At 41.8% G+C, this 576,716-nt stretch overlaps 5 protein-coding genes, 2 long non-coding RNA genes and 1 pseudogene across 7 annotated transcripts; 5 read left to right on the top strand and 3 right to left on the bottom strand.

The window, feature by feature from the left end:
- The first annotated feature begins 36,114 nt into the window (after positions 1-36,114).
- Ednra (endothelin receptor type A) lies at positions 36,115-74,907 on the top strand. Its single transcript, XM_090356871.1, has 8 exons — positions 36,115-36,490; positions 40,104-40,592; positions 54,674-54,801; positions 61,559-61,757; positions 67,042-67,194; positions 70,327-70,460; positions 70,876-70,984; positions 72,524-74,907. The coding sequence occupies exons 2-8, from the start codon at positions 40,173-40,175 to the stop codon at positions 72,662-72,664; spliced, it is 1,284 nt and encodes a 427-aa protein (XP_090212997.1). The 5' UTR covers positions 36,115-36,490; positions 40,104-40,172; the 3' UTR covers positions 72,665-74,907.
- Positions 45,956-49,273, bottom strand: LOC150047452 (uncharacterized). Its single transcript, XR_016539399.1, has 2 exons — positions 49,067-49,273; positions 45,956-46,342 (listed from the first exon to the last, which is right to left on the bottom strand). It is a non-coding gene; the product is annotated as an uncharacterized LOC150047452 (long non-coding RNA).
- Positions 74,908-95,272: 20,365 nt separating the features above from the next.
- LOC150047450 (adiponectin receptor protein 1 pseudogene) lies at positions 95,273-96,364 on the top strand (annotated as a pseudogene).
- Positions 96,365-105,729: 9,365 nt separating this feature from the next.
- Tmem184c (transmembrane protein 184C) lies at positions 105,730-118,569 on the top strand. The gene is made up of 10 exons (XM_090356870.1): positions 105,730-105,945; positions 109,244-109,374; positions 109,463-109,499; positions 110,352-110,557; positions 112,290-112,364; positions 113,876-113,969; positions 115,701-115,813; positions 116,937-117,036; positions 117,473-117,644; positions 117,827-118,569. Exons 1-10 carry the CDS (start codon positions 105,823-105,825, stop codon positions 118,090-118,092), a joined length of 1,317 nt encoding a protein of 438 aa, XP_090212996.1. The 5' UTR covers positions 105,730-105,822; the 3' UTR covers positions 118,093-118,569.
- Positions 118,570-122,913: 4,344 nt separating this feature from the next.
- Positions 122,914-141,795, bottom strand: Prmt9 (protein arginine methyltransferase 9). Its single transcript, XM_090356868.1, has 12 exons — positions 141,450-141,795; positions 140,096-140,244; positions 137,997-138,233; positions 137,309-137,476; positions 134,191-134,293; positions 132,530-132,636; positions 129,590-129,782; positions 128,279-128,462; positions 127,055-127,772; positions 125,329-125,482; positions 123,537-123,659; positions 122,914-123,135 (listed from the first exon to the last, which is right to left on the bottom strand). Exons 1-12 carry the CDS (start codon positions 141,636-141,638, stop codon positions 122,920-122,922), a joined length of 2,541 nt encoding a protein of 846 aa, XP_090212994.1. The 5' UTR covers positions 141,639-141,795; the 3' UTR covers positions 122,914-122,919.
- Positions 141,796-147,839: 6,044 nt separating this feature from the next.
- Positions 147,840-156,528, top strand: LOC150047447 (uncharacterized). The gene is made up of 3 exons (XR_016539398.1): positions 147,840-148,007; positions 148,919-148,979; positions 156,244-156,528. It is a non-coding gene; the product is annotated as an uncharacterized LOC150047447 (long non-coding RNA).
- A 431-nt stretch (positions 156,529-156,959) lies between these two features.
- Arhgap10 (Rho GTPase activating protein 10) lies at positions 156,960-333,373 on the top strand. Its single transcript, XM_090356869.1, has 23 exons — positions 156,960-157,187; positions 206,574-206,669; positions 206,742-206,803; positions 217,869-217,940; positions 228,167-228,268; positions 231,346-231,456; positions 233,544-233,648; positions 236,585-236,714; positions 239,159-239,265; positions 241,403-241,497; positions 249,705-249,786; positions 252,098-252,143; positions 254,701-254,766; positions 263,445-263,519; positions 270,652-270,739; positions 278,555-278,613; positions 284,045-284,150; positions 285,833-285,992; positions 301,638-301,788; positions 318,133-318,295; positions 327,557-327,709; positions 328,813-328,904; positions 333,233-333,373. The coding sequence occupies exons 1-23, from the start codon at positions 157,034-157,036 to the stop codon at positions 333,319-333,321; spliced, it is 2,364 nt and encodes a 787-aa protein (XP_090212995.1). The 5' UTR covers positions 156,960-157,033; the 3' UTR covers positions 333,322-333,373.
- Positions 333,374-336,204: 2,831 nt separating this feature from the next.
- On the bottom strand, positions 336,205-557,565 carry Nr3c2 (nuclear receptor subfamily 3 group C member 2). The gene is made up of 9 exons (XM_090356867.1): positions 557,274-557,565; positions 550,001-551,684; positions 430,871-431,010; positions 389,061-389,177; positions 371,193-371,528; positions 369,191-369,335; positions 358,635-358,765; positions 352,579-352,736; positions 336,205-339,117 (listed from the first exon to the last, which is right to left on the bottom strand). The coding sequence occupies exons 2-9, from the start codon at positions 551,680-551,682 to the stop codon at positions 338,962-338,964; spliced, it is 2,865 nt and encodes a 954-aa protein (XP_090212993.1). The 5' UTR covers positions 551,683-551,684; positions 557,274-557,565; the 3' UTR covers positions 336,205-338,961.
- Between the last annotated feature and the right edge of the window lie 19,151 nt (positions 557,566-576,716).

Below are 576,716 nucleotides of genomic sequence, written 5' to 3'. Positions count from 1 at the left end.
GTATCTCAAAGTTTATTTCCCCCCCCCGAAAAATAACTTGAGTACAATTCTAAAATTTTTCTATTTTTATCTAAAAGTTGATACACTTGGCTTTGAACAGTTTATGACTGTATCTGAAGACCATCTTCCAGTTTATGTTTCTTTTATTGCCTGTGGAACTGACAGGTACTGTCAGAAGCAAATAACAAGTTGCCAGCATAATATTTGTCCTTAAGACCTAAGGACAAATCTGGCAATGTGTGTGAAGCTTTTTGAATCAACCTGTGTGCTTTCAAGGATATGGTGGTTTAAAAAATAATAATAATAAAAAGAAAAGAAATCCGGAAGTCACAGGATATAACTTGTATTTGAAGCTCATTGTGAGTGAGTCCATTCACTAGTGTCAATTTTGTCTTCCATTTGCTTCACTGCTCTGTGGTAGAATAGGCGTACAATACTGTGTTTGTTTTAAAGTGAAATTCTGGGCGTTAGGCCATCACCACACAACTTAGAAAGAATAACAACAGGAAGTATTATTTTACCATAAAGATTAAGCTACAAAGCAGCCAGTTCCATACTGGTCTGAAGTCTCCATGCTGGAGTTCCCGTCCTTCCAGACCACTGTGGTCAGTGCATCTCTACCTGGTCAGCAAGAACTGGCCTCCTCTGGGCCATACGGGGCCTGCAAGGAAAGGCTGTGACTTCCTGATGTCCAAGTCTTTAAGGTATCAGTACATTATGCCTATAATCCTAGCTGTTCAGAGGCTGAGATCTGAGGATCACAGTTCACAACCAGTCCAGAAAGGAAAGTCTGCAAGACTCCATCTCTCAAGTAACCAGCAAAAAGAGCTGGCCTGGAGGCCTGGCTCAAGTGGTACAATACACCAGAGGCGAGTAAAAAATAAAGGGGAAAGAGCCCTGAGTTCACACCCCAATACAGGCACAGACAAAAGAAAGTGATAGCATAAGATTCCTTTCTAATTATAATAATTCCAATAAATACAAAATCAGTCTTTATAAAATTCATAGATCCTAACCATTGAACATAAAAATGATACAAGATTCACAAAAACAATCATAGATGGAAATATAACAAGGAAGCAATATATACTACTTAAAATGGAAGCTCTTGGAAAAAATATAACATGGTAACTAAGAAAACTATCAGATAAGTTATTGTAAAATAACAATTGGCATGCCATCTTGGCAAATGAATTTAGTACATCAATTTTGATATGTACAGATACAAATAGTACATGCTATTATATAGTATGAGTTAGATATTATGACATTAATAGCATGTTATAATAATTTCTAGATTAACATAGTCATACATTTAGGTAGCTTTAAGCAATTCATCATTATTATTTTCAGGATATAATTGGATCATGTGAGCATGAAAATTATTTGAATTAAAAAGTACTTATATATGTATTACATACATATATAATGATGGAATAATTAAATCAAAATAATTAATGTAGTCAGTGCCTATAGCTCATGCCTGTAATCCTAGCTACTCAGGAGGCTGAGATCTGAGGATCATGGTTCAAAGCCAGCCTGGGCACAAAAGTCCATGAGATTCTTATCTCCAATTAACCACCAGAAAACTGGAAGTGATGCTGTGGCTCAAGTGGTAGAGCATTAGCCTTGAGCTGAAGAGCTCAGGATCAGGGCCTAGGCCCAGAGTTCAAGCCTCATGACTGACCAAATAATAACAATAATAATAATAATAATAATAATTGCATTTGTTCACATTATGATTTTTGATATTGAAAATATCTAAAAGCTGCTTTACAGATTTTCAAGAATATAATGCACTCCCACTAACTGTTCACCCTGTTACATAACTGACCTCTTAAATCATCAAGTTCAAATAACCTTTAATCAAAGAGTAAAGATTTGTTAGGGCAATCTGCTAAATTCCTTTAAATGCCTGTCATATCCCTGGCTCCTGAAATTGTTATTAGTTTTTATTATTTTTAGGTACTTAGTCTCCTAGAAATACACAGAATTCTTCTCTATTTTGTTAAATTGCATGGTGAAAGTCCACCACAAGTATTCACATACAAAAATATGTGCGTTTATAATCCACAATATAACAAAAATCACTCCACTGGTCGGACATCAGGGATTATATCCAAAATGACAGCACTGTAATTTACATTTTTTTGTAAGTTGTTTTTTTTTTTTGCCAGTCCTGGGCTTGAGCTCAGGGCCTGAACACTGTCCTTGGACTTTCTCAAGGCTAGAGCTCTACCACTTGAGCCTCAGCACCACTTCTGGCTTTTATCTATGTATGTGGTACCGAGGAATTGAACCCGGGTCTTCATGCATGCTAGGCAAGCACTTTAACCACTAGGCCAAACTCCTGGCCCTGTAATTTACATTTTTTATCCAAAGGATTGTGTTATAATTTTACAACTTTGGTTTTATATCCTTCTCCTAAGTATATTATAATGTTGCCACTGCCTATATTCTGCCCAAAATTCTGCTGTAATGTTTTAATACCCTGCTAGAGTTTCTGAAAATACTCACAAATCTCCACAATCCTCTACAGGGTACACATAGCCTTCTCCGTAAGTCATATAAGATTTCAGTGTGATGCATATGCCACATTTTCATGATTACTGAGAAAGAGGTAATAACTGCTCACAGATACTTGGTTAGATTTCCTTCTGTCCATGAACTGCTTGTAATGCAGATAAAGCTCCAAGAAGCTCAATTCAAACCCCAGTACCAACAAAAAGATGGAAACATTTTTAAAGAATGTTGTCTAATGGGTCTCCAGAAATGAAGCAGTTAAATTCTTTAATAACTCACAGTAACAACAGCAACAACAAAGCCAGTGCTCTAATGAAATTAACAAATTGTTACATGGTAATCTCCAATTTCTATCTATGTAAAACATACTTTCTGGATTATTAATGGAAATTGAATCATTACATAGCAATTTGTGTCACAATGTAAGAACTTGTAGATTAATTGGTAATTTAGTAGTATAATTCTGCTCTGGGAAACAAATCACAGATGCTATAAACTGTGACAGCAGACACTCAAATGAGGGAGTATGCTAAAGCCAGGAGATTTTTTTTTTAAAAGATTTACCAAGATAAATACACAGTTCCATATTTAGTGATGAGGATCATGACATCAGCACGCTTGTATTACCATTATTATTGATTTCATTCCTCCCTTGTAAGGAAAGGCAGAGTAACTAACAATTATCTTTTGTCAAAGTGTAACAGATCCTTCCATCTGCTGGGAATTTGTCACACTATGCAGACTCTTTACTGACATAAGCCTGAAAATTGTCCTAACAATGAATCAAGTCATCCCCTTTTTTGAAGTCAACAATTAGGATAAATTTTAAAATTCAGCAGATCAAGGGGATGTGTATATTTGGAGTTTGATTCCCTCTAGACCTTTTCTTCTTTGACCAATTTAAAATTTATACCAAGTACAGAATAAAGTTAGAATCTGAGTCCTTCTTTCACCAACAATAAAATTTAGCCTTTGCAAGTGTTTTTATTTTTTTTATTGTAATTAGTAAAAGGGTTACATGATATTTGCCAGATAGAAGGTGCATTAATTCACATACATTGATACCCTTTCACATGTCTTGGTACCCATTTCCCACTCCCCCACACCCCCCACTCGTCTTGGTTTTCCCCCCTTCCCTATCAAATTTCAAATATCCAAATACAAATAAATTCAATATATCAGATAACAAAGTGAGATACTATACCAATATGAGATAACCAAGGGACAGCAAAGGAGATGAGAGACAACATAGTACATTAAGGACAACAATCATTCATTATATGGCTTTTGTTTCAATATCCTGGAGGTCCTTTCAATTAGCTTCATACTGTATGGCCTTATGTATCAAGATTTTGCTCTATTGCAGATCTCTGCTAGTAGAGCCCAAGGTTTCTACTGATTATGACAAATGAGGGAAACCATTGAGCCTAAGTTCCTTTGAGTCTGGCTTACTTCACTTAATATGATCTTTTCTAAGTCTTTCCATTTCCTAACAAATGGAGCAATGTCATTCTTTCTGACAGCAGCATAGAATTCCATTGTGTACAAATACCACAACTTGTTGATCCACTCATCAACTGAGGGACATCTAGGTTGGTTCCATATCTTTGCTATGGTGAATAGTGCTGCAATGAACATTGTTGTACCAGTGGATTTAGTATGTCCTTGTTTCTGGATGATTGGGTAAATGCCAAGTAGTGGAATTGCTGGGTCATAGGGAAGCTCTATGTTTAGCCTTTTGAGGCACTGCCACACTGCTTTCCATAGTGGTTGAACGAGTTTTTGCAAGTGTTTTTAAACGCTGGCTTTTTAAATTTTTCATTGACACCTGGTAATTGTTCATATTTATGAAGAACCGTGTGATAATCTGATACATGGATAGTGTATAGGCATCCAATTGGGGTAAACCAGCATTTTCATTTCCTGAAACTATTTCTCTTGTGTTGGGAACTCTTGAAATCCCTTTCTTCTAGCATTACAAAACATAGTCAGTTGTAAATCCTGGTGATCTCTGTCTGCCAACACTACAACATAATCCTGCCACCTCACTGTGACTGCGAACTCATCTGTTTATCTCTCTATCCTTCCTCCTGCCTTCCCTACCTTCCATCTAATGATGACCACTATTCTAGTCTCGAATTTTACTCTCTATTTCACGGCCCACTCCGTGTTGGGATGACAGGTACACACCACCCCACCAGCTTTTTCATTGGATCTTCTTGTTAACTGTTTGCCCCAGATGGTCTTGACCCATGATTCTTTCAATCAACCACCTCATCTGCCTTCCATCTATGTAATTTAACTCACAGCAAGACTAAAAGTTGACAGTGTTTTGAGTTCCATGCAGCCTTTTAGACCTCTTGACCAAATGACGACCTAAAACTTTTGAAGATTCTTTTACAATATGCAAAATTGAATAGATTACTATGCTATCTTTGGGACATCCATAAAACATGAGTATAATTATGACATATCTAAGCAACTCTGAAACTGTGACAAGTGTAAACCAGCAGAAGAAAGCTTAAGACACTGCTAATAATAAGAGTAACAATTCAACATCCATATGAGAGTCATCCGTCCATGTCTAACTCTGGACATCGGAGCTTCTAGGTTCCAGGCATTTGGACTATGAGACTTGCACAAGTTCCCATGTCCAGTCCTGGGCACTTAGACATGTCCTAGGGGGTGGGTGGATGCCAGAATCAGACTGAACACAGCCTGGCTTCCTCATAGGGCTTCCTCCTAGGAGCTTCCATAATCATGTAAGCTCACATCCTTAATAAAGCTCAGTGTGTGTGTTCCTGTGTGTGTGTCCTCATCCATGTGATAATGGAGGCTCTGTGGCACGTGAGAACGACAAAGCTGAGTCAGAGAGGCAGCAAGGCCCGTGCATTTGCCACCACTCCGTCCACGGGAGCTTCCTGAAGGAATCCTGGTGGCATTGCACGTGGAATCTGTCATCCCAGCGGGCTGTGTAGGACCCTGTTTCAGAGAGCTCTGGGCCACGCACCATGCAGCCAGGCTTCACAGAAGGTATTGTGAGAGAGAAAGTGGTTTGGTTTGGTTTTCTATCTGGTACCTTCTACCAGAGTTATCCAAGGAAAGTTAAAATTTACACAGAATAAAGAAAATTAGCCTTGGGAAAAATATTTTCCCCTTTAAAATAAATATTTGTGTGTGGGAGAGGGAATCAGGATGAGAAAAAGAAATGTGTTCGTTGCCTGACTTATGTAACTGTAACCCCTCTGTATACCACATTAGCAGTAAAATTTAAATTAAAAAAATAAATATTTGGGCCAGGAGTTTGGCCTAATGGTAGAGTTCTTGCCTAGCGTGCATAAGGAACCAGATTAAATTCCTCAGTACCACATACATAGGAAAAAAAGCTGAAAGTGGCGCTGTGGCTCAAATAGTAGAGTGCTAGCCTTGACAAAACCCCAAGGACAATGATCAGACCCTGAGTTTAAGGCCCAGAACTGACAAAAAAATAAAAATAAAGATAAAATAAATAAATACTTCATGAAGGAGTGATTAAAGAATTAAAGAAGTAATTGGGGAATTAAAGAAGGAATTCATACTTTTGCCAAAGTATGAAATGTGACATTTTACAAAACCTGAAGACTATTTGTATTTCTCATGAGCAATCAAGAAACAAAAGACTGTGCAGTTGTAACCCCTCTGTGTATCACCTTTATAATAACAATAAAATGTTTTAAGAAGGTTGGACTAGAGCTACTGTAAGGAAAATGAAGAACCTTCACATCATACTGAAGTCAAAGCCTGCCGTCACTGACCCCCAGTGAGCCGCTCACGCCTGCAGTCCCAGTTACTCAAGAAGCTGAGAACTGAGAAGCATGGTTTGAAGCCAATCCCAGGCAGACAAAAAAATTCTGAGAGACACATCTTCAATTGACTAGCAAAACACTGGAAATACAAGTGCAGCGCAAGCAATAGAGCTGAGTGAAAAAGCTGAGCAAGAGACAAGACCCTGTGTATCAACACACACACACACACACACACACACACACACACACACACAGATTACTTTCTAAACTTTAGAGTCAAAAAGCCTATATAAAATAGATTACCTTTGCTCTATACCTGGACCCACCCCCCAGGAACCTATTAGCTGAATTTGGAACGTGTAGCAGAGGAACCTCAGCTCCTCCTCTGCGAGGAAGATCCTGCTCTCCCACAACATGCCCACACTGGAGCAGGCTGGGCTGTGGCCCATGTTTTTCTAACCTCAAAGACTTAAGGACAACTCCATCGGGGCAACAGGAACCACACACAATGAAGTCACAGGTTCTCCAGCATTCTTGAACAAGCTGCACTAAGCCTTCTGGGATATGGAGACTTCCATTACTATCTGTGGAGCTGAGAATGGCCACATGGAAAACTCATTTCCCTACAATCACACCTTAAGTCTTACACTTCTGTTTTTTGTGTTTTTGGTTTTTTTTTTCATTAACCTATGTGTTGCCTACCTGGAACATACATAACTTTTGAGTAGTTCAATAAGAAAAGAGTATGAATTGATTACAGTCAAATAGGAAAGAATATTATTGATGTTTTTCACTTCACAACTAAGTATGTTTACATAATATTAACGAACATGAAAAAATGTATGTCTTAAACACTCGAAGCCCTAGACTGACTCAGCCACCTTGTCTCCTAATGTCTGCATGTGTGGCTAACTCCAGCTATACCAGCCTTCTCTCTGTCATTCAAATGAACCAAGTAGCTCCCAAGACTCACTCTGCTTAGGGGAGTCTGTTCCTACATAGTCTCTGGAGTGCGTCAACTTGTCTCTCTGATTCTCCAGGTCAGCAAGCAAATTTTCTAGTTTTCTCAGCATATTCTAAAAGCTAGTCCTGTAAATCACTTGCTATGAAATGTGAACATATTCAAAATCCTTTGTTTCAACTTAATCTTGATTCATTTCTATAAGTCAATCTCTGTTTCCCTCTGTCTCTATCTCTCTGTTTCTGTCTGTGTCTGTTTTTCTCTCATCTGTCTCTGAGACGGTCAGTTCAACCTCCAATATCACCCAAAGAAATTCTAAATATTAGGGATCTCTGATGGATGGGTGCTAATCACATCTTTCATCAGATCTTCCTTTTGTTCAAAGGCTATTCCCATGAGCCCCACCACCACCACACCTGAAAAAATAATCTTAAATCCAAATCCAGACAACTAACTCTGGGACTTGTGTTTCTTTCTTTGGTTTCTAGTTTCCACCTCAAAGAGGCTGAAGCTCAGGCCTAACAGATAGAAAGCTGGCTGAGGAAATTTCCTAAATCAGAAGTTCAAAGTAGGCACCAATATTGTATTTAAAATATGAACGTGTGATTGTGACTTTCACTCTTTGATTTAAACGAAGAGTGTTTTTGTCAAATCAGAGATGATTCTGATTGCGTCTCTGCTCTCCAGTAAGGGTCCCACAGCCTCATCTCAGCTGGGCTGCTTGGAATGGAACTGACCATCAAACCCCAAGAAGACTAAAATGGCTTTCTGCTTCCTGTAATTGCTGTACCACCAGAGACCTATAGAGGGAGCCATCCTGCCCATCCCCCACCACCACCAGTAAGAAAGCGTGGTCTGACACACTCTGTGGACACCTCCACCTAACCTTTTCTGAACAGAGGCAAATCCTGCCCAGGATGGAAAGGAATCATCATCGTTGCTCTTTGGACACCTTCCATTTCTCCCCAGGCCTCGTAGCACTGGAAGGAACTGTAAAGTGCTCCCGCTGCATGAATACCAGCTCACTTAGAGAAAAAGAGCCAGTCTTATCTTGGGAACTTAAAACTCAGTGGCCATGAGGTAGATGGTTTCAAGTCTCAGAGATCCTCACCTCCATTAGCCTGAGTGTTCTTCAGTGCTTCAGATAGCAGCATTCTTTCCCATACATCCCTGCACCCAAACAGTGGCAGCCAGCCTTCAACTGATAGAGAAAAAACAGACATTGAGTGTGTGTGTGTGTGTGTGCATGTGTGTGTACACATGACACACATATACATGCTATTTTTTAAAGAACATCACTTACTAGCAAAACGTAAGGATATGAACAAGAAATAGCACAGAATGATAAAAGAATGAGTCAGAAGGTTATGTAACGGCCTCAAATTCTCCAGAGGGCCTATAGAGTCCTATAACCTCTGCTCTCTTCATGCTTGTCATTCTAGCCCGGGCTGTCCAGTGCTCAGTGTGTACTGTTGGTGTGTGATCATCTTATCTAACTTACGGAACTGTAACCCTCTGTACAGCACCTTCACAATAGCCATTTAAAAACAAAAATAAAAAGCCAGAAGTGGAGCTGTGGCTCAAGTAGTAAAGCTCTGGTTTTAAACACAAAAGCCCAGGCCCTGAGTCTAAGCCCCGGGGGTGGCACACAGAAAAAGAAAGGAAAGAAAACAGCTTTAGATAAAGACCCAGAGTATGGTACATACTAGTCTGTGCTTTGCACATAGCCTAGAAGAGAGCAATTGACCTCTTAAGCTGCCAAATGGCATGCCTGGCCTTGCTGCTGCCACTATCTCATACTCTCTTCTTAGGCAGATCTATTTTTTCCCAGCTTGGTCCCAAGAGATCCTCTACAAGTGTCCTGAACCTCAGGAAGTCGACGCCAGGATCCGATGCATCGCTTTAATTTATCTACACAAGTCCCTGTAGTTCTTTCAGAGTAGACTTGTGAAAGCGAGAGTCAATCCCAAATGCAAACTGGGCCACCTCACTGAAACAAAAAGGCCATTCCGAAGCGTGCTGCGGGTCAGGGGTGGACAGTACTGAAGGGTAACTCCACAGACTCGCCCTGGAATTGCAGGTACTCTCCTGCCACGAATGGGATGAAAATGCACCTCCACACATCTCAGCAATGACAGGCCCTTTGGCCTATTTTAAGAACAACATTAGAATTAGCCTTTTATGGTCATTCAAAAGCAGACAGATATTATCTGCAATTATTTGCTTCTTTGCATTTATGGAATTGTTGCTCCCCTAAAGCAGGTGGCCTGAAGCAAACAGTGCCAGCTGTTTCCAAAATCATCCGTGCTTGGACATTTACTCTACACATACACACACACACACACACACACACACACACACACACACACACACACACTCCAGGAACTAAAGAGTAACAGGCACATGCAAAAAATTATAAAGAGGTAAGAAGAAATGTGTTGATGCATCCCGATCAGCCGGCAGTAATTGGGATTTTTGTCCTCCCTTTTTGCTCAACTGTTGGATAATGTATGACATTTGTCTTATTTGACTTTCTCAACTATTTACATGGCTCTCACAGGTTGATGGACACGTCTTCAGCCCACTCAAATGAGACACTGCTCCCCAAGGCCTCTTGTCACGTCGCTGGCTTCTTCACCTGTGTATTTCAGGGCATCATCTTCACTGCCCTTTTCACCTGGACTGTGGGGTTTTTCTGAAATACCATCTTCCTGACAGCCTTCTCTCAGCACATGGCTAATGCAAAGAAAGAAACTTCTCAAGGGACAGCCTCTGAAACTGGAGATGGCTCAGGAATCAGGCTGATCCAAGAACTCTCCACAGACACTAACTTGAAATTCCGATAGCAAGATGCATCTTGGGTAGGGAACTGCAGAGACTATGTGGAAGAGTGCACGGGGCAAGGACAGGACTAATTCAATTGGACAGAACTTAAATCCTGCTGGAGACCAGGCTAGGGGACAAACATCTCAGTGTCAATGTCTCATTCAACATAACTGTTCACAAGGAAGAGAAGGGCACCTGGCTGATTCCAAAACTTACCAGGATTTCTCACATTGCTTCTGGAATCAGAGGAGCCTAGCTTGCCTCCACCCACCCTAACCAACCAGCAGGTCATTTTAGGTAAGTTCTGCATCCTGAACCTCTGAGGTTCTAAATTGTAAAATAAAAGTAAGTCTTCTTATCATTCAGATAATGATGGATCCAGACTCTGTGTTTGTAAATTTTCCTACTTGCTACAAAGTATTTTGTCCTCAAATCAATATTGTTTGTATTTTAGAGATCATTTCCAAATAAGCACAGGGGCAGGGAAAAAATTTTGTGGCCCTCATCTCCAGAAGAGATTAAACCAAGCAAGTTCTAATTTCTGTTCTCACGCTGCAAACAGATGTCATTTTCATGATCTACAGAGTGTCACATTTTGAACATTTTTGTACTGTGTGTTGGTGTTTTGCTGTGTAGAACAGTTCTAAATAGTGCAAAACTATTGCCTCAAGTTCCAGAGTATGCGGAGGCAGTGTTGTGTTTTAGGGGTGGAGCAGTGACCTTGAAGTGACCTTGAGTGGGATCTGATTGCCCACTGTGGGCTTTTCTGACTTTGGAATAACTCATGTGACCAAGATCTATATTTATCTAGGACACACGAGGGCCTCCTGCTACATACCAAAGTTAGTCTGTCAGATGCAAGAGACCAAGTACTAGCCTCACAACCATTCCTGATTCATACGCTCTGATCCTAGCAAAACTCCAAGTCCAAAAATTGGTGTTCTACATAGAATCCTTGTGCTAATCCTAGGATAAGCAAAGGTATATAGAACTTAGGAATGGTGACATACAGGAGTAATAGTAGTAATAAGAAACATTAATGTTTATTGAGGTTTTTCTGTGCTGTAGACACTATTTCACTTTAGAAGAAAATTTCTTTTGAAGAAATACAGAAGGTGAGGGATTCAGGGACTCAGTACCCATAGGGTTTGAGGAGATGCTGGCCTAAGGATGCGTAGTTAAACTTACACAGGAGGAATAATAGATCTAGTAGGCAATTTTGAGTATAGTTAATAGCAATATATTACATTCTGGAAAAATATCAAGTAAATATGAAATGTTCTCACACACAAAAAAGCTGAAATTCCTCAGCTAAGTAGCATTCTGTACTACATACATAGCTCAAACCTTTATTTTACATAATAACTACAATCGTGTAATGCTTTGAGATAGGGTCTCACTGTGTGGTTCAGGCTAGCCTTGAACTCTGGATCTTCTTGACTGTCTATAGAATCAAGAAGACTACTGGCATAAGATATCAAACCCAAATTTAAAGCATTCTACATCAGTGTCCATTTGTGGCTCTACTCTTAGATGTTTTGTGGCCCTGAAATCCTCGAGAGATTCAGAACATCTCAGTACTTCCGGGGAGCCAGACACAAGATGCTTGTCTCTTTCAGAAATCAATGTCACCAAAGGAACAAAAGGCACATGGTCTCCTTGATAGGTGGATATTAGATCCAAACAGTACAAGAGGATGACTCAATATATGGGTACTCAAGGTTATGGACATGGTCTTGGAAATATAACCATAACTACATAGACATAAAAATCTATGATGGAGTATATACTCTATAGACATAATGTTATATAGATTGATATGTATCTATGACATACAAACCCTCAGCTTCATTTTAATTATGTTCTAAAGTATATGTGCCAGTGATTGCATATGGAGATTCCCTTCTTGAGTACTTGTTTGTTAAACATGACAATTAAAATATGATGTAAAAATCGGTGTTAATAAAGTCTTTCAAAAATAAATTAATGTCATATTTCAAAGTGTATATCGTGCATATATGTAATATATGTACGTATTGTATGTATACAATATAGTGTGTAGCATATGTGTAATACATAATAATATGTATATAATATAGATACCAACAGAAGGTATTGATTGCAAGGAACTGACTCAGAACTCTAGGGCCGCCACATATGGATCTGCAAGACCACTGCAAGCTAGACACCCATAGAAGAGCTGAAATCATGGCCTTGAGGCTGAAAGCATTCTGGAGGCAAAACTCCTTCTCTCTGTAGTTCTCATTGGACCAAGCCACTCTCTACTCAGAGTGGCTTACATGCATTGATTTAAAGGCCTCATCTACAGATACCTTCTAAGTATTACTTGGACTGATGCTTGGCCAAACACCACGTCTAGCTGAGAGGGTATCTCTCCCCTTTGACTTAATCCTATCCATTCCCTGCAGAGACCATCAAGACTCCCATCTGTTTGGATTTCCCACTCAAAGCCCACATAGCCTCCAGCACCTTTCTTGAGCTGATCAAGTTCAAGCCATTTTCTCCTCTCTCTTTTCAGAAAGCATTATCTTTACCAGAATTAATCTTGATCGCATTTCAGGGTGCGGTTACTTGTACATCTTTCATTATTATTTGTGAACCCAGACGCAACAACTTACAGTGCCACTTTTCTTTCTCCCAGCATCTAAAATAACATATACCAAAATAAAAGTTTAAAGGGGATGGGTAGAAAGGGGATGGCAACAGCTACAAAAGGAGACAGTTTTATGGGCTCAAGTTAAGACACATAACAACTTTCTGGAGGAATGGTGATTCTCTCTAGAACATACCACAGTATCACAAGTCTCTGGGACCCCAAAGAGGAGAGGAAAATGTACATAAGACAAATTACATAAAGGAGACAAAAACATGATGTCCAGCCAGTCTTGAGAAATATCAGACCAAGAATCAGGAAACACAAGTCCTACTCATACAAGAATCCACTAACACTGCCCCTGTACCTAACCACTGCAGACTATACAGAACAAATCCTGCCTGATGTTCTTTTGCATACATTACCAGGTTCCATTCTTCAAGGCACTGTTAGCTGGGAAGAGCTAGTTTTGTCTTATTCACCTTATAGGCAAGGAGAGTCTCTGAGTTTAAATAATTTTCCTAATATTACATAGGTTTGTAGCTTCTACAAGTGTTAGAACTGTAATCCAGGTCTTTTAGACATCCTCCTCCTTCCAGTTCATGGGGGGATTGCCAGTTACCTTCTGACTTTTGTGGGATGGGACTTTTAAATCTTGACCATTGTCCATTACTTTATTTACCATTTAGTATTTCATTTTGGGTGAAGGCGGTAAAGCACAGTATAGGAGTTGCTGGGAGATGGATTTACTGAGACACAGAATTGTCAGTAAAAAACATTTCAATGGTCATCAATAATTGTAACCAGCCAAGACAAGCAAAGGCAGACACACACACACACACACACACACACACACACACACACACACACACACACACACACACACACACACACTTTCTCTCTCCTGGAACCTGTTCAGAGGTCACTGAATGCAGAGAGGATGGTGAGAGCTGTCCATTTCTCAGGAAGAAAGCGTCAGGCTCCTGTGATCTCATTAAACATTCATCTCAAGACATTTGAGAGAAATCTCTATCTCTGCACTCAGCTCCGGGATGGGGAGTCAGACAGTAACACCTGTCACAAGCAAGGCTTGCTGCCTTAGCTCAGCGCTGTGATTCTTTATGGAAATTACCCAGATTTTATGGTCACATGGTGGTGATAGAAGGGATGATAGAAGAGACATTTCAAAATGCAGAGTTGTTCACAAAATCATTCTGACACGGAGAATGCTGTTCTTTTTCAGAATGACTGGGATCTTCGAGGGTCTCCTGGGATCCCTCTATACATTTTAGGATTATTTCTTTTCTATTTTGGTGAGGAATACCATGGGGATGTTTGTAGGAACTGCACTGAATTTATATATTGCTTCTAATCCATGAACATGGGATGTCTTTCCAGTTATTTGTGTTCTCTTCAATTTCCTTGATCTATGTTACACATAGATCACACACATGGTTTTTTTTTATTCTCTTGATTAAATTTATTCATAAATATTTTGTGCTGTCATGAATAGGATTCCTTCCTACTTTTTCTCAAATAGTTTTTCTATTAAAATACCATGCATTTTTTGTTGACGTATATCCTACAACTTTATTTAAAGTATATTGCTAGAATTAGGGTTTTTTATGAATGAGATCATGTCATCTACAAATAAAGATAACTTTGTTGGGGTCTGAGAGTTTGGCCTAGCAGTAGAGTGTTTGCCTAGCATGCATGATTCCTTGACTAGCATGATTTCTTGCCTAGCATGTTTGATTCCTTGACTACCACATACCCAGAAAAGGCCAGAAGTGGTGCTGTGGCTCAAGTGATGGAGTGCTAGCCTTGAGAAAGCTTGAGGACAGTGACCAGGCTCTGAGTTCAAGCCCCATGATTGGCAAAAAAAGATAATTTTAGTTTGTTTTCCTTTATAATTTGGATTCCTTTTGTTTCCTTGATGATGTTTTGTTGAACAGAATCGGTGAGAATAGGTATCATTATAGACTTGGTGATTGTGGGCACCAGATCTTAAAGGAAAAGATTTCTGCTTCTGATGCCAGCTATGAGGGGTTTTTTCCACAAATGACCTTTACATATAATATCCAATTGCTTTTTATATAAAATATACTCCTGTGCTTGCCATGAAGAACATTCACAAGACCTAAAAATCTTAAACAGGCTGAGGGTTCACGAGGCTAAATAGTAGAATGTTACATGCTACCAACAGTAGAAGAATATACCTAAAGAGATAGAATCTGGACAAGTGACTTCTCCTCACTCGTCCAAAAAGAAGAGATGTAAGGAGTAAAAGGGACACCTTGCCCTCATCCACCTCCACCCAGCCCTACCCACACATTATCAATTAAGGAACAAAACAAGGAAGAACACTGCCCTCGGCCTTCAGAAAGGCATGGACATGACAAAAACCAAGCGCAACCCACTGCACCCTTTCTGTTACAGAGTAGGACATAAAGGACTGAGCTGGTCTATAGACCATGTCTGTACATGAGTATGGTCATTCAAAGTTAAACAAAGTTTTTCAATGACTGACAGACAAGTAGAACTCCAAAGTAAATTTTTGACTTTAAGAGATTAAAAAAACACAAAAATGAATTATATTTTATCCAGAGAAGTAAATACATCATGACTATTGCCTTTTTAATTACGATTTAAAAGTAAGAGAAAAAATTTGATGTTCCTTTCTGCTGTTGAAAGCAGATATAAAATAATACTGTTGAAGCAGAAATTAAAACCAGAGGGGGAAAAACAAAATCTTAGCTGCAAAGAAACCATAGTTGCTGTGTGTGCTCCATGCATGTCCCGGGGCTTCTTGGCAGTTAAGAACAAAAGGGGAAAAAAAAGTCAGGGAGTTATATAATGCTGAGGGAAAAGAGCATCCAAATTTTCTAGGGAGAAAAACTTTTTGTCCCTGCTAATAAAAAGGCATCATCACCAGATTAAAGAATACTTGGTAGCCGGGCGCGGTGGCTCAAGAAGCTGAGATATGAGGATGGCAGTTCAAAGGCAGCCTGAGCAAATAAGTCTGTGAGACTCTCTTATCTCCACTTAACCATTAGAAGTGGCACTGTGGCTCCAGGGGTAGGGCGGCAGCCTTCAGCTGAAAAGCTCAAGGACAGCACCCAGGCTCAGAGTTCAAGCCCCACAACCGAAAGAAGGAGGAGGAGGAGGAGGAGGAGGAGGAGGAAGATGAGGAGGAGGAGGAGGAGGAGGAGGAGGAGGAGGAAGAGGAGGAGGAGGAGGAGGAGGAGGAGGAGGAGGAGAAGAAGAAGAAGAAGAGGAGGAGGAGGAGGAGGAGGAGGAGGAGGAGGAGGAGGAGGAGGAGGAGGAGGAGGAATAATTGGTGATTGCAGCTAAGGTCTTGTAGAAACAATTTCTTCTATTTGTACTTCTTAAAGATTGATACATTTTTATTGTGACTTAAATTTGAATATTCAGCTCCTATATATCAGTTGTTAATAGACGTGCTAGAGATGCTACAATTGTCGGAAATCTATCAGTGTGTGAATTGTCTTAAATTTTAAGGTATTCATCACCAAATGTGCCCATGTTCACCAAAGCTCATGCCAGTCCATGGTGGCACGTGATAGAGTGAATTGGTGTTCATCATCTGGTCTGCTAAGGGACATAAGAAAACTGCCACTGCCTTCAGAAGCGAGAGAGACCCTGAAAAGAACAGTAATTCCAAAGAGACTTGAAGAGAGCTCTGCCATTTTGTCACAGTGTAAAGTTTTCAGGAGAGGGCATTGTAATGTCAAAGATGGGGGCGGGGGGATGTTTTGCTCTCCTGTGAGATGATAGAGAAAAAATGTCTGCAAAAGTGCAACACTGGCACATAGGAAAAGGTATCAGGAAAGAGTAAGAAGTGGGCGATAAAGTTTATCCCAGGAGACAAAACAAGAGAGTGCAGACAGCAATCGAAGGAGCAAATAGACACTTGTGAAGGACACGAAGAAAAACACACACTTTCAAAGGAAGGGTGAACTTCACAGAGAAAGGACCAAAAATAGCTCATAATGCTGCCACCCAAGCAGAAATCAAGAGGAGGTGAAGCAGCCTTCAGAGACTACAAGAACTCTGGAGACCCAAGGGGTTGCTTAGGACGCAAGGACATAATTCTACAATATGTGTCATGCTTATCTTATGAGAGGACAGGAGAAATTACAACCACCCAAAGACTTAAAGCCCTGTGCCTATAGCTTCCACAGCCACATACAGTGGAAAGGATACGAGGACCCAGTATAGAAATAAGGAAGGACAAGAGTGGAATGGATGCCCATACGTGGATAGAAAGATCACAGAGTTGGAGCTTCCATTACTTGACAGGAGGACATTTTCACTTGGCCACGGGTAGAGATTGAGTTACAAGGCTTGCAGCCTTAGCTTCCTGGCTTAGAAAACAAGGGTAACAGCAGAACATGAAAGGAGTCAAGTGGAATAACACAAAATTAAATTTCTAACACAGTGCCTTTCCCAAAATATGCTCGATGAATCTAGAGAGCAGAAAAGAAAGGGGAAGACTATTAGAGGAGGGAAGGTATATAGGAGACAAGGAGAAAAAGAAGGTGCAAAGGAGAGAGAGCAAGGAGAGAGGGAAGGGAGGGGAAGAGAAGTGGAAGGAAAGGACAGAGGAAAGGAAGGAAGGAAGAAAAGAAGGAAGGAAGGAAGGAGGGAGGGAGGGAGGGAGGGGGGAGGGAGGGAGGAAGGAAGGAAGGGAGGGAGGGAGGGATGGAGGGAGGGGGGAGGGAGGGAGGAAGGAAGGAAGGAAGGAAGGAAGGAAGGAAGGGAGGGAGGGAGGGAGGGAGGGAGGGAGGGAGGGAGGAAGGAAGGGAGGGAGGAAGGGGCTGTGCACAGGGATAACAGTTAGTGATAATGGTCAGGCTGCCTAGAATGCAGAAAGAGATTAGAAATCCTTGGGTGGGACATCTTTTTTCCAACTTACCACCACCACAACAATAACACTGAAATTTGTAATAAGAAACGGATCTATCACAGTGACATTTTCATACAGTGAATCAAATCTGGCAATAAGATGGACTCAGATGGCTAAAATACCTAGTTAGCCAACTGTTGTGATTAGCCGATGGGCAGATGTAAAGACTTTGGAAAGTGGTACTAGGAAAGGAGAGACAAATTAGAGATCGTATAAAAGGAAGTGTCAGTTCTCCAAAAGAATCAACTATGGCACACCTAGACAGCAAGGAAGATGATATTTCTCTTGACATATATGGAGACAGGAGGGCTGGGTGCCAGTGGTTCATGCCTATAACCCTAGTTACTCCAAAGGCTCAGGAGGATTGAAGTTCAAAGCCAGCCTGGCAGGAAAAGTCCATAAAATTTAATCTCCAGTTAACCAGAAAAATGCCAGTCTGGAGGGATGGCTCAAATGGTAGAGACCAGCCATGAGCAAACAAGGTGACTGATCCTGAAGTCCTCGGTTTAAACCACATATTAGATCAAAGAAATTATGGTGTTGATTTTGCGGAGAAGGTGAATTAAATCAACCTATCTCCTGGAATCGCTGATTCTCCTACACCAAGTTTCAGTATTGCCTGGTAAAAGCTATGCGGCATTCTCAGACCACATGTGACCCAATATAGCCAGAACTCTGCTGGTAAGTCTGGCATGAAGGAAGGCTGATTAAAGTTGAGTTGAAGAAGCAGGCATTTAGAAACCCTGTGAATGGATAGAAGAGGAAAAGAAGGCATTTGAACCCCTTAAACTCTTCCCAGAATCACACACAGAGAAACCTGACCAGCTATCCGCATTCTAGATTGCCTAGAGCGTCAGTCACCACAAGGCATGGACTGACTTCACACACACAGGAGACTCTGACGGCAACCTAGTTAGACATCCATAGGGAGAAGTCAGTACAAATAGAATTAGAAATGACAAACCACATTTTTAAACAATTCATTGAGGAGCTAAAAATCATTTGAAAAATGATGGAATAATTTCCAAGCCAAATGTCAACATAAATCCTACATATTCAACCTGTACAATGTAAATAAAATGACCCTGGGGGAAGTGGTGGGTTACAACACTCAATACATATCCCAGAGGGAGAGAATCTGAACTAAAGACCAGTGAATTCAGATTTCAAGCTGATAGGAAATAGACCATTTCCCGAATTTGCCAAAATTCACTCAGGAGGAAATCCTGAATCTGAGCTGACTTAGAACTGTAAGACCCGGGGTTCTGAAAGAGAGCATCACTTGGAAATACAAATTTTCAGAAACCCCATTCAGACCTACTAAATCAGAAACTTCGGGTAGAGTTCAGAAACCTTGAGTTTTAACAGGTACTTCAAGCAATTCTGACGCCGCTAATACAAGCAAGTCCACCATAAAAAGAAAATAAAATCATGTGAGTTATTTTTTCACCTCTGATTCATGAACAGCATAGACCTCATGCAGGATCATGGCACGTGTTTACACGGGTAGGTGACGTGCATGAACAGCGATGCTGGTGTATGTTTGTGTCCACATCTAGTGTGTTATCTGTTCTGCACATTTTGTGGGACCCCCTTCCCTCACAGCCCCTCCTACAGGCCTTGAGTCCAGCTAGACATTGGTCTTCTGCATGGCATCTCTAGAATAGTCTCAACTTGTCCCTAATGACAGTCTGAAAGAGCAGATGCCCAGAAAACCTAAAAGGTGAAGGTTTAAGATTTGGAACTTCTCAGTTGGTGTTAGAATGTGCTGAGATTGTTTTGGTGATGAACTGGTGTCAGGTTTTAACCAAACTCCATTTGCCTCTCGTGATGGCTGTCATTGTCTACCAAATAAACTAAACCCATGACAGAATCAGTCTGCAATTAGTTCACATTGCATGGACTGAAGAGAGACAGGGTAAAGAGCAACTAGACACAGTGAGTGAAGAAAATTCTCTGAAGAAATGTCATAAAAGAGGTCAAGACAAGGCTATAGCTGGAGGAGAGAGTAAAGTTAAGAAAGATTATTGCATTCTTTCCAAGTACTCAATGAAGGAATCCTGTCATCTCCGCTCTTTCTTTTTAAAATATTTTCCCTAATATGTGGAAAGTATTGCAAGAATGAGATTGTGATAGTTAAAAACAGCTTGTTTAAAGTTAATTAGTATTTTCAATTAAATTTGTATCAAAGATTCAGTTTTTAAACCTGTAGAGTTTCAACCACTGGAAACAGGACCATTTTGGGGCAGTCTATTAGCATCTGCTCCTCCATTCCACTTTTCAGAATTCCATTTCCCGCCAACCACCACAAACAAACTTTCAACAGCTTTTGTTCATTGGAGCACACTGTTTCCATAACTTCAGGTCACAGGAAGGTTGCAGAGAAGAGAATGATTTCGTATAGTGTTGCCATTCTTAATGAATCCTTGTCTTTGTCCAAAGGATTATTCCTGATCTATTAGAACATTTCATTTTCTTCTGTAATAAATAGACCCCAAGGTTATTTTCCCTGGAGAATTAGCTGAGCAGAATGAATCCTTAGTTTTCACGGCCTGACCTCAATTTTTTTTTCTTTTACCATGCCCTGCCTGGCAGATGCCTCTAAATGAATATTGACTCACACAGGTCCTAATTAGGGATTCTAATGAGCCAAGGAGCCTCCTCGGATGACACTAGCTGTTGTAAGGAACCAACCAAGGGAGGGGAGTCCTACATATCTACCCTAGAAAAAAAGGCTTGCCAGGCCAAAATAAATGAGACGGACTTAGACGAGACACATTCTAAACACGTCTAACCCACTATCCAGATGTTTCTAGAACATCTCCAAAACCAAGTCCTTTCGGGAAGCATATTTCTGAAACAGGCGTGAAAACAGACCTAAACTTTTCATCAGATTTAGTGAATTTATTAAGCAAAGAACTTATTCTGCATTTGTCTTTTCCTCCTCTATGAAAGTTTCATTTTTAATAACACAAGAAATATTTGAATGCAAGCACCTATCCTTAAAGAAGTCAAGAATTATGTTGAATGTTATTATGGCTTTATGTATTAATTTGTTTCTTAATAATTCAGCCATTTTACAAAGGGATTTTAATTCAAACATTGACGTTTTAAAATCTAATTTTTGGAGATAGCTCTTGCCAAGATAGCTCTTGGAGAATACTTACTTAACTTTAGTTTCTTAAAAGATTTTCATAGGGCTGGGAGTTTGGCCTAGTGGTTGAGTGCTTGCCTAGCATGCACAGCGACCCAGGTTCGATTCCTCAGTACCACATACATAGAAAAAAGCCAGAAGTGGTACTGAGGCTCAAGTGGTAGGGCTGTAGCCTTGAGAAAGTCCAAGGATATGGCTCAGGCCCTGAGTGCAAGTCCAGGACTAGCAAAAAAAAAATTCATATGCATTCTTTTTCTTTTCTTCTCTTTTTTGTTGTTGTTGTTGGTCATGGGGCTTGGACTCTGGGCCTCAGTGAGGTCCCTGAGTTCTTCAGCTCAAGGTTAATGCCCTGCCCCTTCAGCCACAGCGCCACTTCCAGTTTTCTGGTGGCTAACTGGAGATAAGAGTCTCACGGACTGTTGTGCCCGGGCTGGCTTTGAACCTCAATCCTCAGATATCAGGCTCCTGAGTAGCTAGGAATACAGGCCACGTCACCCAGCTCACATTCATTCCTATATTTGAGTACTACAAGAATCCTGTGAGGCAGAGAAAGGGAGGGGTAGCCATTATCATTTTCCTCTGGGTGTGACTTAGAGGGTGCCTGCCTAGCAAGTGTGAGTTCAAACCCAAGTACAATTTTTTTTAAATCCATGTTATTTCACGGATGCCAAAACAGAAGCTCAGAAATTACAAGAAACTTGTAGGAAAACCCAGTTATGGAACTCCCGGGGTTCTGTCATGGCAGCACAAAATGTCCCATTTGAGAATCTAAGCAGAAGCAGGAGATGCTCAGTACTGTCCCTGGATGTTTCTAAACATTTACCAATCACTACATGATTAAATTTCAGTTTGGTCTTCCTGGATGGACTACTAAACAAATACTCATAACTTTTGCATGTTCAAGCTTATTCATCACTCAAATATAAGGAATCCAAAGATTTAGAAATAATTAATAGAGATATGTCCACCCAATGGTGTCTCTGTTTGTAAAGAAAACAAAAACAAACAAAAAAAACCACTATGAATTTATCAACAGTGGAAGCGAAAAATCTCAGGCTTAGTAGAAAAGAGATGTAGGAAGACACTGACAAAGGTGCTTTTACTTTGCAAAGCTTAGAAAGCTTTCAGGAAACATATTCCTTCTCATTTCTTCCAAATCCCATTTGAAAATGTGGGGGGAATCATTAATAAAGAATACATCCCCAATATCATAGATAATATTTGGGATCCCAGCATGTCAAGAGATGGAATTCAGGAAGATCCTGGTTTGAAGCTAGCCTGGGAAGATTCTCTACTATGTTCTGTCTACAGAAAGAAAATGCTACCCTCATCTCCAATGCCTAATGCCAGTAAGATTCCTCCCTACTTCACAGCTGTTAACAACCACACAGGCATAGAGATTTGCCAGATGTTCTGTTGGTGGTAAAATTGCCTCTGGTTGGGAATCGTTGCTGTGAACACTTGAAAGACAGTTAACTGTCACGATGCATATGGTCTCTTCAGTGCTGTCAACCCCTCTTCATTTGTTTTGCCTTGTTCCCAGTCTAAGGGCTTGAACTCAGGGCTTGAGGACTGTCTTTGGGCTTTCTTAAGGCTAGAGCTCTACCACTTGAGCCACAGCACCATTTCTGGCTTTTTTCTTTCTTTTTTTTTTTTAATGGTAGACATTTACAACTGGCATGTCTTCTTTATTTATTTTTTTTTTATTTTTTATTTTTTGCCAGTCCTGGTCTTCAGCTCAGGGCCTGAGCACTGTCCTTGGACTTTTTTTTCTCAAGGCTAGAGCTCTACCACTTGAGCCTCAGCACCATTTCTGGTTTTTTTCTATGTATATGGCACTGAGGAATCGAACCCGGGTCTTCATGCATGCTAGGCAAGCACTCTACCACTAGGCCAAACTCTCAGCCCCATTTTTGGCTTTTTTCTAAGTATGTGGTACCAAGGAATTGAACCCAGGTCTTTGTGAATGCTAGGTAAGCACTAGGCCAAACTCCTGGTAGTGTCCACCCCCCCTTGAATGGGCTTTTTCTGTCGCCTGCTTTCTCACATGGTACCCTCGTCATCTACTCTGAAGTCCAGGACTACCAAAAATTTTTCTCACCCCCCCTCTTTTCTCCAACTTTAATCAATTCATCCTCAATACTCTCCTTTATCTCATGGCTTTACTTCTTACCTCATTATGAAAATAGAAGCAGCCTGAAAAAACCTTTCTATCACAAAATCTGAGACCATGGACCATCTCACTATCCGAAGGCAGGGTCAGATCTTCCATCTGTGCTGTGAAGCCTTTTTCAAGCCTGCCCAAAGGTTAGCTCCTCCAGTGACAGCCCCTTCGTGAAAGTTTGATTTCCCTCTCTACTCTGAAGCCATCCACAAGGTGCGAGTGTGCGGTGACACCCTCTTACTTCTACTTCTTGTGTGGCTAGTTCCTCCGAAGATCCATCTCTCTTACTGTCTGCCCTTGCTCAACTCCCGTTTGCATCCAACTGCCTTTTCGCCAGCATTCTCTTGAACCATTCTTGCCAAGGTCATCGAGACCTTCACCCTGCCTAAAACCCAAAGGTCGAGTGAATGTTCTCAGCACCACTTGACACCAAGCTTTCAGTTCTTTCTTGACACACGTTTTCCCACCTCACCCACCCCTATGTTTTCTGGAATAGTACAGCCTCTGGTTCACACCTAACAAAAGCTTTTTCATTTAACCACATCCTCGTCTCTGATCCTTGGAGAATGAAGAATAACATGCACAACCAAGGGCCAGGGTTTTGGCCTAGTGGTAGAGTGCTTGCCTAGCATGCACAAAGACCCAGGTTCGATTCCTCGGTACCACATGCTTAGAAAAAAAAAAAAAGCTGGAAGTGGTGCTGAGGCTCAAGTGGTAGAGCTCTAGCCTTGAGAAAGTCCAAGCACAGTGCTCAGGCCCTGAGCTCAAGTCCAGGACTGGCAAAAAAAAAAAAAAAGAGTAACGTGCACAACCAAAAGGTTCAAGATGGCCTGCTCCCTGACTGTTTTGTCCAGCCTGTCCTTGGTCCTGGTGCTCAAGGAAGGACACCACCCCATCCGTACTGGCCTAGTTTTGTCCCTTTAACAGTATACAGTATTGCCAGTGGGCTGGCTCCTCTCCTGAAATATTCCACCTAGACCCCTAAATGGTTATCATCCTGCCGCTGCTGAAATGATTCACATACGAAGAGTCAAGCATAGGTCATTCTTTTCAAGTAGTCTCTATCCCTGTTGGATACCAGTGGCTATGTCAATAAACCTAGCTACTCAAGAGACTGAGATCTGAGAAGCACAGTTTGGAGTCAGTCCAGGCAGACAAATCCACAAAACTCTTAGCTCCAGTTAACCAGCAAAGAACTGGAACTGGGGCCCAGGTTTAAGTGATACCATTCCACTCATGAGCAGAAGCTTAAAATCCTGAGTTTAAACCCCAAGAATGGACAGGGACAGGGATACACACACACACACACCCCTATCCCATCAGAGTCCTTACTGCTCTGACTTACATTTCCTGTAGCACTTACATCCACCCAGAATGTTCTGCATATATTTCAGTTAGTTCTCCATTGTCTGTCTCCCCACTGGATATTAATTGAGAGCGAACAGACTGTTAGTGTTTGTTACCTAACCGTCTAGCACATAGTAGAGATTTAATAAAATATGATTCATATAATCATAAAACTCTTGGGGGTTGGTCCTTCATTTTTGTGAATGTTGCCAAGGCAGAAAAAAAAAATCTGGAAGCATTTTGTCAGGAATTTTGTTGCATTCCTATTGAACCATTCTTCAAATATCTCTAAGATAACTGGAAGATCTTTAAGAAGCCAAGTAACTCTCAAATTTAACATTGTCTAAAAAGAGATAATAAAATTTTTACAGTGATTCACCTTATGATGCAATTTCCAGAGAAACAAAGAAAGAAACTTAGGTAAGAAAATGAGATTCGTTTATACCTGCCCTGCTTTTTCTTGTAAGAATAGTATAAACCTTTTTAAATGTTGAACATAAACATGTTCTTAAAAAAACATCCAGATTAAAGAATAATTGGTAGCCGGTGCAGTAGCTCACGCCTGTAATCCTAGCTAACCAGGAGCCTGAGATCTGAGGACTGTGGTTCAAAGCCAGCCTGGGCACTAAAGTCCATGAGACTCTTATGTCCAATTAACTACTACAAAACCAGAAGTGGCACTGTGGCTCCAGGGGTAGGGTGGTAGCCTTGAACTATAGAGCTCAGGGACAGTGCCCAGGCCTAGCGTTCAAGCCCCACGACTGACAAAAACAACATAGCTCATATCTGTAATCTTAGCTACTAGGAGACTAAGATCTGAGGATTGTGGTTTGAAGCCAGCCCAGGCAGGAAAATCTGTGGGACTCTTACCTCCAATTAACCACAGAAAGCCAGAGGTGGAACTCAGGGGGCAGAATGCTCTCCCTGAGCACAACATCTCAGGGACAGTACCCAGGCCCAGAGTTCATGCCCTAGGTCTGGCCAAAAATAAAAAAGGAGAAGGAAGAAGGAAGAGGGGAGGAAGAAGAGGTGAAGGAAGAGGAGGGGGGGGAGAAAGAGGAGGAAGAGGAGGAGGAGGAGGAGGGGGGGGGGAAGGGGGAGGAGGGGGAGGAGGAGGAGGAGGGGGAGGAGGAGGAGGAAACAACTTTATGTGGGAAATAAACTGAATACAAATTCTCCAGAAAATAACCCAGTGAAACTCTGGAAATACCTCACCCTAAGATAAGCAGAATAACTGCTCGCCCTTCAGCTTCTACCCCTAGCTTATTCTTTTCCATCCACAAACCCGAATAACTAGCAAAGAAGAATACAGTGAGGAAAGAGAATAGAGAGGAGACTGGCTAGACTCTGCTCGCAAGGTGAGTCAGTTTCTGATGAAATGATGAGAATGTCTTCGGAGAAGGAAGTGGGCAGGACTTAAGAGCAGAGCTAGACTATGGGAAGTGACTCCCGGGCCTGGAGAGGATGGGACAAGCTAGCACTGCAGTCAACTTGTCAATTTTATTTGTTTGGCTATGCTCAGGCAGCCGCAAAGCTGCTCACCTACAATCAACAAGTAGGATACACTACAGGACTTGAATTTGCAATGGTGATGGAGAGATAAGATGATCAGAAGCTAAGAAAGGAAAGGAAAAGAAAAAAAATTGTCCTTACAGGATTCTGGGATGAAAGTATATAAGCAAGTCATTATGGTGTCAATGTTTATGGCCCACCTCAAAATTCACAGGTTGAACTGGTTAACCTCCAAGATGGTAGTATTAGGGAATGGGGCCTTTGAAGAGGTAATTAAATCAAGAGGACAGACATCTCTTTAACAGGATTAGTGCCCTTACAAAGAGGCCCCAGGGAGCTTGCCTTGCCCCTGCCACTATTGGAGAACTCCCAGAGAAGGCAGGCCTCCCTCAAACACCCAGCCACAGGGCAGCAGATTTCTGTTGTTCACACGCCACTATGTTTACAGTCTGGTGTCACAGCAGCCTGGATGGATTACAACACAAGCTGCCCTCCTCCACCGGGGATCTGGGATTGGAGAGATCTGGCTCTGGATAAAGACAGAAAGGAGACAGTACATCATTTCTCTGATGAACTCCTAAGTTAGTGCCCTCAATTTATTAAGGATAGAAAAAAAAAATTCTCGAGAAAACATACAAACACCACTAGAACATCTCCAAGGAACAAAGTAGACAAGAGGTTTTCAGTTGTTTTTAAAACTAAACCATAGCCTACCCTTTCCCTAGATAGACCTCAAGGCATCATTTAGTTTTAAATCACAGGTGGAAAACAAGCACAAAGTATAGACTGAACAAGCTTCCCCTGCAATGACTAACCCGCCTATGTATCACTAAAATGACAAGTAATAACACATAGCCACTTCCTCCAGACTCGCTCTGTCGATTTCCTAATATTTAACCTCAGAATGCCTTTCGGAATTCCAAGACATTGGTGAAATACCAATCTACAAACTATGATACACACACGAATAGACAGAGACCAAAAAAAAAATGGGCTCATCCGAAACAATTAATATAGAATACATCTATGTATTTGGGAAGAAGTAAACATTGAATACTATCATAAATAAACTTGGGTAATGTTCTTATAGAACTACAAAATGAAATACTCGGGGGATGTATGTCACGATGCCATTAAACTTACTTTAAAATGTTTCCACAGATATATGTGTTTATGAAGAAGAAAGACATCTACACACTTATAAAGAAAACTGTGAACAATTTTTACAAATCATTTGGGCCCAAAGTGCAGTACCTTAGGCAGCAGATTGGAGCAGAAGCTTTGGAAAACGGAGTGTTACAGCCCGGAGACAATAGATACACCTGGAAAAACAGCATTTAAACTACAAATAGGAAGGGAACATGCTGTTGGGCTGAATAGTGTTGCTCAACTTCCTACGCTGACATCTGGAATAGTAGTACTACCTCTGAATTGGTCTGTACTTTCTCTGAAGAGTTGAGCAATTTTAAAACTGGAGAAAAGAATTGTCACGTAGTATATACTTTTGTGGGGTGGGGGTGTATGATGTTGGCGAGTGTGTGTGTGCGTGTGTGTGTGCGTGTGTGTGTGTGTGTGTGTGTGTATTACCATCCCATTTCCAGTATTCTGCTCAATAAAAGCTATTTCTGGTTATTTTCTTTTAGAGTATTTGTACAGTATAGTCTTGTAATTGCATTGCATCACTATTATACAAAATGTATACATTTAAGCTGGGCATTTGTATTCCTAGATACTCAGGCAGGTGAGATCTGAGGATCATACTTTGAAGCCAGCCTGGGCAGGATAGGTCATGAGATTCTTAGTTCATGGAGAATGGAACTGTAGCTCAAGTGATAGAATGCTAGCCTTGGGCAAAATGCTCAGTGAGGGGCCTGGAGTTTGGCCTAGTGGTAGAGTGCTTGCCTAGCATGCATGAAGACCCGGGTTCAATTCCTCGGTACACATACAAAGAAAAAAGCCAGAAGTGGTCCTGAGGCTCAAGTGGTAGAGCTCTAGCCTTGAGAAAGTCCAAGGACAGTGCTCAGGCCCTGAGCTCAAGCCCAGGACTGGCAAAAAAAAAAATGCTCAGTGATAGCATCCCATCTCTGAAGTCAAGCCCCAGGACCAGCAAGAAGAAGAGGAAGAGGAAGAGGAGGAAGAGGAGGAGGAGGAAGAGGAGGAGAGGAGGAGGAGGAGTTTATCAAAGTAAAAGTATGTGTGCATATGTGTGTGTGTATGTGTGTGTGTGTGTGTGTCCAATATGACTGATGTCCTTATAAGAAGAAATTAGAATACAGACTGCACAGGACAGAAACATATGTGCTCTTGAAGGAACAATCTTGTAGGACACCATGAGATATGAATCTACAAGCCCCCAAGAAAGATCTCAGAATAAACCAAATTGTAGACCTTAGAAATTCCAACTTACAGAAATACAAACTTGACTATGAATTAATTAAGCATTCACCGGCTATGTTGTTTTGTTATAATAGCCCCAGCAAACTCAGACAGCGGTCTCTCTGGATAGATTTCATAAGAGGATGCTGAGAGCAGCGACCAAGGTAAGATCAAGTTCGAGTTTTCTGGCTAGTAGAGAATGATAGAACAAACATCTGGGCATAATACCTGATCATACTCAATAAATCTGTGCTTTTTAGAAATAGCATGGCAAGAAGAAAATTCTGAAATCCTGGTTCTAAATTCATTATATCCTGAGAGCTGTGGTTGACAACAATGTAAAGAGCCAGGAAGGCTTGACTACAAAACACACTGTACCATGCACATTATTTAACCAATGCATTATTTAACCAATAATACGCACTCAGAATTACAAGTCTCAATTGTTCTTTAATTTAGATAAAGTCACAAAAGGAGAATCTCGATGACAAGACACTGGAGAGATATTGGTTACTGGACGTGGGAAAAGAAAAGGCGGAATTTAATCAGTCCATGTACAAAACCCCCACATTGAACTCCATTAATACCCCCGGGTAATAACCATCAATAAAAAGACAATTCCACATACACCAGTTGAAATCATTTTCAAAATGTAGAATTAGGGACTAGAAAAGGGCTTTGCTTTTACTCTGCCTCCTTCTTCACCTCCCTGTAAAAATATAAATTACAATTATCTCTCAATAAATTCCCTTAACAAAAGTTACCAAGAAGTTCTCAAAAAGCCCAACGCACATACTAATTGTAGATGGTGTTGAGTTTCCTTCTACAAACGACAAATATAAACTTAGCAAAAAGATTTATCATGGCTACTAAGCTATGTGGCGGCATGTCTTTTTGGACTGTTTCTAATTACTAAGTTCTCCTGCAAGTGGGTAAAGCAGACAAGTCTGCCTGCAGGCTAGGACTGACATCCCAGCACAAGCTCCCACACAAGCTCCACGACTGCTGGAGCTTCCTTCCTCCCTTGACCTCTCGTGACCACCGTGACCACCATTCATTCTTCAAACTCTTTTCTCCATGTTTCCCCTCCCCCTCTCCCACACAGCCCTGACCTGGCTCCTCTCTGATGTTTCTCTGACTGACAAGCTTCTAGCTGCTGCCACTCTGACTGAAAGCTTGGCACAGCTTGCTGATTTCTTTGCCCTTTACTTTTCCACATTCTGTCTCCAAGCAGAATGCAACCAACTCAGTTGGTTCAGTTCCCTATGTCCTCAGATAGCCACCATCTCCCCTGGAATGTTTTCACATCAATTCCTTACCCATAAACAGGGCTCTCCTTTCAACTACCCTTCAAGACTCCACATCTATGTTCCTCCTCCAGATACCTTATGAACAGACATTCTAAGAGGACGAAGCGAATGAGCCACAAAGATATATATAGATACACATATATGTAATATATGTGTTATGTATATGTATGTGTGTATATTTTTATATATACTAGTTAGCCCTTAACAGAAAATTTTCCCTAGCTTCCTGTTCAGTAGATGGTTCTAACACTTAGCTTTTTGCTCTCATGCATAATGCATACAACCTCTCTCTCTCTCTCTCTCTCTCTCTCTCTCTCTCTCTCTCTCTCTCTCTCTCTCTCTCACACACACACACACACACACACACACTCAACTCTGGGATTTTCAGAATAGGATCATGTCATACTCATTTTGGGTTGGTTGATTTTGCTGGAGAGGGATTTAAACTCAAGACTTCATTCTTGCTAGGCAGACACTGTATCACTTAAGCCGCTGCATCAACCCCTTTCACGCTGATGATTTCTGAGATAATGTCATACTTTATGCCTGGACTGCAATCCTCCTGTTTGTACTTTCCCAGGAGTGTACCACTGTGCCAACCCTTAGGCTTTCTCTGTAACTAGAAGGCATATGCATGCCACCATACCTGACCACGGACTGAGATGGAGTCTTGTGAACCTTATTTATAGCCAGGCTGAGATTGAGCTATGATTTCTTCATCTCTGCCTCCCAAATAGATAAGATTAATTAAGTACCTGTACCCAGCTATATTACTCATTGTGTTAAAACTTTATATCCAACACAGCACTTGATATAGAGTATTTACTTAATACAGTTGATTTATCCTCAGCACCCTCTAGGGAATTTGAGTACTATCTTTTGCCTACTCACTTTATTCTGTTCCACAACCACTGATACATTCTTACATCACCTACAAAAATAGTTGCAAAATGTTGCCAGGGGCAGTGGCTTATGCCTGTAATCCTAGCTACTCAGGAGACTGAGATCTGAGGATGGCAGTTCAAAGCCAGCCCGGGCACTAAAGTCTGTGAGAATTTCATCTCCAATTGACCACCAGAAAACCAAAAGTAACATTATGGCTCAAGGGGTACGGTGGTAACCTTAAATTAAAGAGCTCAGGGACAATGCCCAGGCCCAGAATTCAAGACCCACAATGACTAAATAAATAAATAAATAAATAAAAGCTAATCCCTCGGCTATGACTCTGGATTGAATCATTTGACTTGCTTTGGCCAATGGGATATGAGCAAAAATAAACAGGAGCAAACTCCTGCATGCTTGAGCGCTGGAACTTGTTCCTTCTTGCTGCACTTGAAACCCTAATGCCATCAGGTGACTGTGCCCAGAATGTCACCCACAGGATGATGAAAGACACACAGCCCACTTGGCCCTTTACCCCAAAAGCCAAGGGAAGCATTGGATGTCAGAAAATTGCAGATCCATGCGGGACCCCACGGGAACCGTCTCACTGCCCACAGAGCCATGAGTTATAGCTCCCATTCTAAGATGTGTGGCCCAGGGAAGGAGAAAGGCAAGCCGACCACTGCTTCGGTCTTCTTCGTTAAGACCTCTGGGATTCGCGCCTTCAACTTCGCCCCAAGCCACGGAAGCAGGGACCACTGCCACATTGTTCCCACTTGCTTGGTCCCTATTAAGACCCACACCCAGTCGGCTTCTTGTCTCTAGTCTCTAGAAGTGTATTCTGCCAATCTAGTCTTCCTTAAACTTCTCTTTCACGTATCCTGATCGATCATAAATAGCGATACTTTATTTCTCAATGGAAAAAAAAATGCCTGTGCATCCTAAATACCTATTCTATAGTCAGAAAAACACATTCTGACCTTAAACCCCCTAAGTCTCATGAGCAATGAATCAAAGAATAGATAATACAATCTTCCTGCTCTCGCATGTGAGGAAACAGGCTCATGAGGGCCAAATAGCTTGCCTAAGACCACATCCTTACTTAATAGCAACCATGAGCCAGAATGCAGACACCCTACTATCCAGGGTAGTTGTGTTTCAACTGCCAATAGCTATAAACACTTCGGCTCATGCACTGGAAAACCAGGTCCTCCGTTCCTCTTAAAAATCACCAGCACTGTGTTCACTGGAATGAGGTCCTGCCACCATGTCTGCTTCACCCCCCAATGCCCACTGAGTTTCATCCTCAGTCTCTCCTCCAGATCCTCTCGACTGCTACCTCACCTTTGAGCTTACCATTTCTAAGGAAAATCCATCATTTCTTCTTCAAACAGAGCAGCTTTCCCCTTGTAGATTTCAACTTTAGAGGAATAACCCAGCAGCCTGTATACGGTGGAGGCAAATAATCAGGGCTAAGGCTCTTCCTCCAGAAAGGGCCAACCCATCCAGTGTTCACAGCAAGTGCTGTGAAGCTCCATCCTTTTACTGTACTTCAAGTCTGTGAATTAGGGAGTTAGCAGCAGTGAAATGGATTTGCAAATCTGAATCGAGGGACTTAAATTCATAAGAATATTTACCCCAAGGAAACAAGAAAAAGTTTTGGTTTTGAGTGCTGTCTTGAGTAGTTTTTACTCTTCAACCATTAGTGTTCATGGAATCAGTATTTTTTGTATGTGGTTTTAAAAGCATCTTTACTGTAGTAGAGACTTACTCTGTTGAAGTGTGAAGTTCACTCACATCCAATCCTGGGATCACCATCAACCTGCAGAACTTTTCTGTGAGCCCCCTCTGAATCTTCAATATTGTATGACACCTAGAGAAGGCATTGTAAACTGCATTGCCAAAATGGGCCACTTGGTGAGGAGTGTAAACCACAAGTCAAGGGTGGGCAGGACAGTTTCCTCTGGAGCCAGAAAAATCTACAAACCTGAATCCAATTTACCTTCCAGGGGAAGAAATGACCTCTAGAGGTAAAGCTGAAAGCAGTCAGCCAGGAGGTAGTAGCTTACACCTGTAACCCTAGCTACTCAAGAAGCTGAGATATGAAGATTGAGTCTCAAACTTACCCAGGCAGGAAAGTCTACGAGGCTCTTAATCTCCAACTGACTACCAAAAACCCAAAAGGAGAGCTATGTAAGAGTGTCAGTCTTGAGAAAAAAAGAAAAAACTGCCAGCTCAAGCCCTAATACATGAAAAAGGAGGAACAGAGGAAGAGAAGGAGGAAAGGAGGAAAGGAGGAAGGGAGGACGGGAAGAGGAAGGGAAGGAAAGGGGAAGAAATGAAGCAAGGAATGGAGGAAGATAGACTTTGTCAAACAGACTCATTACACTTTTTGGAAGTACAAAGCAGGGAATGGCAGTGGGGTGAGCGTACTAAGTCTTAGCTATGGGGAAAGAGTTCTCTCGAGGCTGAAATTCAAAAACTGGCTTGAGTTCTACTGAGTCATTTCCCCAAAGGAGATCAGTAAAGTAGATAAATCTCCACCACTGGGGACTTGATATTGTTCTCACTTAGGATGAGGCCATCTCAGTCTCTTACAAAGATGGGTTCTAGGCCGATGATTCATAGATAATACATTTTTATTTGAAGATTTCTCTTAGAAGTAAAATCATTTGGGGGATCAGGAGTTTGGCCTGGTGGTAGAGAGCTTGTCTAGCATGCACGAAGACCGGGGTTTGATTCTTCAGTACTACATATATTGAAAAAGCTGGAAGTGGTGCTGTGGCTCAAGTGGTAGAGCTCTAGCCTTGAGAAAGCCCAAGGACAGCGCTCAGGCCCTGAGTTCAAACCCAAGGACTGGCCACAAAAAAAAAAAGTAAAATCATTTTTTAACAAAATTAGAGGATGGATCAGCATAGGGAGGTGGATTTCATCTTGATGTCAAGAATTTATTATAGCAAAATATACATAATATGAAGTTATCGTTTAACCCATTTTAAGTGCACCATTTGTGAGCATTAAATACATCCAGCTGTTGTTCCAACCACACTCCATCCAGCTCAGAACCTTTTCATCATTCCACTTTAGAACTCTTAAATAGAGTAAACAAAGTATCCTCATTTCCCAGGGTCCTGATAACCAGTACCCAAACTTTGCCTCTATGAAGTTGACTATTCTAGTTCTCTGCAGTAAGTGGAATAATACAAATCATAGATTTGGACTAAGCTGAAACTCAGAATGGAGTTACTCATGCTCAAGTTCATGTCACCAAGTTGAAATTAAGCTATTTAGCTGACATTCTAAAACATTAGGATTAGAGGGAGGAAAAAAAACAATCAGATTTCCCAAATAGGATGGTTTAATTGGTATGATAATGAAATTCTTTCTAAAATTCATACAGAGAGGAGGGGGAGGAGAAGAGAGAGGGGGAAGGGAGAGGGAGGGAAAAGGAGATAAAAGGTAACATGAAGGCCCTAAATTAGCCAATCAGGTTTTTTTTTTCTGTTTTTCTGCTCCCTGTCCCAGCCTTATAAGGAACGTAATTTTGAAATGATCAATCCACTCTTTTTAATTTCTGCTTCCTTTAGCCTTTCTTTTGTCTGTAAAAACAACCTCTTCTGCTCAGCCTATGGGAATATTTATTCTACTTTATTGAACAAAATGTTGCATTATTTTAGAATCACAAACAAAGCCAATTAAGATCTGCAAGCTAAATGGTTGTCCTTTGAACACATAACATGTGCTTTTACATCTGGATCGTTTTATTCTTCAAAGTTTGCCCACGTTATAGGGTATCTCAGAATTTCATTTTCCCCCCTGGAGACCCAACCGAGGACGTGGTGCATGCTGGGCAAGTACTCTACCATGCAGCTACCTCCCAGTGTAGTTAGGATTGCCAGTCCTAAAACAGCAGCTTCTCCCAGATGTCTCAGTATCTTCTATTCCTGCCAGAAATACAGAACAACCCTGTCAACACCAGCCATATTTTTCTGTCCCTGCTTTGATGTAATGGCTATCAAGGAAGCACTTACCATTTACATTGCACCACAGTCCCAAGAGGTAGGCACTTGTGGGTGCATTCTAACAAAGACTGGACACGCTGACACATTGTGTGGACAGACAGACAAACGGACATGTTCCATTGGACAGGGTGTGGACTGTACAGATGTGTCTCCTCACAGGGTAAGAAGGCACTGAAACCCAGCACCACTCACATACCAATTTGTGAGCCGCCTCTTCTGGGAGAAAGTAGAACGTTTTCCCCCCTAGAAAACCTTTCCATCTTGCTAAGCCATGTACCCAAAAGGTCATTTTTTTTCCAAAGGCAAACTAAGATAGTTCTAGAAGGTATTCACGACTCTAACAGATTAACTTTCCCTCATGAAGAAAGGGAAGGCCACCTGGCTCTGGAGATCTTCCCCCTACACCCATATCCCAGCTATGCTAGGCAAGACCTGGATAGTTTTGCAAAGTGACTTTGCACAGGGCTCCCTCCGTTCATCCACCATCCACCAGAGAGGCCTGTGCTCCCCTTGAGCCTGGGGTCTGTGACAAACAGAATGGAGGGTTAGGGCACCGGTCCTGGGCCCAGGCCAGAGGAGGCGTGACAGCTTCTCCATGCACTCTCTCGGGAAGCTCCTTGTTGGAACCTGGCCACCATCCAGCAAGAGTGCCCAGAGCAGCGGCTGGTGAACACCTCACCCTGGCACCACGCAGGGGAGGCATCTCAGAGCCATGTGCTGGGGACCAAGCTCTGGTCATGGTGTCCCAGCAGGCCCGGCCTGCAGAAACCCTACCTGACAGCCTCATCCTTTGCTCTTCCTCCTGCTTTGAACACATCCTCTACCATGACCAGGAGCCATGACCCAGGAGGGGTCTCCTCCTCTGAGGGAATCTGCATCCCAAGTCTAATTTCTGGAAGCATCCACTGCTCATTCTTCGAAGCCAAACCATAGAACCTTCCATAGGCACTCCAGATCTCTCTTTCTTGACTCTGAGTTAGAAATCGATGTTCGTTTTCCTTTTCTGCTTGCTTGTACCAGTCCTGAGACTTGAACTCAGGGCCTGGGCGCTGACCCTGAGCTCTTTTGCTCAAGGGTAGCACTTTGCCACTTGAGCCACAGCTTCGTGTTTTGGTTGGTTTTTATTGTTGTTTTGTTTGGGAGGTTTTTTTGGGTTTTTTTCCCCATGCCTAATTGGAAATAAGAATCTCACAGACTTGCTTGTCCATGATGGCTTTGAATCACAATCCTCAGATCTCACAGTCTCCAGAGTAGCTACCACCAATGGTGCCCAACTTAAAAAAAAAAAAACATTATATATATATATATATATATATATATATATATATATATATATATATATATATCCATCCTGGGGGGGGGGGGGCCTAGGTTCAAGAGAGCAGAGACCTGCAATCTCAGCTTGGTCCAGTATCCTGCCACCCAGCTGGTCACTACAAGTTCCCGCAATGGACACAGCATCCGAGGGCAGAGGAGAGGCCATCCCCGGTTCCCGCCAGCCTCCTGTTGCTCCCCTGACACTAGCTGGCCAGGGCATGGGCTCCCAAGGCCTTTCGCAAGCCTGCCTCTCTCCCGACCCACCCCCACCACAGCTCCACCCCAGGAAGGAAACAGTTAAAGACTGGGGAGGGGGAAGGGGAGGGGGCGGCGGCTGTGCGCTCTTTAGTAGCCAGGTCCCTGGAGGACTGAAAGCATCCGAGGTCCTAGATCAGATCCGAGGCTGTGCAGCCCCAGGCCGAGCCCGCGAGAGGAGAAGGGGAGGCCGGGCTGGAGGCGGCTCCTCCCGTGCTGGCTTTTCCTGGCAAGCCCTCGCGCGCCGGGGACACTCATCCTTGCGCCGGGGCACGGAGGAGAGGAGGTGGTGAGCCTCCATCGGCCCCGCCGGTGGTCGCCGGAGGCTGGGGACTCGGCGAGGACACCCCCCCCCCCGTCCCCAGCCGCTCCCAGCCCGGGAAGTTTTCCCCGCCGCGCGGACAGCGAGGACGGCGGCCACGCGCCCCGCCACCCACCCTCGCCAGCTCCAGCCGCGCCTCGCCCAGGCGCCGCGCGGACCCGGCGGCTGTGTACGCTCGCCCCGTCCACCGGTGGGTGCAAGTCTTTCCTTTTGGGGTCCTGGGAGGGGACGGGACTTGGAGGAGCCCCCTTGCAGCCGCCCCCCCCCCGGCAGTCACCTGCCCCGGGGGCCCCTGGCGCAGAGCCGTGCGCTCGCTGGGCACCGGGGGAATTCACCCCCGCCCCGGGGGCAGGCGGGCTGGGGTCAGGAGGGATGTCGGTGGGTCTCCCTGGGTATCCCCCCTTTCCCCTGGCGCTTGCTCCGAAAGTCTACCGAGAAAGTTTGCGCCAGAACTTTTTCCTCGCCTGCTTATGAGTGTGCCAAGGGCACATGGAGTGTGGGAACGGATGTCTTGGGGTGCAGAAACACAGTTCTAAAGCCCCTCTGTAGTTCGCCTGGGGGCCCTGCCTGTGGGAGGGCCCAGCGTTCTGTTCTGTTCATTCTTGTAAAGGGCGCTTGGTGACTTTCACAGAAGAAAAACCAAAACAAACATCAAAGGGCTGATTTTTGGATAATCTGTTTACACCCTGAGAAGGGCGGGCGTTCTCCTGGTAGAGGTGGGAAAGAAGGCAGGCGCAGTCCAGGCGCTGACACCCCCAGAGAGAATGAATGGCTCATTTCTTACCTGGACAGCAAAACTATAGAAGACTTGTCAAAAAAGTTCTGGCTATTTCTCCACTTGCAGCCAGTCCCCTGCTCTCAGGATCTCAAGAGAAGGAAGGCTGGTGAGGTTGCATGGAGGCCTGAACTCTACTTCTGTAGGAAAACAGTCCCTCTCCCCCATCCCATCCCATCCTAGTTGTTTTTCCCGTACTAACTGAGAAACACCTTTGGCTATGTAAATCACCACTCTTGTCTACCTGCTGTGTGGTAAGTTTGAATTTTCCTAACTGTTGGTTGCAGATGAACTTTAACGGGTCCTAAAGGATTCCATCCTGTCCTTTAAACATAGCTTTTGCTCCTCTGTAACCTTCTTAGACCCCTAAAAGGAAGAATCCTGAGCCTATAGACATGTCTTTCATGTTCAAGCCTGAGATGGCTCCCAGCGCTGTGAGTGATGGCCGCAGGTCCAGACTTCAGGCCCAGGGCCTGACACACCAGCCCTTGAAAAAGCAGGCACTGAGTGGGCTCTTCCACTTGCTTTTAGATTTGTCACATGGTATCCACATGCCTTTGACAAATGTCCCTTAGATTGGCAGTTTACTGTGTGTGGAAATGATTCCAGTGTTGGTGTCATTGTTGGAAGGGAGGAATGTGGTTTTAATCAAAGTTGGCTCACACCATGATAAGAGCCCACAGCCTTCACCGGCTTAGTTTCTGCTGGAATCAGCTGACCACACAAACCAGCATGCCCCGTTCAAAGTGCCCTGGGACTTTTGAGGAGTGGTGGAATCCCCTGATAAACCCCTAGGGAAGTTCACAAAATGCCTTCCTCACTGGCTTCAAGGAGACCCGACTGGAGCACTGTCTGAGAAAGGCCTCCCCATCTGTCATTTTGTAGAAAACGGTTACTGAATATTCCGTTCAATTGGGAAACTAGATGTCTTTAGCCACCGAACAGCACAGATATTTTAGAAGTTCCCATCACACACACACACACACACACACACACACACACATACACACACATTCCATCCCAAAGGAGGATGAGCTTGAGCCTTCTTCTTGAAGTCCTGGCCACTACTCTGGAAAACAAGTGGCGACATTTTGTGTGTTTATTGTTCTTTGGTCAGATACTCCAGAGCATAAGAGGCAGGGGAAAAAGGTGAAAAACCTAATTAGGGCTTGGCATAGATGACAGACACATGGCACGTCTTTAACTTTGCAATTTTGATATTTTGTTATGACTTAGCACACATCAAGTTTTTTAATGCAACAGTAAGGCATTAGAGTGACCCTGTCACTTCTTGGCTATAAAATCTTGCCATTGCCGTTTAATTTTTCCATGATTGAGTTTCTACCTACAGTTGTAAAACTCAAGTCAGACAATGCACACACACACACACACACACACACACACACGTATGTTACATGTATATATATATACATGTATATATATGCCTAGCAAATATGAGGCCCCGAATTCAACCCCAATTAAAAGTAATAATTGCAACTCTGCAATCCACTTTGACCTTGAGATAGTGCTTAGCCTGTTTCTAGAAATATGCATCAACTTCCTGGGCTCATTGCATAAACCAGAAGACAATACATACATCAATACTTAGCACAGTGTCACAGAATCACATGGCTATGACAGCTGTTTACAAGATAGCATGGGGATGGGGGAATAAACAAAAGCAGCATGACTAGGTTGGGAAAATCTTTTATCACCCTTTGTACTGATTGGCAAATGTCATGATGATAATTACTGCCAGCAAGCCCTCTCAACAGCTGTAGAGTTTGCCCAATAAGCATCAGGTTGGAAAAATGAGTATTTTCTTTCTTCATTGATTGTTTCCTTATTTCCAGTATTTAGGGCTTGAACTCAATCCATGGATCTTGCTACCATGTGAGCAACGTCTCCAGTCAGGCTGTACCATTTTGTTTTGAACAATCCTAGAATCCAGATGGAATGCCAGGCCATGTGCATACAGGACAAAGGCTGTACCATTGTTCTATTATTTTTTATTTATGATACAAGGATCAGTAAACCTACTGATAGTGTTCATGGGGTGCTGGTTTTAGATAAACATTTGTAGCATTTCAAACAACTGCCTTGCTGTACTCTACTCTTGATTTATTATTTACGTGTAGAACTGCACATGTTAAATATCGGATTTTTTTTTCACTTTTTTGCGGTTGTAGGGACTCTAGGCCTGGGCACTGTCCCTGAACAATTCAGCTCAAAGTTACACCCTACCCCTTGAGCCAAGCACCACTTTTGGTTTTCTAGTCGTTAATTGGAGATAAGAGTCTCACAGACTTTAGTGCCTAGGTTGGCTTTGAACCGAGATCCTCAGATCGCAGCCTCCTGAGTAGCTAGGATTACAGGCATGAGCCACAGACCCGGCTTGAATATAGGATTTTTAACTAGTGAATTGGATCCTGTCATGCCTCAGTAATCTGCAGGTCATACTTAATATATGGCTTTTCTTTCAGTAAAACATAAATTTTTGGTCCTCAAATCTAGAAGATCTTTGTATTTCAGGTTCTGATCACTGGTTGAAAAGGGTGGAAGAATTTTTAAGAGAAAATTGACATGTCCTCTTCCATACGATGATTTAAGTATAAGTACAGATATGGATAGAGATGAGAGAGAGGAACGGAGGTAAGGGAAGGGAGAGGGAGAAGCAAAGGGAGAGAGAGGAGACAGAGAGAGGTTTTGCTCTAATACATATTTGATCTGTTTCTTTTGGTTTTTCTTTGGGTTTGGGTTTGGAATTGAGTGTTTGAGACAGAATCTTGCTATGTAGCCCAGGATGGTGTGAAAGTAGAAATCCTCCTGCTGCAAGTGCTGGCATTACAGACTTGGCATTACCATGCACAGCTGGTCTGGTCTTCTCTAGTGTTGTTCTGCCCTCAGGTGACCTGATACTGCTGCATCTTATCATTCTGTCTGCATTCTGATGAAAGCACTAAGTGATTGGTAGCCGTGGTCAAATTTTGTAATAAAAACCATTTTTTTCCTCCTTTCTTATTTACAGGTGAATTAAAAAAGAACCAAGAACATCTAAAAGCAACACCGTCAACTATTCATTCAGCTCCACATCAAGATGAAGACCTTTTGCCTCAGAGCTTCTTTTTGGCTGGCTCTGGTTGGATGTGTAATGGGAGATAATCCTGAGAGATACAGCACTAATCTAAGCAATTATGAGGAGGGTGTCACCAGTTTTCATGGAACAGAGTCCACCCCCCTTGTCACCACTCCTCGGCCCACAAATTTGGCCCCACGCAGCAATGGCTCAATGCACAGCTACTGCCCACAGCAGACTAAAATTACTCTAGCTTTCAAGTACATTAATACGGTGATATCTTGTACTATTTTCATCGTGGGAATGGTGGGAAATGCAACTCTACTCAGGATCATTTATCAGAACAAGTGTATGAGGAATGGACCCAACGCGCTCATAGCCAGCCTGGCCCTCGGGGACCTTATCTATGTGGTCATTGATCTCCCTATCAATGTATTTAAGGTAGGAAATAACTATCGATGTGTTTGCAGGTTTGAACAGGGGTTGCAATTCCACAGTAAGAAATTTTGCTGGGTTTTTGCTGGGTCGCCACCTTAAATGTCAGCGCCTCATCAAGATTTTGGTTTTTTTGGTAATGTGTCTCACTTAGTGCGTACCACTTAATTGCTAACAAAGCAGTCTTGAAGGGATGATGCTTGAAAACTATGATGCTTCATGAATTGATTTCTTGTGCCAGCACTATGCATGCTGGGTAGATAGACCTCTAGAAGACCTCTAGAGTTTTCCTGAGATTGTGTTTTCAGGTTGAGACCCCCAAATTCTTCACATAAATATACCTTCCGTTTTAGTTACCTTTTCCATGCGGTGGTGTTCAGAGTTCATATATCCACAGGGCAGCTTGAAGTTGGTACAACCTGTTTTATGTTGGCCAGGCAGATAACTGAAGTCAAAGGGTGTGCTGGTTTTTCTCAGTTATCTGGGTGACTAGGAGATAATGAGGTGTGCTTGATAGCAGGCCAGGAGTGACCTTACGCAGTATTACTAGAACCATGCAGACCGGGCCAGGCATCACTCTTGTCCAAGTTCTCTGCTTTCAGTTTCCGTATACTATGTACTCTCTGAATGTCTCCCCTGAATGAGGCAGGAGGATCCACAGACAATAAAGGCACGTCATTGCTTCTGTGGAAAAGGATGCTGACTGTTCATCCATTACTGGTTTATGCATCCCTCATCTTGCTTTAGGGACTATTTAGTACTCAAAGCCAAAAACGAGCTACTCTGCACTTGATAAATTCATTGGACAGTCAGAATTCAATTGTAGGACATTTCAAATGATACTAGCATGATGCATGCCTCACTTGATGAAAACTTTTTAATCCTCAGCCTAGGGAAACCATTTTCTTACTCTTTGTCTATTGTTATTAGTAGTAACAATATTAGTATTTCTTCTTCTTCCTCCTCCTCCTCCTCCTCCTCCTCTTTCTCTTCCTTTTCTTCTTCCTCTTCTTCCACTTCCTCCTTCTTTGAAACATCCACAGAAACAAATTTGTTCTAGATGTTGAAATTCTGAAATATTATTTTAAAAGATAAGTTTTGTCAATTGTATAGTAGAAGAGCCAGTTTCCAATAGAGGCACTTAAAGTGATGAAATTATATTAGCCCACCAGAAAAATCAATGGTCTAAAGATGAATATAAGAATTATACATAAAAGCCATTCAAATCCATAGCAAATACTGTTCACAAAATTAGAGAAATTACATAATGAATATTTTTTAAACCTACCATTTCTTTCAACAGAACAGCATGAATTCATGTGTTTTCTATTTGAACTTAAAGCAGGCTTTTGTAACCAAACTGGGATGCAATGTTGAGAACATATAATTAATTTAAAATGTTTAGCATATGCTACAGAACTTATTTTTTTCTTCCACAATGTTCTTAATTTTCCATTTGTGAGTTGCCATGGATACTTGACCCTCAACATCTCCCTTTAATGACAGATTTGGAAATGTTGGCATGACTCTTAGAGTGTGGCATATTAAGCATTGATTGTTCATACTTAGGCAGTAGTTTTAACTAAGTTTAAAGTATTGTTGTAAACAATAATTCACCATCCCTGAGTTAACGACTCCCTTCTGCAATTCACACTGAAACACGTGACAGAGATTTGACTGCACAGAAAGCAGTGTTTTGGAAAATGTATACATGTAACCACTGAGAAAGAAACCTGCCCATCACTGAGGTATAACTGCCAGTCACCAGACTAGATCTCATTTCTATTCCACAATCAGATTGTCTGAAATATATCCAAATTGGTAAAAACCAAACTAAAACTTTTGTTCACATTCATAGTAGAACAGATAGAAAACTGCACATTTTTATTTAACTAACATGGTTCTCCTCTTTTGGGATCCTATACTTCTATGCACTTTATTATGGTGGTAAATACTGTGGATAGTTAGACTATAGTATTTTTACATCATAGGAGTAAAGTTGTGTAATACCATTTTATCAAAATGTAATATGAGTCACTTAATTAACACTAATTTTAGAAAGTAAGTCTTTAAGATTAAAGTAATATATTCCTTAGTCATCTTCTAGAGTAAAAGAGAAAAACCCTGTAATGAGCTAAGAAAGCCCAAGTATTTAGGGATGGTCTCTATATGTCTCTGCCATCCTCCAGTATTTACGGATAGTCTCTGTCTCTCTGCCATCCTCTACCCTGATCAGGGAATCATACGTCACTGCTGTTCCTTTTACTTCTGTCCAGGACCGTCGAAAGGAATTCTTCCAGGCAATGTGAGACCAGCCTGTTATTTCTAGCCTGCACCCCTTCCTCCTGAAGCTTCTGAGACTTGGAAGTCTTTGGTGTATCTAACCTATAGATTCTTCTGACCACATCCAGTTCGCTGCCTCCATATCAAAGGGCAAAGTAACAGTTGTCTAGTTCACTTTACCACTGTATTTAAGGATCTGTGACAATAATATCTATATCTGGAGAATATTTTACTAAAAGAATAGATGCACCTTTAGCCTACCCACTATTAAGAGACTTGTATTGAAGGAAAAATGAGTGAACCTATCTCTCATACTTGTCAAAGAAAGTTGAGTTTTCAAATCCAAGTTATTCACCAGTCTTGTCCTCCTTTCCAAGGAGTGTCTGTCCAGTCAGTGAAAGTAGAAATGACATGTGAAGACTGTGTCATAGGGCAAGCCAGATGCTGAGTCAGCTGTAGGAATGTCCCAAGAAGGAGACAGGCATCGTGGTGTTGTCTTGACACCATGAGCTCTTCCACTCTTCTACTTAGAAGGGGTGGTGATGGGAAACACCACTGAAAAGCATCATTGGCCACTGCCGACAATGGGTGGTGCCAGGAGGCCTGTGGGCATGGAAGAGGGAGTGTTCAGAGCTTCCTTTAACCAGTTTCTTCCCCCAACCTATCATGAATGATGTTACACTCAACAATGCCACAGCTTTCTCAGAAGTGGGGAGCTGTCCCTCCTATCCTCACTGCTCTACCACCTACCCGGTATCCTCATTGCTCCACCACCTACCCGGTCAGCCGTCTGGCCACCCTTCACCTCCTTCCTTCCACTTCCTGACATGCATGCTCTGCTCAGGTAGGAATGTCATCGCTACCCCTAAGGATCTTTCTGGGCTCTAGGTAACTTTCTCAGAGAGACTAAATGCAGTTCCTTAACAGCTGCTGCCACAGGCTTTGCACATCTTAGATCATGAATGGGTTCGAGCTGGAGCCATCTTTGCGGCATTAAGAAAGAGGAACTCCTCTGGGCCTTGCTGACATACACCATCCCAGATGAGTGACAAAAGAATATCACACCATCTGAGAAAATACAATGCCGAGCAGAAGAAACACAAGAAAGCAAACGAATGCCAGCTGCCTTCTTGGTTTTCAAACATACAAAGGCCTTTCAAATGGTAACATTGGGAAAAAGCTATTACTAAATTGATCAAAGGATAACACTAATTTTTAGTTGTTAAAAAGAACAGATAACATCACTGATGGCAAGAGAAGACCAACAACAACAGGAAGGAGGGAAGAAAAGAGCTAGCAGGCCTCCCAGCCACCCAAGCTTATAGCGAGAGATGGATTGAATTTGTTAGAAAATTGTATTGCCTGTTTTTTTTTTATTAGTCTTGAGAAATACAAAAATTTAGCCAAGTAAATAAATATGTTCCTGAAACGTTTCCATTTAGCAGAATGGCAAAAAAATTATTAAAAAAGATTATTTCTGTTGGGGGATCGAGACTAACACCCAATTAACAAATGGCAACTTTGACTTAGAAATACAAAATTCAGTTATTCTATTCTCTCATGACTCATAGGATTATATTTATGTCAATGGAAAGCCTAAAGTAAGGTTTGCATTGAAGGGAGAAGGGGCTTGGTTCTGGATACTTGTGGATGTGGAAAGGAGTCATCCATACCTGAGTTTCCAGAAGTTTCTTAACATCTCACTTGCATATATCTGGATATTCTCATAAACTACGCCTGGGCCTTCATGCAGAAACATGAATAGAAGAGCAGGATAAAAGGTATACAAATAGTGCCTCTAGAAGAAGCTCTACGCTTGGCACATAGGACCTTCTGGTGGCAGGGGCTGGGAGGCAGGGCTGCTGTGAATAGTGGGGTAGTCGAATCATGTGTCCTGTTGGCGTGTGGCATCCCGTGGATAAATAAGAACCACAGTCACAGATCTAGTTACCGGTAATTCCTGACTCGGCCTTACGTCCACATAGAGGACCTTACACCTCACGTGGAGGACAGCGCTTCTTTTCTGTAACAATCCACAGCTTCTGTGTGACATTGCCAGGAATATTTTGCAATAATAAGTCAACACTTCCAATGTGTTGTCCTGGCATAGGATCTGAGCACTGGAGAAACCAGAGGCTCTCACCCAGGGCAAACTATGTCTCTGTTCACACAGCCCTCAGCATCTTGAGCCATGAGAAACTATCTACAAGGGGTACCCTTACAAAAGTCCTGTCCTGACACAGCCACATACCAGGCAAGTTGTGTCTCAGAATTAGATTGCTAAGGCTTATACCTTAAATGCTTTAAACATAGTTGGTGCTCAGTAATGCTTGGGGTCACGATTTAATTTGATTGGGGCCTTCTAATCAGATTCTTGAGACCCTGAGTTTAAAAAGTGTCAACTAAGGTTCAAAGCCAGCCTGGGCAGTAAAATCCATGAGACACTTAGCTCCATTTGACCAGCAAAACCCTGGAAGCAAGAAGGTCAGTCCAGGCACACTTTGCATACACACACACACACACACACACACACACACACACACACACACTGAACATTCAACAAATGAGTGAAAAAAGAAAATGTTCTATAGCTAATTCTCTTAGATCGTTTCCTCCCAAGCAATTCCAGACGTGAAAACAGACTTGTTTGTTGAACATTTTTCCCTGCAAACCAGAATGCCTCAGGGTTTGCAATGTGGGAGAACTTATGAGAAACACAGCAGCTCCAAGCAGCAGAACGGTTCCTCTTCCCTTTGTCTCTGAAAGTCTTGAGTTTGTTTCTTAAAGTGGAGTCATTGTGCCATTTAAGCAATTTCCCTTGTCTTGAGGGATAGTCAGTGATGATCTTCTCAAGATTCCTGTGCAGTGTCCATTCACTCAGCATGGGCTGTAATTGTGATTTTGATGGAAACAGTAAACGTACAAGTGATTTAGTATGTCACAATGAGCACTGGCTTCACAAAGGATTTTATTTGCTCTTCCGAGACCAGCAAACAGGCTGATTTTCTGGCATCGCTAAGAGATGCGTGCCTTGCAAAAATTCATTATGCTAACTAGCTGATTTAAGAATAAATGTACATATGAAATGACAGAGTGATAAATTTATTAGCCCGTTTTCTGTGTGTTATAAGGAAGTTGCTGTCTGGGAAGCCTTCAGAACCCTGTCCAGCTCTTCCTCCCCTCTGACTTGCCGTTTCCTGTGTCTGGGAGCCTCCTTGCTTTTCTCTCATGGTCATGTTCAGTAATTATTCTCATGTGGGGTTACTCTGCTAACCCTCAGCATTTGGCTCCCAGGACGGCGAGTCCTGTGGCAGAACTGGGGGATGGAAAGCATCAGGACTGCGAGATTGTTCCCAGGGCTGAGGGGAGAGAGAAGTGGTTCCAGCCCCACTCTTGTTAGCCAGGTGGTGAGCGGTGAGCAGATTCATGGGTGATGAGGAGACTCCTCCCTTAGAGAAGAGTTCGCCAGATTCCTAGTGGCAGCATAAAAGAAAGATGCAGACACGGTTCAGGCTTGAGAAAAGAATCTTCACATGCTATATTTTGTGTAAATGGGTGTGTGTGTGTGTGGTGTGGTTGTGTGAATGTGTAGGTGTGGGTAACTACTGCCTCATTTCCGCTCTTCTGTTCATTAAAAGCAGATGTTTCTATTTTGTTTTAGACTATTATTTGTATATGGTGATCTTATCATTGCATTGCATAATTTTTGTACAAAATATATATAGCTAGAATAGAGTGTGAAAACTAAGATGACCAGGAAAACAGAGTACATAGTCTCTGAAGCTGATATAAAAGATTCGAGTGGTTACATAAGGAATGTTTTAAGAAATCTCATTGAAACAAATCTGACATAGTGCCAGAAATTCTACAACTGCCTTCTGGATTTACAACTTTCTCTTGGAATTCTTTTCTATAGCTACAACTATATTTTTAACTAAGTCTCTTTTTTGCTAGGAAAACTATCTCAAGCTAAAAAGTTAAGGACAATAGTAAAGCTAAAATGTGCCATTTAGTGATCATTTTCGATATATGCTCTGACTTACATATTTTTGATATGTGCTCTGACTTACATATTTAAGTTTGGAAGGATCAAAGCCCCCAGTGTTCTTAGATTTGAATGCAAAATCAAAAGTGCTCTGAGAAAGCCTTAATGTTATACGCACAAATATTTGTGGAAATTTGAAGGTCACTTTAATATTTTTTAACTAAAAAAAATTTATACCCCTGTCACTTCTCAGAATGTAAACAACTCTTAAGAGTTTCAGTGATGCTCAAACTTACAAAACAACGTACTTGGACCTAAGGCCAATAATGTGAGTGAGTCAAGTCGCATTCTTCAGAATCCTTGCCACATGCACAGGACTCCAATTATCTTAGCCCCAGTTACTACTCCAGGCCATAGAGAAACCAACTCTTTAGTCACTTCTTTACTCGGGTTCATTTGTGCTTCTCTAAATTTCCTTCATTAGTTCAAACAATAAAGACACTAGAGACACAGACGCCAACCACACACTAGTACCCTTACCCTTATGGAGTTGGCATTCTACCAGAAGTGCCAGATGAAATGCAAGGTACATTAGTAAATGTGTAGTGTGTGTTGTAAGTGCTGAAAACAGAGAATGAAAAAGGAATTACAAAGGAGTGAGATTGAGTTTTTTGGAGTGAGTGGAACAGTGGAAATTTTCAAAAGATGAAGGAGCAAGCCATGCCTACCATCTAAGGTAATGAAAGAAAGAGTAATGGAAAGGCCCTGAGGCAGGAAGTGCCTAAAGTTACAGGAATGGCAGGAGGTCGTGGAAGGTCAGTAGAGGGGAGAAGGGAACAGCAGAGGGAGTGACAGGAGTATGAAACAGGGAAAGCCTGGGGGTAGTCAGATCATGTACAGCCTGATGGTAGAGTGCCTGTAAAACTTATTATCTAATCCAGGATGCTTTTGAGAGTTAAAGGAAACACTACCAATTGCATCTGGACAATGAAGCCATAAAGCTGGACTGTTGTGGGTAAAGTAGGAAAAACAGACATCCTACCTAAATATTTTTGTAAAGTGCTGTTCTCTGAAGGAGCTAGGACTTTGGGGAGAGGCTGTGTGCAGATGTTGGGGGCAGACTGGATCTAGTTGAGACTACATCACTCCAGCAATTGTATTGAGTTTAATTAATGCAAGAAAAATATACAGCCACAAAAGATGTTATATATTCCAGTATTTAACATGAAAAGAACATTGCCTACAATTCTAATTACGGGTGTCTCTCACCAGTTCACTTGTGTGTTTCTCCCAACGTAACTACACTGTGCTACTCTTGAAATTTTAAATGAAGAAACAAGGGTCCAGAAAGTTAAGTCATTTCCTCAAGGTCTCACAGCCACCAAGTGCCAGAGCCAGGACTTAGTTCCTGTCTGAGAAGCTACTCTATTCACCAAGTGTCCAACCTTCTCTTCCATATAACTCAGGAGACAAACTTCATCCCTGCCAAAGATAATCATGAACACTTTTATGCTCATGCTTTTTTTAAAAATCATTCCACCTTCTCCCACAGAAGAGATACCTGCAGTGCAGGGGGGGGACACCCGGGGTGTCATACATGGTAGACAAGCACTCCACCCCGAGCCCCATCCCACGCAGCGTCTTTAGCTCCTGATTGAGGACAAGAATAACCCCCTCCGGGAAGCGCCCCTGGGATGTGGAGGTTGCTCTTCTCCACTGCATCTGTGTGGACTTAGAACATCTGGTACACAGGGCTTTTGTATCCTGTTAGTGAGATCAAATGACAGAGCAAGAACCGGAAAATAAGATATAAATAAATAAACTGAGAAGAAAGGTTGAGTTCCTTGATGGAGTGGTTGCCCACAAACATCTGCTAGGAGGAATACTTTTTTTGCCAAACTAATGTCTCATTCGTTTATCATTTGAGAGGCTGGGCAATTTGTCCATGGACATAATGCAGAAAATGAATAGCTATGATTTGCATAGTTCCAGTTGGAGTAGAAACATCAGGCTTACTGAGAAAGCTAAGCATTGCCTTTCTAGACCTTCCTCCATATGATTTTTCCAGATGCACAGGACTGAAAAGTAGAATGAAGAAACAATAACAGATGATGTGTGGTGGGAGAGGGCACCTACGCTGACCATGAAAGAAGCCAGAAGTCCTCACTATACATGCATTATTTTAAATCACCACATACTTGTACATGCTTACCGCGTAGGAGGTGACATTTCAAGCCATGGGTGTGATGTGTAATAATCAAATCCAATTATCTATCTCCATCATCATGTCTGTGCGTGGGGAAGAGCCCGGATCCTTTCCACTGGCTTTGTATTATTAAGCATGATTTCTGGGCTGTACCAAAGAACATGACAGTGGTATCCTGTTCCTCTTCATCCCCGTCTCCCCCAGCCTCTGGTCTGCTCTCTGGCATATGGGATCATATTAAGATATTATCTAATGTTAAACTAATTTTCAAAATCTTAACAAAGCTTTATGATTTTATAATACACTCAATTAATAGACATTTTCCTGTATTTTATACATAGTTCTGTTGTATTTACACTGTGATGCTTACAGATCATGAGGCAAATTTACTATATAGTTTAGATTTTTTCTTTGAGATTAACAAACATTTTCATACATAAAAAGCAAATAAATCAGTCCCATAACTTTCCTGCTTATAGCTGATCTACGACCTCTGGAGCCATACTTGCAGCCAGTCCTTAAACATTTGGGGTACAAAAAAGGAAAAAGGGACTAAAGGACTCGATGAAATGAATCAAAGAGCTACTGAGAAAGCACAAGTAATCACGTAGAATCAGAGAAAGGCGTGGAGGTGATGGAAATTTGATCTGAAAATGACTATACAATTCAAGAACCAGTAAAAAGATAATCTAGTTTATTATTTAAACTAGAGATAATCTAGTTCTAGTCTAGTATTGCTACTCTTTTCTTTTCTTTTCTTTGTTGTGGGTCATGGGTTTGAACTTGGCCTGGGTGCTGACTCTGAGCTCTTCAGCTCAAGGCTATTGCCCTACCTGGGCCTGAGTGTTGTCCTTGAGCTCTTCAGCTCAAGGCTAGCACCCTACCTTTGAGTCAAGCCCCACTTCCCTTTTCCTAGAGGTTAATTGGAGATAAGAGTCTCATGGACTTTAGTGCCTGGGCTGGCTCTGAACCTTGATCCTCAAATCTCAGCCTCCTGAGTAGCTAGGATTATAGGCGTGAGCCATGCACTGACTCTAGCCTAGTATTTCTTTTTTTTTTTTTTTTTTTTGCCAGTCCTGGGCTTGAGCTCATGGCCTGAGCGCTGTCCTTGGACTTTCTCAAGGCTAGAGCTCTACCACTTGAGCCTCAGCACCACTTCTGGCTTTTTTCTATGTATGTGGTACCAAGGAATCGAACCCGGGTCTTCATGCATGCTAGGCAAGCACTTTAACCACTAGGCCAAACTCCCGGCGCTAGCCTAGTATTTCTTAACTGACAGAAAAGGGAACTCCAATCTTGAACATGTTTTTTAATGTGTACCAAGAATTACCTAGGCATTTATTTTTTTAATTTTCTATTGGTATACATTCATTGTGCATGCATGTAAACAAGGCAACCCTATCAGTCTCTTTCTCTCTGCCACTTCCATTCCCTTCTCTTAAAAAAGTTCCAGGGCCAGGAGTTTGGCCTAGTGGTAGAGTGCTTGCCTAGCATGCATGAATCCCTGGGTTCAATTCCTCTGTACCACAGACACACAAAAAGCAGGAAGTGGTGCTGTGGCTCAAATGGTAGAGCGCTAGCCTTGAGAAAGCCCAAGGACAGTGCTCTGGACCTGAGTTCAAGTCCCAGGATAGCCAAAAGAAAAAGTTCCAATATGTTTCATATTCTATTTTTATACATATAAAAAAATGTTAGCTGGGCACGATGGCTCACGCCTGTAATCTTAGCTACTCAGAAGGCTGAGATCTGAGGATCATGGAAAGTCCATGAGACTCTTATCTCCAATTAACCACGAGAAAACCAGAAGTGGCACTATGTCTCAAGGGGTATGGCAATAGCCTTGAGCTGAAGAGCTTAGACACGAGTTCAAGTCCCACGACTGACAAAAAACAAAAACAAAACAACATGAGGGGAGGGATGGGGAGGGAAATGGGCACAAAAACATGAGAAGGGGTAGCAATGTTTATGAAGTAATGCACCTTCTATTTGACAAACATAATGTAACCCTTCTATTAATTACAATAAAAGTATATTAAAACAACAACAACAACAAAACATGTTGATCCTCATTCCCCCCTCTTCATCAGCCTTCCCTTTTTCCATCAGTGCCCAGGCCTGCAATTGACAGGCTTAAGGAATTTTGACAGGAAAGAGCTGTTCAGTGCATGCCTCTGCTGTTAGATCTTTTGTTTGAAGTGAAGTTCTGTTATTGAGTATTAAAAGTATCAGCACAATCTCTCATGCTCTTTTTCCTCCAACAACACACAACATATCATTTTCCTAATGCTGCATACCATATCGTTATGGGTTTATTGTTTCCATCACACACAGAGTCATTGTAAACACATAACACACTTGACAACAAAGAGCTCAATTGTTAAGAATTCATACTTTTAAGTCAGTGCATAAGCTGTACATTTTCACATATGCCCTTCAATTTCCCCTTTTCCCTATCTGCCACTGTCATGATCTTGGATGCGTTTTAGGTGATTACTTCTCAAGTCTACATGTGGGGATAGGTACCCATTTGTTTTGTTTCAGTCTGCATTGGCTTTGCCTGCTTGTTTGTTTTAAAGAAGTGCTAGGACATCCCATCACAGACACTGATGATTAAGTAAACTATATTTTTTTTCCATTATGTGTTAGAGCACTCATTTTCTATAATTATTTCTCCTTCCCCTTTGTTCCAGAAAATGTGGTGTTTCTTTCAACATGCATGTGAAATCTTTTCTTTCAGGACAAAGCCAAGCTTCTTTCTTTCCAACATAAATATGCTTTTAGTTATGAACTGAGCCTAAAGGTACTGGCACATACATGGGACAGTAAATTGTGTACTTTTGATATTGAGGATATCTATTTCTCCTGCTTTAAAATTGGATTTCTTCTATTCAGTGATCCTTTGACTTTGTGCTTGCAACATAGGTAGAAGGTTCTAGTCTTTTACTTTTAGGCTGCTTGCTAGCCTGAAGTCCTGTGATACTCTTTTCCTCTAAGGAAGAACATTTTATGGTTCTGGAGCTCTGGCCTTAAAATATTTTCTCTCTCTTTTTCCTATCCTCCACCTGATTGTTATTAACATTTATGAATTTCAAATTCCAGAAAATTAAGACCTCAGCAAAAAATAAAAACAACAAAAAAAAAAACACTGACTATTCAGTAGTGAAAGATGTGGGGAGCAAGTCACAGCCCCAGTCCCAGGAGTATAGGAAGAGGAAGCGCTCCACCTCTGCTCCTCCGGAATGGTGCTCGTGGGCTAGGCCGGCTTCCCTGCCCCGTGTCTATCACTATTCCCACTCACCACTGCGCATGCATCCATTCTTTAACTGCTGCTTTCACTGAGGAACTGTTCACTTGGCTCAGTCACATTAGGGGACCAAGCACCCGCGGCTCCTTGATGAGCACCCATAGAACACAGCTCTGAGCTTCTAGTCGGATCCACTGCAGTCCATGAAGTCCTTGAGAACGGAGTCCTTTGTATTTATGACACCTGTTCCCACTGGCCTGGATGATCCTTCTGTATCATATGCCATTATCTGGAGCTTACAAGTCCCAGAAGCCTGTACATTAGAGGCGTGGTCCCCACCCTGTGCCGCTCTCACAAAGTCACCTTCCATGAAGAGGAGCAGCCCAGGGGGAGTAAGGTAGATCACTGGAGACATGGAAGCTAGGTAACCCCAGCATGTCCTCTTCCTCTCTCTCCCAACCCACCATGAGGTGAGCAGCAAACCACAAACAGAAGCCTCTGAGGCCAAGTGCGCCTTTCATCCTTTAATTTTATCTCATCAACTATTTTGTCACAGTAACAGAAGAGTGACACTCTATTAGAGACATGGGACCCCCCAAAAAAGAGTAGAAGCTCATCTGTGTGCCCCTCAGTGGTTATGGCTCACCTCTCCCGATCCTTCCTTCTGCCAAGCCAAGCCTCTTGCATGGGTTGTCTCCTCTGTGGTTCATGATAAGCCTTTGAAGCAGCCACCAAAGTTGTAGCTGTTTTATTGGGGGGGGGGGAGACACTGAGAAGCAGAGAGGTTAACCAGAATGCTGAGGTCATAAGGTCAGGAAGATGGTGGGCCCAGATGCAGTTCAATCGAAGGAGTCAAACTTCAGGGCCACACCATGCCAGGTCACTGGTTTTAATTAAAAGCAGGGCTTTTCTACCCCCCTCCAACAAGATCGCTGAGGGCATGCAGGGCTAGTCCAGAGTACTTTGGGGACCATTGCTGTGCTCTGTGTATCACGGATTTCGAATTCTTGGGCTGCTCGGGAGGCAGGAAGAGCCTTGACAAAGGAAAAGCATATTGATGGTATAGAAGTTAGGGGTTTTTTTAATTACATTTGCATGAAAGCTCTGACTCAATCCTGAAGCAATTAAAGACTAATGGAATAGCAAGGAATATTCTCAGTCATACAGAGTGATTTCTTTTATAATATCTGGTTTGATTTGCAAAAGCCAGAGAGCATGTGCTCATTAAAAGGCCTGCCCTGAACATCACAGGCTTTATAATCATCTCAGTATGTTTCCAATGGAAGATGTTTTCCTTCACCATTGATCTGTGTACCAACTTCTATCTACCAGCCAGAAAGAAAGAAAACATCAGAAACTCCCTTTTTGAGGACTGGTACCTGGTCGGTCATGTCCAATCCGAGTGACCCTGCAATGACTCCTATTGATGTAAAGGAAGATTGTAGGAACTTTGAGGTTTTCATCTATTACACAGATGATACTCATAATCGTCCCCATTCCTGTCTAGGATGAGTGAAATTAAGAGAATTTCACAGCCTGACTAGAGGAGGTGGAAGGAAAAATAGCTCAAAGGAAAAAGTGCCACTAGTTTTATCTTTGCCATTTTAAATATCATGATAACAAAAACTAATGCCCAAATCATAGGATTATGTAGAACAGGATATTAATATTTGAGGTAGATAAAGAAGTAGGGGGGATATTGCCTTCTATTATCTTTGTGCATATATGGTACATTTTATTTAGCTCATGACTACAAGGTAGCATTTGTATAGACTGTGTTCAGTTTGCTGTGAATTCTTGCATTTTCACTGACCTGCTTACATCTCCCAAATGAACCTCTAAAGTCACGTGGCACACCTTGGTGGCAGGTCACTTAACAGTGATATAGAGACTTAAAGTAGGTAGTAAGCAGCTCACCCACAGTAACAGGTAAGACTTGTACTTATGCAGTACATGTACTGCGTAAGATATATAGTACACATTTGATACACAGTATGTTTATGTGTGGTGTATCTTTGTATGAAATATATTTTATATTATAATATAAACCTGATATTATAGAATATATAAAGTATGTTTTATGAGAATATATATAGTACAGAGCATTTCACCTATATTTACACTTACTAATATTATGCATAAATTGTTATCATTTGTACCATATTCTCCATATCTTTCCAGATCAAAAATTGCTGAATCTTTAAAGCAGGAAAGAAAAATAAATCATGCCAATAGTACTCTAGTGGTACCATGCTGTCTGGAAAGCATGGAGGAAAATGAAATGTAGAAGTTGTACTGTGTAAGTAGAAATGTGTAATCTTGTGCTCTACATCAGCTCTGCCATTTCCTCCTCCGTCTCCCTCCTTCAGCTGCTGGCTGGGCGCTGGCCTTTTGACCACAATGACTTTGGCGTATTCCTCTGCAAGCTCTTCCCCTTCCTGCAGAAGTCATCGGTGGGGATCACAGTCCTCAATCTCTGCGCACTTAGTGTTGACAGGTAAGCGTTTTGCCTTTTGTTCATTTGTGCATTCAGAAAAGCATCTTTCACAAAAGGGCAAGCCCAAGAGAGTTCATGCCTACAATACAGTGAACCGGTTTCTAGTGAATTAAAACACTTTCCATCTTGCCTCCACTGTGTAACATTCTTCCACACATTTGCCCATCATCAGTTGCCTTGGGTATAGGCAATATAACATAGGGCATTTGGACAATAATGGGTAATTAGTTTCTTTAAGACAAAAGAAAAAAAATCTAATGAGCCTATGGATCATGCCTGTGATTCAAAGCCAGGAAAGTCCATGGGATTTTTTTTGGGGGGGGGGAGGAGTCATGGGGCTTGAACTTGGCCTGGGTGATGTCCCTGAGCTCTTCGGCTCAAAGCTACCACCTCTGGGCCTGGGCGTTGTCCCTAAGCTCTTCAGCTCAAGGCTACTGACCTACCATCCAGCCAAGCCCTAGTTGGAGATAAGTCTCAGGTCCTTTTGTGCCTGGGTTGGCTTTGAACCTAGATCCTCAGATCTCAGACTCCTGAGTAGCTAGGATTACTGGCATGAGCCTCTACGCCCAGCAAGTCCATGGGATTTTTATCTTCAGTTTAAAACCACTAAAAAGCTGGAAGTGAGTTGTGACTCAAGTGATAGGGTACCAAATCTTGAGCCAAAAGACTAAGGAATACATATATACATACACATACAATTTTACACACACACACACACACACACACAATCTTCTGAAAAAAAATCCAAGGACATGCAAGACCTATATTTTAAACTGATCATTTATCAGTTATATTTGTCATGCTTGAACTAAGTGATAGTTATACAATGTCATATTCTTTTCCATATTTTTCCAATGCATATAATTTATATAGAAGGCAACAACAGGAATAACTTTTATCCAGTTCTGAGAAATCCAGCAACTATGGCTAAAGCTCTCCAGTATCCTCACAGCTGTCTGTTGAGACCTCTCTAAAGAGCCCTTTTGAGTTCTGTGAACCTCCAGACAGCATCCTTCACCTGCTAATTTTCACAGCAATAATTATTATAAAGGATGAAAGTAGCAACTTTATGACCCATTTATAGTGTTCATTTATGTTTAATACAATGTTACACAATTGGTATATAATTTCCTACTTAATGATCATACATACAGTTTAGAAAAGCTTTTATTTTTTTCCTAATTCATACCACAGATGATTACTTTATCAGAGAACCTGAGTCTCATGACTATGCAACTAAAAGGTCTAACCAGGGGGTCGGAGGCTCACACCTGATATCCTAGCTACTCAGGAGGCTGAGACATGTTATAAATATTTTCCAGAAATTATTTGTGATATGTGCTATATTAGTCCCCACTTTCTAGTCGGGGATGTTGGGTTAGAAAAGGCTAATCAAGCACTGGAAGCACTCATCAAATGTAGGTAGTCTCTGTTCTTAACTACTGCACTTATGCATGGGAAAAAACTAAAGTCACAAAGCAGGAGGAGGAAATAAACTAGTATCTATTTGTTCTCTTAAGTAGAAAAACCTTCTGCAGTAAAAAAGAATAGTAGGCATTTGGAGCACAGTTATATTTCAAAGGATAAATTTTCTGAAATTCATGCTGGACATTCCTAAAATTTTAGAAACAAGTTGATAAAATAATGAGTTAAAGAAAAAAAATCTGTCATGCCCATCAGAGGCCCAGGCATGCTGCCCCTCATTCTCCTTTGGAGAATCTCCGAGGACCTTTCTGCTGAGACTTGGTCAGACTTAGGCTGTAGACTCTGATCTCCGATACAGGGTCTGCTCCCAGATCTCATGTGTGAAGAAAAATGAACTAACTGCATGTTCTACCACTTCAATTAGCTGTATACAAATTCAATGTGAGCCATTCTTCATTCAGAAAATGGAAAAAATTCCAAGAATTATCACTAAGACGTAGTCTGACTTTTAGACCAAGGAGATGATCACGTTAAAAAAAACAACAAGAAAACCTACACTTCTAAAAAAAAATAGTCCTAATCTATGAGATGTTTCCTTCATAATCAACTTATCAGTTTTTGTTCTTTATTCTTGTTAAATTTTATTTGAGGTACGGGCTCTGAGCATCAAGACCTGTGTCACTATTTCTATTCGAAAAGCTATCATGAACTAAAGAATGAACTACTCACACATCTTTCTGGATGATATGATATCATCTGCTTTGAGTTTTCATTTGATTGTCTTATATTCTACTAAAATATCATTTTTTGAATAAAAGAAGCAGTAAAAGAATGAAGAAGGAAGTTGGAGGTTGTCACAAAACAATTTGCAGAATATGGAACTCAACTTTAGTGAGCTGAATCAAATTATGAACTCAGAAGAGTTGCCATGATTTTTAATATTTTAAGTAGGATAATTATCTCTCATTTGGGAAATGAGAGACCATATTTTTCTAGGGCAAATGAGAAAAAATATTCATCTAAGCTTTGCTGAATTTCTTTATTACTTCATCAATCACTCAGTGATTACAGAACACTGACAGATCAAAGAAAAGTTCCAGCTTTCTCACTAGCAGTCTTTGATCAGCCTGAGATAAACAAAACAGTAAGTGAAGGCATAGGATTTTTACCAGAAAGATTGACCTTTCATTGCTCAACTGTGACTTGTCTGAGTTTAACCTTTTTACTTATTTCTCCTTGAATTTAACTTTTATTTATCTTTAATCTTCCATTCTTAGTCTCTTCTGAACAAGAGAAGGTATTTTAGAAAGACACACAAATTTTGACCCCCGCCCAGGGGATCAAAGTAAGTTTAATGCTAAGGCATTAAAATGAATGAACTTTTCCCGAGAAGATATGAACGATCAGCTATTAAGATAGGGGGTCTTTTGCATGCCATATGCGTTATTTTGAGTTTGAGGTTTGGAAGAGGAAGAGCATGAGGCAGGCTGGCTGCTCGTTGTAAAGTTTACGAAGTGGTATGGTCAGGTCATGAACAACTCTGGGTGCAGATCCCACTTACGGTTAAAAGGTGACTAGTGAGAGAGGCTATAAAAAGATAAAACTCCTCAAACAACTCCTCCAGAGTGATGTTTAATGAGGTACCTGGAGAAGTTGCAAAGACCCATTCGTAAGGCAGCTTTGTGTGATGCTCATACTCAAAAGCTGGTGTCGGTTCTCCCAATCCATCATCTCAGATCATGGCTTAGGGGTCTCGGCGATGTTCTCAAACATTATCGTCGCTCAAGTAGCATGATTTTCTGAAAAACCTGGTTTTTCTTAGATTTGGTTTTTTCTTATTCTCCTGGTGATGTGGTTGTTAACTGCTGTATACCGGCATACAGACACAAGAAGAGCTGAACCCCAGGATTGGAGAGAGGCGACCACTAGGGCAGCTCATTTGGAATTTGTTCCCTGTCACACTTAGTTACTCATCTCTTATCTTATTTGCCTGTCAAGACTGGGCCACTGGTTAATTTTACTACCCCATTTCTGTTCAGTTACAAACTACCCCAAACAGCCATTTAAAAATTATTTTTTCATCATGTCTCATCATGCTGTGAGTCAGGAAGTCAAGCAGTTGTTCTTCTGGTCATTCCACCTAGGGGTGGGTGGTGGATTTCAGTTGGCGCTGAGCTTGTCTCCTGGGTCCACAGAGCACTTGTCTGGCACCTTGGCAGGGGCAGAAGAGTTCATCTTCCTCTTGGGGAGCTGCCAGGCCCTGGATATTCTGCTCCAGATGTCTGGAGCTGCAGCATGGGAGCTGCCATTGCTGGCAACAGGTAGCAAGGCATCCATCTGGCTCCATTAACAGATGAGCCATGGCAAGCTTTAAAAAGAAGAAGATGTATAGATGCATTTGTAGGTGTTTACCTGGTTTCTCTGCAATTCTCTTTTTTTTTTTTTTTTGCCAGTCCTGGGTTTGAGCTCAGGGCCTGAGCACTGTCCTTGGACTTTCTCAAGGCTAGAGCTCTACCACTTGAGCCTCAGCACCACTTCCGGCTTTTTTCTATATATGTGGTACCAAGGAATCGAACCCGGGTCTTCGTGCATGCTAGGCAAGCACTTTAACCACTAGGCCAAACTCCTAGCTCCTCTGCAATTCTCTTTGTGCTCATAGTTTGTGATCCTCATGTGGCAATCAGTTTGTCTGTAATATAAGAGATACAAATCATAACATGGAAGATGGTCACTCTCAAGAAGGGAAGCAGTGTCCCATTACCTTATAGAAGGGCACAACTAGGGAAAAGGAACAAATTCCATGGACCAAAGGACACTTGTTGGAAACATTTTTGAAGGTCCTCAAGCAAGGTGTGATGGCTCATTCCTGTAATTCCAGAAACTGTGAGGCTAAGGAAAGAGGATCTCAAGTTTGAGGTTGGTCCTGGTTGACACAGTGAGTTCCAGGCCAGCCTGGGCAATATAAGTAGACCTCAAAAGATTAAACAAAAAAAGCTACTTGAGCCACTTTTTCATTCCCCTAATCCAATGATCCCCGTTCCACTTATGATTCATCCAGAAAACCACTCATAAAGAGGAAACAAATCTGTATATTCAAGCATTTTGTCATTCGTGAACATGAAAAACTAGAAGTGGTGCCAACATAAAGGAAAGATTTCAGCAAATGGTGTCAATAGTGAACAACCCTGTGTCATTAAATTGATAAATGCCATGTCTATGTAGGCACATGGTTAATCATTTTCTCATATAAACAGTGCAAAACAAAGTTTGAACTGATATAATTATAGTATGTTTTCAAACTCTGCCTCTGGGAACAGCAATAGCAAAGAATGAGAAAAATAAAAATAGACTTAGTTGATGTGATGTCTTTTTGATGCAAGTTCTATTTTACAATGTTTTTAAGTGTGTCTAATTAAAATGTTTTGAATATATGACTGTCTCAGTCCATACTTCACATAAATTAAGACACCATTTGCCCTTTTGCTCTGGCATGTCATAGGACAAGGAAGAGTAGGGAGGAAGTAAGAGTTACAACTTAGCTGACAGATACAGATGACCCAAGTCCATTCCCGTGAGCTTTCCCCGGACAGCAAGTCTACCCGTTCAATAAGGCAACAAATCAAAGCAAGTAGAGAAGGAAGGCAAAATAAACAAGAATCTTTATCTTACTGGAACTAACCATTAATTCTTCACTGCAATCTAGACTATCACAAAAAAAGCATTTTCTGGCTCTCTTTGCGTGGTCTGAATATGTGATTTTTGTTTTGTTCCATTCTAAACAAACCTGGACTTTCTCTACAGACGTTTATTGTACACAAATCTTGTTTATCCCAAAAAGCTTTTGCAAAACATTTCTCCAGAAAATTGGGCTATATATACCATATAGCATCATCATAAGTACCCAAGACTATTAATCTATGAAGTAATTCTGGTAAAAAAAATTAGATATCACAATTCCAAAGAGTTGTGTTTTCCCAGCTATACTATGAAGACATCTTTTGACAGTTAAATATAAATGATAGGGGCTCATCTTGATGGCCTAGGAAGCTTGTACATTTCCTTGGTTTTCTTGAGTAATCTTCTACAGTAAGTTGTAATTCTTGAAAATGTAAGAGCACCTGTCTCTAATGCTTTGGTCTGTTTTATAGTCTCCTGGAACTATCTACTAAAAGCTATAAAAAGAAAAGGTTTCCTTTCCATTACAACAGCAAGAAAAATTTCAAGAATGAAGCCACAAAACCATGCCATGTCCCAAACCTTTTCTTAATAGTAAATCTGAAAGCATTTAGCATCAGACCATCACATCAGGTCAAAGAGCACCAAGTTTCTAAGCCAGATGTCTTTTCAATGTGACATTTAATGGTGATTACCATAAATATACTGAACTGAAAAAATATAACAATTTTAGAGTTAATTTTTAGTTTAGTTGTCATTGCCTTCAGAGTCTTATTATAACATAATAATCATTGAAAAGAATACTAGTTTAAAGATGGGGAAAATCCTTGCCTTATTGTCTTGTATGTGGGTACTGTGTGTACGTTTATTCTTTCTATTTAAATGGAAGCTGTAGAATACTTACGACATTAAAGCTAATGTTATAACTGATAAAAAGTAAGGCATAATTTTTAATGCCAAAGTTTTTTAATTGGAATTTAAATCCTATACCCTATATGAACCTTTTTTGTTAGATTATAAACCCTAAAGATAAGTAACCAAGGTATTTTTAAGCCAGTTTTACACACTCTAGAACAGAACTATAATGAATGAGTCAGCCATCCTTTGACGTTTACCAGAAATAATATTTACTACAATGTCATCCACTACAAATACATGGTGATGATATTTTGATGGTGGAAGATGGTGACAGAATGATGGGATAATCTAAGGTAACTGTTCACTGAAGGATAGCTCAGGCACTTCATAGATAATGTTTATGTTTTCTTTTTTATATGTAAAGAGGGATAGATATAGCTATTTTGTTAGTATAAAATTATGAACAATTCTTACTACTCTTTTCACCATCCAATTAAAACGCCCAGGCATCTCTCTCTGCTGTTGCCACAGTCTGAACTCCTACAAGGTTTCACTAAATCTCAAATACCAATCTTGGACTCAGACCTGCCTGGAAATTGGATTCTGAATTAATGGAAACCCATTATGACCATCACACTTTGGCTTCAGGTCTCACCAAAAGTTGCCTAAAAGCCCATGGTTAGTCAGTGGCCCTGGGGAGGAACATTCTGGATCTATAATTCATGCTTATTAAAAATAAGCTTAAAATATCCTAACAACTTGATTTTATCACCTCATCTCTTCTTTCTTCTCTTTATAGGTACAGAGCAGTTGCCTCCTGGAGTCGAGTTCAAGGGATTGGAATTCCCTTGATTACAGCCATCGAAATTGTCTCTATCTGGATCCTTTCCTTTATCCTGGCCATACCTGAAGCTATCGGCTTTGTCATGGTCCCCTTTGAGTACAGGGGAGAACAGCACAAAACCTGTATGCTCAATGCCACATCCAAGTTCATGGAGGTACTGAGAATCTTGTAATTCACTAAGTTTACGGGACTTATTAAATTGAAGATACTTAAATGTAAAACTTTGCCAAAGCTTAAAAGGAATTAACTGGGGATTGGAGAGGAGAAGAGGAAGGAGGTGTTGGTTCTATCATCTTAAACTTACTGACATCTCCCCAGAGGAGGGAGGGTGCAGTACTTTGTCGTTCAGACATTCTACATTTGCACGAAAAAGAAATGTTAAGCCAGTATTTAGTTCTTGAATAGAACGATTTTTCCCCTTAATCTTGTCTCGTAACACAATTTAGAATTCTAAAGTTGAACAGGGCTCTAAGCCTATAATCCTAGCTACTCAGAGGAGGCTGAGATCTGAAGATTGTTGTTCAAAGCTACCTCAGGCATGAGGCTCTTATCTCCAACTGATCACCAGAAAACCAGAAGTGGTGTTGTGGCTCAAAGGTAGAGCACTAGCTTTGAGCAGAAAAGCTCAGGGACAGCACCCAGGCCCTGAGTTCAAGTCCACAACTGACAAGGAAAAAAATAATTATAAAGTTCATTTACCAAAGAAAGGCACCAAGTGTATATATACAGAATCCTATTTGTTTCAATAATAAGGAACACAGCATAAGAAACTCCATCTACTGAGCCAGGCATGGTGGCTCATACCTGAAATCCTAGCTACTCAGGAGGCTGAAATCTGAGGATCGAGGATTAAAGCCAGCCCAGGCACTAAAGACCCTGAGACTCTTATCTCCAATTAACCATTAGAAAACTGGAAGTGGTGCTATGGCTCAAAAGGTATGGGGGTAACCTTGATCTCTTCGCTCAGGGACAGCGCCCAGGCCCAGAGTTCAAGCCCTATGACCAAGAAACCAACAAAAAACTCCATCTACAAATATGCAAATGTTTATTCCATATTTCTTAGGGAAATGTACATGCCTGTGTGTTTGTGTGAGTGTATGTATATACTAGGGCTTGAACTAGGTTATGATCTCTGAGGCTTTTGTGCTCAAGGATAGTCCTACCATTTAAGACAGCTCCAGTGTTTTTGGTGGTTAGCTGGAGATAAGTATTTCACAGACTTTCTGTCCTGGATGACTGCCAATCTGGATCCTCAGATCACAGCCTCCTGAGTAGCTAGGGTTGCAGGCATGTGCCACCAGCTCCTGATTCCCTGTTATTTTTTAAAGATGGATTTATTGATTCAACATGTAGAGTGTAGGTATGATATGCAAATAATATAAAATGCAAAACATTTCAAATGGCGTTTTTGTTTAACATATTCATATTCACCTGACCATACACCATATCAATGTTTCTCTTCATGTAAGCCCATGTCTAATGTTTGGGAAACATGTTTAGATTGCATGTTTCCTCTACTTACATGGGGACTCAGAGAAAACCACTAGGGTAACTGTGGCTCTTAAAGCAGCTTGCTTTAGTGCTTTGATACTGTAAGCATCATGCAGCTCAGATTCCACTTCTAATCATTTACAGACATCTCTGGATAACCTTTCCTAAAGTAGAGAAGTCACAAAATGAGTGGTCTTGGCATTAATTGGTTATCTAGCTCAGAAATTCTTGTTTTAAATTAAAAGTGCTCATGATAACTGCCCAGCTGGTAGCCTTGATGTCGAACTCTTCTATTTATCCATTTCTTCATAATGAAACACAAGATAGCAGCAGTTTCTGGGAATCTAGGCAGTGTGAACAGTAGTCAAGGTATTCCAGAGAAAAGCATGCTAATCAATACAAGATTAGTGCATACTAATCACGGGAGCTGGACAAAATAAAGTGGGTTATTTCATTCAGCCTGGATCTTCCATATAAATTTTCAAGCAAAGAACAGCAACCATGCAAGCACAGGCTTACAGCAAAGGGTCCAAGTTGAACCAGTGGTGGGTGCCTCCGAGTTCATTCTAAGTCTAAAGCTCTGTTCTCTCTTCTCATTTCCCCTCTTTCACCAATTCTTCCCTTCTCAACTCTATCCTAGACTCTGTCCTGTGCCCTAAACTGACCTGAGGCCCTTCTACTCTCATGTTGATGGTATCAGTTCAAAAGGAACTTGTGACCCTTTTCTCAACAGGCCTCTGTCATGGGGGAAAGGACTCCATCCAGCCCTCAGGGGTCAGCTTCCAGACCTTTGCAGCTGCTTCTGGGTCATTTGTACTCAACCAGAATGCAAAGGGAAGAGGGATAGCAAATCAGGAATTGTGGGTGGGGGGAAGGGGGTGTGTGAGGGGGGTTACTTAAAGGAAAGAAGGGGTTTGCCTTGCAATCCAAAACAAAGGAGGAGTTCTTTGATGCTTTTCTAAGCTAAAGACAGAAATCCTTCTGCAGGATGGTGAGAGTAGAAAAATATCTGAATAAGCAGATTTCAATAATGTAAGTCCTCTGGGAGTTTGCATATAACCTGAGGGATTAGGGAACAGGAGAGAAACTATGCAGATTTTCCCTAGCTTCTAAGTGAAATCTATCATTTCCTTATGTTATGAATGTAGGCAACAAATCACAATAGTATTTAGGAGTAGTATCATGACTTTCCTAGTAGATATAGACTATGTAGTTATAAAACCTGCATGTTCGGGCCAGGAGTTTGGCCTAGTGGTTAAAGTGCTTGCCTAGCATGCATGAAGACCTGGGTTCGATTCCTCGGTACCACATACATAGAAAAAAGCCAGAAGTGGTGCTGAGGCTCAAGTGTAGAGCTCTAGCCTTGAGAAAGTCCAAGGACAGTGCTCAGGCCCTGAGCCCAAGCCCAGGACTGGCCAAAAAAAAAAAAAAAAAAAAAACCTGCATGTTCATCACTACTTCAATGTGTTGGTGGTTTAGTTTATTGGTAAACATATATACTACTGTATATATCAGAATTTTAATTTTTATAGCCACATTTCAATGTACTTGGCTTCCATTATAATTATATAATATTTGGTTTTATCCTATAACAGTAGTTTTCTTAGAATGGACTATGGTATCAGATTTCCAAAGGGTTCACACACACACACACACACACACACACACACACTCACGATCCTCTCACTGAACTTCTGCTCTTCAGAAGCCATTGTTTTTCTGTGTATGCTGGTATTAAGGCTTCTACTCAAGGCCTCGCCATCTTGGTGTTTTTGCTCAGAGTTGGCTCTCTACCACTTGAGCTACAAATCTATTTCCAGCTTTTTTGATGGTTAATTGGAGATACGAATGTCATAAATTTCTCTGCAAGGGCTGGCTTTGAGCTGTGATCCTCAGATCTCTGGCTCCTCAGTGCTATGATTACAGGCATGGGCTACCAGCCCCCTGGCTTAGGAACCATTACCTTAATAGACATAAGTGTACCCCACTGAGCTCCTTTCTACATTCAGAAACCATCCAGTTTTTCACAGAGCAGCAGGCTTTTTGGTGGGGGGTGGGGACTCAGATTTCATAGGAGGCCTATATTATTTTTTAGCAAATAATATGAGAAGTGTTGGTAATTAATTTAGTGGAAATAAGAATGAAGGTATCATTTTCCAGCTTTTATTTATCTAAGGTATTAAGTTTTCTCCTTTAAAAAAAGACATAAATCTGAACAATCTTGGTATTTACAAAGTCCTCACCCAAGAGAGATGATGCTAAGTCTGTCTTCAGATAAAGCAGAGCTGCCTCAGTTTCCTCGTGGGGACTAAACGAAGGAGTGAGGAGAGTTGCTGATGACTTCCCCTGGCTTGCTTTAGGTCACTCTGCAGGCCTACAGAGGGCCTACACTCTGCAGAGGGTTAACTCTTGTTAAAGCCACAGCTACCCAAATTAGCCCCTCAGAGCCTTCAAGACTACCACATAATTCACATCAGCCACAATCATCAAAAGTCAACAACGCTCTAGCAAAATGTTGACATCCATCAACAGATAAACTATTAAGTTTTATGAGCCTTAGAAATGAATGTTTCTTATTGATTAGGATTATTCCATTATGTAACTAAAGTCAACTTCAGCTTCAAAAAGTATCTTTGTCAGGGTGTTTTTCATATGGAGTTTCTATTACTATTATCAAGCCAGAATAATTTCTAAAAAATCTGTTTAAATAATTAGTTTAATAATTATTATAATAAAATACAAATAATACAAACTATAAAAATAATAATTAATACTTAATAATCAATTTAATAATGAATACACATTTAGGATTCTCCTAGCAGAGGATCACAGTAGCCAAAAGCTATGTATATATGGTCATACAGGATGGGACTAAACAAAATGAACTCTAAGTTATGGAAACAAGAGGTTTATCTTTGTGATTGTTGTTCTTAATGTACTATGTGAAGTTATTTCTCTTTTTTTCCACTTATGGTTAACCTCATGTGGTTACTGTATCTGACTTTGTTACCTCGTATACTGTATATACTTATTTATTTCAAATAGGAAAGGGAAGGTGAAAACAAGATGATTGCTGGGGAGGAGAAAAAGGGGGACAAAAACATGAGAAGGGGTATCAAGGTTCGAGAAGTAATGTACCCATTACCTGACGAATGTAACTGTAACCCCTCTATACATTATCCTGACAATAAACTACAATTTTAAAAAAAAATCAGCAGAGCACAGTGGCTCATGCCTGTAATCCTAGCTATTCAGGAGACTGAGATCTGAGTATCCCAGTCAATACTCTTTGGGCTCAGGGCCTGAGCACTGTCCCTGAATTTTTCTCAAGGTTAGGGCTCTACCACTTGACCACTTGAGCCACAGCACCACTTCTGGCTTTTTGCTATGTATGTAGTACCGAGGAATTGAACCCGGGTCTTCATGCATGCTAGGCAAGCACTCTACCACTAGGCCAAACTCCCGGCCCCCCAGTCAAGACTCTTATCTCCAATTAACCACCAGAAACGAGAAGTGGCACTGTGGCTCAGGATGTAGGGTAGTAGCCTTGAGCTGAAGAGCTCTGGGACAATGGCCAGGCCCCACAACAGACAAAAACAAAAACAAACAAACAAACAAAAACCAGTCCAAACAGGAAAGTCTGTAAGATGCTTATCTCCAATTAAATAACAAAAAGCCAGAAGTAGAGTCGTGTCTTACCTGGTAGAGCACTAGCCTTGAACAAGAAACAAACAAAAAACTGCATGGACAGCACTCTGGCCCTGAGTTCAAGCTCTAGAACTAGAAAAAAAAAATCACATTTTGAGCACAACCCACGGTCTTTACCACAACCACAGAACATGAATACACACACACACAAAAAAAAAAAAACTTCTACAAACACAAAGCTTTTGCCCAGCGTGTTCCACAATTAATTTTTATTCTTTTGTCCCTCTTTTTCTGGACAGTTCTACCAAGATGTGAAGGACTGGTGGCTTTTTGGGTTTTACTTCTGCATGCCTTTGGTGTGCACAGCGATCTTCTACACGCTCATGACATGTGAGATGCTGCACAGAAGGGATGGCAGCTTGAGGATCGCCCTCAGCGAACATCTCAAACAGGTGTGTGGATTGCAATCAGGAAACCTGGCCAGGGCTGACATTGGCATTCGTGTGTTTCCTAGCATCTTTCGTCCACCTGCACATATAATTGTTCCATCAAATAATAATAGAACTGTAAATGTTTCATTGCCTAGGATCTATTTTGCTGAACTTTTCCTATGCTTAGATTTATTTACATGGTGCAAATACCACTGTGTTACAATTGCCTGAAGTATTAGGTACAGAAACATCCGTACAGGTTTGAAGCTTGGAACCACCAGGCTCTAGCATATATAGAACACTTCCTACTATATATAGTATAATACATATATAGAATGCTAGATACTATATGTAGTCTGTAGTAAGCTATAACAACTAGGCTTGTATAACTATACTGTTGAGGTTGGCACAATGATAAAACTGCCTAACAATGCAGTTCTAAAAATACATTCCTGTCCTTAAGTGATACGTACCATACTGTGTATAGCACATTTAACCTAGTTTCCTTTAAAAAATATTATCTTTTAACTGTTTTCTTTATAGTTATATTATAGTATTAGGGATTTCTTTTGTGAAATAATCAAGAGGGATGGGCACAAAGAGAGAGCAGCTATTTGGTGATTTTGCCAAATGCATACTAAGCATGCATGGATAGGTATCTCTGTTTCTGGGTTGGAACTAGGCAGGGCAGAGTGAGGCTTATGACTTTCTTCCTTTCAGGCATTGCCACTTATGTGTAGAAATACAAGCACAAAACAATTAGAGCAGTATTAAAGTACAGTCCAAGTAACCGGTACTATAGAAAGCCAGTGAGTACCTGAGATAAAGTCATGGACAAATTGTCCATGAATAAGGGAAATTGAATCATGCCTTAGAGGGTAAATTGTACTTGATGAAGAAGAGGACAAGGGACATGTGTCTGGGAAATCAAGACTCTTCCAATAAGGGGCAAGGAAGAGGCACCATGTCTTTGGCAAATGGGAAATGCAAAATGAATTTAAAAAAGCAAAGAGTCATGCTAGAAAATAAGATTAAGCATGCAGAGAGATTCACTTTTAGAGGACCCAATGATCTAGAAGGTATTTGAACACACAGAAGGAAGCTAGTGTTGCTACATCCTATTCTATCTGTTAATAGTTCTAGGTTCTAGGTCACAGTATTAGGTCATAGCAGAGAAGTATATACAAACATCTAACCACACTAGAAGTTTAATGTGCTCTCTATGACTATAATTACCCTACCCAAGCATCATTCCTCACCAACTCTTTTCAATTAGTATACCAGTTTTTCTGAACTTCAACTCCTCATCTGTAGATTGGGCTTAATAACATATGAATCAATTATGAGAATCAAAGGAATTGATGTGCAGATGTGTACTTTGTAGAATTCAGTGTGCCATACAAATGGTAGCTATTATCTTTTATTAACATTTAGCAAGACAATTCACTAAGAAACTTTAGTGTGACTTCGTTCAGGCATGCACGTTTCAAATACTTCAGATGGGAAGATGTTAAATTGTTAACTCATCACTGCAACAAATGAAATTCATTAGAATGAATTTGCTAAATGTTGATTTTTGCATTAGTGTTAAGTCTGTTTGAACTCTGATTTATATCTGTTCTGAAAATAATTAGGGATTAAGAACAATAGTAATAAGCTACTTCACATTTACATGCTTCTTTAGTTTGTTTTTTTTTAATCAGTTGTGGAGCTTGAACTCAGGGTCTTATCCCTACCTTTTGTGCTCAAAGCTAGAGCTCTACCGCTTTGAGACACAGCTCTACTTCTAGTTCTCTGGTGGTTAAGTGGAGATAAGAGTCTCATGGTCTTTACTGACCTTTGAGAAGGAAACATTGCTACTCTATGATTCTACAAGGCTCTTGTTCTTGCTTCTGGTTTAGTGATTTCTAATTTATCCTCATAATAGTAACAATAATTTTATCTATTAGACATTGTGTTTAGAGGCTGGTAAAAGAAAACCCAAAGGTAAGAGTGAGCTGACCAACTAGGGGTTTATCTTTCTCCACTGCAAAAAGGAAAGATGCTAGCCAGGTGCCGGTGGTTCATACCTGTAATCCTAGCTACTCAGGAGGCTGAGTACTGGGGATTGTGATTCAAAGCCAACCCCGGGCATGAAAGACCATGAGATTCTTTTCTCCAATTAGCCACCAGAAAACCAGAAGTGATACTGTGGCTCAACGTAGTAGAGCACTAGCCTTGAGCTGAAGAACTCAGGGACAGCACCCAAGCCCAGAGTTCAAGCCCCACAACTGACATAAAAAAAAAAAAGAAGAAAAGAAAAAAGCCATATATGGTGGCATACACTGTAATCCCAGGACTTGGGAAGTTGAGGCAAGAGCATCACTAGGTTCCAGGAGTTGGAGTCCAGCTTAGGCAACAAAGAAAAATGCCATTTCAAAATAAATACTAATAAGAGGACATTTTCATATGTTGTATTTTTCAAGATCAAGAGAAAATAATCATTGCTTTGTCTCATTTCCATAAACCTGCTTTGTTTTCCCAATATCTTTGTAGATTTTTCCATTCAATTGTGTGCATTCACTGCACGCTAATTACCTGCTAAAGACTTTTGTTGTTGTTGGCTGTGGGACTTGAACTCTGGGCCTGGGTGTTGTCCCTGAGCTCTTCAGCTCAAGGCTACTATCCTACCCGTGGAGCCACAGCCCCGCTTCCTGTTTTCTAGCGGTTACTTGGAGATAAGAGTCTCATGGAGTAAAGTCCATGTGCCCAGGCTGGCTTTGAACCTTAATCCTCAGATCTCAGGCTCCTGAGCAGGTAGGATTGTAGGGATGAGCCACTGGGCCTGGCTTAATGAACCCTTTTCCCTGATGGCTCTACTGCCACCCATACCCACACATACATGTCAGTTCAGTCACTGTGTTGACCCTGTCCAGCCGATTCCCACCTCTGTACTGGCCTCAAACAGCATCCCTCCTGGCCTCTGTCTTCAAGCACGCTTCACAACCCCTTCATGAGAAACTGGCACTCCAAACTTTGAGGAGGAGAGGTTTTGAGAGGGGGCCATTCTGTTCATCTCAGTTAGTCCTCCCCTCAGACAGCCATCACTCTAGTGAACAGTTGTTTCCACTAGGGTATAAACTCCCTGTGCTATGTTTCCTTTCTTTGCTTCAGCGTCGAGAAGTGGCAAAAACGGTGTTCTGCTTGGTTGTAATTTTTGCCCTCTGCTGGTTCCCTCTGCACTTGAGCCGTATTCTGAAGAAAACTGTGTATGATGAGAAGGATACAAACCGCTGTGAATTGCTAAGGTACGATTCCATATTCCCACTAGGAATTGAGGCTTCTCTACTTTTCCCATATACAAAGTCTTCCCATCTAGTTTACATTTTGATTAGCCATGAAAATTAAATTTGCAAAGGCAACTTTTTAGCTGACATAACCCATAACGGAGTCCCCAAGCTTGTGCAAGCCGTGTTTGTAATCCTGTCATTCCCCTCCCGAGGCTGTGCACGAGGGCTTCAGCTAAGCGAGGCACTGACTAATCTCTGAACCCATCCCACAGCAAACTGCCACTTGAACATATGCTTTTTTACAAAATTCCAACTGCCACCTTATAAGACATGACTTCTGGGCAAGAAAAATGCTTATCCCAGAGATCAGCGCTGCTGAGCATATTTTAAAACAATATGATCTGATTCTCCTACACCATTTCATTTGTTCTAGTTTCCTGCTGCTCATGGATTACATCGGTATTAATTTGGCAACCATGAATTCCTGTATAAATCCAATCGCTCTGTATTTTGTGAGCAAGAAGTTTAAAAATTGTTTCCAGGTAAGACTACTTTGCAAGCTATGTTTTTTAAGGACAGCCAAATGAGTACATTACTTAATCAATAGGCACAACCAATTCCAATCTTAATACTACTTTGATCAGCCATATTCTTTTTCATCCAAGAGGTGAAAAATCACAGCCTGTTACTTTAAAAGTATCAGGTTGTCAGCAGAGCAGAAAAGCAATATCTATTCTGACAACAGCATATTTGGAGGTTAAAACTAAAAGGACTATCTTAATTGTATGAAGTTCAGTACTTTATTTTAAAAAATAATTTCTCCAAAGTGAGCTCCAGGAAGATTAAGTGCATAAAACTGATTTTTGTCTTCTGTCTTAGACTTAGCAAAACTCACTAAATGGGGTCAAATCACACATTTAGTAAGTAGCAACCTCTTCACAGAGAGTAACTGCTTATGGCATCACTACCATAAGTTCCTTTGCAATCAGTTTTCAAAGCTTCATCCAGCCACACCCTGCAAAGGACCCCAGAATGTCTTTGCTATGTTACTTTTCCAGTCCTTGCAATGACTTTAGCGTGGAGAGAATGCGTGAGGTTCAGGATACTTAATGGATGGAGTAGCATAGAGGTCAAGGTCAAAGGCACAGACTCTGGAAGCAAGCAACATTGACTGGTGTCTCACTTCTTCTCTGGCTAATTGTGTGAATCAGGACTGCTTGAATGTAAGATCAGATATAAGCATTTCAGAGGAGTGGTGTTCAATGGGTTAAATAGGATGCTTTTGAGACAGTAAATGCTGAGGATGAGTTGATCACTATTAGGGATAGAGTAGCGAAGGTAAGCCTGGAAACTTCCCTCCAGAATTTATCATTTAAAGGGAGACAGACTTACCAACCAAATAATCATACAAATGGAGAGAACAGTATGGAAGTTTCAGCTTCCATAATTTTTTTTAAATCACCTTGAAAATGCTATGTCACAACATGCTGTTTCTTAAATGGATTGACTAACACTAAAACACACTAATATATTTTATATAAAGAGGGTGACATTGTGTGCTCACTATTGACCTATTAGAGGGAAAGGGGAAAATGAGATATGAATTCTTAGAATTAAACACATCTTTGACAGGCCTTCCTAAAAAATGGGAAAGAACCCAATCTAGAGTGCCTTTGGTTCAAGTTCAAGTTGTTCCTCTTATTATCTTCTCACTGGCTCATCACCCTCCTTCATAAAGGGAGATAACTAGCACCTTTAATTCGGGGCTAGAGTGAGGATCAGGTAAGCTCCCTGGTGCAAAAAGCACCATGAAGGCCCAGAGGCCCTTACCTACCCACATCCACCTAAGCTGAGGAAAACCTTCCTTCTGGAAATGATGCCTTCCCTCCCTCCTACACGTGGCAAGTAGAACTAGAACTGAGGAGCAAGAAACCTCTTACTCTGTCCTGGTGAATCTACTGTCTAGTAATCCTCTAGATTACTACTCACTACTATGCATGTGGATATCCGCCCTCTGTGTTTGGCTGGGAACAGGTTGGAAGGCTGGCTTAAGCTATTTACAGTCTGTTTCTTTCTCCCAGTCATGTCTCTGTTGCTGCTGCCACCAATCTAAAAGCCTGATGACCTCGGTTCCCATGAATGGAACAAGTGTCCAGTGGAAGAACCACGACCAAAACAATCACAACACAGAGAGGAGCAGCCACAAGGACAGCATTAACTAACCACTGAAGATAGGTGGCTCTATCTTTCTCCAAGTCCTGGCAACTATGTCTCCAGAAATCTCTTCTGAGCTTCTCTTCCTTAACTCAGTCCCACTCCTCCACCCCCCAATATTCTACAAATACTTCACCAAACAGCACAGAGTGGTCTGGCTTATAGCCACAAAGTCCATGAATCTTTACCTATCTTATAAATTCTTCATGTTCAAACACTCAAAAATGGCAGCAAATGGGACAGAATGGAGCCTATTAAGTGAAACCGGAAGGATTTTTGCTACCGTTGCGTGAAATTAGTTTTGAGTACGTGACCAGCGTTCTCTGCGATTGTCTACAAGAACTGGTCATCACAAGAATTGAGAAATGAAGACTAAATTTTCTAAGTATTTTTCTTCTTTTATGGCTAAACATAGCATGAGTTTTGTACACTTTTCTTTGAAATGTTATTCAGTGCCAGTATTTTTTAAACTGTATAATAGCCTAGCAATGTTTGAGCTAATTTACATTTATTTTGTAAAAAAAAAAAAAAAAAGCCCAAAAAATATTATTGAGGTTGAGATAAGCAATGAGGTAAAATGTTCCTGATACCACTGTTTAGTTTTGAAAACATGAACTCTAAAATTGCAACAGAAAAACAGGCCCATAAAACACAAATCAATCCTCACAAATAGCCGTTCAACTGCTGCTATTTTTTAAAAAAAAGTTTTTAAAACCCTATTTTCTTTTTCGAAGTCTTTTTTTTTCAGAAAATCTTGGACATATTTTTATGTTAAATTTAAAAATAATATTTCCAGGCTAGACATGGTAATGCACTCCTATAATCGCAGCTCTTGAGAGGTGGGGGAAGAAGAATCACAGGCTTAAAATGAGCCTGGACTACACAGCAAGACCTTGTCTTAAAATACTAATATCTGGATAAAATACTTCTATTTTTCACAATTATGTAAAGATCATGTTCCAGATTTGTACACGTCATTTAATTATGAAGTCTTTCAGTGCAATGTATAGAAGTCTAAAGTATACCTAGGAGAAAAAGAATATTTTTAAGAAAATGTGGAAACTTTTGTTGGCTTTTATAATATATATTATCCCATTTTATTTTCTTAATTTCTCCTGAAATGTTAACTAGCTGTAAAGCTTTTACGGTAGTTGCTTTTTTAAAGTAGGAAAGATAATTGTAATGTAGTCAGCAGAGTTTATCCTACCAGTGAGTACACTTACTCCCACTGTGAACCTTTGATTTGTCACTTCTCTGGAATGACAACATGAACTAAGTCCTACCCCACCCCATCCCACTCCCAGTGGTCACCATTTCAGAAGGCCCACAGGGACTCTGTTGGGCATTTTCCCAGATGTTTACAGACTGTAAGGAGAAAAAAAATCCTTCATTATTTGTGAGTGTGTGTGTAGAAACAATTGTACATTTTTGTGTGATATACCTGAGAAGAATGGACTGTGTGAATTCAGTAATCTGTCCTGTGGTTATACCAAGGCACATGGTCTAAGTAGATTCTGGGTGACTGTTCATCACAACAACCCACCTCAGTCAGTCTTCACACACAAGAATCTCCTGTGCTTTTCAATCTTGTGGACTGTGCTCCCATTGCAAATGGAGTATGGGTGGGTAGAGCTCCATGTAAACAGAGGAACCGTGGGTTCGCAATGCAGAGTTTTGCCAGGTTGGTTGTTTAACAAAGCAGTATTTGGGGTCCTTGTGTCTTCTGTGTGAAAGCCAAAGGCATTACACTTTGTGAGGTACTATTGTTCTAATCCTGGTACTTTGCCTGATTTTTCTATCAAACTTCACCAGCTACGTTACTGGTGATAAATTAGGTAAACTAATTTGTTGGGTTGTGTTTAAGTATAGTCACAGTAGAATGTGTCCGGTTCCCAGTGGTTTAAATTTCTCTTTGTGTTAGTCAGATATCAGGTCATGATGCACAATGAGACATTCCTGTCACATAAGCCGTGGATCCCATTATTTTGTATAGACAATTATATTTTAAGTAATTTTGTTTCTTACATATACTTCATTTTATAAATTCAGAGTCATAGATTTCTGAATAACTACACAAGCTTCAACATTCATTTTGGTTATGGACTGGTAAGTAACTGTGGTTTACTGGTAGGGATATTTTCCATTTCTATTTTTACGACATCTTTCTACCAAGTAATTCTGTAGAAATGAGCCAGAAGCTAAGGCCCTGAGACAGCAGTGGCCCATAAGAATAAAACAAAAGTTTACAGAAGTTTTGCAAAAGTCTCTTCATTTTCACAAAGTTCTTTATAGAAAACGTTCATTACGTGATTCAGATTGCAAATCTCAGAGATGTTATTTGCCTGCTTACCCAGATACTTCCTAACTGTACTCTATCCTTCACCTATTTTTGTTACACTGAATAATTAGCTCTCCCGTTCGCTCCTTCATGAACCCTTCCAGTACATTTTATTGGGCATCTGTATGTACCAAACATTCCTCTAGAGAGAAAGCAGTTAGTCAAGCAGGCAAGGTCTCATAGAGGTCTCAGATGGCAGAGTTGGGAAGTAATTATAATCAGTGTGTTAGGTGAATGCCAGGAGGGTGGCATGTATATCTTACTGCTTCTTTGACATCTCCCATTTGATGGCCAATACGCCATTAGCATCATATCCAAAACGAAGCTCTTGAAAACTCACACATATCAATGTAATCAATCTTCCATGTGGCTAAATGCAGTTCCATCTTTGAGTTTCTTACAACAAAAGCTTTGAAGTCATTCTCATTTTCTTTATGTACAACATCTCAATAAACTCTGCGATCCTGTTTTAGGAATATTCCCAGGACTATACTGCTCTGTCTCTATGTCTGCCTCCTTCATCTGCACACTAGCTTAGGATCTTGTACAGCCTGCTCTTATCATCCATACTAGTTAGGTTAAGCTCAGCCCACAGTTCCCCCTGGGGACTTTTCCAGTAAAGCAACAAAGAACCTTTCTCCACCATGGCAGAGACGGAAGCCACTAGCCACCTAGGTTTGAACATTATAAAGAAAGCTATTCTTGGCCTGGGAGTTTGGCCTAGTGGTAGAGTGCTTGCCTAGCATGCACAAAGACCTGGGTTCCATTCCTCCATACCATATACATAGAAAAAAAGACCAAAGTGGTGCTGTGGATTAAGTGATAGAGCTCTAGCCTTGAGAAAGTCCAAGGGCAATGCTCAGGACCTGAATTCAAGCACCAGGACTGGCAAAAAAAGAAAAAGAACGCTATTCTTCCTGGGATGGAAATTAAAAAGCACACTGAGGCCCCCGGTTTCCAGGTTTTCTGACGCCTCTGTAGTTTGCATAAACAAACCAAAACATTTACCTGTGATAGCTAAATTCAGTTTTCTGTTGTTTATGAAGAACACATTCAAAGGCTACCTCACCCAACTTATATTTATATTTTATGTTTATATTAATTTGTATTTATATTTTAATATGAATCTTTGATTAATCTGCTACCTCTCTGATTTTTAATAATAATGCTAATCCCTGATATAGCGCTGAGGACAATGCACGGAGCCAGGGGCTACACTGGCAGTCTTCCCTGCCCCTTGGACTGTGGCGCTGTCTTCACTGTTTTCTTTGTGACATAATCCAGTATAGTGCTGTCTTTACTGATTTTACACTGCACTTCAAGCCTGCGAAGTTATATCACAATACACAAGTCTGCCATATGCACTCCAGTGTTTGTGCTGTTCATGTGGGGTCTTCACACTGAAACTCCCAGTGGTTTCTAAAAGAATCCTACATGTGGAAAAGCTGCTGTCATACTTTCCTCTAAGCAGTAACAAAGACAGCCCAGTGTCTATATTTGGTCAGGGCTGTTGCTCTTTGACTTTTTGTTTCTAAAACTGAAAGGGAATGGGGCCTCAGTTCCTAGAATCAGGAGACCGAAAATAACATTTGCCACTGTGAAACTGGGCCTTCCCAGGGAAGAATGCTAGGGTGCTCGTGTTTAAGTTTATGGAGCCAGAACTCGAACCATCTCCAAGTTTGCTAAGCTTTTAACATCAAGAGGATCCACTAGCGTCTGTAACTGTGCTTCTTTCTGGGAGGTAATAAACTAGGGACAGCAACGCTAACTCTAAACATAACCAGAAGAGTCATAGACTCTTCCTAGGGGAGTATGAGAATTCCACACATTTTTCCTTTCTAGGCCTACCCACATTTTGCCTAGTAGATCTACATGGGATTAATCATTGTTTATTAAAATCTGATCTTGTCAAGGTAGATATATCCGTGTATCTGGTGTCATGTGATGGATTTGTCCCAAATGGGAATCATGACTTCGCCTAGTCTACAGAGGATTGTACTGTCAGGCAATTCATAGTACTGGCCAGATCCTGGGCACAGCTCTGATTCACTCCATTAGACATATTTTCCCCACAGCACAGGCATCTCTCCGTGAACTATAGCTCTTTGTTTCTGAATATGACTATTAAGATTAGCTTCAGAGACAGGGAGAGTGGCCTAGTGGTTGAATACTCGCCTAGCATGTACAAAGCCCTGCGTTTGATTCCTCTGTACCACATATACAGAAAAGGCCAGAAATGGTGCTGTGGCTCAAGTGGTAGAGCGCTGGACTTGAGAAAGCCCAAGGTCAGTGCCCAGGTCCTGTCAAGCCACAGGACTGGCAAAAAAAAAAAAATAGCCTCAATTAAAACCTCGCCCTGTTTAACATAGCCTAAAATAAGATCTGTTATATGTGAGCAAGTGAAGAACATGTGTGTGTGTTGTTTTAGTCTTTAAGGACTCTTTACAACAAAAACCAAGTCTCTTGTCTACATTTTTCTTCTGGTCTGTGAAACCTAAGGGACCCTGCCCCTCTCTCTCAATAAAGGCCCTGTGGGAAGGACAGAATTGGCTGACCAGCTCAGACACAGCACAGCCAGCCTCTGGAGCTGCAGGGAGGCAGGAAGGGGGGCTTCCTTCCACATGCTAGGCAAGTGTTTTAACACTGAACTGAATTCCCAGCTCAATCCTCCACAAATTAACAGCCAATTATACAAAATACCCAAGGCAAAGGCTAAAATGCTCAATGGTTCAAGTGGTAGAGCTCTTGCTTAGCAAGCACAAAACCCTAAGTTTCAACATAATGCCACCACCATGAAAAATAAAAATACGAACTACATAGAAATCATTTCATCTGATGTGCATAATTTATACAGAACCAGTTCGGGGAAATAAATTTTCAATAAGCTGAAGATGCATAATGTCTGCATAGCTAGGTTTTAAAGATATTATTTCACATTTGTCTCCCGGTCTTACAAAAGTCCACAGGAAACATTCCTTCCCTGTCCTGAATCCATCAGCAAGGGCAGCTGTAGGAAAGGAAACTCTGGGGTCACCTCATAGGCTCTTCTTCCCTCCCTGCATATGTCCTTAAGAATCTGTAAATTAGCAGGTTGTTTACTAACTACCCTCTCCTCCCTTCAAAGACTACATTGCTGAATGCTTGTTAGGCAAAATTTCAAATATGACATTTGTCACTCTTGTCACCCTACACACAGACTTTTGTATGAAAAATTCAGGCATCCAATAATTTACAGTACAAAAGTACAGAATTCCTTGGTCTTAGCCAGATGGCATGGCCATCTCACTTTTGTAATCCGCATGGCCTCCTGGAATCTTTTTTCAATCAAACTATAAGGGACATGGAAACTTTAATAGCTCTATGGAAACTCAGTAGAATTGGTTGAGGCCAAATGATGGTGCAGCTTCCCAGCAAGCCTGGGACACCCCCAACCCCATTCTTCCAGGTCTCAATACTGCATGGATCACTTGGGAGTTCTGCTTATGTCCACTCACCCACAAATTATGCAACATGACATATGGAGTTTACAAGCTCTTGCCTCTGCAGATTACGCAGTATGCAAAAGAAAGAATGTCCTGATTTCGGTGTAAATGTCACTTCCTTGGAGGGACCTTGTCTGACCATACAATCTACATCAGTCACCAAGTTACTACTGTGATTCCTTCAATTCCCTTGCATATTACATAGTGCTAAACGATGTTTTTCTTAATCACTTAATAGTTGGTTTGTCTGTTGTTTACCTACTCCCACCAAGTCAAAGACCTTGTCTGCTTTCTGGTGATGCACTAGTGTCTAGAACAGTTCTACACGGCACACAGCAAGCTGCCCATGAGTAACATGATACAATTTAGAAAATGGCTAAGAGACCACATTGAAGTTTCAGGGGCTTTAATTCAGCTTGAGCGCCCTTTAACTGGAAGGTCTAGAACCAAAAATATTTTAGTTTTAGAGATTTCTTTTCTTTTAGATTCTTTCTCTTTCTTCATACTCTAATTGTCATGACAATAATAATTAATTAGATTTTAAATTACTTGAATATTTGTGTTGTATCTCAACACATAAATGCTTACAAACTAAAGGTGAAATCAATTAATTTACCTCTTAACAATAAACCTTAAAAAATAATTTCTTAGCTGGGCTCGGTGGCTCATGCCTATAATCCTAGTTACTCAGGAGGCTGAGATCTGAGGATCAAGGTTCAAAGTCAGCCCACGCACTAAAGTCCATTAACTCCAATTAACTGCCAGAAAACCAGAGGTGGTGCTGTGGCACAAGTGGTAGAGCACTAGTCTTGAGCTGAAGAGCTCAGCCCACACGACCACCACCACCAACAACAACAAAAAGTAGGGGCTGGGAGTTTGGCCTAGTGGTAGAGTGTTTGCCTACCATGCATGAAGACCAGGGTTCAATTCCTTGGTACCACATACATAGGAAAAGCCCCAAATGGTGCTGCGGATCAAGTGGTAGAGCTGTAGCCTTGAAAAAGTCCAAGGACAGTCCTCAGGCCCAGAGTTCAAGCCCAGGACTGGCAAAAAAAAAAAAAAAAGTAAATATTTACATATGCCTAATAAGAGAATAAAATAATGGCTGTAAACAGTGGCTGTAATTTTTTTCCTGCCATGTATTTTAATTCATTTTATTGTATGTATAATGTATAATAAATAATGTGTGTTTATTTTTTTTTCTATGTATGTGGTACCGAGGAATCGAACCCGGGTCTTAGTGCATGCTAGGCAAGCACTCTACCACGAGGCCAAACTCCCGGCAATATGTGTTTATTTTTAATAGCCCTTTCCCAAAGTTTAAGATGTTGAAAATTCCTTTCATTTAATGCAAGTAAAGCTTCAACCCCAAGACCCCCCAAAAGGGAAAGATAGGTTCATCCCAAAGCATAAGCAACTGAGCATCCATTCAAGAAATGAGAGTCCTGATAAATGTGGCCTGGAAGGGGGAGGGGTGCCACCAGTGGGAGGAAGGGGACTCAGTTTTAGGCTCCAAAGGCAATAACTAAGCACAAAGCTTTGTCCTTTTGTCTACATACAGATATGGCTTCAGGGGTCAACAGACTTACCACACAGTTATCATGGCTTACATAACTAAATAACTGAATGTTCAAAGTCTCCCCCTGACATCTGCCAGGGTGAAAATACAGTGCTCAACCTAGCCAGGAACATTCTCAACTTCAGTGCTTTCCAAGTCCTTTCCTCATAGAATCTTTGTTCCATGGCATTCAGACAGACAGTACATAAAAGATGGTCTGTAGAAATGGGGCAGCCAGGACCAAGACCAATTCCTACATCTGATTACTACAGGAGAAGCTTCTCAGAAATCTCTGTACCTAACTTTCTGTTTAGTTTAGGAAGCAACTGCTAGGTACAACAAACATGTAGAGCAAAATAAATACATAGGAAATGCATAGGAAAGTGGTAGAGTGAACAATATGAATTTAGGAATAACTACAAAGAAGATTATTATGGTATTAAGTATTTGAGAAGTATTTAAGAAAGAGAGAAGATTTCTCAGGATACTAATCTAGGGCCAGAGGAGAAAGTTTAAGGATGAAGAAAAAAGGAAGAAAATATATCTCCTGATACAAGGATTGTGAGTGGTTGCTAGTGGCTTTGTCCCTATTATAGATTCAAAAACGAAGCTCTGGAGTTTCCTGGGGCAAGTTTGGGGCAAAGGCAATCACTATATAGGGCAGGAACGTTTACACTGAATAGTTCAGAGATCTTCTGTTTCCCAAATAAGTAGATAAACAGAAGACTGTAGTCTCTAGACTCATTAATCTGATACCTTCTGTGAGCACTTAGTATGTACAGCAAAGCCAAATAAAAGCATTCAATATAATTTGTATCTCTTAATTTCTCAATAGTGAAGTGTTGATATGTGAGGGAAAGTAAATAACCTGTAATGACACGAAAAGAAAAAAAATCATACAACACACTGAGAGAGACAGAGACAGAGACAGAGACAGAGAGAGAGTGAGTGTGTGTGCCAGGCCTGAGAGTCAATGGATGCTAACTTTTCTAGCCATGCTCCCAAGAAAGCAATTTAATTTGTTGAGAAAATAATTTAGCCATTTAGCCTAGTACTTCTTATATTTTAGAACTAAGTGAGCCTGGTATGGAACAAAGTACAAGTTTGAGACTCTTCAGATACCAGTATTGCTAAGCAATATTCCAGCACTGTAAGGAAATTCTTGCATAAAGAACATTCACCCAGAGGCCAAGAGCATGGCCTAGTGGTAGAGTGCTTGCCTAGTATGCAGGATGCCCTGGGTTCGATTCCTCAGTACCATATGGACAGTGCCCAGGCCCTGAGTACAGGCCCAGGACTGCCCCCCCCACCAAAAAAAAATTCACCCAGTGAGTGCCATACCACCAATTCTATCACTGAAACTAATTCTCATGAAAAGGTTTCCAGGTATAAGGACTCTTAATCTTTTCAGAGTAATGAACCCCCTTTGGACTAATCTAGACTACTAGAATAGTAAGACTGGACTAGATTGCTGACTAAAATTAGTTTAGAATTATATGAACATTAGCTATGTGAAAATAGTTATACCAGTTTGTAAAACAAACTTGCAATAAATATATCTTCTTTACTAACACATAAAATAAACGTTACTAGATGGCGTAGGGTGGTAGCCTTGAGCTGAAGAGCTCAGGGACAGTGTCCAGGTTCAGAGTTAAAGCCCCATGACCCACAAAAAAAAAAAATGTTCCCCTACCCTGTGGCCTCCATCTTTCTCTACCTCCAGGTGGTGCTGTGTCCCCTCCTCCAGGGACCTGGTACAGGTTCCACCCTCATCTTAGCTGGAAAACCTTCCATTGTCTCACTTTGAGAAGTCAACTTCTTAGTCAGGTCTACATAATTAAATTAAACAAAATGTGACTCCAGAGGAATGTAGATCTCCAAACAGTCTTCTCAATTCATTAGTACTGCTGACATTTCATTGAACTTCAAAAATAACAAGACTGATTTCCCAAAGCCTGGCTAAGTTAATACCACAGAACACTAATACTGCCAGATAAACGAAGTTGAATCAAAGTGCAGTGGGTAGAAATGGGAAGCCATGTTGGATCACATATGAACACAACTAACCTGGACAAGTTGTGGCATAAGGAAGCTCACAAAGAGGACGCATTTTACTCAGAATAAACTCTGCTTACTGTCAGCCAGTTGGGAAGAAGGCCAGATCCAATTATTCTCATTTAGTTACAAAGACAAAAAGTTCTGCCATACATAACTCCAAAAATGTACATAGTGTCTTCGTCCCTGTGTGTCCCTTTGTCAGTCAGCATAGAAACTTCTGGAGTATATATGACCAAATCAAAAGATTCTAGGGTAGAAAGTAAGTTATCATTTAATCTGACTTCCATATTTTCAGAAGATACCAAATGCAAAATATTTTGGGGCTCTAGTAACTAGAATCTGGGCATTTAAACCCTTACTGTAGTTTGGGGTTTTTTAAATTATTACTGGGCTTCTGTATACAAATTTCAATAATAAGATCTTTCACCTACATGCTAAACTAGATCTACGTATTTAAAAAGCTGCAGGAGACCAATGCCCAGTTCAAAGCCAAGCAGAAACCATTCTTTCTAATGCAATCTCTTTTGGCCTACTGATGTCTTCAACACCCTCATGAGGACAGTCTGTTCATATCACCTCCTGACTCATGTTCGTCTCATCTAGGACTGCCCACAGACATGCTCAACACATTTCATCACATATCAGAGCACCCCAAGGTCCAGTCAAGCTCATACAGAAAGTTCACCTTCACATCCTGTCCTCACACATTCTACGACAGCTTTGTCTGTTCACCACAATTTTCTGGTTTGTCCAACACTCAGAGCCTTGCTAAGAGATCCCCTTAACTGCTCTAAAACTTATACTAAAATACCTATGAGTGCCTTGACCATTACTGTAGTTGCCTTTTACCTGTGATTTACCGAAGGAACAAAAGAGATTAAATGTTGTAAAATATGCATTAGAATAAATCTTGACATTCATTTTTAATGTACATTTTGGGCTAAGAATGATGACTCACATCTGTAAACCCAGCTGCTACAGAAGAAGCAGAGATGGAAAGGATCCCAGTCCATATCCAGATGTAGGTCTGGATCCAAACTGAAAAGTAATTAAAAAATAACAATGAAAAAAAGGACTTGGAGTATAGCTCAAGTAGAAGAGCACCTGCCTATCATGAATGAGGCTATTCTAATCCTAGTCCTGCCAAAATAAAAATAAATACACTGTAAGGTGGGTGAGGTGGCTCATCCCTGTAATCCTAGCTACTCGGGAGGCTGAGATCTGAGGACTGGGGTTCAAAGCCAGACAAGGCACTAAAGTCCAAGAGACGCAACTCCAATTAACCACTAGAAAACCAGAAGTGGCGCTGTGGCTCCAGGGGTAGGGCAGTAGCCTTGAGCTGAAGAGCTCTGGGACAATGCCCAGGCCCAGATTTCAAGCCCCACAACTAACAAAATAATAAAAATAACAATAATAATAATAATAAAATAAATGCACCGTTTGCTGGGATTGAGAATCTTCACAATGTATGCAGAAGTCATCGCTAATGAAGTAGTAACCACTCCTCACTTCCCACGCCCCCATCCCCTAGACCACCATCCTGCTCTCCCTTCAGATGAGCATATTCTGGATTCTTTTGAGACATGGTAGCACACAGTAACTGGATGTGTCATGGCTCCTTTCTTCACTTTACTGATGAAGAATCCTAGTCTCCTTGGCTAGGGAAGATTAAAAAAAGATTTTTTTTTAAGTAGAATCTTTTTTTGTAGTATCAACATTTGGGGATTCTCTTAGAAACCTCGTGGACTTTCTGTTTTACCAAGACCTGGGGTGGCACCTGTCTCACGTGTTGTTTAGCTTCCCATGCAGGTCTGGGGCAGTCTAGTCACCAGCTAGCACCAGGCCAGCATAGAGAATGCCAGAACAGTCAGGGCGCCCCTTCTCCCTCAGGCAGGCCTTCCTTCCCAGAAGGTGACCTGGCAGGACTATGGTGGTCACAGGGTCAGGAAGCCCTGAGGGCACTAGCATGCTTATTCTCAGACACTCAATAAAAATAAAAGCAAGTATATCTCTGGCAGCAATATAAATTATTCCTGTGCTTTATTTTAAAAGACTGCTTTATCTTTCAAAAAAAAAGTATTTCCCCAAGTCATATTCAAAGCAAAATTTCTGATCAAAACTGTAAGTCAAACATACCTTTCTTCATGGTTTGCCCACACAGCTTCTGAGTTTTTACAGGGCCCTAGCTTTACTGAGATGCCAGAAGCTGTATTATACTGGGATGAAATATCTAGAAAGCTAGCCAAGACCACAGGTTTACTAGAGTTTTATGGAGGAAAAAAAAAAAAAGCAGCTCAGCAACCCCCAAAGCTCAAGATCCCTACAACCAGCCCCAAGCCCTAGAGCCCAGAGTTTCAGTGTGTCCCAGGGTTTTTGTTTTGATAAAGAATCCCACAGTTTTACTCAGTCTAATAAAGGTACCCAAGCAAGCTCTTGTTTATTTTTTCTTTTTCAACTTTTCTTACCAGTCGTTTTTTTTTAATTGTTGTTAATAACCAATTGCTAATACCTAAGAAATATTTTCCACCTTTATCTCTAGCCTGGTCCTATTTTCCAAGATCAAAGTCTGGCTTCATCCTCAAACCAGCCTCAAACAAGCTCATGCTGTTTTCCTGCTTCTATTTCAAAATATAGACCACGTAGTCTTTAAACTTTATTCCATGATGACTCGCTTAGATTTAATCATATGCACAGCACTGCAATAACTTGCTAAATAAATCCATGTGGGGATGAAAGGAACATTGTAGGCCTGATCTGGGCACCCAAAGCTTTGTATTGTTCTTTTTGCTTTTCAGACGTTTTTGGACCATGTAACTGAATACAGCAGATTCTGGTTAAAAATTCACAATGGTTCCTTTTTATGTCTTTTTATGAGGTCTTCCAGTTTAAAAAGATTGTTATTTTACCCCATAAATATTTACATTCAAATGACTTGACTACAGAGCAGTGTTTGTGGGTGTGGCCTTTGCCTCATCAGCTGATTATAAATGTATTTCTCCCACTTGTCACTAGGATACCAGTGTTCTGGTCTTTAAATCTTCCAAACTTGTTTTCCCTAGTTGCAAATAGGAATAAAAATATTTAGCTCAAACCCTTCTATTAATTACAATAAAAATATATGGAAAAATATTTAGCTCTGAGATGTTGAGAGTATTAAATTAACAACAGTTGAGCCCTTGGCATACAATAAATGTCTTAAAGTGCAGAAATCTTCTGCCTTTCCTGATTGACAGGAACCCCCAAACCAAAACACAGGTTTATCTCAATTAAATGACTCAATGAAGGTATGATACAAAACTTGGGTAAACTTATTTGTATAGCTCTTAACATTTCCAGTATATGCCATCTCCCCCATCTTTGCCATTGTTTTGGTGATGCTGGAGCCTCAGTGTTTTCTACTCCTGAGCTACATCCTCAGCCAATCTCACTGCGCTGACTGACAAGCCAGTCATAGACTTGCTTAAGGAAAGTATCATAGAACATAAGCTATAATTCTAGTGGATAGTTTGTATTCTAATATTTTATTAATATTTGCATGTATATTTGTGTTTAATGTATGTTTCTCATAATTTATGGGTTTCCTACTCAGGTGGTTTTGGAAGAAGTCGCTAAAGCAGAGTTCTAGAAAGGTACACAGGTTTTAGACTTTTGTTCACTCCAAAAATAGATTTTTTTAGGTAAAATTCATTCTTATACCAAGCCAAATGATAACCAGCTTCCTTTATCCAGTCAACAGTAGCTTGGAGTGTAAAAGTCAAATAAGAATAGCCCAGTTTTAAGACAGGTGCAGTGGCTCACGCCTGTAATCCTAGCTAGCCAGGAGGCTGAGATCTGAGGATTGAGGTTCAAAGTCAGCCCTGGCACAGAAGTCCTTAAGACTCTTCTCTCCAATTAACCACCAGAAAACTGGAAGTGGCACTGTGGTTCTTCCCCCACACACACAAAACTAAACTAAAACAAAACCGCAACAACAAAAACAGGCCAAGCCAAATCCGAACAAAGCAAAAAGTTTATCATTTTAAATTGTAGGCATTACATTGCACTTTTGTATTATTAAATTTGTTTTATTATAAAGGTGATGTACAGAGAGATTGCTGTTTCATAAGTCAGGTAATGAGTACATTTCTTTTTTGGGGGTTTGGTCATGAGGCTTGAACTCTGGACCTGGGCATTGTCCCTGAGATCTTCAGCTCAAGGCTATCATCCTACTCCTTGAACCTCAGTCCCACTTCCAGTTTTCCAGTGGTTATTTGGAGATAAGAGTCTCATGTTCTTTAGTGCCCAGGCTGGCTTTTTGAACTGCGATGCTTAGCTCTCAGCCTCCTCAGTAGCTAGGATTACAGGTGTGAGCCACCTCGCCTGGCCATGAGTACATTTCTTTTTGGACAGTGTCACCCCTTTGTTGGCTCTCTCCCAGTTTTTTCCTCCTATCTTCACCCACAAGTTCATTTTCAACATAGTGTTTACTGAGTATTACTGTATGTTGCAGTTTTATCTAGTTATTGTATACCTTATTATGTGGCTTATTTCCCAAAATAAAACATATCCTGATGAAGAAAAGTTTAAAAAAAATGAAACAAACCATTAGAGTGAAGTAAGGGTTTCCTCACTAGAGTCTAGACAAGTTTAACTGTTTTTGGCCTGTAACCACCTATGCTCTGGGATCTGGCTCATTTTGTATGAGTAAATTTGGGTACCCACATGTTTAGAAAATGGAAAAGTTCTTCCCACAGAGAATTGTCCAGTTCAAAAAAAGTGGGGGGCTTATTGCCAATCTCTCCCTTAATTGCCTTTTTCATTAATTTCAATAATTCTTTTGCCATATTCTCCCAAAAATAAAATAGAATTGCTTTCAAATCTGCAAAAAAAAAACCAATCAAGTGTTTGGTTGACACAGTTAAAAAACAAAGCAGGTTCAACAAAGAACTGTTGAAGTGAATAGAACGAAGAAAAAGTCCTGAAACTTAGTTAAAAGACACTTAAGAGTCTTAACCATCAAGGACAGGATAAGTTAAAAGCTAAAATCAAGGAAAGAATAAAGGGAAGGGGACCAGGAGCATGGCCTAATGGTAGAGTGCTTGTCTAGCATGCACAAAGCCCTGGGTTCAATTCCTCAGTACCACATGCACATAAAAAGTCAGAAGTGGCCCTGTGGCTCGGTGACAGAGTGCTAGCCTTGAGCAAAGGACTCAAGGACAGTGTCCAGGCCCTGAGCTCAAGCCCTAGGACTGGCAAAAAAAAAGGAAGGAGGGTTCTTTAGGTAAAACCCAAGGAGAATTGAGAATCCATGTCAGAGACTCGCATGTGATCTTGGAGATGTGTTTTACTGTTGACTTTGTTTCTAAAAGTTTTTCTGACTTTTCTCCCCCAATATGTTAATGGCTCCTAGTAAAGCTGCAATCATTTTCAGCTTTATTTTCCTATTTAGACCCCAATAATGGGGGGAAAGCCCACTTAGATAAAATTTATCATCTTATGATGGGTGAAAAAAATCATTTTTGAAATAGATTCAAGCTCTATAAAATTACTAATTTCATGCTACCTTATGTTTCATTCTCCTGATCTATCTTTACCAGAGACAGAAAACAAAAAAAAAAAAACAATGACAAAAAACACCCTAACTACGACCCAAATCCTCAAAAGTTTTCCTTGACCAAAACCTGCTCTTTTCCAGGAATTTAGGACTACAAATGCTATCAGAAGGATTGTTCCCAGATCCCCAAATTGCTTTTACTCATTTATTGCTGTTTTCCCTTGCTGACTCCTGTTTTTATACAATACACAGAAATGTGTCTACCTGGCAATGACTATAATATTTAATAAAATTATTCACGAGTCAAAGAATGTCTCAGATCCCTATATTTTCATGGCAATTGCCTTTTTATAACTTTTACAATGCCTTCAGAGCTGAGTACAGACTTTTCTTTTACTTAGACTGTCCAGCAGGCTGTAAATAAAGAACTGCTGGGGTCCCTCAAGCCACACACTTCTGCCTGACACAGACTCAAGCCCCCAGGGACAGGGGCATTGCTGGCCCTCATAGCTCTAGGAAAGTTCCCACAACCCATAGTTCATAAATATTGACATTTAGGAAAAATAAGAGCAAAAAGACAAAGGAAGAAAGGAAGGAAGGAAGGAAGGAAGGAAGGAAGGAAGGAAGGGAGGGAGGGAGGGAGGGAGGGAGGGAGGGAGGGGAATAACTCTTTGCCAAAAACTTTTTTGAAATTGCTTTTTAATTGAAATGGTTATTTATTAGATAAAGCCCAAATCCTAATTTATAGCTAGACTACTAAGATTTCTAAATAAAAGTTTTCTAAATAAAACATACTCTCTTGAGATTTTAAAAACAGTATCAGCCACTAAGAACTAGAGAACATAGGAAACAAACTACCAACAGAGTTTTCTAATCCCTGTTTTTGCACTAGTAAAAATACTTTTGCCAGCCACTGGTGGTTCATGCCTATAATCCTAGGGACTCATGAGGCAAAGATCTAAGGATTTCAGTTCAAAGCCAGCCAGAGCAGGAAAGTCCTTGTGACTCTTCTATCTCCAATTAACCACCAAAAAGATGGAAGGAGAGATATAGGCTCAAGCAGTGCTGTACAAGCCTTGAGCAAAAAAACTCAGAGACAATGCTCAGGTCCTGAGTTTCATCCCCAGAACCAACAAAAAGAAAAAGAAAAAATCCACACACAAAAAAAATCTCCAACCATCAGGATTGATTTTTCAGTGGACTTTTCCTAAAAACAAACAAAACCACAGAAACATTCTACTTGTTTTGGAAATATTAGGATATAGTGAATTTGGGATTATTTATGTACAACAAAATATTTTCTTTTCCTTTTAAATATTTGTCTCCACTGCTCTTTCCTTCAAAACAGAAATAATAGGGTCACTAAGACCTTTGATTTCCTTTCCTCTCACACCCCAGTTGTTTCCATTGTGGAACTACAGTGCGACCTGGTGGTTCTTTCTGTTATTACCACAGCATATGAATGTGAGTGGCCAGTTACAGAGATTCAGAGAAAATTTTCAAAAACCAAGTAATAGCAAAGAGAAGCCATGGTATGGCTTTCCTCACATCAAAATTACAAACAGAAATTTGATTTTTTGTCAGTCATGGGGTTTGAACTCTGGGCCTGGGCACTGTCCCTGAGCAATTCAGCTCACAGCTACCTCCCTACCCGCCCTACTCTTGAGCCACAGCACCACTTCAGTTTTATAGTGGTTAATTGGTAAGTGTTTCATGGACTTTAGTGCCCAGGCTGGCTCTGAACCTTGATCCTCAGATCTCAACCTCCTGAGTAGCTAGGATGACAGATATGAGCCACCATGCCCGGTAAGAAATTTAAAATTTTTTTAATGCAATGTATCTTCAAATAATCCTTTCAAAAAAGTATTCATGAGTCATTGTATCAACTAATAGAATTTTTAACCTTCCTGTATTTTTAAAATTTTTCTATCTTTTATAATGTTTACAAATTATCTATATTATGCTTTTAAAACAATTAAGGAAAAATCTTGCCAGTGATACAGGAATGTAAACTTACCTAGTATGAGAGTAGTAGTGAGTAGTAGTGAGATCAGTATTCTTTTCATTGATAGTGATAGAAGCAAGATTCTGCTTTTGTGCTCCAGGGGCAGGAAATGCAGCCAGAGAAATATATTTGTCCTAACCATCAAGTTCCCCTTGTATATCTTTTTAAGGGTAAGTTTTAAAAGAACTCCATTATTACATTTATTTCCATTCTTAGGAAGTATTTTGGAAGTGGTGCAGTGGCTGAAGTGGTAGAGCTTTAGCCTTGAGAAAACTCAAAGACAGTGTGCAGACCCTGAGTTCAAAAAGTATTTTGTTGTTGTTCACATTCTTATCAGCACCAATTAGGTGTACAAGGAACTTCATTTTGCTCTTTCTCTATATGCTTGCAATACTTTGATCAGACTTTCCTTTTACCCCTCCATTCTTCACAAAACAATCTCACCAAGTTTCACTGTTCTATGTTCACACATCTCTGTAAAGTGTTCTTAACCCAACTCACTTTTCTTCATCCTACCCAACTGCACACCCACCTCTCACTACTATCCACATCCCAGACAGGAACTGCTTCATGTTGCTATAATTCATTTCTTAAGTATATGGCTAATTGTTCAAAAGGGTTTTACCATGGCCTGACCTGTTCACTTAACATAAATGGCAGTTAGATCCTAATTATAAATAGACTGACAAAGTATGGTATACACACAGGAAGATCTCATTGTACCCACAAACAACATTGAATTGAAACCCAGAGGGTTAAGTATAGCTACTTAAGGATAATAATAATCATAATCATAATAATAATAAATGGGCCGGCAGTTTGGCCTAGCGGTAAAGTGCTTGCCTAGCATGCACGAAGACCCAGGTTCGATTCCTCGGTACCACATACATAGAAAAAAGCCAGAAGTGGTGCTGAGGCTCAAGTGGTAGAGCTCTAGCCTTGAGAAAGTCCAAGGACAGTGCTCAGACCCTGAGCTCAAGCCCAGGACTGGCAAAAAATAATAATAATAAATAAAACAACAGTGGCTTTTGGTAGTATAGTCATTATCCTGGTATTAATTCTGCTAATCAAAGAGCAAACATCCTTCTTCTAGTGTTTCTAACTGAAGTGAGAAGCACTCTGTAGCCTTATCTATAAAGACTCAAAAAGCAGTCTTTGTAACAAGTTTCTTGTGGAGCAACAATGAGGATTTTGTATCACACATTATAGGTCTGGTGCCATGGTACAGGGGAGACACAATGCATGCACAGAATACTCCAAATTCTCACCGCCCAACTCTTAGAAAGAACACATCAAGACACCCTGCCACTGGGTATTTATGGAAGAGAGAGATAGGATCACTCCTTGGATTTGAGAAATCTAGAGGACCACTGCTGTAAACAAAGCATTCTTCTCTCCAGTGTTAATGTGCACATCAGCACTCCTTTTAGATAGTGGGCCTTGAAACAAACTTCTCTCCCTGATAGGCTATCCTTGGAGGGCCAGTGTGCTTATGCTCCAGGAAAGAAATATTGAAGCCTTTTCAGAAACATAGGCATTCTGATTAAGGACAGATGGGAGGACAGAGTCACAAACAGGGTTTGAATTACAGTGTGAATTACAGTATGAAACAAAAATAACTAGATCTAATGGTAAATATATTAAAACATTTAAAATCCAAAAATATACATATATTTAACTTCTTATATTATTTTGTGTGTAGATGGGGGCATGTGCATATGTATAGAAACTGCCAAGTTCTGGTAAGTTCTTTAATAAAAATGATTAAGAATCTAGACTTTACGTGGCTATTAGATCCAAACAGTACAAGAGCGAGGACTCAATATTTGCGTACCCAATGCTATGGACATGGTATTGGAAATATAAACACAACTACATAGACATAAAAATCTATGACTCTATAGACATGTTTTATTACATAGATCAATATGTATCTATGACATACAAACCCTCAGCCTAATTTTTTAATTATGTTCTAAAATCTAAGTGCCAGTGATGGTATATAAAGATTCTCTTCTTGAATACTTGTCAAGTACATCATTTGAAATATGATGTAAAAATCAATGTTAATAAATTCTTTAATAAAAAAAAGAATATAAACCTTGTGATCATCTCCCAAGAACAACCTCCTTTGGTCTATGTGAATGTTTATAGAGTCCTGTTTAGTTCATGTCCAAGTGTAATTTTTTTGTCTTTTACCATCCAGTGTATTTACTTGTAGGTTTATAAGCACATTCCAGTTACCACAAAGGAGAGAAAGCATGCAATATATGTTTATTGAAATGACCTCCAGGAAATGAAAAGGTCTTTTTTTCATTTTGCATTAATATTTTTTATTGTAAAGACAATGTAGAGAGGGGTTACAGTTACGTAAGCCAGGTAATATTTCTTCTTAAACAGTGTGACCCCTGCCCTCTTTTTCTCCCAGTTTTTTCCATCTTGCTTTCTAGTTCTTTTTGATGTTTTCTCCTTTGTAGATGTTCTTAGTTTCTGTACCTTTTGTCTTGTTTGTAAGTTGATCTGTTTTGGAGAGGCTAAGGGGGAGCACAGAATGGTGGGACAGAGGGTGAAGAAATGCAGCAGTGACACTCACTGGAGACTATGCTGAAAATGAACTACACAACTTGTGAGGGAGGGTAGTCAGAGGGAAAAACTGAGGGAAAAGAAGGGAAGAGGTGACACTGTCCAAAAAGAAATGCACTCTTTAGCTGATTCATGTAACTGTAACCCTTTCAATAACCTTTCAATAACCTTTACAATAACAGTAAAAAATATTTTTAAAAAAGAATCTGGCCCGGCACGGTGGCTCACGCCAGTAATCCTAGCTACTCAGGGGGCTGAGATCTGAGGATCAAGGGTCAAAAGTCAGTCCAGGCACTAAAGTCTATGAGACTCTTACCTCCAATTAACAACCAGAAAACCAGAAGTGGTTCTATGACTCAAGGAGTGGGGTGGTAGCTTTGAGCTGAACAGCTCAGGTACAATGCCCAGGCCCAGAGTTCAAGTCCCATGACCAATTAAAAAAAAATAGAATCTGGTGTGGTAGGTCCATACCTGTAAACCTCAACACATGGGAGACAAGCTAGCTTCAACTACATAGTGTGTTCAAGATGAGCCTTAGCTCATCGATCTCATTCACAGAGAGGGAGAAGGTGAGGGAGAAGGGAGAAGGAGAGGGAGAGACAGACACAAAAAGAGAAAGAAAGGCAAAGAAAAGGAAGGAAAGGAGAGATGTGGTAAGAAGAAAAGAAGAGAGGGAAGGAGAAACAAAAGGAAGGAGCGGAAAAGGGAAATGGAAGGAGGGGGAGGACGAGGAAGGGGAAAGAGAAAGAAGAGTAAGAGTTGATTGAAAATACCCTTTCAGTATTGTCAACAAATACTTAGACCTCTGAGAGGGGAAGACAGATTTGCCCTTCTCCATCTTAGAAATTTTACAGTGGGAAAGCTTGAAAAGCATGAGTGGTGGTTTGCTGCTGAGAAAAAGTAAATGAAAAAGTTGGCTAAAATAGCACCTAAAACTTAAAATATAAAATTCCTAGAGTTTCTTGAAGAAAAAACGGCCAGTTTAAACTTAAGTATAATCTTCCCTTTGGGCAGGCATGGTTGCACATCCCTATAATCTCAGCTATTGAGAAGGCAGAGGTAGGAGGAAGGCATGTGTATGTAGGAATGCATGCTTCTATGTCATTACAAATTCTTGAGTCTGGAAGGACTCAGGGTCAGTCTAGGCAAAAATAAGAGAGATACTAACCCACACATACTGGATGAGATAACATACATTTTGTAATTTCAGCTACTTGTAAAGCAAAAATAGGAGAATCATAGTCCCAGGTCAGCCTAAGGAAAAGCTCAGGGTCCTATCTGAAAAACAAACTAGAAATGCAAAGGACTATATGACTCAAGTGAAAGAGGGCCTGCCTGGCAGCTGTGAGGTCCTGATTTCAATCCTCAGAATGACAAAAAACAACAACTATTTAATTCAATAATAAAGTGGATTATATGGCCTTGAGGTCCTTCCAATAAATATCATTTATATAGAGATTAATATTATCTATTAAATTTATAATATAAAATAAAATGAGTTAATAAACAGGCTCCTATAACAAGAAAGCACCATAAACAATTTCTGAGGAGCCAGGCACCAGTGGCTCACAACTATGATCCTAGTTATTCAGAATGCTGAGATTTGAGGATTGAGGTTCAATGTCAGAGTGGGCAAAATAGTCCCCATGAAACTCAAAACCAGAAGTACTGCTATGGCTCAAAGCAGTAGAGAGCTCGCCTTGAACAAGAGTCTAGGCCCTGAGTTCAAGTCCCATGACCAACCAAAAAAATATATTTTAAAGGGCAAACAAAAACACCTACTAGGTTGGAATTCTTTAATACTAGTAAAAACAATTACATGATGGATAATGCAATACACAGACATAAATAATAGCAGCTTACTACTAGAAAGGTTAAGGATTTACTATTGCCAGAGAGAACTGGGTCTCTAAACATTATTGTGCTGTGATGTATGCTTGTGCCAAAGTTTAGTCTGCAAACTTTGTTCACTCTTCCTTGCTTTGCCTTTTCCACAAAAAATACCTATGGCGCACTTCTGGGTTCCTTGCTCCTAAATGGTTTGGTCAGCTCAGTGTAGCTGTAAACTTCATATCTAGATTTTCTCACACGTTTGCTCTTTGCAGAGACATAAGGCACTTATTTCAGGACACCTGTCACAATGTATTGCAATTTTTGAAAATGCTGGTGACAGAATAGCTAAAAATTCAAATAGAACAAATTTGAATGGATCAGCATCTTCTGTTTCATTGTTTGTTTTTTATAAGACTGATTCTTGAGAAGAATACTTTTGTGCAGGGTGACCAGGCAATGCACAACTATCATCAGGGTACATTACTGCAATTCCCTTTGTAATCAGTGTCTATGGCCACATGGTTCCCTCAACCTATGGTGATGAGAATCAATCATGAAGATGGCTGAAATAATTGGGTCAAATCTGCAGTAGGCCAGTTCAGTGGTTACACATAAATGAGGGCTTATTCAAAAAGCATAATGGATCGTATTCTGCATGGGTAAAATAGGAGTGATGATAGTATGGTATCAGCCGATGTCACAGGTAAAATGTGAAATTATTAATATTTGCACAGGCATAGAATAAAAATAAATAATACTGTATTCGATAGATTTATGTTTCAATTATCTGGTTTCCAGCCCATTCCATTTATAATCATCTTTTAAAGAAGCTATCCTCAGTAAGGGAAGCACCAAGGAGTAGAAATAGTCTACCCTGTAATACTTTGTGATTCGTTACTTTGGGTTGGATTTCTTTCATTTGTCACGTTGAATCCGTCCCCCAAGGTCAGTGCTTGAGCTACAGTAACAGGCTCCCTTGTCCCCTGACTTCTACTGGACATAGCCACTAGTGAGGGATAAATGGAGGGTCAGAGGAAGGGTTCATCCCTATGTTCTCCTAACTCAATGCAGATGGTCAGCCCACTGACCTTCATGTTTTCATGGCCAGCGCCTCCTCTTTGCCCTCGTCCTGCACTCTCCCAAATTACTTCCATATTTCTCGGGGCGAGGGACCCCCAACTTTCTCCCAAGCGGAAGCTGCAGGGTTTTGTTGAAATGCCGGCCTGATGTCTCCCCACAAAGGGGCACAGGGCAACGGGGCTCCTGCCAGGAACAGGGAGACTGACACGCTGGAGCTGGCTGGAAGAGAAGGGCACGCCGTCACCCCAACCAAAGCTGAAGAAGAACAAACATGCCCGGTGCCCCAGGAAGAGGAGGAGGAGGGGAGGGCGCTGGCGCGTCCCCTTCAGGCGCACCATGCCATGGAGAGGGTGGAGGAATGGTGTATAGGTCTGGGAGGGACGCTGGCGGGCCATCCCACATGACGTGCTTCCCGACTGGCTGAAGGATAATGACCACCTGCTCCACGGCCAGAGCGCGCCCCTGCCCTCCTTTCGGGCATCTTCAAGAGCATCTTCCGCATCCACACAGAAACGGGCAACATCTGGACTCATCCACTTGGTTTTGTGCTGTTTCTTTCTGGGAATCTTGACCGTGCTCAGACCAAATATGTACTTGATGGCCCCTCTGAGGAGAAGGTGGTGTTTGGGATGCTCTTTTCGGGTGCAGTGCTGGGCCTCGGCTCCTCCTGGCTCCTCCACACCGTCTATTGTCATGCAGAGGAAGTCTCCCGGACCTTTTCCAAGTTGGACTATTCAGGGATTGCTCTACTGATTATGGGGAGCTTTGTCCCCTGGCTCTATTACTCCTTCTACTGCTGCCCACAGCCTCGGCTCATCTACCTCTCCATCGTCTGTGTCCTGGGCATTTCTGCCGTCATTGTGGCACAGTGGGACCGATTTGCCACTCCTAAGCACCGGCAGACAAGAGCAGGAGTGTTCCTGGGACTTGGCTTGAGCGTCGTGCCCACCATGCACTTTACCATTGCAGAGGGCTTTGTCAAGGCCACCACAGTGGGCCTGATGGGCTGGTTCTTCCTCATGGCTGTGATGTACATCACAGGAGCTGGCCTTTATGCTGCTCCAATTCCTGAGTGTTTCTTTCCTGGAAAATTTGACATATGGTTTCAATCCATCAGATTCCCCACGTCCTGGTGGAGGCAGCAGCTTTTGTCCACTTCTACGGGGTCTCCAGTCTTCAAGAATTCCGTTATGGCCTAGAAGGTGGCTGTACTGACGACTCCCTTCTCTGAGCCTTCCCACTTGAGCAGTGAAGGAGAGACTTCCCAGTGCTTTTAAAAATAACTTCTTTACTGCAGTGACAGGAAGTCTGAGTTACCTGTTTTTAGAAGAAACCTCATATTGAATGGAGTCCCAGTCAAGCTTCAGCTCACTTCCACAGCCACTGGGCAATCCACTTTGCATTTCATTCCTCACTGAGGAGGCTGGGAGGTCACCCTCCTCCAGGCAACCACTGGTCCCTCACAGAGACAGGACTTCGATGCTCATGCTGAGATCTTACCCCTTTCTCTATGACCATTTTGGGAAAAATAATTATGGACTAGGACTCTTCAGAAATTCTGGGTATTTTTCTGGAAGAAAATGTCCCTCTCTTACCCCCATCCTTACTTTGTAACCTTGGCTTATACCAGGCCATCCATTTTTGTAGCACACTTTTCAAAACAATTCTAACTTGGTCCCACCTTTCTAGGACTTAGAGCTGCCTACAGCAGGAAAAATGAAGCCACCAACTTTTACGTAGCCAGGCTAATCATGAGAGTGTGTCCAGGCTTCAGATAACTTGAGTCTTAGTTTTGTTTTGTTTTTCTTGGCAGAGTAATGTAAACTTAAAATGGGGAAAGATATTTAATATGTAATACTAAAGCTTTAAAAGGAACCTGCTACCATTACTATGTATCTTGATGCAAAGACTATGGTGATAATAAAAGAAAGTACAGAGACACTTGCATTCAAACAAAAAAAATTTCGGCTAAACCATATAGTCAATTCAGTTCATCACTCCTTTGGAATTATTTGGTAATTAATGATACGAATGGTTTGAGCAAAATATAGCTAATTTCCATTACCTTGTGCATTGTTTTTATAAGCCTAAGGGGAATGTACCTTCAATATTATTACCTTTGAGTTTTTCAAGGGCATCTGGCATTGAGGGTCAATGTGCTGCATCAGAAAGATGGCAGAGGGAGCAAATATCAGCCTAGTCAACCTTCTAAGTCTGGTTATTTCTTTTTTTTAAGGGACAGGTCACTCATGGAACTTGAACTCCAGGCCTAGCATTGTCCTTGAGCCTTTTTGCTCAATGCTACAGGACCATTTCCAATTTTCTGGTGGTTAATTGGAGATAAGAATCTTATTGACATTCTTGCCTGAGCTGGCTTCAAACCATGATCTTCAGATCTCAGCCTCCAAAATGTAAAGCCAGTTGCCAAAGTTACCGGTACTGGGCTGGGATTTCCAGGGTGCAGGGGGAGACAGCCAAGGGAAGAAGTCATTTCTTCTAGGCAGACCTAACACTAAGTAGGCAAAGATTACTGGTGTGAGCTACTGTACTGGTGCCCAGCTTAATTTCTTATTGAGAGCAACTTTTCTATCAGCTTTTCTTCTGGACTACCCATCCAGCAAACTCCCATTCAGGCAAACAGCACATTGTTTTCCCTAAGATCATAAAGATAATGTCTCCCTCCACAACAAGAGTTAGGCAAAGGTTGCAGATCATTATTAAAGACTGGAAATTCTATGCCTGGAGTTCCTCAGCTGAAATGCAAACCACACATAGCATGGTCTCTCCACTTAACCCCTGGACTTGGAAGGCCAGGAGAGCGAATGCAAGCACACCCTTGCTCATAGTGCCTGCTGTAAGGAAAAGTGTCCTGTCTCTGATACAGATGTTTCATGTCTTCTGCCAGCACCTTTGAACCACGGTAAGCTAGCACATTGCTAGCTTATGTATTCATCAGTTTTCTGTCACTTTAACAAAATACTCAAGACAATTAACTTATTAAGGGAGATTTATTTTTGACTCATAGTTTACATTTCTCCAGTCCATGATTAGGTTGGCCTACTGTTTTTAGGCCTCTATGCCAAACAGCACCAGAGAAGTGTAGGGCAGAGCAAACAGATGAACATATGGCTAGGAAGCAAAAGAGAAGAACAGAGTCCCACAGAGCTTTCAATGGCATACCTCCAACATCATAAAGAAAATTCTCTAGGCCCCACCTCCAAAAGATTCCATCATCTTCCTACAGCACCACTTTGGGGCCCAACCAAGCCTTTCAACATCTGGACCTTTAAGAGACATTCAACTGCTGAATTATAGCATCTTGCCAACAGGAAAAAGTGTGAGCCACAGTAAACAACACCCACCAATTAATACACCCCACCTCCTGAAGTCATTTGTTAAGAGGCCTGCTGCCTTTTAATAACTGCAATCACTTTTCTCTGGCTATGAAGCAGTGCAATTTGGCTTCTAGCATGTCTAGAACCTCCCACCTTCATTGATTAGCATGGCTATAACTGCTGTTCCACAGTAACAGCAACAATTACAGAAAATAGCACTTCGAGGATGGTGGCTCCTTTTTTTTTTCACTAGTGTTTTTCTATTTCTCCTTCTTGGGGGCGTTAATCCAGGTTAGATACCTGGACAGGCTAAATATGAAAAGCCCATCCTGTCTCCAATATCTTTAAATTCTTCTCTATATGGTCAAGGAAACCTAGCTTCCTTTAGGGTGGACCCAGTGAGTCCAGGTTTCAAATTACAATCAATCCGCCTACGCCAGTCAGCCTAGATTGGTGAAGTAAGAGAACAGAATGCTCAGTTTTATACCAGCAATCAAACATTTCAACTTGGAAATGACATCTATGACTCCCTCAGATCCCACAACCAGAACCAAATGGCCTCTTCTGCAAGGGAGAAATCAAAATGGGCAAGCAGCCAACCTAGAAAACGTACAACACAGTGATTAAAGGTTACAATTATCATTTTTGTTTCTCAATTATCATTTTTGTTTCTCTTGAACAACTATCAGAACACTTTCAAATACCTTATACACTGGCTATTCTTTGTCTTCTTCAGTTGTCTTTTCTCTCTCCCAACTTCCCACACCATATGTGTAAAGCATCAGTAATGAGTAATGCTTCCAGAATATGTTCTCAGCCAATATGAACTCACAGAATATGAGTCTCAGACATTGGCTTGTACAGTTTATGGAGCCTCTGGATTTATTAGGGCCGAGTCTTATAATTGATGCTTCTGTTTTACAGTGGAATGCAACTGGGTGTGCTCCATTTTATGGTGCAGTGATCTGTAATAAACCACTCTGATGAGTGGTTTAGGGTGTCTAGTCATGTGGCATTCTAAAAAGCAAGTGTTTTGTTTATACCAGGACTCAGGAGAGGGCTAAGAACAACTTTCCTAAGGAGGAATTGTTTTACAGTCTGGTCTCTTCCAAGAACAAAAATTTGCTCTGGTAGCCAGGAAGTCTCCAACAAGCACCTCTGCTGTCATCTACAACCCCAGTGCTACTGAGTGTCCAGGTCATAAGACCCAATGGCATGGCAGCCTGGATCTGGACTCAGTGAAAACAGGAGGGTTATGTGTGATCTCACAAACAGATTAGTGCCACATGCCCACATGTGATTTATGTTCTCATCAAAATCCAAACTACTCAACAAACAGCTCTCTTTCTATGTGCTACCATATCAGGCAAGATACTTTAAATCTTTGTCACTAGAGACACTGATTACAAAGCAAGGAGTCCTCAGCAAAAAACAAAGACAAAAAACAACAACAACAACAACAACAAAAAACTTAGTTCCAAAACAGTTGTCACGTTCTTTATTTTCTTACCCAGAATGATTCTAGAGATTCAAGTAAGAAGAAAAAAAGAGAAGCCAGGGCTCTCCTGCTTTCCTCTTTTCCCAGATGAGAAAGTTGGGAAGCATACATGATAAAACGTGTACTATGCACATGTGTTGGTTAGCTTTTTGTCACTGTGACAAAATATCACATATAAACAATAAATTTATTTTGGTTCATTGTCTCGGCTTCCTTGGACTTCTGCAATGAGAACTTCTTGAACTTGGGGCTTGGGCACTGTCGTTGGACATTTTTTTTTTTTTTGGTAGGCCATGCTCCTAGGCCCTGGAAAGAAAACTTCTATCTGTGCAGTATAGAGCTCTGCCACTTGAGCCACAGCACCACTTCCAGCTTTTTCTGTGTATATGGTATTGGGGAATCAAACCCAGGGCTTTGTGCATGCTAAATGAGTACTCTACCACTAAGGCACACTCTCAGCCCTCTGTGCAGTATCTTTACTCTGTAGATGGGGAGAGACTTGATGCTTTTGCTTCCTGTTATAAATTTTTCCTTTTTTGGTGATACTAGAAATTAAACTTAAACACTTGTCAGTGAGGTGCTCTACTGCTTTGGTCATGCCTAGAACCTCGGTAAAAGCTTTATGTAACAATAAGTAGTAACTTATAGAAAAGGTAAGTATTGTACTATATAAGTTGTTTACAGCACAGTTTTTTCTTTTGGTTGTTGTTTTTTGTTTTTTTTTCTAGTCAGGACTTGGGACTTGAACTCAAGAGTCTGTAAGCTCTTCAGCTCAAGGCTAACACTCTACCACTTTGAGCCACAGCGCCACCTCTGGTTTTCTGATGGTTAACTGGAGATAAGAGTCTCATGGACTTTGAGGCTGGGGCAGGCTTTGAACCTTAGCCTTCAGATCTCAGCCTCCTGAGTAGCTAAGATCACAGGTGTAAGCTACCATGCTCAGTTTCAGCACAGTTTAGTGATACTTCACATTACTAAAAAATCTAGAGGGAGGCACTGGATACTTTCTCATCACTTTATCACCTTTCTCTGGTGGAAACAAGAGAGCCTGGTAGTCATGAACCCAGTAATTCTAGTAACACACTTTTGAGAATAAGGGGAAAAGTTCCATTCATTTAAATATTTATCTTTAAACAAAGAACCTTGTTTATTTACTTTAAATCTTTACTTATTTTAAACAAAGACTCTAGATAAAGAAAACCCAACATAAATATAAATATACTGGGGGGAGAGAAACTGAACCAACAGCAAAGAAATAATGAATTGTTAAGTCCTGGAACTGTGAAGAACATATCTGCAATAAAGCTAGCAAGGCTAAGGCCAAACCCAAGTCCACATCAAATACAAAGTGTGTACTATATAGAGCCACAAGCCACTAGAGCTCACAAAAGTAGCTAGAAATGTTTTCTTTTTCTTTCTTTTCTTCCTTTCTTTTTGGGGGGGGGGGAGTCCTGGGACTTGAAATCAGGGCTGGGCTCTATCCTTGAACCTCTCTGTGCACAAGGCTAGAATTTTACCACTTGAGTCACAGTGCCACTTCTGGCCTTTTCTGTTTATGTGGTACTGAGGAATCCAACTCAGGGCTTGAAGCATGCAAGGTAAGCACTCTCTACCACTAAGCCACATTCCCAGCCTTAATTTAAGTACCAGTCATGCGACATTTGATTAGGTTATTTGGACATAAGTAGTTAATAAATGAAGCTATTGGATATTTCTTTGGCTCTAGGACATTATGAGAAAAGGGGGGAGAAGGAAAAAAAAAAACACACATACACACAGAAGCCAGACATCATGGCCTACATTTGTAGTCCCAGCTGCTCAGAAGGCAGGAAACCAGCCTGGACTACATAACAAGACCCCAGCCTTGAAAACAAAAATTGGGGGGCCAGGAGTTTGACTTAATGTTTGCCTAGCATGCATGAAGACCTGGGTTCGATTCCTTGGTACCACATACATAGAAAAAGCCAGAAGTGGTACAGTGGCTCAAGTGGTAGAACAGTACTAGCCTTGAAAAAAGCCCAAGGACAGTGCTCAGGCCCTGAGTTCAAGCCCCAGGACAGGCAAAAAATAAAAAATTAGCCAGGTCCACTAAGCACAGGACTCTCAGGTCAAACCCTAGTACAACACCTCAAAACAAGCAAATAAAAAGCAGCATTACTGAGGTAGAAACAGGAGGATTATGATTCAAGGCCAGCCTGAGCAACAACAACAAAAAAACTAAGATCTTCTCTCAAAAAACAACCCAAACAGGGTGATCCAGCCTATATTCTCAGGTATTTAGAGGGTGAAGATAAAAGATTCTCCCTTAAAATGAGCTCTCAGCAAAAAAACAAACAAAAAACATGCCATTCCTATATAGAGAAGATCCTTTCAAATTAGATATTGGCTTTCCTCTGGAGAACTTGACTATGACCTTGACTGTAAAACTCAAAATGGCTGGGGAGTGACTGGAAAGCCTGGGGGTGGGAATCAGCTTGCTTATTACATGACCAGTACTGGGCTCTGATCAGCTATGTCCACCAGAGGACCTTCAAGAGGCCTCTCTGTGCCCTGGGCCTTCTCACAGTACTCTAGCCTCTGACAGTGGGACTCAGTTCCAAAGCTGTGTTCCAGTAAACAAGGGGTGGCAGCATGGCCTTTCATCACTCATGTTAGACATCATATATGGTTAACTATGGCTTCTTTTTTTTTTTTCCCAGTCCTGGGCTTGAGCTCAGGGCCTGAGCACTGTCCTTGGACTTTTTCAAAGCTAGAGCTCTACCACTTGAGCCTCAGCACCACTTCCGGCTTTTTTCTACATGTGGTACCGAGGAATCGAACCCGGGTCTTCATGCATGCTAGGCAAGCACTTTAACCACTAGGCCAAACTCCCGGCCCAAACTATGGCTTCTTTAACCATATTCAACTGAACACATGAATCACACAAGCCCACACAGACTTAAGGAAATTCAGACTTTCTTTGGGCAAAGTACCTAAGAACTTGCAGGTGGGGTTTTAAACCACCATGAGTTCACATCGAGATGGGGTGGCAAAAGGTTACTATCACTACAGTCTCTCCAAATACATTTCATTAGCCTGTAAATTTAAGCCAGACGAATCGAAATATATCCCCCAGAGTGGCATTTTAATGAGATGCAGTTACTGATAAGCAGGATTTTCTTTATCTGTATAATTTCATCATTTGTACTCAAACTCTGGGTCTGAGCACTGTTCTGGGCTCCCATTTGCTCAAGGCTAGTGTTATACCACGTGAGCCACATTGCTACTTCAGGTTCTTCTTCTTTTTTTTTTTTTTTTTTTTTTCTGTGATTAATTAGATCAAGTCTCTCCAGCTTTTCTGCTTAGGCTGGCTACGAACTGTGACCCTCAGATCTCAGCCTCCTGAGTAACTAGATTATAGGCATGAGTCACTGGCACTCAGCTAAAAACTAGCTTACAACCAGAGTATGTTACTAATAACTACTATTTTCTAAACACCATCTAGTTAAGATCTATTCTCAGGCTTCAGCAAAGTCTTACCAAGAAAGAATATCAACAGAAAGTAAATCAAACTGGTAGGATCACACCAGCATTACAAGTACTGACACCAGTGACTACTTCTTAACTAGTGAGATTTCAAAATTCCATGGGCCAAGAAAAATTTCAGAATGCTAATTTTTTCTTCTCCAAAGGGAAAAAAATGGAAAAAACATTATTATTATTGTCATTTTTTTAAATCATGGAGGACAACTTCCAGGTAAAGCACAATACTTAAGAGTGAACAAATTCATAGGAAAAACTCACTTCTCTGTTGTTTTGCAGAAATCCCAGCTGACAAACTGGTGTGAAAAGTCACGTATGCATCTCACTTTATGGTTTCCTCCTTCCCTACCTCTTTTCTAATGGTTCTAGAACTTTAGCTTCCTCTAAGGAATTCTCATTCTAACCCATATGTAAACAATGAGTTATGACACAATGAGAATGTTATGAGAAGGGAGTCAAGGTTCACAAGCAGGTGGAAACAGTATGCTCATGTGGAATTAAAAAGTGGGTATATCTTTAGAGGTAGTATGAATTCAGTTCATAGAAGGAAGTCTATATTGTGTACTAAGAAGTAAATGGTTATACATGTAGAGTGGGGACTACTTTTCTTTTTTTTCTTTTTTTTTTTTGTGGGTTATGAGGCTTGAACTGGGCCTGGGTGCTGTCCCTGAGTTCTTTCAGTTCAAGGCTTCCACCCTACCCTTGAGCCAATAAGTAAAGGCTCAAGGGTAAATAAGGCTGTAGAAAAACCCAGACTTTGGCCACAGCACATACACAAAGACAGGCATTTAACAGCAGTGCCCCCTGAGGCTCCCTTCCTAAGTGTACACAAATGGTGAAGGACTTCCAAGTAATATGTACATTAAGCAGAAATTCACAGGATGGAAAGTGCTGATAGATCAAATACATAAGTGCCAGAGAGTCAAAGAAGAGACCAGCTCTACAGCTTACTGGCTCCACGACCTTGAGCAAATGACTCAACCACTTAAACATTTTCAATTCTTTAAAAAGCTACTTCTCCCTTAAAAAAAAATTTTTTTTTTTACGCAGACCAACTGATATTACAGCCAATGAATGGTACCAGTGCCTGTTCCCCCCAAAAACGACAATAATTATATAGGGCACCTCCACATGGCCAGCAGCAATAGGACTCTGTGCTATTGATTCATGGGGGTTTTAAGATTCTAATTGCCACTTGTACAGAAGCCTATAACGCTAAAAGCTCTGAGTGTCTAAAACATAATGCCAGCCTTCTGAATCTTACATGAAGGAGACTTTTTTTTAGCACAAGTTCCCAATGTAGACATCCCGTATTTGTGGTTGCTTCAAAAATTGAGCTACTTTTTTAGACTGAACCTTCTGCAAAGCCCAGAAGTGACGACACAGCTCCCTCCTCGGGCCTCCGGAGGACTGACGTGGGCAGCGCCTTCCCTCCCTCCAGTCTTCGCTCCAGAACCTCCGCTCGGAGGACACTGGCCTTCCTCTCTTCAGCTCTGCGGTAAGGGCCCCTCACCAAGACTCTCTCTGAGCTGGAATAAGGTGAGAAAGACGTCGGGGTGGGTGTTCTTCAAACATCCTCAGTTCCTACAGCTTCACAACACGCGACTACGCGGCCCCACTCGGCTCTCCTCGGCTTCTGTTCCCGCTCACCCGGGTACGCAACTCTACGGCCACGCCCCCCCGGACGCGACCAATCAGAGACAGAAGCAAGCCGGATGGGGCGGCCTCAGTTTGACGTTGACAACCAATCACCAGCCTCGGGCAGCAGGGGCGGAAGCGGAAGCGGTTTCCGCAGCCCGGGTTTGGCCTGGAGTTCCGCCGTGGGGGCATGTCCCGTGCGATTGACTGAGGGAACCCTGGGGCCCCGTCTTACCGGCAGAGCCGGGCGGCCGGACGCCTGCCAGCCAAGGAGGGAAGGTGTTCAGGCCCCCGAGGGAGAAGAGAACAGGCCGGTAGCCGCGGGGCAGAGCCGCCGGGGGCAGGGTCTCTAGAAGGCCGATCCCCCGAAGGCGCCGCCGTCCTGGAGGCCATGGCGCCGGCCGAGCTGAGTGCGATCCCCAGGTGAGGGCCGCGGCCCCGCCCGGCGCCTCCAGCAAGGTCAAGCCGGGCAGCGGCGGGTCGGAGGAGAGAGGATGCGGCCCGCCCTGCTCCCTGGCAGTAAGACCCCGGGCGTCCGCAGTTGCGGCGACGACACAGGGCCCCGCGCCGGCCCAGGAGGCGGCTCCGGCGGTTGGTGAAGTCACCGGCCCCGCCGCTCTCTCTCCGAAGTACGCGAGTGGACGACCCCGCTGGAGAACAAGCCCCTTTGTCCGCGCTGCTTGGAGCTGATCTATGCGAAAACATGCCTTGCACGTGCACCTGGAGGAACTGGAGACAGTGGATTCGACCCCTAGCTGTGGTCATCTACCTGGTGTCCATAGTCGTGGCGGTTCCCCTGTGTGTGTGGGAATTACAGAAGCTGGAGGTAAGAGGGATCCTGCCCGGTGTTTGCCCGGCCTTCCATGTCAGGCTACGGGTGAAGGAAATACTGAGCATTACTCGTATAGCTAGCTGCCTGGTGTCTCAGAAGCCAGGATCTGAGGATCACAGTTGCATGCCACCCCGGGCATGAGACTCATCTCCAAATTGATCACCAAAAAGCTGGATGGAAGTCGAGCTGTCGCTTGAGCTAGCCTTGAGCACAAAAGCTCAGGGACAGCAGCCAGGCTGAGTTCAAGTCCCAGGGCTGGCATGTGCACGCACGGGCGCGCGCGTGCGCGCACACACACACACAGCCAGGCTGAGTTCAAGTCTCAGGGCTGGCATGTGTGCTCACCCACGCACGCGTACACACACACACACACACACACACACACACACACACAAACAAAACTGTGAAATATACCCATCTGTCAATTCCCTGAAGGGATCAAGTAACTGTATTCCTGACATCTGATGTTCAGATACTGGACAACTAGATCAAATAAACTACCTTGAAAACCTTGTATTGAATTTCATTAGGTTTTAACCACTTTCCAGCGCAAAAGGATACTAATTGACTTTATGTCTGCTTTTGAACTTAATGTCTTACTTTTACTCAAATCCAAGTATTGCAGAAAGTACCCTGTGTTTTTTATATGCCCAAATCCAGGTTTTGCAGAAAGTACCCACTGTATTTTCTATGTGTCATATTCTTATTGTGACATCAATAAAGTACTTCAAGCTGGAAACCCCCAGGTAAATAGCTAAGATATGCTTACTCTGGAAAAATGTAGAGTGAACTTTAAATTATAATCAGAAAGTTAATAATCAAAACTTTTATGGGGACACGCTTATTTTGGAAGAGCTACTACAATACCTCACTTTGTCTCATGATGGAAATGAACTTGTTACACAGTTAATGTATCTGGACATTTAGGTTTTGTATGTACACTAAATCATTTTTTTGACATTCCTTGCTGACATAGTCCATAGTCCTCCTAAATGTTGCATGTTAACCCTTTATATTAAAAATATCTTGTTTGTTTACTATTTATGTATTTGTATTTGTCTGCAAAAACTTAGTGTAATATCTTTTTAAAAATTAACTGACAATCATACACAGATGTATTTTAACACAACTGGGTTTTCTTACTTTTAAACTATCCCTTCAAAGTATGTTATAAAAACTTAGTTATTTTTTTTCTTCCCCAGAAACAGTTTTGTTCTGTAGCCTAAATGATTAGATTATTTATTCACTCATTTTTTTTTTGTGGTACTGGGGGTTGAACTCCCATCAATTCAAGCTTTTTTGTTTTATATATATGAAAACTGAAGGAGAAGAATAAATGGCTAAAGTGGCACTGTACTTTCTAGGCAAAATCATTCCATCATTATCTACTAAATAAGTTTGCTCAAAATTATAATATATCCAGCAAGGTTTAAGGGAGCCTTAACTACTTATTACTATTTGTTTTTTAAATACCAGTGGCATATTTTTTTTCTTTTATAGTAACAGCTGAGAATTGGACTCTTCAACACCTTGTATGTATATGCTTGAACGTAAGGTGTACTTAATGTTCATGGATATTTTGGATGAAAAATATTTGTCCTTTCAACCATAGCTCACACTGAGAAGTAGGGGGCTGAGGTAGTAGAAGACAGAAGGATCCTATAGCTCATATCCCATTGTCCATAGTGGGACAAATTCTCATACATTGGAGTGGCAGTGGCCACTTCATCTTTACTACTGAAACAGTTTCCCTCGTGCTTTTTCTTGGAGTGCTTGTCCTTGAAATCACAAATGCTAGATGCTCTCATCATGACACTGCTCTGTAGAAAGCTCACCATGCCTCGTTCTTACTACCCACAGAGTTTTTAGGTTAATTGTCTTTCTTTTGGGAAAGTTAGGCCCAGAAGCGCTCTTCATTTGTCTTTATTCTGTTTCAAAGAGTTTGGCCCAGGGTGAGTTAAATGGCTTTTTTCTTTCTTCTCTTTCCTCAAGTTACCTTAGGAAAATAAAGTCTACTTATCTCTTCATTTTGTGTGCCAAATAAACAAAAAAACTAACTTTGTAACTACCGGTCTAAGATAATGCTGATGATAGCTCTTTATCATACAAGGGAAAATTACTGTGGAACAGGATTTTTAAAATTTGGCATGACTATACTGTAATAACTCATTTCCCCAGTCACTTGTTTTATGATTGTTTGCAGCAGAACTTTCACAGTATGGATGCCTGGCTGTTGTTAGTCAAAACCACATTGTTTAAGTCTACTAGCAGGTTCTACTTTTTAGACTGATAGTCATAAAATAAATGTAAACATTAAAACTGAGTGGCAGTACTGTTCTTTTTTTTTTTTTTCCTTGAACTCTGGTCCTGAGTACTGTCCCTGGGCTCTTCAGCTCAACATTAGCGCTCTACCACTTTAGCCACAAAGCTACTTCTAGTTTTCTGCTGGTTCATTGGAGGTAAGAGTCTCACTGACTTTCATGCCTGGGTGGCTTTGAAGCTGATACTCAGATCTCAGCTTCCTAGGTAGATAAGATTACAGGCTTGAGCTACCAGCCCCACTGCCACTGGCTTGTTCTTATATTCTTAATGCTTAAAAAGCTGATATAGTGCTGGACTCTAGTAGAGCTCATGCTTGAAGTATGAGCTACTCAGGGTTGAGATCCAAGGATCTCAATTCAAAGCCAGCCTGGGCAGGAATGTTCATTAGACTCTTATCTTCAATTAACTACTAGAAAGCTGGAGGTGGAGCTGTGGCTCAAGAAGTTAAGTTAAGCTAGCTTTAGGGGGCAGGGGGCAGGGGGGAGAGGTCAAGGACAATGCCCAGGTCCTGAGTTCAAGTCCCAGGACCAGCACAAAACAAAAAGCTAATATAAGCGAGGCACCAGTGAGTGGTTCATGCCTGTAATCCTGACTACTCAACAATTGGAGACCTAGATCCCAGTTTAAAACCAGCTTGGGCAGAAAAGTCAAGACTATTTCCAAAATAATCAGGGGAAAAAAGGCCAGGTGGTAAGAGTCCCAGCCCTGAGAAAGTTTGAGGGGCCAACTGGCCCCAGTACTGTGGGAAGGAGGAATTACAGAAAGTTCAGTGAGGTAAAAATGCTTAATCTCATGAGTAAAGATGGTCCCCCTCCCTCCAAAAAACACAAAGAAGCTGTTTTGTTTTGAAGATTAAATATTGAATAATACTAAGCCTTACTAGTAAACCAAAATTTAAGAAATGAAAATGTTTTGAGCAGTTTAGTTTCGATATTAGAGTGTTTACTAATGTGTTCTTCTGTTTCTTCAGGTTGGAATACACACCAAGGCATGGTTTATTGCTGGCATCTTTCTGCTGTTGACTATACCCATATCCCTTTGGGTGATTCTGCAACATTTAGTGCATTACACACAACCTGAGCTACAAAAACCAATAATAAGGTCAATCTTAAGGTCTTCATTCTACTAATGCTGTCTTGACCTATTTCGTAAATATGACAGAAATGTTTTTGTTTTGTTTTCCAAATAGGATTCTTTGGATGGTACCTATATACAGTTTAGATAGTGTAAGTATGTTTCCTTTTCATTTCACTTAAAAACTTGTTCGACAGTAAGGACTGTACTGCATGTACAGGTGCAGGTGGCTTATGCCTGAAATCCTAGCTACACTGGAGGCTGAGATCTGAGGATCAAGGTTTAAAGCTAGCCCACGCACAAAAGGACCTGAGACTCTTTTTTTTTTTTTTTTTTTTTGCCAGTCCTGGAGCTTGAGTTCAGGGCCTGAGCTCTGTCCTTGCACTTTCTCAAGGCTAGAGCTCTACCACTTGAGCCTCAGCACCACTTCCGGCTTTTTTCTATGTATGTAGTACTGAGGAATCAAACCCCGGTCTTCATGCATGCTAGGCAAGCACTTTAACCACTAGGCCAAACTCCTGGCCCCCCTGAGACTCTTATCTCCAATTAACTTCTAGAAAAGGGGAAGTGGGGCTTAGCTCAAGGGTAGGGCAGTAGCCTTGAGCTGAATAGCTCAGGAACACCACCCAGGCCCAGGGATAGGGTAGTAGCCTTGAGTGAAAAAGCTCAGGGACAGTGCCCAGTCCAACTTCAAGCCCCAAGCCCCCCCCCCAAAAAAAAAAGTAATTCAGCTTTCTCTTCCTGTTCATTATTTATTCCAAACTCTCCCCCCTCCCATTTTTTTTATCTAAGATGTTTATTGCTTTTTAAAGTTCCTTTCACACTACATTCAATTCCTAGGAAATCAGACATGCACTTCTATCTCTCTTCCCGCCCCCCTCCAAATTATCCAGTAGCTACCATAATGTATGTGTCAAGATCTTGGTTTAAATATTAGCTTAAGGTAATGAATTGTGTGGTATCTAAGCTGTAACTCTTTTAACACGCATTTTTTCCCCCCACAGTGGATAGCTTTGAAATACCCCAGCATTGCAATATATGTGGATACCTGCAGAGAATGCTATGAAGCCTATGTCATTTATAACTTCATGGGATTCCTTACCAACTATTTAACTAACCGATATCCTAATCTGGTATTAATCCTTGAAGCCAAAGATCAGCAGAAACATTTCCCTCCTTTATGTTGCTGTCCACCATGGCCTATGGGAGAGTAAGTATGTTTGATTTATATTCCTTCAGTTTTTGCAGTCGGCTCTCTGGAACATAAACAAGAGGCCCTAACCAGTTTAGTGTGTCATCAAATTTGGAAGCTAACACTTTTAATGTATATATCAAGGTTTTTTTTGTTTTGGATTGGATTTTTTGTATTCATCTAAACAAAAAAGTTCAATAGTATGTTATAAGAGATAACCTTAGAAATATTTAAATCAACATCCTTTTCCAATTAGGGACCAAAGTCTCCATGCAAGATCAAATAGCAAGTTTTAAAAGACTTAAGGAAGCCAAAGTGGCTGGTGGCTCATGCCTATAATACTAACTATTCAGGAGGTGAGATCTAAGGATTTCAGTTCAAAGCCAGCCCAGGCACAAAAGCCTGTGAAGTGGCACTGTGGCTCAAGTGATAGAACACTAGCATTGATCTGAAAAGCTCAGGTACAGCGCTCAGGCCCAGAGTTCAAGCCCCACAACTGACAAAAAAATAAATAAGGGGGCGGGGGATAAGGAAGAAGAAAAAAAAAAGAAAGAAAAAAACTTTTAAAAGTCAGGTACTGGACTGGTGGCTTATTCCTGTAATCCTAGCTACTCAAAAAGTGGAAATCTGAGAATTGTGGTTCAATGCTAGCCTGGGCAGAAAATCTGTGAGACTTTTATCTCCAGTTGAAAACCAGAAGTAGAGCTGTGGCTCAAGTGGTAAAGTGCTAGCCTTGAGCAGAAGCAGCTCAGAGACAGTGCCTAGGCCCTGAGTTCAAGCATCTGACTAAAAATTTACAAAATGAGGGTTTAAAGGAACTTGTCTAAATGTAGTCAGTAAGTTTGTCAAATGACAGGCAGTTTTATAATGTGCAAAAAACTGGCAGCTTTTAGGAAGTAGACTTTTTTTTTGGTTGGTCATGGGACTTGAACCCAGGGCCTGGGTAGGCAGTGTTGCTGAGCCCTTCCACTTCAGGCTAGCACTCTACCACTTTTAGCCACAGTGCCACTTGTAGTTTTCTGATGCTTAATTAGAGATAAGAATCTCACAGACTTGACTACTGAGGCTAGCTTGGAACCACAATCCTCAGATCTAAGCCTCCTGAGTAGCTAGAATTACAGGCATATGCTATCAGAGCCCTACTACTAGACAACATTTTATGTACATGGGTTTCTGTTTACTCTCAGGGACTGTGTTAGCAGCATTCTGTCAGGGACAGAATTCCTGAGATAAGTAGCTTGTTAAAAGATTCAGTTAGCTAGATTCGGAGACTTTAGTTTGTGATTGCTTGGCCACTGCTTTTAGCCTTCAGTGGCTCAATTACCATGGTTAGGAGGAGACCTTTTTGCCTCCTGGTACCCTAGAAACACAGAACCTCAATTTGTCCCTTCAAAGGCCCACTCTGTGATCAAACTGCACCTTCCACCAGGTGTCACTTCCCAAATGTTACGCCAGGTCTGAGGCTTTTAGAAGACATTGCAAGTCTAAACTCAGGCAGGAACTCACCTTTGTTTCTTTTATTCTGTGTTGCACTATTCTGGAATTTGAGGGTGATCTTTCAGAAGATAGAGTTGTCAAATAGTTTCAGAAATGGTACTGTACGATCATTTCTTTGCCGTCTCTTCTGCCATCTAATGGATGACTAAAATTAAGGAATTGACTATAACTTCGTGTCATTCGTCTACATAATGTTAACTTGGTAGCCTTGAAGGTGAGTAACTGGAATGCTAAGTCGTTTTTTCCTTTCCAGAGTATTGCTGTTCAGGTGCAAACTGGGTGTGCTGCAGTACACGGTTGTCAGACCTTTCACCACCATTGTTGCTTTGTGAGTGTACATCTTAACGTGACTATTTAAAGAGATACTTAAATAGGGAATAGCTGAGTAAAAAAAGTGTTAGTTTACTTAATAGTACAAGTCTAGTCTGCCATTAAAAGCCACAGTATATACAAAGACTTTTCTGCTAAGAAAGAACATATGATAAAGCACTATGGAGGGGGAAAAAATTTTAGAATGTTAGTTTATCCAGCTTTACAAAAACTATTGCATGAAAATAAAGTTTAAGGTGGGCACCCTTGGCCCACATCCATATCCTTGCTACTCAGGAGGCTAAGATAAGAAATTCAGGTAAAAATGGATGTCTGCTACCTGGCAGAACTATCTCTAAAAATTCAAGAATTGTTTCACCTGATGGTAGTACATTTTATCCAAATGGATTCGGATGTTCATGTTTTCTCCAAAACCATTTTTGGGGAAGTGCATCCTGTGTTTGATAGTGAAATTTCAAATTAAGCAACATAGGTTTTAAAATAATTTTTTTCTTAGTTCAATATTTGGTGTTGCCTTCAAATTAGTGAAATGTAAGAACATTTCAAAAAACTTTTTCTCTTAATTTTTTTTTCTTTTTTTTTTTTTTCCAGTCCTGGGCTTGAGCTCAGGGCCTGAGCACTGTCCTTGGACTTTCTCAAGGCTAGAGCTCTACCACTTGAGCCTCAGCACCACTTCCGGCTTTTTTTTTAATCTATGTATGTGGCACTGAGGAATCAAACCCGGGTCTTCGTGCATGCTAGGCAAACACTCCACTCCTAGGCCAAACTCCCGGCCCCTTTCTCTTAATTTTTGAACTAACTCTAACCAAATTCATGTGAACTATAGGATCAATCAAATAAACTGAGTTCTAAATTTTAATGAGGATTTCATTGTGTTATTTACATAATTTGTTCAGTATGTTTTGACCATCCTTGCTCCATTACTCTGTTGTCCCCACTCCCACCTTAGCCCTCCTTGTAATCTTTCTAGTGACTGCTTAAAAGTGAGTTTCTCAGGACCTTTACATATGTTCATCCACTGTACTTTGATCATGTTCTCCCCAGCCCCTTCCCCCTTCCTACCAACTCTCCTACCCACAGTCCTTCTTGAGCTCTCTCTAGAGTCTTCATATGGGAGCATGTAATATTTTGACATCTTTCTCCTATCTGTTTGTACCTACCTGCCTGTTTGCCTGCCTTCCTACCTACCTACTTACCTCCTTCCTTCCTTGCTTATCTACTTTGGCTATGTTGGTTCTAGGGCTTGAACTCAACAGGCAGATACTCTGCCACATGATCCATACCCCTCAGCCTTTTTTGCTATAGGCTTTCAGATAGATTCTAATGCTTTTTGCCCTGGGATGGCCTTGACCAGAATCATCTTAACTCCACCCTCTAAGTAGACATATCTATCCAGGTAAATCCCACCATATCTAGTCCAACTTACGAATTTAAGTAGTATTGTCATTTTATTTTAAAATCTGTTTAGCTAATAATAATAAAATTGCCTTATTTTTGCCATTTTTTTAGAATATGTGAACTGGTCGGTATATATGATGAAGGGAACTTTAGCTTTTCAAATGCTTGGACTTACTTGGTTATAATAAATAATATGTCACAACTGGTAAGTAAAGCTTCATTTTCTTTTCCCATTCTTGAAATATTGAGTCTAGCATATGGCACACTCTGTAGCCCACCCAAGCTGACCTAAAATTGCAATCATCTGTATCTTCTTTCAAGTGCTAGAATCCTAGCACCTTCATTTGTCTTCATTGTGCTTAGTTTTCTAAAATAAGTTATACAAAGCAATTGATAAACTAGCAGCCTTATAAACTATAAAGATATATAGTGCCTTTTGTTGATTACTTGGTGACTTACACGCTGACCTACTGGTCATTTGTGGTCATTCATTTGTGGAATAGCAGTGTGGTGTCTTGAATGTAAGCACAATACCCAATACCCTAGTAAGGAAAATATACGCACACTAGGAATAGTTAGTAAAAGAAATAAGGGCTAATTGGAGTTTGCAGTTTAAGAATGAGAAATTTTTTTTGGGGGGGGGAGGGCAGGCAGTTCTGGGGCTTGAACTCAGGGCCTGGGCACTGTCGTTGTGCTTTCTCAAGGCTAGCACTCTTCCACTTGAGCCACTGTGCCACTTTTGGCTTTTTCTGTGTATGTGGTACTGGGGAATTGAATCCAGGGCTTCATGCAGGCTACACAAGCACTCTACCACTAGGCCACGCTCCTGGCTTCTCTTTTCTAATTCTAAAGGAAAATTAAAATTTGGGTTTTAAATGCTAATGTTCTGAAAACTGAAATGATCTAGATTCACAATTTGGTTGGGAGAGCCTAAAATATGTTATTTAAAATCTTTGGTTAATGCTTTCAGTAGAATGATTCAAATGCAGTGGCCCACATGTGCAATATTAAAGCTTTATAATATTAAATGGCTATATATCCAAATGTTCATCTTCTTGGTGAGCAGTGTGATTCTTGTTATTTGAATGTCTTCTAAGGAATTGTCAGAAGAATTTTTGTCATGAATATGAAGCCTATTAGAAAAGGGGCTGAGAACAATCCAAGGCTGATTGTGACTGGTTGACTGTAAGTCTTTTGACTGATATACTAGGGAGTCATTAAAATACTTGAGTAAAGCACCAGTGGCTCATGCCTATAATCCTAGCTACTGAGGGAGAAGACGCCTCAAAGATCAAGGTTCAAGGCCAGCCTATGTAGACAAGTATATAAAACTCCATCTCCCATTAACCAGCAGAATGTAGGACTAGATACATGGCTCAAGTGGTAGGACACTAGCTGTGAGCAAGAAATCTAAGCAAGAGGGATACTGTGTTGCCCCGTGAGGACATAAATAATATTAGTAATCCTATGTAATGTATAGAAAAGATAGGTAACTGAACTTGAAAGTGGCTGAGAAATGTTTAATTTGGTTCATAGCAAGTGTTTAAGAGCTAGTATATAGCTGGCAGTACAGATTAGGGGCTGAGTGCCTGCCTAGTATGCATCAGGCCCTGGAGCTCAGTGACTGACAAAAGTAGAAATGAAGACATTGGATCAGCCAGAATGAAAAAATATATGACTTTCAGACATAACCACTGACTCTGTAGTGGTTTAGCATATGACCTAGTCTCCCATATAGGGAAATATCAGAAAAACTTGTCCTTCAGGGTTATATGCTAGTCCAGATTAATTTAGTCTTTAAAATAAACATTTGTGCTTTATTTTACAACTCAGTTATAATAATTTCATGTAGTATTTGACATATTACTCTGATTTATAACCTTTACTCTTATTGCTATATTCTATGAATAAGCTTAAATATTAATTTTGTCTCTAGTTTGCCATGTACTGTCTCCTGTTGTTTTATAAAGTACTAAAAGAAGAGCTCAGTCCTATCCAACCTGTTGGCAAATTTCTTTGTGTAAAGCTGGTGGTTTTTGTTTCTTTTTGGTAAGTATTGCTTTCTGTTCAAGTCTCATTATTCTAAATGGCAATATTTAATGATGTGAGGAAGTGTTCATCAGAAAAATTTTAAAATACAAGACTGGGGCAATGCCAGGCGTGGTGGCTCATGCCTATAATCCTAGCTGCTCAGGTGGCTGAGATCTGAGGATCAAGGTTCAAAGCCAGCCCAGGCACAAAAGGACCTGAGGCTATTTATCTCCAGTTAACCTATAGAAAACAGGAAGTGGGGCTTGGCTCTAGGATAGGGTGGTAGCCTTGAGCTGAAGAGCTCAGGGACACTAGGCCAACAATAACCACAAAAAAGAGTGGGGCAGGAGATGTAGTTCAGAGGTAGGGCACTTAATATTATGAAAGACACTGGGTTTAACTCAGTAAGGGGAGAGGAGAGAAGGCAGGAAAAGAGAGAAGGAAAAGTTTAGTAAAGGATCAAATAGTAGCACATCCTAGAAACAAGTACAGAAATCAAGCAAGATATAAATATAAAAAGAAAAGAAAATCCATAATACTCTACCAGAAAAAATTGAATCTTTTTGTACAATAAGTCATAATTCTTTGTCAATAAAACCAGATGACAATTTAGTTTTTGACTTTTATTTAGTATTAATTTGTTCATCAGTCTTCTTAAATTTTTTCACCATTACAACACTAAAGTGAATTTTCTTAAGAACTTTCAAAACGTTCATCTACTTCATTATTTGCTGTTGCAATTAACATGGGAGATGTTCTTAGTTATATTTGAAGTGTTCTGTTATGATTCCATTCTAAGTCAGACCCTTGTCTCTAGCTACACTTCATACAGGACTTACAAGACTGATTTCAAAATAATTCAATTGCTTGTGTATACTTAAAACAAACATATAGACTTTATATTCATCCCTAAGTACTGAACTTGTGAGAATGCATAATCATAATGCATAATTCATCTGTAAGATTGCAATAGAATAAACTTGTAAAGCAATAAAGATTTTCTGTATAGATGCAGTTTATTCAGGAAGATGCTATGAAGTCAGGGTGGTAGTGATTAAGTTTTTTTAATGACATATTTTTAAAACAATTGCTCATTTTATGCTTGATATAGATTTGGCGTTTACCTTTTCCTAATATATAGGCAAGCAGTAGTTATTGCTTTGTTGGTAAAAGTTGGCGTTATTTCTGAAAAGCATACATGGGAATGGCAAACTGTAGAAGCTGTGGCCACAGGACTCCAGGTAAGTACTGCTGTCTCCAAATTCTGCAGAATTCTATTGTCTCATCATAAGGATCTTCATGTGTTGACCCCACTAATATTAGAGGTCATTTTCTCTCTACAAAATAAGGATGACAGTAGAGCCCTAGAGAAACTGGCCATAATTACAGAATTGTAACAGAATCAGGAATAGAATCTGGGTTCTTATTTTTCTTAGTCCATGTTTCGTTCTGCATTTTTCCTTTCAGTCCTTAGATTATAGATTGGAACACAATGTGCCTTGCTAAGAAATTCTTGGTTTCAGTATGTAGATTTTGAAGTAAAACTGTATGTTGAAAATAGGAAAATGAATACAATCTGAGAGAAAGGCTATTAATACTTTAAGTGCCTATGGAAAGTACGTGAGGAAGAATGGCAGTTTGTGAAAGTGGATTTAAGGTCTGTTGCTGTTGTTGTAGGACTTCATTATCTGTATTGAGATGTTCCTCGCTGCTATCGCTCATCACTACACATTCTCCTATAAACCATATGTCCAGGAAGCAGAAGAGGGCTCATGCTTTGATTCCTTTCTTGCCATGTGGGATGTCTCAGACATCAGAGATGATATTTCTGAACAAGTAAGGCATGTTGGTAAGTACCACTTAATTCTTCCAAAATGCACAGGTTATTATAGGTCTCCTACTAGAGCAGTTCACTCATTAAGATACTTAGGACTCAAGTTTGGGAAGAATGGGGGAGAAGGTTGAGCATGGTAAATTTATAATGGTGAAATGACTTCTGGTTAATTTAGACATTTTTATATTATTTTAAAGGACGGACAGTTAGGGGACATCCTAGGAAAAAATTCTTTCCTGAAGACCAAGATCAAAATGAACATACAAGCTTGTTATCATCATCATCACAAGATGCAATTTCTGTCGCCTCTTCTGTGCCACCTTCACCCATGGGTCACTACCAAGGGTTTGGACACACTGTGACTCCCCAGACGACACCTACTACAGCTAACATAGCTGATGAAATACTTAGTGACACTACAGAAGGGAATATAGAGCCTTCAAATAAATCCATGGACTCTTGAACAATGAAGACGCAAACTGCTACTACCCTGTGATTTCACTGCCTGGTATCCCACAGCTCAAGATTTTGTGCTTGAGACAGGTCATAAATGATGGGGAAATGTCAACACAAAGATAGTGAAAGCCAGGTATACCTATTGGATTTCTGTATGTATGTGTTTTGTATATGACGAATAATCAGTCTAAATTTAGACTTAGACTTGATTTCTTAACCTTAGAGTATCACATACTCAAACCATAGAAAATGACTACAGCTGAATGTTCCTGGCATTACATTACTTATCAAGAAGATGGACAAAAAAAATGCAATTCTTCCTACTACTGCTGCATGAATATAATGCTCTGGACAGAAAGCAAATTCAGAAATACGAAATTAGTGGAACTTAACAATAATCATGTGCCATTTAAGCTTACCTAACAATTATTTCTCTACTTCTCAATTGAATGCCTTTCAATAAATAATTTATCATTTTCTGCAACTTCTATGTCTCGTTCTATAAACGTAAGCTTGATATTTTACTTTTTTTTTCATCAGTGGTGGGGCATGAACTCAGGGCCTGGGCACTGTCCTTGAGCTTTCTTGCTCAAGGATGGTTCTATACTACTTTGAGCCAGCACCACTTCTGGTTTTCTGGTAGTTAAATGCGGATAAGAGTTTCATCACCCAACTTTCCTACCAAGCTGGCTTTGAACCACAACCTTCAGATCTCAGCCTCCTGAGTAGTTAGGATTACAGACATGAGTCACCAGTGGCCCTGCTTACAAAAATTTGATTAGGGACAAAACAAAACATATCAAAACAACACATTTTCCCATAGTGCTATTAAAAGTGGCAGCAAAACTGGGTATGGTACCCCACACCTGTATGCCCAATTATTCAGGAGGCAGTTTGAAGATCATGATTCAAGGCCAGCCTGGGTTTTGAAGTTAGTAAGACCCCATCTCAACTAACATAAATTGGTCATAGTAACACGTGATTTCCAGCTACTAAGGAAGGTGTAGGTAGAATAGGCTTTGAAGCTAGTCCAAGGCAAAAATGAGACCTATCTGAATGATACCTAAAGCCAAAAGGACTAGGGGTGTACCTTAAGTTGGTGGAACACTGCCTAGAAACTGAGGTCTCCATTTCATATTCCCTAGTACATCAAAAAATGTAAATTGTAGGGCCGGGAAGTAGGCCTAGTGCTTGCACAAAGACCTGGGTTCGATTCCTTGGAACCACATACATAGAAAAAGCCGGAAGTGGTATTGTGGCTCAAGTGGTAGAGCTCTAGCCTTGAGAAAACCCAAGAATAGTGCTCAGGCCCTGAGCTCAAGCCCAGAACTGCCAATAAAAATAAAAAATACAAATTGTAGCTAAATGGCACATTCATTGTAATAAAGACATAAGTATTATTTGGGAGAAATCTGTTAATTATAGAGTATTTATGAAGCTATATTTAATAATTTATTCTAAAAGGGAAGTGCTACATACATACAGTATGTAGCAAATAGTAAGGATCAGTTGTTTATGAAAAACTGAATGGGTCCCAAGTGGCTCATGCCTGTAATTATAACTGCACAGTAGACAGAATGGGAAGATCTCAGTTCAAGGTCAGCTTCGGAAGAAAAGTTCACAAGACCCCTTTCAACCCATACCAGACAAAGCAAAACATACCTATCATTGCAAGTTATGTTTGAAGCAGAGAATGAAGTTCCAGGCCAGCACAGGCACACAAATCAAAGCTAGATGAAAGGAGTTATGATGAACCTATCACCCCCGCAACAATGGGAACCTGAAAATTATTGGATCATGGTCGAGACAAATACTCAAGCAGGAATTAAGATCATATCTCATAAATAATCTGAGCTGATGCCTGTAATTCTAGATAGTCAGGAGGCTGAGATCTGAGGGTTGCATTTCAAAGCTGGGCACGAAAGGCTTGTGTAACTTATTTTAGAAAACTAAGTACAATGAAGGCAAATGAAGGTGTAATCTTAGCATGTAATCCTAGCACTTGGAAGAAGATACCAATGACTGCAATTTTAAGTCAGCTTGGGTGGGCTACAGAGTGTGCCATATGTTAGACTCAATATTTCAAGAATGGGAAAAGAAAATGGAGCTTTACTTACTTACATATTTATTATAATCAAGTAAGTCCAAGCATTTGAAAAGCTAAAGTCCCTAAAGACGAATTGGAGCTTTAGCTTGGTGGTAGAGCAATAACCTTGAGTGAAAAAGTTCAGGGATAGCTGGGCTTGGTGGCTCAGGCTGTAATCCTGGCTACTCAGGAGGCTGAGGATCACAGTTCAAAGCCAGTCCAGGTACTAAAGACTGTGAGACTCTTCAATTAATCACTAGAAAAGGGAAAGTGAGGCTGCATGCTCAAGGGGTAGGGCTGTAGCCTTGAGCTGAAAAGCTCAGGGACAGTACCCAAGCCTAGAGTTCAAGTTCCATAACCCACAAAAAAAAAAAAAAAAAAAAAAAAAAGTTCAGGGTCTGGGAGTTTGGCCTAGTGGTAGAGTGCTTGCCTAGCATGCACAAATGCCTGGGTTCAATTCCTTGGTAATACATACCTAGAAAAAGCCAGAAGTGCTGAGACTCAAGTGGTAGAGCTCTAACCTTGAGAAAGTCCAAGGACAGGGCGCAGGCCCTGAACTCAAGCCCAGGACTGGCCAAAAAAAAAAAAAGTTCAGGGATAAGCCCCGAGTTCAAACCCCATGACTGACAAAATAAAAGTAAGAACCAGGGATAGATGTGTGGCTCACTGGTTATTAAGCTCAAAGTCTTCAGTTCAAATCCCAGTACTACTGCTAATTTGCTTTTAAAGGTGCTGGAGGTTCACACCAATAATCCTACCTACTCAAGAGGCTGAGATCTGAGAAAAATTTGAAGCCAGCCCAGGCAGACATAATCCTCAAAATTCTTATCTTCAATTAGCCAGCAAAAAGCCAGAGCCGGAAGCATGGTTCATATGGTAGAATACTAGGGAGCCATAAGTCAAAAAAGGAGCAAAAGCACACACAAGGCCTTGATCAAGAACAGTAGTAGTGTGCACACACATAACACCCGAAACACAACAAATGTTGGATGTTGGCAAGGGTGTAGAGAAATGGAACTTGAACTGCAGATGAGAATGTAGACTGGATGGCCATCATGGAAAATACTAGGTTGGACAGGTTCAAGGTAAAAAGGACAAGAGGGTTTCTAAGGAAATTAAAAGTGAAATAAAATGACTCAGCTTATACTTTTATGGCATCTGCCCTCCCATGCTCATTAATTGAAATATTTACCATATCCAACAATTTACCTATACTTGTCTACTGACAAATGAGTAAAGAAACTGGTTTATCTAGACAAGTATTTTCAGCCTTTAGAATGATCTTGCCACCTGGCAACTCAACATGTGAAGTTCAAGAACAAGATAGCTGAAAGAACATTGATCAGTGAGAAAGTGGGGAGATGTACTCAAAAGACACAACGCCAACTTGAGGCCTTACAGGAATCAAATGTTCTGTATGAGGAAAATGTTCAGTCATATTGAGATTGGAGCTGCTCTTGCCACAAAATGTTACCCTGTAGTTCAGTATAACAACCCTTTTACTACACCATAATGTTACATAGATCTTTACTGCAACAAAAAAAAAATTTATTGCTGGTTTGTGTAATAAGTAATGAAACTAGGTAATTCAGGGCTTATCTTTTTAGAATACTTCAAATGACTCAAGGAGGTTTGGGAATGTGGCTTAGTGGTAGAGTGCTTGCCTGGCATGCATGAAACCCTGGGTTCCATTCCTCAGTACCACATAGAAAAAGCCAGCCGGGCGTGGTGGCTCACACCTGTAATCCTAGCTACTCAGGAGGCTGAGATATTAAGATCGATGTTCAAAGCCAGCCTGGGCACTAAAGTCCATGAGACTCTTATCACCAATTAACCACCAGAAAACCAGAAATGGCGCTGTGGCTGAAGAGGTAGGTAGCCTTGAGCTGAAGAGCTCAGGGACAGTGCCCAGGCCCATAGTTCAAGCCCCACAACTGACCGCCCCCCCCAAGAAAAAGAAGTGGCTCTGTGACTCAAGTGGCTGAGTGCTAGCCTTGAGCCAGACAAGCTCAAGGACAGTGCCCAGGCCCTGAGTTCAAGCCCTAGGACTGGCAAACAAAACAAAACATGAGGGCTGCTGGACACTGGTGATCATGCATGCCCCAGTACCAATACAAATAAAACCACACAAGGCAGCAGCAGCATCTCCCTACTAATCTCTACACTCTACAAGTCTGTAAAACACAGATACTTTATTTCTTACTATGCACCCAAATTAAAACTTTGGAAAAAACTGGCTTAGAATTAACCCATTTTATTTATATCAGCTTTTAATTGTTCTTTTCCTAGTACAGTCGGGAAACAATGCCTCCTGAAGGCTGACTTCCCTCACCCCTTTACTCTGATACAGTAAGTGTCTAGAAGAAATGAGCTCAGGATTTAAAACCTTGACCTTGGGTCTTCAATGGAGGACGGTTCTCAATAATGTCAAGAGGCATAAATACTTCAAAGTTTCCCTATTATACATTACAGTATGGTTCTGACCAGGTGCGTGTGCATGTTTGCACACATGCACGCCTGTATGTGTGGTCCTGGACCTTGAACTCAGAGCCTGAGTTGCTCAAGGCTAATACCACTTGAGACACTGTTCCAACACAGTTGCATTGGTGCTTGATGTTTGGTGCTCAAATCTGGATGCTCAGATCTCAGAGTGGCTAGAATCATAGTGGTGAACCACCAGTACTCATTTTATGAGTACATTCCCCCTAATTCAAATAAGAATTTTGTACTAGGTACTCTAAATAGCTTTCATTTCTTTACTGTGATGCTGACATTGCTTTTGTGGTGCTGAACGCTGAGAAGGAGTTCCTCTCCCATCTCCACCTGGACGGGATCCTCTAGAACAACCGCAGCTTGTTTCCAGTGTGAGGCATCACTTGAAGTGTCCAGTTTAACCTCTTCATCAAGGTACATATGAAACCAAAACGGAATAGCAGTCACTCGTCCTGATCTACAGATGTGTACCTACAGAAAGCAAGAAATCACGAAAATCTCACCAGTGAAAACTGATTAAGTCTTCTTTCTCTATTTAGTTAATTTTAAATAATGAAGTTTAATAACATATTGAATCACTCAATTTTAAAATATTAGCCTATTTTTCACCAATATTTGCTCAAATGAATTTTTAATCCTCAAAAGCAGCAACTTGGAAGTGGGCCCTGTGGTCAAGTGGTAGAATGGGTAGCCTTGAGCTAAAGAGCTCAGTGACAGCACCCAAGCCCAGAGTTCAAGCCCCACAACTACCCCCCCCCAAAAAAAATATATATATAAATATAAAAGCAACAAGTAGAACATAGAACATATAAATATTTAATTAGGTATCACCCTGAATCAGAGAAGAGTGATAATTGTACACACTGACTTACCTTCACTTCTCTGCTGGAGGTGTTCAAATACGGAGTCATCAAATCGAGTCTTAAGAGTTCCATTGGCTTGCTTAAAGGTACATAGGGCAATGATGATAGGTCCAAAAACACACGTATAGGTACCTACGGGAAGCGAATTTTTTTAATTTTTATTCATCCTTTCTGTGGCTAATGTTCATTAAGTGATATGTACTTGACTCTATGACCAAATGCTTATGCTTTTTATAAATACTACTCATTTATATTACCATATCAGCTTAAGGCATAAAAACTTCCATTATTCCAGTTTTGTGTTTGTTTTTTTTTTTTGTCAGTTGTGTGGCTTGAACTCTGGGCATAGGCACTATCCCTGAGCTCTTCAGCTCAAAGCTACTGCCCTACCACTTGAACCAAAGTGCCACTTCCCGTTTTCTGGTGGTTAATTGGAGGTAAGAGTCTCATGGACTTTAGTGGCCTGGCTGGCTTTGAACCATGATCCTCAGATCTCAGCCTTCTGAGTAGCAAGGTTTATAGGCATGAGCCACCATGCCTGGCTATTATTCCAGTTTTACAAGAGAAATAATTCAAAGTTTAGTTAGGTTAAATAATTTGCTTGGTTTTACTTCTATGAAAGCAAATTAAAATTTTGCTTAACAAACAGCTCTAAAAGCTTAGGAGTTATGAGTTAATAACTAGCATAAGATTAGGTGTTAAGTTTCTTGAAAAAAATAAAATTCAACCAAATGGATTTTTTTTATTGTAATTAGTAAAAGGGTTACATGATATTTGCCAGATAGAATGTGCATTAATTCACAAACATTGATACCCTTTCACATGTCTTGGTACCCATTTCCCTCCCCCCGCCAAATGGATTTTAATTTGGAAAATAATTTCTAAAAGGCAATGGTTCTCAATCCTGGTTGCAAATTAAAATCACTCAGGAGCTTCAAAAATCCTCTTCTCTTCAGCCATCATCTATATCAATCTGGAGTCTTGCTCTAGGTATCTGTAGTTCTCAAAGTCCTCAGATCTCTCCAGAATACAAGAGGAAACCCCACTGCCATTACGTGTTCTTGAGATTTTAGTTTTAAAGGAATCTTGCTATTAATACTTTCCACTTTCTTCCTTTAAAATGTAAAGGAAAATGTTGCTTAAAAACTGCTTTCTAGCTGGGCACGGTGCTCTGGCATGTAATCCTAGCTGCTCAGGAGGCTGAGATCTGAAGATCTCCATTCAAAGCCAGCCTGAGCACTAAAAAGTCCTTGAGACTCTTACTTCCAATTAATCACCAGAAAACTGAAAGTGGTGCTGTGGCTCCAGGGGTAGAGTGGTAGCCTTGAGCTAAAGAGCTCAGGGACAACGCCCAGGTCCAGAGTTCAAGTCCCACAACCGACAGAAAAACCCAAAAACCCTGGTTTCTGCTAGCACTGGTGATTCACACCTATAATCCTAGCTGCTAAAGAGGCTAGGAGCTGAGGATCATGATTTGAAACTGGCATGGGCGGAGAGTCCATGAAACTCTTATCCTCAATTAAAATCCAAAAATACTCCCCCAAAATTAAAAAACAAATCCCCCAAAAAGCAGAGATGTAGCTCAAATAGTAGAGCACTAGCTCAAGCAAAAAGCACAAGGACAGCGCCCATACCCAGAGTTTAAGCCTGGAACAAAACGAAAACAAAACAACAACAAACAGAAAACCAACAATAAAAGCTGCTTTCCACATACCAATTTCCTCCTACACATTCCTACAGCACCCAACATTCCTTTCCATCACTCACAGCAATCTACACCACTTCTTTTCTAGACAGTCACCTGAAATTGGTTGATAAAAGGTGCTATATTTAATCCAAGTGTACAATCTGTTCCTTGAACAGCGCTCTCTTCTAGCAATGTTTGTGACTCCACGAGCATCCCAAACATCAGCACAAACTGAGGAAAGATTTTGCCTCCAGACTGCAGTAAACACCTAAGGAAGGGAAAATGTGTTAAAATGGCTTCTGATCCTCTATATTTTGCATATTTCAAAAACTAAGAGTCATGAAGAGCTACAGTACAGTCAGTGGTATTACTGGCTGTAAGTTCAGAATGGTAAACTACTGAAAATAATTTCCCCAATAAATCAAACTTAAAGAGATAAGAGACCTAGAGAGAGAAAAATAATTATATAACAGAGAGAGAGAGAGACAGAGGGAGAAAGAGAGAGAGACAGAGAGAGAACTAACCAGACTGCTGGAGGTATAAACCCTAACTGGCAGGAAAGAATCATCAATGATGTGAAAACTACAGATTAAGCATCTCTACTCAGAAATCTAAAATTTCTACTATGACACAGGTCCTGCAATTATTAAATCTGAATGACAATATTAAAAGGCCTCCACTAAACTTTTGGCTGTTCATTAAAAAAAAACAAAAAAAAAACAAAACAAAAAAAAAAAAAAACAAAAGCACTTTCCACTTTCCCTTGCATTGCTGTGGTTTTTTGTTTGTTTTTTTGGTCAGTTCTTAGACTCTGAACTCTGGGATTTGTCCCGGAGCTCTTCAGTTCAAGGCTACTGCCCTAACCCTTGAGCCATAGCACCACTTCCAGTTTTCTGGTGGTTAATTGGTGATAAAAGCCTCATGGACTTTAGTGAGCGGGCTGGCTTTGAAATGCGATCCTCAGATCTCAGCTTTCTGAGAATCAGTGAATAGTTTTCTTTATGCTATTATAATCTTAATTCATGACACCACTTCTCTTTAGAAGACAAAACTGTTCCTATAGTTGAAAGCTGAAAATATGTACATATCTATTTTTCCTAAATTTGAACTGCAAATGTTAACTACTGCCTTTTTTGCAGATCTGAGTGGTACAGTTAAAGGAACTTTGAATCTTAGCTAAATTTTCCCTCAGAATTAAACGCTCAACACTGAAGAAGAAATGCCTTTAAGAAGAGAAATAATATAAAATATATTACAAAATGTGTTATAATATAGATTTGAGGGCTGGGAGCATGACCTAGTGGTAGGGTACTTACCTAGCATGCACAAAGCCCTGTGTTTGATTCCCCCGTATCACATACACAGAAAAAGCTGAAAGAGGCACGCACTATGGCTCAAATGTCCAAGGGCAGAGACCAGGCCCTGAGTTCAAGTCCCAGGACCGGCCAAAAAAAATGTTTTTTAAGACTCAAGAGGACTGGGACATATTCCCAAAATGCAATCAAATGAGTGTTATGTATTTATAATATATGTGATTTCTCTGTATTTACCCTGAATGTCTTACTATTTTCAAGATCTTACTAAGTTCCTTCTACGAAACATAGGCTGCCTAAACCCAAAATAGGTCTTTTTCTTCACACCTACAGTGCAAAGATTCTGTTGGAAGAAAAGGCACTAATAATGGGTACACAAAGAGAAAGGCATGAAGTCACAAGTCCCAAAAAGCAGTATTTGAGGAACAACAATCCTGACCCATTTTCCCAGTCATGCCATTTGAGAAAAGAATTGACCTAAGAACGAGCTGAAAAAAGCCTTCAAACATATTTATTTCCTGTTTCACCTGGATATTGCAGCTTTTTCCATTATTTCCTGTTGAATCAGCCCAGATGGCTCAATGACATCCAGAATGATGATGCTCCACAACTTGTCTGATTCTGGCCTCTGCAACACAGCAGATTCATCCTCCACATGTGTGAGCCAAAACTCCAGTGTTTCCTTAGGAAAGTGATTGGCTTCAGATATGAGGTCCAGAGCAATACGATGCTGGTCTTTTTCCACAGAACTGTAAGGCTTAACCTGCCCAAGTGTGCCGGCAATTATAGGCAAGATAGAGAAGCCTTCAGACACATCTAACACATAGAAAGGTTCAGGAATGTTCTGTGCAGTGTAACTCGGTCTGGTTCCACAGCACATCTCATTATCTTGGCACTGAGTATCCATAGCATGACACAGCTTCTCCGGGGCCAGTGAAGATAACACTTTCTTCATTGCCATCTTAAAGCCTTCATGATATGAAGTGTTGTTGAGCAAAGCAATTTCAGTGGATTCCAATATACACATCTGCTCTACAGTATCTGGTTTACTAGTCTGAAGGTTAGCCAGGGCACTACAGAGTTCAGCCTCATTTCCTAAAGATAGCAAGTCTTTATTCCTGGCAAAACTTTTTACAACTTCCATCTCATGGTCCAAATCCAAGATATTGATATTCTGGATTCTCAAGTAACAGTCCTGACAAGATGCCTCCATTGTAATGTGGTCACCAGGCTTTACCCAATAATCTTCATTAGTAAAAAAGAAAAGTTTTTAAAAAGCAATTAATATAGAGAACTTTAAGGCAGAGGCAGAGGATCACACACACACACGCGCGCACACACAAAAACCTCTATCTTCCATCTATCCCCTATTCTTTTTTTTTTTTTGTCAGTTGTAGGGCTTGAACTCTGGGCCTAGGTGTTGTCCCCAAGCTCTTCAGCTCAACCACTTGAACCACAACTCACCATCTCTGGTTTTCTGGTACTTTATTGGAGATAAGAGTCCCACGGACTTTTTAGTGCCCAGGCTGGCTTTGAACCGCGATCCTCAGATCACAGCCTCCTGAGTAGCTAGGATTATAGGCATGAGCCATCGCACCCTGTGTTAAATTTACTTTTTAAAAAGAAAAGTAAAATCTGAAAGATTACCTAATCTCTCTTGATGGAGAACTTCATATCCAAAGTCATTCTTTTCCCCTTTTAATGCATGAAAGCAACAACTAAAAATAAAAATAAAAATGAGACAAGCCTACCTGCCAGGTCCTGCACAGGGTACACAGCCTGCTCCCAACAAGTGTCCTCACCAGGACCTGTGGACAGACTGTGCACCTCATCAAGCTGGAGCACAAACCAAACCACGATGGCATCTAGTGTGCCTTCTTTAACAGCAGGAATGCTAATCTTGCCAGGTGTTTTAGTTGCAAGACTTTTCAATTCCTGGAAAAAGCAATGGGAATATTTTAGTACACTGGAATGTGTACTGTCTTAGCATCACACTGCTCCATCCCTCAGCTTCTCAGGCCTGCCTTCAGGAAAGGAACATCTTTGTGCTTAAAACTATCTATAGCACATATGAGAAGGTGTGATCTACTACATTGGAGTTCTATTCAGTTACTAAAAGGAATAAAGCGAATACACATGAGAAAATACCATGATGTACTGTTAGATGAAAAAGCAAACCAATATGGATTACTGTGTGTGTGTAGGTACTCATAAAACAAGTATAGAAAAGCAGTTCAAAACTAGTGTGGGTAATGAAGCATAGAAACTCACAAGGGGAAAAAAAATACTGTGTTTTTCTTTTCATTTCTACTTTTTTGTATTCCTGGAAAGTGCTTATAGAGGGAGCCATTAGTTGCCAAGTTAAAATCTTCATGTGTGTAAAAAAAAAAATTTAATGTATTCCAAATATCAAAAAATAGCTGGTACTGGTAGCTCACACCTATAATCCCAGTTAATCAGGAGGCTGGATCTGAGAATTTTAGTTTGGAGATAGCCCTTGAAGGTTACTAACCTATAAGTGGAATGCAAACTAATAAAAAGTCTGTCGTATGCATTTTTTTTTCTTTTTTTGGAGGGTCTGCCATGGAGCTTGAATGCAGGGCCAGGGCACTGTCCCTGAGCTTTTATGTTCAAGGCTAGCACTTTGAGCCACAGTGCCACTTCCAATTTTCTGGTGTTTAATTGGAGATAAGAGTCTCATGGACTTTCTTACCTAGACTGATTTCAAACCACGATCCTCAGATCTCTGCTCCTGAGTAGCTAGGATTACATGCATGAACTACCAGTGCCTAGCTTATATCCTATATGTCATTTTAAACATGCATAAAATGTAATGCTTTAATAAGGTTTTTTATTTTCCATTCCGGGTGTTTGAACTCAGGACCTGACCACTGTCCTTGGGCTTTCTTCAAGGCTAGTGCTCTAGCACTTAAGCCACATCACCACTTCCAGCTTTGTCTATGTATGAGATACTGAGGAATCAAACCCAGGGCTTCATATATGCATGCTAAGCATGCTACCACTAGGCCAAACTCCTGGCTCTCAAAAAAAATTTTTTTTACCTGAAGATTATTAAAATCAACTTTCATAATTTCAAAGCATTCTGTCAAAGCCAAATATCCTCCAGAAATTCGACTCATCTTCTCAGTTGTATAAGGCTCAACTGTGTCTTCAGTATCAAGAGAAGAATAAGCTGGACTCTGAAATTTCACATTTGGTGGCAAATGGATAGCAGCAACATCCTTAACAAGCACTCTGGGGGAGATGCAGTTTATAAAAAAAAAAAAGAAGAAGAAGAGGGACATGAATTAAGAAACACCACCTAATATCTAATCCTGAAAAAGATACAACACTAAAATAAGGCAGGACCTTATGCATAAAAGTTTCTTAAATAATATGTGTGGGGTGCGTGTGTGTGTGTGTGTGTGTGTGTGTGTGTATCATAATATATATCACAAAATCAAGTAAGATCACAATATATGGTGTCTGACCTCAAGAGAGTAGGTACTTTGGGAGAGGAAGGGTCCTGATAACATAAAATGGTTTCTTTTTGGGTACTTTCTAGTATGGTTGTTTCAATCCTCAGCCAGAATAATGGCTACCCAAGTATATCAACTTAATGAAAATTAATCAAATGCTATATTACTCACATGCATTTATGGTAAAAATGGTTTTACTCAAAATTAACACTGAAAACAAAAACTTCATGACCCTATGTAAAAACAAACAATTCAACTTCATCTCACCTCAACTCAAAAGCATTTACTTTCAAGTTTTTGAAATTCAAATTGTCTTTTAGAAATTATTTTATTATACTCAAAAAAAAAAGGAGTGATCAGCTGGCTACTGATGGTTCATGTCTGTTATCCTAGCTATTCCAGAAGCTGGGATCTGAGAACTAACCCAGCCAGGGCAGTCCATGAGACTCCTAATTAACCATGTAAAATCTCAAGTGGAGTTGTGGCTCAATTGGTAGAGTACTTTTTGCTTTAAGCAAAAATGTTTAGGAACAGTACCCAGGCCCTGAGTTCAAGTATGTGTGTGTATATATATATATATATATATACACACACACACACACACACACACACACACACACACACACACACACATATTTATTGAAAAGAAATATGTGGCAAGTAAGTTCCTTTTAGTTTATTATAAAACATAGAAATACCAAAATATTGTCAAAACACTGTAACAAGTAAAAAGTGAACATTATCTTCACAGTATTCCTGATTTCTTCACTACTAAACACTAGATATATATCTTTGCACACCATTTTCTAAAATTTGTATATAATATGAAGAAATGAGCTGGGAGGAGTGGCTCACGCCTGTAATTCTAGCTATTTAGGAAGCTGAGATCTGAAGATAGAGGTTCAAAGCCAACCTGGACACTAAAGTCCAAAAGAAACATCTCCAATTAACCACTAGAAAACGGGAAGTGGGGCTTGGCTCAAGGGTAGGACAGTAGCCTTGAGCTGCTGAGCTAAGAGACAATGACCAGACCCAGGGGTAGGGTGGTAGCCTTGAGCTGAAGAGCTCAGGGACAGTGCCCAGGCCCAAGTCCAAGCCCCAGGACCTATACAAAAAACGGAAGAAGGAAGAAGAAAGGAGAAGGAGGAGGAGGAGGAAGAGGAGGAGGAGAAATGTGTATCATTGACAAGAATATATTTTCCTCTGCTCTTAAATTTCAAAATCATCTAAGCTTATAGAAGTTTCCTGAACAATATAAAAAATTCCCACAAGCTTTATATTGTTTTGCTAGATTTATCATGTTCTCTACACATGTACTTTTTTTCTGTACAATCTGACAACAGGCTGAGCCTAGCTGTATTTCAATAAATACTTAAATGTATATTTACTAAAAATAATGAAAATTTCCTAATCCTAGTACTGTTATCTAAGTATTATCCAATCAACAATTGGTATTCTATGTTTTTCCCAACTGTCTCTTTAACCTCCTTTAATCTGGAACAACTGTCATGTTTCCTTTACTTTCCCAACATTTTTGAAGGTAGGCGCGTTATCTCAAAGAACGGTTCAACTTGGGATTGTATGTACTTTCCTCACAATGAGGCACTGCTTATATATTCTGTATGCAATAGCATCTAAATGATGAGCTGTTACGACAAATCTCACTGGTGATATAACTTCAGTCTCTTCGTGAAGATGTGGTTTCTTCTCTGCACACTTACAATTTTCTTTTTGTAATAAGTACTTTGAGTACTTTTCTGTACAAGTACATGAATACCCTATCCTCACCAAATTTGGAGATAAAAGTGTCAGGAACTTTCCTGCCTGGAATAGCTTTGAACTATAATCCTCAGATCCCAGCCTCCTAAGTAGCAAGGATTTTAGGTATGAGCCACTGGCACACAGCCACCTGGTTAGAATTCAGGTTCTTATGTTAGGGGTTCAATCTTTATTTATGTTGGCTCTTACATTATCCTTTATTTGGCTAGTAGAGGTATGCTATGTTAAGATCTAGGCTTGGTGGCATACCCATATAATTTCACCACTGAGAGGCTGAAACAGGAAGATTCCAAGTTTAACGCCACTAAATACATTTTGTGTACCAAAAATTCTTTGAAGTATGGTATTTTTTTCTCGTCAGGTATACCAGGCTGGCCTCAAATTCACTATGTAGTCCAGTGCTCCCTTTAACAAAGATCTTCCTCTCAGTGAATGCTGAGATTAAATAGGTTTTATTACTACGTCACACCAGTAGGTAAACAGTACTAATATTATTTTTAAACATTTACTATTTAGGGCCGGGAGTTTGGCCTAGTGGTTAAAGTGCTTGCCTAGCATGCATGAAGACCCGGGTTCGATTCCTCGGTACCACATACATAGAAAAAAGCCGGAAGTGGTGCTGAGGCTCAAGTGGTAGAGCTCTAGCCTTGAGAAAGTCCAAGGACAGGGCTCAGGCCCTGAGCTCAAGCCCAGGACTGGCAAAAAAAAAAAAAAAAAAAAAAATTTTACTATTTAGTCACTTACCTATGGTGCCTTCTTATCTCTGCACATTCTACTGCTATCCCATATATAACAGCATTTGCTGGTATAACTTTCCCATACGTTTCACAATTGCCGTTTTCACCTTTGGTCTGGAAATACAGCAATAAAAATCTATTACAGGGGCCAGGAGTGTGGCCTAGTGGTACAGTGGTTACCTAGCATGCACAAAGACCCAGGTTCAATTCCTCAGTATCACATACATAGAAAAGCCAGAAGTGGTACTGTGGCTTAAGTGCTAGAGCTCTAGCCTTGAAAAAGACCAAGGACAGTGCTTAGGCTATAAGGTCAAGCTCCAGGACTAGCAAAAATATAAAAAATCTGTTACATAAGCAAATACATGCATATGACAAGCTACAAAAATTCCATGAGAAAAGACATTAGAAAGTAAGGACAAGTAGGCTAAAGATGTTTTCTCTTTAAAAGTATTTTCATTGTGGGGCCGGGAGTTTGGCCTAGTGGTTAAAGTGCTTGCCTAGCATGCATGAAGACCCGGGTTTGATTCCTCGGTACCACATACATAGAAAAAAGCCGGTAGTGGTGCTGAGGCTCAAGTGGTAGAGCTCTAGCCTTGAGAAAGTCCAAGGACAGTGTTCAGGCCCTGAGCTCAAGCACAGGACTGGCAAAAAAAAAAAAAGTATTTTCATTGTGATGTACGTATGTATATATAAGCTTCTTTACAGCATATCTATAAAAGAGGGAGAGACAGAAGTTTACATAAGAAATTAGAGTATGACTCTGAAAATCCAGAATCATCATTACTTTTTGGAAAAAGAAATTGCTGAAAGTGACACTATAGTAGAGTGGTAAGAGTTCTAGCCTTGAGCTAGAACAGCTCAGGAACAGCACCCAGGCCTGAGTTCAAGTCCTAGGACCAGCAAAAAGGAGAAGAAAGAAAGAAAGAAAGAAAGAAAGAAAGAAAGAAAGAAAGAAAGAAAGAAAGAAAGAAAGAGAAATTACTATTCTTTTAAAATCATCTCATTTTTAAAATGAATTTTATTACATACTAAAATTATTTTATATTATCTATCTATGATTTGTGGTTTACAGCAGAAAATTTCAATGTAAAATATGATAGCCCTATTTAATCAGTTACTTGGGTTCAAAAAGTACCTCATAATACCAACCCAGTGTTACTCTCTCTACTTCATTTTATTTATTTCATTTTTTGCCAGTCCTAGGCCTTGAACTCAGGGCCTGAACACTGTCCTTGGGCTTTATCAAAGCTAGAGCTCTACCACTTGAGCCTCAACTTTTTCTATGTATATGGTATTGAGGAATCGAACCCAGTCTCTGTGCATGCTAGACAAGCATTCTACCACTAGGTCAAACCCTCAGCCCTATACTTCCTTTTAATGATTTTACAAAATTCCAAGCAATGAGGGATATGAAACTGAAAGCACCCCCATCTACAACCATACTTAAGAACTTCCATGGTCAGCACCTCCACAAAGCCACCTCAATTCCTCATCTGAGCACAAAGAGGTATATGTTTCTTTATGGCTCTCCTTTCAACTACACAGTATGGACCTGACAGTGGGAAATATATTTCATATGCTTTGTAAATACTTTAGGGGCCCAATAACTCTAATGAATCTATAAATAATGAGTTATTCATCAAATTTAAATGTTTTCATGCTGCTTACCTTTGATGGCAAAAGTAAATGCTCCCATGCATGAATTAAACTCTCCACAATTCCTTCTCCAAATAAACCTGCATCGACAGTTTCTGTTACAACTAGGGACACTCTATAGAATGATTTTTTAAAGATATATGTAAGTAAAATGACATGCTGTTTATATAAAGATGTCAAAGCTGACAGTAGAGTTTATTATAAAAAGTCCACATGTAAAATTTTCTCACACATTTCATTTCAGTATTCCCCTGAATCTTGAGGAACTGGACTCTAAGGTTCTTCTGGCTCCTGTTCTCCATTGTAACCTGATTCCTTTCCCCGCATGGGGAGGGGGAGAATAACATCCTCACTCTTTCTCCACTGTCTAAAGTCCTCAAGAAGAGCTTGCCTTTCACAGTCCCCTTCCTTAATGACACTTAGTTCCAATTATAACACTCCATAAAATATGCTCCAGCTCCACCAACTCCTTATCAAAATAAGCTATCTTTTTCGGCTATAACTTTTTTTGATCTACAACAATAATGATGATGATGTCCATGAGCCCTACCTTTCAAAACCTCCAATCTTTACCATCTAGGACACTGTATTACCCAAGTTTGCCTCCTCCATGTTCACTGTACCTCTTCTGTCCCTTTTCCTGAGCCTCCACTAAGCTTATTCTGTCTGCTCATGTATCCATTCTTTCTGGAAAATTCTACTTAAAGACAGTTAAATTCTGCTTAAACTCCTTTAGCTTTATTGCCAGTATCATTCCTTTTTTACCTGGAAGGTAAAGACAAATTTCATGAATATTCCTATCTAGATCTTCCTATCTAGATCTTAAGTGTCTTGAGGGCAAGAAAATGCCTAAACCAAATATTATACATATTAACAGAATAATATTTATTATTGTATACATTTAGGATACGCACAGTGTCTCAGATCATCTAGTTCAATATCTGAAAGTCTAGAGATCGGTTTAAGATCCAAATGAATAACTAGGTGACTAAAATTCACATACACTGATTAAAATCTAATAATCATCTTTCTATAACTTTGTGTGAAAAATACAAACTGAATTAAAGTAACCATGAACTGAACTGTGTGTATCCATTCCTCAACCCTTAGGTTAAAACTCTAACCTCTAATATGACAGTCTTTAGAAAGAGTTTAGAGGATCACAAATATTAAAAGAAGTCTCCAGGGTAGGACCCTAATGCAATAGTATTAGTGTCCTCATAAAAGGAAAGACTTCAGAGACCGTTCATGAATAGGAGAAAAGCCATGTAAAGGCATAGATTGAGGCCGGGAGTGTGCTAGTGGTACAGTGCTTGCCTAGCATACATGAAGCCCTGGGTTCAATTCCTCAGTACCACACACACAGAAAAAGCCAGAAGTGGCCCTGCTGCTCAAATGATGGAATGCTAGCCTTGAGAAAGCTCAAAGACAGTGCTCAGGCCCTAAGTTCAAACCCAGGACTGGCACCAGTAACAACAACAACAACAACAAAAAGACCAATTGAAGGTGATCATCTTCAAGGTAAAAAGCCTTAGTTGGGCTCATGCCACACTTCACTTCAGAAAATACACATCTCTTGTTTAAGCTAGATAGTCTGCATATTCTATTAAGGCAACCTGAACACAATATTCAGAACAACAACACAATTCAGGACAGTGGGGATTTTTGGTTTGGGTTTTTTTGTTGTTGTTAAGTTGTGGGACTTGAACTCGGCCTGGGTGTTGTCCCTGAGCTCTTCAGATCAAGGTTACCGCCCTACCCCTTGAGCCACAGCCACTTTTCTGGTGGTTAATTGGAGAGAAGAGTCTCACAGAGTTTAGTACCCAGACTGGCTTTGAACATGATCCTCAGATCTCAGCCTCCTGAGTAGCTAGGATTACAGGTATGAGCCACGGCACCCGGCAGGGCAGTGATTTTTAAAAATACTTTTTGTTTTTGTTTTCCCATAAAAATAGTATGTACCTGTCTTAGCAATCTAATTAAAGTTCTCTAATGGGAACAAATGCAGAGACCATTGAAAAGTGCAAGTATATGCAGCATTATTATGTAAGAAAAAAGTCCAAAATAACTTCCTTCAATTTAAATATCAGAGGGAAATAACCCAAAAGGGGTCATAAAAAACCAAGTTCCTAAGTGATGGACCAGTTGATCTTGAAATCCCTTCTAGTTATAAAATTCCATCACTTTTTTGTGATTATGTATCACAGTGAATCAACACATTAAAAAGCCAAGAAACGGCAGGATTATATTCAAAGCATTTAATGGACAGAGGCCAAAAATCAATGACAAGTAACACTTTCAAAACTTTTATTTTTATTTATTTATTTTTTTGCCAGTCCTGGGCTTAGGCTCAGGGCCTGAGCACTGTCCCTGGATTTTCTCAAGACTAGGGCTCTACCTCTTGAGCCACAGCACTACTTCTGGCTTTTTGCTACGTATGTGGTACCGAGGAATCGAGCCCGGGTCTTCGTGCATGCTAGGCAAGCACTGTACCACTAGGCCAAACTCCCGGCCCAAAACTTTCATTTTAAACAAGAGCATCAACACCCAGTGTGTTAAGTCCACTAGTTCAGCTCTGTTCATATTTGGGGGGAAGGAGTTACTGAGTTTTGTTTTGGGGTTTTGAACTCAAGGCCTTGGTTCTTGGGAGGCAGCATTCGATCCCTTGAGTTACACTCCTCGTCCTTTTTGTTTTATTTATTGGATAAAGTCTTTTTTCCCCTGGAGTTAGCATCAGAGTCCAATCCTCCTACTTATTTATGTTTCCATATAGATGGGATCACAACTGCGAACCACCACACAAGGCTTTTTAGTTGAGATGGAGTCTTGACAACCTTCTCTCTTGAGACCAGCTTTGAACTGTAATCCTCTCTACTGCTCAAGTGACTGGGTTTACAGGTATGCATCACCTTGCTGAACTTTAAAGTTATAAAATTCCTTGCCCCAGTTTTTTCCCGTGATCTTAATTTCTTTCTGTTACCACTTATATGATATTACTAGGCAAATCTTTTATTAAACTATCTTTACATGCTAAGGGTGCTAGCATTTTTTGTCAAGACTAGTCCCTAGAAATATATTTTATTTCTTATTAAATAAAACAGTGACTTAAAAACAAGAAAACTTATAGTACCTTTCAGGAATATGTTTTGGAATTTCTATGTCAAGTGACTTCATGTGTAGGAGTTTTATCCCTGTGTCCATCTTGTTTGCAGCCACCACATCACGGGCAAGTTCGTACATGGTCTTGGATAACTCACATGCATACACTAACTGTGCCCCAGCATTTTTAGCAAACATACTAGGAAGGAAAAAAGGACTCCATCAAAATGCTAATAGAGTTAGCAATATGAAGTTCTATTCTTTAATTATTGTCTAGAAAAAAAAATCATTCAGTATGCACATAGCACGCTATTAAGAGGAAGAATGAGAAAATTGGCAAGGTGCTTGCTAGCATCTGCCACCACAATGATAGTACAAAAAAATTATTTTAAGAGTTAATTACTCAAATTAATTTTTTCTTTGAAGGAATATATCTTGGAAGTGCTTTAAACTATGTCATCAAACAATGTCATCAAGCAAACAAAAAAAGTTAATTACTCAAATTTCAGTAATAATACGAAATTTTTCTTAGCAGTCTTCTCCAACTCTTAAGAAAATTATAGTGAAAAACAGAATAATAATCATTGTATGAATAAGCTTAACAAATTATAAAAAAATAAATGCTACTTTAAAATTCCTATGTTCAATTTTTGATATCTGGAATTAGCTTCAATTTATATTATGGATGAAAATATAGCTAAAAAGCAATGACAACAAACCTCAATATTCCAGTTCCTGCTCCAATGTCCAAAACACTTTTGGACCCCGAACAGACAGCCTTTTGGATTGCTGCATTGTAGGCAAGATTCCTTCTGGTGTCATTAAGCATAATAAAGTGCCAACGCTCCACCAACCAATTTGCAACACGATAAAAATTCTCCTTTGCATCATTGAATTCAGGATTTAACTTTACTGCTTTATGAAAATATCCAGCTGCTTCATCTCTAAAGCCCATTCTAGAACACAACAAAAGAAAGGTTAAAGACAAAAATGCACTCAACTCTATGGGATTACTCACGCCTCGTCTGAGAATCCCTTACTAGTACTCAAATCCAAAAGAATGCAGGCCTTTAGGTCCTGTGGAAAGCTTTCTGTGAGAATTACAAAGTATCAGGTTGAGCTGATGCCAGGGGCTCATGCCTACAATCCTAACTACACAGGAGGCTGAAATATGAAGATCACGGTTCCAAACAAGCCCAAGCAGGAAAGTCCATAAGACTCTTACCTCCAATAAACTACTCTGAAAACGCTGGAAGTGGTAATGTGGCTCAGGTGGTAGAGTACTAGGCTTGAGCCAAAGAAGCTCAGAGGTAGCACTCAGGCCCTGAATTTAAGCCCTAGAATGGTGCCTTTCAAATTCTGTCCTTGAAATAGGTAATTTCTGGCTATAGCACATGTGGTAGTTATCACATATAACAATAGATTTCACCAGCATCCAAAGGGGTCCATACTCTACACATGAAAGCTCTCTGCCCACATGTACTTACAACAATATCAAGTTGTTACACGTTTCTAAACACATTGTTATATTCCAAGGCTCAACATGTATGTCAGTAATATTAATGTTTTAAAAAAAAAAAAAACTAACCTTTTCGGGGCCAGGAGTATAGCCTAGTGCTAGAGTACTCATCTAGTATGCACCAAACCATGGGTTCAATTCCTCAGTACCACATACTCAGAAAAAGCCGGAAGCGGTGCTGTGGCTCAAGTGGCAGGGTGCTTGCCTTGAGCAAAAAGTGTCCAAGGACAGTGCCCAGGCCCTGAGTTAAAGCCCTATGACTAGCAAAAAAAAACAAAAAACAAAACACCTTTTCATCTTTCTAATTAGTCATTTAAATATATTTTGTGTAAATCTGATACTGCTGAACCAATAAAAGGTTATAAAGTTGAAACATGCCAGATACTTTACAAATAAATGTCCAGAAAACTATACTTTCTCTCCTAGAACAGTAGTTCTTTTAGCATATCTTTTTTTTTTTTTTTTGCTTGCCAATCCTTGGCTTCAGCTCAGGGTCTGAGCACTGTCCTTGGACTTTCTCAAGGCTAGCGCTCTACCACTTGAGTCTCAGAACCATTTCTGGATTTTTTTCTATGCATATGGTACTGAGGAATTGAACTCGAGTCTTCGTGCATGCTGGGCAATCACTCTACCACTAGGTCAAACTCCCAGCCTAGCAGATCATTTATTAAAGAAAGTGTAAAACAAACAAAAAACCAAAATGCCACTGGCATAGATAAGAAAGGTAAGGGCAACTGATTCTTATGTAGTAAATTATATAATATAGCTGCTATTATATTACAGATTATATCTGCTATTCCTGTTTTTTCTCATTATTTGTTACTAATTTATCCTCCATTACATCAACTACCTATTATTTCCTCACATTAAAGATTCCCTTTAGGCTGGGAGTTTGGCCTAGTGGTTAAAGTGCTTGCCTAGCATGCATGAAGACCCGGGTTCGATTCCTCGGTACCACATACATAGAAAAAAGCCGAAAGTGGTGCTGAGGCTCAAATGGTAGAGCTCTAGCCTTGAGAAAATCCAAGGACAGTGCTCAGGCCCTGAGCTCAAGTCCAAGACTGGCAAAAAAAAAAAAAATTAAAGATTCCCTTTATCAAATTACTTAAATTGCCAGACATGGTGGTACATATGTACTCACGAGGCTGATGACGGCAGATTGCTTGAGTCTATAAGTTCCAGCCTGCAACCAAGAATATTAGTGAGGCTCCATCTCAAAGCAAATTACTGCATAATCGATCCCTCATTCCTACTGATGCAAAATAATACTTAGAAAGTAATATAGAAATTAGCGCAAACCTGAAGAGATGTTCCCCCATACTGTTACAAATCACTTCATCATCAGGAAATAGTTCCAAGGCCTGTTCATAACAACTGAGTAAGTCTTGTATTCGATTGAGTGCATCAAGTTCTTCTGCCCATTTGAACAATGTATACTGAAAGGTTTCCTTTACAAACAAGAAAAAAAGTTAGTCAAAAAGGTCAAAAAACATACAAGTCTAATTGAATACTCAAGAAGATTTAAAGTGAAGGATCACTTTAAATTCTATCGAACTTTAGTAGGCACTTTTTTTAAAAAAATTAATTTTATCACCTATATTGCAATAATATGCAGAATCAGACAGGTTGATAACTTTTTCCATGCTTAGCTGCCATATCACAAAATCTCTAGATGTTTTTCTATTTCTTTTTTCTGGACTTGTGTTTCTGGAGTTTGTCCTTTACCCTCTTTTTCCTTATTCATTCCTAATGCATTAACCGTATCCCCTAATCGTTAATGATGCCACACCGACAATTTACAATTCAGATCTTGATCTTCTGACTCATAAATACAGCTTCCTACCAGTTATTTCAACCAGACAGGCATGAGATCCTTCATCTCCTCAAATAGGCCTCTTTTCAAATATTTTCTAAGCATTCAATGAACACTGAGATTAACCTGGAGAAAAGAACACTGAGATTAACCTATTACTCTACTGATGCCTACATAGAGAAGGAAAGAGATCTTGACACCACATCCCCCTCCTCCTGGAGCAGGGTAGCTGGTCCTAAAAGTTAAGTGAATTACAAAAGTCTAGATGCTACTGACACCTAGTGGGTAAGACTGAGATGCTGATGGCTCTCATTCTACTGTACACAGGATAGGTCTCGCTCCCCACTGTAGGGAATTATTCTACCTAGAATGTCAATAGTATTGAAGGTGAGAAACCCTGGACAAAATGAAGCAGCTAAAACGGAACAGGAAGTTAAATCAATTTTTGATATTTAAACTCTAAAACCTACTTGGGGGCCGGGGGGGGGGGGGGAGAGGGGATGGTGTTTCAGCAGAGTAACTTGCAATTCATCAGTCACTGAAGCCAAAGATTGCTTTAGGTTCAGGGCAGCGTCTTCCACGAGAGCAGCAACTACAAACGCAAAAACCTCCCAGGACCGGGGTCCGGCCATCACCCGTGTGTGTGTACGCGAGAAGAAGGCCCGAGGTGAGCAGCCTCGTTCTTCCGTTCGGGGGTCTCTGGGATTTCACGGTGGAACTTCAGCAACAGAGGCGCGACCTTAGATTCTCCCCAACTAACAGCAAGCGCCGGGTTGAGACCGGCTGCGGGAGGGAATCCCCCGGGAGCGGCAGCGCCCGCAGGCCGGGGCGGGGCCTCACCTTCACGCCGTCTTTCAGCTCCGGGGCCAGGCTGAGCACCAGCAGGTAGTGCGCGTAGGCCGTGCCGAAGTCCCGGGCGCCGAGGCAGTGCTCGGCGCTCTGCAGGGACCGCGACACCAGTTGGTCCCGGCCCGTAGCAGCAATGGCGGCACCGCGGCGGGCCCGGGGCCTGGGCCGTGAGTTCGGCATGATCGGGACACGGCTAGGAGGAGCTGAGAGGGGAAACGAAGAGAAAAACCGTCTCGACGTTACATCCCTCAGCAGCCCGGAGGAAAGTTCTGGAAGGGTGACAGGTGCGCGCGCCCACCGGCCGCCTCACCACAGGCTCCGCCCTCTCCTCCACCGGAAGCCGGCGCTCTCCGCCCAACTGCAGGCTGGGGGTGGGACGGCGCGCTGCGATGACGTCAGCACGCTCGACGTGTGCCCCTAGCCTCCGCGCTGCGGTCATTGCGCATGCGTACATGCTGGTACCTACTGGCCTGCTTTGGGCGGGATTTGGTTTCCCCTCCCTCAAGCTTTTGTCGCTTTCGTCTTGTCCCCAGGATTGTGTGGTGGCAGTAGGACACCCCCGTCGTGCAGACATGTAGCATGGTGCTGCATACTCAGGAATGCCCGGCGTTTGGCGGAGAAGAACTCAGACCCGAATATGTGGCGCTTAGATCCAAACAGTGCAAGAGCGAGGACTCAATATTCGTGTACCCAATGCTATGGACATGGTACTGGAAATATAAACACAACTACATAGACATAAAAACCTATGACTCTGCAGACATAATGTTTTATTACGTAGATTAATATGTATCTATGACGTACAAACCCTCAGCCTAATTTTAATTATGTTCTAAAATCTAAGTGCCAGTGATTGTATATAGAGATTCCCTTCTTGAATACTTGTTTATTAAATATGTCATTTGAAATGTGATGTAAAAATCAATGTTAATAAATTCTTTTTAAAAAAGTACCCGAGATTTGTTCTAGAATGCACTTTCGCCCGCACTGTGTCATTGTCATGGACTCCTGTGAGGCAGACCTTGGGGTTACACTTGTTTTTAGGGGACCTTGCCCAGGCTCACTGGCCTCTGTGTGGCTTGGGCTGCCTGACCGAGCCCCGTTAACATGAATTCTGGCAAGTGCAAGCCCTCAGCCCTGAGCCAGTCTTAAGAGAAAACACTGGGCCGCAGTTAACTCACTCCAAGGCTGTAACAGGGCTTTTAGGCCCCAGACCTGAAGTCCTGGAGTTCCCGCTAAGGAAGCTGGTTTTAAAACAGGCCAAGGGAGCCATGCACAGGTGAGTTGCACCTGTAATCCTAGCTACGCAAAGAGGATCTGAGGACCACAGTCCAAAGCCAGCTAGGGCAGGAAGTCCATTCCACCCTTACTCTCCAATTAACCACCAAAAAGTCAGGAATGGAGCTGTACAGCTCAGGTGGCGCTGTGCCAGCCTAGAAAAAAATTCCCATAGAGCTCTTGAGTTCAAAGCCCATTTTACCCCCCCCCCACACACACACACAGAGCCAGAGGTACCTTTAGTGGCAGAGCATTTTCCAAGCATGTGCAAAGCCCTAGATTTCAATGAGAGAGATGAAGAGATTTTCCTTTCAAAGATAGGAAAGTTATTTGAAAATGAATTGATAGGATAAGAAAACTGCTAGAGCCAGGTGAAAATGTAACATGAGACAATTAGAAAAATTGAGTGGAAAAAGAAAAGGTGGGAAAAGATGAGATAATGGGATAATAAAAATAAGCATGATATCAGGAGGCTTGGTTGCAAGTCCACCTACATTTATTAGCTCAGACCATTTTATCTGATTACTGAGAAAAAGAATGCTTTAACTACAGGTCTGCAGCTCAAGGCTACCGCCCTAAAGGTCTACCATTATTAACAACTTCCCTTCAGACAGAATTTTGACGCATAGTTTTGTTATCTGAAAAGTGTATGTAATAAATTACACATTCCATCTTGTGAAGTTAACAGTACTATATATACAGCATCTAGTGCATAGTAAGTGATTATTTATTGTTAGTGATTTTGTTTCCCTTAATTTAGTTGTACACTTCACTAATTAAGGTCAGATGATTCTAGAGTGGCTCTTAGTGAACAATGCAGAGACCACTTTGTGTCTGAAGAATACAGAATTGTAGATTGATGGTTGGATGCCTGAGTTATGCAGATTTTCTAAATAGTGGCCCATTGGATATATTATAAAAATCACTTTTGTTAATATTGCCACCAAACTCTTTCCTTTTCCTTCCTTCCTTCCTTCCTTCCTTCCTTCCTTCCTTCCTTCCTTCTTTTTGCCAGTTCAGGGGCTTGGACTCAGGACCTGGATGCCATCCTTGCACTTTTTTTTACTCAAGGCTAGTACTCTTTTTCTTTTTAAGTTCAAAATGTTTTAAGAGCTTGGAAGAGTCAGGGACAGAGGTATTTTACCCAAGGCAGGCCATTGGAAAGTGTGCAGTTGTCTACCAAAAGGAAATAAAATTAGACATGCAGGAAGGAGGAAGAGACTCTAAGGACCCAAGACTAGAATTTAGGTGCCCAGGAAAAAACAGTGTCCTTGTCCCGCAGCCAGGATAGGCAATTCCCTAGGGGCAGGAAAGACTAGTCTGCAGCCTTCAACTGGTTCCCATCAGGCTCCACTACTAAGGCTTCCATCATCCCATGGCTAGAGCAGGTAAAGAAGAGAATCTCCTACCCCTTAGGGTACTGAGCAACCCACCCTTTCTGATCCTGGCAAAGTAGCACAAAAGCAGCTGGAGGTAGGAAAGCCAGATAAAAATGGTTGTGGAGAGGGATTAAGCAGACTTGATGTAGATATGGATAGCTGGAAAAGGGGCTAATGATCAAAAACTAAGAGAAATTGTCCACCTCAGCTGATTCCAGTCCACAAAAGGAATTGATTTTCCCCCTGCTGATCATAGGGGTGAACTCAGGGTCTGGGTATTGTCATTGAGCTTTTTTGCACCATCGCTCCATTTTCTGCTTTTGGTGGTTAATTGTGAGATAAGAGTCTCAATTACTTTCATACTGTGAATATTTTAAATTCACTAACCCTATACTCTGCACATGCCTTTAGAGAGGACCCTAATGACTAGAGATGACCTGGGATTATGGATTATCTCTTTGTTTGATAATTGTGAGGAGCTCTTTTTTGTTATTAATTAATACTGTTCTTCCTCCTCAGAAAACAATAGAATTTTACTTTGTTCTCAAAGAATATCACTTAGTCTAGAAAAATGCCAACCACCAACCCACACAAGAAAAGATTAAGCTTTCATAAGCACACAATATGCAACTGTTTTCAGTAAATGCCATTTTATGTTATAAAAAGGCATGCTGGCTATCTTCTAACACACTCTTAATTTTGCAAGTACAGTGCTGTGAATTTTGAAATTCTCATTATTAAATGTGGATAGTTTAACCTCTTTGCCTCACATCAAAACTGGAGGATAAAAGAAAGTAATGTGCTGAAGTCAGACTATTTTACTGTGTACCTGAAACCTTTTTGTGGTCAAGTGACTTTGAAAAATAAATTGATTCATGGAAAAAAAAACTACAAGTTTGGGTTTCAGGTCATTTCTGGTGCTTTTGTGTTAATTCCATTCAAGAGCTTTCTGTTCTGCTTGTTATTGATTTAAATTTTCTGAGAAAATAAATTGAACTCCCAGAAGGTGTCTATGCTTTAGTTATATAATGAATAAAAAGAGAAGACTTCTAGATGTCTTAGTGTGTGTGTGTGTGTGTGTGTGTGTGTGTGTGTGTGTGTGTGTGTGTGTGTGTTTGGTTGGTGACATGGGTTTTAACTATTTCCCAAGCAGGCCTTAAACTACAAGGCTCATGTAAGCCTCTTGCTTCAGCCTCCTGAATAGCTGGGACTTTATTTTCCATTATGTCTGGCTCCTTCTTAGAAGTCTTTTGGTTGTTGTTGCTGGTCGTAGGGTTTGAACTTAGGGCCTGGGTGTGCTGTTCCTGAGTGCAAGAGTGGCATTCTATCACTCTGAACCACAGTGCCACTTTGAGTTTTCTGGTGGCTTTTCTCAGGACTTTTCTGCTTGGGCTGGCTTTGAATTATGATCTTCAGGACTTAGCCTCCGGAATAACTAGTATTAACAAATGTGAGCCACCAGTTCTTAATTATAGAAGTGTGTTCTCTTTCATAAAAGCTGTGAACTTAATTTTGTGTGATCAGGTCCTAGTGCCTAAACTCAGGGCCTAAGTGTTGTCCCTGAACATCTTTCATTTAAGCCTTTTTTGGTAGTTTAGTAGATATAAGAATCTCAGACTTGCCGGGCATGGTGGTTCATGCCAGTAATCCTAGCTATTCAGGAGGCTGAGGTCTGAGGATCAAGGTTCAAAGTCAGCCCAAGCAAAAAAAGGAGGAGACTCTTATCTCCAATCAACCTCTAGAAAATGGGAAGTGGGGCTTGGCTCAAGGGTAGGGCAGTAGCCTTGAGCTGAAGTGCTCAGGGACAATGCCCAGGCCCAAGGGTAGGGTGGTAGCCTTGATCTGAAGAGCTCGGGGACAGCACCCAGGCCAAGTTCAAGCCCCATAACCCACCCCCCAAAAAAACAGAGTCTCAGACTTTCTTATCCCAGCTGGCTTCAAATCTTGATTCTTAGATCTCAGTCTCCTAACTAGCTAGGTTTACAGGTCTGAGTCATCAGCACCAGATGCCTTAAAAAAAGATTTCCCTTATTTGATAACTATCAAGAAATATAAAATATAATAAACTATAAAATTCTTTACAATATGAGATCAAAGCTGGATATTAAGTAATGAGCAGGATAAGCAATTTCTGTTGTACTTGTAGGTACTTTCAAACAAATTAAAACCAATAAATTCTTAGGAAAGTCTTACTGGTCGTTGAAAAAACAATGGTTCAACCCATTCTAATCTGGCAAAGACTTTAAAGGGCTCAAATTCCTAAAAGCATTAGGAGATTTTGCTTCCTCCTGTTTGCTGTGTAAAAATGATTTTCTTTATACAAATCCAGGGTTAAAATACCTTTTTGTTGATGTGAAATACTTTTAAGTCCATTTGCAGCCTATAAGAGACGGTTCCTGCAGTGCTGCAGGAAGTGTTGACTACAACTTGCACCTTTGCTCACAGTTAGTGGATTCTAATCAAGTTTGCTAATGGGAAGGAAGGCTCTTCTATGACTCTAGGACTGCTCTGGTCTAAATCATGGCTGCCATGTGTGATTGCTAGGTGACAACTACTTTTAATATTTTAGTGCATATCTAGTCCTTTTGTCTCTTCATGGACATTTTTTTTAACTTGAAAAGCTGATCTCTTAGTGCATTTTCTGTTTCGTAACCTTAGTGTATTTCTGTTTATCTTAACAGTGTGTGATAAACCTTTTTGAAAACCACAGTTAGCCTTATAAGGTTATCTGACATCTAGTGATAACCTAAGTTCCCAGTCCTCTAGTCTCACATTTAAACTTTCTCCAATTCATATTTGAATCTGGCAAAGTATCCCAGGCTAGCTTCAAACTCAAGATCTTTTTCCTATATCTTTTTTTTTTTTTGGTGGTAATGGGGATCAACAAGGCCTGTGCATTCTACTACTGAACTATCAGCTCTCCAATTTTTGTTTGGGATTAAAATTTATGAACATAAATCATTTTATAGGTTAGTAGCTAGAAGTACTAATATTAGCGGGTAATATTAGTATCCTCAGAGAAGTACAACAATTTGGTGCATGGTTTATGATGGTTTTTGTCTGGGAAATTAATGTGACTATATATACATGAATGTATGTAGAACTTTAAAAAAAAATAACGTATGGGCCAGGAGTTTGGCCTACTGGTTAAAGTGCTTGCCTAGCATGCACGAAGACCCGGGTTCGATTTCTTGGTACCACATACTTAGAAAAAGCCAGAAGTGGTGCTGAGGCTCAAGTGGTAGAGTTCTATCCTTGAGAGAAAAAAATCCAAGGACAGTCCTCAGGCCCTGAGCTTATGCCCAGGACTGGCAAAATAAAAATAACGTAGGCATGAGTTTTAAGTAGAGGAATTACATGATCTGAGTTTTGTTTTAGAAGAATCTCCAGCTGCTCTGCTACATTTAGACTGCTGAGAGCAAAGAGCATATTTTGTAACAGGTAACGGAGGCTTGCAGCAGGGGGCAGCAGTGGAGGGAGGGAATTGTGGTCAGATTCTGGCTATTTTTATAGGAAGATAATACAGAGTATGTGAAAAAGAGATTGACTGATTCCTAATTTTTAGATCTTGGCAGTTGGCAAGATGATGTTGGTACCAAAATCTGTAAGCTCTAAAGCCTTCATTTCCATGTACAACTTACACACACTTGCAGCTCTCTATGTGGTCTTGTAAACTCTATTGACTGATGGCCTGACCACTTTGTTCATCTTCTAGCCAGCTGTATATACCACGCTGAACCTGCCAGGTACTCCAATTACCCAGAAGAGCAGCAGTTTTAACCTCTCCTCCTTCGACCACTTATTATTATTGGAAGGAGTCACTGTTCCTATCCAGTCTTATCCTGGAGAAATTCATTTTGCCAGCAAGTACCCTGCATGCTACTCTGGAAAAGTATGTATTGGTCATATTGCTTCTGGGAAGTACAGAAAAATACAGAGACGCTATCCTTGGTTGCCTTTCCAATATCTACATGTTAAGGAACTGCTCACTGCACACATTCCTCACGCACTAGAGGATGAGGCTATGGTAAGAGTTGGAAATCAGAGTGAATATCTGGAAGATCCATCCAAGCTTATTTTTAGAAATCATTCCCATGCAATTATTTATAGTAAGATCCCACTTCCAAAAAAATCTGTGGGAAAATGGTATAAGAGAAGAAATGTCAGAATATCAAGTATAAAAGTGGTGACTTCCAGAAAGAGTAGAACTTAAGATCACACTACTTGGAAGTTATCAAAGATAATTTAGTGACATATTTCTTCAGTGTATGCCACTAGCAACAGGATCCCCTTTCCAGAATATGAAAAGGACGGCTGCTGTTTTGTGTCATATGACAGCTAGATAATCAATTCCAGACACCTCTCAATTTCCCTGAAGGTCCTAGGTATTTATTCAATTTCTTTGTTTTGTGCCAGTACTAAGGCTTAAACTCGGGGCTTGCAAGCTGTCTCTCAACTTTCTTCATTCAAGGCTGGCGCTCTGTCACCTAAATGACAGCTCCAATTCCTCTATTAAATTTCTTTGACCGCAGGTGAAAAACACAGATTCTTCCAGCAGAAGCAGAAAAGCATCTTATTTACCACTTGGCTGGAGCAGCTGGCTTGCCTGCAGCTCTGTATAACTACAGATCTCTATGACTGCCACAGCAGCTCTGTGTTTCCACAGAGCAGTCAGATAACATTCTTGCTCCATACCCACTGTAGGGCCCCTTTGGTTTCAGGGCCTGGCATTAGCTAGGAAAATACTACTTGACCCACACTTCCAGTCCCTTTCTGCTTTAGTGTTTTGTTTTTTTTTTTCAGATTGGTTGCTGCCTGGTGCCAGCCTTGGCCCATGGTCTTCTTACCTTTGCCTCCTGCATAGGTAGGTTTCATAGGCATGCACTTACACAAGGCTTTGTGTAATACTCTGGCTAGAACAGATGAACTTTGTTTCTTCTGTCAGTTCATAACTAGACGCAGAAATCAAAGTCCTGGGAAGGAAAGCCTGCTCGACTGAAGTTAGGTCACCTGCCTAGCCCTTGGCAGTAGCAGGCCCCGAAGAAAGAGTTACAGCTGAAGTCTTCAGAGAACTATTTATATTTTTATTGGAGGCAGGCACAAGAATTTTACTAGTTCTACATAATACCTGAGGAAATGGTTACCTAGGTAGAAATAGCCTGTTCTTGGAAAGTAGAAATGGTTGCTGACCACTTAAAAAATGCCAGGGCCCACCATTTAGAAATGGCATTCTGGCTCAGGAACTGTGAATCTGTTGAGTTTCTACATGCTGACTTATTGCTATCTGATTGTTAGGCATTGGCTCTTACTTTTTGCTTCTCCTCCTCCTGCTACTTCTCTTTTTCATACTGAGGATAAACACTGAAAAAAAAATTCTTCTCTTTTGTTTCTTGTGCCAATACTGAAGCTTGAACTCAGGGTCTTGCACTCTCATTTGGCTTTTTCCACTCAAGGTTGATGCTTTACCACTTGAGCAATACTTATATTTCAGGCTTTTTGTTGGTTAATTGGAGATAAGAGTCTCATGAAGGGCCAGAAGTATAGCCTAGTGGTAGAGTGGTCACCTAACATGCATGAAGCCCTGGGTTTGATTCCACATACATTAAAACAAAAACAAAAACAACCAGAAGTAGCACTGTGGCTCAAGTGGCAGAGCACTAACCTTGAGAAAACCCAAGAACAGTGCCCAGGCCCTCAGTTCAAGCCCCAGAACTGGCAAAAAAATTTAAAAAAAAGAAGAGTCTCATGAAGCCACCAGGCTGGCTTCAAACTTCCTTTCTCAGATCTCTGTTTCCTGAGTAGTTAGAATTATAGGCGTGAGCCACCAATTCTTAGTTTGCTCTTAGGACAACTCAATCCGAAACTACTGAGTTAAAGGATAAGAACACTCATTTTTCTTTTTTATTTCACTTTGTATTTTATTAAAGTGCCAATATAGTCTGAGAATTTGCCTATAGTTGTGACAGGGTCATTTTCAATGGCTGGATGTTTGACGGTTGAAGAAACCTTTCTCTTGGATATACTGTTCCTCTTGTGCCTGACACAGCCAAGGGCTTGGCATGGTACCTAAAAGTGTAGTCTTCAGAGCTTTTTCTGAGTAATATACATTTACTGCCATCTGAATTAAACAGATTGCAAGGTCACTTTTCAGACCAGTTAATCTGTCAGGAAAAAGAGGGCAGCATTTGCCTAATGGGTCTGTGGGAAGTAAAGAATGCATGCTGGTATTCATATATATATTTCTGTCTGTATATATGCATATATACACACATATATATGCGTGTACATGATTCCCGGGTATTGCAAACTTCATGAGTCTGACTCTGAGACTAGGCCTGAACATGCCATGCACAGGTATATGAGCATTACCACATTCCCTTTATTTATTTATTTATTTATTTATTTATTTATTTGCCAGTCTTAGGCTTGAGCTCAAGGCCTGAGCACTGTCCTTGGACTTTCTCAAGGCTAGCGCTCTACCACTTGAGCCTCAGCACCACTTCTGGCTTTTTTGTATGTATGTGGAATCAAACCCAGGTCTTCCTGCATGCTAGGCAAGCACTCTACCAGTAGGCCAAACTCCTGGTCCCCACATCCCTTTCTTATCCCCACATTTCCTTTCTATACATGACATAGCCATCCACCTAGTTTACCATGCCCAAAGCCTAGGGCCACCTTTGATACTTGATTCTATTTTTTTTTCTTTTTTTTTTTCCAGTCCTGGAGCTTGAACTCAGGACCTGAGCACTGTCCCTGGGCTTTTTCCTCAAGGCTAGCACTCTGCCACTTGAGCCACAGAGCCACTTCCAGCTTTTCAATGTATATGATACCAAGGAATTGAGTGCATGCTAGGCAAGCACTCTACCACTAGGCCAAATTCCTGACCCCTTTTTTTTTTTTCTAATTTTTATCCAGAGGATTGTTAAATCCTAGAAACCAGTTTAAAAATAATATTTAAAATACTTATTTATGTATATTATACATATCATAAACATTTATATATTTTATGTATATAATGCATACGATACATTTTATATATAAATGTATATTTATATGAATATATGTGACATATACAATGTATTATACTATGTAGTAATAAATATTTTACATTACATAAATATATACTAGTTATTGTATTATATTATATCTATTTATCAATATTTACGCCTATTTCTCTGTGTCTTTAGTGTCACCTCAAAAGGTTAGGCTATAGCATTTCTTGCTTTGACAACTCAAATATCATTTAGACTGGATTTCTAGTCTCTACAACGCTGCTAAAGAGAAATCACTAACCAGATCACATTACTTCTGTGCTTAAAACTCTTCAACAGCTTCCAGTAGCATTAGGATACAATCCAAAGTCCTAAATATGGCCTATGAGACTTGGCACAATCCACCCTCAGCCTAACCCCCACCAGCAGTGATGTCAGTGACCAGTTTTACTGACTGTGCTTCAGCCACCTGACCTCTTACCAACCCTACAATGTGCCTTTCTCCAGTCTTGCTCAAGGTGATTCTTCATCTCGATTAATCTCTTCCCACCATTTAATGGCTAACTTCTACTGAGTCTCCTGGCCATTGATTAAAGGATAGTTCTTCAAAAAAGATTCTTCCTGTGGTTATAACTTCTCACAAGGCTTTTCACATTCATTAGATGATACTTCAATTTTTATTCCTTATGTAGGTTTTTATTTTTATTTGCTTATCTTTTTATAGTCTGGGGATCAAACCCAAGACTTCACTCATGATAGCCAAGTGCTCTGTCCAGGTAATCCTGGCATTTGATTTTCAGTTGTATACAATCATGTGATTTACTTCTAAGGCCCAAAGCAGTGAGGACACTGTTGAGTGTGCTGCTATATCCCTAGCACCTGACAAAGTGTCACACATACAGAAGGTTAACATTTATCTGTGGGAGGAACAAGTTAATGAATCATCTGAACCAAGAAACTAAGGAACTCAGTAACATCTGCCTTTGTTACTTCTTTCCTTGCATTCTATTTCATGTGATGATTTAAGTCTTCTTCAGATCCTTCCCATGTTGCCTGATGTAACCTCCTCCCCTCCTTCATCCCTCTCTTCGTCTTTCCCATCTTTCCCACACCTTTCTCCTCCTCTGTCTTCACACCTTTAGCAGGCCCTTTGTAAACCCAAGGTCTCAATCCATAATATATATGTACTGTTACCATCTCTATTTCACCAGTGGTAAGTCTGAGGTTTAAAGAAAATCTACCTTTTCCATGGTCACTTAACCATTGAGTGAAGCTTGATCTGGAACTCCCAAATATCTTTCTTCTGGCCCTGTTTAGCCGTTTTGTTATTGATCAGCTGGCTGAGAGCTTTTTGAACCATCCAGATAAGAATCTTGTAGTCAAGAAGCTCTTCCTATGCTGGAGTCCTGAGCCCAAGAACCAACAAAACTCAGGGCCTGAGCACTGCCCTTGGGCTTTTTCCTCAAGGCTAGCACTCTACCACTTGAGCCACAGAACCACTCGCAGTTTTTGAGTGGTTAATTGGAGATAAGAGTCTCACTGGGTATTTTCTGCCTGGGTTGGCATTGAACCACAATCCTCACATCTCAGCCTCCTGAGTAGCTAGGATTACAAGCGTGAGCCACTGGCCCACATCTGTGTCCTGAGGCCTAGGGGGTTGACAGAGATTTGCTGTACATACTGAGAGTCAGGGGCCTATTTCTCCACACTTTAGTAGCCAGAGACTATGGCTCTCAGCAATCACCTTGCAGACTTTGCTCTGGCATTAGCCACCATTTACTCTAGCACTCTAGCACTTGGTAGCTTTTGTAATCCTTGGATTCCAGCAGCAGTGAGTGACAGGAGTATGCAATGACAGTTAGTTCCTTTTAGTGTTAACAGCTCTCACACAGTGTTTGGGAGGTACTGGGACCCTCAGCCAGCTCCCAACATATATTAGACCTTTGAAGATTAAGGTGTCTGAGAATTGTAGGGCTTGAAAGGTCTCTAGAATATCATCAGGGACCGGACTGACAATTTCTCTTCTCTGGCTCTTCCTATCTTTTTTCATTTTCCTCTCAGTTTCTTTAGACTCTGACTGTCCCTGTTTTCTCTGCCACCGTCACCCCCTACCATTCTTGTCCAGCTTTGTTGTCTGGATCTCTTCAGCTGGCTCCTGTAGCTGTAGCAGATGCCATTCCTCCCACTGGCAGAGCAGTAGCTGTCACCTTCCACCTTCACATTGTTGTTCCTTCTGTCATCTTCACCAAGGCTATGGCTCAGTTGCTGCCTCCATCATATTCTTTTCGCTCTCTCTCTCCCCTTTGTTTGGTTGCCAATGGGGCTTGAACTCAGGGCCTGGGCCTTGTCCTTGAGCTTTCTCAGCTCTAATGCTTTACCATTTGAGCCACAGCACTACTGTTTTTTTTTTTCTATTTATGTGGAACTGAGGAATCGAACCCAGGGCTTCGTGCATGCTAGGCAAGCAGTCGACCACTAGGCCACACTCCCAGCTACCCACCATGTTCTTTCTTTGTCAAGTCATTGATTGGTCTAATGTTGCAATACTGGTGGGCACCCAGGTATCTCCTACCCATCTTACAAAGTGAGGTGAGCAGCCTGTTTATACAGCTAGAATCATGGCACTAGTTTATGCAAATGAAGGACAGTGTTTGCACTAATTTTGGCATGGTCCATGTGTAAATAAGGGATTGCAGTTCCACCAATCAGAGCACTCCTTCATGCATATGAAGAGCTACATTTACAACAGTCACAACACCTTGGGTTGGGTCACAATGAGAAGTACTCTCCCTCTGGCCTGGGTAGGTAGAGTGCTAAGGTTTTCCAAACATCACCGAGGCTCACATATTTGAAACCATTTGGGCTGGGACAATGCCTTCAGGAGTGAGAGCTATGCTTTGTCATTAAGCATCTGTGGTTGCTGCATAGCTTCAACCAAGGTGCCTGTGAAGTTTTAAAAGTGGCCCTCGCTACCATGAGGGCAGTCCAGCTTGTTGCTTGGATGATGGTTCTTCACTCAAGGAGGCTGGCACCAGGGATGGGTCTAATGGCTGTCGTTTACAGAGTCAAACTGAACTCCTGCCTCAGTGCCACAGGGAGAGGTGGTCCTGCTTATCTCTCTCAAGTTCTCTTTACTTAGTCATAGTCATGGAAAGCTGTCTGGGATTAGTGTCTAGAGGGAATAAAAGAGACAAATGCAAGGGAAGAAAATTATTCAAGAACAGCAGAGATGTCAACCATCAGCGAAGGTCTTGCAGAAGAGTGACAGTGGTCAGCATTCAGTCTGATGGACAGAAACCCAAGCCCTCCCTCCTCAAGGGTGAGACATGGGTATGGAGTTGAATTGGTCCTCATCTCTACCAGATACACCATAAAAGGTAGTGTCGAATACCAGAAATCCAAGCCTTTTTGCTCATGGCACTGATAGTAGACCTATTAAGATTCATATCCATGTGCTCTGGAACATTATGTGCATGTGAAATAACAAGTAATGATATTTTGTGATGTTATCAACTCGTTTCAAACAAGTCTTGCTTCAAATATCTAAAGAACTTAGAGGTTTTGTTGTTGGCAAAGGGGGCCATTGCTTTGAGTAGCTTGTCCCTTTTGGTTTTTTTTTTTTTGAATGTTAGGGATAGATTTTAGGGTTCCAGTAATACTCTACTACTGGACCACATCCTTAGCCCTCATCTTAAAATAAAAAAAAAAAACCTTTTTGTTTTGGGATATATTTGTCTATCAGAAATATACTTATTAAAGTATATAATTCAATTTTTTTTAGTCTACTCACAATTGTGCAATCATTATCAACATCAAAGTTTTAAAATATTTTCAGAGCTCCCAAAAGAACTCATTTCCTACATGCCTCACTCTACCCTCACCACCCTACCCCCGCCAGCCTCTGGGACCACTAACGTATTACTTATCTCTACAGATTTCCTTGTTGAGACACTTTGTGCGAATAGTAGTATATAGCACATAGGATTTATGGTGGGCTTTTTTCACTTGGTGCACTGTGTACAGAGTTTAATGCATTTTAGAGCATGTCAGTATTGCATTTCTTTCCACTGTAGATTAACATTCATGTTATGGATCTATATACATTGTCTATAAGTCATTACACATTTGGTGGACTTTGTGGCTTCTGTGGATAGTGCAGCTATGAACATTGACATACAGCTTTTGTGTGTGTGTGTGTGTGTGTGTGTGTGTGTGAGGGGGGGAGGGAGCTAATGGTCTACTTAGTAGCCCAGGCTCTTTTTCAACCCAAGATTCTCCTGCCTCAGCCTCTCGGCCTCCATGTGCTGGGATTATAGGCATGGGCCACCAGGCCCAGTGTAGAAATAGCATAATGGTGAACACAGCTCATTCCTCTCGGGTATATCCCTCTTATGCTGGTCATAAGAGTTCTTCCATGTTTAAGCTTTTGTGGAGGGAGGGTTTGGTTTTTTTTTGTGGAGAGGTCTAAGTGCTAGCTAGTGTTTCTCTTTGCAAGACCTTTTCCGTGTGTTGATCACATTTTTTATTCCTGAGTATTTTTCCTCCCTTTTATTCCCTTGGTAGACTCCATCCACTCTTCTGCTGCTTTCAGTGGGGTCCACTGCCTGGAAGTTATTTGTAAAACATGTTGAGTTCTCTGGAGGAAGGGCATGAAAATACCTGTGGGTTAGGCACTCACCGTGCTGTTTTGTAACAAAAGTTTATTGAGTGGGAGGCTTATTTAACTTCTTCCGGAGAGTTACACTCCTACAGCTGGAGTCCAAGCAGCTTCTTAATTACCCAGCCCAGAGTCTGAACGTCTGAAGGAATGGCTTTGAAGTTTCCACAGGAGTAAACTAACATAGGTAAACACGCAGCCCCGTTTCTAGTGTGTGCCTGATAAATGATAATTGTCCAGAGAAATGCTTGGTAGCAGTTCTGAAGTGACTTTCCTGAAGGATCAGTGTATTCTTTTAGGTCTAAATTTCAGTGACTTACTGTGCCTGTTTTGGGGGGCCCGGTTTGGTGACCCCAGAACGTAAGGAACAGGACTTTTTCTGGGGGGCACACTGATAGGAATTCTCAGCGGATGGTTTTTTACCTCCTCCTCCTCTCCTGTTTTGTTTTTACAATAATAATCTCTTTTTTTTTTTTCAGAGCCAGCCTCTGTCTACCCAAATAAATTGAATCCACAAAGGCACAAATGCCTCAGTGCCTCTACAATAATATGTATCGACATGCAGCCAAGAAATCGGATCCTCCGTATGACACAGACCTCTTCCCCGTGGTTTAGCCCCGCGTGCCAATCCCCCCACCCCGGTCTTTTGCACGTGGGCAGTGGGGGGTGTGGGCCCCGTGGGGTGGAGGTGCCAGCCGCCTGTGGGTGGAGATGGGAACCGAGGGGGACCGGTGGGCGCGTCTCCCCTGGATAGCTGAAATAAATGAGCCAATCACTTCCTCTTGTCCCCCAGTCGTGTCCTGTGGCTGGGCGCCGGGGCCCAGGGCGCTGCCTCCCCTCCCTCTCCCCCGGGTCCGGCTGGGTTCCCCCGCTTTGGGGAGCCGGGAGTGAGTCACCCAGATCCCCGGGGGCCGAGAGCAAGGGAGGGGCGAGCCCGGGGGTGGAGGAGCCGCGGCCGAAATTCTAGACGAGGAGGCCTGGAAGGAAGAGGAGGGGCGAGAGCGTGGGGCCGAGGGAGGGAGGAAGGCGGCAGGCGGGGAAAGAGGGGGCGCGGGCTGCTGCGATCCGGGCCACGCGTTTCCATCGCCCGCTCGCTCGCCCCGTGGGCTGCCGGCGGCTCCTCCGCTCCCCGGGACATGCCTGCCCCGCGCGCCCGGCGCGCCTAGCTGCTCCCGGGCCTCCCTGCCCGCGCCACCCCGCACCTGGCCGCCGCCTCGGAGCCCGGCTGGGGCCGCGCGCCTGCCGCGCGCCCGCCCGCCCGCGGCAGACATGGGGCTGCAGCCCCTGGAGTTCAGCGATTGCTACCTCGACAGCCCCTGGTTCCGGGAGAGGATCCGCGCCCACGAAGCGGAGCTCGAGAGGACCAACAAGTTCATCAAAGAGCTCATCAAGGACGGCAAGAACCTCATCGCTGCCACCAAGAGTAAGCGGGGGACCCGGCGCGCCCGGCGGGGCGGCGGCGGCGCGGCCCAGGCCCCGCTCCCGGAGCCCCGAGCCCGGAGGTTCCCGCCCGGCTGGTCCGCCCAGCCCCGCGCTCCCGGGCGCCGTGCCCCGGGTCGGGGCGGCGGGCCACGGGGTGGGATGACGCTCTCCAGCCGCCCCCGGCTGCCTGCTCCACAGGCAGATCGCTTTGACCTGTTTTATCTCGTGACCTTTCCCAATCAGCTTTTATTTTATGGACTCCTTGGGTTGCTGCTGGAAGTCCCTGGAGCGGCGCGCGTGCATTCCATTCTGTGGGGTCTCTCTCCCCTTCCCAGCCAGTCTTGCCCCCGGTCCCTTGGCCATGCCAAACCAGAAAGTCCACCTGGCTTTATGCTGTCTCCTGCACATTCCTTCCCACCTCCTGGGCAGGGGTCAGCTGACCACCTGCCCTCCTGGCTGGATGGGAATTCTAAGATCCTTGCTCCAGCTTCTTGCTTTCCCTTCCCTCTCAGCTCCCTATGGCTCTCGAAAAATTCCAAAGAAAACTGGAAAAGTAGGAGAGCTACGGCGTAGCAGAGGGCAGCTGGCTGGTGAGGAGTGTAGTGTAAAGGGCCTGGGGGGAGTTAGCTCCTGGAAGAATCTGGGACCCAGCCACTCCTGGGTCCTGCTGCTCTGGTGAGGACATGGTGAGGGAAACTGCCCCAGGCCAGTTCCCTCTTTAAAAAGACTGGGACTCAGGAGGCTGAGATCTCTAGAGCAGGCAGGGTTTAAAGCCAGCCCAGGCAGGAAAGCCTACGAGATCCTTATTTCCAATTAAGCACCAAAAGAAGCGGGAAGTGGAGCTGTGGTTCAAGTGGTGGATCTTTAGCCTTGGGCAAAAAAGCTCAGGGACAACTTCAAGACCTTAAGAAACACACACACACACAAACACACACACACACACACACAGAGCAAGACCTTAGGATGGGACACACACACACACACATACAGCAAGACCTTAGGAGGGACACACACACACACACACACACACACACACAGAGCAAGACCTTAGGATGGGGACACACACACACACACACACAGAGCCTGGGCCATATCCAGCTTTCCTGTCATTTGGTAATTTCTTGACTTGATAATTTGTCTCTTGTGGACACTTTGGGAAAACACTCCCACGCCACCCCCATTCTCACACTTTGCATTCAGAGGATGAAAACATAGTGAGCATATTGCCTCATCTATCCATCACAGAGCTTGGCCCAGTTAAGTATTCATTTAACATATGAGCTGTAATGTATTTTAATAGGAAGATTTGAGTGAGCCATCCCTGTAATTTTGGAAGCAAGGCACTCAGTTTCTCTGGATAGTCTCCAAGGTTCCATTTTGGTCTCGTGACCTCGTTGGTGTTGCAAAATCAGGAGGGGGACCCACTTTTGTGTGACATGACACGAGTGGACTTATTTGGTCACTCTGGGCCCTTGGCACTGGGCATTTGTGCTGGCTCGCATGCAGGGAGGGGCTGTACGTATGGAGGAAGTGTGGGGAAGTGCACAGAAGGGATTGGAGTGAACCTGAGGGTCTAACTCTTGTAGCTCAATGTTCACCATTGTCCCTGAGGAAGGGTAGTGTCCTGAGGGAGCTGTGGCAGCTCCCCCTACTATAGGAGGGATGTGGAGAGAGGCAGATGGCAAAGCCAGTTTGGCCACTAGCAAGAAAGCTATTTGTGGGACAGTGTATTCCCTGGTCTGCTAGCAGGAAGCATGCTTGTGTTCCAGCATCTGGGTGCATCTGGGGGGCAGGGGAGCAGCTGTGATCCTTCCTCCTCAGAATGCATACTTCCTGGAATCTGTGAATTGGTGTCTCGTTCCTTTTGATTCTTGTCCTAATTATAAGAACCATAAGTGGTAATCATGTTTCAGGGAGCCATCAGAAACTATCCTGTTCTTCCTCTTCAGTTTCTTTACATTCTGGACTTGACTTTCTCCCACTTGTTCTGTAGTCATTTTTTTTTTTTTTTTACTAGTCCTGGGGTGTGATCTCAGGGCCTGAATGCTATCCTTGGGGATGCTCAAGGCTAGAGTTCTACCACTTGAGCCACAGCACTGTGTCGGGTTTTTTCTGTATATGTGGTGCCAAGGAATTGAATGCAGGTCTTAGTGCATGCTAGGCAAGCACTCTATCACTAGGTCAAACTCCCAGCCCTTAGTTCTGTAGTCTTTATGTTTAGTTCCTGCAAAGAGTGTGGATAGTGCTAGACTGGCAGGGTACTGATGGGTCATGCCTGTTATCCCAGCTATTTGGGAAGCCAAGATCTGGACATTGGTTTGAAACTAGCCAGTACAGCGCTCACAAGGGCCAGGTAGCGGGTATCTAACCCGGGCATCAAACATGGGCTTATGGAGATCAGAGTTTTTATTCCCTGCTGGGCCTTGCTGCTGGGAAGTTGGTTGCCCTGCCCCTCCCCCCTTCTCTCTCTCCCTCTTTCCCTCCTTTCCTTTTTTTTTTCTTTTCTTTTTTTTCTTTCTGTGATATTGGGGTTTTAAAACCAAGGCCTCACATTTGCTAGTCCGGTGCTCTGTTGCTGAGCCACACCTCTAGCCCGGCGTTTCTCCCCCGGTGCACACCTGTGCTGCTGGTTGACTGTGTTAGGCCTCCAGATCTTGTTGGAATGATAGATGCACGCCACTGGGTCCACTTCCCTTTCTTGAGTCGGAAGTTCATGGATCTGGTTTGGGACCCTCCTAATCATATGCAGCTTCTTAGATTAACAGGCACGACACCCTGTGTCCAGTTTCCTGTCATTCTTTGGTGTTTGGTTTCTCTTGATTGGAAGCATTAGTAAAGCTCTCAGCAATTGAAAATGGCTCGATGAGGTCACTGAAAATTTTAGGTCAGTGGTTCACCTAATTGTCGATCCTTCCTAAAACACTGGAAATCAGAGAGTCAAGGAAGAAGCAAGATCTGCAATCAACTCAGTCAGAGGGTCCATATTTCCAGATATTTTATACTTTATTTTGCAAAAGTAGCCTTTTGGGTATTTTCAGGATTGTATATTTAAATGAGTTCTGTTTTGGATTGTCTTCTAAGTTGCCTCTCCAGTGTACTCAGTACTTGTTAGGCTTGTGTAATGTGGATGTCCTGAAGTGTCTTTGCAATTGTCCATAATTATTTAAAGAAGTTGCAGTTGCAGGCCTATGAGACTTAAAGGCTTGCTGCTTAGTTCTATTACAGAGCAATCAACAAATAATACTTCCTATTTGATTAATGTGACTGATAACCAAAGAAGTAATAAGGTAGAGGTCCTTTCCTTGAGTTTAGTTTTGTGGTTGATTTCACTTTTGTGTGTGTGTGTGTCTGTGTTCCTGGAACTTGAACCCTGGGCCTGGACTCTGTCCCTGAGCTTTTTTATTTTATTTTATTTTTGCCAGTGCTGGGCTTGAACTCAGAGACTGAGCACTATCCTTGGACTTTCTCAAGGCTAGAGCTCTACCACTTGAGCCTCAGCACCATTCTGGCTTTTTTCTAAGTATGTGGTGCCAAGGAATCGAACCCGGGTCTTCGTGCATGCTAGGCAAGCACTCTACCACTAGGCCAAACTCCTGGCCCCTGTCCCTGAGCTTTTTTCTCAGGGTTAGCACACAGCTACAGCACCACTTCTGGCTCTTTCCGATTATTTTATTGGAGAAAAGAGTCTTTTGGACTGTCCTGCCTGAGCTGGCTATGCTCAGATCTCAGCCTCCTGGATTGCTGGGATTATAGGGTGTGAACCACCCAAGGCTGACAGAATTCACTTTTTAAGATCACTTTTGAACTTCCCTCTGCATTGTGCTAACTTCTTTTTTTTTTTTTTTTTTGCCAGTCCTGGGCTTAAGCTCAGGGCCTGTGCACTATCCTTGAGCTTCTTTTGCTCAAGGCTAGAACTCTACCAATTGAGCCTCAGCACCACTTCTGGCTTTTTCTAAGTATGTGGTACCAAGGAATCGAACCTGGTCTTCATGCATGCTAGGTAAGCACTCTACCACTAGGCCAGACTCCCAGCCCTGTGCTAACTTCTTGAAGAAATGAAGGATATGCAGATATGTTGGAAGATTAAGTCATAGGTAAGTATTCTCTTCTTGCGAGGAATAAAGCTAGAATGGGAAAAGTTTGCTCGTAGTTTTGGAACTTGGGTGTTTTAAGTAAGAAACTTCTGTCAGATTGGCAACAAGAAAAAGCCTGCAATGTTGGGGAAGGAAGGGAGACCAGTTTGGCTGGAGTGGAGATTGCATATCTGGGAGTAGATAGGGCCAAATGCAAAGGTCAGTTGCTGATGATAGAGGGCCCGAAGGCAAGGTGGGGAATGTGGACTTGGTGCCTTGGAGAATCTGATGGGCTCGATCGATCGAGCCTGACAAAGTGAAGGTAGTATGGACTGTTTGTGTAGGTCTTGGGAGATATTGGGGAGTGGGGGAGGAGCTCCAGAGAGAAGAGTATTGACTTCTGTCCTGGCCCTGAGTTCAATGGACTCTTTGTTCAAGTGGCTTTTTAGTTCTTCCTTTTGTTGCACCTTTCCTTTCCTAGAATAACCAGTGTCCACTTCTTGTGCCATTTAAATGTCTGTAAGCCTTTTAGACTGATGTCTGCGTGGCTGTAGGTTCTTATGACTCATGCAAATGTATGACATAATTGGCAGGAACAGTAAGACATAAACGCTTTTCTCATCAATTCTACATTAGGCATGCTAGAGAAAATATGGAAAATATTTTCTGCAAACATTTAAACAAACAGTCCTGGACATTTAACCACTTACATTGTCTTATCCAATGCTCATTAGTAAGCTTGATGGCCACTTGGAATTGAGCCTGCCTGCATCCCAGGCATGGAAAATTATCAGTGCCGACTTGGACAAAGTTTTCCAGAATTGGTTTTAGTATTTTTGATCTTGGTATTTCCTTTTCCTCAGAAAGCAGTGTGGACCTTCTGTGGTTGGGTCTTCCCTTATGATATCTTCCGTGCTCACCTGGGGTTTCCCTTCGGAGCTTGGTTTTCAGCATGGATGTAGGCTGGTGGCAGAGATAATTTTATGATCAAGCTTGAACAAGAAGGGCCAGGCAGTCTTTGCCATGTGTAGCCGTCGTTGTCAATTTAGCTTGTCCACAACATCATTTAGTGTGGTCCCATTGTCAGCCTACCACCCACAGAGCCCAGAGCTGTTACTGTTATGGGGTCAAGAGGAGGGGATTCCACATCCCTCCAGGTGGGGATTCCACGTCCCATCAGAGTCCACCACACAGAGACAGTCTCATATAAAAAGGTGAATTTATTGAGGAAGTAGATGGTGAACTGACCAGCCAGGGACACAGTGCAGACTCTGGAGCTGACACTGTGACTCCGAGCAGCTCTCACGTAGGGTTTTTAAGGGCAAAACCTGTGCCATCGAACCTGGCCACACAGGTGGCCAATGGGATACTTACATACACAGAGGGACCATTACCAGCTCTGGCCACACGCAGGTAGCCATAGGGTCACAGTCCAGTGTTTGAATTTACCTATCACCTTAGTTGGAATTGGCACGCAAATTGGAAAGGTCTCCACACAAAGCCGGGCTCCTCCCCACCCAAGCGGATATCCCTCCTCATGGGGGTGGGGAGGTCAAAGGTGTCTGGGCTGTACCACATATCCCTTCCTCCTCATGGCGGGGTTGGGGTGGTCAAGGTGGCTGGGCTGTACCATTGTCGACCTTCCACAATGGGGCGGGGGAACTCTTAGGCATTCTGGATGGTGCCAGTCCCTGCTCCCCTTAACACTCCCTGCTCCCCTCAACATTATCAGTTAAGGCTGACATTCTACTCCTTGAGCCATACCTCCACTTCCAGCTTTTGGGTGGTTACTTGACGCCAAGAGTCGCACAGACTTTTCTGCTTGGGCTATCTTTGAATTGCAGTCCTCAGATATCAGCTACCAGATAGCGAGGATCTTAGACGTGCCCATCAGTGCCCATCAGTGCCCAGATTCTTGCTGAGTTCTTTGGGAGACTGGAGGAGAAGAAATACGATGGAAGAGGTGATTTTTGTGCTTTAAAATAACTAAAGAAGGAATGTGGTACAGAAGATTAAAGAGCCTGGCCTGTTTGGTCCCCATCCTAAATCAGCCATCTACGAAACCTGGGTTAAGCCACCTAGGTGTTCTGTATCTGTAAGTTGGAAGCCACAGTACGACTACCACACTGGCTTATAATTGGGTAAGTGAGTAGATCCATGCATAAGATTTCAAATATCTAAATGGCAGTTTTAGGTTGTAATATCAGGATCATCTTGCTCTTAGACCAGTTATCTAATTTTTTAGGACTTACCACTTGGAATCTATGCTTGCTCTATTTGCCCGAATCCTCATTACCAGGAAGGTGTATCTGACATACTCAGCCATATTTTGAGTGTAGTTCCCAAATGCCAGAAAATACTGAACATAAGCTGGGAAATCAAAACTCAGTGATATTTCAGAGGAACCTTTTCCGGAATTCATTTCTGATTCCTAGCCAAGTAGAGGATGCCATGAAGGCTGTTAGAAAACTTGCGTGCTTTCTCCAGCTGAGGTCCTTCCTGGCACTGAGCAGCTGCAGTCCTGGAATCTAGGAAATTGCCAAGGAAGAATTCATGACCAGACAGCTCAGCTCAGTGTTCTAGGATGGCAACACACTGGTGACTTAGAAATCACAGGGAGTCCTTTTCTTTTTTTAACCTCGATTATGGGTGGGGCTTGAACTCGGGGCCTGGGCATCTTCCCTGCAATGTTGCTCAAGGATAGCACTCTACCAGTTGGAACTACAGCTCTACTTCCTGTTCTTTTGAGTGGTTGGTTAGATAGGCACAATTCTCAGATTCTGCCTTGGCTGGCTTTGAAGCGCAATCCTCAGATCTCAGCCTCCTGAGTAGCTAGGATTACAGGGGTAAGCCACCAGTCCCCGGTTTGTGCTAAACTCTGCTTAGGCATCATAGTTATAACTCAGTGGGATGTGGTATTATTTACAATATTTTATACAAATATGAAACTGAATTTAGAGAGGTTAGTAACTTGTCATACAGCATCTGGATTCATAATAAATGGAGCGTGCAGACATTTGTCGATAATAATTCTGAGTTAGGATGTCTTGAATGTTTTACTTTAAAATTAAACCTTAGAGATAAAATACCCAATTATAGACTACATCCCAAAACTTTATTTAAGATGTGTATAATTAAATGATTTTAATAATAGTTTCATTAAATATTTACAATTTGCTTTGGTTCGTGGTTAAATGCAGTGTAGGCATTTTGTGACCTTAATTATTCAATGGATGTGATACTATTTGACACATTTCATAGGTCAGGAAACTTGAATTTAGAGAGACCAATAGCTTGTCTAAACCATATAGATTTGTGAAGCTGGAATGTGAACTGGGGTTTGTCTGACTCCCAAGCACTTAACCACATTGATAAGCTGTCTCTTTAAAAGGGCGTAGGCTGTGATCTTGCTGACGAAGTATCGTGACAAGGCTTCTTGATCTGGAATGTGTGTGCTTTTGATGATTTGGTTAGGATATTCTTCCTAGCTCAGTCTAGTAATCATAATTTAAACTTAGGTATCCTCAAGATCATTATTGTAACGAAAACTGTATTGTTAAGTGTACACATTTATAGATTGTCTTGATTTAGGATCTATTATAAGACACAGACCTTGATTCAGTAAAAATACTATTTCTTGTCATATTTTCTCTCTTATTGTCCCGCCTTTTCCTTCTCATTCTAAGAATTTTTTTTTTTTTTGCCAGTCTTGGGCTTGAGCTCAGGGCCTGAGCACTGTCCTTGGACTTTCTCAAGGCTAGAGCTCTACCACTTGAGCCTCAGCACCACTTCCGGCCTTTTTCTATGAATGTGGTACCAAGAAATCGAACCCGGGTCTTCATGCATGCTAGGCAAGCATTTTAACCACTAGGCCAAACTCTCGGCCCCTCATTCTAAGAATTTTTTTTGTCGATTGTGGGGCTTGAAATCTGGGCCTGGACGCTGTCCTTGAGCTTTTCAGCTTGAAGTGCCCTACCCCTTGAGCCACTTCAGTTTTCTAGTGGTTAGTTGGAGATAAGCCTCACAGACTTCAGTGCCTCCTGAGTAGCTAGGATTGCAGGCTTCAGCTTCGAGTGCCTGACCTTCTGGCCTTTCTTCCCACAAATTTCTCTCCCCTCCTCCCTATTTTTCATCCTACACCCAAGTAAATGTAACTTCCTGTTTTAGTATTAGTCCTTTTAAATTAAAAAAGCATGAAATACTTTTATTTTAGAAATATAAAAAATAATAAATGTAAAAAGGTATGAAAAGCCTGACAAAGTGATGCGTCCCTGCAATCCCTGCACGGGGAACGTTGCGGCAGGAGGTTCTCTATGACTTTTGCTTCTCAATTTCAGACAATTGATTCTGTTGCTTTTCAATTTGAGAAAAGTTAAAAAGCAGAAAGAAAAGAATCTCATGAACAGTTTCCATGTGTTTCCACCTTACATGCTTCTTCATGCTTTTCCCCCCAGAGCTGGGAGCTATCACAAGTCTAATGTGTATGACTTTTAGACATTTTACAGCAGGACAAGCCCCTAGTAGAGCATAGTATATTTTGCATGATTTTAGACTTTAAATTATGGTTTCGTGCGATATGTCTTTCCCCTTCTGTGTTTTATCTGTGAATCCACCTATGTGAATTTGCAATGAGTAGAAATTGTAAATTGTCACTGATATTCTACGTTGCTTTTTATGTCTTCGCACTCATAATTTTATTTTCATTTTAGAGAATCTACATGTGATGTCCTTACTCTAATAGGTTTATTATAATTGAAATACTGGAGTTTGAACTCAGCACTTGTATGTTGACTAGGCAGCTAGTTACTCTACCACTAACATGATGCCCCTAAGACATTTTTGCTTTAGTTATTTTTCCAGGTAGAACCTTATGGTTTGAACTGGGACTGGCCTTGAACTAGGATGCTTCTTCCTTTGCCTACTGAGTTACCTGGAATTAGAGATGTGTGCTACTACTTATAAACTTAAGACACTTCGGAAATGGTCTTAATGAATGAGTCCATGAATCTTTGAAGACTTTTGTTTGTAGTGGTAAGGACATACTCAGGACCTTATGTATGTGAATCAAGCAGACGACTACCGAACTACCTTTTTGGATCAAACTATTCTTTTTGATATTCTGTGTTATTGTCGCAGCCTCCTCTTTGGCGTGAGTCAGTGTACATTTCAGGACTATAAGAAATACATGGCGAGAGTCAACAACAACATCATCTTTACAGGATTTTTTGCTTCATTAGGCTCTAGTGTTAACTCATAAGGAGAAAAGTGATGTTTGTGTTCATAATGCCCCCAACTTCAGAGCAGGTGGGATCAGGTGAGTTGGTGTTTCGGCAAGCTGGTTGGTGTCTTGTGGTCCACCTGGTAAGAACAGGAACCCAGGGCTTTTGTACAACAGTGTCACCACACAGGATTTTACCTAGGCTTGCAAAGGAGCTTTTTTTTGTTTGTTTGCTTGTTTGTTTGTTTTTTTTTTGTATTGAGAAAGCCTGAAAAAGCAACCTTCCTTTTTATTTTATTTAAAAAATTTTTAATTTTAATTTTTTTGTGGCGGGTCATGGGGCTTGAACTTTGAACCTTCCCTTAAAAACAAATACACATCCCACATAGAGAGAACCCTGGCCTGTACCCTATAAGTGCTGGCAGCTCTTCAAACCCTGAGATGTCTGATATTCATGCTGTGTTATGTCAATGAGCATGGCTAGGCGAGGCTTCCTGGTTCAACTAGAATTCCCACTTCCTGTTGCCCTAGGAAGATGTCAGTCCAGTGCCACTTAATATTTCATCAGGGCGTGTGATTTCACCTCACCTGTGGACTCGCTCTCCACAGGCATCTCTGCCTTCCGATGCTAAGGCTGTACCCTCTTGGTGTGGCTATGTCTGGAGGAACAGGATTTGGCCACTGCAGTGTCACCTTGGGTCTGAATACAGGATGTGTAATGGTTTCTCAACAATTGAGTGCTTTTATCTCTCACTGTGCCGTTGACTTCATGGCTTATTAGCTGTGTGCCTTGGGCAAGTTCCTCATGCCCTCAGTGCCCGAGTTTTCTTTATTAGCCTGCCCATTACTAAAATGGAAATGGTGAAAACTCTTCTTCATGGTTGGCCATCTCTCCTTCCCTGCCTTCCTCCTGTGTTAGTCAGAACTCCTGGGCTCAACTCCTGCTCCAGTCTTTTATTTACTGAGTAGCTGGTACTATAGGTGTGTACTTCTGAACCTTGTACTGGGTGGTTCTATTCGTTGTTCACATTAAGTATTGGAAGGTCTTACAACTGCTTGGCTGTAATAGATACTTGCCATCGTGTGTGTGTGTGTGTGTGTGTGTGTGTGTGTGTGTGTGTGTGTTGGTATTGAGACTTGAACTCAGGGTCTCTCCACCTTGTCCCCCTTCTCCCACAACTAGCATTCTACCACTTCAGCTGTACCTTTTGTTGTACGTTTGTTATATGTTTTGTATTTCTGCCCACATTGACTTAAATCTGAGATCCTCTGGGTGTCAGCCTTCTGAATAACTGAGGATTGAGATTAGAGCCATAGGTGCCTGCCTTTATTTCTGAAGTAATTAGAAAAGTGCCTGAACCGTAGTGACTGCCATGTGTGTTTGTTAGATGCAGACAAATCTCACCATTCTTCTGAGTCATACTGCCAATAACCTTACTTATGGCTGTTAAAAGGAGGACCAAAAATGCTGACTGGGAGAAAAATAAGACCCTATTCATAAAATAATGAAGCTGAAGGTCACAACTCAAATAGTAGAATATCTAACTAGCAGGTGAAAAACCCTGAGTTCAAAAACCAGTGCCATCTAAAAAAACCAAAAAAACCAAAAAACCAAAAAAACAACAGCAACAGAAAAGGAGCCGGGCACTGGTGGCTCACACCTGTAATCCTGGCTACTCAGGAGACTGAAATCTGAGGATCCAGGTTTAAAGCCAGCCTAGGCACTGAAGACCTGTGAGACTGTTATCTCCAGTTAACCACCAGAAAGCCCGAAGTGATGCTCTGCCTCAAGTGGTAGAGCACTAGCCTTGAGCTGAAGAGCTCAGGGGCACTACCCAGGCTCATAGTTCACGTCTCATGATTGACAAAAAAAACCAAAACCACAAAAACAGAAAACAGAAAAGGAAGTGACAGGTGACAGTCTCTCAGGGCTTGCAGGAAGCATGTGGAAAAGGCTAGGATTTAGAGCAAATCTTCTGGTCACAGGATTTCAATAGTTGCTTCATTTGACCTTTGACTCTTAGACTCAGGGCATCTGCCTGCCCCTGGTTCCACAGTAGCTGGGGCTACAGGAGACTGTAGTTCAGCTGGCAGTCCAGGTTTTTGACATAAAACCTGTGTCTATTTCTTCCCTCCAGTAGCAAGCAAGAGAAACGTAAATAAAAATCAATCTAAATATAGAGGGGAAAGCTAGGTGCTGGTGACTCACACCTGTAATCCCGGCTACTCAAAAGACCGATGTGAGGATGGGTGTTTGAAGGGATCAGGTCAGGACAGGCCCTGCAGTGGAGAAAGCGAAAGAAAAGGCTGTGAGTTCAAACCCTTGGAGCCAGCCATGGGGTGGGAAGGAGAGGTGCTCCAGATGGCCCAAGCATGGAGGGCTGGCGGGCTCAACACAGAAAGTACCTTTTGTGAGTAACTCTGCTCCATGTGGTGCTGTCCCAGTGCATCTTGCAAATTTCTGATAAAGTATTTTATATGGACCTAATTTCCAACATGTAACGCCTTCAGGTGAAAGGGGCAAGTCTGGTGTGAGGTGGTGTTGACTTGAGTTGAGACAACAAACACCCAGAACATGAAGACGGGTTTGGGAGGTGTTGGCCCCCAGATTTTGGGGCAGCCATTACATGCTGGTCCTTGTCACTGACTGGGATTCTTTCTTTTGATTGACTTTCTGTTGCCATTCCTAATGACCATTTATGTTTAATATGCTGAAAGATAATCAGACCACCACCACACAGTGAAGAGTGGGTAAGTTTCACTGTAACACTGGAGTAAAGGTAGGGTGTTAATAGTTTCTTTCCCTTAAAGAGTGTAATCATAAGAAAAAGAAGTTACAATTTTGCTAGGCTGTTGAGTTGAACATTCTGTTGTTAGATTTATACCAGAATAATGCCCCTGGAGAAATATTAAAAGATCTTTTCCAGAATAACAGCTTTAGAAAAATTCCTGAACAATCATATAACAAAACCCGACTTCTTATTTAAGCAAAAACCCAAAGCTGTAACATTAGAAGAACTTGTTATTTTAGGAACAAAATGACATTGTGTTCTTATGACTTGTCATTTTGTTCTTATTAAAATTTTTACTTACTAGAACTGTCTCTTACATAAGTAACTCTGTGATAAAGTCGGTCTGGGTGTTCTGTACTCACGCCATCTCTTTCCATTTAATTTCTTCCAGAAAATCAGCAGGCGTTCCACACTCACCTCTTGGTTTATAAACAGGAAGGGACCACAGCTCTAAGAACACTACTACCATGTTATCAGAAGAAAGGGTGGCTTTCCAAAACGCTGACGTAATATTACTGGCCTCATCTTTGGCAAGATGCTGAGTACATGTTGGGATTACCTTTACTTTTTTTTTTTTTTGTCTAAATAAGCCTGGTTCTCTTGTTCCTCTTTGGATGATACTGAATCGTCTCTTTTAGGACTTAGATTATCACTAAGGAAAGTAGAAGCATTCATGTATATGTGCTGTGCTGTGAACCAGCTTCCAGGATGGTGTGCAAGATGGTTTGTTCTAAATTTGGTGTGCGTTATTTATATGACCAGGGTGTTTAGGAGCAGGCAGGGCCTCCATAACCACTGGTCTAATGTGGCAGTAGGTTGATTCACAGTGCTTCACCCAGTTGATTTTTTTTTTTTTTTTTTTTTTTTGTGGGTCATGGGTCTTGAACTCAGCCTGGGCATTGTCCCTGAGCTCATGAATTTAAGACTGCCACCCTGCCCCTGAGCCTGGGCATTGTCCTTGAGCTCTTCAGCTCAAGGCTACTTCCCTACCCTTGAGCTAAGCCCCATTTACTATTTTCTAGAGGTTAATTGGAGCTGGGAGTCTCAGGTCCTTTTGTGCCCAGGCTGGCTTTGAACCTTGATCCTCAGATCTCAGCCTTCCTTAGTAGCTAGGATTATAGGCGTGAGCCACCACACCCGGCTTGGCTTTTTTCTATGTATGTGACACCAAGGAATCCAACCCTGTTTTTGTGCATACTAAGCAAGCACTCTACCACTAGGCTAAACTCCCAGCTCCTACATGTATGTCTTCAATTCACATGGCTTCCTTGAATGTAGGAAAGAATGGTTTATTGTCCAGCTTTTGTTGTTGAGGAAGGCAAAGGAAAGATGATTGGGATGTCTGTTAAATGAGACAACTTGACAAGTGTAGAGGTGGGAATTGTAGTAGTGTTTGTCCCTTTAATATGAATTAATCAGTAGGTCTTCATAGAGCAGTGTTGATGAGCACTGTGCTATTATTACTTGCTTTAGGATGTTGGGAAATGTAGGATGTATTTGTTGTCGTATTATAATTTACAGTCTTAAATAAGGAAGATGAAGCAATAGGTTTCTGTGTAGTTCAGTGCTGTGTCTCATTAGATTATAAGAAAAGGAGCATTTGTGTAACCTTTCAGTTACTGCTAGAAAATACATGAGAGTACATTTCAAAAAGAGGAAAGTTTTATTTCTTTCACAGTTCTAGAGGATTCAGTCCATAGCAATTGACTATTGCTTTTGAGCTTGAGGCAGAGGAAGGTATTTGCATGGTGGGCCTGGGGTTCTATTGTCACCTCCAAAAATGACCTTGAGGCTTTCTGCCAGGTTCTATCACTTTCCACTAGTGACAAACAGGGGGTCCAAGCATTCAACACATGGGCCTGTGGGGAACATTTAAGTGGATACCTGGGGTAATGCAGAAGGCTTGTGTAGGGAGATAATAATACAGTTACAGAGGAGAGGGGAGAAGGAGGGGAGGAAGAGGGAGAAAGGGAGGGAGTGATGTCAGAGCAAATGTTAGCCGGGCAGAGTGGTTTCTTTTGATTTACTCAATAATCTTAATCTAAATCTACGGCGATAATGTTTTGAACCTGGCAGATGAGAAAACTGGAGACTAGGACAGAAAGTTTTGAAATCAGTTCTTTGCTGCTCTGTGTCTGCCATTTTGATTTCCCTTGACATGCTTTGTATCCACTGACACCTCCTAAGCTTCTCTCTATGCTGAGCTTCTGCTTCCTCAAACTTTGGCCTTCTCATGGGTCTCTATTCTCACCCTCCCAGGCTGTGGTTGTGTGTCTGTGTCCCGAATTTTCTACTGGACAGCCTAATCCTTTGGGTTTGGCAAGAGATGGTCAGGGTCAGGCCTGGCCAATGCTGGTCATTGGCTTTCCCCAGGGTATTTGTGTTTCGGTGTGACTTCTGCTACTTAATGTGTGTGTGTGTGTGTGTGTGTGTGTGTGTGTGTGGCCACAGCATTCTGTGATACTCTTCCCTGGATCTTCTCTGATTCCAAAGATGACCTTTGCATTTACTGCTTTTCCTCTCTTCCGAGGATCAGCTGTCTTTCATGAATGAAAGGAATGCTTTTATTAGGGAGAGAGCCGTGGGGCAGGCAGCTCTTACACATATTCTCCTCAAACTTAACTGCCTGGAACCTAGAGCAGCAGGGAACCATGGGCTGGTATCTTGAGTACTCCTTCACCTTTTGTCCTACCCTATCCTCTTCTGATGTGTGCCCATTGGTGATAGTAAACAGGTTTGAAGGTGATTTTAAGAAGTTGAAGGAGCTGAATTATATGAGACCAATACTGTCACTATTTCCCTAGCAGTAGAGTCTGGAGTGGCATCTTTTCTTGCTCATTCTCTTTTTTTTTTTAGGGATTTGAAGTCAGGTTCACACTTAGTAGACAGAGGTTCTTTCACTTGAACCATATTCCCATGCGTTTTTTACTTTGGTTTTTCTCTAGAGTCTCAAAGGTGAAGGCCTATCTGGGAAAGAATCTTCGTAGCTACAATCTTCTTCAGAGCTGGGATTGTAGGCGTGAACCTTCATTCCCACTTGGTTTGTTGATCTGGAATTGCTCTGATGTTTTGTCCAGGCTGGTCTTCATTGTGATCCTCCTGATCTCTACTCCGCAAGTAGCTGGAATTTTCTAGGCAGGCTCTGACTGACGGTACTACCTCATCCACATTCATAAGTGTCTGCTGTGGTTATTTTGTCCAGTCCAGTCATTGGAGACTCCTGTTGTCAACTTCCCCTGTAGCTGAGATGACAACCACAGACCACCTTTAACAGTATTCAGGTTTTTCTTTGGAAATGAGGCCTAATGGACTCCTTGTCTAGGCCAGCCTGGAACTGCTCTCCTCCCACTCTCATCCTCCATAAATTCTAGCTATAAACACTAGCCTGGGGATTGTAGGTGGGGATTAGGGTGCCAATCTTGAGTTGTGTCTTTTGAAATAAAACAGTTGTAGAGCCTGTCCCAGCAATTCTCTGTGTTTTCAGAGCATGCAGCTCTGTGAGAAGTTTTTGGAGTGAGGCTCCTTCAGTAACTCATGGCATGTTCTGCCCCATTTTCAACATTACACTCTGCAGAGATTATATTAAAGCCAGTCCTGCAGAGAAATGTGTTCTGCTTTGTTTAAACCCACTAGTTGTAAAGTTTATTTAACTAGGACCTCTCCTTCTCAAAACATTCTTTCACTTCCCAGAGGACAAAGATTGGTAAATATTAATATAACTTCCTATAATCCAAATTGCCTCAGTAAAGTATAAGTGAAGCCTTAAATATATGGGGCTACAGACTTTACCTTTTTCTTCAGCCCTCATGCAAAGAATTACGTAGGTATTCTGGGCAGAACTCAGAGTCTTCCTGGCAAATCTAGTGTCAGAATTTTGAAAAACAAGTTGAGAAGTGATGTCTGCACAATTCCTTTAAGGAAGAGTTGCATCTTCTATAAAAGAAGAATCAGGAGCTGGAGAGTGGTTATAAAAAGCCATGTTGAAATAAATCATGCAGTTTTCTCGTAACCTATGTTTTTTGTTCAATTGGAATTCTTTCCTCCATTAAAATTCATGTTTACAAGCAAGCAAGATGACAGGAAAGGGTCTTAAATCACAGCACAGATAAAGCTGAAAAATGCCGTAGTACGGCTTCCTCGGTGCATTTTTTTTTTTTTTTTTTTTTTGGGAGGTAGAATCTCAGGGATTCCTCCTTCAGGTCCTGCTTCTCCCATGCTGCTATTGCTCCATCTCAGTTGCAGCCTGAATGAAGTCATCAAGTTTCATGAGCCTGACAGCGCTTCTGTTGCGTTATTATGTTATAAAAAATCTCCTGAGAAAGTCACTAGAGCCTGCGAGGTGTCTTTAACCAATGGTCAAATCCTAAAGAATCACGGTTAACATCAACTTTGTCAGTAACTTGTCAAGTTTCTTGCTACTAGCACAGCGCTCTTCCTAATTGTTTTTGTTGTTGTTGGACGCGCGTGTGCGTGCGTGCGTGTGTGTGTGTGTGTGTGTGTGTGTGTGTCAATTGTTCCTTGGAGCTAGAAGACACCTAGAGACAGAACTTGCCTACCTCAGTGGTGAGGCAAAGGAAAATGTCTCCATAAATGTTCTTCAGGAAAAAGGAGAGGAAATCGAGGGACTACTACCATTTCCATGTTTTGAGTGATTTTAGTCATATTACAGCTAGGAGCACCTTATTTCAAATATGTGCCATGTTTGAAGCATATTTTTCATCTGCTTCTCTTTACTTGGATCCTCTCTCTGGAATCTTCATGTCAGCAGATTCTTTCTGTTGCCATGATGAATACTTACGATAGTTACCCCTTCATAATCATCTTGAATCACCAATGATGACATTTTTGTCCTGTATGTTCATGCCATATATTTATTGTCTTTTCATTATTCAAAAATTGGGCTTTTCTGTCATTATTTGTTGGTTGGTTCAACTGTCCCATTTCTTGATTGTTTCAGATAAGAAACTGGAGGAAGCTACCACAGAACCCTTTGTCTTATGTTCACGTTTATGAGCTGAGCTGTGGCTGGAGTTCTGAAATGTGTAGAGAAGAGAACAGGAGAGCCCCAAGCCTGCTGCCTTTTTCTGGCCATGGACTAAGGAGCATTTCTTTGGGCTAAGAATAGTTACAACGTGGGCTACTGAAAAACCATTCTATCTTTTTATTCATGTGTTCTGAATAACAACTGAAGGCCTTGAGATAGGCAAAGAAAAATGAGCTTGGGAGCTTGTTTTTTGAGGCAGATGTTCTGAAATGCTTATGTGGTTCAAGCTTGTCTCAAACTTTTGGATTCCAACAATTCTCCTGCCTTAGCCTTCCAGGCAGCTGAGACTACAGGTATGAGTTACAGGTATCAACTACCATGGAGTTGTCTCTGGTGATAACATAGAGATACAGTCTGTGTGCAGACACCAGCCACACCTCTGCATACTGAGGCCACTGCCTTTGGTGGCATGTCACCTGGGCTGTAGTGGGAATGATGTAATGGGAATCCGTCTCTGCTTTGCGCTTATTTGCAGCCTGTAGAATTGCTGATACAGTAGTATTTGTTTTAACATAGCACTAAGGGATTAGAACCCTTGCTACATTATTTTATGACTATATAATAAATATTCAACATTTAACATGTAGTCTATGTAGAGAACCATAATTGTACGCACAGGTACAAGAAGGGATGTGTGTGTGGAAAAGCATGGTGCAAAGAAACACAGGCTCCCTGTGTTACTGAGCTTGAATCCAAGTGAGCTGTGAATCCTCCAGGAGTGGGTCTCTCCAGTGTTTGACAAGACATTAACAACTATTTGTCACTCGGAGAGTTCCAAATAAAAATGAATTTCAATTCCTGGGATATAGATGGTCACAAAACCATTGAACTCACTCACTTCTAGTGGAAAATATGTGTTTTATAAATATTATCACAAAGCTTTTGCAGGAATTTTCGATACTAACAATGAGACGTTTCCCAGAGCATTCTCTTGAGCTGAGCCAGGTTTCTAAGTGTAGTTTTCCAACTGGAGTTTGGCTTCCTGAAAGCTATTCTTGGTGTGCTAGCAGAGGGCAGCTGTTCATATCTCTTAATATTCCAGTTTGAGTCACTGGGTGGGTGGAACTGATTAGGATTCCAAAAGCTGTCCTTGTAGGCAGCTAGATGAACTCACGGGGGATTTACTAGCAAAGATTTGACAGAGCCATGGTACGGAGTTAAGTGGTACAAAAGAAAACTTGTTGCACAAAATCTGGGCAAATGTCTTTGCCTTTTTTCTGTCTTTCTCTTTTTAAATGCTAGTCCTGGGGCATGAGCTCAGAGTCTGGACACTGTCCCTGAGTTTTTGTTGTCAAGGTTAGTGCTCTACCACTTGAGCCATAGTTGTACTTCTGGTTTTTAGTAGTTAATTGGAGATGAGACTTTCCTGCCTGAGCTGGGCTCCTCAAATCTCAGCCTCCTGAGTAGTTAGGATTACAGATGTAAGCCACTGGTACCTGACTTGCCTTTTGCATTTTGCAAAAAAAGGAACACTTTATATTATGAAACTGTTAAAATATATGGTACATCTAAGGTTTTGGATATGTAGTGGGTATGTAGTTCAGTGGAAGAGTGTGTGAACATTCTGCATAGGAGGCCCTGGATTTGATCCTCAGCAACACACATAAATATACAGTTGATTAAAACCATACTTACTATGAATTGGTATGTTCTTCCTTTCCTAAAGTTAGGTACAAGCTATTATCATGTGTTCTGCTAAACACGCCCCAGAGTTTCCTAGTAATTCCACATAGTTCCCAAGTTTGTATTTGCTCCATCTAAACACCACTTGGGAACAGAAGTTGTATTTATTTTGTGGAAACAGCTTTTGGGCTAACCTAATGTAAACATCCCTTGCACTGTTCCTATCCATGGTCAAGTCCATAGCCAAGGGAAGGAGCAGGCTTTACATTGTAGGATTCCAGTTCCCCTGGGCCAGCTTGGGAATTAAGGTTCTATTTTCACATTTGTATTGGGAATCAACTCGAAAACGTCTATTGGTTTAAGTGTGGCACTCGAGTTAATGATGTAACCAGTGGACACAATAATGTTTTCTAGTATGTGATTTCCAAGGTTGCCATGCTTACAAAGATTTAAAAACAATGATCTGTTTTTCCTGGGAGAAGTTTAAAACAATCTGTTTAAAAAAAAAAAAGAAGGAAAAAAAGCATGTGTTTTGAGTAATAAGAGGGAGTGGTGTGGATCCCTGGGGGACTGAAGGGGGGGAACATTCTTGGCTCCCATCTCGCAGGCTTTCTTGACATAGGCACAGATAGCGTTCCTCAAAGTCCCTTTGGACGATGATGTCCCTTCTGAGTTGCGTAGTCCTTAGTCCTAGAGAAAAGCCTGAAAGCGAGGGCTATGGTCACTTGAAGAGCAGGCACCATGTGCGTTTGGAACCCAGGCTGGAGCTGTTACACACTGCCTGTGCGATGATTCATCTCTGGGCCTGCCACTCTTGCTTTGTGGTCTTGGGCAAGGGCCTGCCTCTCTTGGCCCAGTTTCCATGGTTGGAAAATGGGAGTGACAGATTTAAAGGTTTGTTGTCAAAGTGACTTCTTGTACATAAGGCATTCAGAGGAGAGCCTCTCCACACTTAAGTTCTGTTCCAGTGTTGCCTTTTCTTTTTCTTCTTGTTTTTTTTTTTGCCAGTCTTGGGCTTTAGCTCAGGGCCTGAGCACTGTCCTTAGACTTTCTCAAGGCTAGAGCTCTACCACTTGAGCCTCAGCACCACTTCCAGCTTTTTTACCCATGCATGTGGTACCAAGGAATCGAACCCGGCTCTTCGTACATGCTAGGCAAGCACTCTACCACTAGGCCAAACTCCCGGCCCCAGTGCTGCCTTTTCTTAATCAGCACCATAGTGTGTCCTAAACTCCTGTATGTATTTCACCTTGATCAGTCCCAGTTGATTGCCCATTGAATTTGTCCCCCAATTGCTGACCTCATTTGTCCTGATTTCTGCAGCACAATTCTGAGGTTGCCAGGTGGGGTTAAGCACAAACTCTTGAATCTGCATTGTAGATAGTGATGCTGTAGGGCCAGTTCGGTTTCTGTGTTAAGAGTTTATGGGATGGGGGTGGATTTCAGGACCTGGTTTAAAAACATTTCTTTAAGGTGGAGATTATTGTAGGGACATTTCGAGGTCAAAGCTTTATCTCTTCCTTTGAGCTTTTTCTGTACTATGGCATGCATATTTATCTATTTATTTTTAATGTTCATAGCCCGGCCCCTTTATCTCCTGTGACTTTGTTTATTTTATAGAAGTTGGGCAACCACCTAGGTGGTGCATAGCTTGCTGTGGAAGATTGTGCAAGTTCAAATAATAATAATTTTTTTCCCAGCCACTTAAGGGGTGTGTGTGTGTGTGTGTGTGTGTGTCTGTGTCTGTGTGTCTGTGTGTGTTGTGCTTTTTCTGTGGGCTAGAGGAAGAGCAGAGAAGAGACAAGTATTTTCCATTTCCAGTTGAAGGTCTGGTCCCCACTACAACCCTGTTCAGGGTTATTGAATCACGAAGGATCAGCCTCATCAATGAACTAATCAGCCCACTGACGGGTTCATAGTTGACCAGACATTAGGAGGTGAAGAAATGGAAAGAAAGGGGCCTTGCTGAAGTGTGCCAAGGCCTTATTTTGACCTTGTCTCGTCCCCTTCCCTCTTTCTCTCTGCCAGGAGGTACATAGCTTCACTATGCCCTGCTGTGATGATATTTTCCCCTGGATATGGCCCAGAAACAATGGAGTTAGCCAACCATGGACTTCTGAAATTGAGCCAGCATCTTCCCTCCTGTGCTGAAGAGAGGCGGGATTGCCTGTCCTGTGATGTGTTACCCTTTCATTATAGACGGGCTTCTTTGTCCTTCACCTCGTGTGAAGGTACAGCGTGGCTGGAATGCTGGGAAACAATGACTTTTGCACCGTATTTACCAGCATGTTTCCTACTATTTCTTCGTTCTGGTGGATGGCATATTGAACCGTGCCATGACGTGGCCACTGTCTTGACACGTCTGCCACACACATGACATCAGAGTGCTGATCCAAAGTTAGGCCCTTTGGTCTCTTTGGTGTCCGAGTCTTTGGCAGGCTCCTTTCTCTGTGTTAAACCTCTAGACCACTTGCTCTCCCTCCTCCTCCCTAGAAAGAACTCATAGAATCATTGCTAATTGAGATTTTCCCTACCTGGGTAAGAATCTTTTTTGACACATGGTGGCTAAATGTCACTACTTTGCACCCAGATGTGGCACACTTATGACCTTGTAATCCCTGCACTAGATGTTTGCAGTGTTTTCATCCTCTTACTCCATTTTAGCAAGTGTTGAATGAGTGCAACAGGAAATTGGTTTGGTCAGAGTTCAGCAGCTGACTGAAGCCCAAGAGGGTTTGGTGAAAGTTTGTGGTAGAGGGAGGATCGATGTGGGCTTTCAAGGACAGTGTCCTGTGAGCTCAGGACAGGAGAGGATGCAAGCCATGTCTGTTCTGGGACAGTTTGGGGACAGTTTGGAAATGGTATGGGACTGGTGTTAGTGTGACAGTCATATCCCCCCCTCCCCCCCAGCCTTGGTATTTCTCTCAGTTGCTCTGAGTGAGGCCCTGGCATGTCCATTCCTAGCAAATTAGAAGGTGATGAGATGCTGCCAGCTCCAGGGCTGCACTAGAGGACCTCTGCTGTGGGCAGCGTGAAAACTGAGGCCAGAGACTCCTGTGGAAGTAGACTGGCGAGGAAGACAGCTGGTCAGCCCAGCTCAGTCTGCTCCATTCATGAGCCTTTGCTGTGCTGTCCTTGTGCACAGCAGCACCCCCGGGTCTCAATGCAGCCTCTGTGGCTGGCACTGTTAAGCAGGGGAAGCTATGTTGCTCTCAAGAGCAGCAGAGGAAGGGGTGCAGTCACTTGTCAATCTCAGAACTGTGTCCTGGAGCAAGATCTACACGGCTACTTTGTCCAGCCAGGAAGGGAAGAAAGGGGATGGCCTGTAGAGGTGACCCAGCATTTCTGTGAACTTGGGATCCAGGAGAAGGGGGGGACACACAGAAATGGGAACAGAAGCGAATCAGTCATTTTCAAACTGATGGACTGATTTCTTCCAAAATTGGTTGTTTTGTTTTTCCAAGGAAAGTGACTGTATTTTTTTTTTTTTTTTGGCGCGGTGGGGGGCGGGGTAGTGTCCGTTGTGGGACTTGAATTCTGGGACTGAATTCTTGAGCTCAAGGCTATCATTCTACCACTTGAGCCATAGCACCACTTCTAACTCTTGTTTCCATGCCTTCTGTTTTAGGTTTTGATGTCTAAACTTTTCATGATTCTAAATATCATACTCTCCTTTCCCCAATTAACTTCCTCTTATCCTGTGGGTTAAATGGAAAAACCACTTGCAGCCAGACTTGGTGGCTCATGCCTATGATCCTAACTACTCGGGAGGCTGAGATCAGAAGACTGAGATTTGAAGCCAGCCCAGGCAGGAAAGTTTGTGAGACTTTTTTTTTTTTTTTTGGTGGGTCGTGTGGCTTGAACTTGGCCCGGGTGCTGTCCCTGAGCTCTTCACCTCAAGGCTACCACCCTACCCTTGAGCCAAGTCCCACTTGTTTTCTAGAGGTTAATTGGATATAAGAGTCTCAGGTCCTTTTGTGCCTGGGCTGGCTTTGAACCTTAATCCTCAGATCTCAACCTCCTGAGAAGCTAGGATGACAGGTGTGAGCCACCTCGCCCGCCCGGCTTTGTGAGGCTTTTATCTCCAGTTAAACCACAGAAAAAGCTGGAAATGTTCTGTGGCTCCAGTGGTAGAGTTCTAGCCTTGAGCAAAAGGAGCCAAGGGAGAACACTCAGGCCCAGAGTTCAAGCTTTAGGACAAATAAAAACAACCAATCAACCACCACCAACACCATCAACAAAACTCCACTGACCCATTTCATGGTAATTCTCTCTAGTTTCTCGAGTCTTTGGAAGTTTTTCTAAGTAAGTGAGATGACATTACTATAAATTCCTTGTGCTTTTAGAGATGCTCCCTACTTAGGGGCCACAATGCATTTCCTTGGTAGTTTTTTGTTGTTGTTACCCATCATAGGTGATTGTATTATGAACACCCACAGATAATACTTACTTTTCTATCTTGTTTTCAAAGTAGTCTTGTAGAAAAATTAGAGCATAATTATAAAGTGAAATCAGGCACTGTCCCTTTTATTCAGAGCTAGCACTCTTATCACTTGAGCGAGGGCACTACTTCTGGCTTTTTCTGTGTATGTGGTACTGAGGAATCGATCCCAGGTCTTCATGCATGCTAGGCAAGCACTCTACCACTAGGTCATATTCCTACTCCAGCTGTTTCTTTTGTTTCTCCCTAAACATAATGATGACACGTCAGAAGTTTTCTTCTGTCTCTAGATTAAGTCAGCTTCTTTAGATGTGAGGTCTTGTGTCTGGGAAATCTTGTGGCTCTCTTTTGTTTTTCCATTAGAAAGGAAGGGATTTCTGATGCTGCACTCAAATCTGTGTGTGCATGCTATTTTATTTCACCACTACTTACTTCTAGTGGTTCTGAGGGAGGGGCCAGATGTTAGGTCAGACAAGTTGTAGCTGGGTTTCTTCTTCCTCCTGGCTTTTGTTTACCTCCCGGCACTTCACTGAGTTTTTCTTCTCTGCATGCCAAATCAAATAACTAAAAGAAATTTCCTCTCTCTCTCTCTCTCTCTCTCTCTCTCTCTCTCTCTCTCTCTCTCTCTCTTTTCTCTCTCTCTCTCCCTCCCTCCCTCCCTCTCTCTCCTTCCCTCCCTCTTTCTCTCTCTCTCTCTCTCTCTCTCTCTCTCTCTCTCTCTCTCTCTCTCTCTCTCTCTCTCTCTGGCCAGTCCTGGGGCTTGAACTCAGGGCTTGGCCATTGTCTCTGAGCTTCTTTTTGCTCCAGGCTAGCACTGTACCACTTGAGTCACAGTGCTACTTATGGCCTTTGCTGTTTAGGTAGTACTGAGAAATCGAACCTAGGGCTTCATGCATGCTAGGTATGCCATGTTCTCAGTCCAGCAATTTCTTTTGAGTCCATAAGAGTTATCTTTTTTTCTTGGGCTAGGGAGTAGTTTTCATCTTTCCTACCTTTTCTTCCTCTTCCATCTTGAGATCCATTACCAGGTCAATTAGACTAATCTCCAAGCTATCCTTGGCTGTTTTCTCAGTTCCAAATTTTGTGTTTATGCTGGAAAGACCCTGAAAGGTAGAGAGAGTCCTGGTCCTTCCGCCACACAGAGACCTTTTCTGTCTCTTCCTCTTCTTCCCCCTCCATCGCTGAAGCCTCTTCTTCTCCCTCCTTGTTTTCTGAGGTCTTTTCTTCCTCCATCTCTGAAGCATCTCTCCTTTATCCTCCTTATCATCTATCTCTGAGGCTCTCTTCTCCCCTTTCTTCTTCCTCTTCCTCTGAGATCTCTTTTCCTCCCTTTCTACTTCAGAGGTTTCCTCTTTTTCCTCTTGCTCCATCCTGGAGGTTCCTTTGATCTTTCATCTGCAGACTCTTGTGTGCCTTCACTCTTCACTTTTCACCTAGCAACTTTATCTCTTTTACAAATAAGAAGCTCAAACCTGAAAAGTTTTTTTTTTCTTTGAATCACTGAAGATACTTTGATGCTCTCCTATTGAGTATATTACTTACTATTTTTCTCTTGTCGCCATGAACTTCAGAGGGGTAATGGGAAACAACTTGAATGAAGAGAATGCTTTTATTTCCAGTGTGCACTCTTCTATATTGCCTTACCGTGACCATAATAATCCCATAGTGGATGGATAAGGCTGGATTTTTTTTGAATGGACAGGGTGTGGACATAGACCTACTCAACTCAGAAAACCTTAATCTTGATGGCTTGCATATGATGATTGAAACTGTTGGGCATATTTAACTGTGTAGTTTGCATAAGAAATGTGATTTAAAAAATTATCTTCAGTGGCAGCTATTTAGTGTCATCTACAGAGTGCTCGTGGCCTTGCTCACTCAGCACATACATTTTATCTTTTGTTGGTACCATGGTACTAGTGAAACCAGTACATTTTCAAGAGTGGTATGTTTAGCAAGCGTCCAGCCAGCTATTGACTAGAGAGTACTATTTTGTGGCAGTGGATGTCAGCAGAATGAGTCTTCCTTACCTCAGCAAGAACTGAAGCAGAAAAATGTGCTTTGCAAGAACTGTGTAGATCAGTGGGTCAGATGACTGACGGGTAGGTGGCTTGCACAGCCTTGTGTGCTCATTGGCTCAGCCATTGCTAATATCTAATTGCAGCCTGCCAGTTCCCTGTCTGAGGTGTCCAGTACTGAATATGTTACAACTTGCTCAGAGGGATCAGACCAGTTTGCAAACAGGAAAGAAGAGACTGCTTGGAAACTCTTACGTAGGGACTTCCTGGTTGCTTTGAGAGCATTCCTGAGTTACTCATGACTCAGTAGTCTTTATAGATTCCAGCGCCCCAGAGGGGACTTTGTTCTGCTTTATATAAGGCAGACTGCTATTGATTCTAAAATGATGAAGTGAATAGGTGATTACATTCTAGCAGCCTGGAAAATAAAATGTTCCTGACTATAATCCCTAAGCTAAAGGGAAAGAACAACGATGATGAAATTGACTTGGTTATTAGTTTCTAGATCTCTTTAGGATTACAATTTAAGATGGAAGCATTTGGAATTTTCATGCATCACTACATCTAAAAATCCCATGGGTTTAGATTAACTTGTTTTAAAATGACAGCTTGTGGTATTTTATTTCTTATACTGTTTGCTTCTTTTATTTCTTTGTTCCTTTAATTCTAGATACTGATATTGACAGTTTTCTATCTGAGTTTTGTTTGTATTTGTCTTTTGGCTCCTGGGCTCAACCCCAAGGTCTTGAGATCCAAACATGTACTCTGCTTTTGAGCCCTGGCGCCCCAGTTGTGTTGGAAAGGTGTCTAGAATACCAAGCTTACATGGAAGCCCCATTATATTGTTCAGATTCATGGTGTATAAACTTTAGAACATAAGTAAAGGTAGAGCTTATGACTCAGGCATATCCTTGTACTCCTTGGTCATCTCAGAAATGGGCATGTCCATGTGACATTCAGAGACAAAAATGGTGGTTCATGCTTTTCAACAGGTCATCTGGGCAACTTTTTCCTCCAGTGTTTTTTTTTTTTCTTTTCATATATTTTTTATTGTGATTAATAGAAGGGTTACATTATATTCACCAGATAGAAGATGCATTACTTCACAAACATTGATACCCTTTCTCATGTCTTGGTCCCCATTTCCCTCCCCCTCTTTTGTTTTTAATTGTGGGTCTTGAACTCAGGGTCTGGGGGCAGTCCCTGCACTCTTCTGCTCAAGGTTAATGCTATACCATTTTGAGCTATAGCACCACTTCCAGTTTTCTGGTGGTTAATTGAACATAAGAGTCTCATCAACTTTCCTGCATGGGCTGGCTTTGATCCTCAGTCTTTGGATCTCAGCTTCCTGAGTAACTAGGAATATAAGCATGAGCTACCATTGTCTTTTCAATGAAAAACTGTATTAAAGAAATTGTAATTCTATGGAAAAAAATCTACTAATAAGAGGATATAAATCTGATATTTCCTCAATTGATGTTAGCTGTAATTTGGGACAATCAGTGGATTTTTAGCTATCATTTCATATAAGGAGGAACTGTGACTTTTTTTTTTAATATTGTAGTTACTTTAGAAATCACTATGAAGAGCTGAGCCCTTGTAGCTCGTCCTTACAATCCTATCTACTTAGGAGGCTGAGACCAGAGGATTGTCTTTCTGAGCTAGCCACAAAAGTTCAAAGTAGCCATGCCTGTAATCCTAGTTTCTGAGGAGGCTGAGATCTGAGGATCATGGTTCAAAGACAGCTCAGGAAGAAAGTCCTTGAGACTTTTTATCTCCAGTTAACTACTAGAAAATGGTGCTGTGGCTCAAAGTGGTAGAGCGCTATCCTTGAGCTGAAGAGCTCAGGGATAGCATCCGGGCCCAGAGCTCAAACCTTATCCTTACCCATACACAAAAAGTTCAAAGCTAGAAAAATCCTGTAGACTAGATCTCCAAAATATCTAGCAAAAATCTAGGCTGGAGGCATGTTTCAAATAGTAGAATGCCAGGCAAGATCAAGCAAGCTTCAGTGAGGCCTGAGCTCAAGCCCTGGCAGTGACCAAAATCTCCCAAAAGAAAAAAACAAAAAACAAACCCACATTATCAAGTTATAGCTCACAGATGACTATTAAATGACACTCATTATCTTAATCCTAGGCATGCAAACCACTCCCTCTCTACATAATTAAATCATTGAATAAAAAAAAAATCAGCTTGGAAGTAAAAACTATATGAACTCCTTCTACAGGACAGACTTGTTTCTGATGTTTGGAAAGTTGAGGTTGGCGTGTTAATGTTTATTGACAAGAATTTTTCTGAGATGCATCATTTCAGAACTGTCTGTTTCCTGTTTTCTGTGTGTAATATTAAAATAGGATAGGGAGACAATCTGGGCTAGAAGCTGTGAATTTAGAAATGGGCTTGGGAAGTAGGCTCTTAAGTGAGAAAATCTTGTTAGCAGGTAGCAGGGTCTTATCACGTAACTGTTTCGCGTCAGTTTGAGAACAGATGCAGATCCATATGTGTGTTTGCTTTGACTCTGGAAAAAGCATTCTGCCCACTGGTGACATCAGGAACTGTCCAGTGAGAGCTTAGAACTCAGAACCACAGATGGAGTGATGAGAAGAAGTTTACTTTGATCAGTGTTGAGAGATGGTAATTGTGTCTCATAATTGGTGGGAAAAAACTTCTTCCTCTTTCCAGTCATTATCTCTTCCCTGAATGATCCCAGATACTTTCCCATCTTGGGGGAAATTCCACGAAGTAGGTTTTTTTTGTTGTTGTTGTTGTTGGCCATGGGTCTTGAACTCTATGTCTGGGCTTTTCAGATCAAGACTACTGCTCTACCCTTTGAGCCACAGCACCACTTCCAGTTTTCTAGTGATTAATTGGAGATAAAAGTCTCATGGTCTTTAGTTGCTCGGGCTGGCTTTGAACCGCAAAACTCAGGTCTCAGCCTTCTGAGTAGCTAGGATTACAAGCATGAGCCCATGCTCCTGGATTCATGAAGCAGTTTGATTGACAGTGTAATAGGAAATAATTCACCATAGTTAAAAGTGCATATGTTGGTGGACTGCTGTAGTTCCAGCTACTGAAGAGGTTAAGGCAAGAGGATTGTTTGAGTTCAAGGGTTCAAGATTTCAGGGCCAGTCTGAGTCACATAGACAGACCCAGAAAAGGTTTATTTTGGCGGGGGGTGTAGCTCATTGCTATAGTATGTGTCTAGTCTGTGCAAGGCCCTGGGTTTCAATACCAGCATTACAAAAACATTAATAATATTTCATAGGATAACTAAGGTTACATTGGTAACTCTAAGAAAGTATAGAAATCACCAGGCACCTGTAATCCTAGCTGCTCAGAAGGCTGAGATCCGAGGATCGTGGTTTGAAGCCAGCTTGGGCAGGAAAGTCCTTGAGACTTATAACTCCAATGAGCCACTCAGAAAACCTAAGTGGTAGAGTTGCTTTAGCTTTGAGCAAAAGCAGCTCAGGGACAGTGCTCAGGCCCAGAGTTCAAGCCCCAGGACTAGAAAGGGAAAAAAAAAAATAGAAATGATGCAGATTATATTAGGTGGTACAGTTTTTGTGTGAATAATTCATTCAACAAAAAATGGGTATCTGAGCTGGTTGCCCATGCCAGTCATGCAGTAATTCTAGCAGCGTAGGAGGCTGAGATCTGAGGATCAAAGCTACCCTGGGCCGGGAAGTCTAGGAGACTCCTTATCTATAGTTAATCAGTAAAAAGTCAGATGTGGGGCTGGGGTTCAGTATTGAGTGGAAAAAAAAAAAAACCCTAAGCAAAAGCGTGAGTCTCTGAGTTCAGGCCCCAGGGGCAGCATGAACAAACAAAAAAGGACTGTCTTGAACATGAAAGATCTGTTATAGTCGCTGGGGATAGTGGTGGAGGAAAGGCAGTTTAGTCAAAACAAAAACAAAAAAGCAACAACAAAAACGTGACTGTATTGTTTCCATCTCTGTATTCCTCCTTGCTCTTCTCCTAGCCCTTGCCAGTCTGCTGGCTGCCCTCCCCTTCCCCCAAGGTCACAGCCTGCCCTCCTTGTCCTCTGAGCCCAGCACCTTCCACTTCTTATCTTGGCTTCCTTTGTTTTTGAAAGGCACTCTCCTGAAAGAGCTTGCAGAGCTGAGTCTTTTTTGCCCAGGAAGGAGTCTCTTGTTTGCTAGTCTTATCTGCCTCACTAATAATGGAGGTGGAAGCAAGGTGGGGTTGTAACACATGAAGAGCTGGGTCTGCGGAAAAGAGCGTTCTAAGCGCAGGGGTACAGGGCGGGTGGTGCTTGTGATAAGTGGGTAGAAGTGGAGTTGAACTTTCATTCTCTTGTCCAGTGGCACCTAGGCTCTACTTGGCATAGTATTTGAGTGAGGAAAAGCAGGGTGTAAACCGACAGATGGGATTAGGAGGTTTTTTTTTTCAATATGGGAGAGGTTGAGGGTGGAACCTGGAACATGTGAAGGTAAAGGAGGACCAGGGGCCTGACTGCCACGGAGAGAGGATGATGACCCGACTGGTGCGGTGCTGGAAAGAAGGAATTGAGGGCAGAGGACGAGGGCCGCAGGGACCCTGTGCAGAGGCTCTGGGAAGGCTGCTGGAGGTGCAAGAGTGATTGGCACACTTCGCTGGCTGGAATGTGAACCCCAAAGACTTCCTTTCATTTCGCTCTCATACCTCGACTTGTCTCCTCAGTGATGTTTGGGATCCATGAGGTCAGGTGACCCTAGCACCTGCATGTTCCCTGGGATCAACCCTCCCAACAACCAGATTCCATCTTTTCTATGTCACCCACGCCGTGAGCAGAGACCATGGAATTCCCGGTGTCAATGGATGATGGATGAAGGCGTTTTCTGAGCTTCTCACTTTCCTTACAGAATCACACATCCCTAAGATCCACTCGTGAAAAACATTGCAAGGGGTCTGGCAGCAACCAGAATCATATGTAGAAGCTTCCCGCCCCACCCCCCCCGCCACCCTGTTCCCCTTTTTGAGTTAGAAACTCTCAGACTTTTCTACCAGGGTCCTGGGTAGCTAGGATTATACATATGAACCACTGGTATTTGGCTATTAACTGATACAGTTCTTTAGTATGTTAAACCCTTATATCTATTTTTTAATGAGTTAAAACATTACAAACAACATCTGCCCCCGAGTCTCTCCATCCCATCTCTCTGCCTCCTCCTCTTTCATACGCTATTTTGAACTTCAGTCAGTCCTTACTCTGCGTGCATTATCTTGGATTTGAAGTGACTTATCTCACTTATCTTACTTATTCATTTATTAAACAACAAAGAAGGAATACTTCCTATTGTATCAGCATCTAAGCCCACTTACAGAGTAGTCTTTTCCAGCTTTTAAAATTGTTTTCCTCCACATAACACAATTTCTATGTGACACTGGATTTTATATGATTTATAATAAACAGACCTGTTCATCCAGGTGATAAACCAGTTTACAACATCTGTTCTCTTTTCTAAACTGAGTCACTCCTGAAATCAACATGATAAACAAGAATCCAGAATGACTGAAAATGCTCAAGAGTAAATCCAGGATTCAGCGTACTGGTGGAGTGCTTGCCTAGCATGCACAAAGATCTGGGTTCGATTCCTCAGTACCACATACATAGAAAAAGCCAGAAGTGGTGCTGTGACGCAAGTGGTAGAGCTGTAGCCTTTAGAAAGCCCAAGGACAGTGCTCAGGCCCTGAGTTCAAGCCCCAGGACTGGCAAAAAAAAAAAAAAAAGTTGGGGCCGGGAGTTTGGCCTAGTGGTTAAAGTGCTTGCCTAACATGCATGAAGACCCGGGTTCGATTCCTTGGTACCACATACATAGGAAAAAGCCAGAAGTGGTGCTGAGGCTCAAGTGGTAGAGCTCTAGCCTTGAGAAAGTCCAAGGACAGTGCTCAGGCCCTGAGCTCAAGCCCAGGACTGGCAAAAAAAAAAAAAAAAAAAAAAAAAAAAGTCTTAGAGACTTTCCCTCCCAAGCTCATTTTGAACCCTGAACTCTCAGATCCTAGCCTTCTGAGTAGCTAGGATTATAGGCTTAACCCACCAGTGCGTAGCTCTTTGTGCTGTCTTTTAAGATGTAGAGATGATGTGGTGGATGGGTTGCTGATAGCCAAAGAAGGATCTGGGGTCTAAACCAGACCAGGCCGCTGTCCCTGAGGCCTTGCTCAACAGCCTGGCTCTGAGGCTCTGCAGGTATTGACTGGGGCCTTCAGTGATGCCTGACTTCATTCTGTTCCCTGCTCCTCCCACTGTTTTTGTGACTGGGGCCCAGTGGGAGGTGCAGGTAGTCTTAAGGATACTTGATGTTCCCTGTGGCTGTCTGGACCAAAGACTTTTATCTTCGGCCATGCACAATTGATTTCCATCTGTTATTGTTTTTGTAAGATAAGAAAGGGGTCAGTGGAGAAGCAGCCGGGGCCATGAGACACTGTTGCACTTTAGCACAGTGAGGGTGTCCCGTGCTCACTGTGGGGATAGTGGTAGCAAGGCATGGACCCAGTTCAGCTGGTTCTTCGAGAACGTTCTGTAGGGATCTCCAGTAAGAAGTTGTTTTTGTGAGTTCCAGGTTGCAACTTGCTCAGTTTCTTCTTTGCCTTTTTTTTTTTTAAATTTTTAATTTTATTTTTTGTAGTATTCAGATTTTGAACTGCAAACCTCACACTTGCTAGACAGGTTCTCTTATCACTGGAACCTCATCCCAAGCATTCTTCCTTAGTAAACTATTATTATTATTATTATTTTTTTTTTTTTGCAGAGTCTCCTCTTGTTCTGTTGTGCGTGTGGGAAAAACCTATGTATTTATGCTCCTGAATAACTGGAATTACAGAGCGACTTACCATACCTGGCTTGTTGGTTGAGATGACGTTTCCTGAACTTATTGCCTACATTGCCCACAAAATGTGATCCTTCTGATAATTGTACCTGGCAGGCACCACCATACCCAGTTATTAGGTTTTGCAGATTTTAGCTTAATTACTTTCTTATTTAAAACCTTCGATAGCCTTCATGAATCTGATGTATAGCTAAGCATGGTGAAGGGTCTCCTTTGGCAAGCTGCCAGGTGATATGATTCCCAGGAATACTTTTTTTTGGCACACTTCTGTTTTTTTTGTTATTGTTGTTTAGTTTGTTTTGTTTTTGCTGGTTTTAGTGCTTAAATCAGGGCCTAGGCACTGTCCCTGAGTTTCTTTTGCTAAAGTCTATTGCTCTGTCACTTTAGCTGCAGCACCACTTATTTATCGGAGATAAGAGACTCATGGACTTTGCTTCCTGGGCTGACTTCGAACCTCCACCCTCAGACCTCAGCCTCCTGAGGATTACAGGTGTGAGTCACTGGTGCCTGGCTTTCTTGGTGCACTTTTGTTGTTAGCTGAGAGTTTCTGTTTTCAAATGTGGATGTTTTTACGCAGTCAGTCTGCCCTCCAGCTCTTTGGAAACTGCTTCTATGATGGGTATTGGACAGATGTCATTCAAATGTGCAGATGTATTGCTTTGGGACTTGTTTAGCTGTCTTCCCACAAGCAATCTGACATGTCCTGAGTCTGAGGTGGGTGGCTTTTACTCTGGGACATTGTTACTGCTATTCACTTAAGTCATGACAATTGCTTTGGGTCATTCATTTTCACTGCGCTCTAACCTGTGTGTTCCTCTTTCTGTCATTTCACCTTCAGTAGGCATTTGAATTGTTTGTAAGCTTGTGTTCCAATGAACAGTTCATTTGGAACAGTCAGGTGTGATCGTGATGGGCTGTCAAATATCCCACAGTCTTGGGACTCCTGGATTGGGATTCTGAGGTGCTACTTCATCAGCTAACGGCAGTTTTGATTGTCTCAGTGACAACAGCCTCTATTTCCAAAAGGAGTAGATAAGAGAGGGGAGCAGGCTGCTTCACCTATAGTTTCTTGGTATGTGTAGTCCTCATTGGTAACATCTGTGCCAGGCATGAGAGGTGGCAGGCACTGGAGTCCATCTCCACCAATGATGATGAAAAGATCTGACGTTTGCTGGATGGCGAACAGGGTGACAGTTTCTTTTGATCAGATCCTCTCTTACTTTTGTGTCTGTCATCTTTTTACATTTGTACTTTCACACTCTGGTTAAGTTTCCCAGTGGGCTTTCTCCCTCTTCTTTGCAAGTTTTCTTTATAAGGGGATTTGTTTCCCGTGTTTTTGTTTAAAGTTTTATGTTATAAGATTATTGAATCCTGGGGTTGGGAGTCTTGAGTGGAAGGTGTATTAAAAATGTTATTTAGTGATACTGGGCAAAATAGGACAGACATCCTTTTGAATGCACCAAAAAAAGAAAGAAAGAAAAGAAAAGAAAAAAAATAAGGGGAGCCCCTAGCATCCAATGTAATTTCAGAGCAGCATCCTAGGACTGAAAGAAGGGGGCTCAAGTATCTCTGTGTGTTAGCTAGTCAGCTAGAAATACCAAACACTTTGTCTATCTTAATCTGGGTTGTAGACAGAGAACAAAACCACTCTGATCCCTTCCTAAAATTAGACTATAGCAGGCTTCACTTCTTATTTTATATTCTTTTTAAGGTAGTAGGAATTGAACCCCTGCCCTTCCACTTCCTAGACAGTCTTTACTACTTGAGTCATGCCCACAACCTTTTGTTTCCTAGTCTTTTGCTGCTGCTTTTATTTTATTTTATTTCTTATCTGTCCTTGAACTAATCCTCTTGCCTATGCTGAGTACCTATGATTTTAGTCATGTACCACTTTTCCTCAATTCTCAGGTTTCTTATTTTGTCCTCAGGGCTTAGGCACTGTCTTTGGGCTTTCCCAAGGCTAGTGCTCTACCCTTGAGTCACAGCATCACTTTTTTTTTTTTGCCTGTATGTGGTACTGAGGAATCAAACCCAGGGCTTTGTGCATGCTAGGCAAGCAATCTACTACTCAGCCAAGCTCCTGGCCCCCTTAGATTTCTTTTGTATGAAACTCAAGTTCAGAAATCACTAAGTGAAGGAGTTAGCATAAAACAAAGAAGAACCAATGAGAGTTCTCTATTAAGTAAAGTAATTAGCATACATACAGTGGGAAAGAATCCTCTGCCAAGACGGAGGAATTTGCAGAAACAAATCCCCTTAGCTGTAGTTTTTTTTTAGAATGTGGGAAACTGTTTTTTTTTTTTTGTGTGTGTGTGTGTGTGTGTGTGTGTGTGTGTGTTTTCCCCCAAGTCCTGGGTCTTGAACTCAGGGCCTGCCTGGGCACTGTTCCTGAGCTGCTTTTGCTCAAGGCTGGTACTCTACCACTTGAGACACAGCTCCATTTCTGGGTTTTTCTTTTTATGTTGTAAGGAATTACCCCAGGGCTTCATGCATGCTAGGTAAGCACTCTACCACTAAGCTACATTTCTAGCCCTGAACCTGGGCTTTTGAACCTTTGCAGGCTCACATATGGAAGAAGGGGTATAAATGAATAGAAATGGACACATTTTCAGCTGGGTGCCCGTGGCTTATGCCTGTAATTCTAGCTACTCAGGAGGCTGAGATCTAATTATCGTGGTTCAAAGCCAACCTGAGTATGAAAGGCCAGTTAACTACAAGAAAACAAAAAGTAGCATTTTGACTCAGTTGGTAGAGCAATAGCCTTGAGAGATAGTGCTTAGGCTTAGAAATGGATACAGCAAAGAAATGGATACAGTTTTAACACAGGACAAAGTTCATCCAGAAAAGTAGCGTCTTAACCAATAAAGCCAATAAGAGATATTATGTTGCCTAATGAAACTGTTCTGCAATTTTCAAACAGTTTTTCTGTTGTTAGAATAGTCTACAAATCATGGAACAGCAGACATTTATTGAGCATCTACTGTTCAGTTGGGAAAGATACAGACAGTCCTATGTTCTGCCCTTAGGCAGTACAGCCGAGAAGGCACAGTATAAAATAAGTGGTGTCGTAAACTTACACAGTGGCTTTGGGGTTACAGAAGTTGTGAGTGATTCATTTCATCAGAGAAGTTTGTTCATTCAGTGATCATTTAATAACTCTTCTTATGTGGTCAGTGTTGGGCGGATATAAGAGGGCCTTGTGTTAATTGGGCACACTTGCCATTGCATTTGGCAGAGAAAAGTCTAGGTCTGATTAATCTCTATAATGTAATTGAAATTCTCACAGCATCCCAAATGCAGAACTCTCTATAATTATCTCAATTTAAGAGCCTTTTTATTGAAATAGAGAGCTCACTTGTAAATGTATATCTGAGTAGACTGTCATGCACTCTACATACCTGGATAAGTCATGTGTGGAACAGGAAAAGAAGGAACGCTATCTATGCCACACAGGTGTCCTTGTCCCTGTGCAAGCGTTCCTTTCAGCCCCCAAGACCTTAATCAGGGCTTCTAATTACTGTGTGTGATATACACACACACATATATAATATATTTACACATGTACATGTATATTTATCGGTTTTTATATTTTCTAGAAATGGAAACATGTAATAGATACTATTTTTTGTTGCGTCCTATGACATCGCATCGGTTGAAGTTTAACTATGGTTCTCCATTATCCCATCGTACAGATGAAGAAATGGAGCTGGGAGGTCAAGAATAGACAGAGTCACGTTGCTTGTATTGCAGTGTTCCAGTTCCGCTATGTGTGTCTGGAAACCTGATTGTTAATATTCTTAGGATTTTTTATCAGGTAAATACAGCGCACACATTGTCCTGAGTCCTTTCAAAGGGACCTCTAGATTATGAGTAGCATGCCATTGTTTAGACTGTACCATAAGGGAAAAAAATAGTCTTGATATTTAAAGTGCATATTGAGCTTTCTAGCTACTTGTGCTGCTGACTCTATAATCAGTTCTGTATCATATAAGGACCTCATACTCACTCAGCTTGTTTATTCACAGCTGGCACTTGACCATTTGAACCACACCTCCCATTCAGTATTTTGCTGATATGAGTCTCCAGAACTTTTTTCCCTAGCTGGCTTCAGAACTCCAGATCTCAGCCTCCTGAATAGCAAAAGCTACCAGTACCTGTCTTAGAAGGTTTCTTTTATTTTCTAGCCATTAAGCATTTGTGGAAAGTCTTTTGACCAGGACATAGTAGAGACGCAAAGATGGGTATCATAGTTCCTGTCCCTGATCAGCGTGTAGTCTGTGGGAGAGATGAGCACATGTGCGTTAGGGTACCTGTGGTAAACTCTGAAGAGCCATGAGCAGCTTTTCCCTTCCACAGCAGCAGAGGCACCTCAGGCAGGTGGGCATGAAGCTGCCTAGAGAGATGGCAGCAGAGCCGAATTGTGACGGGAGTGCAGAATTCCCACCTAGTCTTGTTTACCCATCATGGGGCATCTGATTCCCTATTTCTAGAGTGAAGATGCTGCTTGTGTGTTATTAACATCCTGTCACTGCAACAAAATTCTAGAGGGAAATACTTTACGAGAAAGAAAAGGTTTATTTTGGGTCATTGTTTTGGTGGTTCCTGACCATGATTTTTCGACCCAGTGGTTTTTGGCCTGCATGGAAGCACACTGGCCTTCAGAGCTACATTCCCCGTGGCCCAGTTCATCTGCCCTCCTCCTAATGCTGCCACCTCCAGTAGCCTGACAGTTGTGTCCCAGATAGAATGCTAGCTTATTAGAACGTTCCTTGTCTTATCTAAATCTTGGACTTCAGCCGATGGCTGCCCCTTCAGTTTTAGCCTGCAAGTTTCTGTCTGTGAACTGAGGCTCCAGTGACTTCAGAGCCGTAGGGGATGTGTGGATTGATGGGGTTGATCAGACATTCCTGGGACTCTGAGTTCACTGCTTTGTGCTGATGCCGGTTGTGAGGACAGAGGCTTCTCCCTGGGCTGGACTGGGGAGTGTCCCCATTGCTTCAGAATTCTTAGAATTTGGATGGGGAGGGCAGGTTGCCTGTTATGGCAGGGTCCCTTACTTGAGGAGGGTTGTGGGGATCTCTCCAGCGGTGCCTCACAGCTGTGTCTCTGGGGAAGGGATAGCAGTCTCAGGTTTGTGGAAACCACAGGGACATCCCGAAGCAGACCACTTAGTGCCTGTTCGGGGATGGGTGCTCTGTCCATTGTACATGCCTGCATCCCTGCTCATTGCCAATGGGGCATCAAATGACTCCTTCTTTTGGATGATGTTAGACTTGCCTGATGTCCGAGGAACTTGTTTGATGTGGAGAGGAAGCCTACCTGGGTCACCTTCTGTTGCATGCAGGCTGGGAAATGACAGGAGTAGGTAGCCTGTTTTGGGGGGCGGGGAAGGAGGAGAGTTTACGACACTCACACAAAACTATACTTCTGTGACCAGAAATCACTTTGCTTTCAACTTAGCAATTTTCAGAATTCTGTTGTCATCTATGAGGTTATTTCCAGAGTAAGTAATACTTTGTGGGCAGGAAGAAAAAGTAAATATCTATGTCTACGGTATCTTGGCTGTTTAAATGTTTGGATTTTTAAAAGCAATATAAAATAACACAACATTCTAGCCTTTACATTTCTCAGCAAATCCCATCACTCAGCTGTCTTATTTTGTAGCTATGGAAACCAGTCAAGTCAGGTGAATGGACTGGGAATTGTATTGCTAGTGAACTGCAGAATCCAAACCTGAGCTCAGTTTGTGGTAAGGAAATCCAATATCTGTTGTGGCTGAAGAGCGCCAAAGCTGTGCTTCAATGCCCTGGGATTTATAACGTTGTCATGATAGAGAATTTATCAAAGTAAGACACCTGTCCATATCGGGAAAGAATCTAGTCTTAAAGATACTGAGATGGAATGCATGCTCTATTTCTTCTTGCAAAAGAAATTTCTATCACCAATGATTATCATGTTCATATTCTACTTCAAAGAAAGTCAGGAGTACAATTAAGTCCGGGTGACACCACCCAAACAAATTAATCTCATAACTTGGCATCACTGTGGGGTTTTCATCAAGTAATCTCTTAAACACAACACAGACATCATCTGCTTACAAACACTTCTCCATAACACCTTTTTTTTTTGTCACAGAATTGGAGAAGCCAGCTAGTCAATTGTAATAGTTTTTCTTTAAAATTAAATGATATTCAGTGATATCCAAATGAGGTTTCTAGAGCTGAAGCAATTCCAGAGTTCTTGGGAGATGTGAGATAGAAGACATTTCCTTCTTTCTCAGAACCTGGCATGGACAGGAAATAGGAATAAACACAGCTCTGCTTTGGATCTTGGGTGACAGAGACAGAGAGGGTCTGAGTAGTAGGACCAGTGGTTAGAGATCATTCTAACTCTCATTTACTCTTTAACTTGCTTGTTCCTGTTTACTACTTTTTAAAAAATCTCCTGTATCCTACTTAAATGTTTTGCTGAAAAAAAAAATAAAACCAGGCCGGGAGTTTGGCCTAGTGGTTAAAGTGCTTGCCTAGCATGCATGAAGACCCGGGTTCGATTCCTCGGTACCACATACATAGAAAAAAGCCAGAAGTGGTGCTGAGGCTCAAGTGGTAGAGCTCTAGCCTTGAGAAAGTCCAAGGACAGTGCTCAGGCCCTGAGCTCAAGCCCAGGACTGGCAAAAAAAATAAATAAATAAAACCAATACAAGAGAAGGGAATTGAACCCAGGAGTTCAGACAACTCCTATCACTCAGGATAAAACTGATGCACTGACCGTGTGCTTTGTGGGTCCTTCAAATTCGGGGCAAATTTTATTAAAAACCAGGGTCAAGTATGTTCGATGTACAGACCTGTCTTCTGTAATCCTTTCTGTGACGTGAAAGGCAAGAGAGCAATGCCGATGTTAGTTTGCTAGTGATTGACTGGCATGGAGTCATCAGAGAATGTTAGTGTTGGACAGGCTTCTTTGGGCCACTGGGCAGGTGTCTCTGAAGTGTGGTACTCTATGTATCTCATAATGGACTGGAGGCAGACCCCTTATACAATGGCAGTTTCTACCTCATACCACATCAAGTGTGCCTCCTGTTACCTTCTGTATAGGACTTGCGATGGGTCGCTGGACCATGCAGGATGGATCTAAAAATCATTCTCATTAATGTTCTTTGACAAATTCTGCAAATGCTAGGGGAGAGCCACCATTATATGAGAGGTTGAGGCTTAGACAGAGAATGTGTTGGATGTGACTATGACTATGTTTGCTCAAAACCTAAATCCAAGTCTGTTCTTTGTCATCATTCCTAAGAGCCCCTGCTGTGTTCTGGCATGGGCATGTTGATAGGAGATGCAACATAAGGTTCTTCGTGACTCTTGCTCTTTTTTCTTTTTAATATTAATTTTTTTTTTACATTTTAAAAATCTTCAAGCTGGTCGTGGTGGCTCACACCTGTAATCCTGGCTACTCAGGAGGCTGAGATCTGAGGATTGTGGTTCAAAGCCAGCCCAGGCACAAAAGTCTGTGAGCATCTCATCTCCATCAGAAAACTGGGAGAGGGGCTGTGGCTCAAGGGATAGGGCGGTAGCCTTGAGCTGCAGAGTTCAGGGACAATGCCCAGGCCCACAGTTCAAGTCCCACAACCACCACCAACAACCATCAAACTCTTCAAGTTGCATAGAGTGGCCATTTAACGAGGCCATTTGTGAATACGTCTTCATCAATGCTGACTCTTGCAGTATTGGGTTCTGTGTAGATCAGTGTCTGGAATGGACAGGCTCTGTCACTTTACTGACAAATATTCATGGCCAGAGTTTTGGTCTAGAGCTTGTCACTACAGCAGAGATCAAAATGAACGGAAGAAACAGTCCCAGCCTTTAGATTTTATATTTGGGGGTTAGTTGGGCCAGCAGGAGTCTCTCCGTTCCTCCACAGGTCTAATTCCTTGCTTTTCTTTCTAGGTCCTTGTCTCCATCAGCTCAGTTCTCTCTTCTTTAATACTGTTCTGCTGAGCTCAACAGCCTCATGGTCTTCTTTCACATTTCGTTTCACCATTTCCTAACCACTGCCCTGAGTCCTACCTTAAGCCAGGCTGTTAGGAGCTGGGCTGCAATGTCCCCCCCCCCCCCCCCCCCCGCGGCTTTTCTTTCTTTATACCTTCCTGTTGAAACAGCAGGCCTGAACTCGTGTGCAACAGCTACCTGCTCACTAGCATGCTTGGCCTGCCCGAGGCCAGTAATTGGTCCCCTTTCTCCCGTCAAAGCTCTGGAGGGGAGATCCTACCACCTGTCCTGATCACCAGGTAGTACTCTTTTGTGTTCTCTCTCTCCTGACCTTGCCCTTGGCAACCACACTTGATTTTCTGATAGGTATTACTCCCGGTCTATGCCATCGCCTTCCTTTTTCCTGCTGGCCTGGTATTCTTAGTGTAACTCCTGCACCCTTCCATTCTGGGAAGAGGTTCTTTTTTTCACAAATTGCTCACAAAACCTCTCTCTCTCTCTCTCTCTCTCTCTCTCTCTCTCTCTCTCTCTCTCTCTCTTTCTCTATCTCTGTGTGTGTGTGTGTGTGTGTGTGTGTGTGTGTGTCTGTCTGTCTGTCTGTCTGTCTCTCTCATTTCTTCATGTTGAGCAGTTTCTTACATTGGCCCATCTCATGTACTTGAGGCTGCAGTGTTTTAGATGGGCTGGATTTTACTCGTAGGACCTTTTATTGTTCAACTTTGTGTGTACATATTGAAGTCTTTGGAAGTATATTTCTTAGTGTGGAAGGGGTGGTTTTCAGTTGCCTGGTCTTGTACCTGGGTCCTTGCTGGTGGCCTTTGCTCCCCACTTTATGGCTCCTTTTCAGGAGGAGCTCAGGGGCATGTGTGACCCCCCCCCCCCTTCCCACGACTGGCCTGTGTGAGTAAGATACCAGATGGCCTTGTTGTAGCCTTTTATGGGAAAGAAGTGAGTTAGGCCAACTTCATTCTCTTGGGAAATTAAATTGGAGAAGTAAGAAGGGAAAGGCAGTGGGGGCTGAAGTTGAAGGAATTTATGAAGAGCCACCTTCAGTGACAGCAATGGATCAGATGTAGAAGACGGATGCGACAACTGGCATATGGCAGAGGAAAGTAAGGACTGAGAAGCAAGTTATTGGCAGAGGCCCAGAGAGAATTCAGGACAGTAAGTTCTTTCTCATGGAAAGTTGTGTACTTTTTAAAGAGTTATCTACAATTGTTTTGTTTATGTCTCCCCCCACCCCCCATTTTGCTGTCGTGGGACCTAGGCTCTGTCCCTGAGCTCTTTTACTCAAGGCTAGTGCTCTACTGTTTTCAGTCACAGCTCCATTTCTGGTTTTCTGGTGTTTAATTGAAGATCAGAGTCTTTTGGAATTTCCCTAGGCTGGCTTTGAACCAAGATCCTCAAAACTCAGCCTCCTAAGTAGTTAGGATTATAGGTGTGAGCCACGCACTCAATGGTATTTATTAGTGGGTACCAATTGTACAGAGGTTTTTTTTTTTTTTGCCAGCCCCTGGGCTTGGACTCAGGGCCTGGGCACCGTCCCTGAGCTTCTTTTGCTCAAGGCTGGTACTCTACCACTTGAGCCACAGCACCACTTCTGGCTTTCTCTGTGTATGTGGTACTGAGGAATGGAACCCAGGGCTTCATGCACGCTAGACAAATACTCTATCATCAAGTCACATTCCCAGCCCCAGGCAATTGTTTTCATTGTGATATTTCCATAGTACCTATAATACACTGTGGTCAAATTCACTGCTTTTCTTTTTTTTTGCTTCCTTTAATGAATTTCATTGTGTTGTTTTCATGTGTGTGTATATATATATGTATCTCTATATATGTACATATACATATATGTAATGTACTTTACCATCTCCCTCCCCTTTTAGTCTTTTTTCCATATTTGTATTGTTATTTATTATTTTATGTCTTGTTTCCACATAGGGGGGAAATCATGATATTTGTCTTTCTGAGCAAGGTTTATCTTACTTTAGGAGATATCTAGTTCTAACTACTTTTCTGAAATGAGATATTTCCTTATTCTTTATTGCTGAATAATATGCCATTGAGTACATATACCATATTAAAAAAATAAGTTAATTAGTTGGTGAACATTTAGATTGGTCCCATAGCTTGGCTATTGTGATAATGCTGCTGTCAGCATGTGCATACAGGTATTTTGATTGTATGCCAACTTGCATTCCTTTGGTTATATGGCCCTAATAGGGCTCTGACAGTATCTCAAAGTAGTTATCTTTTTGTGGTTGAAATATTTTTTGTGATTATAAAGGTAACCAATGTACAGATGGGTTACAGTTACATAAGTACATTTCTTTTGGGGGTAGTGTTGCCCCTTCCCTCACTCGCTCCCAGTTTTCCCCTCCTATCCCTACCCACAAGCTGTGTAGTTTGTTTTCAACCTCATGTCTCGTGAGTACCACTGCTGCATTTGCTCACCATTTGTTCTTTCATTTTTATGCCCCCGTTATCCTCCTAAAGACAGATAAACTAACAGACAAGACAACAAGAAAAGAAAAGAGAAACAAACCAGTAATCTTCTTACATTGTAAAAATTTGCTGTAATGATGACTGGAGAGTTTGGTAGAATGTGGGAGTTGTGTGGTTGGTTCTGACTGGTGGCAGGGACTCTGGTACCATTTGCGATCCTTCAGTGCAGAAGGGTGGAAAAGCTCACATTCATGAAGCCAGTGAACACCTGAAATCTGAATCCTGCTAATATTTACTTTGGGGCCGAGGAATACACTGTGGTTAACAAAGTAACTTGTCTTGACATTACTCCTGTTTGCGGGTTTGTTTTTGTTTTTGTCTTAGAGCATTTTGGAAACCACTTTGTTTGCCAAGTTGCTGTATTCAGTACCAGAATGTTTGAACAATATTATGTTTTGTCATGGAGCTTAACATCATTGAAAACAATTTTTGCAAATAGCATTCTCATATTGTATTGTTTTATATCTGTAGCGAAAGCCCCCCTTTTCAGCTAAACAATAGGGATGTATCATCTCACCATAGAGACTAGACATCCCAAATCATGATTCTAGTAAGACTGGTTCTTTCTGCAGGATCGGTTCCAGGTATTTCTCCTTGGTTTATATGTGGTTGTCTTATCTTTGTATCTCATTCCCTTCTCTTTTTTCTCTGTGTTTCTTTTATCCAAATCTCACCTTCCTCCTTTGTATTTGGTGGCCATCCTGGGGCTTGGACTCAGGGCCTATGCTGTCCCTGAGGTGTGGTTTGATTTTTTGCCCAAGGCTAGTGCTTTACACTTGAGCCACAGCTCTACTTCCAACTTTGTGCTTAATTGAGCACCAAGAGAGACTCGTGGACTCCCCTGCCTGGCTAGCTTCAAATCAGTTTGCTTTTGGAGAAGGGGGACATCCCATGTGAGTTCATGGCATTTCAGTTTGTAAGTAAGTAGTAAAGCTACTGATCCTTTCCGTTTATCTTTATGCTTACCCAAAGCCACAGACCTGATAGAAAGACAGCATTTCAGCCTATTGAAAATACCCTTTTTCTCTGTGTGCGAGCATGTGTGCATGCCAGTTCTGAGTCTTGAATTCAGAGAGTAGACATTATTCTTGAGGCTTTGCTCAAGGCTGGTACTCGGCCACTTGAGTCACAGCTCCACTTCTGGCTTTTTTTTTTTTTTTTTTTTTTTGTGGTAGTTAATTGGAGATGAGTCACATGGATTCCCTTCCCTGGGTGTCTTTGAACTATGATCCTCAGATCTCAATCTCCTGAGTAGCTAGGATTAGAAGTGTGAGCCCAGACAGCTAGCAGCCTTTTCCTTTAAATTGGTTATGCTGCCTTGGCTTTTCTGTCTTGTTCCTTTCTTGTAAAATAGGGTCATTAGAGTAAATTGTAGCTAAGATCAAATTTGCAGCCAAATTACTTTATTAGGTCAGAAGCTAGATATGTGAATCCAGTGATTAGAAGGTAAAAGAGGGTAGTATCTCCATTGGTTACCAGAGAATTAGGTTTCACTAAAACTTGAGTGAAGGCATAGCTGAATCTATAGGGCCACCAGTTCCAATACCAGCATTTGAGTAGTTTCCTAGAAACTACCAAACTGTGAGCATGCCAGCATTCCTTGTTTGCTACAATGTATTTATTCTAGGAGAAGGTGGACTTTGGGAGCAGATCACCAGGGATATTACTTTTTTCTTCATATATTTTTTATTATAATTAATAGAAGGGTTACATTATATTCACCAGATAGAAGGTGCATTACTTCACAAACATTGATACCCTTTCTCATGTCTTGGTCCCCATTTCCCTCCCCCCACCCCACATCTTGTGTTCCCCCCTTCCCTATCCTATTTCAAATAACCAAATGAGCATATATACAATATATCAGATAACAAGGTGAAATACTGTAACAATGTGAGATAACCAAGGACAGCAAAAGAGATGAGAGGTAACATAGTACATTAAGGACTCACCAGGGATATTCTTTTTCATACTTAGTAATAATTTCTCCCTTTCCTCTAAAACGTACATGTGTATACACAAACACATATGAACACTACGGACATGCACGAGACTGCATCCCCTTGCGCCCTTCTTCTGGGATGGACTGTTTAGCTGCTGGACTGCATAGTCAGGAGCTCTTGTCAGCACATTCTAGGTCTCACTAGCTTGTGTCCAAACCAGGAACAGTGGCCTGACATGCGTCAGGAAGAACAGACCAGGGTTCTTGTTTGAACTCCCTTAGAACTAGCTGTGTAAAACTGAGCTGGTCACCCAGCGTTGGGCCTCACTCATGAGGCTGTGCGGATTCTGCCAGTGGTTTGCAGGTTGTGTTCTGCAGCTGGTGACCTCTTCTGGGATCTCTCTGGGAGCTGGTGACTAGCAGAGCAGGTTTCCTGTCGCACGTTCTTCACCTGGGCTTAGCGTTATCTCTGTTGTCCACCGCTTGCTGGTTGTATGTATGGATCTGAGGCAAGCTGCTTATCCTGTGCCTAGCTCAGAGGACTGTGATAGCTGTGATGACTAATGTGTGACGTCTCACTTCTCCAGCAAGTTGCTGGAGCACTCACCTCCTGTCAGTACTGGGAAGGGAGTACAGTGGGCAGGCAGGTTAGTGGTCCTCTAGAGATGTCTCATGTGAATCTTTTGAAACCGGTGTTATTTTTACAGGTGTGATTAAATTAAGGGCTACTAGATTGTCCTCAGGGCAAACATAATTGCAGCAGCCCTGAAGAAGATGTTTGTGAGGACCAAAGCAGAAGCTCATTGGTGGCTGGGGGCAAAAGCCAAACTATTTGAGCAAAGTAGAAGTCAGATTCCTAGAAGGAATGCATTCGGAAGGAATGTGTTTGCTTTTAGCCCCAGGATATCCATCTTAGACTTCTAGCTTCCATGACCTATACGTTAATACATTTACATTATTCCAAGTCATTATATTGGTAATAATTTGTGGTAGCAGTAACAGAGGAAATTGATGCAATAAATTAGCTGTCTTAACCTGTTTATTTTTTTTCTGTGTTTGTTTGCTTACTGTAAGATTTTTTTTTTTTTTTGCTGTTTCTGAGGCTTGAACTCAAGGCCTAGACTTTTTTGCTCAAGGCTAATATTTTACCACTTGAACTATAGCTCTGTTTCCAGCTTTTTCGTGGTTAATTGGAGATGAGAGCCTCATGGACTCTTCTACTAACCGGCTTCAAACTGTAATCTTTAGATCTCAGCTTCCTAAGTAGCTACAATGACGGGTATGAGCCACCAATTCCTGGCGGATTATATCTATGTCTGTGTCTGTATTTGTATCTTTCCATATCTGTATCTATGTCTATGTCTATATATCTCTAGAAATATATGAGAATCTAGATATACAGATACCTATATGTATATATGCTAGTATCCATATTTTCATACATCTATCTCTCTCTATATCTGTGTGATAAGAACACCTGGGGCTGGTGGGCTAGGTGGTTGACAGCCTTCCTTTCTCACAGAGTGTCCTATTATATAGCAGGGGCATTCTCTGCCTGCCTAGCTCAGAACCTAGCTGCAGTTGGCTCTGAGTCTAGGCAGTATCCGCAGTGTGATTGGATTGTCGTGCGTGGTTCAGGGAAGGCTGATGATGTTATCCACTGTGGATAATGGGACTGTTTCAAGGTTCTTTCATAATTGCTTGGATGTTCTAGAGAACACTTGGCGTTGCTTATGCGTCATATTAGCTTTTAAGGCTTGCACACTATGTTCACAGTGCGTTTGTAATTTGTCTTCAGCTCCATCAGTTTATCACTTTGGATCATCCTAGCTATTTGAATGTTGTTTATTCTATGTCTGAGAAGAACTCAGTAATAGAAACTCCAGGAAGGCTGTTCCTGGAGGAGTTAAGGCTAGCAATGCTTTAACTTTGACATCAGAGACAGTTGGCCTATGAGCTGCTACCAAAACAACCTGTGATTTGGCTTTCAAGCCTAGACTAGCCAAGTAATGCATTCTGTACTCACAAGATGTTTGTACCATTTTTTTTTTAAACCACAAAATGAGTTCTTTCTTTTTTTTTTTTTTACTTGCAGAGAAAAGCCACCGTATTCTTTTTACATATAGTGCCCTATAGGATTTTTTTTTTTTTTTGTCTAACAGGAAAACATAAGGGAAACGTGAAGCTAGCCCATGGTCCTGGAAGAATTTTGACTCCCAAGTTATGTGGATTAGCATTTGCATTATTTCTTTGGCAAGAAACTGGCATGAAATGATACATTTTTGGTGTGCATGCTTTGATGCCCAGAGCAGAGATGAGACTTTACTTGGCAGACTTTGCCATAGTTGATAATCTAGTTATTTCAGTCTCTACATGCAGAGGAATGTGAACATCTCAGTGCAGTTTCTTTATTTCAGAAAAAGGCTTTGGAGTTCAATGTGAAGATTCCTGAAGTTCAGTGAGTGAGAAAAGGGATTTATTCATGGTTTGTTTAAATTTCAAGCCCAGGATTATAGGCATTATGGATCCATCTCTTCATGGATTCTCCTTGGAGTTTCACTCTGTGGGAGCAGAAGTTGTAAGAAGCGGTAGTGAATGAATTAATGACCAGGACATGCTTGTAACTTCTGGTCTTAACATGCATCGATTTGACACACCCACACTGTTGCCCATAGCTACAGTAAATTAGGTAAACATGCAACTCAAGCATCCCATCCACTTGGGCCAGATAGCCACATAAAGTAAATGACTGTGCTTTAAGAAATCATTCTCCCCATTGGTGGAATTATCAAGCAGTGGCAATTTGGGCCAGGTTCTGGAGGGTCTCCAAGGTTGAATCCAAGTCCTGATTGGTACAAAGGGTCATTAATGATTATTATAAACAAATATACACCAAAGCTCCTAACAAAAGAAATGGACAGTTACATCATGCCAGGATTAAGCTATAAAGAAATAGAAAACTTAGGTAGATCAAGTAGACAGATTCCTGGACACATATACTTTAACAAGATCGAGTTATTAAGAAACAGAAAACCTTAACAGACCAGTAACAACTCTACTACATTCAGGGTGGACTGTTGGTACATATCGTAGTTTGGAAGGATTTCAGGAGCATTATGGCAAATAAAAGTGCCCAGTTTTACAAGGTGAAATAAAATGATGACAAAATAAGATATGCACATGCAGAAGAATGAAACTAGACTTATTTTTGCCAGCCTCAAAGATCAGCTTAATATGATGAAACACTTAAATATTAGACCTGAGGAATTCTCCAGCCTATGAATCCAGAAACACAGTCCTGGAAACCTGTGGAGGGGCAAGTTCATTTGGAGAGTAAGCCCCATTCTTTCTTTAAGTTAGGCACGCTTTTTGTGCACACTGAGGCTTGACATTAGCCCCTCTATGTATACCACCTTGGAAGGGATGTTCAGAGCTTATTTACTCGTGGTCTTCAGGTATGAGGAGATGGGTTTTGGAGAAAATACCTATGAATTTTCATTTAGTAGAATTCTACATTAGAGTCAGAGAACAGGACAGCTTCCTGTCAGGTGAGATCTAGACAAAGGACCTGGGAATCAAGAACTGTCCTGAGAGGCAGACTGGTGTTATGAAAGGAAAGGACATTCACTGATGTATGAAACCCCAGAGAGTTGGTCTCTACTGTTGGCTGTCTGAAGGGTTCTGTGACCTTGGTCAACTTCCTAATTTATCTTGAAAGTGACATACCTCACTTAGAGGTGTGTGTTTGTGTGTGTGTGTGTGTGTGTGTGTGTGTGTGTGTGTGTGTGTGTGTGTGTGTGTGTATTTTGACATCTCTACAAGGCACATACATTTATTAGACATCAGTGGCCAAAGTCAGAACCCTAGTTTAAAAAACAAATTGGAAACAATTGAAATGACATTTCACAGAAGGAAGTAAAGGAAATTCAAATAGCCTACAGCCACATAAAAGTACTCAAAGCCATCAGTGATCATAATGCCAAAAATTAACATTTCCAGACAGCATTCATCCAATGGGCAAAATTAATGATTCTGGCAGCTCCAAGAGTGGGTATGACTGTGTATAAAAAAACAACTTCTTATAGTTACAGAGAGGGAAAAATCTGGCATATTTATGTTTTTATCAGTGGGCCACTTCCTGTTAAATCTGATGATGTACTACAATTCAAAGATGCTGATAAATTTCCCAGAGAAAACTTTTGCATGTGAGCACTCTGGCTGCAGTGATTATTTGGCAGTCAGGGGACCTGTCTGTCCAAGTTGTGGAGACCCTCTGCTTGAAGCTGTGGCTGGCAGTCAGATCTCATGAAACCCTGAGAGAGGCAATGTCAGGTTCATGCACTCCTAATTTTAGCTTGAACTTTTGAGGCAGGCAAACTCTGACCCGAGTGAGCAGGGACAGGGTGAAAGGGCTTTAGGGAAATGAGATGAAATAGTCAGGTCTGGGAAAGAAGGAGTGGGAGAGAGAATAAATGATTTCCAGCACCTCTTCTGAACCAGGGCATGGTATGGAAAACAGAGGTGGCCCAAAGGATGTGCCAGGTGGAAGGTGGTAAAAATGTGGTTGTTGCTTCTCACAGATGCAGTGGACGGGAACACTCCATCTCTACCCTTTTAGCAGTATAACATTCTTCTTATAGACTTGAGCTTAAAAACACCTCTGGCCCTAGCGCCATATAAAGCCCACAGAATCATTTTACCCATGATGAAACAGATAGGTATACGTCTTGTATACTGTTTCTTGTTGGCTGCCTGAGGGCCATCTGCTTATATTGATAATTTGGAGTGACCTGTAAATGGGCTTATAAATACCCTCAATGACTTCATGGCAGGGGAAAAAACAAAAAAAAAAGGTTCTCTATGGCCAGCTTAAAATGAGGACCCTAGTAATCCATGTGCTTTCTTTCCAGATCTTTCTGCAGCGCAGCGGAAGTTCGCACACTCACTCCGAGACTTCAAATTCGAGTTCATCGGCGACGCGGAGACAGATGATGAGCGCTGCATAGGTATATGAGCATGGAGTCGGGGTTCGCGTCCTCCAGAGTGGCCACCACACACTCACTGCTTTCTCATTACAGATGCTTCCTTACGCGAGTTTTCAAATTTCTTGAAGAACCTAGAAGAACAGAGAGAAATTATGGTGAGTGGATAGTAGGGGAGGCCGATTTCAAGGAGGGAAGCTGTGGGCCTGGACGCTGGTTCTGGAGGAGGCGTTGGGGGAGGCATGCATCCAGTGGCTGGAGCTGTGGATGGGGTTTGCAGACCTTCTCTCTCCGGCTCCAGGATGACACCGACTGGACAAGTTTTCAGTTTTATGCTGTCTTTCTCAGGGCAGGGTTTTCAAGTGGGTCGTTTGTACCAATAGTGTGGCCAGCCTTGAAGCGGATACCTGGCCCTGGGGTGTGGCGCGGGCTTGCGGAGTGCATGTCTGCGTGTGCGCAGGGGGACGGAGCTGTGTGGAGCTCACTGCCAGCATTCCGGAGATGTTCCGTCTGGCATGGCAGGACGTGTTGTACTTACTGGAGGTGGGCAGCTGTCCAGGAATCTTACGGCTTTTAAAAATAGTGCTGCGGGTCTGTGATGTCCTTTAAAAAGCCCCTCCACAGACATTACCTCTGTGCAGGCGTCTTCTTGTCACATGGACATGTCTTCTTTGCTTGCCTCCTTAAGATGCTTGGGAAGTCAGAGCACAGGTGTGGGTGAGGCCTGGAAGGCCAGGGAAGCTGCAGGGAGCAGGGCGAGTGCCAGAGCTGTCTGAGGTCCTGTTGTTCCTTGTCTCCTTGGCATCCCCACTGAGGCAGGACAATTCTCTGCTGCACCTCCTTTCCCATTTGGGCACCATGGCTTTGTGCAGACACTTTAGACTTTTGAGACCTGCATTTCACATTGTCTTTCTCTGTCTCAGACACTGCCTTTACAAACCACAGGGCCAGGGAAGACATCACGGCTTGTATTCCGAGCATGCTCCTCTGTAGAGCGGGGTGGAGCGACTTGAGTGTTGATAAGTAAGCACCAGTTTCTTTTCCTACCTTGGTCTGCTTGGCTTCTCTCCTTCATCCTTCCATGATCTCCAGTCCCTTGCATAACTTAAGCTCACATTGGTGATGGGGGGAGAGGTTGTGTTCCAGTCTGTTCACATTCTGTTCCAATCAATCTTACCTCTTTCTTTATTACTCCCCTTTTCCTCCTCTTCCTCCTCCTCCTCCTCCCCAGCACAGTTTCAGCAGGTTTCATTGTTCTCTTTGCATACTTGTGAACACTTTGAGTTGTCCCCATTCATTCTCCTTGTTAGTTCCCCCCCTCACTACTGTCTCCCCAGCCTGTTTCTCCTGCGGTGCCCTGCCTGCCTACCACCTACCTACCCCCTGCTGGTCAAAAACTTTCAGTGAGATCATTCACTTTGCAGAACTGATTTTTGTTTTCTTTTCAAATGTGTTTTATATCACTAAAATCATGTATATTGTACTATGTATATGAGAGAGAGAGAGAGAGAGAGAGAGAGAGACAGAGACAGAGACAGAGACAGAGAGACAGGGAGAGCATGCACTTGTTTACCTAAGGGGAAAAATATTGGTATTCTTTCCCTAGTGTCCTCTGCTGCAGCCGTTCTCCCTCCTCCCTGGTGATTTTGTGGCAAGCTACAGTCACAGCACTGGCTTTGGTTGCCAGTGGCTTCTCAGTTAACAATCCTTGACTCAGAGCTAGGTCTTTCTCAAAGTTAGATACTCTTATTATACCTTGTGTTTTGATGACTTCATGCCAATTAGGAAGTTAAAATAGGCTTACAAACACTTTCATCTGTCATTTCCAAGTGTTAGAGATGATATCTAGTTTATGTGTTTCAATGGAACAAGTTTCTATTAGGTATTTTAAATTGGTGTCAAAATATTATTTGTAAATTTTGAGTTCATGAAAATGATAAATAAGCTAAGGCATACAATAAATACCACTGGAGAGATGAGTTTAGTTTAATTTTACATAAATTATTATATTTATAATTATAATAACAAACTGGTATGCCAAATGTGTGTGTATGTGAGTGTGGTTTTTTGTTTTTTTTTTTTTGTGCCAGTCCAGGGGCTTGAACTCAGGGCCTGGGCACTGTCCCTGAACTTTTGTATTCTACCACTTGGAGCCACAGTGTCATATCCAGAGTCTCCAACTTTCCTGCCTATGCTGGCTTTGAACTGTGCTCTTTAGATCTCAGCTTCCTGAGTAGCTAGGATGACAGGTATGAGACATGGATGCCCAGCAGAATGTGTTTGAGTCAATTTGACAGGCAAGAGAAACATCTGCCCGTGGATTTCTGCAGGCACATTCAGAATGGGGGAAGTATATCTTCAACCTACTGAAGGACTCCATTCCTCGTTTGGCTTGAAAGTTACCTATGACACCAACTTGATAAAGACTTTTCCTTGGAACTGACCACATAGCTTTTTTCATATATTTTATTTTTTTTCCCCTCTGTAAACTCATTGTGAGTGACTCAGATATGCATGCTATTTTAAAACTTCTTGTCAGGAGTGATCCTTTTGAAAGTTCGGTTTTTGTCTACATAGAATCCTGTAGATACTACAGTTAAGACTAACTAGAACCAAAATATTTGAATGAATCAGAATTATCTTAGGCCAGAGGCTGGAATCCTCTCCTCAGCTCTTCTTAGAAGGGTGAGGCCTTGTCAGATGACTCAGAGTCCCCCTCCCTGACTCATTCTCATCTGTGGCCTCCTAGCCCTGTTGTCATCGGATTCTACTTCCCAATTGTAGGTAGCATTTCCTGTATTTCATATCCTAGGGGCCTGTTCTCTGCTTCTAAGGAATCTGTTCACCCTATAGTACACATACACACACACACACACACACACACACACACACACACACACACACACGCACACACACACAATCTATGGACTGAGTATGGTAGTAGTTTTGAGTCTGGGGTTGGAAGATCACAGTGAAAGGCTAGCCCCGAACAAAAAGTGTGGGACCTTATCTAAACAAAAATCACTGAAATTGAAAGCAGAGATGTGGTTCAAATGGTAGGGCATTTGCTTAAAGGCCCTGAGTTCAACCCCCCTGGTACCACTATAGAAAGAAAAATAAAGGAACCACCACAATATTTTCCAGAATGGCTGAACAAGTTTATACTCCTACCAACAGTGTAGTACCGTTCCCTCCTGGCCACATCCCTGCCAGCATCTGTTGTTATTAGATATCTTGATAATGGCCCTTGTGAATAGTCTTCATTTTCTTGATTCAACTACTTGTTGCTTTATAATCCATGAAACCCCATTTTCAGCTATCACAATACCATTTGCTTAAGAAACTAGAATATTCTTGTTTTTTAAACGAAAAATCCTGCAATTTGAATTGTGCCCTACTTTTTTTTGCTTTCAGACAGGCTTATCTTTTTTATTTTCTATGGAGTTTTTAATTCCTTTTTATAATGTTCTGCCCAAGAATTTATTTTGTTAGAAAAACAAACAAACTAGGTTCTTATAATTCCTCATGCAAAGAGAGAGAAAGAGGATCCAGATTAAGTATCTACCCATCCTTATTAGGCTAACTCATTCCTGATAAGCTCAGAAACTGCTTGTGACTCTCGTTTTTCCTTAAACATTATTGGTACCCCAACCCCAAATTTTTATTAGCAGAGGAGGCTATTTGATTAAATAGCCAGGTAAAATAGTCACTTTCTCCTTTCAGTTAATCAGTTATTTCATGTTAGTTATAATCTTAGTACTAACTTTCACATTCATTCATTCAGTGCCAGTCCTCTTATGTCCTTTTTTTCCCTTTGGTCATAGCTGAGGACTGAACTCAGGGCCTTGCACTTGTCAAGCAAGTGCGCTTCCATTGAGCTAAATCCCCCACCCCTCAGTCTTCTTGTTAGGTTTCAAGGTAATTGGGATTCCGGATTGAAGGTTGATAATCAGTTGTACTGGAGACTTTTTGTTCTTAGATTATCAGAAGGGTAGCAACTGAACTAGCAAGTTTGAAACCTACAGTGTACAAATACAAGTTCTAAAATGCTCAACAAGACTGTTGGGGACTGAGAGAGACTCCCAAGGAACCTTTTGTTACTAACTGGCTCCTCATTTCCAAGTTTAAACTGTACTGCGTTCTGTACCTGATTCTTGGTTATTGGTTTGTATATGAATTCATTAAAATTCTCATCCTTTCTTAGCTGGTGAGTTTCAGCTATTATTCTAAACTTTTTTTTTGTTGTTTGTCGGGCTTGAACTCTGGGCCTGGGCGCTGTCCCTGAGTTCTTCAGCTCAAGGCTACTGCCTTATCCTTGATCCACAGCATCACTTCCAGTTTTCTAGTGGTTAATTAGAGACAAGAGTCTAACAGACTTTAATGCCCGGGCTGGCTTTGAACCTCGATCCTCAGATCTCAGGCTTCTGAGTGGGTAGGATTACAGGTGTGAGCCACTGCACCCTGTACACTTTTTGTTTTTATAGTAGTTTTTCCTAGCAGGTAGACTAAATTACCTAGAACTATACTTAAAAAATGAAATGTAGGGAAGTGGCACTGTGCTCAAGAGGTAGGGTGGTACCCTTGAGCTGAATCGCTCAGGGACAGAACCCAGGGCCAGAATTCTAGTCCCATGACAGAAAGGAAGGAAGGAAGAAAAGAAAGAAAGAAAGAAAGAAAGAAAGAAAGAAAGAAAGAACTTTAGCAATTTGTTTGGCAGTTAAATTTATTTCACATTTCCATTTCTTATCCTTGTTATACAAATTGGGAACAAGAATCATTCCTTCTTTATAGCTAAGAATAATTCAGGCAACACAAGGAAATTGTTTTTGCTGTGGCCTAAAGATAGATCTAGTTAGAGTAGAGCTAAAATGAGACACGAGCCTCCCAGTCTCACTGTGGCAGAGATCTTTTTGTTTGTTTGTTTGTTTTTTTAAACAATATTCACTGTCAAGTGTTAGTCTTCTGATTTTGTTCTTTTTAAAAAAATTTTTTTTAATTTATTTTTATTTTTTGCCTGTCCTGGGCTTGAGCTTAGGGCCGGAGCACTGTCCTTGGGCTTTCTCAAGGCTAGAGCTCTACCACTTGATCCTCAGCACCACTTCCAGCTTTTTTTCTATGTATGTGGTACCAAGGAATGGAACCCGGGTCTTTGTGCATGCTAGGCAAGCACTCTACCACTAGGCCAAACCCCCGGCCCCTGATTTTGTTCTTTTATAGTCTGTTTTTTTTTTTAGACTTGAGTGGCCATTTTTATCTTATTAAAACTCACGTTTAAAATGATGGGAGAAGATATAGTAAGGGGAAATCTCTGGCTAGGCAGAGAAAAGAAGTATCAAAAGATGAGCATGATTGGACAGTATCGAAATGAGTTAATAATAAATTGACCAAATGGGAAAATTGTATATGAATATTGACCAGGCCAGCATTTTGACAAGATCAATTATAAGGTTCTGAAAGTTAGACACTATTAATTCTTGACTAGTCTGAATTCTTGATCACAAACTCTAGTTTTTCTGAATAAGGCAAAGCAGTGTACTGAAGACTGCTTTGTGGCTTGGACTGTGCAGACCACATTGTCCTTGCTTCGGTCTCTAGAGTGCTGGCAGGAAAGCTGTGTGCCACCTTGCCCGACTAACTTGTAGTAGTATTAGAGGCAGAAATGGTGCCAGAGTTATGCCATACACCACTCTTGAAGTTACCACCCATTGGTGTTAGGTAGGACTCTGCACCAGTAACACCAGTGTTTTTTTTTTATATTTTTTATTGTAATTAGTAAAAGGGTTACATGATATTTGCCAGATGGAAGGTACATTAATTCACATACATTGATACCCTTTCACATGTCTTGGTACCCATTACCCTCCCCTACACCAGTCTTATTAGTTGCTGGTACAATTGCTTGTCATTGGTCACTATTCTTTCTTATTTTATTTTATGTTTTATCCTGGAGCATTTGCTTTGCAAGTAATGCCTTGGATGGGTGCATATGAGTAATATAATCTGGCTGTGATAGTACCTCTTACACTTCATTGAAGAAATGTCATCTCAGCTGGGTTCCACTGTCACTCTAGCAATTTGGGAGGCTAAGATTTAGAGGATTGTGGTTCAAAGGCAATTTCAGAATTAACTAAACCTTACTTTTTGTTTGATGTTTGGTTTTTCGCTTGTTCCTCTTTTGTAGCGCAGAGCTATTTGTGATCTCTAAGTACCTGGAATTGGATGTGGTAATAAGCATTGTTAGGGGCTATGATTTCTCAAACAATTATTTGATCAGAAAATAAGGGTTCATTTGCTGGAAAGTATTCATTATGCAGGTGATAGAGATAAGAGTCTCTCAGCTTTGTATTGCCTGGGCTGGCTTTGAACCTTGATCCTCAGATCTCAGACTCCTGAGTAGCTAGGATTACAGGCATGAGCCACCATGCCCGGCTGGCTTCCTTTCTTAAAGGTGACATACATGGAAAAATAAGGGCTGTGTCTTCACTGTGTTGTTCCTTTGCTGCTGGTCTGTCTGTCCTATTTGGAAGATGGAGTTTTCCCTGGGTGTAACCAAGTTGGGGGAGGGATCTGGAAGGTCATGGGAGAAAACAGCTGGAATTCTGTTTTGCTCTCAGCTGATACATTCCTTTAGGGGAATAATGAAGGCCATGAAGAATGGACAGATTCCTGTCTCTCTCCTTACACTCAGTCTTTCCTTGGTATCCAGTGATTTGAAAGAACCAACTCAGTCCTTATACCAGCCTGCTGTCTGCGTAACCCAGGCTGACACCTTATAGACCACAGGACATAGCTAGACCTTTGCTGTATTTTTTCTTTGCTATATTTTTATTGAATGTGGTTTCTGGCCCAAAGCCTTGTTTTATAGTTTCTGTCATCACAACTTTGTCTCTGATCTCCAATGTGGAGGAAATTCTTATTTTCATTTGTTTGTGTGGGTTGATCCCAGTGCTCAGACTAGGGGCTGTTCCAGAACTTTTTTAGCTTAAGGCTGGCACTCTACAAGTTGAGCCACAGTTTCACTTTAGTGGTGTATTGAAGAGAAGAGACTTAAGGACTTTCCTGCCCAGGCTAGCTTTGAACTGCAGTCCTCAGATCTCAGCCCTTAGGATTATAGATATGAGTTACTGGAACCCAGCATATTTATTAAAGTTCTTACTGAGTGCTTTTAAATAGTGGTTCTAAATCAGTTTTGTAGCCTCTATTGGTTAGATCTGTTTTTGCCCGCTTTGAACAAATCAAAATGATTTTTTTTCTTCATTCACATTATACTTAAGTATTTAATGACAACTTTCTCTAAATGTTCTTTCTTTTCTTTTTTTTTTTTCATTCCCATTAAATACTTGGTTTTGTTTCCGCTATCTTCCAAATCTTTTAGCATTCTGGTCACATTCCTCTGAATGTCTTTCTGACATGTGGTCACCCTACTATTAGGTAGGTTCTGATCTGATGAGATGCTAATTGAATGTTCTCTTTCTTGTGTGCATTAGAGCAATCTGGATAATCTAGTTATGTGTTCAATTTTCTGAGAGCTACTGGAGCTGTGTGATTCTCTGCTCCAACCTTCCACTTTCTCCACCCTCTCTGGTCTGCTGCAAATATGGGAAAGACATACTTTGCAAAAGTATAGGATAAAAGTAAAGTAGAACATTTATGCCATGATAACTCAAGGCGGTTCTCTCAGGCAGGGTTTGGTACATTGTGACCCAGGGCCAGAATCTACCTTGCTTCTGTTTTTTTTTTTTTTTATTAAAGAATTTATTACGTTGATTTTTACATCATATTTTAAATGACAAGTTTAACAAATGAGTGTTCAAGGAGGGAATCTCTATTTACAGTCACTGGGACTTAGAATTTAGAACTTAATCAAAATTAGGCTAAGGGTTTGTGTGTCATAGAAACATATTAATTTATGAAGTAAAACATTATGTCTATAGAGTCATAGGTTTTTATGTCTATAACTTCTGTTTTTGAATAGTTTTGTTGTAACATTGCTGTGCCCATTTCTCCTCAGACTAAATGTGGCTGCTTCTGTGTGACAGTGGGGGACTTGAGGCCTCAAGTAACAAATTGTCACCTGGCCTTTTATAGAAAAAAATCACTGTCTTCTGCACTAGGGAGAGAGCACATTGTTGGGCAGGTTTTATGTTTGTGTAGCTAGCTCCCTGTTGATTGAGAGCAAGAGTAGCCAGAACCCTTTCTGAGGCTTATTAGCAAAGGAATTTTGGGATTTTTCTTTTGCAAGTATTTTATGGGAAGAATATGGTTATATAATTTTTTAATGTGTGGTTATAAAGTTACATTCTGAATTTTCTCTTTTAAAATCTGATTTTAAAAGACTTACTGCAGGAACACTATTAAACAAACAGTATGTAGTATTTCTGTGAAAGTATGAAAGGAACTGAAGATTCCACGGAGTCCCTTAATTCTATTTTGAGGAAAAGAAGAAAACAATTCTTGTTGCTCAGCCAACATTGCCTTATAATAAACACTTAAAATGGCTGCTTCAGTATTTTGTTCTTAAATAGAATCTTTTAGGCTCTGTTCCACAGTCACAAAAACAGACTTTTCTAAGAAAGGAAAGTTATAATGATTTTGGAACTTTAAAAAATATTTTTAATTAAAATGTTTCAGTTGGAGGAGTGGATTATCCTGTCCCTTCTCACTTTGTTCCTTGTTTGGAAGCTAGAGAGAGTGAGACCCTTTGAGTCTTTTCCTAGGCTTGTGTTTACCCTCTGAGATAAGGCAAATGAATATGTCTCTCCAGTAAAATCTCCAAGTAAAGGACACATTTAGTGACCTTGAATTGCTCTTGTGTGATCTTGTGGGCCTGTTTGTGTGAAGGAATGTGTTTCCTCCAGAGTATAGAATTTAAGCTCTCATTAGAAAGTTTTCATGTATCTGTATTATTCATGGATGATGCAGCGTGTAGCACATTGTTTCTGAGGTCCCATGGTGTCAGCTAGAAGAAACTGTCTGACCTGTCCAGTCTCCCGTTGTCCTTCAATTTATGTCTCACTTCTCTAACATTGAACTGCTTGCAGTTCTAGGCCCTGAAATTATTTTTCCCTTCTCTGCACAGAAGGCCTTTGACTTGACTCTTAATCATGCTCTCTTCTCTTTGCCAGAATTTCCTCCTTTTGTACCTAAGGATTTGTGCAGTTCACCAGCTTTCCTCATGTGGGTCACATCTGTATCTACGTGTGTGGGCAGTGCTCTCACCTGGGGTAGCCCCCTCACCTTTATCTTCTCCCTTCACTGATGCAGAATATCCCATGCAAAGCAGATGGCAATTCCTGCTCATCTCTCTAATGAGTCTTTTAGCCCAGCCTAGACACATTCTCTGTTTTTGTAATGATTCTCCATTTCCCTTCCTCTTTAAACCTTTCCCCATGCTTAGACTCTCTGCAAGTGGCCTCAGTACTTCCATTGCTGTTCTACATGGTGCTTAACATGGTGTCAGACTTGTGTGCATGGGTTTTTAAGTGCATGTCCCTATTTTCTATGACCTGGAGCAGCTATCAGCTGTCTTTTGTGCCTGCAGGCCATGCTGCTCTGAATTCTTTTCCTGAGCTTCCAACCTCTCTGGAAGATGTTCCATGTATAGGTTTGTTTGCTAACAGGAGGAGGCCAGAGCCACCTCTGGAAGGTTTGGGAGTGATCCCTAGGCTCACACGGCGTGTCTTCATGGAGGAGACCTCGTGTCATGGGAGTGCAGGATGCCTGTGGCCCTACTGCCCTGCCCTGCTCTGTAGTGTGTGAGATCTGGTCAGCCACTGTAGCTCACATGGTCTCAGAGGGACTAGAGAGGATAAATGAGCATAACTGTGGTCCTGATCCCTTTCCCCTGGCCCCTTCTTAATCAGTTCCTCCTTTCCGAGCTCTGTGGCCTCAACTACGTAACACGCTTTCCGAGTGCCCTGGCTGTGGGTTGTGGGGCACTGTGGGTTTGGACTTGAAGCATCTTGCATGTGAGCACAGTCACTTATTTTCAGTGTTTCCTGCTTTACAGTGTGAAGGATAACTGCTAGAAATCCTTGTAGAGTGAAACGTGGTAAGGGATCCATGGGTTCATTTAAGAATCCTTTCCTAAGGATTAGGATGCAGCTTGCTGCTAGAGCTCTTGCCTAGAAGGATGGGGAGCACTGGAGCTGGTCCTCAGCATATTTCTTTCTAAATCACTTGCCCTTTTTTTTTTTCTTCTACATTTAACCTTTGGGGGAATGGGAGCGATGATAAAGGGTTTGTTTTTTTAAAAATGGAATATACATTCTTACATTTTGAGCCCCAATCACCCTAATCATACCAGCTTATTTCTGGTGTCTTGAAAATCGAAGTTGAGAAAGTGCCTATATGGTAGGTAGCCTAGTATTTTTTTTTTTTTAAACAAAACTTTTGTGAGTATCTGGGGCCTGAACTTAGGACATAGACATAGTTCCTGAGCTTCATGTCTAGGTGTTTGATGGTTAATAAGTGAAAGAGTCTCATGTGTGTTCTGTCCAGGCTAGCTATGAATCATGACCCTCAGATCTCAGCCTCCTGAGTAGCTTGGATTACACGCATGAGCTATTGGCATGAGGCAGAAAATTTCCTTTTAGTTGCACTCTCAGTGTTCCATTGCATGCAGTGAGCACAGTTCTGGATTGGAATTCACACGAGGCCCTATCCTGTCTTACCTCCCTGATGTGCTCTTTGCCAGCACACCCTAGTACTCATGGACTTCGGAGCTTCCAGTGACTGACCTTTCCTTGCTTTTATACCTTATATCCTTAGGAGGAATTTCTAGCAGGGCGGGACAGAGTCCTTAATTTACCAGAGTAGCCACAGCCCTCTCCTTTTTCTTAATGTAGTCTGATTACCAATAAAGGAATGTAATTGACTTTTAAATGTCTTAGGAGGAGGTGGAACCCAAAGGCAGAACAGAAGTGTTCTGTTGGTGAATGTGATAGACCCTTTGTTGTTTAAAGACAACCCCATTGCTCTTTCGCCAGGCACTGGCTGTAGTGCTCTAGCCAGCTGCCCCGCCTCCTCTTCCTCCAAAATATTTACAAAGTTCTAGTGCGTTAGTAAGTGGTGAAGTGATTTAATTGCTGCCTTGGCAGAGTGAGATAAATCTGTTGTTCATTTTGTTTCTGGGTGGGGTGGGAGAGGGAAAGGATGACTCTTTTTTTTTTTCCTTTCTGGAATCCTAATGCTACATTTTCTGTCATCCCTCTCTTTCTCTAGGCATTGAGTGTAACGGAAACCCTGATTAAACCCTTGGAAAAATTCAGAAAAGAGCAACTTGGAGCAGTCAAGGTTTGTGTTTCATTTGTGCACACTTGTCAGTGGAACACACTGCCATGTCTGGGTACGCTTTATTCACTCCTGGCAGCGTCCATAGAGATGCTAGGGAAGCCATCTGTTGTTGTGTGTTTGCAATGTGCCGAGGCCCCTTTGGGGAGATGGAATTGAAAACAGAAAAACAGAAACACCTGGACTGGATAGTAAAACCACTAGTAATCTTTTTGGCTATACCTTTCCATATAGGGTTTAAATACATGACATTAAATGTACATTGCCATTACCAGGATTTGAAGGGTTTGATCACTGCGGGGGGAGGGGGATTGGTTCACTTTGCTGGACAGTTCTGCGAATACCACAGTGTCACAGTGTGGTGATATTGTAGGTTTAACATTAGAGACATCAGGACATTGTTGAACTTAGGAAGGGAAGGCTATGGGATTGGGATGAGATTTCATTCCATTTAACAAAGATTAACTGAGTGTCTGTGTGCCGTTGTCGTTCTGTATTGTGTATTGTGCTAGAAGATTCAGAGAAAAGAAACCTGCAGCCTTTCACTTAAGGGTCCAGGATTTCCAGGAATGATCATTTAGCAACTTTTGAAGTTTGTGATCTGAGCTTTGGAATGATCCCAGTTTGGAGTACTCTTTTCCTGAACCTTTTCTATGTACGCGGGAGAGAACAAGTTATGTTAGTGTGTACATATTAGTTACAGTCTTTGGCTTGGCCCAAGGAGAATAGCACCAGTTTAGGGAAGAGAGTTTTTAAGATTAGAGTTTTAATCCTCCCCCATGCCTGGGATGTGAGGTTCTTTTTCTTTTTCCTAAAAGAAACTGTTAAAATTCCTTGTTACCAATAAACTTTGTGCTTCCAAGAGCCATAACTACACAGATGGGCCCAAAGCATTCCAGCTTTTTAGTTGCGATTTACAGAACCCATTCTCTGTGAAGCCATTTGCTGGAGCACTAGGCAAGCACTTCCTGCTTGGCAAGATGTCTTAGTGTTACAATGAAGAATGAAGGGCATGGAGGTGGAGATGGAACATGTGGTGGTGGGTGTTACGTGGCTGCCCTACTCCCTTCCCTCCACATCTGCCCAACTGTGGTAGCTGCATTGGCTCTGGTTTTTCAGCAGGGTATGCCACCCCTGGCCTCGGGGAAATATCTGGCTTTATGTATAAATCAGAGAGGACCTTGCCACTCTGTTTTGTAGTTTTATGATTATAGCTCCTTAAGCTATTTCAGAGCTTGAACATAAAATAGTGTTTAGACATTTTCTTTTTCTTTTCTTTTTTTGGTCGGTTGTGGGGTTTGAACTCTGGGCCTGGCACTATCCCTGAGCTCTTCAGCGCAAGGCTAGTGCTCTACCATTTGAGCCGCAGCACCACTTCTGGTGGTTAATTGGAGATAAGAATCTCACAGACTTTTGTGCCTGGGCCAACATTGATCTGAGATCCCCAGATCTCAGCCTCCTGAGTAGCTAGGATTACAGACATGAGCCACACCGTGCCCAATATTAACTTCTTTCTTCAATTAGATTGTGGTAGGGAAGGACAGAGATTATATTATGTGATTGAAAAGTGAGTGGAGCTTAATGAATTTTTTTTTATTTCACACTACACTGCTGGGATTTATATATTCCTGACTTGTGTTAGCCTTTAGTAGAGCTTTCTAGTAACTCCTTCCTTTCCCCACGCTTATCCAGAATCTCCTGTTACATTTGGCTAACAAAGCAGCTTACAAAATAAATTGTCCTTTTCAAAGGAGAAATGATTTGAGTATGTTAGTGTAGGCTTTGAGCCATGCTATGACCAGATTCTGTGCTAGTGTCTGATTTCGTGGTACCTCCATTGTGTTTGTGACTTTTAAGTTTAGGAATGCTTTATCCTACACAGTAGGTCTGATGACTGTCATACTAAGTGTTGCCTTCACTTTGTCGATCCAGAGTGAAGCCTTTCTTCCTTCCAAGGCTTGGACTCCAGCCTTGAGCTTGATTGGCTTGCCTTGGCTGGCTGGTGCTCTATCACTTAAGCCATGCCTCCAGCCTGGCATTTTGCTGGTTAACTGGTGATAGAATATTCCAGACTTGTTTGCCTAGACTGACTTCAAACTATGATCCTCTGATCTCAACTTCCTAAGAAGTTGTTATTGCAGATATGAAATACTGGAGCTTTGAATTTTTTTTTTTTTAAAGAAGTAGGGTTTGAATTTTAGGAACTCAAGTTTGCTAGGCTAGTACAATACTGTTGAATTGTGCCTCTAGCCCTGGTTTTCACTTTTATTATTTAGAATTAGGTCTTCCTTCCAACTTGGGCACATGCATGACCCTGAGTCACTTACTTCAGACTTTCCATTGTGAGTGATACTCAGATGCATGTCTAATAAGTTAAAACCCCAGAGCCTTTCTGCAAAAATGTCTGATGTAGTGCTTCAAGTGGCTGAGTGTCTGCCTAACAAGTGTGAGATCTGGAGTTCAAACCCAAGTACAGCAACAATACATACACACACATAACAGTCTCTGCTTCATTTGTTTTATTTTCTGCCATCCTCTACCTTGCCTTCATATACAACATGTCTAGTAAATAACTTGTTTGATATTTCTGTAAGAAATAGGAATCAGTTCAGATATTTATTTTCTCTGTGCTTCTTAACATCCAGTCTTATTTACAAGCACACACTTTAATATGCTGTACTTCAAAAGGACTTTACTCTCTGAAAAAGCTTTTTGAAAAATAGCATAAAACAATTTTCATGTGGAGATTTTTTAAAAAAAATACTGTAAAAAGAAAAAGCTGACAGCATGAGAATTTTCAGATACTGCTGGCAAGATTTTTATCTTCTCCCTTTTCTCTAGCTCCTTTACTTTCTACAGAAGCTTGGTTAGTTCTATGTTCTTTCCTTTGTCCATTTCCAGAAGCCCAGCCATATTGCAATGTAAGTTAGTTGCAATGTAAGTGGCCAGGTGGTTTACAATAAATTGGATTAAAAAACCCCATAGCACTCTTTCCGACCATTTTGCTTCTGTTGGAAGATGCCCTTGAGTCACGTCTGCTTGGCATATCCCGTGCTTTTGGTTTGTAGATGTGCACTGTAAAAACTCCTGTTTGTCATCATTGGACACATGGCATTCTGTACGGTGTCGTCTTGGCTACGTGGGGATTTTTCCAAGGCCTGCTTTGTTTCTGATCGCCCCTCCCTGTTCTTTTTGTCATCCTGGAGTAGTTGGCATTATTTCGCAGTGTCTCACAACACGCATACAGCCATTATTCCTTAGAGGCTGAGTTAGCTACAGAAAACAAGTGTGCTGAACAACCTCAGAGCCAACCCCATACAATAGGAGGATGTCCTCAGAATGCCAAACCATAAACTGGGTGCTGTGGCTCTCATCTCTAATCCCAGCTACTGTGTAGGGCTGAGATAGGAAGGACCAGCCTAGGCAAGAGGTTAGCAAGACCACTTTCTCAGTCACTGAGTATGGTGGCATACGCCTGCGATCCCAGCAGCGTGGGAGGCGTGGCTAGGAGAATCACAGAGGCTAGCCCTAAGTGGGGGGTCGTGGGGGGGGGAATTCAGTCTAAGAAAGAACTAGAGCATATACCTAACAAGCTCAAGGCACTAAGTTCAGTACCAACAAATAAGGCATATAAAAAAGTACCATGTATGACTTGAGACATAGTAGAACACTTAAAATTACTTTTTAGACATCTCTCTGTTCTGGTTGAAGAAAAAGCTCAACTCACATATAATTATGTATCACCTTATTTTCATTAACAGACTCTCTTGTACTGTGTCTACTGAAGAAACTTTTTAAAATGGGATTTGAGCTCAGGGAAGTATGCAATCTGTCATTTGAGCCACTCCACCAGCATTCATTATTTTTGACATAGGGTCTTGCTTTATACTCAGATTGGTCTGGACTTCGATCCTCCTATTTTTGCTTTCCAGTAGCACTGGGAATAACCAGTATATATACTGCAATAGCCAGCCTTGGTTAAAATGGAATCTGGTGAACTTGTATGCCTTGGTTAGTCTTGAGTCGTGATTTCTTCCTCCCAGGTATCTAGGATTGCAAACTTGAGCCACCAGCTCTGGCTTTAATGAATCGACTTTTAATAAAGAGTAACATGCCATTGGGTGTGGGGAAGGCAGTGCAGTGGCTTACCTATCTTTTCTGGATGCTGTGATCTGGAGGATAGAAGTTTGAGACCAGAAAAGTTCATTAAACTCCATATCCGAAATAACTTGCAAAAGTCTCTGGTGGCAGAGCATTAGCCTAGCAAGTGTGTAACTCTGGAACCCCACTTCTGCTTTCCCTGCCCCCAACCCCTACCCCGCCATACCCAAAGTAACTTGCCAAAGTATCGCAAAATATGGATGAAAAAACCCCCAGATCTCCTCGAGCCATTTCTGAAAGAATGCTTGATAAATAGCAGACATAGTTAGTTTCTTTCTTTCTTTCTCCTAATAAAACACAGCAGAGCACTGGGGGAAGAACCCCACCCTCTGTGCTGCAGGAGCAGAGAAAGACTTTTCAGGAGGATGTGATCATGGCTGGCTTTTGCCCCTTTTCAGAGCCTTGATTGAAGACTGAGACAAATCATTGAGTGCTTCTAAGCCTAAATTTCCTGGCTGGTGAAATGAGCCCAGCGAATTTGCCTTGGGAAGTTATTGTAAGAATTAAGAATCTGCTGATATTTGTCCAGTTACAGGGCTTGGCATGTGTCTTTGTAATTATTTTATTTTCCCATTCGTGGCTCACCACATGAGATTTGTTCAGGTTTTTGTCCACTCTGTGTTCTGTGATCAGGAGTGATGGCCACAGCACGGTGGCTTATGGTCCTCCCGGTCCAGTAATGACGGGTGCCTTAGAGCCCTGTGCTCTTCCAGGGCCTGCGGTAGTGGTTAGTGTTCTCTGGGTCCTCCAGGGCCTCTTGGGCATAGGCTAGAAGTGGAGTCGTGCTCTGTGTTCTGGGAAGCAAAGCTGCATCTTCATCTTTAGACAGCCCTGGGGAGACAAGGGGATGTGGGGGTGGTTGTCTGAATACCAGGCTGGAGTTGAAGACCTTGTGTGTAGGAGTCAAAGGGGACTGCGCCCCTATGGGTGCCCGGTGGGGAAGGGCTATCCATAAAGGATTTGTCCACAGAGACCACAATACTCTCGATTGGTGTAGACATACGGGGTTGTGTTTTAAACAGTGTCCTGGGTACTTTTGACCTGTTCTGTGGCCCTTGTTTACTGTGTCTTTCTCCATCTCTTCCTTTAAATAAGAAGGGAGCTGTTGGGTTCCCTGAGAAAGGTATGAAGGACTTCGCCAGATGGATGCTATATTATACCTTGACTAAGTCTTTTCACTTTCTCCTCCTTGGAAATTAGTAAAAAAAGGAAAAGAAAATTCAAAAGAGGTCATCTTAAAGTCTGCTTACAGTTTTCCCACTTTCCTAACTAAGGCAAAAACTTGTAGTACACTTAAGGAAAATGGGCAACTCATAGTTAAATATTCAGACTGCTAGGAATTCTTTGTGTTTTCATGGAAATAATGCTGAGTGCTTTGTGCAAAGAATTACTTAGTAAAAACTAAGTGCTTTATGGACTAAGATTGTTCACTTCTCTCCTGACATGAAGGGTGCTTTTCCCCTTTGCCTTGTTTATCCTGTTAGACTGGGTCTTGTGTGTACTTTTTGTTGTCTAGAAGGCTATGGCTTCTACCATTCTAAGATCCTTGTCTTATTTGAGATCTGATGAGAATACTTTTCTTTATTATTGTCTCATTTTTTACTTGTGACTCTTCTAGTCCATCTGGAACTAATTTTGAAATGAAGTAGGGCTTTCTTTTCTCTTTCTCATATACCCATGTCATTGATTGAATAATTATTTATTTATTTATTTATTTATTTATTTATTTATTTATTTTGCCAGTCCTGAGCTTGAGCTTAGGGCCTGAGCTCTGTCCTTGGACTTTCTCAAGGCTAGAGCTCTACCACTTGAGCCTCAGCACCACTTCCGGCTTTTTTCTATGCATGTGGTACTGAGGAATCGAACCCAGGTCTTCGTGCATGCTAGGCAAGCACTCTACCACTAGGCCAAACTCCCGGCCAATTATTTTTATTTTTAACCCAGTGATTTCGATGGCACTACTCTCTCTCTCTCTCTTCATATGTGTGTGTGTGTGTGTGTGTGTACTATTATATCTGGACATATATATATATATATATATATATGCAGTATTTGAAATATCAAAATATTTGAATTATCTAGATTCATGAATTCCCTTTGCTATTTATATAGGTACTATTTGACTAATTATTCAGCTTTTAAGTGTTAACTTTCTGTTTTGCTCAAAGCTAGCACTCTATTACTTGGGTGTTTTCTGTGATTAATTGAAGGTAAGAGTCTCATGGACTTCCCTGCCCAGGCTGGCTTCAAACCCAAGATCCTTAGATCTCATCTCCTTGAGTAGCTTGGATTATAGGCGTGAGCCATCAGTATCTGTCTTAAGTATTATGTCATTTTTACTATTTTTTTTAAAGATGAAGTATTATAATACTATAAGCTGTCTTCCTGTGAACTTAATCTGTAAACATGAATTTTGTTTGGAAGAGATGCCAGTGTGACAGTTACCCCTCCCCACACGGCTGTGGGGCTGTTTGAGCTGCTTCCCCTTTCAAGTCTGCAGGGACTGTGTGGCTTGCGTTCATCACTCTCCCCATTGGTCAGCTTTGCCCATTGCATTATTACCTGGCCTGCAATATTACTGGTGTTTGATACATAAGAAAGACTTTCACATAGCAGAAAAAATTTTATCCTTGGTAGAACTGCTGGATTATGCTGGTCAATTCGTATTCTCTATTTCCTATGGTGTGGTGTTAGAAAGAAAATGCTTAATTCTTGAATGCTACTTGGCCACAGTCCCTTGAAATTTCTATAATTTCAGCCCAAGAAGTCCTCTGAGCCCCAAAAAGCCGAATAATATTCTGTAATGACATTCCAGATGCATGAGGAATACTTATCCAGGTCTTGAGATCCCAGAGCAAAAATCCTTTTGCATTTGTGCAGCACAGTAGCATGTACACAAAATGTGATTATACTCTTAATTGGCGAGCGTAAGGCTGTTTTTTTTTTTTTGTCTGATTTTTTTTTCTTCACAGAGCCTTGATGTCATTTTCTTTCATTTTACCCACATGCTGATTTACGTATGTGTTATTGCTGAGTGTGTGTGGGTTTTGTCTGCTGAGGTCCATTTCATTCCTTCCTTTGTCCCTTTCAATGACTCAAGTGGAATCAGATAAGTAAGTAAAACTATGTTCTCTGGGTTCTGTACTAGATGGTGACGCTGAACTTTGATGTTCCTGATAGGTTTTGTGGCAGTGTTTTTGCAGATACAGAAGACTATGGAAGTTCTTCTATTTCTTTGCTTAAGCTTCAGCAACTGATGCTTAGGGAATGCATGGTGACCAGGATTCAAGGTCACTGGGGACAGGAGCCTGAGCTTTAATGTGCTCTCCACATGGCCACTGTCTTAAAATAGTAGAGCTATTCAGATGATGAACATGCATCCGTGTTAGGTTATTGATAATCATAATAATGAAAAACAGAAAAGAATATCATCATATCATAGCACTTTAGACATAAAAATAATTGCAGCTGGGCACTAGTAGCTTACACCTGTAATCCTAACTTACCCATAGGCTGAGCTCTGAGGATCAGGTTCAAAGCCAGACTAGTCGTGGAGGCCTGTGAGACTCTTTATCTCTACTTAACCACGAAAAAGCTAGAAGTACAGCTGTGGCTCATATGGCAGAGCAAGAAAGCTGCGCTAAAAGTTCCAGGCCCTGAATTTAGGCTGTGGGACTGGCACTGAAAAGAATGATCGTAAGTTAGAAAAGATACCGAGGACATGAAGAAAAGCAGTGTGTTCTTTGTGTTCACAAAAGAAAGGCAATCAAGTAAACAAGATCATGGTACCTTTCCCTCATGGAAGTATGTGGAAAAGCCTGGGGTTCTAAGGGTGAGTCAGTGTTAAACAAAACACTCTCTCATCTTTTTGATAAGAGATTTTAGGATGTGGGCTGTTAGGTTTGTTTCTGTTTTTTTCCTCCTCCTCCTCCTCCTCCTCCTCCTCCTCCTCCTCCTCCTCCTCCTCCTCCTCCTCCTCTTCCTCCTCCTCCTCCTCCTTCTTTTTTTCTTCTTCTCTGATTAATTGTGCATGTTGACAGTTTTTGGTCTTCAGATGACTGATGACCAGAGCCTGTGTACTTACTGGTCTGCGTTCCAGACCAGCCAGCACTTTGCAGTCTCTAGCAAAGGGGGAGAAGAATTCACATTCTTCGCTTAATCACTGCCTAAAAAGGGTAAATGAGCATGAGGAAAGGCCGGAGTCATTCTTTTATCTGGGCTGTAGAGAACTGGAAGATAGCAAGGGCATGTTCCAAGCATTTGAAGTGGATGGCGCAGTTTGATACCATGAGGTCATCATGTTCTCATCAATGTTTAAGAATGTTTATTAACCATATTAACAATAAAAAATAATTAAAAAAAAAAAACCCTGCCAGATTGGCCAGTGGCTCTCAGTGTGGGATAGTCTCTTCTCCTCACAGAAAGGTTCGGCTCTTGTGTTCTCAGAAGGCATCTTTAACGGAAGAACAACAAACACTAGACCTAGACAGCTCCTGAAAACTGATTGTCATGCTAGCCAAACCGGCTCAGAGCTGGAGTTGGCACATCACTCCAGGTTCTGTTGACCTGTCCATAGTTGTTCTCACTAGTGTTGCAAGCAATGCAGGGCAGTTTTAGAGATGAGTGGCATTTCAGTTCAGTGCTCTGAGGGTTAGATTCATATTCGATTGTTTTGGGAAGAATTTTTCCAAGATTTTTTTTTCTAACAAGGATTATTATTATTATTATTATTATTATTATTATTATTATTATTTTTGCCAGTGCTGGGCTTGAGCTCAGGGCCTGAGCACTGTCCTTGGACTTTCTCAAGGCTAGAGCTCTACCACTTGAGCCTCAGCACCACTTCTGGCTTTTTGCTATGTATGTGGGGTACCAAGGAATTGAACCCGGGTCTTCATGCATGCTAGGCAAGCACTTTAACCACTAGGCCAAACTCCCGGCCCTCTAACAAGGATTATTATGATTTAAAAAAATAGGGCAAAATTTAATGTTAAGTGAATTCCATTGCTAAACCAAATTCTGGAGCAAGGTTCTTTTCTTTTTTAGTGTTTTGGGTCGTTTACTATACATTCTTGCTTCTAATTTTTTTGGGAAATGAGACACAGCATTAGTTTTTTTTTGGATGGGAGGGGGAGGACTGGTCATGGGGTTTGAACTCGGCCTGAGCACTGTCCTTGAGCTTTTTTCTCAAGATTATCACTCTACCACTTGAGCCACAGTACCACTCCTAGCTTTTACTGTGTATGTGATATTGAGGAATCGAACCCTGGTCTTCATGCATGCTAGGCAAGCATTCTACCACTAGACCATACTCTGCTGCATTAGTTTGTGTGTGTGTGTGTGTGTGTGTGTGTGTGTGTGTGTGTGTGTGTTCATGTGTGCATGTGCTCATGCACGCACACCAGTCCTTGGATTTGAATTCAGGGCTTGGGCTCTGTTTCTGAACTTCATTTGCTAGTATTTTACCACTTTGAGCTACAGCCCTATTTTTGTTTTCACTTGTTCTGTTTTTACCAGTCCTGGGGCTTGAACTCAGGGCCTGGACTCTGTCCCTGAGCCTCTTTGTGCTAAAGGCTAGTGCTCTACCACTTGAGTCACAGCACCACTTCCAGTATTTTCTGAGTAGTTTATTAGAGATAAGAGTGTCATTGACTTCCTGCCTAGGTTGGCTTTGAACTGCTCTCCTCAGACCTCAGCCTCCTGAGTAGCTAGGATTACAGGTGGGAGCCACTGGAGCCCCGCTCACTTCTAGTTTTTAGTCGGTTAATTGAAGATACGAGTAACATGGCCTCTCTTGTCTGGGCTGGCTTCACACTACAGCCCCCAGATCCCAGCCTGCTCCTGAATAGGTCGTGTGAGGGGCTGCGGTGTGCTCCTTGCTCTGCCTGTGACTGGTGGCCCCTGGCTTCTGGACTGCAGGCCAGCCTTCCTCAAGGTCCCAGCACATTCAGTGACACTTGATTTGTTCTGAAATAGTTTTCATATTTTGAGCTTTCCAGTGGATTAACTATGAGTGTGACTATTTTTCTGTTTAATCATTACTGCCCTTTTTTTTTTTTAATTTGTAGGAAGAAAAAAAGAAGTTTGACAAAGAGACCGAAAAGAATTACAGTCTCATCGATAAACATTTGAATTTATCAGCCAAAAAGAAAGACTCACACTTGCAAGAGGTATTCATTGTATTTGTCTCTTTATTTGTTTCCAGAATTTAAGAAACGTTCTTATGTCACCTTCCTTCCCTTCCTCCTTCCTGATTTCCCTCCACCTCCTTTTTCTTTGTGAGAGTTCCAGGGCATGAACTCGGCCCTCACATTCAAACTCAGCTTTGTTTGCTCATGGCTCATGAACTATATCTCTAGTCTGGTTTTTTTTTTTTTGCTGGTTAATTGGTGTTAGGGTTTTTGGATTTGGCTACTCCGGCTGCCTCTGAATCAAAATCCTCATACCTAGCCTCCTGAGTAGCTAGGATTACTGGCAAGATCCACCAGCACCTGTGGCTGGTGCATTTCTTCCTCTTCTTCCTCATTCATTCATTAATTCATTCGTTTGTTTGGCTGGTCCTGAGAGCTGTCCCTGAGCTCTTCATCTCAAAGCTAGTGACTCCTTGAGCCACAGCACCACTTGTAGTTTTCTGGTGGTAAATTAGAGATAAGAATGTCATGGACTTTGGTGCCTGGGCTAGCTTTGAACCAAGATCCTTATATCTTAGCCCTCTAAGTAGCTAGGATTGCAGGCGTGAGCCACCATGCCTGGCTTGACATTCAGCTTATTAAAAAATGTTTTTACGGTGTGCTTTACTACTGAAAATTTTTCATCCAAGATTGTACAGATGTTGAAAAAAACTTTGTGGTAATTCAGAAAGACGAGTTCTGTGAAAAGAGCCGTAAGGTGATTTTTTTATCTTATAGTATTTGATTGAACATGGATGCTTAGCAGATAGTATTTTGGCTTTGAGTATTTTTTTTGTAGAAGCAATCACTTTAACCAGCATTTTTTGCAGGAATCTCATAATTGGCTTTTAAGATTTCTTGAACGAATTAATTTGTTTAATGAGTTTTGCACCATTTTACTTTGAGGTATTAATCTTACTTAATGTGAGAACCTGGAAAATTTACCTTTATAGGAAAGAGTGTTTATTTTACTTACATTAGTATAGAGGTTTTTTTTTTTAATTTCTGGAGAGAGTTGTATGTAATGGGAAAGGAATTTATATCTTGTCTGTCATTTCCTCTCTTTCTTGGCAAATCTCCTATGATTAGCTTTCTGCATAGGATGGATTAGAAATTTCACGGGATTATAATCTGCTTTCATGAGAAATAATGCTATTTGCAGTTCAGGATCTTAAATTATCCTACATTTCAGGTAGAACATACAACTCCTATGTACTTCCTGAGGTATTATCTGCACAGCTCTAACATAAGCCTGGTGCTACTGGAATATCACATATTTAGTTCCAGATATATTGATTGATTGGTCTGACATTATCTATACATACTTTGTCTAATTCTTTTGACTGACATATGGATGGCGTCCACAGTTTGTAGAAGAGAAAGGTGCTTTTATACCACTTAATCCTCACTGTAATGCTTGGGTAGGGCTTTCTTCTCTCCCTGGCCTGCAGTATATAGAAAAGCATGCCAAGATTATATCAGTTCCTCCATCTCCCGCCCTTGATCTGTTTTGTAATGACAGCTGTCATTGTTTACTGGCCTGCCCTTAGCACTTTTCAGTCTCTCCTCCCTTGTCTCTACTGCCAGATGTCTGAAGAGGAGGTTTATGCCTCGAGTAAATTTCCATTTCCACCATGCTTTCTAATGAGGTGTCTCCATTCTCCACAGGGCCTGTGGGGGAGCAGGTGGGACTCTGTGCTCACCGTGGCCTTTTCCTTCTCAAGTCACATCTGTGCACGTGGCTGTCCAATGCAAATGTCATCTCTCTTGCTAGAATGGATTCAGACTGTAGCCACGTTTCGTGGCCTGGGTCTTTTGTCAACTGTCTAAATGCTACCTGCAGAAGCTATCATCACATCCTGATAATAATTTGCTTCCTTATTACATTTTTTTGTTGCTAGTACTGAGCCTTGAACTCCGGGCTAGGGCACTGTCTCTTAGTTTTTTCAGCTCACACTGGCAGTCTTCTACCGGGGCCACAGATGTACTTCTGGCTTTTTGGTGGTTAATTGGGAGATCAGAATCTCATGGACTTTTCAGCCTGGACTGGATTGAAACCATAATTGTCCTGAGTAGCTGGGATCATAGGGGACATGTCGCCTTGGCTTTCTTCAGTATATTCCCTTGTTCACTTGTCTACTTATTTATGTACAACACAAGGTTAAAAATCCACTCCCCTTTCCCCCAAAGGCTGTGTGTAACACCATTCACAAGACCATACGAAATTATCAGCATAGGCAGAGGCAGACGTTCTCGGGAAGTAAATGAGGAGTGTGTCTGTCCTGTCGTGGGTGCAGATAGGACACTCCCCTTACACACACACACACACACACACACACACACACACACACACACACACACACACATGCACACACGCACATGCACACACGCACGGATGGACGCATGCATGTATGTGTACCATCTCCCACTCGCTATGATTAGATAAGCCTCGTTTCATGGCTTTTCCTTTTCTCTATCTTTTTCTGGAGAAAATGCCTACGTGAAGTACTTTAAAAAGTAAATTAGTCAAGTCCGGAAAAACCCATGTCTTTTGTCCCCCATTGTTCTCAGCAGCCCGGCACTGTGCTGTTCTCCCAGTCTTTTCCAGTCAGGCAAGATGAGCCAGCGCTGGAGTTTGGGATAGCATTCTGAGCAGCCGGTGCCCCCTGGGCCCTCAGAAGATCAGGCATGGAGGGGGCAGCCTGGCTGGCCTGTGAGAGCCAAGTCTGAGACACGGTGGCATGTGTGCCTCGCCTCTCCCGCTGTCCATGTGCTCAAGCTGACAGCTCAGAGGACGTGTTCAGGGAGTGATGTTCTGGATTTGGACTTTACAGATAGGTCTCAGCCTAGAGGACACTTAGTTGAGGGCAGATGTTCTGTGAAGAGAACCTAGCACCTAGGTCTTCAGTCCCTGTGACAAAGGAGTAATAACAAATGACATGCAATCAGCTTTCTGTTCGCGTACCATGAGAGCCATATTTGGCCTGTGGCCTGTGGACTGGAGTTTGCTGACCTCTGGTGTAGAGGATTGCCTTTCTCTCTCATTAGATTCACTAGCCTCAATTATTTTACTGCAGGCAGATCTCCAAGTAGAGCAAAACCGGCAGCACTTCTACGAGCTGTCTCTTGAATATGTCTGTAAGCTTCAGGAAATCCAAGAAAGAAAGAAGTTTGAATTCGTGGAACCTGTGAGTATTAAACTAAACTGTGTGCTTGGAGAATTTCCTGATATAATAGCTTCCTCTCTAGATCTAATTGACGGTCGCCAGCGGCCACTGTGTGTAACAGGAAGCCAGATGGCCTTCACTGTCAGGGGTGACAGATAGTCACAGCATCAAGAAACGGCACCCAGAGCGTGTGAAACGGGTAATACGTGCTCCTGTTGTGTGCATTCTCCAAGTCTGAGCTTGGGGTGCAGTTTCTACTTACTTCACTGTTGCTCCTAGCTGACCCCCCCCTTTTACAAATCCCTCTGAAAGAAATTTGCATTGAAAGGTGAGAAACAATGCTATTTATTATCTTCACAGGATAATCTTTATTCAAAGTTGTTTCTGAAGTTTGTGCATTAACTTATTCTTTCAAGTTTATTTTATTTATTTGCTTGCTTGATTTATTTATGCCAGACTTGGGGCTTGAACTCAGGACCTCATCACTGTCCCTGACCTGCTTTTGCTGAAAGCTGGTGCTCTGTCACTTGAGCCATAGCGCCACTTCTGGCCTTTTCTGTGCATGTGGTCCTGATGAACTGAACCCAGGTCTTCATGTGTGCTAAGGCCAGCTAGCTACTTTACCACTGAGCCCGAGCCACGCTCCCAGCCTTTTTGTTTTTGTTTTTTTGTTTTTTTTTTTAAATCAGGATTTCAATATAGTTCTCACTGCTGAGATTCTGTGGAGTCGTTGTGGTTCTGAGAGTGACTGGCCTTTGTTTCTTACTTTCTTTTTTCTTTTGGCTGGAGATGTGCACTAGAACTCTGTCCTTGACTTTTCCTCATTGGCCAGAACTCTACCATCTGAGCTTGACTGCACCTGCTAGTGTTTCTTCATGTTTCTATTAGAAACCATGACTTCTGTGCTTATGCAGAGGCTTTCAGTTAGATGCTGATATGCATACTTACGTATCTTAAACTGTCAAGGGTATTTCATATGAATTTCAGTCAAGAAATTAAGAAACATTGTCAATATTAATTTAAGACTTACCATGACATTTTGGTGTTTTTCCAGATACAGCTTTTTGAGCTGTAATTTAAGTAGTATCCATTACCTCTGTCATACGTACGATTTTGAGAAAGGCACAACCAAGTATTAATTAATTGGAAATCCATTCGGAGTAACAAAATTAAACAATTAGAAGTCATTAAACCTCCATAGCATAATGACTCACGCTGTCATTGTGGCGTAGGTGAAGTGGGCCTGGACGTGCTCAGTCGTGGTTTAAGGCATTGTTCTAAGAAGTGCTGTCTCAGTGCCTTCTCATTCCAAGCAAGAGCTCAGTAAGATACTTTGGTTTTCCCACTTAGCAAATAAGGAACTGAAATGGAGACAGCGTCTGTGGCTTTGCCCAGCATTGTGTCACAGGGATACAAGTGATGGTTGCAATTGGGAATGGACTGTGACTGGCCATTTGATGTCAGAACCACCCATATACCCAGATACCCAGAACCTAGACAGCACCTGACTGAACCTCACGGAGTGTTCCCAGGAAAAAGACTATTGGGATTTCCTTCCCACTCTGCCCAAATCTGTTCTGCCCATTCGAGATGCACTTGGTGTGGGCAGAAGCAGCCGCCTTCTAATTAAGAGGGGCCAGGTAGGGAGTTGGTAGAACACTGGAGGGTTTAATTAGTATCCTGACTTCACCCTGGGTCACTGAACCCTCTTGTTAACAACACAGAAGTTGTACTGGCCTGGGTGTATGATCTGTGGTCCTTTCTTATTGACTGCATTGACCTACAATATGAAGGTTTTAATTACTAATGGAAACTGGGATCCTTTTTGACAAATGAGGACAAAGGGATATGACCTCCATTACCAGAGCATATGTAAAAATCGCACGATGGTCCTGATGTTTAAGAAAAATATCTTTTTTCTTAAAAATGATATTTATTTTAAATAAAGAATCTGTACTTAGATTTCCCGGAGTTGTAGTGACTTCCTTTGGATTGCTTAGGTACAGGAGAGGAGGGGAAGTACTCTGTTCCTGATCAGGTTCTTTCTCCTGCTGGAGGTGTGTTGGAATGTCCTCATGTCCTCATGTCCTCTTTGTCCTTTGTCATAGATGCTGTCCTTCTTCCAGGGAATGTTCACTTTCTATCATCAGGGACATGAACTTTCCAAAGACTTCAATCACTACAAGATGGAACTACAGATCAACATTCAGAATGTGAGCAGTGAAATCTTTAGAGTATATATTTTTTAAAAAAACCTCACATGTTTGGAACATGTGTTAATCATGTATTTGGTGTATTGGCAAAGCCTTAAAGGCCAGGCAGAGCTGCTGATGTGGAGAAAGTGGGGATAGATTTCCCCCTAGTGGTCATCACGTGTCATAGTCATCTGCTGTGTTGTTCATTTAGGCGGGCTCTTCATCCACTCCCTAGGACTGACTGTTCTGAAGATAAGCTTCCAATACCATTGGGGGTGGGCCGGGGGGAACTGGCAGTCAAACTTGTCATTCTAGATTGAAGGTTTTTAAATGACGACGACGACGACGAATTGCATTATCTTCTCTGTTAACTGTACCTCATGGCTTTTATTTATAGACAGGCTTAGTGTTGGAGTGGAATTTCCTCCCTCCATTCTCCCTGTGTTCACTGTGTACTGGTGTGCACAGGTGATGTTTTCCTTTGGTAAATGCACACTTCCCATCAGGTCTTGGATAAAGAGGTCTAGGGAACTTTATTAGGCAGCATGGTGTATAATTTTGTAATGTGAGGCCAGCACTCAACTGGGTAAGCTACACACACCTAGTCCTAAGAGGTGAACAACTCCTCCTCCTCTTCCTCCTCCTCCTCCTCCTCCTCCTTCTCCTCCTCCTCCTCCTCTTCCTCTTCTTCCTCTTCTTCCTCTTCTTCCTCTTCTTCCTCTTCTCCCTATCTTGCCCCAGCTGGCCTCTATCTCCTGGCCTTCAGTAATTCTCTGGCCTTAGCCTTCTGAGCCACTCGCTCGGACTACAGGCACTGCCTTTCAGCTTTGCTTCCTAGTTACTTGTTTTCCCTTTGGAAAGACTGGCACCTTCGAAGCACACAGTTTGCTGTACCTCGATGGTGACATCATGTACTTCTTTCTTGGCTATTCATTTAATTCCCCAACGATGTCAGCTGTTAGAATAAAAATAAGAAATCAGGCTATAGAGAGCTGGGAGAAGTGCTAGTTACATGGCTTTTTTTAATGACGTGTGAAAAATGCTCAAATGTGACCCTATAATAAGAATTAACTGTCTATATCTCATAACATTATAGATAATTTGGGTGGAGAATTTAGGATTTTACTGCAGTAAAAAAAGCATAAATAACAAAACTATAATCAGAAAAGAAGGTCTTTTATTTTTTGCCATCCAGTGACACCCTTTCTATTACAGATAGGGTAAGATTTTTTTTTCCTGGGAATTTGGTCCTCATCCATTTTCTATAATTTAGAATAATAAATGGAAACCAAAAAAGTGGCTGGATGGTTTTTAGAAAGTAGATTTTCCAAATGATTAAAAAAAAAAAAACTAACCTTGCGCTCTGTGCCTGAAAGAATAATATGAAGTAAGAAAGACTAGAGCAGAATTGTTCACAGAAGGAAATGTATTTAAGAATACAGACAGATACTTTCCTTCATTAGAAAATAATTATTGTGATGTTTGAATGACATAACTATGATAAAATAATGCCACTAAGACGAACGTTGCCTTGTGTTAGCATTGCCCTAAGTAGTTTATTTGGTGTATAATAGTGTTCATGAAAGTCCCAAAGTGGAGGTTTTCCTTACAGTCCAGCGTGGAGGGGGTAGAGGAGGCCGGTAAAGAGCACCTTTCCTCTTTCTGAAGCCATGCTCTCTCCAGAGGCCAGGGGGCTGCTTCCAGGGTTTGTGTTTTTCCTGGTGCACCAGGGTTTGCCTTCACTTCTCATTGCTGGTGATGGAGGTCTATCTGTTCCTGCTCAGTGGAAGCCATCTGATGAATGTTTAGTCTTGGTTAGCTTTGTACCAAGCTCCATGGGCACCGTGTGTGTGTGTGTGTGTGTGTGTGTGTGTGTGTGTGTGTGTGTGTGTGTACACATACGTACATGTGCTGGGGCTTGAACTCAGGGCCTAGGCACGCTCATCTTTTTTCTTCAAGACTGGTGATTTCTCACTTGAACCCCAGCTCCACTCATAGGTTTTAGGTGGTTCATTGGAGATAAGAGTCAGATGTTCCTTAATCCTCAGATTGCAGCCTCCTGACTAGCCAGGAATACAGATGGCGAGCTACCAGTGTCCCCCTGAGATCAGTTTTAAGATAAGGACAAGACATTGTGGGGCTCGAGAGATGGGAGCATGCCACAGAGACCTGCCACACGGCATTTCCACCTTCTTTGCAGTCTGTTTTTTATTTTCCTATTTTTTTAGTTCTTAGTTTATATTTAAACCTCTGCAGGCAAGTTTTCCTTTTTACAGTCTCCATTTGTCAGTTCCCACATCCCCCGATAAGGAAGTACATTTTTCTACCCTTGGGAGCTCGCGGGTACCTTTTTCCTGGAAGGGAGGAAAAGGAGAAATTTCAGTAATCATTTTTCACACCAGCTTCTCCATGATTTCTTGTCAGCAGTTTTTCCATGTTGACATCATTATTTGAGCTCTGGAGGAAAGCCATGTCCAGGTCCTAAGTTGTTGTGATGTCCTTGATAATTCCGTCACTTTCAGCCCTGTCTGGGCTTGCTGCGCACCGCTGACAGATACTGGAGACCCCTTCACTAATGTGATTTGTCTCTGAGAGCTCAGATACGTTATTGGGAGGGGGAAATCTTTTCCCTTCTTTCTTGCGGGGAGAAACATGACCTGGAAAAATAAGACACTCCATTTTTATTAATTTACAAAGAACTGGGAAATGGTCACAGAATCTTTAAGTGCTCATATAGCATATACAACACTAGAAACGAGAGATTGGTGTAAAAATACATACTTTCCAGGTTGATATTTTTATCACTGTGTGTGTGTGTGTGTGTGTGTGTGTGTGTGTGTCTACACACACATAGTCATTTTCCACAAATTTAATTGTAATTACTCAGAAATGGCCAACTGTGTACTGAGGCATTCCCGCGGGAAGCTGACACGCGCCTGTGCTCTGCGTTTCAGACTCGGAACCGGTTTGAAGGAACGCGGTCAGAAGTGGAAGAATTGATGAACAAGATCCGCCAGAACCCCAAGGACCACAAGCGAGCCAGTCAGTTCACTGCAGAAGGCTACCTGTATGTGCAGGAAAAAAGTAAGGAGTGCCCCCCCCCCCACGGTGGGGGCAGCAGATCCAGGCACCCATGAGTGCTGCACCTTGCATTCCACTGAGCACCCCAGAAACATTGGGGGAAAACGGCGTCCATACCAGGCACCGTGTCGTAACCCGGCACAGCAGACGCCGCGTGTCACTGTTCCAGCACATGCTAGTGTAGACACCATTTCTGTGGCATTTCCAGAAGGAAGTGTCTGGGGGCTGGATGTAGGTTGTGTGTAAACGATACACCATTTTAGCTATGAGGCTTGAACACCTGGGCATCTGTGGAGTTCTGGGTCCCCCCCCCCCCCCACACAGAGGGCTGGGTTTAAAACCTGGTTATTGTGGGGTTTTTTGTTTTAGTTTTTTGCCAGTCCTGGGGCTTGAACTCAGGGCCTGTGCACTGTCCTTGGACGCTTTTTTGGGGGGAGGGGGAGGGGAGGTCAGTCGTGGAGCTTAAACTCTGGGCCCATTTGCTATCTCTGAGCTCTTCAGCGCAAGGCTACCATCCTACCCCTGGAGCCACAGCGCACTTCTGATTTTCGGGTGGTTAATTGGAGATAAGAGTCTCACGGACTTTAGTGGCCGGGCTGGCTTTGAACCACGCTCCTCAGGTCTCAGCCTCCTGAGTAGCTAGGGTTACAGGCGGGAGCCACATGGACACGTTTAAGCCTGGTTACTGTTGTAATGACTGCGGCACTCTGGATCCCCGCCTCTTTATTTTCCCTGTGCTATCCTGGACAGCGTAGTTGGCGCACTGAAGGGAACCACCTTTCTACTGTGGAGTAGGACATTGTACAGTGACCTTGGGAGCAGCCGTGACCTTGGGAATGGTGTTGAGCATCTCCCACGGCAGCCATGCTAGCTCCCTCTGCACCACACCGACCCAGGAGCTCATGAGGGATCCAAGCTGGAGAGGGGGCGAGTTATGATGGTGTACTCTTTATCTCCTACCCTCTTTCTTCCCCCTTCTCTTTCCCTTCTCTCTTTCTTTCTCCCTCACTCTCTCTTTCCTCTCTCTCTCCTCTCTCTCTTCCCCCTTTCTCCCCCCCCTTACACACACACTCTCCCACCGACCCCAACTCCTATGCTCACACTCTTCCCCTATCCTCACAGTTAAAAACAAGAGCAATGTATCTCTTGCTTACATCATTCCTCATCTAAACCAATGTGAGCCAGGGTTTTCTTCAAAAAAAAAACAAAACCAAAACCAAAAACTATCAAGAGTGCAAATAGCAAGAAGAATAGGCATACATGACATTTGAAATTTGTATTTAGTATGGTTATACTCCATTCTTTGTTGCTATAACAAATTGCTCCAGGCTGGATATTTATAAAGAAGAGAGAATTTTGGATGTAGCCCTGGGTGAGAGCACTTTCCTAGCGTGACCATGGGCCCTGGCTTCAGCTCTTGACTCCCCGGCATTCAAGAAGAAAAAGAGTTTTATTTGTCCCCATGATTCTTGTGGCTGGAAGGGCCTTTCTCAGCTGGGCCACACATGTGCCAAGAGGCCATGATGATGCTAAGATCCTTCACCGTCTGGATGTTGGCACCACGTCCTTTAAAATGCCAGGAGCCATGCATCACTAAGCACCACCTGTAGGATGCCAACCATTGCTAAGACTGTTCACAGAGCCAGCTGAGTGGGATCAGGGGATGGAGCAGGGGTCGTGCCTTCTCTTGTGGGCCCACAGACAGTGACTTGAGGGTTGGCTCGCTCATTTCTGAGGTGCATTTCATCCAAGCTTCAAGTTTCTTTAGGTTGATGATGTGTCACCCACCCTTTAGATACTACATGGTATTTAATTACTTTTTAGCATTAAATGTGTGTTGTTTGTCAACCAAAGGACACAGTGTAAGAATTTATACAGAAATCTTAGCCATTTGTGTCTTGTAACCCTTTCATCACTTTATGGCCTCCCAAGATAAAGTTAGTAGCTTTTCCTAAAGCTAAGTGGATTCTTACTGGTAAATAAGCTCATTTCTTCCCTTCCCGATACTCTGTTTATGATAATTCCCTGTCATCTCTAAGGGACCAGTTTCCGTGTACCTAAGTGGATTAGGCGACATGCTCTTTAAAAAAAAATTAACAGTGCTCTTGGGTCTGCACTAATAGTTTCAAAGCAAGGATCAAATTCATCCCATACATTGAATGAGCTCTTAATACTTTGAAACAAGTATAACACTGAGCCGAAACGCAGAGATTTTTCTGGTATGAGTAAATGTTAGTTTTTCTAGTCTTTCAGTCAGGTCTGCATTCCTGAAAGTGACATGGAGTCTTACCATAAAGCATCTCCACAGCTTCTGCTATTTTCCTGCGCTTTTTTCTTAGAGCAGCAGAATGGCTGGTTTCACAGGAGACGCTTTGATAGCTGTGTTTCGAGTTTTCCTCTGAGTGATGTGGTGATCTGCTCATGTAAAGTTCTGTGTTGTCTTGAAGGGCCGGCGCCGTTTGGATCCAGTTGGGTCAAACACTACTGCATGTATCGGAAGGCAGCAAAGAAGTTCAACATGATCCCATTTGAGCACAGATCTGGAGGGAAACTTGTGAGTATTAATTTCTATTTATAGTCTATAGGAGAGGTACTTTGTTTCTTGGGAGTGTCATTGGAATAGTACCTTTATTTCATTTGTAGAAATAAATCTCGGTTTCCACACAGGCCAGAAAACAGCTCTGGCTCTCTCCTCTCCTCTCCTCTCCTCTCCTCTCCTCTCCTCTCCTCTCCTCTCCTCTCCTCTCCTCTCCTCTCCTCTCCTCTCCTCTCCTCTCCTCTCCTCTCCTCTCCCCTCCCCTCCCCTCCCCTCCCCTCCCCTCCCCTCCCCTCCCCTCCTCTGGCTCTCTCCTCTCCCCTCCTCTCCTCTCCTTTCCCCTCCCCTCCCCTCCCCTCCCCTCCCCTCCTGTCTGCATGTAGAATGGCCCAGACATTGAGCCTTGGCGACTCCTGGGTCCTTTGTTTACATGGTGTCTGACTTGCACACATACTCGTAGTCCTAAACACTGTAGTAAGAGCAATCTGTAGAGACTTTCACTCTTCTTCCCGTAAATGGTTATTCCCTGTTCATAAAACTACTCTTCCCAAAGAGGTGACATGCTGAGCAGCTACGATTAGGTAAGAAGACTCCAGACATTGACTGCATAGGGAAGGAAGGTGACCTTCATGTGGATTTTATAAACAGTTGCAGCCATAACAATGATTGCTGGTCTGGAGGCAAAACTCTGGGGCTACTACTACTGAATTAATTGCAGGAAGCTGGTCAAGGCATCTCTTTGCTTGTGGGGTGGGTTGGCTATAGTTTTACTTAAGTAAATACAGAATTAAGGCAGCTTTACCACAGTGTTCATGTACTTTGCTCCTTTGAGGAATGCGCATAAAGCAGGTCACAATCATCGCATGTTTATGGGGTGACAAAATACACCTCATAGTGTGGGTTGTGGGCGGAGGAGGCATGAAAGCACCTTGGACACTGAGGGGTTAACAGTGGGTGTTGACTTCAAGCCTTCACGTCTTAAGATACCTCTGCTTAAGACATATCTTTCTGCAAAAAAACCCCATTTATTTTAGATTATAGGTGTAATATTTGGAATGTTTACCTGTTTGAATACTGAAAAACATTATCTGGAGTCCAGAAGACTGTTATCCTCACACATCTTACAGTTGCTCTTAACTGAGCATCCGTGTCCCGTCTTCCATATGCTTTCCCTTTCTTCCGCTACTGGGGCTTGAACCTGGGGTCTTGTGCGTGCTTCAGCAAGCATTCTACCACTGAGCTCATTGCTAACACCACCTCCCATGTTCTATTTTAATATTATCAGTAGTCTCACAAAGTGGGCTGTCCTGAACTTGCTGAGCAGTCTGCTCTGGCCTTGAACTTCTCATACCCCTTCTCGCTTCCAACTCCTGAGTATTAATACTTCAGGAGTGTACCTCCCATGTCTGGCTAGTTGTTGAACCAGAATTAACTCTCTAATGCCTTTACAGAGGGTGGCACCGTACATTAGAATGGCATTCCTGTAAAAAGACCAGAAGTACAGATAAATTCAGGGTGATTCACTTCTGAAACAGGAAAGCTGTGTGGGCCGAAGGTTACCGCTGTTAATGATGGTAAGGCCTGATTTAAGACCCTAACGTACTGGGGGCTTGATCCATGTAGAACTGAAATTCTTCAAGGCCACAAAGTGACTGTGACATATGGAAATAGCACCATTTTTTAAAAAACAAATTGTACATTGAGCCCGGTATGATGATGTCAGCTAATTGGAGGGTCCCAGACTGAGACCAGTCTGGGGAAAAAGTAAAGAGACCTTGTCTGAAAAATAATCCAAAGTCAAAAGAGGGGCCCTAAATTGAATCTTCCATTCCCCGCGCCTGCCACACACATCAAATAGTACCTCGAGAGACAAAAAGATACTCTAACATTTGAAACTACTGATATTCTCTCTACCTTTTAGAACAGTACTGGCGAAGTCTGGCTTAATATTTCTCTAATCAGAGCAGGATCTAGGGAACCTTGAAAATAGGACAAAAACAAAGGATTAATACTTTAGATTCTACTTTGTGTTTGAGCAAACTGGTTTGAAAGGCACTAAAGAAAAGAGGACTGGGAGTCTTGAACCTGGTGCCTCTGCTCCTGGTGAGTGGCTCTGCGTGTAATGTGGTTTTAAGAGCGGTGTGCTTGCTTGCAGGGGGATGGAGAAGTATTCTTCTTGAAGGATTGCATCAGAAGGCACACGGACTCCATTGACAGGAGGTTTTGTTTTGATATCGAAGCTGCTGACCGGTAAGTTGTGGAATTATTGGATATGATAAAAGAATCATTTAACAGGTACAGCTTTTGAAACAGCTTTTGAATAATTTAACAGGTACAGCTTCATTTCAACTGTGATTTCCTTTGGCCTTCCAAGTATGTTATCTGTTAAACTTGCAGGCTGTGTGTTTATTGTAAGCGATTTAATCCTTTTGTCAGTCCCGGGCTTGAGCTCAGGGCTTGAGCACTGTCCTTGGACTTTCTCAAGGCTAGAGCTCTACCACTTGAGCCCCAGCACCACTTCTGGCTTTTTGCTATGTATGTGGGGTACCGAGGAATCGAACCCAGGTCTTCGTGCATGCTAGGCAAGCACTCTACCACTAGGCCAAACTCCCGGCCCGCGATTTAATCTTAATTACCATGAAGCTGGGCATTGAGTTGTTCTGACTGAGTCTCTCTAAAAGCGATTCTGAGGAAGCTAGGTGCCGGTGGCTCACGCCTGTCATCCTAGCTACTCAGGAGGCTGAGACCTGAGGATCGTCTGTGAGACTCTTACCTTCAAATAACCGCCAGAAAAAGAAAATGGAGTGGTGCTGTGGCTCAAGTGGTTGAGCACTAATCTTGAGCTGAAGAGCTCAAAGACAACACCCAGGACTAGCGTTGAAGCCCTAGGACTGATAACAATAACAAAAAGTTCTTATGAGGAGAGAGAGAGAGAGTGTGTGTGTGTGTGTGTGTGTGTGTGTGTGTGTGTGTGTGTGTGTGTGTGTTTGTGTGTACGTGTGAGACATTTATCATGATACATTGTACATATACATTGACTTGAAACCCCTTTGTACAACTATTTAAAGATAATAACAACAAACAAATAATAAGAATTACTATACCAGAAAGAAGCTGAAATGTCTGCCACAGTATATTCTATGTGTGTATAAGAAGATGACAGTGAAACCTCTTTTGTGTAATTAATATATAATCAATACAAAAGATGAAGTTTGAAAACCTCTAGAGCAGATCCCCTTAAACTGCTTCATAGGGAGACCTTCCTTTCTAGTGGAAATGCACACTTTGCATACATGGATGAGCATGTGTGAGTTGTGTTGTTTCCAGTGGGGAGATCCCACGCTTTGCTGGCACAAACCCAGGAGGGTTTGGGTGAGGGGTGAATGCGCATCGAGATTGCAGTTGTGGAGGTGAGAATGGGAAATTGGAGTGAGATAGCCTCCTACCTGATCCATTCCCCTGGCAGCTGCTGGCCCAGGAGGCCGATTAGGAATTAGGGGCTGTTTGTTCTTCGTCTCTCGTGAATTCCACGAGAGGAGGATGCGTGCCTCGCTTAGCATTGCTTGGCACTGCAATTCCAAGTGCAGTACTTTATATATAAGGTGGGTGATCACTAAACGTGTGCTGGATTAAATGAAATTGAATTGTTGCTTAGAAGTGACAGAACTGGGATTAGATTCAATCAAGCAGCTGTCAGTCAACCATCCTTTTCCTTTCTGCTGCGCTGCTCCAGGGGTTTTGTTCTGGCTTCACTGTTTTCTTTCTTTCTGCCAATAAATTTAACCTAAACAAAAAAAAAATAAATTTAACCTCTTATGGACTGTGTGGGTATTATAAGTGGGTTTCTGATGGAGCTTTCTCAGCCTTTCTGTTGGGATCCTTTGTATCATGTACATGAATTGGCTTCGTGCACATGGGTTTTGCCTTCTGTCTAAATATCTGTTTCTGCTCCATTGGACTGTGAGCCATTAGGTGGCTGGGTGTGGCGCACAGGCCCTTCATCCCAGCATGTGGAAGGAGGGGATGAGAAGGGGGGTCTGGGTGTTAGTGTGAGGCCATCTTGGGGAAAAAACTTAACCTTGAGCCCCTATGTGGAAAATAACGACACCAAATAACTAAAAATAAGCCCAAACAGGGTAGGGCTGTGAGCAAATGGAAGATGTTTACCTAGCAAGCCTGAGTTCAATCCAGTACTGTCTACCCCCCCCCCCCAAAAAAAAAATAGAACAATCGGGAAATATGGTGACAGCGGGCGGTACTGGGCTCATTGTGTGGCAAATAGTTTTGGTTACATAACAGAAAGGTGGCTTAACCACGGTGGGTTTACTTTTTCACTTGTTAGGAAAGCCAGAGGCAGCCAGATCAGGGTTGAGAGAAACCTGTGGTGTCTAGGAGGTTGGAGGGGAGAGGAGAGTAATGATGGATGGATGTGAATCTTTTCCCGCTGGAGTGATACAAATGTTCTAAAATTGATTTTGGTGAGGGTTATACAAGCAAGTCTGTGAGTACCTAGAATGCTGTCGAATTGTGCACTGAAGTGAGTTGATTTTTTTTTTTATGGTGTGAATTACATTGCACAAAATCTTTCTTGACAAAAAGGAACATAGCTGAAAATAAAGAAATACAACAACGAAGCGTTGTTGAATTGAAGTCTTGCCCTGTTATTCAGTCTGGCCTCCAGATCGAGATCTTCCTGCCTCAGCCTCCACGAGGGCTGAGATGTCTGGTGTGGGCCCCCATGAATGGACTCCTGAAGGGTCTGAAATGGCTCTACACATCCACTATTGAGTCAAGCACCATAGGCTGGAAGGTGATCCTTTTACTCACTTTGTGTTGTGGGAATAGTTGGTGTGTGTGTGTGTGTGTGTGTGTGTGTGTGTGTGTGTGTGTGTGAGATTGTTTTGTCCATGGCAAACTAGAGTCTGCTCAGATACTATCAGATAATATAGCTTGCTGTTACCCTGTCTGTCAGCTTGAACAGAGACTTACAATTCTGTGAGCTCTGCTGACTCCTCACATGGGGACTTGGCCTAAAGAAAGTGCTTCTGGTTTTGTTCTCCCTGCTCTGACATTTCAAAGACTGTGTGTGCTGTGGTAGGCTCTCACTCTTGAAAGGATACTTCTTGCTTTTATGATCTCCTCAGATGTTCTTGCCTGTGATTAGATATAGCTAACGTATCTGGCTTAGATATATCTGGCTTTTCCACGGTGGACTTCATGTGGCAACTGTGGGGGGGGGCGGGGCCTTCCTCAGTGAGGTTAGTGAGGAGTTGGTTCCTTCTAGAAGCCCGAGTGGTTGGACTGAAAAACAATAGGGATGTTTATGTAACACATGAAGCAATAACCAAGTATTTCATGGTCTGTTTCATTCCAGCTTCTAAACAATTGTTAACTCTTTGATATTGAGGCAGCCATACACTAGCAATGCAGTTAGGTCTGTCTGTAAGGGAACTCCTGGGCTAGCAGACTAGCAGGGCTGACAAACCCTCCAACCTATACGTTGTTTTTAGATTGCATGTTTTCATCTTTTTTTTTTTTTTTTTTTTTTGTAGTACCAGTGGCGGTGGGAATGCTAAGCTTGTGCCTCTTAGTTGCTCTCCAATCCTCAGATTGACTCCTGAAGATTAGATGAACAGTTTAGAAGCTGAGAGGTTGAGAGGCCCAGGGCAAACATGTCCAGATAAGAATCAGAAGGAGTCAGTTTTGCACGGATGCCTATCAGGTGTTTGGTGATGTGTCCAGGTACTTAAAGGTTATCCAGTGATGATGTCAGTTGTGCCGCCATCTAGTGGACAGAGGTCTGCAGTGCATAGCACCCCTCTTCCCCCACAACCTGCAGTACCATCTGGTCTAACACTCTAGGCCACTCCTGACAAGTCCTATATTAAAGCATTTGATAAGACCTGCTCCTCCAGTGTTAGTGGAATGGGATGGGAGTGTATTGTCGTATTCTGGTAAATATGGGGTAACTTTCAATAAGAGTGCCACAGACCTTATTTTATCTGTAGTGCAGGCAATGATAAAAAGGGATGTAAAAAAGGATCTCGATTATCCTTTCGTGAATAGTGACTCATTCATGGCTTCTTGTAAGATTGCACTGCAGAAGGATCAGGAAAGGGAGTGTCTTTAGTGGAAGGTTTTGTCCTAAAGGTGTGTTGTTGAAAGTGATATATTGATTCTTTAAGTGGAAATCTGAGCCAACATTTATATGAACCATTTGTATGTGTGTGTGTGGGTCCTGGGGCTTAAACTCAGGGCCTGGGCATTGTCTCTGAGTCTTTCTGCTCAAGGCTAGTGCTCTATCACTTGAGCCATGCCTCCGGCCAGGTGTTTTGTTGGTTCATTGGACATGGACTCTTGAAGACTTTGCTGTTCAAGGGAGCTTTGAACCCAGTTCCTGAGAAGCATGGGTTACCAGTGTGAGCTACCAGGTGCCTGGCTCCATTTGCAGTTTTTTTTTCTTCTTCCAGGTTTTGTACTAAAAAATTGCCATCCGTTTACACCTTCTGAACACTTTGTGCCCTTTCTTCTTCATTTTTTAAATTTTTTTTTATTAAAGAATTTATTAACATTGATTTTTACATCATATTTCAAATGACTTGTTTAACAAGCAAGTATTCAAGAAGGGAATCTCCATATATAATCACTGGCACTTAGATTTTAGAACATAATCAAAATTAGGCTAAGGGTTTGTATGTCATAGATACATATTAATCTATGTAATAAAACACTGTGTCTATAGAGTCATAACTTTTTATGTCTATGTAATTGTGTTTATATTTCCAGTACCATGTCCATAGCATTGGGTATGCAACTATTGAGTCCTTGCTCTTATACTGTTTGGATCTAATAGCCACATATTAAGGATACCATGCCCCTTTTGTTCCTTTGGTCTTGACTTGTCTCACTCAACATGATTGGCTCTAGATTCATCCACTTCCCTGCAAATGCCATTATTTTATCTTGTCTGTTGGCTATGTAGCATTCCATTGTGTATATATATCACATTTTCTGTACCCATTCATCTGGAGTAGGGCATCTGGATTGTTTTCATTGCCTTGTTATTGTGAATAGTGCAGAGATGAACATAGCTGAGCAGGTGTCCTTATCATATCCTGGGTTATGATGTTCAGGATAGATGCCCAGGAGTGGTATGGCGGGATCATAGGGAAGGTCAATTTTCAGTTCTTTAAGAAACCTCCACACGACTTTCCAGAGTGCGTGCCCTATATTCTTTATCATGTTTCTGTCTTGTTGGTTTTCTTGGCTTTTTCTACGAGTTTTACCCTAGTGTCCTGGCTGTTCTTTTGTCTGGTTTTCTTGTCTGCTTCCTCTTGATTCCAAATCATTTCCTTCTTTGTATGTTTCAAAAACAATTCTTGACTAAATGTCTGCTGTTAGGTATCTGAGTTCACTGGACTAAGTAAACATGCATGCTTGGTCCATGTCATGTCTCTCGCTGAGTCAGACTACAAACATATAGGGCTGAGTTTGTAAAGAAGCTGAAACCAAGCCCTGTTGCTACTTGAGTTAGATTGAGCTTATCATAAGCTTCATGTCTGCGAGGGTACTACTACTAGAACCTTCTCCGGAAGGCTTGGCCCAAATCACCTGTTTTGTCCTTGGGCTTCTGCGTGTCCTACTTTTCTGTGCTTGCAGTTTCCCTGTCTGAGCTTTTCTGCCCCTTTCTGAGCCCCAGGAGACCTCTGTCCTACTGAGAGATGGCCTGGAGGTTCTGAGGGCACCCTCCGTCCTCCCTTGTTGCCTGCCCTTAGCACGTGCTTCTCTGTGTGGTGTCTCATAAAGGCTCTGTGGGGAGCCCCAAAAAAGGGAAGGCCCTGGCCAAGCAGTTCCACCATTTTGGACCCCTCCTGTGTAATGTGTGGTCAAATTTTACTATTTATTCATCTCCAATAACTTCTTTGTCCTGTTACTCCAAGAAAAACAAAAGGATGTGTGTACATGTACATGCATACACACCCACTTACATGCATGTGTGTTTGTGCACGCATGTGCGTACACACACACACCCCTTCAAGGCACGAGTTTCAATTCACTGGGTTCCTGGCCTCTCTGGCTTGGAGATAAGGTTCGATTCTGTCTCTGAGTGTGTAGATGTTTCTTCTTGCTGGGGGAGGAATATGTCCTCCATCGCAGTTCTGCGTTCTGGAGAGAAGCCACATTAGCGGTGAGGAATTGTTTGAATGAGCTCTTACTGGAATATGTGTTACGGTGGACCAAAGGAAAGTTGCCCCGAAGACTTCAGCCTGATTAAAACGAGGCAACATGTGTTTACCATCCCCAGAAAACGTGTGATTCATAGATGTGTGCTTTCTGTTTTTTCCACAAACCCTTATGAGTAACTACGGCTGGCGCATTTCTGTAACCTTTCAAAGTCTTGTGCTTGGCTCTGGCACTTTCTCCTTGCAGAATTCAGTGCAGACCTTGCAACACACTGGTTTGATTTCTTTTCCTCTCCCTTTCCAGCATTTCTCTTAGACAAGTGTTAGACCATGTTTGATGGTTACCATGGTACATTTTGGCAGCTCTTTCTTCATCTTTGACCACTACAGCTTCTCCAGGTGCAATAATGTCTTATCAGACTTGTCTTATGAATATTTGTTGCACCCTTCTTGTATATTTTCTGAATTTACAAGTGTAGTGACCTGTCAGGTAAAGTAGAAGTGAAACACGGGTCTTGAATAAGCCTTAATAGAACTTCAAAAGAGAATGAAGACATACTGGGTACAGTGTAGATTATGAATACATTTTTTCATGCTGGGATCTGAGATATGAGATAGTGTGTGATACATGGTTGTATCTTACTGTTATTATTATTATTATTACTTTATTGATTGAGTGAATGAGGAAAGGCTGAGCTGCTGATTTATGAATAGGAACTTGTTTAGGACACAATCTCTGAGGCTCAAACATTAATGTCTTAAAAAACTTACTTGATTATACTATTTGTTTAATCTACACATTTCTCTTTTCTGTTTTTCATAATTGAGCTGTTTTGGAGAGCTGGACTGGTCTCCGATTAATGGGATCAAGTGACTCTCTTGCCGTAGCTTCACATGCTGCTGGGACTACAGGAAATAATCACTATAACTGTCTTAAAGTTTTGTTTTCAAGAGCAAAATTTAAATACATGTGGTTCATAGATTCAGATACCCATTAGGTGGTACTCAGGCACAGAGCTGCGTGTCTAGCACTTTTTGCTTTGGTAATTTTGGGATAGGGCCTTGCTTTTCCCCTGGGAAAAGACTTGCACATGGAGACTCCTGTGTTCCAGGAGCCTCCCCACACTTACAGGATAGGACAGTCTATGCATTTGTTGTTGTAGACAACATGATGGGTCTTAAATCAGCAAATAAGATCAGCTGTGTCTCAATTTCAGTCTGGCTTCACTCTCCAGGTGTAGACACTTGAGGATCCCCCGTGCCTTCTCAGGAGATGATAGCTTAATCCTTTTTAGCAATGGCTGGTACTCCATTGTCTGGGTACACGGCAGTTGAGCGATCCACACACCTGCTGGAGGGTGTCTTGCTTGCCTCCAGGTTTTGTAGTTGTGAGTAGAGCAAGCATGCTGATATGATTTGTGCAGATGTAGATTTTTTCAACACTCTGGGTAACTCATCAAGGATGGGATTTCTGGGTTCTAATAGTATGAGCATGTTTACATTTGTAAGAAACTACTGCTTTTTTTTTCTCAAAAACTCAGTGTGGGGTGGTGCAGGGAGGATTTTTCACTGGTACACAGTGCTGCTTGTGGCCATTCTGATAGGTGTGTGTGGTGTCTTGCTTTTATTTGTGTTTCCTTGATGACGTCTTACCCTGTGCTTCGTTGTCATCTGTGTACCTATGTGCAGATACCCGCAACCCAGAGTCCCCACTTCTTCATGTTTTCTCAGAAGAATGCAAAGCAAGGACACAAGCAGTATTTGTGCACTTATATCTGTGGCAGTAGTATCTGTAGTAGCCAAAATGTGGAAGTGATGTAGTAATGAGTATGTGAATTGATTAATAAAAGGCAGTATTCATACACAGTGGAATATTACTCAGTACAGGGAAGTACAGTTCTGCCACAAGTCCTACCATAAATGAACCTTGACTCCCTCACGCTGAATAAGCAAGTCACAAAACACACACAGACTCTGTGTGTGTGTGTGTGTGTGTGTGTGTGTGTGTGTGTGTGTAAGACAAACTGATCAGTTAATGATTGCACACAGCTGTAGCTTGATAAAATACAAAATAGTCAGAAGGTGGGTGAGCGTGATGAATCTACAATAATGTATTTAATGATACTAAAAATGGTTCAATCCTATGTTTTATGTCTTACGTATTTAACTGCAGTTATTTGTTGAAGCCACAACCCCCTCCTCACCCCTCCCCATACAAGCTTAGGGGGCGCTGTACCATTGCCAGTAACCCACAGTGTTCCTCCTGTCTTTCAGGCCAGGCGTTTCGCTTACCATGCAGGCCTTTTCAGAAGAGGAGAGGAAGCAGTGGTTGGAAACCCTGGGTGGAAAAGAAGCTGTAAGAATAACTAACGGCTCCTGTAGGGCCGACTACCTTATTTTTGTTTTATAATATTTGAACAAAGTTCCCTGCTGAAACTGGTATTCGAATTCAGCGTGCTAGTAATTTGGCTAGGGGAAGATAGCACACAAGATAATAAAACACACAAGACTGGTGTATCGTTAGCTTTTATTTCTGGCGTTTCTTCACTTCAGCTTGGCTTGATGAAGTTATCAAAATTCTCCATTTCTTTTTTGCCACCCCTGACAGTGTTTTGGCTGATGAACTCTGGGAATGTTTGCAGTGTATTTCGAGCTCAGTGGAGATGGGACAGTAACTAAGAGGCAGCAGCAGAAGGAAGGGCGGCTGGGATTTGCTTGCTGCATCAGTATAGTCGAATGGCTTCCAGTACGAAGAGTGAGCGTGGCCTCAGAAAAATGGGCCTCTGCCTTCAGCTGTGCTTTGAGAGATAATTAGAGGAAGTGTTGAGATCTTAGAAGCACTTCCCATTCAGTCTGGTGACATTTTATTCAAGGATGACTTTTATTTCTATGGTCTGCTAGCCTTTAGGGATTGAGAATGTGGCAGTTCGTATGTTGAACTGGGGTTGTAGAGAGAGTGATTTCAGAAGACACCACGGAGGCGATTTAAACACACTCTGGGAAAGTATTGCTGTTGTGAACAAACTACCTGAGCAGGTACCGGGTAGACTTGCTTCAAAAGCATTTGCTATTTTTGAAAGTTGAGAGGTAAATGGGAAAAAGGGTGATTTGAGAAGTAGCATAAAAAGAGAGGTTTCAGAATCGAACTTAAGACATGCGCTTAGGATCATGTTCTTTCACGCTAACAAAACACATTGTTCGGTAAAAGTCCAAAAACTGAGCTCAAGGAGGCTGGGCCCTGCATGGCATGTGGCAGATCCCATCGTAGTGCCTGGAAAATGAACACCCAGATTCATCTGTTCTATGAATTAGTACCACATTTGAGAACAGAATGAGCAGTGATCACTATGTACCACACTGCTTTATTTGAGCTGTATCGACTGTCTGTGGTGTTATCTCCAATTGTTTTAGTCATTATTATTATTTTTTTCTATACTGAGGGTGTTGAACCCAAGGTTTTGCAAATGCAAGTGCTTTCTTTACCACCCCTCCTGCAACTCTCTGCTAACTTTTATTTTTGTTGCAGTGCTGGCGCTGGGGATAAAGCCCTGGCTTTCCACTTCCTAGTCAAGTGCTCTGCCTGTGATCTATAACCTGCTCCTATGTTAATTAGGACTAAACATGTTGAGCTGGGAGTCAGAGTGCCTCTAGTGTGGATGGTAACTGAGATCCAAATCAGGTTATGCTAATCCTCTTTTTTTGGGGGGGGGGCAGTAGGAGGAATGGACTAGGGCCTGGTGCTTGCTCAGCTTGCTTATTTGGCTAGTTAGTCCACTCCCACTCTACCCACTGGGAAGGCAGACTACTTTTCCTGCACTTCTTGCAGACAGAATGCAGGATACAGGGATTCATAGACCAACCAATTCTCTCATACCAGTTCCCAGTTCTACAATTCCATTCAGTCAATTCTGACACCACCCGGAGAGGTAGTGAAAGGTGCTAGGATCATAGGCTCATATCCAGATGAGAGCCCCAGCCTTTGAGTCACAGGTCTGGGCTCACAGGTTTGGGACACAGTCTGCCTACAAATTGGAGCTTTTCATGACCTCCCTTGAGGTCAGTAATGGCATGGCTTCTAGAACTCAGAGTAGAATTACATGTACTGTGTAAGCTACAGACAACACACCAGGAAAGCAAGATAGAAGTGATGCATAGGGCTGGGTATGCAGTGAGGTTGGGCTTGGGTGCCAAGCACCTGTACTCTGTGGCAGAGCCTCCTCCGTTACTAATGTGTGCACCACACCAAAGCATGTGACATCTTACTTGAGTGTTTGCAGAGCTTAGTCAGTTGCTTACGGTTTGTGGTTAATAGGAAGGGCTGAGGTCCCAACCTTGAATCACCTTTGTCCGGCTCTAGTCCGATGCTCTGCTAGGCTCTGTTCTCCATCACTTCATTCATTCATCCATCCATTCATTCATTCATTCATTCATATACTTGGGTGCAGTCCAAGGGAATCTGTATGGAAAATGGAGTCTCCTTTCTGCAAACTCCCAAGAGCTGAAGAGCTTGGCGGCACAAAGCAGGGATGAAGACCCAAGTGTATTGCTTGTACCACATTAATTGATACCAGATTTATGAAAATGTATTTTTTTCATGATCCCTGAAGCATGCTTACATGAGTCACTTTATTGATTTGTTTTAAATCTTGTTTTCCTTCTTCTACTAGCTGTTCCATGGTTTTAATAGAGCCATCGTCCCAAGACCAGAAGGAAGTAAGTAAGCATTCTTTCCCCAGTTCATTTTAAGTTCTGTACAGAGCCGGAGGGTTGCTGGGTCTGCCTCTCAGCACTCTCCTGAAGCTGCAGTGCTCAAAGTGTTCTGGACTCTGGTAGCCCACTCTTGTGTTTTCTGTCTGTGAGCTTTTCTCTGAGCTTTCTTCTACCACTCACATGGCAGTTTGTTCTTTCAGATATAAATGATGGGGTATGCAGCCTTTGTGCCGGGGACTGTAAGGTCCTGTGGGTATAAGCTGTTTCTCAGATCCCTGTTCCCAGCCTTCCTTACCCCCCTCTTTGTTACTGTTAATAAAGGAATATCCTTGCGAGATTCCTCACAGAACACTGCAAGCATGGGAGTGGGCATATTCAAGGACGTTGAGGAAAGGGAAAATTTTTAAGTGTAAACATGTATATTATGTTAGATACATATGTTCATGAAGATCCCCTTTGACTGTATATACACATATATGAATATATGTATATAGTTAAGGAGTCTCTGCTCACAATGATTAATATCAAGCATCATTAGCCCTAGATTGAATACATCATAGAGGGTTGGTTTTTTTTTTTTGGTCCATTGTGGGGCCAGGGGGCTATCTCTTGAATTTTTTCACTCAAGGCTCTACCACTTTGAACCACAGCTCCACTTCCAGTGTTCTGGTGATTAATTGGAGATAAGAGTCTCACAGACTTTCCTTCCCAGGCTGGCTTTGAACAGTGATCCTCAGATCTCAGCCTTCTCCATAGCTAGGATTATGGGTGTGAGCCACTAGTACCTGGCTTCACAGTACTTTCTGTGCACGGTAGCTGTGATGGCTCTCTGCAGGCTGCTGGCTCTGGGAGAGGACTGGGGATGGTTTACCAGGCAGTGTGTACAAAGAATCCTCTTCCTTCATTATTTTTCAACCTTATTTCTTGCCCACTGTCTTGTTTTTGATGACAGTTGACACAAGTGACTCCACTTTGACTTGGACAGTTTTTGTGCTCCATTCCCACTCCTTTCAGCCTGGGTATACACCATCTGAACATTCTATGACACCATGGAAACATCAGCAACCAGTAACTGCACAGGATGAGGCTGTGCACATACAGAGCACTGCTTCCTTCTGTACTTTGGATTACCAGCGAGGATGAACTTACTAGACTCTCTATGGCTTTATTTTTGACATTTTGGAGGCATTAGGGTACAGTGACAGGTATCTACAGTGTAGAAATAGCATTACACAGTGCCATCTTACAATAATGGTGCTCACTTGTGGTTCCCACTTGGAATCCTTGCTACTCAGGGGGCTGAGAATCCAGAGCATCATAGTTGGAAGCCAGCCTGGGCAGAAAAGTCTGTGAGAGTCCATCTCCCAATTAACCAGCATGGAGGCTTGGCTCCAGCGATAGGCCACCAGCCTAGCACACATGAGGTCCTGAATGAGACTCCAGTAGTGGTGTTGTGGGAGGTGGTGGTGGGGGCAACATTTCTGGTCTTGGATGCCAGTGGGGAGCACATCCACTGGAATGCCTTCTCACCCCGTCTCTCTCTTCCTATTGGCTCATTCTCTGTCTTCTTTGTACTTCCTCCTTTTGTCTCCTGATCCTTTCCCCTCTTCCCTGTTCTCTCCTTTGCCCTTTCACTCCTGTTGGCAATTTCCAATTTTGAACATCTATTGAGAAGTTCAAATATGTCTTTTGAGAAAAACAGTTTTGCAAAACAGGAAGAGCAGGCATTCTGTAACTCTGTGAATAGTGGATTTGTGAATAGTGGATTCTTGAGCGGTAAATGACTGCTCAGTTTTCATCATTAAAATTCTCCCGAAGCTTAGTGTTGTGGATCATGTGCAGAGTGGATATTCATCGGCTGTTCGTGGGTCTCTGTGAGAGCCAAGGGCTCGTGTTACAGTTCCCGGGGTCCTAAATGCAGAGGCTTAAGATTGCTGTGTTCCTTAGTTTGATTTTGGAAACAAGAATTGTCTTTCATTAGGATATACAAATATGTCAGCATAAGTGTAGGCAAACGTTCCTTTTAGGATTATAAAGTTATATTTTCAAAATAATCTCTGATACGTGAGTCATCTGGTTTTAATCTATTATGAAAATAACATGATATTATTTTAAAAGCTTGGAGCAGGGCAGAAAATACCAGTATTTTAAGTGAAGCTCATTCCCAAACAGTACATTTTAAAGGCTTTTCTTAAAAATGTCCTTTCTATGTCTACAAAAGAAACAACAAAAATGCTTGCTTTCTTAGGCTATTAAGTAATTAAAAAATCTTTGTATTTGTTGTTATTTTTTTAACTGACCTAACATTGTAATTTTTGGCCCAATACATGCTATTTTTCTTCCTTTCTTTTTGAATATTTAGTATAAATGAACCCTCCTGACAAGCGCCCTGTCAAACATATGAAATCAGCCATTGATATCATTTACATGGAGAATTCACGCTCTTTGCTGTTTTAAGATAGTACAATAAAAATCATGTGTTTACTTTTCCCCTTTAGCAAAGAAGGGAAATATGTTAAGTAGTCATGTCCTTAATACTTTATACCTGTGTTTGTTTCAGGTGCACAGCTGGACAAGATGGGGTTCACGATTCTTAGGAAATGCATCAGTGCAGTGGAAACTCGAGGTACTGTGATTGCCCAGATATTTTGCTCATGAATGCTGATAGTTATGTAAAAATCTAAAAGCCATTCAAAAATAATCCTTGCACAGTTAGGGATGTGAAGTAATACCTGAATACAAACACTCATTCTGGGTCTCAAGGTAGTCCATTTCTGTTTTTCCATGACAGTGTGGAATTCTGCTTTCTTTTTTTTTTGCCAGTCCTGGGCTTGAGCTCAGGGCCGAGCACTGTCCTTGGATTTTCTCCAGGCTAGAGCTCTACCACTTGAGCCTCAGCACCACTCTGGCTTTTTTTCTATGTATGTGGTACCGAAGAATTGAACCCAGGCCTTTGTGCATGCTAGGCAAGCACTCCACCACTAGGCCAAACTCCCGGCCCTGGAATTCTGCTTTCTAATCTCCCATAGAAAAATATGGAAGGACCTGAACTATTTCTTCTGCTATATTGAAACATTGCTCCAATGAGAATTGTTTATATTAGATTTCTCATAACAAAACAGCACAGAGTAGAGGGTATATTTCCTCATCAGTCTGAGGCTGGAGGTTCTAAGATGAAGACGTTGGCAGGTGTTTCTTCTGAGGTCTGCGGGTTGGTTCAAGGATGACCTTCTTCCCTCCTTCCCATGGTCTCCACATGGCCTTTTCTGTGTGCATGTGTGCCCAGGCCTCTCATCGTGTGTGTTTCCATGGACACTAGTCTCCTGTTAAGTCAGACCCTTGCTCTGATGACTTCATTTTACTCAGTCCCAACTCTTCAAAACCCCCAAAACCTGACATTAAGCCTTCATTGTAACATCATTCTCAGGGGAACCCAGGTCAGCGGGAAAGAATCATCAGAATTATCAGTCTCTTCCTTCACCTTGTACCTCCCTCCAGTGTCTGGGTAAATATTGTAAAACATCATCTTCAGTATCTAGGTAAAGCTCACCGGGTGCTTGCCTAGCGTGTACAGGATGCAGGGTTCCGTCTATAATGCCACAACAAAGAAAAGCCATCAGTACTGAGCTAAAATTTGAACACCGTATGAAGGGACAAGTTTCAAAAACAGTGTACCATTGTGTAACTACGGCTGTGGATGACAGAAGACTTTCACATTTCTCCTCTTTTGCAGTCTCCTTTCCCACTGAGGTCTTTAGGTGCTCATCCACTGAGCCACTGTTTATCACTCAAATTCTGCTATAAAAGAAAGAAACATTTTACATATTTTAGATGGTGGAATTGTGAGGTTTCAGAGTCTTTTCAGCTCTGCCTGTAGCACAGTGCTTTTGGAATTCCTGCTACTGGCTGCGTCCTTAACTTCATTTCTTTCTGTTGCCCAGTAGTATTCCATTATGTGGATATGCTTAGGCTTTCACCCTTTAAGAAATATTATATGTATTTTCACTTTAAATTTAAGAAAAGCTAAATCTATCCACTGAACTAAAGCCTAAGGGTTTTATTTTGTGGTTCCAAAAACAAAACAAAACAAAAAACAACCCAGCGCTTGTATTGTGCAGCCCTCTGTGGGGACTCTGGAGAAAACAGGAGTGTTGCAAGACAGGCTGTTTCTGGAGCGTTCAGTTCTTGGTTTAGGGTCTCATGGTGACATGATCTAGTCAGACGCCTGATTCATGCTCTGTATTGTGGCTTCAGTTTTGTTTTGAATGACTTGGTAAAAGGAAGCGCTGCTCTCACATTTCCTGTTAAAACAGGATCTCTGTCACAAAGCCAGATTGGCACCTGCGAAATTAGAATACAGAATAATAGAGGACTGGGAACTGCCTTGTGATTTGGGAGTTTGCCCTCCATGCCACAGAGCCTTCTCTCCCTCACTGTCTGCCAGTGCAGTTCAGATAGATGATGATTTTTCTTCATTTCCTTCTGTGCTCAAGTAGAGCTGACAAACACGTTCATCTTACTAGTGCTTCAGAAATTACTACAATTTTAATATTTATCATTCAACACTTAGCTTTCTTTTTTTCTGTAGTCCTTAAATTATAACTTTAAGCATCTCATCTGCAAGCTTATTAATGTTGATAAATTAAATTCTTTCCCAGGTGAGTGTGTTTTACACATTCTTGTTTTTGCCTGAGGTGGTTGAGGATCCATTTGGAAAGCTTTCTGATGGGGATGTGTAGTTTTATGGACTGTTATGTATATTGAAAAGAGAAATAAATTATAATCTGCATGTACTGGGTGTGTTACTCTGAGTGTATAAATTGCTGGTTGCTTTTGTAGCAGAACAGGTCTATCCTTTCTCCATTAGATTTTTGTCGTTTACAAGCATGTTTTTTCTTTTTCAAATCTTTGTTCCTCAAGGTCTTTCATTACTGAAATCTTTTGATTGTACTAGATAATAGAAATAGAATTTAAAAATGTCAGCAGTCGGACCATATGATTGAAAATGATGAACACTGTAAAATCTCTCAGGTGTTTTCAAAAATTCGAAGTTCTTCCCCTCTCTCTCTCTCTCTCTCTCTCTCTCTCTCTCTCTCTCTCTCTCTCTCTCTCTCTCTCTCCTTTTCTCTCCTTTTCTCTGCCTCCCTACCTCCCTCCCTTCTTTCATACCAGGACAAAGCTAGTTTGGGTTCCTGTAACAAGAAGCCCCTAACTTTTTATGTCTTAAAACACAGAATATCTTTGATTTGCCAGGCATTGGTTTGTGCAGAGCTAGAAAGGTTCTGAGTGGCATACTGATGCTATTGAAAACTGGTGTGCCTTTCTGTGGTCTAGCTGTCCAGTGGCCAGCGGTATTTCATGGTTCCCTCATCTGATTTCCTTAGCACTGTAGAAGGTATGTTGGGCCATGAACAGCAGAGCTTTGGTGGTCCTTGGAGGAGTCCATCGATGGAGTCACTTAGCCACCATCTTTCTGTGCCTCCCTCAGCACTGAATGGGATCTAATGGGCAGATGGTGTCTAGCTACTTGACCTCAGTGTTTAAAAAATCTGACAGTGACCATCTGGAAACTGCCATATCAGTGAATTTGCTTAGAGCAAAAGGTTAACTAACCTTCTGCTTACCTAACTCTTCTGAGTACAAATGTTTTTTTTTTTTTTTTGCCAGTCCTGGGCTTGAGCTCAGGGCTTGAGCACTGTCCTTGGACTTTCTCAAGGCTAGAGCTCTACCACTTGAACCTCAGCACCACTTCTGGTTTTTTTCTATGTATGTGGTATTGAGGAATCGAACCCAGATCTTCATGCATGCTAGGCAAGCACTTTAACCATTAGGCCAAACTCCCGGCCCTACAAATGGGTTTTTATTTCGGTCTTTATTTGGGCTATCTCTGAAGCAGTTGTACAGCATCAAATGTCTAACATTTATTATGGTTCTCAGCACCCTGTAGGTAGATAACGTTTTCAACATCTCTGTTATTCTAGTCTTAAGAGCAAATCCCATTTTACTACCATTTCAGAATCATTCTGTCACTTTTATCGTTATCCAACCAGAAAGTTGTTGCCAGAGTTTTGGATGGAGTCCTGGATTCTTACCTCTTGGCAACAGAAGAATTCAACTAAGATTGGAAATTAGCAAGAGCAGCAGCAGTATTTATGGAGAGATGAAGGCTTGCGGAGTCTTAGGAGAGAAGGTGGATGTCTCAGGAGAGCCTGGCCCATCCCTTATGCCTGCACTGTTGTTGCTCATTAGTATAGGGAAGAGAGGGATAAAAGTCTTCAAGTTCAGCTAGTTGAAGATGACATACCTTTTGCTCACTCCATCCTGTTATGTCTGGAGCCTAGTGGAGGACCTGGGCTGCCCCTGTCTTCTTTTCTGTAACTGGATGTGTGTAACTAGGTATGTGTCACTCCTGCACCTTTGATTATCTTAGCGCTATAGGTGAGGGACTTGCTAGGCATCCATTAAACACTCTCATGTGTTTCTTGGTTCACTGCTTATGTTCACCCAGTACCTAACAGAGTTACACCATATGTCTGGGTTTGTTTTATTCTGAAGTTCCAGTTCCAGTAGTTTTCTTTGATTTCTTCTAGGCAACACTAGAGATCTTCCTGTTTCTGCTTTCTGAATAGTTGGGAATATCGATGTCTTCCACCAAGCTCAGCTTTCCCATGTTATTCTAAAACCAGCCAGCCAAGTTTGGGTACCAGGGTTCTAATGGGTTCTTATGTACTTGAGTGGTAGAGGCACAATTTTATCTTCAGTATTGATGCTGCCCTGCTAGATGTAATCTTTAAAAAAAATACAGTCCAGGGCCTGGGAGCATAGCCTAGTGGTAGAGTGCTTGCCTGGCATGCACAAAGCCCTGGGTTCTATTCCTCAGTACCACATACTCAGAAAAAGCCAGAAGCAGTGCTGTGGCTCAAGTGGTAGAACACGCAAAAAGTGTCCAAAGGACAGTGCCCTGGCCCTGAGTTCAAGCCCCAGGATTGCCCCCCCCAAAAAATACAGCTTAAATTGAAGCAAACAAAACTGAATAGTCCTCTACAAAATAGCACCATGTTCCTTTTTTTCCCTGAGTAATAGATGACCTATCTGTTTTTAGTTTTCAGTTGGAAGCCCATCAGTTAACCATTATTGAGAGAAGTAGAAAGCCAAGTGGAAGATGTGACAGGTCTTGATTTGTTCCTGAGAAAGTAATTTCTGTTTCTTTAGCAAGGCAATATTCGGACTGTGTAGAGAACCTTCTTGAATTGATCCTGAGGACCGTTCTCCTTCCAGAACATGTTGTGTTGGGATGGAGTCTCAGGATAATAGTGTCTGGCAGAAGACAGCCAGGTACTGTCTTGTATTAGTCTTAAGAGGCGAGGGGAAGAATATGCTCAGGGAAACTGACAGCAAGCCTTGCCATAATTACACATGAAGCTGAAGTTCCCAGGGCAAACTCGGTGCAAAAGGAAGAACAATAAAGAACAGCTGTCTTGAATCTGCAGCCAGTAAACTGGGGTTTCTCACTCCCTCTTTTTCAATCAGAATAGGTATGGAGTGGGTGTGAGAGGACCCAGAAGACAGCCATGTGGGAGGGAGTTGAGGAGTCTGAGAATGCAAACTCCAACAAGTCAGGCTTGCAGATCCATTTTCTCAGCAAGGCTGGTTACTCATTTTACAAAATTCTGGAAAAGCCCCTGGCTTCCACGTGAATGTAGATGTAAACAGGAGAGCGAAAGCTTCCACAGAAAGGTGGCTTGGCCCATCTTGGCTACATTGGTATGGTTGAGCATTCTGCTAATGGCTGTTCAACAGTTCTTTTTTTTTTTTCTTTTTTGGCTGATTGATCATGGGGCTTGAACTCAGGGCCTAGATGTTTTCCCTAGACTCTTTTGCTCTACCAATTTGAGCCACGGCTCCATTTCTATTTTCTAAGTGGTTAGTTGGAGGTAAGAGTCCCAGAAAGACTTTTCTGCCAGGCCTGGCAGTAGTTGGGTTTGGAGATTGGGTGGGGTCAAGATAACAAGAGCATGTTTTCTGAACAGAAAGGCTTGGTACATCTCGCTGGCCGCACAGTGGTCACACTGGCTCTAGTATGTTTGCATCATGTTCTCAGGGCCAGAGCACAACAAAAGGATCATAGCACCCTGGCTTTCCTGCCTTCTGCTCTCACAGTGAGCTTCTTGTCAGACTCGTGGGGTGGGGCAATATTATGTGCCGCAGCCGCTCTGAGGTGAGGGGCAGGTGGCTGTGGTGAGACAGCTCTCTAGGCCTTTCTGATATTTTCATCCCCCCAGTGGATTGAAAAAGGAGTCTTGCAAAAAGTCACACACAACTTGTGCCTCAGATTTGAATCTCTTTCTAACATAGACTAGTAAAATTTTTGCCACTACTTAACTTAGACCGGTAGCTTTGATGGATTGGATCACAAATTAATTAATTACTTAATTAGCCAGTCCTGGGCTTGAGCTCAGGGCCTGAGCACTGTCCTTGGACTTTCTCAAGGCTAGAGCTCTACCACCTGAGCCTCAGCACCATTTCCAGCTTTTTTCTATGCATGTGGTGCTGAGGAATCGAACCTGGGTCTTTGTGCATGCTAGTCAAGCACTCTCCCACTAGGCCAAACTCCTGGCCCTACATGAATTTATTTTTGTTTGACTGCCCCATTCACTTTAGCTTACTTTAATCTGTCTGTTTCCCATGTCACCTAGGTTTGATGGGCTGTGGTTGTTGCTTACAAGGTGTTTTCTATAGGAAAGATGCTGGAGGAGAATGAGGTGTAGAGGTGTTTTCTATTGTCTGTGATTAGGATTCGTTCAAATTAACGTGGTGATGCCTCTGAGAGTTTATACTGTGTCGATCCTAACAGGTGACCTTACAAAGTCTCTCAGAGATGAGCAAAAGACATAAGATTCCAGGACCAGAGATTATTCTCAGAAGTTTGTAGTCATTTTGTACTCACTACCCTGACTTTCAATTACTGAGTCCTGCTAAGAGGTGCTAGAAGTCTCCACACTGGGTTGTTATAGTTGAGAAACTGTATCAACTTGGGAGCCTTGAGTCATTTATAATGGCAAGCAGGAATCCTTTTCCTGTAGACAGAAGAAGCCACCACCTCTATTTGCAAGGCTGGAAGCACCCCATTCTTTGCTGCAGAAGGAGATTGTGGCAGAAGGAGCTGAGGTTGGCTGCTGGTGGGGTGGGCTGTGTGAGCACATGCTTTGTGAGCAAATCTCAGGTGCTGGGCTGTGTCTTTGCCCAGGATGTGCAGGATGGGGTGAGCTACTGACTCTGATGTTCAGAGACCCCAGTCTGTGACAGAGTGGAATCAGTGAGAAAAGGAGATGGGGTGGAGCCAAAGGGGGAAGGCAGCATGGCGGCTCAGATTGTAGATAGAAGATGGTGAAGTTGGGAGCTAGAGTATGGACGACATTGAGCTTCCTCCAAACCAAACCAAACCAAACCAAACAAAAATCACACTTAGAGTAGGTATTGGATCTAGCAGCTGCACTCCAGGGTGGCTCTCTCCAAAAGACTAGGACCTCTGCATTGCCACTGCAGCTCCTGTCACAATAGCCAAGAAATCCGAAACAGCCTACGCGCCCAGCTGACAACCAGAGAAGGAATATGTAGTACATGTGTCCATTGAGAATTCTGTCCACCTATTGAAGAGAGGAAAATCCTGTTACCTGACATCAGACAGCATTAAATTAAGTGAAATAACGCAGCGTATTGGCTGGTGTATGTTTTTTTTCACCTTTGTTGGTTTTTTTGTGTGAACGTGTATGTGGTCTAGATGTAATGCATGTTCTTATTCTTACTTTGTTAGTCCAGAGCTTTTAAGAACAGCATGACAAGAATTGTCAAATCCTCCATGCTTTGGTTATTTTGCATGTTGTTCCCAACCTGATTTTTGTACAAGGTTCATTTCTGTTGCTTTACAACAGGAAAAACTGCATTGAGTAGCTTTAATCCTTCCTTGAACCTCTCATTATGCATTAGCAATTAATTCTACTCCTTTCAGGTTGATGAATTTGAACTTGATCAATTATCTGTTAGTAATTTCCAGCACTGACTGATTATTATTATTATTGTGCAAATTAATGCTCTTATTCTGTCTCTTCTGTATTTCAAGCACTCTTGAGAGCCTTGCAGATATTTTACTGCACAATAGGATTTGCTCTTTGGATCTCTGCTACTGAGGTTCAACTCCTGTAGGTAGCTACTCTGTGTGTGTGTATGTGTAAGTGCAAGTGTATTGGTACTAGTAATTGAAGTAAGGGCCTCAAATTCTGGATTTTCTTTTTTTTTTTTTTTTTTTTGGCTAGTCTTGGGCTTGGGCACAGGGCCTGAGCACTGTCCTTGGACTTTCTCAAGGCTAGAGCTCTACCACTGGAGCCTTAGCACCACTTCCGGCTTTTTTCTATGTATGTGGTACCGAGGAATCGAACCCGGGTCTTCGTGCTTGCTTAGGCAAGCACTCTACCACTAGGCCAAACTCCCGGCCATGGCTTTTCTTTTTTGCCTAAGGTTGTAGCTCTGCCACTTGAGCCACAGCTTTATGTCCAGCTTTTTGCTGATTAATTAGAGATAATAGACTCAAGGATTTGTCCCATAGCTGGTTTTAGCTGTGATCCTCAAGTCTTAGCCTCCTGACTAGTTTCCATTACAGGCATGAGCCATAGGCACCCAGCCAGACTGGCCAAGGATATTGTAGTGCCTGTGTCCCTATTTTCCTCTATAGGGAGGGTGCATTGTTTGAATATTTTTGATGTATTGTTTGTTGTGATACTCATTTGGACAAGACCTGTACCAACTCTTCGTAAGAACTCTCTAAAATAAAGCCCCCAAAACTACCAATTCTTTTAGTTTACAAGGAATTTTCATTACTTTTAGGAATCATCCAAGTGACGTCTCTGTTACTAATCACTATATTATTAATATAAGGCACAACCTTTCCAAGAAGAATGTCACTGTAACAGTTTTAGTGCATCTCTACAAATTGCATTGGGGAACGTTTTAGTGTATTCAGGATAACTGACTTTCCCTTAGCATATTTTACACATAATATTTTGTCCACATGTTGCTTTGTTTTATGAGGTTATTTTTCAACCACAGCTCACAAACATATAAAACTGGTTGAAAAAAAAAAAAACCCGACCAAGTTGATAAACATTTGATCCTGTCAAATGTTATTTTTATGGTCAACAGGAATGCTGCTAACGTTAGTTAGCCAAGATGCTGTGTGCACATGATTGATGACACCTTTTCAAATACCATGGCCTCGTAGCTTGCTAACATCTTTGTCTCTTACAATAGGTATAAATGACCAAGGATTGTACAGAGTTGTGGGAGTGAGCTCAAAGGTCCAGAGACTTCTGAGTATATTGACAGGTATGCTGTTTTTTAAGTCATTTTTCCATGCATTATTTCTTTCTGCTCATGGACTCTACATCTTACTATTTTGTAATGATATACTGTGTCCTTGTAATTTATATTTTTTCCTGTTCAGCTTAGATAAGAATTTGTTTCCTGAACCCAGTTGACAAAGGCAGGAGTTCCATATTGCCTGTCCCTGATTTTGACAGTATATTTGCTTGGACACAACCACTGGGCCTGGCTCATTTTTAAGGAGCTTTCAAAACTGTCATTTGACAGCAAGGATTGGATTCTCAGGAATTCATTGGTATTCACAGAGGCTTGTTTGTAGTTCACACCAGGCTTCTCTCCAGAACTAGGCACACTCCATCTGTGCTGATAACACAGTGTTCTTTGGCATCGCAGACTAGAGGAAGCCAGAAAGTGAGTTCATTTCATTACCCCAGACATTATGTGAATGACAAAGCGCTTTTGCATCACACACCACTGTCAGTTCAGTACCACCTGTAAGACGAGATCGCTCCTTCTTCCCCATCCCAAAATAGACTGCCTCTTGAGGAGTGTGATAACTCATCAGCATGGTGGGCCTGGAAACCAAACCAATCGCCATCATTCTGACCTTGCTACATATTGATGGATTTGATATTTCACTGTAATTAATCAGCATTAGCAATGCCCTCAGGTATGCTGGGAATGCGTTTAAACCTGTCTACATCATAAAACATGATAGCAGTGCTTCTTAGTCTATGCTTCCTAAAAGCACAAGCTAAGGAATCAGAAACTAAGATGAATAAAATAGACTGGCATGTGATGGGTTGCATTCCTTGTTTGGCTGTATTTGAATTAAGGATTTCATAATCAACTTTTTTTTTAAGCTGTTAACCACAGGAAAAATTGGCCTTCCTCAGTTGGAGAGCCTCATTAGATCACATTTTGAGCTGTTTTCATTTTCTGCTTCTCAGGTTTAACTTGGGTGTGCAGTCCTGGCAGACAGTTTTTCCTTTGTACCATGAGTGGGCTCCATGTGAAATAGGCTTAGGTTGCCAGGGGTTCAGTAGCATCTGGAAGAATTTAATAGGACTACAACATCTGCTTTTACTTAATTTTAAAATTTCCAACATGGTGTTCTAATGCTTAGAACTCGAAGGCTGTTGGTATCGGATCACATAAAGGCACCAATTGGTGGTAAATTGACTGGGAAAATATCCTGGCATTATATGGATCACCTTCTTACTCTGGTTCAAGAAGTTTCAACAAAGGTGTTTTTGTGGTCAGTCTGAAGTTCTAAGCTGTCTCAGAATTTGTTCCCAATCCATGAAATCCTACCTTCACAGAATTGGTGAACTCAGGTGAGTAGTCTCCTTGGCCTGTGGATGACGTCCCAAGATGATCCTTAATTTATGTTTCTTTTAAGATGCCTAAACCCTCGAACGTTTCATGACCTGCGAAATGGTCTTTAATGTTCATGAGTGTCACGATAGAGAAGCCAGATGTAAGTGTTTCATTACTTCCCCAAGCTGCTGGCCGCAGGATATTTTCAGTAATAATCCTACAAACAGGAAGTTAGAGGATTGGCTGGAGGGGAAGGCACTGACTTGTTACTTCCTCATCCATTCGTCGAAAAGGGCTGCACAATCTAAACTTGTTCTTATCAATGAATATGAATGGATTCAAGGTTGTCAACCAAAAAAAGCATTAGTAATATTTTCTTGCTACTTTGTTACCAAAACATATTTTTTACACCATTTCTTTTTTTTAATATCAAAATATATTTTATTCTGGACCTCTTTCAGATCTGATTCAAATTACAGTTGTCAAAGCAATACAATGCAAAGGGAAACTGCAACAACAACAAAAAATGTGCCTAGAAAGGATAAAAGAGTCATTGGGGACAAATCATTGTGATGTGAAACCAAATACATTGTAAGTGTAATTAACATGGTCTAGGACAGCGTAGAACATCTTCATCAGTCTTCCTTACACAATAATCATGAAAACTGAACAGTAAGTTCTTTAACATGTACAAAAAACTGTCGTGGGCTGGTTTACACTTTTACAACAGTTTTAAAGTTAACCGGATAACTAAAGAAATGATGCAGACATTTTAATACAGTGCTACAGGTAGGCTCACAGAATTAGACCCAAAGGATTTGGAAAAAAAATCAAAATGAAAACATTATAGCTACAATGTCAAAGTTAGGAAAGAAGAAAATTACTTCTGTATTCAAAGATTACAGAGCTACAAAATGCAGTCTGTGCGTTTTTGTCTGTAATGAGATGGATAAGTACATCAGATAGATACAACATGCAGAACATTTTCTTGAACTTATCCCGAAATTCCAAAGAAAACATCATGAAGCAGCTCACTGGAAAAGAAAAATATGCCCTAGTTTATTCACCCTGCTTTACTACTGTCAACGTAAAGGCAGAAATAAGGGATGCTACCAATGCCTCAGAACGACTGATAGAAGACACCAAATTTCTAAATCAGTGCATTAAAAAGTGAATACTTCCTCTTTTTCTCTCTCTTCTACACTTAGCTAGAATCATGTTAAAAACTGATATTAAATGTGACACTGAGAGCTACTATGGAAGGAGTAATTCATAAGCTCCCTACCCTCCGGCCACCCCTGCTGATTCAGAGAAGGGAAGGGAGGGGAACCAAAAACAAACAAATAACAGCAACAAAAACAATAACCAGGGTCTCTGTAGGTTTGCTGCTATTCCCCAAAATGTTGGCATTTGCTGCCATGCCACAATGTTGGTCCAGTGAAACAAGATTTCTGCAAAACTGTCAATAGTAATTTACCATATGCAAGTACTGTCCTTAGTATGTGAGCATGAACACAGGTTCCATAGAAACATACAGTGTGCTTAAGAAAATGAAAATGGGTCTTAAAAGAGTAAATAGCACTGCAGGAGATTGGTTTTTCTAAGCATCTAGTAAAACTTGTCATTTTTGCTCTCTCAAAGTATGGTCATGTATGGTTGCTTTAAATAGCAAAAATGCACAGTCCTTTTCAGGCCTCTACTCATGAATAGTTTACATTACTCTTAACAAAATCATTCTACATAAACAGATAGCTCCTTAAAAATAGTACTCTCTCATTAAATCTAATTTGACTTTGTTACCAAAACATATTTTTTACACCATTTCTTTTAAGATTTCCTTAAGAGATATATATATATATATTTTTTTTGTCTATTCACCCTGGTTAAGTCCACAAATTGAAATAATTTCAAACCTCTCCTCCCCCAAAATGGCTGTAGTCTTGGGTAATTACTTGTACACAGTCCCACAGATAATTCTTTCTCTGTCTTTTCCCACCTCTGTTGTTTTAAGGTTTTATATCTGAAAGAAAAAGAAAGTCAGATGAGCATGCCAAGTTTTTAGCTTTGATTTTTTTCAAACCAGTGTCTTGTTATTATTCCTGAAAGTAATATTTTTTATATGTTGCGCTTTTCCAAAGCATATTGTTAGAAATGGAATTTTCTTAATAAAAATGAAAAGTGAGTTGACAGTCTGCCTTACTGCTATAATCCTAGCTACTCAAGAGACTGAGATCTGAGCATTGCAGTTCAAAGCCAACATAGGCAGAGATTCTGTATTATTATTATTATTTTATTATCAGTGATGTATAGAGGGGTTATAGTTATATTCGTAAGGTAGTGACTACATTGCATCTTAAATATTGTTAGCCCTTCTCATGTATGTCTCCCACTTTCCCTCCCCCCACCCCCTTCCATGATGTAGAGTACGTTTCCAGCATATCGTCCTGTGAATATTGCTGGTACACTGTCTCATCCTTTGTCCTTTGTCTCATCATCTTGTTTTTCCCTTCCCTTAAGTCAGAGAGATTCTTATGTCCAGTTAACTGGTACATGTGTACAATACCAGCACTGAGCAAAGACAACCATACAAGAGTGAAGTTCTGAGTTTAAACCCCACTACTAGTACCTCCCCCCCTTTTTTTAAAACCACCGAGAATGACCAGTACTTGGCCCCATCCCCACTTTTTTTTTTTTTTTTTTAATCTGAGAAAAAATTGCAAGCCATTTTGTTTTGGAGGGAAGCTGCCTGCACTTGGTTCTCTTTAGTCTTTGGGAGGTATTTACTAATTATTGCCATTTTTACGTAAAATGCTTTTGCATCTTCTGTTTTAAATATTCTCCAGATACTCACAGGCAATTTTGTGGTAATTTCTAAAGAAAGAATAAATCATTCTGGTATGTTCGTGGCATTCATCTCCTTTTTGTAGTCTACCTTTGTTCTGCACACTTAAGATTAAATCATAGACAAAAACATTTTTCTCCTTTCTCTTCCCTTATCCATTTTCAAGCGCTTCCTTCTTCCCTCTAACACTTCCTTCCTCCTCTTTCCAGCCTTTTCATTTACCCCCCTCCTGCTTGTCCTGCTGTTTTTTTCTCTCATCCCTTCCCCTTCACTCTTCTCATACCTCTCTCCAACCAACCTGGAGCAGTAAACTGTAGAACGTGCTCTAAATAGAGAAGTTGTTTATTCATCTCTAGTCCAGGTAGGGCAGAGGACAGCTGCCTTCCTCCTCTGGGGTGTGTTTGCTGTCATGGCAACTTTCACTTGAATTCCTAGCAAACTCTTTACAGTGGGCCCTCCAAAAGAAAATGCCCAACTGCATAATTGCCATCCTTTCATGCAGAAGCCATTTGCTCTTCCTTTTCCTTCTCCCTGAGTCAGGGCACACACTGGTCTGGTGTGCAATAATGGATGCATGGAGTAACTGAAGATGGCAGGAAGAGCTACTAGTTGATGGTGATTTCTGCGAGCCTCATGAGTTTTAGTAAATAAAATGAGAATATAAAGGATGAATTACAATAGTTTGATCTAGTGGAATGAGTTTGGATTGTCCTGTGTTCTTTCTTTTTCCTACCCTGCTTTAGAAAGAAACCAGATCAGGGAAGGGAATTTGTGAGAAAATGTGATACTAACCTATGGTTTGATGAATTCAGTAGTTTCTTTCTAAGTCGTACTTTCAAAACCTGGCTGGATGATTTTATTTGAGACACAGAAACATCTATAGGAAACAACTGAAAATTTAGAAGAGATTTGTTTTAAAAAACACCTATTTCTACTTTTGTAGAACAACATAGGTTGGAGGGAAGGTGAACTAATATAATTGAAAAATTGTGATTTTTGACTATTAAGCATATTTATGAAATTCAACTCCTTTGAGGACTTCAGTGGGACCCCGGTGCCCAAAGCATACCCACTAACACCTGCAGAAAATGATCCTTGGCATTGAGATGGAGCTGAACCTTCCCAGTTTCAAAGACATAACCCAAGTTTATGGCAGCTGGGGACGCGTCATCCAGACAACAAGTCAGCTCTTTGTAGCTCAATGAGATACATTGTTCTCTGGTCAGAAAAGAAGCAGGAGTTTTTCCCTGCACATAGGGCAGAACATACATACAGGGTGAAGGTTCCAAATGCATTCCATCCCAGTGTTTATTAACCAGTTAGGTACCAGCGCCGGTGCCTCCACTAATTTTAAAGGCCTGCTGGGGATGACTGAGTTATTTGAAAACAGTGAAAATTTAATAGAGGATGAACAGCAGAGATACCATGTAGTCATTTGCTTCTGATGTGACAGCTGCTTTTTCTCCCATGAATTGAGTAGGGTGGCTTATTTTTCCATGGAAAGAATATGATTCACAAAATATAGGATGATAATTTGGTAAGGTGTTGGAAATAAAAAATTTCCTTTTGGAAGCCTCTAGGATTTTAAAATGGTGATTTGCGAGTAGCAGGATGATTGAAAATGTTATCTGACTTGTATGCTAAGATGAGATTTAAATAATTGATTGAATGAGAGACAGAATATTCAGTTGCAGAAAGTAATTGGTTGGCAAACCCGTTAGAACAGAATTATTTAGTCTTAGTTATAAAGGATTGCCTCTTTAATCAGAGTGCTTAATTTGATATCTCGAGTGTGTCTGGCTTGTCTGACAGGCTCGGTAACGAATGAGTTATGAATCGCAGGAACTGATCAGAATGTAATCAGTGTCAATTGCCATTGTTGTAGTTTATTGCACATTGCTGTCACTTGTTCTGATTGAGAAACGTTGACGGCTTAAAAACTTCAGACCTTTGAGTAATTGACTTCGTCTGTGTGACGAGATGGCAGCGAAGCAATCATTACTCCCTGTTTTATTTTCACGAAGTTATGAGTCCAGCATCAAGTTGTCATCCATTCTTCGTCACGGTCAGACAAGGCTGAAGTTTTTCAGGCAGTGTGTGACTTAAATGTGGTTTGGTAGTTCTCTCGCTCAGTCTGTGGAATTCTCCAGGTCCAGCTCACTGCATGTTTTTATTCTTAAAAAAATAATTTTATTAGCTTATATTAGTTAAACAACTTGAGGGGGTATTGTTACTTTTCCATATATTTTTAATGTATTTTGATCAATCTAACCCCCCTCTTTCACTATCTGTTTTTTTTTTCTTTCCTTATTTTTAGTGACTACATGGGCATCAAGACTGTACCTGCTGATGGAGTGATACATTGCTTTGGTCCATGTGTGCCTTGTGTAGTGTTTAAGTCAGGTTAAATCATAGAGAACCTCCACAGGCCCACATGGGGTCCTGTTTCTGCCTGGGTTGATCATGCCATCTTCAGGCAGCAATGTGTTGAATATGAATCTTGGAATGTGGAACCAGACTTAACCAACACCGACTCGCTGCTATTCTGATAACCGATTGACCTGTGCCTCTGTTTCTTGGTAATAACATGGTGTGATGGCTGTCGTGCCACTGGAGTCAGCTCACACTGTTCTTTCACCTGAAAATGCCACATGCTGGAAGCCTTGGCTGCTGAAGAGAGCCCGTAGCAGTGGCGGGGGTAGCCCTGGCTCTGCCGGAATTGCACCTGTGAATGTTGTTTTTGCTTCTAGCCCAGAGTTTATATGCTTCTACTTTAATTTCTACCACAGACTTTCAGAAGTGCAGAACATTGCTAGGGTTATTATGAAGAAATCACATATTTTTCCCCCCTAGGAAATTCCAGAATTATTTGTTGATGGATTATGCTTGAAAATGAAAGCTTTGTGAGTTGATGAAGAAGACCCTTGAATGTTCAAGGTTGTAATCCATTTTCCTTTTGTACTTGTTCACTAGATGTCAAAACATGCAGTGAGCTGGACCTGGAGAATTCCATAGACTGGGAAGTGAAGACGATCACAAGCGCCCTGAAGCAGTATTTGAGGTGAGTGCTTCTCTTCTGCAGGAGGGGAGAGCACTGCTTGCATTTCTGACATTAAGCAGATCTTCACTTTGTACAGAAATCCCAAGAGTTTGGGTAAAGCTCTTGAAAAGGAGAAATGGTCTGTGAATGGCAATGCAACTCTGTAATCCTAAATGCCATGGAGACAGAGATCAGTGAGCCACATTCTAAAGTCAGCCTGAGTAGGAAAGTTCATGAGATTTCAGCTTAACCAGTGACTAGGTAAAGGGCTAAATATCCTTTATCTCGGCTATACGGAGTCATATGGCCGGGCCCAGTGGCAGGTGCCTGCCATTTCTAGTGACATGGGGAAAGTACAAGGAAGAGGCTCACAGTCCAGGCACAATAAAAGATCCTACCCTGAAAATAACCAACAAAGGGCCTGGAGACACAACTCAAGTGTGGTAGAGCACCCATCAAGAAAGCAGGAGGCCCTAAGTTCAATTATTGGGAGAGGGAGGGAAGGGAAAAGGGAAGTGGAGTAAGAAGGCAAAGGAAGAGAACAGAGTGAGCTAAGAAGCAAATAAAAGAGAGCGGGAAAGGGAGGGAGGAAGAAGGAAGGTGGGAAGAAGAGAGTGGAAACTTACTGAGGTATTTAATGTTGTTTTAGAAAGTGAGGTAAGTAATAGAAAAAAACATCAGTTTTTAAGTAAATTGGAATGGAATGAAATTGGAAAAGACATGGGTCTTGTAACAGGTATCTACTATAGATGTAAATTCCAGGGATTTGATACTAACAAAATAAGGATAACAACTCTTTATTGGATTTATTGGCTCTTTTGTTGTAGGCTACTAGGATTTTTTTTTTAGTTTACATGATTTGAACATCAAGCCATATAAAACATAAATACAAAGTTATTTGAAAAGTTTACTTGATAGTTAAAGTACATAATTCCCGTTTATTATATGAAATATGTAGGACTGGAGTTAAATAAAAGGCTCAGCATTTTAAGGAGTTTTTATCCTTTTCATCAATAAGGATAAGAGTTCATTGATAAAAAGGTTGAAGGACAATTATATTTAAGAGAAAGAAGGACAATTAAATGATAGAAAAATACATGTGGGTGTGGTGGTGCCTGCCTGTGAGGCAGAGTGGATAATTGTGGTCGTAGACTAAGGCTGGTAAAAGTTGATGCATGATAGTTTTCCGTGTAGAAATGTCTTGGGTTCTGATATTAGAATCCCTTAGGTTCATTTGGTATTTTTAAAAATTACAAATTTGGAAGATCAGAGAGATGAGTATAGGAATCATCGCATTCTATCATTCTGGAGCTTCAGGTACCAGCATTCTGTCCCTGTGGACAGAGCCCAATGGCTGTGGGCTTTTCATGCCTAAAAAAGTCTTTGCAAAATAGCATAACCCTACAATCACAAATACTTGATTTATCATAAAACGATGGAATGGTTAGAATATCATTATTATGCCATTCAGTATTCAGCTCACATTGTTTCCATTGATTTCATTTCAAAAGTCTTTCTTACGGTTGATATAGTCTTTCCTACAATTGATAGGTTTTGGATATCTCTTTTAACCTGTGCAACTTTTCTCTTCCCCCACCTTTGGCTTTTATGTATGGATGAACCTGGATTACTTTTTAAAAATAAGCATTTGTACATTTTAGATACAGCTGACTATAACCTCATGATGTCGTTTAACACAGTCTTGTAGCCTTTGCCTTTTCTGCGAATAGTTAAACTTCTGGTCATAGTTAGATTCAGCTTAGATTTTCTATTACTCAGTTACGTCAGAAATTACATTACGATCCCTGTTGTGTCTCATTGGGCGGCTTCTGTTACCTGGTTGGTCTCTTTCCTAATTATCTTTAAATTTGCTGATGTGTTTAAATGTGTATTATCTGATTTCTTGTTATTTGAAAATGTTCCTGGACAGTGATTAAACTGTTTGTTGGCACTATTGCCAACCCTGGTTTTTAAAGACGTAAAATTAAGGCTAAATATATGAACTTGGTATGTAGATTGCCACTGAGTGTGACTATGGTTTTGATGTGATTTGAAAGGAGCTTTATCAATCCTGCTTTAGAATCGTAATGTAAAATCCCCGGAGAACGTTGGAATATGTTACAAGATTAGCCTATTGCTGAAGTGTTAGAGCCATGGATCACTTGGTGATTTTGGTACCGAAGGTATTTGGCACTGTCTGTGGGCATTTTTGGTTGTCAGGCTCTTCGTTTTGATGGGTTGAGGTCAGGGATGGACTGTTAAAAGATGTGGCAATACAAAGATAGCCCATCCTTCTTCCTAAAGGATCATTCAATCCCACATGACAGTAACACAGAGGTAGAGAAAGCCCAAAGTCCGTCCATAAAGGAAGTGGTGAGGGAGAATATAATAATACAATGCACTGAATATGTTGGGTTGGTAGCAGAGGGTTTTTTTATTCTAGCAGGAGGCCATTTTCAAACTCATGCCTGGGACAAGTAAACGAACTGGCCAAGAGGACAAAGCTACTGATGAAAAGCTAGGGGCAAAACTTTTGTGCATTTGATGCTCACCAAAGCTGAATGCTTACTGCCTCAATCTCATGTAACCTCCAGCTCCCCCTCTTCTTTCATTGCATTGCTTCCCTTTTGAAGCAGATATCGCCTACAGAGTGATGCTGTGAGATGCCATGATTATCTAACTTAAGTCCTAACAATATACACATGCTGCCTAAATGAAGCAATTACCATAAGCCACAGATGCCTTGGGAGATATGAAAAGTTAGGTTGCTGTTTTTTTTTTCCTCCCTTTATGTTATTTTTTAGCAACCCAAAAAGCGGCATTGAGGATTTGACACTCAGTTCCGGGGATGGACAAGTAGGAGAAGTCTTGAGTTTTCGTCTTCCTGCATCCCTGTCACCCACACAGCTGTGACCATAGCAGGTGATTCTAGAAGTCGAGGCAGTCTGAGATGTTACTCATAGACTGGGGCACCAGGCAGAAAGACAGCTCTTCCTGCCCCTCGGTGGCTCTTCAGTTCTTCTCACTGCAAATACCAACTTTTTATTGGTTGGTAAACCGGAGGTAGAGAAGGCAAACTGCCCCCAAAACAGCAGACTAAAACAGAAAACACAACAGAGTCTCAGGGAAGGAAAATAATGCAGGATGGAACCATGTGTGACAGCAATCTTCTCTTCTGCTGACTTGGGGTGGGTGGGTCTTTTGTTTGTTTTACTTAAGTTTTTTTGGGGGGGGTATGAATATCAGCCTTTGTGAATGATTTCTCGTTTAGACAGACCATGATTTTTATTTCTTTATCACAGCAGTTTTTCCGTGGGAAGCAACTCATGATATGTCTTGTGAGATGTTTCTAGCAAATTGATTCTACCTGGGGGAAACTTCTTTTAAGCTTAGAAATTGGAATGGGATTTTTCAGGGAAGGAAATGCCAGTTTAGGCAAATATTACAATTTATATCTCCAAACAGATCCCAGCGGGTGGCAAAAAGAAGTGGCTTAACAACATGTTGGGTGGGAGGCTTGAACGATGCAGTGCCTTAAGTATAATAAATTTTGAGTGGAGAACTTGTCACTTTTATTACTGCCTCCCTAACATTAAGAATATTTATTTTTATGGGGCATTGCCTCTTTAGACATATGGCAATGATATAAGTAGCTGGGAGAAGGTATTGAGACACAACTTCATTTTTATTGGAAAAGAAATTCTTCCTCTGGTTTTGCCATAGGCTTTCATTTTTCCTTCCTCTTGATTCCACACCCTCTAGTTGCTGCAAATTCATGACCATTTTTCTTCTTGGCCAACCTGTTTGTCCATATTTTGATACTAGGTTTGGTCTTTCTTCCTCCTGGTTTAGAATGCAATGTCATTTACTCCCCCCCCCTTCTTTAAAGAACACTGGAATGTAGAGAAGAGAGAGGAGAAAGTTTGAATGCAGGGAACAGCTCATTCCTCATTGTGCTTTGTGTTGATTTGTGTGGTTGTCATTTTGTGTATGAATACAGGCTGCTGTATTAGAAGCTGTCAGTGTGGACTGTGCCTTCAAATATATTTGCTTGCAACTTTCTTTACCTAAAAATTATCTTTAAGTAATTGTTCAAAGGGGTTTCAATGTAACAAGTCAGTTTGTGAGTACAGTTACATCTTGATCATTCATGAATCCATATATTCACTGACTAATATGATAAAATAACACTTTTCATAGGGAGAAAATTTTGGCTCTTAAGACATTATACCCTGTGTTTCAATTCTACAAACTTACACAATTTTTTATAAATTAAAAGTACATATAATGTCCTGAAAGACAAGTGATTATATTTTGTGAGTATAAGTAGTAAATCACCACATTGGTCTTTTCTACGATTTATTTTTGTTTTGTAAACAGCTTTATTAAAGTATAAATAACATATAATCAGCTTTATGTACTTGTAATATACCTTCTGATAGACTTGCTAAAGATATTCTCTTTACTGCAATACTGTCTTATAACACCATGACCATAATTAAGATAACAAACCCATCTATCACTGCCTGACCCAAAATTTCTTCCCATCCTTATGCACTTGTCCTTTCTTCGGACCTCATTCATGCTATAACCATTTATCTGCTTCCTGCTAATACATATTAATTTACATTTTCTCTAGTTTGGTATAAATGGAATTATACACCATATGTCTCTCTCTCTCTCTATTTTTTTTTTGTCAGTTATGGGGCTTGAACTCTGAGCCTGGGCACTGTCTCTGAGCTCTTCAGCTCAGGGTGATTACTTTGCCACTCCAGGCACAGCACCACTTCCAGTTTTCTGGTGGTTCAATGGAGATAAGAGTCTCATGAACTTTTTTGCCTGGGCTAGCTTTGAACTGTGATCCTCAAATCTCAGCCTCTTGAGTAGCTAGAATTACAGGCGTGAACCACTGGTGCCTGGCCCTCTGTCTGTTCTGTAAGCCTGGATTTTTTTTAATATATTTTTTATTGTGATTAATAGAAGGGTTACATGATATTTGCCAGATAAATGGTGCCTTAATTCCCACACATTGAAACTCTTTCACACGTCATGTTCCCCATTTCCCTTCCCCTCTCCCCTACCCCTCATCTTGTTTTCCCCCGTTCCCTATCCAATTTCAAATAACCAAATACAAATATATCCAATATAAGCCTGGATTTTTTTCCCGTTAAAATAATTTGGCGTTTACTTCTGTCTTAGAATGTTGCTGTAGTTCAGTCCTTCTCCATCATTTGTGGTCTATCAAATGGAATTTTTGTGGTGGGTCTGAAATTTGAATTCAGAGCCAGATGCTTGCCTAGGGCTTGTGCTCTTGCTCAGCCTTGTTTTGTTTTGTTTTTTCTTTCCAGTCCTGGGGCTTGAACTCAGGGCCTGGACACTATCCTTGGACACTGATTGCTCAAGGATAACACTCTGCCACTCGGGCAGATCCACCTCCAGCTTTTTCTGTGTATGTGGTATGGAGGAATCGAACCCAGGGCTTCATGCATGGTGGGCAAGTACTCTACTACTAGGCAGCGTGCCTGGCCCATTTGCTCAGCTTTTTTGTTCAAGGGTAGCACTCTACCACTTGAGCTACACCTCTACTTCTGGCTTTTTTTCTTTTTTCTTTTTTTACTGTTTCATTGAGGATATGAAGCTCTGAGATTTCTCCGCTGGATTGGCTTTAAACTGTGCTCCTTAGATCTCAGCCTTGTAAGTAGAATTAAAAGGATGAACCATCAGCACCCCACAACTTGAACGTTTTAAACTTTTGTGATCTAAGTCCACAGTGGCTCAGCCCTGTCATCCCAGCTACTCAGGAGGCTGAGATCTGAGGATCCAGCTCAGGCACACAAAGCCTAGAGACTCTTACCTCCAGTTAATCACTAGAGAATGGGAAGTGATCTGCGGCTCAAGAGATAGGGCGGTAGCCTTGAGCTGTAGAGCTCAGGGACAGCGCCCAGGCCCACAGTTCAAGCCCCCAAACAACACCACCAAAAACAAGACAGACAAACAAAAAACCCTTTTATGATCTAGAATATGCTTTAGCTTGAAAACGTAGTGGTTGGTTGGGTGAACTGGAAATGTGTATTCTGATGCTTTTGGATGGAGCGTGTTTCTTAGGTAGAGGACATGCCTGTCAGGTGAAGTCAGTTGATAGGAGACAGGTTTGAACAAAATCAATGGATTTTTCTGTCTCCTTTTTCAGTTAGCTACTGAGACAAAGAGAAACTTACATCTCTGACTGTAACCATGGAACTGCTTGAGTTCTTTCAGTTTTCATATTGCATAGTTTGAAGCTCTGTTATTAGATCCACGAATGAACATTTAGATTTGTTCTTGATGAGTTGATCTTTTTATTAATATAAAATAAGCCTCCATACTTTTGGCAGCATATGTTTTTGCATATGCTTAAATGATTATTTATGTGTGCCTGAGAAGCTTTGAATTTTTCCTTCTAAACATTGAAAGAGGAATTTTTGGATTGTAAGATTTCAGTCTTTTCAAAGTTCTAAGTATCTTGTCCAGGTAAACCAGAACAAAAGTTGTACAGATTGTGATTTGTCTATATATTTTAAAGATATTTACAAAATTAGGAGATCTGATTTTGAAAAATTGAAGGTATTATAAGGTTGACTGAGCGGTAGATTTTTGATTCTCACTAGATAAATTACATTACTTTTTTTTTTTTTGCCAGCCCTGGGCCTTGAACTCAGGGCCCAAGCACTGTCCTTGGGCTTTTCTCATGGTTAGTGCTCTACCACTTGAGCCACCGCGCCACTTGCAGCTTTTTCTGTTTATGTGGTACTGAGGAATAAAACGCAGGGCTTCACGCATGCTAGGCAAGCACTCTACCACTAGGACACGTTGCTGGCCCTGTCTTACCTCTTTTTATTTTGGTAGTACCATGGATTAAACTCAGGGCCTTGCTTGCTTGCATGTTTGGCTGGTGCTCTTCTACTTGAGCTCTGCTTTAGAGATGGAGTACACTTTTCTGTATGCCTAAAACTTTTGATCCTTGACCCTCTGGATCTCAGCCTCCTGAACAGCTAGGATTGTAGATGAGAAGTCACCATCTGTGCCAGCTTTATAGTACTATTTGTGTGATTCATTTTTGTAGAAAATTAAAGATGATCTGTGTACATATTTTTTTGCGTTAACATTCAACTTTATATTTTGTTTTGCTGGCTTATAGGCATAAACTAGAAAATGGTATTTTTTATATTTCTCATTTACATATAAAGATAAATCATACTTTTATTATAGAGCTATTCAAGAAGAGAAGCTGTGATTCTTTTTTTGAGTTTGATATTTTCCATATAAACATGAATTTCAAAACTACGTGCTGACATTTGATTAGTGTTTGACTTTAGAATATGAGTATCTTGCATGTGAATCCAGATGTTTGTAGAGTTGCTTTCCTAGATCTGCTTAGACCTGACAGCCAAACTTTGATCATGTCTGATATGCATAGTGGGTTATACCTTGATCAGTTATTTATATATAGAGAAATAGAGAGATAGGTAGATAGAGATAGGAGTCCTATCTCTATGTATGTACGTATGTATGTACGTATGTACGTATGTATGTATGTATGTATGTATGTATGTATGTATGTATGTATGTACGTATGTATGTATGTATGTATGTATGTATGTGTGTGTGTGTATGTGTGTGTGTATGTATGTGTGTGTGTATGTATGTATGTATGAGTATTCCCTAGGGGATATTTTGCACATTGACTCAGAAATACATAAGGAACTTAACACCCTTAAACAAACAAAATCAATAAATAAATTCAGTGGTGAACTGTTTGGCTTTGTTTGATAATTCTGAGCTGTTCTCTTCATGCAGGAGTCTCCCAGAGCCTCTCATGACCTATGAGCTACATGGAGATTTCATTGTTCCAGCCAGTAAGTGTTACATGAAGGTGCGCGGACATGGTTTTATGAGGGACAGGGTATGCACACTGAGGACTTTGAGATGAAAAATGCAAATTAATGTCATTTTTTGCAACCTGGGTTTAGAATGGAAGTTGCTTTAGAAGATAGTTTCCACCCTTCCTTCGCACCTTTTCTGAAAGTAAAAAAATGAGACGGATGTTTATGCTTTCATAAGCACAAGTTATTGCCAATTGTGTGTTAGTCACAGGCAGATACTGGTATTCAGAGCCCCACAGGGTTCCTGATTCCAATACACAACCCTTACTCAAGTTTCGGGGTAGAGATAGCACATTTCTCATTACACTATAACATATACAGTGTGGCCTGAATAGAATGCTACAGGAAACCAGACGCAGCTAACTTGTAGGAGTTAAAGAGATTAGCAGATTTAGAGAGATTAGTGGGTGGGAAATGGTTTCACTTAGACATTTAGATGGAAATCACAGACAGAAGGAATTGTATGAGATAACACCAGAAGCCCAAGCAATATTTGAGGGAGAGTGAATTATATGTGATAAAATGTTAAATGAAAAGACCTGTCGTTGGTGGAATTTTAATTTGTGATTAGAATTTTGTCTGAGTCACCTTCAAGGATTTCTGGTTTTCTATTATCTTATAGGTCACATTTTATATTCAGCACATGCTGTTTACTCATTTTTAACCTTGTGATGTATACTGGTGCTGGGTATTTCATGGTTAGGGAAATTGAAGTTGAGACCTGTTAAGTAACTTGGCAGATTATAGAGGACCTTATTTCAAATGCAACACCCCAGTTTCCATTGGCGCTTTCACAGGTGCACAGACAGTAGCTGGAATCATATTTTCATTTCTTTTTATTTTCCCCTTTGGATGTATTCCATAACTTAATCTGTTGAAAAACTTAGAGCAATTCCTATGGGTCTTGTATTGCTACCTTGCAAATGTGGCTTTCAGTGTTAACCTTCTTGTGAGGTCTCCACTCCAGTCAATCTAAAGGTTCTTAGAAGGTTCTGGAAAGAAGTGTGTGCAGGCTTCCCTGGGCATGCAAAGTAGGCTTTTCAAAAGGGCAAGAAAAACGAGGTTCTGTTCAGTTTTCTTTTCACGTGGGAGACAAAAAAGAAAGAAAAATCAAGAACTTAAGTGATCAAGGAAAGTGGAGGAAATTTTCTTGGTTAAAATTCTAGCATCTGCTTGGTTGGTTTGAACTTCTACCCTGTGGCATTCTTTTTTTTTTTTTTGGTGGGGGGACAGGTGAGGGAAAAGAAATTAAACTTAGTCCGAAGGTCATTGTTTCATATTGTTCTGCCTCAGAAACTGGAAGAAGCTGAGGAGGTGGCAGCTCAAATCTTGAAACCTCTGCTCTGGAGAAACAGCCACCATGGAGTGAGGTTTTAAATCACCACAAGTTAGTCACAGCCCTCACTGAGAGCAGTGCATTCAGAATTCTAGTTTCTGCCTATTTTACAGATGGAGAGGTTTCCCATCCCTTAAGAAGTCCTGTAGTCGGGGGTGGGAGAGTTCATTGAAGATGTAGTTGAACAGTGTGCTGCCCAGAATTGAATAGAGGCAAAGGGTAGCATTACCTATTGGATTCGTACCTTCTGTTTTGTTTCCTGGCCTAGTAGGAAGTCTGCAGCAGCCTTGAGGGTGATGTGTACAGCAAGACTGTACTGAAGGACTACTGCGGCTACTGTAATTATTGGCCTGGATTTGGCAATCATTGTTGTGGTTGGAACAGGACTTGTAGTAACCTTATTTAATGAGAAAAAAAGTCCATGTACTAAATGAGTTTATTTTGGGGCCCAGAGTTTCCAGGGCAGAGCTGAGGCTTTTGTTTTTATCTCTTGTGAGGCTCCCCCCCTGCCTCCCCCTTTCCCAGTACTGAGTGTCTCTTAGGAAAGAGTGCAGGAGCAGATTTACTCATCTTTTGCACATATATTTGTATTGACTAAAGCTGGCAGGGACGTCGGTTGGCCAAAACTAACCTCCCTGTTTGAATGCCACTGGGGAATGGGGATTATGGTTAAGCAGTCATTTTCCACCAAACTGCTCGCTGAGCTGACTGCTAAAGCCAGCAAGCATTGCCGGTCTTGGTCTCCTCCACTCATACTACGACAGAACGAAGATTTGATTCTTCACATTCACCCGGTAGTGGACAGCAGTTCTGTGGTAGTGGGATTGTTTTCTCGCCTCTTGCCAAGAGATCTGAAAGTTTCTCTGAAACCCCTCTGATTTACTTTTATCATCAGTTTCTTCCCTGTATCTTTCTGTTGAGAACTTCTGAATTAATGTAGGTTCACGATTTTTAAAAATACAAAGTTCATTTCTTTGCTCTCATCCCCTGGAGAAAAATACTTTTGTTTCTTATTCTATCAAAAAAAAAATCAGCGTACTGAGTTAATGTTTACTGTTAATGTATTGGCAGCATCAACAAAGGTTTTTTTTTCTGAATTTAGTTTTCTTTTTGAATTTAAGAGTTAATGGAAATTACTCTGCTACTTGAATTAAATTTGACCATCTATCCATCCATTTTGTGAAAGCTGAATACGGTTCAGCCTTTTGTTTCTTTTTCAACCAATGTCAGTTAAAATGGAACAAAACACATCTAGGTAAGCAACTGAAGTTAATTTACTTAGGAAACTTTTTGGGAGGACTTACAGCAGTATTGTAGCCATATGGAAAGGCCTGGTAATGCAAGGAAGCTCTTCTGAATGTCAAAATAAAATAAAATCGAGAAGAAAGTCATTTTTCCTTTAAAAATTCTTACTAATTTTGTTTCTTATTTTCCTTTGTTTTTGAAGAAAGAAAAAAACAGACTTGGAAAAAAAATATGTGGGATGTCAAAGCGTTGGGCTGGGCTGGTGGGAGAGGAACTGGATGAGGAGGGGAAGTGTTGAGTCTGTTTTTCAAAGCCAGTAACACCATTTTGGGAAATGAAGTCTGTCTCTAGAGGGTGGCAAACAACTTTTCTCCAGCTTGTGCTTCTCAGCAAGTAATAAGTCCAAAAATATTGACAGCACTGTAGGCACAAAGCATTCAGAAAAATAAAAAATATATATCAAAATGTAAAATGTTATCCTTGACAACTGTCTTTTATTCCTTTGGAATTTTTGATCAGTTTTTCCAAGCTTCTGCTTTAAGTCAAAGCTGTGTGTGGAAATTATGTTTCTGCAGCTTTTATTTTCCCCAGTGTTGATGAAGATCTTGGTTTGGATGCCAGATTTAGCAATAGGCTGTAATTTGTCACCTCCCTGTTTAGACAGTTATGTGCTGGTTTTCACTGATAAATTTTGGTACCTCCAAAGGGTGTTTTTTAGTTAAGTACCATAACTTGATTATTTGTATTACGTTCACTGTTTTGCCTTATAATATCCTGGCCCTTGGGCTTCCTTTAGCAACAACTATCTCAATGTCTTCTTGTAAAATATCCTTCCTCATCCTCAGACACTGTTATTGGGAATATAAAGTAGGACGAGCTTCACTTTTCAGACATCGAGGGCACTTGGGAGGGCCACAGAATTGGCAGTGGCACTTGATGCAGAGAGTTATTAGTGACACATTGAATGAAATGGGTTGTTTAAATCAATCAATTATTCCAGATGCAAAGAGAACACTGATTGACTCAAAACCTGATTGGCTTGAACCTAACAGATACCAGCCTCATGTAGGGTCAGATACAGTGTGGCTAATTATTTCAGGAACCTGCTGATACATAACCTTAATGTATATAAATAAATGTGTAGATAATGATTATTTACCAAGTGAAGACATTCCTTGGATTGGCCTGCAGGTGTAGATCTCAGTGTAATCAGAGCCACACGCCCTCCTCCTGCATGGCCCCAGCTGTATCGGAGGGTGACTCCTGACTCCATCACACCATTTCACACACACACACACACACACACACACACACACACACACACACACACACACACACACACAGCATCAGCGTTGGCCAACACTTACACTTCCTGTTGCTAGCATGCTAAGACAGAAGCACTGTTGTGTCTGACTCCTTTTGTATCTCTGAGGAGATTCATCCACAAGCATGTAAGCATATGGTAAAGCAAAAAGGAGAGCCGGGGCTCAAAAGTTCTGAATTGAAACCCTCGTACCACCACTGTTGTGAAAGGCAGAGCCGGAGTGCCATTTCCAAGGTAGATGAAAAGAACATGTGAGTTCTCTAGGATTGCGATGAAGAAAATACTAGAACCTGAGTAACTCAGAGAGAAGCATGGACCTCAAATGGCTGAAGATGGCTCTTTTCTGGCACTTGCTCCTCCCATGGTTTCTTGTAACTTGTAGTTTTCCTGGGTTCGTGGAAGCCTTGAGCTCAGGGTCTGGCCACTGTCCCTGAACTCTTTTGCTCAAGGCTAGCCCTCTACCACTTTGAGCCACAGCTCCACTTCCAGTTTTCTGGTGGTAAATTGGAGGTCAGAGTCCCACAGCCTTTCCTGCTCTGGCTGGCTTTGAACTGCCAACCTCAGATCCTAGCCTCCTGAGTTGTTGGGTGCTACAGCCACCAGTTGCACATGAGCTAACCTCACCACCTGCCTTCCTTTTCTTACAAGGGCACTGGCTTCACTAGTGCTGACTTGAGCTAGCTAGCTACTTGCTAGGTCACCCCGTTAGAAGAACATATTAACTGTTACCTCACTGCATTGCTAGGGCCTCAACACTGCCGTTCCATGTTTAGGCCCTATCTGCTCTGCAAAGCCAGTCTGAATTGTAAACCTCAGTCCAGGGCCTACCAACACCTCCACTTCTTTCTCGTGGCTGTTTCTCTCTAGGCCTGTATTCTCCTAATTAGTCCAGGCCAGGTTCCTGAGACCTAGGGATGGTGTCTGTGTCCCAGAGCCCAGTGAAGTCACTCAGATCAGCCATGATAAGGCTGCTTACTCTGCCTTTTTCATTCCATAATGAAGACCCTTACCCACATTCTTTCTTCCTCTGAGATTCGCCTTCCTCAATCAAAGCAGATCCCAAGTTCAGCGTAGAGCTGCTCTGTTCTGAGGGGCTAAGGCCTAGAGTGGCAACAGCTCATTCTGACAGACATCATTCATCTCCTGACACAAGAACTTGTTGCTGTGGGACAGTTGTCAGGGGCTGTGCTCGAACAAGTGAGTGGGTGCCAGCCTCCGGGTACGTGCCACGGGAGAGGCTGCCACAGTCCCTCAAACAAGGAAGGCAGGCTGGTAGCTCCGGGAAATAACCTACTAGGAAGCAGGTATTGCCAGATTTATAATGCATGTTGGGCAGTAGATCATATTTTTTTTTCCTTTTAGTGGTGACAGAACATGGTTAAATGCTTTTTTAAAAAAAATTTGAACAGCTGAGCTGTTCTAGTGGTTGGTTTGGGAGAGATATACCTGGCTATATTTTATTAACTATCTTTTCCCCATCCTCTTTTTTTATTTTAAAGAAAGTGGCAGCCCAGAATCTCGAGTTAATGCTATCCATTTCTTGGTACACAAGCTGCCAGAGAAGAATAAAGAGATGTTGGATATTTTGGTGAAACACTTGACAAAGTAAGCCTTCTTCCCTCTTCCTCCTCTTCCTCCCGTTCTCCACTGTGTTGTGGGAGCAGTCTCGGGTGCTGGGGTCGGGCAGTGCCTGTGATGATGCCAGGAACCACAGCTGGCAGGGGAGGCTGCACGTCTGACTCACTCTGTGTGTCTTGGACGAGAGGGGTGAAATGGGATGCTTTCCTAAAGTTGTATAATTATTTGCTTAACATCCATTGCCAGCAACTCAGGGTTTGATTTGATGTAGAAGAGGAGAGTATTATATATTGCCCCATATACAGACTCTGGAAATGTGATTTTAGTCTGTTAGCAAATTTAGCTTGGTTTCACACCTACCTAACTGAATTTGAACATGCTCTTTCAGTTTGCTTAGTCCAAATGGGAGCAGGCATTTCTTGGGCTCTATTCTTTCCTGTCCATCTTTCAAAAGCAAGAAAAATCTGATAACTTAGGGGAAACCTGCCCATTTTATCATGACCCTTAAATCAGTAAAGCTATACAATTTTATTTTATCTATTTATTTAATTGCCAGTCCTGGGCCTTGAACTCAGGGGCTGAGCACTGTCCTTGGGCTTTTTCAAGGCTAGAGCTCTACACTTGAGCCACAGCACCACTTCCAGCTTTTTTCTATGGATGTGGTACCGAGGAATTGAAGCCGGGTCTTCGTGCATGCTAGGCAAGCACTTTAACCACTAGGCCACACTCCCGACCAAGCTATAAAATTTCAGAGACGGACATGAGAAATACCATTTCAGCACCTTGTACTTAGGGACTGGACATGGCTGTCCTTGAGCTTTTTTGCTCAATGCTCTGCCACTTTGAGCCACAGTGCCACTTCTATTTCTGGTGGTTAATTAGAGACAAGAGTCTCATGAACTTTCCTGCCTGGGCTGGCTTTGAACAGTCATTCTCAGAACTCAGCCTACTGAGTAGCTGGGAATACAGGCCTGAGCCACCATGCCCAGTATGTCAGTACCTTTAGTTCAAATAAGTAAACCGGAAAGTCATCAGGCACTGTGGCGTACTGGAGTTTCTCCTGTTTGTGGAACCCTTCATTATTTTATGTACAATACTCATTGAATGCCTTTGCAAGGACCCCAGTGTATATGCACTTGAATAAGGTGAAGTCCTACCGTGATGATGTTTACTTTCTCATGGAGACAAGATGAACAGATCATAATAAAAAAGTTCAGATGAACTGGGTGGAAAAGACACCCATTACCTTGAACGGAGTCTAGAGCAGTGTAACTGCACAAGATATGAAGTGAGACAGGATCTGGACTGAGACTGGAACTGAAGTGGCTGGGTTGTTGAGAACTGCCGACTTTGTCCACTGTGCAGTGGGGCCAAGGAGTGAAGCTAATTCCTCACTGACGCTAATTCTTCCGGAGGTGCAGTGCAGTCTAGTCATCTAGCCAGGCCCGTAATAACGCAGGGAAAGATGGTGCATTCTACGTTTTGGAGGTAGCAAGCATGAGCTGCAAGTGGAACAAGTGAGAAAAGGCAGAAGCAGGAAGGCAGGCAGGGCCTCAACTATCAGGTCCCGATGTTTCTGAGCCAAGGGAGACAATTTAAACCTCACAACGCTTTGCTTTCCAAGGAAGCACATACTTGGAGGGCACCGTGTATTCTGCGGTTACGGTCTTCACCTAAACGGCCCCTCCTCTCTCCCTCTTGAATGCTAGTGTTTCCAATCACTCCAAGCAAAATCTGATGACGGTGGCAAACTTGGGAGTGGTGTTCGGACCAACTCTGATGAGGCCACAGGAGGAGACAGTCGCAGCCATCATGGACTTGAAGTTCCAGAATATTGTGGTGGAGATCCTAATAGAAAATCACGAAAAGGTACATTGGATTTTTCTTTTCCTTTTATGAGTTCTGATTTGGGCTGGGCCCAGTGCAACTATCCTCTTCCTCTCTCCTGCCCACCTCTCCCTCCTTTTCTTCTCCCTCCCTTCTCTGTGTGATGAACCTTCCCTTCTCTTTTCTCACTGGTTCAATGAAGAAACATTTAACCGAGGTTGACTGTCTGCAGTGTGAATGTTTGCGTCGTTTCTCTTGAAGTTATTCCTGTCTCTCACTCGCTTGCATATCCTGGTGAGAGCTGGTCACGTTGGGCTTCTGAAGCTTACAAGAAAAGGGCAAGGCCAATAAAGTTGAAAGGAAGTGCACTGGAGGCACAGAACGGGGCTGGTCAGCTTTCTGTCACTGTGGCAAGATGGCTAGGGAGACAGCACCCTGTACAGGGGAGAGGCAGGCTTGTTTCTGGCTAACGGTTTCAGTGCGTGGTCATTTGGCCTGTCCTGGCCCTGTGATGACACCATATGTCATGAATGGAGTATGTGCTGAAGGATCTTCTTGCTTCATGGAGGCCAGGAAGGAGATGGGGGGAGAAGAAGGAGAGGAGGAGAGAAGAAGGAGAGAAAGGGAGGGGAAATGTGTTAGATCATAAAGTACTTGCTTTTTTGCTGTTGTTGATGCTGGTTTATTCATAAAGATCTCCAATTCTACTGATGTTGCCCCAAATGACAGGATCACTTTTTTTTTTTAATGGCGGAAAAATCCCATTGTGCATGTAGCTACTAAATATTATTATATATTAGCTATTGTGAATCGTGTGACAGTCTAAGTAGTAGAAATTAGTACTGTTGGATATTGTTACCTTGAGATTCATTTTCCAGGTGGCTCTTAATTTTTCCTCAGTGATGGACAGGCTTGTCTATAGCTCCTCTGAAGAGGCATCAGCAGAACTGAGTGTTTGGTAGCCAGTGGTAGGGAATTTATGCCACCATTTGTGATCCTCTCACACTGCCATTAAATCTCATTAGTGTTCACCAAGCCATCCAGATAGCTCCCAGGGAGATGGCTGCCATCCATTGTTAGCAAAAGGAATCATTAGACTACAAGGCTTGAAACTATCATTTGATTAGATCCTCATTAGGAGACCTTGGTACAACAGATTTTTGAAGACAAAGCCCCTAGGTCTTTCTCTTAGATAAGACCAATTCTGCATCAGGCTCAGCTTCTGTGGTCTTTTTTTTCCTCCCCCTCATTTGAAGCTAGGAAGAGAAGGATGTGATTTTCTGCTTGGAGTTAGCGTGCCGCTTGCCTCTTGTTAAGAAGGTGAGCCATTCTCACAGCCACAACAGAGGGCACTTTGTAAAGCTGGGTGGAGGGCTTTGCTTTCCCTCTCTTCTTTTCCTGCTAGACAATGCTGTGGATGCTCAGCTGACATGAGGGAATGAAGGTTCCCTTCTGAGAGAGGAGCACTGAGCTAGGGACACTGAGCCCCAGCCCCTCCCCTGTGCAGCAGAAACTGGGGGGAGTAATGTCCACGTACACTGGTTGACAGCTCTTCACTTCAGCATCACCTCTCTCTCTTCTTCTTGTCCACGTTCACTCCCAGCTCTTTATTCTTGGTTTGAGGAAAACTTTTCTGCTGATGTGGGTGTCTGTGCAGGCAGTCTTCATATAGACCCACATACCCACAGCAGCCACTATTACAGTGGAACCCCACCACACATCCAAGGGGTGAGGGGTTCTTCAGTGCACTCCAGAGAGCACAGGAAGCCATGGATGGAGGTCTTTGAAATACTTAGGATAGGGAATGTTGAAGTATCCAGAGGGAAGGAAAAGGACTAGAATGGAAAGGAAGATAGGATGAGATTAGAAAAGACAAGAGAAGGATAGGCTTGCTCTTCTTCCATGAGTGTTTTTTTTTTCTTCCCTCTCTCCTAGAAATGTGACAGATGTACATCTAGTTAGACAAGTTATTAAAGCAAGGAGGGGAGTTCTTGTAATGAACACAAGAGAGCTCTAGCTGAGTTTTAGTTAGGAAAAGACCAGTTTCAGAGTTCACTATTTTTCTTAGTCTCTTTGCTAATTATTATTATGTTAAAAAATACATAAAATCCATGTGTATAGTATTTGATAGGAAACAACTCCATATGTTTTGGCTTCATTTCCGCATGCTACATTAAGGTGTTGTCTTGAAAGGAGCATTCTTGGGCCAGAAAAGAATAATAATAATAATACCAAAGTCTTCAAACCAGAAAATGTGTTTGTAAGGTGCAACTGGATACTCCTCGAGGATTTTCAAATTAGGGTTTTCTGCCATAGCGTTTGTGAGTTTTGCTCTTCCAAAGCATATGGGCAAAGCATTGTTTCCTGAGTGACTACATTGAGTCAGATGTGATGGGAGATTTGGTGGAATTAAATTCCGTGAGTCACAGTGAGGAAAGAATAGCTTCCTTGGATAGTGTCTGCGAAGGTGAATATAAAATGATATCAGATCTTTCCAGGACATAGAGGCTTGATACTGCTGTCCCCAGAAAGGCCTGATCCTTCATGATTTTTCCACATGCAAGATACCTGCTAACTTGACCCTGCGGGGAGCACTTGTGGGCAGAGTGAGGATCTTAGCAGTTCTTCGGTGGAGATCTTTTCCACCACTGGACCCTCTGCCTTTCCTCTTCTTCTCAACAAGTGTGGGAAAGGACTGTGGGTGCCTGGCACAAACACATGAAAAAGATGTAAGGAGGCAGAAACACCAGTTGCCCTGACTTGATTGCATTATATTGTGTATGTGTATCTTGTGATACCTGATTGATGGAGATACAAGGTCAATAGCATCATAAAGTTCGATAGATGGAATTGACTTCACAGAGGAGAAGGAAGTCTAGAAGAATGTATCAGTGCAGGTTCATGCCATGCCACACACCGTGGCATCCAGGTTACTGGAATAATTTGGCATAGAATGAAGAGTCTCTAGTTTTCACTTTCCACTTGGGTGATTTCCTTTGAAGACAGACTCTGCAGCAGGAGCCAGTTTTGTGAGCCTCTCTTCTGCCTGGCATGCTCAGTTTTGTGCTATCTTTGGGCCCCCGACTTTGTTAGGACACTGCCCTCTCCCATCTACCCTGCCAGTCCTTCCCTTTCCTAGCCTGATTTGATAGGGTCAGCGTCATAATGACCCACTCACGGTTGCTTGCTCCATTGTCTTCTGGATTTTTCTTTAAACACCTTTTGATTAAAAAAAAAAAAACTTATAAAATGATCTTTAGCTAGCAGCAGTCTTCAGCCAGGAGAGGTCCATCAGTTTCTGCGCTGACCTCCTCTGCCCATGAGCTACCCCATGGCCACTGAGAGTGGCTATGAGTTAGGATTGATAGAGTAATATGTTCGTAAGAGTTGATTGTCATCATTGTCTTCTTCCTTCTTCTTTTTTCCTTCTTTTTGCTTGTCTTGTGCTTGCTAGGCCCTGCTACCCCAGGGCTACATCCCTATCTGGATTTTTCTGCTGGTTATTTTTTTAGGTATTTTTTTAGCTTTCTTTTCTGGGCAGATAACTGGACTTAACCCACCCACCTCAGGCTTCCTGCCATGGCTATGATGGCAGGCATCTAGCAGTAAGCCCTCTGGTCCTCTCAAGTCTCAGCCTCTCAATTAGCTAAGATGACTGGAATCACTCATGGTAATGGTTATATGATCTCATATTTGTGGCTAACTTCTTTTCTTCCGTATAATTAACTAGTTCACCTCGTGAGCATTTGTTAAGGTGCTTCTATGTATCTTTTACTATATGGATAGCTACAGCACGTTTTAAAAAAATACTCTAGTATTAATGAGAAAGATAACCGTGGCTATAAGATCTGCAAGAAGCCTGTCATTTTCTTTGTCCAGCACTGTGGTAAAACCATTTACCCCCTATGACGTCTTCATGTTCTGGGCAACTCCTTGGTTTCCCTGGGAGATGTTTGCCTCTTGGAGTCACAGCAGTGATCAAGGCCCACAGGGGAGGAAACAGGTACACTCAAAAGCAAGATTCTTGTTCAGAATACTCCAATCTACTCAGGGAGGAGTTTTGACCCGGATGGCTTAGGGAACACCTGGCATTTCAGACCCTGGCGAGCTCTAGTTCCAACAGTTGGTGAATGTGAATCAGCCAGCCAGTGCTGGAAGGGTAGATGCTTCTTGCCTGTCTGTAGTTGATGGATAAAGGCAAGAAACTGAAGCTCAGGGAACTGAAATAAACTTACCCAGGGTCACCATGTTTCCTTTATTCATTTATAGCCTGTCTTTTTCCAAAAGGGATTTTTAGGCAGTTAAGCCACACAGTTAGAAAGTCACTTGTGGTCTTTCTAAGGTCCCAAGAAAAACAAGCCAGTATTTTTGTTTCCTTTTTAAACTTAAACGATGCATGGTGTTTCAGTCAGTATCCCTACGTGGATGCGTCCAAGTTTAAGTTGCACAAAGTGCATGTGTACGCTTCTGCTGGAATGTATGGGGTCCACAAGGAAATCCCAGTGTTTGATTGCTTAAGTCCTGAGCTTTATTTAGTCGCCTGAGCCACCCTTCCCAGTGCCTGGTGGTGCACACAAGAAAGTTCTTAAGCACGGCACAGCTGTGTGTGCTGTTTGCTCTCTTTATAATCTACTCTTAATTACCAAAAGTGCACATGGGCTGCAGATTGTAGCCCATGCCAGCCCAAGTCTCCAAAGCGGTTGGATTAATAGGTTATGAGGGAGATTTATAATCCTTTGTAAACGAGAGTAAGTCTGTGTTCATCTAAAGAAACAGCACACATCAGAAACATATAGCGTCTGGATGATAATCTCCAGTTATTCTCAGCATCTGTCCACCTCCTGCTCTAATTTGTGGCTGGGTGGCTCTGCTTTATTAGTGTATTGCAAATGGTGACATGGTGAGCATTTGTCTTTCCCCTCCTCAGCGTTAAGTAAAAGTTGAGGCCCTCTCCTTGTGCTTTAAGCACTTGATCTCTCTGGAATGCCATTTCTGTTTAGGGGGAAATAACCACTAAGAGGATTAATCATCATTTTCAAAAAGTAATGGAGGAATCAGGTCATAGGGGCTTAATGTGTTAATAAGCCCAAGTCAGCCGTGCGCTTTGCTGGATTGATGTGGAAAGGCCCTCAAGCGAGAATGGGTTTCTTGTGTGTAATCTTTTTATTTTGTGGTTCCTACTGGACATCATTTTGAGGGCTGCAGACACTTCTATGGTTTGGCCTTTCTGGAAGTCTGCCGTGTGCTTTCCTTCCAATCCCATGTTCTCTAACGAGCGTGTTGTCACGAGATTCTTCTGACTTCAATTGTTTCCCATTCTCCATTGTGTCCCATCCATGGCAACTTTTCCTCTTCATTACTGCAGCCAGCTTTTATCTTCTACATGGATGGATAATCATTGTCCTGCTTCCTAAAAGTCTCCAGTGCAAGCGCAGTGAGTTCAGAGAGCTGGACCCTTGTGTAATAGTCAGGTAACAAAGTATCTGGTCCCTTTGCACAGTGTGTGTGTGTGTGTGTGTGTGTGTGTGTGTGTGTGTGTGTGTACGTGCGCGCACTACAGACATCCACATGATTGATATGGATTATTCCTTTTGCTTTTTTATAAATACTTACTGTCCACTTAATTTCTAGAATAGATATTTCAAACACATGTTTTAATGTGGCAGAATAAAGATCTCAGAACCTTATAAATCCAGAATAAGTTAAAATAAAAGTTTAAAAAACCCCAACAAATAAAAAACAAAACATCAGCAAGATCTGGTATCAACAACCCTGGTATCGAATGGTAATCGAATGGTAATTGAATGGTAACTGAAGCCAGCCAACCAAAACTACCCAGCAGGGTGTCATCAACAACAACAGGAAAGGCCATCTGTACACAAAGAGCCTGCTTTGGAAGAAATACGGGTCTCAGAATGCGAAGGGATATAAACTTGTGAAAATTTGTTGCCATAAAACAAAATATTCAGTCAAATCCAAGTTCAAAAGTAAATTAAGTTTTTTATAATGGAGTTTGCTAAGCTAAGAAGACAGAATGATGCCCCAGATAATATTTCAAAATATGGTAATGAGTTAAAATAGAAATTATGAGAATCAAAAGCTAACCAACTTAACTGCCATGGATGAAGCAGTCACATTCAGTAAAGAGGAGGAAGGTAGGCAAGAAGACAAATGTGTTGTGAGCTATGGACCTAGGTGTAGAGAATGGAAATATACTAATAAAAAGAAGGAAAACTTCCTTTGAATCAGAGGGACCACTTATTTTGTTTCACAAATGTAGTCGTCTTGAGCAGGATGGAAGTTACTTGAGGAGGTATACCAGATTGCCTCATCTTCGTACAGCAATGAGAACATAGTGGAATAATCATATTTTTGGCTACAAAGAAAAATCCCAAATAGTGTAAGGCAAAAATAATAGAGACTCTGACCTCAATACTCAATCTAAATATTTAATAATAGTGTAAAAACATTTCATCTGGGAGTTTTAAAGTTTTCAGGATACAGGGTATCAAAGTAGAAATTTACACAATTTTAGAATGTCAGGAAACAGTATTATGAGAAGAAGCATCTTAGAACTTAAAGGATAAGGCCAAAAATGATATTGTAGCCCTAAGTAAATGTTTAACTGAGCCAAAGAGAATGAAAAGAATGAACTCTACTCACGCACTACCCAAATTAGAAGAAAATAAATATAAAGGCAGAAATTAATGAGCTAAAGAGAAGAGGAGGAAAAAAGGCATTTAAGAAAACATTTTACATTTTGAGGGGGAGGTAAAAGAATTTCAAGTAAATCAAAACAGATTTAACCACGAACTTGGCTGCTCAGAAAGAAAGAGAATGGCAGAGAACACTTGCATAGAGAAATAAACAGTGTGGAAATTAACCAGGATTCCAGTCCTCGTATTGAAAATCTGAATGAAATTAGAGAAATAGTGATGAGAGCCACTGAGAAAAACCTTCCAAGAACAACCCCGCTTTCCCTCCAAAGTACCAGGCTCAGATATTTTCACAGGTGAATTATTATTTGAAATGCGGGAGAAACAGTTGAGTAGATGAGTATTTAAACTGGATCACAGCTCAGTGAAAGGAAACGAGTTTCTTTTTATGATGCTAGCAGGGCAGTAAAGCCGGTGCGTGTGGAGGATAAAGTTATAGATCCATTTTCTTAGGATTATAATGCTGAAATAGTAAATGGCAGTAACTATCGGCAGTGACTTAGCAGTTGAATATTTCAATTTAAGCTGGGTTCATCTCAACTGAAGCTGTGGCTCAGTATTAGGCAATCCATGAATGCACCATATGTTAAGTCAAAGGGGGAATATGTTTCAGCTGGTTCATAGAAGCGTTCCTTGTACACTGATGCCTAGCATAATACTTCCATGGAACAAATTGTAAGTACTTTCAAAAAATATTTCCAAGTAGGTGTTTTAATCTTGAGTACTATTTTTAATTGTAGAAATCTGCAAAACTAGTTTTACAAAATGTGACTCTGGTAACTTACTTTGGAAATACGAGATCAGAAGAAGGGAAAACAAAGAGGATATAGAAATCCTAGAGGGGGGGTGGGTAAGTGTTAGAAAACTGTTCCCCTGCAATGAAATCGTCACTGCATCGTATCAAAATGGATGGCTCCCTAACATACGAGGATCAAAAAACATGGTGGGGTGATGGGTCCTAATAACAGAGCCTTCCTGAAAGGTGAGTTGCTTAAGGGTGAGTCTGAAGTCAGCAAGTGAAGCACACTTGTTGGACAGAGTGTTCATTAGAACATCTTTTCTGAGACAGTTTGGCACTGTAGTATAGAGAGACAGACACCACAGGCTGGAGGCCGGGGCACAGCTGGGTAATGGGGGAAGATTCATGGATGTGTACCAAAGTAGGTAGCAAGAGTAAGTTGTGTACCTGTCACAGCAGAGTAACCACTGTTAATAAAGTGGTTCATGTCCTTATCAGAAAGAAGGATACATGCTTGAGGACAGGTAGGTGTGGCCCCTGAGTTGATTATTACCCAGTGGATACACAAAATGACACATTACCTGGCTCCCCACTCACGTGTACCCCTGCCTATCAAAACAATGTAGTTCAGCATTGAATGCAGTCTGTCTGCCACATGATACTTGACAGTCACTCAAGCTTTTACAGAAATACATAGAACATTTATTGCCTATTAATGCAAAAATCAGAACACCTTTTTATGAGATGGAAGGGTTCAACCACTTATGTTGTGATTATGAAAAGCAACACCTGGTCGCCCATGAAGAGGGTGAGGTAGACGTGAACATCCCTGGTGATGTGGTGTCATAGCCCAGGCCCTGGGAAGGGGGTGGGACTTCTCCCTGGAGTCTCAACAGCAGAATATGCTGGAGGTGATGGTGTTCTGATATGGAAGACTCTGCCTTAGCAGACAGGAGAGGTTCTCTGGCTGGACACAATGTGAACTGGGGTGTTTGGAGGGCTACGGGCGGTCTCCTGCAGAGCAGCAGTGAGTCCTGCCAGCAAGTTGAGTTGGTGTGGAAGCAGCCGCTATCAGAGAGCAGCATCTTGTGTGCAGCTGGCAGACCCCTGGTCCATGGTCCGGGGAGCTGAGTCTCCTGAGCAGGGGACCTAGCTAAGCTGTTTTTGGACTCCTCACCCATAGATCCTTCGAGGACTCATACTACCTTATCCACAGCGTGAAGCAAAAAATGCAGTCTTAATGAAGGAGCAGTGTGTGCAGAGTGTGCCTCATGGTCGACGTAGAACCTTTTCTGATAATGTTCTCCCGGGTGCTCGCTTGTTGCTGAGATGTAGTTTCTGTTTGAATACGGGCAGGGGTTCACTGATGAAAACCCCTAGCCAGGCACTGTTCTCACCCATGTGGAGAGCTCCTGACATTGGGTTACAAGAGCCAGAGGTGCAGCTGTGTTTGGAAAAGTGCTGTCTTCTGACTTCTCTCCAAACGTTTGCAGGTGCACGCGGATGGAATGATACCTGGAGCGATTTCAAAGGTTTGCAAACCAGCAGCACAACATTTTGGGGACCATAATGGGGAACGTATGTTTATACCATGAGTGTGAGAGTGGAGCGGCATTGACTGCATTTGGAGGGCTGCCTTTATGTAGACTGGGGGAAGTTGTTAGGGGCACACAAAACCCTCCTTAACGCTCATGTTCTTATCAGTCCTTGTTTCTACAGCTCCTTCTTCTGACCTCTGTTAAACCCAGTGTACATGCTGCTGGGCTTGATTTGGAGTGATGGCCATGCTGTGTCTTCTCCTTCATGCAGTCTGATTACTAAAGGTGCTTTATTGACAACTCAAGGCAGACATGGAAGTCATCCAGTGGTGATAGTAGTCGTGTGTCTCTGTGCCACAGAAATCAGTTTTCCATGGGACTTGTTAATAGGGGGTCTGAAGATGTCTCTGGAAATGAGACTTTAAAATTTGGAAAGAATTCTAAGAACTCTACCAGTTTCATATATTGTAAAAAGAATGTGATCTCTTTAGTTGTAAGTCTAAGTCGAAGTTGTGATTCTTTTTTATTTTTAAGTTATAGAGTTATAGTCAACCGGTGACGCAGTCAAGCCTTGAGTCAGTGGTGTGAATGATCTCAGAAATAGAGTTTTCTCTGTTCTTGTCCTCCCTTACTCCTGCTTCCCATGGGGAGGGTCTCATCATGATCAGCCGGGCCCTTGGTGTACTCCAGTATTAGTTTTGGGGACCGGCCTCATTCCCCACCTCGCGGAACAGGAAGCATCCTCAGTGCTCATGGGGGAGTCATTCCAAGGTCCCCAGACCCCAACTCCATGGATGTTCAAGTTTGCTGGATAAGATCTAATATTTATATGTAACCTGCACATCTCCTCTATGTACTTTAAATCACTCCTCTTTTACATGCAAAGGTTGCCTAATCATTTTTTTTGTACCAGTCCTGGAGCTTGAACTCAAGGCCTGGGCACTGTCCTTGGGCTTTCCTCAAGGAAAGCACTCTACCACTTGAGCCACAGCACCACTTCTGGCTTTTTCTGTCTATGTGGTACCAAGGAATTAAGTCCAGGGCTTCATGTATGCTAGACAAGCACTCTACCACTAGGGCATGTTCCCGGCCCCTATACTGCATTTTTCAGGGACTACTGAGAAGGTAGAAGCAGTTTTTATTTTAATTTTTGTTTGTGATTGTCCTGGTGCTTGAACTCAAGGCATACCTGGGCACTGTCCCTAAGCTTTTGTGCACTCTATCACTTGAGCCACTCATCCACTTCTGGCTTTTTGGGTAGTTATTTGTAGGTAAGATTCACATTGGCTTTCCTGTCCAGGCTGGCTTTGAACCCCCATCCTCAGATCTCAGTTTTCTGAGTAGGGAGAGGATTATAAGTATGAGCCACCAGAATGGGTTTCTTTTCGTTTGTGTGTTTTTGTCATCAATAAGAACTATGGATATGGACCCCACAGATGCTGAGGGCCAATAGTTGGATGGAGGAGAATGGGTCAGAGCCAGCAAGATGGGAAATAGCAGTTGGCGGCCTGAGGCTGGCACTAGGGCCTGTATCTGGCACTGACTGGCAGTGTGAAAACGAACATCTCCTTAACCACAGGAGTCTCAGATTGCTCAGCTGTGAAGGAAGAGCTTAGCCTGAGGGGTAACAGGGATACTTTCTAACTCTGAGGCTCTGAGTTTTAATGAACCAGGACCAACATGAAGCCTTAGAATAGTTCCAGCCTCGAGGCTGAACCCAACTGGTATATTTGACTGTCACACCCCATTATCATTACTTGAATGTGCTCGCATCCACCCCTGCGTCATTGGGGGGCAGTGCTGGCTCAAGGCCGGACCCTGGAATGGAGTTTCCAGCACCTCCCGCACTGCTCGTGTGAGAATGAACCTCCCCAGGGAAGCCATTGCGAGTTACAGATTTCTTGGAGCTGTGTTGTCATACAACTCCAAGGTCGTGCGTTTGTCTAAACACTATGGATTCTGAAGCTGAAAGTAATACCTGAGCATTTTGTAAATGTGCGTTTTAGGAAGATTGGACATTGGGGTTTTGTCCCTCATTCCCAGGTTACGTTTTGTTTGGGATAGTCTGCCTTGATTCCCAGCTGTCTTCTGGGTATATTCCTGCCTGCTTATGGAGAGATGAAATGCTGAGAGATGAGACATCCCCAAGGATGTGCCTGAGGGGAGCGGTAGGCTGGCATCCACTCAGCTGGTGTCCAGCCTTACACTCAGAAGTCAGGACATCTGGATCAGAACTTTTCTGGATCGAGTGTTTGGGATAATGTCAGCCACGCTGCACGCCTCTGATTTTTACATGTGTTATTGGAAATACTCACACTATCGCAGTCCTTCATTTTGTAATAAAGACCAGTGGGGAAACATTTTGTAAAAAAGGACAGCCTCTCTTAATCTCCTTTCCCCACATAATTGAGTCCAGTGTGACAGGGTGAGTTGTGTGGCCTGGACACAGACTGCAGAGGCCACCCTTACTTCCTGCTGTCTGCAGCATGCTTCTGCCAGAAGCCATGCGCTGGTGTCCACGCATGGCCAGAGGCAGGATGTGGAGGCTTTTCAGGGTGATTTATGCACGTGGCTGAGCCCCACGGCCCTGTTGCATTCCTGTGTCTGAGGAGCCTGTGTCTGAGCTCGGTGCCAGACTTGTGTTTGGGCTGGCACTCCCAGGAGACCTGAGGAAGCAAGCACTTCCTTTCCTGACACGCCTGCGTGTGTGCTGTGTGGGGTTATCTGTTTGTTACTGGGTTGTGGGGTTTGTGTTTTTCTTAGGTTTTAAACACGTAGGGGTGTGAAGAAGTGTTTACTCAGAGAAAAGAAAACTTTCTCAAAGACTTGGTCTCTTGGTTCTCAGAGTTAGGGGCCATTGAAATAGAGCCACAAGAGCAGTTTTACATGTATGTAGTGGTCTACAACTGCAAAATCAGTGTTGTATCTAGAGATGGTGTGTCCTGTCAGCAGAAGACGGCACAAGGTGAACATTACTGTCAACGGGAGGCCAGCACTGCCCACCACAGGCCACATGAAGTCCACAAAAGTCACCTGCTCCACAGGCTTCTCAGACTTCTCATCAGCTGCCCTCAGCCTGTCTACCCATATTGAAAATTTGGTATGGTACACAGGGGATGTGGTAAATATCCAGAGGACCCTTGTCAGGAAGATGGGTCCCTGCCTCTAGAGTGCAGAATCAGACTGCCAGAAACCAGTTCAGAATCCTTTATAGCCATTCCTGGAGTTTCGGTGAGAATCTTAACAGTATAGCTTTGAGGTCTCAAAAAAAAAACAAAAAAACAAAACGAGAGAGCTGGATGCCATTGGCTCACGCCTGTAATCCTAGCGACTCAATAGGCTAAGAGCTGAGCACTGAGCTTCAAAGCCAGCCGAGGCAGGAAAGTCCGTGAGACTCTTATCTCCAATTAACCACCAGAAAACTGGAAGTGGCACTGTGGCTCAAGTGGTAGAGTGCTAGCATTGAGCTGAAAAGCTCAGAGACAACACCCAGGTTCAGAGTTCAGGCCCCATGACCACAGACATAGACACAGACAGACAGACAGACAGACAGACACACACACACACACACACACACACACACGAATTTAACATTAAACATTGGAAGATCAAATCAGCATAGCACAGCAGTGGAGGGCTCATGTCTCATTCCCCTGTTAGTTTTTATTTAAAATTTCCCCCCTTTGTTACTTCTTCTAAGGAAGTCCATGATAGTATTAGCTGCTGATTTTTTTTCTCTCTTGGAACTAAATTTTGTTTCATAAACTGTACTATTTTTGTCAGTTGCCAGCAGGGGTTTCGGAATCAGACTCAAGAGCGTTCTGATGCCAACTTTACCATTTAAACCGTAAGGTCTTGAGCTCATTCTGAGCATTTATTTGTATGATACAGGAAACAAATGCCAGAAGGTTGTTGAGAATGTTCATGTTGCTTCCAAGAAAGTCTTCTACCTCATAGGCATTTACTAAATGTTAAAGCTATGAAGTGCAGCAGGAAATAGTGTAAATGTAAAATTTCAAGACTAAAGTACAGAAAGACACAAAATGATGAGTTTAGGTTCCACCCTAGGCCTACTCTTAATGTCCCTTTCTAGGACCCTTTTGAATAACTTAGCTCAGAGCACTAAGTGTGAGGAATAGTCAAGAATTTAAGAAATGAGTAGTCTCTGGAAACAGTGATTGAGGTGAATGGGCGTCTGGGTTTCCTGTGAGCACAATACAAGCAGATGCCATAGCTCTGGCTACTGGGTGCCGGGTGCTGTACTAAATACTTGATGCGTTGGCTCATTCGATGCCTGTCATAACTTGAAATGTGGTTTGTGATTATCTTTATTACACATCTGAGGAACTGAGGCACACAATGTTAAGAAATGAACCTTCTCTTCCATCACTTAAGAAAGACGAAGCCATGACTGTACTGTCTCCAGTTAACAGCTGCGGTTTGGTCCCCCTACTAATCTGGAAGCTGATTCCACATGGAGCTTATTGAGGCAGTCCTTGCTAGTTAGACTCTTTGAACCATTGTCTATCTGTCCAGGATGTGGGATGGTCCAGGGAATTGATTGTGTATGTCTAGTGCCAATTTTTTTGAAATAATTTCCTGCTGTTCTTGCTTTGACTTTTATCCATCCAAGACAACTGTGGGATGACTGTTGGAATTCTTTGCCTTGGCTTCACACAGGAATGACCTGGGAACTTGAAAATGCAAACCAAAGAAAACTAAACAGCACAAAGCCTAGTCTTCATTCCCAGATATTCCAGTGCAAACTAGAAACAGTGCCTGAAGTCTGCTGGCATCGAGTCCAGTTTGGGCCCCGCACAGGATCTGGACTCAAGGCTGGCTCCCGGACAAGCTCGGATCAGTCTGAGAACATTAGTCTCGGTACTGTATCCCGGGCTGTTTGGTGATCAGGCTCTGTACACTGGGGCTTTCTCCATGCCTCCATCCCCACAGCCTTTCCAAGGCGTCTCAACCCAGCGTGGAGGAGGACAAAGGGATGAAGCGGTGCGCACCACGCTGCCTCTGCAGTCCATGTGGTCTTCAAGAAAGGCCTGCCGGGAAGGTTACTGTTTCTGCCAAGTGCAAGTGCTTGGCGGGTTCTGACTTTTCCATTGTTTATTCTTGGATGTCCTGTCTTCTGTATATGTCCCCTTTCTGGTAATGTCCTAGAAGCATCTGCCATCTTGGTAAAAAGCAAGTCTTGTAGTAAAAAAGCAAAATAACAACAACAAAACCTGTTCCATATGTTGATTGGAGACTTTTTTTTTTTCTGTCAGTGGGATCATGTTTCTTCTCTCCTTCACTGATCTCATTCTCTCCCCAGCCTGACTACAGTCTGGTTCCTACCACTCTAAAGCCATCTCTAACCGAGACAAGGACAGACAGCAATAAAGCCAGCTGTGCACAATATACTTTTCAGGCAGATAAGTAGTTCACTGTTTTTCACTGTTGGAACTTAGATTCTGTGAAAAACATGGTGTTAACAGGTTTTTCTGGTTGGAGCAGTAAATTAAATTTTCACTAGCAAATATTTGCCCACAGTAATTTAAATCACTTTTTATTCCATTTATACATAAGAGGGCAGTATGGTACTGTAAAGCAAATGCTCCGTTGAAATTGCTTATTTTTACTGCTCTATAATAGTTTTTAGGTGAGACTTTTCAGACTGTACAGTTAAGACTCTTACCTTATTGTTAGTTTTTAAGCATAGTACATGAGTGTAAGTGATATTTTCCATTCCTACCACAGGTCATATGTCTAATTTCCTTTATACAAATAAATATGCAGATGCCTTTATTGTGCATTTTATTTTTATGGTTCAAAGCTAGCTGGCTTGCTTCGTACTTCTGAGGAGCATGAAATGTCTGTTAAGCTGATGTCTTGACTGTATTTTATTTTGTGACTCTGTTAAAGACTCGGGGGTCCCCAGTGTTGATGGGGTGGAAACCTCTGTCCCTGAGTCTTGGCAGGCACAGATCTGTTATAAATCATCCTGGCACTTTGGGTTTTTCAATACAGTGCCCATTACTTTTCTCCAAAGAGGAGGGAAATGACTAAGCAAAGAAGCAGCATTCAATAATCATTAGTATTATTAAATGACAGTGTAGATAAATCAGGGTGCTCATTATGTTCTAGATTTCATTAATGGAAGGAGAATAGATTACAAGGAGTTGTAAGGTATTAAATGAATTGATGGAGAATGACCATCAATTACCAGAAAGGTAATCTCAAGCACAGACTATTCAGTAAGATGTTTCTGTTTATGTAGCTTGAGAAATAATCCAAGACCAGTGTTTTTGGCTTAAATATAACTGTGAAAATTTAATAAGATGCTTGTTATTAATACTGTATCCTGGCTGCTTCTACTTTTGGTGATGAAGAGCTCTGATGTTGTCTACTTCCAGTAAAAATAATTATAATTATGTACGGTTTTTTTGGGGGGGGAGGGAGGAAATATCTGAAGTGTAATGATTTGGTGGTGTTTTCAGTTAATTTCTGAGCAAAATCCTATGTTAAAAAATTAATAAGAGTTGTGACCTATTCTTCGAGGTTGTGGGAATGGAAGGGAAGTTTTGTCCCTGGGCTGGGGTGAATGGTCTAAATCAAGTGTGGTCTTTACTGGTTTGCCATAGCAGTCCATCCACAGACTTCCATTCATGGCCAACAACTGATGTCCTTTCTGTATTGATGGCAGATTTTCCGGACCTCGCCCGATACCACATTCCCTGAGCCTACCTGCCTGTCACCATCACCCCCAAATGCTCCACCCAGGCAGTCAAAGAGACAAGGCCAGAGGACGAAGAGGCCTGTGGCTGTGTACAATCTTTGTCTCGAGCTGGAAGATGGTAAGACATTCATTCTGTTTTCCCGCTTGAGGGGACATTGAGCGTGAATGCAACATCTCATGGCTGTCAAGGCAGGCTATGGTTTTCTGCCTTCTGGGTTTCCATTTCTTTCTCCCTTAAGATTTGTAATTTTTGAGATTAACAAGGAGGGTGCAGGGAAGAAAAATTCAAGTTTCAGTTTTGTGTTTGTCTTTATTATGCACGGTTCTTTTTTTTTTTTTTTTTTAAGACAGCTTAAATTTCTTTTTTGGGAGACTTGTGTGACCTCCTGTGAGGTTACATAACTTGGAGACGAATGGAAGGGAACTAAAATTAAAGCAGATCTTTTTTATGAGGAGCTGGTAGAATCTAACATGAACCATCTCAATTAAAGGCACAGGTCACCATTGCATTGGGCCTTATAGAATCTGCCCCCTGCTCACTCTGGTTGTCAGGCTTTTATTTCTCCTAAGGCACAACATGTGTGGCTTGGCTTTGGAACCAGGCTGAGTTAGCTGGGCTGCAATAGGACACCAGCAAATGGTGATTCTCATGTTTCAACCAAGCTGCCATGTTCCAGCTAGTTGTCCTGTGGCTGTATGGGTCTTCAGTCCTGCCAGTCGCTCCAGTTCATAGAGAGAGCCTGGAAATCTAAATTTCCAGTGCTCGTCCATTCAGATGAAGATTGTGAATCATGTTGGGGCCAATTCCTGGTTACTTGGTGGTTGGATGGTGTGGTTTTGATGTGGAGAATCAGGCGATCGTGGTGTGACATGCAGCCTGCGTTTTCACAGGTGTGCCTGGAACTGTGACTCCTGTCACAGCTCTTGCACGCATGAGCTTCTCCCATATTGAAGACATTTCCTGCATGTGACATCAGTCTTCATTTTCTCTCCTTTTCTCTCTCCACCCCCTCGGAGACTTTTCATTGATTTAGGACCCCTTTGAACTTCCAAGGGTTTACATTGGTTTGGAAGTGTGAGGAGACTGTCAGAGGGAAGAAGGAGAAGAGACTGTAAACAAGTACAGCACCATTATCCTAAGCATGATTAAACCTTAGTATCCAAGGGTCTGTGTGAGGAAGTGACAGCTGTCCTTCAGTGACTCGGACTCACTGGCGAGAGACTCCCAACACCCCCTGTAATAACCCAGGGCATGGGACTCTTTTGCTATTCCTATAGATTGCTTTGGACATGCATATAAGAGATAACAATTAGAGGTTTACCAGTCAAGCTCTTATTTTCCAAGGAAGAACATGCATCAGTTAAAATCTCCCAACTTCCCTTTAGGACATTAGTAGCTTCCACTTCTGATCCCAGCTGACCTTTTTTTCTTTTTTTCCCCTCTTTCTCTCTTTCTCACTTTTACTCTTTCTCAACAGAGTTGCTAATAAGGAGAAAAACTGGCTGGTTTGAATTGCACCTTCTCTTACATTACATCTGTCCCTGGTAGAAGTGTTAATAAATAGTGAAAGAAGCAACTGTTGGAATCAGAGGATGGCATAGGATAAGAGCCGAATTGGTTTAGGGGTCATGAGTTCTTTTGTTACTTCATAAGGAAGCGGCTAGAGACTCCCATATGTCTAAAAATCACATCTACCCTTTTGATATTCTTCAGAATGGAATCCAATTTATGGAGATACTAGTCTTTGTAGTACTGGCTTGCTAAATGATTTTTAACACCTGAGAAGGGTGATACTGGTTTGTATCAATGGCAAGTTAAGGATGGTATATCGTCATAGCTTTCCTAGCTTTAAGTACAAGAGTATAGTATTCATTTTACTTAATTTTAGGTAATAAAAAATGAATATAAATGTAATGCAGCTGGAGATGGGAACAGGGTCTTAAGCCATGCTAGACAAGAGTTCTACCACCAAGTCACACCCAAGCCCTGTTAAGGGAAAAAAAGTGGATTATTGAGCACTTGATTCCTTTGGTTTTTATTTAATTATTTCATGATATTTTAGTGACCATTTTGTGAAGAATTTTATAACCTTTCATGAATTTCTTTTAATTGCTGCCTTGAATTTTATTTTTTAATTTGTCAGAATTGAAGAAGTCATAAGTTTGGTCATGGAGTGATTTCATTTTATCTTAGTGCTATGAGGTATTATAAAGCAATTTAAAATTGTTAGTACCTTTGCTATTGTTTGTGTCTAAGCTTTAATGGAAATCTTAAGTGAGTGAAAAAGAATTATTGTAGAGATAGAAAAAACTAGTGCATGTGTTTTGGTGGAGGTTTTCCTATTTTTCTGATTTTAAAAAAAGAATTCTACAAGGAAAGGATACTATGAACAGTTCATGCTATTGAACATTGTTTAACATATTAAAAGTTTGACCTCTTCAGGAAGAAATACATGAACACATGGATATATGTGTATATTCACGTATCTGTGTATATTATTACACATATTTTATTTTGTTTTGTTTTGCCAGTCCTGGAGCTTGAACTCAGGCCTGAGCACTGTCCTTGGGCTTTTTCAAGGCTAAGGCTCTACTACTTGAGCCATAGCACCACTTCTAGCTTTTTCTGTATTTACCAAGGAATTGAAACCAGGGCTTCGTGCAATCTAGGCAAGCACTCTCTACCACTAGGCCTCTTTCCCGGTCCCATATGCTTTATATTTTGAATTCCTTTAAGACATCTTCTGCAGTGGTACAAGCCAAAAGCTTCACCAGGACTTTTTTCATGAGATTACTACCCTATCCAAAAGCACATCCCTCTTCCTGAGTTCTAAGACTTTGGAAAGATACCAGCAGAACTCAGCATTATTAGCTTCTTATCCCTCTTCTCCCATTAGTAGCTGTCATTCCCTCTGTTTATCTAATTTTGGTTAAAATGCACATTATAGATAAACTTTGGTTGATATTTTTTCAAAAATGTCTATTTTTTGAATTTGATAGCAAATGTGCATGAAAATCTGACCCCAACCCCCTTTATTCATTGTGGTGAGGTTAAACTTGACTTGAGAAAATCTAGGGCAAAAAAGATTTTAAAAAAATTAAGAAGGTTATCTGTCAAGATTTGAGGAACAAAATCAAAAGGCTAAGATTATCTTCAGCCCGAAGATTTGGTCACAGATTTGGTATTTGAGTGAAGTGGTTTGTGGTGTATTATTTCTTCTTCACTGAGTAGTAAACTGTGCTGTGCACATAGCCAACCTTAAGAAACATTCAGCTGGTTTCAGTTTAACACTCAAGAAGCTCAAAAACTCATTTTAGAAAGCCAGAAAGTTACCTGCTACAGGCAGAGAACTGCTTGACACAGAGGTCCCCTGATCATTTGATTTGATTTTTGTTACATATTATTATTGTTACTATTACTCTCTCTCTCTCTCTCTCTCTCTCTCTCTCTCTCTCTCTCTCTCTCTCTCTCTCTCTCTCTCTCTCTCTCTCTCTCCCTCTCCTCCCTCCCTCCTTCCCTCCCTCCCTCCCTCCCTCCCTCCCTCCCTCCCTCCCTCCCTCCCTCCCTCCCTCCCTCCTTCCCTCCCTCCCTCTCTCTCTCTCTCTCTCTCTCTCTCTCTCTCTCTCTCTCTCTCTCTGTTGGGTATAGGGCTTAAACTTTGTGCCTTACACTTTCACTTGACTCAGGGCTGTTCATTTCACCATTTCTGGGGGGCCATATCTTTACTTCTTTCTTGCTGGTTAATTGGAGATATGGGTCTTTTTAGGATTGTCTGCCTAGATTTTCAGATCTCTTCTTCCTGAGTAGCTAGGATTAAAGGTGTGAGCCACTGGCATCTGGTGATTTTGATTGTGTTACTAAGCTCTGTTATGTTGAGAGATGACAAGTTTGGTCATAGAAGCACAGTGTTTCCATAAAACGTAAACTGATATTGGCACACATAGCTATATTATATATACTTGTTATTTTTCTTCGTCATGTATGACTAAATCTTACCAAACTTATTTGCAAAACAATTTGAAATTGCAGTTATTTGCTTAAGGGTTTTTATTGATGATTATTAGTATGAACTACAGTGGAAATAGGATCTAGTTTTCTTTATTAAATCTATACTGAGATCCTTATTATTTTGAAGAACACATATGGTTTCTTTCCTATAGCATTTATGGCTGTCATACCTAAGTAGATTTGGGTAAGTCAGTTGTGAAATAGCAAAATATGAGGCAAGGTGGTTAGTGCTAAAAAGAAAATTAAGAATGAAAGATTTGCTTTCATAGCCTCCAGTTATCCTTCTGTGTTTTTGTTTCCATAGCCCTTACAGTAAAGTAACTCTAAAAAGCATCAAGTATGTACGACATGTTGGTTTTTTCCTGCCATTCCCCAACTGGCATCCTCACTGGCTCCCATCTCAAGGGGGACTGCCCCGTTTGTTGTAATTCCTTCAAGTAAATGAAGGGAAGATCACGGGGCTATATGAGATGAAAGTGATGGCTGTTATTTTTCCTCCAAGGCAGGAAAAAAAATGCTGATTTGAGGAAGGCGGGGTGGGGGGGATTGCCATCTGAATTTATACATCTTTCTTCCTTTATACTAGGTCTAATTTTAAACTGAACTAGACATTTATAGGGCTGTTTTTTTATATGCATTTTCTTGTATATAATTGGATATTCTGTAATTCTTTTTGTACAGGATATAGCAATTTACTTATTTAGGCAAGTTAAAAAAATGTGATTTAATGTGGGTGGAAAATGAAATCATCTTGCAATTGGTTGAGAATTGTTGGGTTGGCACTTTTAACATTTAGATCACGAATGTGCTAACTGTCGCACATTTTGTTGAACATGTGTTATTGTAGTCCAACAGAATAGAAGATATCATGAGGATCATGCATAGACTATAAGCAAAAAAAAAAAAAACCCAGATACATTCGCTGCTGAAGAGGAAGGGATGGGTAAGTGATGAAACACAAACCATCCTGTCCTTCTCTCATTAGAAGCATATCCTGACATGGAGTAATCTTCAAAATTAAAGCAAGGAAAAAATAAATATGTAGAAGTCCTTTTAGCCCAGATTAAAACTTTGAATAATCACTTTGCATGTAAGTGTCCTGTCAGTGAGAACAATGCTAATGATATATTAACCGCGTGAGCTAGGTTCAGTCTGATTCAATTTCGAGCAACAGAATAGGAAACGAGAAAGCAGGCCACTGCCATAGACTTACTAACATAGGCGTGCGTGTGTGTGTGTGTGTGTGTGTGTGTGTGTGTGTGTGTTTATTTTTCTGGGGATCCAACAGAGCTCTGAGCACGCTAGGTGAGCATTCTATCACTGAGCTATGTCTTCAGCCTCTGTTGATTTTGGTGGCAATCCTCAACTGGGGAATACTATTTGAAGTGTGGAGTTTTGCTGACTCAATCATTAATGAGTGGGCTTTAGAGGAGTGGTTACTAGAACTGGAATTGTACCATACTTGTCTTAAAAAGCTTCTGTACATTCCCATCATGCCACACCCAGTCTGTACTTTTAAAGAGTTCATTTTTATTCTCATTGTGTTTGTTCATTGCATGGTGAACACGACACCTTGTGGTGACCATAGGGTCCCTTCTGGAAAAAGGGTCCCTCGGGGTTGCACCCTTGGTGGAAGGTTATAGGGTTTACTTGAGCTTGGCCATCTTGGCAGTTGTGTGGGAAAGGGCTTCAGGCAAGGGGATGAGTTAAACAAAGGCCTGGCTGTAGCTCAGGAAAGAGACCAGCCAACAATAAGAGACAGGGTCACCACCATCCTTAGCAACAGGTGGGTCTGCTAAGCTGTGGCCAGGCCTGGAAAGATGGCATGAGCTGACTTTCTGAATGAACAGAAATGGACTGTGGCCCCTGTGTTACTACTCCACTCCTGGGCACACCGCTTAACCTCTCTAAGTCTATTTTATTAACTGCAAAGTCGGGGTAATAAAAATTTCTCCCTCTGAGGAGGGTGAAGAGTTGAGGTGGCTAATGTGTTTAGCACCAAAATGAACTCTCTCAAACCTAAGCTATAGCAAGGTTGTTAGGAAGTATTTTTCTCTGAGCCAGAGCACTTTGGAGTAAGATGCGTACGGCTATAAAGCATGTGAGGAGGCACTGAATCTCTGCCCAAATCGCTGTGAGTGTGGGACAAGAGTTGTCACAGTTGGATATTTTAGGAGACCTGAGCTGCCTGTAAGCATCAGGAGCGCCTGGCTGGAAAGTTGGTCAGTGACTTTAGCTTTAGTTTGGTGTGGCTTGAGTTAGTACTAGGAAAAGCAATAAAATGGATCTGTGAGAGAAACGGAAGCCAGTTGTTGAGATTGGTTAACTAGCTGGGGGAATGAAGATTGAGAATGAAAACAATACTGATCACCACGGTTTGGGCCCATAGGTTATACCAGTTTTGGGTACTTGAGTTTTGTTTTTTTTTTTTTTTTTTTTTTTTGCCAGTCCTGGGCTTGAGCTCAGGACCTGAGCACTGTTCTTGGATTTTCTCAAAGCTAGAGCTCTTCTACTTGAGCCTCAGCACCACTTCCGGCTTTTTTCTATGTATGTGGTGCCGAGGAATCGAGCCCAGGTCTTCGTGCATGCTAGGCAAGCACTGTACCACTAGGCCAAACTCCAGGCCCTTGGTACTTGAGTTTTACCTCAGGACCTTATGTTTACTCAGCTGCTGCTCTACCACTTCAGTCATATTGCAAGAGTATAGAAATGTTTATTACGAGCAGCAAATAAGGAGAACATGAAAGTTATTTCTAAAGCAGTGTCTTCCCTGAGCAAGAAAAGTGTGAGGATTCTGCTTGGGGGAGCCTATTCATATTCATATATTCCTACTTTAATATTTTAAAATATTTGTTGGTTGCCATTATAAAGGTGATGCACAAAGGGGTTGCACTCATATAAGTCAGCTCAAGAGCACATTTCTTTTTGGACAATGTCACTCCTTCCTATTTGTCCCCACCCCCGCCCCCCCCGCCACCATCAAGTAGTATGATCCATTTTCAACACAATATCCAGTGAGTACCACTGGGGTCCATGTCCGAAGCACGTCCAGCACTACTTTTTGCTAGTTAATTGGAGATGGCGTCTCCAAGTTGGCTTCACACTCAGATCCTCTAGGCCGCAGTGTCCTAGGTGGATAGATGAGAGGCGTGAGCCACCAGCACCCAGCTGGGTTTTGGTTTTTGCATACACATTTTTTTGCAGTTTTAAAATAAATCAGTGTGTGTGTGTGTGTGTGTGTGTGTGTGTCTTTCCATCAAAAGATAGAAAAGGTACCATTTTGTTAGTGTGTCCAATACCTACTGATACGAATAAGTACTTTGGAAAATAAGTTTATTAACCATAGTGTGAAAGGTACTGGGCACAAGTGGCGCCTAGGGAAGGTCAGAGGACAGAATGGAATAATGGCGTGTTACGTCTTAGAGGATCATGAATGAGATAGAGGGTATTTCCTTTCCTTTTTTAATCCTGTCCACTATAACCTCTAGCCTCATCGGAAGGCTAGGAGGCCTCCAGCACAGGAAGACTTGCTGATTTGTGTGGACAGGGCATGGGCGGCTGGTGTTGGCAATGGCTGTGTGTCTTCTCACATCTGTTCCCAGGAGAGTCTGTTTGTGAGGCCCCTTCCCACAAATGTGCATTTGTATATTCCTCCCCAGAAGCCAGCAGCTTCTGACTGTCACAAGGTCCCACGGATAGTGGTGATTTCCTGCAGCTGCATTTGATCAGATGGATGTCCAGCTGTCGTCAGCCCTGGTGACAAGGCCAGCAGACTCTGTGCCTGAGTCTGAGGCCTTTCTGCCCTCCATTCCTGTCCTTTTCTTTTGCCTGACATTGCATGGTGGGCCGTGGGTAATAACTTCCTGCACGTGGAAGCCTCTCCCCACCTCCTCAGAGCGTGTCGTGATTCCTTGACATGAAATTACTGTGTTGTGAAGCGAATGCTTCAGAGCAGACTTGAGTCTGTGACTATGTAGAGAGATGATTTCTCAACTTACTTTTACAGTGATGAGATCAATGGGTTAGAAAAAGCAGCCAGAAGTTTCGGGGCTGTGATAGAATGGTGGTGTGCCTGCAGTCATGCACGCCGCCTCCCCTGCAGAGGCGGCACCCAGGCAGCCTTCCTCAAAGCTCAGCCCCCCAAACCTCGAAGCTCAGCCCCCCCCCCCCCCCGAACGCTCCTGACAAAGCAACAGCCAACTTCTTCCCTTCCATATAATCTTTACCTGTGCCTCTGTGTGGGAACGCACAATCCCCCTTTCTCTGGAGGAGAGAGAAAGCTTATTTAATGCCTTGAAAAAAATACATAGCTGCTTCTGTGGCGAAAATAAGTTCATGGCAGGTAACTCAAATTTCTAGAGGAGAGAAAAATTCTTTAAAGCTCGTCTCCCTGTGGAGTGGGTTCTTTCTTCCCTTCTAATAGCTTTTATTTTAATTTCCAGTTCTGAATTCAAGCAGCTGTCACTCTCTTTATAGCCCTCTTTGAAACTCTGGTAGCGTAGGAGGTAGCTGGGCTGTCTAAGAAACATCTTTTCAAATCCACCAAAGTATTGTTTATCCTGAATGAAATAGGATTTTTTAGGCTGTCAAGAGTGACTTATTTGAAGTGTTTTCTTTGGTAGCCAAGGGAGAAAAGCAGAAATCTTGAAGGGGACAAGGCCAGTTCTGAGAGACTGAGATGACTCATAAGGACTTTGATAAAAACTGCCACAATATAAGGGTGTGGCCTGCAATTAGCAGAGCAAAACCAGCTCTGAGGCAGTTCCTTGTTATTTATTGAATCTCTACCAGCTGGCTGAGAAAATGCTAGATGAACTAATGGTAGAGTATATGCCCACCTAAATTCATCATGGCTTGACTCTGCTTGGCTTTCCTTAGCTCTGAGTAGCATCTTTGTGGATTGAATTCTGGGCTCTCTGTGTTTCCCCTGTGTCTCTTTATAGGAGGAGTCTTTGGATAAAATCAAGGTCTGCAAGCCTATGCGAAGGAATTTTTGGCTGGCATTTTGGATCTACCAATATTCTTTGAAAATATCAGCAAAATGATTTTTCTAGTTGGAACTGTAATTATGGTCATGCTTTCATTTGTCTCTCTGGGTTGAAAGAATAGTTATTTCAGACCCTTGGTTCTTTTTAAATTTTTAATAGAACATGGGACAACATGACATAAAAGTCAGAGAGTGAAAAACAGCATGTTACATGTTACAATACATGCCAAATACTGTTCTTCGCAGTGTTTCTGAAGCTTAGGTAATTCACAGAACCCAGTTAACCAGGCCCCACACTCTGCATTCTTTACCGTTCTGCTAAGGTGTCAAGCATCAGTTTCCTCACCATTAACAAATGCCTTGTTTTCTCCTGAGTACTTTTAGAGATACCATGTGCATTTCAAGCAGTATGTCAACCTGCTTTTTTTGGAAGTGTAAAGATGATTTGTTTTAGCCTGTTAAGACATGTTTTGTCTTGTCATAAGGTAAATCATCTGTCTTGATCTAAGAGATGAGGTATTGACCGGGATCTTGCTCTCTGTGGTTTGCATGTGCCTTTGCCCATGGTGAAGGCCGCGTAATTGTTGGGGTGGCTTTACAGTGGGACCTGTTTTTGTATGTTTGTTTGTTTGTTGTGGCCATGGGGCTTGAACTCAGCTTGGGTGCTGTCCCTGAGCTCTTCAGCTCAAGGCTACCACCCTACCCTTGAGCCAAGCCCCACTTCCCATTTTCTAGAGGTTAATTGGAGATAAGAGTCTTGGGTCCTTTTGGCCCAGGGTTGGCTTTGAACCTTGATCCTCAGATCTCCGCCTTTTGAGTAGCTAGGATTACAGGCATGAGCCACCACGCCTAGCAGACCTGTGTTTTTGTCATGTGACTGATTATGAGCTGATTCCTTCGGCAGCTTTTCCCAGTGTACACCACGAGCGTATTTTAGCTATCCAGTGCTTTCTGAAGGCAAACATTATACTTAAAAAAGATTGGACAATAGAAAATACTTTATTTGTTTAAGGAACTGTCTTTGCATCTTTTTCATGCTTTAATATGACATTTTATTTATAACTTAGTTAATTGCTTCTTTTTTTTTTTTTGCCAGTGAACTCTGGGCTTGGGCTCTATCCTTGGACACTTTGTGCTCAAGACTAGTGCTCTGCCACTTGAGCCACTGCACTACTTCTTGCTTTTTATGTGCATGTGGCACTGAGGAATTGAATCCAGAGCTTCATGCATGCTAGGCGAATACTCTACCACTAGGCCACACTCCCAGCCCCTGGAATCGCTTTTCTCATGTCTAGTTCTTTGGTTTAGTGAGGGAAGAAAGATGTGGATGTACATGTACGTTTATATGTCGTTTTATGTTTGTGCTTTGGGAATTGGAAGGCCCTTTCCTAGATGATTTCAAATGAAGAACTGTCATTCTTTCCACCTGCTATCTTTTGTTGGTTTTGTGGGGTCTTCTTTTTGATTTAGCCGAACTTTTGAGAGCAAAATGAAATGAGTGGAGTGGGGATGTTTTTCCCTCCTCCAGATCCACATTAAACTTACAGATATCTGGGAGCTGTAGTTGGAGGACTTTAAAGGGGCTCCCTTTCCCTTCGATCATGGGGTACCCCGCTCCTCCCCCCCAGGCTCTGAAGAGCACAGTTACCCTGGCAGTTGGCAAGGTTAATTTCTACATGCCCTCCTTCTATAAAGTAAGACCTACGGAGGGGTTTCTGATCAGTGGGTCTGCACTGTTTTCTATTGTCATCTCTGCTATTCTACATTCAGCAAAGAAGTTCCTTTGCATGGTAAGTGTGTGTGTGTGTGTGTGTGTGTGTGTGTGTGTGTGTGTGTGTACTGGGGCTTGCACTCAGGGCCTCATGCTCTTGCTTACCTTGTTCACTTAAGCTTGCTGCTCTAATATTCAAGCCAGACTTCTAATTCCCTGGCTTTTTGTCATCTTCCCCTACCCCTTTTCTTTATACTGTTACCTCAGATCTCCGTCTTCTGAGTATCGGGGGTTACAGGTGAATTACTAGTTCTGGTTTTCTAATCTTCTGTGAGCCTACTGTTATTAGAACAAAGCTATCACATCAATTCAGCAAAGAAGCTAAGCAAGAAATGGTAAGAACAGGATGGCCCAATGGTAGCGATAAGGGAATTCAAGACAGCAGATGGAGGAGTCCAGCGATAATAATTGACAGCACTACCACTTGAGTCACAGCAGTACTTCTGGCTTTTTTCTGTGTATGTGGTACCAATTTGCTTTATATAAGGCACTTGTGTTCTGTGCTTCTCCATCAGGAAAAGTCCACCTAATAATACTTTATGTTGAAACAACATTGAAAAATAAAATAGGTGCTTTGTTTCAAGATTTCTCCACATTTTATATTTAGAATGGTCGCGAGTAGGTGACAGTTGGTGTTCAATTTCCACGGTGATCCTTGTGATTTATGGAAGGGATAGAACACAGGTCAAAACACATAGCACTTGTAAATTGAGTTGAACTGAAACTCTGTTATACAGTTACTTGAAGATAATAAAAATAAACTGAAAAATTAAGCTTTAAGAATATTAGCTTTAAACTGATCTGTATGTAGCTGATCTGTATGTAGTACAATGTATAAGTAATCCCCGTTGAATTAAAGTAAAAAAGATGCCAGGTACATTTCAGTGAATTTTAGCTTCATTGAGAGTTCATGTCATCTGAATTTAATTTGAATATTTAAATAGACACAACTATTGTTTGGTTGTCAGTATATAGAAGATTGTCTGCCTACATATGACATAAAAATGTGAGCTGGGTGTGTGTGGCTCATGCCTGTTATCTTTGTAACTTCCCAGGAAACTGAGGGTCATGGTTCAAAGCCAGCCTGGCCAGGAAAGTCTTTTGAGACTCTTACCTTTTCTTATGAGAAAAGGCCTGGAGTGGGGCTGTGACTCAAGTGGTAGAGCGCTAGTCTTGAGCAAATGGTGCTCAGAGAGAGTACTCAGGCCCAGAGTTCAAGTCTCAGGATAGGCAAAAAATAAAATATTGTGAATATTTTCTAATATTTACAAGTTCTCCTTGGTGTTGTGTGTGTATATATGTGTATTGCTTGCTTGCAAATTTTAATGGGAAATATTATCACCGAGTTTTATGAATTTCTTATTTTTTATAATAATTTGCTTTCTGACCGAGATATGGAAAATATAAAATAGGTCCTTTTGATTATTAAGTGTTGATTATTCTCTAATTCTGGTCTAAAAAAATTTGCAGTTTGTCTTTTGGAAATCAAGGCTTTCTAGCATTCCTTCAGACATACTCTTTTTTTTGTGTGTGTGTGTGTCCTGGGGCTTGAACTCGGGGCATAGGCACTGTCCTTGGGCTTTCTCAAGGCTAGCGCTCCACCACTTGAGCCACAGCACCACTTCTGGCTTTTGCAGTATATGTGGTATCAAGGAATCGAACCTAGGGCTTTGTGCATGCTAGGCAAGCACTCTACCACTAGGCCATGCTCCTGGTCCCAGATATATTCTTTGTAATGTTGAAAAGAATTATCTGCTGTTTATCTTGAGTTGTGTGTGTTTTTATAAAGCAGATCATCTTTACATTATTGGTTCCAAATACCTGTTTTAGAGTAAGGATTAAAATCTTCAACTATTCTGGTTAATTATTTGTTTGTTTTTCTCATATAGATCTGTAATTTTCTATTGTGCCCATGTCCTCCTTTGCTTATCTTATTTATTTTCTTTTATATAAATCCCTATGAAAATAATGCTCATGTACTTTTAAGATGTTCACTCTTTTAAGTCTAACCATCTGTTTCCTTTCATTTTTCAACCTTCCTTTATCTTTTTGCCTTAAGCATGCTTTTACAGTTAGCATTTTTATTGGATTAATAAATATGTTACTACCTTTCAGTTGCTGCATTTAGGTTTTATTATATAGAAATGTCTGTTATGTTACTGTTTCTGTCGTTTTTCATTTAATACATCTTGATAATTTTTAAATTCTCTCCTGTTTTCGTGTTTTCAAGAAAGCAAGTATTCTTCAGTTTCCAGTGATACATATTGTGTTTATTTTTTTCAAACGTGGTTGTTTTATTTTAGACCTAGGGTTGTATTATCTATTGAGGTTTTTTTTTTTTAATATTGTTACTTTTTTTATGCTACAGGTGCTCTAGCTTGGCCTCATATCAGTCTACCACTTGAGCTGGCCGGCTCCCCCCGCCCCCCACCTTTTTTTTTTTTTTTAAGCGTATTTTGGAGATGGAGTCTTACGGACTTTTCTGCCTGGGCAGACTGTATATTGTGACCCATCCAACTGTTCCTGTCTCAGTCTCTTAAACAGCTAGAATTATGGGCACTAGCCACTGGCACTCTACTGGGTCCTTAAACTTAACATGTTTTGCCCTTCATATTTAGTGAGGCAGATGGCTTCTTGGACCTTGTGCTTATCTTCCATGTTCAGATTTGCTAGAATTTTGGGTACATGGTTCCTTTTGTTTTGGTGTTCTTTTTCCTTTATGACGACAATGCACTAGTCATCCGTCGACATTGCCTTTTTTACGTTTACATCTTGAGGAATTTCTCTAAGATGATTACCAATGTAGTTCTTTGGAGGGCAGACCTTTGGTGATTTTTTTAATGTATGATATTTTTATTATGCCCTCGTGTTTGAATGGAAGTTTGACAATTTTAATATATAGCTTTGCACTCAAAATTCTTCTTCTTTAGTACTTTAGTGAATTACTTCAATAGTTGCTGCTGTGAAGTTTGTTAGTCTGTTTTTTTTTAATATGATCTCTTCTTTGTACTGTATTCATTTTGGGTATTCTCTTTGTATTATTGGATTTTTTTTTTTTTTTGTCGGTCATGGGACTTGAACTCTGGGCCTGGGCGCTGTCCTTGAGCTCTTCAGCTCAAGGCTACAGTCCTACTTCTTGAGCCACAGCCCCACTTCCCCTTCCTTCTTTCTTTCTTCTTCTCTGGCTTACTTGCAGCAGTTTACCTAGGTGTTTGGTTCAGGTCCAGGTCTTACTTGCTACATATAACTATCATCCTGGGGACCAGAAGCCTAGACAATGTCAAATCTGAGTGACATAGGGTAACTTGGTCATGGAATTCTGGCCTTCATTTAGTGTAGCAGCTTCTCCCAGCCCCCACTCTCATGTGGAGAGCTGGAATTGTGCTCTCCTGCCTCTAGTCCAGTTGTATCCAGGTACTGAGCACCCGACTTCTGTCGGGTTCTGCTGTTTCTGGTTAATCTTTGATCTGTACTTCTCCTGATATGACTTGTTTTCCTTTTCTGTTCCATGAAGATACGGAACAACATTTTAGTGTAATATATATATATATATATATATATATATATATACACACACACATACTGCAACATAGCACACTTTATATGCGTGTATATGTGTATGTATGTGTGTGTATCAGATAGAAAAAGTTTCAATAGAATAAAAGTTCATGGCCAGGAGTTTGGCCTAGTGGTAGAGTACCTCACATGTACAAAGACCCATGTTCGATTTCTTGGTACATAGGAAAAGCCAGAAGTGGTGCTGTGGCTCAAGTGGTAGAGCTCTAATCTTGAGAAGGCCCAAGGACAGTGCTCAGGCCCTGAGTTGAAGCCCCAGGACCAGGACTGGCAAAAACAAAGTTCATGAAAATACTAAAATGATGCACATAAGTATCCTCTCAATGAGTAAAGCTGGTAAAAATTTTTTTAGAAAACCTAGGCTGACCTGGAACTGTGATCCTCAGATTAAATAGTTAGAATTACAGGGGTAGTCACTGGTGTCTGGCTGCATCCCACTCACTTTTGAGGGGCCATAGCACTGCTGTTCGGGCTCTGAATCGACAGGTATCATGCAGGTCCGTGTTACGGGTTATCTGGCACGGAGGGGTTGTTCGTGCTGGCTAGGGTAGGGTACACAGCTAGGGCCTGGGAAGGCTGGAGCCTCTGGCACCTTGGACTCCTTAACAGGAAATGATTGGATGCCGCGGAGCTCTCCAAGCAAAGGAAAGAAGTAATGTCTGTGCCAGAGCAGACTCTATCCCACAAACAAAATTAATCAAAAGGAATCAGAGCCACTGCGGTCTTTCGGTGGGTTTTGGGTCATTTAGCTCAAATTTGGCTCTTGCACTGCATTTCTCCTGCTACTATTAAATACATGTATGATGAAAGTCTGTGGAAAAGGCGACTTTGCTGAAAGCAGTCAAATGGTATTCTCGACTGTGTTTGTGAAAGGAGGGGAAGAGCAAAGCTTTCCAGAGATGCCCAAACCAGTGAGATCTGCCCACTGAGAGAGTTCATCTCTTATCCCACCCTCTCTGCAATATCCTTATCACAGAAAGAGCTGAGCAGATCCTGCCAGCACCATCCAGGTATCACGTCCCTGAACAGGATCCCCTCACTGGGTCATCCAAATGTCTCCCTCTGACTCTCCGCACCTGCATTTCCTTCCAAGAAAGGCTTATAGACCCATCAGGTGACTAGGCGGTGAGGTATGGGACCATGGGCGGCTGTGCACTGCTCTGGGCTATCCTTAATATTGATACTGGCTCCTGCCTGGGGTCCTTTTAGAGTAGGTACTCATTGTGTAGGCTATTAGGCTTTTATCTTCCATTTGTTTTGATTTTGATGACTTTTTTTTTTCCTTGTCAGTCTTGGGGCTTGAACTCTGGGCCTGGGTTCTGACTCTAAGCTCTTCAGCTCAAGGCTAGCACTCTACCCCTTGAGCCACAGCACCACTTCCATTTCCTGGTGGTTAATTGGACTTTTGTGCCAGGGCTGGCTTTGAACTGGGATCCTCAGATCTCAGCCTCCTGAGTGCCTAAGATGACAGGTGTGAGCTCCTGGCACTCGGTTGATGACTTTTCTTTATTTGTCATTGGGTGCCATCTTTGTGCTAGTTAGCTTTCTGTTACAACTACTTAGCGGACAGAGAAAGGTTTACTTCAGCCCGTAGTGTTTGCTCAGTTCAGTACTCCTTATCCCTTTTGCTTTGGGACCTGTAGAGAGGTATGCACATCCTGCAGGAAGCATCTGGTAGGGCACAGAAAGTGTTGGTTGGGAACAAGAAGAGAGGAGGAGGAACGGAGGGTTCTCAATAACCTCCCTCTGCCATTGGACACAGCTCTAGTGACCACAAAGCCTCCCACCAGATGCCACCTCTGAGTAAAGTTCTCACCACTTCCCGATAGTGCCGCAAGTGGGAGGCGAAGCCTTCAGCAGGTGGGCCTGAGGGGGCCTTCCACACCCCCACAGTCCCAGCAGTCTGTGATTAATTTTACCACGCTGGTTTAAAAACAAACGCACAGAGGCAAAACTTCCAGGACAGAATACCCAGGTACTTGCAGGCCAAATTGCAAATACAACTTCGGCTATCATTTTATTAATGAATGACATAACACCATGTAATTATTAGTGGAGTTTATTATTATTGTTGTTGTTGTTGTTAGGGTTTTACATTCCATGCTCTTTTCTCACTTAGGTGACAGTTCCAATCCTCCCAGAGAAGACACTCCCACCAGCAGCCAAGACTCACTCTCATCCCCCTCTCCCACGACCAGTGTGGCTGCCCAGGGACTCCCTGGACCAGAGAGAAACCACTTGCTGGCAGATGGAGGGAGTTCTGGGGACTGGACCTCCACATCGTAAGTCTCTGTGCTGGGTTTGGTGCTGAGGGGCGGGACAGGGACCATAGCCTTCAGGCTGACCTTCACTGGCCTCTGAGGTCATTGGTTGAACAGTGGGGCTGCCAGGATTAGGGCTGGGCCATGATACCTTTCCCGTGTAGAAAGGATGTCCCTTGACAGCTGTGATGGCGTCCCGTTGGCAGCTGTGATGTGTCAGCTTGTTGCTGACTAACTCATGTTTCCTTGCTGTTCCGTGAACGCGATCAGGAATGAGGATCCACACATCAGTGGAAAGTCTATTCAGTGCTATTTTTGTCATGTGATTCTTGTTATTTCCTTTCTATTTTTGATGAGCATGTATGTGTAACATGGGGGGTTTCATTGGAAGGCTTCCACACTTGCTCATCTGAACACCTTTCACCCCCTCCGCCCTTCCTTTTCACACTGTTCCCTGGATTTCACTGTACCATACGCATGCATACGAGAAAGAATCTGGGATCTTTCTCGTCCCTCCATACGTTCTATGAACTTCTGATGGCTTTATGCTAGCTCTGCTTTATTTTACTCTGCAGCTCCCTGCGTAAGAGAGACGTGATGAACGATGCCTGATTGTATCTCCTCTGTCTGGTTAGCTGTCAGGCCTGTGCAGATCAGCATAGGAATATTAGAACAAATAAAATGAGCACCAACAGAATTCTCAAGCTGGTGTGAGTAACTGAGGGTTTTCCTTGTGCTGTGGGGTCCTGCAGCCTGGATGCCCCTTGCTTGACCTCAAAGGTCATCTGATTGCAAGAAATCATTTGAAGATAAATAATTTCCCAAATAATTAGATGGATGATTCTATTTAATGAGCCAATCAAATTGTAGTCAGAGATACATTTTTAATTCACCTACAGAACATTAAAAATGGTTTTAAATGAAACTTGCTGAAGATAGATTATAATGATGTCATCTGAGTCTAGCCAGGCCTCCTGGGGACTTGAAATGGGTTGGAAAGTGGTCCTCATATTGCTTCTCTTTTTATAGTTACTGCTGAAGTCACATGAAATCATTATGAACTTATTAAGTATTGAGAGAGGATAGGCGATCTGTATGTGGATGAGCTAGGACTGTAGTCCCTCTGTGGAAGACAGAAATGCCATAACCTCAGCCACTGGCAAGCACACTTGCAGGAGACAGAAAGCCTGCAGCATTGTGAGTCTGGCGGAGATGGAGTGTAAATTCAGCAGTGGCCTCTGGCAGGCAGCAACAGTGCAGCAGAAATTGGGTTTCTTTGGCGTCTGCAGGAGTCTGAGTTGTGGACATGAACGTTGCTGTGAGTCAGTGGGGAGCTGCCTCTCACCTGGGCACTCGGGAAGGCAGTGGGTGGCCTGGCTGCCAGCGAACAACTGTCGGCGCAGACCTCTCGGTTGACATTACACCTTAGGTCAAGATGTTGCAAATGTCCCAAAGTAATTTGCCCCCCCCCCCAGTAAAGTAGTTTTCTCTAAGCAGGTTTGCTTCCATTATAATGGATGGAGCCAGGTCCACAGCAAGTAATCCTTCTAGGGTCCCTGCCACAGAAGAAATGTCTTTCTAAGAAATACCAGACATGGCTCCTCCTCCCCGCTTCCTCTACAGATTTCAAATGGGAGCATCCCAGAAGAGTTCTTTCTCTAACAGATGTCAGTATCCTGACATCCTGAGGTGAGACTCTCTCTGAACCTCAGCGGTAGTTTTCTTTCTCCCAACCTTTGAGACTTTGTGAATTGTGAATGTTAAGATATTCCCAGAGCTGGGCCCGGTGGCACATGCCTGTAGTCTCCGCTACTCAGAATGCAGAGATAGGATGGTCCAAGGTGGGTCCTAGGAAAAACTGTGGGGCCCCATTTGAATAGTCACATTAACCACTGACCATTTGTAAACACTGGGATGCTGGGCACAAAGGACGTAGGAAAATTGGCCCCAGCTACGTGGTCAGGGATGTGGGCAGAGTTTGACTCCTGGCTCCTCTCGCTCAGTGCCTTATGGTTCCTTCAGGCTTGTTTTTCTGCAGAGACTGAGGTTGTTGGGTTCACACCATAGGTGTCATTTCCCCCAACCTCCTGCGTGTGCCCCTGTTTAGCGGAGGGACTGTGCCTGACATTACATCCTGTCATTGACTATCTTTTTATGATGAACAGCTTAACTAAAGCTCTCAAAGCTAATCTTGAGGCCTTTGAGTGAGGTTATTGACCACAAGTGCCCGTTCTTCTCGTCTTTCTTTGCATTCTTCTCTCTCGTGTTGTAGATAGTGTTTAACTCCAGGTTCTGAAATTTGGTGTTGGGTGTCTTTTTGTTTGTTTGTTTGTTAATTGTGGGGCTTGAACTGTGGGCCTGGGTGCTGTCCCTGAGCTCTTCAGCTCAAGGCTAGTGCTCTACCACATTGAGCCACAGTGCCACTTTCAATTTAATGGTGGTTCATTGGAGATAGGGACTTTTGTGCCTGGGCTGGCTTTGAACCTCTGTCCTCAGATCTCAGCCTTCTGAGTAGCTAGAATTACAGGCATGACCCACCAATGCCTGCCTTGTTATTGTTGTTTTTTTTTTTAATTGACAGTGTGGATTATTTGTATCACATTGAAACAAAATTGACTTAATGAAAAAAATTGACTTTTTCAAAGAAAGACACATGTTCGAATTTTGTAGCTTTCTTTTAAACTGCTTAAGACCACAATTAATTAAACCTTGTATTAGTCTTGTCTCAATTTTGCTTTTCCTCTTCATTGGTTTTGGTTGTGAACGATTTCTTTCTTAGTGCCATTGTTGGAATTTATTGTTTCCTGTTTGTGAGCTGAACCTTCAACATCTCCACAAGGCTGGGTCTCATGAGTCCTCTTTCTCTCTGAGGGGGAGATGGTTTAGCCAGGTAAAGCCAAACAGGCCTGGCTTTGCAACCTTATTCTGCTTCTTAAAATCTTTTTTTTTTGCCAGTCCTGGGCTTGAGCTCAGGGCCTGAGCACTGTCCTTGGACTTTCTCAAGGCTAGAGCTCTACCACTTGAGCCTCAGCACCACTTCCGGCTTTTTTTATGTGGTACCGAGGAATCGAACCCGGGTCTTCGTGCATGCTAGGCAAGCACTCTACCACTAGGCCAAACTCCCGGCCCCTGCTTCTTAAAATCTTAAGAGACCTTATTATATAAGTGATTTAAGCAAACTGAGGCTTAGCAAGGTTATCCATATAAACGAGGAAACGTAATATCCACCCTTCAGGTCCCTGTGAGTTCTAGGCATCCACCTGCTGGGATTTTTCCATCCCCTAAAGAAGCTAATTTGATTTTCTTAGTTTAACTTGACCCTAACTTCCTGATTTATCAATTTCATACTCTAAGTACCACATTGCTGGGGCAGATGGAGCAGCCCAGGATATATGCATCTGAACTTGTGTTGTTTCTGATAGGTACTGGAGGCCTCAGTTTACCCCCACTCTCCAAGCAGCGGTCATTGAACAGGACCTGGGATATTACACACATGAGGCGTGGGGAACTCCTGGGGACCCAGCCAAACAGTAAATCGTTCTGAGCACCAGTCAGCTCGCTAAGTAACCACAGGGTTCTCCTTAGCAGTGCAATTTTGTGCCCCTCTGAGCTATGGTTGGCCTTGCTTGATGGCTGATTTTTGCAGGAGAATCCAAGTCCTGTCAGTGACTGTGCAGAGCTACAGCCCTCTGGCCTCTAAAGCCCATTTCATTGTCTGAAATGAAGCTGTAGTTACTTGTCTGCTCAGCCAGCCAGTTCCAGTTTAGCCCTCTTATCCGACTCCACAGCAGCTGTCTGGAAAGAAGGAAAACTGGAATGATGCAGTCTCTCCCAGGGGAAGATAGGGCAGAGATGTAATTCTAAGACAGGTGTTTTAAAACAAAACCACAAATGTTTGCCCTGGAAGTGAACTGTGGAAGGCGTCAGAGAATGAGGTGGCGGTGACCTACCTTGTTAAAGGAGGAATTGCACAGGAGAGCCTCACACGTCCCAGGTTGAAGACTTGAGTGTGCATGTGGCGGTAACCCTTCTCCAAGACCTGGGGGTGTCTTCCATGCCTGGCATCCTCCTTCTGCCCACACACATCCTGCAAATCATATATATATTTAATCTGGAGGGTGAGCAAGTTAGGGCTTTTACCTGCAGCTTGATGGTCACCCCGCCCTCTTGCCTGGCTGGGAGCTGGTGGGTTCAGCACACATCGGGGGCAGGAGGGTCTGTGACCCTAAGAGAGGGGTGGATGGGTGTGTGAGAAGGCCCCCTCTCAGCCTGTGGATTATGGGGAGTCCCTTGCCACAGGAGTTGGTTTTTCTCCACTGCTGTCTGCTGTGTGTGCTTCCTGTGAACACTGGCATTGATTTGAGTAGGAACGACGTCAGACATTTTGCCCAGGACAGCTGTTCTACACTTACCGTGTATGTTTCCCAGATTGGCAGGAAAGATGATGTGTGCCGGCTCCTGCTCGGAGACCTTGCAAAGTGAAGTTTAAGGTCTTCCATTCCAGTGTAAACGTTTGATTTGATTCTCGTAGCAGAATAGAGCCAAATCTCTTGGCGTTTGAGGGATCATTCACTCCGGATAAGTAGGCATTTCTCAGTGCTCTATCCTCTACTTTACTCTTTGAATTTTAAGTTGCATTTGGAGCCTGGAGTTAGGCTCTGACCAAAGCTGACCCTCCTCTGCCACACAAGAAATGCTTGTTAGATGCAGGAGTTTTCTGGGGATTCTTGCAGCTCAGGTGAGTTCTCCACATCAGAGTGATTCTCCCATGTTTGTGCTCTTCTGACGCCAGAGTTGTTTTTGTTGTTTTTGTTTTAATATACATGGAGCACAGAATGTGGTTCTGGGAAGGATGGATCACAGTTTGAATCAGAAGTAGCCAGGACTGCATCATCCTGTAAAATATACCCATACAGCCCATACTGCCATTGCTGTTGTTTTCAGGGACCCTTTAAAAAAAATTAAATTTACCATTAGGAAATCTACAGGCTCTAAAGTATAGGCAAGAGGGTTTGTTCTCTTGCTAGGATGATTTTTCTCACCACATACACACATGGGTGTCCCCCCTGCCCCCCCGCTTCTCCATTGTCCCCAAATTCATTGCCACAGAGCCCCTGGTCCTCATGGAAACTTCCCGCCCTGAGAACAGCCATTCATACACTCACTCTGTATTAACAAGACTGTATTTCTGGGTTAGCAGCTTGGCATCTACATGTAATTTTAGTGCACCCGTGTTTCTAGTTTCCTCTCTTTTGGAAAGGGCATAGGGAAGATGGTGTGATGTTGGCTCTGTACTGGAAATGATTGAGTCCCGCAAGTGAAGACTCTTTCTCCATTGAGTGTGTTAAATTAGGAAGATACCAGACAGATTTCAGTAGTTCTGTTTAATTTATTCCTATTATGGTGGATGTGGTTTCTGAACTTTTTAGGAAGGGCTGACTTTTTTTTTCTCCATTTTTATAAACCACAACTTTGCTTTCAAGAAACTTGTGGGCACTTAGGTAAGTTTTGTAACCAGTCCACTGCTCATTATTAAACAGGACTGGTAGTTTGTAGATCTCAATCTCCCAAGTAGCTAGGATTATTGGTGGGATCCGCTGGCGCCTGACTTTAAAAAATGGGAAATGGAATATCAGAAATTCTCTGAAAGGTTATCTCAATGAATCAGTAGGTGCAAGGTTGCATAACACATCTATGCTAATACTTCCCTCGCATGCTTTCTTGAAAAAGTGTTGGCATGCTGTTTTATAAAGTAATTAAATTTCTAAAATAAATTTTGATCCTTTACAAAAATAGTAACCTAGAAAAGCAGGAAAAAATTAAGTTGGAAAGCAAGAGGAAATATTTTATAATAAAACTCATATCTATATTTGTTTGCTTTCCAAAAAATTGGACCTCCAGGCACTAGTGGCTCGTGCTTGTCATTCCTAGTTATTCGGGAGGCTAAGATTTGAGGGTCATAGTTCAAAACCAGGCCAGGCAGGAAAGTCCATAAAACTCTTATCTTGGGGCCGGGAGTTTGGCCTAGTGGTTAAAGTGCTTGGCTAGCATGCATGAAGACCCGGGTTCGATTCCTCGGTACCACATACATAGAAAAAAGCCGGAAGTGGTGCTGAGGCTCAAGTGGTAGAGCTCTAGCCTTGAGAAAGTCCAAGGACAGTGCTCAGGCCCTGAGCTCAAGCCCAGGACTGGCAAAAAAAAAACAAAACAAAAAACTTCTTATCTCTAGTTTTGGGGAGTGGAGCTGTGGCTCAACTGTGGCTGAAAGGCTAGAGCACTAGCCCTGAGCAACAAAGCTCAGACTGCGCCCAGACTCTGAGTTCAAGCTCCCAAGTCCAACACACACACACATACACACACACACACACACACACACACACACACACGCACCCACTCACGCGCGCACACACACACACACACACACACACACACACACACACACACACACACACCGAACATTATATAGTTTCTCTTAGTGAGATAGCTGTGGACTGTACCAACTCGACTGTCAGAGACATGAACCCAGTTGTGCGGGATGTAAATATATTCATTTACCCATTTCCTGCCTCACCCACAGTCTTTCCCAGAGATGGGGCAAGAAGGAAACTCCATCTCCTAAACCTCTTTCTGCAGCACAGTCATCCCTTTCCCAGAGCTTCCATTTGCCTGAGCCTTACGCCTCACCTCCACAGACACCATTTCAAGACTTGCATTTTACTGCCTCTTGATGAGTGTTACACAAAGTTTGTGCCCATTTGGGACTAGGAATAATAAAGAAGTGTCCAGTGAGGTTCTGTGACATTGCTGGAGAACCCAGGAGCACAAACACAATTGTATACATTTAAACATTGCAATTGAAAGGTTATTTCCATGAACCAGTGTGTGCAAGACTGTAACACGTACATGTTAAAACAACTACAGAAAGAACATAGGAGGGAAAAAGACAAATGGTAAGAACTTGACCTTGGGTCAGAATGGCTCATTTTGAGTTTGGGGCAAGATGAAGAAAACTGAACTAGACAATGGGCCCTTCCCTTCTGCATGTGCAGTTTCAATAATTTACTTTCAAAGAACAAGGAATATTTTCAGGCCTTTGTCAACCCAAAAGAAAAACACAGGGTATTTTTTTCATATATTTTTTATTGTAACTAATAGAAAGGTTACATTATATTCACCAGGTAGAAGGTGCATTACTTCACATATATTGATACCCTTTCTCGTGTCTTGGTCCCCATTTCCCTCCCCCCCACCCCCACCCCTCATCTTGTTTTCCCCCCTTCCACAGGGCATTTTTTTTAAACAAAAAAAAAGAAAAATGTAAGATTAAGTCTGTAGCAGCAATATGATTGACAATCTTTCTTTTTAAGGCCTACACAGATAGTCAGATTGTTTGTCTTGGCCTTGCCTCTGTCCTCCCTCCCTGCAGATGTATGGTCATCATTTCATCTCTTGGCTGTTTGTGATCAGGCAGCCTGGATGGGGGTGTGGTACCCCAGCTCATCTAGCACCATTGCTGACACCCTCTTCAGCACTTGAATAATTGCTGGAGATTAAATGGCGATTGTTTGGGTAACTGTGCCCCTAAATTCCCTGTCAGAGCTTAATTGATCCTTCCTGTCCTCTCCGCGCCTGGTTCCTCAGACACCACCAAAGGTTCATTTTCTGCTAAAGAGTCACTTTCATAGTTGGTAATTCAGATTGCTTCTCGATTTATAGGCCTCTTGCTGCAGGGTGAAGGAGGTTCTGCGCCTTGCAGAATGAATGGCTACCTAGGGGAGTTGTAAATAAGTTCTTCAGAGAACAGTGTTTTGTAATACTCCCCCACTTCTGATTGTAACATAGGAAGCCTGTGCTGTGAAATATCTACCAATTGGGTAATGGAGAACTCAGTGTACCTGCTTTATAAATGTTAAATTGGTTGCACAAGTTTGGGCAAAGGTTTGGTTGCCCTCCCTGTGGCTTTGTACAGTCTATAGAAAGGATGAAAAACTTCATCTTGCCATGGAGAGAAACGGTTGGCACCCTAAGGAGATGAACTGATTATAGCCTGCCCTTCCGTTATGGATGTGGCTGGCCTTCCAGGTCCCTGGCCTCCTGAACAGACTGAGTGGGCAGCCTGGAAGAAGAGAGAATGGTGAGGGGCTGCTGGGCGTCAGTGCCCTGGCAGGTAGCCTGGAGGCGCCATGAGCTAGCCAGAGCAATTTAGTACCCAGGCATGGCACAGTGCCGGGACAATGAGGAGATGGAAGTAGAGAATCGGTGCTTGGGGGCTGTTTTGAGGTGCACATGAGGAGAATGTGGTAATAAGCGCGGGACGAAACAGACTGGGACAGCGCAGAGGATCGTGGAAAAATAAGAAAGATCCTGTGGAGACTGCTTTGAACTGGAGGCAGTGAATTGAGGGTGGAGACAGTTGGGTGTTGAATTAATGAATAGAGAGGTTGTGTGTGGCTGAGTGGTATATCACCTGCATGTATGTAGCACGCATGTAGCATGCATGTAGCCCTGGGTTAAGAAAAGAATGGAAAGATATCAGAGGATGATGAATAATCCAGATTGGTGCATGTGTGTGTTTAGAATCTCCTCCAGGAATCTGCTTACCGACCTGGTTAACGCTCAGGTCACTCAGAATCTTTCATGTCCATTGACTTTTTTTTCCTCCCTTCAAACTCATTAGCCCTTCCTATAGGAATCTTGCTTCCTAGTGACATTTTTTCTGTCTGTATTTTCAAACGTAATGACCAGATGAAAGAGCATTTTATGTTACAAGACGCCGTGTTAGTCTTTGACATCCACTGGCTGTGTGTTTGACTCCAGATTCTTTACCACATTTTCTATAGACAGAAGAAACGGATGCAGACGGTCCCCCAAATTATGGAGGTTCAAATTAGGATTATGGGACTTGATGAAGTGTACATTTTTACCTTTGGTAGAGGCCATGCCTTCAATTTTGACTTTAGCCTCATGGTAGGTAACTTAACAGTGGCTTTATTGGACTGTAATTCCCATTTTATGTCAAAGAGTCACCTGTATCTCAAAAAGTTGTAGCCACTGTTTTTGAACTGTTATGGTACTCAGATAAGACTGGGTTCTTCACCAAGTGGAGAAGTAAAATGGTATGTCTGCTGTGGGTGTTGACTGGTGTTAGGAGGGTCGGGAAAGCCTGCGCTGGTCTGGAGCAGAGGGAACTACACGCTGGCCATTCCGATAGGCCTGTTGGGCATTTTGTGTTCTGTGACAACCTTGGTTCTATTAATCCTGTCCTTTGAACTTTCTCCGTAGGCTAAGCCAGACCCGGCCATCCATGGTCCAGTGGCTGAACCAGCAGTCTTCAAGCACACCAGGGCCCAACTCCACTGTAACGCCTCCCTCACCCAGGTCAACGTCTTTCCCCGTCTCTCCTGCTGCCTCTGTGGTGGACAAGCTTCCGGAAAGGTATGCGGTTTGGGGCGTGATGTGGGTTGTGGTAGACACACGGAGGCTCTACACACCAGGGCCTCTTCGTTCTCCGATGGAACAGTCTCCTGGGGTTCCCTCAGCATCTGGGACCCAGAAGACAGTCTTTGCTACGTACGAAATGGTCATAATGAACACATTTTAAAAAAAAATGACAGTTTAAAAAGGGGAGGAGTTGAGGGGAACGGAGATGAGAAAGCGTCAGAGGGGGTGTGGATGAGTGTGCTTATGTGAGCATGTAGAAACACTACAGTGTGGGACCGGGAGTTTGGCCTAGTGGTAGAGTGCCTGCCTAGCAAGCATGAAGACCCGGGTTCGATTCCTCGGTAGCACATACATAGAAAAAGCCAGAAGTGGTGCAGTGGCTCAGGGTAGAACACTATCCTTGAGGAAAGCCCAAGGACAGTGCTCAGGCCCTGAGCTCAAGCCCAGGACTGGCAAAACAACAACAACAACAACAACAACAACTATGCAGTATTATACACTAGCCACTTATAAGGTAGTTACAACCCAATTGGTCTTCTTGTCCAGTCCCTGTGAAGTAGCGTGACACTTCCATGTCATCCACACTGGTGTCAGTCCCGTCTAGAGAATGTCGTACTTGAGACCGTGTAAAACAGTTGTCACACTGCATCGGTGATGGAAAAAGCTGCGTTCCATCAGATGCGCCTCGGGTTTGGATATTTCCACTGGGCTCTTGGTTGAAATGCGGGAGAGGAAGCCACAGGTCCGCAGCACCCACCGCTGTGTGTGTCAGGCCCGCTGTTTTCTGCTGGTCGCGCGTTTATCAACCTGCTAGGCTTGGAAAGACTCTTCTGGTCGGTGAATAGAGAACACAGTCTTGGTGCTGAAGGAAGGCGACGTGGGCACTGAGAGAGTGACCACATGTGGCTGCTTCTTGAGCTGACCACAGTGGATGTGGCAAGCTCAGAGGCCAGGGTGTGGGCTGAGGTGGTTCTGGTCCCCAGTGGGGCCCCCTCCAGTGACGGGGGTGCCCTTCTCCCAGGGAGTGGTGGGGTGACACTCCCGGTTGTTGCCATCTCCGTCTTGGTCCAGCCTTTCCTTTCCCGTTTGGCCCGCAGTGTTCTGAGCCGGAAGGCCCGCGCCGTGTACCCCTGTGAGGCGGAGCACAGCTCGGAGCTGTCCTTTGAAATAGGAGCCATCTTTGAAGACGGTAAGTGTTCTGGGCACTCTGTAGGCTGTGTTGTGACACCAGGATATCGATATCTCCCACGGGGCCAGAGTGGACACTGTCACGGCTCGTGACCATGCTGGGACTCCCTGGGGACAGAGTGCTGGCCCATTGGAGTGTCCCAGAATGCCCCTGAGCTGGGGGGGGTGCTGAGCGCCGTGTCTGCCCTTTTCTTGATCACTCTCCAGCTCTTTAACTCGCGTGAGTCTTTGTCCAGCAAGATCCTCCAGATGGGAAGAATCTGCTCGTACCACGTGGAGTTGAGAAGATATTTCTCATCCGTGTGTCTTCTGTTCTCACTTCCCCTGAGCCCCTAACCGAGCCCCTTCTGCCCTTGGGCTTGCAGCCACTGTTGTTACAGAGCCCCACGTCCACACACTCCCTTCCCATCTTCTCTCCGTGCCACCCGCACTTTACTACCTGTGGACTGGAATCCAGAGTGACGCATGTCACTGTGTGTGGGCATTGACTGCGTATGGAAGCGCTGCGTGATTTTTTTTATTTGAGTGTTTTAATATTCACGCGTGGGCATTTAGGACCTGTGCCTGATTCAGTGTTCCACACATCCCTCCTGTGGTTTACTGGATGCCTTTCCCTTTCTCCCTTCCCCCCTCCCCCTTGATTTTTTCCCTCCCAAGACCTGCTCATTATGAAATTCAGTGGTTGCTGTGGCAACAGTGATGTGGTGTGTGGGTGGAGCTCCCCAAAAGAGTTCTGGGGCAGCAGGGATGTGGAGCTGGAGGATGGAATGGCTGATCAGCCCTGGGAGACAGCGGCCCAGGGCAGAGCAGGGTGTTGACAGTAGCGCAGCGTGTGCTGAGGATGGTGTCTAGAGAGCAAGTTACCTCCTTTAGACTAGATGTCTGTGTGCACGTGATGTGTGCTCCAGAGAGCCGGCGGCGCCTGCCAGCGTCGGAAAACAAGCCGCAGCAATGCTGTGTACACAACAGGATTACACTTTGGAGAGAAATTTAGCTTTTGGAGTGTTAGCAGATCATTCCTCTGTCCTTGTATCATGGATGCATCCAGCGTGGCCACTCAGCCTGCCACATGGTGGAATAGCACACGGCAGGAGGGAGAGCCAAGATTCCTTATTAAAACTCTCCTGTTGAGGAAATGGGGATAGTGCTTCACTGTGTGTGATATTGTGTCTTCTTAGGAGCCTCTGGAAACTCAGTATTTGTGAGATGATCAGCTGGCTGGAGGTGTGGTCTAAAGGAGGCCTTAGGCAGCTGGTATGAGAACGGACTCACTGGCTCTCTCAGCCTTGAATTGGCTTACATGATAATAACCAGCTAAGATGAAGTGCTCCAGGGCTGATTAAATTAACTTAAGATGTCATCAAAGATGGACGTATTCCTGTGACTTTGGGCGCCATGGCTGGTGGGGTGGACAGATGCTGGCCACAGTTCCGGGCCTTATTCAGCTCCAGCAAAGATAGGTATCTTAGCCTTGTGTTCCTCATCTGTAGAAAGGAGGAAGCATCTAGAGCTAGAACTTCCTTCTGAGTTCTCTGCCGGAGAAAAGATGGAAGGCTAGGAGGGGGTGGCCGCTCCCACGGGCTCTTCGTCCTAAAAGACGGCAGATGCACACACATGCACACATGTGTAGGTCACGCACATACACATGTGTCAGACCTGCCAGGTCTCAGTGTGGTTCTGAAGGAGAAAGCCAGAGGCGGTGGTGATCGTTCATCACCAACCCTGAGGTCAGACCTTGGCTCTAATTTTCTGGGGGACCTGGACAGAGTTGTGAGGCACACTCTATGCACCAGGTCCTTCATTCCAGTCTGCAGAACTGTCTGCCAGACTGCTACCATGCCAGGGTGGCACAGGGATGGCTGTGTACGAGCCATGGCTGACTCTCATGCCACCCTTGGCACGTGGTGGTATGCCACTGTTGAGCCTATGTTGGCAGCCAAGTCACCTTCCACTCTGCCTGTGGTGCTGGTGTCCAGACGTGCTGGCTGGACACCAGGATGTCTCCACAGGGCCTCAGTCCCTTCCCCAGAGCCCTGTCATTCACAGATGCCTTGTTGCTGAGCTGTTAGCCCTTCCCTACTCACATACTTGAGCATTTCATTTTCTGTGCATGCTTAATCTCAGCTGGCTCCAAAGCATGTACTTGTTCAGAACATGTCTGCTGATGCCTGCTCTTGAATGGCTGGGGGGGGGTCTTCCCTCCTGACACCCGACATGGAGCACCGCAGGTCGTAAGACCTCAGCTTCCATGGAGCTGGGCAGGGCTCCAAGAGGCCACTATTTTGAGCTCAGCCTGCAGGAGTGCTGCCAGGAACACTCCCTTTCTGAAGACCAGTGAGTCTGTGTCCCTAAAACACCCAAGGCATTTTCCCTGTGGTCGCTTACCCGTTTGGAACCTCCCAGTGTTCTCTCGTGATCCCACAGTTCGAGGAAGGAAACCAGCATCCGAGTGCCCCTGGGCTGCTGTGGCTGTGGCTATGCGGTTCGGGAAACCCTGAACCAGAGTGCATGAGCACAGCACTCCTCTGCACCCCGCCCTCCCTGTGTGCTGACTTCACTCGCCTTCAGCCTCTAGCTGCAGATTTGTTTCTGTAGTTCTGTGAGACAAATGCCCCCTCGTCCACCAGGGAGTGTCTCATATGTGTGGGCTCAGGGCAGCTGAGGCTTCTGCCCCTGGGAACCCTAGAGATCATTTTACTGGGGGCCAAGAAGCTGGCAGACCCTCCAGTCAAGGGGGAAGTGGCTGTTCAGTGGGGTTCAAGAAGCGGTGGGTGCAGGATTGTACCAGCAATCCATTGTTGGGGGTACAGCCACCACCCTACAGGGTCATGCTCTGTTAGGCTCTGCATGTGGGACATCAGGTTCCCTTTGTATGGGATTAACATGAACTAGATGACCCCTTCAGATACATTCAATACTCTGAAAATCAGCTTGGTACTGCTTTGGAACATTGGTCGCATAGCCCAGCAGTGTTTTGTTTTGTTTTTGTCGGTCGTGGGGCTTGAACTCTGGGCCTGGGCACTGTTCCTGAGCTCCTCAGCTCAAGGATACCGCCTGAGCCCTGGAGCGACAGCACCACTTCCCGTTATTTGGAGATAAGAGTCTCATGGACTTTGGAGCCCAGGCTGGCTTTGAGCCATGATCCTCAGATCTCTGTCTCCTGAGTAGTTAGGATTACAGGCGTGAACCACAGCGCCCTGCAGCCCAGCAGTTTTATTTTGAGATATATTCCCACATGTGGGGAAATCTTAGGAACGCCAGATGCCAGACAAGTCTTGTGTATAGAGTGTGATCCTAGTAACTCAGAAATAAGCAAAATAGACAGTGCAGAATTTGGGGTATGGACTTCAACCATAGCTGAGTTGAGCAAACCAGATGCATCATTTGAGCAGATTCCCTGGACAAGGCAACTCGTGAGGTGGGGCAGGGGTGGGGGGTGGGGGACAAGAGACAGGGCCCACGGGCCCAGGCCTCCATGCCGGCCTGGCTTCAGGTCCTTAGCTAAGTCGCGGCTGAGAGAGCCTCTGGAGCTGAGAGTAGGCCCTGTACTGGGGGGTGGGGAGGGGTCGAAGCAGGCACAGTGTGCTAGGGGTATTCTAAAAAGGTCACTAGGCATAGTGCAGCAGAAGGGGCCAGCGTGGAAATGGGGAAACAGTTGAGGGTGTCAAAGAGGGTGGGTGGGCACTGTGCTGGCCAACCTTGGGCAGGGCCTGTTAGTAATCCCCAGGCAGACTGGGTGACTGGACATCCCAGAGTGGGCTCTGCCCTCAGAGGGCCACCGCCCCACCAGCGGTGCCCATAGACTAACCACGCCCCATGGCCACGCCCACCACGGCCACACCCTGGTGGACTCTATCCCAGCGGCCACGTCCCCCATGACCACACCCTGGCCTGCCCCCTGGCCACGCCCACACAACGGCCACGCCCCCGCTCAACCCTTGTCCGGTGGCCACGCCCAACCTATGATCACACCCGGCCCGCCCCCTGCCCTGCGGCTACGCCCACAGAATGGCCACGCCTCCGCTCAACCCTTGTCCCGTGGCCACGCCCACCCTATGACCACACCCGACCCACCCCCTGCCCCGTGGCCACGCCCACACAGTGACCACGCCCCGCTTGACCCTTGTCCCGTGGCCACGCCCACCCTACGACCACACCCGACCCACCCCCCTGCCCCGTGGCCACGCCCACACAGTGACCACGCCCCGCTTGACCCTTGTCCCGTGGCCACGCCCACCCTACGACCACACCCGGCCCGCCCCCTGTCCTGTGGCCACGCCCACCCCGGCCTGGGTCTGCTGATAAATGGAGGTTTCTGCTCCTTTGCAGTGCAAACCTCCCGGGAGCCTGGCTGGCTGGAAGGGACGTTGAACGGCAAGAGGGGGCTCATTCCACAGAATTACGTCAAGCTGCTGTAGCTCGGGGCCTCCGAAGCCCCCCTGCCGACCTTGGCGGCCCCTCCCCGCCTGGGAGCGGGGCAGCTGCGGGGAGCTGACGTCGGGACTGGACAGCGCTGGAGGGAGGGCACCCGACACAGACCCCCGGACCACCCCTGAACTCCAGCCCCGCCGCGGGGTGCCCCCCCCCACCTCCTGGGCACCACACGCCTATTTATAGCAGCTTCTCCTTGGTGCTCCCCGCCCGCGTGCTGTCAGCCCTCTGTACATGAAATAAAATGCCCTACACCACCTGACTCGTCTGGCCTGGACAATGCTGGAATGCACAAACCTATGTTTGGTGATTTGGCAGCCCCTGGATGGAAAACCGTGGTGCCCCGATATGGGCCCACGGTCACAGAACGGGTGTCAGGAGCAGTGGCACTGGTTCTCTCTCTCGTGCTGCTTCCCCTCCCCCAAAGACGAGCAGGGCCTGTCGCCTGCCTCATCGGGATGGGGCTCAGGAGCCCAGACCCTCCATGCCCCTGTCATGTGGTGCCATTACAAAGCCTAACCTGTGCTACAGCAAGCAGCCCTGGGCCCTGAGCAGAAGCTTGTCCTCGGGGACTGGGGCAGCACCCTGTGTTCTGAGCTGTCATTTCCTGTCCTGCTTGGCTGCTTCTCAGTGCAGAAGGGAAGTCTGGCTGCTGAGAGGTTCCAGGTTTGTCTACTTGCACGAAGTCCTGTGCGGGTGGGGGGGGGGGGGAAGGCACCCGTGGGCAGGTGCAGCAGGCTCCGCACTGACATTGTTCTGGGCAGAATGCCTAAGTGGCATGCCCCAGGGGACAGTCAACATGCCAAGACACGATCTGCTCGACTCAGGCACCCAGCGTCTGCAGCAAGCCACTCCTGATGTGCTTTACAACTACCATGCGTGAAGTCACCAAGTCTGGCTCTTCATGTCACCTTGGGCAGAATAAATCATCACCATGATTGGCTTGTCTCCTACAAAAGCAGCTCACCCCCGGAGGCTTGGAGTTGAAGTAATAGAAGCAGTGGGTCCGGTGTAGAATGTGCTAGATAGATGGTGTTTAGCACCTGTGGAAATGCTTGAGGCAGAGCAGGAGCAGCTGAGTTAAATTCAGGTGAGGCAGGCTGGCCCAGGACATGCAGAGCCCAGCTCTGTAGAGTCGATGATCAGACCAAGGGAGAAACCCGCAAGTCATGCATGCTCTTAGCAGCATGCACTGTCCAGGAGATGGGAATGTCTGAGATGATAGGTGGATCGGCAACTCCAAGCTTTCACCTCACCCTACACCCATGTTCTTCTACAAAGAGCCCTCTCGGATCGCATGGGACCAGCCAGAAGCAAATGAAGCAGCCAGAGGTGTGGGAGGTGTCGTGCTCCTACAGTTTTCGTTGGCCAGGCTTGCTTGCTGGAGGATGAGAGTCTGCACGGAACAGTTCCAGGCAGGAGATGAGACCCATCGGCCAAAGATACATGAACAACTCTGGCTGGGCCAAAACCTAGCCAGCATCAGAAGGCAACTCTGAGTCAACTCAGTGATGCAGGAGATGATTCCCTGTGGGGGATCTAAACAAGGAAATCTCAGACTCCTCTTTGCTTTGGGAGGTCTTGGCTCGTGGTGAATACTGAGATTATCGCTTATGACTCTTACCAACATCATTTGGGAAGCCACTGTTTCATTTGAGAAAAATGTCACCCTAAACATTGGGTGGCTTTCATTTCAAGGGCCTGAGATGCTTCCAATCCAGTCATGTAAGTCTGTGTATTCTTGCACAGCTAATTATTTTTTTTTTTGAGTATGTTAGCACTGGGGTGCTAAAAGGTACAGCCTCTTGAATTTGTTTGAGTGGCAGTGAACATGCAGAAAGGAACTTGAGCTGCATGCATGCAATGTGAGGCTTGGCTTTACGGTTCTGCTGTTCTTTGCTGGCAGAACAGCTCTAATAGCTCCTAAATATGAATTCTTTGGGCCTGTGAGCACTTAGAGAACTTCTTAGCATGAAACAATAGCACAGCAGACCCAGGAAAGATCACCTGCTTTTACCAGACGTCCGCCTACAGACCCACAGCCAGTCTCCTATTTCAAATGAGGGGCTCTCTGTGAAATACCCTCTTTCCTAGCAGGTCAAGTTTCATAAATTCTGTAAATGTAAAGGTGCCCTCACTTACAAATGTTCTACAAAATAGAAAAAAAAGGGTGGGGAGCAAGGATACAAGTCTTTTTTTGCACTGTGTTGGTGGTTCTGTTGGGTTCGAGAGTTACAGTTGTATTAGAGTTGAATCTGTTGATTGAATCGTTTTCCTGAAGGCACGTAGTCTCACTGCTCACCAGTTCAATGGCACATGTATTTGAATTGATGTTTTGTATTTAGAAGCAAGCTGACTGCTGGGCATCAGTGGCTCTTGTTGTAACCCTAGCTACCCAGGAGGCAGAGATCTGAGGATCGTTATTCCAAACTCACTTGGCAAAACAGTCTATGAAGATTTTCATCTCTAGTTAACCAGAAGAGAGTTAAGTGAAGCTGAGTCTCAGCTCTTAGAGCAAAAAGAGCCAAGTGAAGACACCAGCCCCTCAGTTTGGGCACCTCTTTCCTCCCTGACCCACGGCCCAGTGTTCTCTAGTAGAGTCAAGGGAGAGCTTATAGGGTGTGGGACTTACCAGGCGGGGGGTGGTAGGATCACATGGAGAATGAACTTTAGGGACTCGGAGGAATGTGGGTGTGATATGGTTATTAACACAGGGCATTGCAGTGAAATGGAATAGTGGAGTAAGAGGTGATGAGGCCATGGACACCTGGCTCTTTCTGCAGCCACAGCCCTGTCATGGCACCCCGAAGGGCACAAGGGCCCAGACCTGCACACCTGCAAATGAACTGCTTCCCAAACAACAGGCGATGAAAGTAAAGGATTTATTGTAATCTGCTTACAGTCCTTTGCAAAGACAGACATGTTTTTGCATAAAGATATAAATTGCTTCATTTTAAACTAGTTTAGTGTTTCTTTTTTAATTATATGAAGAAGTTTTGGTGAATTATGAATTTACCAAACCAAGGTATTTTTCTTTTTAAGAGCAATATGGTACAAAAATAAGAGCAGACAGACAGGTTTGGACAGGGACAGGCGTGGGACAGTGAATTTCAAATATGGCTTTGCTGTTTCATCAAGCCCAAGTTGCCGAGACAGACACGAACCATCAGTCACTTCCTTAATACCAAGAACTGATGCAGACTGTCTCCACCTGAGTCCTTCAAATGTCTGCACTCCAAGCTGCTTTCGTCGGCCGTTTTGTGTTTCAGAGCCTCTGGGTCTGCAGACTGTAGCTCTGTGGCCTCTGGAGCGTGGGCTTCAAAGAGCTGTGCATGGAAGCGGACTGAACGGAAAGATCTGCCTAGAGATTAGAATCAGAAAAGTTGCAAATTATGTAAGCAAAGCTCCTCCCTCCGAGTGCAACTTTTTCACAGGTGTCTTTTGACAGACAAGGTCATGTTGCTGGCAGAGCAAACCCTGGAGAAAGCGTCCTGTGACCGCTGCCTGCCCGGCCCTTCAGCTTGAGCAACAGCTTTTAGATATTGGAAAAGAACGTGATTTCACTGAGTATCTGATGATTATCATCACCACTTTAAAAAGATTAATTTGGCCTCTACTCAAAGTAGTTTGTTTAGTGCAATCACTGTTAGATTCCCCAAAGACACACAGCATCGTGATTTGGGGTAAGAGGGTGAGGGGAAAAGAATGTCATAAATGACACCAGTGCCAAACAGATTTGTGAATTAAAAACTTTAGTGCCACTGTCTTGCTTCTATCATCTGTAGTGTCTTTTGTTTTTCTCCAAAATGGTTTATGTATAAAACTTCTTTTTAAAACCTATCTTTAAAAAAAATCTAAAACCCCTCTAATGACCTGGTCTCCCCCCATCCTGACCAGCCCAGGTCAACTACTTCGGGGGGCAGGGGGGGTGAGAGGGGGCTCCTGCCAGCCCCCAAAGTGCTGGCCCCTCCCTATCCCAGGCGACAGATGGACAGTAGAGTGCATGGAATTTGCTTTTCTCCCCAAAGGAGAACGTTGGGCTTTCTGAAATGGAAGGAGACCTCCACTCTCGGAGCTGAGCCTCCAGCCTCCCCGAGAGAACAGATTCTGCTTCGTGTGGAAAGGGATGAAGAGAGATAGAGAAGCTTCTGGAAAGCTGCAGCACTGTCCAGACCTTCTGGCCCAGGACTCTGTCAACAGATACCTGTAAGGAGCCTCAGCCATGGGTGCTAGGTGGTACCCTGTGGAAGTCGGGTGAAGCAGGAGCTGGCACACTGGGCTAGGGCCTTGGTGTACCCAAAGAGGAGACCGAGAACAAAATGAAGGACAGAAAAAAGTAGAAAGGCTTAAAGACAACCAAAGAGGTTAAAGTGTGGTTATTTACAACAGAGACTGTAAAATGGTAAGTTAGATATGAAGCTAAAAAAGGCACAGCTTTCCCTTTCTTAAATACACTGTAAACAGCTCAGTACGCATGCAGAACATCTCACTTTACAAAAAAAAGTTTTACCTTGTTTAGACAAAGATAGTACTTAAATAGTCTCCAGCAAAATAGAATTCTTTCAAAAATACTTTCCCATTCATCCTATTAACCATTAAAGATTTGTTTATGTTTTTGTATGTGTCTCATTTACAAAAGATCCTTACACCTAATTTCAGGTCCTTCACGATTTATACATACAATAATGTACAGCACAGCAAAAGACGGCAAAAAAAATTTCATAAAGCTAACACAATAGATACTAGAAATTGAAACCAAAGCATTTGTCTTTAACGTCTTATCCATCCTAATTAAATAATAAATGGACGTGAACGAGAGTGGATGGCCGTGGAGTCAGAGGGCGTGCCCGCACCGCACCACGTGTTCTGTTCGTAAGCAACAGGAATCTGTATATATTTTTTCTTTTTGTGTGTTTTTTAAATAACAAAAGAATATTAATGCCCCATATTGACTACACGTTTTATGTGCAAACCAAGGGTAAGCTTTGAAAAAGTCTGTTAGTCCTTGAACCCTTTTAAAACAAGCGGAACGATATCAGAAACTACATGGCATAGTTAAAACTTCCATCTGTTAAAATATCAAAATCAGAGTTATTGACTAGATATGGCTTTTCATCCAGAGGAACAAGAACATATTTCTAAGCACTGGGGGCGGAGAGGGAAGAACTCTTGAGACTGCTCAGCTCTCACCGCATCCACCACACAACCCCTTGACCGTGATTTGAAACTCGAGAATCTGGGAACAAGGCTGAATCAACCATCATGTTTGGAAAAAAAAAATGATTTCTTGGCCAGGTGCCAATGGCTCACACTTGTAATCCTAGCTACTCAGGAGGCTGAGATCTGAAGATTGTGGTTCAAAGCCAGCCTGGGGAAGGAAAGGTCTGTGAGACTCTTTATCTCCAATGAGCCACCCAAGAGCTGGAAGTGGAGCTGTGGCTCAAGTGGTAGAGTGCTTTACTTGAGCAAGAAAAAAGAAAAACACGCTCAGGGAGAGCACAGAGGCCCTGAGTTCAAGTCCCAGTACCGGCACAAAACAAAACAGAACAGAAGATTCCTTGGGTCCTTCGTGGGTGTGGAACGACACGGGGAGACTTAAGGCAAAGCTCTGGGGCGAGGCGTCTTCCTCACTTGCGGTGGAAGTAGAGCGCGCGGGCATTCCCCGACTCCACCTTGGGCAGCTGGTCACTGATGATTTCCACCAGCATGGCCGGGAACTCCACCCTCAGGGCCTGGGACTCCCGGAAGGTGTAGAAGCAGAACTCCAGCAGGTCACTCACCAGCTGCAAGGCACAGATGCAGAGCAGGGATGTGACACGGGGCCTCTGCAGCTCCCCCGGTGCCCCAGCTCAAGGCCACCCCTCACCTAAGGCCACAGCAGCCCCTGGCTGACCCCAGGCAGGCCCTGGGCCCAGTGTGTGGAGCCCTTGGCTTGCCACACCTGTTCAACTACCTACGTCATGCCCTCTCCCACCCAGGCTGTAACTCCAAGGCGCCATCTTGAGCCCCTTACTAGATGGAACCAGAGCAGATTCTTTCAGAGGCTGCCTTCAGCAACCCTCTGAAAAGTGCGATGGCTTCCTCCTCCACAGAGAAGACCAGAAGCAACAGGTTAGTACAGCTCCATTTTGAGGTGGACAGCCACTGGCAAACATTGGAAATCAGCAAGACAGAGACTAAACCCTGTAAGATTCAGAGACCAGAATCCGGTAAGGTTCATAGACTGGGGACAACATAGAAAGAGGAAATACCTTGGGGTCAGGCACACCCCTCAATGAACATCGTGTGGAAGTTGGTGATGCTGGCACCCCCACTCTCACCCACAGGGTTGTAACTCACTGAGATAACAACATGGAACCTGTACAGCCTTGCTCTGGAGAAGGAGCTGATGTCTTCTCTCACAGTCACCTGCACTGAGGTTGGAGGGAGCAACTGCCTTAGGCTGCTCACTCCACTGTGGTAAGTATGGGGCTTGTAGTCATTAATCACAGCCGAGGAAGCTCCTGACCGTGCCCAGCTAGAATCAAAGCCAATACTGCATAACCAACTGAGGGCCCGAGCTCATCCTCAGGAGAAAGCTGTTTACCAAGAAGGCCACCCCACAAGTGATAGAGCTGGAGAATTGGCTCAGGTATGGAGTCCTGAGGTCAAGTTCCAGTATTGCCCCCCAAAAGTGAGTGGTAGACAGTAGATGTACCCATCAAATTTACACATAGATAAGGGGCATAAGAAATAGGATATGTCAAGGTAATTTTAGTGCATTCAAAAGACCACTGTAGCAATAGATCTCAAAGAAAAATAAACAGCTGAATTTAAATTCAAATGCAAAACATTTGATTACCAAAAAGCTCAGTGAGATCTGAAAGCAACTTAACTGAAATACAGTATACAAATGAGATTTAGCAGCAAGATACAGATTTTGAAAAAGGACCAACCAAGCCTAGGAAATTAACAGATCAGTAAGCTGAATGAAGAGATAAGAGCTTAAACAAAATCTCAACAACAGACAGTGCCAAGTGGAAGACGGAATATTTATTTGAATTTGACAGCAGGTGTTATGTAATATGGACAAAAATAAAACAATAAAGAAAACAAAACATCAGATGTCTCTGCTGACAAGCAGAGGATATAGTTAAGGGAAAGGAGGAGGAGGAGAGGAAGAGGAAGAGGAAGAGGAGGAGGAGGAAGACTATTGAGTGAAAAGAGCAGAAAAGATCTTTACCCTAGGAAATTATATCAACCAGTCAAAATTATAGGATAGAAGGAATTTAAATATCTGTAACAAAATAATGACTACTCTATATTGTAATAATACTGCCATAAAGTTAACACCAGCTTTCCTGTGCAAGCCCTGTGTCCTACTGGGCATTGGACCAAATCCTGAAAAAGGACTACCAACCAAATTCCTACACTCAACAAGCCCCTCTTGTCACTTCAAGAAAGCAAACACAGGGACCTCAGAGTCATCAGACCAACCTTACAGAGAGTGTTTACAGGAGTCACACATTCAGACAACAAGGAAAGAGAAGGACCACCAGGAAAGCAGACCAACGCATAGCTAACACTAGAAGAGTAGGTGCACAAAGAGAAACTGAAGATAACCAGTTACCACTGAAAAGGAGAGGAACAACAAATAACATTCAATAAGAAGGTAGAGTAATCATAAATGTATATGCACCTAATGTTGGAACACCCCATTTTGAAAGACCAACAGACTTAAAGAGAGGTATAAAATCCAATAAAATTATATTTCAGGGGCTGGGAGCATGGCCTAGTGGTAGAGTGCTTGCCTAGCATGTACAAAGCCCTGGGTTTGATTCCCTGGTACCATATACACAGAAAAAGCTGGAAGTGGTGCTATGGTTCATGTGGTAGAGCATGAAGCTTGAGAAAGCCCAAGGACAGTACTCAGGCCCTGAGTTTAAGCCCCAGGACTAGCAAAAAATTAAAATTAAAAAAATAAAAAAATGGATTTCAACACCTCATTCTCATCAAAAAGTCATCCAAACAAAATAATGAACATAAAATCATCAGAGTTAAATATAATATAGATCAAATAGACTTGAAAGGCATTTACACAACATTCCATCCAGCGCCATAAGAATACATATTCTTTTCATCTGTGCATGGAACAATCTCTAGACTATACCAGATAGGAATGGCCACTCGTCTAATCTTAGAGAAAATTAAAAAAAGTCAAGTCTGGTAGTTTGCACTTGACCACCTATCCAAACCTGTGCAAAAAGTATAAGATTCCATCTAAAAATAATCACCATATAGTGTCCTCAAAAAGGGACATCCTGAGTTGAAACACCTTTGTACAACTAAAGACAATTTTAATAAATAAAACTGAAAAAAATAAAGCGGTGATGGCTATTCAGGGATACGGATGCAGTTAATGTCACCAAATGAATGCCACTTAGATGGTGCTGACAGGCACCCATGGCTCCGAATATAATCCTACTGGGGAGACTGAGGCCTGGCTCTCTAGGGGAGAGAGAGAGAGGTAGGGCTGGGTCCAGTCCTGGTCCAACCACTGCCACCCCAGGAATGGAGCAGAAACTAAGTGCCTCCCACTGTGCTCTGAAACCCCAGGGCCTCTCCCAAGCTCTCTACCCACCCTGCAGCCATCCACATCTGTCTGAGAGAGGCTATCCTTGAATCTATTCTCCATCAGTTTTAATCATAAATTCAATATCAAGCACTGCTGTCTTCAGAGTTGGTTGGCAGGGATGCTGTGCTAAGCAAGATGGGTTCGTTTTCCTCCTAATTTTTTTTTTTGTACTTAAATTTATTTCATTTCCACCCTGTTGAAGTTTCCTTGTATTACAAGCCTCATTCTGGACCACGGCCCCGCCTTCTTGTGAATAAGGTCTATTGTACATGTGAAAAATACAAAGAAAAATGACACCACAGGGAAGAAGAATGTAGAGCTTAGAGATAAAGGGTAATTAGAACATTGCAGAACAAAGGGATCTAATGAGGGGCTTGGGTTTGAAGCGCATTGGCATGTTACTGTATATAGAAGTATGAACTTTCCCTAATTTTGTTTTCAATATTTCCTAGATCTTCCTTGCAAATGTACACTATACCAAGCAAATGAAAAATGCTAAACCAGCCCCTGCTCCTATGCTGTTGATGTTAATGTTAGAGTAAGTCTACACTAGCCAGTTAAAATATATGTCAAGCATAAGATTCAAAAATATTCAAGAGGGGGAAACGGTGCCTGAATCAAGCACTGTGATGCCAGCCAGATGCAGCCTGCTCATCACTGTGTAGTGTATGGATGTTCCCGCCTTTAGGAAATGCTGCAGGAAAGTTCTTGCATTAGTGATTCAGAGCATTGAGTCCACAGCCTATGGCACCGCAGAGCAGGCTTCACTCTAACTCACTAGCCTCCTGGTGCAGAGGCCTGGGGACGGGGAGGGGGAAGGGGGAGAGGTGCCTTAACACCAGAACCTCCAGCCAAACAGCCTCAGAATGCTGAACACCAAGGCAGGAAACAGGCTTCAGAAAGGACACCTACGAACAGCATGCCAGCTGACCAAGATGGCGGTGGCCTGGACATGCACTTTTGCTGCTCTGCTTTCAGCAGGAGGTGAACCGCTGCGTGCGGGGGTAAGTGCAGAATGCAAGGAGGATGAAGATTCTGCTGTTTCACCCCCTACACTTCCAGGATGATCCACCTCACTGGCCCAGTGGCATGTTCCTGGCCGTCTGTCCATCCACTGGTCCATGTGGTCCCTGTCATCTGCGATGACCCACAGCTAACAACGTGGAGCACACCGTGGGCACAGGACTGGCTCAGCCTTCCCACCACTATCATTACCGCAGACAGAGCTGCTCGGGCCCATGGCAGATGCAAAACTTGTGGGGCCACTGCCAAATCTGAGCCGAGGAGCCCTGTTCAGAGCTTACTAAGAGCAGCAAAAATGAGACCCTCTGTGTGGGGCCCTAGGGGGAGAGGCAGGACACACACACACACACACACACACACACACACACACACACACACACACACACACACACACACACACACACACACACACACACACCTGTTATCTACTTTATGCAGAGTCCTGGGGGGCAGGAATTAAGCAGGCAGCTCCTGTTCTGCACCCTACCTTCTGCTTCTGTCTCACGTATGAACCTGGGAAATGGACTTAATCACCCTGTCTCAATTCCTTTCTCTATAAGAAGGGGGGCAGGGGAAAGCTCAGGCAAATATTCCCATCATCCTCTTTATACAGCAGGGAGTGAAGGCAGGGGATGACTAGGTTTAAATAGTAATATTTACTCCTCATCACCTCCTGGAGACATTAGAAGGGTTTAGTGAGGAGAGTTAGGAGGCAGTGGGTAAAGCCAGGCATTATAGCATCATTATTCTACTGTAAGGAGAGGGATTTAGGCTGCCTAAAACAGGAGGATTTATGAGCACAGGTGTTAAACAATGAGAGATATTCTGTAAATCTCCCCTGGGTAGATCTCGGATTGACAGGAGAGTTGGGGAATGGGGTAGCTTGGGTTTGGACCCGCTTTCCTGGAAGCGTGACCCCCAGTGGTCCCTTCCACCCGAAATTTGGGAACTCATATCTTAGAACGCTGTCGGTTATGGACAACATCTTAAGTCTGAAACCTAGCTGCTGAAAATATCCAACTATTTTAAATTAACCTTTTCTGGAGACTTAAGAATATAGATTTTGTTTTAAGTCAGCCACAGAAAAGCAAGGGTGGGCTTGTCAGATGGAGGGAGACAACGCTTCTGTGGTCAAGAGAGGAAAGCGGGTCCCACCAGGAGGGTGTGCCCAGCAGTGGGCAGGGGTGGGGTTGGAGGCCTGGCCTGGATCAGGGGAAGGAACAGAGATCAGGTGAGAGGTCTCAAGGCACCTTTCAAGCTAAGCTGTGTGTGTGCCAGATCCACGCACTCATGCACGCAGAGACAACACAGAAAGGCTTCCACACTGACTCCCACAGGCTCATCAGAAAGGGAGTGAGGCACATACGACATTTGGGGATTAAGCCATGGACTGGTACGCCATGCTCATAATCCGAGCCACTGGCGAGGTTGAAATCTGGAGCACTGAGGTTCAAGGTCATCCTAGGCAGAAAAGTCCACAAGACTCCATCACCAAAATGATCAGCAAAATGCCAGCCCGGAGGCATGGCTCCAGTGGTAGAGAACCAGCCTAGCAAGCACTAGGTCCTGAGTTCAAACAGCAGAACCACTCCTTCAAAATGTTTTAATTAAAAAAAAAATAAAGTGAATTGGGGGTTATTTACAAAGACAGGGCTTAATAAAGTAACTGATTCCTGAGCTATTCTGAGACAGAGAAACTCAAAATGCTCCTTTACATCCGTCCCTCCACAGAGTGGAGAGGATTTTCTTTTTTAAAAACAATTATTAAAGCAGCTTTGCTAATATGCTTTACTGACAGCACTGATCAATTATTCCTTTGAATGAACTGTGGTCGCTGCTCGCCTTGTGGCCTTTCACACAGTTCCTGGAAACCTCAAGCTTGCACACAGCTCCAGCTGCTGTTCTCCATCACCCCGCCTTGTCGCTATGGCTACTGGACAGCTTCACGGATGCCTAGTTGACCTGGCTGCCACCCTGTGCCCGATCCCTGGCGCACACAGTGGGCACACTTTCTCTGGGCGTCACCTTGATGACTTTATGTCTGCCTTGGAAGATGGCAGGCGCCCCCCATTTTTGGTCTTTTAAAATATTTTTTTTTTTTGATTGTGGGGCTGGAAGTCGGCCTGGGAGCTATCCCCCAGCTCTCAAGGCTAGAGCTCTATCACTTTCAGCCACAGCTCTAGGAACCATTTTTTGTCTTTTGGCCAGTGTTTCCTCTGGGTTCAGTTCCTTCCCTTCTGCTCTGTCCCCAGGCTTCCCTGGCCTTCTTCCGATCTTGAGTGGCCAGGCATTCCCATGGCTTCCACATTACTGTCTTGTGGCCTGTGTGCATCCATCCACCCCACCACCCAAGCAGCTCTCCACCCACCTGCTCTCCCCTGTGGAGCTAGTTTCCTAAGCTGCCTTTCTTTTCCCTCTTGTGCCTCCTCTGACAGATTCTCCAGAACAGCACTGTGAGGTTTTAAATTCCTGGCCCCGCGTGGATCCAACAAGGCCTGCTTAATCCATTTCAATATATAGTGCTACACATGGTGGGGTGACTGAGCTGGACACAGGAGCCACAGTTTTTTTTTCCAAACATGGCTAACACCCCTCCAAAGGTTTTACTAGCCTGCTTTCAGATCTCTCCCAAGTTTGAGATCAACCTACATTGTAAAGCTTGTTTCTAGTAACTGTGAGGCTCTAAGTTCAAATACCCGTACAAAGGAAGGGAGGAAGGGAGGGAGGGAGAGAGGGAAGGAGGGAGGGAGGGAGGAAAGGAAGGAAAGAAAAAGAATCAGAATTTTATAGGCATAAATGTTAGTTCTTATCTACTAGAGGACTTTAAAAAGTGACAGCATGTAGTAAACTAATTAGGAAGCCTACAGAGTGGGAGAAGATCTTCACCAACCATACAACAAAGGCCTCATATCTAAAATATATCAACAGCTCAAAAAACTTGAATCACTCCAAAACTAATGTCCAAAGTAATAACCATCCCATTAAAAGATGGGCCAAAGGGGGCTGGGAGTTTGGCCAGAGTACTTGCCTAGCATGCACGAAGACCCGGGTTCGATTCCTCGGTACCCTACATACATAGCAAAAAGCCGGAAGTGGTGCTGAGGCTCAAGTGGTAGAGTGCTAGCCTTGAGAAAGTCCAAGGACAGTGCTCAAGCCCTGAGCTCAAGCCCAGGACTGGCAAAAAAAAAAAAAAAAAAAGATGGGCCAAAGACTTAAAGAGAGTCTTCTCTGAAGAAGAAACAAAAATGGCCTATAGACACATGAAGAAATGCTCAAGATCTCTGGTCATAAAAGAAATGCAAATCAAAACAACTCTAAGATTCCACCTCACTCCAGTTAGAATGGCCAGGATCAAGAAAACGAATAACAATAGATGCTGGAGGGGATGTGGCCAGGAGGGATCACTACTGCACTGTTGATGGGAGTGCAAACTCGTTCAACCACTATGGAAAGCAGTATGGCAGTTCCTTAAAAGACTAAACATAGACCTCCCCTGTGACCCAGCAATTCCACTACTTGGCATTTACCCAATCATCCAGAAACAAGGGCATACTAAATCCACTAGTACAACAATGTTCATTACAGCACTATTTACCATAGCAAAGATATGGAACCAACCTAGATGTCCCTCAGTTGATGAGTGGATCAACAAGTTGTGGTATTTGTACACAATGGAATTCTATGCTGCTGTCAGAAAGAATGACATTGCTCCATTTGTTAGGAAATGGAAAGACTTAGAAAAGATCATATTAAGTGAAGTAAGCCAGACTCAAAGGAACTTAGGCTCAATGGTTTCCCTCATTTGTCATAATCAGTAGAAACCTTGGGCTCTCCTAGCAGAGATTTGCAATAGAGCAAAACCTTGATACAAAAGGCCATATAGTAGGATGCTAAATGAAAGGATCTCTAGGATATAGAAACATAAGCCATATAATGAATGATTGTTGTCCTTAATGTACTATGTTATCTCTCATCTCTTTTGCTGTCCCTTGGTTATCTCATATTGGTATAGTATCTCACTTTGTTACCTGATATATCAGGTATATTTGTATTTGGTTATTTGAAATTGGATAGGGAAGGGGGGAAAACAAGATGAGGGGTGGGGGTGGGGGGAGGGAAAAGGGGACCAAGACATGCGAAAGGGTATCAATGTATGGGAATTAATGCACCATCTATCTGGCAAATATCATGTAACCCTTCTATTAATTACAATAAAAAATATATGGAAAAGAAGTGACAGCATGAACTTCTAGCAATTAGTCTTTTGGTTTCTCTAATCAAAGAGTAAGATGGGTCCTGTCAATTACTCACTGTCATGTTTTCCTCTGAAGATCTGCTTTCCAAAAAGAGTGCTTGTTGGTGGAATCTGTCCTCCTCTCCCCTGGTGACTGGGGAGATAAGGTTCACTCACTCAGCTGACTAGAATAAACAACTCTCCCTTTATTTAGAATCTTTCTTAGTCATGGTTTCATCAAAGAAGTCAGGATAACGCTGCTATTCTCTGTATTAACTAGTTGCTTTGTTCACAGGGAGAGGGTGGCTTTGAGTCTTGATCTCTCTTACAGACGCAGGTGTGGACTGCCAGTGAGTCTTTTATCATAAATACAACAACCATCCCCTCCCATGGTTGTCTGAGCGACAGAGACAGGGTGTCCATTTTTCTACTCAGCTCTTCTACGTGGTGGATGTCTGCAGTCACTTCCCCAAATTCCTAGAAGATGCTTACTACTCGCTTTTGCATAGGTGAAGCGAGCGTGAGCTCTCATTCACCGAAGCGGTACAATCTGAGCTGTGAGCCTCCGGCCTGCAGTGTAGACTTAGCTACAAGGTTTTGGCTTCAAAACCTTTTGCTAAGGAGACCCTGCCTGAAAAGACTAAGACAGAGCCAGTGTAGAAGTGAGCAGGCTGCCTGAATAATGGTGGAAACACATGCATCGCATTCTTCCTTGCTCAGTAAGAAGGGCTTAAAATAGGGTCTGTGTATCTCAAACCCACCAATGGTGGAATTGTGATGGAAATTACCAGTCCCATAGCTCGGATGCACCCACTAATTAAATGAGCAATGAGAATCTCGAAATAATGCCTTCCTCGTCTCCTGGATGGCACTTCTTTTGTTGGTTTATGGTATCACTGGAACTTAGTGTCTTTTCCACCTAAAGAATGACAGGCATCTCCCCTGGGTGCCTGTGTGGCACTGGCTATCCCCCCTGGAATTCTGTTCCTCACACCTGGCTGTGCAGAAAGGAAGCCCGGCTGCTAGGCCTGGCGGGTAGAGACTCTGTATCTGCATCACAGGCAGAAACCAGCGTCAGGGCCATGGCTGGTTGAGACAGGCCTGAAGTTGTGTTTCCTGGAACTTCTCAACCCCCAGGACAGCTTAATGCAAACCCAGCTGGAGAGCCTTTGAGATGTAGCACTGTCTCTCAGCAGTAGGGATGCATTCCTGAAGATTCCGGGAGATGTGAATGAACCTGGGGAGGTGAAAAGCAGTGCAGCTGGGCACAAGGCCACAGGAGGCTGTTTCCTGGTCCTCAACCCATCAGCTGCACTTCCTGTCTCCATGGTGCCATCGGAACCCTGCCTGTGCAGGATGCTAAGCCCCCTCCACCCACCTCCCCAGAACACCAAGAAGTACTTCTATGGACCTGCGGCCATCCACACAACAGGGTACTCTGGCACAGTCCCTATTCTGCCAAGCACAGCTGGCCCTACGCCTCCCTGAGAGGGCCAGCCTCACCAGATCCACCTCTTGCTGGATGGGCTGGCCATCTCTCTGGGCTCTGCCACCCCAGTCCACAAATGCTGATGTTTCAACACATCAATATTTGCCAGTGAGTTGAACACCTTTTTCTTGCAGGTCAGGCTTTCCACTCACACATGCATATGAGGACAGGATAAATGAGGAACCATCACCTGCCACCGGGTCAGGGCTGGAGCCTGGTGTCGGAGCTCCTGGCGTCAGCTCCCATGCTCCGCGGGGCCTAAGCTAATGGAAGACAGAGCTGGTGTCCCCAGCTTGTTTGTATCTTATCCCACATTTTCCATGGTGTATGTTTTGTCAAGTGTGGGAACCAAAATAAAAATACAAATATGTGCAGCTCACTGCACAGTTTTCAGCCCAACTGTGGTGGACATTCAAGCAGCTTACTCGGGTGACCACAGACTCAGACATGCAGTGTCCCCCAGGTAAGCAGAGCAGGGACCTGAGGACAGAACCAATGTGGTCAAGTTCTTTGTTGCCCTGAGGAGGGCCCTACACATGCTGATGCACTAATTTACACTCAATTCAAAAAGCCATAGGCCAGGAAAGCCTGAGTGTGAGCGACGCCTCTCTAGACTTGCCATTCATATTTCAGTGTTCTTTCTGGAACAGGAATGTCAATAGAACATTCAAGATGATTCTAGTTTCCTAAATTTTAAGATCAAACTTTTGTGTTTGAGAAGGGTTTGTTTTGTAACTCAGGCTGGATGGAATCTCACGACTCTCCCACTTCAGCCCTCTAGACTGGACTACTATGCTCGTTTACGATCAAGCACATTTGACATTTTTAACTAAGGGTTTAGGAATGTAAATGATTCCCAAATCTGTTCTCCTTTCATTAAGGTGGAATAAGAAGAATTGAATTTGTCTTCTTTGGAAACGACCAAAAGTGAAAAGGAAAAGAGGAAAAAAATGATTTAAAAAATGATGTCTAAGTCCCCGAATAGCCACGAAGCACGAGACTACCAGAAGTAAACAGGAAGGAAGATTTGTGGCTTTGGCTTACACACGACTGCTTACACGGAGGCAGAAGAACACGACTCAGAATGAAACAAGAATCACCCGGACCCCACTGCTGTCCTGGGGATCTTCATGGAGAAGTGACTCCCTGCCCTGGCTACCAGTGGGAAGTGGTAGAGGGTTTAGGAGGCTGGGCCTGGAGGAGCCTCCAGTTCACAGGCTGAACACTCAGACCACAGGGTGCACATCAGTTCACGGGGTACACATACGGCCTGTGGAGTGTACACTCAATTAACAAGGCTGTACCCTCTGCTCATGGGGTATCACCTCAAGTGGGATCATAGGACTCTGGCCTCTTCTTTCTCACTTTGTTCCCTGCTTCCCATGAAATGAATGGTTTTGCTCACTGTGAGATGTCTTATTGGCCCAAAGCTACATGACAGCTGACCATGGACTAAAAGCTCTCAAACTGTGCCTGGACATAAACCTTGCCCTTTCCACGTTGATTCTTCTCTCAGATCTTCCATACAGGGACGGAAAGCCAACCTGTTCACTGACGTTCAAAACGCCTGTTCTTCAAGATACGTCTTTATGAGAATGAAAAGAGGAGCCACAGACTGGGAGAAACTGCTCGCAAATTATGTTTCTTATCAAGGATTTGTATCTTGACAGCTCTCAAAACTCAACAGTCAGAGAACACTTAAAAAAAAGATGAAGGACACTTCAAAGCAAAATAACTGAACAGTATCTTCACCAAAAAAGACCTAAAGCAATAAATGAGCAGCTAAAGACGTTCTACCTCATTAATCTTAGGAAATGAAAATTTAAAACTATGAAGAGACATCATACACTATAGGATGGCCCCAAACCAACAATAAGCTAGGTGCCAATTGCTCATTCTTTTACCCTAGCTACTTAGTAAGAAGCTGAGATCTAAGGATCTGGGTTCAAAGCCAGCTAGGAGTGGAGTTGTGGCTTAAGTGGTAGAGCACAGCCTTGAGTGAAAAAGCTCAGGTGCAGCACCTGAGTTCAAGCACAGTAATAACAACAATGAAACAATAATGCTAAGTATTAGCTAGGATGTAAAGCAATCAGAACTTTCACTTTTTATAGGGATGTAAAACCATACAGCTACTTGGAAAAACATTTTGTTGTTTCCTTAAAAAATGAAAATATCACTGCAGTATTAACAGGCATTCTATTGCTTGGCATTCTCACAAAGAAAGAGAGAGCATTGTGTATGTAAATAATTGCACATCACTTCAGGGTCTGGGCTTACCTGGAACTCTTACTCCTCTACTCTAGAACTCCTAAGTATCTGCAACTACAAACATACCACCAGAGAGAGTCTGTACATTGCACGTGTTATTATGTGTGTAACATTATGATGATTTTGATGCCTGTTCAAAGAAAATTATTTAAGAACCACAAGTCTCCTTTCTCTCCATTCTACGCTCTAGAAGAAGACCCTTCAATGACACCAGTGAGAGGAAGTTAAATGTGCTGTAACCTCACGTAGGATACATGTAGTGCTATGCGTGCGTGTGCGTGTGCGTGTGTGGTGTGTGTGTAGAACAGATGGCTACATACCCACTACAGCTCTCTCTCCTGTATTTCTTCCTGTGTAGATCATTGAGCCTGGCCTACCAACACCTCTGATTTTCACTAGGCCACACTATTTAAATTCCTGATAACCAGAAAAGTTATTTATCACTGAGTTCACTCTATAACAAATTTGACTGTTGTCATGGGAGAAATTTAGAGGAAGCAAAGGTCAGCGATGTGCGAGGATCTCCAACTGTGAAATCCTGCACAGGGACATTCTAGCATCACAGAAAGCTGATTTCCACTACACCAGCCAACCTCATGTCAACTGGACTACTATTGTAATACCGCTTACCAAGCCTGTCCAATCACCCAAGGCAAATCTGAAGAGGAAAAATCTCTGAAAGAAGCACTGGAAATTTCCCAAATATGAACTGACTTATCATGGCTGACTATACAATGTTCTTTGAGCCAGCCTTTGAAAAACCTGTTTGCAATGAGAAAAGAGAAGCAGATTCTATTATTCATTTTTTTTGTGCTGGTATTGGGGCTTGAACTGAAGACTTGGTTGTTGTCCCTGAACATTTTTTTTTTTTTTTTTTTTTTTACTTAAGACTAGTGCTCTCCTACTTGAGCCATAGCTCCACTTCTGGCTTTTTGGTGGTTAAATGGAACTAGGAGTCTCACTGACTTTTCTGCCCAAGATGGCTTTGAAGAGTGATCCTTAGATCTCAGGCTCATAATTAGTTAGAATTATATATGTGAGCCATAGTTCCCAGCAAGAAGCAGATTTTAAATGACATACAAAGGAAGATATCTGAATCAATATTTTGTTGAAACTGCTAACTCCTCAACTACATCTTTGATTGATTTAGTTAGAAACAAGAGCAGAATTTACTTTCTGTATTTGCACAGGACATGAAACATAATAAAGATTGACTCCCGTGAAGAATAATGACTATAGGATATAAAACTTGGCAAAGATTGAAATGATCTAAACTGGCCCTGAACCACCAATAATGTTTTTGAAAGATCGAGTTGTTAGATTAACAGTTGTAGAAGATGGACACTATTTATGTAATACGAAAGCAAATGTTTGCATTTCACCCAAATGGACGGCAGAAATGAGAAACTTTATCTGACACCTGTAGCAAATCTGGAGGCCGTGCCCTGGCGTGTGCATGGAGCCATCCTGTGTGGAAAAGTAGTGGCTTCACGGGTGATCTAGAGAAATATACCCAGGCTATGCCTTAAACCTTGCAGTCTCTCACTGGTTCGGAAGGGTTGCCATGATGTGTGGCTGGGGCTCCTTCTCTGACCAGAGCCAAGGGTTCTACTCACATCGTGCATGGAGTCCAGAAGCTTGGTCAGTTGATAGAACCTCTGCCAGCTCTGCCCAGAGTTGCTGGGACACTTAGTCACCATCTTCCTCAGTTCTTTGATGTAGTTTGTCCTCATTTCTTCAAATGCAGCCTGACTCTTGAGGCCATCTTTAGGAACTGTGTTAAGGACCACAAAGAAACCATGAGTATTCAAAACATCATTAGCATCTGACTAGCAACACGGCCTCGGAGACTTGAGGCTCATAAGCCAATGATGAGGCTAGGTAGTAAATCTCAGTTAGTTGCAATTATAAATAACTATGCCCAGAGACAGACACCGAGGAACAATAACCACTATGTGCCAGCTGTGTATTATTACTTTGCATATATTAGCCCGCTTTAATCCTGTCATCAGCATTAAGGAGAAAGCCCATTATAGGATTCTCATTTTATAGATGAGGAAACCAGACTGTTCATTATTGAGTTGACATGCCTCATCTATGAATGGCAGAGCAGGAAGAATGGGCACGGAGTCCTCTGACTTCAAAGTCTTGTCTCCTGACACTACGTGGCTATGACAGGGTCCTGTGAATCTTGACATGGCCAGGCCTCAGAGGTAGGAAAGGAGATGGTGATTTTTGTGGGACAACTGAAGAGATACAATCTAAGTTGGGCGCTAGCAAGTCCACCCATCACACACTGTGGGAAATGGGCAGCTACCCATGGGAGGATGTCCCATCCCAAAAGCATGTCTACCTTTGTTCCAGGATGACCTGATGACTACTACTATGCTGTCATGTGACCTTCCAGGATGACCTGGGATGCAATGGGGAGCACAACTGTGACTGCACCTGCAGCAAAGTGGAAAGCTTTTTTTTTTCTTTTTCTGCCAGTCCTGGGCTTGAGCTCAGGGCCTGAACACTGTTCCTGGATTTTCTCAAGGCTAGAGCTCTACCACTTGAGCCTCAGCAACACTTCTGGCTTTTTTCTATGTATGTAGTACCGAGGAATTGAACCTGGGTCTTCATGCATGCTAGGCAAACACTCTACCACTAAGCCAAACTCCCGGCTCCAAAATGGAAAGCTTTTGATGAGAACAAGTCATGCTGACTCTTTGAGCTAGAGTGCTGTAGAAAAATGAGAGAGAGGGTTTCTTCTTTCCTTTTATGTAGTGGCTAGGTATTTTTTTTTTCTTTGTCAGTCTTGGGACTTGAACTCTGGGACTGGGTGCTGTCCCTGAGCCCTTCAGCTCAAGGATAACACTCTACCCCTTGAGCCTCAGCACCATTTCCTGTTTTCTGGTGGTTAATTGGAGATAAGAGTCTCATGGACTTTAGTGCCCAGGCTGGCTTTGAACCTTGATCCTTAGATCTCAGCCTCCTGAGTAGCTAGGATTACAAGCATGAGCCAATGGCACCCAGCCTGGCTAAGTTTATATATATATATATACACACACACAAAGTGAAGCTAATCTGAGTGCAATACTTCTTAGATGTTGGGCCTGTGGTAGAGTTGGAGGAGTGCTTGCCTAGTACATGATAAGTCCATTCACTCCAGAAGACTTGCAGACTCAGGACTTCCCCAAGATACAGTGGAGGGACCACATGGAGAAAGGGCTGAGAAGGAGGCTGTGATGCTGGAGTGAAAGCTAAACTGAAGTAGAAAGTCTCCGTCCATGTTTGCTTTTCAACATGCTTTCGTCAGACCTTGGAGAAACAAGGCCACTTTTAGGGAACGAAGACAGAAGGAAAACACATCTACATCTTGTGGTATCCACATCACTCTTTTCATTTCTTTTTTTTTTATAAAGATTTTTTTGTAATTAATAGGAGGGTTACATTATATTCACCAGATAGAAGGTGCATTACTTCACAAACATTGATACCCTTTCTCATGACTGGTCCCATTCCCCCGCCCCCCCGCTCATCTTGATTTCCTCCCTTCTCTCTTAGCTCTTTTCATTACTTATAACTGCTATAAATGATTGTTTCCTTGATCTTGGCTACTGTAGGGTGGCCAAGAATGGTTTCTGAGTATTGTATAAATGTTCTGAAACTTGGCATACGGTTTCCTAATCAACTTTATTACCCTACAGATGCGAATTTTCTTGTGAATTAACTCCTACTATTATATTGATATTCTTGAGTTTAATGGAGACTTTTGACTTGTGGTTTACAAATATATGTTGATCAAGGGGGGAAAATCCCTAACTGCAATTGCACAAATTCTCAAAGCTGTCAAATGTTAGTTGTAGTTTTAAATTATCTGACTTTCACATTACAAGTTAAAAACCATCCATGCTAAAATGAATAGAATTTTTTTTTTGTTGTTGTTTAAATTAAAAGCTTGTGACTGGGAGCATAGCCTAGTGGTAGAGTGCTCACCTAGCATGCATAAAGCCCTGGGTTCAATTCAGAAAAAGCCAGAAGTGGTGCTGTGGCTCAAGTGGCAGAGCTAACCTTGAGCAAAATGTGTCCAAGCACAGTGCCCAAGTCCTGAGTTCAAGCCCCAGGACTGGCAAAAAAAGAAAAGTTAAAAGTTTTAAAATATAACAGGTTCTGGTGGCTCATGTCTTTATTCCTAGCTACTCAGGAAGCCGAGATCTGAGGGTTGTGTTTCCAAGCCAGCCTGGGCACAGAAGTCTGTGTCACTCCTATCTTCAATTAACAACCAGACAACTGGAAGCAGTGCTGTGGCTCAAAGTGATAGACCATTACCCTTGAGTTGAAGAACTCAGGGACAGTGCCCAGGCCCAGAGTTCAAGCCCATGACCAACAAAAAGGAATATATACATATATATATATATAGTAAAAAAAAAACACAGGATGTTAATTACGGTTCTTTGTAGATCTACTATCCACTATTAACTTAAAATTTTTTCTACAAGAAACGGAAAGTTTACAAATAATAGCCTATACTGGTAATCTATAGAACAACATATTTGTAATTAAACCTTTAATGTTTCAACACAGATATTTGCATAGATATTACTATCTGTATATTAGAAAAAGTCACCCATCATGAAAAGAGTAAATTTCACTACCTTATTCCAATATAGTTTGGTGCAACTGTGTATGACCAAAGACTTTCAGATTCTGATGAGCTGTTTTATCAAAAAGACTCACAATGATAACATCTCATATCACATCTTATTACTTGCATTTTACTTCTCCAACTGAAATATACTGTACCGGCTTCTCAGCCAGATTTCTTTTTTTTAGAAGTTGAAACAAACCAATAAATAAAGGGAACTTAAGCAAAACCTCAGGTTCTGGAAGGCTGCCCAGAGTTTCTGAATTCGCTTATTAAGTACAGCGGAGCTGCTGGAGGACATCCAGCATTTCTGGGCTGAGGAAGTACAGAGACAACGGAAGCAAGGGTTGGTTGGTTTTCTCTGCAATCATCAGGAATGCGAGACTCTTGATGTCATCACTAAGCATCTCCATGTGCTGAACGGATATCAGGTGAGCAATTTCACATTCCTAAAGAGGAACAGTTTTCATGCATTCAAGCACAGACGAGCAAAAGAAGTCTATTAGAGTCTGAGTGGTCTGTGATTCTCGAAATTCTTTTCTTATGTTTGCTTGCTGCTTCGTTTTGCTTTTCCCTGTCATTAAAGAAATCATTAGATAACTGAAGCTAGGTGCTCATGCCTCTTATCCTAGCTATTAAGAGGCTAAGACTAGAGGACTGCAGTTAAAAGCTAGCTTATGCCGCGCTCCACCACACCACCCTAAAGCTTCTGTCTGGGAGCGAGGGCGGGCTGCGATGGTTGCAAGTGCTGAGGCCTGTGGCACACTGCAGAGGACAGGCCTTCCCTGAGCAGTCACAGGGCATGCACATAAAACACAGAAGGCCCAAAGCAACCCTCCTCCACACACACCCAGCGTGCACTGGTCACACAAAACACAGCTGCCAACCGCTGGTCCCGCCCTGATAACCCAACACTCAGCTGTCCTGGCTGCCGGCTGCCGTGTCACCAGGCCTCAGCCGAGGCTCAGGCTCCTGAGAGAAGGGGGTCAACCCTGGATAGGAGGCCCAAGTCCCTGGTCCAAACCCTGACATACTGCTCTCTCCACATGGGAATTGGGCTGTCAATCTCACAAGGTGGCTGCAAGCATTAGATGAGGCAATACCTGGTTGACGCTGGAAATGGAAGATTCCATGTCCACTTCCGGCTCTCATCACTGTAGCCCAGACTCATTCCTCAGAGCCAATTGCTCCCTGCTGCCTGTTCCACCCTGACCACCCAGCTCGAGAGCCTGCTCTTCTACCGCAGACTCTACACATTCCAGCTACTTCCCAATCCTTGTGGCCAGCACTCCAGCCATGGCTAGTTCGGCTGGTTCTGTCCTCTCTTGTCTCCTCTGGAACCTCACACAGCCAACTCTCCCTAAACGTGGCAGTCTACAGAAGCTTCCTATCAGTCTGCAAGTTTCTGCCTACCTAGAATCGGCTCCGTGCCTAGAGCCCCACTCCCACCACTTCTCAACCATTTCTGCAAATGCCATTGTGTCCCTGGCTCTTAGCCCCCAAACCACATTGCCTGGCGCTATCCGAGAGTCTGTCTCTCCCACCAGCTCCATGGTGCCTTTAACAAAACTCAACTGGCTTTCTTCTCTTCTACACGCCAAGAGAACCCACAGCCACTGGGCTTCAGCCATGAAATGTATTTTTTAACATTTCAATGCTACCTTCTCAATTCTACTCTTAAATTACCCCCATTTCCCAGCTATCACCATCAGAATATAGCACTGGCATAGATTAACCTGTATTCCATGTCACACAAAATCTTCCCCTTAATATAATTCTATTAATGGCATCTTTCTGTCTTCTAACACACTCTGCTGGTGTGTGTGTGCGTGTGTGTGGTCAGTCCTGGAGCTTGAATTCAGGACCTGGGCTCTGCCCCTGAGCAAATTTTGCTCAAGACTAGCACTCTACCACTTTGAGCCACAGCTTTTCTTCCAGTACTGATGGTTAATTGGAAATAAGAGTCTCATGAACTTTCCTGCCCAGGCTGGCTTTGAACCATGGTCCTCACATCTCAGCTTCCCGAGTAGTTAGGATTACAGGCATGAACCACCAGCACTTTTATCCTACTTTTTATTGCCCCTTCTTTTCAGTTCTCAAGGTCAAGTCTGCATGATTTCAGAAGGCGCCAGCAGCTGTCCAGCACACACCAATCATCCTGTGACAGCTTCCCGAAGTCCTCCGTGACAGGATTTCTCCTGAGAATGCCCTGCAGCCTCCCTTTATCCCACTCTGCTCCTGGACACGTCTTTCTGAAGCCTGAGACACAGCTCAGTCCCACCACATGCTCAAAGCCTCCTGTGCCACACTCCATGGCCTACCTGATAAAGTTTTGGGTTTTCTCAGTGGAGACTGAGCAATCTGGTCCAGTCTACACCCCACCCTCATTCCCCACCACTGTTCACCAGCATGATATGGAATGAATGCCCTGACAACAAAACAGATACGTAAAACCTGGACGTTAACAGGAGAAACCAGGCCCCACCAATGTGTTACTGCTTCTATATGCCTTTGACTCTGTTTTTCTTCTTCCCCACCATCCTCCCTGGCCTTACACACACACACACACACACTTACTCTCCTAACAGGAACACATCCTGTGCTCACGTCTAATCTATAACCCTTCCTGGATCCAGCTGTGACCCAGCTGCACCCCAGCCACACCATTGTCCCCGCTGTTCTCCCATCCCCAGATCTTTACGTTTTTCCTTCTTGGACCCACTGGGCCTTCCATACTGCCCGCAGTGTTTCGGTTGTCTTTGTCTTGTCTACAGTACGAGCCCCATGATGGTAGCGCATGTTACCAGAGTTTTCCAATCGCACCACACACACAGCAATCCTCTGTTTTTGTGTGTCCTTTTGTATTTTGTGGCTTGCTGGGTGATGCGATCAAAGGTTGTGCTTTCTCATGTGCACAAAGTCACTTAGCTCATTAAAGGCCAAAGCCCCATCCCATCTCCTGTGTATATTCTGTTCTATATGGACAGGCTGGGCTACTTGCTGGCCCGACCACATCCAGGCGCAGGGTGGAGCCAGGCCTACCGGTGCTCAGCAGCAGCAGAACCTTCATGACGGTGTACTCTTCAAAAGTGAGCTGCAGCCGCACGAACTGAAGGCTGATCTGGTGCATTCCCTGGCACAGCTCATACATGGCGGACTGATGCATCTTCTCCCTGCCAAGACAAGAGCCAAGGATGAGAATCAAGAAACCCAGGTTCCTCGAAAAACGCTGGCTAGAGCCTGAGACAGACCAGCAAAAGATCTTGCCTTGTTTGGGTTTAACATGAAGCAGGTGTTTGTGTGTGTGTGTGTGTGTATGTGTGTGTGTACACGCATGTGTATGTGTGCATGTGTGTATGTACACTGGGGCTAGAACTCAGGGCCTGGCACTCTCACTTGACTTCTCCAAGCATGACTGGTATGTAACCACTTGAGCCACACTTCTGCTTTGGTACTTTTTCCAAATAAACAAGAGAGAATAAAATACTTCTAGAGAGCCCAGCATTCATTGTGGCTGAGACAAACCTACAAAGCATCAAAATTCCTGGAATAGCCTTTCAAGGAAATACCATTTATGATGATAATTTCTTTACACGGGATGTTGAACCACGGGAAGGCAGACGTTCACAAGCTGCAAGTGCCTTGTCTGGCATCGACCATGAGCAAAACACCTCCGTGCCAAGGTGTTTCTGCTCTCAAGAGGTGTGAACACAACATCCACACACAGATTAAAGGTTACTGAGAGACGAAGATTCCACCTGAAAACAGATTAGCCCGTTCATGTGTGATAACACACCTAACAAAGGCATTTTTTATTTTGCACTTTGGAATGAGCAGCATCTCTTTTAACTCTTTGGTGAAGAGTTCATGGCTGACATTTTGGATTATTTGCCCACCCCAGAGCTGGAGTTCTTCTTGCTAACTGTCAGGAAAAGTATTATGAAGAACTGTCTTTATATTAATGATGAGGAGTCCAAGTTCTTAACACAGGTCTTCTTCTGTAAAACCCAGGCCTGAATGCCAGCCTTTGATATCACAGTTTTCAGCTCTTGCTGCCAGTAGCCCAATTATAAACACATCTGCAGCATCTCATAGCTTTTGTCATTATGGTCACTCACTTGTTTATTCTTTGATCCTCACTGTGTAGTGAAGATTTCATGTTTTCAAATTACACTGCTATTTCCATGGCATGACACTGAGTTCTCTAGGTGAATATTCGACTCAACATAGCCTGAAATTCCATGCAAACAAGCCCTTTCGAAAAGATGGTGAACTACACACATCATTTTGGCACAGTTAGATTAAATGTATAGAAGTGTACATCCAAAGCAGAGAAAGTGCTGACAGTCTTTGTTGCATTACTGGTATTAATAGAACACTACTTTACAGAGATACTCTGCTACATACTTTTACTCATCTTATAATTTTGTATCATTTTGAGGGGAAGTAAAGCATGTGTTTATAGTGGCTCTAAAAATACAAAACTAAATGCATTCCTCAAGTCATCCTTGAGCAGTACATTGAACAAAAGTGTGAGAGATTATGGAGGTAGGAAAAAGCCCTGTATTAGGTAAATCATATCCAAGAAACTGACCATTGCTAGTGTCTTGAGGATTGTGAGCAGTTATTCTTGTGCATGTCATTTATTTCTAAACATATTGTATGTAAGAACAGAATAAAGCTGATTAATAAATATAACAACCAAAGTGGACATAGAAATTTGTTTTCAATTCTAAACAGGATGGGCTAAAATACTGGCAAAAACAAGGAAGTGAGAAGAGAGAAGAGAGAGGGAGAGGGAGAGCAGTAGGGGAAAACGAGAGGGAGGGAGAGGAATAAATCACTATTTTCCAAGTCCCAGACTGGCCTTGAACTTGCAATTCTCTTGCCCAAGCCACCCGAAATCTAGGATTAAAGGAGTAAGCTATAGTACACTAGTACTAGTACTTGAAAGATATTCACCAATTTAGTAAAGTTGAGATTTTTCTCGAGTAAGAAACCAGTTTTATTCAGTTACAAATTCATCTGTTCTCTCAGAACATCCATTTTAAAAACCAAAATCATATGATCATTTGTAAATAGTTCTGAAATATCAAATTAAAAGAATACAAATCATCCAAACCAAATTCCAACTGAAACAAAAAAAAAAGAACATTCTGGGTTAGAAAATATTTTTTCTTCTTGCATTGAAAGAATTTGGGGCTAGAAATGAAGATTGTCCACACAATCATAGCAGGGAGTAGAAAAACTCCCATTAATCACACATTATATGGCTCTTGTTTCCATATCCTGGAGGTCCTTTCATGTAGCCTCATCCTATATGGTCTTGTGCATCTAGGTTTTGAGCTATTGTAGTCCTCTGCTAGGAGAGTCTAAGGTTTGTACTAACTATTATAAATGAGGGAAACTTTGTACTATGTTATTTCTCATCTCTTTTGTTGTCCCTTGGTTATTCTCATATTGTTACAGTATCTTACCTTGTTATCTGGTATATTGTATATACGATTATTTGTTTCTTTTAAATAGGGAAGGGAAGGGGGGGAAACAAGATGAGGGGAGGGGTGGGGAAGGGAAATGGGGACAAAAACATGAGAAGAGGTATCAATGTGTGTGAAGTAATGCACTTTCTATCTGGTGAATAGAACTTTAACCCTTCTATTAATTACATTAAAAAAGAAAACTCCCATTAAAATTATACTGGGCAAGGTGTCAAAATTTGAAAGATTGTGTGCTTGCTGTCTGCTTTTAAGTCAGTCCCAATGTAATCTGAACAACTGTTGCATCTACAGAACTCAAGGCACCTTGCCACCACTGTACGTTAATGTAGTCATACAATTCTATATCATGAGGACAATCCACTGAACCCACTAACCATGGGGCCACTCTTGTTTCTATTTAAGGTTCCACCTTATACAGCTCAAATAGACATTATTCACAAAGTGCAAGCACGGAGTTATTTGAAAGTCTCTGTGAAAGCGGACAAGGAGGTGAAGTAACTGGCCCATGTTTAATGAGTACAAAATTTGAGTTTTCCAACATGAGAAGATTCTGGAGAATGCTCTGACAAAAGAGTGGATGTACATACTACTACTGTACATTTCAGCAGGTCAAGATGACAGAACTTCTGTGTGTGCTACTATTTTAAAAAGTTTTGAAAATTAAAAAAACAAAGAGTCTCTACAACTACTGACTATACTTGCTATAGTTAAACAGAAATGAAGGAGTTGATATTTGTGCTTAATTATGTGATGTCTCTTAGGGAATCAGCTACTTTACTCTTCTTCTAAGCTTCGAAATATGTATCCTCTATTATTACAGCTCCAGTTTTGTTATTCTGTGTCTCCGTGGATTTTTCAGACTTACTTTATCTGTGCTTTTATTGCAAGCTACTGCAAGCTACACTCAATACTTTTCAGAAACAGGAAGGGTAAAAATTCTTTAATAAACCACGATTTCCGAAGGTCACTCAGGAACAGTTCCTCAAAGGCCTGTTGGTTGTGGTGCTGCTGCCTTATTGGGAGAAAAAACAGAACTTCTGTTATCACTCCTTTCCCTTGCCACACATTCACATTTTTTCATAACTGATGTTTTCACGTAAGCCGATTTTATACATGCCAAAGCAAGAGGATTCCCCGATCTCTCCACCCATAGGAACCTAAAAAGAGCAATGCTATTTCTTACCGAAGACTTTAGCAGCACTGTGCTACATGCTACACTGCACCCTGTCACCCCAGCACCCAGTCATGGCCACTGTTTTATTTAAGATGGAGCCACAGGAAGGGATCTCTGTCCCCTTCTCCCTACTCGGGCATGGGTCTTTCTTTGGCTGACTTCTGTGTGGTGCCCACGTCCACAGAAATGGGAGTGGTACATGAAATAAGCTAGTAATAACCAAGAATAGCTAAACAATGGATTTCACAGGCTTTGAGCTGGGTGCTTCTTTGTAGATAGACACAAACCAAAGAAATGGGTAATTGGGTTTAAACTCTTCCTAAGTGGACTGGCCAGGGATTCTGTCAGCAAGACTGTGATTACTCCTTGAAATCGGCTCTAGGAATGATGTACTTCATGTGCAATGGGGGTGGCATTATGGCCAGCCTCACAGCGGAGAGTTAAACAAGTTGAGCTCCTAGCGGAGCTGAGAGTCCAGTCACAACATCTGATAGTACACACCACATCACCGTGTCTGCATTAGCCTAACATCTGCTACGTGGTCAGTGTAACAGATGGTCCTGGTCTCAGGCTTGTTATAAAAAAACCCAGAATGTACAAACAGTTTTTCTTCCCTTTTCAAACTTTAATTAGAATAAAGATGACCTCAATTTGGACATTCATATTATTCCAGCTTACTGTCCGACTTTTTCACAGTCATTTGTGATGTCTCCTTAACTGACCAACAGAGCCTATTGTAGGAGGCCCATTTTGCCAGTTGTGCCTCTAACGTCTACTCATTTTTATTGTATTTATGCAACTGATTCATAACCAGGACAGAATTCAGCCACCAGGTGTGGACATTATTTGACGATGCTGTCTGTTTTGCTTTCCTTAGAGAGCGCATTGTATGTCCTGTTAGTCTCAGTGACATTCATCTATTTTCTATTAATTGTAACATGGTCAACTCTAGTAAGAGCTAAAAGCCCATCCAGGGTCTTGTTTGGCACCAGAACTGATGTTCCAGAAAGAATGTGTTTCCATAGACCTGCCACTGGAACACAGCAGTCAGAATTTCCACTCATGTTAATGGATGCTGAGAATGATGTAGGACAGTCCAGATTCCACAAGAGGCCAGTCACATAGCTTCCATCTGTCAAACCTAGAGTGGAAGGGTGAGCAGGGCTGCCCCTCCATCCCTACCCTACAGGGACTTCTCTCCCACTAGGAACTAATTGGACAGCTAAAGGTTTAACAAACCAGTTTTATTTTTTATTCTTGGCATTGGTAAGGAAGTCTATATATGTCCTGGCTCTAGTTCTTGACTAAACTACAATGATTTACTTATTCCACGAAATTTCTTTTGGAAAGCGAATCAAACCGCAGTAACAACAGCACTCTAGGATCGGCATGGACGTGGGCTGGCCTCAGAGCCTTATTCTTCAATGCCAAAGTGAGTATGGACTCTCATGAGCATTTACTAACTGCTCGCCTCGTCCACTAAGACTTCCAGTCGGCCTGGTGTCAGGCTGACCTCCATGTCTGCGGCTCTGGCACTTGGGGATCCACCAACTACAGGTCAAACAGACTGGAAAACTATTGTATCAGAAGTGAATGTATAGACAGACTTATTTTTCTTGTCATGATTCCTTAAATCATACAATAATTGCTTATGTAGCTTTTGCATTATTTAGTAATCCACAAGTGATTTAAAATATCAAGGAGGAGGGGAGTAGGTTATAGGCAAAGACAACTTTTTTTTGGAAAGGGACTCAAACACTCTTTGATACTGGTACCCATGGTGGGCGACCTGAAACCCCTCATCCTGCATATCAAGGGATGCCTTACACAGAGGGAGGAAATAAAGAAATGCCATTTTCCCAGCAGAAGACTGTTTCCATTACTGAGTCTCATTTTCAGGCTTTAGATTTCAATTTCTTAAACTTTAATGATTTGCAGACCTCACCAAAGGCTAAATGGAAGATAGAAAACTTCCAGGGAATCATTATTGCTTCATGCTGGGAGATGTTGGGTTGAAGCATGAAAAAGCATTGTTTAATTTCAGGAAGTGACCATAGTTTATTGATAAAAAATGGAGGAGCAGCATATAAAGGTAGGATTCTTATCCAACAACTATTAAAGCTCTGGAATGTGAAACAGAGTTAATTCTCGAATTAGAACTGGACTATGGTAGGGTAAAGCTGTCAGTGAACCACTTTCCTACTACAGAAAAGGTACCTATAACAGACACTGTGACACCATCTTCCTGGAGAAGCTCAGCACGCCAGCACCCAGGACCCACACTACACAAAGGCATTTGCTCTGGTAAAACCCAGTAGACAGCTGTGTCTATAGCCACAGACCACAGGCTCACATCCGCAGAGGCCACGCAGAGTGTATGGATGGAGCTGGGGAAGGCGCACAGCAACTGACTTTGCAAAATTATCCTGTGCAGGAAGAAAACATCCCAAGCTCCAGAGACTCCAGCAGCATGGATTCTGCGATACCCATGACTCTAAGGGCACCCTAGCAAATGTTCTTGAGGTACCACATTGCTTATTGCTGCATGAGAGGGAGCTCCTTTTGTCTGAATCACCCCCAAAGCGGATAGACTGTCTGCCTAAATAGACAAAAAAAATGAATTCTGAGCTCAATTAATCTATTGGAGATTAGTCACGTGTCCTTTCTTATTACAATTCCAAACATCTGTCACAAAGCAGATTTTGTTCAGGACATGAAGAACAACTGCATCATTCATTACTGGTGAAATCAACGTAACTCCACCCGCCCCAGCGTGACCCCATAAAACCAGATCGACACCCTCGTCCCTGTACTGTGTTTATAAAATTAAGACTACTGACATGTCCGAATCTTCCCCTTGATTTTGAAATTCTGTGGACTTCCTTTAATCAGAACTCAATAAGGAGCCCTGCAGTTTCTCTCTCATGACACACCACCTGTTGGGATGTACCTCAGTAGTAGTCCTGTGACCCCAGAGAAGGCAGGACCGGCTCTCTGGTGGAGGACACTGCTTCCATTTCCAGAGCAACAACAACCAACAAGGGGAGAGGAGAGGGGGAGGGAGAGAATCATCAGAGAGGGTGGAAACCTCTTTGGGGCTGGGTTTGCAGGGCAGATAGGAGAACATCTGGGACCAGAGCAATGCAGGCAGAGACAGGACCGAGGGAGAGAAAGAGCAGTATGGCCAGAGCAGAGAATACACAGAGAGGCAGCAGGAAAGGATGTTGAAAACAGACTTCTGAATGAACCCTTCGTTCATTCTAGGTGCTGGCAATGGACGGTCAGCCCAGAGGCCAGGCTCCCACCCTCCGAGGGCCAGTGATGGTGGTGGAGATGGGGACTGTAAAAACAACTATGAGGAAAATAAGAACAGAATAAAATGATAGAGGAGTCGACTCTGGTGATGTGGAAAATGGTTTCTCTGAGTATTATGGAGTATTATGCACTGGGAGAGGCTGGGAGAGTGATTGGCTTGTGTAAAGCAACCTGTCCAAAGGGCCTGCGGGCTGCAGGGCGCCCAGTGCAAATGGATGCGGCTGACCGAGGCCAGCAAGGCCTCTGAGGGAGTTCACTGGAAGACTATTCCAGTTCTGCTGCTGCACAGAGGATGGTGGATCCCCATCTGAGCTGTGGGCCCCGGGGCTGCCCTGGCCTTCAGGGCTCTTCCAGCCACCGATTCCCTAGTCATTGCAGTGTATGCCCCTAGAAGGAAGATGGTTTTGTTTTGCTTCCAGGGTTCTGTCTGTTGCTCAAGAAGGATGGGTGGAAGGAATGGCGAAGCAATCTCTGACCTTTTCTTTTGTGAGTGGGCCTCGCCGAGAGGGTATGGGGAGAGTCATGGCAGCTGGGAATGCCAACCCACATGTGCCTTCCGCTTGGAATGAGTGGTTCTTCTCGTACAATTCCACCAGGCTCAGGAGGAAACAGTGGTCTCATGCCTGCTCTGGAAACTCTTCCATGTAGGAACCTGCCTTGCTCTTTCTTGGGAACCTCATTTGGTTGTCTCTGAGGGTTGGGCACGAGTGACCTTGCCTAGATGGAAGGGGGGGGTGGAGGGGGCTGGAGCACACACCTGATGGCTAACACCCCACCACCATATGCTGTGGACTAGGGCTCCCAGCTGCTGGGTTTTCACAGGAAACCATGAAAAGATAAGGTACCAGAAAGGGAAAACTTCTGGTTTCCAAGTTTATTTCCTCATACTTAACCTAGAAGATTAAAAAAAAAAGGGAATTTCAGGAAGCTAGATTTTTAGTGACAGAAGGAAAAGAGGTGTATATGTGTGGGGGGGCGGGGGGAGTTCTAATTTGACAGGAGCAGAAAGGGAAGTGGACTGAGGACAGAGGAGAGAAGACACAGGAACCAGCCACGAGGGGAGCCAGCTCTCATCAACACTGTCGCCTGTTGAGCTGGCTCCTTAGGGAATGGCTATCACAGCATTCCTCCCCTCACCCAGAGCCGCCACGGGCATGCTCTGACCAGGCTTACACAACAAAGACCCCAGTGGAACACAGAGCCCTGCTCTCAGCCAGGTCTGGAGCTTGACGACATTGGGCTGAAGAGGCTGCCACTTAAGCCAGTATACATATGCCTTTAATAGACTTTAAATTTTAAACTATTAGGCCAGGCTTCAATGAGAGCACCATACTAAATCTTCATTTCCGGGGAAAAATGCAAAGCTTTCATTACAGGCTTAAGTGGGAGTTTTCCTATGTGTGTGGAATTGATACGCATTGGGAGAGCTGCAGCAATATATGGCTCATTGTTTCAAGGTAAAATTGAATAATTAATCATTTAATACAAATCTGAACGCTTTTGAGTTCATAATAAGAAAAGTTCTGCAGTAAAGTATTAGGTCGCATTTTCATCTGTGCATTTAATGAAAATTGGATGTGTTTCCTTTCCTGTCTTCCACCCTGAGCTGCAGAGTGAGACCAGCAGACATTTTCAGATCCATTCCAGAGTAGAGAGCCAACACCAGCCATCTAGTAGGCTTTGTTTCTCTGCTTTCATACAGCAGTGCTTCTGTTGATGAAATGTATGTCTTGATTCCTGTTTGTGTGGCAGTACTTGGAACTGAACCCATGGCCTCACACTTACTAGGTGGGCTCTCTACCACTTCAGCCATACCTCCAGACTCTTTCCTGCACCGATTATTTTTGTGGTAAGGTCTTGCTGTGGGACCAGGCCTGTATGGACGGCGACTCCCCCGTACTTCCTCATATCACTGGAGCTGACAGGTACATTCCACTGTGCCTAGCCCTTGCGTTCCCCCATATCTGGGACAACAGGTTCATGCAATCATGCTCAGCTACTTGGTGAGATAAAGCCTCACAAACTCCCATGTCCTGACTGGCCTTGAACCCAAGGGACTCTGACATGCAGCACCCAAGTAGCTAGGATTACAGATGTCAGTCACTACTATGTGTGATATTGTGTTTCTTCACCATGAACTTTATCCTCATAATCATACACATAAATAATGAACTATTATATACTGCTAGAAAGGACTTGGAAGTTGGATATATGCTACATATGAATGAAAGGAACACTGAAAACATGGTGCATGTCAGTCATTTGGCTTTGCTTTATGCTTTTGGTAAAAAACAATTATGTTGTTCTAGAATAAATACTTTTTTTTTTGGTCAGACTCTGGGCCTGGGTGCTGTCCCTGAGCTCTTCAGCTCAAGGCTACAACCCTACCCCTGGAGCCACAGTGCCTCTTCCTCTTTTCTAGTGGTTAACTGGTGATAAAGAGTCTCATGGAGAAAGGGTATCAATGTATGTGAATTAATGCACCTTCTATCTGGCAAATATAATGTAACCCTTCTATTAATTATAGTAAAAAATATATGAAAAAAAGAGTCTCATGGACTTTAGTGCCCTGGCTGGCTTTGAACTGTGATCCTCAGATCCCAGCCTCCTGAGTAGCTAGGATTATAGGTGTGAGCCACCGTACCCGCTTAGCATGAATACTTCTATAGTTGCCAAAAACCCCTCAACAACCAACCCATGCTGCTGACATTTCTTTGGAACAAAGTCACCTTCTTGGTGTACCATACTGGGTGGAAATGGTCCCTCAGGTAGAATGACTGAGGTGTCCTGGCACAGGTCTCTTCCTTTCTTACAACATAGCCATCATCTGCCACCTTCATTTCCAAAGTTCCTACTTTCATGTCTCCAGAGACAGCTATTTCAGAGAATAGGGCCGTGGTTACAATCCTAATTCCAGTGTTCCCTGCTAAATGTTTCTTGACCCAACAAGCACAAACAAGCACCATTATATATCAATGTGAAAGAAACGTGCAAATGTGGAATGCAAACAGTATTAAAATGCAAACTTAAAATAGGAAGGAATTCATAGGCAATGAAAAAAGCCTATTAAAATTCTTTCAATCTTTTAAAATGCATAGTAAGACTGGAAAAAAAAAGTTTCACTGCAGAGTACCATCTAGTCTTCTTTTATGACTGAAAAGAAGGGCAATTATGGTTGTCATGAAAACACGTCGAACAGCTGTATATGGTTAACAACACAATCACTGTATGATGCTCACAAAAACCCGACCCCTTACATATTCACATTCCTAGAAATCAGATCGTCTCCCAAGTGGAGGAGACACCAAAGAGACTGTTTTCTATTAACCATGGCTTTGTACCAGCTGAGTTTCCAGTGCCAACTGGATCATCTTCCGTTTGGGATAGTTCCCATTTACGATCCTGGAGGATTTTCAGACACTGATTTATGTGTCCAGAAGCCTATACATCCTATTGTCATAATAAGTAATTTTTAAGTCGTCAAAAATCGGCTGATTTTTGACTTGCAGTAGATTCTTTCACACAGGTACATCTGTTCAGAAATTATAGGAGGGAAAAACATAATGAATAGCTGCAGTTTGTTTCATGAGAGCTAATTAATAGGTACTTACTCATTAAAGACGAGGTCTGGTGCAAAATAGAGAAATTGGCTGTTGGTATGTTTGTAGGATCGCCAGCTCAAAGCAAATGATGATAGACACATCCAAGAATACTGGATTAGGGTAATTTGGTCCTCAAGAGGCAAGTTTTTAAATCCTGAAGAACAGAACAATTAACCACAGATATACACTTAGCATGTAAGAACATTCCAGAAAGCAGCTTCTTCAGTGAACAGCTCCCAGCCAGCTTGTCCAATAGACCCCCAAATCAAGCCTACAGGTCTACCCACTGGGTGGGCTACTTACTATCCACTGTGTGCTTCATGCCTGGCCCTACTCAACACTTCACTCATTCATTCATTCATTCATTCATTCATTCATTCATTCATTCATGTATTTATATGGGTACTAGAGCTTGAATTCAGGGCCTGGGAGTTGTCCCTTAGCTTTTTCGGTCAAGGCTGATAATGCTCTACCACTTCAGCTATGGCTGCACTTCTGGCTTTTTGGTGGTTAAGGTAAGAATCTCTGGGCTCTCCTGTCCACCTGTGCTTCAAACCGTGATCCTCAGATTCCAGGCTCCTGAGTAGCTAGGATTCTAGGTAGGAATCACCTGTGCAGGCTCTGATAGGCCTCTATGGTTCATTTTTTTTTTTTTTTTTTTTTTGCCAGTCCTGGGCTTGAGCTCAGGGCCTGAGCACTGTCCTTGGACTTTCTCAAGGCTAGAGCTCTAACACTTGAGCCTCAGCACCACTTTCGGCTTTTTTCTATGTATGTGGTACCGAGGAATCTAACCCGGGTCTTCATGCATGCTAGGCAAGCACTTTAACCACTAGGCCAAACTCCCGGCCCCCCTCAATGGTGTATTTTTTAAACTCACCCTCAGTCATGGAGAGACGTTTGGTGTAGGTCACAGCCTGAACTCTGGCCACACCGACACAGCTGTTGTTTACATGTAAAGACTTGTTTTAGCCCCACCCACAATTAGCAGCACCACATTCAAAGGCATCTGCACATCTGCAGAATGACCTAAGATTTCAGTTTTCAATGACTTTGTGGTACTTAAGAAATACTACAGCATCTAGTCACTGGTGGCTGACACCTGTTAGCCTAGCTACTCTGTCTTTTGGAAGCTGAGATCTAAAGATCAAAGTTCAAAGCCAGCCTGGGAAGAAACATCCCCCGAGACGCTTATCTCCAATTAACCACCAGAAAAACCTGAATTGGTGCTGGGCTCAAAGTGGTAGAGTACTAGCCTGGAGTAAAAGAGCTCAGGAACAGTGCCAGGCCACAAGTTCAGGCCCCAAGTTCAGGCCCCATGACAGACAAAAAAATAAAGTAAAAGAAGGAAAAAAGAAATACTACACCATGCTCCCCCTAGCCTGGGATCAAGACTGTAGTGTCACAGGCATCCTTGGCTACTCCAGGAGGGGCCTTGGCCTTCACCTTCTCTGCTCCCAGAGGCATCATGCGATTCTTTGGGGGTGCAGCTCTGTTTGTAGGCATCACCCACTGAAGCAATCCCTCATGTTTGTCTTTGCTTCTGTCTGACCAGGACAATCTAAGAAACTGCTTATGCTCTGTGACCCGGGACAAGGTAAGGTGGTAGGTTTTAGGCAGGACAGTTGCTCAGGGTCCTTTACAACTTGGATGCCAGGCCTTAGCTCTTGCTTAGACGATCCTGACTTCTGAGCATCCAAGAAGTTGCTCTGAGGATCTCACCAGCCCAGTGCATTTTTATCTTATGAATACTTTCAGGCTGGAAGTCTCCATGCCTCCAGTCTAAGCCCTGATGTGTGTACGAGCAGCAGAACCCTGAACTGTGCATTCTCAGCAGTGAGCTCACTGCCCAGACTTTCAGAGCACTGTCCCTCAGTCTCAGTACCTGTCTTGAACTCTGACATGAGTATGTCCTAGAGAAGGCTGGCCTCCAGCCTGGCTACTAGGGCCAAGCCCCCTACTCTGGCAGGCCAGCTGCGCTGCAGATGGCCACGTGGCTGGCGTGGAGTCCTACCTGGGAGTACTTTCGCCCACTTCACCACCTGAATCATCTGCTTGCCAGCCAGGCGGTTGAGTGTGGACAGCAGGTTCTCGGCGGTGTCGGGCTTGGAGGGGTCGTAGCCGGCGTAGACGATTTCGGGCTCGATGGACTCCAGGATCATGACCGGGGATGGGGTGAGGGCCCGGGAGATGGAGGAGAGCTGTGGGACCAGCGCCGTGTTCACCGAGGGCTCCTTGGCCGGGGCGATGTACGTGGTCCCTTCCTCGGGGCTCTGTGGCGGTGGTGGTGGCTGCTGTGACTGCTCCTCGTGAATCCCTTTTAACTTCCCCAACTTCTTTGACTTCCGAGCTGTGGAAGGCAAAGCAACAGACAGGGAAGGGGAAGTGAAATGATCACTGGAAGGCAGGGAGAGGAGACACAGCAAGGCACCTTCCTTGCTAAGGAGCTTGGCCATGCCAGCAGGAGCGAGGGCTCTGAAGGACTACAAAGTTGGGTTGTTACTACGTTGGTCACTGAGGCCTGGCTTCTTCTATTCACTCCTTGCTTTTGGCCCATCCTCCTTGGTGTGTAAGGAGCCACATGCACACCCAGGCGTCCACTGCTACCTGCTACTGTGATCAAGCCTTACACTGTGCAGCCCTAACAAATGGGCCACAAACTCCCATGTGACAAAGAGGAAAAACAGCGAAATTGATCAAATGCATACAATTATCAGGGCATGGGCTAAATGTTGCAGATAAAACAACTGATGTGACGGTTTTTTTCTATGTATGTGGTACTGAGGACTCGAACCTGGGTCTTCGTGCATGCTAGGCAAGCACTCTACCACTAGGCAAACTCCCAGCCCATGTGACCATTTTTTCTGAGTAGGCACAATTATGATTCTCATTTTGGAATAGGGCAGAGACTAGAGAGGTTAAAAAAAATTATCCAAACGAAGCGGGTCATACATGTAATTTTAGCTACCCAGAAAGCTGAGATCTGAGAATCACAGTTAAAAGCTAGCCTGGGAAGAAAAGTCCTTGAGATTCTTTTTTTTATTATTATATTCTTTTTTTCATATTTTTTATTGTAATTAATAGAAGGGTTACATTATATTCTCCAGATAGAAGGTGCATTAATTCACATTCATTGATACCCTTTCTCATGTCTTGGTCCCCATTTCCCTCCCCCCGACCCCCACCCCTTATCTTGTTTTCCCCCTTCCCTATCCAATTTCAAATAACCAAATACAAATATATCAGATAACAAAGTGAGATACTGTAACAATATGAGATAACCAAGGGACAGCAAAAGAGATGAGAGATAACATAGTACATTATGGACAACAATCACTCATTATATGGCTTTTGTTTCTATATCCTAGAGGTCCTTTCATTTAGCATCATACTATATGGCCTTATGTATCTAGGTTTTGTTCTATTGTAAATCTCTGCTAGGAGAGCCCAAGGTTTCTACTGATTATGACAAATGAGGGAAACCATTGAGCCTATGTTCCTTTGAGTCTGGCTTACTTCACTTAATATGATTTTTTTCTAAGTCTTTCCATTTTTATCATAGCAAAGATATGGAATCATGAGATTCTTTATCTCCAATTAATCACCTAAAAGACAGAAGTGGAGCTATGGCTTAAGTGGTAGATAGAGCACTAAGGGACAGTGCTCAGCTCCTAAGGTCAAACCCTGTTACAGCGTTAAAAAAAAAAATCTGTCTAAGATCACATAACTACTTTATGGGAACTTGTTTAGAAGAAGGACAAATTAGTTTTTATGTTAATATGAGAGGTAGATGAGCAGACGAATAGGTAGTTGGAAATGAATGGTTGAATAAAAGAAGCTTACAGCTGTTAACAATCACTTTTCAATGGCTGTTTTCAACTTATTTAAAAATTCTTGAAGAAACTGATATTTTCTACTCCTAAAATACTTCCCAAATTTAGAAACTGAACAAAGAATATTGAACCAATTACCTTGACTTACAAAATAATCATTCATACCAGGTGCTGGTGGCTTACGCTAACTGCAAAGGAGGCAGAGGTCGGGGATTGCAGTTTAAAGTCAGTCTAGGCAGAACAGTTGGTGAGTCTCTTATCCCCAATAAACCAGAAAACAACCAGAAGTGAAGGTGTGGCTCCAGTGGTAGCACAAAGTGGTAGCCTTGAGCACAAAAGCCCAAATGAGAGCATGAGGCTGTGAGGTTGAGCCCCGGTTTAAGCACAAGTGAAACAAAACAAAACAATTCATGTTTTACCATTACACCCACTACTTTTACCACATCAATTACAGAAAGCTTACAATTTGGATGGAAGACATGTTATCACCCAACAAAGTATTTATTATATCTTCTATACTGGCCTAAATTCATCTCAACAGATGAAATAAGACATAATTCCATTGAGGAGGAAAAGGAGGAGGAAGAGAAGAAAGAGGAGGAGGAAGAAGAGGAGAAGAAGATAAGGAAGAGGAGGAAGCAGTGGCAGTGGTGAGGGTTTTCCTTTTCTTTTCTTTTTCCTCTTTCTCTTCCCTTTGTCTTCCCCTCCTCTTCTCCTTCCTCTTTCTCCTCTTTCTTTTCCTCCTCCTCTTCTCTTTCTCAGCACTAGCATTTGAACTTAAGAGTCTTGAACTTGCAAGATGGGAGCTCTACCACTTGAGACACGTTCCCAGCACTTTCTGGAATTACAGGCCTGACCTACTGGGATGCTTCTGACAAATGAATATATGAACGAAAACAAATGAAAAAAATATCAGCCAAATGCCTTAAACACTAAAAGCAGAAAAGAACCATATACCTAAGTAGCCCTGGAGGTTGGTCACTAGTGATTCTAAGAGCTTGAGAACATTTCAAGCGCTTTCATAGTCATTTAGGCTATCAGATCTCTGGTACAGCCTCTGAGTCTAATCATGTTCTTCTCTGAGCCTCAGGAAAATGCTCTGAAAATGAGCATGGAAACACTGCAGCCCCTGACGCAGATACAATGACTGTGACAGATGTTGGACATAACTGCTGATACCTGAAATAGTATTTCGAAGCCACTTTTACATTTCCCCACAATTTTGTGAACATTAATAATATCCTAGTTCAACAAATATTCCCATCACTTCTCAGCAAGACTACATTTGATGCTAACCATTACTTGACTGAATAGAAACCGCCAAGGGTGTTATTGTCAAATGTTCTTAGAAGCAGTAATATTTGCTTGCAAATGACTTGCAAATTCCCTACTAGGCCTTTGGTCTATCTGGCTGTGTGTATTCTTATGGCTGACTTCAAGTCATGGGGATGAAGTGTCATGAGGAATATTCTAGAACATTTCCTCTGTAGTTTGTAAACATCAGGCTGCAGTCTGTATAGAACCTATTGAGCAGATTATCATCTGAGTCATATTGAACGTTATTCTGTGATCTTGTGAAATTCTTGGACTTGAGTGGTAATCTATAGTTACTTAAATGGTTCAAGAGCAGTTATTATGTCAGGATGCACAACTCCCAGACAGGAATCTGACCATGGGTACATAATTAATCAAAGTGAGCTTTTTATCCTGCTCTAATGGTGAGACTTAGGTGTTCCTGGAGCGTCACACCATGTGCCTTCTGACAAATGTTTACTGTTTATTTCATTTTCAAGTGTTGATAAACCTAACAAGTGACATCTTTTTTTAAAATATTTTTTATTGTAATTAATAAAAGGGTTACATGATATTTGCCAGATAGAAGGTGCATTAATTCACATACATTGATACCCTTTTACATGTCTTGGTACAAGTGACATCTTGTATGAAGAACTACTATTTGACGTCCTGATGAGGAAATGTCAGCCAGCCTCTGAGATTGTTCTAGATAAAATTTCTGAGTTGCTGGCCAGGAGTTTGGTCTAGTGGTTAAAGTGCTTGCCTAGCATGCACGAAGACCCGGGTTCGATTCCTTGGTACCACATACATAGACAAAAGCTGGAAATGGTGCTGAGGTTCAAGTGGTAGAGCTCTAGCCTTGAGAAAGTCCAAGGACAGTGCTCAGGCCCTGAGCTCAAGCCCAGGACTGGCAAAAAAAAATTCTGAGTTGCTAATTATTATTCCTTTTCAAAATTTCTACTGTGTAATGATCCATTGTTGGAGTCAGTACGCTTGAACCATCATAAACATGGAGCTCAACTTACTGAACATTTACGTCTGCCCACAGTTCAGCCTGCTTTTCCTGCATTTTGGACACTGATGCTCGCTGGAAGTGGCTGTTTTCCTGTCCATCTCTCAAGTGCACAAACTTAGTACAGATGGAGGAGGAACATGCTTTCAGGGCTGCAGAGCTTGTAAATGCCAGGGAGGAAATCTGAATCCAGCTGTGACTCACAGTTGCCAGTCTTAACTTCGAATGCATTCCTCTTTATCTAATCTGTATTATGTTTTGACTTGAAGATCAGCACAAGCCTTAAGTCCAAGTGCACAATTATGGTGTTTGTTAAGTACACAAGAACATTTTTGGTTAAAGATACTTAATAAGCATGCCTCCACGATCCAAAGACCAAGTAAATATAAGTTCACCATTTAGCACCCCAGTTAACAGGGAATTACCACTGGCCATTGGATTTGGGAATCTCATGGCCCCATGTGCTAGAGCCCCACTTTTTATTTCTCAAATACCAGGAACCCAGTTCTGTCTCGCTGACAGTCTGTCTGTCTCTCTTCCTCTTTCTCTGTCTCTGGAGTTTATATACAGGATTATAAGTGTTTCCTACTTCCACTTAAATTCACACGAAACAGGAGTATCCATTGTTCAACCCTATGGATGTCTTCAGATGCCAACTCCTGAATTACTGGCAGCTGTTTTTCCTGGCACTGCTGTGAGACAGAACTCTATCGATTCTCCATGAATTCTCCATTGAGAAGCAGGTAATGGGAGGCCCTGCCAGTTCCTTGACCAATCCTGGGAAAAGAAAGTAGGGAGCCCCTGGGGTAAAATCTTTAGTGTAAGGGACCTCATGATTCACCAAGGAACGGACATGTGGTGTGACATGATTTCCTGTTTGGTTGGCTCTACCTCTCAAGGCTGAGGTGACCTGCTTCGAGCCAACCACTACTGTGGCAGACTGCTGTTAGGAATGAGGCTAGTCTTGCACCCCATGGAAAGAGGATGTGGTAAACAGGTTCTCTAACTTTTATCACTTCATTTTTTTTTCCTTCTAGAAAGGCCACGAGGACAGTCTCTTCCCCCAATACCTGGACACCAGTATAAGAAGATACATAGAAGAACTTTTTCTTGTGTGTCTCAGTTCAGGGCATGAACTCAGGGCTTAGATGCTGCCCCTGAGGTTTTTTGCTCCAGGCTAGTGGTCTACCATTTGAGCCACAGATTTACTTTCAGCTTTTTTGAGGGGTAGTTTACTGTAGATGAGTCTCTCAGGCTTTCTTGACTGGGCTGGCTTTGAACTTTGATCCTTAGATTTCAACATCCTGAGTAGCTAGGATCATAGGCATGAACCCGGCTGAAGCTTTTTAAAATTACTCTATTTCATTAGGAAAAAGAAAGAATGGAAATGGCCATTTTGAAACTCCTAAACTCTTTGAAACTCTTTGAAACTCTTGAAATTTAAGGTCTCAGTGATAAATATTAGATATTAGGAATCAGTAGGTCGTAGGTGTTAGGAATTATATTGAAGCATAATTACAGTCCAGAGGACAATGATCTTCTCTTCAGGAGCCATTTCTCTGGCCACACTCATCCTCTGGATATCAATTTTAGTCAAATGACATGGAATTCTTTTTTTTTTTTGCCAGTCCTGGGCTTGAGCTCAGGGCCTGAGCCCTGTCCTTGGACTTTCTCAAGGCTAGAGCTCTACCACTTGAGCCACAGCACCACTTCTGGCTTTTTTCAATGTATGTGGTATCGAGGAATCGAACCCGGGCCTTCGTGAATGCTGGGCGAGCACTCTACCTCTAGGCCAAACTCCCAGCCCATGACATGGAATTCTAAAGTTCCTTCTGTTATTTCTTCTAAGCAGCAAGGGGGTGGCAAAGCTGGGAAGTGGCCAGTGCCTCACATGCAGAGTCCATAGATAGTGGATGCTGTCCACTTCCTGTTCTGTGGCACAACTTCTGCCACTATTGTGGGAGACTTCAGAGGGAGCAACAGCATGTGCTGACCACAAATAGTTTATCCACAAAGCTTAGCTAAAACATGGGGGGAAAAGGAGAAGGGGACGTGCTAGGGGTAAACCTCAGAAGTAGAGTACTTGTCCCTAGGCTCCATCCCAGGACTGTACCAATGAATGAAAGGATGGATGAATGACAGCAAAAAAAAAAAAAAGGCTGAAAAGACTAGGGATCCACTTATTTCCAAGTACAAGCTGAAGGTAGTGAAAAGGCCAATAGTAGTTTTGAAAGCTTAAGAGACATTTGTGGGATTACATAAGCACCTATTTTATATTTTTTTCTGGCCAGGTTAAGACATAAAGCCTTTAATGTGTAGAAGAAAGAATTAAAATGAGACATCAGGGATAGTTCTACCAGCATCTAAATGTGCTACCAGCAAGAACACATCACACTCTTTTCTACAACCTGTTGTCAGGTGAGGGAAAGGCTATGCTATGACCACCATGTGGGGAGAGGGGTAGAGAGAGTTGTAGTGTGGTTAGGGTCTAGAGGACCAGCCTTACACAGGAAACTACAGAGAAAGCCCATTTTATTGGCAGCCCACCTCCAAACAAGAGGTCAAAGAGGTCAGAGGAAGAAATTGAGCCCAATTGACTTTTTGAGGTATTTACAGGACGACTCCTGGGTGGCTTCCACTGACAGAGACTGTTTTTCTTAAAACTGGTAGCCTAGACAACCCAAACCAATTAATCAATGCACAAAAAACTATTTTTTTTCTCATTTCCAATAGCACAGCCAACTTCTGAATACTGCTGCTCTCAGAGGCAATCTAGGCTTTTTGCTTTTGCAAATCTAAATCTTAAAAGGCAGAAAACAAACCATTCAGTCTATATAAGATCTGGAACTTAGTATGTATTGGTAATCCCAGCACTTGAGGGGGCTGAGGCAGGAGATTGTAATTCAAGGCCAGATTGAGCTGAAATATTTAAAAAATCTTTATGGGGGATCTTTTATTATTTCTTTCTAAAAATAAAGTTTCTAAGCTACATTAAAACTGGTAGGATTTTTAAAACGTCAAATTGGCTTTCTTTAGAGTTATTTATTTATTCCTTATTTCCTTCATAAATTCTGTTCCCTAGGAACAATTGTGTTCGATTGATATGCGCATATGCAAAAACTCTGAGTACAATACTGACAGTTTGAAATCAGCACTGTGATAACTTAACTAAAGGACACTCCCTCCATTTCAAAGCTACCAGGGTAGATGTTTGAGTGGAGAATTTATTACATGAAGCAACATCTCATTGGTATGCAAGGTAAATAGACTCATTATGGATAGTTTATGAGGAAACATTACAGTTGTTACAAGGTCACAGAGGTGAACAAGGTATGAGAACCAGGTAGGTGGCATTGACCTGGAAAGACTCCAGCACTGCGCTTAATTGACTGTGCCCTCCAAGTTCATGGACTTAATTCGTGAGCTAATATGAAAACCCATGCAGGGCAGGATGGCCTTAGCAGACTGCTGCAAGGTAAAAGTCAAGCCACTGGCAACTAAGTTAAGCAAATAGGATGAGGAAAAAGATTAGAGTGATATCGAGCTTGTTACTGCGTATATAGTCCTTAGCACCCAAACACCCCCCCACAGATGTTTGAGGAGGATATAAGTAACAATAATAGTACTATCTGCTGGTAGTGGTGGCTCACGCCTGCAATCCTAGCTATTCAGGAGGCTGAGATCTGAGGATCAAGGTTCAAAGCCAGCCAGCACACAATAAGACATGAGACTCTTATCTCCAATTAACCCCTAGAAAAAAGGAAGTGGGGCTTGGCTCAAGGGTAGGGTGGTAGCCTTGAGCTGAAGAGCTCAGAGCAACATCCTGGCCTAGGGGTAGGGCAGTAGCCTTGAGCTGAAGAGCTCAGGAACAGTGCCTAGGCCGAGTTAAAAAAAAAAAAAAGTAAGATTTGTCTTTATAAATTATATACAAGAGATTCCTTAAATCCTTAAATAAATATGCAAAGAATAATTAAAATAGAATGCATGGGCATTGTGTGTGTGTGTGTGTGTGTGTGTGTGTGTGCGCGCGTGCCAGTTCTGGGACTTGAACTTCCTTTCAAGTAGTAGAGCTACTGTTTTACCACTTCAGTGGTACCTCTAGCTCAGTTTTTATTTTGTTGGTTAATTACAGACAAGAATCTCAAATACTTTTCTCCTTAGGCTGGTTTCAAACTACAGTCATCCATGCCTCAGCTCAGCTTCTTGAATAGCTAGGATTGTTTTAAAGCCAGGTTTCCATTTCTTTGCTCTCCACTGAACATTTGTTCCTATTTTAATTGTTCCTATATCTTGGTCCCTTGATGCTTTGCTGGCCCTTATAACTTGGATATACCCAATAATTCTTAGACAATTAAGGGGCTTGTCTGACTTAAATCAATTTTAGAATTTAAAAATATGATTTGTAGCCCTTAAGAGTATAAGAAATAAACATTCCTAATGCAGAATGAAGAAACTCTATGGGTCGGGAGTTTGGCCTAGTGGTTAAAGTGCTTGCCTAGCATGCACGAAGACCCGGGTTCGATTCCTTGGTACCACATACATAGAAAAAAGCTGGAATGGTGCTGAGGCTCAAGTGGTAGAGCTCTAGCCTTGAGAAAGTCCAACGACAGTGCTCAGGCCCTGAGCTCAAGCCCAGGACTGGCAAAAAAAAAAAAAAAAAAAAAAGAAACTCTATACAATGGCTAGAAGACCTATCTAGTTTGATCTCAAATATTCTTGAAAAAAACCTTTCTCTTAATTCAATATTCTTCATGTAAAAAAATTACTCATAGCTACATCATTATAATTCTAATTGTTTTTCCAAGAACTACTACTTAACAACATATTTTACATATTAAAAAATCACCTAAAAAATGAACCAGATTGTAAGTAACCTTTTACATTATTTATATGAAAAGTAAACAGTTCTACTGATCTAGAGATCATTAGAGGATGATTAAAAAGGTAGTAAGACTGCTTGAAAAGAAGAAGAAAGGCTAGATAACCAAGAGAGAGCATAGTCACGCTCTGAGTTCAACCGTCAGTGCTGATACAAGGGGAAAAAAGCTAACACTAATATAAAACAGGATAAGAACAAGTTCTGAGACAAAGATGCTGCTCAAGTTGGAAAGATGAACTAAGAAATAAGAAAACAAATGTTAGTGTTTATAACTCTTAGGCATTTTAAATAAATATTATTCTACATTTCATTCCACTGACATTATCAGAGTGAGTCTAAATAAAGAATTATAGTACTTGATGGGTATACTTTAAAAAAAAGCTATTTGTCTAGGCAGGGTTCTCTTCAGGATACAGGCTGAATTGGTGTGGAAACACTCAGATGGAATGAAACCAAACAAAATAGCTCTTCTTGCTTCTCAGACTTTCATCAAGCCTTTTCTGCACCCAGGGCCAGGCTGTAGCATCCTGAGGCTGGCGACGTCTTGTGCTGGCAGGTCTTAGGGGGGCTGCAGAGCCATACCCGGCTTGTGTGGGACTGGAGGGGGGGTGTGCCGGGCCTGTCCCGCCCACCTGCTTACAGACTCCCCATGTGGTTTTCTGCCAGAGTACCAATTCCTGCGTATTGGAGGCTCTCTTACAATCCAATTTGGCACAGTAGAGTGGGTAAAAGCTTCTTAAAAGGATATGTTTTCCATTTAATTCTTCACATTTACAAATCATTGAATTATACCCCCCCCAAAAAAAAAGAGTCCAAGGGAAAAAGTTCTTAATAAACAGTTCATTAAATGAACTTCATAGAAGACTTTAACATGAAAGAACAGGTTATTCTCGGTGATAGTTTATAATCTGCATTGTTCTTCTCCTTATGAGATGAGGCCATATACTCAGACAAGAAGAAGCCAGAGTTTCCCTATGGTTACTCGGGAGGCTCACTGAGGCACAAAGGGACGATAACCAGGCCTTCCCTACATGTGTTTCTTAACGTTCTACCACCTTACAAGCAGCAAATGAAACAGAACTAGCTTTGTTTCTTCTCTCCAAGGCTTGCCATTCATGTCCTTCTTCCTGTCCTGCTTGTGTCTCACAGGTAGGCTGGCCTCCGCTGGCTTGCGGACTTGGATACTCACATATGAATCAGAAGGACGGGAGTGGGACAGGCCCTGGGCTGTCACCAGGGCTCCCTACGACTTGGAGCCATTTCTTTCACGGCCACTGCTTCCAAAAGGATGGTGTGATTCAAAGTCACCATCACCTCAAACACAATGCTAACCCCACCCTAATTTTTAAACTCTAATTTTTAATCCCTGCATTTGAATGGGGATGATACACACCTACAGTTTTCCCTGTAGAGATTTTCTGATCTTTAATGGCATTTTCTTTTTTTTTTTTTTTTTTCTTTTTTGCCAGTCCTGGGCTTGAGCTCAGGGCCTGAGCACTGTCCTTGGACTTTCTCAAGGCTAGAGCTCTACCACTGGAGCCTCAGCACCACTTCCGGCTTTTTTCTATGTATGTGGTACTGAGGAATCGAACCCGGGTCTTCATGCATGCTAGGCAAGCACTTTAACCACTAGGCCAAACTCCTGGCCCGGCATTTTCTTTTGAACCCATTGCTAGAGATTCTCTTGTTGGTTCAGATGAGCTCTGTTTACAGATAAGACCATGTCCAGTGAAACAATGCTCTCTATATTAATTATAGCACCACGAGGCCTGGTCAAAGTACCAGCCACACCCACTGGGCATTTGTTCTGACTGAGAAATGGGCATCCTGTATGTTATTACACTAATAGAAATGAGCAATGGCTAACTGATTTCAACATTCACCTTCACGGAAAAAGTAAGCCAGACCCTTACAATTGCCTTCCTTAGTAGCCATCCATTAAAAGGAATATTGGTCTCAGTGATGCCACAGGGCCTCCCACACAACTCTATCTGCCAGCTGTGTGGCTGCCTTACTCCTGCGGTCAACTTCATGCTGGCACTGGGACAGAAAGGTCTGCACCTCTTAGGGTTACGGCCTATTTATCATTTTTGAAAGTGGCCAATCCCAAGAGTGACAGCCCTGCACCTGGTCCATCTCAGTCTACAGCTAGACCTGACTATGAGGTGAAGGAATGCCCAGGTAACACCTGGACAGGATCCTTTGGTCTCCAGCCATGGAGGAAAGCAGGTGTATTCAGAGACGAACACCAGAGAGGTGATGGTTCATTGAGACATGAAACTGGTGGTCAGAGGACTAAAAACTCACCTGTCCGGCTGTAATGCCCTGTTAGAGTTGTAAAGGAAAATGCAAACAGTGATTTAAATATCATTTTCAAGAAGTTTGGCCAAGGAAGATACATTTATTAAAAAGTCACTAAGTGGGGGCCGGGAGTTTGGCCTAGTGGTAGAGTGCTTGCCTAGCATGCACGAAGACCCGGGTTTCATTCCGATTCCTCGGTACCCCACATAAATAGCAAAAAAGCTGGAAGTGGTGCTGAGGCTCAAGTGGTAGAGTGCTAGCCTTGAGAAAGTCCAAGGGCAGTGCTCAAGCCCTGAGCTCAAGCCCAGGACTGGCAAAAAAAAAAAAAAAAGTCACTAAGTATCTCCTTGAAAAAAAAATAACAGCAAGAGAGAAAAAGGAAAGTAAAGGGCTGGACAAAGTCAATTAAAAGGCCTTCTTCTCATAGGAAAAATAGAGCCAATATGGTAACTCCTGAAAGAATAATTCTCAGCCCAAGTGAAGTAGCTGGTGGAAAAAAAAAGAAAAAGGAAAAAGGGAAGGAAGAAGGAAGGAAGGAAGGAAGGAAAGAAAAGAAAAGTTAGGGTGCCTGTAATCCATTCAAATTAATTGCAGAATAATCTCCAGAAGCCAGGCATGGGCAACTATGTTTAAAACAAAGATTTACAGACGATTGTCAGATGCAGGGAGAACTGAGAACCACCCAACAGCCTGGCTTCCTTCCAGAGCTTTCCCGGGATTCCTGTTATTTCTCCATATAATCTTCTTCATTTGGCTTAACATTTCTAATTTGACTCAACTTCATCTAAAAATCTGAGTATATATAGAATGGGAAAGTGTTCTTAGACTACAACTGCTAAATAGTTTTTGCTTAAATACATACATGTGTAACGAGCCAATTTTCATATGCAAATACTCCCAATTAACATGATATGTCTCATTAACTCTTATTTTTCTGTTTATTTTCCCATTGTGGTATATTCTGTCTTCATATGTAAATAGAAAATAGGATGAAACTTGGTTTCTACTTGAGATTAGTATAACAGGACTTTGGTTTGAAGATTACTAGAGTAAGAAATTTTTGTGTTGAAAGAACTCTTCAGGAATATATTTTTATACACATAGATATGCATATGTGTGTATATATACACAGGTACATATATGTATACATAATAATTCTTTATTAGATTTTTAACTCCTAGTCCTCTGGCATCTGTTGAAGGTCACTTCTGACCTCTTGCATGCTAACAGTAATGGAATGAGTTGCATGGAGACCATGGAAGAACCAAAGAGTGAAGCAAGAAGAATACTAGAATGCTTATGCCTTGTCCCAGCCTTTATCTCACAAGCAATTCCTAGGTTCTGGTACAAAAGCTCCTGGACCACTGGGCCTCATCACCAATACTGCAGGCAACCGTCCAGCTCCACTGCCCAATGTGACCTATCTCCTACCAGCAGGGAGAGGGGACTCAATATGGTTACTGGAACAGCTCCTGCCAAGGAAAGCTACAGATACATGGAAAGATTTGGGAACCAGAATTAGGAGCTGGTTTTAGAAATTATCTATCTATCTATCTATCTATCTATCTATCTATCTATCTATCTATATATTTTAAAGCCAACTTCATGAACTTACTATTTTATTTGAGGCTCAGCTCTCCAAGGTTGGTTTTCTTGAACAGTTTGAAAACTCCAGGAAGCAATATTTTTATATTTTAGTGTCTTCATAAGAAATGTGAAAATGGACTGCCTAGCACATAGGGCCCAAGAGCACTTAGAGACACCCCAAAGGACAGCCTCCTTCTGGGTCTTAGTGCCAGTCTAAGGTGCTAGTGTTGTGCCCATGTAGGTTTAGAGAAAGAAAAAGACATGCAAAGACCACTCTTGTCAGGCACTGGCAGGAAAAAATGGAGGGAAGCCATACCAGGCAGTAAATCTACAGCTTGCCTCTCAAACCTGGTGAGTGGCAGGGCTATAGCTGGAGTGTCTGGCTCAGCTCTGCCTGGGCTCAGGAGAGCTGCTCTTTTCCTTTCAATTTCTCTGCTGACTTTCTCACATCTTCTGCTGTACTTTCCTTTGCATGCAGACTGAAGCCCAGCAGGATTTCAAATAAAAGAAACAGTACTGTGACAGGAAGGAAAGAATGGGCCTAGAAAAAGGGGGAAAAGGCACATTTTATAGCTTTAATTTCTTAGAAACCCACTGCTCCCCTCCTTTGTTTCCTCCCTCCCTCCTCCCTTCTCCTTCCTCCTACCTTTTTCCTCCTTTTCTTTCCTACCTTCATCTTTCTGCTTTTTCTTCTTTTTTTTTTTGGCCAGTCCTGGGGCTTGAATTCAGAGCCTGGGCACTGTCTCTGAGCTTCTGTTTTTGCTCAAGGCTAACACACTACCACTTGAGCCAAAGTGCCATTTCTGCCTTTTTCTATTTATGTGGTACTGAGGAACTGAACCCAGGGCTTCATGCATGCTAGGCAAGCACTCTACCATTAAGCTACATTCCTAGACCCTACCTTTCTCTTTCTAAAGTAGATGTGAGTTGGGGACAGGTTAAGACTGCAAGCAGATCAAGTAACTGATAGGATAGGAAAGATTTTACTCGAAAATATTCTGGAGTTTGTTTTCAGCGTCATAATCATTACATGCTATTGTGCTACATAGCATCACCCTTATTTCTCAAAAGAGTGATGAGGAGAATGGTTAAACGAGCTGGAGATGCCCTGCTTTGCTGGGACACTGGACTACATCTGAAAAGATTTTAATTCAATTCTATTCACAACTGTAGTTTTAGAAATCACCTCACACTAAGGTTAAGAACCACATTAATCTTTACAAAAAATAATAAAACTACTGTGTTTCTTTTCCCAATCTGAACCTGAAAGCAAGACTCCAAAAGAAATTGTAAAAGAAAAAAAACAACGGACAATTAAAACTTGGTTAATTTATGAACAGGAAGTGTTTAAACTGTAAGTTGAACTAGAGGAAAATATCCATCTCCAGTCTGTTCATCACTGACTAGCTCCTTGCAATGACCTCAAATCTCAAAGTAAACTGTCTCTAATAAATTATTATGATTATTACTTTTTTAACCAACCCCACAAAACCTACCCTGGTTGTACAGACACCATCAACAAGTTAAATGAGGTTTGTATCCTGTGCTGTGCCAAACCTTACTTACAAGTGATTTCAGACACAGGTAAAATGACTGTGTGCTACAGATTAAAGGTAACTGGAACCAGTCTAGGCACAGTGACCCTCGCCTGAACAGCAGAGTGATGCTGAAACACAGCTGACTCTACTACTCCCTGCCAGGCAAACTTTACCCCAACTTACTGTCTGTCCTGTGGGCCCATTCACCTCTCCTCTAACTATATACCCTTCCTATAAGATTGCTCGCCCTCCTAGCTAAGCTTCTATCATTCGGCCCTTCCTTGAGCTTATTCCTTCTCAGTACTCTCTGCACCCGAATTACTTCTAGGCTCTTTTCTCTGGTTAATCTATTGTTAATTTAATGGATTGACTCAAATAATCAATCCTTTAGGGATAGACAGAAAATTCTTTTCATCTGGACAGTGCTTAGAACATAGCAAACTGTCAAAAGATACTAGTCATTCATTCAATTATTCAACCAAGAGCTACTACTCCGAGTGCCAGGCACTGGTTTAGCCACCAGAGATGAAGCAACGGGGTGGGGGGCAGTGGGGGGGGGAAAGAGAGACACTAATACTTCCATTGGTGGAATTCATACCATTCATCACCTAATGGAACAACAGAATCTAATAGTTAATTATTTGTTGTTATCGCTGAGCCAGTGGATCTCAATGCCTGCTAGGATACCTAACAAGTTCTGAGAGATTTTCATTGTCACTTTTTGGGGACACAGGCTGCTAATATGACAGACAAGCTGCCAGGTACAGGACAGTCCACCACAAGAAAAACCCAGGCGACCAAGAAGTCTACAGTGTAGCACTTGAAAACCTTGTTGTAAAGGTTGCTGACCCCATTAAACAACCCTGGGCAGAAAGATTGGTAAGTTTATAACCCTGCCTTACTATTTCATAGTAACCCAAAGTAACTACAACACAGACTATGGTAATCGTATGCATATTTCCAGTAACAGTTTACTACAGTAACACTTGCCTTCATATTGTAATGTAGTCATTAGAGTAGTACTATTCATAGTAAAATTATATGTAGATCTGTAAATCTTACCTTTCCAACATGTGCTTTTCAAAAACAAAAACACAACCAAAAACAAACATTGTGATTGATTTTACAAAGTAGATCACCCACTTAACAAGCAACGGTGGTAGCTTTGTGCCACCTGGATTTTAACTGCCAGAAATCTCTCCTGATCTTTATGTGAAGGCCACAGGTGGTGATCTTTTGGGTCACCTGTGATGACTTGAGTCACAGCTCCAGGGAGCACATGGAATATCAGGCCAGGGCCCTCTCACTGCCAGTGCCATGGTTGGGCAAATCTTTCCATTTCTCTGTGCTCTACAGACAATGAGGTATTCCTGGCTATTCAGAGGGCGTGTACTTATAAACAGACATGCTAAATTGAAACCCTTCGTGAAATGACTTCAAGTTAAAAATAAGCATCAAAGCAAGACATAAACATAAAAAATAACAAAAATAAATTAAATCGATATACAAGTTACCAATGCAAAATGTAATATTCTAAAATCTGATTGTTTTTGCCAAACAATAGTTTGGAATCGGTTCACATTAGCACGTATAGACCATTCTTGGTTTTCATTAAATTGGAAGAGTACTCTGTAATTTATTTAATCAGTTTTGAACAGATGAATATTTAATGTATTTCTGATAGTCATGCTAAGATGAATATTTTATGCACACACCATTTTTTATATTGCAAAAATACACTTGGATAAATTCCTAAAAGTGGAACTGTTGAGTCAAAGGGTAGGAGCATTTTAACATTTTACTGAAATAGCTAAATTACTCTCCATAGGAGTTATACCAATTTATGTTCCCAGCTAAAATGCATGAGCTCACCACTGAGTTTGACTTTATTTCATATGCTCATAAAATAATGCCATAAAATGTTTTATTTTTGCCAATCTGTAAAAAAAGTCTCATTATATTATAAATTTCTTAGTGTGATTAGACTTAGGATCTTTTCATGTGTTTTGGAAACTGGATATATATATATATATTTTTTTTTTTCTGTAACTGTTCTGTTTCTAACTACCATTTTTTTCTACTGAGTTGCTTTCCTTCCTTCTGGAACTGTCGGACCTCTTGATTTATGAGAGACCTTATTTATGAGTTATAAGTTTTCCTCCTAAGGTTATTTTTGCTTTGCATTTTGCATTTTGCAATTTCGATTTGTTTTGTTTAAACAATGCTCATTTTCTTTTCTTTTTTTATTGTTGGGGTAATGTATAGAGAGGTTACAATTATATTCGTCAGGTAGTAGGTACATTACTTCTCACACATTGATACCCCTTCTCATGTTTTTGTCCCCATTTCCCTCTCCTCACCCCCTCCTAATCATCTTGTTTTCCTCTAACAGTGCTCATTTCCTTAAAAATTTCTTTTGCTTTTATATCTTCAGATATTTCATATCTGGCAAAACTTGTTAGAGTATTTTAAAAATTCCATATTTTCTTTTAGCGTTTCTGCAGTTATTTTTCGAAGTTTAAATCTCTCAAGCACCAGAACGTATTTTGGTGTATAGTAACTAGAGTGTGGACACAGCATTCTTATCCAGATGGTGGTAGAGCTGTCACAAAACATTTTTACTGATTTGAAGTGCCAAGCTTTATTTTATGTTTAACTACCTAGTAGGGCTTACTTTCCAAACATCTTTTCTACATTTTCCTTGATGTTCTTTAGGAACTCCAAATCATAAATTATTATTTCCCTCAGATTATGCTACACTTATAGGTTAATTTAGGGTATAATTACATCTATCTATCCATGAACACTGTACATTTTTGTGTTAGTTCTAGCTTTTTAACCTTGCAACCCCTTTTCATGAACTTCTATATTATTTTAAAGTGTCTTTTTTCACTCTCTTGAAATTGGAAATATATTGGTACATGTCAACACTATCACACATATCACCTTATTTCTAAGCAGATGTAGAAGTTAGCTATGGTCTTGGCGGTGGGGGGGGACGGGAATCAACCATTTTTAGCTTTGGTTTTAGTTCAAATGGCCAATTCCTATTAGTTCAAATAGTTCAGTTAGTTCAATAGTTCAAATTAATTCCTATTTAGTTCAAATAGCAACTCAGGCTTGTGAAAGTCACTTAGGGTTATGTTACAGATGCACAAAATACCTCCTTTTAACTCTAGCTAAGAAATTTTGTCCTTGTATGTATAAATGCATGAATGTATGTATGCAAGAATGTATTATTTATTTATTTATTATTTGGTGCTAGGCAGACACTCTACGGCTGAGCCCGGTCATATGTTTTAGCATTAATATATCTTACTAGATATTTAGAAACTGTTCCATGCTCGATTCATTGTTGGTTTTAGGAATAAGTAGTTTCTAATTATCTTATACAATGTGTTAACAATTTTTTGTAAAGTAAAAGCACAAAACTTACCTCCTAAGTTCATACCAGCTTGAAGACATTTCTGAAGTCTGCAGGCAGGACAGTTCTTTCTTCGAATCTTATCAATGATGCAATCGTTTCTCCCAGCACATAAATAGTTGTGTTGCCCTGATTTAATAATTTAAAAACAATTGTTAAATTATGACTTTTCCACTACTACAACATATTAATACATATAATCAGAATATGAAGCTGCCTCTTTCTAGTCTTAAATTTCTTCTTGAAAACAGTCAAAGACAAACATGGTTAATAATACTATGGACAGAGATGGCTGGGTTAATGTAGCTGCAGCTTCAGTTTACAAAGGATGACAATACATTAATTTCTAAGAGAAAGAACACTTTCCAGCCAGATGCCAGCGGCTTATGTCTATAATTCTAACCATTCATGAGGCTGAGATCCAAGGATCTTAGAAGAATGAGGGGAAGGAGATTCACCATGGTGGTTTTATGAGGTGTTGGAATTTTAGCATGCATGAGGCAGACAATTTTTAAATAAACTCATCCTGACCCTTTGTTCTAACTGTGGTACGTCTGGAGAGGCAGATATCCTACAGGGAGGCGAAGCAAATGCATGAGTGGTAGGAATTGCCAGGGGATGGAGGGACTGGGTGTGTTAGGGGACATTAAGGTGAACAGAAATGAATGCAGGGTGAGTAAAGAGTGATGAGGGTGAGGACCCAGAGGAACACAAGACAGACTTCAGGGCCTGACAAGTCATAGCCAAGATTTTGAGTAATATTCTGAGCAAGAGGAGGAGCTACTAGACCAGAGGGATCACGCTGGTTGCTCTGCCAAAACCTCACTGCAATGGATGAAGGAACGAACAGTCTGAGAGGAGACATGGAGGTGATTACTCTCATCTAAGAAGAAACGGATAATGGACTGGGTCACTGGGATGGTGGCGAGATCTGGTCAGATCCTAGATGCATTCTGAAGACAGAACTGTTAGAATGTGCTGGCACACCAGAGGGAAACGGAGTTGAGGAGGCCTGGAGATTCTGGGGCTGAACAACTAAAAAGATGGGGATGGTCGTAGGGACTTGAGGCTAATGGGGAATCATCCTAGCTTGGTCTTGTACATGCCAGGACAGTGGTGTCTGAGAGGCCACCAAGCAGAGGTAAGTTCTACCATTATCATCATCCAGTGCACTCTTTACAAAGGGAAGGCTTAAGGAGGGAGACAACATTCATGCCTAAGTCAGCAAATGATTCCATGTGGCAAGGAGTCTCTGTTTTCAGAGTGAACTTGAAATCAGTCCTAGTAGACTACATCCTTCTTTAAGCCTTAGTAGAATCCTACAACACGGGCAAGAGTACTGATACTGTTGCTGTCTTCACAAGAAGAAATGTGTGCTAGAAGTGGTAAAGGAACTTCGCAGAAAGGTAGCAATGATTGCCAATGCCAACAGTATCGCTGTACATCAAGGCTAGAGAATCCTCTACAGAGGATTTCTCAAAGAAATTTGCCAGCAGTCTGACAGGCTGGTGAAATATTCTTTGGAAATAAAAAGGAATGCTCTTTTGAGTAAAACAGACTTTCTCAGGCAGAAGTGCCACCAGCAATTGGCATTATGTTCCTTTTTCATGGCATGAGATGGAATACCAAACTTCAGGTGTCTTCCAAAACTCCCTGGCATAGAGTAAGATTTAAAGTCCACAGAAATCACTGGGTATAATTTTTTTTTGTTTTGCTAATTTCAATTTGCCAAGTATTTATGGGGAACATCTTAGGTGCATGAGACCATGAAACATTTGTAGAGGGGGCTGATGTGATATGGAGTTATTTCCATTTCTATGAATTGATAATATAGGAAAGCTTTTCAAACTTTTTATGCTAAATGCCAAAAGATACATACAAGACTACTAAGGCAGAATTTCTAAGCTACAAATAAAAGGAGACAATTCTTAGAAGTAGTTATGTACAATGGGGAGAATTATTTTACAGGAGGGGAATCAAGAATAAATTAAATCAAAGAATAATTTCCAGGAAGGAAAAATTTTTATCAAAAGTTTTTTTTCAAAACAACATCAGAAAGACAGTATAATATCTTTAATGACTATCAACCTACATCTCTCTAATAAAGTTTTTAAGAAGCTTTACTTCTTAAAATAAAGAAAAAATAAAGACATTTTTGATAAGTAAGTTAATTTATTGCTAACAGAATCTATTGTAAGAGATATAAAAGAAGTTACTCATGCTTCAGAAAACTGATGCCAATAGGAAATTTGGATATACAGAGAAGATTAAAATTGAACATAGTAAATAAATGGGAATCTTTAAAGAAAGTTTGTTCCTTAAATCATTTAAACATTAAATTATTTCACACCAAAATAATAAAAGAATATAAGGTTTGTAAAATACATATTTACTGATTCACATTTCAAATCCTTACTACTTGGAGGGAGAGAACAAGAGAATTACAGTTGTAGACCAGCCATCAATCAATAAAAAGCTAGGTGGAGTGGCATGCACATGTTTTTCCCGGTCCAGAGCATAAGAAGGAGTATCACATTGTAAGCCAGCCTAAGGAATAAACACGACACCCTATCGCAAAAACAACCAAAGCAAAAAACAGACTAGAGACATGGTGATGGCAAACTCAAAGCCTGAGTTCTAGCACCAGTAGTGAAAAAGGAGAAATTAAATAGATATGTTCAACATAGCTGCCAGAAATACATATATACAAATGATTTTTTCTTTATATACTAAGAACAGGATGAGATTCAAGTATAATTTTCCTATTCTTCTCTAAGAAGAATAGGAACCTGTATATGAAACTGTATAAACAAGTTCAAAGTAGATTATGACAAGAAAATATCTTGTTTCCTGTAGCAATACAGTATCATTTCAAAGTATGATTCCTGACTGAATTGTATCAGAATCTCCTTAGAACTTATAGTCTTCTCTTCCTGGTACAGAGCCTAGAAATCTGTGTTTTTCCCCCAGGATTGTCACTATTTTTGATTTTTGTACCCTCGGTCTTATATATGTTTATCTAATTTGGGGAGGAATAGGGGAAACACAGAAATGATGAGATAAAGGGTGAACTAATTCAGCAGTGATACTCACTAGACACTATGTTGGGAATAAGCTATACCACCTCCAGGGATCAGGAGGAGAAAAACTGGGAGAGAATCAGGGAGAAAGTGACACTGTTCAAAAAGAAACATGCGCATGACCTGATTTATGCAACTGTAGCCCCTCTGTACATCATCTTTACAAGAAAAAGTTTAAAAATACTTTATTAAATAGCGGAACAAAGCAGTTTGTGAATAAAATACATCTTGACAAAGCCGTTTGTGAAAAAAATGCATCTTGATCAATGTTACCATTTCAACATTCAGAAGCTGTTTTACAGAACCATAAATATGATGCAGTGAAACAAATGCTAGAAAAGTAATAGCAAGAAACATACTTTGAGATAATAATAATATAAAAGAGAATACTAAACCAAATTTAACCCCCAAAAGCCATAAAAAGAAAGACAAATGAGCCAGTAACAAAAAGTAAAGGTCAAAGATATAAATCCAAGAATGACAATAATTCAATTAAATGTAAATGATCTAAAACACTCAAAAAATCAAAGTTGTAGACTAGATTCACAAAGCAAGACTTAAGTATGTACTAAGATGAATTTTAAATAAAAACTAGACCAGTCATAAGCTAAAGGATGGAAAAATGCAAACCATGTAATCAGTAAGTATACAGAAAACTGATGTGGTTATTTTTTTTCTTTTTTTAATTGTGATTAATAGAAGGGTTACATTATATTCACCAGATAGAAGGTGCATAACTTCACAAACATTGATACTCTTTCTCATGACATGGTCCCCATTTCCCTCCCATCCTCCCCCGCTTATCTTGATTTCCCCCCTTCCCAATCCAATTTCAAATAACCAATTAAGCACATATAAAATACATCAGATAACAATGTGAAATATTGTAACAATATGAGATAACCAAGGGATGGCAAAAGAGATAACATAGTACATTAAGAACAACAGTCATTCATTACATGGTTTTTGTTTCCTTATCCTGGAGGTCCTTACATTTAGTGTCACACTATTTGGCCTTATGTCTCTAGATTTTGTTCTATTGTAAATCTCTGCTAGGAGAGCCCAAGGTTTCTACTGATTATAACAAACGAGGGAGACTATTGGGCCTATGTTCCTTTGAGTCTGGCTTATTTCACTTAATATGATTTTTTCTAAGTCCTTCCATTTCCTTACAAATAGGGGCATATCATTCTTTCTGACAGCAGCATAGAATTCCATTGTGTACAAATACCACATCTTGTTGACCCTGATGTGGTTATTTTACACACAGAAAACAGTAAGACAAAGAGTATTAGAAGCTTAAAAAAGGTAATTTCAGTCTGGTCAAACTGAGATATAACAATTCTAAATATCTAGGCATATAATAGCAGAGTTTCCAAATACACCAGGCAGAAACTGACAAAAAGAAATTGAAAAGGAGATAAGTAGCATGCTGCGTACCTGTGGCTCACACCTGTAATCCTAGATAGTCAACAGGCTGAGACATGAGGATAGTAGTCCAAAGTCAGCTCAGGCACTGAAGTACATGAGGCATCTCCAATTAACCACCAGAAAACCAGAAGTGGTGCTATGGCTCAAATGGAAGAGCATAAGCCTTGAACTGAAGAGCTCAGGGACAGCACCCAGGCCCAGAGTTCAGGCCCCACAACTGACAAAACAAAACAAAATATATGCCCAACATCCTGGTTGAAAAATTTTAAAAAAATACAGAGGGTCTAAACAATTCCCCGTATCACTTTGATTTATTCAAAATTAGGTCACACAACTAAAACTGTACAATTGACATTTTTTTTCAAGTACATGGGGAATATTCATATGAAAGAACAGAACCCAAATCTAGAAAGCAAGCCTCAAAGGGGAAATGACTGAAATCATATATGATGTGGTTTATGATCACAAAGGAATTAAATTATAAAAACATATAAGAAGATATTTAAGAAATTTAAGCAACATATCTATAACCCATTTATATGTTTAGGAAAACCATAGCGGAATGACTGAACATTTCAAATTAAATGAAAATGAAACTCAACATATGAAATACACTGGATACAGTAGTAGGACAGCTTTATATGCTTATATTAGAAAAGAAGAATTGTTTAAAATCTATGACTTAGGATTATACTTTAGAATTCAGAATTTAAAATCTCCATGGAAATAATTCATAAAACATTAAAGAATAGAAATCAATGACAAAGGAAAAAAAGACATTGGATTGAAGTAAACCAGAATAAGCTGATTCTTGATAAAGATGAATTAATCAGGAACTGCAATGATTCATACATTCTGTCGCTTCCTCACTCCCACCCAGGATGATATGATCATCTCATCCTGAATCTCATGACTGATGAGAAGGGGCAGCTCATGCACCTGCTCCAATTCAGAGCAGAGATTCCTCCCAACCACCAGGGGGCCAGAAACTGGAATCACCTGCTGAGAAGATAAACAGAAATGACACAGAGACCCTCTCTGAGGCTTAATTCTGTGATGGTGGAGGCAAGGCCATAAAAGTCAGTCTCTATAACACAAGTTCCTTTCAGATGTTATAGGCCTTTTACATGACCTCCTATTTTTTAGACATTTTAATAAACATCACTATCTACAGTAAAAATGTTATTAAGACGATGTCAGTGTCTAAAATCCTTTTTTGGTGAAGAAAATAAGCATCAGTGGACTACTATAATAAACAACAGAAGTACAAAGTCCAGCTTCAGGTAAATACTCAAAACATTAAATACAATAATATTAGTGACATTATCATCCATCATCTCTTTAGGAAAAAAAAGGTAGGGTAAGAAAATCTCAAAGAAGAGTCAATTCTTATTTAATATGAGTAAAAAACTTCCTGTAAGCACAGAATATCACATGGTTTAGAAGGCCTCCTTGAGATAAAAAGGGCCCTCTTGTGATAAGACAAATACTATTAACTTCTTATCCCATTTTCAACCCTTACATTTTCTAGAAGCTCACAAGGATGTGAGTGTTGAATTATATCCTTAGAGTAAACACAGGCCCCAAAGCTGAGAGTCTCCAATCTATTTGAAGCTCTGCTAAGAATTGTAGAGTTGGGCCTAAGACTGTACGAATAAAGTAAGATCCTGGAAAATTATTACTTTCTCATATTGCTGCTCTTAGTAGCTCCTGTTTGCTTTCCAGGATTACTTATCATTTTTTAAAAGTAGGGAGACACTCAAGCTCAGGAGACTGAATTCCTTGAAGGAAACCACCCAATGGGCAAAACAAGCTAGGGGACAGAAGCTAGTGAGAAGAGCAAGTTTTGAGAACCAGGACCCTAAGGAAGTAGAAACTGAGATTTGAGGATTTAAAATGTTTCCAGATAATTATTCCACTCCATTCCATACAGCTGTTTCTGTTTTGCTTTCTTTTGCATTGTGCAGCACTGGGAATTGAACCTAAGGCCTCACTCATACAGGGCAAAGTGCTCTACGACTGAGCCACACTCACACCCTAAAATCTTTTAAGGCAGGGGATAAAGGGTCAACATGGAATCCATTGCTATTTTGCCCTCTAGGGAGCAGAACGAGCATACAGAGGGATCAAGAAGCATGGTGTGCATTAGATATTGCCTGGCATCAAGAAGGAAAAGATTTTTCTGGGTGGGATGGAAGAAAAAGGCTGAAACCAGCCTTGAAGAATGCTCTGAATTCAAGTCATGGACATACAGTCACATGACAGGGAATGACAGTCTAGCTGGTTAGGCTTAAGCAGGCAGGAGCAGCAGCCATCTTTAGGACGTGGTCACTAGTGGATTCCAGAGGTTATCAATGTTCATAGACAAACTCCTTTCCTCTCTGCTGTAGGACCTGGAGTGTTTCCAAAGGCCCAGGGTTTGGGGGCCAGTGGGTTATCAGGAAGTGTTTAAACCCTTAAGAGGTGGAATCTAGTAGAAGTGCGCTCGATTGCTGAGTATGTCCTCACTGCTTTGTCACAGGCCCAAAGCAATGGGTCAAGTACCTGGAGACTGCAATCTATGAGATCCTGAGCTAAAATAATAAACCCTTCCCCCTTTAGGTTAGGTTATTTTAGGTATTTTGTCACAGTGATGGAAGAAGAATACGCTCTCTTCTAGTTTCAGACCTTCAGAAACATCTGTTCAGTGAATATTTCTAACCTGAATATCTCTGCAACCTCAAACCTACAATGTTCACAAGCCACATGCAGGTGTGAGGTAGCAGTTATCTTTCCCTTCCACTCCGTTCTCTGTGAGGCGTTGGTACCAGTGCCCAGATGCTTCTGTCTCCCTCTCAAAGTTCTCTGGAGCTCTACTATGTCCAGCATGACTCTCTCTCCTCTCTTCAGGCTTCCTTGGGTAACTTCTGAATTGTGGACTTTCAGATCTTGTTCTATCTGCATGACAGCAGACAACTTTCTCTGGGTTTTTGTGCCTGCTTCCTAATTTTTAGAGAGGAACTCTAAAAGCGCCTACCTCATGGGTGGTGGCAATGACTGCCACATCGTATCCGAGACCTCAAACAGTGGGTGGTACACAGAAAGGGCCTGGTGAAAGCAGTCACTGTTAGCATTACATTATGGTTATTATCATCATTATCACAGATTACAACACATCACCAGGATAACGTCAGTGGGCTCGGGACCAGCCAACCTGCCTCGACTGCTTACCACTTCTACGGCAAATCAGCATTATCTTTTTAGTCTGAACTGGGGTTTGAACTCAGGGTCTCACATGGCAGATGTTCTGCCACTTAAGCTGGGCCCCCCAGTTCTATTCAAATGATTTATAACGTTCTGATAGCTTTTTAAGATAATTCATTCTTCCACAGACCTTGTGATACGTTCAGAAACCAAAGGAAGAGCCCCTCTGGTTGAAATGAACTGGAGGCCCTCCCTGCTGCTCTCCAGTTGTCCCTAAGTATCTCAGGAGGTGCACTGGGTGCCGGGAGCTGTGTGGGGCAGACACGAAGGCCGCTGTGATCCCTCACCAAGGTTCACCTGTCTTGGTTAGGGTGATGCTGCACCATGACGGAACCGCAAGTATGGATCTGGCATCGCTGTGCTGACAGACCTTCCTGGGCCCTCATTCCATGAACCCTAAACTCCAAGGCCTTCAGCACCACGCTGGATGCTGCAGGGAACTCCCCGGGCACAGGAAGAGGCAGAGGCAGGGCAGGGCTCAGACCTGTGCTAGGAAAACTTACATAACTGTCGCTTGGATCAAAGCTACTATTGGTGCTTTTGCTTTAGGTGTAGCTGTTATTATTCTTGTTGTGGCAGACAGCTTGCTTCAACAGAATGAAAACAGTTGATGGGCCCTTTTTATATTTGTATCGCTAATGACAGGTGTAGATATATAGTTAGTCCTGACTCATGAACATCTAAATTACAAACACCCTAAAACTATAGATGCAGCCTGCATCCCCCTGCTGTCTGACCCTGGTTTCCTTCAGCCTGAGCATGTGGCAACACTGGTGACACATCCTCCCCATTACCTCTTTTTATTTTTATTTCCTATTATGTAATAGCTATATTGTGTTCATGTGTCCATAACACCTACAGAGAATCACCCCATCCTCCATCCCATCGGGGCTCTGCTCCTCTTGCTAGATCTGGAAAAAATACTCTGTCTTCAAGAAGCCCAGCTCAGAAGCTGGGTGGCAACCTCTAACCTATGAGGAGTGCCAGATTCTAGAAACCCTAAAGCTCTTGGAAATATAAGAACCCTTTGGTATTGTTTAAGGAAGGAGTCACAGAATCACCTTGACCCGACAAGCTGTCATTTAGCCAAGCAAGGGATGAAAGCCCTTCCAGGCTGGACACGGGGCTGCATTAAAAACCTGACACGTCACCTCCATGCTGAAAGCATGGGGGGGGGCGACTGCAGCGTGTGGGGGCACACTGCACACAGTACTGATCGTTTCCTGTCGCTCCAGAGAAGCAGCAGCTCAGAGGCCTTTTCTTGAACTCCCTCCAGGGGACGCATGCTCCACCCTTGAAATTTCCTTTCCAAAGGAGGAAGCTCCAGGTCACACTCAGGCCTCTCTCTAACCCACTCACTACGCTCATGAGCAGATTGGAGAAGGACTATGGCTATGGCTGGCTTGTCTCGGCACCTGCTCTGCCCCATGGAGAGTGGGGGAGTGGGCTCTGAGAGCAGCTCCACAGTCTTGGGCATCTGGGGGAGGAAGCCACTTCTAATCTAGGTATGCCTCTTTCTCCGTGCCTAACTCTGGTGTTCAAGTTACAAGACTTCTCTGCTTAGTCTGAAATCATGTCCTTCAATGTATTCACTCACAGAAGGCTGACATGTTACTTTCCCCAGTTACCCTTTTTGTTTTTCAGTTGGGTCGGAGTCTAGGAGAACCATTGAACAGTTCTACCCGTGATTAAGGGCTGGACTGGCAGCAGAGTCCCGAGATCCAGATCTCAACAACAAGGGTGCAGGGAGAAGGAGACACTGAGCCCAAATCCTGCCACAAGGATCCTCAGCCCAGGTCCCCTCTGCTCTTGCTCTTTCTGTCTATGTCTGCAGATGTGCAACTCATTAAAGTGGAGAACATGCAGAGTGTAGCCCATTATGGGAATGCAAATGTTGGGGTACAAAGCTCTTGATGACAGTTGAGGTTTATTTTAAACCCCTTTGCCGCTGTTAATTTGGTGTTCCTTAAAACAACAACAACAACAATCAAAGAAATCGTACCATTGAACCCGGCTTGCCTTTTTATGCTCACCATGTTAGGTGAAATAGTGTTTTCATTTTTTCACACCTTGTAGCCACATGCAAGATTACCTAAGAGGCAGTAACCTCTAAAAAACCAGTTTCCTATTTATGACCAGCTAAATGATGTGTTGCTTCGTAATTGGTTCTGTCTTGGTGATGCTATTCATTCAAACATGAGAACCAAGCATTGTGGCCAGGCACCAAACTTGTTAAAAACGCCTGTTCCCTGAACTCCAGATGGGTGCACTGGAATAACCACACACACCTCCTGAACAACATTTTTCTGCTTTAAAAAGTCATTTGCTCGCAGCATCAGAGAGCCTATTTCACCAAGTCTTTCTGAAAATGAACTTTTTGCTTCACTCTCATTTCCACGTTTAAACGTCCATTTGTTGTCCTGCTGGAGGGTGATTTTTTTTTCTAAAGCAGTTGACAACTGCCCAGCAACAGCAGCCTGTGTTTGCAGTCACTATTTTGGGCTGCATCACATGTCACTTACATAACCTTGTTTAACTGCTCTTGAACTGGTTCAAACAACCTGGGAAACAGATTAGGGCCGGTCCTGCAAATTCCCCCATTGCAGACTTGGATGGGCTGTCTTGCAATGCTGCCTGGCCAACGAGATGGGTCCAACAAGAACTGGTTATTCATTGTCAGGGCCAAATACAACATTTGATAATTAACTTCCTCTGCTCAGTTCCAACCAGTCCACTCTGCCCACAATAAACCACTGAACAATCATCCCTTGCTGCTGGCCTTTCTGGGTAAGCCTGGATTGCATGCTTTCAAATGCCGGGGGATGGGGAAGAGGGAAGGAGGCCTTTGTCACCTGGAGCCAAGTTATGTTTTCAGGATTCTGAGATTTTTAAATTAAAAGACAGATTTGCATTTCTTTTCTCCTGAGGTGTTTTGGAAAGTGTTTCCCATGGAGGTAAGCGCAAATTCCCGGATAAACGTCATTCTTCAAGTGAAAGATGTTAATTTTTCATTAAAGAGAAGTGTGCAATGGCTAATTACTGTGACTTAAGTTTGAAATTATTTTCCTATACAACATAACCAAAAGAAATACATGAAAAATCTGAGCTTTGTACCATGGTGACCTATGGAAACATTTTTTGGAAAAAAAAAACCCAAACTATTTTAAGTCAGGCTCCAAAAGAGATAGGGCCCATGTCTTCTTTCATGTGGAAGTTAGATCTAAATTATAAATATGTATGAAAACATATCTAGGGCTACAGTATATGCCCACATACACAAACTGACAAAGCGCAATTATACAGGGGAAGATGGTGTAACTCCTCTGAACAAATTATGGTTTGACAAAATATATATGCAAAGCTGAACACGTGTTGTTAGAGGTGGGGAGGTCTGGGAGAAAGGCTAGAGGAATGAAAAGAGGAAGACATACTACCCAATGTACAAATGTGAAAATGGAACCAGACAACTTGAGAGGATGGGTGGGGCTGGAAGAGAAGGGTCAGGAAGGATGGGAGCGGGTACTGCTCATCAACATGGATTGAGCTCACAAGCTGACAGACTGGAAAGCCCTTGGTACAATTATTTAAAAGTAACAATAACAATTTTTTAAAGCACTTACTAGGGCATGTTGTAAGAAAAGAGAAGTAAATCAGTTAAAGGCAAGAATGAGGAACGTTTCTTAACCACAAAGGAGCAAATTGCATTTCTCACACATTCAGCACCAGGAATTTCACACTGGTGTCCTTGACTTTGAGGAAAAAAATTCTGTTACCTAGAAAAACTAGTAAGTTATTCACAGCAGTAGGCAGCAAAATAAATAACATTTGCTGGATTCCGATTACATGACAGGTGCTTTAGCAATCATAATTGAACACTTATTTGAAAATGCTATGGGGACCATCTCCCCATTTTGTCAATGAAGGCACACTTTGAAGGTGGAATCACATGGCAGGTTTAGTTGGGATTTCTATTAGAAGCTCTTTTACAGGACATACTCTTTCTAATTGGTCCACCCATAGGAGAAAATAACCCTCTCTTAGGGAAAGATGGCAGAGTAACATAATCTATGAAACGAACTCTGTGTCCTAGGCTAGCCTTCTATAGGATAATCATAGGCTACAATGTCACTAACCCCCTGACTTTGGGAAAAGAAATCCAGTGAGCCCAGGATCTCTACAATTCCAGTGACATCGCAGGTAGCAGGATGCCTGACTTCCAACCTGCCTAGCATGCTACTTTTATACCTTGAAACCATAGACTTCAAAGCAGACACATGCACAACTCTGAAAGAATGATAAAACCCCTGGGTACTAAGTTCTCTATGATTGCATTTCACCCATTTTTGCCTCCCAAAACTTCAAAAGTAGAAATGAGGCCAGGGAGGGGAGAAGGAATTCTGTCCAGCCACTCTGGCTTCCGACTGCTTATTGAGGTTGAAGGTTCTATTACTCAGGGGTCCTCATCTACACTATTGGACACAGCGTAAAATAAGAGTTAGCTGAGCTCGCATAGATTAAGAAAAAAGACAACTCATGCTAATCATCTAAACTTTCCCAAGAGAACAAATGATGAAATCAGCTAATATGAGATTACATATACACTTTCAGTTAGATTCATCTCAATGGTAGAAAATTCAAGAGGCCTCATGAGGCAAAAGGGAGAAGACTCCCTCCCCCTTCCCTCCAGGCAAGAACCAAGAACCGCTATCCATTTCTCAGAGCCTTCCAGAGATTTTCCTAGGGTACTTTTTTAAAACGTTTTTTAAAACCACAGTAAATATGCCCTGTTTGTGAAGTTAGATGTTATTAATTCAATATGTCTGCTTGCTCTTTTACTAATTCAACAGATAAATTACTGGGTGGCTATTACATGCTAGTTAATGTGGATCAGCGCTGGATAGAGAGGTGAACAGGATGAGACTCCTGGGGGGCCCAAGAGTAAGTGCTGCGGCACTCTGAAGAGGAAGTGTCTCTCTTCACCACAGAGGCCAGGCAAGGCTGCAGAGATGAAGGAACACTCGATTTGTGTCCTGAAGAATGTTGGATGGAAGGAGAGACCGAAATGTTTGCTAAACTCGAGATGCAACCTACTGAAAACAGCACCCCAGATTCTAGGATGGTGGGCTCCATGGGCTGGAAGCCCAGGCAAGGCAGAGTTCCTGGAACAGAGGCCAGGGAACTGGTTGGGCTCAGAACCCAGGCCTGGCTTCCCACAGCGGGTAGAGAGGAAAGATTATATTCAACAAAGGCTATCTAGCCCCAAACCCAACTTTCTGTGTCTTTTTAAAATTATTTTTTTATTGTTGGGATAATGTATAGAGAGGTTACAGTTACATTTGTCAGGTAGTAGGTGCATTACTTCTTGCACATTGATACCTCTTCTCATTCAGCTTCCTGTGTGTTAACTGCCTTGATACCTGATGCTTGCCTAGGTGAGAAAAGCTGAGGCTGTCTTGCACTTTTTTTCTGGCCCTCCATGAAACTGTTCCACACTTTTCTCAATTTATAACTGAAAGGTACCGACTTCAACTACTTGGATCCCACCTTTGTTTCATGAAAGCAAGACACTGTGGATGCTGGGGTCACTTCTCATGAGGCTTTGCCAAACCAGAGCCTACCTTCTGTTTTAATGCCCAATAATTTCCAGTACAGGGAGGGATAATTCTAATCTTATTTTTTTGCACCCCCAGTCCCATGCATATGAGGAAAAACATGATAGAAAGGGTAGATCTGCACATGTGCTAGACTTCCACTGTTTTAACATAATCCTCAAGACCATCAGCAGAAAATGCCATTGAGGTTTACTTTGTTTGGCTCTCAGATTCAGAGGATTCAGTCTGTGGTCACTCAGCTGTTTTAGATCTGTGGCTACACGTACATCATGGCAGGAACACATGGCAGACCAGGCCTATTCAGGTTATGGAAGCAGAAAGAAAGAGAGGAGAAGAATGGCAGGGGGTAGCAAGATCCTCCCTCTGGGGTCACATCTCTGATGACCTCACCCTTTAAAAAAACAAAGCCCCTAGGGCCGGGAGTTTGGCCTACTGGTTAAAGTGCTTGCCTAGCATGCATGAAGACCCGGGTTCGATTCCTCGGTACCACATACATAGAAAAAAGCCAGAAGTGGTGCTGAGGCTCAAGTGGTAGAGCTCTAGCCTTGAGAAAGTCCAAGGACAGTGCTCAGGCCCTGAGCTTAAGCCCACGACTGGCAAAACAAAACAAAACAAAACAAAAAAAAACAAACCCCCTATTTCACATAGGCTGAGGATTAAGGAGAACATCTGAGATCCAAGCTGAGGTGGAGAGGATGGAGGAAGAGGAATCATGGCGATTGTGCCCATCCGTGTACTATGTGGGGTAAGACAAAGTGCTCTGCTGAAGTAGAGGCTGGGAATAGCCACGAACAAGAAGGCAGACAGCATGAGATGGAAGATGATTCACGTGTGGGGGGCAGAAACTAGACACTGGGCTATTAGGCTAGAGCGACATGCTTAACGTGTCTAATGCTATGATTGTCCGGCTGAAATGTGGCATCATTACCCTGAACAAAGCCATCAGTAGCTGTCCGTGGTGCTTCAGCTGGCCAGTGGTGACGTCAGGATTCAGATCTGGGCCTGAAAAACGCTGAAGCTCACCAGGCCACCCGGCAAGGCACTCAGGCAACAATGAAGCCTTCATGTGCATGTTGACAGAGCTTAGGCGCCACATCTGCACTTCAACGTTGCACACACAATCAGTTGACAAACATAAAATAAAATATCCTTGCTAGGAAATTGTTTAGCTCTTACTTACAGTTAATGCTCAGGACACGGGAGATTCCTAATGTGGTTGAAATTTCAGAAATGGGCTTTGGATACAGGCACTCAGACCTTGTCATTACTGGCCAGACAAGGCTGAGGAAACCATTTAACTTATATTCCTGAATCTATAAAGTTAGTAGTAAAAACATATCTCATAGGGGCCTTAGAAAGATGAAATAAAATGGAATGTCTTTAAAAAACATGTAAAATCCACGCACTGGTTGCTTACGCCTGTAATTCTAGCTACTCAATAGGCTGAGATCTGAGGATTGCAGTTCAAAACCAGCCTGGGTAAGAAAGTCCAGGAGACCTTTATCTCTAATTAGCCACCAGAAAAGCTGAAGTGGAGCTGTGTTCAAGTCTTAGAGGGTTAGCTTCAAACAAAAACAAGCTCAAGGAAATACACAGGCCCTGAGCTCAAGCAACAGGACTGGTGTGCATGTGTGTACGCGCACACACTCATCGGCATGCAAACACACGCAAATTAATAATTTTTCATTACGCATTCCAAGAGAGGATAAAATGAAGAAACGGGAAGTTTACTCTCCTCTCGCTATATCCCTAAAAGACTTTTAAGAAGAATATTTGTTTGCAAAATGACATTTATATTATGAAACTGAAAAAGTGTACCAGAGAAATATCTAGAAGTGACATTTTTGAGTCAAAGAAAAATGAGAGATTGTTGGTCTTGATAAGCTGTAACTTCCCTGGAAGAACATTAAAGAAATACAAACTCTTAACACCTCAGATTAAGTTACGTGAAATAATGTGCCTTAGGAAGCAGAATGGAGATAAACAAAATACAGCTTGGAGGCCAAAAATAGCCTCGTTTTCCCCAGCCCTGCATTCCATCTGTCAAAACAAGGTAGATGGCATTCAGCAGGCACCGGCTAGGCTTTGCACACATAGCTGCATTGATCCAATTGTTTTCTGATGGACTTAATTTTATCATTCACAAAAATAATCAGCCAACAGTTCATGATGTTTGGATAAATGTCTATGGAATGGAGGCCTTGGCTATGATCATCCATCCATTTCCTTCCCTTCCGGAAACTAAACACGTCTCTACACAAGTGCAAAGCCCTGACTTGACTTTCCCTGAATCCTTTTCTGACCTGAGACAGAAATACACAACCACTTTACTAAAAGCTCAGGGACCCAGAAGCATCCCTGAGCACTGCTGTGAGCTGGGTCCTGCAGAATCTTCAGAAAGCTATACCAGAAGACTCTAGGCCACTAACATTATTCCCATTTCATGTTGCTCTCACTGCTCTCATGGGTTCTAACTAGAGACGATAGCTTTGTTCCTCAGGTGAAAGTTGGGTGGTTGTGTGTCTTTCTTATGAACATCAGACATCTTCCAGGTGGAGAGTGGAGCGGGTTTATACATCAGCGCAGCCCCTGGTGCCTGCCACGTGCAAGGCCCTGCAGTTCCAGGCAGAGATAGCCCAACCCAGCAGTCCCCTTGTTTAGCAAAAGGCTAGTGTCTAGTGAACCAAACCCAGTCTGAGACCCTGGTATTTACTCCTAAACCTCTCAATGCCAGGTCTAGTGGAAAAGTGAGTACTACTGTTAAATGTTTACCCAGCAAAATTTGCTAGCCATTGAATCTCCATCTAACAATGAGTTCAGAGCAAGAACGGACCTAAAAGTGAATGAGGCTCATGTGAATGAAAAGGAAAATAAAAAAGTATATTTTGACTCTTTTTAGTAGAGAAGAAAATAGCTTCTCATTTAATCAGAGTTTAGTCTCATGGTACGTGTATGATGAGAAGGAAAGAATGTTTCCAGGTGCTTGAAGCTGCCCCTTAGGAAGAAACCACTACATAGCATGTATGTTTACTGGGCACACAAAGCCACATCAGGAAAGATACCTGTTTGTAAGGAGGTCACTATGACAGGATGTGCACAGTGGTTCGGAAGGCATGGAAAGCATTGAGAGGCCACAGAGGAGGAAGAAATGAGGAAGGGAAGGCCAGGCAGACAGACACTGGACACAGAAGTTATATCAAGAGATGAGCTTTCTCCTGTACCTTAAGAGTAGAGAAGGTAGAGGAAAGGAGCCCTGCTTCCCTCTAGCACAAAGCCATTGTGGTCTCCACACAGAGCCTCAGGACACAGGACCATAGGATGTGGGGTCATGGGACAGTGGGGACATGGAGAAGGGGACACAGGACACTGGATGGGGTAGGGGGCACAGCACACAGATCTTCTATTTCGGACTCTAAAAAATCTGTACAGCAGCATGTGCTGCAAAATTCAATGAAGTCATGGGATCCATTTTAAAATGGTGTAACAAAAACATATTTTGAAACTACTACAGAATCCAATCCTAGAAAAAGACTAAACACAGAGCTCCCCTATGACCCAGTAATCCCACTCTTTGGCATTTATCCAGAAACAAGAACATACTAAAGCCACTAGCACAAGGATGTTCATTGTAGCAATATTTACCATAGCAAAGATATGGAACCAACCCAGGTGCCCCTCAATAGATGAGTGGATCAACAAGTTGTAGTACTTATACACAATGGAATTCTATGATGCCATCAGAAAGAATGATATCGTCCCATTTGTAAGGAAATGGAAAGACTTAGAAAAAATACTGAACGATATCGCCCCATTCATAAGGAAATGGAGACTTAGAAAAAATACTAAGTGAAGTAAGCCAGACCCAAAGGAACACAGGCTCCATGGTTTCCCTCATTTGTAACAATTAGTACACATCTAGGATTCTCCCCATTGAGGATCACAATAGCTCAGAAACTACATACATAGGGTCATATAGGATGAGACTAAACAAAATGAACTCTAGGATCTGGAAACAGGAGGTTTATCTTTGTAATTGCTGTTCTTAATGTACTATGTGAAGTTATTTCTTTTCTCTTGTGGTTAATCTCATGTGGTTACTGTATCTGCCTTTGTTACCTGGTATATTGTATATACATTTATTTGTTTATTTGAAATAGGGAAAATGATTGGGGGGGAGGGAAAGGGGGACAAAAACATGAGAAGGAGTATCAAGGTTCGAGAAGTAATGCACCCACTACCTGACGAATGTAACTGCAACCCCTCTATATACTACCCTGACAATAAAATACAATTAAAAAGCCAAGCAATGTCAAGGGTAAGAAACTGACCTCCAGGAACAATGGAATCCTTACCTATCTTGGGACAACTGTGTCCACTTTAGTATTTACATTAAGTTAGAGCTGAGCACTCTTATGGACAGCTGCAAAAAGGATGGTTGGTCTTTTACTTGTGCTCTGCATTTAATTCAGTACAGTCTTTAAGAAGACATGACCTTTGAGACAGTCCTTGTATCTTAAAATACTCTAAGACTTTTTTTTTCTGTTTTAATTGTCGGGATAATGTATAGAGGGGTTACAGTTACATTTGTCAGGTAGTAGGTGCACTACTTCTCACACACTGCTACCCCTTCTCTTCAAGAAGACTTTTGATGAAAGTTGAAATAAAAGTTTTCCCCTCAGGCATGCGAATGAAGTCTTTGTCACCTGATTCTGTTTTGTCCAGTTAAGTAGCAAAAGCATGGCCCCTGTGGCGAGCCAGGCACGTGGCTCCACTGGTATAGCCCCCTTATTCCTGGACTCAGAAAAGGTAGTGGAGAATGGCGCCAGTGTTTGAAGCATTGTCTAGTCTGTACCACATTGAATTATTAGACAGAAGGTTTGTTGAAAGTAAAGGGGAAGTTTTTCTTTTCCTGCTTCTTTGGAACTTTTGAAAAATTTAGAGCTACAGGGAAGCAGTCAATGCGAACTCTAGGTTTACTCTGGTCACAGGGTTAATGGGAAAATGCTAGATGTTAAGTAGAGACTTGGTTAGGAACCCAACTAATTCATGCAGTAGCTGTGGAAGTCATTATTCACTTCCCATGGATCTGTTTCCTCATCTGTACAGCTGTAAAATACAGTCTTCATGCTAGATTACTGTAAAGGGACAAAGAGAGTAGTTAGCAGAATGGTACCCTAAGAGTTTAGCTACTCACATTAATTATAAATTTAACCAGGTCTCCTGATGGTTAATCTTTCATATTTCATCTAGGTGATTGGCATTTTGCTTTGTGTTTATTTTATTATTTTTTTGTTGGTCCTGGGGCTTAGACTCTGGGCTCTTCAGCTCAAGGCTACCTCTTTACCCCTTGAGCCACAGCACCACTACTGGTTTTCTAGTGGTTAATTGGAGTTAAGAGTCTCTTGGTCTTTGGTGCCCCGGGCTGGCTTGGAATCTTGATCCTCAGATCTCAGCCTCCTGAGTAGCTAGGATGACAGGTGTGAGCCACTGCACACAGCCTGCGTTGTGATTTGAAAAGCTTTACACACACACACACACACACACACACAGAGACAGAGAGAGACACAGAGAGAGAGAGAACAAAAACACCAGCAATAACTATAACAACCATGAACTCACAGTCTAGAGGTTGAATTATTTTCATTTTTTGTTTTACAGCACTGGGGATTAAACCTACATTCAAAGGCTGTGACCACTTAGCAGTACTTCTAGTTTGTGGGGTTTTTTTAAAATTTTTTTTTTAACTACTCACAATTTTTCCCCTTTTTTTGCCAGTCCTGGGCTTGAGCTCAGGGCCTGAGCACTGTCCTTGGACTTTCTCAAGGCTAGAGCCCTACCACTTGAGCCTCAGCACCATTTCTGGCTTTTTTCTATGTATGTGGTACCAAGGAATCGAACCCAGGTCTTCGTGCATGCTAGGCAAGCACGCTACCACTAGGCCAAACTCCCGACCCTTGTGGGGTTTTTTTAAAATAAAAAATAAAGTAGGACAATAACTAGAAGGCTTTTAAATTTATGCATCAGGCCACAGTGACTGCATGGTTCTGTGACAGCTTAGCTTTTTAAGTGGACCATATGAACAGGGGACCAGGAAAGAGAATGCACCACGTTGAGCAGCTCTCTGAGCAGGGGGGCTCAAGGCAAGAGAAGCAGTGCCCCTGCCCCCGGAGGCTTCTCAAGCCTTGGCACTGGAATGCAGACTCCACGCTTCCAGATACCACCGCTTCAGCAGAGGCTGAATGGCCAGGTTTTATCGGAAATCTGAGACTTTAAATATGGACAACTAATTTAAAAAAGTAAAAAATAAAAGAAGAGCAGGGCAAACAAGACGCCCCAGTAGGCTAGGTTCCCACTCAGAGCAACCCGGGGAAGACTGGCAAAGGCACAGGGTACCCAGGTAGACGCCGGGTGCAGCACGGGGGCCAGGGTGAGGAATAGACTCACGGCCAGGCAGGAACCTGGCCTTCCCCTTCCTCCTGTATTGGGATTCTGACTTCTGTGCCTAACAACTCACAACAGATTCTGGAAAGTGGCACTCAGCTAGGCAACAGAAAGCTGCCGAGGGTCGGTGAAGAGAGGGTGTCTAGAACAATGCATGTCTGTGAGTGGAGGATAACCTTGGGTCTCATGGCTGTTTGCCTCTGGTGGAGAATTGACACTCAGTTCTCTGGAAAACCATTCCAGCTCACTGAACTGCCAATGTGATTAAATGCCCCTGAGGCACTTATCCATGCAGGGCTTGCTGAGTGCTGGTGGCAACAGTCTGGGGGGAGCCTGGTAGGAGTCACCAGGCCCTCTGTGTAAGGAAGCTGATGCTGTGGATGAACAGTGTGATGATTTATTTACCTGCTGCAGGCCAAGGGTGCACATGACTCAAGATCAAACTCTGTATTGGCAATGGAAGGAGGGACACAGCGACCAACTCTGCCCGTCCTTCCACAATCCCCAGAAAGCCATCCTGCAATAAAGACATGAACCCCACAAGCTCCACCTATGAGAAGCCCAATTCACAGGCACTAGGATCTAGAGTCACAGCCCAGAAGTTTCTGCACAGGGTCCACACTGTAAATACCTCAGACTTCGCAAGGTCTGGAGTTTCTGTGATAATTCTCCATCTGCACTGCTGCACTGTGAAAGCAGCCCAGAGGTGACATATCTGAGCATGGCTCTGCTACAATGTAAGTTCACTTTAGGGACAACAGAATGTAGATCTCTCTCCTGTTTTCCTTCATGGTGGACATATATTTACAGGAAGTGGGCTTGGAACAATTACCTAGAGTTTTCCTCTTCTTCCTCTCTCTTTTGCTCTCTCTCCCAATTTCTTTTTTTTTATCTTTTGACAACTGTATTTTCATTATCTCTAAGTAGTTCTACAAAAGCTTACTGTTCAATGCGTCAGTTTACAAGTATAATACGTTCTGATCAACTTCAGCCTTTTGATTATATCTCCGCCCTCCCTTCCCACATGTTTTAATGGGTCTGTCAAGAAATATTATTTTTCATTATTTCATTCACCCCTCTGTTTGTAAACCATGTGAAGCATCAGTGGCTAGATCAGACCCCTGCCTGATGGTCACAGCTGAAGAGAGAGGCATCTCCTGGTCAAGTATTTTCAAATCAAAACTGCACTAAGCTCCCAATTAGATCTTTTTTGGGTTTTTTTTGGAGATAACTTTTCTTTGTACTTCTTTTTTATTGTATTTTATTATTGGGGTAATGTGTAGAGGGATTAGTTACATTCGTCAGGTAGTGTGTGCATTACTTCTCGAACCTTGTAACCCCTTCTCATGTTTTTGTCCCCTTTTTCCTCCCCCCACCAGATATGTTCATTTAACTAATGATAGCAACTCTGAAATCTTTCATCTCCCCATTTTTCCTAAGAAAACTCAGAAGTGTAGAGCAGTCAAGGAATCTGCCTAGGTGAACACAGATGGCAGAGAGGAGCTGGCCCCGAAACCCTTACCCATGTAGCTTGGTTCACTGCTCATGCTACGTATCCAGGCTACATATATAAGCTACTTGGGGATTAGCACCTTCCTGAGACTTTTACAAATCCCTAGATCCTCTAATCTACTTAATGCAAAAGCACTAGCCACAGCATGCAGAGATAGCTACACTAAGTTTTCTTTAAGTGTTCCCAGAGAAGAACTGAGATCTAAGAGAGGCCCACATATACCCTTAGACACAGCAGTACCAATGCGGGGGGGGGGGGACTTGAATGCAAATCATCCTGCTATTGTGACCTACTACTCAACTGGTAAACACAACTGTAGAAAAATTTTCAAGGCAAGTTATGGATCAAGCCCACAAGGACTTAAATCCCAAATGGCAGCCAAAGTCCTATAACCAAACCCACACTTGCTGAAAACCATTGCCACAGAGTTGAAGAAGAGCCAAAGCTAAAACTGGAAGTGGACATTCTATGAAAAACAAAATGTGGTGAGAAGACTAGAAAAGGCAATGTGCATCCTATCAAGTCATTAATAATACACTTCAAACCAATTCTGCATCAATAAACCAACTTGCTTTGTGGCACAAAGTTTACATGCATGACCACAATGTGTTTCCACTGGTCTGAGTTCCTCCTTATGGCTGTGGGAAATGCCACTGTACAAATAGAGGCTCTCAGGATCTCCTTTCCTAGATGCAACCCTGAGGAACCCTTAGGGAAAGACCAGATAATAGGCTTTAATATTTGAGCACACACGTGGAAAACTTCTAGACTACATACTTTTCAAACACCTGCAAGTATTTTTCAAGTATCTTTTTCTTTTCTTTTCTTTTCTTTTTTGGTAGTCAATTGGAGATGAATCTCACAGACTTTCCTACCCAACCTGGATTTGAACCATGATCGTCAAATCTCAGCCTTGTGAGTAGCTGGTATTACAGGAATAAGGCACTGGAGCTAGGTTCCATCTTTTCTTTGTGGTAAGTCCACCTTGGTATGCTTGCTTGCTGCCATCTCTGTTGACATGAGCAGAGCTTCTCTTCTTTGTGAGCATTAGTTATTGCTTGAAACCAAAGGTGGATGCAGAGTGCTGTGACCTGGCACAGTCTAAAGTTTTCCATCCTCTGCCTTGCCTTGAATGCTTGCGACCAATTAATACTCAGAAGCCCGGAGCAAAAACAAAAAGTAAGACATGGAAAAGAGTTTATATATATATATATATATATATATATATATATATATATATATATATATACACACACACACACACACACATACACACACACACACACACACACACACATAATGCTCTGTGGTTCTTGTAATGAGCCTCTATAGCCACTAGCAAGAATCTTTTACGTTGGTACCTTTCAATATAGGGACAATCAAAAGCCCTTAAATCCACGGAAATCTATGACAAGGACATGTCTTTATTTTCTGGGGAGTTTGTGCAAACAAAGCAATAGTTGTATTCCCTTGTTTTAATTTTCTAAGGGATACTATATCTTCAACCAGGCAGTACAAAAGAATGACCAACATCAACCCTTAACTTTTTAAAGGCACTGCAGTCTCCAAACAATAAGTGGCGAGGCTGCCAATTTTCTGTAAGTACAAAACCAAGGGACAATATCACAGCTACACTGAGGACTTTTTGCATCAACAAGAGGAAAGGGATATAAGATTTTTTTAGTGAGAGTGTAACCTCTGCAATACCAAAATAAACATACAAAAACAGGGGAAAATAGCACTCTGAGACTGTGATGCAAAGAGGAAACTTACATAAAAACTGAACTCATCACAATAGAGAAGTTCATCATCTAACCATATGTGACTTAGAATCATAGGAGACACAACTATTCCAAGAGAAATGTAAGATTACAGAACATCACCACAAATTATGTCATCATTACCAAGAACTTAGTATTTATCTGGTGGTATTATTATTCTGTTTGTTTTTTTTTTTTGCCAGTCCTGGGGCTTGAACTCAGGGCCTGTGCTCTGTCCTCGGACATGTTATGTTCAAAGCTAGTGTTCTACCAGTTGAGCCACGGCACCACTTCTGGCTTTTTCTGTATATGTGGTACTGAGGAATTGAACCCAGGGCTTCATGCTTGTTAGGTGAGCATTTTACCACTAGGCTATGCTCCCGGCCCTATTATTATTTTTGTTTCATTGACATTTTGGTATGTTTCCTCTGTTTTATTTTTCAAACACTTGCAAGTATTTTTCAAGTATTTTATATTTTTCACTTTCTTAGTGATTAACAATGATACATTTTTTTTTTTGTAAACACAGAGGTTGGGTCTTTGTTTAGCAGTGTGAAGGGTAAAATTCATTAGTTTCCAGAGTTCTGTAAAACAATCTCCGTCACTGAGTTTATAAATATTTCCATTGTCTCAAAATGACCCCTGGTGCCTGTGTGGTATTGAGGCATGTTTCCATTTTCCACTCCCACCACTCAACCACCAATGTGGTGTGGGTCCTTTCAATTTGGCTTTTCTGGACATCTCATCTAAACGGCTTTGCGGTCTGGAGTGTTGTGGTTTGGGCAGCCCTTGTGGTGTGCACACAGCACAGTGATTTGGAGGCTGCCTTATCTATGTAGCAGCATGGGTTAGCTGTTGGTTTATTTATTTATTCAAAAGTCACCAACTAATCAACATTCGATGTTCTTTATGTTTTGCTTAGATTGGCTAATGTTCATATGAACATTCGCAAATGCATCTTCCTCTGGTCTTCAGTAGAGATCGACGAGTAGAATTGCAGGGTCTGGAGGCAGGGTTGATGTTGTATCTTCAAAGGCTGTGCAAACCATTTTGTAAGCTCACCACTTAATTTTAGATTTCTACCAGTAGTGCATGTTGTTTTGCATCCTCACAAGCAGTATTTTCATTTTAAAATGATCATTGCACCCCTATTTTGTTGCCAGTCATACTAGTCCGTAGTGGTCTCAGGGCCTCATGCAGCTGAGCTTGTTTCTAGGCTGCTGCTCTGCTACTTGAGTCTCTTGGTCTATTTTTTGCTGGTAATTTTAGAGATAGATATGTACCTCATAGAAGAACTTTTTTGTGTATATGACTTACCATATTCGATTCTCAGGTACGAGAGTACTATTGTTGAACATAACATGCTATAAAATATTATAAATGAGAAAGGAAACTCATGTAAGTGACGGAGCATATTTATTAGACAAAGTTTGATGGACATGGTGTTATATACCCATAATCCCAGCACCTGCGAGATAAAGGAAGGAGGGATGTAAATCCCAAGATAGCCTTACTCCAACTTAAAAACCATGCCACAATCCTCTAATATGGAATAATTACAGTAACTTGATATACAAATTTACATGCGGGTCCACACGAATGTACACATGTGTGCATTCGTGTATGTGCAAATGAGCATATTCATGAGTATATTTGTGTGATGAGGTCACATAAAAAGAATGATGTCTGACATATAGTTAATAAGTAGTGTGAGGTGTTATTGTTTTGCCTGTCAGTGAAACAGAAGGAAAAAGTCATTGATAGTTTATAAGATTTTTTTTTAAATCTGTAAAGCACCATCATTCTACTATCTTGAAATTAAATGAAACCTCTCTGGAATTAGAATATTAGCTTGAGTAGTCATAAAACAACACACAAAATGGCATTTTCCCCCTGATACTTGTAATTTGGGGAAATGGGGGGCAGAGATTGGGAACAACTAAGATTCTCAATCAGTCATTGCTGATGAGACGGTTGTGAGTTATGCATGTTGATTTAAGGAATGAGCTTGAAGCTCATAAGCACCTGAAGGTCACCCTGACTATCCAGTGCAGCTAGAAAGATGACAGCAACTCTATGCTCTTACCAAAGAGGCAACAGTTCCTGAGATCTTCCAAAGATGAAAAATGTACCTTGTAATAAATATATACTGTGATTTATGAAAGATGGAAAGATGGGGGAATCTCAGTACACAATGTTTTCCATTTGCAAATGGCAACATATAGGAAATTATCAAAACAAAGAAGCAATATAACTCAAAACACAGATTATACTTTCTATACTTCTATTGTAATTTCTATTTAATTCTGATCCCTTTAGAGCTTGCTACTTGAAGAAACCTTTACAAGGAAGAAATAGAATGTGAACACTTGCTATTTGATTTTCTGATCAGTCTACTATGTATTGACCACGTACCGTGCACCTGCCAACTTTTTAGATGTAGCAAGATTACCCAAATATTTGCTAGCACTTCTGTTCTCAGAGGTTTGTGGAAAAGAATGAATGTGACCACCCCTCCGTACACAGAAGTGTGAGGTAGGCTGGAAGAGTAAGACGGTGAGGAAAGAGAATAGCCAACCAAGCTTCAAGGATACATAATAGGAACCAGATGCTCAAGAAATAGGATAGGAATTTAAAAAGGAACCAAAATTGAACAGGGATAGAAAAAGCATTCTGTTTTGAACCCCAACTTTCACCTTTATCCTGGGCTTGGATCCCATTGACACATCCTTTTATCAACAGAGCTGTGCAGCTAGCTGCCAATACTCCAATGTCCCACTACAAGTCTCTGCTGATTCTTCAGCCCCAGTCTTTGCTTTCCTGCTTAGAGCCCACAACCTGAAGACCTCTGAGGGGCCATCTGCTTGATCCTCATTACACACTACCAATTCTCCACCGAGGCCCTGGACAGACCCTGCACATACTCTGGGTTGCACAGGAATCTTCACAGTATTCTTCACAGTGCATCAGGTTGTCGTGAATGTTGGGCAGCTGATTAGTGGGGGAAGCTGAATTTAAGAACAAAGTCAGATTTTATTGAGCTCTGATAAGGTCATATTAAAAGAGGGCACAGGGAGATAGCACTGGAAAGATAGTCATGGGAAAAAGTCTGCTGAGGGACAGAGAATAAATACTGAATAGATCCAGGAAACAAGAAAGAGGAGGCAGAACTATTGAATGAAGAACTAATAAGCCCTGGAGACTGCTTTTACATGGAGAATGTAGGTGAAGGATAAATCACAAATGACTGCAAGGCTATAAGTCTAAATGAGTGCCTGAGATATGGTGGTATTAAGAAAAACTGTCAGTTCTGAAGGAAGCCTAGCAAATTCAACTTCCATCTTTTTATGTCATAAGCGTCTGACAAACATGTGTAGGCACAGAAAGATTCTATAGGCAAATGAACATCTGAATTTAAAGACGAAAGCTGGCCCTGGTGCCTTACTCTTGTACTCGGAGTTTACTCAGGAGGCTAAGATCTGAGGATTATGGTTCAAAGCCAGCCAAGGCAGTGCTACCAATCCATGAGACTCTTAAGTTAACCAGTAAAAAGACAGAACTGGAAGCAAGGCTCATGTGGTAAAATAGGTCAGTTCTGAGCAAAAAAAAAAAAAAAAAAGCAAGAGAATGAGGCCCTGAGTTCAAGCCAGAGTACCCGTAAACACAAAACATGGTATTTGGGACAGGATTTTAGCTCAGTGAGAGCACAAATTGTCTTACCCTGAGTTCAAATTCAAGCTCTAACACTGCAAATACGTGTGTGTGTGTAAAATGTAAACAATGATAATTCATATGATTCTCAAGAGAGCAAAAGAGATCCTGCATATGATATGGTCTGACTAAATAGAGTAAATCAACATATATTAGGGTTTTTTTTTCCCCTTGTAGTTCAGGAAAGTTATTTTCAGAAGAAAGTTCTACAGTTGGAACTCCGACCTTTTTTTTTTTTTTAAATTTTATTCAAGCAGCTTGGTTTTTTATGTTTTCTTTTGGGGAAGGGTTGGTAATGGTGTTTGATCTCAAGACTTTGCATTTGCCAAAAAAGGACTCTATCACTGCCTCCTACTTTTACCGGACACAAGGAATAACTCATGCAAGAGGAGGAACTTAGTTCCAGGAACTCAATCCTGAGGAATTAGGCCTTCAACAAAGGTGTCATGATAACATGTATCTCCAATATTCTCTGAGTGGAATACAGGCTATGGAGAGAGAGCTGATGGGCCATGGATTGTTTTTGTTCTACTCCCAGAGGCAGCCTCATCAGACTGAAATTCACTTTCTCTATCCTGGAAGCAATCCTAGATGACAGAAAATTCTAGAGAATTCCAGCACCAAATGTATGTGGTTCTCGGTGATGTGTGGCAAACAGGTTGAATTTTGACAGGGTTTTTCTGCTGAATGGTACCCTATCAAATGCTTTTTATTTGCCAGTCCTGGGGCTTGAACTCAGGGCCTGAGCACTGTCCTTGGGCTTTCTCAAGGCTAGTGCTCCACTACTTGAGCCACAGCACCACTTCTGGCTTTTTCTGTGTATGTGGTACGGGAGGAACTGAACCCAGGGGTTTATGTATGCTAGGCAGGCACTCTACCACGAGGCCACGCTCCTAGCCCCCAATCTATTCTTTTAAGGAGTTGAATGTCTGCACAGGCTGATCTGAGGCACCTGCTTTCCTCTGTATGACTCCCTAGATCACATTTGCCCTTTCACAAGGACACATGTCTTAGCTTTACAGAGAAATTACTTAACAGTAGACATTTTTTAGATGTCTATAACCTGTAACAGAATATACATATATATGTATTAATAAAAATTTAGAGAAAATATAAGCCTTTTTTCAGAGACATATTTCAATGGAAATAACTATATAGTAAAATATCCTTCAGGCATCTACTGCGGAACAGTTACTAAAAGCTTTATGCAGAAGAATGTTAAACACACCAAACTTTTAACTCAGAGCTTATTTAATACCAGGCATTATGTTCTGTGCTAGGCTCTTTGTTTAACTGAGATAGAATTTATTGTACAATTCAGGAAGTTTGGATGCACATTAAATCCACCAGGTTAAAAAACAGAATATTTTCATAACTATGGAATCTTCTACTAGGCATCCACTGTTCTTGTTCGTTATAATTTCAACTATGTTTTCTTAGAAGTTCACGTAAAGGAACACTTATAGGAAGTACTTCAGGATGTCTGACTTCTTTAATTCAACAAATTTTTAAAATTAATCCCTCCTGTGTCAGTAGTTAATTCTTGCTCACTATTGAATACTATTCCATTTTGTACATGGTCCATGATTTACAGCAAGATTGTATCCTAGCACACCCACCAAAAGGTGAATATACTTTAAGCATGAAATACACTTAACATAGAGCACATTATATGGCTCAGCCTAGTACTCGGAACACTTACGTTGGCCTTCATTGCACCTTTTCATAATCAAGTGTTGACTATCTCATAGAGCTTTATTGACTATATGTATCCACTTTCTGCTAAGATAGTTAAAATTAATCTCTTTTATAATCTCATCCCTCAACTGAGATCATTTTAGCTTTGTGTCCTTAAGTTTATCTTCATTTAGAATAAGTGTTACTCAACTATAAACAGTAATGAAAAATACTGAAATAATACCAGTATGCCAAATACATATATTATGTAGCATACAATTATAATACAGTACCATATAGTATATATGATGCAATATAATATATATCAAATATTGATCTTACAAAAAAAACAAATATTGATCTTACATATGTTGAATTATATATTATATATACTATAAAATAGTGTAGCATGTTATATATAATTTGACAGTATAAAGTATTTGTATATATAATATTGTATATTCTATGTAATTTTATATTATAACAGCATATTATATACATGTAATATTATAAAGAATATATACATGTACTATATATTATTGTATTACTGCATATAATAATTAGTATATACATACTACAAAATACACACTACATAATAGATATATCATTTATCACATATGTTATATAACATATCATATATTTCATATATGAATCATATAATAGCATGCATTATCTATATCATACATATATATGAGAATTATATATATGAGAATATGAGAATTATAACAATGGCCAAACCCAAATTTTGGTACAAATATTCTAGTTCAAAGAAGACTAGGAAATACTTTCATTCAAAAACACCATCACAACAAAATATCAATAACGTGTACACACTCCTGAAAAGAAAAGCAGGAAAACTGGAAGTGCTTTCCAAAATAATTCACATCATTTAGATACTCAGAACTTAAAACATTTCCATTTCCTTTAAGTTCACCTTACACTACAAATATAATTAAATTTCTCAGCAGCACTTAAGTCCATGAATGTTAAAAACCCAACTCTGACTCAAAAATTAAAAACAGCTGGAATTTATAAAGCAGAAGGATTTTCTACTTTGAGAAGAAGATTATCATGAAGTATGGCAAAATTTTATGAACTTATTAGTCCAACTAAATGAATTTACATTCTGCAGTGCTCCAATAATTTTATAAGTTTGGAGTACTGCCCAAAATGAAATGGGAATTTTTTATTGCTTTTTAAATTTTTTACAGAGAAGCTAGAAAGATTTACATCTAAAAATAAATTATAGATTAAAGTATGTGGCATAAAACAAATGGTAATAGGTAGATAGTAGCCTTGTGAGTTTTTTCTTAAGAAACAAGGTAAATTATTTCTGAATGGCATCCTCAAATTATTAATGTCATGCATTTAAATATTCAGATATCAAGATGATACCATGCTAAACACTGGTTCTGACAATTTACTCCATTGATAGAAAAGATCACCAAGAGAAATTTAGAAACCACTGGAGTCTAAATCTAAACCTTCAACATAATTTCTACTATTTAGAGCAAACTGTCAGAACAAACCATCAAAAATCTTCCTTTTTCCTGACCTCCCACTTCTGAGATGATTAATATTATTTCATACTTTTATGCACCACTAGAAATTCTATTTGCAAAAGTATTCCTCTTCAAAAAACCAGGAAATTCTGTAAAATCACAGATGAAAATGAAATTTGAATTAATCTTTGCTGCTTGTTTTCCAAAACCAAAACAATGTTTTTTTTTCCTCAGCTGAAATACAATTGGATGGATCCTATAAGTAGAAAAATGACTTGAACTCTTCAATGCTATCTGTAGGAATGCAAAAAATTGGGCCACAACAGCAACATAAAATGTCATTTTGCCTGACAAAGAAATGTATATCAGAAAATGGGAGAGTGACTTAAAAATAGTAATAGATATAAATTGTATCAAAAGACTATCATTAGATGTTGAATTGCAAGGCACTACAGGGACCCAATTCAAAAGATAAGAAGTTTCCTTTTTCTTCCATCGTTCAATTTTAAAATATTACATTCTCTAAGACTGGATACAAGGCAGCTATTTAACAACTACATGGCATTTACATGTGACTTCTGAAGAGATCAGGTATCTGAGCTTAAGGCTCATTCATGGATCCATTTGCCTGCAATCACTAGGTTCTGGGCTCTTTGTAGGAATGAAAGGCAGACTCACTGTTTTTTACATCGGTCCAGCAGGAAGAACATAGGCAAAGATGACATATTGTGGTAAAACCTGCCAGGGGCCAAGTTCAAGTGTCAAGAGCACAAGAGTCCAGCAATTTTCCCAAAAATTTCCATCTCTACACCAACCACTGACAGACACTACAGGATGATAAGCTGGGACAAAGAAAGGCCACATGGGAATCCAGCAACAGGGATGGGGATGGCATAGGAATGGTTCTGACCTCTGAGAAAGGTGGACTTCTTCTAGAAAACCCTACAGACAGAGGCTGTGCTGGAAAGAGGGGAGGGGCAGCTCTCAACTCTTCCTGCTTCATATCCAGGAGTTAGGCTTTCCAACACACATTTCTAATCACCCTAATTATTAGTACTAAAGCCTGGGAACAAAAGGCTTATATCTGCCTATCTTGGCTGCTAGGAACCTATGTGGACCAGATCTTCTCAGTAACCCACTTGTGAGTAACTGAGTCAATCCATCTCTTCATTTTCCTGCAGGTTGACCAGTTGCCTCTTGTCTAGGTGGTAGAGATAAATATGTAATGAGTAGAATTTCCTTTGTGCCTGGGAAGGCAAGGCCTGATGACTGAACTGATGAATGAAAAATCCTACCCTCTATGTTATCTAGACACCATTTTTTTTTTGGCCAGTCCTGGGCCTGAGCTTAGGGCCTGAGCACTGTCCTTGGACTTTCTCAAGGCTAGAGCTCTACCACCTGATCCTCAGTACCACTTCTGGCTTTTTTTCTATGTATTTGGTACCCAGGAATCGAACCCAGGTCTTTGTGCATGCAAGGCAAACACTCTACCACTAGGCCAAACTCCCAGTACCATAAAATACATTTATCAAACCAGCATAAGATAAAGTGTTGTCTGCTGGGGTGGAGTAGGGGCTAGAACCAAGGCCTTCTAATATGCTACTGGTGATCATGTGAATCACTGGTTCCCTTTTTAAAGTTGAATTCCTCACTGGCTCCAATCACCTTGGTAGGGGAACTCAGTCAGTGTTATACTCGTACAGATGTGTACAAATGCCCAGTGTCCTCTGAGAACCATTGTTGGTTCACTAGAAAGTACTCCCCAGAGGAGCAATCTGCCACAAATATACTTACATAGCTCTTGTTGGCCTTGAATTTCCTAGACAAGAACAACAAACCTAATAACATAAACTAACTCTCATATAATTCTCTGCATTGCCTAAAGGGAGACATTGTTTTGACTTCCTCATTCGGTGTTTCTCAAGCTTTAGAAAAGATATTTTCTTGTACAAGCTATGGAATAGACAGACTACTTATTAAAAAAACTGCCTATCCAACTCAGATTTATCACCAAATCAACAGTCTTTTATCGTGAGAAGTTTAAAAGTCAATTATAAAGTAAAGAGAAATAGTTCTCAGGAACAATAAGCTGAGGTATGTGAGTGAAGTGCTGATAAAGTTCAGATATTTAATTTTCCATATTAAATAACATGACAAAATGTCAAGTCAAAAATCATGCCTGCCAATAGGCACACCTGGTGGTCTCTAATCCTAGCTACTCAAAAGCTAAGATCTGGGGGACCACAGTTTGAAGCCACCTGGGGAAGACACCATCCCCAAAATAACCAGCAACAAGCTGGGGTGAAGGTATGGCTCCTGTAGTAGGTTACCAGCCTAGCAAGCAAGCGGAACCAGCTCAAGACCCTGAGTTCAAATCTTGATGAGAAGGTTTCAGTATTAGGTGATAAGTTTCCTTCATACATCCAGACTATTTTTTTTTCATTTAAGTAAAATAAATAGCTCTGACATGATAGTCATGTATGTATTTTTAGGGAATATGTTTCCATGAAAAATAAGACCTTGAAGTTAGGTTTCATTGGTTTCTACACACTCTTAACCTGCAGTGACTCAAGTCTCACTCAAGTCACATAACTGCAAGTATTGGCCAGTGTAACACACACACACACACACACACACAGAATCTGTTATCCTACATCAGCTTGTGGGAGCATTCTATGTGGCTCTTCCCACATGCAAGCCCACTGGGTCTAAGCTCAGCCATGCCAGGATGCTTATGAACTATAAGCTTGTAGAGTATGCTTATGAACTATAGTTTTTTGAGTATGCTGAGACTAGAGCTTGAACTCAGGGTTCTCTTACTGCTGTTGGCTTTTACTCAGGGCTGGCACTCAACCACTTGTGCTGTACTTCCATTGCCAGCTTTTCAGTGGGAAAGAGTTTGTATCCAAACTCTCCTGTCTTATTTCACTTGTGTCATATGTCACTGGGTCCTTATCCCTGACTATAAAATTAAAATCAGGTGATACTGAGCTCATCACAGTGTTTGAGTGATTTGAGATGATGTATGCTAAGTACTGTTCACATGAAAGCCATTAAGGAAATGACAGTTATGCTCAGCGTTCTTAGCATTTGTCAGACTGGACACAGAGCCCATAATATGTGCAAAGAGCTCTAAGCATTTCCTTGACGGAATGGTACATAAAATGTCCAAGGAACAATGATTTTGTGTGACAGACTTGATCACCACCTGGCCTCTGCCTTTCCCCTCTACTAAATATAATGTGTATGTGAAACCAGTAAGGGCAGCTTTGAACCCTGGTGAGGGAAAAGAAATGAAATTGTATGTAGGCCTAGTGCAAGCAGCTTTCCAATTGTCCAAATGGCTCCGTTTTATTATCAAATAGGGTGATGAATGACAATGAAAGCTGTGATATTATTTTGTAGACAAGAGTCGCTGTGTGAGACTAGGTGTGGGCACAGCTCAAAAGTCCTAAACTGTAATTTTTCTAAAAAGAGTAATTTCAACTCAAACTTGAAACAAAATTTTACCAAAATTCTACTCGTACAGGCCTAAGATGACAGTGAATGCAGTACTTAGGTCTAAAGATATTAGGCAGTTCCTATCCCTTCAAAACGAAGGGTGGCTGAGTATTAGTTATACTACAATCCTGGATCCTCAGAAGGTCGAGATCTGGAAGATCACAGTTCAAAGTCAGTCTGGGAAGGAAAGTCCTAGAGACGCCATCACCACAATAACTAGCAAAAACATGCAGAATTAGAAGTGTGGCTCGGTGGTAGGGAACCCGTCAAACAAGAAAGGTAAACACTCGCTAGGCCTTGCTGACAAAACCAGTACCAACAAAACAATAAAACCAACACACTTCTCTCTGTGTTACTTGTCTTTATTGATATTTTCCCCCAAAGCATCATCAACAACAACAAAGTCCAAATCATCTAAATGGACACAACACTAAAAAAGTCTATACATGCTAACTAATGTTTCAACTTAACTTGTAAATATATTTCAGTGACTATGAAAGATTAATCAAAGCAAGTTAAGTATTTAAAAATAATGAAAATACCACATCCACAGATATTTGAAATCACATTCTTGAATCTTCAAAGAAATCCTATATAGATGAATTGAAGGGGTTTTTAATTAAAAAAATTAATTTAAAATAACTTGCAGAAACATTAAAAAAGCACTTAATAATGCTATATTGCTGCATCTTTTAATCTACTCTTCTTTTAAGAATCATTGTTTTATTAGTGTCTTTTTATTACAATCCCTTCATAATTAGAATTCTAATCATAGTGGATAAAGAAAAAAGGCATCATTAATACTTATACAATATCTTTCAATAAAGAGAAAGTAAATTCTATACCTTTTTTTACATAAATGAAGAAGCATAATCATTTTATTTTTCTGATGGGTTTTTCAGTATAGGAAATAAAATACACTTGCTTCTCAACTAATTTTTCAAATGCAATAATTTGCTAGTTTGTTTTACAGAGAATATGTTCACTGCTCGGTTGAAGTTAATTTGTCCTATTAAAAGCATTTCTTTTTTGTTCACATCTCTTCCCTATGGGGTCCCTGCTATAAATTACAACTCAGTCTGATAAAGAAAATAGTTACCAGCCTTTGAACACCCCAATTTTCTGCCTAGTGAACTGCATCCAGTAGTGAGAAATTGTGTAAAGGAAAAAAAAAATCTTTCCTGATCCAATGTGATTTTGACATGAATTTGTAACTTACTGAATGGAAGTAGCTTGCTTTCATTCCGAAGGGTGAATAGAAGTGTGCTGGTTTACAAGGAATTGTCCCAATACATAAGATTATTAAATAAATACTCACACTGCTAAAAATCAAGCCAAGTGTGGCATCTGAGATCCTTGTACCTTTTAGTTGATGGGAATGGACTACAGCATGCCTGGTATGGTAGGAACACCGTAGATCTCTTTCTTCCCATCTACTGTGAGCACTTCATCTCCAGTGGTACCAGGATGATATCTCCCTATTCTCTTTACAGTCTCAGCACTGACTTTCGGCTTAATCGTCTATGTTCTGGACCTGGCTTTTATGTTGGGATAAGATTGGGCCAGAGCCATGTATGCAGATCTCTTACTTAAACATGTTGGTTAAATTGGATAAAGTTGGCTATTTTAGAGTTTCAAGATGAAACAAATATATACTGAATTTTAAATATTGCCAATGAGAGCAACTCAAATAAAAAAATAATACAAATCAGGTATATCCTGAATTATGATGAACTTAAAAGACAAACAAAATAGGATTTAAAACAATCTCCTGTCATTGAACGGTGACATTCTCTAACAACTGCAACTATTAGGGATTTTCATTTCCGATGGAGAGAAGTGCTCATGCGCTCCTCTTCCCCATTCATTTCTCACTTCTGCTAAGGAATTATCCACCTATGAAAGATATTTGCATGTTAGAAACCAACCCACTGAGGCACAGGAGACATCAATTCGTGGGCTGTTTGAGGTCACCCTGTGGTGAGGAAGTGGCAAGAGCTGGGATTTGAACCCCATAAAATCCAGATATTCTGCATGCAAATAACACATAAGCTAGACTGCCTCTCAGAATTATCTCGAAAGCCAACTACTTTTACCCATCAAAAAAGTAGAGCAACACCTCTTGGCTTAAGAATACTTGGGAAGAGCACATTATAATTTAATAGTTATCTTGCTATGTACTCTAAATAATTAATTCTAAGCCATTCCAAGTTGAAACTGTAATTTGAATTTCTGTTGCTTAATGGGGAAAAAATTGGGTGATCTCTATTTTTTCCCTCAGAAATGAACTTCATATTTAAAGAAAAAAATTACTCTATCTTGAAGTACCTCTTTACCATTCTGATATTCATCTAAAGCTGTATTTAAAAATTATAGCTTCCTGTATTTCATTTCCTATGTGTGATAAAAACGAGATGTAGCCTGTCAGGCTCAGGGCATCATCAGGAGAATGACCTTTCCTGGAACAAAGCTGAATGCTACTGAATTTTTGGGTCTTTGACATCTGCATCAAGTTTGGCAACTGGGAAATATATGCAAGAGTTGTTGCCAGAATGTGTCCTAGTATTGAGGTTAACTCCAGCCGTGAATGTGGTGAGCTGGTATTCTACAGTATGACCACAACCTAAGAAGAAAAGCTGCTGAACAGAGCCCAGAAGGGGAGAAGGATAAGAAGGGGTTGTGCTGAGAGGTGTGGAGGGGGGAGGCAGACACAAGAAGGTGCAGAGAACAGGACAATGGAGTGTGAAGATACCTTCTTGAATGTGTCTAAGTTTGGGAAATGCCTGGTCCAGCCAGAGCAAGCCCAGACTTAATTCATAAACTCCAAGGTTGAAGGTTGGGTGGGCTGTAGCTCAGTGGCAGTGCAACCTGCTCAGTGAGTGTGAGGCTATAATAGGTTCAGTACCAGCACCACCAATGGACACAATAGACTGTCACACAAAAGAAATAAAAACATGAAGCCCTGGAGCCTATTGAATGAAAGCTCAAGAAATTAAAGCAGTTCTCAACACCTTTCTTCAACACAAAGCAAAATGTTCTATTATTGGCATGGGAATCTCAGGTTACAAGTCAAATGAGAAGAGCAGGCATAGTAAAGCCTAAGTAGCTCATGAAAATATTTCTGAACAATTCCTTGATACTCCCCTAACCCAACCTACCCAAGCTTCTCAGGAGGCTGAAATCCCTAGAATCATTCTCAGTTCAGGGCTAAAATGGCAGGGCTTGAGCTTCTAGATTGATCACTGCTGGTTTTTAAGACTATGGTGGGTTAGATGACACCACTGTCTTTGGGTTAGCTTCTAGAAAGTTCTGAGCCAGCCTTTACAAAGACTATGGGGCAAACATTTTCTTTCTTTTTTTTCATATATTTTTTATTATAATTAATAGAAGGGTTACATGATATTTGCCAGATAGAAGGTGCATTAATTCACATAACATTCTCTTTTGTACCTCCCATTTCTAGCTCTATATTTTTCTGTCTTCTCCTCTGTCCTTGCTCCTCTTTTTGTGTTGTTTTTGTTTTATTGCTTGAAATTGTATTTGAAACTTATGGAAATCTGTGAGCTGCTTGGAAGTTACTCAGATACACGATAGGTCGTAAACAAACACATAACCATAGGGAATAACTTTGAAAATTACTTTCTGTGCTCCCAGATTTCTACTTTTCAAATTTACCACCTGAAGTGCACCTTGATTTACAAATTGTAAACTACAAGAAGCGCTCTTTGAATAACACTAATTTACTCTGGCTCACACATCCCTATGTCAAGTCATTTCTAATAAATTTCTCTGAAGTATATTCTACTACAAAGAAACCAATAAATGGTATGGCAAGAGGAAGCAGGGAGAACGCTACAGATTAGCTCTCAAACTCCCACCAAATCCCGCCAGAGTGGCTGGGACAGGCTGGGGAGGGCCTCTCCACTGTGCTGCAAATCAAATCCCCTGCATAGCATACTTGGTTTGGGAGTCTGGACCTGGTTAAAAACCAAAGCAGAATGATGAATAAAGAAATGAAAACATGGATTAAAAATTTTCCAGATTCAACTATGGCTGAAATTTGGCAAAGCCCTGAGTCATCAGATATCAAATAACCAAACCTTTTCTGTTATAACTCAGAGGATGAATAAGAGGAAAATTATCCATATGCCTGCCATGCACACACTCTACATCCTATGTTCATGTTCTCTGTGGTCCTGTTCTTGGCTACCTTCTTGCTGTGTTCTTTCAGTATGTATGTCTGGGGCAATTACTTTTTCATTCATAGCTGGTTAAGTCCCAGATCTGTATGTTTGGTTGATCATAAGGCTTGAAATCAGGGCCTGGGCACTGTCCCTTAGCGCTCTACCACTTTGAGCCACAGCTCTACTTCTGGATTTCTGGTGGTTAATTGGAGGTGAGAATCTCCTGGACTCTCCTGCCTGGGCTGGCTTTGAACCAAGAGAACAGGTCCCACTCCCAGTCAGCTTATCTGCCCTCATTTTAAAACCTCACCCCTTGAATTTTCCCAGTGGTGCCCCATTCTATCCTCACCACCTCTCAGCACTGCCAAGTCCAATCTTATAGATTCAGTTTGGGGGGGGTCAACGCTTAAAGAACTCATTCTTCACCTTCCAGAGTGGCCTAGATGTCATGGCCACTGTGTGTTCCCATAGCAACTGATTGAAGGGATATCAAAAATCCAGCAGACATTTGCCATGCGTTTACTCAAGGAAGAAAAGTGTTCTTTAAAAAATTGTGGAAAAAAACCATAGATATGAGCATCTGGGCAGATATTCATTTAAGCTCTTATAGTAAATCATTAGAAAGGATCAGGCTACCTTACTTTTAACTTTGGGAGAAGGACAATCTTTCTAATGTTTCATGAGAAAACTGCTTCCGAGGTAGGGGGCACTGGAAGGCACTGCTGTGGTGGCCAGCATTTCGAGGTGACGATGGACTTGAAGACTGTCAGGCCTGGTACACGGGGTCTGGGACCACTAGAGCCCCGAGTTTGCATTACTAACTGGAGACCTCCCGTAAAAGACATTGTTATTTCCTTGCTCTGTTGATGCCTTCATTTGATTCACTAGCTATAGTTGAGTCAGTACAGAATCTCCAGTCCAATCTACCTGTTTCCAGGATATTGCTGTCTCTCTCTTGCCCATCCTGCATCCCACACCCATCGTCTTCCCTCTTGTTCGAGAGCTGGTGCTCACTGTATACACAGGAACAACATGGGTTCAAGACATGGCAAGACTCTTTGCTTTGGATATGTTCCTTCAAAGAATATGAAAACTATTTACCCACAGGGCAACCAGTAAAACTGCTGGTCTTGTGCCATGGATGAGTTACATGTTCGAGGGCATGGTTTTACTAAAATATTGCATATCTGAAAACCTGAGCATAATCTGAAGTGATATATACATCGATATGCATATAATTTATATAAATTTATAATTTTATACATATGTACATATATATAATCAATATAAATTATGCACGAATTGATAAACATATACAGCCTTAGTTATTTTTTGGATACTCTCATGTTTTTCACCCTTGGATATCAATCTTCCCACATATACCTCCAACTAGGTGAAATTATAAGCAGGAGACGCTACAGGTGGCTTATTTCAGATAGTGGTGTCACGAACCATTTTCCCCTGGACTGGCTTTGGACTGTGATCCTCCCAGTCTCCGCCTCTTGCACAGCTGGGATTCTAGACATGCATCAACACGCCTGGCTTTCCAATGATATCCTTAAAAGCAATCGCATTTCAAGAACTGCACTCCTAATTATCCTGCTGCTCCGGAAATGTCTGAGTACGGAAACGGACATGATGAGATGTAGCTGACCTACCAAGCTGGAGTCCCTTCAGTCTAACCCATCTGCTCACAGTAATACAAATCCAGTTGATTTTACATGATAATTAACTCTCTACCTCTTTTACAACCTCATAACTATCCAGTGATTTGTGGTAGATGTGTCTTTCAGGCACTGCTTTACACTGGATTTCTAAGAAGGAAATTAGGTTATAAAATAGTATTCTGAGCCTAGGCAGCTCTGCTCACTGAGAGATCACCATGTGAAACACACCCGGGAGATGAAGCAACCACATTTAACAGTTGGGATAAGACAGAGTGAGTGAGAAGTGACAGATTCCATGTCACAAGGCTTGCATAAATTGTCAAGGTGGTTTTCCATCAATATACCGATCTTGGGGAAATGCTTCATCACTCTGATGCCACAGAGGCATATTCCTGGGCCCATCCAAATGTTTATTTGGTGGTGATAATATCTGAGGTCTTGCGAGATCTCAGAGGAGAGACCCTGTGTTGCAGAGGTGGCAGAGGGGTTACAAGTCTAGCTGGTAGCTCTCGATACTGTGCTAGACATGCTGGAGGAGGAGGAGGAGGAGGAGGAGGAGGAGGAGGAGGAGGAGGAGGAGGAGGAGGAGGAGGCAGCGGCGGCTTCTCATGAGGGACTGTCAGCAGTCCAATTGGCATGGGAATGGCTATCATGGGCTTTCCATTCCTTTGAGAAGTGATCTAGAATGATCTGCCTTCTGAAAGGGTCAGCTCTAGAGATAGTCCACCTGTAGCAGGAAACATGGAAATCTAATGAAGAAAACCGTGTGAGGAGCCCACAGGGTGATGTGCCCAGAGGTGACAGAGGACTAGGGTACTTCTTCTCAGGGGGTAGCAATGAGCCAATGTTCTAATGATACATTAAAGTTTATGAATGCACCTGCACTGTACTTCCATGTAACTTTCCCCAGCTATGTGAAGAAAGGCAAGACTAATTTATATTTATTTACAAAGAAACAGTTCAGCTCAGTGACCTACCTCAACCTCATACCTAGTGAGTGCTGTCAGGAAATGAAATTGGCTTCAGAAAGATTCTAAAGCCAGAACAACTTCCACCACCAGGGAGAAACTCAATTTAAAATATTGTATGCTTATTCCTTTTATTTTTTTTAAGGCAAAAAGGTCCCAAAACCTTCAAGGCAAATAAGTGATTCCATGTACAAGATGCTAGAATATGGCTGTGAACTGACATTATTGGCAGATGAAGTAGTCTGTTTCTATATTAAATGTTTAAGAAGAAAAGAAATATACATATACATCCATTAAACAAAACACAAATAACATATACTTAAAAAACTAATGTATAGTTTCCAAAAAGTCACCACTGGGCAAGTACAGCATGATTCAGAATGACCGACCTGGGAAAACCTGAGATGGCTCAGGCCACTGGGCTAGCCAACCTGTGTGTTCTTTAGCAATGTCTCCTTGTCTAGGTGTTGTGAGCTCTTTAAGCATTCACTAACTTTCCTCATCTCAGCAGCCTCCACCCTTACTGCTGGAAATTCCCTGCTCTTATAATTTAAGAAGGAGCTTAAAGATAACAATGGATCAAAAAATAAACTCAGCAAATTTAACATGGGTTATACACTTAGCCACACAAGGCTCACAACATGCATACACACGGATGTCAAATGGTGTCTCCTTAAGGCTTCAGTTGTTTCCACTTTTATGACCCAATGCACATGAAAAGACTGAGAGAGAAGGTAGGATTTTCCTGATCTACCTGCCCTTTTACAACTGGCTTACATAATAATTCCACTAAGCAAAAACTCTCCAAGTTCAATTAACCACCTGGCTTATGTCTGATATTAATCAATTACTCACAAGCAAAGGAGGTAGGAGAAGGCAAAAAGTGTAGTTAAATACCATTAAGAAATGCAATTACTTGGACAAAGATAAAGCCTAAATATACATAGTAAACCTCAGAATTTCCATTGCATGTACTTGTTGAGAAACAATTTACATAAGGCCAGGCGTCCAAATAGTTGGTAGATAAAATGATCAAACACAACTTAATCATACACTAGATCCTAATACAGTAACACTGCTCTAGTTAGCACATATACAAAGATAGAGACAATGACAAGAAAAAGCCAGAGATGATGTGTGCTGGGCATGTGTATACTAAAAAACACTATTTTAGAACACGCAAATTAAAATTATAATGGCACTGTTGTTTATTCTAAGTCTCACTGAAAAGATTTAAAAAAAAAGTTAACTGAGACAAAACAAGAAAAACAACGGAAACTTTTTCTTCTGTCATTTCAAACTGTGCCCATTAAATATGACTCAGTGGAAAAATATACAGGTAGTTGGGGGGGATTGCAGATAAAGCATTATTACTATTCATTTCTAAGAGATTACTAACACACACACACACACACACACACACACACACACACACACACACTTTCGAGGCATTTCCAAAAATGTTATTGCATTCAATGCGTAAGCAGAGGCCGGAGAGGAGGAAATAAAGCAGCACCCACATGAGCATTTACCTTCCACGGCCCTTTTGAAGAAGACCTTGCAGCTGCCGCAGGTCACCACCCCGTAGTGGCATCCCGATGCCTCATCCCCACACACCAGACAGATTTTGGAAGGTCTCGAGGATCCAGTGGAAACACTTCGTAAAGTAGAGCTGGTGGGAGAAATGAAGATTCGCATAACTACGCAGTACTGCTGTCCAGCTGAGTTCAAAAATCAACCCCGAGTCCATGACCCACAGATGCATTTGGTATGGGGTCGTCATGCTGTATGGCTTGGGAAAGGAAGGTAAAGCCTCAGGTTTGTACATGAGTGATCCCAAGGAGAGCCAGGTGGCAGAGCTGGGGGATGAGAAAGAAGATCACATGCTAACATGGAGTCTGACTGCTGCATCGGCTTCCAAGAAAATGGACAAAACCTGAAGATAACACCACCATCAGAACACCCTGCGGGCAGCTGGAGCATGGCAGTGCCAGTACAGTGCTTTATGGACCACTCTCCACTCACATGCAGATTAAAGACAGCAGTAGTGCCACTTCTGTTTTTTTTATCTGTTATTCTTTAATCCCCTCCCTCCAAAACAAGTCACTAACTTACAAGAATGCTTTCCTGCCTTGACTGTCAGCAATCTTACCCTTCCAAGCGCCTGTTTCTCCATTGTTACCTTACATACAGTTTCTATGTTTAAAATACTTCAGTTTACCTACTCATTTGAAAGGCAGCTATGGAAAACGTACACTGAAAGTTTGCAGTCACTATCACAGGTTTCTTTTAAGGTAAGAAACTGAAGGGCTCTGGGAATCTTATTTTTTTGGTGGGGGGGCACAAATAAGTTTCTAAACAGCCATCTGTTTTCACCCTCCTTTAGAAAAATCTCCCCCTGCTATTTCATACATCATGGTGTTAGCTAGTGTCATATTCCACATACTGTGCTGTCATTCTCACAAGGAATCACACACAGTTCAGTGACAGTATGAACCCAGCAGGCAAAGCAGCAGCTCCAGGCCAAGTTGATGGCCAGGTGCCTTTATCTACCATTTCCCAAAGGTTTTGTATAAGGCACCAAGGAAATGCATACTTAAAAGTTTTGTCCCTGCCCCAAAGTTCCTGGGGACACAAAAGCTCTGGGAATTTGCTATGGTGCATGAGTGGTACGCTCTGATTCAGTCTTCATCATAGAATGGGCAGGGTTATAGGGGTCAGAAAACACTTGCTCCAATGCAGCAGGTAGGGCAAGAAAAAGGCAGAAGGGGGGAAAAAGTGAGGTGGACATGTTCAGCAAACTTCAGAAGAGCAGACTCCATTCTTCATTAGTGCTTCCATCTTGGGGTGGACAAAAAGACGCAAGGGAACCAGAGCCCGGGGCCAAAGTGATGATGTCACAGACATAGTTTCTGTTTTCATATTTAGCTGAAACATGGTAGCATCATATTTATATATCATATATACATATGCCTATATCTACACATAGGCACGGGTATAAAACATTATATAATTACATTTACATATATCATATATATATAATACACTGGCACACACATGTATATAAACATGTAAGGTACACACATGATAATGTTTAAAACAAACTGGTTTAACGGTTGAGCTACCCTCTCACCAAGCAATTGAGTGGCTCGGGGCACTGTGCCGTGACTGCTGCTTCCTAGAAACTGACTTCTTAAATCAAGGCTGAAACAATGTTCTCCAAACTGTTTCTCCTCCTGAGAAACGAGCTCTTTATGACTTTTATTGGTGTCCTTTGACTTCTTTATGGCATTCAAAACATTCCATTTCAGCCCCAGTGGCTTTTGCCGCATACCGGCCAGGAAAGCTCGATCCTCACCCAGAGCAGCTTGCCACATGCTTCACGGAAAATGCCATGAACTTGTAAATATTTAGACTACAATGTAAAATCGCCATCGGGAAGCACTCGCACTCACACCAAATGGCACAGGCGGGTTTCACTGAAGGTTGATTTTTGTTTTTGTTTCTGTGGGCCTTGGTCTTATCCCCATATTCCCTAGGCCTCTTAGCTCCAGTCTTGGGAATTCCACCCATTTCCCACCCACATTCACCTTCTGGGCGATCTCACTGAGTTACTTGGCTTTTAAGTATCACCAACATTTGGGGCCATCTCGATGTTTTTCTCTAGCCCAGGCCCCCAGACCTCCTCCTCACCGTACCTGATACACCATCTGGGTGTCCAATACCTCACAACCATCGTGTCCCAAACTCTGCCAATCTTTTCTGCCTCTTCATCGGCTAATGGTAACTATCAGGGATTGAACTGCACCCCCCAAACTTGGGGGCTGCAGTCCTAGCCCCAGAGTGCCTCAGAACGTGATCTTCCTTGAGAAGAGGGCTGCTGGTCATGTGGATAAGGTCATACCAAAGCGTGGTAGGTGACTGGTGCCCTTATCTATGGGGGAGACCAGAACACAATCCCACCTAAGGAGACTGCCATGTATGGCTGGGGCAGAGATTGTGGCGGGGGTCGGGGGGGAGAGGAAGGAGGTGTACCTAGAGGCCAAAGAATACCAAAAATTTCCAGCATCACAGCAGAAGCAGGAGAGAGGTGTAAAACAGACTTGCTAGTTCGTACTTCAGAAGTAACTAATCCAGCCAGTACCTGGATCTTGATCTGGGACTTCCAGCTTTGGAAATTATGAGACAATATTCACTGTCCTACAGTTTGAGCTATTCGGGTAAGCTACCTTGTTACAGCAGCATCAAAACACAAATCTAGTGACTCTTTTCTGGTGCACAGGGCAAAGTCCCTGGACTCATCCTCGACTCCTCTCTTACAGGACACATGCCTGCCACAATGTCCTCAGTCCTCCTTAGCAGACACTCCAATTCCTGTCACCCTCACCACCTCCTCTGGGACCATGCTTGTCCAAGATGTCAACGCCTCTTACACAAGACTCTGAAGAGACTTCCTAGCTGATCTTCCTTCTCACTACTCTAGCCAGAGTGACCCTTTGTCACTCATTCCTTGGCTCAAAACCATCCACGGGTTTTCCGTCAGGCTTACAGTTGGGTGTCTGGGTCTTTTCCAATCCCTGTCCCTGCCTCCTCCTCTTGAGTAACATGGTAGAGCTCCTTGCTAGCCCTCAAAGGCACCAGGCCTTCTCTCTCATCAGAGCCCTCATATATGCTCACCAACCACTCTTTACCTAGATATAGGGAAACCATAAGGAGACTCATTGTCTATTTTCTTCAGTCTGATTATTGCTTCTCATAGACACAAGAGAGTAAACTCAGCAAGGGAAAAGTGCTCTGCTGTGTTGTTCCCATGTCTCCCCCCCTGTGCCCCATTGCGTGAACAGCAGCACCTGCTCTACTTTGGGTCTTGCATCCCACTAAGGCCCATGGGTTGAAGGCTTGATTTCCATCTGGTAGCTCTACAGGGTGGGTAGCAAAGTCCATAGCACAGGTATGAACGCCAAGGCCTGCTGTGGCTAGCAAGTAACCATATGCCCCCTAGAGCTGCCACACGGTACTGGCCTTAAGTTGTTTCATGCTTTATGTACCCGTGACACCTTTGCATCTGGTTTTGTGCTCTAGGGACATGGCTGAGAAAAATACATAAACACATCAGCAATGAGATAACATGGCAGATGACCTAATAAATAGATTAGCTGCGTTATTATTATATGATAGCCTCCTGGACACCACAGGCAGGATGGAGGGATGGAGTTTATCATACTACTCAGAACAGCGAGCAGTTTGTTGTTGTTGTTGTTTTAAAACAACATTTGGATTGTTGTTTCATCTTAGAACTTTCCATTTCCTATCTTCACACCACAGAAATGAACCCTTAGAAAGCAAAAGAAGTACTACACTCCCGTCTTCACCATGCAATCCTGTCCGTTCAGCTTTGCAAGTTCAGGTCATTTCTGACTATACTTCTTGAAGAGTTCTGACCCTATTATCCCCATGTTCAGAGACTGCAGGTGTAACTAGTAAACACCACCATAAATGAAAGCCTGTCCCCTCCTCCCACTTCTGGAAACCTCCTCACTCTTCTAGAGCCCAGCTGTGCTTCCTTCTCCCAACTTCACAGCATTCTGGGAGCCCCCCTTCCCTGAGCAGACATCAGCACTGCCCTTGCTTCAGTGGCCTGCACACAGATCCAAACCCCTGAGGGCAGATGCCTTGTCTGTGGCATGTGCTCTGAATGAATGAAATCACACTCATAATCTCATTACAGTAGAACACAGACTTACAGAGGGCAATTTTACGGAAGGTAAATTAATGAGGCCAAGGTTATAGGTTCAATTCCTGTATGGTTCATTTAGTCCTGCACAGAGAGAGGGAGAGAGCAAGCACAATGTATTCCCCAAAAGCTCAGGCAGCTGCCTCACAAACACATGCATTATTAACACAGGAGACAAGACACAAAGGGTGAATGGGTTCAGTAAATTCTAGTCTCTACTGATATCACTGGTCACTGACCTTTGAATCTGAAGGATGGCTGTGGATGGAAGGTAATATGTATTCAGTTTGAAGGAATGCAGCAGTGTATTTCCCAAGGGAAGAGAGGGGAAGGCAAGGAGTGCGATGGCACAGGCGCTGCGCTCACTTCATAGACACTGAGTATACGCACGGAGCACTGGGTGTCTCCAGTGACATGCAAACCTCAGCATTTCAACCTCAGCATTCGCTAAATTTCTGTCTAGGCGTTGAGGCCCTAACTATAACGCCAAACTAACTATAAAGCCCAACTTGCAGAGGCCGAAGAGGGAAACGGGAGTTTTGTAAGGAGACTAAGGTTCCAGCTCTAGCTCAGTCATGACTGGTGAAATCCCGGCAGGATCTTCTTCCATCTCTGCGTCACAAATAAGGTGGAAATGATGATCTCTTTCCGAGACAGATTTTTTTGCATATGTGTGTGTGCACACGCCAGTGCATACCAGCACTAAGACCTGAACTCAGGGCTTCCTATTCGATTTAGCTTTTTCACTCAAGACTGGCACTCTACCACTGGAGTCATACTTCCACTTCTGGCTTTTTAAGTGGGAAATGGAGATAAGAGCCTCCTAGATTTGTCTGCCTAGGCTGGCTCTGAGCTGGGATCCTCAGCTCTCAGCCTCCCAAGTAGCCAGGATTATAAGCATTAAGCCACTGACACTCAGGAAGACTATCTTTTAAAATACAGATAGGGGCTGGGCACAGTGGCTCACACCCATAATCCTAGCTATTCAGGAGCCTGAGATCTGAGGATTGCAATTCAAAGCCAGCCTGGGCACTAAAGTCTGTGAGACTCTTATCTCTAATTAACCACCAGAAAACTGGAAGTGGTGCTGTGGCTCCAGAGGCAGAACGCTATCCTTGAGGTGAAGAGCTCAGAGACAGTGGCCAGGCACAGAATTCAAGCCCCATGACCAACAACAATAACAAAAAGACACAGATAGGCACAAAAAGATAAGCAGAACAGTCAAACATGACCAAGTTCACCCAAACTGGATTTCACTCCCAAATTAGCATATTATGACATAAGGCAATCATTCACTTTTTAAAGATCTGGATAGTACATGAAAAAAAAACATTCTTTTTTGTTCAGTTAATTATATGATACTTAAAATATTTTCTTCCTATTACAGGAGTATATATACGCTAATTTTGGTTAAAGTTTCTGTGTAAGTGTATGTATTAAAATATTTTACCCTCCCCTGAAAAATTTTAATATTGATGAGCTGGAAAACTACTCAAACTGATCATTTTTGCTCTTGATAATCAAAAAATTGTTTATGTGTAGAGAGATTTGATTTGTTTGTGGTTTTATACAGATGCTAAAATAGTGCAAAATATAAAGCAGAAATTGGCAAACAGGCTATTTCCATTTATGAAGACACTCCCTCTTAGGAAAATACCAGGAAGCTATGAACACTTTCAGTCCTTAATCTACTAGGATTAAGCACCAACTAGAGATACTATAAAAAAATAAATCAAAGGCTCCTGTTCTCTCTGGTGATCACTGGGAAAGCACACAGTACCAACCAAAAAAAACAACCAAACAGACAAAAAACAAAACCCATCCAAGACTTTCTCCCCACAGAGTGGAGCACTTAGCAGCAGTGAATATTTGCCAGGCATGACCATATGCAAAACTCTTCTCATTTTCACATTTATTGCAATTAAGAAGTAAGGCAGTAGTTGGTGGATCCACTTTTGAGTGATGAGAAGTTCTGTGTGGTTTCTTCAAAGTACTACTTAGGAAGGAACTAAAACGACCTTTGGTCCCATCATCACAAAGCCAGAGTCCTGGGTGGGCAGTGGAGGTGGAAGGGTTCTGTCAACGGGGAATCCACTCACACCTTGGTGCAGGACGGAGGGGTGTGACAACATGGAGGAGGGATGTCTAGGACCCTTCAGTGAACATCTACACACCGGTGTGGAGGAAGGAGTGAGGAACTAAGCTACTTATTGAATGGGCATCACTGTTCTAGGCCCTTAAGGAAACAAGAAGGACTAAGTCCACATCCTCGTGTTGTCCCTTCTCTGGTGAGACAACGCAGAACTCAGTAGCCTCAGATGGATGTAAGTACTTGGGAGGAATTGAAAGACTGGACCGGTAGGAGATGCTACAGCTTTGGATGGGGTAAAAGAAGACAAACCAGTTCTAAGGGGCCACTTCTTGAGTTAAGTTTTAAGAGCACTGGCAGGAAGAGCCTTGGAACCAGATGGTGGCTCCACAAATGGCGTGTGAGATTCCTATATTATGAATAGCATAATGACCGACATTTGTATTGGCCTATTCCATCAAGTTCTCCTCAGTGGGTTGGCAGTAATGACAAAGGAATGACATTACAGGATTGGTGTGGATTAACTTATTCGGAATACTCAAAACACATACAAAATACTTGCTTGCATTTTAGTTGTACTAGCTCTGGCTAGTATGACTTAGCATTCCTGTTGGGTTAGTATCTTCATAGTGGCAGTGACAGTAGTGGAATTACAGGTAATTTTGCCAGTGTACATTATATTTCTCATCACTGATTTTTAATTGCATTAAGCATGCACAACACTGTCAAATGGCAGAAAAGATCATTTAAAAAAATTGTAGCCAGGTGCGGGGGCTCACGCCTCTAATCCTAGCTACTCAGGAGGCTGAGATCTGAGGATCGTGGTTCAAAGCCAGCCCAGGCACTAAATTCCATGAGACTCTTATCTCCAGTTAACCACTAGAAAAGCGAAAGTGGCACCGTGGCTCAAAGGGGTAGGGTGGCAGCCTTGAGCTGAATTGCTCAGGGACAATGCCCAGGCCCAGAGTTCAAGCCCTATGACTGACAAAAAAAAAAGGTAAATAGCAGCAATATAATAGCCACTTTGTTTATCTCTACCAGGACAGTGGTTTTGGGCTCACAAGGATTTAGGAATTTTTTGTAAGAATTCCATCTTCTCTAACACAACTTGGAAAACAGCCATGTTAGATTCTTAGAATAAATAATCGCTGAGATACAAATATCTACCCTTTCATATATACTGAAGAAAATGGAATCTAAGAAACATAAGGTTTCGGGGAACACTCAATATTTTAAAAACCACATTTCACAAACATAAATGAACCTTTAACAACTGCTATTGAAACTTATTTTTGTCCACACATCAAATGTACTTTTAAAAAATCCCAACTTCCTGAAGGCTAGTGCTCTATGACTTGAGCCACAGGCACCATTTTTGGCTTTTCTATGTATGTGGTACTAAGGAATCAAACCTGGTTCTTTGTGCATGCTAGGCAAGCACTGTACCACTAGGCCATAATTTGTTGTCCTTAATATACTATGTTATCTCTCATCTCTGTCCTTTGGTTATCTCGTATTGTTATAATATTTCACCTTGTTATCTGATATATTGTATATATGCATATTTGGTTATTTGAAATTGTATAGGGAAGGGGGAAAACAAGATGAGGGGCAGGGGTGGGAGGAAGGAAATGGGGACCAAGACATGAGAAAGGGTATCAATGTTTGTGAAGTAATGCACCTTCTATCTGGTGAATATAATATAACCCTTCTATTAATTACAATAAAAATATGGAAAAATAAAAATAAAATGCTTTAAATGTGAAAAAAACCCAACTTCCTTGCTGTTTACCTGCTTTTGTTTTGAAAGGCTTTTTATCTTAAAATAACAATACTGAATCCCAACAAGCTCATTCTAGTTTCTCCATTACTTAGGGGCAATGTCTAGGATTAGTTTGTGCCAGGCACTTTTTTTTTTTTTTTGCAAGTCCTGGGGCGTGAACTTAGGGCCTGAGCACTGTCCTTGAGCTTTCCTCAAGACTAGAGCTTTATCACTTGAGCCACAGCACCATTTCTGGCTTTTTCTAAGTATGTGGTACCCAACCCAGGTTTTCGTACATGCTAGGCAAGCACTCTACCAGTAGGACAAATTCCCAGCCCCCACTCTTTTTCTTTCATGCCCTTACCTGCTGCTAAGGGAGTTATTAATGTGGAAGGGGACACCTTCACTACTAAGCTACAATTGTCACACACCACAGACAGGGATAGAAGAATGTACGGTTAACTTCACTTGGTAAACCGACCATAAGCTAAAGCTACTGGATGGACTCCATGAGCAAATTAACCTTGAAAACTAAAATTACGGCACAGTGGTGACTAGTCATCTCCAATTTATCAACTGATTAAAAATTTTGATATGTTTTCAGTACAAATACTGGAGCCTGAACTCAGAGCCTCAGACTCTTGCTTGGCTTTCTCTGCTTAATGTTAGTCCTCTACCACTTGAGTTGCAGTGCAACGTCCAGCATTCTGGTGGTTAATTGGGAGAGAAGAGACGCATGAGACTTTTCTACCTGTGATGGTTTTGAATGGTAACTCTCAGATCTCATTCCTGAGTAGCTAAGGATTATAGGTATAAGTCACCAGTGCCTGACTCCAGCATGTTTGATTAAGCAGTAAAAGGAACTTGAGACTCAGACCTGAGAAAGGACAATCTACCCAGGAGAAGGTGTAGTAACTGTGTGGCCCTGGAATCAAGGGCAGGGCATCATTGGTAGATGGCTGCCCAGTGGGTCAAATGCCACCCACAGGACTCAAGGTGAGGTGGGGCTGTGGTCACTGTTGACACCACAGACACAAATAATGCTAGTATCCATGTATACTGTGCAAAAGTAGGATGAATTTTGGAGCCAGATTGAAACAAAATGTGCCGCATCTTTCCAATAAACCAATTTTTATATTCAAAGAAAGTGTTTTCTTTTCTCACAGAATAATATACTTGAGCACCTGTGAGGTCTTTCAAAAGATCAAATAATAAGTCACCTCCAGAAATACTCTCTGAGCAAGTCTGCACCCATCAATGCTTACTAATGCAACAACCAAACATAGACTACAGTCACTGGGGTGTGTGAACACATTTGTGTTTACACTGTAAGTTTCCAGAATTCCTTGGAAGGAATCAGGCACTGTAGGTTCAGTACAGAGGATGTTTTAACAAGATCACTGCTGAGTTTCTTTTTATTTTACTTTTCCTGATAGTATTGGTGTTTTGAACTCAGAAGCTCATCTGAGTCTGGCCCTGTGGGCTTTAGCTGGTTTGTTTTGTTGTTGTTGTTTGTTTGTTTTTACACACAAGTCTCTTATTTTCTGCCCAGCTCTCTATGTACACATTTCTGATCTCCAGTTTCATGACAAGCACAGCGTGTGCCAGGGCACCAATTCAGGGTCATGCAATGATGACTGGAAATTTTGTTGGCGATGGGTACAGTGGCCACAGGCCGCTATGGTGACACCAAAGGGGTGGGGGGCCCAGAATCACTTTTCCCCTCTCACACAGTGAGGTTCCTTCCACAACCACCTCTGGATTTTGTTCCGATTTTCCACATCTTCACATTGTTATTATTTTTGTATGCTGATGTTTCTAATGTATTTCATGCTTTCTACTTTTAAGTGGGCTTGGGCTCAGGGCCTGAGCACTGTCCTTGGACTTTCTCAAGGCTAGCACTCTACCACTTGAGCCTCAGCACCACTTCTGGCTTTTTTCTATGTATGTGGTACCGAGGAATCGAACCTGGGTCTTTGTGCATGCTAGGCAAGCACTCTACCACTAGGCCAAACTCCCAGCCAAAATGATTTTTTAGCAGACCAAAGTGTGTGATCATTTCTTGGCTTGGCATAAATAACACAATAAAAGAATCCTGAGGGCTTTCTCTGGGCTTTTGTTTTACTTCAGGTTTGAAGCTTGAGGCTGTTTCTTTGATTTCATCCTTCCCAAAATATTGAAAGCCTAAGGTTTCTGCAAAGCCGTCCACAGGCTGCCCCCACAGCCAACAGAATGTGATGGAAAATATGGCATTTAAGGGCTGGGGGCATATTAGCAGATGAGGCCCTGAGTTCATCTCAAATTTTCCCACCCCTGCTTAGCTGAAAAAAAAATGTCCTCAACTGTGGCTTTTCTAGATACTTTGCATTCTAAACACACACACACACACACACACACACACACACAAATATCTTCCAAATACTTGCCTTTTCTCATCTCTGTCCTCTCCAGACTCCATATATACTTTGGCTAAAAGGCGGGGAAGATCTAGCACCACTGTGAAATATGGTCTTTGCTTATTGCCAATTAACAACCCCACCCCTCACCCCCAAATAAAAAAGCCAAAAGTAGAACGGTGGCTTAAATGGTAGAGTACTAGCCTTGAGTGAATGAAAGGGCCAACGAAGCAGCCAGCTAGAGCCACTGAAGGATGACATGGCTGGATTCCCATCAGAAATTGGACCACAGGGCCCCTTCCATTCTGCAGCTGTGAGCATGGAGCTACAGAGTTGAGACATAGCAGGTGCAGGCGAGGGTGGGTGAAGCAGTGGAAGAGGAAGGTAGGAAGGTGACCAGATCAGCTGTGAGAGGCAGGAAGGACTTGACTGTACACGGTGGCCCCAAAGCCTGGGCTGTGTGACACGGAGCAAGAGAGGCCAGAGTACTCATTAGGAACCAGAAGGTGGATCATGGAAAGACAAGGTAGGCAGTGTAGGTGAGAAGGGAGATGGGGAAAAAATAAACCCTTTAGAAAAACAGCTAGAAGAAGCAACAATTTTCCAAATGTGGTAAGTGTTTGTTGGGCACTGCTGTTAAGAGCAGATGGTGTTTAGAGACACACGTAACTAATAATTTATCAGTCTTAGAAAGGTAGATAAATTCAGGTTTAGTCAGAAAATTTGCCTTGAGATGGTGTGTATTTACCAGGGAAGAAACAGGAAAATAATAATGGGGTTAAATGTGAGAAATGAAGCACATAATCTCTAGCACTTGTATCATTTTTACTGTTTACCTTCAAGCTGAGGAAACTACATACCCGCTGAAAAAAGATAATAGTTATACTAAGTGGAAAGGTTACTAGAAATTTGCCTGTGACAGAGTTGTGAAGAGTTTGACCTTAAAAAACACACTGATAAGTTAGTGACTTTTTCTAAAAGGTGTAAGAAAAGGAAGGAAAGGGTGAGAAGAATCTTTCCATAGTACAATGGCAGTGTAAGACAATAATTTGATGAAATATAACATTAAGGGAAAAAGTGCCATTTACTGTCATTTTCAAGATGTAAGTTCCCAAATCAAAGAAGAGTTCATGAGGAAATCAATTTGCTGTAAGGAAGATACATCTAACTATATTTTAAATTATGCAAAAATAGGAATTGTACTGACTATAATTAGTATTTACATATTCCATTCACAGATCAAGATTTTAAAAAGGCTGGAACATTCAAGGATTAGAAGACATTAAATAACAGTGAACAAACTCCTAATTCGAATTACAATTTCTAAAATATATTGAGATCGGACTATGTAGAGAAATATATTTCAACAGAGGACTATTGAGATAAACCCATTATGCATGATTAACACAGCCACTGGGCACCAGTGGCTCACCTTGTAATCCTAGCTATTCAGAGGCTGTGATGTGAGAATCATGGTTCAAAGCCAGCAAGCAGGAAAAGTCTGTAAGACACTTATCTCCAATAAACTACTTGGAAAAATCCAGAAGTGGCACTGTAGCTCAAGTGGTAGAGAGTTGGCTTTGAATACAATTAGGCTCAGTGACAGCACCCAGGCCCTGAGTTCAAGCCCCAGGATTGACCCCCCAAAAAAGTCCATTGTATGGATGATTTGGCTCAATGTTCTTTTCCAAGAACACTGGTATTAGAAATGATTCTGATATACAGACCGGAAACCATGAAACTGCTACACGATAGAGTTGGAGAGACACTGGAACTCAGAGGCACAGGCAAAAGATTCCTGAACAGAATCCCAGGGTCACAACAGATTGGAGAGAGACTTGATAAATGGGACTACCTAAAAATAAAAAGTTTCTGCACAGACAAAAGCTTAGCTACTAAAGTAGAGAGACAGCCAACCAACTGGGAAAAGATATTTACCAATAATACATTAGACAAATGCTTAATATCCAGTATCTACAGGGAACTCAAGAAATTAATCCCCCCCAAGCCCAACAAACCATTCACTAAATGGGCAAGGGAACTAAAGAGAGACTTATCAGAAGAGGAGATTAAAATGGCAGAAAAGCATATGAGAAAATGTACATCATCCATGGTCATAAAGGAAACGCAAATAAAAACAACCCTAAGATACCACCTTACCCCAACAAGAATGGCCAAGATTTTGAACTCAGACAATGACAGTTGCTGGCGGGGTTGTGGAGAAAAAGGAATCCTACTGCACTGCTGGTGGGAATGTAGACTAGTTCTGCCACTCTAGAAAGCAGTGTGGAGGTTTCTTAAAGAACTGAAAATTGGCTTTCCCTACGATCCTGCCATACCACTCCTGGGCATCTACCCTGAACATCATAACCCAAGATATGATAAGGACACCTGCTCAGTTATGTTTATCTCTGCACTATTCACAATAGCCAGGCGATGGAAACAATCCAGATGCCCTACTGCAGATGAATGGGTACAGAAAATGTGGTATGTATATACAATGGAATTCTACATAGCCAACAGACAAGATAAAATAATGGCATTCACAGGGAAGTGGATGAATCTAGACTGAATCATGTTGAGTGAGACAAGTCAAGAACAAAAGGTGCATGGTATCCTTAATATATGGCTATTAGATCCAAACAGTACAAGAGAGAGGACTCAATATTTGAGTACCCAATGCTATGGACATGGTATTGGAAATATAAACATAACTATAGAGACATAAAAATCTATGACTCTATAGACATAATGTTTTATTTCATAAATTAATATGTATCTATGATATACAAACCCTTAGCCTAATTTTGATTATGTTCTAAAAACTATTGCCAATGATTATATATAAAGATTCCCTTCTTGAATATTCATTTGTTAAACATGTCATTTGAAATATGATGTAAAAATCAATGTTAATAAATTCTTTAATAAAAAAACAGCAAAAAATGATTCTGACATAGACGGAGTGTAGTAAACACACTGTAGGATCTTTTCTACACTCACTACAAACACTTTGTAGAGACTTTGTGAGTTCCATCCCAGAACAGTACTGGGAGTTAGGCAGAGCCATCTGCTATTTTGTTGATGGTTTCTACATAAATACTGAGCCTGCATGCAAATCCATAATTGCAAGTTCTGATTAACTGGGAGGTATTAACCTGTGCTATTTAAATACCCACATCACCGAAACTGTGGGTCTCAGCACCCAGCACTTCATATCTCCTCTAGCAGACCGAGAAAACATCAAAGAAAGACCAAAAAGGGATATGTAAGACTTAAAATAGTGAATGTAAAAATTAAACATATAACAATATTAAAGTAGTCCAGAGGCAGAGATTTAACCCCTCCTAAAGACAGGGTTGGTTCCAGGAGGCTTTACTCAAAATCTGGATGGAGAACTATTGTGCAATGGTTAGCAAGGGGAACTAGATGCAAATAGATGTCTGCAGGCAATTTCCTTTCCCATGACTAGAAGTGCACCCAGAATGCTGCTCTCCAGAAACAAGTGTCAGCCTCTCAAGAGTGTTCCACACTCTCATTTCTTCAAAAGAAAAGTAGGGTGATCCTTTGCAGAGGCACAGAGAACACAGCAGGTTTCCTTGTTTTTCTGTCATGGGATAAAATTGTTGACTGCTAGTTTAGAACATGAATACCGAGACCCAGTGACATATTTCTTCCACAGACGATTTCAAGAATATTGACAGCTATCTTTCATAAAGCTCTAGTTAAAATAATTGATTCCATCTGTTTGTGAATTATATGCAGCAAAGTTATATATGTGAAATAAGTAGGATTTATTTCACTTGATAGCTAGAAAAGAGCTTTCAGTAAATGAAAAGAATCAACATCATCATAAATAATTCTAGTTTTTAAGAGAAAAGATTTTAGAGGAATAGGGACATTCTGTAGCAACTTGAAGATCAGCATCCACTCAGTACTTTGGTGTTAGTATAAAATCCTAAAGATTACAATCTTCTCATAAGTACAAGTTTTAGTTTCAGCTCGAAAAAAGTTCGTCAGTTACTTTGTTATATTAGAAGAATGAGTGCCCAGAAATGACATCTAAGGATTTATTAAAAGAATGTGAGTCATCACTGCATAGAAAATAGTTTGCCGTTGTCTGGGCATGATGCCTCATTCTTATAATCTCAGCTCTGCAGGAGGTAAAGGTTGAGGGGGTGATCAAGGGTTGAAGTCAGCCTGGGCCAAAAATTCATGAGATTCCCCCATTTCAACAAGTAAGCAGGTGTGGTGCATGTCTGTAATCCTAGCTTTGCAGAAGGCATAGAATGGAGAAATCATGGTTCTGAGACCAATCCCAAGCGAAACAGCAGTATCCTATCTGCAAAAATAACCTAAATCCTAAAGGACAGTGGGTGTGGCTCAAGTGGTAGGCTGCCTGCCTACCAAGCACAAGGCCTCGAGTTCAAGCTCCAGTACCACCCAAAAGAAAAACAATTCCACCCTCCCAACCTTCACGGTTGTGGACATCCTCATAGGCACATAAAAGGCCACACAATTTTAAATGTTACACACTAAACTACCTGCATTTCCAGTAAAATGACTATAGCAGAATTACATGTATTCTTTGTTTGAACTGAAAAAGTGTAAGTGACCGACAAGAAATGGAAATTTTACAAAGGATGGGAAAGTTTAAAATAATCCACACTTTACGGAGCAAAGCTGAGCCCAGCACTCGAGCCAGAAGCCTTGCTAGCTCTGTGGCTGCAGCTACGTCACCAGTATCCACAGCCAACCATGACAGCTGACCAAACTCTGGCGCGGCAGGACATGGTGGAAGATCTCATGTGAGAACGCCCGATCCTGTCAGGCACGCAAGACCCATCCCTAACATCCCAAGAGGAACTCTGCGCTCTTAACTAAAACACACCTTTAAGAAAACACTTCTATGATCTCAAAGGATTTACAGAAGCAAATTGTGAAAACACAACCTATTTGTAAAGACCGTTTGTATTCAGATTTGCTCAGAGGCAGATAAAACTTCTGAGGGAGCCTGGTGAGACAGGAGCTTATTACATAAACATAGCAACATGTTTCCAACTTTTACAAAATGCCTGATTCCAAAAGCCAGTGTAGGGGCTCATACTTATATTCAGAGCTACTTTGCACAGTTCAAGGCCAGGCTGGGGAGGAAAGTTGTAAGATCTCACCTTCTCAACCAATAGCTGGGCCTGGTGGTATACATATGCCATTCCACCAGGTACAGTAGAAAGTGAAATATGAGGATTGCGGTCTACAAGTGCACACCTAGGCAAAAAGTGAGATGTTATCTCTAAATAAGCAGTGTGAAAGCAGTGCTGGGAGTGCGGCTTAGTAGGAGGGCACCTGCTTGCACATGTGAGGCACTCAGTTCTAACCCTCATTGCACCACAAAACAATGCCTTTTATGCCAGGCTTATACAAAGAGGAAAAGAGATGTGCTGAAAAATGCCTGACTTATCCTTCAAGGCCAACAGTGAGCAAAGCCAAGAGGGGGGTCTTCCAGTTCACAGGATAACCAGCAAAGTTCACAATCTTTTCAATGCAATGTAAGCCAGGCACCTGTGGCCACGTCTATATAATCCCAGCTGTGTGGGAGGCTAAGAGGTAAAAGATCACAGTTCAAAGTCAGCCTCGGCAGGGAAGACAGAGAGATCCCATCTCCAAAACAGACACTGAAAAGTAGGGATGGAGGCATGGCTCAAATGGTAAAGTGGTAAGCAAAAAAGCCACATAAGCAATAAGTTCTAAGTTCAAACCCCACGAATGAAAAAATATATCTAAATATATATTTGAATACAAATACATATGTGAATACCATATATATATATGAATACAATATATATCTGAATACAACCCCAAAATACATGTCATATTCTTGATGCCAGATAATGAACTGAACATGTAACTTGGCCAAATCAAGGATTGCAGGCGTTCCTTAGCTCCTCTGTAAAGGAGTAATTTTAGTTGGCTTCAAACTGATAAAAAGATCGTCTTCTTAGCCTGAAATAATCTGTGTAGCTCAGGAAAATGTAAACCTCATAACAGGAGATAAACCTGGCTCTTAAACAGATTCCTCTGGGCTCCTAGGAGAACTAAAATCTAGTTTTCAACAACTGTTCAAAGAAATTCTGGAACATAACAAAGTCACCGAACTTTCCTAAAGTGCATTTTTTGCTAACCATCATCAGAGTTAATGCAACCCTATTTCCCCCGAGACATAAAACTGTCTTGTTCAGCAACTTTTCAGCTGATCAGACCCTCTCACCTAGACATGTTAACTTGAAAAGTTCTGAGCAATATCACAAAAAATGCCAACAGTAGCAAAGAAAAATCCAGTGTTTTTAGAAATGCCAGGGATAGGGCTGGGAGTTTGGCCTAGTGGTAGAGTGCTTGCCTAGCATCTTGGCACCACATACACAGAAAAAGCCAGAAGTGGTGCTGTGGCTCAAGGGTAGAGCTCTAGCCTTGAGAAAAGTCCAAGGATAATGCTCAGGTCCTGAGCTCAAGCCCCACAACTGGCAAAAAAGAAAATGTCAGAGATGGGATGGGCATTCATGCTACCTTCCTGGGTCAGATAATAAAATGTTCTCCAATGGGTGTTCACACACAGATTCTCCTCCTTCTCCACCTCCATCACTACCACGCTCATCTGTCTCTTCTCTAGTAAACACATGCGAAGCTCAGGAAAAAAACAATATGTCTACTCACTACATACTCCCATTCCATGCTCATTTTTGATAGCTAAGAGCAATCTGAGACAAAGAAGAAAGACTAGTTGGGAAGGCAATGAACTGAGAGAGAAACAGTCCCGAATGAATGTCAGCACCATCCCTTCGAGCACAACTCTGAGAACGCCCTTGGCCCCTTCAGCCTTCATTCTACCAACTTTTCTGAATAGAAACTCCTAGGAGATTTGACTTAGGTCAACAGAGTAAGGGAGGACTATAGTAAGGGAAGTTAAAAAATGATGTAATTTATACATCAAAATCCAGCCCCTGAAATTCAATTCCCAGGTAATTCATGAGTGTTGCTCAGACAAAGAAATAACCTAGCTTGTTAGTTTTTATTTCATTCCATCCGTTTCTTGATGCTTCACTGTAGTCATGACAGAAGTTCAGGAGGTCGTGAACTCTTTCCTGTCACAGCCAAGACACCTGAGGATGGAGGTGATGATCAGTACCTTCCACCCATGCGAGCAATTATTGTGAGACTTCCAAGAGATTCACAAACCAATTAAACTCACTTCACAAGGTACTTGCTTGGCCTTTTACCAGGCAGGCTGTGGGAGTGCACACGTGTAACCCCAGCTATGTGGAAGGCGAGGGTTATGGTCTGCAACCACCTCAGACAAACAAAAACTCAAGAGCTCACCTGGAAAATAACTACAGCCCCCCCAAAAAGGCCAAGAATTTGGCTCTAGTGGTAAAACATTTGCCCAGCAAGTGCGAGGGCCTGAGTTAAACCCCTATTCCCTTAAAAGAAAAGAAAAAGTGAAGATGAGGACAATTTAGAGGTGCAGGGGTGGGTCGGAGGATGCTGAGGGGAAGAATGGACTAGATGCACCTCTGCTCTTTTTCACTGCTCTCCATCCCTTTCTGTGTCTCTGAACCTCTGTGAGCTTATCAACTCCAGAGTAGGCTGGCTTTTGGCAGGCAGTAGATTATTCAGCAGCCGTGTGAACTAAAAGAAGGCACTAGTGCACTCCACAGTTCAAACTCTACGTGAAACTATGAGAAATGGGGTGCACTGTTCTAGGGACATGTTACATTGTTAAGATGTTGTAGTAAGATTTTTTTTATTACAGTCATAGCCAAGCAAAGGTGACACTATAAAACCTGAGGTAGGATTGCTAGAGTTGAATATCTCTTCTCTTTTTGTTTGTTTCTACAAATAAGCACCACTGACCTTCACAATGACCGAATGGTCCCTTAAAAAAGAAAATTCAATCCAAGGTGTGACTTCACTCAGTAAAGAGGGCAGATAGTCCCTGCGATAGATCTGAATGCAGATTCTACTTTCCTGAATAAATTCAAGCAACAAACCCAGAGCTGATCAACTAGAAAGCAAAAAGATGTTTCCAGAACAGAAACACGTAGTCAACGTTAGATAGGAGCTGGAACTCAGGGTTAAAGAAATCAATGCCCTATCAAGGAAGCATTTTTAATAAGTTCAATTGTATTAACATAAATGTGCCAGTTAAAGAAATTAAAAAAAAAAAACCTCAAAATATCTTTCCGCCCATTATGGCCTTACAATCCTGCCTGGAGCGAGGCGTGAGTTGTTAGCGTCGCCAGTCCTCTCCGGAGCTGCCCTGCATTCTCATGCTGCATCTGTATTTCCTGTTTGCCAGTGGCAGAATACTAATTTCAACTATTTTAAATGAAAGCTGCACATCACATGATGCTCTCATTTTATCTGAACAAAAAGTAAAGATGGGTGCAAGTGAAGGATCCCCGTCACAAAGCTGCTGGAGCCCCGCTTCCCATTGTCTAGCAGAGAATGATTAGCTGGGCATGCTAACCATAATCCTTTCTTCTATTGTGTTTGAATTCTCATCAGAGCTCTTACTCCTGGGTCTAACTTCGTACCCTCTTTTGCCAGCTTTCACAGCCCCTCATTAGAGCCCGGGAAGGCTTCCGAACGGACGCCCTGCCAGCCGGCCCTGGCCACCCCACATGTGGGGTATTAGCTTGATACGCAGCATTCAGAGGGCTGTCTTGCAATTTCCCTGATCATCGTCTAGCAAGACTGAATTGCCGCCTTGCCCGTGGCTTTTAGATTTATGTAATTAACCAAAATTAGCCTGATGTTGAAAACACAATGCCAGCCCACTCATTTATTTTTGGAAGAACATTTCCTGAACACAATGAGTGGGTCGTTCTGGAATTGCCAACTTAAATTGTCAAAAGTTCTCCTATAAAATTACTATACTTAAAAAATTCAAATTCCATTAATGCGAATACCATTAAAAGAGAAACTATGGGATAAAATAATCGGGTACCATATTGTTTTCATTCTAGCTCATACTATTAGATTTAACAGGGTCCTAGTATAAAATGTTTCATACAGTTCCTTAAGTGTGTGTTGTGATATTATTTATTTACAGGAACTCAGAATGTATAAACTGCCTTTAGGTGGCATACCATGACATATATACATTATATATATATTATGTACTATACACACACACACACACATGTATACAGCATATGTACAAATGGCTTCATTCAGGTCTCTGTCTGTCTCTCTGTGTCTCTGATACTGGGGGTTTCGGGGTTGCCCCAAGAGCCTCACACTTGCTACAAAAGTATTCTATCACTTACATCATGCCTCCAGTCCTTGTGCTTTTAGTTTCTCAGATAGGAACTGGGGGTCATTTTGTCCATTCTATCTTCAGACCACAGATCTTGATCTTCCCGACCTACCCCTCCTGAGTGGCCTGGATTGCAGGCATGCAATATCATTCTTAATATCAGACAAACAACAAAAAAGAGAAAATATCAACTACATGCTAAACATTATAGTGGAGATTTTCCCTAGGGGGAGAGGCTTCAGAGCTGTTGCTCTGTACCTGGGACCCCTGTGTGTTCAAGTTTCCTCATCTTAGAGAATGCTTGTCACTTTGGACAAGTCCCGCTCTGGTGGCTTCCATGTAACACGTTCCCCTCTTTAAAGACCATTTTTTCCAGTTACATTCACATTCTGGGTCCTCAGTAGAGCAATAGGAGAGGACCCACCACCGGGACCAAACCAACAAGCTCTTCCCATTTTGATTTCAGTTCCTCCTTGCTAATCAGCAATCTGTCACTGGATCAGGTACAAAGTTTTACCTATTCCAAGAGTAGCTACTACTAAAGGGAAAACAATGGCCAAATTTAGCCTTCGGACATATTATTTTCTTAATATACGTCTATGCATATGTTCACCTATGTAAACTGTTTTGTGAATGCTGTTTTTACAAATCCTGACTTTGAAGTTTATGTATTTTTCTGTTATTGTCAATATTTTGGAATGCTACTGAGCAGTGGTCAATGAAATGTAGTTCCTGTCTCTGCAAGCATTAGCTTTCATTCCGATCTCAGCAGTATTTATACCCAGAAAAGGGACTCAATTTCACTCACTTTGACTCTACATTATAAATAATCCCTAGTTACTCCACTTTAGTTACTTCACATTAGCTAGAACACTAAGACAAGAACTCCAGAAACACGGCTATTTGTAACTTCATTTTTTCTCATTTTTATTTCTATTAATGCATTGGAGGAGGGTAGTATGACTTGAACTCAGGGCTTCATGCTTAGCTTTGCTTTTTCACTCAAGGGTGGTACTCTTCCACCTGATCAATATGTCCACTCCCAGCTTTGTGCTGGTTAACTGGAGACAACAGTCTTATGGACTTTCTGGCCTGGCTGACTTTGAACCAAGATCCTCAGATCTTAGCCTCCTGAGTAGGTAGGATAACTATCACAAGCCACCCATGCCCCACTATATTTCTTAATATTTTTGAAGCAGTAGTTGTTTTTATTTAACTCAAAAGTTGCCTTAATTCTCTTCAAGGTGCGTTCTGCTTCATTTTATATGACTATTTTCATTTTTCCCAATTTTTTTCTTTTTCTTTTGATCTTCAGCATTTTCCTCCGTATATAATTCATAAACAGAAAAGATTGCAACTTGAATCTAGTATCATCCTGAGACTTTGTGAAAGAAAGTTATTCAGGCTTTAGGTTTTCTTTTAAGGGTTTCACAATTGAAATGCTGCCTGGTAATGTATTTTAGTATCCACTAAATAGTTGTTGCATTATACCTTAGGTAGAAAAATATGTCATATTAATATTGCTAAAATCTTCATTATGATATGCAACATGTTTCATAGAAAGGATCTAAAAAGGTCAGATTTTAATATTTTACACAGCATTTAGCTATGATTTATACAGTTGGAACTCAAAGACCTCAAAATGAAACCCTACCAGCTCCCCAGACCCTGCGGGGCAAGGTGACAATCCAAGCCATTCCTTCCCAGCATGGCGCCAGGACTGAGGTTTCTCTGAGGTTGAGGTCTGGAGGAGAATGAAGGATCAGGATGTAAGAAATTTTAATACAGTCTTTAATAAGTTTTTTTTTTTTTTTTTTTTTTTTTTTTTTACTTCTCAGGACTTCTGCCAGGAACTCGGCAACTGGTCAGCCTTGGTGACAACAGCACAGTTGACATTAACAGAAAAACAGATAACCTCTTAGAACTTTCTTATTTTATATACTCTGCTACACAAGCAAAGCATACTTCCTGCCTCAGGGACACTGAGACTACAGCAAATAAAAGGGAAGCAGAGATGCAGAGATTGTATACTGAGCAGAGCTGCAGAGGACATGAAAATATACACCGATGTAGCATCTCTGAAAGAATGAATGCTATGAGACAAAGTTATCAATTGACTTCATGCTGAGAAGACCTTCAAAAAACATCCTGAAATGAGAACAGCTGAACTCATTTCTAGTTGTTTATGCATTTATCTTAGAATATAATGAGGAAACATTTCTTTTCCTAACAACTATGAAGTAATATACATCTGTATGCATGATGCTATTAGAACCAAAGGGAAAAAAATAAACCCAGATATGAGCACTTCTCCAAAAAAATGCTGAGCCAGTTTCCAACCATTTACACAGAAGATGCAGAGCAATGGTTCTGAGACTTTGTATCACAGTCAGCTAGAGTCCAGGGCATCTCGTCATGTCCCTCAGGTAAAGACAGCGCATTACTCAGGGCCCCCCAGAGAGTGACAGCCTTCCTATGGATGGAGTCCACAGGTGCTCAATCATTTCAGCACAGGACAGCTGATCTCTCACAGGCTCAGGAGTTTCAGGAACCTGCTGAGTGTGACAGAGAATACTGTCACTCAGGGGGATACATGGAGCCCCATTCCCTTCCTGCTTCTGTGTTTCCTGGTTGACATGAGGTAAGCATACCTCCATTCTGGCTCCCACCAGAAGGTGCTACCTTACCACAGGTCCAACAGGAACAGGAACACAAGTTGATTGATTGGACCAGATCCCTTGTCACCATAACTGAAAACAAACCTTCCTTCCTTTGATTTATGCTGGGTATTCTATAGATGTGACAACAGAGTCACTAACACACAACGATGCAGATCTAGGATGAGTGTAGGAAGGTCACAAAGCTTATTAGACTTTCATTCTCCTGAGACCAAATATAAAAACACACTTATATTTAACAGTATACATTACTTTAAAAGACTATTTTGAAGGAGGCTATAAAAATTATTTCTATTTTTTATTGTCAATTTTCTTATCTGTGCTCTAGCATTATTTGAGATGGTACCACATTTCTGGGAAGTGACTCAAAAAAGCAGCATTCACACTTATTCCTAAAGATTTATAGAAGATTCTGGATCAGGAAAAAAAAAACCCAGACATGAGTAATATCTTGTTTTGTGCCATTATATTCAGCAATAAAAGAGAACACTGTCTAATTAGAATCTTTTATTTGTTTTCTTTCTTCACTCTGAGACATTATACCTCTCATAATCACATACTCATTGAAACGAAACGACTTCATTCTTAAGAAAACTGGATTGTTTAAATGATTCACTGTTTTTATGATTTCGATCCGCTCAGTAATGATCTGACCAATTAAGAACCCACATGTGCTTGGAGCATAATGGAACATATAAGGAAGCTTTCTTCTGCCATGAACAGGAGGGAGGCCTGAGTCAGCTGCTCAACTCATTTCACACATGGAAATAACTGACCTGAAGAATAAATGTTTGGAATAGTAGTCACCCATGAAAACAATCCAATCCTTAGACCAAGTATACACAACACATGACAATACCAGAAGTATTGTTTTTAAAATTCTTTGTGAGAGACAGTAAGCTCAAGGACCATCAGTGGGTACATGGTGGCTAGTGATTGCTACACTGAAAATTACAGAATGAGCATCTCTCTGTTTTCTATCACTGTGATAGAAACACTGAGAGAAACAGGTTACATGAGGAAAGATTTATTGTGGATTACATTCTGTGGTTGGTGTTGGGGTCTGTAGTGTGGAGTAGAAGGCTATTAGCTCCATGAAATCAGAGATAGCCAGCTAGGGAGACAGCAGGGGTCAGATCTATTCTCCCAAGTCCCACCCGTTGGAACATGCTTCCTCCAGCCAGGCTCCGCCTCTGAGCAGCCTGATTCTCACCACATGGACATAAGCCTTCAATGCAGGAGTCTTTGCCAGAGGCATGGGATGGGGAGGGGGTGTCATTTCCTATTTAAACCATCATATTTTATTAACACAGTAAATTCTGCTGGACAGTGCTGCTAAAGAATCAGATTTCAAAGTGTTTATAATCAATGAATCAATGAACCAATGACAAAATTACTAGAAAATGTAAGTTCCTCCCTATATGTCAGATGGGCCTATAATTACATAATGAACCTTCATCATCATAGCTATTATGATCTTCAATCATACATTTCTCCACTGAAACTAATGAACAAAAATATCTGTGTAAGTTGGAACAGAGCCTCTACTGTCTAACTTTTTAAAATCTTTAAACACCGAGGAATAACTTAGGATAGTTCACTGCATTTGAATTAAAACATATAGCTCTTTTATAGTAATTTATATATTTATAAAAGCCACATATTGCACATTAACTGGAATGGGTAAAATGAAAAAGATGTAATGCAAAATGCTAGAGAGGCTGTGAAGGAAAGGAACTCTCAGACATAGATGACGGTGGGATTAAATGCTGTGTACCCACAACAGTTCCAAGATTCACCACAGATGAGCCTATACTCAACAACTGCTCTGACAGATACTAACTCAAGAAAACAGAACCTTGTGCACGGATGCCCTTACAGCAAAGCAATCAAAACTGCAGCCTACTGACAACAAAAAGATGAACTACAATGTGTTCAGGCAGTGAAATATTAATCAACAACAAGAAGAATTATACATCATGATTAAATCTGTAAAGTAAAAGGAACCATACATAATTCCATTTACATGAAGTTCTAGAACACATAATCTAACATTTGTACGACCAAATAATGAATAGTAAATGCCCAAATGCATGGTCACCCCTTCAGGGGAGGCAGAAGATGAGGGGGAGGAAGTATGATCACTTGGCTCCTGTTTAAAAATTTTATAGTTCTTGGTTTTAGGCCAAACATTTTTTTAAGCTGCATATAATAAGAACAAATTAACTGCTAATTCACCTTCCTTATCTCCAGCAAAGATGAAGCAAATTTAAAAATCAATAGTGGCAAACTACACTGAAATCTGACAAAATGATCTAATGATGTATGTGGCTGTCTGAAAGCTGATGGTAGAGAAATTGCCAGATGCCTTCTGTAGATCGATGACTCCTATGCAGCTCTCCTCCTTCCCTACCCTGGGCACCCACATTGCATGAGTTTCAGCCAGGCCCTGTGAGTCCAGTTGCCCTGCTGCAGAGAAATTGCAGTGCCACTAAGGACTAAAATTGACCCTCAGCAAACAAGCAATCTTCATATCATTTTCCCATGCAGCTAACTTACAGCCCTTGCAGTTTTCCCATGGTCAGCGAAATGATGAAGATGTCTTCATTTGTGAAACAGTGAGGAAATCTCTCGCACAGCATTGAAAGGAAAATTTGGAAGAACAAAATGTTGATATAGAGGCCTTAAAAGGGGAAATTCACCCTTTGTTTTCAGAGGCTTGCTTTACTTTTTTTTCCCAAAGTGATGTTCAAGACAAAATTTCCTTTAGATCCAAGAAGAAATGAAAACTTTTCTCTAGTTTCCCCAGCATAAAACACCATCTTCTTTTCAAGCCAGTGAAAAAGGCAAAGGGAATGTCAGGAGTCACAGGGCTATTTCAGTGGCTTTTCTCAGCAGTGAAACCTAGGAGACTAGGTCCCCCTCACTCCCCCAGACCTCCGGATTTCTAGGCTGTGTGCTGCAGAACAAATACACCCCAAACCTCACGTTACCTACCTAAAGAAAAAAATCACAACACGTGAAACTCCCCCTGAAAACCACCAAAATGCAAAAAAGGCCATGTTTTGGGAGAATTTAAGAACAATGTTCTGTAGCTGTTTAAACAGAACTTCTTTTTCTGGGATGGTGGCAACACCTGTAATCCCAGGGAAGGAGGCAGAGGGACCTTGAATTCAAGGCAGTTTGAACTACACAGCAGGGCCCCACCACAACCAACCAACCAACCAACCAACCAAAGAACAACCAGCAAAACACAAGACAGCTTAAACAAGGTGGGGTGGGAGCTGCAATACAGAGATACACACAGTTTGAAGATGCAGAGTTTCTATTACTAATATTCAAACAGGTGAACACTATCTCAGGAACACCAATTTTTTTGTAAAATTCCATGGATGTCACAGATTTCAGCACGTGTCCTGGATGTTCCAGAAGCTTTCACTGGACATACAGCTGTGCTCCAAGCTCTTAGGAGAGACTGTAATGCAAGAGTGCCATGGAGGAACTAGGAAGAGGGACAAACGCTCTCTTCTCTTCTAACACACAGGACAGTGCAGGACAATGCAAATGATCAGTGCATGCATTGTCCTGCAATTCAATTCCTCTACGAGGCCCTGGAGAGGGCAAGGTCTAATCTCCCAAGTGGGACTTTTTCTAATGCATATCAAGCATGTTCTAGATTATCTTACCTGCATGTTAAAAAAGAAAAAGAAATATAAGTGAATCACATAGCTACTCAAAAGAGCAAGCTTTAGGGTAATGGGTTAAGTGTGACCAATTGGAGAGTCAAGACAGTCTTCACTTGTTTGACATGTATGTGTGTGTGTGTGGGGGGGGGGTGTGCTTAGCTCTGCCTTAAGTTCTGGGATGCTGTATAGTTTGAATGTATGCCTCGTTTCACCTTCTACAAAAGAGTGACTTGCTTTTTTCATATTTTTAAATTGTAATTAATAGAAGGGTTACATTATATTCACCAGATAGAAGGTGCATTACTTCACAAACATTGATACCCTTTCTCATGTCTTGATCCCCATTTCCCCCTCTTCCCCCAGCCCCTCATCTTGCCCCTCATCTTGTTTTCCCCCCTTCCCTATCCTATTTCAAATAACCAAATAAACATATATACAATATATCAGATAACAAGGTGAAATACTGTAACAATGTGAGATAACCAAGGGAGAGCAAAAGAGATGAGAGATAACATAGCCCATTAAGGACAACAATCACTCATTATATGGCTTTTGTTTCTATATCCTGGAGGTCCTTTCATTTAGTGTCATACTATACGGCCTTATGTATCTAGGTTTTGTTCTATTGTAAATCAAAAGAGTGACTTTCTAGGGGCCAGGAGCTTGGCCTAGCGGTAGAGTGCTTGCCTAGCATGCACGAAAACCCTATTCCTCAGTACCACATACATAGAAAAAAGCTGGAAATGGTGCTGAGGCTCAAGCGGTAGAGCTCTAGCCTTGAGAAAGTCCAAGGATAGTGCTCAGGCCCTGAGTTCAAGCCCAGGACTGGGGAAAAAAAAAAAAAAAGAGTGACTGTCTAAAGGCTTCAAGTTGGTTTATTGAAGAAGTTCAACTAAATCCATTTTCCCAACATAGCCTCAAGTTTAACTACTAATAATCTGAACTAGCTATTTTTTCCTCCCTTAGTAAGTCATAAACATTGTAATAACACAAAAATCAAAAGTATAATGGATTACAATGGTCTACAAATTAATAAACTATAAATCCCCTGTGGGAAACAAAACAGAATTCATTTTCAAAATGTTCTGCCTTTTCTCTGGTGGACTAGAAGACACAATATTAAATGTTTAAATTAAAGAAACACATTAATGAAGATGGTTTCTAGCAAGTTCTAACAGATGGCTTCCAAATGCATCCCATAGAGTGAAATACACAATTCTATCCTATAAATATGCCAGAAAACATTATAAATAAACCTCAAAAACACTTTACAGGCCAAATGAGATGATAAAAGGAATTCTGTAGTGGATAAATTCATGGTTAGGATATAAAGATATTTACAATGAGGTATCTCCTATAGTAAGTGAATAAATGTGATTACTTTAGAAATAACACTTTGGACTATTTACATACACATTATACAGACACACATACATAATATGTTGTGTTTGTGTGCAGGTACCAGTGTTTGAACTCAGGTCCTTATTCCTGCTTGGGTTTTCTTGCTCAGGGCTAATGTCTTACCACTTGAACCACTCCACCAGCATGACATTTTTCCAATTACTTTTAAGGTAATAGTCTTTCAGACATCTCTCCCTGAACTGGCTTCAAACTATAATCCTCTAAATTGCAACCTCCTAAGTGATTAGGATTACAAGCATGAACCATGGATGTGTGGCTCACATCCTTGTACTCATTTAGGAGCTTGAAATAATCTGTGGTGGTCATATGAAATCAGCTGATGAGGGAACTCAAGATTTTTCCTCTCTAAAGAGAGCCAGTTGTCAGAGCATTAATGTCAGCAGGCAGGCACTGCTTTTCTGACTCCTCCGCTGTATCCCACCAGCTAAAACACTGCCTGGCATACACAAAAATAGTGACTGCAACATAAATTTCTCTGAAAGTCACTTGAAAAAGTAGAATGTAAAGGAAGAATGTGCAAAGCTAGAATGTATTCTCAGCTGATGAATGGTATACCATTCTTTTTTATATGATGGTCTCACTATTAAATAATGCCATATTAATTCAAATAAATGTCTCATAAAATGATGACTCAACTTTTAGCTCCAGCTGGCATCTACCCAAACAAATAATCAGACTGTCTAAGTTGACACATTTTTGCTTCCAAGTTCTGTTTAGTTTTCCATTTCAGTAAATTTGTAAAACAATAAGTCTTTGTTTTTTGAAAAGAGCATATGTCTTTAGCTAAAGAACAGTAGCACAATTAAATATTACAGAAAATAAAATCATTCTTTTAACATTGAGAATGATTCACCTTTGAACTACAAACAGCTATAAGCATGGTAATAAATGTGTCATTTACCCACAACAAATAAAATCAACACTTATCAAAGACAAGAAATAGTAAATGGTCTTCTTAATTACGGGTTTAAATGACCCAGGAATTTTCTTATTACTAACTGAAGGGAGTAAGCCATATATACCAAAATGAGATAATCTGCCTGAGAAAAAGAAACATTTCAATATTTAAAAAGTCCTTGGGAAACAATCCAACAACATTTAGCTTGTGAGTATTAAGCAAATTTATTGCCATTCTCGAAAACACGCACATAAAACATGGCTCCTTTAGACATACTTACACATTCGAAACAAATCCATTTTATTCAGTGCAAATTTTGCTTTATAAAAATATTTTGAAATTGTCTAATGTGTTCGAACCGTGAGAAAATTTACTTACCAGACAACAATTAGACATTTTCATGTGCTCTGTTACAGATCTTGAATGGTGTGGAAACAGCACTTGATAAACATGCTAAAAATCACAACTACAAACAAAACATAGCAAAGCACTCATGTCCAAAGCCAAAGAAAAGCCAAGGAAGAGAGGATTGGCCATACATTAAAAGCTAAAGAAAACTGAGCTTGGATCACTAAAATAAGGGGGAGATTGAGAGCCAGGCTTGGGCTTCGATTCCTCTCTTTCTTCCCCCTCTCCATGCTGAACTTCCACAGGTTTCTCTAACTTCATATGCTTCTAGGTTTGTGCTGACTCTGTGTTCTTATCTGTTTCCTGCCTGGATATATTCTATCCTGCAATCTAGCTAGCCCAGTCCTGGACAAAGCAATTCTTTTCCTAAATTGCATGGTAAAAACAAAGATGCCCTAAAGACTGTTTGGTAAACCCCTCTACCCTCTCTCTCTTTCACTCCAGCACAAGCTTGTAAATTTTATAAGAATGCTAAGATAAGCCTTGCTGGTGTCACATCTCCCCTGAGAGACAGACAGGCAGGTGAGGGAAGCTCTACTTCTCAGTTTTATTCAGATGAGAAGGTGTATTTTGTTATCAGAGCAAGAATTCTGAATGTGATCAAGCAAAGGCAAAGTCTAGAACAGCAGGAGAGGGGATGCAGCTCCAAGAACACAGAAAGGGCTGTAGGGAGGAAAATATCCTCAGAAGTGATCTGATCACACAATGGAAGGTGAAAATGAAGGAGAGGAGCCGGGTGTGACAGGAGGGAGGGGAGCTCCCCACCCCCCTTCCACACCTCACCAGAAATCAACAGCTTCAAGGCAAGGGCGCTATTTTTAGGATGGTATTAAACCTGGCCATTTTTCAGTTCCACGAAAAGTATGATCATTCTTTCAGATACATAACCACCCTGAAAATGTGCGAAGTCTTTGAAATGAAGACATCTAGTCCACATTGGTCATTGGAGAGGCTTTATGTGCTTGCTGTGAGCGTGGTGTTATAGGTCTTTTAGCATTAAATGGCCTATTGCGGGAGAAAGTTAGATTTCACATTTACACCTATGCAGTAATGAAAAATGAGTACTTAAAGCCTTCATTGAACACAGCATTTCAATAAAATATTATGGAACTACACGCTCATCTAGGGCTTTAAACATTATTCATGCTATTTATATATTTATATAAATTTATATAGTCATTATTATATCATATAAATAATAATAATCACTTGAAAAGGTTTGTGCTTTGCTATAAAGAAATTGCTTTTTTTGGAAGTATCTAACATCTTCATCGGTTCTGAAATAAAAACTAAACATCTGGCTTCTTAATAATAAATCCACAAGACTTTAAAGGCAGAAACATAAAACCTTCCATGACAAATTCTATTTATCACAACAATGACAAATTCTATTCTACATCTGATAACAAAATTAACATTTTTATAACTAAAAAAAATGTCCCAGTCAGATGCCAGTGGTTTATTCATACAATCCTTGGTATTCAGGAACTGAGAACTGAAAAATCAAAGTTTGGGGGCAGCTGTGGTAGATTAATCCAATTTACTCTTATCTCCAAAATATCATCAAAAGGCTGGAACTCGAGACATAGTTCAAGGGGTAGAGCATGAGGCCCTGAGTTATTGTCTCAGTACAGGCACACACACACACACACGAGAAATATCCAATTGCACAAGTATCCTTAATTCAGCAAACACGTTGAGAGTTTCTATGATGTGAAAATTCTAACACTGTAAACATGCCCTGCAAACATCACACAGTGACAATTATGTACTTTCAATGTACACTCTTGATTATCTATAATCTAGGCAAATAGAAGTTTTAAATAACCAATGTTTTGACAGTATCAAAGTTGCTATGAGAGTTAAAAAAATAAAAAATAAAAAGCCAGCTTGTGGAGTATGTCATGCTTTGTGGTGTAGGGGACCAGAATTGCGTGGGCCATCTCTGTCACCTCCGTCCCACACAGAGGGCTCCCTGTGCAGTCACTCCATCCTTCAGTTCTTCCTAGTACACATAATAGCCTTAGTTATACCCACTGCGCCGCCCGCCTCCAGCCTCGTGCAGTCGGAAGTTGTCAGTGCTCCCAGGCAGACCTTCATGTAAAATGAAGTGTGCGGCTTCTCACCCCAAGGCCGTAGTGTCTTTCCATTCCCAAGAATCCCACCCCTAACTAGAACTTAGGGCCAATGAAGCTGCCCCCCTGTGACAACAGGAACCTTCTTTAAATGTGTATCTGACCCATATGCAATGTCTCTTCACAATGATACTTTCTTTTTTTCCTTGTGAAACCAGATGAACCCAGGATGGTGAGCATAGGATCCTCCTGCCTCTACCTGAATTCAAGGGCTGGCATTATAGATATGTATCACTGTGCTTGGCTGAGGTTTTTTATTTTAGGTAGTTTATAATAGGACTTTTTTTGGGTCCGTTGTGGGGCTTGACCTCAGGGTCTGGGTGCTATCCCTGAGCCTCTGTGTTCAAGGTTAGCACTCTACTACCTGAGCCACAGTCCTTCCTGGTTTTGAGCAGTTAACTGGAGACAAGAGTCTCACCAACATTCTCCTGCCACAGCTGGCTGGACCACGATCCAGGCTGTGCTCAGATCACAGCCTCCTGAGTAGCTGTGGTGGCAGGCATGAGCCACCAGCACAGCTACAAGAGGATGCTTTTACATTTGAATGACTCTAATTACTTAAACCACTGTATTTGACAATTTTTCTAAATAACAAATAAAATATTGGTTTTGCTTAGCTGACATTACAAATCCCAACCTAAAGACTTTGGTATTCTGTGAGAAAACTAATAAAAAGCTTCTGGCCTAGAAGTCATATCTAGGAGCCTTACAGGATTAAATCACTATAACAAGCCTAAGAGTTACAAAGTGTTATCCTATAGATTTTGGTCTACATTCTGTGACCAAAGTCCTTAAAAATATGAGTTATTTTCTATTACAATGCTTATAGTGGTGGGACTATGAAAAGCTTTGTAATATATCCTTTCAAAAAGATGAGACTCAGTTGTGAAAATAAGACAAAGCAAACTAATCAAACGTGAAACACCTTTCCCCAAGAAAAAGAAAAAAAATCCTTTGAGAAGTAAGAATAGGTACTGCTAAAACTGTTTTAGTTTTTCAAGAAGAAAATTTTTTATAATTAGTGAACATGATGCTTAGAATTACATACATTTTTTCTGTACTTATGGATGTGGTTCTAATTTGATACTACATACTTATTGTTTTAGAAAAGCATGTATTTGGTATTCTAACACTCCATGTAAGAATAAAATGCAGCTAGGTGCTAGTGGTTCACACCTGTATTCATAATTACTCAGGAGGTTAAGATCTGAGGACAGTGGTTCCATGCCAACCAGGACAGAAAAGTCCATTAGCCTCTTATCTACAATAAAATACTCAGAAAAAGCCAGAAGTGGTACTGTGGCTCAAGTGGTAGAATGCTAGCTTTGAGCACAGAGACTCAAGGACTGCATCTAAGCCCCGAGTTCAAACACAAGGACCTGGAAAAAAAAGAAAAAGAACAAAATATCTATGTTAATCTTTAAAAAAAAACCCAGTCCTATTGATGCTTAGGAATTTGTGACCCATAACATAATAAACTTAATTCATGTGTTAAGAAGATTCTCACCAAAGAGAGTTGATCAGGAAAAAGACTACTTCTAAATTTCGCAGTTTCAAAAATTTCTGATTTGTTTTCTATGTAACTATACTACCACAACAAAATACAACCAAACCCTATTTTGAGCAACTCATGCAAAGGTCAGTCCATAAAAGAAAATACAAATGGCTTGACTATGATGATGTTGACAAGAGACCATGGAGGACCTGAGGTCAGACACACCAAGACAGGCCAAACATGATCTCAGAAAGAAAGGTATTTAGTTTTAATTTTCCCTAAAAAATAAATCATAAATCATGTAGACATTTATTTCAAATATAAGTACAAATGAAAACATATTACGGTAAAAATAAACTTGATAGATTTGTAGGAAAGGTAAAAAAAAAGAAATCAGTTCTATCTCGTTAAAAATGTCATTTTAGTTGCAAAGTTTTATGAAATAGAATCTAAAAAATATCTGCATCTGTTTCCTTTCCACATATTTCTTCCTTCCAATCCTGTGCATGGTTCTCTCAAGATCCAACCTATTGAGAGTCAGCATGGATGCTATCCTCTGCCAGCACTCTACTGTCACCCTCTCCAGTCCATTCAGAATCAGAGTAAGATGAGCTATCTTTAACTGGGGAAAGAACCTGCCAATTGTATTAGATTCCACGCAGAACTGAGATCATTCAGTCACTGTCTTTCTGTTCTGTGGTCACAGGATTTCTTTCTTTGTAAAGGCTGAATAATAAGAGGGAGGGAGGGAGGGAGGGAGGGAGGGAGGGAGGGAGAAAGGGAGGGGGAGAGAGAGAGAGAGAGAGAGAGAGAGAGAGAGAGAGAGAGAGAGAGAGAGAGAGAGAGAGAGAGAGAGATATCTTGATTTTCTTTCTCCACTCATGACTAGTTTGTTTCCTGGCTGCTATGACCAATGTGACAAACTTATGGCAGCCTTACAGGGTGTAAAACGATTATCAAACGCTGAGACTCTAGAGGAAGGGCACAATGTTTCTATGGCACAGGTCAGCTAAGTTGTGGAGGACTAATACACACCAAGGCGACAATAGTTAAGAGTGCTGTCTGGTACAGCCTTTAGTGTTCGTACTACACACACACACACACACACACACACACACACGCTGATGCTTACATGATATGGATATGTTAATTAGCTCGAGAGTTACTCATTTCACAGTTGCACATAGATCAAAGTATTGGGTTGCATACTTTAAACACACATTTCAAAAACCACTAATAATACATGGGTAAGGGATGGGGAAGGCAATCTGCCTCTCTTTACACCGACTGTGGAAGATGCTCTTACTTGACACGGGTCACCCAGCTAAAGGCATCGTGAGACCACTATGACAATGATGCTTTATAAATTACTTGCTTATGAGAGAGGACATCGGTTTACTAATGCAAGAGAAGCTAGAAATTACAGGCTCATTTGTGGAAGCATAAATTTACAAAGATAACCCTCTAATGCAGACATCACAAGCAGGGGAGACAGGAGGGGAGGGGACTGGACAGAAATCAAATCAGGGATTGGTATTACACAAAGATCTTTCACCTCTGCAGCCAAATAGCTTTGCAACCTTGAGCAAACCAGCCTGGATCTGGACACCCTTCTCTGGGTGGTGATGCCCTTCCTTTTTCTCTAGGCATTTCAGTTCACCAAAACCAAGGGAAGAGGGAGAAAAAGAGGCAAGCTCAGTTACTGAAGTAGGCAGCCCATCTACCTCCCCCACCCGATTTCCTATTGCTTATTCTTTGGGCTTTGACTTAATCTTTCTAAAAAGTTACACTGTTTGAGCTTTCCACACAGTCTACTGTACTGGGTTCATTTGTAGCCACTTATATACCACCCAGTGGGTTGACTTATGGATTCAGGATCTTTCTCTGAGGCTCAGATTTTCTTTGAATTCACAACCCTCCGGCCTCAGTGCTGGGATTACAGACATTTATCACCAGACTGGGCTTCTCTTTTATCTCCAGTATTTTGTCCCTATTTGTCCGTCAATACCCAGACAAACTGGGCATCAGTGAGCAAGAGGTGGATGGGACATGGAATATGAAAGAAAGTGTGTAGGAATTCTGGGCGTTCTCTTATGCTAGTAGAGGTAGAAGATAATGACAGGACTGTCATCTATCAAGTGTGCTACTGCAGAGAACAAAGACAGGCTGGTAACACTATGTAAAGGTGGTTTTCCCAAACTCTTTGCCAACCAAACCACAAACACACCCACTGAGGAAATCAAGTGCTCATTACAGTCTTATATATTCAAAGGTAAATCCTCACAGTAGTAGATACCATCTAAGATCTTATTTTTTTGTTCACTGAATCATACCACTTTTATCAAATAAAAGGAAGTAAGACACTTCACCCCTAACTTACTATTCAGTGTGAACTTTAACCACCAAGATCAGAGAGATGGAGATTAGGGTAAAACTACAGTTGTCTTTATTTTTTTTAAAACACCTACTTTTCAAAGAATCTTTGTGTAAAACGTCAAGTAGACACTGGGTGTCCAGATGAAGTGAGAATTCTCTAAGAATGATGAGAAGGTTCTACACAGATGGAGGAAGTCTAGGCATGCCTTCCATTCTTAGCCATTTCTTTTGTGTAGCTTTAGTGGCTAAGTTGGCAATCGTTCAAAGACTTGAGCTACTCAAGCTCCACACCTCATTGCACACACACATTCTCTCTCTCTCTCTCTCTCTCTCTCTCTCTCTCTCTCTCTCTCTCTCTCTCTCTCTCTCTCTCTCTCTCTCTCTCTCATCACTAGAAATCCAATGTGCTATCTGTTGAGCCACAGAACCGCCCGCCCCCTCTGGCTTGAAGAATTTTTTTAAATTAGCATCAATTAGTTGTAAAAGGGGATTCATACTGACATGTTGCACTTAAGCATATGGTGTATCTTGATCAGACTCTTCCATATCCAGGGCCTGACGGATGTTGACAGCTTCCATTTATATAACACAAGACAAATAATACATGAAGGAAGACTGATAGATGAATCAATTTTATACCATGGAAGCCCATGCCAGGGTGCAGGACTAAGCAGAAAGGTGTTCCTCCTTTTCTAGACAATAACCCTTCTTCAGAAGTTAATAGACAACCCAAAGTAATGTAAGAAACTCGTAATATAAATGCCATTAATATATGTTTATAAAACATTCACTTGAATCGATTGAAACCACTCATTCAAAGGCTGACAGTTGTGCCAAGTTCACCACCCAGTAAGAATTATTTTTGTTAGATTATTTAGCTCTAGAGTTCGAGCTCTATATATGAAGAAATTTAAAAAAAATAAACTTGGAAAGGGTGCAAAGGGGTTTCAAGACATTAATCTTCAGTGATGACTGTCCACAGGAATATAAATAAAAATATCCATTTCCTCTCTTGCAAGCCGTACGTTAGGTATACAATGATTTATCTGGATAAAGAAACCTCCATTCTGTGCTCAAGCGACTGAAATGTTTCAGTTTTACAAACTTCCAGAAATGGAGGTGGGGAGAGGTCCATTTAAAAACAATGTCTCTGTGCCTAACTCAGCTGAGGGTATAGATTCTCAACACACGAGGTCAACACCGAGCAATTCTGAGCTTAAAAGTGAAAGAAAGACCCCATGATGTGGGCAAACCTCCACACTCTACAAAGGCAGCTCTGGCTTCACACTGGGATCCCAGGGACAAGTGTGGCCACAGCCCAGAGCTCTAGAGTAGGGGTTGCGGGGAAGGGTATGCACAGGTCACCCTTCCACCATGTCTGTGACGAGCTGACCACATGGGGAGGGACCTGTCAGTCCCTCAGGGGCTGAGCCAGCCACTGGGTGGAAAGTGTGGCAAATCAGGTGAGATACACATGGATGGGAGCACTGGGCCAGCTCTGTTACACAGTCTAGATACAAAATGGTTGTTCTTACGAGCCTGGGCATGGGTAGCATTGTCAGCCTGGGGTGAAATGGTTTGGTCTCATTCCTGCCACCTCTGGCATGCACAGTGGCACCTGTAAGCAGTGAGATGGGGCTTGAGCAGATAGCAACAGAAAAACTGCATGTTGGCTGCAATGTGGCTTCCAATTCTGAAAGCCTCTTCCCTCTGCCATAATTGGTGTGTGTGTGTGTGTGTGTGTGTGTGTGTGTGTGTGTGTGTGTATGTGTGTGATTTTGGTCTCTGTAGTTGTTCTTGCTTGCAATAATACCACGCCCTAGCTTATCCATGTCTAGAGGCAGCAGCAATTGGGGCCAAGCAGCTCAGTATTGATTTCTCCACTGGCTTTCTGCCAGGGCTCTGCCACTTGGAGCCATGGCAGCCTGTGCTGTAGTAATGCCTGGAGTGTGAGGAAAGAGGGGTAGGGGTGGTAATGTATGATTCCTTATGCTTCCTGATTTGCTTTTCCTGTGACAACATGGATGCATGCAGGGAGGGGATCAGTGGCATGAATGGGCTAAGAATGGAGATTCAATTTCCTATTGGAAAAGGAAGAGAGAAGAGATGGAAGGGAGAGATGGAAAGGAGAAATTCTAAGAGAGGAAGTAGCATTGGGTACCAAACAAACTTGCTTCTTGCCCATATCACTTCACATTTTCTTCCTGCATGGAGGACACATAACATATTTCAAAGGGAGAAAGGCCAGAGTGAAGCTCTGACTTTAAAGTACATCTTAGTATCTTCGTTGTCTTCCTCTTCTAAAGAAACAGTGAAAGTAACCAAGAACAGGGAATTAGAGCAGACCAAACACTAAATAAAATAAACACAAACAAACGAAGGTTTTAGTAACAGCAATCAAGCTACTTGTCCTCAATATTCAGGAGGTCTCCAGCTAGCTGATCTAGAATCTCTTAAATTGATACCTTCTAGTGTAAGGTAGTAAAAAAAAAAAAGAGTACTGTTAATACAGAGCCACCTCCAGTTCTCAATGAACAAAGGGAGGAAATAACACTGGGTCAGCCTCTCCCAATGAGCCAGGCATGGTGTCAGCACAAACAATTGGTCCAAGGTCTTGTCACAGCCAATAGATGGCAGAGTACAGATTCCGACCCAAATGAGTTCTCATTTATTCTTCTCCACCTCATACCATCACAGCCAAGAACAGTCCACGAATCCAATGGCGATTCCATACCCATGCATTACTCAGTGGCCGTTCAGCCATCTTAGCTTTTCTTAGCATACTACACCATTCATACATACTAGCTCACGAACGTTCAAACTGGCCCAGGTACATATCTCCCAGAGGCTATCCCACCCATAAGTCATATGACTATACTTCTCTCCTGTTCCCGAATAAAATTTATTTCCTACTTTCTCATCTACATTTGTAGAAATATACAACATCCCTGGATTTTAATATGCTAACTGGAAAGAAGCTTAAAAACATTAGTTTCGTATGCTTATTGGTTTTTGTCCCTTATTTGATCTGTGGTTTGGTCAAGGGTTGTTTCATATCTACTTCCACAAGCCAGGTTGGTTGGGTCCCTTTCACTGTAATTATTCCTGCAATACTAATTTTCAAAATGGAGGATGAGTTTCTGAGGTTAATCTCCCATTATCTAGAAAATATTTTGATGTGAATGTTGGTGGACAAAAATTAATATGCCTCTAAGCACCTATACGCCCTTTTTGTCTTCATAAAACTCAGCAAATATTAGCTAATTAATCCTAATGAAAGCTTCACAGTACATGTAAGGTCAGATTCATTCTCAACAGGCATTTATAAACTAGACAAGTTGTGGTTTCATAATTTATGAGGCCTCTGGCTCTCACACATTATGAATTACAGTCTTAAGACTCACCACTCGTTCATCCAATGTTCTGATGAAATACCAGCTATATTTTATCAATTTATTGCCCAGGGTTTCATAGTGTATCAGAAGGCTTTCCTTTTACTTTCTAATTTTTCAGAATTTCCAAAAATGGAGTCCTTTGTGCGACTAAGCAGGGATAATGCAACTAAGATTTCAAAATGCAGCATTTCATCCTTATTAAAACTATCTTTTTTTTTCTCTGATTAGCAACTAGGAACAAAGACTAAGCCATATTTCTTTAAGTTTAGCCTCTAGGCATAAGTTACATACTCACCCCCTGTTATTCTGCTAGCTGATTTTATATTCAGAAGTTCATAAATAGTACATATATGAGATACAAATATTCTGTAAAATTGGTCAACAGAAATTTCTGCACAGAATATGTTCGGCATAGCGGTGTGAGCATCTGACATTCAAGGGGGAAACATAAGTAAGACCTGCCTTGTCCAGGCAGGTATAGGCAAAAAAATAAGGCCTTATCCCCCACCCTCCAACAAAAAAAAGCACAACAAACAAACAAAAAGTTCAGGTAATTCTAATCTGTAATTCTAACTACTTGGGAGGCAGCAGTTAGAGGATCATGATTCAAAGCCAGCCTAAGCCATAAAGTTCCCAAGACTTCATCGCATCCAGTGGCTGAGTGCTATTCACCCCAGCTACTGGGGAAGCAGAATGACTGGGCACAGTGTCACATGCCTGTCATTTCCAGCTACATAGGGAAACACACAAGTGGGAAACGATATCCAAGGCAGCTTGGTCATAAAGAGGTTTGATCTCAAAACTACCAACGCAAAAGGGGCTAGAAGTAGCTCAAATAATACAGCACCTGTCTAGGAAGCACAAGACCATGAGTTCAAACACTAGTACCAACTCATACATACATACAACACACACACACACACACACACACACACACACACACACGGAAAAAATTCCATTGGAATGTCTTTGTCTCTTAATATAAAGGTGAGACCTATATGCCTACACACAGTCTCCAATTTATCAAGATAGGAAGAATACACACAGATACTCATTAGCAGCGTTGCCTTCCATGGTACTTCTTTCCAACTGTATTGCATCACTTGTGTCAAAATGTCCTGTCGGTGCAGACTTTCCTAAGCACACAAACGTCTGTGGTGAGCATCACAGATGTCGAGTATGACTTGGAAGTTTTGTCGTCTGGCACTAGAGCTTGGCTCCTCATACAAGGGCAGCAGGATTCTAAAGGGCATGCCATCGTGTGACATCAGGGCAGTAATGGGATAAAGGCAGTGCACCTTAGAGAATAGCAACTTCATTGTTAGAGTTTTTTTACTTTTTTCCAAAGGACATGGACCTGGACACACACACACACACACACACACACACACACACACACACACACACACACTCCACCTCCTCCCCCCGACAATGTATACTTTATACTCTATTGGTGTCTTATTATTTATCTGTCTACCTTCTTGATCTGTTTTGTTAAGGGACTTTATGGACTATAAAGACTCGGTTTCAATATGGGTTAGCTTGGTTTGATTATTTTATAGCCACTGAAAGAAGAATCAAGGTTAAGAACACCCCTTTAGATAAACAAAAATAAAGAATACATTTCCACAATCTGACATTTTGGACAAAGAAAATTTGTATTCTAACTGACACTTATCATGTAATGATTTCAGTCTACAAAATAAAAGCTCACTTTCTGATTTTTTGGGGGGCAACAAGTGGTTCTCTTTGTCATTTGCAAAAAGTGGCATTGTATAGTGTCGAAGTTTTCCAAAAACAACAAAACTTGGATTTGTATCACACATTTGTAATGTAGTGTGAATCTGCTCACCACATTTCTACCCCATCTGTAGCACAGGAGAAAAGAAGAGGCCCCCAGTAATCTACTGTGATGTTTAATCCTTGTAGGTGATGTGAAGAGGCCCCCCGAGAGGGATTAACCTAAGGCTCTTTTATCATGGGTTCTGGTTCTAACCAGAAGGCCTTTATTCATTATGGAGAACCATGAGAGTGTCACATGATTTACTGAAGCAGCCTTCCCTTTAGAAACTGCAGTTGTTTCTACAGTTAGTTACAATCCAAGAAGAAGAAAAACAAACATTTGATTCTAAACTTGGCTCCTAAATTTACTGGGCTTCAGTAGCTAATCTCCAAGTAAGGAAGAAGGAAAGGTAAGATGTGAATGACGCAGATTCGGTACTCCCTGAGTGAAATCGTGTGCTATACCAGAAGCATTCCACTCAGAAGATGCACTTACAGCTAATAATCAGAAATAGGATATCTAAGAGCTAAATGTGATGTGATTTTAAAAGTAGTGTAATCTCCCCAAAAGGGAACATTACATTTTTTAAAAAAAATTATAGAGATGATAGAATCTCACTATGCACTGTTCTAGTGCCATAAAAGCTCTCCCATGCTCTATCAAGGATGGGTCTCTATGTAGGAAAGTCAGAGCGTAGGTTTGTAAGGGCTGGGCAAGTAAAATGCACGAGGAAAGCTGGCTGGCCCATGTCCAGCATTTGATGACTACCAAGCTTGATCTCATCACAAAGGAGCCATGGAATCTTGTGACAAATGAAGCAGACTGAAGTCAGGTGCAGCCCACAAGCAGAATTCCAATCGAACAATGCCAGACCCAGCCATCCCTACTTCCCCATCTCCAAAGAACCTCCGGAAAACTAAAGATACCAGACAAAACATTTCTCAGCACAAACAAAGTATGGGTTTGGACCAGTGACTGCAGTGCCCCAATCACCTAAAACATATCTAGTAACTGCCTCTGTGGAATATTTGAAATAATAATCAGCATCTTAATTTTAAAAAGCCTCACCTTCTGTAAATTTACACATCCATTTTAACACACATATACACACATACACATCTTTTAAGTTCAAAATAGTATCCCAGCTTACACACTACACACACACACACACACACCACACACACACACAAAGAATCACGACCTTGGTTCTCAAGACAAAAACATTTGATCTTCAGCAAAGATCAAATCCTATTTAACAAACATGCATAGGAAATCTATTATGTCACAGCCCCCAGGCCATTAGTAACACATGATAAGAATTACTTTGCAGGTGGGCTACATCTCTGACAAGAACCACTGAATTCTGTCCACTTGTCTCCTCGGGGATTACACACTGAAAGCGCTCCCAGAAATGGGATCATAGCAGACACAGATGCTCACGGTGGAGCTGGAGGGTTGAGTTTTAACTCAGAATTCTGACCACAGAAAACAAACAGACATTTTTTATTTAAAAAAGAATTTTTTAAAAATATTTTATTGTAATTAATAAAAGGGTTACATGATATTTGCCAGATAGAAGGTGCATTAATTCACATACATTGATACCCTTTCACATGTCTTGGTACCCATTACCCTCCCCCCAGCCCCCCAATCTTGGTTTTCCCCCCTTCCCTGTCCAATTTCAACTAACCAAATACAAATATATCCAATATATCAGATAACAAAGTGAGATACTGTAACAATATGAGATAACCAAGGGACAGCAAAAGAGATGAGCGATAACATAGCATATTAAGGACAACAATCATTCATTATATGGCTTTTGTTTCAATATCCTAGAGGTACATTCAATTAATTTCATACTATATGGCCTTATGTATCAAGGTTTTGCTCTATTGCAAATCTCTGCTAGGAGAGCCCAAGGTTTCTACTGATTATGATGAATGAGGGAAACCATTGAGCCTAAGTTCCTTTGAGTCTGGCTTACTTCACTTAATATGATTTTTTCTAAGTCTTTGCATTTCCTAACAAATAGGTCGATGTCATTTTTTTCTGACAGCAGCATAGAATTCCATTGTATACAAATACCACATCTTGTTGATTCACTCATCAACTGAGGGACATCTAGGTTGGTTCCATATCTTTGCTATGGTAAATAGTGCTGCATTGAACATTGTTGTGCTAGTGGATTTAGTATGTCCTAGTTTCTGGATAGTTGGGTAAATGCCAAGTAGTGGAATTGCTGGGTCATAGGGGAGTTCTATGTTTAGCCTTTTGAGGCACTGCCACACTGCTTTCCATAGTGGTCGAATGAGTTTGCACTCCCACCAACAGTGTAGTAGTGATCCCTCCTGGCCACATCCCCTCCAGCATCTGTTGTCATTCGTTTTCCTGATCCTGGCCATTCTAGCTGGAGTGAGGTGGAATCTTAGAGTTGTTTTGATTTGCATTTCTTTTATGACCAGAGATGTGGAGCATTTCTTCATGTGTCTATAGGCCATTTTTGTTTCTTCTTCAGAGAAGACTCTCTTTAAGTCTTTGGCCCATTTTTTAATGGGATGGTTGTTACTTTGGAGGTTAGTTTTGGAGTGATTCAATTTTTTGAGTTGTTGATATATTTTAGATATGAAGCCTTTGTCCGTTGTTTGGTTGGTGAAGATCTTCTCCCACTCTGTAGGCTTCCTGATTAGTTTAGTAGCTATGTCCTTTGCCATGCAAAAGCTCTGCAGTTTAATGCAGTCCCACTTATCCAGCCTTTCTCTGATTTGTTGTGATTCTTGGTCCCTATTAAGAAAGTTTCGACCTGTGCCAAGGAGGCCTAGTGTATCTCCTATTCCTTCCTATAGAGTTTTCAGTGTGTCAGCTTTTACCTCCAGGTCTTTGATCCATTTGGAGTTAATTCTAGTGCAAGGTGACAAAGAAGGATCCAGCTTTAGTTTTCTGCAAGTGCTTAACCAGTTCTGCCAGCACAACTTGTTGAAGAGGCTGTCTTTCTTCCATTCTATTTTTTTGGCTCCCTTGTCAAAGATTAGATGGCCATAGGTCTGTGGTTTAATATCTGGATCCTCAGTTCTATTCCATTGGTCTTCAGGCCTGTTCTTGTGCCAGTACCAAGCTGTTTTGAGAATTATAGCTCTGTAATAGAGTCTAAAGTTTGGAATTGAAATTCCTCCAGCGCTGTTGTTTCTGCTAAGAAGTGTTTTTCCTATACGGCGTCTTTTATTATTCCATATGACATTTTGGATTGCCTCTTCTATTTCTTTAAAGAATGACATTGGGATGTTGATGGGTATTGCATTGAATTTGTAGATAGCTCTTGGCAAGATTGTCATTTTCACAATGTTGATTCTTCCAATCCAGGAGCATGGGAGGTTTTTCCATTTCCTCAGTTCTGCTTTAATTTCCTTTTTTAGGGTTTTAAAGTTTTCATCAAAAAGGTCCTTTACATTCTTAGTTAAGCTAATTCCTAAGTACTTTATTTTCTTTGAGGCTATTGTGAAAGGAGTTTCTTTCCTGATTATTGCCTCGTTCCTCTCACTGTTGGCATAAAGGAAGGCAGTTGATTTTTGAGGGTTGATTTTATAGCCTGCTACTCTTCCAAAGCTTTGGATCAGCTCAAGGAGCTTGGGAGTATAGTCTATAGGGTTCTTTAAATACAGAATCATGTCATCTGCAAAGAGGGATAGTTTTATTTCCTCTTTCCCTACTTGGATCCCCTTTATGCTTGCTTCTTGCCTTATTGCACTGTTTGGCCCATTTTTTAATGGGATGGTTGTTACTTTTGACATTAGTTTTGGAGTGATTCAATTTTTTTGAGCTGTTAATATATTTTAGATATGAGGCCTTTGTCTGTTGTACGGTTAGTGAAGATCTTCTCCCACTCTGTAGGCTTCCTAATTATTTTACTAGCTATGTCCTTTGCCATAGAAAACCTCTGCAGTTTAATGCAGTCCCACTTATCCAGCCTTTCTCTGATTTGTTGTGATTCTTGGTCCCTATTAAGAAAGTTTCGACCTGTGCCAAGGAGGCCTAGTGTATCTCCTATTCCTTCTTGTAAAGTTTTCAGTGTGTCAGCTTTTACCTCCAGGTCTTTGATCCATTTGGAGTTAATTCTAGTGCAGGGTGACAAAGAAGGATCCAACTTTAGTTTTCTGCAGGTGCTTCACCAGTTCTGCCAGCACCACTTGTTGAAGAGGCTATCTTTCTTCCATTCTATTTTTTTGGCTCCCTTGTCAAAGATTAGATGGCCATAGGTCTGTGGTTTAATATCTGGGTCCTCAGTTCTATTCCATTGGTCTTCAGGCCTGTTCTTATGCCAGTACCAAGCTGTTTTGAGAATTATAGCTCTGTAATAGAGTCTAAAGTTTGGAATTGAAATTCCTCCAGCGCTGTTCTTTCTGCTAAGAAGTGTTTTTGCTATACGGGGTCTTTTACTATTCCATATGAAATTTTGGATTGCCTCTTCTATTTCTTTAAAGAATGACACTGGGATGTTGATGGGTATTGCATTGAATTTGTAGATAGCTCTTGGCAAGATTGTCATTTTCACAATGTTGATTCTTCCAATCCAGGAGCATGGGAGGTTTTTCCATTTCCCTAGTTCTGCTTTAATTTTCTTTTTCAGAGTTTTAAAGTTTTCATCAAAAAGGTCCTTTACATTCTTATTTAAGCTAATTCCTAGGTACTTTATTTTCTTTGAGGCTATTGTGAAAGGAGTTGGTTTCCTGATTGTTGCCTCGTTCCTCTTACTGTTGGCATAGAGGAAGGCAGTTGATTTTTGAGGGTTAATTTTATAGCCTGCTACCCTTCCAAAGTTTTGAATCAGCTCAAGGAGCTTGGGAGTAGAGTCTATAGGATTCTTTAAATACAGAATCATGTCATCTGCAAAGAGGGATAGTTTGTTTTACTTCCTCTTTCCCTACTTGGATCCCCTTTATGCTTGCTTCTTGCCTTACTGCACTGGCTAGGAATTCTAAACTATATTAAAGAGGAGTGGAGAGAGTGAGCATCCTTGTCTTGTTCCTGATTTTAGAGGGAATGGCTTTAGCTTTAAAAAAAAAAGAATTTTAACTGTCAATAAACTGACCAAAGCAATTTTGCCCCCAGTGAACTAAGCAAGTGCTCAGTCTAGCCAGTAATCATAAGAAAGGTTTGAGCACTGACCACCCTGCTCCTCAAAGTGCCAAGGAAGTAATGAAGCAGCCACTGGCCTTCCATTAGCTGAGGTGCAGGACTGTAGCAACATGTGTGCACCTCTCCTGCACCACTGAACTAACAATTGCTGCAGCTGGGGGCGGGGGGGTAGCTCGACGGTAAAGATTTGCCTCTGTGTGGAGGTCCTGGGATCCATTCTCAGCATAGCAAAGGAAAACCAAAAAAGGAGGAGATAAACTGATTCTACGTTGTTAATTGGGTTATACTTACTTTGGTAAAACAGACAATTTCTAACTCTAGAGACAATGAAAAACTTTAACCATTTTACTAAGAAACTTTAAAAATAAATAATGTGTTCATTACTTCAGAGCTTTTCTATTTTAGAACTTTTGTTCTTTTATGTTGTGTGTGTGTGTGTACTTAACTCCTGAACAATTGAAATTTCAAATAAGTTAAATATTAAAGTAAGGCAAACTTGTGTTTCCTATGTCATTTCAAACAACTCTGAGTTCTGCTTTTAGCAACGAACAAAGACTGCTGAGTATAAGCAAACTTTTCCCAAAGGGTTGGCTTTGGGTCCAGTATGAGGAATTAAGTAAGAGGAATCAGAGGCATTTTTAACAAAACAAAGGAAACAAGGGCTGAGATGGCAAGAAGAGAAGAGGATTATAAGGAGGCCCATTATGTCATAGCTTAAATATCACAGCTACCTAGAGCACCATTCGCAGGAGAGTGAACACGTCAAGGCACAGTCAAAATTCTCCGTTAGGGTGCTGTGCACACATATACTGCAATAGAAATCAACCCTGAAAACACACCTGCACGTCAGATCTGATCAGGGCCCCTTTGCTGATTCATAGTAAGCCCCTTATGAGCTAAGCTGAGCTTTCTCCTTAATCCTTCCCGCATATCTGAACCTGCAGTTGGGATTTTTTTTTTTAAATGGCTATTAGCAGTGACTAAAACTTCTAATACCCTGCTATGCCTTGATTATTAACACATAACAAGTATCACACTGCAGCATTACAGCACCAGGAAAAACTTTTTTATTTCTAAATTTCACCCATTTCTTTTTTTTTTTCCTTAAAGAAAGACTATTTTAATCATTCTGTGTATTTTTTTTTCTGTAAATGACTTCATCTGCGGGGTTAACTGACATCTCTTACTGAGTAGGAAAGACCTCAAAGTGCCTGGCCAGATGCCATTACTAATGCTCAGCCTCAGATATAAAGTAATCTTTAGTTCATTCAAGATAAGGGCAGATTTTTCATTTATTCCTGGAAAGAAAACATATAACTACTTTAGAGATGAATATAATAGTTGAATATGGGATGGAATTCACGTGACTCGGGGTTACTACTGAATCAACAATCTTGGCATCTTTTCCCCTAGCCAAACATCAGAAAGCAAATAGAGCAGCGTGTGTCAAAACCATGGAGCAAAGTTTCAAGCGAGGCCTGGAGTCCTGTGTCACTGCTGGCTCCCCACAGCCTTCCACTCTTCCTCCATAGGATTTTTCTCTCAAGTTCAATGATTTGATCTTCCTACGTTTTAGCGTCATTGAAAGAGATCTTCTAAGAAGGTATTTAACCCCACAGCCAAAACTTAAGATTCTCTGGATCCCACAGATTCGAGCACCTTAGCAGTGGGGGGAGGTCTATTAAAAAATTAATTGAGCTTCAAAAGTAATGAGGTTAGGGAACTTTGCCATGCGTGGGGGAGAGGTGTGTTGGCATGTATGTATGTATGTATGTATGTATGTATGTACACATGCATGTAACACAAGGGTGAATCAATGCAGCAGTGAAACCCACTAGACACATTGTTGGAAATGAACTACATACAACTTGAGGGGTTAGGAAATCGAGAAGGGAAAAATGGGGAGAAAATGAGGGAGGGGGCACTTCAAAAGGCAATGTACTCATTAGCTGACTTATGGAACTATAACCCCTCTGTATATCACCTTTACAATAAAATTTTTAGAAAATTAAAAAAGATATATGAATGTAATAAAAATATATCAACATCCATGACATATATTCATTAAAATATCCATATACATTAAGATATATAAATATATATTTTTATCTATATGTTGTATGTTTGTATGTTGTATGTTATATATATTCATTCAAGTATTCATATATAATGAAATCTTTAAACACACATTTGCATTTATATGTTTATTCGTATACATACACACAGGTATGTATGTCTGGCATTTCTAAGGACTGAACCCAGAGCCTCATACAAGCACAGAAAGTGCTATCCTTGAAGTAAGCTCTGGACCTTTTTCTTTTGTTTATAAGACAGTCTCACCATGACCTTGCCAGGGCTGGCTTGAAACTTCATATCTCAGATAACTTTCTTTCTGTAACCGCCAAGATGTCTTCTGGCAACCTTTTCTTATAAGGGGCAAATTCTTGATGTCCTCATATAACTCAAAGCTCACACACCCAAGAGTAGTGCTCTCACAGACTCGATGTAAATAAAGGAAAGGCAATAACATGAAAAGAGAAAAAAGAAACTCACCATCTTCCTTTCCTCCCTTCCCAGGAGCTGGGATGATAGGCATGTACCACCATGCCCAACTTATTTTTAGATATCATGAAACACTCAAATGCATTCCTTATATTCAGCTTAATTAAAATATTGTTAGAATTACACGAAACATAGTCATTTATAAGAAGTAATGACAAAGTTACTAGCTCATAAAATTTAAACAAGGTGTAATGACACATCTTACCAACTCCTGAAATATAAACAAGACAGAGGCAGGATGGCTGGGAAATGCCTGGGCTTTAAAGTCGGAGTGCAGTGCAGAGCTATAGCTCAAACTCCACAGGGAGTGTCATCAAGTTGGCAATTTAAAAAGTGGAGATGCCACTATTGTCCTTCAAGCTAAATGAGATAAAGTCCCTAAACCACCAGAAGCAGCACTTGGCACCTCATCAACACTCAATAGCCCACGCTTGCTTTGCACAAGCACTGGCACACAGCCCATGACCCGCCAGAAGCAAGCCAGGGCAGTCCATTTCCATGGTGCACCATTTCCCATGTTTTTCCCTTATTCGCGTGAGGTCAACGTGCTAAACACTACTGAGGAGCTTTAAGAGTTCTGAAAGAAAAAAAAAATAACCAAATGACCAAAAAATGAATTCTCCTGAGAAAGAACTAGAAGAGCACCCATGATTGAAGCTGGCTTCTCTCTACTGTCGTCTTCACCCACTGAGCTGTCCCATTCCTTTTAATGTTACTCCAAGCTCAAACAGGATTAGCAATCCTGCCTGTTTTCTTTCCACTGACTAGCAAAGGATTAAAAGACAAACTAACTCAAGGCATTTTTTGATGTGCAAAAAGTAAAGGTTGAGAAAATTTGATATTTCCTAGTCAGGCACCAATAAAGGATTCCATTTTTATTTTAATTGTTCTCTCCCAAACTATTAAATGTCCAATAGAGTGATCTCAGTCTGCTTTGCTTGGTTCTTTGCTTTCAAATACTGTAAATGGCTGAATTCCAGACTGAAGGGTTATCCTCAAATGCCTTCCAATGAGGCCTGCTGCACTCCGTGGCTCAAAAGTAATTCAAAGTAGAAATGTGTAACTAATGAGACCTAATGGAAACCACTGGGTGTTTTCTAGTTACATCACTTTTCCTTTTCTCAGGGAGAAACACGCACGTACACACGCAGACAAATGCACTCTCACAGACCCACATAAACAGAACAGAAAATGTCATGTGTTTTGTTTTTCTCACTAGTAGGCAATAATTATCAGGGTAAACACATGTATCTTGTTTTGGTTTTCAGTAGAAAATGAAATTCATGATGTAGTTCAATGAATCGTCACACTCAACAATAACAAGTTAAAAGAGAAGAAAGCAATTGATATATACATCTTGTAGAGTTTTAAGGGAGGCATTAATGTTCTAATATAATTCATCTAGTGAAAGAACCCACGTGAGAACAGAAGCTTCAAGGAGAGAATGAGTGAGATGGGGAAGAAAAGTCAAGATGTCTGATATGAAAGGCAGGATGGAGAAGCAGAGAAAGGAAGGCTGAGAACACAATAAGACATACTTGGAGTTTATATCTTAAGGATGATGGAAATTACTGAGAAATCTTAAAGTGAAGAGAAAGGGCATGACTAGAACAGACCAGGAGTTACTGGGAACATTATATGAGGAGCAGAATGAAGGCTGGAGCTGTAGATAGGATGTTGTTAGGATAACCCAGATAGGACATGGTGTTGGCATGGCCCAAGGGGTGGGAAACAGTGGTGGATGGATCTTACTCATGCTGGGATGGGAGGTGTGTGGACAGGAGAGATCTGTGTGAAAGGAAGAACAGAAGATTCAGGCCTGGACCCCTTAGTGGAGGCAGGGATCTTCTGGGATGTAAACATTGGAGACACAACAGGTTGGAAGAGGGAAGGGAAGAGGCAAGCTGAGTTTGCAGCACCTCCCACACAGCTGCATAACGAATCTGCAGCCTGGGCAAGATCATGAGCTAAGCTCAGGCAAGGCTCCAGTGATCATGCACATACAAACCTACAGGACTCACCATGTATCCATAAGTGCCTGCAATGGGCTAGTACATGATGAGATGCACTTTCTCTAAGACACACACTACATGTTGAAGATGGCTGGAAAGCCAATGAAGGCTTGCTGTAAATTTTATCCATGGCACTAGGTTACAATGGTAAGAGGTAATAGATGAAGTTAAAACATGTTATTATAATATTTTTCCTATTTCTTTCATATTTGTAATGTAGCTACTATAGGATCTAACATTACATAACAGATTTGCACTGTAGCTCATGTTTGTATGTATGGGACTGCCCTGATAGGTCGAGATCAGCAGAAATTGAAATAGTGGGAGTCAGGAGGAGTTTACAGTGACCATAAGTCTGGCTTCTGATGTTGTTCAGCCCTGTGGGTAGACATGACGAGGAGAGGCTGGACACAGGACAGGCTCATCATGCTGGACCTTACTGTGCTTACATAAGACAAGAAGAAATGTACAGATAGGGACAAGGGAGCCAGACTGGCTGGCAGGTTACGAAAGGAAAGGATGGCAAAGCATTTTTAAGCTGGGCCCTTGTCATAAAAATAAATGGCTTCCATCATTAAAATCTGTAAAATCTGTCATTATTATACATCTATAATTATTGTAGGCAAATTATTATGATTTGCCCCTATTGTATGTGTACATTACGAACTGTCAAATTCTTTCTCTATTGCCTTTCATGACAAAATCAAGTTTTTAACCCATGCTTCCTCATGAGTTACTGGAATTCCCTGATGGTGTCAGGACTGAAGACAAGCCAAAGAGGAAAAGACCTTATACTTGTTTTCAAATTACAGTTCTCTTCATTCCATGATTTACGTGTTAATTCTGCAGGTCCTGCTTGCTTCACCATCACCTTCTGATGTAGGTCTTCTCAGAGGCTCCCCAAATTCTAAAACTATGTACCTAGATTGTTAATTTCCCATAATGCTCCCCCTCTTTAACAAAACCAATGTTCTCTCATGATACAATAACCTACCCAGTGCATCCACTGTGAATTAAGTATTTGTACCCTGTTTTAACCCTCAACTTCCTGATGCTGCACTGAAGTAAAATGTTTACTGATATCAAACTGTGCACCTCAATGCGGGGTACAGCAGTGAATAACCCTAACAATGGCAGCATGGTTTATGAGGCCTGTGACTGTCAGTCACAGCACGGTCAAGTTCTTTCCACCAGGGACTTCCTTTGGTGCTTACAACAAGCTCTTGAGTGAGTCACGGATCAGGCCTGATTTACAGACGAGGAACAAAAATGAGTTGAAGAAGAGGTAATGTGTCCTGTCAAAATGCCTTACTCAGTACTACAACTTCTCCTAGAACCACATTCTTCTCCTTCCTGTTATCTCCCCTGGTATTCCGAAAGAGAAGAGGAATGGGATATTCTTGGTGCAGTTGGTCAAGTCACAATGTTTGATGAGACAAACATGCAAACAAAAAGCCCACTTCGTTGGGAACCTAAGTGACACTCTTCAGTGAGCTGGTCTATCAGCAATAAACATGACATCGCCAAGAACAGCAACACAGTGGTGTAATCACTGTGTGATTCAAACCCAGTCCATATGCACACACCATAGGAAAAGCTTCTGCATGAACATCCTCAGTGCTTACAAAATACCAGCAATACGAGGGGGGGAGGGCCTCGAAAAGTATTAGTTCAACAAGTGAAAGCCAATTTTCCAAATGTAGGAAATTTACATTTGTATGTGCTCATACTATTCTTTTTTTACCATCAAAAGAGATATCTCTTACTTTTCTCAGTCTTCTTATACAGGATGAAACAAATGTAATTAGGCTTTCTCAAGATCATCATCAAAAACTCAGTCTTGCACTTGTTTGTAAGTCAGAGATGCCATTTAGAAGCTAATGAGCTTTACTGGGGCCCTTGTCTTGGTAACAGAGAGTTCCCTAATTGCCACCCTAAGTGCCGTCTATTTGTTAAGAGTCTTAATCTCCCATCCTTCCACTAGCAATATGGTTGTTCTTGTCCTCTAATTTGTTGCTTCTAATATACAGTAATCCAAAGAGCCTGACACTTGGCTCTTGGCCTTTTTTGGCCTTATCGCAAACCAGGTTTCAGCACAGCCAGTGTTCCAGCTACCTTAACCACTAGAAAACCTTCCCTTTAATCTTCTTTTTCACTTTCAACCATGTAAAATTAACTTCAATGTTACTGTAGTTTTGTAGCAGAGTAGTTACCTAGCACAAGGAAAAAGAGACAATGGAACTGCTAAAGATGTCCTAAATTAATTTACCCATTTGTTTCACAGAAGTGGCAACAACTTCTGGGGATCTGTCCTTGGCAGTAACTCAAAAGTGAAATGTGGATGAAAGAGTAGTTTTCAACCACACCGTCTCTTGGTGTTAAGAATCCTATTATGCGCTACACAAAGTACACCCTTACACCTCTGTACGACAATATTCTGTCCCTTGTCAAGAATCCTTTCATTCATGGTCTCTGTGCCTTTTTCTGATTCCCTATGTCTGTTTCTCTTTTTATATTATTATTAAGTAGTTGTACAAAAAGATTACAATACCTTAAGGTGGGTTATGAGTATAATGCTTCTTGATCAACATCACCCCTTCCTTCATTCTCCCCCATCTCTCCCCTACCCCTAGCTTATCAAGTCCCTTATCTCTTTCTTGCAGTATCTCTTCCTTGAGCCTGACACAAAACACCCTTCCAGAGACAGCTCATGATTTTCCTCCAGCAATGTTATTAAGGTCAGCTAGGAAATACGACTTACAGGATAGGAATTGTTCCCCAGGAAAAGAGAACATAAGACGGGTGTCTATTATCTTCTTTAGGGCATTTGATAATTATGAGCTGTTCCAAAATGGATCACAAAGGCCTACAGAGGCATTCTATCTACAGAAATGCTTGGCTCTACACAATCTTGCATGGGAGCTGAGAAAATCCTTTTAACGGGGATTGTCTCACTTGGGTGGTGGGATAGATGGAGGATGAGGTGTGGAGGGGAGAGGAGAGGACAGGAATGACACCAATCAAAATGCACCAGAACTCATACACTGACATGTTGAATTGAAATCCTCTTGTACGACTACTTAAAGATAATAAAATATTCTTTAAATGCATCATTCCACCTCTACAAAGGGCTGTGGGTTGCTTGGGGGAAGGGAGAATTTGGAATGACCATGTTCCTCAATGTTTATAACACATTTGATTTTTGTTGTCATTGATAAAAGTGTATGATGGTAAGCAATATCCTAGTTAATTCATGACTTCCATTTCCCATTAGGCAATTTTTCATTATTCGTTAAATTTCTTTGCATCCCCAGAAAATAAAAGAAAGGTTTATGGTCTATGGTATACTGTTCCTGAGGTGATATTATGAGGCAGAGGGAAACCACCCGAGGAAGAAGATAAGATAAACATAAAATCCAGGAAATGTGCAAACAAGGGTCCAATTACCTAAGTGGCAAAATAAGCCAAGAGGCCCCAAATTACAATATAGTTTTCCTTTTTGAAAGATAGTGCTTTGTTATAAAGACATTATTTGGTACCTCAAATGCAAGCTCATATTATGCTACATAGATGCTCTGTACTCATTTATGCTCCCTAAGTCTACAGCCAGAATTCTATTCCATTAGAAAGATGGGAATATTGAGAGAAAAGTTCAATTGCCCATGCAAGGTACCAAGGACAAAGCATGGTAGAAAGTTGTTGGATTCCACATATCCCGAGTATTCACACTTTTGAAATCATTTGTATACCTCACTGTCTGTCAACTGCAAGGGAAATTCCCAAGAAATTTCAGGAGTTTGTATTGGAACCAATGGCTGCATATTTGAATAAAAAAGACAAAGTATACATATTTATAAACTGACATGTTGAAATTTTAAAAACCCTGTGTACAATAGATCAAGGATAATGAAAATAAAACTTCAAAATAAAGTAAAGGTCAACTACTTAACTTTGATTTCCTTTTTCAAATAACGGGTACTAACACAATAATGTTATTTATGGAGATCTCTCAATGGTTGTTTTCAGTTGTTTAATTTCCAAATTGCACTCTTGTTTGGGCCATACTATTTTCTCAGACTACTGTATTAAAGTCCTAACTGACCCCTACAAGTCCTCCTTTACAGAGCTACCACAGTAGAATGTTGAAGCTACAAACTTAAATGTCCTTCTCCTTTGCTTGTAGAAGCCACCAAGCACTGTACTATTAGCTTTCCCACCACTCCAATGTCACCAGCCTGGGAGCTGCAGAGCTCTGGTGGCAGCTTCTGTCACAGGCATCCCACATGGCTGTGTGCTCAACAACAGAAGCAAGTTTTATCTCTTCCATAAATATTTGAGTTGAATTAAATTAAAGCTCTCCAACCTGGTACAGCTATCCTTCCATTCTTTCTCATGTTTCATGTTTTCCTTGAGAAACTGAAAACTATATTGTATACATCTCTGAAATTTCTGAATACCTAAGTATCTAATATATTACAGTATGTTCAATAAAAGCTGATTTTATTCCAAAAACAGAAAAATTACCCATCATTTAGTGTTTAAGTTTCAATTTTTTTGGTCGGTCATGGGGCTTGAACTCGGGGAATAAGCTCTTTTGCTCAAAACTAGTGCTCTACTACTTTGAGCCGTAGCACTACTTCCAGTCTTCTTCTGTTTAATTAGAGATAAGAGTCTCACAGATTTTTCTGCCCAGCTGGCTTTGAACCATGATCCTCAGCTCTTAGCCTTCTAAGTAATAGCGAGGATTACAAGTATGAGCTGCCTGTGCCTGGCTAAACTGCAATTTTTTTAAGTTAACATCAAGGTGTGTATATATACACACACATGACACACATGCATATATATATACATATGTGTATATGTATACATGCATTCATGCATGCATGCATGTATGCAATTCAACCTTCCTTTGTTACATCCTTTTCAGGCTTGAGGCTGACCTGTATTTTCTAATATTTTTGTTCCGGTGAAGAATACCCACTGCTCATTCTACTTTTGTTCTCAGCAGATAGGCCCCTGGCCCCATGGTTTAATAATACCAGACTTGGTGAGGCTGTACACTCTGAGAATGGCGTAAGGTAGCTACTCATACCTCTTGCATCATGCCAGGACAGTTGGCTGCTCATCAGCAAATGCTTGCTGAGCGAATACTAAAGAGAAGAGAAAATAAACTGACTCCCAGTAAGAGACACACCGTGTCAAGATTCTGCCAGGCCTATCTAAGGGGTGACACTTCATATCCTGAGGGACAGCACGGTGACTCTGGAGGTGTTCTCATAACTCAGTCTCCATTATTTTTCAAGCTGTGGCTACTCAAGTACCTTTGGGATAATGAAAGGACAAATGAAACTGAAGGAACTTACAAACTCCACCCTTAAATCACAAATGGAAGGATGGCTATTTAATTTCCTGACTTGCTAGACAAAGTGAGGGCTGATCAAGAATTCAGATCTGTTCCTTTGTGGACTTCCTTAAACAGTGATAAATTTCTACAGCATTAGTTCTGGAAGAACCATGTCCAACCTACTTCCTAACAATGAAACATTTGAAAAAAATTATTTCTGGATTTCCCCCTCAGATTTCAGAAGTCATCTTGAAAAACAGTGATCTGTGGCATGTTACATTGTATTTCTAAAGTCACTTGGACTATTTGTTTTCTCTTCTCTATGTTAATTAAAAGAATAAGTCTTAACTCTACATGCAACTATAGCACTACATAGCCTGGTTCACCGCTGAGATTTTATTCACACAAAGACTGCAAAGCACAGGGTGACTCACTGAAGGCTGCTACTCAGAGAAAACTAATTGAAAGGCCCTATCCCAGTGTCCCACGGTGTACCAGCATGCTGTGGCAGAAATATGAGAAATCATGCACACAGTCACTGGTATCCAGTCTTAGGCCTAAAACCAACTACATGCATGATCAACGGCACGAGCTCCCTACTTAGTGAAAGACATCAGAAAGAAGACTGTAGAAAAAAAAAAAAAAACACTACATTGCCATGTAGGGTTTACAAGTATTTGAGAACTGTGTTCTTTGGCTTTTCTTTTAAAAGTAAAGAGACACAGACAAACAACACTAAACTCACAAGGCAACCCTCTAAATATTTGAATATTTGTATGATACAAGTTTATCATGTAAAGTAACTAACATCTCTATAAAATCTCTATAAAATACAATGAATAAATAAATATTAATGTGAACACACACAAGTGACAAAAGATTTTAACTTCCTTTTAAATTGCCAAATAATGTATAAATACAGAGAGAGAGAGAAAAGGATGGAAACATTGTTTTTAAGATAATGTATTTTGTTTATAAAATTGGAAAATCTTACATTTATCTGCCTAAATGAGCACATGCAAGTTCCAAGATAACATTTTAGTATTTATTTAAATCTCATTTATTCCAAAAAATGTAAGAAGGCTTATAATAAAAACCTTATGGCTCTACTAATATTAAAACTCTGATATACCACCAAAGTATGTTTTCATTAAATTAATTTTTAAGTATGGAAATACAAGTCTATGCTGAACTTATAGTGTATCACAATCACCATCAGAAAACCTAAAAAAAAAAAAAGCAGATGGTCTAAATACAAGGTACTACATACTATATTGATATATACATGTATGCATATATCTTTTGAACTACATAATAGAAAATTTCACAAGATGCAAACAGTACAAGGTTTATAAAGTGACAATTTATATAAAATTAACTACTTTTTACTTTATTTAATTTTTTTTTTTTTTTTTGCCAGTCCTGGGCTTGAGCTCAGGGCCTGAGCACTGTCCTTGGACTTTCTCAAGGCTAGAGCTCTACCACTTGAGCCTCAGCACCACTTCTGGCTTTTTTCTATGTATGTGGTATCGAGGAATCGAACCTGGGTCTTCATGCATGCTAGGCAAGCACTTTAACCCCTAGGCCAAACTCCGGGCCCCTTCATTTAAATTTTTTTAAACTTGTTTTTCTCATCTTGGGGCTTGAATTTTCGGCCTGAGTGCTGTCCTTGAGCTCCTTTTGCTCAAGGCTAGCACTCTACTATTTGAGCCACAGTGTCACTTCCAGATTTTTCTGTGATTAATTGGAGGTAAGCATCTCATGGACTTCCTGCCTGGGTTGGCTTCAAACCATGATCCTCAGATCTCAGCCCCCTGAGTGGCTAGGATTATAGACATGTGCCACCGGCACCCAGCTTTTACTTTCAAAAAAATATGCAGAGACGGATAAGGAAGAATGAAAATACATATTGGTATTTTAAGTTTTCAAATTTATTTTCTATCAAGAAAGTTGGAAACTGCACAGGACACACACATACTTTTGTAATTACAGTCCTACATGAAAACTATAGTTCAACCAGGATGAGACTCCCAGAAGATAAGTCACTTCAAAAACCTAATCTCACTCTTCTCACTGACCTAACATAACTGATCAAGATTTCATTGTTTCATAGCACTGAGTTTGATCGTAGGTCAACCCAGGTATTATAAATAAGGAAATGCCTCCTAATGATGTCTCCAGTGGTTTTACTTAATCACATCTCCATTTAGGGACAAACAGCTCTTTTATCATCTCTTGAAAACAGTATTATATAAAACAGTGCTTGCCTACCATGCTCCAAACCTCAGGTTTGAGACCCAGCATGAATAATAATAATTTTTAAAGCCCCACAGTACTTGAACAGCTATCATATACATTACAGGTCCTAAGATACCATATGCATCTATGACATATCGAACTATTTTAAACCTATGCAGCTTTGCAAATGGATACTCATCCAATGATGAGAAGTAACTGAGGTAGATGAGAAGACAAATATTTCTGAAAGAAAATGAATTCTGTTACTTTTGTAGGGAAAACAGACATCAAGCTCCATCTTTGACTTGTAGTAGACCTATGCTGGGTATTCTAAAACAAGATCAAGACAATGATAGAAGCTAATAATTACAGTGAGATAGACACTGTTCATTGCCATTGGTACACAAAGGATGTCCAAACAAATCAGATTTCATATAGTTATTCTCATGAAGAAAATCATAAAAGTTCTCCATATCCACTTAAGATGGGTCCATTGAGATAGGTGATCCATCTTCATTAAGAATATTTTCGCTTTAGGAGTATAAAATTAAACAGTTCTCTTGTAGCTAGGAGAAGCATGAAACGAGAACAAAACATGGTCCTCCAAATTAGCAATGGAAATTAGGAAGTAATTTTCTGACTGTATGGCAAGTTTATGCCGCTGTTTAAAAACAAATACCTCTATCACATAACCAACATCACTAAATGATTTCTGTGAAGTTGGAGACAGAATAACAGCTTTTAAGAGGAATTTAGCAAAATGGAATTGCTAGTTGTTTATATAACATTTAGAAGTTTTGCAGAAGCTTTTGTTTTTGGTAGGAATTGGTCTACAGTTAACACTTCTTCTTCCTGTTCTCTTCCTTAGAGCACTAGGACATCTACAAGAGGCCTGTCAAGGTGAGGTTCACTGTCCTCCTGGAGGAAATAAGGTATGTCAGGGATATGTTCAAAGAGGGAAAAAAAATCCCTGGCACATATCTTGGTTATTTTATAGAACAGAATGCTTCAAATAAAAAGTATCTGAAGCGAGGCGTGGTGGCTCACACCTGGTAATCCTAGCTACTCAGGAGGCTGAGATCTGAGGATCAAGGTTCAAAGCCAGCCTGGGTACAAAAGGACCTGAGACTCTTATCTCCAACTAACCTCTAGAAAATGGGCAATGGGGATTGGCTCAAGGGTAGGGTGGTAGGCTTGAGCTGAAGAGCTCTAGGACAACATCCAGGCTGGGTTCAAGCCCCATGACCCACAAATAAACAAACAAACAAACAAAGTATCTGAGATAAGGCATCAGGCACCAACACACATGCAGGCCCTCATTTGCCATAAGGCATGCTGTTATTAATGATTCCTTTTCTCTTTGTTTATTCTATGTCTTTTAAGCCTTGCTTCCACTCTCATTCCTTTCCCAGATCCAGGGCTGCTAAATGCAGATATAACTGAGAAGCTATCCTGAAGTTCCCAGGCTGTGCTACCTCCTGTCCTCCTAGGCCTGGGGTGAGGTAAGAGGGTTGGGGAGGGGGGTGGGTACAGTGCCTGAACACCTGCTATACTGCACAGTCCACACGGGAGGCATCCACTTCCCAGGGGAAGGGCAAGGCCTGGGGTCAGATGTCTCTCATTAGCACATCATTGGCAAACAGCCAATGTCCTGAAGCTGATCTTGAGCTTGGAGGGCCACCCAGACCAGGAGGAACGTACTGGCAAGCTACCTATGTGCAAAGCTGGGAAACAATGTGGGAAGAATAACATTTCAGATACAGAGGTTTCTTGTCAGAAATCGAAAGGGGAAAAGTATAGTTTCACTTTTGGAGATCACATCCTGGCCTGGCCCAAATGACTTAACCTGTTATTTCCTTGTTTGAAAAGAAAATAGGCCAAGATCCACCGCGGTGGGTTAGGAAATAGCACTGTGAGTGCTATGCATGAGGATCTCAGCCCAGTACCTGGCCACAGCTGGCCTTCACCTAAAGTCCTGTGTGTGAGTGAAGAGATCACCACTGCAACATGCAAACTTCAGATCCACGAAATGAAACTCTTTATGCAAGTTGAAGGCATGAAAAGGGACTTACATAAAAGCATCTGCTACACTTACGAAGCAATGAAAGCCATTATTGCTGTCATAGCCAAGGGATGAGCTTTATATATTTGAGAACATTTCAATCAAGACACAAGAAGGTAATCTGGTACATTTACAGTACTAGGGAAAATTCAAATCTGCATTCAACGGGCAAGAGATTGTGCTCAGTTGTATTCCTTTCTGTACCTTCGAAGGCAACTAGAAACCACACAGCACAACTCACTGACAGCTACACTTCTCTGAAATAATACCTGGATGGGGAAAAAGGATCACATTTTCCTCAATTCCATCCATAAATGTGGTCATCTCAGCCTGCAGGTTACTGAGCCACAATTTGCTACATGCAAAGATACCGAGAGCTTGTATAAAACTTCCCAGCATACACAAAACTTTCTGAAGAAATGCTTGATCCTACATGGTTGTGACATGATTTCTCAATCAGAAAGGCTGCTGGCTGAGAAAGCAGCTTATGTACATGGCCCCTAACCCACAGGCAAACTGATTTACAAAAGTCCTGTGTCCGTCACTTAAGTGGGCATATGTAAAATCAGTTCTGGTACCTTAATAAAAATTTCACTTTCTTTAACTCCACAATGTAAGAAACCTTTGAGGTTTTGGTTTATTCTCTTTTTGAATGTCCAGAAAGGAAAGTGTGTGGTTAAGGAGCCTTTCTCATTGATGTTTATATTTTCAGAGAACAAAATCATACCTAAATAAGGAAGCTTAAGTATGGGAGAGGGGAATGGGGAAGGCACTGATTTTTATTTTTGATCTGTAAGGCACAGTACTATAGTGTAATTATTATAGGTATGTATAGGGGGAGATAAATTCTTTAATGAAAATTTAATGTGTCCTGAGTCAAAAATGCTGCAACCATAAGCATTCTATATATCTATAATCACAGGGACATCTATAATCCTGTACTAGGTGACCAATGATCAGCATGGGTGTGTGTGTATGACAGCGAAAGGGAGAGTCTGAAATACGGGAAGAAAATCTTTAGCAAATACCATGAAATAAAAAAGCACTTTTTCTTTTATTTTAAAGTGAGCTTGCAAAATTGCTTATTAAGCCTTCATTTGCAAACCTATAAAATTTGGATACATTCATTTCTATATTCAAAGTCTGTCATCCAAGAGAAACCCATTTATTCTATTGAAATAATGCCTCTGGGGTTTTTTTCTATCATTGTCACAATCTTCATCATTCTCCACAGGGATAAAATTCCTTCACATAACAGACCTTTCTCAACATAAAATCAGTGTGCGATTAGCTAGACTACAAATTATCTTTCTATCCGATAGTTATCTCACAAAAGTATACTGTAAATCATAATTTCAGAGCTCACCAAATATAGTTCACACACATTTTCCTTCAAATGTACGCCATTTTTTGTGGTATCTAAACTCTTTCTTTCTTCCTAGAAAAATCTGAGGAAAAAAACCCCGACACAGTAAATTAGTATTTAATGTTCAAAGCAAGGAAGCTTCCATTCAAGGTCTTCCTTATGTTTGTCTGGAATTATTTCTGCTAAATTATCACACTTTTATTACATTGATTTTTCTCTGCTCACCCTCTCCATTATAACTTTTCAACCATCAGTTACAAAGACAATCCTATAGCATGTAACTCACATTAGTTCCTACTGTGATAAAAACCTCAGCAAGGTAAAGTCTATGTAAATGAGGTAGAGGACCAGAAGAGGAATAAACAAGTAAAAACAAGAAGTTTTGTTTCTTATGTTATTAAGTACTGTTATAGGGAAAAAAATGACAAACTTGCAGAAGTACACTGAAAATGTCCTCCTTCAGTTGAAGGATAACACAAGACAAATCCATATTCAGAATGAACCACGCCTTGGTTCTTTGTTTGCTAAATTCGAATGATAAGAAATGGTTTAATCACCGACTTTTTCTGTTTATATGGAATCGAGGAGTAGAACCCAGGGTTTCATGCATGCTAGGCAAGCACTCTACTACTACTAAGCCACATTCCTTCCAGCCTCTTGCTTTTTATTTTTGTTGTTGTTGTTTGTTCAAAAAAGAGAAGAGAAGATAGACTCAGTGGAAATTTAAGACTTGAAACCTACCTTTTTCCCCCCTCCCATGTATACATGTATAAAAAGTATGATAAATAATCTCAAAAGGCCAAGAAAAATACCCAAACTCAAACTTTATAAGCTTTAGTAACCTCTTCATGCACCTATGTGTCTACCTAACTACCTGCCTGCCTACCATATCTCCTTTGGCCTATGTGAGCCTATGCTTTTGTTTTTAAACATAAACAAAACTATGTTCCACTTGTAACTGGATCTCAGTATCCATATACCATAACTCAGTAAGCATGTTAATTAATTTCCTACTCTGTATATTAGACTCACTAAAAAGCTAAGGGGCTTTAGGAAAAGCAAACAACTCAAAGTATCATAAAAAACTATATTATAATATACATATATATATATATATGTTCTTTGGTAACAAATCCATTTCCTCCACCCCCTGACAGAATCTCCTTTTAAAAATTATAAGCATATGGCATATTAAAGAAGAGATTAATCATTCCTATTTGGGTTTAGAATGTGTTTGGGTTATAAACAGAATCATGCTTTTGAATCACGGTTGGAAATATGACTTCTCAGATTCTGAAATATTTGAATTCACAGGGTAATTAGTTGGGTTTATAAAAGAAAAAAATTAAATCTCTTCATGTGCTGTGTGCCAGGTATTTTATATAACTTTCCATCTTAATTATATAATGTTGACATCACTTGTAATATTAAGTGTATACTGGCAAGGAATGGCAATGGTGAATCATGCTTCAGTCTGTGAAGTCTAGGGTGATGTAACAGTGGGATGGATGACTCTGGTCACAAAGGTGACCTCACAGACAGCATTTGTAGGATGTCACCCAAAGGCCTTTATGATACCAACACCCTGAATTGTCGCTTCCTTTTCACATTTCTGCCCTACCAGGCTGTCAACTCCTGAAAGACAGAAACCACATACAATCATGCACTACATAAGAACGCTGGTGCCACATTTCTGTCAATGCTGGTGTTCTCATAGGGTTATATTGCTTAGTAGCACTACAGCCAGCTTGGTTTGTCTAAGCACATTCTAGAATGCATGGACAGTGACAAAATCCCAGAAGGACACACTTATTGGGAAGTTTCCCTCTAGCTAAGCATTGCCGAACTGTCTATCATTTCCATACAATTCCAACGGTGTGAAATGTATTTAACCTTCACCGTTCATGAAATGAACTATTAATATATTCTGAGATCAACATAATCTCACATCAATGTGAGAGACAGAGACCACATTTATACAACTATGATTACAGTATATTTAGCCATAGTCATACGTTCATTAGCCACATGAATGCTGAGAAATGCATCAGTAGGCAATTTTAAACATTATGGAGTGTACTTACACTATGACTTCACCTGCACATATAATCTGTGAATACCATCATCTTATCTCCAATTAACTACCAGAAAATGAAAGTGGTCCAAAGTGGTAGAACACTATCTTGGCACTAAAAAAAATAGCCCTCAGGGTCGGTGCCCAGACCCTGAGCTTGAGACCAGGAAAAAAAATGCAAAGATAATATGAATCAAGAATAAAATTTAAATGAAAGAAAGAACTCTCTACATTTGACAGCCTATATTAATTACCTAAGATTGATTTGGATATGAAAATTTTCAATAACTGAATTAAGTACCTTTAATCTCTGAATACAAATCTCGGTGCTATGACATTTTTGTAACACAACCTCCTGTCAATCATCGCTGTGAACATCAGTGCTCTACAGGATGTTGGGGGTAGCTATAACTACAGATGGCATGAGCCAAAATGAGGGCACCACACGGAACCCACGCCAGGCATGGCTCTGCAGGCTGACGCCTGGAAGGCCTCAGAGACTGTCCTTTCCCATTTTCCTCAAACACAATGTAATTAACGGAAAATCATGTGCTCTGATTTTAATCTCCACTCTGACACCTTATCATCTGAACCTTGGACAAGTTAAATTTCTCTGGTCCATGAACTCTTCCACTGCTAAATTATATTTAATGCCATCTATCCCAGGGCTACTGGAGAGGCAGAGCTCATTCACCACTTTTATGCAACTGCCCTCTCCTATTCTCTCAAGGTGCACCTCACCTTACATAGCACTGCGGCATAGCTGTCCATAAACTTTATTTTCTGAATAAAATCCTGAGGCATAAATTTTAATATATGGATGTCTCAGAAAATAAATTTCACGTGGCCTAGGTTGTTTGCATAGTTTCTTCCTGTTAAAATGTCTGAGACTTTACTTCCACATTGGCTGCGCCAAGATTTCAATTCACTTACAAATACATGAGTAAAAATGTATATACGTATGAAAATATAGATACACACTTATGCTAGGTAGTGGTGGCTCACACCAGTAATCCTAGCTACAATAGAGGCTGAAATCTGAGGATCACAGCTCAAAGCCAGCCCTGGCAGGGAACACAGAAAGACTCTTATCTCCAATCAAGTACTCAAAAAGACTGAAGGTGGCACCATGGCTCTAGTGGTAGAGCACTTGACTTGAGTGGAAGAAGCTCAGGACAGCACCCAGGCCAGTGCCCAGGCCCAGAGTTCAAACCCAAGAATCAGTATCTTCCCTGTGAGCTCTCTTTTCCCCATGGCAACAGTGGGTATGGGTAAAAGGAACTCCCATATTATATCCAAAGAGCTATCACTGACCTTTACCTGTAAAGATAATAATGTTGCTTTACCTTCCTCGGCTCAATCCCGAAACTGAGAGGATGCTAATCTCCCAAGAGAGAGCATCTCCTTGTATTAACAAAGGCCTAATCAGTAATACAAATTGTCCATGGAGGACAGGAAATTTTCAACAATTCCCAAACTAAGGCCTAATGACATTCGTTCCGTGGTCGTATTTTAATTCAAACACATGGCCTTAGAATTAATCTTGAGTTCAGACATAAATTAAGGGAGCTTGTGAGAACTATGATGACTTAGCACATTGCCTATAGACACAAGTTTCCTCAACTGTCCATGGAATAGTTCTAGTGAGATACAGAAGTTCAGCAAAACACCAAATATAAATTCTCAGTGTATTCTTCCCTTCCAGTTCTTATATGTCTTGATGGATGATCTTTAAAGCACTGAAATGTACCACACTCTGAATGTGTGTGGTGCATAGCTTTGGGGAACTCTGAAGCTCATCAGTCTGATTTAGAAGACTGGCAAATACATGCTCTTAGCTTCCATGCATGGTAGTGTTTAGGGGCTTACTGGGTTTGGCAGGTTCCTGAAATGGTGCACTGTAAACAGTAATGATGCTGAGCCATACAGACACTGGAAAGAGGAAGCAGATTTACATTAGACACCTCATTTATCGTCTTAACAACTTTGAGTACCCTGTGCCACATCCCCACAGTCTCATTTAGTAAGTATCGTTTGCCCTGGCAAACACTAAAAATTTTCAGTTGTTTCCTTTCTTTTATCTTTACAACCATCTGATAACTTGATAGGTGTTACCATCCACCCATCTTATGGCCTGGCGTGACACATGGTTTATGCCCAAGGTTACACAGTATGGCACTGGTATAACCCACTCAGGAATACTCCCTCCTCAGTTCCCTGTCCAGGACATCCTAAGCTTTCCTGCATTAGAGTCCTTTTTTTTTTTTTTTGAAAGTCCACTGATGTCAACAGACTCCTTAGTATGACATTTTACAAGTGTCACAACTAGATTACATGGTAATTAGTATCTTAAAATGTGCTATGGGGTTCAGATTTTTAGTGTACTAAATTATGAGCTCTAGTTGTCATTAATGTACAGTGCATTTTGTTTTGATGGCCATGGGACTTGAACTCTGGGCCTGGGTGCTGTCTTTGAGAATTTCAGCTCAAGTCTACCATTCTACCTACCCCTTGAGCCACAGCACCACTTCCAGCTTTCCAGCAATTAACTGGAGATAAGAGTCTCACAGACTTTTTTAGTGCCTGGGTTGGCTTTGAACTGTGATCCTCAGATCTCAGTCTCCTGAGTAGCTCGGATTATAGGCCTGAACCACTGTGCCCACCTCATATCCATGAGCACCAAGTATCACAGAGGAGGACTTACCTGCTCCCCACAGCCACCCTACACACCGGCCTGACCGTCTCTCTCCATGAACACTGTGAGCTCAGCTTCGTGCAAGCCTGGCAGATCTGCCAGCAGGCCAGGACATCTTACACTGGGAAACCACAAAGCCAACTCAAGGTCAGTCCTTGCAGACACACATACCACTGTCTCTGTACTCAAAACCAGGAGACATGGCTCTGCAAGTAGGGAGGAAAGGAACTTTCACGGCAAGCACTTGTGCCTGGCAAGGTCTCCTGTCTCCCATTAAATGACATTAACATTATTCAAATTTTTATTCTTTTTTTTTGGTAAACATTTTATAACTCCTGTGTACAACTAAAGATACTAAAGTTGTTTAAACATTAAAATAAGTATATAAATTAAAAAAGAAACAGCCAGCCAGGCCTTGGTGGCTCTCACCCAGAATCCTACTCGGAAGGCTGAGATCTGAGGATCATGGTTTAAAGCCAGCCCCAGAAGAAAAGTCCCTGGGAGTTGCTCATCTCCAATTAACCATTCAGAAACTGGAAGTGGTGCTATGGCTCAAGTGGTAGAGTGATAGCATTGAGCAGAAAGAGGATCAAGGAAAAAACCCACGCCCTGATTTCAAGCCCTACAACGGACAAATTGAAACAAAAGCCATATAATGAATGATTGTTGTCCTTAATGTACTATGTTGTCTCTCATCTCCTTTGCTGTCCCTTGGTTATCTCATATTGGTATAGTATCTCACTTTGTTATCTGATATATTGAATTTATTTGTATTTGGATATTTGAAATTTGATAGGGAAGGGGGGAAAACCAAGACGGGTGGGGGGTGTGGGGGGGGAGGGAAATGGGTACCAAGACATGCGAAAGGGTATCAATGTATGTGAATTAATGCACCTTCTATCTGGCAAATATCATGTAACCCTTTTACTAATTACAATAAAAAAAATTAAAAAAAAAAACAAAAAAACACAAAATACCCACATATATACATATTTTGTTTCCTGTTCCAGATAAGGCACTTGAAAATAAATTTAAAAATAAATCCACAAGGAATTGGCTTAGCAAACCCTTAAGTCTCTCAGTCATGTTTCTGAGTGATGCAGAGTTAACTTTGCTCATTGTGATGTTATAACGTTCATTTCTCCACCTTGGAAGTTTTCCTTCCACCATCTTTGAATATGGCAGGTAATAAAGCTGGTGCCCAGCTGAGCAGGCTTAAGAATGCATCTGTCTGGGCCGGGAGTTTGGCCTAGTGGTAGAGTGCTTGCCTAGCATGCACGAAGACCCAGGTTCGATTCCTCGGTACCACATACATAAAAAAAAAAAAAGCCGGAAGTGGTGCTGAGGCTCAAGTGGTAGAGTGCTAAGCTAAGCCTTGAGAAAGTCTAAGGACAGTGCTCAGGCCCTGAATCCAAGCCCAGGACTGGCAAAAAAAAAAAAAAAAAAAAAGAATGCATCTGTCTGTAACGAGAGATTGTTGTCCTTAATGTACTATGTTATCTCTCATCTCTTTTGCTGTCCCTTGGTTATCTCATATTGTTACAGTATTTCACCTTGTTATCTGATATACTATATATATGCGTTTTTGGTTATTTGAAATCAGATAGGGAAGGGAGGAAAACAAGATGAGGGGTGGGGATGGGATGAGGAAAATGGGGACCAAGACATGAGAAAGGGTATCAATGTTTGTGATGTAATGCACCTTCTGTCTGGTGAATATAATGTAACCCTTCTATTAACTATTAATTACAATTAAAATATATGGGAAAAAATGCATCTGTCTTACATGTGATGTTGAAGAACCTTTCTGATAGGAATATGTCAGAGTTTTCCCATAAACTCCCCATGCTTTCCGCGATCAGGAGTTTCCTGCCTCAGGAGGCAATGCCAGTGCTCTGCCCCTTGCTTCAAGCCGTAAAGCACTCCTCTCCTCACTGTGTGTCATGACTGCATGCTCCAAACAAAACCATTGCATTTCAGTATCATTTGACAAGTATTGCTCTATTCTTTGAAGGCAACTGGACAAAATACTTGATCTCCAGAGGCTTGAGAGGCAAACACAGGGACCAATTATTGGACATGTCCTGGCTACAACACTGCATATGGAATTACATATTACATGAGTGCAATGATGAATTTCTGAGCACATTTCTGCTTCTTTTCTCATACTTTTTTAGAATATTCAGATATTCTGGAAAGACTTATTAGAAAAAATCACTGGCTCTAGAATTCATTTATAAATTCTAGACAAGTACTAACTTGATAAAAGATAAATGGATATTCCTGAACAAAACAAAAATCTTGTTTTCTTTTTCTCCTCAGCTCACAAGCATTTCCACAGATGAAATATAGCCAAGATCTGTCAAATCACAAAAAAGATCTACTTTATTTCCTCCTCTTCAATTCAGAGTAATGTACTAAATTACCTGATAGTTAGCTACCTATCCTGAATATCTATAGCTAAAAAGCACCAGGAAAAAAACCCTCTTTTCATAACCATAATAAAAATAAATTTTCAATATCATGTTAAATAGTGAAATGATTTCCCATGACATATTTGGATGACCTTAGTAAAATAATGCCTAAATGTATCAACCCTGTGACCTTAGACCAGTTATTTATTTTAAAAAATCTACTTCATTCTGATGATTTCTTAAAAGCTCCTTTTCTCCCCAAAGGGACATGCTAACACTGTAAATCTTTTAGTCTCTTATCAAGACAGAAAGATGTATGTTATACCAAAATTTTGTTTTGCCACTTCTAGGGTTAAACACTTAAAGTGTGCATATCCCCTGAAAAACATGCAAAAATGATCTTGGTACCTGCATATGTGAGTCACAATTCAAATTTCTCTTTAAAATCAAAATATATAATAAAATGGATTTATCATGAGATTATGTGTTTTGTTACATTTTAAAAGCCACATATCAATACAACCTCGGGGATAGTGTCAACGCAATTGCTTAAGCTACTATAGCAACCCAAATATTACTCAAAACTTTTAGCATTCTACAACTGTTCTATTGGTCTATACCATATCACATCAACACAGTTATAGTGCTACACCGACAGTGCCATAATTTAAGTGAAAACTATGAACTATTTAAGATTGAAATATATTCAAAACACAGAAATACGTGTATTAAAATTCAGCCGGGGCTTAATATGAAAAATATTACTGCAACAAAAGATTCCTAGCTAAGCAATCATGTATAAACATAGACATTAGCCTGAAATTTAAGACAGGCTGCTGAATTGAATGATGAGGCCATCAGCTTAAGTTCTTCAGTTCATTAGCTCAACCACAATCCCCAGCCTAATATCCATAGAGTCACAATGGCAGCTGTAATATACCTCCTACATTTTAGAACACTACACAACTTTTTCATTATTCATATCAGGAAGGATTTATGCTCCACATTACTTCAGTGACACCGAAAAAAAAAAAACCTTGGTCTTTGAGAAAGAAGTTACCTTGTTTGAAAAAAAATGAAAGAAGATATTTAAAGTCTGCATATTACCCAATGTCAGTGACCTTACATAGACAGTCAAGGATGGAAGCATCTGTCTTCTATTTTCCTGGTCCCCATCTTCAATCCCCACCTTCCCTTATACCCCATCAGAGATGGGCTTTCTTTAAAACAACAACAAAGGCAATCAACTGGCAAATATGCTAAGAGATCTGAAGACAAGTGTTGAAATTTTTCTGCATTTCCAGAAGAATCATCAACCTGAGCATTTCTGGGAAACCCTTCATTTGAAAGCAAAAGCTGCTACATCTCTGCAGCCAGTAGAGGCAAAGTGCTCATTGGATGTCACTAAATCAAACCTCCTAAGGTGACACTTCTGTGTGTCCTGGGCAGGAGCTCCATGAGAAAAACATGACAAAACACACTGGATTTGGAGAAGATAGCAAGGAGATCTGCCACTGAGCTCATGGTGGCTGTGGCCATCTCTCTTCACCAGCCATAGAGGATCAGGCTTGTGAGAGATGGCACCGCGTGGCTGGCACGAAGCACCACCGTTTTTAGAAGCAGTAACATTCTAAATCAGTAACAACACGCTTCCTCGAGTCTTGAGCCGCTGCATCCAGCCCCTCCATCCACAGGAATGCAGGCACTTTGATGTGTTTTCCTAGTAGTGGTGATGGATAGTAAGATTCGTCCTAGAGGATGGATGACCAGGGACAGGTGCAAGGCAACTGGACCGAGAGTCAGCCATGCAATCTGACCACAGAACAAAGCAAGGCCCTGCTCCTTATGGGAAGAAGTCAGTGCTTGGGCAGCCGAGCCCCATGACTGAGCAGGGTCAAACTGGCTAAGGAAGTAGGAGACTGAAAGCAAGGGTTCAGAAGGGCACCTCCTTGCTGTCCACGGACTCCTAGGGATCGGCACTTAGAGACATCTTGGCAAAACTCCCAAAATCATACGACAGTTAAAATAAAACCAACAACACTAAGCAATGGAAAGCTGATCCTCAACTTTATTTTGCGAAAGTTTTTCCTGGGAATGTGATCATGAGAATAGTATCGTTAAAAGAAACCTATAATTAGTCTTCCTACATAACTTTTTTCCCCCCAAATACTATATGTGAATGTCTCCGTATGTCTACACATGAAACAAACAGATGTGCACTGTTCGGGGTAAAATTACATGGACTGCCATCAAATTAAGGGGTTTGGGTAGGAATTTCTCCAACTATGAAGTTAATACCAAATTAAAATGGATGAGTAGCAAGGGGTGAAGAAATTTAGATATCTGGGTAAGAGGGGGAGGGAATGACACACTCCCATAGTCTGTATTCCTTATTCTTCATTTTAAAGAAGAAGCAATGTTAACAATACATCTTTATTTAGAGAAAGATGAACATGACATTCTTTTCATTCCCTTACATTTTCCTAAGTACACAGTAAAAGTTTATCCGGACCAGATTGACTAGGAAAAAAGACCCTTTGGTTTCATCACTTTAAAATCTGATAAATATATTTAGCAAAAGCCCAAGTGCACCAGGGTTAAAAATGCATATACTGTGTATAAAAGTGAAAAATGTCATAGCTGATAATATTACACATAAGAAGTGCCTTTAAATTTCAGGCCTGTTTCAATTCTTTGTAGGGCAAAAAATAAAAGGTAGAGAGACATGTTTTGGTTCTCATTCAGAATGTCCCCTAAAGGCCTATTTGTGAGTGGCTTGGTTCTCAGTGTGGTGCTATTAGGAAGTGCTGGGACCTTTAAGAGGCCTTCAGTCACTGGGAAGTATGGCTACCATGGAATCCCATAACTTCCTGAAGGCCATGAAATAGGCAAACTTCTGTCCTGTGCACCCACTGTGACGTCTCACCACAGGCCCAAAACAATGCCAACTGACCACGGACTAACAGAACTTCGAACTTCAAACCCAAGAAAACAACTTGCCTTGCCTTCTACAAGATGACTCCCTCAGGGATTTTATTACAGTAAAGCAAACCAGCACACACACAAAAAAGAGCACAAGGAATTACACTGCACATTTTTCTTAAGAGTTGTGCCAAAATGAAAACATCAATGAGTTGGTTTTTTTTTAAATAAGACATAGGTACAATAAGAAAGATTTTACTGTTGGATAAACTAAAAGTTAAGTAAGTCAAAAGGGTCATTGATTATGCGCATAAAATAGCAAATGGTAGAAAGATAGAAAAGATTTCAACTTTTGTCCCTGAAAATGATTATTTTTATGCCTTTGATTTCTTTCATTGACTCACATTATCACATATCAAGTACAATTGTCAGAAAAGAAATAACAATGAACATTATTCACATATGAAAACTTCATGGCCACAATTTTTGCATAATACACCTAAAACCAGATATAAAATAGCATAGGATGATGCATTTAGAAAAATGTGTTCTTTTCACCATAATGTATTTGAATTAAAATCTACTTTTCTGATCAGAGATAATAATGGATGCCATCATCTGTCTTCTCTGTAAAGCTGCAATATTTTTCCTAAATTTTAAATTTTTTTAGTTATTCTAATAAAAACTTAATAAAGAAAACTGCTCATAGTGGCTCATAAAGCATCTTTGCATCTTTCATACCATCCTAAAAAGACTGATATAAAAATCTGTGTAATGGTCAATACCTTCTACTTTTAGTTGTATCTGAAAATAAACATTCCCTTATTACACCCATGTAGCATTTCCCTTTTATAAGAACATTGCCATTAATGCATGAAATAATGCAAATGTGTTGATATGTATCTCTCTTATACAATAATATCCATGCCAATTAAAACAGGCAGCAACAAAAAAATACATTTTAGCTTGATCTTGTTTTGCAAAAAATAATCACAATACATATTCAATTTCTACTTAAGCCAAGAAGTTGATTCCCTGTACAAAACTAATCTATAAGATTTGTCTATTTTGTCAAGAGGGAGTTTGTATCAACAGAGCAAGTAGAGCTTCCTTCCATCTCTAGCTTAATTCAACAGCAAATAATCCTTTTCCTTAAAGTTTCAAAAGAGACACACCCTGTGCTTGAAAGGCAAAATGCCACACCCTTGCCTGAATCCCTTTTCTAGCTTAGAAGCAGCCACAGGAGGGACAGGCAGCACAGCAATGTCAGGGAGAAAGCAGGCACATTGAAAGCGGAATCTAAAACCAAAAGTATTCTAGGACAAGCAGAAACAAAACCATGATAACATCTCGGAAATGGCCAAAAGTAGGAAAATACCTCAGCACACTGAATCCAGTCCTATTTAAAACAGCCTAGTACTAACCAGTTTACAGAATTCAACACAGCGGCACGTACTTCCTTATGAAACCCTGACAGTGTGCTTGTAAAACTCACGACTAATAAAGTTATTAGACTTTTTTTTTCCTTGTTCATTTTATCAGCAATCTACCCAAGGCCAAGAAGAAAAGGAAGGTGAGTAAGTTGTATTGGGGTTCTCTCCCCCCCAACCCACAACCACAACAACTGATTTTTCTCCCTCAGTGTCGATGGAGAAGTAAATAAAATGAAGAACTGTAATTCTTGAGCCCCAGCCAGTTTACAGTATTTAGAAAAAAGAATCTGCGCCACAGCTTGGCAGCACGCCATACTTACAGTAAGCTATCAGGGTTTTTGCCCAACAGAAGAACAAAGGGCTCAGTATGTAGCTGCTGGTTTGTGTGCTTCGAATCCTGTCCAGGGAAGGAACTCAGCTAGCTCTGCCTGCAACAGCCTCAGTCCTCCCCCAGGTCCCAGGCAGGGCAAAAACTCACCACTGCAGGGGCTGCAGCCCATACTCCTAGCAGCCATGTTTCACACTCATAAAAATGCAACCTTTTCATTTATTTTTAATTCTGGGAACTTTCAAATGCTTCAACATGTTCCACGAGATGGGGAATTCTGCCTTAAGTACAATTTTCTTGGTGTGATTTAACATGAACCCCTATGTGGTAGTACTGGAAACTTCGCAAGTAGAGGGAATTGCACTAGGAAGAGTGTATGAGACTCGATTACTATGTTAACACAGTGCCTATCTAGTCTATTTCCAACAGAAATATAAAGCGATATGTCCCAAATAAACCAGAAATGGAAATTAATTACCCTGCTATTCTATTTCTCTATTAAGTACCTGGGGTTACATATTTTCTTGGGTCAAACTTTAGTAGTTCAGAAGTTTTTTCAAAGTAAAAGGACCCTAACTTTTAATGTTGCCATTAACATTTTGTTCTAGAATAGAAGACAAAACAAAGGTGCACAATGACAGTTGCTATTAAAAGGGGGAAAATAAAGAAGGAATGGGAGGCTGTGACTCAACGCAGGAAGAAGCAGCTACTTTGGATAAGCAGTTCGGGGATGGTCCCTCGGTCTCTCTGAAAGGGAAGTCACACCTGCAAAGCACAAAGGTGGGAACTAGCCTGGAGATGCTCAGGGAAAAGAACATGCCAGCTGCTCTGGCCAGGAACTGATGGGTTCCCCCAGGGAACCCTCAAGTATGGGAACAGAAAGGAGATTTTATTAACCAACAGATGCTATTCAGAAGCAGACAAGGGCCCTGGGGCTGACAAGAAGGTGGAAAAGGTGAGGCCAGGCCGTGAGGGAGGAGGAGAAGGGGTCTTGTGGTCAAGTCCTGATTCACCAATCTCCCAGGGGCAGTCTTCCCCTGGGAGGGCATCCATGAACTCCCGTGGCCTGGAAGGGGCGTGTTGTGGGCGTGTAGCCAGGGGGACAAAGCACTGACATGTGTAAAGCAGGGCATGGCTGGGGCAGGGGATTCACGGAGGCTTTCCCTCCGTGCTCAGTCCCTGTGGGCAAGTGAAGACCATGACAAGGAGCTGTCTGGCCATTTCAAGGGGCCACCACCCAGACTTGAGAGACAGAGATGACACTTGTGTAGGGAGGGAACTGGGAGCAGCAGCAGGGGGCATGGGCCCAGGGACCTCCTCAGAGGGACACTTTGAAACTGCTATCCACGTGGACTATCCACTGGGAGGTTTGAGAAATAGTCTTCATCATTAGTTGTCTAAGGTTCTTAAAGAAATAATCTAAACATCACAGAAGGAACACCTTCATACTCATCATACCAGAAAGAATTTAAAGTCATTAATAGGAGCTCTGGCGAGAAGGTGAAACCAGGACTCTTAGAACTCTGAGGACTATCAACCTGAACAGTTCTGCAACAAGGAGGATAATATCCCCTCCCCCTTGTCAATTCCATTTCCTCCAAGGGAACACATACAAGTATGTACTGTGTTACAAGTCAGAATAGTCACAGAATAATAATTTTCATCCAAAGAAAAATAAGCTGTGTCGCCACAAGAACATATTATATAGCAATGACAATCACAAAATATTGTTCTCAAAAACTGACACCACTTGGGGCCAGGAGTTTGGCCTAGTGGTAAGTGTTTGCCTAGCATGCACAAAGGCCCGGGTTCAATTCCTCCATACCACATACATAGAAAAGGCTGGAAATGGTACTATGGCTCAAAAGCTAGAACTATGGCCTTGAAAAAACCCAAGGACAGTGCTCAGGCCCTGAGTTCAAGCCCTAGGAACGACAAAAAAAATGAGGCCAACAAAAATCTCTTTAAAAAAAAAAAAGCAAACACAGCAGTAAGCTATATGAACATATAAGCTATATGAACTTTAAAAGCCAAACCAGGTATAGTTCGGCACACAGAAGGCTGAGGCAGGAGGACCACAGGATAACTTTGGGCTACAAAGCAAGTCTGGGGAAGGTCTTCTAGAAAGCAGAATGTGTTCCTTTAGAATAGGTGTATACCTTAATTCAGAGTATATGTGTTGTAATTTCAAAATCACTTTTAATGATATATATATATATATATATATAATTTTTTTGCCAGTCCTGGGCCATGAACTCAGGGCCTGAGCACTGTCCTTGGACTTTCTCAAGGCTAGAGCTCTACCACTTGAGCCTCAGCACCACTTCCGGCTTTTTTCTATGTATGTGGTACGGAGGAATTGAACCCGGGTCCTCGTGCATGCTAGGCAAGCACTCTAAAGGCTAAACTCCAGGCCCTGATATATATTTTTATATCAATAATGCTTTTCCCCCCAGATATAGCACAAATCTTCTGACCTGGGTGGTTAAGAATTCACTCCCAAGCCGGGTACCAGTGACTCACACCTGTAATCCTAGCTACTCAGGAGGTTGAGGATTGTGGTTCAAAGCCAGCAGGGGCACAAAAGTCCAAGATTCTTATCTCCAATTAACCACCAGAAAACTGGAAGTGGCACTATGGCTCAAGTGGTAGAGCACTAGCCTAGAGCTGAAGAGCTCAGGGACAACACGTAGGCACAGAGTTCAAGCCCCACAACTGACCCCCCTCCAAAAAAACAAGTATTCATTCTTCAGCATAGCAGCTGAGGAGGCACAGGCCCACAGCTGGACCTGAGGTAAGGAGGATATTTGTAAAGCTGAATTTACAAGGGGGGACTAAAAAAAAAATCACTTTGTGAACAATTAGGCCTCTATTCAGAAACAAGACTTGGCAAGAGATAACAGACCTATTGTGAAAGAAAAGCAAATGGACTCCGTAAGAAGAATTCTCCCATATTACCTGTTAAGAAAGGCACTTAGAATTTCTATCGATGCCAGGGTTGAAGACTGGATGAGATACAGTGAGAAGAACACGTTTGCACACACGAGTGATGACAAGCTCACACAGGATAGCATGAAAGCTCACCCTGCCTGGTCCTGCTTCAGGGACACTCCTCTAAGTCCCCTTTTCTGTGTGGACACTCAATACAGTAAACCATCGATTTCCATCTAATCGGAGAACCACAGACCAATGAGGATGATAAGAACTTGGTATTTGACAAAGCATAAAGAAAAGCAATGTATCTTTCTTACAAGCAGTAATTTGGGATCAAATTGGTATTGGTGGTACTGCAGGATATACCCACTGTTTTCATTTATTTTTTTATTGAAACGGCATGCAGATACTAAACAATTTATGGTTCATAAGTGTGCAAGTCAGTAATTTTTAGTGTATTCATAAGGATGTACACCTATCTTACATGAAGTTGTGTAATATTTCACTTTAAATGGCACCAGACAGTGCGGGACCTTGGGTCCCGCTTCTTGCATGTGTGAAATGTCTTCAAGACTCCATCCAGGAGGTACTAGGACTTCATTCATTTTTATGGCCTAGTAATATGGATGGTATCATTCATTTAGTCATTCATGATTCTAAATAAACACTCGGTTTCATTTCTGAAATTTCTAAACTGCTTCAAAACTAACTGGTAGCTAGATCGACACAAAATAGCAACTTAAATGACATTCAGAAACATTTCCACACCGCTACCTGCATGACATAGAAGACAACAAAAGGTAGCATGAAGAGGAACATATTTAAAATATGAGCAACTTGATAAAATGTTCTTAAGCCATAAAATAAGGGACCAAATGATTGAAGTACGTTTTAACAGTAAAGGCCTATACTGTGACTACTCTTGACTCCAACACAAGCAGGGAATTCTTGTCATATCAATTAGTAAATTATACCAACCCCGTTCAGTGTGCTCCATTAACATTTGCTGTACGTGTGTGTTTCTAGGGGTTCTGGTCTAACCACTATCCAGTCCCCACCAGCTGCCATTTACTTGAACCAACTGAAGATTTTCATAGAATCCTGACTGACCATGATTCCTTCATGCATAGAATAACTCTACATCCAAAAGTCCAGTACATGTAAAAGAACTGCCAGTAACCCTCCCCCCCCCCCCGGCCAATCCCCAAGCTTCCATTTTGGAACCACAAAAGCAATTGTAGCTCATTTGGGGATCTCTAAACCAGCTAGTAATCATTTATTCATTTCATTCAGCATTCTATATAGCTCCAACGTGCCAGGTCTCAAACCAGGGCCTAAGGATTAAAATAGGAGGATGGTCTGCATACACTCCACAGACATCTAATATTAATCAAGCACTTACTATGGAGCGGCATTTTACCTCTATATTATCACCTGGAACCTTCACACCAGACTCGCTATTGCTGTACCTGTCACACAGAGAAAATAGCCTCCCATGAAGTGGCTTGTCCAACCTCACAAAACCAACCAGAAAGCAAGCCTCTGTTAATACATCCATCCATGCAATTCTGAAGCCATGAGGCTGCAGTGCCTCAGGTAGTACAGTAAGGATGTTACCAAAGGTTTAATGTATAATGCACAGGTGCAATAATGATATACTTTATATAATATCATGCTATTACATATTAAATAGGCTAGTTTGGGCATTTTAATTCATAACATGGTTTCTTTTCAAAAATGCCATACTTTATGACATAACCTTATATCTAAAGGATCTGAGAGGCTCCATCCCCAAGCTCCTAGAGCAGAAAAGTAGCAGGGTACAAAATGAATCCACCAAAATCAGTAGTCTTTCTGTATACCAACAATATACAAGCACAGAGAAAAATCAGAAAACAATTTCATTTGCAATAGCCTCAAAAAAAGTATTTAGGAATAATAATTGCTATATAATAAAAGTAAAAAATAATCAAGCTACCACTGAGATTTTGCAATGTGAACCATGAAGCCTTTTAACTTTCCATTGTCCATCAATAGATCTGTTTGGAGAAAAGAATAAAGTGAAGTCACAAAGAAATATTAAAAGAAGGAAACAAGATTTTAGAATGAAGTTGGATTGGCATATAGGGAAGTGAGATGGGACTTTTCTCCAAAGAGAAGCATCCTCCCACACCAACATACCTAAGAAATGTTAAATGGCTAGAGTCTCAATTTCATCAGAGAAAATGTTTTCAAATCCATACTATGGATGGTGGCACACACCTCAAATCTCAGCACTTGGGAGGCTACAACTGAAGGATTAAGAGTTGCGGGAAGGAGCCTGGGCTATAAAATAGAACTCTGTTTCAAACACACAAGGGTTAGTATGTAGCCTAACGGTATAGTACTTGCAAGGCCCTAGGTTCAATCCACAGCAACACACACACACACACACACACACACACACACACACACACACACTACTTTCAAATCCATTCTGTAACTACAAAAGAATATAACTTACTAAGTATAAAGAAGACAGCCTAGAAATTGACCAATAAATAAAAACACACAGTAAAATCTTAAAGTCAACCTGGCAAAGGATAAAACACTCACAATTTGATATTTATGTATGAGAACACATAAGGTAGCATAAAACATCATCCTGCTCTATGTTTCATTTTGTATAAAAAGTGGCTAGAACAGGATTCATGCAATCATTCTGAATGATTTTCTAGCACTTCCCTTGCAGAGATAAGAAAACCAAGTTGCAAGTATTAAAGAGGAAACAAATCTACTAAGTTGAGAGACATTTTACCAACGTATAATCAGAAGAACTTGTTTGTACATTCTAATTTGTCCAATTGTAGAAATGCAGTGGATCTTTATTCCTTTCAGAAAGATTTCAGACTTTGTCCCTTGGTTAATTGTTAGGGATTGTCCATATTTCAAATGTGTCTGAAATCAAACACGCCACCTTTGCTGCAATTTTATGAAGTTTCAGAAATCTCAAACAGCAGCTATTTGACAAGGGATTTACCATGCCAAAATGTAAACCAACACTACTAGTGCAATGGAACTAAGTTTACAACTTTAATGCTATAATCCGAGGCACAGTTTGACTTAAGAGGGTCTATAAATAAACACCTTTTAACAGAATGACTGCAATAAAGAGCTACACACTTAGTAAAATAATATTTGGGGGGGGAGTGGATTGTTGGTTTTTAAGAACCAGGATTGATTGCTTTCAGTTTCCAAATGGAAAACCAATATATTTTATGTAGACTATACTGGGTATCTGTTTTTCTACATATTCAGAATAGAATTCAAGTGTTCATTTATGATAAGTAATTCATGCTTTAATACCAAAAATTGTTATAATATACAAATAATATATTCTATGCATTAAGAGAAACTAAAATTCATATCAGTATGCGAATGTTCCATAATTTTCTTTCTTATTCTTATACATGTCTCATGTGCAATGTAAATCTTCACACTTAATTTCAAAATACACTGTATTTTCTTTGTCAGGAGGAAAACTATCATGAGAGCTGCATTATTATGTTTCCTGTAGATGATGCCGAGAGAAAAATAAAGACATACCATATGGTAAAATCAACAGAATAATTTTTTTCTCAAATGTGTATATATAAAACTCACTAACATTGTACATATCAACACCACCTGGTCCTGAACTTAATACTCATGTCAAGATCCCACACACAGTCTAAGCAAACAAGAAACCATGTTTGCTAAATTTAATCCCCCAATTGAATACAACAGGTTTTTCTGGTTCTATCTGATGAACAGTTTTCTTATGTATTTGTCATTCTGCAACCAAAATGTTCTATTATTCTGTCCTTCAGATGAGATGAAATCAATGGCAAAATGTAAGCTATGTTAATGATACATTGCATTGTATTTTGCTGGGTGTCTATATCAAATGTAAATATATTAATAAGCAGACATGCTGCTAGCCTCTCTGCTGCCCTGGGTTCCATGCTAACTGTAAAGGTTGACCAAACATGACTCTAAAGACTTTAATTGGGCCATTACCGTGAAATCTGTACAGCTTTACTCATGGAAGAACTATCTACTGCAACGCCATTCTCCTCAAAGTGGGAAGCAAGTCCATTGCTTCCAAATGACCCATTGTCCCTCTGGCATTCAAGGTTACTTAAATGCCAGTGGGACTAGGATCAGAAACTTGCCTGCAACTTCACAGCCTCTCCTGTGGAAGAGCAGCGATGCACTGGGAAAAGAGATTCCACCCAGATGGAAGAGCAAATTCACGGAACAGACTTATCGCACCCCCGTTACATAACAGGAAGAAACTGCATGCGCCATGTAGCTAGTGCTAAAATGCTTAGTGATCTCATTCTTACCATAACAAATTATCTGCCAGCAGAGACCTTCAAGGTCAACCCTGGCAACAATTAAAAAATAATGAAAAGCATTCATCCCTAAGGCAGAGTTAGAATGTTTTAGTTAGAGGCAGTATTCTGTATATTTTATTAGCTATAACTTGTTTAATTATTCATGGCAACTCTTCTTACCATACAGAAACCTCAGGTTTGCTCGGATTCCTATCTGAGATCTTCTTCTTTTTTCCTTTCTTATTCAAGGGCAAATGCCTTCAGAGACTGAATCTAGCTAGCCATTTTTTTTTTCTGCTGAGCAGAGACACATTTGCTTAGAATAAAATACTAAATTAAAGCCAGACAGAGAAAGAAAAGGAGTCAGAGCGCAAGGAAAATGAGGAGAGAGACAGAGACAGGCGGTGCATACCATCTCACCATCTTGGATCCAGGCAAAACTTTGGAAAAGATACAGCACAGGAGTCTTCTTTCCACACCTCCCTGAGCTAGAGAAGACCCCATGCAACCTGGAAGATGGCAGGAGGCATTGCCAGGTTATTTTCCAAAGCCTGGCATCACTTCCTGTACCACTTGAACTGATTCCTCCAATCTCGCCTTGAGCTGGTGCACATGGAGAAAACCATCGCATGGTTACTCCATCTGCCCATTTCTGGTGTGGGGTCTGCCACAGGTGCTGTCTTGGGAAGGAGAGGCTAGGATGGGCTGTACCAGTAGGCCAACACATATATAGTGTTGAGAGAGAGCCAGGTCTAGTCTAATTCCCCATCTCCTCAGCCCTGGGGCAGGAGCTATTCACCACTGGGGACTGGCGCCAGTCATTCAAGTGAACTTGAAAGCCCCTCTCCCCAGCTCTGAACACTATGATCCAAATCAGCCAATCCAAGGAGTCCCCAGTTTAAGGGAACCCTTCCTAAGAGGCCACAGGTCTTGCTGAGGTGATGGCCCTATAAAAAAAAAAAAAAAAAGCAGGCCTTGGTTTCCCATTAAAATAACCATAGCAAACAAGTCCTCTGTTATTGTTGGTGGTGTCGTTTTTAAAATAAAAATGACCACCAGCTCTATGCTTAACCAACTTCCCATACCATGGTGTCTAAATTCCACACAGGGTTTGGAGTCAAGCTGAGTAAATCGTAAAATGAAAATGAAAATGTCGTTTACATGGAGGGAGCATGGTGATTAGCTCAGCTCCCTCATTTCAGAGGGGAAGGGAGGAGCCCTCACGCCAAGAAGAAAGAAGCAATATGTTGAGAATAAGAGAGTCGAGTCAGATGCTGCCCATCGGGGCTCAGCTCCCCTCACCCCTTCAACCTGAGCTGTAAAAATTTCTATTCCACGACAAATTGCTATAATTCAAGAACTCCCCGTGGTCAATTTCCAAAGACAGGTCTATAGAATGCTCACTTCTTTTTAACTCTATTGTTCCTAATAGCACAGTTTTACCTTGTTCCTAAATCAGTGATTAAAAAAAAAACAACCCACAGTTCTCTCCTCCATGCCCCTTTCCAAGGCCACACCTTTCTCACCCTACCCCCGGACCCCCTCCAGCCCTCTCATACAGAGATTGTGAATGCGAATCTTTCTTTGTCTCTAGTCCAGACTGCCCTCCTCTTCCTCAGTAACACATATGCAAAGGAATTCCTTGGTAAGAAACACTATATCCCAACTTTGGTTGCAGCTTTGGAGGGCAAACAAAGGTTTTAGCCAAAGATATACAAACAGAAGTCATCAATTAAAATATCACAAAGACTCCTTAAGTAGAACATATACCTTTTTTTTTTCTCCTGAAGAAAACTTTCCAGGATGTGTGACTGTTCAGGCCTTTAGTACTTCAATAAGATGTCCTTTCTCGGGACCAGGAGTTTAGCCTAGTGGTAGAGTGCTTGCCTAGCATGCACGAAGACCTAGGTTCAATTCCTCGGTACCACCTATTACCACATATATAGAAAAAAGCCAGAAACAGTGCTGAGGACAGTGCTCAGGCCCTGAGTCCAAGCCCAGGACTGACAAAAAAAAAAAAAAAGACATCCTTTCTCCTTCAGGGATGCTGGAGGTGCAGCAGCCACCTTGCCACCATAAGGCAGTAAGTATGATATGGAAACTGAACAACTAAAAGAAGGCTGAAAGTCGGAAACAGACAAACCTAATGATGTGGTGAAGTCACTTGCCTGCCCTCAGCTGCTTTCTTCTAGAGTAGTGAATTTTTAAAAAAAAGAGGATTAAATTTGGTTAAGCCATTTGACTTGAGTTTTTCTGTTAAACACAGCTGGAACCATCCTTATAAATCTGGCATCAATGGATGTTACCATGAACAAGGAGAAAAAGAGGCTTGCAGCTGTGTGCCTCCAATATTTTATGGAGCCATGATTACAAATCACAGCAGCCTGAATTCTAGAGGTCCTTCAGGGTGAGACATCCACGCGGACACACACCACACCACTAAAGAGCAGCAATGTAACACACAAAAGGCATCTTGAAAGAAGATAAGGTACAGTGTGTCCATATTGTGGTGCTAAGCCCTTAGAAATCTCCACCAGGCCCTCTGTGACAGCCAAGCCTATGGTCTCTGCAGGGTGTGAATCCGCTGAATCAGTATCTGAATTCTCAAGGGTAGAGCACTTTGCACGTGGGGTGGGCAAAGAACATCTGCATGCTTTATACCCAGAAACACAGTCAGAATTTGAATACACTCCTGCAAGTCCTGCTGCCTGCCCTGTACTTCTCAAAAGTGGTCTTTCTACATCCTGTTCATTCCTCAGGCAGCCCCGCAGCTGCCTTGAACCCCTTCTAGCTGATTTCGTATTCTGGTGTCATCTGGAAACTTAAATGGGTTGAAATAAGAAAAGCACCTTCAGAAAATAACAGTAACTATAATGCCCAGAAACTTGAAGCCCCCCAAAAGGGTCACCAGAGACCGATGATCAATGCAAATTGCAATGAGTCGTTTATTGATGAGCTCGAGCACGGGTCTCTGCGCACTGATAGTCGAGTGCAGACCAGAGGCCCCGAGCACAAAATTACAGCACCTTTAATACATTCTTTGGTAGGGGGAAGGTCCCAGCAAGCATTGGCAACAAATCAATACATACCATGATTCCAGTAAATGATTGGCGCAATACAAAGCGGGAGGAGGGTCATGACTAATCATTGGTCGGTTTAGCGAGCTGTTGTGCTTTGAACTGATTGGCTAATGGGTAAAGGGAAAGACCCAACATGGGGTCAGTGGAGAAAGACCCGACAAGGGGCCAGACGTGGACAGGCTAACAGGCTTGTGCCTAGTTCGCTGGCCCTCGAAAGTCCGGCCTTGTAACTCATGCTCCAGATCCAGGAGTGTCTGGGGCCTGGGGCGAGTGTGTGGTTGTAGATTAGCCACAAGAACAGCAGTTACATTCCTCAGGGTTTTAGCAAGTATACAGAAGCAAAAAGGCAAGTTAAGAAAATACAAGTATAAAAATACAAATGAATACAAGTATAAAAATATAAATGGCTAACATAGGTTTATAGAAAATATATAGATATTTTCTATACTCCTCATAACAGTTATTTTGTTTACATTTTCTCTTAAACACCAGGCAAGTAAACAAAAGTCCTCCAGGTAAGAAATTTTGAGGATGTGTGAGCCTCAGACAATCATGCTCCTATGTTTCAAATTAAACAAATGTTACTCTTCAAAATATAGACATATCTTATAATGATACCATATAAGCCAACATCAACTACCAACACCAATTCCAACCTATGAAATCAGACAGAAAATGAAGGAAAGCTTAGACATAAATCGGAGTGAATACTAGCCAGCCATTTGTTGGGGAAGAGATAAGAGTCTCACAGACGTGGTTGCCAGGGCTGACTTTGAACCTTGAGCCTCATGATCTCTGCCTCTTGAGTAGTTAAGATTACAGATAAGAATCACCACTGCCTGACTCTACTCCTCAACTTTTAAAGTGATGACCTTTAACATCCACAATTGTGTGTATGTGTGTGTGCATATGGGTTTGTTTGAACTCAGGGCTTTGTGCTCTTAGCCTTTTGCTCAAGGCTTTACCACTCTGGCCACAGCTCTGCTTCTGGATTTTGCTGGTTAATGATAGATGCCTCACAGACTTTTCTGGCCCGACTGGCTTTCAATCATGATGTTCAAATGTCAGGCTTGGGAAGAGAGAGGGTTATATGTTGTGCAGAGCCCCAAATTCAAGAGCGTGCAGTGCAGTCATTCGTACTGTCTGTAAGTGTACAGGAACGTGCTAAAGGGATAAACTCGGAGGGGAATGCCAGAAGAGAAGGACCTGGGAAGGGAGAATGTGTGACCAGTAACCCTTTCCCTGAGTGTTCCTTACATACTGGAGGCCTGGCTTAAAGTGCTAGAGCTCCTAAGTAGCTCTAGCTACTCAGTTCAAGTATCAATACTGCTGGGGGGAAAATTTGGAGTAAATGGGCAAAATAGAATCAGTCTGTGAAAACACAGATAGAAGCAAGTTTGTTTTTCTCTTCTTGTTTTACTTTGTTCCCATCTTCAGAAGCAGGGTCTCCCTATGGAACCCAGAGGGGCCTTGAGTCTGAGACCCTCCAATCTCCACCTGTAATGGATTACAGGTGTGTACCACCATGTCTGGTTTGCTTTATTCTTGTCAGTCAAGGGACTTGAACTCTGGGCCTGGGTGCTATCCCTGAGCTCTTCAGCTCAAGGCTACCACCCTACCCCTTGAGCTACAGCATCATTTCCACTTCCAGTTTTCTAGTGGTTAACTGGAAATAAGACTCTCACAGTCTTTAGTGCCCAGGCTGGCTCTGAACTTGATCCTCACATCTCAGCCTCCTGAGTAGCTAGGATTATGAGCATGAGCCATCGTGGCCGGCTTGCTTTATTCTTTCCTACTCTTTTTTGTTCATATGGAATCCACATGCCATGACAACATGATGACATGGAATTACAACACTATCAGGCGAAAACATGCCCAGATAGGATTTCCAGTCAGGCTAAACGAACCAGACTCCAGTAAGAGCTGAAATTGTGTGAGGAAGCGGCAGGCAGAGAACTGAAGAGCAGATCCAGAATCACCTGAAGGAGGGCAAGGGAGGCAGCACACTGCCTGCTGTGAGAAGAGAGGGTAACAAGGTCCCGTGCCAACAGCTGTTGCTGCCTGGGTGGTGGGGATGATGACATTAGAGACCGGTGCTGAGTAGAACATCTTAGTAAGAGCCAAAGAGGCAGAACATGGCTGAAAATGAATGGCCAATTCTTCATCTTAAATACAGAGAGGAAACCTCTAAAATAATGCTAGAAGACACAAGGCCAAACTACAATCTTGACAGCACACACACACACACAAAGTTATAAAATACATGCATACCAATAAAAGTAAAAATAATTATGCCTGCCCATAATATGACTTTTAAGAGTGAAGTCGGGAATTTATTTTATCTGGTACACCACAGTAATTTGCTATAAAGCTTTATGAAACAGCTAAAATAATGTTACAGCCAGAAACCAATTGTTGCTAAAATGCATTCAGTTAAAATAGAAAATACAGGGAAATAAAACACTGTAATTGTCTCTCAACCCACATTGTATATTATGTTGCTAAATTATATACTATTACACTTTCTACATTTTAATATGCTTTCCCATAGAGGAATTGATAACATGAGGAAATGATTCTCTGCTTTTATTTCTGAAGACCTAAATAATATCCCATACATATTTATAAAAACCAAACAGAATCTCAGCCTCTTATTACATGTATCACAAGACTTATAAAACTGATTTCCCAAAACTATGACATACCAATGCATGAAATAAATAACACAAAAGTTTTTCTTTTCTTATTTGATTCACAACTGGAAGTTCTATATTGAAATAAAATACAATAATGAGTAAGGGGAAGGAAATCAAGCTTTCCTTAAATTCAGAAAACTCTTTTAATGGCATTGTGTATAATTCCTGCAAATGTTGCATCTGGCCTTGATACTATGTTGTCTAATCTTGCCCATCCACTGATTAATCCATGCAAAGAAAGCAGAGACTTCCTCTCACCAAAGAGAGGAAAAAATTCCATGGCCTTGATCCATCTTAGTAGGGTATTGACTAAACACAAACCAGTAAGTAAAATGCATAATGCAGAAGTGAAAGGGTAGCTGTCTCCTGCACTAGAGATTTTAAATATACAAAAGAATGAAACCTCTTTGGAGAAGAAATTTACCTCTGCCAAAATGGTGAATCATTTCCTCACTATATAATTAATAATGAACAACACATCTATCATTCAGACAGGAGTACTATATCTGCAGTATATGTGTGTTGGAGTTGGGGGAGGGGATATTTTGAAAGCCTGAAAAAAGTAAATTGAAGACATAAACATTCACAGCATCCAAAACATTTTTAAAGAGGCTCTGGCTGACAGGACATATAAGATACATTTATCAAATCTTAATGAAAACTTTATTCTCAAGTGGTAGACCTCCCATTGAAATTTCAAACTATTTCATATTTCTTCCCAAGTCACAGAACCAATTCAAGTCATAGAACCTTTTCCTTTTTCCTTGGGCAATATTGGAGTTTTTGAATCCCGAGCCTTGTGATTACTAAGCATATATTCTATCACTTGAGTCCCACCATGAGTTCCTTTTTACAATGGTTATTTTCAAGATAGGGTCTTGCCTTATGCCCAGGCCTGTCTGTATTGTAGCATCCCTCCCTGCGCTTTGGCCTAGCTGCTGGCTGACAGGAGTGTACCATCCTAGCCAGCTGCTGCCTGAGCCCCTGAGTTTGAAGACACCAGAAAACCAACCCAGAACTTGGTTCCAGATAAGGACAGAGCTGCCATAATTATATTAGTTTGGGGACAAAGTGAAGGAGAGAAACACTAGCTTATTGTAGTGAACTGACAATATTTTTGCCTGTGATAACCTGGAAGATGGGAAACACATTTAATGATCTGGCTAAAGAAGATTTCTACATAGACTGCTGGGAGGAAATTTGGTTCCTGCCTATGATAAGGAAATGGGGGAAATGAGCTAAAGTAAAAATGGTTCTGCTGCAAGTTCAATAGATGACTGAGGATTAAGGGAATTTGAAATTAACCCATTTTTTTATCCTCAGTTTTGAAATTAAGAATTAATCCATCAATGTAAGAGAAGGTGATACTTGGAAAAATGCAGGAGTTGCATGTATGTGTGTGGGTGTTAGTATACAGCGAGAAAGAGACACAATGATTATAATGGTTTTCTATATTAAAATTCACCCACAGAGTAAATAGACATTGTTAATTTTTAAGAATATGTAAGATTTTTTTTTTGCCAGTCCTGAGCTTGAGCTCAGGGCCTGAGCACTGTCCTTGGACTTTCTCAAGGCTAGAGCTCTACCACTTGAGCCTCAGCACCACTTCCGTCTTTTTTCTATGTATGTGGTACCGAGGAATCGAACCCGGGTCTTCATGCATGCTAGGCAAGCACTTTAACCACTAGGCCAAACTCCCGGCCCCAAGAATATGTAAGATTTTAAAGAACTTTTCCATTGGGGCTGGTGGAGAGGGCTCTACCCCAACCCTCTGGGTTAGACATTCACTATCTTCCATGGGTAGAAGAACATGAGAAAAGGTGGGGGCTGCAGGCTGGGACTGCACACAACCCTCAAGGCTCCGTTTCGGAAGGTGGCATCAGGTAAAGGTCCCAGTAACAAGTGGAGACCCAACCCAACAAGAAATCGTGGAGTCCAAAGAGGAGTCCAGCCTTCATGGACCCACTGCTCAAAACTAAAGGGATAGAGCAAATGGCAGAAAAACGAAGGGAAAGCAGACCTGGCTGCTGAAACAGATGACATGAAATTTGTGTGTGAAAACGTACTTCTGTCCAGAGAATCTGCCTCTGCTGGCATGTTTGCTCCCACCGTATGCAATACCAAGCTCCGCTCAGTTAAACATTCCAAGATCATGACAGAAGACAGAGGTATTTGGGTTGAGCTGCGTGAGCCAGACACGATCAGAGCCCCCAAAGCAGGAAGGGGGTCAACAACAGCAGTGATGGGTCAATCAGTACGAAAGTGGAGTCCACTGACTAGATCAAGTGTTTCCCAAAGGCCTCCAGAGCTTCATGCGTTCCAGTAAACTGACCATGTGATCATGTGTCAGGGACAGTGTGTCAGGTAGGTCCTCGTTGAATGCACAAGCAGGCAGAAGTGGTGGGGACCCAGGCTGACCCAGGGACTCACCTGTGTTAACCACACTTACAAAAGCAACCAACACCTGTGACACTTACGTCATTGTTTGCTCAATCATCCAGGAAAGATTTTGGGTTTTGTTTTGTCAGTACAACCTATTTAAGAAGGAATATGAGCGGTTTGCTTTAGACAGCTTTCTACTCCAAATATCTAACACAAAGCAGTCATGAATTTTAATCAACGTCTCAGGTTTTTGAAACAACCTTACTGCTAGTTATATCAAACGTATCATGAGCAACATAAAGTAGTACATAAAATACATTACATGTATAAACAGAGACTAAAAGTTCACATGTTAGTAGTTAGGAGTAATGAAGTTAAAATGGCTATGTTTTCTCCAGGGAACAGTTTCTTCAGTTTACTCACTAAAGGTTCAAAGCAATTTGAGGCAAAAAAAATTATATCCAACCCTTCTGCATACATCCACGTTAATGTCAACCTTGTATAATAAACACTCTTCATGAACAAAGACTTGGGAAAATAAGAGAAGCCTAACTTAAATTTTTTCCAATTGTGAAAAAGAGTTACTTTCCAATCACAGTCAACTATGTAAGTTGGGGAAAACAATTTCATTAAACTATGAAAAACTTGTACAACTTCTATATCATGATTTGATATTTTTCATCTGAAATGACAACCCAGGGACAAAAGTATACGAGTCCCCAGAAACAACTTCCTATAAAACTATTGCCTTAGAAAATACTGCAGGCACTAAAAGAGATTTTAAATTCATATGGAACTCACACAACAGTTCATTTTAATGTACTCCATAAAGTAAAATTTATTCTTGATTAGCTGAAAACTTAATATACTCTGACTAATAAACGTTGAATAATTCTAAAGCGATTTTGAATCTTTTCATTAACTTTCTAAATTTTTCCTTACAAACTAAATACATGACAAAAGGGGGCTGGATTCTCTTCAATCCCTACTTCTGGATATAAAGGACAATTCAATCAGTACAAGGTGATGTTTTGTTCATTCCTCCCCCTCTAATGATCAAGAAGGGCTCATCTTTTGGATGGAGGCCAAGATTTACAATACTAAATATAAACTTCTGTTTACAAATGTTCTCTAGAAGTTCTAAATGTCAAAACCTGCCGCACAGCCCTTATTAGAATTTAAGAGTGAAGAACTAGTTGGATGTTAGAGATGCGTACAAAGCAGCTGTTTTCACTTAGGAACCTTTCCAACCTGAGGCAGGATGGACAAGTGGTGTGGGGCTTTTCTCACTGTCTCCTCAGCCTGAGGCCTGCTGTCCTGACCACCAGGCCGGGTCTGGCAACCCCAAGGGATGGGGCGGCCTCAGAAGAGACTCTGGTAAGCCTTGGGCTTTCATCGAGGACCTATTTTAGGCAGCCCTCTGAGGTAAAAATAGGAGAACTTTGAGAGCTTGAGAGTCCTGGGTTCTAATTCTGGCTGTACTTTCTGAGCTGTATGTGGCCTTGAGCTGGTCATATGATCTCTGCACAGTGGACAGAATATGTTGAGCTGCAAATCTCTTATTTGAGAGTCCTATCAAAGCATAGTATCATGCCTCTAACAAAAAGAGGAGACAAAAAAAACCACATGCATTCCTTGTTGTCATTCTTTATTTCACTTCACAGCGCTGTCATAATTCACTGGTAAATGAACAGAAAGATCTCCTCTGCCCTTTCCCAGTTCCTAGGTCCTCTTCTGATCACTTCCTCTGGAGGAATTCTCATACCTGAATATAGACCTGTCTACTCTAGGGAGAGTAAATGGGTCAAGAGAGATGTTGTCCACTTAGGGAAGAACACTGTTCAACCTTCCTTTTGGTTTTTACTTGGCCCAATACATCTGGAAAACCATACCAGCTTCCAATATCTGACGAGCTATTCTTATAGTCCAGAGACTGGAAGTCCAGACAAGGTGTCCACATGGCCCCACAGAGGCTCCAGGCTCTGAGAAGGGAAGCCCTTTGCCTCTTCCAGGGGCAGCTGCTAGAACACTCCTTGACCAGCCGTGCCATGCTCTCTTCATTGCCTCTGTTGTCCTGTGCCTTCCTACCATGTCTCAACCTCACACTCTCCTTTCTTTTGTAAGCTCATCAGCCATTGGGATTTAGTCTACCCTAAATCCCCAGGACTGCCATCCCCAAACTTTTACTTAAATACACATACAAAGATCCTGCTCAATTCAATGAACTGGGATTTCCTGAGTTTCAGGTTTTGTTGCTAAGTATAATTGTACATGAAGCATCTGGGCACGGAAAGGACCTCAGAGTATGGATAGACTGGCCCACCTCAGCTAAGGCTCGCTCAATTTGATTAGAACTCTCCTACAATCTGCATGTTAGATTTCAATGTGAACAAGTTCTTGAAACCAGGGAGCTAGTTCTTCACTTCCAAAGCCTGAGAACCTGAATGGCAAATGATTGGAACAAGATAGGTTCTTTCTTATATTTAAGGTGTCAAGATGAAAACACAAGAATACATGAGGGTTGGGGGGAACAGGCTAAAAGGCATTCTTGACTGATATGGAAACAAGCCCAAGATATAGTATTAAATTAAAAATGTCAAGTTGTAAACAACAAGCACTTGTATGGGAAAATGTCTGAATGTACAACAAATAACCCTCTCCCCACTTTACAGGTAGTTATTTCTGTTGCTGTTCTCTAGTTTTCTGTGTTGTGATGGCAGTGAGGAGAAATAGGGAACATTTTTCTATAAACAAAAATTCTATACCTTTTCACACATAATATACTTTTGCATGTGTAGAAACACATGTAAACATATATATATATATATACACATACATATGTATCTTAAGCACCTTCTGTAATCATGCTCTTAAAGGGTTTGTTTTTAAGTACCTAGTAAAAGAGTACAAAACAATTTAATTGAGAAAGTAAAATCACACAAAATGTCTACAGAATAAAATCCTTACATTTCCTCTATTACTCCAAAGCTGTAATTGTGTGCTTCAATAAATTATTACTTCAGATCCAAATCTGAAGTTGAAAAAATAGAATGGATGTTAAAAAAATAGAAAGGAAAGAAATCTTTCAGCTCCAAATACTTGATACTTTCTTTTAATCTCCTGGGCAATAACATTTTTATTACAGATGAGGTCCCGGCTGGCTTCCAAAGGAAGTCTTCTACTAGAAAGAAGCTTAGTGTAAGAAAGGAGCTGATTGGCCCACAGGAAAAAGAAGTTTGGAGGGATGTTCTTCCTAATGACAGGGAGAAAATTATCCACTTCTAGCAGATTTCAGTGCCTGCCCTCTTGCCAAAATATTGGTCAACTTTTATTCTTTAAGAATGACCCTTCTCATGCTTCAGAAAATACATTTTTGGAAGTGCCCACAACTGATTGGAAAATGAGTCCCTAAAATTACGTTAAACTTTCCATACCAGATGTGATCACAGTAGTTTGAGAATGTAAAGGTTCTAAATAATATGGTGAAGAAAATCAACATCTGTGTGGAGGTTCAAGGTTCCATAAAATGAAGGGCATTTAGTTATATTTCCTCAGATAACTACCTTAGGTTGTAATATAAGTGAAAACTGCAGGTGACAAAAAATCATATTTTTGAAACCAATTATTCACTAATTATACTCAATAATATTCATTTTTAGAATAGGATTCATTTAGAAGAGAGATTCTTTATAAGCTCTCATTATGACATGAATTTAAGCTCACTAAGGAGGAACAAGAATATACTTATTAATTGGGGTATTTTAGTATTTAATAGGTGAAACTGTGTTATTGGTCAAAGATCATTCCCAGGCCCCAGAGCCCTTGTTGTATTGTGTTATGTGTTTTGCCATTTGTTTGTTTGTTATAAGAGATGACAGGGAAATGAACAAGTATCAGTGCACAAAAAAGCAAAACATCTCAGGCCTCCTGCTATAAACCTAAGGATAATGTAAGTGTTAATATGAGCCTAAGTATAATGCTTTGTTAATTTCAAGCAATCATTTTCTAACACTTACGATCTACCATCTCATCTTGAAACGCAAATTCCTACTAATATACATGGTTCTTGATGAATATTTTAGAAGGAAAATGATAAAATGATTTTAAGACATAATGTCAAAGCACAAGAAAACAATAAAAATAAGGAAATTTACTTAGGGGTATACTTTCAGCAGTGATGAAAGTCTATGTAATGTGTTTCATTTACGTTCTCAATTTATTTATAATATTTTCTTCCCAGAATGTTACCTGAAGGAAAAAAATTATAATCAAATTTAACTGACTTAAAATAACCAAAAATAAAAACATATATTTAGCAGCATCTTCTAAGCTTATAAACTGAAATGTGTGTGGGCTTCCAAACTCACAGACTGGGGTTTTTTAGCAAATGTTATCAACACACAAAATAATGGAGCTGTTTAATTTCAAATATTTTATATTCATGAACACTAACGTCTAATAAGATAGTTTAACTGTCTTCTCTTCAAATAATACCTCAAAAACTACAAAAGAGACTACACTGCTACAGAAAGCCTAACTCATGGGAAAGATATCCATGATGATTCTGATACCTAATAGGGCCTGTGTGTAGAAAGAACCACTCATCTCTCCATTGCCTTCATGAAGAATGTTAGACACAGCCATCCATCCTTCTCTCCAGCAATCAAGACTGGATATCTTTCAGATCTTTTTATCACATGCACACATGAGGCATTTACCTCCACTCCCGCACCCCACAATCTTCCTCATACTAATCCCAAATTGAATTAGAAAAGAGAGTTCACAATATCCCTGCCCACTGCCAGTATCCCTCACCTCTTCTTCTTTGTACACACCCACAGCAAAGGCACCAAGACTGCTTCTTCCCAGAGAGGGAGCATACTTTTAGAACTTACCAAATTTAACCAAATCCCATCACAACGAAATACTGCCTAGCTCTTGAAGAATGATACTAGAGGAGCTGGGCTGTTTCCAGCCAAGTTTGCATGCTCTGTATGGATTGTTGTTTGTGTATTGCTGTTGTTATTTAGTGGAATTTCAATGTGGTTCCCAGAAGCATGGCCTCCACATGGGCGAGAAAAAGAGGTCCTCATTTCATGCTGGAAGGGCAGTTAGGTTCCCTCATTTCTAACTAGCCATGCCACTGTTCTCCAGAAGGAAGGTAAGAGGGGATGGAGCACTGTACCCAGGGGAAGGTGCCCTACCTGGGTGTAGAGTGTGGGAATTAACTGAAATCGCAATGTTAGTGTGCATGTGCTTTGACAGATGTGTGAAGAGCAGGAGACATGACTTCAAGGAACCCTGTGGAGTCACAAGGCTGAGAGGAAGACACAGGTAGGAGGCAAGGGTGCTGTAGTCCTAAGAGTGTGGGGATAGCTCTCCCTGTCGCCTGAAAGCTGGGGAGACTCACATTAGGGCTGGTGCTAAGCTGTGAGAAGGGGAGGCAAGAGAGGAGACCAAGAGCCACAAAGACCAGGCCCTGCTGGCAGAATGTTATACTTTTCAAATAATAAGCTCCAAGAATGTGAAAACCAAACTGTTCTGTACTATACAATATAACTAAGAAAGAAAAATTAACTTCTTTCCTCCCAAATCCTCTGACCATCAGAATAGGCAGTCTAGAAAACATAAAAAAAAAAAAAGGCACAGATTCAGTTTTGAACACAGACAGTAGACAGGTGTGGGAGATGTAAATTTAACTTATATATTTATTAGACTTACAAGTTTGGGTTTAAAAAAATAATTTAAATGTTTCTTAAATAATGGTCACACTAGCATGGAGTTAATAGTTCCTAATACTAGAAGGTAGGTTCAGTGTACTGGGCTATTTCTCATTTGATGATCCTAACTACCCAACTAATTAAATGGACTATTTCAAATGGAGAAACTGAGGCTTAGAGACATTAATAACATTTCCACCACATTAACATCTGTCCAGAATCAGAATCCCAATGCAAGCAGTGAAGTTTAAACTCCAGCTGCTGCATGGAATCAAAGTCAAAGGTCTGTGTAGCTAGGCACTGGTGCTCATGTCTATAATTCTAGCTATTTGGGAATTTGGTATCTGAGGATCAAAGTTCAGAGTTAGCCAGGGCAGGAAAGTCTGTGAGACTCTTAAATTGAGTTAACCACCAAAAAAGCCAGAAATGGAACTGTAGTTCAAGCACTAGCCTTGAACACAAAAAGGTCAGTCAAGACCCTGAGTTCAGGCCCCAGGATGATCACACACACAGACACACGCACACCAAAAAGTAGTAGGGCTATGCATAGCACAGGAGAAAGATAGTCTAGGTCTTATCATCTAGACATATCACTAGATAATATTTTTTTATTCAACTAAAGAAAGTTTAAATCAGACACTATGACCATAAGAGTCTTTTTACCAGTTTGTAAAAATATATCTTTCTTTATGAGTCATTTTTTCCATGTTAAAATGACTCTACCGTGCCTCCTGAACAGACAATTAGCTTTGATTGAACAGTTTACTTTTGTGAAATCGTATTGATCCATTCATTAAATGGCTCAGTCTTCAGATAAAACAGTATAACACCTGCATAAATTTCTATTAATGGACAGGATTTCAGTAGATTTGAGTATACCGAATCACTTTCCTCATAGTCCTAGAATATGATTTGCAAGCATATGCACATAATGAATCTAAATGAATGTAAATCAGTCAACTCTATCAGAGGTTCCACTTTATTAGGAATGGATCCTTCTAAAGGAATTTGTTTACCAACTCATTTTTACGTGGAGTTAGTAGCTGGTGTAGCTACTTTGGTCTTAACTGTAGTACTATATCATATTGTTCTAGGAGAAAAGATAAATATCTTTGTGCTATTACAACTGATATGTGTTCAGTCTTGCATTTTATATCTACATTGGTGTGTTTTCCTTCTAACAATATACACTAGCAAGTTGAAATTAAAACAAAACAAACAAACAAAAAACAACCAACCTGCTAACAAGCTCTCAGTGAAACTTCACTGGGAATTCAAAGGCTGACATCAAATTTGCAAAAAGGGAGCCAAAATAACAATACATCCTTCACAAGAGACCTCCCTAGCCTGCCATAATGCAGGAGACCCCTCCACAGGTGGTCAACTTCACATCTTGAGCTACATAATTAAAAAAAAAAACTCAGTCTGGTGTTGTGATGAGTCCCTATAATCCCAATACTTCAATGGTGGAGGTAGGGATATTCCAAGTTCAAGGTAAGCCTGGGCTATGTAGTGAATCTTTGCCTCCAAAACCTCTAAAAGTTTGCAATGTGATTCAGTGGCAAAATACTTTCCAAAACTCTAGGTTTGATCTTTAAGGCTCTAAAAGTTAAAATGAAAAGGTTCTTTATTAGCAGCTTATTTTTTCATATAATTTTATTGTAATAGAAGGGTTACATTATATTCACCAGATAGAAGGCGCATTACTTCACAAACATTGATACCCTTTCTCATGGTTTGGTCCCCATTTCCCTCCCCCCACCCCCGCCCGTCATCTTGTTTTCCCCCCTTCCCTATTCTATTTCAAATAACCAGATAAACATATATACAATATATCAGATAACAAGGATAAATACTGTAACAATATGAGATAACCAAAGGGCAGCAAAAGAGATGAGAGATAACATAGTATACTAAGGACAACACTCACTCATTATATAGCTTTTGTTTCTATATCCTGGAGGTCCTTTCATTTAGCGTTTATTAGCAGTCACATTTTAATGTATAGAGACCTAATACCTCCACATAAATGTGGAGTCCCCACTGTATCCCTTCACACTTCCCAGCATCGCACTCTTTCAACCCAGTGATGTAATCAAGTCATCCACACAACGTTACAATGCAGAGATGAATACCTGCTTTTATTTAAAAAGAATTCAAGATGATGTATTTATCACCATATATATCTGTGCTTATCGGCATGAACCATATTAACAGTCTCATTCACTGTTTATAAAAATAGACTGTAGAATTTAGAAAATTTAAAAGTGTTAGGAAAAATAAAATCAAGCCAGACACTGGTGGTTCATGCCTATAATCCTAGCTACGCAGGTGGCCAAGATCCAGAGGGCTGGATTTGGATGCCAGCAGAGGCAGAAAAGTCTAAGAAACATGATCTCCAAAATAACCACAGAGTCAGGCTGGGAGGTGTGTGTGTGACGCAGGTGGTTAGAGAACCAGTAAAGCAAGCAGGCTATGCAAGAGGCCCTGAATTCAAATCCAGTCCAGGCAAAAAAAAAATACCATCCTTAATCCTTATTACTTATAGAAATAAATCAATATTTGGTGTATTTCATCTATACATCTACTTCACCTGACTCATCTATGATTATACCTAAGAATGTGTCTTCTTACATATATGACAAGTTGTTCTATAATCCTACCAATCACAAAACACCAAGTTTCATTGAAAAATTGTCTAAAAGTTGTTTTCTAGGTCTGACCAACCCTAAATGACTCTGTAAATGTTTGTCCCATTTCTCATTTTTCCTTTAGGATGGTTTCCTAGAAATGGGGATACTAGGTCAAAGGGTAAAAAAACAAGGCTCTTACCATATTGCTAAATGCTTTCCAGAAAGAACATCCAGTGAATAATGTCACAGGAGCATATGTGTAGCTCTCAGATAAAGATAAATAAAGCTATTTTTAAATTTTTGTCAACATGGGAAACAAGCAAGGGCTTTGCTTTCTTAATTTGTATTTCCTTGATTTATATTTTGCTTTCTTAATTTATGTCTTGTTCTTCAATCAGACAGAACATCTCAGCATTCATTTTTAGCTGTTTTATTCTTCTCATCTTTCTCTGCAAGAATGTCACCGTTTTTCTGGGTCCAGTCGAGGCATGAACTATTCAAGACTCACTTCCTGTAACTTGCCATTTTTAAGGCCAAGCACACATGTCCGTCATGAGCCACTATACTGAAGTCTTGACTGACTTAGCACAATTCTGAACTTGCTAGATTTAATTTTCTCATTAGGGTTTCTGCTCAGGTTACAGTAAGCTTATCTTAAACATGCTTTAATCTTCCGAAGAATTAACTACCTATAAATGATCCACTATTATTAAGAAATCAATGTTACGGGTTAATATGTTGAAAACTAAGATGTTACAAGATAAAATGAAATATATTAACATTTATTTTTAGGTTCCATGTAAGAATACTTTGTCTAGATGGGTCCTGATATCTTTTTCCCCCTTTATGTAGTAGTAGGATTTGAACCCAAGGGCCTTGTACTTACTAGGCAGGCCCTCTGCTACTTGAGCCATACTCTAGCCTTTTCTGCTTCCATTAGTTTTTGCACAGGGTCTTGCTTTTGTTCTGGGCTGGCTTGGATAATGATCCTATTTACATTTCCTATGTGATGCCTGTGATGGCAGCTGAGCACGGCCACGTCTGCATGTGTATTTGTTAAGGAGGGCTCGTGTGAACTTCCAGCCCTGAGTAGGGTCAAACAGTAATCTTCCTATCTCTGGCTGAAGAGTAGCTAGCATTACAGGGATGAGCCACAGCACCCAGCCTACCATCCCACTTTAAATAAGCTCATGACCGAAGGAGAGGAATTTTCTAACATATTCCTATTTTTTAAACCAGTAATGTTATCTTTTATTTCTCTTTAGAAAAAAAAATCCCTCTTTATATAACAGAAACCGAATCACATGAGAGAGATTCTGAGTCTTAAATACATGTCTATAAGCCTCTTAAGGTGTCTTGTTTTTAAAAGCTACATGAGCCTCAGTAATTAGTACTATGGATGATGTTATCGGTAAAGGTCATGAAGTACACATCACATCTACCCATCCTTGAGACTTAGGAGGCAGAGATTTGGAGGGTTGTGCCGCAAGCCAGCGTAGGCAAAACGTTATAAGCTAAGCATGGTGGCTCTCTTCCGTAATCCTAGCTACATAAACATAGGTGGGAAGAAGCTGACCTCTAAATTAAGATCCTACTCTTCTCCAAAAATAGACAGAAAGACAGACAGACAGACAGACAGACAGACAGACAGACAGATAGACAGAGCGAGCAAAAACAGGGTTGCTGGTATGGCTCTGGTGGTAGAGTATCTGCGTAGCAAAATGGAAGGCCCTGACTTCAAGTCTTAATACATTTAAGTACATTTTTTGAAAATTTAGGAACCAAGAGTAGGTTTGTCACAGAACCTTACCCTCACAATCTCGAGTTCTGGCACCTTCCAAGCTAGGGAGCATTCTTTCCCTTCCATCTCCTAAAAGCAGTACGGTGTCTGTCTTTTAATCCATCATTAACAGTCCCCCACAACCCTGACGTGACTCATTTCTGGACCACTGAGTCCCGCATGCCACTTTCTATGGCCAGCTGCACTGGACACTCACGACACGCATGTATGTTATTTCAGCTTTCCCAGGCCGGGTTGGATAAATGTGAACTCCAAACCCAGAGGGCTCCTCTAGATCATCGTCCCACACCAGCAAAACAATGCTCGCCAATCTGTGAACCTCAAAACCAAACGAGAAATAAACACAGCGTCAAGGCCTGCATTTTGTCTGATGTTTACTGAAAGCTTCTCAACAGTCTGTAGTGGTCAGTCTTGGTAAGCTGCAGCAGGGCTAGCTTCTGCTCCAGCCTGGTGACAGGCAAGAAGGCAGCCCCTGGAGGGCGTGGTGAGGGTAGCAATGTGGCATTTTCTAAGTTAACCACATGTCCTGGAAAGAAAGTTACTTTATCAGCTATGACAGGAGACAGAAGCACGACCAAAATTACACAGTGGAAAATACCTTTATGACTTGAAAGATTTCTTGAGCAAGGCATATAAAATACAAACCTTAAGTTAAAGATGAAGATTTAAAGCATCCATAGAAAAGGAGCACAGAAACAGGTCTCAAAGGCTCATCGCAACCTTGGAGGTCAGTTGCAATTTACTGAGCTAAATATTTAACGCACAGGTTACAGGCTAAATGTCCCTAATTCAAGAATCCAAAACCTGAGAAGTTCCAACAAGTAGAACTTTTTTTTGTTTTCTTTTACTGTGATTTACTTAGTAACTTGTTGTTGTTGTTGTTGTTTATGTAGTACAATGGAATCAAATCCAGGGCCTCAGGCATGCTGGGCAAGTTTTCTACCACTAGGCCGTGTAGGGTGTTCCAACAGAACACCCTAAGTGGAAAATTCTACACTGTACAACTTGATTCATAAGGGCTATTAACCAATAAGAACTTTTGAAGATCAATATAATTATGAACTACAAAAAAGTAGGATTCACATCTGTAATATCAGCACTCGGGAGGTTGAGGCAGAACAGTAAGCCTAAGCTACAAAGTGAGATGAAAGAAAAGTGGGGAGGAAGAGGTGGGGGGAGAGGGAGTGGGAAAGAGAAAAGGGAGAGGAGAGAGAAAAAAGATGGGAGAGAGGAAGGGAATGAAGGAAAGGAAAGGAGAAGAGGTATTAATAACAACTTATACAAGAGGCAACTCAGTCTGATAAACCTATGAAATATACTCAGCTTCACTAATAACAAGGAGATTCACAAACTACAAATAATCCACTGTTTCTTACCCACAAGGCAAATTACCAACAGGACTTTGGGAAACTGGTATCTCACACACATCACTGATGATAGAAACTGCTACAGACTTGCTGAAGGCATTATGCAAAATCTGTGAAATTCCAGCTACACACTTTTCTCTATTATCCTGAAATTCGATTTTCAATTATGTATCTTAAGAAGTCTTTGCTCATGTATACAAGGAGACATTTACAAGATCGGTCTTCACAGCTCTACATTTATTAGCAATAAAAATGGAAACAACCTAAATGTCCATTAACAGGGAACTAGATAAGCAATAAAATACTATCAAGCAATTAAATTAGAATGAACCAGACCTAAATGGATGATTATGCTGCTAGATGTTTTGCAAGGGTAAGAGATTGCATTGTTAAATATGGACTTAGAGCTGCATTTGTGGGATGAGGTAGAAAGTACATTTGACATTCTTAAGCAAAGTTAGGCATGAAGATGGAGGGAGGGGGGCGGGGAGGTCCCAAGAGAGAAGAGCTTCACCCATAACATTCTGTCTCTAGTTTAAAGAAAGATCTCAAGCAAACAACAAATTAACATTTGTTAACCCTGGGTCACAAAGTCCAGGTACTGGCTTTAGGAATTTAATCTTGCAAAAATATGGAAAGAGAAAGAGAAGGCATTATTCCGTGAAAACTTCAACACCTCTCTCCAGAGATGGCTTGGGGGTTTTCTAGTTCAACATATTCAGCTGTCAAGTGGAAACATGGAACCTTCCCTAACACAATCCTCAACTTCATGTCACTTTCAAGAGATACATTCCAAAGGTCGGTAGGTCAAACATGAATTTAGATCTCTGGAAAAAAAAAACTGTCATATATACGGATGCTGAGCAAACATGAAATCTTGTGAAAGGAAATTTACATGCCATTTAAATTTTTACTTTAACTTTCCTTAGGAAAAATGTATTTCTTACTGCTAAGAATGCTACTTAGGAATAACAAATTGCAACTACATAATGAAGTAAGTCATTCTTTCTGTAATCATCAGAGCTTTCATGAATACAGTACTCAGTCAGGTAACCAAGAGCAAACCATGAAGTTATTAACCACATTAGAGTCATTAACAACACTGTTCTTGAAACAAGTGTTTCATGATATGTGTAAAGGCACATCATAAAAATACTTTGCAAATGATTAGACTACTAAAGAAAACTCCAGCTCGCAAAATTTTCAATGGCTCACCTAATACCAATTAACCAATAATGAATACAATTTCCAATCTTCTCAACGAGAACTTTTCTTCATAGCATGAATATGCAACTTGGGAGACAAAAAGGAAGAGATTTCCCCACAGAGTCCATGTACCCTCAAGGACCATTCCTGCAGAATCACAGGATTCTGCAGCAAAAGAATGGAAGAAAACTCATTAGGACAAAACAACAACAACAAAAAATAATGGCATTCGCAGGGAAGTGGATGAATCTACAGCGAATCACGTTGAGTGAGCCAAGTTAAGACCAAAGGAACAAAAGGCACATGGTATCCTTCATATGTAGCTATTAGATCCAAATAGTACAAGAGCAAGGAATCAATATTTGCATACCCAGTGCTATGGACAAAGTATTGGAAATATGAACACAACTATATCGACATATAAATTTATGACTCTATAGACATAATGTTTTATTACATAGATTAATATGTATCTATGACATACAAACCCTCAATCTAATTTTAATTATGTTCTAAAATCTAAGTGCCAGTGATTGTATATAGAGATTCCCTTCTTGAATACTTGTTTGTTAAATACATCATTTGAAATATGTTGTAAAAATCATTGTTAATAAATTCCTTAATAGGCCGGGAGTTTGGCCTAGTGGTAAGAGTGCCTGCCTAGCATACACGAAGACCCTGGTTCGATTCCTCGGTACCACATACATAAGAAAAGGCCAGAAGTGGTGCAGTGCCTCAGGGTAGAATACTAGCCTTGAGGAAAGCCCAAGAATAGTGCTCAGACCCTGAGCTCAAGCCCAGGACTGGCGAAAAAGAAAAAAAAATAAATTCTTTAATAAAAAAATAAAAATAAATGTGTGAGGCCAGGGGATTTCTTTTTTCTTTTTTTTTTTTTTTTTTGGTGGGTCATGGAGCTTGAACTCAGCCTGAGCACTGCTCTTCAGCCCAAGGCTACAGCCCTACCTATCCCTTGAGCCAAACCCCACTTCCTGTTTTCTAGTGGTTAATTGGAGATAAGAGTCTCATGTTCTTTAGTGCTTTGGCTGCCTTTGAACCGCAATCCTCATATCCTCAGATCGCAGCCTCCTGAGTAGCTAGGATTTCAGGTGTGAGCCATCACGCCTGGCCAGGGGATTTCTTTTAATGCAGTATTTTCTTCCTGCCCTAATAACTTACTTTATTAGCATAATACACTTACTGTACTATGAAAAACATGCTTCATTTGCATGCTGGCTTTTTCAGATAATTATAAACATATAACAATTTGATGTACTTAGACCGTTTGAATAGATTGTACAACAAATGGTCCTTATAATCAAAGGACCTGGAAGCAAGCAAAACCTTCCGCGTACGTGGGGCCATGAAGGGGGCACACACAGGCCCTGGCTTTCAGGAATGCTCTGGAAAGCCAGCGTACAGTCATCAAGATCCTCACCGAAAAAAAGACTCAGCAGCCCACAATCCACGCCTTCACTGTAAAAAAAAAATACGCTTGGTGTGCTTAGTGTGAGAAATTTATCAAACTTCTGCTGTCTTCATTTTTTAAAATTTTGTTTTGGTTATGGAAATAGCACGTCCTCATTACAGAAAATCCAGTTACGTGCAAGGAAGAAAACTTAGCCACACAAATTTATCTGTTACTCAGAGTTAAATAGCATGAAGTTATGGGCATTCCTCCCACTAAGAACAGAAAACGTGCCTTCTTGCAATCACCAAAGATAAGAGTCATGTGCACAAATGTGCACAAACTGCACATAGAGTTGCATATTGTATTTAAAAGGAAAAAAACGATAGACGTTTATAGTTGTCCACATATTTTCTTTGTAGAAATGGTTGCATTGATTGTGTAATGATAATTAATTTACCAAGATTTGGCTGATCTCCAAGATTTGGCTGATCTCCAATTCATTAGAGAAAAATTATTTACATTTTCAGAAAGTACAAACAGTTTTTGAGTTTTTGTCTACATGCACAATAATTTCCACAGTCCTAGGAACTAGGCTTTTTGGTACATAAGGGCAGTTATAATTAATAAGAAGTTAACCAAGGTACTTATTATTACCACGCTTACAATATGCTTACTCTTGCAACTGCTTTCCTAAGTACTTCAGACTAACACAATGAATCCTGATAACAATCGTTTGGTACAGTCTAACATTATCCTTATTTTATGATTGAGAAAAAAAGGAACCACCAAACAAGCAAACCAGGACTCAGAAAGGTTAAGTAACCCATCCAACAGCACACAGCTAGTAAGTGCAAAGCTAAAATCCAAGCAAACTTATCTGGCTAGAGATTCCAAGCTGGGGAAGTACCACAGTACTTCTGGCACAAGTTCCCAAGTCTGGGAACTCTCTCCTATGCCCGACCCACATCCAGCAGCAACCGTCTTCCCCCTCCCCCGAAAACCTCAGAGAGTAAAACGATTTCTAAGGATTTGGGTTTCTCATACTGAAGCTTGACTTCACTGGTTAGAATCACATATGGCCCACATGGTTTCAATCAACTGTCTATATCCTTGTTTTTACTTTCCTTATAGCTCTGGGGACAGAGATCACAACCTACTTGCCATTTCTCATCTTTCTTGATCTTGATTTTGCTTGATACATGAGCATTTTCCATTCCACTTCGATCAGAAGGTTCGTGGAGAACGGGTCCCTCCCTCATGCGCCTTGTCAGCTATCACATGGGCGTGGAAGTTGTCTGGGGTGGAGGCTGGCAGTGTGCACTGCACAGCATAGCAGAACCGAGAGGACTTCACACCTACTGGCTTTGCACAACATGGTTTTATCTTGGGGTAAGTTTTTAAGACTAGATGGCATTCCATGCTGATTTCTTACCACAAAATTACTTGATGTCAGAAAAAAAAAGTCTTAATCTAAGACACTTCTCCTGGGCTGACAGCCACAGCAAAAAAACCTCTTCAGAGGTAGAAAGCCTTGAGGGGTCCTACAGCACACCAGCCCAGCATGGTAACAATACACTACCAGCTATATGCTGTTGTCCTTTGGCTGCTGCAGAGAAAAGGTAAGAACTCTGGTTTTGCTAGGATCTGCTCACCCGTTCTTGTACTGTAACGGCATTCTACATGTAGCCATGGTGACTGCATGAAGGGGAGAAGTGGACTATTGGTATTTGGGCTGGCCTCCCAGGTGTCCCATGACAGAGGGGTGTGCAGACAACCAGCCAAGAGGGGAGGAACACGGGGGAGCTGTGTGCCAGATGATTTGCTAATAGTAATGTCGATGTTTATTAATGGCTTGCTTTTCAAGTGGGAACCCAGCAGCACAGGATTGCAACTCCTCCTGTATCAATGCCACTCTCTCCTTGGCAGTCTGAAGGATTCCCAAGGAGGAGAAGAGGTAGCAGTGAAAGCCATCACAGCGCAGGCTGCTCCTCTATGCCACAGCCCCTCACAAGCAATTCTTCCCAGGTTCTATTTTCATACTAAACATTGAGCTTTATGAATATCACAACATAACAGGCGTATCGTGCAATCTGATGCTGTGCCTGCACACAGAATACTCACAAAATACTTTCAAATCAAATGGGTTTGAAGTATGCAAGATACACGTAATATTCATCTGTATCCGCATCACTCTAAACAGAGCTGAGAAATCACTAACCTAAGCTATCTTCATAACAGCTTCTATTTCTGGAACTCAAAGAATAGAGTTCTCAATGATCTCACGGGGGCCTGAAGAACTGGGAGGATTTCCTTTCTCTGCAATAATGTTAGTATTGTGGTTGAATGTATTAAAACTCCATTGCTGATTCTTTGCACAGCAGAATGTCTTAGGTCATACTCTCATGAGCAATTATTTGCCCCGCTGTAATTTTCATGTATTCCTATTTCTTTATCTCAATTCTAATGGCATGAGTAACAACTGAAAATAAGACATTACATTTGTTAAGCACTGTCTTCATGCCAGCACAGTACATTGGTGACCTCACAATTTCCCATTAGCCACAGAAGGTAGCAATTGTTATTGCCTCTGTCTTATGGATGTGGACACATACTCCTCAGCAAGGGAATATCCTCAAGGCCATACAGAAAAGCAAGTAGAAGTAGAGTCCCAAAGTTTGCCTTTCTATCCCTACCATGTGCCTAGATCTCCCTATCTCATATTTTCTGTGGTTTCTTTTAAGACCACCTTAACTTCTGATTCTATCTCCCCCCAAAGAATGATACTCTTTGCCTGACAAAATCTATAAACCTTTTGAACTTGATCTTTCTCAAGTCTATCTTTGGTCTGTTTAGTCAGGTCTCTTAGAATTCCTCATTTCATCAGATTCTTTTGCCCAGATAGCCATCTTGCATAAATATTGACCATGGTATAAGATGATGTGAACAAACATAGATTCTAGCACTACTGTTGAGCAAACAATTCAAAGTGCATTCTCCACTATAAACATTCTATTGGGAGTTGATCACCAGGGTTCTTTTCCTGCTACGTAGTTATATTTTAACAAGGACCAAGAAGATGAGCTCTTAAAGAGTCCAAGGGTTGATAAAATAATCAGTAGAGGAAGTGGTCCATGAATCTTCAGATGCCATATATAAAATAAAAGTGTAAGTAGGTACACTTACACTTATATAAATATATTTTGTTATCAGCCCTCCTATACACAAGGGAAGAGAATGGTACTGGCTCCCCATGAACAGACCAAGAGAATGTGAGGGATTCCTAGGTAGACATTCATAACAAACTGCCTGGCTGAGGGATATGAGCTCCTGTGGGTCAGTTTCATGAGATTTTTGGTACTATATTAATGCTAATACTCTCTATATATCCAAATCAAATAACAAGGATAAATCCATTGTGTGTACATCCTGTTAATTACAACACCTCATCATTAAACCCCATCAGTCCTTTTCCAATCAATTTCATATTTCACACAAGAGGGTATTAGTAGATATTTTATTTCAATAATACTGAAGATGTACTCATGGCCATGATTAGAACATTCGAGCAATGTGATTACCCTTTCTACTTAAATAAATTGATAGAGTTTGGATATGGTTCAAGTAGGACAGCCCAGAACGTACGTACTGAAATGTAATAACCATTGTAACATATTAGGAAGATGGAAACTCAGTCCAGCTACAGTGTTTACAGGTAGGACATCTATAGAGGGAGTACAATTTATACAACGTTATTGGAACATTAAAGTGGTGTCTCATGATTGACTGTTAGTGGCTTTGTGTGTAAGACAGAGAGAGTGAGAGAAAGAGAAATGGGAGGGGAGGAAGGAAAAAACACAAAAGTCTCCCCTCCCCCTCTTCTCTCTCTCTCCCCTAATCTCTTGCCAGGTACTGTCCTGTGTTAACTCAGGACTCTGCCAGCAGGAAAATTGCCACCAAATATGGCCTCTCTGCCTTGCACCTCTAGAACCATGAGCCAAAATAAATCTTTTGTTTTTGAACTTACCATGAGCCAAAATAAATCTTTTGTTTTTGAAGTTACTGATATGGAAGAGAGTTCTGGAAAATCATCTTCCTGTGTCTTCAGTCCTTGGGCCTGGGGAAGGCCACTCAACAACTGCCACATGCATGTACATATGCACCTGGCCTCTATTCAAAGTGGGCCATGTGAACCTACCCTGTAAAATCAGAATCTACCAACAGTCTCTGGCTCTTTTTACCTTCTTCAATAACAAATGAAAACTTCAGCCCAGTGTGCTACCGGGCCAGAGCCCCTGATATTACCCTTGTATACAAAAGAAAAAGCTTCATGAGATGGACAAATGAAGAAACAGGGGACAACCCTTGGAACCTGGGAGCTTGCCAAGCCTGAGCACTTGAACTTCTCCCCTTCTGAAAGCCAAGATACTATTCTCAGTGGTTAGAGACTGAGATCCCATGCTATTTATTTGCATGCCAACCATCTTAGTCACATTATACTTGCTCATCTATCGTTTCATCAGTGAAATCAGGATTTCATTTCTAAGTGCTCCAGGATAACACCTTCCCCAATCTACTTCATGAAAGGATCATCAGTGTATCCACACTGGGTCATTCTAAAGCAGAGAGAATTTCTGAATCTCTCCTCTGATCGTCCACATAGGAGCATGTGTTGACAGACCAAGTAGTAAATGCAGAAGGAAAATCCGCCTGGAACAGAGCATATATGTGACACTGCACTCACTGGACAAGGCAGAGACACCAAAGCCACCTTCCACTTTAAATGCTGCTCAGAGCACCAGACTTTCTGCACCTCGGGACTTTCCGATTCACATTGTTTCATCAGTACAAGGCATCCCCACATGATTTTTTTTTTTAGGATTAGGTACTATTTATATTGCGGTGATATATGTTTAAATTTATCAATTAGATCATTTCAAGTGGTATTTAGTACATGTGTGTGGTATAAATTATCACTACAACCATCAAGCTCCAGAACACTTAGGTAGATTAAGAGCTTGTAATATGCCTGTTGTTTATTATAGATTTCAGGGAGTTTAGTAAGAAGAATTGGCATTTCATGTAGTTATTTATAGGTAGCAATGCATCCCTTAAAAAAAACAAAAAACAAAATGCTGTGTCTTCTATTTTAAAATCTCCTTTTGGATTTGGGCAAAGTCCAGAAAAGATCAACATCCCCCCCACCAAAAAAAAAAAACGTGAAAAGCATCACAACACACAATCTAAAAATAGTAGAACGAGCAATTTTTTTATCATTCTTCATTAATTCAAAGTCTCAAAATAACTCAGGGTTGGCATGCTCGATGTCAGCTTTATCTCTGGGGGAGGCAGATGGAGGTCTGACTGACAGTTATAGAATACTCATCCTTCCCCCCCCCCTTGAATTCCTTTACCTCTTCCCGTGTCAACATTCCTTAAAGTCCTCAGAATATTAGAATTTGCTTATTCCCACTAGAATAAAACTGGCAAGAACTGAGGCTTTAAGTAGTGAATTTCATCAGTGTTATTAAATTACAGGAGCCAGGCCTGTGTTCACAGCTAGATTTCTATTCTTCATCTCATCTACTCTCAGATACCCGCAACAAATCCATCCTTTAAAAAACAAGCACATTTCACGCAGTCATGCTCTCAGAAAAGCCCTTGCCTCATAAATGATCATCGTTTAGTCTGGGTTACCCAGGGACCTAGGCATGTCCCCAAATCCTGTCAATGAAGAGCCAAAAGCTTCTAGCTTCACAATCAAAGAATGCTAGGTTTATAAACCCTTCTTCTCCTGCTCCGGGCATCTGGCAATCTTCTTATTTTCCTCAAAAATAATACTTAGGAGGGACAATTCTACTTTCACCTGAATCATAACAACCAATACAAAATATAGCATATAGGTCAACAAAATTATTTTATCTCTACCATGTATAGAGAACCCAAAATGTTTCCAGAAATCTCAAAGGAGAGACTCATATATACACTTACCTCCACTGCAGTAAAATGACAAGGAATTGGGGGGGGATGGGGAATCCACTTCATGTCACATGACCATAAATTCTTCAGTCACACCTCACAATTTCCAAGAACAAAAGCCTTTGAACATAATTTCCATTCAAATAAACGCAAGAACCCAGTTGGGAAAACAAAACAAAACAAAACAAAACAAAACTATCTGCTCCCAGTCCATCGCCATACTCCCAGACTTCACTCCCAGAATCTTGTCTCAAACATATCAAGAAAATATTTAAGTAAACACAAACTGCACCATGTGATGGAGAAAAATAAGCACATTTCCACTTTGATACTTGAATTTGCAGGGCTCGTTCCCAGTTACTTGAGGACACAATAAATAGACTTCCGAAAAAGCTGCAATTTCTTTATATCTGCAGTTCCTTTATATCTTGGTATGCATATCAAGAGTTCCATATGTCGCTATTTCTAATTCATTTACATAATCTCCCACCAATTTGTTTTGTTTTCCAGCTTTGCCAAACCAGTAGTTGGTGTCTCCTGTTTCCATTTCCTAGGAGTATTAAATATTTTTCTCTCATCTAATGAAAAGTATTCTACTTTGGTATTGAAATGATTAAGTTTTACCCTCCATCTGAACAACGAAACCATTCAGCTCACTATATGTTAGTGTTGTGGTTCGGCTGAATGTCTCTCTTGATCCTCCAAAGCTCAGGATGTTTCTTTTTTTATGCTTCTTAGCAAACTACTTTTTATGGTGCTGTGAACAATGGGAAAGGAACATTTCTTCCTTTAGACTATTGCTTCCCAACCTGAGCAGTCCAGTCTTTATCCTGATTCAGTTATCCCTATGGCAACTGCTCAACATCTATCTTAGTTACTATTTCCCTATCTTTTTTTGCCATCGATTTAAACAATATTAGAAGAGTCCATGATAAACCACTTTAGCATTGCTGTAACGAACAAATGAGAGAGTTTAAAGAAAGACAGATTTATTTGATCTGTGGTAAGGTGAGCATAGTGGAACAGAATACATTATATCATAGGCCAGAAACAGAAGAAGAAAAACAAAAACAGAGAAAGGAGATAGGGATAAAATACAATCAAGAACACCCTCTCCCTATGACCCATCTCTTCTGATTGGGTCTACTGTCTATGTTCTCAGCATCTCTCAAAATAGCGTCCGCAGCTGGGGATCAATCTCTCAGCCCATCAGCCTGTGGGACACATTTCTTCTAACCACAACAATAATCCAACACTTCAATAGTCATACACTTTTCTAAACAACTCTCTGCAAGTCCTATCCAACTCCCCTAAGGAGGCTTCAATTGTCATGTCCTCCCAGGACAAGTTCTTATCACTCATCCTTGAAAGCGCTCTCCATTTGTCCATACAGAGCCTTTCTTTTTCTAAGGACCAAATAATCAGGGAAGCAAAAAGGGCTGTGCCCTGGAGCCAGGGGAGTACAGTGGGACATTTGTCTCATATTCACTTAGCTTTTTCAACTACATCAAGAACAGAGCAGCTGCCAAATAATTTGAAAATTGGCCAGGAGCCAGTGGTTCATGTCTGTAGTACTAGCTACTCAGGAGGCTGAGATCTAAGGATGGCAGTTCAAAGACAGCCAAGGCACTAAAGTCCATGAGACTCTCATCTCTAATTAATAGGAAGTGGTCTTGTGGCTCAAGTGGAAGAGCACTAGCCTTGAGCTAAAAAGCTCAGGGACAGCGCCCAGGCCCAGAGTTCAAGCCCCACAATGAATGACCAAAAAAAAAAAAAAAAGAAGGAGGAGGAGGAGAAGGTAAAGGTGGAGGAGGAGGAGGAGGAGGAGGAAAGGAAGGAAGGAAAGAAGGAAGGAAGGAAAGAAGGAAGGAAGGAAAGAAGGAAGGAAGGAAGGAGGAAGAAGAGGAAGAAGAGGAAGAAGAGGAAGAAGAGGAAGAAGAGGAAGAAGAGGAAGAAGAGGAAGAAGAGGAAGAGGGAGAAGGAGAAGGAGAAGGAGAAGAAGAAGAAGAAGAAGAAGAAGAAGAAGAAGAGGAAGAGGAAGAAGAAGAAGAAGAAGAAGAAGAGGAGGAGGAGGAGAAAAGAAAATTGCCTATTTTTTTCACTATGTCACTGTAAAATTTCAAAATGGCTATTACTGTTTTCTCTTAGTTCTAAACCTTTGATCAAAAAGCCTACATTGAAATATACTAATAGCAGATTTCAAAAGGAAGAAACAGTTCAATAAAAAGTAATGGGTCAAGGAATTAACAGACATGAAAGGAAGGCACATGGATGCCAAATAAACCCAAGAAAAGATACTCTACATTCATTAAGACATGGCAATTTGAACAACAATGAGGTATCATTGCACAACTATGATAAAGTCTAAAAAACAAATTACTCCATCAAGTGTCAGCATGAATGTGGTGTTAGCGTAACATGAAACTTCCACTTTGGAAAAAAGTTGGATAAAACAGTCTGACATTTTAATATTACACCTACGACATGATCTAGCCATTTCTACTTCTGATATCTACTGAAGGGAAAGGAATTGCACACCTGTTTTTCTACTTACAGTAGCAACAACCTAAACGTCCTCCAACAATTAAAGAGATGAGTAAATTGTGGTGTTGTCAAAAATGGAGTAGTACTCCATTTATGCATGTACTAACTGCTCCATTAAAGAATGTCACAGGCTTTCCTGCCAGGATTGGCTTCAAACTGTGGTCCTCACATCTCATCCTCCTGAGGAGCTTGGATTACAGGTGTGAGCCACCAATGCCAGACTTGATATATTTTTGACCTGGCAAAAGATCTGGAAAACAGGCTGTACTGCACTTTGTACAGTGAAAATAAAGTAAATGAAGACTATCAAACAGGTAGGGGAAGACACTGGGAGAGATTTCTTGGGAAAGGGATCAGTGAATACATGGTCTCTGTGCCCCCAGAAAGGAGTAGGAAACTCAGAAAGGCCAGTACAGGGAATGACCAAGGAGACAGATACTAACTATAGTGGATGTGGAGAAAATGGAATCCTTGCAGGCTGTCGGTGAGAATCTGTTAGTACAGTCATGGAAAATGGTGCTGAAATTTCTAAAACAGAGCTACCACATGACCCAGAAATCCCACTTCTGGATACAGAAATGAAATTGTCTTATCTCAGAGACCTCCCTCCCCACTCGATGTTTAATGTTCACAATTTATGACAGCCAGGAAACAGAAATATCCACTGACTGACACCTAAACGACCACTGATTAAACATCCTTTAAGTTACCCTTTAAGGAAAGCTGAAGTAGTAGAATTTTTCTCTTTGGGGGGAGGGAGCGGGATTTCAGGAAAACAAAAATTTCCCTCCTCTCCTGAACATACAGCCACTGAATTTTCCTCCAACTGCTTTATGAGGACTCAGTTAAACTACTAAAGCAAGAACATCCATTAAAAAATTCCAACTCAAAAAGATTTTCTAGTGTAGTTTATGTTTTCCAGATCAGCCACCACTTTGCCAACCTATGCAAACCGGCCTACAAATACAACGAGGACCAACTCCATCAGTAACAGCCCGGTGCATTGTCATTCATATGTCTTAAAACTCTGTGTCTGTGTATGCGCAGAGAAGGAGAAGAATATTAGAAACTGCAGGTAAGCTATAGGGACATATGCTAGATTCATAAAGGAAAGAAAACTTTGACACAGCCATGTCCATGGCACAAAGTAAACCTTCATGATGGCATACTCAACAAATTCTAGTGTACTATGATACTTTTCTTCATTTACTCTGTATTTCTGGTGGTTCCTTGATTTTTGTATCAAAGGAATATGAAAAAAGAATACCTCATGAATATATTGAAAGAGTAAAATTTTGTGTGTTTAGCTGTATTCTAAATATTTGTTGACTTTTTTACCTTATATAACTATATTTTAGGTGTAACTCAAATTGGATAAGTCTAAATAGTTTTTTTAGTAGCTTCAAAACATTATAGCCACTAAAAAGTTGATATTTCATTTTCTGCACGATCCTGAGTTGGTCTGTCAATCTATGAGGTACTTAGTATTATTTATTAAGTTCAAATCCCATAGAAGCCATATAGTTGCTTTAATGATTGCTGTAAACAAACTATAACAAATGAGTGTTACGGACAGAATGGTTACAATATAAGCTGTAATTTTTTCAATAAAAATGATAAATCACAAAAAAAATCCATCTACTGAACCAATGGATGGCACTGTGGGGTGCATGTGTACAATGCAAAACTAACTCAGCCATAGCAAGCATGAAATGCCATTCTTCATGACAACACAGATGGAACTGGAAATTATTACGTGAAGGAAAACAAGCCAGCACTGAGACTCGGGTACCCTGGGATGTCACTGACATGTGGAACCCAGGACTTGATCTCATGGAAGTTGTAAGCAGAACTACTTCCCATTTCCTACACAACTGGGATTTCTTTATAAGGTTTCTTATGCTCCAATCTACCCATAACCCCTGCCCAGTCAAGGTCTTCCCAAGTGCCCTGCTGTCACCACATCCCTGTATCTACATTGAGGGAGTTCCTCCTGACCTATCAAATTGAGAATGATGCTTTCTTCTTGCCAAGCATCATATACAGTCTGCCAGAGTGCCCACGCTAGGCGGTACAGCATTCCACCTCTCATGAATTTCACAAAACGAAGAATAAAAAAACATCTTTTACCACTCAACCCTCCATTTTCCAAGATTTGCTCATATAACCTTTCTTTATCAGAACGCCCAGCATCACTCTCTCCTCTTACAAATCATATTCCATCCTGGAATTTCAGCTCCTAACATATAAGAGGGAGGGTCACATGCCACTGAAGACATTTTATCAGTAATACAATTAGGTCATAGCCAAAGTTATGAATTCAGACTGCCAGTTATTATCTCACATTCTCTCCCCAAGGTATTAGCTTTTTAAGTATCCAAATCACTCTGTTTATCCCATTTCATTCCTTGAATACAGTTTTCTATTCCTCTATGAAGTATAAGCAACATCTATCTCTTTTCAGCCTTGGTCATACAAGTAACAATTATATATTCAGAAATTTGTAGAACATCAGTCAAGTGATAAATGGTGATATAATGACATTGAACTTCATCATAGCCTTACTATATAAAGAATGATATAAAACTTATTTTAGAAAACTGAAGTAAATCTACCCTTCACAGGTTTAAAGCCAGAAACTCTAAAGTTTTAATCAAAGCAATATCCTCTTAACATGTTTTTCTTTTTTCTTGGCTTTCATTAATATTTTTGTAATACTGCCCAACATTATTATCCAAGATATCCAAATTTTTCTCTCAATCTAAAACTAGTAAATAAAAGAAAATGATAAATTACCAATCAGCAGGGATGATAAACAGCACAAAACTAAAGCAACTGGTGAACTCAAGATAAAAAGTATTTGTCTGGGGAGAGGAAAAGATAATGACTTCAAAGCACTAATGAAAGTCCAGCATTACTCTGCAATTATGGTGGCCAATGTAACATCTGCTTTTGCTCTCAAACTAAAAGGACAAGAAAGGTCAGACACACCCAGAATTTCAATATTGCAAAAGTCATCAAATCCATAAATGATAAATCTCTATGTCCTGTTTCAGGAAGTCACAAGGATAAAACCTGCAGTAAGCTGAATAATTTGCATTTATCTAAGTGAAAGCAGTGGATATGATCTTCAACTTTTTTTAAACTATCAAATAAATGGTTCTAAACTACTATTTAGGTTTAAATGTCATTATGTCTACTGCTCATGATCTAAAATATTGGTGTGCTTACAAAGAATATGTACAGTAGCAGCTTGTACAGAGCAACTTGAATATTATAAAGCACTGCCTTTTTTCAATAAAATTATCACCACTCTTCCCAGAAGTATCATAAGGTAAATGGAAGTGAATGAACCATCCAGAGGTGCAAATTTCACTTTAAAACCACTTCAAAAATATTATCTAAAATACTACTCCGGAGAGATTCCAGGCCTATTACTACTGTCAAAAGCAAACTGCTACAAGTCAGATGATGAGAGTCATAGGTTTTCATTGCCAAGTGAGCTGAGCAACACTGAAATGCATAGATAAAGAGTAATGATCAAAGCTATAGGCCACCACCCCCATCCCACCTTCCTTCATAGCATTTGTTACATGGAGGCACTTGCGCTGAAACACATTCTGTAGAAAGTTTACTAAGAGGCAAAATAGTATTAAGAACTTCTTGAATTCTGGCTTGTCATATAAGGTAAAAAAAAAAGTCAGGAAGAATTGAAAAATAAAATAAAAATTGTAGGTTACTTGTTTTCTCTTATGAATATATATACATATGTATATCTTAATACAGGCATTTAATTACTTTTCCTGAAACTACCAGAATGTGCCCTTTGAAATAGTGAACTTTATATTCAAAAGTCTAAGTCAATGTTAGCATTGAGTTATGATGCTATCAAACTCTGATTATCGCCTGGAATAGCCAGCATTATGTCAACAGAAATAGGCTGTCCATGAGGAATAGGGCAAAAAAAAAAATCATAGTGCTAAATCTGTAGAAAAAAATCTGTTTTTCTTTAAAAAGAAGAACAAACCTAGTATTTTCGGAGGAAAAACTTTGACCTAGCTAAGCGCTAAAGAAAATTTACTATGCAAACTATCCAATAAACAATATGCTGAGAGATGTGTGAAGCGTATTAGTAAATGTGTGTGAAGCACATTAGTAAATGTATATTTTTTAAATACCCTTATGTGATTCTTCAAAGGAAACTTCAATGACAGTAACATTACTGACAGACTTTATGTCTACCTGACTAGCTTTAAAATGAGTAAACTGAGTCTGTGAGGGGTGACTCATCCGAGGTCACAGTTGTTTGCTCCCAAGCTAACAGGGTAACTCAACCCACATGACACAATCAGGTCCAGTGTCCACCCTCAGGGCTTTCCATTTAGCTTTGTCATAATTTACTTTACAATTTAGCAATGAGACAATCCCTTCACTGGGAATAATTAACAGAGAGGTGACTTCCTTCACCGCTCTCGGAGAATGCCCATGGATTCAAATGCAGACAACCACATCTCACAGCCATTACTTATTTCTAGGTGAATAAAAATATCATTCTAGGTGACAGCCATTTTCTGTATTTGAACTTGTAAATGGTGTACAGAAGAGGACAGGACAGAAATTCTCAACTACTGGATCTCCTTTTCACTCCTAAAAAGTACCTAAAAGAGAAGGACAAGGTGATGTACGCCAGGAACGTTGGTACTAAAGAAACTGAGGCAGGAAGATCCTGAGGTCAAGGCCAAACTGAGCTGCAAAGAAACTTCAAACCTGGCTCCACATATACATATACATAAATATATATACATATACATGCGCATATACATATGCATATATATAGCTACACATTTACACACACTAATCTCAAGGATCCCAAATAATCTGTTATATGAGCTGTAACTGTGTTAAACTAGAAATTGATAATATTTAAAGCCATGTTCAAATAAGCCATTACATATTGACAACATAAGTTTATGAACTAGTAACTGGATTTCTGCAAATGAAAAGCTGGAATAGGTTTTCTTATTCTACTTAACATCTTTGCTGCTGTTTGCTTAATAGAAAACAGCTTGATTCTTGTATATCCTTTCATGTTCAATGTATAATAGATAAATTTTGCTTCAAGTAGATGTAGTTTCATACACATGTGTTGCTGGAAAACAGTAGTAGTTTACAGACCTTTTCAGATCACTGCAAGTACTTTTCAGATCACTATGGTACAACACTGAAAATGGACAGCGAGGAGATTCATTTTTATTTCTTATGCCTGTCCTGGGACTTGAACTCAGGTCCTGGGCACTGTCTCTAAGCTCTACTTGGCTCTTACCGTTTGTGTAACAGCATTACTTCTGTTTATTTTGTGGTTAAGTGGAGATAAGGGTCTCATAAACTTTTTTGCATGAGCTAGCTTTGAACTTCAATCCTCAGATCTCAGCCTCCTGAATAGCTACTATTGTAGGCATGAGCCACTGGCATCCAACTTTATATTCTAAGAGGTTACATGCAACATGGAATTTGAAAGAATATCACTGAAAAATTTACATGAAAATCCATCAGGAAGCCCCCACTTCCTTCTACTTATTCTTTGCAACTATGAGAAATAATTTAGAGTCCTGTCTGAAAATGAATGATACTGTAAAACCAAGTAGTGTTTACACAGATCCGTCACAATCTTTAATTCATCAATTCATTCAACATTCCCATTCTGGGCACTCATTGCCCATTCTTGCAATCCTACCTACTCAGAAGGCAGAGACCTGAGGATCTCAGTTTGAAGATAGCCCAGGCAGAAATACCCCAGATTCAAAAAGCCAGAAGAGGCTCAATGCAGCGCTGGCCTTGAAGAAAAAGCTAAGCAAGAGTATGAGACACCAAGTTCAAGCCCCCACTACTGGTGTGCACACACACTCATGTCACATGATTCCCTCACATGAGATATCCTCATGCACAATGAGGAAATATGCAAAAGGATCACATTTTTGGTATAAAAGATACAAAATAAAAGAACAATGATGAAACTATAATGAGGTTAAACTTGTTATTAGTACCTAAGGAAAACCTAAATATCCTCAATCCTTCAGTCTTTACTCTTGAAATAAACCAAACAAATCTGCTTGGATAGTATCCACAAGAAAAAGTTTGAAATCTCTTACAGATGACTAATTCTTTACAACAACACAAAGGTTTTAACATGAAACTGTTCAGAAAAACTCATCTTAACTGGCATATATTCAGGCACAATAAACCCTCTCTTACCGTATTAGTAAACATGGAATAATCCATCCTCTCTAGAGAATCTGCTATAACCCTCTGAGTCCACAAACACCCCACAGCTATCGATTCCTATCACCATGTAATAATCTGGATAATCTGGAGGGAGCTAATATGTGAACCATGATTCAAATGATAGAAACAGGAGGTAAGAGAAAGAAAACATTTTTAGCTCCTGCCTTCTAGTGTTCTACCAGAAGTAGCCTTCAAAGCTAAAATGAATGGATAGATGGATGTATACTAGTACAAATATGGATCCTTACTCTACTTTCTTTAATAAAAATGGGATCTTCAACATAAGAAATTACCAAATGTTTCTTATAAAATCCTTAAAAATTTCAAATATTCCTTTGAAAAATTTTTTGGCATTTCCTTCCTCTTCATTTTATGAAAACTGAAAGAGGAAAGATGACGAAACTCTTTAAAACAAGAACTAAACTAGATATGATTCCAACTTACATACCAGATGATCAGCCAATAAATCTCCCATAAACTCATATAAATAAACTGTTTAACCTCTGAATATTTCTATTTCCATAGCTGTGAATGTGAGTTCTTGACAGGAGTAAACTGTAAAGCACAGAGGTGAAGAGCTATCCACAGGGACGCACACAGTTGAGTAGCACAGATAAATAAACCACCAGGCTACACTCTCCTGCAGTGAGCCAATAAAACTCACTTACCAAAAAACTACAGACAGAGAGACAGAGACAGACACAGACACACACGCACGCACGCATATTAGGTCCACAAAAAATTTCCTTCTCTAAAAGTAAAATGAAGTGGTAGTCGAAAAACACACGCTGAACTTGATTCTGATGAAAACTATGTTCTCTTAGGCCCTGTGTCAGGGTCTGAAATTTAAGAGATGGCATTGCACTATGATTGGGTAACTCCTGCTATGGAGAACTATAAGAATACATTCTGTATGGAATGTTTGCTTCCATAAAAAATGAGAAATATTTAAACTAATGATTAGGAAAATGGACAAATTAAAAGGTTTTGCTTTTGGTTTGGAAAACAGAAATAATAAAAGACAAAGCCAAAGGGATTCAGGTAAATCCTATACTGTTAGAGGGTAGATGTACTTCCCACAAAAAAAAAAAAATGGACGGGACATAACTATCCACATATTCCTTGATGCCAAAGGAATGAACTCTGCCTAGAAAATTTATTCCTTAGATATTCCACACAGGGATCATTTATCACAACCACACAATAAAAAAGTACAGAAGCAAAGTCCAATTATGCATTGCATAACTTAGAACCACCCTTTACAGCCATATCGAAAACCTCTTCCCTGTTTTTCTAAATATACACAACATGCTATCTGTAATAAGGAAAAGCAAGAGACGATGTACAAGAAATTATGTCTTCTTGCAGATCTGAAAAGTTATGAATATTTCAATTGAAAACAACAGTGACACATTTCACTTCCAATGTGAGTGAGAAAGCGAGACTGTCCACTAAGTAATTTTAGATGTACTGAGACTTTAAACGGTCTCAACAGTTATGGAAACCATTTATTTGCACTGAAGACCACACGTTCATAAAATTAACCTACCTAGAAAGGAATGGGAGGGCCTGAAGCTTGTAGGAAACAAAGCTGGAGTTCAATTTTTACCTTTCATAGCCAATAACGTGATTAAAGAAAATTTAAATATATGAAATTTTAGAAGAAGGCTATAGGATCATACGAAAAGTAATTTCATGCAGTTTCACGGAACCACCAAATAGCTAAACGGAAAAAACAAAAAAAACCCCAACAAACCCTAGTCTGCTAAAGTAAATATAGTAACTGGCAGTAGAAAACAAACACATTTTCCCAACACCTAACACAGACAACAGCAGGATACCTATGCACGCTGCTTCAAAGTCTAATAAGAGATCTGAAGAATTTCTTGTCCCTTTACTGCAAGAAAAGGATAGCATTATATATATCTCAACAAGCCAAGGTCAGTATGCACTCAACCGCCATCCTTAAAAACAAAAGCAGAACAACCACACCCGCGAACACGTCTTTAAATTTCGCCAACTTACAAAAAGCCATGGTTTTGCTTTTGTGTTCTGTTTCCAAAAGGAAGGGAGGGAGGAGGGGAGAGGATGGAGGGAAGGAGGGAGGAGGTCAATTTACCTTGACACGTTTTCTGGAATGTACTCTAGGACCGGGTATCCATCACTTCTTCTAGAAGACAGGTCACTGTGGGATTTCCAGGACTCCACCAAAGTGTTGACGGGAGGAAAAGAACTCAGGTGCTGGAAAGCCTGGTCTCTAGGCGAGCGTGACAGAGAGATTGTACCTTGAGCACCAATCCTGTAGTGAAAGGACTGTCCGCCCGAATTCACACCCACGATGGCCGAGTGGGGAGGGATGCTGGCTTCGGGGCAATAGCTCCCATCCTCCGGCTCTTGCTTAATCCCCACTGGAAATCCACCCCCCTCACAACTCGCATCGAAGCCGGGCACGGGGGGCCCCAGGATTCCTGACAGAGAGTAGTAGTCTTTATCATCCATGAAGGAGAAGTAGGAGCCATCCATGAAGGGGAACGGGTTGACCGCCGGAGTCCCTTTAAACGAGTCCCCTGAACACGAATGCTTGGTGGCTTCCTGCTTGATGGGTATGGAGAATGGCGATTCGGAGGTCATCTTGTGGTTTCCTCCCAGGCAGGAGCTCCGGAAGGCTCCGTCGGGCTCCGGCTTGATGTAGTGGAGGAGGCCCAGCTGGCCCGGCGCGCCGTTGGAGATGGCGGCGGCGTCGTCCGCGTCCTCCGTCTTGGGGAAGGGGACCTCAGGAGCGGCCTTCTCGTGGGTGTCCGGGCTGGAAACCACATCCCGGGGGCCGCAGGGGCCCGAGGCCGCGTAGCCGAAAGCACTGCTCATGGGGCTGCAGATGGAGCCCCCGGTGCTGGCCGCGGGGCTGGACAGCGCAGACCGGTTGTTGGCGTTGGAGGGGCTGGACACGGAGCACCTTGAGTTGTGGAGGGTGGCCGGGCTGGACACGGAGGAGCGCAGCGCCGCGTGGTGGGGGCTGGACACCGGGGACTTGACGCTGCCGTGGCTCGGGGGGCTGGACACCGGGGACTTCATGCTACTCAACGGGCTGGACAGCGGGGAGCCCACGCTGCTGGCGTGCGTGGGGCTGTGCGAGCGCGAGCCTCGCGTCTCCACGTTGGGGGAGCACATCAGAGGGGTGCCCTGCGTGATGGGGCTGTGCGCGGGGAAACCGCCGAAGCTGGCCGAGGCGGCGCTGCAGGCCGAGGCCGCCACGTTCAGAGGGCTGCAGACCGAGGGGCTCTTCCCCAGGGCCGGGCTCCCCGAGTCGGCCAGGAAGGCGCGCGGGGGCCTGCCCCCGCCCCCGAGCGGGCACGGACGGTGGCCGTTCTCCTTGTAGAACCTCACCAGCTGCTCCATGTGGTGGTAGGCCTTGGCCGGGCTCAGGCCGGCCTGCGCGCTCGGCGGCTCGTAGGCGAAGTCGGGCTCCCGGACCGAGTCCATGTACAGACCCATGGACTCGGCCACCGTGGCGGACAGCTCCTTCGAGTCCAGCTCCGTCTTTATGTCGGACGGTAAGACCCCGCCGCGCCCGCCGTCCTGCTGGAGGCAAGCGGGGAGCTCGTGCTTGTCCCGGCTCACGCCACTGCCCTCGGGCCCGGGGACACAGGGGGGGACACAGGGGACGTCCACGGCCTGCATGCGGCTCTGGTCGTCCGTCCTCTCCGCGCGTCCCGGGGCAGGCTCGGCGGCCTGGGAAGCCTGACCCCAGCGCCTCTCCATCTCTGGACTTTCAGCGACGTGGTGGTAGCCTTTGGTCTCCATAGCTGACAAGAGAAATGGACATTAAAGTGTCAGAGTCCGCAACAGCTGGAATTACTGGTATTCATTCCTCCAAGACGCATTCTACGTCGTCCACGGAACTACAAATACGCATTCTACCGAGGGTAAGAAATCGTCCTGGTTCTATGAAAACTTACTTCTTGGGTGTAGATGCAACTTGGGCAGAAGCCAGACTAAAGTGAATCTTACAAAACTTTTGCAGAGAAATAGAAGTAACATATTTGCATAGACTATTTCCAAAATGTTAACTTACTTGAATATTAAGTAATATTTGAATTTACCCTGTTTTTCTTCTTCTTCCTCCTCTTCTTTTTCTTCTGCCAGTTCTGGGGCTTGAACTCAAGGCCTGAGCACTGTCCTTGAACTTTCTCAAGGCTAGCATTCTACCACTAGAGCCACAGCACCACTTCCACTCTTCCTGTGTATGTGGTACAAAGGAACTAAACCCAGGGCTTCATGCATGCTAGGCAGGCATGCAACCACTAGCCCTGTTAACTGATACGGCAATCAAAGGAGAAACTTGAGGATTCACTGAGGCAGTGACTTGCCCAGTGTCAAAGGACTGGTGACAAGTTGGATTTAAAATGAAATCTCAGATTCCAACCCTTCTGGAGTCTTTTGATTATGTTTTCCATGGGGTCAAATGCATGCATGGCCTTGTTAAAACTATGGAAACACAACTCAACTCAGGTTACAAGTTCCAAATTAAAAGTTTCCAAGGGAATCATCTTAGGAAAACTCAGTTAAGGTTTGTTTCCAAAACAAGATCTTCTTGCCGGGTACCAGTGGATCACACCTGTAATCCTAGGTACTCAGCAGGCTGAGACCTAAGGATTGCAGTTCGAAGCCAGCCTGGGCAGAAAAGTCCATGAGACTCTTTCCAATAAACTACAGGAAGGCTACAAGTTTAAAGATGTGGCTTGAGTGGTAAAGCACCAGGGTTGGGCAAAAATGCTTAGGGACAGTGCCAAGGCCCTGAATTCAAGCCCTGGAACACAAACATAAAAACAAAACAAAGCAAACAAGAAAACCCCAAACAATAAAAGGGGAGGGGACTTTACTATAGATTCATGGTGAAGACAGTTGAGTGTCAGTGGTACTTTCTGAACATGGGTTCAATGGATCCACAGATCAGAGCTGTAGGACAGCCCAGGGCTTCTCACTGTGTTTCAATACTAAGACAATGGCATGAACCTTGACCTCGTGACCCCTGGGCTGGAGAGACCATCCATAGCCAGACATTTTTACTTTCGGCTGAGAACAGAGAAAGTTCCAGAGAAGTTCTGAAATGTTAGGCATTCAATCATTCAACACTATTTGAGAAAGGTTTACCGCATCCTGGGCCTGAGACCAGTTGTTGGATCTGTAAGTGATAAAGACAACAAACCTGCGCCTTTGCCTCCAGGAGCCTACAGGATTGCTTTAGATATATAACCATATCCATTAGGTCCAGTAGATAAATTGAGTTCCTGAGCAGATTATAATCAGTCCTACACATGTAATCCTTATGTACTATATACTTAAGTGCAGTATTACCCATCATTTGCATATATATAGTAACTTATGTATCCTTACAACCAAACCCTAAGGGGCTGCTGCTGCTGAAAATGGAAAACAGAGGCACTGGCCACACAAATAAATGGCAGAGCTGGAAATGGATCCAGCCTGGTCTCTACAACTCTGATCCCCACTACAAGCCTGGGCAACCCTTCATTCTCCAGCTGTAATAATAATTTTTAAAAGTCTCTTGCGTCCAAATGTCCTAGGGAATAAAATCACCCTAGACAAGCCACCACTGTAAAGAACTATTTTGCAAAAATAAACTAATTCAAGGTGAAAATTTTATTTGCATGTTTTACTATAGTTTTTTTTTTATTAGGTTTTTCCTTCCAAATCCTTCCAAGTCCGTAAGTAATTGTGACCCAAAAGAGGTACCACATTCTGCAGTTGTGGCAAGCAAGACTTACAGGAAACTTCCTATCCTTTCTTGGAAAGTTCTGCATTCTGCAGTTCTATATAGAAGCTCTATCTTAAGCCTCTTACCCTTTCCCCACTGTCCACTGTCTTTGTCCAGTCTCTCTATTTTCTTTTCACTAAAATATGAGATTGGGAAGTCCTTCTGCTATAGAACTTGATATTAAGACTGAAAAATAATATAATAGCTTTAGTAAATAAAATAGCATTAGAAATCACAAAGCCCAGTAATGAAATGTTATGTCCAAGTTGTCTTAACTGTAAATACATCTTGCTTTTCTGTATTCCACAGAAATTTCTAAATGGTGAAAAACTACTAGTTTCCTCACTATGTTCCAGATGGGTAGTAAGTCACAAATTTTTTTTTTTAATTGTTAAACTATCCTCCATTTCTGAACATTAAAGTCAACTAGTTACATAGCATGTTTTTACTTGAAGAACATAATTCTATGAATTCCTAATAAAAAAATCAATCACAAAACAGAAAATAAATCAAATTTATCAAGGTTTAGAGGCAATTATCTAGCCATGAGAAAAAATTGTTGGGAATAAAAGCCAAGCACAATTTGAAAAGAATGATTTAGAATCAATTCATTCATTGCTAATACTGAACTTTTCCTAAGTTCCTAAAAACATATTTTGTCATAGTTATGCATTGGAAAATACAGTAAATGTAATATGCATTCTTCTATTTTTAACCTAGGAATATTCTATTCTCCCCAAAGATGAGCCATCAGTATAAAGCTAAGGTACAGATATTTCTGCTCCGAAGTCACTAAGCGCCACAAGAAAGATGTCCATTCATGGTCACAACTCACCCTCCTTATCCTAGAATTCTCCATCACCATCTATCAATTACCAGAAGTGACCCTAGATTCAGTACGTTGGCCAAAAGGCCTCTATTCCTAGGCCTGTTCCTTCCCAGGGCTCCAGCCTTATTCTGAAGGGTGATTCCTCATTCAGATCGGTCTCTAAAATTTCATTCTCTCCATTTTCCTTTGGGAAAGGTGGTTACTCACTGACTTTCTGAGATCTCACAATGCAAACCTATACACTAAAACCCCTAAAGATTGTACTGTGCACAAGTCACTCTCCTTTGAACCCAGACTTCCTTGAATCATTTGATCGTGGCCGTCTTTTGTTATTGCATGCCTACTAATATTCTGAGGGACACTTTTCATGGCTCCACCCAAAGTGGGAGCTATGGGCCAGATGTGTGGGGCTCCAGGAAGATCTGAGGAGCAGGATCTAGAAGCGAGAGAGAATGGCGCCAAGGAGTAAAGCCCTCTACAAGGAAACATCTTATCAGCTAACATCAAGACAGCTGATCACAACTTTCCAAGTCCTGGTTCACCAGCCCTGAACTCTCTTAACAGTATCATAAAGCAGCCTGTACTTGACTAAGTTATTGACAGGACTATCATCGGAGCATTTGCCAAAGGCTTTGCTGAAGTCTAAATTAGCTTTGTTTAAAGTATTCTCACCCAGCAACCTCACGCACCTCTCCACAAAGGAAATAGAGTAAAGGTTGGCCACAAACACAAAACGATGGACGACACCCAGAACCTTCACAGCCTGCCATTGCAAACAGGTTTTGGTAAGACTGGATCTTCCTTTTTTTTTTTTTTTTTTTAGAAATATGATTGATCCATTTGTTTATAAAAGAGACTTCATAGACAGAGAGAACTCTGAATAAAATATTTCAGTTTAGAAATTAATTCCCTATGTTGTCCAGGAAACCAACTCTGGAGGTTGTCTTTTTAGAATCAGTATAATGATATGACTTTAGCAGAATTTCCGTGAAGCTGAGCTGACGAGTGACTATGGAAAGCACTCCTTGATGAGTAGGATCCAGGTAGAACTTAATATCCAAAGAAAAAAGGGGAAGTTTTTGATATGGAGGGAGGTATATCTACTTTAGGTAAAATCAGGCTCATATGCTTCCCACTGTTAGGCTAGCAAGGGCTCTTGCTGTAGCTTCAATTTTTATGCAAATAGCTTCCCCGAAACATAAAGAGAATTCACTGAGATAAAGGAAAGCATTGATGGAGATTCTACTTTTAGCCATACACATGTGCTCAAATATTTTTATAAAAGAAAATCTGATTTTTGAACTTTAGGTGATATATATTATATACTCTGTATATATTATATAGAGAGTCTGTAGCCCATTGCCCTTTTCCCTAAGAGACTAGATTTTCCACCTAGATTATAGCAAAAGGTCCTCAGGAATTTGTATCTTATCTGGAGAGTTTCATCTTTAATATCCTTGCAATCCTTGTGGCACCCTGAAGACTAAGCCATAAGAAATTCACGTTTATCACTAGTTGCAGAGTTGTATCAGTTCCCAGCCTAGGACTATTTTTTTGGCTATTCCCTTCCCTTCTTTTCCAGATGAGGGAAAAACCTGCTCAAGGTCACCCATATAAGAGATCAGGAAAAACCAGTCCGAACTGAGAATACCTGATTTTTATTCACTCACCCAATTCATTGAGCTCTCTGATCTTTCCAAAATTTGCAAACAAATCTACATGTCTCCTCTCCCTTATTTAAAAACAACAACAAAGCTCCATTTGAGATCCCCCCCCCATTAAAAAAGAAAAACTTCTCTCCAAAAGCTTGCCCAGGATAATGTGCCATGATACCAAACATGAAATTAAAACTCTCAAAGCAGGACTCCCCAAATGCAGACGATGCTATCATTACCGTGTAAATATCATCAATAACAGCACCTCAAGAAAATGCCACACAAAAGGCAAAGGAGCAATTTGGTGCCTTTAACACTCCAGAGGATTTTTGTTTTGTTTTGTTTTAAACTTCTGTTAGCAAAAGTTTTCCTAACTCCTGCTAGCATACATCACGAAAGCGGATGGTGTCACACACAAGCCACGGTGACTTGAAAATCCAGTAGGAAAAGCCTCACGCATCTGAAATTGGGCAGGGTGAGGGTGGCAGGGGGAGAGGCTGCCTCCCAAATGCGCGGCCTGGGGGTTCCCAGGGCTGGCACGCGCCGCGCAGCCGCTCCCCGAGTTTGCAGAATACTGGAGGGGGGGGGGATGTTCAGGAAAATGCACAGATTCCCAGGGCCCCCGGGATTCTGCAGAGCCGTCAGGATCTTTATTCTCCTTCAGCTGCCCTTATCCGCTACACCTCCAGCTTCCAGATTTGGAAGCTTCCGCGATTGATAGAGGGAAGAAGAAATACTATTCAAACGTCCTTCCAATGTGGTAGGAGACAACCACCTCCCCCCCAAAAAAAAATTAGAAAAAGAAAGACAAATCCGAAATGGATCTCAGGGGAACGAGAAGGGTGGTGAGATCGCCCCGAGCCCAAGGCGGCTGAAAAAGCTGCTCTTCATAAAGGGCATTTATCCAAAGTGGCCAAACTTTCCCAAAATAGTCCTCCGGCGGCCCAGGGGGGGGTGGTGAAAAAAAAAGTGGAAAACCAAACCAAAACAACCAGCACACGCAGGGCAGCGCACTGGCGGTGCCTCCGGATTACGCAGCCACCTCTGGCCCGCACCGCGCGGCGCCACCTCCGCCGGCCCGGCGCGCGTCCCCCCGGCGCGGCCGCGCGCCCTGCGGCGCACCCCTACGCACCTGCCGCGGCCCGCCGGGGTCCTCCGCTCGCCGCCGCCGCCGCCGCCGTCTACCTGTTGCAGCGCCCGGCACCGCCGCCTCGACACCCCTGCTGCGGAGCCCCCCGACCCCCAGCCACATCCAGGCCGGCGAGTGCCGCCCTCCCCGCGGCGGGAGAGCCCGCGGCGGCCGCGTTCCGCACCCAGGTGACGGCGCGGGCTTCCGCGGAGCTGCCTGAAGTTGGCTCGCGTCTCCTGGGCCCAATGACACCCCGGGCGCCGGGAAGCGGAGAGGAGGGGGTAGGGGCAGGGCCAGGGCGGGCATAAGAAGGGAAGGGAGGGCGGGAGAGGGACGGGCAGCAGCCCGGAGGGGGAGTGGACCAGCGGGAGGGCCGGTCCTTTTAAAAACGGGTCACATGTCCAGAAAGTTCAGGTTGCCGTCCCGCCCCTCCGAGCCCTTCCCATTGGCCCGGAGGGAAGCCAGGCTCCGCGCTGCAAGGCCCAGGCGGGCTGCTGATTGGACTACGCGGGCTGTCAATCATCGGGCTGGGAGACATGACTGATACAAAGTTGCTGCGACACAGCCGGGACTCGGCAGCTTCCTTAAAGCCGCAGCGGCGGCGGCCGGTGCTCAGGGCACCGGGCGGTGGCGACGACACGAGGTACCCCAATCTGCATGCTACCTTCCACCCAACACCTCCACCTCCCCCACCGCGGCCGCCCCACACTTGCTGTCGCCCGGCCCGGCTGTCCCCCCCACCCCCCCGGCGGGCCCCCCGGACGTGCGGGGAGGCGAGCGGCGTGCTGACGCGGGAGCGGCGGCTGGTCCGCGCGCGGGCCAGGTGGAGCCCCCGGGGCGCCCCGCACCTGCCGCGCCAGGTGAGCCTCAGGTCGCGCGCACGGGAGCCGCGCCGGGGGCTCCCCGGACCCCCGGACCGCCCCCCCACCCCGGCCCGGCCCGGGGTTACCTCCGGGCGGAGCAGCTGCAGCCCCCGTCGCCGGCGAGCCAGAGGATCACGTTCCCCTGGATTCGCATCCCCTCACACCGTGCCGGGGAGAGAAAGCCGAACCCCTTTAAACACAGCTACACACACACACCCCAAAAAAGTGCCCGGGTCACAGGCCGCCGACAGTGTGCACACCGTGCCTCCGTGGATTTTTCCACTGGTTCCGTGGGAAGCAGAGCTTGCTGCCGGAGACGCTCCGTAGTGGGTGCACGCACGGGGGGGGTGTCAACGGGATGGGGGGGCTGCAGTGTGTTCCGGGGACCCCCCGGGTGTGCCCGGAGCCCTGTCGCCCCCCCCCCCGCGTCCCTTCTCCGCCTCGGCCGCCCCGCCTCGGTCTCCTCCCCGCGCGCAAACGCAGCACTCACGGAGGCCGGCGGACCCGCGCCTTAACTTTGATTTCTCAGGACTTTCGGGCCGCGCTCGGGGCGGCGCCGCGCTCGGCTCCCGCCGGCCCCGCGTCCTGGCCGGGGATGCGCTCACCTAAATCAGGTCCCCGGCCCGCGGGGGTGGGGGAGACCCGCAGGCCGGCGGTGGCAGCTGCGCCTCACCCGCGCCCGACGCCCGCCAAAGCCACGGAGGGGAGGGAGGTGTGCAAAACGGGAGGGGGGCACCCGGCGTTTGAAGGCGCCTCCTCCCTCCTCACCCTTGAAACCGCGGGGTCCCCGACCTCGGGGAGCTCGTGCGCCTCCCCTCCGCGCCCCGGCGCCCCCGCGGCCAGGGGTCCCCGCCGAGGCGCCCAACTTTCCCGCGGGGTTCGCGGTCACGCGCGCTGTCCTCGCCGGGCCGCGTGCGGTCGCGCAGGCGGCAGACGGGAGCCCGGGGCACCCCCGACCCTGCGCCCCAGCTCGCCAAGCGGCAGTGGCAGCTCCCGGGGAGTCCTGACTACCCAAGGGGTGGACGTGTCCCTCGCACGAAGTTTTTCACCTCCTCGGGGGAGGGCTGGGAGCGCCCAGGATCTCAGCTTCTGGCCAAAAATCTAGGTTAGGACCCAGCCAGAGGGGGGGGGGCAGCCTCCTGAAGCCCCGGCCCCGACGCAGTGGGCACCCCGGTGCTCTACGCCCCCTCCTCCGCCTCAGCCCGGTGCCCCGCGCCCCCAGGCGCCACCCCCACCCCCGCCAGCGCCAGGGGACGCCAGCCTCACTCACCTCTCCTAGGACATGGTGGAGGCGGGGCGGGGGCTGAGTGCGGCCGCCACCGCCGCCGCCGGCGGAGCCGAGGTTCGGGGCGGGCGGAGAGGCTGGCGGAGAGGCGGTCCCGGTGCCGGCGGCCCCGCGCCTGGCGGCGGGGAGGGCAAAGGAGCGGCGGCGCCGCTTTACCCGCGGGAGGCGGCGGCGCCCGAGCGCGCGGCGGGGGCCGCGGGCACACGCCCGCCCCCGGCGGCGCTGACCCGGCCCCGGGCGCGCCCCCTTCCCGCCGTGCGGGACGCCCCAGCGGGCGCGGACTGCGGTGGCCCTGGGAGCCGGGCGGGAAGATTCCGCCGTCCCCCGCCGCGTTCCACACCGGTCCCTGGCCCAGGGGTGGCGGTGACAGCTCCGGCGATGCAGAGTGTGTGAGTGTGTGTGCGTGTAAGAGTGCGCGTGAGTGTGCGCGTGTGGGGGGCGCGGGGAGCCCGCGGCGCCGCGGCCCGCTCCCCGGGTCACCGCCTCCGTGGCGGGAGGAGGCGGCCGCGCGGTGCCCAGCCACCAGCGGGGTGGGTGGGAAACGGGGGTCCCTGGCCACGGACGCCCCGCCGGGAGGCCGAGGGGTGGGAGGTCAGCGGCCTTACCCGCACCCCTGCGGCCCCCGAAGCCGGGCCCCGAGCGCAGGAGGGGTTCAGGTGCGGCGGGCGCGGGGGGCGGGGGGCGGGGGACGGGGGGCGGGGGGCTGGGAGGGGAATGCTGGGGGCGAGGACGGAGCACCAGAGGGAAAAGTTTCTTCTTTGGCACCCTGCTGCCCACCCGGCGAGGCCTCCCATCCCCCACGCGGTGTGCGCATGAGGACGGGTGGGGGGAGCGGCGGCCCCCACCAGGCCCCCCGCCGGCGCGGACCAGGATGCAGACGCCGTTGGCCGGGCTGTCTCGCCCCCCCCCCCAGCCTGCGGGGTGGACACCTATGCAGATGCCAAGGTGGAGGGGCGGGCGGAGCCTAGCGCAGTCACTGGGTCCCCCCCCCTCTCACCCTCCTCCTGGGCTCTGCCGAGCTTGCTGGCTCCCCTCACTCCGGAGCCTCCTCGTCCCCCGCGGGCCTCCCACCCCAGGCCACGCCACCCTTTACCCTTCCTTCAGGAGCTGTGTGGCTCAGAGCGCTGGCCTGTTCATGCGCTCTGGCCAGTGGGCTCCACCCCTGCTCCCCCCTGCACCTTACAGGAGCAAGGGGAGCCCAGAATGTGGCTCACCTGCCTCTTCAGTTCATCCCAGCACCCCAGCACACCAACCCCTGATCTGATTTGACACTCCTGGTGTTCTCTCCTCCCCACTCCCAGACCCCGTCCAGGTGCTTTCCTAAATAGCTGTGAAAGTCTCTGATCCCTTCCGGTCCACCCTTGTCACACACCAAGCTGCCCAGTCAAACCACCACTGGCTTTCTTCATCCCCAGTATCCCTGTCCCCGAAGATCCAGGTTCAGTTGTCTTCCCCACCCCCACAAGGTTGGCAGGACTGGGCTCTTAGATGGTTGCTACTGGCATTTTGGCCTCAGCAAAACCACCTATTGCTAGTTCCGAGTTTGGGTTAATATTTATGAAGGTATATCTTAAGTGAGATCGAGAAAATAGTTACCCATGTATTTTCAAAGTGAATAGATAGCCAGGGAAACTTTAAAACAGAATCTGCTTTGGTAATGCATCACACCATAAGTTGGCTTGCGTTGAACCAGGGGACAGAAGGATGGACAGCTATGCAATAGTTATATAGACAGTACAATCTTAATGAAACAAATTGCATGTTCACTGCAACTCCTTTGCATGTTCTTGAAACATTTCTCATTGTGAAACACTGGACAACAATAATCACAGACAGCCTATGTAAACCAGAGGCAGCCTATGTAAATTCCTTTTACAAAACTAATAAATTGGGCTTTGATGACTCCAGTTTCCCTTTGCACAATGATTAACCGTATGAGTCCTTTAACAAATATCACCAGTATTTTAATCAAGAATTCCAATTACAACATGACCAAAGTATGGAGTTAGGATGTCAACTGTTCAATAATTATGAAGATTTCTTCCTGTTTTTCTTTTTTGTTTCCCCTTTTGCTAATTTTTATCTTCCCTCCCTTTTAGCTTGTTTAGTAGTAAAGCAGTACGATGGAAGTTTTATATATTCCTTGACCTTTTCAGGACAGGGTTCCTCATAGGACTGTAGGTCTCTGCTCCTATTGTCTCTCCAGAGAACTGTTTGGAGATCATTTGCTATTGTTCACAGGCAAAGTTTTAGCTGTGGTTTTTTTTTTTAAATGTTTATTTATTTATTTATTTATTTGCCAGTCCTGGGCTTGGGCTCAGGGCCTGAGCACTGTCCCTGGATTTTCTCAAGGCTAGGGCTCTACCACTTGAACCACAGCATCATTTCTGGCTTTTTGCTACATATGTGGTACCGAGGAATCCAACCTGGGTCTTCGTCCATGCTAGGCAAGCACTCTACCACTAGGCCAAACTCCCGGCCCCAGTTTTAGCTGTTTTTTATATGTGAGTTTTTGCTCCTGCAGTGAAACAATAAAATGCCCCTTAGGCATATGAGCTTCTCTTCATTTTCCTCAGCTGGCACCCTGAAAAAAACAGCTCTGGAAAAGGTGACACCCCTGGGTCGTGCTAGAATTACCCTCACAAGATGCCTCTAAGAAACCCAGTCAGAGAACAGCATACATTCTTCTTTCTGGTGCTCATGAATGACAATTTCTATTAACGTTAAAAATATGTTTTCTAAGCTGATTTTGAACCAAGTTGAGTTTTCTTTTTTAACTCTTTAAGCAAAAGGATGGGAGTTTATTTTTTAAAAAATTAAGAAAGGGACAGGAGAAAAAAAGGATCTGCACTTCATCTGGGCTTCAGCTGCGAAGTAGCTAAGAGCTACAGACAGCACCAGACAGCTCTGTTGAGGGGGGCTTCCCCCCCCTCACAGTCCCCAAACATGGAAACAGCTCCCTCCCCCATGGTCAAACTCCTTGAGGTCTGCTCTTTCTGCTCTACCAAAGTGTAGGGCTCAGCATTTGCAATTTACATGTGTGACATCACATCCTCTATTATGTAACTTCAAATACAAAGCCTCATAGCATCTAAGTTTGTGTTGGGGGAATAAAATCCTCCTTAGCTCTCCTGTTCAGTTTTAGCACATCCAGCTCTTAGGTCCTGGTAGTTACTAATCCCATTTCTTTCACAGCTGGCACTGGAAGGGGGGGAGGGGCAAGAATAGGGAGAGTTGTCCAAGCTGGAAGACCATAATACCAAGCATCCTTTGAAATATATTCCATACCACTTTTTGGTATCTTTACTGAAAATGGAAGCCTCACTAGATATCATGTACAATGTAATTGCATTAAATGCTTTTTCTTTTAAAGGTTGAAGCTCTTAGTTATAGTTAATTTCATTAATAAGCCTGGCCATGCTGACATTCTTTTTTTCTTTCTTTCTAAAATGTTTGTAATTGTTTTCCCCTGTCTATAACAGCTGTTGGAAGGAACTGAAAAAGACAGGAAGAGTCAGAGAGAAAGGAGCGGGTTGTCAGAGAGAAGAATAGGGGAATAAGATAAGATGGGATGTCTTTGTTTATTGCAAAACACACATGTTACAGTTTATAAACACTAGAAGCAAATAAGGAATTGGAAACCAGAAAATAAATACAAAACATATCAGGGTTTTTGCTATATTCCCAAATAGCCCACACTCAAATTTTCTAGCCTGGAATATCTATGTTAGCTATGTTGGCTCTCATTCATTGGAATAAGTAATTTGTTATTTGTTTACCTATTTATTCACCAGTGTACCTTCATTCCATTTGTAGTCAGTTTAACTAGAATATACACAAAATGTGATGCATTTCTGTGGCCAGATTCTAGGATGACAGAAGAACTGACAGTCTAAGCAGCCCTAACAATGTGCCTTCTTCCTAGAAGCAGATCAGAATTGCAGAAAGCAAGAAAGAGAGAAAGAGAGAGACAGACAGACAGACAGACACAGACACAGACACAGAGAAAGAAAGAAAGAAAGAAAGAAAGAAAGAAAGAAAGAAAGAAAGAAAGAAGGAAGGAAAAAAAGAAAGAAAGATACAAGCCATTGAGCTGGGTACAGGAAGTATAAGTTTCTGTTGAACTTGAAAATATCCTGTGGAATTCTTATTGGAACTTCATAGGAGCTAATAAGCTTTTCAGTAGTCAGGGCTTTATTTTTAGAAGCATTTTTAACAGCTGTCAGTAACAACGAAGACAACATTTTGGTCAACACAGTCTTTTAAAAAAAAATCTAGCCAAGATGTTTGCAAAAAAAAATATATGCTTCAGGTCTGAAATATGTTGCTATAGAAAAGAAAAAAGAGAAAGGAACAGCCACACGCCAGTGGCTCATGCCTGTAATCCTAGCTGCTCAGGAGGCTGAGATCTGAAAATCAAAGCCAGCCTGGGTAGGAAAGTCCATGAGATGCTTATCTCAAAAAATAAAAGTCATACTGTGGTTCAAGTGGTAGAATGCTAGCCTTGAGCAGAAGCAGCTCAGGGGCTTCAGGAGCATGTAGGTCCAGAGTTCAAGCCCCAGGACTGGTACCAACAAAGAAAGGAGGGAGGGAAAAGGGGAAGAAAGGAAGGATTGATTGTGATATACCCCCACAAAATGTATCAGAAATGACCAATAAAATGGGAACCACATAAAAAAGCCAAAAAGTTGTCAAGTTTTTTGTTTATTTTTCTTTTTGTTGTTTGTGTTCTGGTCCTGGTACTTAAACTCAAGGCCTGGCCACTGTTGCTGAGATTCTTTTTCTTTTTTGGCTCAAGGCTAGTGCTCTACCACTTGAGGCATTCCTCCACTTCCAGCTTTTTTGGTGATCAATTGGAGATAACATTCTCAAGAACTTTCCTGCCCAGGCTTGCTTTGAACAATGATCCTCACATCTCAGTCTCCTTAGTAACTAAGGAGGATTCCAGGTATGAGCCATTAGAGCCTCTCTTTTCAATTTTAAGTGCACTGATACCAATGCACACAATGTAGAGATACTTTTTAACGTAACAAGCACTTTTATTGGTGTGCATGACTTGTACTAAGGCATTTCATTATGACACTGACACATGTGCGTATACTGTACTTTGATCAAGTTCGTCTCATCTCTGTCTTCAGCACTCTATCTTAAGCATGATGATTGTATGCTTTAAGGGCATGACTGATATCAGAAACACAAACATCAGAACAAGAGGGTACAGTGTGTCTTGTCCTGTATCTACCTGCAAATTGATAGAGCATAGTCATGTGGGAAAGTGGATAAAATCTTCTCCCAACATTGAAGTTTATAAAGGAAGGGGATCGCATGTCAGATACATGACACTGGAAACAGTAGACAAAAATTTGAAGAAGCTCCATGACAGATGTCATCCTTATTCCTAAAGATAGCGATAAATTTGCTATGGGGAACACATTACAAAGCTAGCTAAAGCTAAATCTATTCTCATGTCAAACTTCCGTTTCACCTACAGTCTCCATTACAAATGGAGTGATTTCTGTTCTAAGGAAAGGAGAAGCGATGGTATATCACTGAAGGAGTCTGTTTAGAGGCCATTTATGCAAGTCATATAGTCATATCAAATACCTAATCCCAGGTTGGAATTTATCCCAAAGAAGGCAGCTGGGTAGTCTCAGCTTGCTGGTACGATAGAGAATTTCTGCATCCCTACATCAAATGCTATTTTTGTTAGATTCCATTTATATTCTCTAATTCTTTGGATGGGGGTGGGGCATAACCCATTGGTTCTTGCAGTATTTCCCATTTATTGTATGAGAGGATTTCCCTCATTTTTCTCTGGGTTTCATACCTCCTATTTACATCTATAGTAATTTTATTTCCTCATGAAGGAATGATAATGACATGGTAGGATGTTACTCCTTATGAAGTTAAATAATTACATTCAATTAAGATAGATGAAATCCTGTATTTATATAAGAGACTACCTATCAATAAATCAGGGGAATGCCACAAAAATAAAGTAGGGCTATATTTTTTTAAAAATCCACTTGACCTGGAGTGAACTAAATAGTCAGAGTTGGGGACGATTGTGTTTAGCAGTACACTTGACTGGTTCTGTTGCACAGGGTTTTCAGGAACTCAGGTTCTTTGTTGCTGTGCCATACCGCGGTCTACAGTTCTTTGTTGGTCTTCACTTTCTATTTAAACAAACAAGCAAACATTGGCCAGGCAATTTGCATGCATCACTTTTGTTTAGATCACAGCAGCTAGAGCAAACTTGAGAAAATGTTGGATTCCCTTTGCTCATGTGAACCTACTTGAGAAAATGTCAGACGCCTTTTGCTCATATGAACCTATGAGTTCTACTTAAAGGAAGAGAATTTACAGGAAGAAAGTGAATGGTTTTCACGATTTGCAGTGACCAGCTCTACTGGGTACAACCTTCAACCATGAAATAAAGATCTAAGGCTATCATTATGGAGATGATCAGTTCAGGGCTGGAGTGCAGACACCAGGATCTGGATTTTACTCAAAATCAGGAAGCTCAGCTCCCATTATAAAGTAGAGAAAGTGAAATCAAATAGCCAAATATTCTAGGGTGGATACATTAATCTTTCAGTGAACTGCTTGGTAAGTCTGCAGAACTGGCTAGATTTCATTAGTGATCTTATTTAAGTCAGAAGAAATATACTGGATACAAACCAATCTCAAAAAATAATCTTGAAATATAACAGGAATTTCAGCTATGCGAGATAAATCAGCAGGGTTTGAAATGTAAGTAACAATATTCCACAAAAAGTCAAGAAGGGCAGATCTGAATCGCTGCCTGTCTCAGGGAGAGAGTCCTGGGTATGGACCACCATATGTATGTTGGCACAGGGGAAAATGTACAGGAATCCAAAAGTCTCTCAGAATGTCTGTCTCGACAACATAGCACCAAGTGAGAGCTGAGTGATTTGACCTTCAGTTGCTCTGTACAAGGACAACTGGACTCCTTGCTTCTAGCCACTGTCCATCTTGATGAGGTGATTGACACCCAGGCCTGACTGGTCACTACTAACACTATGCAGATCATTAAACATGATCAGAATCACTCCAGCTGTAAGGAGCTATTCAGAATATTCTCAAGGGACATGTACACCACAAAAGGTCAAGAGGAAGGAGATACACACACACACTGGCCTATAATCCAAGCTACTCAGGAGGTAGAGCCAGGAGAATTGAAAGTCCAAGACCAGTCTGAGTGAAATTAGTTTTATTTGCAAAACTACCTTTCAAAAATTTGGCTTGTTATCTCTCATCTCTTTTGCTGTCCCTTGGTTATCTCATATTGTTACAGTATCTCACTTTGTTATCTGATATATTGGATATATGTGTATTTGGTTATTTGAAATTGGATAGGGAAGGGGGGAAAACAAGATGAGGGGTGGGGGTGAGGGGAGGGAACTGGGGACCAAGACATGAGAAAGGGTATCAATGTATGTGAATTAATGCACCTTCTATCTGGTGAATATAATGTAACCCTTCTATTAATTTCAATAAAAAATATTTAAAAAAATTGGCTTTAAAGGTGCACTGGACTAAATGATATCTTTAAAATATGCCCTCCCCAAAAATATATATATAATTTTATTTGTTGAAAATTGTACTGTGTAGAGAACAATTTTCCCTTTATTTAGTACATTATTCAGAAAGTTCCTAAGTTAGAAAGTCTATGCTATGCACCAGAGCACCATTTTGAAAATATTGTATTTAATTAAAATGGGAATTTCAGAAATGATTATGTTAGCGCTTATCTTTCAAAACCTCACATAACATTTTTGACCCATGCAATATTTATGAGTTAATTTTCCTCTTCCCCATCTTCTCTTAGTGATCATAAGAAGAGTTTTCCTTTCAAATTACTTGGAGTGTGTGTCTGCAGAGCTAGGGATGTGCAGTCCCCGGGTTTCAACCTCTCTGTTTACATACATGTAAAGTTACTTACATGCACAATGCAAACCCAGACTTGAAACGCACAACTGCAAGAATGTTCCTTGCCATTTGCTATTTAAACAAATTGCTCAGATTTTATGACATATATTCATGGCTTGTAAAATTAAAAACAAACAAGTAATATGCTAGTATTACTTATTAAATTAACAGAAATGATCGTTAAAACAACCTATATTAAGCACACAAAAGGCTTAAGTTCAGAAGTTTTATAGTCTTTGATCTTACATTAATCCACATTATATTTGCAAGATCAATTTTAAAATCAACTATTTCCTCTTAGGACAAAACTTCCCTTTGATAAAAATACAGGTTTCCTTCTAATTATCAACTAAATATTCCTGAAAACTAATCTAGAATAGTAACATACTCACTCGGTCTTCTTTGCCTTTTGTATCTTCATTTACATCCTCTTTTCCTTTCTTTTTTTTTTCTTCACCAACTCAATCCATTGTACTCTAAATACTATATCCTAAGAGCTTTATTTCTCCTTCATCCTTTAGCCCTTTCTTACCCTAAATTTGGAGTTACATTTTGCATAAGGTTATTCTTCTATAGTCATTGAACAATGTGAAAAAATCAGTTATAAGAAGGGGAAAAATTTCTTTGTTCATCCTGAAAGTACACTATACACGGTCATTTTTTATGCATCCCATTTGAGGCTGCTATACCATCACAGATCAGCCAGTTTTTCCTCCAGCATTGGAACAGATTGCTGTTTTCTCAGCTGAACACCTGATGAAGTAGTTGGCTTGCACTGAGGGGCCATGTTGTTAAAAAAAAAAAGTATCTTTAAACACTTGGATCACACCCAGCATGGTGAGATGCTCATACTATAAGAGCAGTTCAGGAACAGAAAACCAAAGGAAGGAACATCAGATTCACGTCTCTTCCTCCTGCTCCTCTGGGGCAGATGCTTTCACATGGATCGTGGGGCAGAATCACCCACACTGTTTGCATGCATGCCTCCCTTTCTTCCTTTCTCCTCCTGGCAGAGCAAGTATGATCGAGGATAGATGAGAACTTGATTCTATAAGTTCTTCTAGTTAAAAGCATAGCTTCTCCTGAGCTGGGCAGCTTGTGTTGAAAGCAAGTTGGTGTGGGCGCAGAAATCAGCTATTCTTCTCAAAGAAAGCGAAATCTTCTTTGATTAATGGAGTGCACACCTCATAGGTTAAAGACACACAAAGATGGGGAAATTTGGATGAATCCTAGGACCGAATTGACCTAGAGCCTAGAGGACAGCACAAAATGACAGTTAATGACAGATTAGAAGTAACAAAAGGTAAAATTAAGGGAAATATATAAAAACTTAACAAATTATTTAAAAACTTATTTGTTACTAATAAACTTATCTTCATAATTGCCACATAGCAAAAATGGTCTACGGACCCCAAATTGGACCAAACTGTGCGTAGGCTCATGCCTCTGCTCATTTACCTGTTTCCTCTCTTCCCCTAACCTGGCTCTGATGTTTGATGTGATCCGTTAGACACCACCATTTTTCTTACCTTCTCAAAAACAGTTGTGACCATACCATGGGCTCAAAGGTTAACCCAAGACAGTAATCTTTCTCTTGAATTTTTGTAGCTAGCTCAAGAGGTCAGAGCTTCCTTTCCCTTCTATGAAGTGTAAGCCTGGAGTATGCTAAATCACCCCAGATCCCAGAGGGAGACAGCCAAGACTTGGGAAAAGAAATAAGCCAACCTGTACAGAGAAGCAGAGACTAGAAACAGGGTTCTGACCGTATTTAAACACTAGTTTTTGTTTCTGAGGGCCTGTTCCCAAAGCCAAGCTTGTTTCCTGCTTTCAAAAGCATATTCAGTAGAGCCGCTTGATTCTTACTGAAGTCCCGACTGACGATGTGGCATTTCCAGCACTCAGTCAGCCTTATCTTCCTACTGAATTTTCAGTTAAGATTTGCCTTCTTCCAGATGCCAGGCTCCTTCTTTCCTCTAGGGTTTGCTTCCAGTTATTTTCTTACCTAAAATGACCTTTTCCTCCTTCCCCCTCTCTATTATTTCTAGCTTTTCTTCAGGGTCTAGTTTGACTTCTAGCTCCTGCATTAAGAATTTTCCTTGGTTGATCTTTTCCTTCTCTAACAGGCGAAAGCCCTTTTATCCCCAGTTTTTGCCACACTGTCTGAAAAGTATTTGTTTTCCTCCCTTGGTTTGTTTCTTTGTGTGTTTAACATGTAAGAGAATGAAATGTATTTACTTACAAACTACTTTTAAAAAATCTGTGTCTTTTGTTCAGGGGCACTTTGATTGGTTTGGGCTATGATGCTTTGGGACAAGGAATATGGGATAACTGAATTGATCTATCCCCCAAAAGAAGTAGTAGATGAAACTCTAGCAAGCAATCCAGGAAAAGAGAAATGAGGAATGCGGTGTGAGAGAAAGGAGACTGGGTGGCAAGAGAAAATTGAACTGGGGTGGGGAGGAAATGGTGATGATTGCCTATGTTTCTAGTTCCTCAGGAAATTGAAAGAAACTCAAATGCTGAGGAGCATGTGTATTTCATGGGAACTGACCAAGGAATAGAGTCTGGGGGGCAGTGGATTGTAAGAAGGAGAGGAAGCAGGTGCTGTAGAGAGTAATGAGGAGGGATTCAAGTTCCCCCATGGATATAGGGGAAGGATATGTCAACCCTCTCCCCACACACAATATTCTCGAAGTGTGAGAAGAGATTTGAGATTTCCCTAGGTCTGGATGTGGAGGCCAAAGCCAAGGGCCAGGAGATCTCAGTGAACACCTGGGTCAGAAGCAGTCATTAGTTTAGTATTAAACGTGTTAAATTTTGTTACTGGTTTATGGTGAGCTCTGGGAAGCAGGGACTGACCATGCTGCTTGGGCCTCAGTGCTTATCTCAGAGCCAAAGTCGCCATTCTCAGCCCTGTCTCTGCACTGCCGAGTGCCTTCTTCCTTCCTTGGGTTATAATGCCCTTAAATTTGCTTTTTATTGGCCAGTTCCTAGCATTTTAGAGAAAGAGAGAGGGCAGTGCAATGATGACTCTATTTAATCTCCGATCTTCAGATTCCCAGTTGACCAACTTCATTTGGAATTTATCCAATCTCATCCCTCATCCCAGACCAGAGACTTCTCTGCCCATATAAACAGCCTCATTGCCTTCTTCTTTGGTGTTGCTTTCCCCACCCCAAACACTCTGCTACCTACATATCCTCTTTGTCCTCAAGTTCCAGAAGAAGAGAGTTCCCCCAGGAAGCCCAGTCTGACTCTGTCAAGCTTATTTCCCCTTCCGAACCTCAGTTGCCTTTCCAATTTGTACTAAGAGCATGTATCATCACTGTTTGGGTGATTTTTATGATTATAATAAGTAGCCTGAAGACCAGCCTAGTGATCTGTAGTTTTATCACCGTGGTATTTAAAACTGGCTAGGTGTTTAGTAAGTCCTTTCCCTCACTGGAGTCTCCGAGTTGGGGATCCTTGTTTGGTTTCCTCCTCTTCCCCCAGTGCCAGAATACTCCTTGGAAAATAATGGGCATTCAATGAATATTTCTTGATTGAACGATTAAATGAATATCATTCTGCTAACTTTCATTACTCCCAGCAGTGCAGGACAGTCTTTGTTTCTGCCACATAATGTTTAAGATCTTTGCATAACTCTCTCAAATCTAATAACTATTTCCGTAGTTGAATTCCTCAGCCTTTCTGTTGATTTCAAATGCTACTACCTTGCTCCTTCAGTGTGGCATAAGTCATTCTTAAAGCACGGTGCAGTTTTTCAAATCACATTTGTGCCAAATTTAATCTATTTATACTGAAGGAGAAGACAGGAGAGCAATATATATATATGCAGAGCCTGCTCTTACATTTTCATGCTCCCTTGTGGATGTAAGAATACTGAAGAGTGGGATTTAGGTATGAGTATAGTTAAATAGAATCTCTGTGGAGACAAGCCATTTTCACAAGTAGGAATGTTCAAAATCATAAGTATATCAATCATCTTAATACCTAAAAGATCAGGGGCGGTTCCAATCAAAATTCCCAACAGAGAATTTTATTTGGTGGAAATTAACAGTTGGTTTCAAATTTTACTTGGACCAAAAGATTGAAATAGCCAAGGTAATTTAAAAGAAGGGTTAAGAGCTAGAATTTGGATTTTCAAATATCAAGGTTTATTATAAAGGCCTATCAGGTGATGGTGGTACAAGGATGAACAAATAGACCAATTAGAGCAGAAGTCTCTTCATACATTTATTTACTGAAGTGACCCAATAAATTATCATAGGGTATCAGGTTGAAAAAATAATGCTGGAATAATTTATTACCAAAAAAGGAGTGTATCCACTATATCATTCATACATGAAAATAAAATTTATTCCAGCTGGATTCATAACTCAGATGTAAAAAGCAAAGACTGTAATTCCTTCAAGGAAAATAGAATATTTCCAAATGGGGGAATTTTTTTTGAAACAACACAGAAAATGAATAAACCATAGAAGGATGGATAAATTTGCATTAAAATCTAAAGCTTATTTATAAAATGATATCATAAAGAAAGTTAAAAGGGAAGTCATAGACTAGGATAAGAAAATTTAAATATCTTTCATATATGCAGCTAACAAAGAATAGTATCAAGGGTCAGCCTATTTATCTGTCCCCCCCCCCTTTTTTTTTTTAATATTTAAGTTTGAACTCAGACCTGTGCTTGGAAGCAAATGCTCTAGCACTGAAGCTACAACTCTAGCTCAGGAACACATATTTTTAACCCAGTAATTAAAAAATCAAGAATTCAAAAGAAAATATGGGCAAAATATGAATAGGCAACTGTATGAATAGTTCAACCCCTCTAAAGGTGTGTATATATATATATATTTATACATGTATGTGTATGTATTTGTGTGTATGTATGTATGCATATCAGTGAAGATCCTGCATATGAACAAGTAACATATAGGGGAAAAAAAGAACCAGCAGATTTGCAATTGTAAAAAAAATTGAGACAAATCCAAATTCTCATTAATCAGAGAATGGATAAGTAACTCTTGGTATTTTCCAAAAATTGGTGAACATAAACTAATTAGAGCTAAATGAATCAATATAAATAAACCTCAAATACCATCCAAGGGGGGAAGAAAACAAATCAGGAAGTATGTATAGCACAAGGCTTTCATGATATTCAGAGACATATGCTGCACAGCATAGCAGATTCTGTCCCCAGAAGCCGACTCTGGGGTAGAATTTTCCAAGTGGGAGGTTCTTTAGTGAGTGATTTTGGAACATTATTTGGAAGAGAAGGAAAGGGAAAGCTGGAGAATTGAACGGGGAAAGATTTTGAAATCTGATCTAATCTATCCATCTACCTACCCACCTACCTACCTATCTACTTATCTATCTCTACTTTTGTAATACTGGAATTTTTACTCCAAGTCTCACTTGTGAGGCTTGTATTCTACTTCTTTACTAAAAAGAACTTTACAAAAGAGCTAAAAGTTCTTTTCCATGCGGGGTCTCCTGGACTGTTTGTACTGTGATCCTTCTACTTATGCTTTCAGTGTCGCATGGGCTACCATGCCTGGCTTTTCCATTGAGATGGGAAGGTGTGTGTGTGTGTGTGTGTGTGTGTGTGTGTGTGTGTGTGTGTGTGTGTGTGTGTGTGTGTGTGTGTGTGTGTGTGTGTGTGTGTGTGTGTGTGTGTGTCTTGCAATTATTTTTTGTTTCTTTTCGGTAATGGCTGGCCTTGAACCATGATCTTCCCACCCCGTCTCTGCCTTCCAAGTATGTGGGCTCCCAGGCATGAGCCAATGTGCCCGGAGATGATGTCATCTGAAGACAGGCCTCACTCAGCCCCTCTAAACACCTCTGATACTGGACTTTCTCTTTAGAGTTGGTGTGAATTGGAGTGAGGTCTTGGCCTTCTCACCCCTGCTATAATGAGTTGCTCGACCTCTGTGTAGGCATGAGTGCTATTCAGGCCAACGTTCAGTTATTCTTCCAGAAATACCATTATACTTCCTCCCATCCTTGAAGTTAGAAATAGCCATGGTACCCATCCTAACTGGTATGGGTCACTTCTCAGTGGAATATCTTTCTCCAAATTCCCATCCACTGCCATGGTAATCTGTGTGGTTGTAGAGGGACAGACTCTTTGTGAAGGAAGGCATTTGTGAAGGAAGGCAGCACAGGCCAGTGCATTCAGCCATCCTATAGTCACCAGGGGCTCTGAGAAACAAGGAAGCACTTTGGATTGCAAATCACGCCTCTGTTGGAGCTCTTTGTCATTGCAGCATATCTTGGAGTGTTCTGATGGATGCTATCTTCCCATTCCAAATACCAATTTACCACTGTTTCTTCCTCCTCCTTCTCCTCCTCCTCCTCTTGCTGAATGCACATACTTAATCTGGTCTTGTTCAAGATCTGGATTTGACATAGTGTATTCTACTGAAAACCAATCATGTGAGTTGCCCTCCAGAAACATGGTCCTTCTGGTCAGCTAGGTAGGAAGGCATATATATGATCATTTCCTCAAGAATTTAAAATTGCTTGGTATCATACAAAATTTCCTAAGCAGTCTTTTCATATTTTTATTTAAAAAACCTATTTCAATTAATTTTAATCTTCCATTTCACAAACTCCTTGGACTATGGTACCCTAAAAATAACATCCATTAACATCTGACAATGGAACACATTTTTGGAAACTATGCCCTTAGCAATTTTCCTCCTGCCACTGCCAATTAAACACATCCAGCAGTCTAGTTTGGAGCGAAGAGAATGGAAGTGGGTCTTATTCACAATGCCTTCAAGAATTGAGCCTTTCTACAAGCATAGCATTTCAATAGAATTGACTTATAAAAGATGGATTCAACTGGCTTCAAAATCAGCCAACAGGATACAAAGAAGAGCAAACACCAGTCTGTATCAGAGGGGCTCCTTAATCACCTGAGACTGGGAATATGTTTGCAAAGATAATATGTCAATACATAAAAAATGAAACAAGTAAATTAGTCTATCGCTATTGCCCAATGGGTGGGCATAGACAAAACCTTGAGGTGGTCACACAAGCAGTGAAAGCTCTAGGTGGTAACAAAACATTCATCTTTGACATTATTCTGAGTCTTGCTTGAAGCCCATGTTCTAGAACTTAAATCTCCTGCACAGATAATTAAGGTGGTTATCATCTCTGTATATGTCCATCATTGCACTGAAAGGAAACTTGTCAGCTTCACAATCAAGCAAGACCCAAAATATGCCTGCCTGTCTGCTTGCTTGTCATTGTAACAGATGATAATATGCATTCGTTGCTGGCTAGGAAAATGTCCCAGTCAGAATGAGGAGACAGGGCAGAATGTGGTCTGAACCTTTATACTTTATTTTCTTACAGAAGGTAGAAAAGAGTTAAGGAATGACTTCTTTTGAATGAAAACTCCTTATTTTAATAAACCTCAGCGAGCAGCTGGCAACCTGGAATGGATGGAACAGAAGTTGCATAATCTCAGATCTCCTCCCCTTCTTTCTTTCTGTGTTCTGAACAAAGAACTATTTTAGTTGACTGGAAGCAAAGACAAAAACTTCAAGGAGAATGTAAAGCTAGGAGGGTCTTGCATTTGCTAATGTCCCCCACCCCCCCAGTTAGAGTTAGAAATAAAAGTTAGAGTGTCATGTATTAAGAGACTCAGAATATTCTGGGAGTCGATAGCTCAGCAAAAACACAAATTACTTTTAGACCCAATCTATTATTTATTATTTCAATTTATAAAAAATGCACCCAATGCATCTTTGGGATAAAGAGTACAATGTTGTTTGTGATTATTAGATGGCTTATCTCTCCCATCTAAAAATCTGTGTATTTTATGTTGAGTTGAGGTTGTCTTCTTTAAGAGATTTTCATGTCATGAAAACAAGGTTGGTTTTAAAGAATAAAATTCACAGCATCTTAAATATAGGAATGACACAACCAAGGATAACACTCTAACAATAAGACATTTTAATTAAATTATGAGGAGTGGCTGCTCAGTTTTGGAGTCGGGCATTTTTTTTATTATGCTACGATTTTTATTTACATGTATAAATTTGTGCCATTTGTTTATAAAATCAAGAAACATAAAACCCTCTGATAATTATGAAGAGTTGAAATCAAGATGTATTTATGATATTTTGTCAACTTTTCCTTCCAATTTATTTTTTCATTCCATTTACAAATTAAACATTCCAAATCTGAAATTTAATATGATACCAAACTTTTAATTGTCACATGATCCCACAAGATTTCAGAACTTGAAACTTGGTTTCATGAATAAAATTATTTGTAATATTTCATCAAATTACCTCTAGGCTACATGTATAGATATGTTTACAGCCTAAATGAATTTTCTGTTTATACTTGTATCCAATACTCCAGATAACTCATTATATATATATATATGCAAATTGATGGGAAAAAAATCTGAAAGCCAATGCACATCTGCTTTGAATTTAAGGCAAGGGACATAATATTTTCTAAACCACAATTCACACAATGAATAGTACAGCTTGTATTAGTTTGAGTTAAAACATGATAGCATGTGAATTAAAATATTTGACCACTAAAGTGTATTCTCTGTAGGGAAGAGAACATTATTTTTGTTTTATAAGGTGCTAAACCTAAGAACAATTTATTCACAGAGCAATAATTTACTCACTCTTAAATGAATCTATTGATTAAAAGAATTCCAGTAGGAAATAGTTTTATCAAAATTGTTTTCCTATTGACATTTTAAAAATCTTTTGCAATTCTTTTTTATTGTATGTTATTTTCGGGATGATGTATATTTTCGGGATGGTTTATAGTTACACCCATCAGGTAGTGGGCATATTACTTCTGTAATGCCCAGAAACTTGAACCCCCCCGGAAGGATCACCAGAGACTGAAGATCAATGCAAATTGCAATGAGTCGTTTATTGACGAGCTTGAGCACGGGTCTCTGCGCACTGATAGTTGAGTGCAGACCAGAGGCCCCAGCCCAAAATTACAGCACCTTTAATACATTCTTAGGTAGGGGACAGGTCCCAGTAAGCACTGGCACTACGATTCCATTAAATGATTGGTGCAATACAAAATGGGAGGAGGGTCGTGACTAGTCACTGGTCAGTTTAGCGAGCTGTCATGCTTTGAACTGATTGGCTAATGGGTGAAGGGACAGGCCCAATATGTGATCAGTGGAGAAAACCTGTGGACAGGATAACAGGCTTGTGCCTAGTTCACTGGCCCTCGCCAAGTCCGACCTTGTACAAGTATCAAGATACAAATGAATACAAGTATAAAAATACAAATGGCTAATCATAGGTTTATAGGAAATATATAGATATTTTCTACGCTCCTCAT

The sequence above is a fragment of the Megascapheus bottae genome, chromosome 23, assembly GCF_031878675.1.
Source record: "Megascapheus bottae isolate mThoBot1 chromosome 23, mThoBot2.hap1, whole genome shotgun sequence".
In the NCBI taxonomy this organism is placed as follows: domain Eukaryota; kingdom Metazoa; phylum Chordata; class Mammalia; order Rodentia; family Geomyidae; genus Megascapheus; species Megascapheus bottae.
The sequence above is the reverse complement of the archived record's forward strand: the minus strand, read 5'-3'. Positions and strand labels throughout refer to the sequence as shown.

Coding starts and splice junctions, on each gene's coding strand:
- Arhgap10 (XM_090356869.1), top strand. CDS start 157,034: ATGGGGCTGCAGCCCCTGGAGTTCAGCGATTGCTACCTCGACAGCCCC. Junction 217,941..228,166: donor AGCAACTTGGAGCAGTCAAG/GTTTGTGTTTCA, acceptor TTTAATTTGTAG/GAAGAAAAAAAGAAGTTTGA. Junction 284,151..285,832: donor TTGGTGAAACACTTGACAAA/GTAAGCCTTCTT, acceptor CTTGAATGCTAG/TGTTTCCAATCACTCCAAGC.
- Prmt9 (XM_090356868.1), bottom strand. CDS start 141,638: ATGCCGAACTCACGGCCCAGGCCCCGGGCCCGCCGCGGTGCCGCCATT. Junction 140,245..141,449: donor AGCTGAAAGACGGCGTGAAG/GTGAGGCCCCGC, acceptor TTGTTTGTAAAG/GAAACCTTTCAGTATACATT. Junction 123,660..125,328: donor CTTTTATCAACCAATTTCAG/GTGACTGTCTAG, acceptor CGCTTCCCGTAG/GTACCTATACGTGTGTTTTT.
- Tmem184c (XM_090356870.1), top strand. CDS start 105,823: ATGCCTTGCACGTGCACCTGGAGGAACTGGAGACAGTGGATTCGACCC. Junction 109,500..110,351: donor CTATATACAGTTTAGATAGT/GTAAGTATGTTT, acceptor TTCCCCCCACAG/TGGATAGCTTTGAAATACCC. Junction 115,814..116,936: donor GTGGTTTTTGTTTCTTTTTG/GTAAGTATTGCT, acceptor CCTAATATATAG/GCAAGCAGTAGTTATTGCTT.
- Ednra (XM_090356871.1), top strand. CDS start 40,173: ATGAAGACCTTTTGCCTCAGAGCTTCTTTTTGGCTGGCTCTGGTTGGA. Junction 61,758..67,041: donor CCACATCCAAGTTCATGGAG/GTACTGAGAATC, acceptor TTTTCTGGACAG/TTCTACCAAGATGTGAAGGA. Junction 70,461..70,875: donor AACCGCTGTGAATTGCTAAG/GTACGATTCCAT, acceptor CATTTGTTCTAG/TTTCCTGCTGCTCATGGATT.
- Nr3c2 (XM_090356867.1), bottom strand. CDS start 551,682: ATGGAGACCAAAGGCTACCACCACGTCGCTGAAAGTCCAGAGATGGAG. Junction 389,178..430,870: donor CTTCAAAAGGGCCGTGGAAG/GTAAATGCTCAT, acceptor TTATTAAATCAG/GGCAACACAACTATTTATGT. Junction 371,529..389,060: donor AGCTGGTATGAACTTAGGAG/GTAAGTTTTGTG, acceptor TGCCTTCCACAG/CTCGGAAGTCAAAGAAGTTG.